At 35.7% G+C, this 576716-nt stretch overlaps 14 protein-coding genes, 3 long non-coding RNA genes and 1 pseudogene across 34 annotated transcripts; 10 read left to right on the forward strand and 8 right to left on the reverse strand.

Annotated features, from left to right (window-relative positions):
- Positions 1-36588: 36588 nt before the first annotated feature.
- LOC127841433 (CD82 antigen-like) lies at positions 36589-47720 on the reverse strand. 2 transcript variants are annotated; one of them, XM_052370265.1, is made up of 10 exons: positions 47517-47720; positions 46891-47133; positions 44948-45160; positions 44701-44775; positions 43848-43943; positions 42997-43065; positions 42582-42710; positions 38793-38876; positions 38250-38371; positions 36589-36644 (listed from the first exon to the last, which is right to left on the reverse strand). In XM_052370265.1, exons 2-9 carry the CDS (start codon positions 46954-46956, stop codon positions 38291-38293), a joined length of 813 nt encoding a protein of 270 aa, XP_052226225.1. In that variant the 5' UTR covers positions 46957-47133; positions 47517-47720; the 3' UTR covers positions 36589-36644; positions 38250-38290. The 2 variants fall into 2 exon arrangements, with proteins under 2 accessions (XP_052226225.1, XP_052226216.1); XM_052370256.1 differs by having other exon boundaries at positions 36595-38371.
- A 15022-nt stretch (positions 47721-62742) lies between these two features.
- LOC127838703 (suprabasin-like) lies at positions 62743-69081 on the reverse strand. Its single transcript, XM_052366667.1, has 9 exons — positions 69058-69081; positions 68680-68787; positions 68158-68265; positions 67835-67888; positions 67475-67564; positions 66469-66558; positions 66037-66126; positions 65013-65174; positions 62743-62874 (listed from the first exon to the last, which is right to left on the reverse strand). The coding sequence occupies exons 1-9, from the start codon at positions 69079-69081 to the stop codon at positions 62743-62745; spliced, it is 858 nt and encodes a 285-aa protein (XP_052222627.1).
- Positions 69082-110810: 41729 nt separating this feature from the next.
- Positions 110811-112173, forward strand: LOC127841474 (uncharacterized). Its single transcript, XR_008031000.1, has 3 exons — positions 110811-111167; positions 111695-111808; positions 112064-112173. It is a non-coding gene; the product is annotated as an uncharacterized LOC127841474 (long non-coding RNA).
- A 12080-nt stretch (positions 112174-124253) lies between these two features.
- On the reverse strand, positions 124254-148222 carry LOC127841445 (protein Hikeshi-like). Its single transcript, XM_052370277.1, has 4 exons — positions 148048-148222; positions 133262-133391; positions 132796-132903; positions 124254-125225 (listed from the first exon to the last, which is right to left on the reverse strand). The coding sequence occupies exons 1-4, from the start codon at positions 148090-148092 to the stop codon at positions 124903-124905; spliced, it is 606 nt and encodes a 201-aa protein (XP_052226237.1). The 5' UTR covers positions 148093-148222; the 3' UTR covers positions 124254-124902.
- On the forward strand, positions 148186-185001 carry LOC127841388 (uncharacterized). 2 transcript variants are annotated; one of them, XM_052370202.1, is made up of 8 exons: positions 148186-148312; positions 175495-176016; positions 177079-177215; positions 177890-177995; positions 178427-178570; positions 180042-180232; positions 182370-182511; positions 183885-185001. In XM_052370202.1, exons 1-8 carry the CDS (start codon positions 148307-148309, stop codon positions 183912-183914), a joined length of 1278 nt encoding a protein of 425 aa, XP_052226162.1. In that variant the 5' UTR covers positions 148186-148306; the 3' UTR covers positions 183915-185001. The 2 variants fall into 2 exon arrangements, with proteins under 2 accessions (XP_052226162.1, XP_052226173.1); XM_052370213.1 differs by lacking the exon at positions 148186-148312 and adding an exon at positions 152758-152794.
- On the reverse strand, positions 150253-151479 carry LOC127841466 (uncharacterized). Its single transcript, XR_008030997.1, has 3 exons — positions 151451-151479; positions 150804-150880; positions 150253-150616 (listed from the first exon to the last, which is right to left on the reverse strand). It is a non-coding gene; the product is annotated as an uncharacterized LOC127841466 (long non-coding RNA).
- Positions 185002-187439: 2438 nt separating the features above from the next.
- Positions 187440-213682, reverse strand: LOC127841479 (FAD synthase-like). The gene is made up of 13 exons (XM_052370304.1): positions 213343-213682; positions 206012-206106; positions 205613-205736; positions 205068-205180; positions 201678-201818; positions 201290-201438; positions 199477-199565; positions 195538-195682; positions 193784-193864; positions 192027-192125; positions 191131-191252; positions 188871-189012; positions 187440-187640 (listed from the first exon to the last, which is right to left on the reverse strand). Exons 1-13 carry the CDS (start codon positions 213506-213508, stop codon positions 187502-187504), a joined length of 1605 nt encoding a protein of 534 aa, XP_052226264.1. The 5' UTR covers positions 213509-213682; the 3' UTR covers positions 187440-187501.
- Positions 213683-213832: 150 nt separating this feature from the next.
- On the forward strand, positions 213833-286316 carry LOC127841481 (DNA helicase MCM8-like). Of its 3 annotated transcripts, none has more exons than XM_052370328.1 (26): positions 213833-213961; positions 224245-224425; positions 224906-225034; positions 230416-230498; positions 241787-241847; positions 243445-243533; positions 243830-243986; positions 244994-245094; positions 248774-248815; positions 249408-249493; positions 249956-250038; positions 250522-250590; positions 250950-251130; positions 252068-252161; positions 252461-252529; positions 253799-253876; positions 255891-256028; positions 259412-259455; positions 261902-261988; positions 262290-262409; positions 266831-266858; positions 269630-269746; positions 279149-279384; positions 280066-280150; positions 280596-280685; positions 285643-286316. In XM_052370328.1, the coding sequence occupies exons 2-26, from the start codon at positions 224263-224265 to the stop codon at positions 285754-285756; spliced, it is 2544 nt and encodes an 847-aa protein (XP_052226288.1). In that variant the 5' UTR covers positions 213833-213961; positions 224245-224262; the 3' UTR covers positions 285757-286316. The 3 variants fall into 3 exon arrangements, with proteins under 3 accessions (XP_052226288.1, XP_052226267.1, XP_052226278.1); XM_052370307.1 differs by lacking the exon at positions 248774-248815 and adding an exon at positions 248909-248953; XM_052370318.1 differs by lacking the exon at positions 248774-248815 and adding an exon at positions 248909-248953 and having other exon boundaries at positions 213875-213957.
- On the forward strand, positions 262469-263473 carry LOC127841513 (uncharacterized). The gene is made up of 2 exons (XR_008031044.1): positions 262469-262666; positions 262823-263473. It is a non-coding gene; the product is annotated as an uncharacterized LOC127841513 (long non-coding RNA).
- Positions 286317-290281: 3965 nt separating the features above from the next.
- On the reverse strand, positions 290282-313122 carry LOC127841490 (SPRY domain-containing protein 3-like). 4 transcript variants are annotated; one of them, XM_052370366.1, is made up of 10 exons: positions 312902-313122; positions 304266-304436; positions 303868-304071; positions 301433-301586; positions 300105-300290; positions 297834-297983; positions 297468-297525; positions 295327-295389; positions 293200-293399; positions 290282-291521 (listed from the first exon to the last, which is right to left on the reverse strand). In XM_052370366.1, exons 2-10 carry the CDS (start codon positions 304412-304414, stop codon positions 291387-291389), a joined length of 1299 nt encoding a protein of 432 aa, XP_052226326.1. In that variant the 5' UTR covers positions 304415-304436; positions 312902-313122; the 3' UTR covers positions 290282-291386. The 4 variants fall into 4 exon arrangements, with proteins under 4 accessions (XP_052226326.1, XP_052226309.1, XP_052226299.1 ...); XM_052370349.1 differs by lacking the exon at positions 312902-313122 and adding an exon at positions 307780-307921 and having other exon boundaries at positions 293206-293399; positions 304266-304420; XM_052370339.1 differs by lacking the exon at positions 312902-313122 and adding an exon at positions 307780-307921 and having other exon boundaries at positions 304266-304420.
- A 1995-nt stretch (positions 313123-315117) lies between these two features.
- On the forward strand, positions 315118-326433 carry LOC127841504 (protein LLP-like). The gene is made up of 3 exons (XM_052370377.1): positions 315118-315353; positions 324670-324814; positions 325367-326433. The coding sequence occupies exons 2-3, from the start codon at positions 324670-324672 to the stop codon at positions 325561-325563; spliced, it is 342 nt and encodes a 113-aa protein (XP_052226337.1). The 5' UTR covers positions 315118-315353; the 3' UTR covers positions 325564-326433.
- Positions 326434-329022: 2589 nt separating this feature from the next.
- Positions 329023-338973, reverse strand: LOC127841598 (uncharacterized). Its single transcript, XM_052370529.1, has 7 exons — positions 338900-338973; positions 336077-336254; positions 335638-335861; positions 335213-335281; positions 333199-333271; positions 330983-331683; positions 329023-329437 (listed from the first exon to the last, which is right to left on the reverse strand). Exons 2-7 carry the CDS (start codon positions 336240-336242, stop codon positions 329297-329299), a joined length of 1374 nt encoding a protein of 457 aa, XP_052226489.1. The 5' UTR covers positions 336243-336254; positions 338900-338973; the 3' UTR covers positions 329023-329296.
- LOC127841604 (protein YIPF3-like) lies at positions 338958-364656 on the forward strand. 11 transcript variants are annotated; one of them, XM_052370546.1, is made up of 12 exons: positions 338958-339024; positions 342058-342130; positions 342875-342960; positions 346571-346677; positions 348412-348550; positions 349343-349474; positions 351429-351551; positions 352914-353082; positions 353488-353532; positions 356881-356976; positions 357334-357454; positions 361727-364656. In XM_052370546.1, the coding sequence occupies exons 1-11, from the start codon at positions 338992-338994 to the stop codon at positions 357444-357446; spliced, it is 1116 nt and encodes a 371-aa protein (XP_052226506.1). In that variant the 5' UTR covers positions 338958-338991; the 3' UTR covers positions 357447-357454; positions 361727-364656. The 11 variants fall into 11 exon arrangements, with proteins under 11 accessions (XP_052226506.1, XP_052226495.1, XP_052226493.1 ...); XM_052370535.1 differs by lacking the exons at positions 353488-353532; positions 357334-357454 and adding exons at positions 355120-355254; positions 355913-355957; XM_052370533.1 differs by lacking the exon at positions 353488-353532 and adding an exon at positions 355120-355209.
- A 1524-nt stretch (positions 364657-366180) lies between these two features.
- Positions 366181-475948, reverse strand: LOC127841669 (LIM domain only protein 3-like). The gene is given in 7 exon segments (XM_052370708.1): positions 366181-373434; positions 373824-373933; positions 373935-373950; positions 376907-377132; positions 461033-461086; positions 474563-474910; positions 475378-475948. Coding segments are annotated over 6 exon segments (786 nt in total). The 5' UTR covers positions 474753-474910; positions 475378-475948; the 3' UTR covers positions 366181-373244.
- A 25825-nt stretch (positions 475949-501773) lies between these two features.
- LOC127838761 (uncharacterized) lies at positions 501774-502807 on the forward strand. The gene is made up of 3 exons (XM_052366775.1): positions 501774-501871; positions 502081-502320; positions 502545-502807. The coding sequence occupies exons 2-3, from the start codon at positions 502116-502118 to the stop codon at positions 502805-502807; spliced, it is 468 nt and encodes a 155-aa protein (XP_052222735.1). The 5' UTR covers positions 501774-501871; positions 502081-502115.
- Positions 502808-527180: 24373 nt separating this feature from the next.
- Positions 527181-528657, forward strand: LOC127838843 (piggyBac transposable element-derived protein 4-like). Its single transcript, XM_052366885.1, has 2 exons — positions 527181-527392; positions 527637-528657. Exons 1-2 carry the CDS (start codon positions 527181-527183, stop codon positions 528655-528657), a joined length of 1233 nt encoding a protein of 410 aa, XP_052222845.1.
- A 32-nt stretch (positions 528658-528689) lies between these two features.
- LOC127838897 (piggyBac transposable element-derived protein 4-like) lies at positions 528690-529116 on the forward strand. The gene has a single exon (XM_052367006.1). It carries the CDS (start codon positions 528694-528696, stop codon positions 529114-529116), a length of 423 nt encoding a protein of 140 aa, XP_052222966.1. The 5' UTR covers positions 528690-528693.
- A 7130-nt stretch (positions 529117-536246) lies between these two features.
- On the forward strand, positions 536247-537802 carry LOC127838945 (uncharacterized; annotated as a pseudogene).
- The last annotated feature ends 38914 nt before the right edge of the window (positions 537803-576716 follow it).

Below are 576716 nucleotides of genomic sequence, written 5' to 3' on the forward strand. Positions count from 1 at the left end.
AAATGATTTTCGGATGATAACTCAAGAACGCTTTTGCCTAGGATCATGACACTTCATAGGTACATTGATCGTGACTCGCAGATGACCCCTATTGATTTTCAGGTCACTAGGTCAAAGGTCAAGGTCACAGTGACAAAAATCGTATTCACACAATGGCTGCCACTACAACGGACAGCCCATATGGGGGGCATGCATGTTTTACAAACAGCCCTTGTTTAGAAAGTGCCTGTAAAAATAATACGAGAATTGCAATGTTATTCTCAAAAATTCATGAAAGTAAACATTACCCAGATACTTTGTACAGATATGTTTTAATGCTAGAACTGGTAACAATTGAATATTTTAGTAATATATGTTTATAAAGTGTAATATTTATTTAATACTCTGAGTCAAATAGCACATGGTGTTAAGTTATTTTATTGTGCAAAGTTTTGCACAGTCTCCCCACGCCTTAAGAATTTATCAAAAGTAGCCTCTTTGAAGTTTATACATTTATTTCAATTGAGCTTTTAAAAATGTAAGTTAATCTACACGAACCAATAAAAATGTAAATGCTTGATGATGATTGAAATGTCGTAGTTTGTCTATGATGACATCTATTTCACTCGCCGAACTGAAAGCTCTTAACTAATGTGCATTTCATGAAATGTAATATTAACTCTTTTGAATTCCAATGATTAACAAACCATTTAATAGAAATGTAAATGCTTGATGATGATTGAAATGTCGTAGTTTGTCTATGATGACATACATTTCACTCGCCGAACTGAAAGCACTTACAAATTTAGATTTTAGATCCAAACTGTTGTATTTTAACGCGATTAATATTAACCTGTTAATGTGCATTGGCAATTGAAATATCTAAGGATTTAACAAATAACTTTTGGTGATGACACGATGACGAGGCTGATTTGTTATTGGTCTTTCTCATGGAAACAGTTTTTGTTACCCAGAGATTGATGAGATTCAATTATTGATGCCACATGAGGCATTTGTCTGAGAAAGTGATCTATAATGCATGATAGAAAGTTAATGTGTTTGCCACTACACATTTGTATGCAGTGTGTGTTGCAACATGCTTTTCATCTGCAGCCAATTGTGTAAATCTGGATAACTCTTATCCAGCTTATAATTTTTGGTTATCTTATCATAAAATGGAAGATAACGAAAAGTTATCCTCTGGATAAGAGTTATCCAGATTTATACAATTGGCCGCCGTTGCTGAAATAATTGGACTTTTTTAAGTCCCCAACCTTTTGCTGCATTATCCATGTGTTTTCAAAGAAAATTGCTTTACCTAATGACTGTGTTAAATCACGAAACATTTTATCTCGAAATATACTATAGCCACTGCACTCTTGTGTATACAGTTAAAAGTATATGCATATTCTAATGTGGCAATATGATGTCTCCATATTTCAGTCCCCAAAGCCACTGTAAAAGTTGTTGTTGTCATTTGAAAATTGGAACAGAATCCTCAATTGTTTTAATTTTAAAAGTTCTGGTAAGCGGCACATTCCCTGATTCAAGGAACAATTACAAACTTCCCAATGGCTGTCCAAATAATTACAAAAGTAATGAGTTGAGTCAATTTTGTTCCGAAAGTGCATTATCTGTAAGTGGAAAATACAGTAAGCACTGAAACTGAACATTTTAGCAACAATGCAAGTACAAGTATTTAAGATGGGTTTGTACAATTAAGTACAGAGCTATTCAAAAGACTAATAATAAACAATCACATGATTTCATAATGCAAATTTCCAATAGGGCACAACAAATCTATGCATGTGATTGCATGATGAGGCTAAAGTGACAGGCAGACATAATTATATTGCTGATTGTCACTTAAAACATGTGCTTCAATCATATTGGCATTTTATTGTGCCATTGTACATGGATATTGAAATAAGGGGTGTAAAAAATCAGTTAAGTCGCTTGGATTTCATGGCAACCACATCAAAGGACCAGGATGCAATTGCTCACTTTGTAGTCGGCCTTGGGTTTCTGTCTTTCACCTTCTCCTACCAAGACACGATTAATGAATTTTTTGTGAAGATCAAGTGGTTAAAATATTTTCAATGTAAAACTTTCCCAAATTAAATGATATGTTAACAATAGTATGATGATTTAACACATAATATAAAGCATCACTTCCTGACAAGTACTTTTCACAAAATAAAGGTGTTGACTGATCTGAAAATGTGATCTTATAGAGCAAAATTTAATATGAAAATTCAAGCGAGCAAGTGGAATGTAAACATCTGATATTAGCATTTTGGGTTGTCCATTACAATAGTACTGGAATGAAGCATCATAGCCAAGAAAGAAATGAAATTGTTTAGATATAATTGATTTCAGTATCTGTATTGTTAGGGAGAGCTGGATAATAAAGCGCTGCGAGCCAAGTATTCTGGGGGATGTGGAGTTTGATATGCCTGCAGACTGTAAAAGCAAATCTACGGAGGTCAATGATTCTGATGGGGAATGAGCTGGAAATGGGAAGGTAAAAGGGGGTTAACTCTCTTTGCATGACATTTTGAATCTTTACTATGATAACCATGTAATCTTTAAGAACGCCATTTCTTAAGAGCACTTTAAAAAGGAACATGATGTTGATTGTTCATGATTTAATAATAACTGTTATATGATGAGGCTTAAGTGACGGGCGGACATAATTACATTGCTGATTGTCACTTAAAACATCTGATATTGGTATATTATTGCAAGTTTTTAGTATTTTAGAGCTGCATTTAGAAATCATACATATTGCATACTTGTTCAACTACACTCAGTACTGTCTCTGGGATATTTATAAGCATGACCACTAAAGCCTTTTGCTCCAAAAATTTGTGTTTGTCCTGAATATTTTTTTAGAAAACCTTTTCTGTCCTGTGAGACACTGAACAAAAAACTACTGAAAGAAAAATTATAGGACTCTATATGTTTGTTAACATAACAGATGTAGGACTATTTTCATGGTGAGCTTTTGTGATTGCGTTTGTCCATTGTCCCTTGTTGAAACATAAGTTATACAACCATGATTCCTTTCTATTATTAAAACTTTATTCATTTCATATGTTATTTAAAACCCTGACATTGGGAAATTTTGGGTCGTGAAGTCTTCACAAAGTCATTGGTGTACTTGATGATTGATAACTTAGTGTTAGCATGTTATCAATATGTATTTAGATTCAAGCCATAGAGCTACATAGGGAAACCTTAAAGAAGAAAAAAAATCGCTGCACTTATGTTTGCCAGACAAAATATAAAAAAGAAGACCTTATTCACTATAAATGTATACATATACAGGGTTTTATGTTCACACACATACATGGAGAAAGGTGTCTGATTCAACTGAATTCTTTATTAAGAATGTATCGGATCCACCCCTTATTTTCTTAATTTTGGCTGTAACCAATCATTCAATGATTGGTGTCTTCATCAGCCATAAAGTAAAGAGACTTATTACCAACCTTGGAAGGCGTTGTTGTCTCCCAGTGGTTGCTTAAGTCTGACATGTACATTCTAAGAATATCTGGCGTTATACCCCAGCGGTGCTGGGTATATTGGATACTCTTTAAATTAGTTTGTCTAAATTTACTTTCTTAATTTCTCAAGGGATTGAAGAGGAACTAAAAATATGTCGCCAGGAAATGATATGCAATATGCTTTCATCTTCAATGGCTTCCGAATCGGCAGTATTTTGAAGTTAAACAGCTTAGTAAGCGTCGCAAGGTTGTTTGTCACGTATGAGATCATTGTTTTAGGTAGCTAGTTTACGGTGTATCTTAAATTTTGCCATAGACTACAGGGGATGAAGAATCCACTCGACAGCTGGCATATGCGAGTGAAGTTGATGGTCGGGCGAGCAAAAATTTGTTAAATACTTGACCGACCGGGCAAGTGCTGTTTTTCAAGTTGAGAAATATAAATTCAGTTCCAGAACTCCTTCCACATCAATACAAATTGCGAACAATTTTTCGAACGAACAAAAAATACGTTTATTACACAAAGAAACTGCACTTTCGTTTTAACAATGAAAAATGACGTCAGGGGCACAGTAAAAATAATTCTCGAAATCCGCTGCGCTCTTTTCGTCGTTGTCAGTGCTCTTAGCTAATCGATTAAAAGTGAATAAAACTGTTAAATATATTGGTCATTCCATGAATTTTTATGTAAATATCAATAAAACAATAATACATCACTAGTTAATTATAATACTTTTTATATTTACTTAAAAATAAACAGAAAAAATAATTATTAATAAACGGAATAATTCGAATTTCGTGATCAGAAGCCTTAGGCAAAATTTGCCATATTGTAACCGTTTGTCAAGCAAGCGTGTCTTTCAGTAAAAGTTGGTCTGAAATATTAAAATGGAAAAGGGTTCTGTTTTGAAATATCTGCAAGGTGGTGGCGACAGGTAACAGAAAGAATTATAAAGGTCGTCAAAACGAGAAGCGGAAAGAATTGAGAAAAGGACAGAGGTGCAGAAAACGTAAGGAAAGTAAAATATAATCCATCAGATAATGTAGTTAATTTGTTTGCAGTTTAGTATCACTATGTTAAGTAGGTTTAAAAGGTTCTGGTTGATCATGACTATAAATATACATATCTATTTTTAGCTCACATGAGCGATAGCTCGGGGTGAGCTATTGTGATCACTCAGCGTTCGGCGTCCGTCCGTCTGTCTGTAAACAATTTGTAAACATCTTCTACTAAACCATTGAGCCAATTTCAACTAAATTTCATGTGGAGCATCCCTAGGTCATGGGACAAAAGAATTGTTAAAAAAAATTTGATCACATAACCAAGATGGCCGCCATGACCATATATGGTAAAAACCTTAAAAAATCTTCTTGTCAGAAACCGCTCATCAGATTTTCAAAAAATTTCACATGGATGACCTTTGAAGGCTCCCCTGAAAAAGTTGTTCAAAGAAATTTGATTCGTCAAAAAACATGGCCGCAGGAGCTCGTTGAACTTTGCATGTTTATTCGTTTTTGCCTATTTTGTGAAAACTTTCAAAAATCTTCCACATTTTTTGTCCGATCCTTTCCAAATCTGCACAGTGTCTTTATATCAATGAGGACACGAACCCTACAAAAAATGAGCATTATTGGTCCATGAAGTACAGAATTACCTCCCCTTGAATTGAGAAAATGGTGTTTATGCAATAAAGTCCAAATTTTTCATCCAATTCTTTCCAAACTTGTAAGGATTTAGCATGGTTCAAACAAGGGAAACAACTACGGTTTATGCATGTTCTTTTTATTACAGATTTGCTTCCCTTTAATTCATTCAAAATCTCATTTTACAGCAGAGATTCCAAATCTGACCTGTAAATGAGCCCTATATTTACTGCCAGTGCTAGGTTACCTTTTCCCATTTGATCATTCTTAAGTATTGGTCTTGTAATGCTGCTACTGCTTCTGCTACTGCTACTACCACCACCACTACTACTTCTACTACTACTGCCACTACTACTACTACTTTTACCACTACTACCACTACTACTACTACTACAACCACTACTACTACTACTACTACTACTACTACTACTACTACTTCTACTACTACTACTACTACTACTACTACTACTACAACTTCTACTACTACTACTACTACTACTACTACAACTACTATTACTACTACTACTACTACTACTACTACACCACCACCACCACCACCACCACCACCATTCACAGTGACAAAAAATGTATTCACACAATGGCTGCTACTACAACTTATAGCCCATATAGGGGGGCATGCATGTTTTACAAACAGCCCTTGTTTCTATGGGATTTTAACCACAACTGTTCATGTTTATCTCCGACACATATTTTTAGGTCACCTGTCATGAAGTCAGAAGTGACACGGTGAGCTTATGTGATCGTGTGATGTCCTGCGTCCGTTGTGCGTGCCTGCGTGTGTCCGTGCGTCCGTCCGTCAACAATTTGTTTGTGTAGACAGTAGAGGTCACAGTTTGCATCCAATCTTGATGAAATTTTGTCAAAATGTTTATCTTGATAAAATCCGGTTTGGGATTGTATTTGGGTCATCTGGGGTCAAAAACAAGGTCACTAGATCAAATAATAGAACAACCTTCTGTAGACAATAGAGGTCACAGTTTTCATCCAATCTTTATGAAATTTGGTCAGAATGTTAATCTTGATGAAATCTGGGTTGGGTTTTTATTTGGGTCATCTGGGGTCAAAAACTAGGTCACTAGGTCAAATAATAGAAAAACCTTGTGTAGACATTAGAGATCACAGTTTTCATCCAACCTTTATGAAATTTGGTCAGAATTCTTGATGAAATCTGGGTGGGATAGTATTTGGGTCATCTGGGGTAAAAATCTAGGTCAAATAAATAGAAAAACCTTGTGTTGACAATAGAGGTCACAGTTTTCATCCAATATTTATGAACTGTGGTCAGAATGTTTATCTTGATGAAATCTGGATTGGGATTGTATTTGGGTCATCTAGAGTCAGGAACTAGGTCACTAGGTCAAATCATAGAAAAACATTGTGTAGACAATAGAGGTCATAGTTTTCATCTGAACTTAATGAGTCAGGTGAGCGATTCAGGGCCATCATGGCCCTCTTGTTTTTATTGCAGGGCGAGTAGATTAAAGTGAAGGGCCAGTGGATTGTCAGGCCTACTCGCCCTGCAGGGCGAGTGGCTCTGGAAAAATTCTTCAACCCCTGGACTACACATGATGATTCATGTTCTCAAAAACAGGATTTTTAACCAGGTTTTCCGAAGGAAAAAACTGGTTATTAGATTGGCGAATGCGGGCGGGCTGGCTGGCGGGCTGGCTGGCAGGCGGGCGGAACAAGCTTGTCCGGGCCATAACTTTGTCGTTCATTGTGAGATTTTAAAATCATTTGGCACATTTGTTAACCATCATTAGACGGTGTGTCGCGCGAAAAAATAACGTCAATATCTCCAAGGTCAAGGTCACTCTTTGAGTTCAAAGGTAAAAAATAGCCATAAATGAGCTTGTCTGGGCTATAACTATGTCATTCATTATGAGATTTTAAAATCATTGGCACATTTGTTCACCATCATGGGACGGTGTGTCGCACGAAAGAATCACGTCAATATCTCCAATGTCAAGGTCGCCACGACTAAAAATAGATTTATTTTAAAACAAACTTACAAAGGGGGTTAATTTTGTTTGTTCATTTCAAAAGTTCAGTTTGAGTTGTCTGCCTTTATCAGATTTTTTTTCACAATGAAAACCTGGTTTTGTGACAATTTTGTCCCTTGTTACTCTTGTCATGTTGACACATACATGGGGAACAGTCTGATTGAACTGAACGCTGTCTTGATTGGTATGGTGAATCTCAATTTGTTGTCTTTGGCTTTAACACTGCATTACAGAGCCCATTTCATGTGATGTCTTTCAGCCATATACCAATATGATTTAACTCTTGACCACAGATACATATATTCACGCTTTTTTAGTTCCTTATAAAGTTATATTTAATTGAAGACCTTCCTCACTAGATTCATGTTTTTCAAGCTAAAAGCATAAAACCTGAACAGACTGCAAGTTGTTCGCAGGCTGTTCTTGTTTTATGCTGTTTGCCATTTTCACTTTGCTTCTCAGTGGGAAAGGATTAATTCTGAACATTGAGAGATTCAAAGGCTCTAAATGAGTTAATAAGCTTTAAAGCACTTTTTAAACTGGACATTGCAAATACATAGGATTGTGCTCCTATATTTATTTATGGGACTTGCATAGAGTATGGAGGGACCAAAATGCTTCTTGTCCCATGTCAACCCTCCTGTTTGATTTTCATAGTCTTTCAGGATAACATACACTTGGGAAGAACAAATGTCCTGACTATAAACTCTAGCTGTCATTGATTGACATCTTGAATCCTGGGTCATGAAACATTGTTAAAATATATCATATGGGCAGCGCTCTGTGTAAAGGACTGCACAGGCTAATCTGGTACAACACTTTACGCACATGCATTAAACCCCGTTTGCTCATCTGTAATTTTATAGCATACCTTGGAAAGAAGTGCTTGAGGTGAGCGTCTTGTTGTTCACCAAAAAAAAATTCAGTTGGCAAGTGCTTCTTAAATTTGCACGCCACTTCCACAGCCTAGACTGGTTTCCTTTGGTGACATACAGCCCATGTTTATATATAAAGCAGTTCTCCATTTATTTAGTGATAATCTTATTCCACAGTGATGATCTATAGAGATTTCATGGCCTACATTTGAAACATATTTGTGAAAATTTGCAATATTTTGAAATCTTTATAATGGTAACAGTGTACATGATGAAAATACTAATCGCCCACATCAGTTTTATGACTCTTGATTAGTATGAACTAGTCTATCTGATGCACTGTCTGCCTAAGCCTTTTATAATGCATAACATTGTTATCCCCCACCACAGGCAGAGGGATATAGAATGTCCATCTGTCACAAAACTTTTTAGGGCTGTATCTCAGAAACTACTAGTATTTAGGATGTCAACATGAATCTTCATAGGTGTATAGGTTAATATTTGAATGTGCCATAGTTTTATTTTCAGTGATATGTTTCTTGCATTTTTGACGTTGCTTTCCCCCTTTCCCGAGAGCCAAATAAATGTTTTGAAAAATATTCAGCAAATAGGCCCGTATAAATAACTGGAACTTTTGCATTTGTAAAAAGGAAAGTACTGAAAACACAAAACCTTCCACTGTGTCTTCAAAAAGAGTACAATGATAACTGAAATTTTGTATCTCTAACTTGTTTTCACAAATTCTAGTCTTTGTTGAGCAATTACATTTGCAAAGTAGCCGTGATAAGATTGTAAACTATTTTCATACTCGATTGAATCTATGATCATACTGATTTGAATGTATGTGTAACGCGGCTTAGAATTTTACAGAACAATATTCGTGACATTAAAATTTACCCAATTATTTTTTTATGCTCCCCGAAAATATTTTCGGTGGAGCATATAGTTGCCAGTTCCTTACTTCCTACCTTCCTTCCGTCACACTTTTGCTACCGTTTCTCATAGCGTCTTCAATATTTTACCAATCGCTTTCATATTTGGCATGTAGGTACCTTGCATGGACCTCTACCTTTTGATGAGGTCACTGGGGTCAAGGTCACCAAGGCTAATAATACACTTCCTTCCGTCACACTTTTGCTACTGTTTCTCATAGCGCCTTCAATACTTTACCAATGGCTTTCATATTTGGCATGTAGGTACCTTGCATGGACCTCTACTTTTTGATGAGGTTTGAGGTCAGCGAGGCTAGTAATACACTTCCTTCCGTCACACTTTTGCTACCGTTTCTCATAGAGCCTTCAAAACTTGACCAATCGCTTTCATATTTGGCATGTAGGTACCTTGCATGGACCTCTACCTTTTGATGAGGTTTGAGGTCACTGGGGTCAAGGTCACCGAGGCGAGTAATACACTTCCTTCCGTCACACTTTTGCTACAGTTTCTCATAGCGCCTTCAAAACTTGACCAATCGCTTTAATATTTGGCATGTAGGTACCTTGCATGGACCTCTTACTTTTTGATGATGTTTGAGGTCACTGGGGTCAAGGTCACCGAGGCTAATAATACATTTTTCAGTCACACTTTTGTTACAGTTTCTCATAGCGCCTTCACTATTTTACCGATCTCTTACATATTTGGCATGTACGTACGTTGCATAAACAGAGGTGTCAAAGTTCATGATTATTCCTGAAATCAGGATTAAGGCCCTTAAGGACAAATTTTGATATTGATATAAATCAGAGGATTTTTTTCTGGAATTTTAAGATTATTGTCACAAAATGTCATCTTAAACACAAATTATTTTACTTTGACATATTGTTTACAAAGTTATAAACAATAGTTTACAAAATTACATGAATTATTAACCCTTTTTTTTTGCTCTGGCCCCCAAACGATAGGCTTATTTTCAGGATTTTAGATTTTGGCCAATTGACACCCCTGATAGACCTCTACCTTTTGATGAGGTTTGAGGTCACTGGGGTCAAGGTCACCAAGGCTGATAATAGATTTTTTTAGGTGGTTACTAACACATAGATTGACAAAGCGCATCATTTGGGAGCATCCATCAGTTTCACTGATATTCTTGTTGATGATAGACAACATAAACCAAAAGTCATCAGACAAGCAAAAAAAAGTTCAAATCCACGAGTCAAATGTTGTAGCATCCCAGTCTGTTGAAAACTGGACAAAAGATCTTTTTCCTTGCAGAACATTTCATTTTCTGGAATTAATTGCTTTCACGAAGTATATGCAGTTTCCAGTGAAGACCAGTCCCTGTAGTTTAATGGTAGAATGCCTTTCACCCTGAAAGGAGGTCCAAGTTCAAATCTTGGCAGGACTTCTAATACTGGGAGTGGTTTAGTTCTTGCTAACACTGGAAGATGCATGCAAAAATGTGAAATCATTGCTGTGAACAAAATGCTTAAGATTCGCTGTTGCAAACAGTATTTTTGGTAGCCTGATGCTCTGTTAACTTTTAGATCTTTGCTTATCTGGTTATCTGGCTACATTTTAAGCTAGACATTGAAGAAACAGCAAGCTTTCCTCTGCAACAGATTGTATAAACGCTGGTTACAGTAACAGCTTTCGGCCCAGTTACACACAGCACCTTTAAGTCTAAACGGACTGCTCAATGATAACAAGCCTATTGAAATCAGCATAAGCCGTAGCATTTAGATTGGGTTGCTAAAAATTATACTGGTTCTTATCGGGAAGTTTAACGCCAGTTTCGGCCATTAAGATTAATTGAGGTATAAACCATATTTAAAGAGTTTTTTTTATTTACTGACAGAATATCAAATCGCTTTATAATTTTATTCACTATTATATATCAAATATATATAGTGGAGCTATCCTACTCACCCCGGCGTCAGTGTTAGCGTTGGTGTTGGCATGCAAATGTTAAAGTTTGCGTACCACTCCAAATATTTCTTATGTCCTTTGACATATTGCTTTTATATTTTGCATACTTCTTTACCAACGTGACCCCAATCTATAAACAAGAGTAGATAACTGTATCAAGCAATTTGACAAAATTATTGCCCCTTTTATACTTAGAATATGCATATTATTGATTAATCTGTTAAAAGTTTGCTTACCACCTCAAATATTTTCTATGTCCTTTGCCATATTGCTTTCATATTTTGCATACTTCTTTACCAACATGATCCCAATCTATAAACAAGAGCAGACAACTGTATCAAGCATATTGACAGAATTATGGCCCCTTTTATACTTAGATAATTGAACATTTTGCTTAAATGGCATAACTTCTTTATTTATAATCACATTTGATCCATACTTTGACAAAACAACACTTACCTGACATACCACAATGCACTCTAACCAAACCATCCCCCATGCCCCACCCCAAAATAAAAAATGTCCTTATTTTTGAAAGATCATCTATTAAATGACCACAACCCACATCATATCCCCCCCCCCCTTCACAATGGCTTACGTTATACTGTCAAGCACTCGAATAGTCACGCGCGCTGTCCTCTGACAGCTCTTGTTATGACCCCTGATCGAATAATCGGGGGTATCTGGTATATTGTTTTTGGCCTGTCTGTCTTGTCATCCGTCCCAAAATTTTAATCTTGCATTGAAGTTTTGCAGTATTGAAGATCTTGCTATCTTGTGAAGCTGCATATTTCGAGTGATGAAAGGTCAAGGTCATCCTTCAAGGTCAAAAGTCAAACAATACAATGGAAGGGAAGTAATAAGCTTTAAAAGGGAGAAAATTTTCAAGCCTGCCAAATGATATATTGTAATCTTATTTCAAAGCTGTGCAATAGGGGGCATTGTGTTTCTGACAAACACATCTTTTGTTAGTTTTTAAAATGGTAAAAAGATTCATATAATGGATATTTTTTATCACAGTAAATGTTCAGACTTCACTGTTACTTTTTTCCTTGCAAATTGATACAACTTTGTAAATTTAAGAAAAAGTGAACAGTTTCACCAAAACATGGAAAGGTTCCTTTAATAGCTAAACAATATTTAGTTCGAGATCATAAAACAAAGGTAACTTAGTAAGTTCATTAAGCGCCCATTCTAAGAAGAGCGGGTTTATTGTTTTGCTGGATGTTAGTTGAGATGGTAGACCAGTTCGTTTCTGATCAATAATACCTCAACAAATTGACCGATTGGCTTGATACTTAACATGTGCATTAGCCTTGGACAGTAGATGACCCCTATTGAAATTTGGGTCACTAGGTCACTGTCACAATAAGTGTGAAAATCGTTTCCGACCATTAACTAGTCAACAAATTGACCAAACAGCTTGATACTTTACAGGTGCATTGGCCTTGGACAGTAGATGGCCCTTTTTGAAATTGAGGTCACTAGGTCAAGGTCACTGTCACAATAAGTGTGAAAATCGTTTACTATCAATAACTTGAGGCTGATACTTCACATGTGCATTGGCCTTGGACAGTAGATGACCCTATTGAAATTGGGGTCACTAGGTCAAGGCCACTGTCACAATATGTGTGAAAATCATTTCCAATCAATAACTCATCCAACGAACTGACCAATAAGCTTGATACTTCACATGTGCATTGGCCTTGGACAGTAATGAACCCCATTGAAATTGGGGTCATAATTTAAGGTCACTGTCACATGTGTGAAAATCATTTCCGATCAATAACTTGTAAGCGTATTGACAAATTGGCTTGATACTTAACATTTGCATTTGCCTTGGACAGTAATGACTCCTGTTGAAATTAGGGTCACTAGTTCAAAGCCCTGCCTGTTGCAAAGTCAGATGGGGAAATCGCGGGATAGTCGAGATGGCGATGTTCATGCCGAGACAATTATTTTTCGCCGTTTTATATCCTGTATTTTTACCCAGGTTTTCCGAAGGAAAAAACTGGTTCTTAGATTGGTGAATGTCGGTGGGAGGCGGAACAAGCTTGTCCAAGCCATAACTATGGCGTTTATTGCGAGATTTTAAAATCGTTTGGCACATTTGTTCACCATCATTGGACGGTGTGTCATGCGAATGAATTATGTCGATATCTGCAACGTCACGGTTACAATGAGTTCAAAGGTCAAAAATGGCCATAAGAAATCTTGTCCGGGCAATAACTATGTCATTCATTGTGAGATTTTAAAATAACTTGGTACATTTGTTCACAATCATTGGACGGAGTTGCCGTGCAAAATTATTACCTCGGTTTCTCCAAGGTCAAGGTCGCCACGACTAAAAATAGATGGAATTTGACAGAAGGGGGGGGGGGGGGGGTACTGGGAACGATCAGTAACGATGCATATTTTTAATTGTCTCGTACTTTTTTCCAAATTGACATCAAGGTCGCCACGACTAAAAATAGATTGAATTTGACACAAGGGGGAAACTAGGAACAATCAGTGACAATGCGCATTTTAAATTATCTCCCTTTATCCGACTTTTTTTTTTAAATTGAAAACCTGGTTTTGTGACAATGAATTATTTCCCTTGTTTATTTTTATGCTACCCCAAAAAAGTTTGGGGGGAGCATATAGTCGCCGCTTAGTCTGTCCGCGTGTCCGTCCGTGCACAATTTTTATACGGGCTACATGTATTTCTCAGCAACTAATGACCGGAATTCAATGAAACTTTATGGGAAGCTTCACTACCAAGAGGAGATGTGCACATTATCAGCGGGTTCTGGTCGGATGATTTTTCACAGAGTTATGGCCCTTTGAAATTTCCATTAACTGTACATATTGTAATACTTAGACACTTCTAAGTTGTAGGGATAGAACAAACGACCGAGTTAAGGTTTAACAAATCTATTCAAATCGTAAAACGCGACTTAAGAAGTTTGGTTTAAGAATAAATAACTATAAGTATGATGAAGGTGCGCAGCATCACTGTTACTTGATTAGTATTTTAAATAACTTAAAAGAATACTTAAGAGTTTACAGAACTATTCCCTACCATTATGATGGCTTTAGCTTAAGCTGGTAGTTATCCAACTTTCAAATGACATGGATTTTGAGTCATTGACCGAGGTGAAAAATCCGTGATGCTGCGCGCTATTTATTGTGAAGATGCTTTAGGATTCCGAAACTTGGGCGTCTCAACCAATCAACGTGCACTTAGGAATTCCTTAACCAATAAAACAAGTTTACAAAGAGCCATTTTCCTAAACAGCATTTCGGAATCCTAAATCAACAAAGTAAGTCAATAATATAATATAACATTATAGAAAGCAATTTGTATTAAAACACATTACATTAATACATAATATCAGGCAGAAATGTTCTGCATTTAAAGTCTGTGAAACATTTTAATAATACAATGGAAACATGAAACTATATGATGCATAGGCTTTCTACGCGTAACAAAATAGTTCCAAAGCATTTGCAACTGGAACATAACTTTACTAAAATGCAATACACAAATGCATCCTTAGATTAATAATACAAGTGAAAGCCATTAATTTTGGAGAACAATATTTAGGAAAAACAAATTATATTTTGCAATTGAAAATGTAGGTCGTATTCCTACACAGTTGGCTGACAGCGTCATAGTAAACAAGCATGGAGCGTATTTTTGGATTGGAATTACTGAATTGTGATAAACAATGGATTGTTAGTAAACAATGGATTGTTAGCACGTATCTGGAGTTAATAAAACATATGTAAGTAGATTTAATTGATAATATCATAACTATTACATATTACAATATAGTGCAATTCTTGTCCGGGTTATTTCTCAGCAACTAATGACCGAATTCAATGAAACTTTATGGGAAGCTTCACTACCAAGAGATGTGCATATTATCAGCGGGTTCTAGTCGGATGATTTTTCACAGAGTTATGGCCATTTGAAATTTTATATAAAAAATTCTTGTCCCCCCAACTACGGTGCCCTCAAGACGTTTCCTTTTATCTGAATATAAAGTGCAATATTGTGACCAAAAAAAACTTCGGGGAGCATCACCCGTCTCCGACGGTTTCTTGTTTTAAATGAGGCATACTTTCCAGCCATATCAGTACAAATGTGATTATCATTTATTTTATATAAAAATTCTCTTTACATCTCTACTTTACTCCTCGCAAATTTTCTTAGTCGAGCTGTAATTAGATTATCTCGCTAAGAAATTTCGCAGCGAATAAAGTCAAGATATGGAGCGAATATTAAAATGGGATAAATGCCAATAACGTTCTTGTTGATTTGGATGGAAGGTGAGCGGCATTAAAAAAAAAATAAGTTAATAAAAGTAATAAAGGGTAAAACAAGGGCTCAGCGTTGAATATCACGTGATTACCCACTCAGTAACTGTCGTTGTTAACCGGTTATCAGAGAACAGTTTTATCGCGTTTGTTAGCATTTAAATGTACACATTTATGACAGTGAAACTCATTGTCATTCAATCATAAAATTGATCATGAATCAGGAATAATGAACACACAAACATTAGACACAACCTAGCTTGTTGCAACAATCAAGTATAAACAAAGCTGTGTATGCTTAAGTGGCAAAAATATATTAAAATGTTAATATAAGCTGTATATTGTATAATTTCATCACCATCAGCATCCAGGCTATTGTTTTAAAGAATTCGAAGGGCAATTTTTGTTGTATAAAACCAATTAATGGTAGAAAATTGTTTTACTTAGAACACACTAGTCACAAGCATCAACCTGTGCGTGTGTTTAGTACCGGTATTTTGTTTAGCTCGTCTTTTAAAGACACACATTTGGGAACAAAGTTGCAACTATAGTTAGATCTGGGATTTTAAGCATATTTGTTACACTATTTATACTCTTGTCACACCGTACTTAATTTCTGCGTTCTTACGGTAACACTGGAATTGCTGAGATCACCAAGGACGACGTGGGTTTTCGTGAGAGCGCATTCAGACGGCGACCAAACGCAACGAACTCCAAATGTCGGGTCACACCGGACTGGTGATCAACTAATACCAACAAAATACTCAATAGAATTGGATATAGACAAGACTATGGAGCTATCATACTGCGTTCCCCTATATCTATGGGGTCCTCATTGTTGTCGCGCTCATAGTTGTTGTGTAGTCACATGCAATTTAACATGAAGGTCGCAGAAGAGTGGAAGAAAACACTAAGAACGTTGACGCAGTTATGGCGCCGACGATCGCCGCGTTAGTGCAGATGCATCGGTGTATGAAATCGAAGGACAAAGTGGGGACATCGAGTATATTACAAGAAAATAGAAAGAAATAACCCGACCCGCAATTGCTGACGATATTTGAGGTTATTTTAGAAAACAAAAACAACAGAATACCGGCCTTCTTACAATGACTTATTTTCCAAAAAAGGACTGAGGCATATTGTGTACGCTAGCCAGTATAACTCCACTGTGACAAGGTAGTAAGGACTGATGCGTACTGTGGACGCTAGCCAGTATAACTCCACTGTGACAAGGTAGTAAGGACTGAGGCGTACTGTGGACGCTAGCCAGTATAACTCCACTGTGACAAGGTAGTAACTAAACATCGTGGATTTCAGGAAAAACGTTTTCAAAGTCGGAAGCGTAATAACAATGGAAGGTCGTCATATCAAAATTTATGGACAGCTGATTTAAAGACCCAAAGTTGTGTCAACGCGTATCACGGGCGCCGCACGTACCAAGTTTCCCATTACTAATGGGAAACTTGGTACGTGTGGCGCGATTACCTGTGAACGAGACAATGTTGTGTGATTATATATTGTTTTACAGCTTGCATGCAAGTATACTCATTATAGTTTAAAACAGCTAAAATGTACACTGTACTGTAAGCCATAAATAGTATGAAGGCGTTGGCACGAAATGCATGATGAAATTTTCTTAAAATATCGTCATTTTAAATACATAGCAAATGAGACCGGACACGGAGAAAGTCTAGATGCATACAAATGTGTTAGTACGGATACAATCGCATTGGTCATCTCGGGATATCTTCTAATTCTAAATAAAATAAAACCTCAATAAATGTATTCAAATCATCAAACGTAGTCATATTTTGCTAATTGCTAGTCATATTTTGCTAATTGCTATTAATAACTCGTCAGCCCTCATTTACATGATTAAAATATTACAATAGTGCCTTATTGTATTGATGTTATACCGGTATACATGTGTAGCGTAACACAACGGATCAGCATCAAAGTCGTCTTCGTTTGAGTTTCGACTTGAATAATTAAATCTATTTATGAAATGTTTATGTAAATTCAAACAAAAAGCTTCGATTATGAAATTGACCGATTTATATATGATACACATAAGTTTTAGTTAAAAAAAATTGTGATTGCATATAAAGCCATTATTAGTGAATATAAACATTCAATGTATATGATCCATACATTTATCTATGAATATTTTGATGCATAACAGAATATTTATGATTACAAAATTGACCCGATTTCATAACAAAATATTATGATATTATATGTGTTTCATATGTTGATGTTATGCGTAGTTGTTCTTTCACTCATGTGAATAGTTTTAGTAATAGCAAACACAAATCTGCGCTATACTATTTAATGATGTTACTACGTTAATTGGTGGCTCAAGTGAGACTGGCTTATCAGCTCACTGTACAATGTAATAGTAAGGTTATTCAAGCATGCAGCTATCTATAGTCTGTATCTAGTTACACTATGCAACATCCCCTTTGTTTTGTAAAGATGGAAATTTGTCTTCAATAAAAGTTTGTTATAACATATTAGCAATTAATCATATTTATGTATATTTTAATAAGCACATAAAAACAACCAGCAATAACACACATATATATTGAACTTGTTAATACTAATAATTTGATGTTTTGATAAATGTAACATAAACATCAACAACATTCTTAACATTTATTTAGTCCATTCATTTTCTGCGCATCGTTGACTCGGCTGCACTATTCTACCTGATCGTGTCTGATAAGAGGAAATGGGCTTATCTACAGGTTCAGAAGGACGTTGAATATTCAATGCACTATTGTTTGTTGGTTGTTTGACCTGATTATCAGTGCTTGAATGATTTCTTGCCAAAACATCAGGTGTAAAATTTGATATCTCTGGGAAATCCTCATTGGTTCTGATGAGGTAGCGGCGATTTCTCCTGTAAACCTGACCAGAAGGTGTTTGTATTATGTAAGAGTTAGCATTGTGTATTTCGATAACCTTAGCTGGTTTCCAGAGTTTTCCTATCTGGAACCTCACAGATTCATTCAAATGTAATCTGGGGAGCGGTTTTGCGGTTTTGTCATAATTGTTTTTCTGTTTATTTTTGGAAGCTTGAATTGAAGATCGGACAAAGTCTGGGTTAACGACTTTGGGCAGAAGCTGGGTAATCGTTGTAGGCATAATTGACCTAGTTCTCCTACTCATAAGCAACCGCACGGGTGAATGATTGCAATCTGAGAGTGGAGTGTTCTCCCAGCAAACATGCATATATGGGTTCCATATGGGCTAAATCCGGGCAAGCCCATATGGGTTTGTCCATACAGTACCCATATGGGACCCATGTACTTTATAGTTCCAATTGAACTACCCAAATGTATATGGGCTTGTCCATATGGTGCCCATTTGGGACCCATATAACACGTTACAGTACTGTAAGGGACGTAATTAAGCATGTGTTTAATGAAAGATGGATTGTCTTTAAAAAAAATATAAATAGCTTTTTCTGGCGCCTCGATTGGAAGTTGGATGTCTGTTGGAGAAAATTGGCAGTGAAATTGCAAAAAAAAGTAAGCTTTATGAACGAATTTACATATATGTTTTCTAACGAATTTCTGGCACCATGTCTCTTTTTTAGAAAAATAAATATCTAAAGGGCTGTTCCATTGTAATTGCAGTTGTTAGAGCGTTGAAATGTATAAGTCACATATTTTCGCGATATAATTATATATTCAAGTCGGAAATTTCAACATTGCTTCGCAATGGCGGACAAACGAAAAGCTGCTTATTGGTATTCGTACAGAAAAGATCGTTCTAATGTCGAGGGTCATATATCTGAAATCTACCAATGTAGTGATTCGATGCCTCACACTTCTGTAAAAAAATTGGGAGAGTTTTATTCTAATTTGTCCGATTTAACAGACTGTACAGACCAACGTGAAGAAACACAGCTTTCAGTTGACAATGAAAGTTCTTCACATTTTCTTCAAGATGATCACTATCATCAATATCTTTCAGTGCAAGACTCTCAGTCTTCTGTTGATGTAGATTCTTTTTCGGAAAACCCTCTTTACTTGTCAGATAGTGACAGTGATATTGATGATGACGTAGATATTGATTGATTTTGTTCGAGAGAGAGTTTGTTTGTTTAAGATTAAATGTGCTCTGTCGCTAGAGAGATGACATTTTCTTAAATGTTTTTGTTATATGATTCTGCCGAAAAGTTCTTTATTTCCAGTTAGTGTACACCGGCTCCTGGCGGGCTCCTAAAATCACCAGACCGACTTCCAAGCGTATATCTGTGCCGGGGCCAGGCAACTTCCTCATAACCAATCGAGATAGGTCCAACATTAGGTCCTGTCCAACTGGGGCGCATTCCGACGGACAGCGTGGCGCAGCACTTGGAATGTATTGAGTGGCTTCAACTGACCAACGAACTGTAGCGTGCTCATATAGTGCACAAAACTTTTACCGCTACCTAAGCGACAATGACTCAGCACATTTGCTCAAATGTACTCGGTTGACTACATGCTTAGATTATCATCCTAGTCTTTTCGGGTAATTCCAAGTAATTGAAGGCTCAGCGTGCCGGTGCCGGCACCATCCTCACAAGCGTTCAACATTAGTTTGTGTACAACTGGGGCGCATTCGGATGGACGGCGTGGTGCGGCGCTTGAAATGTTTTGATCGCTACATTAACAACTTACCACCGAACTGTTGCGTGTTCATATAGTGCACAGGAATTTGTGCAGCTAACCTATGCGACACTGACTCAACACATTAGCTCCAGTGGACTCTGTGGGCTACATGCGTAGTTCACATATCTTTAAGAAAGCAAAAGTAATCAGAATATTAGGCTAACAATATCTAAGGCGAATTTGTATTTAGGTAAAAAAAACCCACTAGATTACCATAGAAAATCTTACATAAACTGTGTTTAATGTCTAGTCATTTATATAGTAGTTATTAAATCATAAAATAAAAAACAAATAGCTGTTATGAGCTTAATTGTTAGCAACCTTTTATGAATATTTCGTATAGACTGATATAGGAAATACTAGTAACATTTTTGTGCGCAAAATTAGATTTAAAAGTCTTGATTCTATCATATAAGATGGCAACCTTTGTCTATACACTGATCCTAAAAGTTGGTCATCGTATTTATCTAATTGAACTGTTAGAAGTAAGTCATCTCATGATAGACTCAATTAAATACATGTTAATTTAAGGCTTCGATCAAGTTCATTTGTGTGAGCGTTTTTAAAACATACACGTATATACGTCAAAATCCCTGTGTATCTTTAAGTGTGTAATGTCTGCATGTATGTTTACCATTGTGTTTGTTGCATTGTAATTTATGAAATATGTTTGATAAAAAGTCTTCATTCTTACTGTAAGTGGTGTAAATGCATCTGTTAGTGTATATGCAAAGACCGTGTGCACAAAATGCTGCAGTGACTTATAGTTGTGATGTTTGAATCACACCTTTGACAGATTTGCTTGTAACCATTTGTTATGTTCATTTTTTTCACTTATTAAATGTCATAACAAATTATTATTTTTGTTGTATCTAAATAGAATCCCTAGCATTCCAACATCATTTTCATTCTTAGGTTGGGATAACAATGGAGACCCATATGTCCTTTGTAGACACCCATATTGAACCTGGTTATTGACCGGATGTCATATATGGCCCATTTACCAACCAGATGTCAGTTACGGGACCCAAATCGGGCCAATATAATACTCCGATGACAGACAAGTGACCCATATAGGGCCCATATTATACTCAGATGTCAGTTAATGGACCCATATAGGTCCCATATAATACCCAGATGTCAGACAAGGGACCCATATAGGGCCCATATTATACCCAGATGGCAGTTAACTTGTGTTAAGGGGCCCATATAGCAAGCCCACATGGGTCCCTCATTTTTCCCGGTTGCAAATCCCGCGTGGGCCCCATATGAGGTGCCCAGTTGGGACCCATATAGACGTCCAGATGGGGCCCTTATGGGTCCAATATATAATGTTTGCTGGGCTTATACTCTTGCAAGGCTAAGTATGGTTCATGGCCACTGTCTTTTGCTTTTTGTAGCAGTCTTTTTACAGTCTGTACTGTCCGTTCAGCAAGTCCGTTTGACTTTGGATGATGTGGACTGGATGTGACATGCTCAATTTGCCATGATTTGACAAAATTCTGAAATACGTATGATGTATACTGAGGTCCGTTGTCACTGAAAATACGCATCGGAATGCCATGGTTACTGAAGCGTGGCTTCAGTTTTCTGACAACTGTTGTAGACAGCATATCCGCAAGTTTGTCTATTTCAAAGTATCTGCTGTAGTAGTCAACTACGAGCAAATGGTAATTGCCATCAAAATGGAATATGTCTGTGACAACCTCCTGTTATGGACCCTACGGAATTGCATGGGGTGTTAACGGTTCTTTTTGGTTTGAGTTTCTATGCGATAAGCAAATTGTACAGCTCATTATGCACTCAGTAATTTGCTTGCACATTCCTGGCCGTCTTTGGCTCTTTGTGTTTTTTTTCAATGCCCATGTGACCTAAATGAACTTGTTCTAACATGTGTGGTCGGAGTCGCTTGGGAATGACCAGTGTCTGCCCTCTAAAAATTAGGTCATCGGCTATCGAAAGTTCGTCCCTGTGATTGAAATACTCTCGTATCATGTCAGGGCAATCTGACCTAGAACTTGGCCATCCACTAACTATAGTCTGTTTTAGGGCTATCATCTGTAGGTCAGTTCTTGTCTCGTTTCTCACGTTTTCAAGATTTTGGTCAGTATAGGTCATGCTCGTGACAGGACATCCCCGATGGGAACTTCTTTCCCGCTCACATGTCTAACATCAAGGTCATATTTTTGCAAACTAAGCATCATCCTTTACAAACGAGGTGGTGCTGCATGTAATAGCTTCTTCATGATCGCAGATAAGGGCTTATGGTCAGAATGAACAATTACTTGTCTGCCATGTATGTACTGGTGAAAACGCTGGCATGCGAACACTATGGCTAGCATTTCACGTTCAATTTTTGCATTATTTCGTTCTGTCTGTGTCAATGCCTTAGATGCATGTGCAACTGGCTGACCATCTTGCACCATTCATTGAAGCGTCACATTCAATGTAAACCGGCTTCTTGGGGTAAAAGTAAGCTAGCACTGGGCTTTGTGTTATGACCTGCTTAACTTTAGAAAAGGCATCTGAGTGTGACTGATCCCATACAAATTCAACGTGTTTTTTCAGAAGCATTCTCAATGGGCTTGTTTTTTCAGCCAAATTTCTGCAGATAAGTAACCATACCCAACAAGATGTGTTTGTGAAACACTATGTCCCCGTATATGACGTTTGACCTTGGAGGATGACCTTGACCTTGACCCTTCACCACTCAAAATGTGCAGCTCCATGAGATACACATGCATGCCAAATATAAAAATGCTAGCTTCAATATTGCACAAGTGACATTACATGAGCAATTTTGACCCATATATTTGACCTTGAAGGATGACCTTGACCTTTCACCACTCAAAATGTGCAGCTCCATGAGATACACATGAATGCCAAATATCAAGTTGCTATCTTCAATATTGCAAAAGTACTCATCAAATGAGCGATTTTGGCCAAATATATTTGACCTCTGACCTTGAAGGATGACCTTGACCTTTCACCACTCAAAATGTGCAGCTCCATGAGATACACATGCATGCCAAATATCAAGTTGCTTTCTTGTATATTGCAATATTGCAAAAGTGTACATTAAATGAGCGATTTTGACCCATATATTTGACCTTTGACCTTGAAGGATGACCTTGACCTTGACCTTTCACCACTCAAAATGTGCAGCTCCATGAGCATGCCAAATATCAAGTTGCTATCTTGAATATTGAAATATTGCAAAAGTGTACATTAAATGAGCGATTTTGACCCATATATTTGACCTTTGACCTTGAAGGATGACCTTGACCTTTCACCACTCAAAATGTGCAGCTCCATGAGATACATATGCATGCCAAATATCAAGTTGCTATCTTCAATATTGCAAAAGTTATTGCAAATGTTAAAGTTGGCGCAAACAAACCAACAGACCAACAGACAGGGCAAAAACAATATGTCCCCCACTACTATAGTGGGGGACATAAAAATGTTTCAAGTTCGCCGCGTGTCTTTGGCGCTTCTACATTGACACATGCCTCAATCTTAGTGCTGTCTGGTTTCAGTCCAGATGACGTGATCACGTGACCAAAGAATGGTACTTTGGACAATCCAATACGACATTTGTCGGGATTAAATTTTATGCCATTTTCACGTGTACGTTGAAGCGTAGCAGTGAGATTTCTTTCATGCTCAATTCTTGTATGTCCACTTATTAATATGTCGTCAACTATTGTGCGTACACCTGTCAGGTCCCCGAAGATCTCATCAATTTTCCGTACAAAAATGTCCTGAGATGATTTTATCCCAAAAAGAAGTCGGAGATAACGATATTTGCCAAATGGGGTACTGAATGTTGTCAGGTAAGATGACTCATCGTCAAGCCTTACACTCCAGTAAGCATGTGTAATGTCTAATAGACTGAAATATTTGCATTCAGCTAACTGTGACGTCACGTCGTCAAGTGTTGGCACAGGATAATGTGGTCTTCGAATAAATTCATTCAGTGCTTTTGGGGTCAAGACATATTCTTAACTGTCCAGTGTTCGGCTTTTCAACCACTACGCGTGAATTTACCCAGTCTGTGGGTGTATTGACCTTGGCAATTATGTCATTGTTTTCCATTCTGTCAAGATCTTGGTGTAGTCTATTTCGTAATGCTTCCGGAACTCTCCTAGGAGGATTAACGACTGGTATAGCATCTGGATCAAATAAAGCTTGCAAGTGCCAGGGATGACCCCGATACCTTCAAAGAGGTCTTTGTAATCTGATTACACACTTTCTTTATTTAACTCTTGGGATGGGCTATCAACAGTACATGTCAGCTGTATTAATCCTAGATCGGTTGATGTTCTCAGGCTTAAGAGAGGTACCGACGGGGAATCTACAACATGAAACCACGTGCTCACAGTTTTGTCTTTGTGTGAACATCGCAATTTGATTTTCCCTACAACTGGAAGTCTGTTACCCGTATAGGCAATCAAAATGTCAATAGGGGGTTCGAATGGGGAATGAATTTTCAGACCATAAAACTCTTTCTTCGGCAGAATGTTTACTGAACTTCCAGTATGAATTTCAAAACTAATAGGACAAATGATTAGGGCCAATGGGGAGACGAACCATTGCACGATCGGTAGAACAAAATGTGCTTACCGTGTCAATATTGAATTCATGTACATCCACTATTACAACATGACTTGTTGTGTCATTGTCCACAGTGTGTATATTATTGTTTTTAGAACGGCAACACTTTGCGAAATGGTTAAGTTTGTTGCACTTGCGGCACTGCTTTCCTTTTGCTGGGCATTGTCTAAAGTTGTGAAATGTATCACAGTTGAAACACGGCTTGTGTTTAGTAGGTAGACTTGGACCTGCATCAGTAGCTGAAGTCCGACGTTGTTGTCGTTGGCGATGCGGTTGCATCGGTCTCTGGTGCACTGGCCTGGATCGGCACGCGTTTACTTCGTTGTTCATGGAGCGCAGCTGCTCCCTTGAGTACTCCAGACTTTGCGCTGTCTGTATGGCTACATCGAGTGTCAACTCTGCACCGATATTGATAAGCTTCTCGTGTAACTTTGGCGAATGTGTGCCAAAAAATCATTTCGTCCGTCTTTTCGTCAAAGTTGCAGTCTTGTGCACAAAGTTGCAAGCGCGTAATATATGCATCAATGGAGTCGTTGTCCTGCATCTGTTTGTAAAACTTGTACCGGGCAAAGATCGGATTTAACTTTGGCTGCACGTAATTTCTGAAACGTTCATAATATGTTTTTATCTTCTTTGCATTTTCTGTTGAAATGTCTTTCCACGTGCTGTGAATATCACGTCCTCTATCACCAATCCACAATAAAAAATATGATACATGTTCTTCCTCTGATTTGTTCTCCAAAGGTCCACTAAACATGAGTTTCACGTGACGATCAAATTTGTCGAATGCTTCGGGTAAATTGGACGAGTTCCAGTTCATTCGCGGAGCTTTGATGCCACTTAAATCCATTTTTTCAAGCTTATGTGATGTGGATAAATCACTCAAATTCTGACACCATGTTTCATATGTTGATGTTATGCGTAGTTGTTCTTTCACTCATGTGAATAGTTTTAGTAATAACAAACACAAATGTGCGCTATACTATTTAATGATGTTACTACGTTGATGGCTCAAGTGAGACTGGCTTATCAGCTCACTGTACAATGTAATAGTAAGGTTATTCAAGCACGCAGCTATCTATAGTCTGTATCTAGTTACACTATGCAACACCATGAGTGCATTTCTTGTGGGTCACGGGGTTCTTATATCCAAGAGCGACATGGGTCAAATTGTTCAAAGTACAAAACTATTCGCAACCATTTAATATGAAAGAGGACTTTTAATAAACAGGCAGTTAAGCTCAATTTGAAGAATAGTTTGTATCAGAACATTTATACGTATTTCTGAATTCATAAAATTAAGCAGACAATTGTTATTTAGAACTTTGAAATTATATTATTTTGAGACTTTGTACAAGATTCAATAACATCAAATAATAATAATTATCATTATTATAAACATAATTAAATTGAAATCAACTTTATAAAAGACTTTGTTCTGAATTTTATTTTGTGTCGTTCTGAGTTATTGTGTCGTGGTTGCAAGTTACACTAAACATAAAACAACATAAAAGGATTTAATTGGCCTATTTTAACAGTTTGTATATATCGTTTAAACCAGGGATGTGTTTGTGTTTTTGGGAAAAAAAGCTTTTCATTACCATTGCCAAAAACTGATAAAAATGGGCTAACTACGGTTGAAATGGCCAAAAAAAACACTATGAAATTCAATTCCATTTTGATATTTTTAGTGTTTACTTTGAAGTAAGTCAACAAGAATGCGCATTTTATGTAAGCAATATATGCATGTCTCAATTTTAACAAAATATGTTAAAAGTTTTTTTTCAAAGAGCACCATGAAAATAGTCCATGGTCGCTCTTCCTCCTTTGGATCACATTACTATGGTAGATATAAAATGCTTTAATAAATGGAGTTGTAGTGATTGTAACACTGAATCTAACAATACATGTTAAGGGTTTCTGTATGGGAATAACTTAACGGAGGAGAAACCACAGTATTTCATGCCTGAATGGAATCAAGACAAATGCTCCCCCAGACATTAGCCCTCCTATGAAATTAAGCATTTCAAATGACATGCTAATGGTGTTCAGTTTTAGAGGAATCCAAAAACTTTCCTTATCAATGCGAATTTGTTCGGTTTGTTATAATTACTATATTAGTTGTAGTTGTCAGCGTCCGAAAATTATATGGAGTTCATTTGCGATGCCGTGAATGTTTTGTTATCTTTACCAACCACTGTTAGATTTGTAGCTCAAAATTTATACGGGCAAAAGCCCGCGAAGCGGGCGTTGACCGTTCATACATATGGAAATTAAGACATAAAATTACATAAGAATACCACATATGGATGCGTCTAAAAAAAAATTGCCACGCGACATATATTTTCGTAATGCTATTTATGACCTGGAATAAATAAAAAACACTTTGACATATGCTAAATCACATGTAAATACATACCTCAGGAAAAATTATATCAATGACATTATAATTGTGTAGCGAATCGCACTAAATATTCTCGCATTATTTGTTTTTCTTCGCAACCGTTTCAGAATTAAGTCATCACTCAATTATCTCCCCTGTATAGGTAGGTGGGTATAAGCCGAAGACTGGTTCACAATATATAGTGACAGTCTTTACAAAACACAATTTACGTGAATATAACCCGTCTTAAATATATTGCCGAATCTCATATTTCTGTCGAATTTATTTGCTTTGATCTTTTCGATATCTGATTGTTATTATTATCCTGACAAAGCACAAACGCTTGTTAAAAAATTATTTGTTTTAAACATTATAGTTGGCATCTCTATTCTTCCAGTATTATCGCGGTATTTCAATAAAGACACCCTACTGTTTATTTGTCAGAATTCGTGACGCATTTTCCATTCGCTCTCAGAAAGAAGTTGTACGTATGATCATTAACAATATTCTGGTAAGTTGTCGTTGTTATCCATTTGAAACACATTTATTCACAAAATTAAAAGATATTCCGATCTATCTTTTTAGTCTTTTAGCTTAAATTTTTAACGTAGATTCTATTTACACCTCGTCTGCTCGCACTTTACCGATATCCCGAAAGGTTACATATCATTATATTAAGTTTAGGCCTAAAACCACAAAATCCGATACCTTTGGATTTTCGTACCACAATTTTACGTTAAAAATCTTCCAGATTCGGAATCAACAAAAAACAAGACATTTAAAAATTGTCAGCATTATTGATCATATTTTAAGATATTTGTTGGTTTTCCGTCTTTCGAAGCTGTTCTGCCAAGACAAGAGCTGGGCATCACACAAGCCATTCTATCCAGCAAAACTGACAGTTTTGGTTTACAGAAATCAACAAAGGAGGGATTCCTGAACTACCAAAGTTTCCAAGCTATACACACAGTTATTATCTGTGGTATTCTTTATTTGTTCTGTTGGTTTACTTGGATGGAACATGTTTGAACTTTTATAGAACTTTGAAAAGTCTATATCTGTCTATCTATAAACAAAAATCAGCTCTGGTATAATAAGATCAGACGTGCAAACAATGTCAAAGGGTTGTTAAATTAACAATTTGAAGGCAATTATGCTGAAAAAATATGAAAGTTCCCATGCAAATTTAGTCTGTATATCGACAAGTGTCTGCCAATAAATGTCAAACTAGTAATACAAAACTTACCACAAGTATGTTAAAGCACTAAGTACCTGTTGTTATCATTTTTAGTAAGATAGTGTAATTATAAACAGTAGCAAATAGTTTGTTTAGTAAATGCATAATGCAATTAATATGATTTCCTTTATATTGTGTAATTAATAAATTGGTTGTTACTTGTTAATCCATGATAAATGTTTTATGGCTAGAACAAAACCAGCATTGTTAATTTTGTAAAAGGTAATTAGCGGCGTTAACGTTTCCCAACAGTAGAAAGTGGTATACATACGAAAGCTCCAGGTATGGCTTTCAATACGTAGTGTGTGTTATTTGACAGTCTAAAAAAATATTGGATTAAAAAAAATCCTGTCAAATTTGTCAATCAAAATTGATTTGGCACATCACATGATTTTGATTATGTTTAATCAGTGTACTGTATGCTAAATGCAACTGCTTTAGCAAGCTGTCAAGTTGATTGAGACATTTGATGAAACAAACTGTTTCCGGGGTAGGACCAGTACTTAGTGTCTATACATGTATGACGTACCATGACGTCGAAAGTCTACAAGACCTACTAGGTAGAACGAGAAATGTACTTCGAAGTACAATTTTCACCGACCCCTGAGTGTTAGCCAATCAGAAGACACCCTACATCTGTTGCTTTTAGAGATATTTGACATTGAACATTATTATTATTATTATTTATACCAAATTATGCGACTATCGACCGCTTACTCATAGATATTGTGCGTATTTATTGACCTGGCGTGGCGGAAGTAACCTCTGACTTATGCAAGTTATGGTTATTACAAAATACGACCCACGGGGAGGTTATTATACATTATTTATCCCGTTAATGTTTGGTAACTGTTTGGTTACCTTTGGGAATTGCCAACACAGTAATGCGCTGGACGTGATACTCCGCCCCGCATGAATAAATACTCACAATATGCTGAATACTTTTAATTTTAAAAAGGTTACAATTGAATCTTCTTCAAATGTGTATATAATCTATTTCAATGCATTAAATACTTGAAACTTCTATGTGGTTTTTTTTGCCATTCTGATATTTTTATTCATTTTGTCCTTAATGAAAAAAGAGATTTTAAACATTTATTATGAATAAATCTGAAGGAAACGCGGCTCAATAGACAAGTGTTTTGATTGGCTGTTCAGAAAATGTGTACGTCGAAGTACAAACACGTATGTAGAAGTACTGGTACAAATTGTACTTTGAAGTACAAACATATACTCTGAAGTGTATTTTATATTTGTATGTCGACGTACAATTGTTGTACTTCGACGTACATTTCTCTTTTTTACCTAGTAGGTCTTCTTGACTTTCAACCCAAATGGTACGCCATAGTATGTCTTTCGGGTTATCTAAAGAATGCTCCCACTTAAGGGATCAATACAGAGACCTCCCAGTGACTAAGCCAGTTAGCAGACACCCCATCCATTATACCACAGCTACCGAAATAACTTTAAATTCCTGTGGCTAGAAAACAAAAAAAAAATAAGATGCTAGATCTTTTAGCTAGGAACATGTAACTCGTTTTAAGATTGATTTTTTAAGATGCATTATAACTATTTCAACAATTATAATATTTTGAGCAGAAGCATGTCCATATATTTATTAAAAATACATGTTTATCAAAAAAACTTAAACAGCTTTTGCCCGTAAATTTGGTAGCACCTTTAATCATATTACTGCGAATAGTCATTTTTTTATTGTTTATTGCTACAATTGTTGGTAACGAATGATTAAAAAAACATGTCCGGTGACCAAGTACTGAATTTTTATACAATTTGCACATACAAGTAGATTGTAACCTTAGTAAATTTCGATGCGCGAATGGGATGCGTAATGAATATAAACATCCGGAGATCATTCTAGTTTCGGTTGGTAAACAGTCACGTTTCGCTATTTTCATTTTATAGGTACTTTCTTTTTTGTTCAAGTACCTGTGTTTCATTGCGTTTAAATGTTGAGAAAAATCGTAAACGTGTTACCCTTTTGTTCCGTGAACTGTATATACCTGAACTTAAAGTGTTTTCTCCTCAATCGGTATCTTGTCGTTTCGCTCTAAAACGTGTTCGCCCTACGTCACCCTGAGTCGTTTCGCACTGGGTCGTTTCGCCCTTACAAGTGGGTTGTTTCGCCCTTTTTTTATTGTAACGTAGTACTTTTTTTCTAAATGTTTGATCAGATGTTTGGCTTATTAATAGCATAGAAACTATCGTTTTTATAAACTTTAAGCTAGTTTGCATCTTTTGATCTCCAGATATTCGCCAAAAGTGTATGTAATAAACAATTTGGCTATGGCATCGTCATTCGTTATTTCATATATCAACATGTACTTATGGGAGACGAATTGTGTATTTCTTGTGAGCAGATAGTCACACCTCGCCAACACGTCATCAGTTGTGATTTATGTGACAGATGGCAAAAATTGGGCTGGTACTTATCTCAATCGGGCAAACAAAATTGCTGAAAAATGATTGCATTTCAAATTAAATGAATTCATGAAGGGAATGGTTAAAATCCACATACACACTCCACGGTCAAACCCTTGAGACAGTTAGTGATGCAAAATACTTGGGTGTTAGCATCACATCCGACCTCAGTTGGAACATACACATAAACCAGGTCACCGCAACAGCCAGTCAAACACTTAACTTCATCAAACGCAGCATCCCCATTTAGCACCCACGCATCAGAGAATTTGCCTTCAAAACCTTTGTCCGCCAACAACTTGAGTATAGTAGCTCAGTGTGGAGCCCCCACACACAACACAACATCAACAAGATCGAGATGGTCCAATGCAGGGCCGCTCGATGGGTCACCAATGACTACTCATATCACAACAGTGTCACACACATGCTAGAAACATTAGGGTGGCGTTCCCTTGAAAACAGAAGGTATGACTCCCGGCTACTGATGTTTTACAAAATTGTCCACGGACTGGTTGCTATACCAATGCCTCCTTACGTCATTCCTCTGACCCGGCTCACTAGACATCTGCACCCTCTTCATTCAGACGAATTCCCACTCCCAGTAACTATTATAAATTTTAATTCTATCCAGCTACTATCATCCTTTGGAACTCCCTACCAGCCAATATTGTACAGGCACCTACCCTGGACCAGTTTAGGCAGGGGGTGACCAAACTAGACCACAGTTTCTAATCAGGCTGGCTGTTTTTAACCTTTTATCTGTATATTTCTTCTTTTAATTAACACTTTCACCTTTGTTTCTATGTATCACAAATACTTTATGTATTACTTTTCATCTCCTGTACATTTCTTTCTTTAATTTTATAGCACTGACACGCGCCTGCTTGTAATACTATTTGTTGGCGACTAGCAGTATATAGAGATAGATAATGAGAAATTATTTCAGCATGCCACGTAAAACGTGTATCTCTTTTTTGCCCTTTGTTTCTGCTCTGTAGTCATCCAGGGATAATACATACACGACTCTCGAACTTTACAAAACATATGCTGATAAAATAATTAAAATTAAGAACCAATGAGTTATATGAAAATAAATTGTGGGGAGTTGTCTTTTGTTTGGGCATGTTGCTCAATAGATTTAATGGCGAGTTGACCATAGTTTCCTGTCGTCGCCCAAGCTTTTATGAGTACATATATACAGCGACCCAGAGGTTCTGATGTTAGAGAAAGGAATGTGGCAATAAGTGCAGGACACAATTTACCAATGAGCCACACATACCAGCCAATGGCTACAAATAAGAAAATTTGACTCAAGAAATTGTCATTTGGCTAAAAGTTTTTCTTAAAAATTATCCATCACACATCCATAAAAATAAGAATTCAGAGTGATACATAATGACGTAAATTCGGCTACATAAAAGTTTGACCCATCGGTAGCACTGCATGCCTGAGTTATTTGCCAACAAACAGTTCCATTTTAATGCTTAAAATGTTATAAGTTTGTGGAGAAAAGTAGATCTAGTTCTACATTGGTCAAGCAATTGAATTGATCATAGAAATGTGTGTCACCATTAAGTGTAAATGTGCAAAACACAATTTTCAATTTCACATGCAGTGTTACACACATTCCTGAGTTTCGTGCCCTTGAACTATGCCATTTAATTACAAATAATTATAGGTTTGTGGAGTTAACCTCTGATACCTAGATCAAGATGATTTAATTGAAACCACAAATATGTCATTGTCATGTATTTAAGGCTGTTGGAAGTTTAACTAAATTTAGTTGTCCTGTAGTGATTTAATGTTACTTCCAACAGCGTACTTGGGCTAGCCTTTTAGCGACGCGGTTAAAGTGTCTGACTACCACTCTGGGGGTCGTTGGCTCAATCCCCGCTTGAGCTCTCTATTTTCACAATAGTCCAAAACAATGTTCACATACTGTGATCCACACCTTTTGGTATCATTTTCCCTGAACATAGCCATTTTTATGCATAATGTACATGTATTTGAAGCTTTTAACACTTGCGTTTGTGAAGCTATTGAAATGAAACTTGAAAGATGTCATCTTAATGTGCAAGACACAATTTTCATGTGCAATGATCTACACAGGTTCCTGCATTATTTAGTCTCTTCAACATAGCCATGTATTTCTGAGTTATGATCCCCTAAATCTAGATATTGGCATGGCTTTTCCTTTGACAAAGTTTGCAGGTTTCAAAACTCATCATTATACTTGTAAAAGCCATTAAGATTGTATTCATTAACATCATGTGAAAGACCCTGGGCTGTTCGGTTTCTTTTGTTTTCATGCCCCCAGAAGGGTGGCATATAGCAGTTGAACTGTCCGTCAGTCAGTCAGTCAGTCTGTCCGTCCGTTCGAAAACTTTTATGGCAATAACTTTTTCGATGTTGAACATAGCAACTTGATAATTGGCATGCATGTGTATCTCATGGAGCGTAACATTTTGAGTGGTGAAAGGTCAAGGTCAATTTCATCCTTCAAAGTCAGTCAAAGGTCAAATTTTGCAATATTGAAGATAGCAACTTGATATTTGGCATGCATGTGTATCTCATGGATGATGGAGCTGCACATTTTGAGTGGTGAAAGGTCAAGGTCATCCTTCAAGGTCAAGGTCAAATTTTGCAATATTGAAGATAGCAACTTGATATTTGGGGCATGCATGCGTATCTCATGGACCTGCACATTTTTATCGGTGAAAGGTCAAGGCCATCCGTCAAGGTCAAAGGTCAAATTTTACAATTTTGAAGATAGCAACTTTATATTTGGCATGCATGCGTATCTCATGGAGCTGCACATTTTGAGTGGTGATAGGTCATCCTTCAAGGTCGAATATATGTTTTCAAAGCGGCGTAGTAGAAGGCATTGTGTTTCACGAACACAGCTCTTGTTTAATAAAGATTTGTTTGACAAATGAATAATATGCAGATATGTGACCATGGTATTTTTCGCAGAAAAAGTGCCATTCTTTTTATGTTTTGAACCAGGTTTTCCGAAGGAAAAAACTGGTTATTAGATTGTCAAATGTCGGCGGGCGGGCGGAACAAGCTTGTCCGGGCAATAACTTTGTTGTTCATTGTGAGATTTTTGAATCATTTGGTATATTTGTTCACCATCATTAGACGTTGTGTTGCGCGAAAGAATACGTCGATATCTCCAAGGTAAAGGTCACACTTTGAGTTCAAAGGGCAAAAATGGCCATAAATGAGATTGTCCGGGCCATAACAATATGTTATTCATTGTGAGATTTTAAAATCAATTTGCACATTTGTTCACCATCATTGGACAGTGTGTCGCAGGAAAGAATTACGTCAATATCTCCAAGGTCAAGGTCGCCACGACTAAAATAGATTTATTTTGAAACAAGGGGGTAACTTTGAACAATCAGTTCAGTTTGAGTTGTCTCCCTTTATAAGCATTTTTCAAATTGAAAACTTGGTTTTGTGACAATTTTGTCCCTTGTTTTTTCATAGATCAGCTATAAACAATGTCTGGACGTGCATTGATGCGAGCCATCCGTGTTGCCTAGTACGGTGGACCAGAAGTGTTAAAGGTTGATTTCCAAGTTCCAGTGCCTGTCCCTACAGATACATGTAATAACTGTCCACACAAATAACACAAATATATATATATATTATTTTATATATTAAGGAAAAAGTCATACTTAAAAAATAGGATGTTTTGACGTAAGAAGGCAACAGTTCTGGTTTCTTGTGGCATAGCCAAAGTTTGACACTTAATTATGTCATAAAATAAATGAGTAACGCAATTACTCTTAAATTTTCACTCTGTAACATATCGAATGTTTGGGACATTATTGAATAAATATAATATTCAAAATTTGTATCAGAGCAATAACCCAAATTTCATACAATCTTCAAATGGCAAAGACCATCCTTTCATTGCCTCGGGTATAAAAGTCAAACACTGGTCTATTCCGTATGTATTCGTTATGTGTCCGTTGCATTCGTCATATTTACGTTGGAATTGTTAGACATGTGACATTGCGCATGGTTCGAAAAAATAAACACTGGTCAATGCTGTATGTATTCGTTATTTGTCAGTTGCATACATCGTATTTTTGTTGCAATTGGTAGACATGTGGCTTCGCACACGGCCCATCAGTTTTTGCACACGTTACAATAAACTTTTTCATTGTTTATATCTGTATTTTGACTTACACTTAAATGTATTATGAATATTGCTGGGCCAAGTGTGAGGTTAACGCTTCAAAACCGGTTTTAACCCCCAATGCTTTGCATTGACCGTTTCAAGGTGGTGACCCCAGCTATATTCTTATTTGTGTTTAAGATGTTTTGTATTGTGCTGTTTTGTACTGTTTGGGCAATCGGTCACTTGCCTTAAATAAAGGACCTTCTTATTGTTTAAAATAATAATTCAATACTACTCCAGCAGCTGGAGTTTCATTTCTTTATATTGAGTAACTGGTCAGTCTCATGCACACTACTGGGCAAAGCGGACACACAACTTTGTGTCAAAGTTTAAAAAATCCAAGGGAAGTAACACGCTTTAAAGGGAGATAATTTATATTTATAATTTGTCAGGTACAGATCATTTTTACAAGGGAAGTAATATTTTTTTAAAGGATATAATCAAAAACAAAATTAAATTAACCAAAGCGGCGCAGTAGGGGGCCTTGTGTTTCTGACAAACACATCTCTTGTTTAATACTCATCATTATTTCTTTGTATGTTATAGGGTCATTTAGAACTAAATCATATTCTGGTAAAGCAGCTTCTTCAGAAGTTAAGAGCATATTTTCTCGAAATAATAATTGATTAAAATAATTAAGCCAATCAATTTGTTTGATGTGTTGCTGACAACTAGAATGTGAAGATTTACCCCTTTTCATTGTTTGCTAAAATAAATTTGGATTACTACATGCCTAGCATAGCCTATTTCTCATATTCAGTTGGAAATCATCCTTCTTGGTTTGGTACATTACTTTAAAAAAAAATTCCTTTAGGTAGATATGTAAATCTTCCTTGAGTTTGTGAAACGAAATTTTCTCAAAGCGTTATACTTACGATATTTTAAAATATCACATTAATTATTACACCATGGTTTATCTTGCCGTTCAAAAACGTTACGTCGTTTGGTTATATTTTGGACTTCCATGTTTTCTGCAGCAGTTTTATAAAGTGATACTATTGTTTGAAGAGTCTGCTTTATATTTACAATAGGGGCTATTAATGATAGTTCTATAATATTTCTGTATACGTGTATACTGTGCTCAAGAAACACTACTGTGCATAGCCTTATCTGTTACAATGTTACCTATCTGACATTACTCATAATTAAAAATAATACAATAGTTAAGAAGTAATAAATTGCATAGGTAAACCAATAAAAACTTAAGTTGTGGAAACACTTGCTCTTATGTACTGCGTTCCTACTTAGATACATGTTACTGAGGATTAATTCATTTTATATAAGACTTTGCTATGATTCAAGGTATGATTATTACACGGGAAATAAACTGGGAAAATTAAGTGTGTTTATATTTATCACAATACTATAATATTGTAGTGGGTTTATTATTTCTCGTATTCCTATAATTAACAAAAACGTACACGATACAAAACGTTTTTATTAAAGTCATATTAATGTAATGAAATTATCATTAACAAATAAGTCAGTATTGTTTTACAAACTGTCACATGTCATGTGATATTGGAGGTAAAACAGATATGTATATTTTAAAATCTAGTATTCAATCTTGTGTATCACAACTTAACAACGCAAGAAAGAGAAAAAGCTAGAAATATATGTGTACTATAAGTATGTATTTAAAAGAAACTTTAACTCAAAAGTTTTGTACTAAAAGTATGTATTTAAAAGAAACTTTAACTCAAAGTCATGTCTCAACCGTAGAATATACAATTAAAACCTATTGTCTACGTGTCTGTAAATGCAAACCCAAATCGATATCCACAAGAAACGGCCAGCAGTAATGCATAGTTTGCATATATACCTATTCCCAGATGATAAAATATTGAAAAAAAAATACAAAAAGCACATGCCGACGATATTGTGGTAAAGATTGTTTCCGCCATAATGTGGATATGTCTGAAACATACTTTATAGTGAAATAATTACATTTTCACAGCACGAGTGATACATGCAAATCCGTAAATTGTGTAAAACATCCTGATTCAAATTCAGATGCGGAGATATGTAGACGTCCTTTATAATTTTTAAGTAGAATTAATGAATTTTATCTTTATAATCATATATAGATACAATATTAAATGATTACTTATAACTGCAATGTTTCTTAATGAAACAGGAATTTAATCAATCGACAATATATGCATGATATTTAACAAATCAAGATCATAACATCAACTTCTTCAAATAAATATCATGGTAGTTTATCAATATAATCACTCTATTTGAAAAATTGCCGTACATTACACACTAGTCTATGAAGTCAATCAAATGGCCCACAGAATATACATTGGTAATGTGCTCATAATGAACATTAAACCCTGAGTGACATCGTAAATATGACCTCTTAACTATCAAGTAAGGATGCTCTGGTTAGGCCATTTCACACGACGATCATTTGTTTTAAGGTAGGCGTATTTTATAAAGTACTGATACATTATGGTCAGAAAAAGATATGGAACATATTTAGAATTCTACCTCTACGTGTGGCATTGACCTACAATCAAGAGATCGTCAAAATATGGTAAACATCTTTTGAACGTGAGTTTAAAACAGACTGATACAGTCTAATATAACAAAAATACAAGCTGTTTATATGGTATATGGCAGTTCCAAGTTCTCGGCGTGATCTCCAATTTTGATCGAGCAATTGGTTCAAGTGTTGCGCACAGTACACCTTCTCACGAGATATATCATCTAGCAAGTCTAGTTTAATATTTCAGTATACATGGCGAAGTCATTGCAATCTTCATTTTGGTTCTCACATTCTGACCTTGATCTTCAAGCAAGGGACGCAGTTGTGGCGCAACAGATCAATGTTAGCAACTCTTCCACTTTACAAAACGACACATTAACACGCTATATTAATAAAACAAACTAATACAGACAACATAAGATGTATATTAAATCTACTTAACATTGAAATAAATCTACATTAAAACTGTCAAAGTTTCTTTTTTCGAGCAAAAATAGTATTGTTTCATGATCTGATGAAATATATTTATTCAAACGTCATTTTTTTCATAACGCCTGAAATAAATCTTGACCATCTTCATTATCAATTGTATTGCATGATAATTCTTAATGGTACATTTATTTTTTAGCGATATAAATACAATAATTTAAATAGGTGTACATAACTATTCAATAACTAGACGTTTCAAAGATGGGAACGCGCCACGCATGGTCGACGTGCCCAGCAACCAACTTTTAGCCACATTTGCTCGAAACAAAAATTATACTGTTCTCAAATATTTTTTTATGGTATCTTTAAGAAGAAATCATTATATTTGTTCAAAAGCGAAATTCGTTTAAAAATGACAATTTTTATATACCTAAATACATTATATATCTATATTTGTAAATCATTTTCTGTTTATATATTTTTGCATTAAATGAAAAATATGTTCGCAAAATGTAGGCCTATTTGACGACTGGTCGTCGTAAAGTAACTTTATTAAAAAATTAAGTGTTTTTTCTTAATTAGATTTAATGTTTGTATACTGCACGCCGATGACTCCCGAACGGAACGCAAAGTGATGCCTTCATAGTTGGTCCTCGTCGTAGTCAAAGTCGTAGTCCGTGCGGTTTCTACAGAGGTATATGGCGAGAACCACGCCGATCAACTGTAATGAATAGCGATATCACAGGTCTTGTCAAATGGTAATACAACAGGGTGTACATGAAACATTGAAACACGTCGCACAGTAGATTATTTTTTTGTAAACTTTAAGACAAAAGCTTGCAATTTTTTTTTTTTGGCGGGTTATAAGTTGTGTTGAGTAAATGTCCTATGTTCCATAAATAATATTATATGTCCGACGTTTGAACAAAACTATATCTAATCGGCTCATGTCGTAAAAAATCAAAGGTGAAGGAAATTATTTTTACTTACGAGTTAAGATGTTTTGATTGCATGAGTACCATTTTGATAACGAAACTTATTTCTTTTATTTAAATTATTTGACATTAGATGTGCATTGTTTTGTTTTACGTATCAAAGTTAACGGAAAATATGACGGGTTTCTGTGATTGGCGTCGCCATACCTCTAAGACGAGAATCCCAGACGCCACACCGATCCATATAGCGCTGTTGTCGTCTATCAATTCTCGTATGCTATTTAAACAGCCCTGAAATGGGAACACATTTGCACTTGTGTCTATCGTTTTTTCCAAATGTTTAACATTCATTCATGATTTGTGTACCTTAATACTGTAGTTGGACAATAATGCTGAGGGCAAATCAAAAATCTCTGCAACTTTATACAGAGCACATGTACCAGATACTCACAGGTGTGTATGCAGTTGGAATGCAAACGTCTACTAGATGTTTATACACAATGTTCTATCCGACACCAATGTTTTGCTCAAACTTACAATATCGGAATATTTCTTAAAATGCAAGATATAACCATATACTCATGTACCCGTACCTCTGTAAACAGCTTCTTGTGCTCAGCTGGCAACGCTTTCGGTGTACAAAAATGTGTATACGGTTCGGAAAAAATTCTTAAAATAAACTTTTACACATCAATGGAATGAACATATCTTTATACAGAGCTTGGATTTAAGCAAATGTCCGCATTTTGTATAGCTTGGATGTAATAATTTGTTTGATACTAGTACTTTGTAAAATGCTATGGTGAAGAAACATGTAAATAACGATGTCATACTTTTTTAAGTTGTTGATTGCAATTTCTCTACGTTTGTATCCAGTTAGGTTGCAATCATACTTCTATCATTTAAAAAGCCTTAGTGAAATGTAAAGTACCGCTAGACTGCAAGCATGTGTCCTTTTTGACGATGCTGTGAAGCATCGTCTAAGTTATCATATCATGAAAAAAATCTTCACAATGGCAACCTATGTAAAAGACCGAGCCAGTCCGATTGAGATAGCTCGATTTTTCTAATCGGAATACCTCGCTGATTATCATTGATAAAGGTTTAGGAAGTTCAGATATAAATAGGACAGCATATTCTGGGAAAAGATTTAATAATAGTTTGAAAACGTTAATTTTAAATCAGTTATATTCAATCCATTATATGTTTATAGATCAATGAAACAACTATGCATTTTCTGTATTGTATTTGACATTTGTCGTGATTCAGTAAATAAATTGCGAATTAAAACGTGTATAATTAACTTTCAACGCGATCATGAGTGTAAAGCAAACGAATTATTTCGAACCTGCCATTCGTAAACGTTGTAGCGACTATGGTATATAAACAGCATAATAGCCGTATCATATCTGTGATACTCGCTCTTCTGCGTGCTTTCTCATTTTGCATATTTAATAAACTTTTCAAACATGAATTACAGAGCCACATCAGTGCACATACTATGTTTGACAATTCATTCGTTTGATGGATATTGTTTGCTGTTTTAAACACATATTAGGTCATATCGCGGGGATTTAGTTAACCTTACCATGTGTTCATGGGCGAACTCACGTATTCAAGTGCTCTTACGACTATGTGCTCATACCCACTTTCGATCGGGAATCATCATGAAATTATTGCCATACTTAACGAACAAACATGCCTAAGCTTATTGAATTAGAGAAAAAGAACAATAATCAAAAGAGGAAAAGTATATGTTCATGCACATGGGATTGTGAAATCGCGTCCGTACACATATCATCATTAACTTAGGAAAGGAAACAACGACATATAAAGTTTGGTATGATATACATGTGAAATTAAAGACCATGGTGTAATTAAAGAGCATGTCAAGTTTTGAATTTATATGTTGAAACGTAATGTTATAACCAACAAACGTTTTACTGTAACAGACAGTTTTTTAAGATAAGTGGTACAGAAAATACACGTCGAATACCTTATTAAAGATATTTCTTGTTATATTTGATCGAGAATGTAACCCGCCTCCCAGTTTCGCCGAAAGGATCAAGTTCCCCACGGGTACTACTTCCCCGTACCCCCAATTTTTTTTCGTACCCTACATTTTTCGTACCCAATTTTTTTCGTGCCCATTATTTTTTCGTACCCAAATTTTTGCTCGTAACCAAATTTTTTTTCGCACCCAATTTTTTTCCTACCCAATTTTTTTTTCGTAACCAAATCTTTTAACGTACTTTTTTTGGCATATTTGTTGTACCCAAAATATTCGTACCCATTTTTTTCCTACCAAAATGTTCGTACCCACATACACAATTGTGCTGATGTAGATAAACTTAAATATATGCTTTTATATCAATCCTCTTCAAAAGCATCGTCACACCAGTACTTTCAGTACTTTGATTACATTTGGATACGGCTGGGTTGCAATAAAATGCCCATGCACCGCTTAACAGCTAGTTCGTAATCAACACACGTCCACACATTTAGATAGCCCTTTATTGAAGACGTTAAGATACATCTAAGAAAGTCATATGTCAATATAAAAGTTTTCAGCTGGGTTGTAATTTTATGTACATGTATTTTTATGAGGGTACGTTGCAATCGTATCTCCATATATTTGCATGCAGATACGTCACCATTGGGTGTCCTTACATTTGTATGGACCATCAAAGAGGTTAAAATTTTCGCTGAAATCTATAAAGTGATTCCGGAGGAGCAGTCATTATACGCACCTAAGGCACTGACGAACGACGGACATCATGGTGTTTTAAACATGAGCCCAAAGAGCTGATGTGAGCTAAAAAAGGGGTGACCACTTAAGAAGCCGCATGTTTGACTTTTTTTAGTAGTACAACACTTACCACTTTGTATTATTTGAGGGTTGTTTTCGCTCTGTGAGGCACCTTTTTCGCATTTTGAACATATATTGGTATCCCTCGTTAATAAATGTATACACGAATCGCTAATACTGACTTGGAAATTATTTATGATATGACACACATATATTGCAATTTCTTCTATTTATTTTTCGGTAATAACACATTACACGTGAATAATTTGAAAAGTTGTTGAGTACTATAAAAGTAAGTACACACCAAAAATTATGATAGGGCTTGACTATAAAGAAATGTTTATTAGAGGCGGAATGGAGCTCTACACCCATGATCAGTTTTAAAGCTTTATTTTATTTACTATAAAAATAAAAAAAAAAACATGTGCAAAGGAACCAGAGAATATATACATTTGAAACAAATATCTATTTAGAGCTTGACCCAATCGTGCATAACGTTCGGATGACCACACCTCGAAAAGAATTTGGTTTACATAAAAATGGTTCTTGCGAGAATACACGTTTTTATAAAACTGCGATGCTTGTAATCTCCTTAAAGAGTTTGGTTGTCCATGGCTTTGTTTATAATTTAGTCTGAAATGTCTTTTTAAAGAATTTGGATTGCAATACATTTGTTTAGAGTAAAGATTTCCACACCTTTGTATATAATTGGGATATCAATACGTATGTATAGAGTGGAATTTTTATACTCTTGGATAGAGCTGGTATGCCCATTCCTGTGTGTAGAGTTGGTATGTCCATATATTTTGATTTAGTCGGAATGTCTACTCAGTTCTACGCCATTGAATGTCAATGCATTTTGATAGAGTTTGGTTGCATAGAACATTTGTATACAGTAGTTTATTATATTTTGATAGAACTGGGATGTTCATGCATTCGGGTAGAGAAAGTTAGGCACACATTTGAAAATACCTAGGCTGTCCATCCTTTTGTCAAGAGTCGAAATATCCTTACATTTGGATATAGCCCAGATGTCGATTGGGTTATCAATACAAATGTATATAGTGTGGTATCTAAACTTATGTATACAGTTGGAGGTTCATATCATTGGATTAAGTTGAGATCCAAATACAATATATAAGAGCTGTGATGCACTTAAATGCACTATATATCAAAGATGTTCGTACCTTTGTAAAGAGCTGGGAGCCATTGAGAAGCCCCAGTCTTGCCTCCAGCTGACACATGTCGCGGTCCACGGGGATAGAACTGGTTCCTCGCATGTACGATTGGCAGCAGCTGTTCGGAACGCTTGAATTCTGGCGATGAACAAAACTCCATTTTATGTTTAGATTTTATTTATACAATTGTTCGATGCTAACTTACTATACAAGGCAATTTAACCAATTAAATGGCTTTAACAAACGATATCAACCAACAGCTATGACAGCGTTCTGAAATTAACTCACTCGAGGAACTATTGTATTTATTTTAAGGATAGTGTATAGAAACGTTTTTAAGATAATAGAAGCTATTTTTGTATTTTTATATAGAAGGAAGTTTGATTTTATAACACAATAAGTTAAAACATCCCATAACATTTACCTGTTTATCGGTTTTAAAGAATACATTGTCTCTATAATCTGTGAAGTTGTCTACCCCACAGCACCGACCCTAAAATAATAAAAAAAAACACAGTGTAATAATTAAAAAAGTTTACATATATATTATTTACATTAAAAGCGTTAGATCTGTTGTCTACACAAAATAAATTTAAAGACAAAATATTTAAAGTTTCATTCAACGACGTTTTTATAACAGCATATACTTATAAGTACTGATATTATAAAATGAACAATAAAACATGCTATTTGATTCTCGTGTACATCAAAAAGATAACCCCTTTAAGTGATATTATTGGCATTGTTCACGGTAAAATTGAGCTGAAAAGAATTAACAGGTCCAAAAATAAGTTAAAATGTGGTAACTGACCAAATATCAGCAACTTAGCTTGCTTCCAGTTGTTTATAAAAATACATATTATATTCGATATTTTGCTTAACTGCCCCAGTTCTCTAAGCCGAACGGAACTGTCTTTTTATAAGGATCGGAGTTAGTGTTCGTGTCTCGTATAAATAGATATCGTTGCAGGAAATTAAAATAATCCGTAAAACAACACTTTGTCTTTGTGTCGTATGAACGAATCTGCACTTAAACTAAATTTAGACTCACATCGTACATAGAATCATTTCTGCCGTCAGTTGTCAAAACGAAAGTACGGTTGATATTCAAATGCAGTAGTTTTCTCTTTCCGGTATATTGTTTTAGTATGTGGATGCTGTATTAACAAATATAAGTATATGAAGTGCAAAAAAAACAACAAAAATAAACAACGGTTGGGAAAGACACCTATATACTGTTAGATGCCCATAATATCACTTTATCGTTGCGGTTACCTTTGCCTGCAGGAGATCGAGGGCAGTGGTCTTGTTCGACAATGACGTGTAGTTTCTGACATCTGTAAGAAGTTTAACCTTCAGCTGAGCTTCGATCTGTAAATATGAGAGCGGTATTGTCAGCTAATATTTATGAACAGTACTCACATGAATGTAGGATATTACAAATATTTAGGTTAAATGACGCGGTATAATTAATGCATCACTTGTATTTTACCTCAATTGCACTTGTTTTTTAAATAAATGTTTGTACCAATAAATATAAACTGTTGTTTGTTTGCGTTTATTTAGAAGTAAATAAAATATACATTTCCAACAATAATAGTTTATAACATTAAATCGCAAATGACCAGCCTTTCCATGAAGGAGAAGACAGTGATTGGAAACACCAGAAAACACAAACAATGCGATTTGATAAATGCGTTTTCACTGCTTCTGCTAACAATGCTGCTCTCATAAATGGGGGATGATAAGCGTTATTATGGGTTATGAATTGTTCCCGTATCGCCACCTGGCAAAACCGCGTAACTTACGGTTCACCAGACACATAGCAACATGACGTTAGCCAAGAATAGTGTGTTTCGCCCGCATTGATCTTCGGGCGTGTTTGGGAGAAACCTAGTATAATTGTTTACTCGGCGATTATACAGTTGTATTGTACGTGGGCTACACATGATCTATGACGTAGGTAATCTTGATACATACATATGAACATAGAGCATAGGCGAGTATACGTACTGATGCAAGTTGTCAGATTACTGTCAGATTATATAAATACTGATGAGTCATTAAGCTGTATAAACATATTAATAAATATACATCCATATCAATGCACAATCGTGTGGATACTTACTGACGATCTCTCTACTGCGACATACACAATGGCTGCCAGCTCGCCACATAGAAGAATTACCATGAAAATAATATACTGCAAACAAAACAAACCAAATAGTTCATGACAGTACATCTGTATCAAATCTTAGAAAAATGTTACATGTAATATGATCTTAAGGTGTACATACTTCATGGTTTTAAACAAAGCTATGCTGCGTGTAATAAAACAGCACTTTTTTATTCCATATCTCTCTTGACTCACGTACCCCTCCGAGCAATATTGCGTTCTCTCGGATCGCTCCACAGCAACCGGCGAACCCAATCAGAAACATGAACGCCCCAATGCCGACGGCAGTGTAGCCGACAGCGTTGAGAGTGTCCTGGTCTATTGACATATGCAGCCACTCGGTGACTTTCTTTTCGGCACTGTCACTAGCAACAACCCACAGCCCGCATCCCAGCAACACCACGCCTATCAGCTGAGACAAAATAGCTTTGATGTGAAAAATAATCTATAGGTTTAGCTTTAAAGCGTTGAAATTGAAAAATAACGGATTACTAATTACGCAACACATTAGACCACATATTATAGCATAAAGTAAAGTTGTTAAATTTTATGAATGCAAAATAACTCTGAAAACATATATAAGAATAAATGAATACTATCCGTCACAAAATATGTAAAGCTCTTTTTTACGTTTCCGTAAATTAATCATTTTTATACATGTGAATTGTGAATTAAAGGTTGTTATATATATATATATATATATATATATATATATATATATATATATATATATATATATATATATATATATATCGATTAAATATTAAAATTTGTTAACCAAATTTTCTCTCAAACGTCTGGTAATTTTGATATAGCTCTGTACTGTAAATATTGTATTCAGAGAATCTGTTGATGATACCACATACACAATTTGAAAGCCATCGCCTTTGCTGTTTCAGAGGAGATTAAATTTTTCTCAATGAAAGTCATTGTGACAATGGCGACCCCGGGGGCCTGGTCATATTTGAACCAAGGGACATTATTTGACAAAGTTCTTAGAGGGTCTCTTAGATTATATGACGTCACAACAACCATGGTCCTTTCCGTTTCAGACATGCATATTTACTTATCCTTTCTCTTTCACTCATCGCATAGAGTGATACTAATTGTAAACCTGCTCAAAAGGAAACCATATTCTAAAAGAAATATTAAGTTGCTTGATAATATAGGACAAATTATTGACAAAGAATTACATTTCATGCACAGTTACAAATGAAAAACTATACAACGGTTAAATTTAGTACAAACACAGGTTAGTATAAAGAATTTTACCTGCCATTAAATCGATTTGCCTATATCATGCTGCTTTCTTGAACATAGTTGAACTATATATACATTTCATATTTGTGCACGAGTAAGCTGACCTAAATAGGTGTAAATGTTACATGTACATGGTGTGCTTATCATACCCACATGATTGCTCACGACATTAGCTGTACTCAAACTTACAGTTATTAGTCGAAGTATACTGACACATTACATCGGAACCATATGTTTCTGTCATACCAATGGTGTTTATGATTCAAGGTAATTGAATGCGAGTAGCTGCAGCACAACACATTGCATTCTTCTGTTCTGTGCCTGTACACTGAAGATCTAGATGGCTAAACCATCGTAATACACATTTGATGCGATTTAATTAATGACAGAAAACTGAAACAATAGAGCTTATTTTAAAATCAACTACTTCCGTAAAACAAACATTTTACTGTTATCTGTACTTTTTCCACATACATATTCTTATATTTAGATCATGGATGATGTCATTTGATTTTAATTATTATGTATAACATCGTGGATTGTGACCATTCATTATTTACTAGAATATCTTCTGAATTTCGGCATTATTTTTAAATGCTTTTACTGCAAAACGTGTAGGTTACAATTTAAGCCGAAACATTACATGTAAAAAAGAAAATAAATAATGAATCCCATTTGATGTCTTCTTACTGCTGTAATGTGTATATTTTGCATGATGCAACAAACATGTTTACATTGTTATCGAAATGTAGAAGAAGCACTTCGTTTACCATGCATGCGGCAAATAAATATGTTGTAAAAGTACGGTTAATTACATATCGATGACATGTCAGTGCATTTCGTATAACATTCATATTTATCTCATTTTTCATGCATACCTACCCAGAAAACCAAATTCAGGATGATCAGTAGAAATCTGGAACATTTTGCTAGCTTTCCTTCCGCCATTATTAAGATTATCACGTACACTATCTGCAGTTTAATCAATCAATTGTCCGTTTCTCTTTAAAGTTAAAGGTTAATCAAATTTGATATATATTATTAACTAACAAAACGTGTCCTGTTTGTTGAAATTGCAGATAATATGAGATGTCCTGTCATCATTTGTATATTCACGTATAAAGCCTGAAAAAAATATAAACATTACCGGCGCAATGTGTTATGTAAAACCTTATTCATACGACGTTTATGGGGTTTCCCTTTAATGGCTGTGAAATTAAACACATTTCAAAGTTTTATTAAAACACGGTCCTTGCAGATTTTAACATTCCGAAGTAATTTAATTATTAATATTTGGCATCATTTTTAATTGTGCATATCCATGTGATAAAATCTCATGCAACATATAGAGATTAGGTCTCACAATTTAATGCTATTTGTGACAAATATTTATAAACATTATGTAAGCTTTACTGTAAAAGTCATATGTTCTTGTCATATTTCGTATGATCTCAAACAATTTGCAAACGCATTTACAAGAATGATTACAACTATTTTGTTAAACCTACCGGAACGCATTAGATAAACGTCTCTAATCTTTAAAAAAACAACACGTTTTCCTCACCGCCAAATCACTTAAATAATGTAAAATATTTTCATTAATAAATACACAACCCCACTACAGTCCATCCATAAGTCAGTATTTTCCAGAAACAAATGTTTATTAGATAGAACCACTAAACATAATCCACTAAGCTTGGGTAAATTTACCAGGCTCACCTGTCTGGTAATCATAGGAAATATGACCAGTATGTTATATTCGTGTGTTATATCCTGACTCTCAGATTGTTCCTGCACAGAGAGAGGATTTTCATTTGAATGAACCAAGTATGGTGGATGCATATATTGTTTTGTTTATAAGAATAATATAAAAAAACAATTTAGTAAGGAAATACTAAATAATAATTGTAAAAGCAAATACTATAAAAAATAAACCTGAGGAAAATAATTTTCAGTGACTTGGATAGTTTGCTAATTATTTGTCCACAGTTTTGGTAAATCTCATTATATGCTGATTTTATAAGCTTAAACACTATGTAAAACTACCGTAATATATAAGATAGTTATTAATGTTGATAAGAGACCATGCATTACTCTTGAAACACAGAAAAGAAATGGAACAGTACTTATCAAAAGGTCGTTATTATAAATATGATGCTAATATTTTCGTGGACGGAATAGTCCAAATGTCCGAAACAACTGCATGCCAATTATACGCTCATTTCCATTTTTAATTGTCTAACAAGATTATACCGGAGCCACGTACCATTTTATCGACTTTGTCAATATTAGATATACAGCAAGATGGTATTTCTGGACCGCATCCAAGTCTCCAGTGCACTTGATACACCTTTTGTTCAGTGGTATACCGCTGCTTATTACACCGACATGCTTGAACAATAATAACCAAAGCTCAAACCTGTTACAGGAGAAAGCGCTAGTATAATTAGAAACTGCTTTGTTATGCGTGCTGTCTGTGGAGTATGTGAACAGCCGTTCTGACGCGCAGTTGTTCTTTGAAAAAAAAGTACTACCGCACATAAATCACGGTGATGTATGTTTTTTAAAGGTCAAGGCTCTTTGAGCTATATTAGTACATAAACTTGTGTGACAATGTAAATGCTAAACTTAAAACTGGTAAGGAAAGCTTTGTCATTTCGAAAAGAGTTTCGAAATCGTTCATCCAATTTCTCAAAGATTGAAATCCATTCTTAAAACGTGATAGTTTTAGTTTACTATCAAAAACCTTCCAATTGAGTTGGCAGTTCATATAAGTCGTGCACGTAGTTTGAAAAGTACAAAATTAAACTTATTTCAAATTAATGTCATAAGTCTTCGTAGTGCAATATTTTAAACTTGCTTTTTTAACGAATGTGTTTAAACAGGGTTTACAACACAATATTACTTGTAAATGTGAAAATAACGCTTTATTTAGGACGTTTATTTGTTTTAATTTTGTTTCGTTTTTGTTTCTACAGAGAAGATACCTGCATAATATTAACTTTATTGTTTGTGTTTAATAATTTGGCGCTGTAAATGTGTTAGAAACCCACACATTCCTTCGTAGAGAATGAGTCTATGCCTTGTGAACTTTTAATGAGCACTAGATGAGATGATTTGTTAATTGATGTATGTATCAAACCGTTCCGTTCTTTATTAGCCTGTTCCCTGTGTGAATATGTTATTCGATATACCATGTACCAGCGTAAAAACTTGGTTAATGATATTAACAGATTTCATGGGAAGTATATTACGAAAGTCAAGGAGGAAATTCATTTAACGTGCATTTTGCATCCAATTATTTTCTTAATGTTAAGGTGTAAATTATAAATGATATGTTGTTGTTTTCGTGTGCTTTTGTGCAATTTAATTGTATTGAAATTTTAAAGCAGTTTACAACCAATCATGTAAGAAAACAACCGTTGTGAGTGTAAATTATTTTTTTCCAAAACAATAAACGAAATTGTCGTTTAGGATTCTGATGCCTCAATAGAAAATCAAAAGTTCACTACTTCTACAGATTTTTTGGTTAACAGATTTTCTGGTTTACAGTAACGTTACTAAATGTTCAAATATATTTTGGTAGCTTTTTTCGTCGGTCCACCTTATTCAAGACGAAATCATCGTTGAATGAGATGCATTTGTCATTTCACATTTTCTGTTCATCAAAAATTCCACGACTCTTTTAACAACTATAATATGTAATGGATGACATGGACGGAGGGAGTGAGTCAGCATAATGCTGTGCGTACTGCAGTTAAAAAGAAGCTACAAGGTCGAGCAAAAGCCCGTTGCCTCAAGTAAGGTGCTTGCAACACTTGCTGTTATGGGCGGTTTCCAGATGAAACGACAGAACGACATGAAATCTGTTAAGTCTGAAATACAACCATTGCAAAACAAAATAGTCTTCTAAAAAAAACAACGGAAAAGCTTCCAAACACCTAAATGGAACCCGAAGCCCACTTGTACTTTGGTAAATTAACAATTAAATGTCAGAAGACATCGTGGCGAAAATTGTCCTGACGCGATAGAGCTAAAACCCTCAATTAATATCATTTACAGAGGGAACCCATGATACTGATATAATAGCAGATATTGTCTCAGCTAAGTACGATGTTCGCTGATGATTCATTCACAGAGCGTCTGAGGCAGTGGATCATGGATACTACATGACGTAATTATACTGACGTTGACGCATCTTATTATACATTTGTTTCAGAATACATTCATTTCTCAAAATACTATCATTTGGAATGTCTTTAAGTCAGATTAAATGGTATGCCGAAAATGGGATTTCCTTGATACCAAAATTCTGTATTGGCAGGTAATTGTCAAATCGAAAAAAATGCAAATGGAGTTAAACCACATGCATAATATCAAAGCCTCAGGCCCAGAAAACCTTACCAAAGATAAGACATCGATATTATTGGACTGCATTACAACATGATGTGACGAAGGCTACGGCATGATCAGATGGTCTCGTGATTCCTTCACACAAGAAAGGCAGTGTTCACGATGTCAATAAGTATTACAGTTCTCAGCACACTTGTATAATAATTTACCGAATTATTTAATAAAAGATTATCCGTTTGGGCAGAAGATTACTTCGTATATATAGAGGCACAGGCGGGCGGGATTCATGTTTCACATGAGCACAGTTGATAATATTTTTGTCTTACATAGACTCGTTGCAACCATTTTAAATCAGTTGTATTGTGCTTTTGTTGATTTTACTAAGCATTTTATTACGTTGCAAGGGATAATTTATATCCCTGAAATTGATAAAATTAGGTATACTGGTCCTATACTGAATATCATAAGCTAGATGTATATAACGATAAGTCCAAAGAAAAACGTTGCAACGAACAAAGTGATGCATGCTTTGAGTGACACCATGTTTGTCCTCTTCTTGTTTAGGATGTATTTCAATTACTTAGAATCAGAATTTAACATAAAATAAATAGAAGGTATTGATTTTAATACTTTTTAAATGGTCTTTTAACTTCATTGATTTATTTCGGTAAACAGCAGAAGAATTACAAAAAGGCTTAAATTGCCTTCAATCATGATTTTAGCAAATGTGGGCTACAAACCTATAAACATTTTTTTATAACGCTAAACGGATTGACATTTCAAATAAGTTTATTAATCTCGGTATTTTTTTACGCCCAGTGAGCCACGGAAGCACAAACTACGCTTTCAGGAGAAGCATAAAAAGCTATTTTCAAAATGAAAACACATTTTCATAAATTTACTGATATATGGTGAGTCACAAATTAAATCTCTTTGATAGACTTATAATGCAAATTTTAAACTTTGGCAGTGAAGTTCGGGGCTTTCAAGTGGTATGTCTATTGAACGCGTTTATTTGCAAGGTTGTAAACAGATCCTTGGTGTACACCGAATGATTTTGTACATGGAGAAATTGGTCGTCTTAATTGTCAATCTACTTGATATAAAACATTATTTACTATTTGATTAAGTTAATGAGAACGTTTTCTTAAAAAGTTTACTTCATGTTGGTTAACGATTGTAATGTGCATCTTAATAAAATCAACTAGTGTTCACTTCTTAAGGATTTGCTTGGTAACTAATGGTTTTACGAAGCATAGTAGTTTCAAGATGTTGGAAATGATAATGTAGTAATCTCAAATATTAAACAAAGATTAAATAATAATTTAATTTCAAACTGGAATGAGCGATTGTGCAACCCAAGTATAGTCGCTTCATATACAAAAAAATTGACAATTTTAAATTTCAGCCTTATTAAGGTTTATCAAAATTAAGCTGCTCTTCGCATAGATTACATGTAGAACGTGGAAGATGGGCAAAACCTCCCTTAAAGGCGTTATAAAATGTTATATGTGTAATAAATTAGAAGATGAATTTCACTTTGTTTTGGAGTGAAGAGTGTATTAGAATTAAGATCTCGGTATATACCATTTTATTACCGACCTTTCATTATCAAATGTATTGAATTGCTAACAACCGAATTAAAAAGTTGCTGCACAAATTATTATGTTACATATATTAATCATTTTTAGTAAGGGATAGTAATACATATGTACGCTGTTGATATTGTTCGTGTTAAACGATCGTTAAAAATTCCTGTCAAAACTGTATATGAATGTCTTTTAGCAATTGTCATTATTATCTTTTCAATGAAGGCTGTATTAAAGTATCGTGCCTGTTCATCAATGTCTTCTACGACAATATTGCTGTAATGTAGTTTATAAACTGTAATATATTGAATTACAGCGATAGCATAAGATTAAACCACAGTTCACACATTTGCTTTTTTGTTCTTTTCGTTTTGTTTTATTTTGCATATCAAATGACGTTTGGACCGTCTATTTTTATATTGTAGGTTGTCTGCATATGTTTAAAAAAATGCTTCCCCATCAATACTAAACGTCGTTATCCCAATGCATTTAGTTGTGTGTGTTTGTCTACATGTTACTATTTATTTATATTAAAACATCTTGTACTGCGAGCAGAGCCTTTCACCTGCCTTTATTTTCGTTTCGTATAGGTAGCAAGAAAGGGATAATGCTATGCATTACATATAATTGATATGTAATCATTTAGTACGTTTGAATTAACAAAAAGCAATTATTCTACTATTACTAGAATGTAACAACTCTTAAACATGCACATATTTATATAGGTAAAAATTTGTCTCATGGAAAGAATTGTGTTATTTGGTTAATATAAAGTATTACTGTTTTTATAATAATTGTTCATATTTAGACATATTATATGTAAAATACAATATATTTGGTATGCTGTTTTATATAATTAGCTTAATCACTATCTGACGTTATTACACATATTGCATATAGATATCAGAGTTAAAGAGTTTCTTTCAACATACATTAGGCATTAAGCTTGAGTACACACATATTACAACAAAGTATATACACAGATGGTCAATGACGTGCATAATTTTTAAAAGATCGTTGAACAGAAGCTAGATGAAAGTCTTAATACAAAAATTTGCATACAACTTGAACCTAGATGAAAGGCTAAATACAAACGTTTGTATACACTTTATCGTACTTTGTATTTTTTTATTAAATATATAAATAACTATTAGTACAAGGAAAGAAACTATTGATAACTATTGATAATATAAGTCAGCTCTCAATGTAAAAGCTTTAAACACAAAAATGGATAGATTTCTTACACTTTTTTCATTGTCAGTCTGTAAAAGGTCAATAAACTTGATCATATTTGTGTTCTTCCAGTAATATTTGTTACATACTTATTATGTAAATAAATATACATTTGGCATCGAAGTAAAAAATGCAATGCGTCCTCAAAACGTTACAGTGTTTGCTTTTTCTGTTTTGAAACGGTATCTTTTCAGGCTTGTGCCATCTCCCTGCTTACACGTAAAGTAAGTGGGCAGATACTCTAAAACGAGTTAACGCAATTCTTAATTTTGAAACATTTACTACATTTAAATATTGTGGGAACTTAAAGCTAAGGCTTCTAATGAAGTGTGAACATAATAAAGGACAATGGTGGATCAATATTCCATGGCAATTTTTAGCTCACACTAAAGTTACAGGCCATATTTTGCAAATCAGTATGTGCTTAGAAGCCTTAGGTACGGTATGAAAAGACAACCGCTGCCTGTTGCAGCAAACGACAAATGGAAACATAACCACCACATTTGCCTGTTTATAGCTCACCACTGGTACACTACGAGGGTTTATATGACTTTTAGTGTTTAACAGCTTGTAAGACGAGATTGACCAGTCTAGTGTTTATCATTGAAATCTGTACATATTGGCTGCTTTTATGGAAAACGGGGCTTTATGCATGTCAAATAAGATTAGCCTGTGCATACTGATTAGCCTGTGCAATGCGCACAAGCTAATCAAGGACGACATTTTACAACAGCGAACACCTACAGTGCCTTCAGCGCTTTGATTTTAATATTTTAAAGACGTCTGCAGAACATAAAGTACTTTTTAAAAAGAGATTATAATAGTTCTTAATAAGGTCTGTAATAAAGCTTACTTTTATGTCATACAGGTTTAAACACTGCATTTGTTGATTTGACCATTACTCTATCTATCTGTATATATATTGTTATTCTCAATAATTATACTTTATTACGAGAACTTATGCTTATCCTGATCAGAAATTATCAAAATGTCCCTTCTGAGTATAATTATTCTGACTATATCTAATGTATTGTTGAATAAAACTTAATAAGGTGGTTTAATAACGCATGTAATGCTGAACGAAACGTGAATATCATTTTATTTTGTTTGTGATCATGTACAAATGTACATACTTTAACCTTAAAAGAGTGATATTAAATTGACATTTAGCAATCCCTTGACATTTACGACTTGGGTTGTTATTTTGACAATTAGCGATTCATTGGTCCTGCCTTCTACAAGCACAAGTAACATTTTATATAATTGATATATCGCACTCAACATAATGTTGTTTGCGGTAGGCGTTGTCAACACAGACATAAAATATTTATACAATGTACAGGCATAACAACCATCACGAGTACGTAACATAAGAGTCATTTAAACAATTGTGCTGATCAACAAGATCATGCGGTTCTATGTAATAGTTACAACCTATTAAAAGGGTAATTGATATGACAACATGAATCTCTACTGAGAATTAAATTATATTTTATACATAAACGCACTTTCCATTAAAATATTATTATGTTAATCTAATATAATATTGTTGAAAAATATATCACTAGTTGTGTAGTAGAGTTTAAAATACGGTTATATTTACTACAGCTTTAGATAAATCACTTTTAATGCAACCATTCAAAATACGGGTATATCATACATTAAGTCAATGAATTTAATTATTAAATAGTACACATAATGCGTGCAATTCTGGGTTTTTTATTGATTTGAAATCAAATAAATTATTTATGGAAAGGAACCCATTACCAAAACGTGATACACAAAACAAATGTATCAAACAAGACACCATAATGTACAACAAACGCGTATCAATGTATCCTGATTTCTTGGATCTGTAACGTTGGCGCTTTGTAAAAAGTTATTCATTTCAATGTAAGAATTACACGATAGAATACTCCGAATACATGTAACAGGCAAAACATGGAAATAAATAATCGCATAGGAACGAGCATTGAGGGCTTTAACCGGTGTTAAGGAACACCAAACCTTACAATTGGTCCACATCTTAGTAAAACATGTAGTGTTGTCAAAATAAACCTCATAGCCATAACAATTACATTAAACATTAATAAAAGGCATGCCACACTGAGGCGCGACAAGTTTTAATAATCATAGTGGAAATGCTTTCTGGGGGGCCACTATAAGAGTTGACATAACATAACATAAAACCCTTGAGACTAGCGGTTCAAATAACGAAATGTGAATTGTGAACTTATTACAATTTATTTGTTTTGGGCGGACCGAAAGAGGAGATATTATTTGAAGGACATTACTGGTGATTGAGATTGCAAGACATACGACAACGCTCACCGTACAGCTTCCCTCGTGTTCAGGTGAGCTAACGAATCGGCGGTATTAAAATATACAAGTAGTTTGATATAACTGCATTTTAAAAGCGCTACACATTTATTCTACATGTGAACAAATTAAATAATTTAATTTCTGTAACCGATGATGTTGACCAAAATGTATTGTAAACCGTTTATACAAAAAAAACATCCGAGCAAAACGAAACGATAGTATAATCGCTAATTATATTTGTTATGGACTATTACTCGTTCGTTATAGATATTGTTATTTTATTAATCTTGTAAGTATGTAAAAGGTGGCCTTACAAAGAGCAATAAACCATTTTGAAGCATTATGGTAATTGTCTTTTAGTCATAGAATCATTTCAGAGAGATTTCCCGAGTGTACTAACCTATTATTATTATTATTACTTAGCTAATCAGACGTATTAACAACGCTTCAATCTACGCCTGGGAATAAGGAACAGTCTGTTGACTATTACACTGTTTTTGTCTATTTACATGGTTTGTACAACTTTCGATAACACATGTTTTAAACAGTTTTTCTAATCAACGTTATTTTAAAATATTAAGATTTATCTAGCGATAATTATTCGTGTATCATTACCACGAATTCCGCATATATCATCATCTCTGTGCCAACCACATATGTGTAATAAGCACTAAGGTGACAATAACGTTATTTTATCGGATTCAAATGGGGAAAATGGAGAAATGTACATTTTTGCAATGGTGCGGGCTAATTGTAATACTTTATGAGAGCCGTTTTCAGGCAATTGCGAATCATCCGGAATATACGGATTATACGGAATATGCGGAATATACGGATTTTCCAACTTCTATGATACGGATTTTACGGATATTCCAACTGCGAATGATACCGATTTTACGGATTTTCCAACTGCGAATGATACCGATTTTACGGATTTTCCAGCTGCGAATGATACGGATTAAACGGTTATTCCAACTGCGAATGATACGGATTTTACGGATTTTCCAACTGCGAATGATACCGATTTTACGGATTTTCCAACTGCGAATGATACGGATTTAATGGTTATTCCAACTGCGAATGATACGGATTTTACAAGTGCGAATTCTACGGATTATCCCTGGTACAAACATAAAACATTCTTACAGCAAAGGATATGCGGAAACTACAAAGAGGGATGGCACTATGGATTTTCAACCTGCCATTGTGATTTCTTATGTCATGAGCTTGGGGACTGCTGTGAAGAAAATTATCAATATCAAATCGACGAGAGGCCGGGTCGGTTGCCTTATAGACATCAGATTTCTTGCGAACATTTTAACGATCGATACAACGTACAGGTATACGGAAGAGGATTCCCTGTTGCTTCTCAGTGCAAACGTGAGTGGGCAAACATCGAAATTAAAGACCTTTGTGAACGTAATACCCAATATATGATCCTGAATAATCCTGTAACAGATACAATAGCACCGCACATTATATACAAGAACATGTATTGTGCCTTGTGTAACAAATTCAATGACTGTGTTCTGGAAATCAAATGTGGAATGTCCCCTTCCATATAACTTTACAAAATTGAAAACAAATAAACTAGCAAAGAAGAAACAAAAGAAAACCCAAAGTATCGAGCTCATTCCTATTTCAATTTTGAATTCGAGCCTCCTAATATTATTGCTACGTATCGTTCATGTCTCCTCAAGCCGCCAGTTTCTACATGCCCTCCAGGAAGTGATCCACATCTGGCTAATATGTGCGAAAAGGGACCCTACTTCATCATTTATTACTTTGACATACATTCAATTTATCGCAATGAATTTTGTGCATTATGTAATAATATTCCCGATGAACATATTCTCTGTTCTCCTTCTTTTGTAAGCATGAAGGGTGAACGTTTCCCGAGTTTTAGCATTACCGCAGATTAAAAAAAAAATTACAAATAAAACAGGACCAAGCGTACATTTAAAAAAATGAATGTAAAGAGAACGAGGAATTTGATGTCACGACTGGACAATGCAGATTCAAAACATCTGGAATCACGGATAGCAAAAACCACAATTTTCGCATGCTCGTAGATTTGAATAATACTTATTTAAATAAACCAGGTCAAACCGTACATTTAAAACGTGAATGCAAAGAGAACGAGGCATACGATGTACTGATTGGGCAATGCAGATTTATAATATGTCCCCACGTTACGTTTTGAATCAGCAACATTGTTTACCACTGGCAGGCATCGATGATAACATTACAAAGAAGAAATATGCATATGTTAAATTGGAATTGACTGAATTTTATGAATACCGAATGTTCAATGATTCCTGGGTATATGTGTTTTTAACAGGAAAATTTGTGCTCCACTCAATGTTATTCAGAAACGGTACGGATTAATTTTGTTGCTTGATTACTAGTTTAGAAGTTTCAAATAGCACTAAATCAAAAAGGAGTGTCATAATCTGGCAGGACTTGCAAAGTAAAATTTCATTTATCGGCCTTATCGTTTCACTTTCTTTCTTGTTATTAACAATTTTGGCATATATGATTTTTCAACAGCTTGTAACTATTCAGGGAAAACTTCAGTTCTGTTTGATACTATCTCTGTTTTTAGCAGAGCTTAGTTTTATTACCGCACCATACACTATATCAAATTTTTCCGTGTGCATATATATGGGAGTCGGCACACACCTGTTCTTTGTAACGACATTCTGTTTGACAAAAATCATAAGTTTTGATATCTGTAGAACGTTTTCAAATCAGTTTGTGGTAACATCTCATTGTGCCAATAGCACCAAACGATTTATGATGTACAGTTTATACGCCTGGTGTATCCCTTTGATAGTTGTAAGCGTCGCAATAGTGATAGATATAGGGGATTTTAAACTCGTCACATACAATATTAAGCCTCGTTATGGTCAAGGGGCCTGTTGGTTGAATTCCAGCCTGGGTTTATTAATATTCTTTATCGGGCCGTTAGGGTTGATGAAATCATTTGATATTTTTGCCTTCGTTATGACGGCCATTAATATCATTCGTACACGCAAACAAGTCAAAAATAAAAACAGCAATCAAAGCGTGTGCTGGTCCACATTAATTTGTCAATAGTCATGAGCCTAACATGGGTATTTGCAATCATTGCCAACATAAGCAATAATTCAGTGTTGTGGTATGTCTTCGCTGTGACCAATACCTTACAAGGTTTGTTCGTTGCACTTGCGTACATGACATCTAATAAAATATTTGGTTTGCTTAAGATCATTCATATATTTATAGAGAGATATGAGCAACATCTAAAAGAATGTATTTGGAAAACAGATATTTTTTATAAGTTAAGTATTGAAACTTATAAATTATAACCAGTGTACAAAGCAAATCAGCAACACTTCTTATCTGGAGAAAAACAAACATATATATATAATATAACACTAAATATATTTATGGAAATAACAATATTTTGCGATAATAAGTCCAAAACGTAATCAATCGGTAATTGTATCGAAATATTAATTTAAATTAATTGAAATGATAGACATATTGATTACATTTTTTACAAGTATTAATTTTAACATGATTCATACACGCATTTTCCTGGGGAAATTAGTGGATGCGTTTCATTTGAAATCTAAAAAAAGTGTCGACGCATTTCTGCTCTTTGGAAAAAAAGAGCCGTGCATGCTCAAGACGAAACTATGTAGGATAGTTGATAGTTATTGTTATTGTATGTCTGATATCATGCATATTAATCTACAAACGAATGCGTGGAAGTCAAATGAAGCATTTTCCTTTGTATTTTACATTCTTGTGGGGTCACATTGGCAATCATATCTGAACGTGGACATACAACTAGAGGCACGCATTTGTTAATATTCCAAAGTAGTGAAAACTTGCCTTAACACGTTTTTAAATTTCAGCTCATAGATTTGAAGTTAAGTAAAGAAGATGGCAAAAGCAGAATAATTTGTGTTCGTAAGAAACGCCCGATATCTATTTATTTATGTTAACATAATAGAGAAAAACACAATTGGAAAAATATGTACACGATGCAAAATATCTACTCTATTGAATCGACTAACAGTCAGACGACACGCAACTTACATTTTTAATGACTTCCAATAGAGAGTCTAATTATATTACGATTCCAAAATAAATAAATGCATGCATTCATGTAATACTGTTTTTGTTTACGAATATTTTTCGTCCAAATAATAATGTGTGTAATTATCTTTGACATTTTACGATGAATTTGGCATTTTTAGATTAATTTATTACGTGTGTTTATGTATATTAAGTGACACTTATTTCGACATGTATAAAACACGTTAAAGACACTTCTTTTATGAATGCTCGTGTTCTAATTTGCACTTATTTTCACCTGCACGTTTTTGATAATTGCATTGTTAATATTTATTTGTATAATGTGTTTCAATTGATTCACATAGATATAATGCCTCGAGTATGCAGATTAAGCTATTAAAGGAATACTGCTGATAAAACCGATGGATTTGAAGGGACTTATCATATATAAAATGATCACAGAACATACAATTGACACTACAAAATAGAGTTATGAGATATTTTGAAGATCTTATCACTGTTCAATTCCGGTGACATGCCTGTTTAACTATAACTATAAGCGTCACAAATTGTAAATTATGTGTATTAATTGTACAACTAAATGCAATACATATACAATGACATATGCTACTTTAAAATGTAGTATACTAACTTTGTACTGACTTAATTTACATAATGCCGTTGAGATTAATTATTTTATCTTATGATGTGTGTCTTTCTTGCGGCTTGTAAGTGCAACAATACATATACATTAAATAAAATGCACCTTTGTTCCATCATTCCATCATTTTTATTTTTACGCCGTACATTGGGCACGGCATTCTTAATCGTAAAAAAACAACCTTGATGCATGTAGTTTAACGACAGATGCGTTTAGTATTTATTATTTCAATATACATTTTTAGATTGGTGCACACTTAATTTAAAAGAAAATCGTATGAACATGGGAGCGAGACTCATGCCATCCCGGTAATACGACCTACCAATAAAATGTTTATGTTTCTCTCCCTGACATACGCCTCCGAGGACACCATTGCGACATTCTGTGATACATCTCACCGAGGACACTAACCATTGCGACATTCTGCGATACATCTCACCGAGGACACTAACCATTGCGACATTCTGACGAGGACACTAACCATTGCGACATTCTGCCGAGGACACCAACCATTGCGACATTCTGCCGAGGACACTAACCATTGCGACATTCTGCGATACATCTCACCGAGGACACTAACCATTGCGATATTCTGACGAGGACACTAACCATTGCGACATTCTGCCGAGGACACTAACCATTGCGACATTCTGCCGAGGACACTTACCATTGCGACATTCTGACGAGGACACTAACCATTGCGACATTCTGCCGAGGACACTAACCATTGCGACATTCTGCGATACATCTCATCGAGGACACTAACCATTGCGACATTCTGAAGAGGACACTAACCATTGCGACATTCTGCCGAGAACACTAACCATTGCGACATTCTGCCGAGGACACTAACCATTGCGACATTCTGCCGAGGACACTAACCATTGCGACATTTTGTCCAGGACACTAACCATTGCGACATTCTGCGATACATCTCAGCGTACAAGTAATTGATTATAATTAATTAAGCCTTTGTCCATAAGTTACTATTTGAAATGTTACTCTATTGTACTGTATATATGAGTAAAATTTTTTGGTAATTTTTTATACATTAAGAAATGATTACTTATAAGCATTGTTTTAATTAGATAGTGATTACAATTTAGGGGAACAAATGTCAGATGTGGAAAGCAAGAAGAAATTCGTCCGGCTGTGCAAACGTTCGCTTGACAAAAGTGGATGGCATATGTCCGCAGGGCATTTGTGTAGATACTTTTTATATTCTAACGGAGTTTGCGTGTTTTAATAATAATAAATAGTGGTTTATCTTTTTGTATATTTTATGTTATTGTGCACAAATAGTGGTTAATCTGTTTGTATATTTTTTATTTATATTTATTATGCATAAATAGTGGTTTATCTGTTGGTATATTTTATATTAACTGTGCATAATGTATCCGTGTGAGTAATCCTATTCTAGTTTAATGTAATATGTTATTGACATTTACTCAAAACTCTTAGTCAAAACGCTTTATGTTTATAAGTGTGCTGTCAGGATTTGTTTAACTTTCGCTGGCCTGTATGTTTTCGAAAAATTCTTAACTGAGTAAAATAATTTGAAATATATACGATTCACTTGCCTTTGTTTTGTATGAAAACATGCACGTTGTTGTGAAAAATTATGTATATATAAACCAATCGTTTGTGACCGGAAGTCATATTTAAAGGCATATATTAAGCTTTCTTTATTAATATCTACCGCACATACTCCGCCCGGCAACCACTCAAAATACAACACTGAATAATTATTCGCCCGATTGGTGCAAAAAGGTACCATATGCCTATTAATGTCAATGTCATATGGTACCTTTTGCACCAAGGTGGCGCTTCATTCTTGTGTACTGGCACTCCGTTGTGGTCACAGTGTAGAGACCTAAGAGAAAATATGATATACAACAAATTATTTGTGTTATAAATACATGTAACGACAGACCCAAGGGGGGGGGGAGCATACCTTCCTTAAACTATGCCTTAAACCGACAGATGGTTTTGCCTGTGTGGAGGGTAGTCAATACTTGCCGTTTAAGACATGAAATACGGTTACTGTAGAAAATACGAGTGATATTTCGTTTGTCCTAAAGATTCGTTTTCTTGCATTGATAGGAAAGTTTCAACTTACTACCTCATGTGTATGTTTTATAGAAGATGATATCCAATACTCGAAATCGATTCTACCATAATTGATGTGTTGTATTTCATTGTTATCCTCTAAAAGAATAATGATGTTTAATGTTTTACTATCTTTGTTTAATAAAGCATATATATATTGAATGCGTCGTAATGAATATGTATGCATTATTCCTTTTTTTCAATATTTACTTGCTTTAAGTCAACGTAAACAATGTATTTGAAAGGCCAGACGCGCAGAAATCACAGTAAACTTTGTGCCGCAGATCGGATAAGTGCAGAATTCGGTCATTGGGACCGCGGATAGGACCGGTGTGGGAGTGGATCATTGGAGATACTGATAGGTTGGGTGCGGGAGGGGATCATTAGGCCGCGGATCGGCTAGGTGCGGAACGGGATCCTTGGGGTCACAGGTCGGGATGGTGTGGGCGGGAATGTGATTGGGACCGCAAATCTGGTGGGTGCGTGAGGGGATCGTTGGGGCCATGGATTAGACGGGTGAGTAAAGGGCTCCTTTTGGTCATGGATTTGTTGATTGCCAGGGGGATTTTTTTTGCCATGGAGTAATCGGGTGCGGGATGGGATTATTGGGACGGCATATTTGGGGAGCTGGAGGGGATAATTGTGGTCGCTGTTCAGGTTTGCGGGGCAGGGGTTTCAAGATCGCGTGGGTGTTGGAGGAGAATCCGCGTATCGGGTCGAGGCGAGAGGGGCAGATTTTGGCGCCCCAATAGGGAGATGCTCTAGGGAATTTTATTGTGACCGCCAATCACATATGTTTGGGAGGGAATTCCATTTGGACTGTAGATCGGATGTGTGCGTTAGGTGATCATTTTGGCCGCGAGTCGGGTGGGTGTTTGAGGGGACTCCATTGGAACCGCAGTTGGTTTAGGAATGGATTCAATTGGAATTGAATATCAGGTGGGTTTGGGAGAGGGTTTCATTTTGGATCTCATCTCAGAGCGTGTGGGGGATTATTAGGACCGCAGATCGGATGGGCTCTGAAGGGGATCGTTTGGCCTGTGGATTAGTCGGCTACCTGAGGAGATCATTTTGGCCGCTGCTTTGTCAGATGAGGCAAGGGATTATTCGGACGACAGATGACATATTGGGTGGGTTTGAAAGGGGATGCCATAGGTAACACAGATCGAGTTGGTGTGGGAAAGGGTTTCATAGCGGCCTCAGATCGGATGCGTCGTGGAGTGGATTCGATAGGGAATGCAGATCGGATAAGTGCGGCAGGGGATCGCTTGGGAAGCTCGGGATCACGTGAGATTAAACACTAGGTCACGTCAAATTAAAGAAAGAATTTTTAACAATTTAGAAGTCACATCTATAGTCAAATCTTCATGAACCTTGGTCAGAAAGTGTGTTCTGATGATATCTCGGATGAGTTCAAAAATTGTTCTGTTTAGAGTTGTAGAGTTCCATGTTTCTGATTTTAAGCACATCTGAGCAGGTGAGCTTTTCTGATCACGCTTTGTCCGGCGTCAGTATTCTTGAATCATCAACATTTAACTCGTTACCACTCTAGAAAGCACACTGTTTCATCCAATCTTGTTGAAACTTGGTCAAAATATTTGTATGACACAATCTTAATGAAACTCGGCCAGAAGGTTTATTCGGACAATATATTGACTGGGTTTAAATCTTGGTTATGTTCGTTCTTAAACAATTTTAACCAGTTCAAATTTTAGATAAACATTGGTTCCTCTGTGCAAGTTTAAATTATGATTCAATCTTGATAAAACTTTGTCAGAATTTTTATCGAGACAATATCTAGGCTGCGTTTAAAGTTGAGTCACTGGCGTTCAACCACTTGGTCATCAGATAAACCATTTGAAAACGCGTGTTACTACCCTAGTAATATATTAAGCCTTTGTGACATGTAAACTTACACTGCGAAATAATCAATATTCAATTGATTAATTTTCACAAGTGCAACATTATTTCACCTTCATGAGACAAGGGGAATTAAAGTAAATGAAATATCAGTGAAATACCTTTTTGTTGACAAGAGGTCAGAGCACAACGTCATATAGCAAACATTTAAGATGACCGTAGCTCATCTCAGGGAGGAGATGTGATGCAAGCTGTAAAATGTTGGATTCACATTCGTAACAGATATATACTTTTGAGCGCAGTATTTTTTTATAACTTAATTTCCTCATAAGTACTAGTAATACATGTAAAATGAAAATAATTGTCAAGTTGATTGGAATAAATGCTTTCTAATGTTTGTGCCCGTGAACCCTAAACGCGAACAAATTACTTCAATCTTAGTTTAGTTATAGTAAATATATTACACGTAACACTATTGGAAGGTAGGTTTATAGCTATTTACCTTACAACTAAATGATTTTTATGACGAAAACTCTAGGTGACGGATAAAATAGCCCTTTTCATGACAGGTAAGGTTTGTCAATTAATCACATGTACTTTCTTTTAACGGACATTTCTTTTCCAGTACATTTCTGATCGAACTTATTTTAAATCAATTTTCGATGGTTTTTACTCAATTAAATTTAAATTAATATAATCAATATACATATTTTAAATAAATGTTCAGTACACTAATAATAACCGTACGTTATCATTCCTGACACAGCCTTATTTTTAAAGTTTAACTTTCTGCAAAATAAATCGCAAACCTGCACACCCATGCCAACCTGCACACCCATGCCAACCTGCACAACCATGACAACCTGCACACCCATGCCAACCTGCACATCCATGTCAACCTGCACACCCATGCCAACCTGCACACCCATGCCAACCTGCACAACCATGCCAACCTGCGCATCCATGCCAACCTGCACACCCATGCCAACCTGCACACACATGCCAACCTGCACACCCATGTCAACCTGCACACCCATGCCAACCTGCAAACCCATGCCAACCTGCACACCCTTGCCAACCTGCGAACCCATGCCAACCTGCACACCCATGCCAACCTGCACACCTTGCCAACCTGCACACCCATGCCAACCTGCACACCCATGCCAACCTTCACACCCATGCCAACCTGCACACGCATGCCAACCTGCACACCCATGCCAACCTGCACACCCATACCAACCTGCACACCCATTCCAACATGCACACCCATGCCAACCTGCACACCCATGCCAACCTGCACACCCATGCCAACCTGCACACCCATGCCAACCTGCACACCCATGCCAACCTGCACACCCATGCCAAATTGCACACCCATTCCAACCTGCACACCCATGCCAACCTGCACACCCATGCCAACCTGCACACCCATGCCAACCTGCACATCAATGCCAACCTGCACACCCATGCCAACCTGCACACCCATGCCAACCTGCACACCCATGCCAACCTGCACACCATTGCCAACCTGCACAACCATGCCAACCTGCACACCCATGCCAACCTGCACACCCATGTCAACCTGCACACCCATGCCAACCTGCACACCCATGCCAACCTGCACACCCATGCCAACCTGCACACGCATGCCAACCTGCACACCCATGCCAACCTGCACACCCATGCCAACCTGCACACCCATGTCAACCTGCACACCCATGCCAACCTCCACACCATGCCAACCTGGATACCCATACCAACCTGCACACCCATACCAACCTGCACACCCATGCCAACCTGCACACCCATGCCAACCTGCACACCCATGCAAACCTGCACACCTATGTCAACCTGCACACCCATGCCAACCTGCTGACCCATGCCAACCTGCTTACCCATTCCAACATGCACACCCATACCAACCTGCACACACATGCCAACCTGCACACCCAAGCCAACATGCACACCCATGCCAACCTACACACCCATGCCAACCTGCACACCCATGCAAACCTGCACACCCATTCCAACCTGCACACCCATGCCAACATGCACAACCATACCAACCTGCATACCCATGCCAACCTGCACATCAATACCAACCTGCACACCCATGCCAACCTGCACACCCATGCCAACCTGCACACCATTGCCAACCTGCACACCCATGCCAACCTGCACACCCATGCCAACCTGCACACCCATGTCAACCTGCACACCCACGCCAACCTGCACACCCATGCCAACCTGCACACCCATGCCAACCTGCACACCCATGCCAACCTGCACAACCATGACAACCTGCACACCCATGCCAACCTGCACATCCATGTCAACCTGCATACCCATGCCAACCTGCACACCCATGCCAACCTGCACAACCATGCCAACCTGCACATCCATGCCAACCTGCACACCCATGCCAACCTGCACACACATGCCAACCTGCACACCCATGTCAACCTGCACACCCATGCCAACCTGCACACCCATGCCAACCTGCACACCCTTGCCAACCTGCGAACCCATGCCAACCTGCACACCCATGCCAACCTGCACACCTTGCCAACCTGCACACCCATGCCAACCTGCACACCCATGCCAACCTTCACACCCATGCCAACCTGCACACGCATGCCAACCTGCACACCCATGCCAACCTGCACACCCATACCAACCTGCACACCCATTCCAACATGCACACCCATGCCAACCTGCACACCCATGCCAACCTGCACACCCATGCCAACCTGCACACCCATGCCAACCTGCACACCCATGCCAACCTGCACACCCATGCCAAATTGCACACCCATTCCAACCTGCACACCCATGCCAACCTGCACACCCATGCCAACCTGCACACCCATGCCAACCTGCACATCAATGCCAACCTGCACACCCATGCCAACCTGCACACCCATGCCAACCTGCACACCCATGCCAACCTGCACACCATTGCCAACCTGCACAACCATGCCAACCTGCACACCCATGCCAACCTGCACACCCATGTCAACCTGCACACCCATGCCAACCTGCACACCCATGCCAACCTGCACACCCATGCCAACATGCACACGCATGCCAACCTGCACACCCATGCCAACCTGCACACCCATGCCAACCTGCACACCCATGTCAACCTGCACACCCATGCCAACCTCCACACCATGCCAACCTGGATACCCATACCAACCTGCACACCCATACCAACCTGCACACCCATGCCAACCTGCACACCCATGCCAACCTGCACACCCATGCAAACCTGCACACCTATGTCAACCTGCACACCCATGCCAACCTGCTGACCCATGCCAACCTGCTTACCCATTCCAACATGCACACCCATACCAACCTGCACACACATGCCAACCTGCACACCCAAGCCAACATGCACACCCATGCCAACCTACACACCCATGCCAACCTGCACACCCATGCAAACCTGCACACCCATTCCAACCTGCACACCCATGCCAACATGCACAACCATACCAACCTGCATACCCATGCCAACCTGCACATCAATGCCAACCTGCACACCCATGCCAACCTGCACACCCATGCCAACCTGCACACCATTGTCAACCTGCACACCCATGCCAACCTGCACACCCATGCCAACCTGCACACCCATGTCAACCTGCACACCCACGCCAACCTGCACACCCATGCCAACCTGCACACCCATGCCAACCTGCACACCCATGCCAACCTGCACACCCATGCCAACCTGCACACCCATGCCAACCTCCACACCATGCCAACCTGGATACCCATACCAACCTGCACACCCATACCAACCTGCACACCCATGCCAACCTGCACAACCATGCCAACCTGCACACCCATGCAAACCTGCACACCTATGTCAACCTGCACACCCATGCCAACCTGCTGACCCATGCCAACCTGCTAACCCATTCCAACATGCACACCCATACCAACCTGCACACACATGCCAACCTGCACACCCAAGCCAACATGCACACCCATGCCAACCTGCACACCCATGCCAACCTGCACACCCATGCAAACCTGCACACCCATTCCAACCTGCACACCCATGCCAACATGCACAACCATACCAACCTGCATACCCATGCAAACCTGCACATCAATGCCAACCTGCACACCCATGCCAACCTGCATACCCATGCCAACCTGCACACCATTGCCAACCTGCACACCCATGCCAACCTGCACACCCATGCCAACCTGCACACCCACGCCAACCTGCACACCCATGCCAACCTGCACACCCATGCCAACCTGCACACCCATGCCAACCTGCACACCTATGTAAACCTGCACACCCATGCCAACCTGCACACCCATGCCAACCTGCACACCCATTCCAACCTGCACAACCATACCAACATGCACACCCATGCCAACCTGCACACCCATGCCAACCTGCACACCCATGCCAACCTGCACACCCATGCCAACCTGCACACCCATGCCAACCTGCACACCTATGTCAACCTGCACACCCATGCCAACCTGCACACCCATGCCAACCTGCTCACCCATTCCAACCTGCACACCCATACCAACCTGCACACCCATGCCAACCTGCACACCCATGCCAACATGCACACCCATGCCAACCTGCACACCCATGCAAACCTGCACAACCATACCAACCTGCATACCCATGCCAACCTGCACATCAATACCAACCTGCACACCCATGCCAACCTGCACACCCATGCCAACCTGCACACCATTGCCAACCTGCACACCCATGTCAACCTGCACACCCATGCCAACCTGCACACCCATGCCAACCTGCACACCCATGCCAACCTGCACACCCATGCCAACCTGCACACCCATGCCAACCTGCACACCCATGCCCATGCCCATGCCTGGAATCACTTGATTACATCATTAATTCAAGAACACGAGAATCTGGGATTTTTTAAACTCATTCGCATTAAAATATAACGTTTGTGTGTGTGTTATAGGATTTTAATAATACACTATTAAGAAAGGTGTTTTAATATTTGGCTCCTGAATTCTATAATAAAATTTTGTACTCGAATAACGCGATGTTTTAAATTAAGTGTTTTGTTGAACATTTACGGATTGTCCTTGACCCAAAGGATTTTAAAATCTTATAAGTAAGTGCATTGTTTGCTTATTTTAAATGGCGATAGAAGTACAATTTAAAATGTGATTTCATGGATGAATAAGATGTCCATCCATAAAGAATTTCGTGCTTACACCAACTTTTTAAAATGGAAAAGGAAGATGGCGACACACAAATGTATCTTTTTTGTTGTGTGCAAACTTAAAACTCATCATTGAGGCAAACCAAATCTGACAAAACTCTACATGGTGTTTTAATCCATACAACAACTTTGGATAATAGAGCCAGATCCATAATAGGTTTGACTTTTTTATGTCAGATAGGAACAAAGTGTTTCACACTAGCTTCGTTTTTTTTAAAAATGAAGAAAAATATGACACACTCAGGTAGCATCTTTAATTGACATACGTATTCTATTTTGATATAAATATATTATTAGGCTAATGTCTCCGTGTACTTAAATTAATCCGATTCGTCACCGAAAGGCGTTCACGATTCGGCAAGACTCGCTGTGTGAAACTTTCTTCAACTCGTCGGATAAATTCACTTTCATAAAGACACTACCCTAATATTCTATTGCTATAAAAAAAAACGAAGATGCATGTCAATTAAAGAAGCTACCAAAATTGTAAAATATTTCTTTAAATGCAATGAAAATATCATAATTATGTCAACTGCGATGCGACATACGTTGTCCTACGTGTCTTTTAAATCCCCTTTTACCAGCAGCAAATGTGCTGTAACTGATGGTTCACTGTGCAGTGATATGAAGATATGCTGACACTTCAATCACAGAGTAACTATACAGAGTAATTATTAACGTAGATATGAAATTCAGTATAAAACATTGGAGTGTTTCTTATGATGCTGACATCAAAATACTTAGTATGTGTTATGACTTGCTCAATTTTGTATGGAATATACTCATGCTATTTTAATCATAATTGAAGCCGTGATTTTAGTATGCACGTTTGGTTATTTTATGTCGAAATGAAAAATCTTTTTTTCATTGGTATCGCCAAAAACTAAAATTAGGTAGGTTGAATAAACTTCTGTTTTCCTTTTGCGATCGTCCACTATAATGAGAATATACAACGACATGTAGAAATCCGCAAAATCTCCACTCAGCTTGTTTATAGTTATTTTATGTACATTTAAAGTTAATTGAGCAAATATGATCGCATGAAGCAAAAATAATCGCAAAAGTTAATAGTAAATATATAAATTTGATCGAATTTAGAGAAAATGATCGAAAACTCAACATGGAGTACCAAAGAAAAAACTGTCAAGGGTCGGCAAATCCATTTATAATTCGACGAGTTACTGGACACAAACAACTTTGTTACTTTACGCCTTATGTCCATGTTAATATACTACTCTTCACAATTAAAATTTGATTTGCGCCATAATATGTTTGCGAAGAAAATTACATCAAACAAACTGCAGTTAAGTCTCTAAACTACCATAAAAAGCAGGTACATGAAAATTCATTAAAATATCCATATAGAAAATAATTAGCTGCATCTGCAATTAAATCTGTGCTAAACAAGATATAGATATATACGTTGTTAGTCTAAATGATTATACTGTACGTTATTCCACGTGATAATGATGATGCTGATCTCGAATGGGACCCCATATACAAAATTATCAAAGATCCCATCTGAGTATAAATATTTGGACTATACCTTATGTATTTTTAGCACTAAAACAGAGGGTCTAAACTAAATTGCATGTAATTGTATAATGCTGGATGAATATTATTTTGTTTTTATGCTAATCACGAACATACGCTTACAAAAAAAGGAGTGTTATTATATTGACATTTAGAACATCATTTGTATTTACGACGCTCCTGCCTTCTATACGCACATGCAACATGGTAAACAATTAAATAAATAGCACTCTACACTAACAGACATTTTTATAATTTAACTGATCAACACGTTCATGTGGTTTTATGTTCGAGTTACGAGATATTAAAAGTATTAAAGCTAGAAAACAAGAGGGCCTGAAAGGCCCAAAGTCGCTCACCTGATATTCAAAGGAACTGACCTGTTCTGTGAAGCACCAGATGTCATAAGAACAAAATGTTCTTACCAACTTTCATGTCTAGTGAACACCCTGGAAGCCGAGTTTTTCAACAGACCAAAAACATTATCATCCCCATCCAAAATATCATTCAAACAAATATTCTGACAAAGTTTGATGAAGATTCATAAGTCCATATAAGAAAAAATGCCCCGCCCCCTGGTGGTCATGTCTTTCAAGCAACTGGGACCATTTTCGAACTTGTCCAAGATAAAATTGGAAAACATCTTCTGACAAAGTTTCATGATGATCGGACAATAATTATGGCTTCTAGAGTGTTGACAAGGTTTTACTATATCTATATTAGGAAAAATGCCACGTCCCCTTGGTGGCCATGTTTTTCCACCAACCGGACCCATTTTCGAACTCATCCAAGATATGATTGGGACAAATCTTCTTACAAAGTTTCATGATGATCGGACAACAAATGTGGCCTCTGGAGTGTTAATAAGCTTTTTCTTAAGCAATATATAGCCATATTAGGAAAAATGGCCCGCCCCCTGGTGGCCATGTTTTTAAAGTAACCAAAACCATTTTCAAACTCATCCAAGATATTATTGGGATGTATCTTCTGACAAAGTATCATGAAGATCGGACAATAAATGTGGCATCTAGAGTGTACTAAAGCCATATATAGCCATATCAGGAAAAATGCCCTGCCCCTTGACAGCCATGTTTTTCAAGCAAACATAACCATTTTCAAACTCATCCAAGATATCATTGCGACCAATCCTCTGACTAAAGTTCATGAAGATTGGGCAATAAATGTGGCTAGAGTGTTAACAAGGGTTTATTAAAGCCATATATAGTCATATAAGGAAAAATGCCCTGCCTTTTGGTGGCCATGTTTTTTAAGCAACCGAAAATATTTTCGAACTCATCCAAGATATCATTGGGAAAAAGCTTCTGACCAAGTTTCATGAAGATCGGAATATAAATGTGACCTCTAGAGTGTTAACTAGGTTTTACAAAAGCCATATATAGCCATATAAGGAAAAATGCCCCGCCCCCTGGTGGCCATGTTTTTAAAGCAACCAAAACCATGTTCGAACTCAGCCAAGATATCATTGGCACACTTTTCTGACCAACTTTTATGAAGATCGGAAAATAAATGTGGCGCTGCAGCAGCTGGAGTTTCACTTCTTTATATTGTAGAGTGTTAACAAGGTTTAATTATAGACATTATATTATAATGAAAAATGCCCCGCCCCCTGGCGGCCATGTTTTTCAACCAACCGGCATCATTTTTGAACTCTTCCAAGATGATATCATTAGGATGAATCTTTTGACCAAGTTTCATGACGATCGGACAATAAATGTGGTCCCTAGAATGTCAACAAGATTTTACTAAAGCCATATATAGCCATATATGGAAAAATGTCCCGCCCCTTGGCAGCCAAGTTTTTCAAGCAAACATAACATTTTCAAACTCATCCAAGATATCATTAAGACCAATCTTCTGACCAAATTTCATGAAGATTGGACAATAAATGTGGCCTCTAGAGTGTTAACAAGGTTTTACTAAAGCCATATATAGCCATATAAGGAAAAATGCCCTGCCCCTGGTGGCCATGTTTTTTAAGCAACAAAAACTATTTTCGATCTCATCCACGATATCATTGGGACAAAGCTTCTGACCAAGTTTCATGAAGATCGGAAAATAAATGTGACCTCTAGAGTGTTAACAAGGTTTTACTATAGCCATATATAGCCATATAAGGAAACATGACCCGCCCCCTGGTGACAATGTTTGTGAATGAACCAACATCATTGTCGAACTCGTTCAAGATATTATTAGGATGAACCTTCTGAACAAGTTTCATGAAGATCGGACAATAAATGTGGCCTCTAGAGTGTTAACAAGGTTTTACAATAGCCATATATTGCCATTTAAGGAAAACTGGCCCCGCCCCTTGGCAGCCATGTTATTTAAGCAAACGTAACCATTTTCGAACTCATCCAAGATATCATTGCGACCAATCCTCTGACTAAAGTTCATGAAGATTGGGCAATAAATGTGGCTAGAGTGTTAACAAGGTCTCATCCAAGATATTATTGAGACCAATGTTCTGACCAAAGTTCATGCAGATTGCAAATAACTGTGGCCTCTAGAGTGTTAACAAGGCAAATGTTGACGCCGCACGACGCACAACGCACAACGGACGACGGACAAAAGGCGATCACAAAAGCTCACCATCAGCACATTGTGCTCAAGTGAGCTAATAATCAACAGTTTTTGTTTTCCACCAGGTTTTTGCTTAGGAATCTTTTTCATGTAATATTTCGAATTGCGCGACATCTTTGTTTTCCATTCAGCCGAATCACAAATCGCTTGAATTTCATCGCAAATATAATAAGCGCCTGGACAACACGGAGAATAATGTGCACACATATAATGCTGACCTTATCCAAATAAGTGTTAGGGCCCATGGTCTCCTTTTGATAATTTTCATATAACTAATTTTCTTTATTGCAAGCTAATTATTTATTTTTGATTTTTACAGAGACCTTTCAAACAATCTTGAACTCAAATAGTTTTCTTCTTTTAATAATTTAAATAGTTTACAGATGAATGATTCTTGTTTATACATGTACCCATGTTATCAAGTTACCCTGGGTGCTTTATTGATTGAACACTTTGATTGAGTTGCGATAATTCCTCTTTGTATGTACACATACACTAGTTGTTAAAGCTCTGTCCCCCAACATGGTTTAATGTTATAATACATGTCACATGACTGGTACTGGATTTACTTTGTATACTGGAGATATAACAAGACGAAAACAAACTTCAAGTTTATGTTTTTTAACTCTTTTTAGCTGAAAATTATGTGTTGATAGACCTGGACATTAGCTAGATTGGTATGTTTTGTTTAGTTTGGTAATCAATGAGCCTTAGGATACCTAATTATTTTTGTTAAATCTAAGATCTTGAGATCAAAAGCTGCAGTGATCTATAAAATGGCGACCTGTTCGCAGTCTACCATTGAAAAAGGAAATGACTGGGTCAAAGACTTTTTGTGTTCTGCGTGCGAAGACGAGAAACTGAAAGAATCTACTGATTTCTATTGCGAATCTTGCGTTAAGTTTTACTGCCGAAAATGTATTCACTAGCACGGCCAGTTGTTTAAGAAACATTCCCTTCATGGAAGGGGTGATATGAAGAAATGGCCAGTGGTCAAGAATATGGAAGATTTTCTCCTTAAATATTATGTTCACAAAGAAGAACCCCTTGCAAGTTTTTGCAAAGACCAAAGCAAGCTGTGCTGCAATACTTGTGCTTTCCATTATCACAGGTTTTTAGATGATATTTGTTGTAAAAACTTTTATGACAAAAAAATGTATTGTTTGAATCTACGTTGAAATGAACTTAAATACTCATTCAAAAATCAAAGTGAATAATATTAATAACACTGATGCTATTTTAAGATTACGGACATGTTTAAGTTTCAGTTAAGTTAGAGGTAAACTAAACCAGTTAAATGGTCCTACTTTAATTTATTTGAAATTGTACACTTCCAACATTAATGTAACTTAAATACTTTTGAAATATTAAACAAAAAAAGAGAGAAGCAATGACGTTTCAATAGTTGACACACTATTTTGTATGATATGAGCCTTTAAAGTTAATGTACATGTATGGTACAATATAACACAGATTGACACATTATTAACCATATATATGTAGATAATCAATGATTTTTTTCTTTTTTACCAAGCTTTTTTTTTATCAGATTTAGATTGATCAATCTGTACAAAATTAGTCCGTTTGCATTATTTATGATTATTGGTTTTACTAAAGATAAACTGTTTTCTTACAGGCCATGCAAAACGGTGATGCTTTTATCTGACTTAGTTAAAAATACCTCCACAGACCTCAAAAAATCTGTTACTATCCAAACTACTCTGGGAAAACTGAAGGAGCTTCAAGACTATCAGGAGGTTAGCATTCAGTCTGTGCACATTTCATATGATGAGCAGTTACACAAGATACAGGAAACTTATACATGCAGCCTTAAACTTGCTTGAAAAGAAGACACTGCATGAAATGAAGGATATTCTTACCAAACTGCAAGCCTTTCTAAAAAGTGATTTCGACAAGTATGCCAATCTTCGAGCTGAATTAAAACAACTTGGAGATGCTATTCAGGACATATGCGATAAAAGCAAGCAAGAACTATCTCTTAAGCCAGCATTAAATGTCAGGACAAAATACAGCAGTTGAACAAGGGATGCAAATTGTGCATGCACAGGGGATGTTTGTAAAACATGCATGCCCCCCATATGGGCTGTCCGTTGTAGTGGCAGCCATTGTGTGAATACGATTTTTGTCCCTGAGACCTTGACCTTTGACCTAGAGACCTGAAAATCAATAGGGGTCATCTGCGGGTCACGATCAATGTACCTATGAAGTTTGATGATCCTAGGCAAAGGCGTTCTTGAGTTATCATCCGAAAATCATTTTACTATTTCGGGTCACCGTGACCTTGACCTTTGACCTTGTGACCTCAAAATCAATAGGGGTCATCTGCAAGTCCTGATCAATCTACCTATGAAGTTCCCTGATCCTAGGCGTATGCGTTCTTGAGTTATCATCCGAAAACCATTTTACTATTTCGGGTCACCGTAACCTTGACCTTTGACCTAGTGACCTCAAAATCAATAGGGGTCATTTGAGAGTCATGATCAATCTACCCATGAAGTTTCATGATCCTAGGCGTATGCGTTCTTGAGTTATCATCCGGAAACCATTTTACTATTTCGGGTCACCGTGACCTTGAACTTTGACCTAGTGACCTAAAAATCAATAGAGGTCATCTGCAAGTCATGATCAATCTACCCATGAAGTTTCATGATCCTAGGCGTATGCGTTTTTGAGTTATCATTCAAAAACCATTTTACTATTTCTGGTCACCGTGACCTTGACCTTTGACCTAGTGACCTCAAAATCAATAGGGGTCATCTGCGAGTCATGATCAATGTACCTATGAAGTTTCATGATCCTAGGTCCAAGCGTTCTTGAGTTATCGTCTGACAACCACCTGTTGGACGGACCGACCGACAGACCGACAGACCGACCGACAGACCGACCGACAGACCGACATGAGCAAAGCAATATACCCCCTCTTCTTCGAAGGGGGGCATACAAATATCGAAAGGAGAACTTTGTTCAAGTAAAATCTTCAATAACTTTCCAGCCTAATAGTGAAATTATGCAGTACCTTTCCAAGTTGTCAGGTCGTGGGATGATTGAACACAGTACCCAGGCATTGACAATGCGGTGAAATTCAGACTAGGTAATAAGGATGGATGGAAAGTCTGAATATGTTTTACTCATAGGAGGTGAGTCAAAAGAAATGTAATGCAAAATCAGAGACATATGTGTTCTACCTAGTAGACAGGTCCTGGTTGTAGACTTGAATAATAAGAAAGCCAAGCTGCTAAACCAGCAGTACTAGCTGGTGAGTCACTGTATTGTATCTGATGAGCATTTGACCATGTGTCAGATCACCCCCACCCAGTGAGGTTGGTGTTACTATTGGTTTAGAGTTTCAGTTTATCAAAGTCAACAACAACAAGCTAGTTAAAGACAGAAAGCTCCAATTTCAACATAAATGCAATAGTATTGCCTTCCACCAAGGTGACCTGTTTTTAACCTCTCTTACTGCGCTGTACAAGTATTCGCTGGATGTTAAACTAGTCCGCAAAATTTACAAGGATAACTCAGGAGCAGACAGGTAAGAACCATGGTGGATTTATCTCTTTTAACAGGAACATATTATTATAACAGCAAGGAACTCAAAATTCTGCAGTAATAATCATACAAATAGTTATTAATATATATATACTGTTACCTCTTGACCGGTCGATGAAAAAAGTGCATGGCTTTGAAAATAACAGTGTTTGACCTGTTCTTTATAATTTGTTGTTATTAAATAAAAATACAAGTGTAATATGGTATGTAATTAGACTTATTTCTAAATATTATATACGATAATTCGTCTTTCATGTTGTACATCACAAACTACTCCCATCACAAGCTCCTCACTTTGGCCAGAGATGGGTCAGTCATTTCCATCTGCATTGACCCTGAATTGGAAAGGCCAACTTGTGTACACGTGACACCTGCAGGCCAGGTGCTGGTATGTGGACATACTTCCAAAACTATCCTACAGATTGACAGTAAGGGCAGTAGGAAGCGGGCCACGCTTGCTACACAGAGGGATGGGCTTCAGTGCCCATGGTCACTCTGCTACAACAGCTACACTGACTCCGTTATTGTGGGACGGTACAACATCAACAAGATCCTGGTGTACAAAGTAAAATAGCTTATCATTCTTGTATCTGATTTGTGTAGTAGTAGTAATAATAATACTAATGATACAAATTACAATTGATGTTAGTCAATTAGTGCTTTGGTACAGTGCAACCATTTTTTGTTAAATATATACCTACATTATATGTGTGGGAATGCGTGATTTAAATGACAAAAGTTGTTTGTGTAATAGTGACATGTTAGTTTCAATGCAAGAATGACTTTGAAATGTGGATACTTATATTTTTCCTTAAAATTATGTTATAACACATGCGTTGTTTAGACTTTGATTTATAAGATGTGTAACAATGAGATGATTATTTCTCATAGTTCTAGTTAAGTCTATTGAAACGTATCAATCAATAGTATCGGCTTATATAATAAAGCCATTATTTTGTAATTGATGGATAGTTATCACATTAAAATCGTATAAGTTTTGGCTAAAAGGTGAAGGTCATTGAGACGATGTGCAGAAGGTCAAAGTTTTTGTCCACTTGCTATCTCTTGTTACAACCATTGACGGATGTTTATGAAAAGCTAATGCCATAGAGACCATGTACAGAAGTTATCAATCATATTAACTATTGGTTCAGATTACCTCCTGAAGTTCAGAAGGATGGCAAAGTGGAATGTAGCTGTCTTTTGGAATGCCTTATTTCCATAGAAAAGTGACCTTTTTTTACAATTATTACATGTAGTTTATATTGATTAAAATATCATGACTGGTACATTACATTACTTGAAAAAGTTCTTATTTTCAGTATATTCGGTAATACAATTTCGCGATGTTAAATCGAAAGTACATCGCGAAAAAATGTGACATAACGATATACACACTATAAATAACGCAAGTAGATTGGTCATTTTATATATAAAATGTATACAATTCACTACGCATGCACAATTTGCATTCCTGGGTTTACCATGTGACAATGATGATCAATCTACTTGCGTTATTTATAGTTAAGTGGTAGTTACCTTGTACCTGTACCCAGTAAAATTTATTACCGAATGTACTAAAAATATGAAAATTAACAATTTTTTTTAAGTAATGTAATATATGAGTCGTGATATTTTAATCAATATAAAATTATAAGAATAAGAATTATAAGAACTTACTTTTTTTCATTCGTGGTTGACGGTCCCTTTAACATAATAACACAGCAAAAGACCAAACTTGAAAAAATCATGAAATATATGATATTCAGTTTTGTATAGATTGGAGAGTTTCACTAGTTTTACTTTGACTTGTATATTATAAAGAGTTTTATTCCCCCTTGTACATTTAAATGAAGAACGTATTTTTGAACTAATTATTGATTGTCTTAATGTGTGATCCTTATGTTGATTAAAACTAGAGTGTTAACAAGGTTTAACTATAGCTATATAAGGAAAAAGGCCCCGTCCCTTTGTGGCCATGTTTTTCAACTAACCGGAATTTGGAATTTGGAAAACTCATCCAATATATCATTGGGACAAATCTTTTGACCAAGCTTCATGAAGATCGGACAATTAATGTGGTCTCTAGAGCGTTTACAAGGTTTTACTAAAGCAATACATAGCGATATAAGAAAAAATGCCCCGTCCCCCTGGTGGCCATGTTTTTAAAGCAACCGGAACCATTTTTGACTTGTCCAAGATATCATTTGGACAAATCTTCTGACCAAGTTTCATGATGATTGGATAATCAATGTTGCATCTAGAGTGTTAACAAGGTTTTACTATAGCCATATAAGAAAAAAATGCCCCGCCCCTGGCGGCCATGTTTTTCAGCCAACTGGCATCATTTTCGAACTCATCCAACATATTATTGGGATGAATCTTCTTACCAAGTGTCATGAAGATTGGAAAAAAATGTGGCCTCTAGAGTGTTAACAAGGTTTTACTATAGCCATATATAACCATATAAGGATAAATGCCCCGCCCCTTGGCTGCCATGTTTTTCAAGCAAACATAACCATTTTCGAACTTATCCAAGATATCAATTGAGACCAATCTTCTGACCAAATTTCATGAAGATTGGACAATAAAAGTGGCCTATAGAGTGTTAAGAAGGCAAATGTTGAGGCCGCACGACGGACGACGGACAAAAGCTCACCATGAGCGCATTGTGCACAGGTGAGCTAAAAAGGTATTCCTACTTCGATGATATTTAGTTGTTATTTTAACATAAATGCACTTTCCTAAAACATTTTATTATGTTAATCTTCTATAATATTATTAAAAATATATCACTGTGTGCACAGACGACCTACAGGTTATGATTAATACAAGCAAATTCATTGAATTGATATCCCCCGACAATATGCTTCTGAACACAAAAGTGTTACATTTGACACTAAAAAAGCATTTTTTAAAGATACAAAGGGCCATAACTCCTTTATCAACAGATGGTGTACAATGCCATTTGGCGTAAATCATACTCTTATCGATATAAATACTCATACCAAGTTTCAATGAAATCCGCCAAAGCACTTCCAAGATATGGCTCCGGACACAAAAGTGCCGGACGGACGGAAAGACGGACGGATGGAAAGACGGACGGACGGAAAGACGGACGGACGGACAACGCCAAAACAATATCCCTCCTCCTATAGCGGGGGATATAAAGCACATTGAAGCAACCGTTCAAAATAAAGTTAAATCATATAAGACCGTGTGCTTAATTATAAAGTGTTTCACTTCATGCGTGCAATCCCTATATTTCATTAAATCAAAATGTAGGTTATTTTCTAAATAAAAGTAATCTTCAATTCTTCAACATAGTGTAAATTTACAGAAATAGTGCTAAACTTTTATTTAACATAATAATAATAATCAGTTACCGACGTACTTTACAAACACATGTATATACAATCGGACAAAATCTGATAAAACGTGTAAGCGCTGGATTAAATTTAAGAATAAATTTCCAAAACAAACATTTATGGTATAAACATTATACAGTATATTCAGAAGTCCTGTTGTGGTCATCATACTTGTATAAATGGTATAAAACAGCTGATATTGCATGGCATAATACAATGTGCTGTTGCGTTTGAAAGATAAATAATGCTTTTCAAATTATGAATTTCTTTATGCAATTATGGGTACAAATTATCTTAACTATTTTTATTTCATATCCACTACATGTCGCCTGCAGCATTTGCGGAATGTCGGTAGTTACATCGAGGATTGTAGGGCATAAATTCGCCCTTTAATTCATTTTTGCAAAAACACGCAAAGCAACCGGCACGAAAACGACATACAAATAAATGTTCTTCAATTTGTGCTAGCCCTGAGATGACGTTGGCTCATTACCCGCTTTTTCTGCTTGTTGACTTTTGTCGAGAGTCCACTGATGTTTCTTGTGTTTCATTTCTTCTATTTTAATGTATGCTTCATCCTTGTATGTTTAATGGCCGAATGTCTCGCTATAAAGGAAAAAAGCTGACTGTGTTGCACAATTCATGTTTGTAAATTCATGAAAGCTTCGTTCATAGCATATGTTCCTATAAATTGTCCAACTAAACTGCCATATTTACGGAATCTTTCAAGTTGTTTGTTGTTTACAGAACGTTTAATATACATATAACACCGACTATATGAGCATTTTTATATATAGTCCTGATTAATTAATTGACGCGTTATTTATTTACAAATATACATGAAATATCGGAATGTGTTCTGAACATGACTAAATAAATTAATGGCAAAATGATACTGTTCAAATTGATACATCAATGGCACACTAATGTCCTGTTTTAATTGAGATCACCTGTGTAATCATTCGATACACAAGAGGACAACATATTTTGATTGGGTATTAAACTAGAACAATGAACCTCTTTTAACATAATCACGAAAAACATTCTTGTAAACACCAGTGTGTCAATTATTTAAGGCAGGTGCAAATGCTTATACAATAAAAGACAATACAAACATCAAGACATAAAAATGATTAAAGCTTGGGTCTACGCCTTGGAACTATGATTGTAAAGCATTGGGGGTTTGAAACGTTTTAATGACGTGCCGTTGGTCAAACTTATCCCAGAATTAACATGAGCTTTGTCACAGACGTGACGTATAGCCCCGCATGATGAATTGACAAAGAATATTTTGCATGCTGTCTTCACAAAACAAGAGAAGCTAATTTATGGCGATTTTTTAAAATAATTATTATGCTATTATCATTTATGGCCATTTTGACTTTTGAACTCTGAATTCTTTCGCATGACACGCCGTCCAATGACTTGAACTATGACCCGGACTTTTGAACTCAAAGTGTGACCTTGACCTTGGAGATATCGACGTAATACTTTCGCATGACACACAAATGTGCCAAGTAATTTAAAATCGCACAATAAATGACATACTTATGGCCCGGACAAGCTCATTTATGGTCATTTTTGACCTTTGAACTCAAAGTGTGATCTTGACCTTGGAGATATCGACTTAAATCTTCCGCATGACACACCGTCCAATGATGGTGAACAAATGTGCCAAATGATGTTAAATCTCACAATGAACGACATAGTTATTGCCCGGACAAGCTCATTTATGGCCTTTTTTTACCTTTGAACTCAAAGTGTGACCCTGACGTTGCAGATATCGACGTAATTCTTTCGCATGACACACCGTCCAATGATGGTGAACAAATAGGCCAAATGATTTTAAAGTCTTACAATAAATGACAAAGTTACGGTCCGGACAGGCTCATTTATGGCCAAATCAAAGTGTTACCTAGACCGTGGAGATATCGACTTACTTCTTTCGCATGACACACCGTCCCATGATGGTGAACAAATATACCAAGTCATTTTAAAATCCAACGATAGATTACATAGTTATTGTCCGCACAAACGTTATGTTTAAAACACAATAAGTGACCCCGTGACCTAGTTTTTGACCCGGCATGAATCATATTCAAACTTGACCTAGACATCATTTAGATACAACTTCTGACCAAGTTTGGTGAAGATCGGATGAAATGTTCGGGATAGACAGACCGACCGACAGACCGACAAAGTGACTCCTATATAGCCTTTATTATCAATGGTAATGGGGGTATTATTACTATTACACGTGTGTGAACAAAAATGAGAGTTATCACAGTAACATAGATATTTAAAGCTAAAAGCACTGAAGTGAATTTTATTTCGAGTTTATTAAAAGATAATATCTCATTAGTTTAATATGCACCAGAGCAACAGAATAACAATTGCCTGACGCACGACAAAATGAAGTAAATATAAAATACAGTCCTTATTGATAACAAGATTTAAGAAAATGGCATTATGGTACTCACCCTTAGTCATCATGTATCTCAAAAAGAAACCGTATTTGGATGTATTTGCAGACACTTATATTTACACAACATTTCATTATATTTGAAAATACCATTTAATGCCAAAAATCAGCATCGTTGACTCGGCAAAACGTTTCGCAATAAATGAGCCCTCACTGAGCCGCCAAGTGTTTACTGTTGGTATGTAGTATGGATAGACAAAATGAAGATAAAACTACACGTATAGCAAACGTGTTAAAGGTATGTATATACTCATTAAAACTATCAACCAAAGACTTTATCAACTTTGGAGCTTTTCTATTATATACATACCTATTCTTATTCTTAACTATTCCTTATTCACGCGTTACATATTTGTTATACGGTTTTAAAGAACAATAATTCAATTATTTCTGAAGTAAATCAAAACAAAATAACTTGAATAGATTAACTTATTGTATTACGTTATATATTCACGTTTCTTCTTCGCGTTTGCATAGGATTTCTTGTTTAAACCGAGCCAATATTTTCTAATTCGAATACTTACTTCACATCAACAAAACGAAAAGAATATAACATTATTTTACATGCATGTGATATAAAAGTGTAATATTGTACATTTAAACATGTTGTTTTTATTTATAATCCAGTTCCTTATTCGCGGCTGAATAAGGAGAAAGGAACTGGTTCCTCATTCCTTTTTCAAGCCGAATAAGGAACTGAAATTTTCTTACTTAAACATCAATAAAATTGATCAACAGTTAACCACATATAAATGAACATATTATTTATATATTGCTTGTACATGTAAAATACTAATTGCAATATATTTCTACTAAGTTGTAAGTGATGGTAATCCAGTTCCTTATTCAGATTGGATAAGGAATAAGGAACTGGTTCCTTATTCCTTATTCGATTCGAATAAGGAAATGGCTTTTTCATACTTAATAAAATATTAAAATGAACCAAAGAGACAGATACATCAATGAAAATAATAGTAAATGTAAGTTGGGTATCAAAAAAACATTAATTGCAGCACACCTCTGTTAAGTTTAATTTAATTATAACATAGTTCCTTATTCGGATTGAAAAAGGAATAGGGAACTGGTTCCTTATTCCTTATTCAAATCGTATAAGGAACTGGTATTTTCATACTAAACAAAATATTAGAATAAACGAAAGAGACCAATAAATCAATGAAAATCATTGTCAATGTAGGTTGGGTATCAAAAACATTAATTGCAGTACATCTCTACTATGTTTCATTTATTGATAACATATTTCCTTATTCGGATTGAAAAAGGAATAAGGAACTGGTTCCTTGTTCCTTATTCAAATCGACTAAGTAACTGGCATGTTCTTACTAAATAAATATCAAAATAAACAAAATAGACCAGCAAATCAATCAAAATCATTGTTAATGCAGGTTGGGTATACAAAACATTTATTGCAGTACATCTCTAATAAGTTTCATTTAATGATAACATATTTCCTTATTCGGATTGAAAAAGGAAAATGTCTTATTCCTTATTCGAATTATAACGAAAATATAGCTGCGCTATTCTAGAATGATCCGAATTTAAATATCCGAAATTATGGCCTCTGAATAAGGAATTGGTATAAAGTTAGTTCCTTATTCGGAAGCCTGTATTTCGGACAAATACTTTCGGATATGTTATATTTAAGATGTAGTGTGGGTTATTTAAGCAAGATTATGTTATATGGACGTATTCTGTCATATTTATTTGTATATTCTATGTTACGATACGCGCTGAAGTATAATGAAGACGATAAAATTTAGGAAATGGTATTGCCCTTCTCAAACATAAATAAAAATTAACCAAATAATATAACATGTCGATGAAAATCATGGTTTATGTAGGTTCGAAGTGAGAAATATTTATTGCAATATATTTCTACCAAGTATTGTTTAATAAAAGCACAGTTCCTTATTCAGTGCGAATAAGGAATAAGGAACTGGTTCCTTATTCCTTCTTCAACTCGAAAGAGGAACTGGCTTTTTCATACTAAACAAACTATTAAAATGAACCAAAGAGACCAAACAATCAATGAAAATCATTGTAAAAGGTTGGGTATCAAAAACATTAATTGCAGTACATCTCTACTATGTTTTATTTATTGATAAATTAGTTCCTTATTCGGATTCAAAAAGGAATAAGGAACTGGTTCCTTATTCCTTATTCAAATCGAATAAGGAACTGGCATTTTCATACTCTACAAACTATTAAAATGAACCAAAGAGACCAATAAATCACTGAAAATCATTGTCAAATCGAATAAGGAACTGGCACTTTCATACTCTACAAACTATTAAAATGAACCAAAGAGACCAATAAATCAATGAAAATCATTGTTAATGTAGGTTGGGTATCAAAAAATATTGATTGCAGTACATCTTTAGTATGTTTCATTTACACGGCCGTTAATCACTTCCGAGGTGGCGCTCAGGTCCGGATATTCTGAAATTTCATGGATAATTGTACAGGGTGATTAGGTTTTATATATTTTTTTTTCAACATATTACGCATTATTTTTAAAATCGGGAAATTTAGTGCGATTCAGCGAAGATTAATTCATCCAAAATGTACTGAAACATACATTCTCAACCCATTTAAAAACGTGAGGACCTTTATAAGTTGTGGCGTGGTGGAGTTTTAAACAGCATTTCGATGAAGTTTTCCTGTGTGACGAGCAAATTTCCACCCAATTGAACGCTAACGGTATCGAACAATTGCGTACAATATACATTAGATGCTACATGCACACAAATATTGGCTTCTTGCCGACGTAGTAGAACATTTTGCATTTGTCCAAAAGAGATGGAGTCAATGCTAAGGGGATGGCGCTAATGTAAGGAGTCGGCGCCAATGCAAGATGTATCAATTAACTGCGTATCGCAATGACATTATCACATGGCGTACATTTTGATAGATAATGTGATGTGTTTTATTGTCTTTTTTTTAAATGTACATACGATGGCCCAAATCTTTACAAGACATAAACACATTCTATAATAAATAAGATGTAGGTTTTTTTTTAATATATATAAAAGTGATCAACTCAATTAATAAGTCACCTAAATGAATAAAAATATTGTACGATATATACCAAAAAATGATAAAACTCAATAAAACCAATATCTTAATGTTCAACATTATCAAAATATTTCACCGACAGCAATATTTGTATACAGTCTGATAATTCACGATATAAATATAAGATAATACTTTTTCTTGAATATAGGTTTTGTGTCCCTTAATCCAAATGCTTAATTTACTAAAATACAGGTACAATAGCTGACTCATAAATAAATTCTTAAAAAATCACATACCGTGTCAAATGTTGAAATGTGAAGAAACTACAATTGGTGGAGAAAAGTACAGAGCAATCTTGGATAGGTCTGTTTTGAACAGTCCAAACAAGATTATTAATTCTTAGCTCATCTATTTAAAAGAAAGAGCTATTGTCATCACCTGAGCGTCGGCGTCTGGTTAATTTACTTACTATCATGAGGGGACTGGGCAGGCAAAGTGAGATAACTCCGGCTGACATTTTGACAGAATTGTGTGCCCTTTTTATACTTAGAAAATTAAGTTTTTTGTTTAGGTCCACTTTATTCCTAAAGTATCAAAGCTATTAGCTTTCATACTTGCAGCACTTACTTACTATCATAAGGGGACTGTGCAGGCAAAGTTATGTAAATCTGACATGAATTTTATAGAATTATTTCCCCTTTATACTTACAAAACTCAAAATTTCGTTAAGTTTTGTGTTTTGGTCCACTTTACTCCTAAAGTATCATAGCTTTTGTGTTCAGACTTGGAACACTCGCTTACTATTATATTGGACTGTACAGGACAAGTTGCTGAACTCTGGTTGGCATTTTGACGAAATTATGGCCTTTTTTTACTTAGTAACTTTAAATATTTGGTTAAGTTTTGTGTTTAGATCCACTTTACTTCTAACGTATCAAGGCTAATGCTTTCAAACTTCAAATACTTTCATACTATCATGAGAGTACTGTACCTGGAAAGTTGAATTTGACCTTGACCTTTGAATGACCGTGACTCAAGGTCAAATTATTAAATATTGCATAAATTGCCACAACTTCTTTATTTATGATCAGATTTGATTCATACTGTGACAAAACAACGCTTACCTGACATACCACAATAGACTTTACTCAAGACCATCTCCCACGCCCAACACCAGAATACCTCCCCCCATAAAACACACTCACACTATACCCCCTCTCACCCCGACCCCCCCCCCCCCCAAAAAAAAAATAAATAAATAAATAAAAAAATGTTTTTTTTAAACATGGTTAAAAACAAAAACAAAAAATTTATTTTAATTATTTTATTTTTGAAAGACCGCCCAACCAAGAATCCCCCCCCCCCCAAAAAAAAAGAATTAAATAATATTTTCATAAGATAATGATATAAATGACCACTTTCCCACACTATATACCCCTATCCACCCCAACCCTCCCTCCTTTTTGATTGAAGTATAAAGATAAGTCCCTTTACCTTTAAAAAGAAAAATAGATGAGCGGTCTGCACCCGCTAGGCGGTGCTCTTGTTTATACCAGTCATGGATTTTATATGTATAGTTCTTAACAAATGATCATGGCTGCATAAATCGAAATATTTACTGCAAACCTGTGGTCAAATAACCGAGAGGCGCGTCGATTCTCTGTAGACACATTTGTCTTCTTGTAATGAAATAAAATAGGATGCGCAATCAAAGATAAAAAAATCATTTATTTCAATTTTTTTATTTGTACTTGTATGTGTATAATTTAAGCCTTTAATATTGCATTTTCTTCTTTGTGCGATAAGTCTAACGTTGTGTGTTTTTTTCCAAATGGAATAAGGAACGACATTTTAAAACTTACGACCGGGCTGTTTGCATGCCAACTGTAAATTATTAATATGACAAACATTTAGACATGTGCATCGGTATTTATTTTAATTTCTTCTTAGTAATAGTCAGTATTGTTTTGGTTCCTTTTACAAGGCAGCATAAAAAGCAATCAAATTCCATAATCAAACAGATCGGGGTATGCTAACTTTTAACAATTAACATGCTTGTACCGAATCTGTTTTGGAATAATTTTATTTGCTTTCACTTTAATGATTAATTTTTAAGGATTTATTTTAACTATTTTTCTCTGTTTTCACGATAGTTGTCGCGTCAACTTCAGAAATGTAATAAACAACTCTTAATTATTTATTTCTCAACATCAATGACCGTAACCATTTTAACTATTGATAGCCGCCGTAGGTATCGTACATCCGAATGTGTGTTTCTGGAATGAAGAACTGGTATCTAATAAGCAAGTAGTAAATGAAGTTTACTTCTTAGTTGTAGAAGCATAGCATAAACAATTCTGTTATACAATATAATTAAACTTTACAATTCTAGTATAGTTGCAGATGGTTAATAAGTTATTACCCAGTAAATGCCAATTACAGTTAGAAAATAAAACGAAAAATAATTTCATAACTTCTATTGCTTTGAAATAAACAACAGTAAAATATAAAGGAAAAAGATTTGTCACAAACAAAAAGTTATATTGTTCCCGATGAAGTGTGGATAGCATAAAACTGATTATTTTTTGCTTGTATAAAGATTGTACCCAAAGAACGGCTCAGTACTAAACGGTATATGATACGATATAAGGTAAGATAGCTGATGGTAAGGTGCGGTTAATGGTTACTATGAGTTCGAGTATTCTGTAAATAGAGTGTAAAAATGGATTTCATTTTGGATTTAATAATCAAAATTGTCTCGTATTTTATTACGTCATATCGGGTTAGTTTCTTGGTTAATATTATACATATCAAGTGCATAATACGATAATAAACCGTGATATCTACAAAACGGAAATTGCATAGATGGTAAAACGTCCTTCGCCGTTCTTAGCGTAACAATTTCGCCATGTATTCGTACCAAATGCCGAAATTTCAGACAGCGTTGTCGTCAGTGCGACGTCACCACAAAGGCGAGGATGCACCGGAAGTAGCGGCTCAGATGCTTCTAGTAAACTGGAAAGTTTCATCGAAATGTCTCTGTATTTTGTTTTTCAAAAAAAACAACAATACGTTTACAAGCTGTAATTCAGTGTTTATATAAAAATATATTTTATATTTCCGAAAACGCGTCTTCTTCATATTGGATGCCAACGGTACATCCGGCGATCTTCAACATTGCCACCAGATTAAAGGTCGTGATAAACGACAAAATAGCGGTGGTCTTGGTGGTAACCTGTCCTATTTGTTCCAAAGTTAGTGCACCTGGTTACTTTTTGCCACGAAAAAACCCATGGTTATCATGACGCAAAAACATTTATTTAGAAATGTACTACAATACATATTTTTGATAACCAACCTATATTTAAAATGTTAAGGTTACTTAGTTGAATTTTAATAGTTTGTTAAGTATGAAAATGACAGTTCCTTATTCGATTTGAATAAGAAATAAGGAACGAGTGCCTTATTATTTTTTTTCAATCCGAATAAGGAAATATGTTGTCATTAAATGAAACATGGTAGAGATGTACTGCAATTAATGTTTTTGATACCCAACCTAAATTAACAATGATTGTCATTGATTAATTGGTCTCTTTAGTTCTTTTAATAGTTTGTTAAATATGAAAATGCCAGTTCCTTATTCGATTTGAATATTTTTTATCATTAAATAAAACATAGTAGAGATGTACTGCAATTAATGTATTTGATACCCAACCTAAATTTACAACGATTTTCATTGATTTATTGGTCTCTTTGGTTCATTTTAATAGTTTGTTTAGTATGAAAAAGCCAGTTATTTATTCGATTTTAATAAGGAATAAGAAACCATTTCCTTATTCCTTTTTCGCATCGAATAAGGAACTGTGTTATTATTAAATAATACTAGGTAGAAACATATTGCATTAAATATTTTCAACTTCGAACCTACATAAACCATGATTTCCATCGACAATTTAAATTATATGGTTAATTTCAATTTATGTTTGAGTAAGGCAATACCATTTCCTTATGTTCGTCTTCATAATACTTGTTTTCAGCGTGTTTCGTCACATAGAATATAAAAAGAAATCTGACAGAATACGTCCATATAACATATTCAAGCCTAAATAACCCACACACCTTCTAAAATATAACCTTTCCGAAAGTTATCGTCCGAAATACAGGCTTCAAAATAAGGAACTAACTTAACGCTCAATTCCTTATTCAGAGGCCATAATTTCGAATACTTTTATTCGGATCATTTTAGAATAGCACAGCTTTATATTCGTTATTATTGGCGATTTTTTGTGTAGGATTTGTTAATTATATATTTGGTACAGTTCTTTAAGTCTTATCTGACCCTGACCTTTGGTCAAGACTATATAATAGCTGAAAACTAAGCATGCTTTATATATCTTGTTCCGTTTTCATAAGAAAACTGTTACGAAGGAATATGTTTAAGAATGCAAAATGATTTCAACACGTGTCCATAAAAGAAAGACTGCACCTGAAGCAGCGGTCCAAATGCCTCTAGAAGACTGAAAAGTTTCATCGAAATGCCTCAATATTTTATTTTATAATTGAAACGAAAAAGCGCGCATCCTTGCTGTAAAAGTGTGTTTTCTTCTGATATATTTTAAGTGCGAATGCGCGTTCAATGATGTCACAATAAAGCGATACTGAACCGGAAGCAATGGCCACGGTGCCTCTATTAGACTGGAAAGTTTTATACAAATTCCTCTGTATTTCTGTGTTGCTGTTGTTGTTTTTTCGGCGTTAGCTGTATACGCCAGCTTTTCACCTTACCTGACCTTTGTAACTGTCCAATAAAATTCAAATAAAATTTCCCGCGGCTAGTTCAGAATGAATACACTTCAGTTATCCCATAGGCTGATTTGAGCATACCATCAGAACATTGGAAACATGTCCGCGTCTTTGTAACACTGTTTTACTGCGTGTTCAGCATGAAACAATTTTATCTCTAATGAAACAATTTTACACTCAATTTCGACATCAATACAGTTTGTGCGTCCACCTTTTATTTTCAGAGGCAACAGCGTTTTTACTTAAAGGCTATGTTCTCATTTTAGTACTGACTTTCATATTCCTATCAACATGTTAACATGTAAAAGTATAAAGAGCAGTGGAAGCGCGGCCTCACTTTAATGCATTGCATTTCAACCCGCGAGGTATCAGGCTTTATTTACAGGTCATCGCTGCGTCTTCGAAGACGCTTATGTGCTGACCTGAGTTGGTGGCCAGTTCGTTATATAATATAGACGCTATCCGTGAACTAGGTGAACTGAGATTTTCTTTAGACCATAAAAGATGTTAAGTGAAGATATTCAGCGATAAAATTATGGTATGTCAATAATAGATTCTTTATGTGTTTTCAACAATACCATGATAAATAATATTTTTAATTAATTTAACAAGAATTATTCCACCATATTGCCAAATGTATTAAGCATGAGCGCGATGATTCTTGACTCTGTTAATAATCGAATCAAATAGCAATGCCCGACAAACCACTAAAACAGGTTTGTTCGAAGAACGCGCGTATAAATATTTAAAATATGTACGGATACTTAGCGTGTGGCCGGTTGACTCATATGTTTAAATTTCACTTCCATTATTCTTTTGGTTTCTGTTTTGTTTCTATAGGTATATGACCAGCAATATGTAATTATGTAAAATAAGCCGCGAAAACTCAGTGTAACATCCCGTACTGCGTGTGATGCAGCTAAGAACTGCACAGAAAAAGACATTCGCTATCCTTGATCTCATTTTTTGAACTCTTTACCTTTCACAAACTCAAACCACAATCAATGCCGTATATCTTTTTTTTAAAGATATATATTGTTTCAATTAAAAACCAAAACTTACACAGCTGTAATTGGGTGGTTTTATTTCAATAGATTTTCTATCTCCGAAAGCGCATTTGCTCGATCTAGAATGCCTACGTTAAATACGAATAAGGAACTAGGTTATGATTAAATGAAACATTGTAGAGATGTACTGCAATTAATGTTTTTGATACCAAATCTAAATTTACAATGATTTTCATTTATTAATTGGTCTCTTTGGTTCATTTTAATATCGTATTTAGTATGAAAACGCCAGTTCCTGATTCGATGATTTGAATACAATCCGAATAAGGAACTAGGCTATCATTAAATGAAACTTAATAGAGATGTGCTGCAATAAATGTTTTTTATAACCAACCTTCATTAACAATGCTATCATTGATTTATTGGTCTCTTTGGTTCATTTTAATAGTTTGTTAAGTATGAAAATGCCAGTTCCTTATTCGATCTGAATAAGGAATAAGGAATCAGTTCCTTATTCCTTTTTCAATCCGAATAAGGAACTAATTTATCAATAAATGAAACATAGTAGATATGTACTGCAATTAATGATTTTGATACCCAACCTGAATTTACAATTATTTTTATTGATTTATTGGTCTCTTTGGTTCATTTTAATAGTTTGTTTAGTATGAAAATGCCAGTTCCTTATTCGACTTGAATAAGGAATAAGGAACTGGTTCCTTTTTCCTTATTTAGCCTCAAATAAGCAACTTGATTATAAATAAAAACAGTTTATGTTTTTAACATGTTTAAATGTACAAGATTGATTTTTTGTATCACATACATGTACAATAATAATATATGCTTTAGGTTTTGTTGATGTAAAGTTAGTATTCGAATTAGAAAATATCGGTTCGCTTTAAACAAGAAATCCTATGCAAGCACGACGAAGAAAATTGAATATGTAACGTAATACATAAAGTAAATGTATTCCAGTTATTTTGTTTTGATTTACTTCAGTAATGTTTGCATTTTCGTTCTTTAAAATCCTATAACAAATATGTTACGCGTGAATAAGGAATAAGGAACAGTTCCTTATTCCTTATTAGAATAAGAAATAAGGAACTAGGAAAAAGGAACCAACTTATCACCCATAATGAATTGAATGATTTGTCAAACGTGTATTTGACAAAGTTCATGTGTTACACTAATTAAAGTATATCAACATTATTAGTTTGACGGACGTACTTAGCGCCGACTATGTGATCCTACTCGCCTCTATATATTTATATATACATCCAGTGATTGTGATTTTATTATTGCACAATTTTATTATCATTTTGTCAAGGACAGGCATATTTTGCGTACTTGTGTTTTTATAGTACATAATTGGTATAAATATGGATGTGTTAAGTTCGAATAGAAGTGTATCTATGTATCTAAATGTCTTGACACATCTCGATTTACAAGCGATTTTGATAATCTCACAGAATAAATCGAAGATTTTTTTTTCCAAACGAGCAAGACGGTACGAGTAAGAATTCGTGTCATTAATGTTTAAAACTGAAAAGCTCGAAAATACTTATCAACTAGAGCCATACGTTCAGATATTAATTTATGCCGTTAATGATAAACACAGGTGAGTAATTATTGCTAAAGCTAAGCACAGTCGAATGTAAATCCAACACTGTTTATAGTTCAACAGTGTTGGCAATGTGGAGAAATCCTTTGGTAAATACATTGCATAACAAACAACACATACTAGTTTAGTAAGAGGTTTTTTTTATTAAACAAAAAAGACGAAATTGCAAATAGATAATGCATGAAATGTTAATAAAATATAACTACTTTGTAATTTAATGCAAGTTCAACGTTGCTTGATGAAGAAGTTGTACGAAGTCGTTCAGATTTATCATATACAACATATTGTTTTCTAATAAGCGTAAACTATCTACGTGATTTCGATATAGAGTTACAAGGTTAATGCCAAAAACCGTTTGGGTTCCATTTGCCAGCTGTTCAGTAATAAGCAATTTCGAACGCAAAAATAGTGGGTATGAGAGAAAAAACTTTGGCATTATCTTAGCACAGAGCATGGTTTATTTGTTACTAAATCAAAATATAACAAGAGCACCTATGCGGGTACCTACGCTCGGCATCGGGTGCAGTTTTTAATAAATGAAAGATTGTAAGAAGATTTGTTATATCTATTAGAGGTCACAGTGACCTTGACCTTTCACCTAGTGACCCAAAAATGGGTGTGGCGTGTAGAACTCATCAAGGTGCAGCTACATATGAAGTTTCAAAGTTGTAGGTGGAAGCACTTTGATTTTAGAGCCAATTTTAAGGTTTTAGAACGACGCGGACGGCGGACAAGCTGGCTACGACAATACCTCGGGTTTTCTTCGAAAACAGCCGAGCTTATAAATTAATTCTCATACAGAACTTAAACCAATCGTACACATAGTTTTGTACCCTAAGTTCAGCATTGTTTTGAAATTAGAATAAACCAATGTTAAGAACTTTGGAAATGCAAAAGCTTGTGTTGATGTAGTTCTCAAACACATGTATAAATACTTGCATGTTTTTTGACGATGCGAACAGCATCGTCCAAGGTTTTATAATAACCCTAAAAAATTTCACAATGGCGGCCTATGTAAAAGACCGAGCCAGTCCGATTGTGATAACTCGATTTTTCAGTTACTTCCCTTTTGCATACGCCACTGCGTAGGAGCATTGATAACATTCTCCTAGCAGAGTTATCATTCGTGTTACAACATTCAACAATGGCCGCCTTAATGAGAGTCTCGATTCAAAACTTTCTTACTGCATACATTGGCTTGTTTCGCTATTTAGAAGCTGTCATTTAGGATATATGAATTATTTATTCACTAAACCTCCGCTTATGAAAACAATAGTTGGAATTCGAAGGATATATACTCGATGTGAATGAAGGAATTTCTGGATCGTAACAGCTTGACACGGCAAAACTGGCATACTGATTACTGGTATTTTTAGTTATCAATATAAGTCACATTGTGCTTTATAAATTGTATTCGAGCATTTTGCGACTTATTGAATGACTATGATACCCGATATCAACATTTCATCGGGGATTTGCAGATCACCAAGCTGTCCTGAGATTCAACATTGATTTCAAACTCTTTACTGGTTAGTACTCTTTCTTAGTGTTAGTACGTTTTATTATTTTAAAGTTAAATGAACTGTGTCACAGTAAAAGAAACATTAAGCGATTGTGGCCAGTTTGGATCTAGATCAGCCTGCAGTCGCTTGAAAGCTGTTTGCTTAAAGGCGTTTTTCTGACAATAACAAATAATTTAATTGGATACTGATTTGACTGCGCTTTTCCTGTGACCTGGCACAAATAATAGAATTGTCATTAATCAAATTATTTATTTCGAACATTAATCAATTGTTTTTCTTGTCCCTCGGGATCAATGACTCCAGCACTTTCCTGTTGAGAATTGAATACTGCTGAAGGCGATGCTAGTGGGCGTGAGAGATGTTGCACCTTCCAGTATCGCTCGGTTGTTCATTGTCAGCTCGGGTACTACGTACATGTACCCCGGGTACTCTTAAGTATACTTACATGTATCCCGGGTACGGTAAATATACTAAAATGTACCCGGGAAATTTAACCCTAAATCAGTTGTTGTCGACTATTTTTTTGTAATAATTATATATACACATCAGGGCTTAACACTAACTTTTTTTCAACTAGCCCGTTCGTGCTAGTAAATGCAGAACCTACTAGCCCTGACCAATCTTTCATGTGCCCTGACTCAAGTATTATAAAAACCTTTATATTTATCATTCAACTTGTATTTTCTTGTGCTTGGAGATGCGCAATTATGATTAAATCATTCTTATTAGCTTGCCTTACTATATAATGCTATTGAATTCAATATTCATCTATTTAAGACAACTATTTGTATTCTTCACGCCATTTCTGGAGAAATTTTCTTGTTTTTTTATTTTCTCACACTTTCTCTTACTTTCCTCCTTCCGTTTTCTTTTTGTATCCGAGGAACCCCCATGCCCACCCGTAAAGCCAAACTTAAACAACGACATAAACGTTAAAACCTTTTTTACATAGATTGCCGGGTTACCGTCTTAAAAGAAATGGTAAGTGAATCTTAGCAAAATAAATAACGTGTTACGGTAGTTGTAACAATTGTACAGGGTTAACTCTCTACTAAAAGCCGGGATCGACCATTAATATTAGTTTTGCTAATTGAATTGCGTAAAAAATATTGTCAAAACACTTCTAATCTAAATAAAGTCTCTATCTTCCTCTAAATGGATTTATTAATCGTCTAAAGGATGGAATAACTTTTCCATAATGACAACAAATTAAAATTATTTAAAATTGATAAATAACTATTAATTTTATAGTTACTTTGTGTTAATGTCGAGTTTTATACCTTCATCATTCCGGATGATCCTGGGCGATCCCGGCTTTTAGTTTCAAACGTATTTTCATTGAGAAAACACGTCACTTCGAGGAAACCAATCAAAAACCGTGTCTTGCGGCATTCCGTTTAAAAATAGGTACTGACGTGTTTTACCAGGAAAACCGCCGGGGATTTTCTGAATGGTCGGCCTCTTTTTGATTGCAATCAGGGGGGTCCGAATCTATTTCGAGATACGATCCTTCGTTGTCTCCGAACTCACTCTGGGATTTAATTGTCATCTGATCGTACTGTATCAAGATTTTTGCATCTTTGAAAAGCTTATTTTAAACGCAGTTTATTGATATAGAACATATAATCCCGCCCAAAATACACACGACCGGTCGGGCATGTTGCTGGGACATTGGCTAGCCCGGACCAAGGTACAGCCAGTGAATGTCGTTCGGACGTGCCTTAGTGTTAAGCCCTGCACATTTATGTCAATTTTCTGTAGAATGGCCTCTATATTATCGGAACACATACTCAAAAAGCATGTTGATGCAGTGTTTTTTTAAGAGAAGTGTGTTTAAGATAATCGGTTGCGCGTTTTACGACATCGGATTTTGGGCGCGAATACAACTCGGGTACAGTCTAATATGGACCGAGTACAATTACGTTTATTTACCGTACCTGGGGTACATGTAAGTATACTTAGAGTACCCAGGGTACATGTAAGTATACTTAAGAGTACCCGGGGTACATGTAAGTAGTACCAGAGCCGACAATGACCAATCGAGCTCCATTATCCCTCATGAACCGACTCAAAAAACCGAGTCGGCAATATTTGACTTAATTTTTGGTTTAGTTGCTCTCGAGGGATCGAAAATTTCAGAATCTTCCTAAAATCCCTACGGGTTTGATCCCCAGAAGCGACATTGAAAACTAGCATACTTTGTTATCTAAAAGGCTGCTAAACCTAATATACAATGATAATGTGAATTTTCTCTCACATGATGTTCATCAGTTATATTATATAAAAACTTACAGCAGTAGTAAACAACTGGACAATAATTAAAGAATGCATCTTTCATTTGTCTTTGACACTTTGATTTTGACATGGCCTAGTTTTTAATATGTGACTGGACTTTACCAGCACTCTTGTAACAGAGCTAAAGTTTAAATGTACCATTGAAGATCACCTAAATCCAGATTTGCTATTATAGACGTGTGGAAAGTTTTAAGGGTGTGACAAGTAAGCAAAAATTGGTAATTACTTAGAGGCCACAACTGATCTATGACTGTATTAAAACAAGAAAAATCAGTGCCTGATTTAGATTTCGTTAGATAGTTCAATAAAACTAAATTCATAAGCCTGGTAACAGTTTAACGGTAATGCTACCAATGTGTCACACCAGGGCCTTGAATTTGAAATCTAGGACATGCATGGTAATTTCTTCATGAAATCAGGACACAAAATTGTATTTTAAGTCCTTAATTGACCTGGCTATAGTTCTCAGATTATTATAAGCTCAATCAGTATATTTATATCATTATTTATGCTTTGTGTATTGTAAACATATACACAATCATGCAGTTACATGATAGCAATAAATGATATCAAAGCTACCCATACTATAAAGGTCATTGACAAAGCCTATGGTCAAAATGTGAACACATTAAGTGTAATCGCCCTCTCGTGCCAGCAAAAACAACACGTTGACAGGTTGTCATTTTTGACAGTTCTACTTTCACTTTCATTTTGTGATATTAAACTATTAACAATTATGTGGCTGAGAAAAATATCGACATTGCTTTTTATGCCCCCGGTAGGGTAGCCTATATCAGTTCAACTGTCAGTCAGTCAGTCAGTCAGTGTGTCAGTCTGTCCGTCCGTCCGAAAACTTTAATGGCCATAACTTTTTTAATATTGAACATAGCAACTTGATATTTGGCATACATGTGCCTCTCATGGAGCTGCACATTTTCAGTTGTGATAGGTGAAGGTCATCCTTCAAGGTCAAATGTCAAATATAAAGCGTCTGTTTGTCTGTCCGAAAACTTTAACATTGGCCATAACTATTTCAATATTGGCGTGCATGCGTATCTCATAGAGCTGCACATATTGATTGGTGAAAGGTCAAGGTCATCCTTCAAGGTCAAGGTCTAAGGTCAAATTTTGCAATATTGAAGATAGCAACTCCATATTCGGCATGCATGTGTATGTCATGGAGCTGCACATTTTGAGTGGTGAAATGTCAAGGTCATCCTTCAAGGTCAAAGGTAAAATATATGGCCTCAAAGCTGCGCAGCAGGGGGCATTGTGTTTCACAAACACAGCTCTTGTTTAATATATTTTCTGCACATTTCTTCAAAAAACTTACATCAATACACGATTGTCTTCGTTAATTCAATCATTCCTGACAGACTTGTGTACATATTTCGCTTACATTTTGACGCGCGTAGGTAGGACCGCATTACCGCTTCCGAAATGTGTATTCATACTATTGCCTTCGAGGAACTTATCTGATGTTTGACGGAAAGGGCCGAAAATGTGCGAGTGTGGGTCAAGTTCCCCACAGGTACTACTTTCCCGTTCCCCCAATTGTTTTTCCGTACCTAAAATTTTTCGTACCCAATTTTTTTTTCGTACCCAATTTTTTTTTTATCCCCAATTTTTTGTTCGTGCCCAAATTTTTTTCGGTCCAAATTTTTTTGTACCCAAATATTTTTTCGTACCCAAATATTTTTTCGTACCCAAATTTGTTTTCATACCCAAATTTTTTTTAACAATTTTTTTTATTCGTACCAACATACACAATTGTGGTGATTGTGGTGATGTAGATAAACTTAACTTGATGCTTTTATATCCATCCTCTCAAAAGCATCGTCACACCAGTACTGTCAGTACTTTGATTTTTGAATATTACTGTAGCCTTTAAAGTTTGTACAGGATTATACATTTAAATTGGAAAAGATTAGTTACTGTGTGTTTGCCATGATTTTCTCAGTAAAAAAGTAAGATGCTTACATGGATTTTCTGGCATAATATTGATGTACGAAACCACAGGTGGTTAGCGTGTGGCTATGATATTAATTAGTGAAAACATCATTTTGAATGATAAATAATCATATTATAACGAAAAATTAACTTTTCTGAAAAAAAAAAATTCACTATCAAATATATATATAACAAGGTATGCAACTCAAAATCAGCCCAAAACTGGGTGCATCGCTTTGAACAGCCATATCTTCATCAATTGTGCAGCGATTTTCACGATCTTGGTCTTATTCAACGCAGAAATAAATTTCCTTTCTGGAAATGTATATGTCTTGCAATATTTTTACAAATGCTTGTTCAACTTTTAAGAAATAATACGATACACAACTCGCATGACCCAGTTGACAGTGATAATGCAGTCTTTAAGACTGAAACGGGTTGGAATCATTGCGACCACAACGCTCGTGTTTTTTGCGTAAAATGTCGCAATGCAGCTTTCGTTGTGGTGGCAATTTCAAAAAATGCAAACGGTGAGTACGATTTTTGTTTACCTTTTCCAAAGACATACAGACCTTAATTTAAAAATCGGGGAATGCTATTCGATACGAATATTAATATTGTTTACTATTCTGGCAAAATTCTTGAACAAAATCTGATATCCTATACTCAAGGAATTAACTAGGTTTGTTCATGTGATGTTGACAATGAACAAGTCGCATATTTATACGATATTATTTTATTTTTGTACAGAAAATCCTATTTTTTTTAATTTTTTTTTATAGCTATGCTCGGCTACAAAAAAATATCGTAACCTCTGCTGAAAAGAAGGCATTGTACCCGATGTTTTGAAAATGTTGTGGTCGCAAGCACATGTTGTGGTCGCAATATATTGTTCTGGTGCTGAGGTGAAGTAACTTATATAAGAACAAACGTAAGGGACGTAATGTAACATAAGATCAAAGGTTGGTTATGTTTTATTTAAAAAACTGAAACAATACAATTTTGTTGTCGAAACCTCGCGTTACGACCACTCATAGTAAACATTATTTTTATTTTTTATTTTGTTATTGCAGATGGGAATGTTCAAGGGAAGACGATAGAAAGGATTTTTCCTATCAAGTATCAAACGGATTTCTTACATTATAAAAGTCCATGGAAAAAAACACATCTTTAAATCGGTCGTTAAATACCAGAACGCTTGTTAAAAAGGCTGGTGGAAAACGATAATGTCCAAATAGCTAATATTTTCTCCTGCATTGAAACGTAGAAGAATAGTATCACCAATCCCCAAAATAAGTGATATTATTTCAAAACCCATAAGGCATACAAACAATTAATATGTTGTCAAATCTTAAAAAGAATTAGCATTTAATTCATTTGAACGATCAAATATTTTATTAATAAATGATGCCAGTGAAGAAAACAAAATATATATATATATGGTGCCCAAATTCTTTGAAAGCGTAGCGGACATTTAAGAATCATCCTTTGAAACAAATGCTGTTAAGGATAGATCTTATAATGACGGCATAAAATAAACTCGCAACTCGCTTTGTCTTCTCTGCGGTAAAAAATAGCACAGTTTTTAACATTAAACGACAACAACGCGTCGTACACTTGAACAAAAAGCCCCATAAGTGTTTGGTACGCAACAAACAATTCGCTTGCAGGCGAGACATTAATGAACATATACAAGTGTGAAAATTGTTGCAAGGAGTATGCGTACAAACGAAGTATTGAACGACACGTGGCTGTGTGTGGCAGACAAAAACCAGAAGTCATATGTGAAAAGTGCAACAAGAAATTCCGGCCCTTATGCACTTAACCATATGAGAGTGAAACACACCAATCACAAATTCGTTTGTGAGCTCTGTGGCAAATATTTTGAATGGCGATCGATTCAGGGAAAGCATATGAAAACTGTCCACAAAGGAGACATGGATTTGCAAGTCAAAATCGTCAAAACGTCAGTTTCGTAAATGTTTTTCTGGCGGCAGAACAGTCACAAAATATAGGATTTAACAGTTCAAACAAACCACAATTGTCTTACAAGGACCATGCAACTTTAAATACTTTTAACAAAGGAACTATGTTAAATCGTTTAAATAATGTTGATTTGTTTGTGTGCGATTGCATTTAAAAAGCCATACATTTCTTACACGATTAGATTATGGGCAATTTCAAAAAGTAAATTCCAATCGAGTAAAAGTTATCCAACATGATTAAGCATTTGCTAAATTTTAGACACAAATGTCAGCGTGCATGTAAAACTGTGTAAAAAAAGTCAAGCTATAGTTTTATTTTATTCCATTTGCAATATATACGAACACATTAAACTGTTTTAAATCTCAAACCATAATCATGTTTTTTTCTTAGACATGTAAATAAAATATTACTAACCTTTGATCTTATGTTACATTACTGCCTTTACGTTTGTTCTTATTTTTAGTTACTTCACATCAGCACCACAACAATATTTTGCGACCGCAACATGTGCTCGCAACCACAACATTTTAAAATTAACGGAATCAACGCCTTCTTTTCAGCAGCGGTTACGATATGTCTTGAAGCCGAGCATAGTTATTAAAATAAACGACTAAAAAATGGATTTACTGTAAAAAAATATAATAATATCGTAAAAATAAGTGACTTGTTTATTATCAACATCACATGAACCAACCTTTGTAAAGTCCTTGAGGTTAGGACATCGGATTTTTCTCTAGAATTTTGCCAGAATAGTAAACAATATTAATAATCGTATTAATTCCACCCCGTGTTCTTATCGCAATCAATGCAAAATACACTTATCTTTTATGTTTCAGAAAATGTGGAGCAGTTGAAACGTGTGTGCCGTCGCCTGCACACATATAATCAGGGGAGGTGATTCTGACTGTGTGGTAGATGCATGTTAATTTCCATTGCCATTGAATAACGCATTAAAATAGTGCAAAGGATAAAGCATACATGGGTTGTATTCTTAAAATAATATCATGGTTCTTTTTTAGGAAAGACAAACGATGATAAAGCGAAGAGAAATATGCGTTATTTATAAGTGTGTGCAAGAGTTGGTTAAGCGGCGGAATGATACGGAACTATTATCTCCCAGGATTCAGTGAATTTTCCCGTGCTTGCTACGTAGCAGACGCATTGTCAGTTTAAGTGTGTTTTATCTAAAATTTTGATTGAATGTGCGCTGAAAAAGATTCAAAGCTCCAGTTGTTAATAACGAGTGCACAACTTTCAAGTTCTTGAATGGCAGTTCTTTTTCAACAGAAGAAGATGTAGGTTTCTGGATGAACGAGAATAAACTGAAAATGAACGCATCAAAAACGGAATTCATCATGTTCGGTAGTAGACCCCAATTAAATAAATGTCAATCTAAAGAAATAGATATTGCTGGTGACACTGTTAAAGCAGAAAAATGCATACGGTATTTGGGTGCATATTTAGACGAAACACTAAACACATGAAAATTAAGTGCCGTACAGCCATGTACAACTACCTTAAAATCAAAAACATAAGGAAATACCCAACAAAAGAAGCAACAGAAATACTCGTTTTGTCTTTGGTAATATCCCATCTAGATTATTGTAATCTCATCTTGTATGGAACAGCTCAATGCGAAATAAACAAAATGCAACGTATCCAAAACATGTGTGCCAAATTGGTACTCGGCCGACAGAAATATGACAGTTCAAAAGATGCCTTGTATGAACTACACTGGCTACCAGTAAAGGCTAGGATAACATTTAAATTACTGAACTTCATGTATAATTGTTCTGTTGGTAACGCGCCAAAATACCTTACAGAACTTTTAAAAGAAAAAGTACCAGCACGTAACCTACGATCTACCGTCTCGTATGACGGATGTTATGATGTGAAACGCACAAAGAGAAAAACTTTCATTGACAGGAGTTTCGGAGTTGTTGGTCCGAAACTGTGGAATGACCTTCCATCAAGCATCCGGACTTCCGCATCAATAAACATTTTCAAAAGGAATCTGAAAACATTTCTCTTCAGAGACTTTTACAACCTTACAACCTATTTTAATTTGAATACCTGTGATTTAAAAAAAAATCGAGACTCAGTTGTACGGCCTTATTTGTCACTAGGACTCATAGGACCAAGCAATTAAAGAATTTTGCGGGCTTCTTTGCTCGAAAAGGATATTTATTTTACAAGTGACTGGTAACCAAGAATCATTAGGGCTTCTTTGCTCAATGATTGAATTACATCAACCAGCTGTGTTTTAGTCATGCTTAGGCCTTCTAGTTGTGTCTTATAGTCACACTGTAATTTTAACATTCAAGTTGTGTCTTGTAGTCACACTTGGTCAGTCTATTTGTGACTTGTAGTCACGATAGTTCAAATAAAGTTAAAACCCAAAAGAAGTGTCCTTAAGTATGACAGGTGACCGGTAGCTGTGGGATCCGACAGACAGAGTGCAGAAATATCCTTTTACGTATCCTTTTAGTTAATGAAAAACAGTGTCTTTATGTTGCCAAATATTTGCTTATATTATCATTTTAATTATTGTCTTAACTCTAGTTATATCAATTTATTACATAATATTTTACTTTTACTGTGTTTTAATAGTGTAGCCGGTATTGTTTTATTGCTTAAGTTGCTTACAGCATTCTTATTTATATCACACATTTTAAGATCATTAATCATTTAATTAATGCTGCATAATATTATCAACACCTCTTATTTTTTATCAATTTTATGTACATATATATGTTTTGTACAACGCCATTGAATATAATTATATAAATAGGCGTTTCATCAAATTAGCAAGTTTCAAGTTTCAAGATTAAAAGCTCGTGCATCATGTGGCGACATAATCCTTTAAGGTAGGACTTATTAACCGCATTGTGTTGAGATATTATACCATGTGAATTCATACTGTTTTAACTTTATTGCTTCAAAATATGGACAATTATCTATCAGTATCATGCCTATGTTACAGTATGTAGCTATAGTTACTATGTGAATACTGTTTCTTGCCTCAAAGGCTCAAACAATATAAATTGTGAATTTTCCATGCGAAAATATTTTAGACAAAGTTGCTACAAATGTTTAAAAAATCTTAATAATTATGTAGATCTTAAGATTCATTTTCAGACAGAATGTTGGTGTTGATAAGTCGTTTAGAAAATGTATTTAACAAGGCTGAATTAGATAAAAAAAAAATGTCAAAGCATGTCGAAATAACGGACATGTCGAAATTAGGCTTCTTTGCTCTATCAAAATATTAACACAAGTCAGTAGTGTTTGCTATCAACTGTTATATGCTTGTTGAGTGGTGGGTAGTTTTCATTAACTTGTTAGATCTACATCAAAAATATTTTATAAATTTATGACTATAAATCATTGATATCATTTGGGAACATTTTTTCAAATGATTTCATGCGATCTCTATAACCATGACTCAAAAAGAACCCACGACTTAACAAGTAGACCTACCTTTCATACTGTACAGAAGAATAAAAAAATCCATTTTGCTAGGTAGTATTCTTATAATAGGTCAGTTACTAGGGAAATATCATACATAAGTAAATAATATTTTAATTTGTTGTAATTATGTAAACTTTCACATTCAATGTTTCACTGCTGTTGAAACTGTGTCATTCAGGGCAGAAAATCAAGTTAACCCATTAGCTTAGTTAGCCCATTAGCTATTCACAAATGAATTTTTATTATTTTAATAGTTGAAACTTATATTGTTTAATTAATTTGAATGTATGATTAACTTCCGGTGAGCGTATGGACGACTCGTAAAATGGATTGGACTCAGTTTTTCTGTTTTGTCGCCACCCTATTGGCAATTCTTAGCTCCTGTACAACTCTTTCAACACCAGTTTACATAGACAACAGCTATTCAGGCTCTTCATGCTTCTTCAGACATGTGAACAACCAGTCAGAGGCTGTCAACTATATGACAGTGTCCAGAGACGGCTTGGTACACTATCATTACTCCCCACCAAACGTGGCAAACTACATACCCTATTATACATTTCGATTTTGATGCTTGCAACCTCTTCGGATGTTGAGCTGAATCTGGGTCCACGTCATCCAAAGTATCCCTGTAAGATCTGTGAAAAAGCTGTAACTTGGAAGCAACGCGGTGTGGCCTGTGATGACTGTCAACAGTGGTACAACACCCACTGTATGCGATTGTCTACCCACACATATGAGGTACTCAGCAATTATAGCAATCTATCATGGCACTGTGACAACTGTGGTATGCCTAACTTTGCTTCCAGTCTTTTTGATTCTTTCATAACTCCATCAGAAAACTCTTTTAGCGAATTATCGTCTTCAGGTGCTTCATCCGTCCTCCGCCCAGGCCCTCCTATATCTTGCTCGTCGCTTGTTGCGTCCCTCAAAAAGAAAACAGTTACTCCATCATTCCGCAGTCTGAAGATATTGAATGTTAACTTCCAGAGCGTGAAGAACAAAAAAGAAGAAATTCGGCACATCATTGACTCTGCAATAATCATGGGAACAGAAACCTGGCTGAATCCTTCAATACATAGCTCAGAAATATTCCCTAAAACATTATTCGTAGAGACAGGGACAGGGTCCTCAATCTATCAAATCTGCGGCCTGAAAAGTATACTTTTTTCCCCTTTTGGGGGGAAAAATTCCCCCTGATATAATTTTTTTATATTTTATTTATTTTTTTAAGATTTTTTTTTTAAAGATGTGTCTCATGATTATTATATCTCAATTCTATTTCAATTCAATCTTGTCAAACATACTTAATTATGAAAAAATGAAAAAAAGAAATGAATATAGTGCAAACATGTACAAATGTAATAATGTGAGAGTAAGTAAAATAATCCCCCAAAAAGGGAAACCCCTCGAAAATTTCCCCCTCATGAGCGACCCGCTTTCCCTAAAATTGATCTGAGGGATGACGGATATGGTGGCATCCTACTGGCTATCAAGAATGACTTAATTTATGAAGAAATTCCAACGACATAAGATACAGAATCCATATTTGCTAAAATCACCCTATATAAGAACAAAACAATTATCATTGGCACTATTAACAGACCACCCACCAGTAGCCAAAAATTCTGTGAAGACATTTGTAGTGAGCTTGAAAATATATAGAACAGATACAAAAATGCAGTATTGTGGATCGGTGGCGACCTGAATCTCCCAGATATCAAATGGGCCACAAATTCCGTTGAAGGAAATCAGAACACTACCGGAATTAATAATTTATTCCTCGACATAGCAAAATCCTGTGATCTACAACAAATGGTCACACAACCAACTAGAAAGGAGATAACCCTTGATCTTTTCTTCACAAACAGACCCTCATTGATCACAATCTGCACAACTATCCCAGGAATTGGAGACCACGACATAGTGCTCATTGTGTTGAGTGTATCTGCCAAACGAGCCAAACCAGTTAGCCGCCGCATCCACTTATGGAAAAGGGCCGATATAACATCCATTGTCACACACTAGAGGAAGTTGACTCAGCTAAATATCTTGGAATAAACATCCATAAATCCCTGAGCTGGAACCATCACATAAATGAAGTCACCAAAAAGGCGAATAAAACCCGCTCAATTTTGCAACGTAACCTTCATCATTTCCAACAAAAGACTAAGGCGCTCTGCTACACCACCCTGGTAAGGCCACTAAGTACGCAGTGATCATATGGGACCCGTTCACGGACGCCAATATCCGAAAACTGGAGATGGTTTAGCGTAGGTCAGCAAGAATGGTCTACAATGACTATAGAAGAACCACCAGTGTAACATCAATGCTACACCAGCTCCAGTGGCCGTCCATCCAAGCACGCCGGGCCCAGATGAAGGTAGTAATGATGTACCGCATTGTCCACAATCTAGTGGATGTCCCGACCACATACACATACCTCATACCCATAAGTTTTGCACGAGGCCATGGGACTTGCTATATGGTCCTCTTTGCTAGGACCAAGAGCTACCAGAAATCTTTCTTCCCAGGTACCATCCGGATTTGGAATAGACTCCCCCAAACCATTGTAAGCTGCTCAACAGTGAACAGCTTCAAGGAGGAAGCCCAGTCCATCTCCCTCAAGTAACTGATAGTATGGGCGTTTTAACCTGCACTGTAAAATAGTATTTTTTTAAAATATTCTCTTGTTTCGTTGAGCATTTTTTAACTCACTGTAAAAACTTTCTCACACCGCCATGCGCCTGTACGAGGATACGCCAGATGGTGTCCGTACAAGAAGGAAGAAGAAGAAGAAAAGGAAATTGATACTTTAGTTTATGAAAAAAATGAATAAAACCATTTTTAAACATGTTTGTATGGAGGTTTAAATTTCCATTTACTGATATCTTGTGGATTTATAATGCACTTGCACACATAAATAGATTTCCATAAATAGACTGTTTTAATAAGTTTTATTTTTAGTTGAAAGCTGATGTACATAATTTTATTTTAATTCACAAAATGATACATGTAGCATATTTCTAAAAGATAAATTTAAATCAATCCTAATCATTTTGCAACTCTGTGAATTGCATTTACTTTATTTTTTAAGGATAAGTCAGCTAGCAAATCAAAGTAGAGCACACTAGTTGTTTAAATGATAAATGCAAGTCATTCTTGATATTTAAAGTTTTATGGTAAAAACAAATACAAATATGCATAATAAAGTATTTTTGTGATTCAATATTTTACCAAAGGGCAGTTTCATGAGGCAAAATCAATTAGTTGTGCAATGTTTTGTCAAGATGGAGGGAAAAAGAGCTGTCTGTTATGCAAATAAACTATGCTCAGTTGTTTTTAACTGTGTTTTTGATAATTGAGCATATAATTTAAATGGTTTATATGATTGTCATATCATACATAAAGAATTATTATAAAAGAGCTCATTATAAATGAGAAAGCACAAAAATAAAAAAGCTCTAGCGAATTGGAAACTTGACCAGGTACTTGGACAGAATAAATGAAGCATCGATCTGTATCCTATTTGATGTTTTGATGTGATTTGAATGGAAAGTCAATACTCATAAATTATACTGTCTTGATCCTTAAACTTCATTCATTCTGTTTGATGGCTAAGAAACACTTGTTACTGCATTGGATGTTATAGGCATCTTATCTCAACTGACTGACTCACACAATATAATTAAATAGGAATTACAAATCAAAATATGAAAGAAACACAAATAAACGTATGTTAGAGTCAGTGGTTATTTCTACTTCAGATGCCGGAATAAGGAGCAGGGTTAGAGATAGAGCCTTGCCGTAGAAATGGTGGACGCCCCCGCCTTCTGACCGCCAGGCAATTACCTGGCTGGTGCTGGTGGTTTTGGGTGTCATCTATTTCACCTCACTAGTGCCGGCCCTACACAACACAAGGAAACCTAAGATAAAGTTTGACGTGATGAAACATCAGCACGTAATCGAAAATCAGCACTGTAATATATGCCAAGTCAATGTGTAAGTTGTTATTAGTTTGTTTTTGTTTTATCTTCTACACATGTAAACTTGTAGACAATAATGATTAGGGCATCATAATAGTAACTCCCATATTAATATAGTGTTATGGTAACATCTGTTTTGGAAAACATCTTAATGAATTGACATAAATGAAATGCCACTTTTAAATGGGTATATTTCAATTCTTTTAAAAGCATCCTTTGCATTAAAAGTACTTACTCAAAGTAAAGTGTCAATATCAAGTGCACATGCCATTAGCACAATGATGTTGTAGCCAAACCTACTATTATTGTAAATATGGGTTTCTGAGTAACATTCCAGTTGATTTCTATGTGATTATTTTAAAGATTTATTTTACATTTATATTCAATTCAACACATTTTTCAATTGTTGTTGAATGTTTACTTCAAAACAGTTTTTTCGTGTGTAATGCTGATTGGATGATTCCTTATAATAAAAATTCATATGTTGCATCAATAACCTTTTTTATTAGCTATAGAAGGTTTTTAAAAAATGAAAAAGCAAGAAATGTTTAAATGGGAAAATGAATTAAGAAATATTACATTCATTTGAAAAATAACAGCTGACTCTACAACATAGGATAGAATTCAGAATAAAGCAGCTGTCTGAACATTTATAATAATAAATTAAAAGTAAAATTCATCTATGGAAATCACTACGATTGCTTGCCACTTTTAAATACCATGTTGAATTGTTTGTAATTTGTAAATATATTCTTTACGTAAAAGACAAAATGATTCCATTTACAGATCTCACAAGAAACGCTTTCATATTAAACAGCCTGTTGATACAATTTTGACTATTCTTAATGAATAGAATGAAATTGCTTGTGTACAAAGTGTTTTCATAACTGTTTGAGAAATAAAAAACTGATTTTTGTTTTTGGAAAGGCTGCTAGTTACAACTTTATGCACTCTATAAATGGGATATACTCTTGAGTTTGTATATATATAAGCATGCTTTTTTTTACTGTTATAAAACTATGTCTTATTATTTGTTAGCCAAATATCACATGTATCAAATTTGTATGTTTACTAGGAATGTTAAGTACAAGAATACATTCATTTCATTTCTGGGACAGTGATAGTATTTATTTATATTTCAGCAAGGCCCATTCTAAGCACTGTCGCGTATGTAACAAATGTGTTTGGAGGTTCGACTATCACTGCCATTTTGTGAATAATTGCATAGGAGGCAGAAACTACAGGTAAATAGTTACCTCTCTAACAAATTGTGTATGTCTTGGTACAAAATTACCATCAAGCTTTGACCAGAATAAACATGTATAGTATTAGCTGTATAACAGTACATCTCAATATGTCTTCTCATGATTATTTTTGCATAATGGACGTGTACCTATCTTGAAATTGGGGATCATATTGAATGTATATGTTCATAATTAAAATGGAAATATATAGCAGACTTATTCTGCAACCTATGTACCCTTTGAAATAACACGAGTGTTATTGGGACCACCATCTTGGTTTTGTTTTTCATGTCCATATGACATCATAAGTTTTCATACAAGGATTCTAAAAACTGACAGATAAGCTTACTAGAAGTGTTACCTGTTTTTCCAGATGGTATATGGCAACTCTAGGAACAGCTTTTGTGGCATTATGCTTAATCAGTGGCCTTGCTGTCGCTGAGTTTACCTTTTTCTTCACCGATCACACCAACAGACACATTTTGCAGCCCTATCGAGGTACTACTTTTATTACTTTTCAGATTTGTGAACCTTTTTTATTTTATACTTCTTGGTACTTCTTGTTTGTATTTGTTTCTCAATATTTCCACTTTCTCTATATCATAAATATTAACCAAATATCCCTTCAAATGTATTTTTCACATTTTTCACAAATTCATTCGTTTCTTCCAGGGATTGAAAATATTGTGGTTCATTTTATAGCAAGAGGTGCTTGTTGACCACTTTTTAAATTGCCTAGTGTTTGATAAGAATTCAAGTATGCGAAAATTGATGATTTAATAGAGAAAAAATAAATTATCAATTTATATCTAAAATAAAACAACACATTTTACATTTTAGCCGCGTTCTGTGAAAACTTGGCTAAATTCATGTTGTGTAAAGTGTCTTCCCAGATCATTATCTCACGCTTTTATGAAATTTTGTGTTTAAACCAAGACTCTTCCTAACAAAAATCCAGTATCGGCGAACACTTTACACACGTTCATTAAGCTAAGTTTTCCCAGAATTTACGGGTCACTTGATCACGACATTCCAGTGAAAATGCGTCACACACAAGCCTACATCCCTCTGGTATGTCGATTGCAGATCTGAACATACTGCAAACATACAAGGATGCGAACTTCAAAATCTTCTACCAACGCGTACCATACGAAGCGTGGTTGACCGTGCTGGCGTTCACCTTGACACTGGGCACCTCAGTAGCCGTTGCTGTCCTAGCACTCATCTGTGTTCACATTTATCTCAGTAAGTTAACAATAACTTATTTCTGATACTCCTCAAATTGGGATTCCAGTTAGGAATTAAAAGCTCTTAAATCTTTTAATTGTGAGACTTCAATAATACAATTTGATAAATAGATTGATCAAACCAGTTCATTTTTTAAACAAACTTTCGGATCTTAAATTCTTTTAGACTAAATATATTGCTAAAACATTTCTGTTTTTCTGTGATTTAAAACCACTGTAAATTTCAGATTTGTCTATTTACATTATTTCACAAGATTAACAACATAGATTAGATGTTTATTTTTCAATGGGATAAGTTGTTGGTACTTTTTGTTTGAACCAAGTTTTTTTTCATATGGTTGTTGTCATATTGATAAAAACAAATACTTTACTATCTGTGTAAAATCTATTCTATTCAAACTACTACTACTACTACCACCACCACCACCACCACTACTACTACTACTACTTCTACTACGTCTACTACTACTACGACTACTACTAGTACTTCTACTACTATAAAATTATTATTTTTCCTTTATAAAGAATTCTGGCTCTTTCACCATTGAGCTCGTCACTGGTCTACCCTGGGTCAGCACAGTACACACAACACGCTCTGACAAGAACTCAGCCAAGAACAACAACAACGAATGCAAACTGGTAAGCAAGCACATGGTGCGTTTTTAAAGACATGTCAGTCTAACTAGTCCTAGCTGTATGATGTCCAAACACTTGTTAAATTAAATTTGATTTTCGGTACAGTCCAATCTGACTTTGGGGTCACCTGAGTTAAGATGTCACCTCGAGTGAACAGTCAGTGTTGAAGTAAACAGTATCATGAATATAAAGACTGTTTATTGAAACATATTATATTTTGTGCAAAGGAATTATAATGGATATTTGTTTGTAATTCAGGAAATGGTCAAGGAGACCTGTTCCAGCGGCGCCCAATCTGACAACAGCTCAATGTGCAGTTAGGGGATTGTGTCCTTGGCGCGAAGCACTACCAGACTGTAGACAACAATCTTTAGACATGCCAAACAAACACCTTCACTTTTAGTCCATGTTTAATTTTACAATATTTTGGTTATTTTGGGCAAAAAGAATTTTCATTTTGAGCTAAAAAAAGTCAAGCTTTTTTGTGTTTTTTCACAATATTTTTTTTTTATTTTTTTTTATAGAAAACAATATGATTCTGTCATTTTTCTAAATTAATTTATATGTGTAGGTGTTTCAAGGTCTCAAGCTGTGCATATGATTTTTCTTTTAAAATATAAAATTAAAGGTGCACACCACATTCAAATTTGTCAAAAATAGAGCAAGAAATAATGTTTGGGAAAAAAGCACAAATGTAAAACCTAAAAACATTTTTTTTGAAACTATTGAAGGATTTAGATTTTCTAGTTTATCATATAAAAAGAGAGGGGTGTCGTATATATTTGTGGACTTTTTGTAATGACGAGAGTAATTTTTAGCTGTTCGCTTGCGAACAACAACGGTAAATACCACGTTTTACAAGCAAGCTTTGCTTATGACCCAAAACCTGATAACTGCCGCATCCGCGCAGAGAAAGAGTTAGCCATTTATGTCAGAGGTTTCATTTCTTCCACTCTATTCATTCACAAATTGAGGCATAATGTGATATCATGTTAAATGGAATATGTTTGAATGGAGCGTATATAGAAAACACCATTAAACATTTTTTTAATTATATGTGTCCCAGAAAAGAATGTTTATGAATGATAAGAAAAGTCCACTTTTTGCTAAATCTTAATCATGTGGTATTTTGCGCACCACAGGTCATTCGAAATCTGAGGCTATTAATAGATAATGTAAAAATAAAAGTACTGCTGATCAACAAGGGATATGGAGAGTCCAATACACTATCACGTGTCTGTTGTGCAACCTCGTTGATAGGGCTCACTAGTACAGTGGGGTTAAATCTTATATTTCTGTAAAATGTCCTTTTGTTCATAACAGTAGCAGATTTCTCATGTAATTGAGAATACAGAAGAAATCCCGCAACCTGTTGAGAACAAAAGAACGTTTCCCAGACATATCAGATTTAACCCCGCTTTATTAGCATTCACTTTCAATGAGGTTGAACAACAGACGCATGATAGTGTATTGGATTTTCAACATCCCTTGTTGATCAGCAGTACTTGTTTTTTCCCTTATCTATTAATGGCCTCATATTTCAATGACATGAGCAGTGCAATATACCACGTGATTAAGACGCAGCAAATAGTGGACTATTTTAATTATTCATAAGCATGATCGATCCCTCTTCCGCGAAGCGTATCAGTCAACAAATGTTTAATGGTGTTTTTATATAAGCTCTGTTAAAAAATATTCCTTTAAACATGAAATTCACTTATGTGTCAATTTGTGAATGAATACTGCGGAAGAACTGAAACCTCTGACATAAATTGCGAACTCTTTTTTGGCGCGGATGCGGCAGTTATCAGGTTTTAGGTCATAAGCAAATCTGGCTTGCAAAAGGTGGTAAAGCATTAAAAATTGGACAGAAACGATCGATGTTGATCTGCTATCCAATAAACAAAAAAAATCCTAGTCAGTGGCTTACAAAAGAATTTCTTGTTTGTGCATACAAGATGTCGTTGTTTTTTTATAATTCCTCTATCCAGCATGAGCAGGGTTTGCTTTTTTTATACTGTTTTGCATAACAGCTGCTTCTTAAAAATAAATATTGTTGTCATATTTTTGTGACAACCCTTCTTGAATATGCATTTTGTTAACAAACCTTTTTCTTATGTTATTTAGAGTGGTGTGTACACAAAAAAAGTTAAAAATTAAAAAATGTAAAAAAAAAAGTATAAACGGATCATGAATGGTAAAAAAAAGTTAAAAATTCATAAACTTTAGCACACAAATATATTTATTTATCAAAACATCAACATATTTAAAATGTTATTGACAAAATAACAACAAAAAATGAAACTTTTCTATGAACATACAAAAATAAATATTGTTTCTGCTTTAAAATGCTGTTGTTTGTTTATATCTTTTAAATTATTTGTTTTTGTCAGATGTTGGGTCACACTTTGCATAAAGTGCTCGGGGAGCTATAGGTCTCTACAAAGGGGACCTCTCTTGTGTTGTATGTTGTCCATATGCCTTGCACACTTTGGAATGTTATGGTGTTAGCAACATCTTTTAATCAATTGTTACTTAACATGCACAATTTTTTTTATAACCATAAAATCTTGACTTGAATTGTCTTTGGGCCTTAGCCCACCAGTTGAACTACATTTGTAGATTTATCTATCTTTTCTCAAGCAAAAAAAGGCCATAACCACAAAATCGTGGTTTGTATGGTCTTTGGGTGTTATCCCACTAGTAATATCCCTTTTTAGCATATAAAGGCAAAAGTGCCTTTTTCACTATATACATACTTTATTTTCAAAGTAAAGGGTGGTATGCTATACTCGCCATTGAAGAATATCTGTGGGTCTTTCAGCAGACCCAAATTTGTCTGAAAGCATGTCCCCCCTTAGTTAAACATTAGCATCGCAGGCATTTTTCCATTTGGTATAAAAAAAATGTGCGCATACTTTAAAAAAGTTATGTCATCTTTTCAACTCAGACATTCTAGTGTTACACTTATTAATTTATACTATTTTTACAATATTTATTGGAAACCATAAGGTTCAAATGTGTTAGTATGCAACATTGTAGAGAACTGCTCTACAAAGTTTTCTCAAATTATTACCTCTTGTGGTAAATAATGGTCATACCCTGAGAGTCACATAGTTAATTTAGATTGACATTTGTGTATATAGCACATAAACTTTAAAGAAATGTTCTTAAAACCACAAATCCCAGGGGTTTCATATATTATACAATATTGTACTGCAGAGTTTCTAGGGTCAAAAATGGCCACACACTAAGCCTAAAGGTCAAATAATTGATAAAGATTTGTTTATCAAAATAACATAAAAAGCCTTTTTTCTGAAACCGCAGTGTAATATTTTGGTATATAACCTTGTATAGTAATTGTCAACACATTTTTGGAAAAAATAATTCACTTTGGTAAAATCTGGCCACGTCCTTGTGGTAACTTTTGTTTTAAAACTTGCTACATATTACAACGGGCAGCATCGGGTGGGGTGGCGGTAAGGGTGTGCTAAATCACTAGAAGAACAAGCTTTAGTTCAATCTTCAGCAATATTTTTATTTTTAGTAACATTGTAGTTAAGGCTTTATTTAAGCTTAATTTGTCCAACTAACCAGAGTAATTTCCTTCTCTGTGAGATACACATGCAAAAATGAACATAATTCAGGATGAAGACTTGATTATGTATCTTCCTCACTGTTGCATAGATATGACCAGAAAAGTATTATCGAACTGAACTTAAAACAGCATCTAAAACCACATATAAAGTGCCATTTGTTAAAACAATATAAAAAGTTGACCTTTTGCAAACTTGCTAAAAGTTTTGGACCTGTTTTTCTAGACTCAATCTTTAAAGTCTTTATTTTCGAGCACTAAAATACTGATCAGGATTGTGAGTTACTGGTTTTATGCTGGTTTCATAAAGGCCTTTTTTTATCTTTGCTTCTGAGCAGGAAAGGGTTTATTTTTCTAACATTGTCACCAGGACTACATACTTAAAACTGAAGAGCTAAATCAAAGATATATAAATAAACATGTTGTTTTTTGCTTCACATCTCATGGCAACCGAATGTTTGATTAGGTCTCTTTTGCCTGCCCTTCCCAAAATAAAATACGCTTTTTACCAAAATACGCTTAAAAAAGTGTATTTTTTCTGCGCTTTTTACTAAAAGTGTATTAATTCTGCACCTTTTTCATTAGTAAGTGCACTTAAGTGCATTTTTTCTGTATCTTCATTTTCTTCAAGCGTATTTTTCTGTACTTTTTTATCTAAGAAGTGTATCTTTTTCAAAACAAGTGTATCTTTTGTAGACAAAGCGTATCTTTTTATGCAAGAAGTGCATTTTTGTGCATTTAAGTGTATCTTCTTATTTGTCAAAAAATACGCTTTCTGTACAAGTGTATCTTCTTAAAAATAAGTATAACTCTAATATTCTGTGTATTTTTAATCATTTGACTTAATCAGAACACTATAGGAAATAACTGAAGTTAAAGGACAGCAATGTCTTTAATAGCAGGCTTGTACTGAATTCTTTCTTATCTTCACATTATATTAATGGTCTTTTTGTTGAAATTTGTCTGCTTATAAAATTAAACAACCTACATAAGTGTTTTTTTTAAAGTTTATTCAAAACATGTAACACGCAATATATCACTATGATGTGAGAAATCATTAAAATAAAAATGTAATAATTAACTATCTATCTATTTTGTATCTGTCTGTCTATTCTAATCAATATTAAAAAATATCTGGTTAAATAACAATTATGAATTAAGTCAATAAATAACACTTTCCAATAAATTGAAATAAGTGTAAATGTTCTTTCAAATAAAAATATGTTTAAAAGCAATATTTTCAACTGTTGCAATTCACATTCAGTTTCATATGAAACCATCATATCCATTTTCTTAATTTGCAATAAAATAATAAGATGCCAAACATGACCTGTGTTACATAAACAGTCAACAAAATAACAAGACAATACCTAAGAACACCCCTTTTCACACCACTAACAATAAACAGATAACAATCTGTCAGGCATTCAGAGTTAAACAGGGTACTGATTATGTAGGGGCAGATGTGTGTATTTGAGATTTATTTACAGGTCGTCCAGCGTCTTCTCGACTACAGATGTATCGACCTGCCCCTGTGACCCTTCAGGGGAGAAAATAAGGTCATATTATACATCATAGCACGATGGCCAATGAGACCTTAATGTGACTAGATGCTTTTTTTTTTTTTTAAATGGATTATGTAGTAGACTGAAGTCTTTGTAAATAAAATGTGCTGTTAAAATTATTATTTAACCATTGTTTTCACTTTGTTATATATATTTGCACCTGTTGCAACAAAATTAACTTATTTTTGTGCTCCCGGTAAGGTTTCATATAGCAATAAGCAGTTGAACTGTTCGTCTGTCTGTCTATCCGTCCGAAAACTTTAGCATTGGTCATAACTTTTGCAATATTGAAGAAAGCAACGAAGAAAGTATGGGGACAGGGAAACATGCTGTTAAAAATGCCTGATTGTATGCTGTGATTTCGTTGAATGTAGATATGTTATTTAATGTTAATAAATATGTTTATTTACAAAGTTTATTTGCTGTACTTGTTTCAGTTCATATTTAAACTGGTCACTTTTCATATCCAAATGAATGTATCTTAAAAATACTCATTTTTCAAAGATACACTTAAGTGTATTTTTATCCATTTTAAAAATACTCGTTTTAAAAAGATACACTTGAGTGAATTTTAAGTGCACTAATACGCTTAAAAATACACTTGAGCGTATTTTTTTAATAAAATACACTTGAGTGTATTATAAGTGCGTTAATACGCTTAAAAATACACGTGAGCGTATTTGTATAAAATACACTGGAGTGTATTTTAAGTGCATTAATACGCTTAAAAACATGTTGAGCGTATTTTTTTATAAAATACACTTGAGTGTATTTTAAGTGCACTAATACACTCAAAAATACGTTTGAGCGTATTTTTTAGTATAAAAAATACACTTGAGTGTATTAATGCACTTAATTAACGCAGTTAAAATGCACTTAAATACACTTGAAGTGCAGTTTCTGGGGAACAAATAAATTTGAAGCGTATTAGTGCACTTTAGTACACTTAAATACACTTAAAAATACACTTAAGCGCATTAATACACTTGAAAAGTGTAGTTTTTTAGAAGAAAATGCAGAAAAAACACATTTTTTGCACATAAAAATGCACTTGGTAAAGTGAATAATACGGTGCCAATACCGCTGCATTAAATGCGCATTTAATGCGCATTAAATGCGCATTTTACACACTTTTTCGGGAAGGGTACCAGTTTAGTCCGGATGTTAACACGCAGGTGCCCATGACGTCACATGCGAAATGGTCTTTAGTAAATAATTATGTAGACTTTATTTAGAGACTCGTATTCCTATTGTGTTTGTTGGTAGACTCATATTTAGGTCGTGTTCTTTAGATGACTGATACCCCTTCCTTGCTCACTGGTAGACTCTTATTCATTGTTGAAATACTGTTCAATTTCCAATAGTCATTTGCAAACAAAGGTTTTGAACTCCATGGTTTCAGATAAACCACGCTTGATATAAAATTCTTTTTTCTATACAAAAAATGCATGTTCTTGTGATGCTGTTTGTTTTTGCAATAGGTCACTTTTAATAATAGACCTTGCTCTCTTATTTCTCTACTTCTTGTAGTGAAGCCGGTGGCTTATTTGTTGTTATGAATATCGGTAGATACTTTAATGAGTAGCATAAGGTATGAATTATTGAACATGACAAAGCATTTTTTTTATTCTTCAAAATGTAATACTGTGTTTTAGTTGTATATGTGGCATATAGTATGTTTACTAGTACACAAGCAACAATTTTCTTTTCTTTTATTCTATAACACTATAAACTGTCAAGGTTTTATTTCTGCAATATTATTAATATTGCAGAAATAAAACCTTGACAGTTTACAGTGTTAAAGAATAATTTATATTAGTAGCAATTCTTAATTGCTGTACTGACAGGACAGTTAATTACAATAAAGATAATATTTCACTATACATTGATTACAGCGTTCAGAAAGCAAACATTTATGGTAGCACTATAGAAAGTAGTTGTTCACAATACAGCATAAACACAAAAACAAAACTTTTGTTGCATAACATATCCATTTTTAGAAGCAGAGTTTGAGATTTTTCAATGTAAGTTTGGACTTTAATATAAACACATTTTTTTAAATTAGGTTTAATCAAGAAATTAACAGACCATTCCATAAAAATTTAAACTGAGAAACCAATGCAGTATAATGAGAGGATATCATGTCTTTGAAACAATTCATGTAATTCACAGACATCATTTTTGTGTGCAGTTTTGTTTATCCAATGTAAGTTTGGTTTATGATACCAATGATATGAAATCAAACTCCAAGAAATCTTAAAGACTGTGTCTTTTAACAAATAATGTTTTAAATACAAAATCAGCTGTAATAATATTATAATTATACAATACATATTAAATTTAAAAAATGCCTTAAATGTCCACATCCTTACAAAATGATCATATCTACATGTATTGTTAAACACATTCATACAAAGTACAACAAGAGCACCGCATAACGGGTGCCAACGCTCGGCTGCGGGTACAGTTTTGAATAAATGAAAGCTTGTAAGAATTTTTTTGTTAGAGGTCGCAGTGACCTTGACCTTTGACCCCAAAAGGGTATGGCATGTAGATCTCATCAAGGTGCATCTACAAATGAAGTTTCAAAGTTGTAGGTGGAAGCACGTTGATTTTAGAGCCAATGTAAAGGTTTTACAACGACGCCGGTGGACGAAGAGTTGGCTATGACAATACCTCGGGTTTTCTCCGAAAACAGCTGAGCTAAAAACAGAGTACAAACACGCATTTAATTAATGAATAAAAGAGTGTTTAACAAACAGTTTGTAAACAAAACAATATCAAATCCAGAGCTCCAGATAAGGGTCGTATTTTCGTAATTACGAATTATTTTAAAGTCCGTTACGTATTTATTTTAAAATCTTGTCGTACCATAAAGAATTACAAAATCAAGTTACGAATATTATTTTTACATCGGTTCGTATCGATTTTTATTTAGTTCTTTTCGCGTATTAAAGATCTTTGCGGTGCTTATATAGAATGGTTATCGGGTTTGTTTAACAAAGCGCATTTTTTCCAATAAAAGCAGCGTATACCGTCTATCTGTCAAAAAACAATGGCGGCGCCCAGAGAGCGTCCTAAAAAACTGCAAAGCGTCCAAAAACACGCTTTTAACATATTGTACGCAAAGTTAGCCGAAGTTAAATGTTTAGAAAGACATTATAGAAATGATCTTATACGATGTTGTATGTTCAGTTTCCGACACAGTCGGAAAAGCTAAACAAAAACGCGACACGACGGGTCCACACTTAAACACTCAAAAAACATTGAACGAGTGGAAGGGACCAGTCCCGTGGCTAATCGTTGAAAAGATTGAAGGGGAGACCCGTTTTAATTGTGAAATATGTAAAAATTCATCTAAGGCATGCAATCTAAACACAGTTTGGGCAAATGAAGGTATTTGAAAAATAAAATTGTATAATACTGAAAAAACACTGTTGAACTTGTATAAATAAAGTTGCTAGTATTTTTATTTTTATTTTTTTGCATGAAAATAACCATTATTATTTATTTTTAGGTCATTTATAAAAAATAAGAATTACTTTCCAAAACTTAGTAGTAACGTTAAGAATAAAATTTCAGAGTTAAGAATTCTTTTTGAAAATCTGGTAGTAATTTAAGAATTTCACAAAACCTTATCTGGAGCTCTGAAATCAAATAAACATGTATGAACCTATTGTATCGAGGTATCGACGTATTCTAGCACGCAACCTGTCTGAATAGCATATAAATTAAAATATTTTCATACAAGCTGATGTCAGAGACTTTTTTATTGCAAGAGACCGATCCAGTAGCATTAGATCTCGTGGGTTTTTAAGTCCAATGCACATTGGAAGAATCAAGCCAATCTGTCAGTTTGTTGATAAGTTATTTATCGGATACGATTTTCACACTGATTGTGACAGTGACCTTTGACTAAGTGACCCCAATTTCAATAGGGATCATCTACTGTCCAAGGCCAATGTACACGTGAAGCACAAAGCAAATCGGTTAATTTGTTGATGAGTTATTGATTGGAAACGAACTGGTCTACCGAGAGACCGACGGACAGACAGACCGACATCCAACCAAACAATATACCCCCTCTTCTTCGAAGTGGGGCATAATAATTATCAGAAATTGTACGCCGAAAAGGGGGCATAACTTTTGTGATCTTTTAACATATGACAATAGCACATGCACAACTCCATATTATAGGGAACAATCAAAGCAAGTATGGATGTTGTATATTCGAACGTGTAGAAGAGCGCCTCAAACTAAACAGACTTACAGACAGACTTCCAATATTGATTTCAGAATGCCCCACTTTACTTCATATCTACGTATATTTATATCTAGAATCTTGACAGAAAATGTCTCTGTTGTACTCGAGTGAATTAAGAATATTATTGATTATCAAAGATATATAATTATATACATGATGTTAAATTAATTAAACAAATCACCCGAAATAAACAAGTTAAAAAGAACCATGATTGTGGCAATTTTAAAATGAAAATTGTATGCAGACAAACACACAATGCAACATATTTAATTGAAGTTCAATTGAAGTTCGGGTTTTTGAGGAACGAAAGTTGTAATAAATATCAGAGTGCTTTTTTCAATGCATGATACAAAAAGGAGTTGATGATTTTTTCTAATCATTAAAATGCAAGAAAATAAATATGCTTGTGTTGTAAACGTTGCCAATAAATTGTAAACAAGCAAATTCGTTGAATTGATATCCCCCGCCAATATGCTTCTGGACACAAAAGTATGATATTTGACACTCAAAAAAGCATTTTTTCAATATACAAAGGGCCATAACTCTGTTATTAACTGATGTACAATGCCATTTGGCGTGCATCATCCTCTTTTCCATATACATACTCATACTAAGTTACAATTAAATCCGCCAAAGCACTTCCAAGAAATGGCTCCAGACACAAAAAAAAGCATTTTTCAAGATGCAAAGAGCCATAACTCTGTTATTCAGTGATGGTGTACAATGCCATTTGGCGTGCATCATCCTCTTACTCATATACATACTCATACCAAGTTTAAATGAAATCCGCCAAAGCACTTCCAAGATATGGCTCCGGACGGACAGAAGGACGGACAGACAAAGCCAAAACAATATCCCTCCGCCTATGGCAGGGGATAATAAAACAGTCATTTGCCAGAATGTCTTGTTCCAAATACAACTTTTTTTTATAATACCATCAACAATTTTAAGCCATAATTAATTTAACAATGCAGAATTATCAAACAACAATTCCTATGATGATGTGTTCATATAAAAATATTTTATTCCAAATATCTCAACAACCGAGTGTACTAGATTTGGTGTTCTCAACTGACGAGTTATTAATTAATAACTTACAACACTATTCTATTATAGGAATAAGTGACCATGTTGTGATATCATTCATTATTGACTGTAACTCCAGAGTTAATTACTTGGCCAAAGAAAACTTCTTATACGATAAAGGAGACTATGATGCAATCACCACAGAATTGTTAAATGTCCAGTGGGAGGATTAATTTTTTGAAGAATCTTTAAATGAAAAATGGATTTATTTAAGGGACAAGATACATACCTGTATGGATAAATATATCCCTAAGAAAAAAGTTAAAATTGGAACCTCTAAAAAGAATAGACCTATATGGATGACAAAGAATGCACTTAAGGCTATCAAAAAGAAACACCGTTCTTGGCAAAAGTAAATGAAAACAAGAGAATACTCTTTTTCAATACTACATTAGAGATAGAAATGCTGCTACTCGTGAATGTAGAAGAGCACAGGCTGATTTTGAACAAAAGATATCACAAGAAAATAACCCAAAGGCCTTTTTTAAGTACGCAAACTCAAGGGGAAAAGTTGATGATGGAATAGCAAAATTGAAAGGAACTGACAATTTATTAGCATAAGATGACTGTAAAAAGTCTGAGGTGTTAAATGCTTTCTTTAAAAGTGTTTTTGTACAAGAAGATGTTAAAAATGTCCCAAATCTTAGTAACAGGAGTAATGGACAGACAATTAGTGATCTGAACATTGATGAAGAGAACATTTTGAAATTACTTGAAAAATTAAATTCTGTGAAATCTTTTGGTCCGGGATCTATTACATCCAAGAGTACTTAAAGAGATTAAAACTGCTGTAGTTGTACCCTTATCACTTATTTTTAAACAATCGTATCTAGAGGGTGAAGTTGTTGATGACTGGAAAAATGCCCATTTTAAAGCCTCATTTAAAAAGGGCTCCAGAGACGATGCTTCTATATTATTACTGTCCTATAAGCTTGACTTGTATTTCATGCAAAATAATGGAAAAACTAATCAGAGACCGCATTGTTAGCTAAATGATTAATAATAAGTAGTTTTCAGACATTCAGTATGGTTTTCGATCCCTTCGTTCATGTGCTTTGTAGTTGCTTGAAGTTATGGAGACTTGGACTAAATGGTTGGATGATGGAAAAAGCTTTGATTGCATATATTTGACTTTAGTAAAGCATTCGATACCGTACCTCATGCTAGACTGAACAACAAACTTATATCGTATGGTATTGATGGGAAAATGTAAGGTTGGGTAAAATCCTTTTTGAATAATAGAAAGCAGAGAGTCATTGTGAATAAGGATATGTCAGAATGGAGTGAAGTTACCAGTGGCGTACCTCAAGGCAGCGTACTCGGGCCAACACTTTTTTTGATATACATTAATGACATTGATGACATGATTGAAAGCACTATCCGACTGTTCGCTGATGACACCAAGTTGTTCAGCTCAACTGAAGTGCCCTTGGACAATGATCAAATTCAGAGAGATACTGATAGACTTTCCCAGTGGAGTGATACATGGTTATTAAAGTTCAATACTGCGAAATGTAGTACCGGTACTCTTCATTATGGTATACATAATCCAAATATGACTTACTTGTTAGGAGAAGGACCTGATAAAACAGAAATACCTAATAATACCCAAGAATGTGACCTTGGAATACTATTTTCTACTGACTTGAAATTTAATGCGAATATTAATAAATGTATTAACAAAGCAAACAGCATAATTGGGCTTGTTTAAAGAACTTTTCATTACATAAATACAAAACAATTTAGGAAACTCTATAAGGGCTTGATAAGACTGCATCTTGAATATAGAAACTTGATATGGAACCCTAGATATTTAAAAGATATTGAAAGTATAGAGCGGGTACAAAAGAGAGCAACTAAGCTAGTCCATTGTGTGAAATATTTACCGTACCCAGAAAGATTAAGTTTTTAAGATTCCAACATTAGCATATAGTCTTTTTAGTGGGGACATGATTGAGGTCTATAAGTTGTTGCATGGCAAAGAAGATATTGAGTACACTAAGTTTTTTTTATCTTAATCCTAATACAACAAGAGGACACTAACTTAAACTTAAGAAAAAGTCTTTTAAGAAAGATGTCAGGAAACATTTCTTCTCTCAGAGGGTAATCACACCATGGAACCTTTTAACAGATGAAAACGTTACAGCGCCGTCACTGAATACTTTTAAAAACCGATTGGACATATTCATGGAAGACCAATTATACACAGTAATACCTGATAGAACCTGGGTCCCTGACCATGAGGGGGCTATTAGAGGCTGAGTCAGCCTGCGGCCCTAACCCAATATGTATATGTATGTATGTAAATATTAAGAATCCCTTAAAAGCTGTGTATGAAAATATAGTTTAGTTACCATTAAAGCATAAAAAAGATATGCCAATAAGCAGTGTTAGCACCAAGTCAATTTTACTCGCATCCTTGCAACTAACAAACTTCAATCATTGAACCTTAAACATGAAGTTAATCTGAACTGCCTTATGCAAAATTGGCTTTTATACCATATGTGTCCACAGAAGCTCCAGATCAGACTATACATTTTCGCATTCTGGTCATTAGCTACCCAGTCTGGTAGAGGTAATTTGTAAATTAAGACCTCCAGAAGTATGGGTTTTGCTCCAGCCTTCTCTTGAAATTCTCAAACCATTGGGACACCTTACTTAAAGGCACAAACACTTCAGTAGGATTTACAGTCATCTGGGACTGAGTCAAAGAGAAGGACGAGGCAAAATTAAACAAGTTTTCACACATTTTCTGTGAGAACTCAATGAATGGTTCTACCCTGGATGTGTTAGCAAATGTGGCCGGGGTCTGCTGCTGTAATTGGCTCTCTAACTCCAGGGAAATACCGATCTGAGCAAGGTGTGACTCTGCATCCATATCACCAAATGGGTGGCTGCTGTTGTTGGCGTCTAGAAATAATAATCAATTAGATATTGCCCATGTCATGAAACTATAACACAAATCAATAGGATATTGCCCATGTCATGAAATTTCAAATGGGTAATTTTTCCTTATACTCTTATAACCCAGATACAGAATGTAAGCATAAAACTGAATCTTTTTTTAATGTTCAATAGACCAATGTACATTATCTGTGTCTATCATAAGAAATTATGTTCATACAATAAAAAATGCCCAATATATTTACACATTGTTATTTACATTTTGTGCATCCATATTCGCACAAGTCTCAAACACTGCTGAATAACTAGTTAAGTCCATTACACATTTGCAATATATCAATTAAATATTGTTATATAATTATTAGACATTGCCTAACTATATATCATACATTGTCTTAGTATTTAGAATAAAATAAAGTGTCTACATTAATATATGATATTTCTGAATACGTTATGTACAAATAATATGTTCTTGTTGTTTTATGGATCAAAATGTTCAACAAGAGGGCCATGGTGGCCCTGGTTGCTCACCTGAGAAGTATTAATGATAAGTAAGGGTTGTAAAACATTCTGCAGAACAATTTTACTAAATGACATTTTGAGAATATTTAATAAAGGTTATTCAGATAGCAAAAAACATGTTTGTTGTTGTTGATAACCACCAATCATCATAAACACCCATGTTTTTCAAAGAATTAGAACCATTTTCGAAATCAGCTGTGATATCATAAGAACAAAAGTTTCACGAAGATTGGAAATAAATGTCAATTCTACATTGTTAACAAGGTTTAACTGTAGCCATATAAGGAAAACTGCCCCGCCCCCTTCAGGCAATGATTTCAACAGACTGGAACAAATTTTTAACTCGGCCCAGATATCATAACAAGAGTATTCACATGTTTTTTCAGCCGAGATTTCATTGGAACAAATGTTCAACTCAAGAAGATTGGCAAATAAATGTGGCTTATAAAGTGTCAACAGCCCCCAGCATCCATGTTTTTCAACAAAGCAGAAGCATTTTCATGTTCTGATCAAGTTTCATAAAGATTGGATAATAAATGTGACTTCTAGAGTGATAACAAGGTTTTACTACATAGCCATATAAGGAAAAATGCCACACCCCCTTGCAGCCATGTTTATTTTAACGGATCTCAACCATTTTCGAACTCAGCCCAGATATCATTAGTACAAATATTCTGACCAAGTTTCATGAGCATTGGACCAAAAATGTGACTTCTAGAGTGTTAACAAGGTTTTACTATAGCCATATAAAGAAAACTGCCCCGCCTCCTGGCAGCCATATTTTTCAACAGACCAGAACCATTTTCAAACTCATCCAAGATATCCTAAAAAATATGTTCTGACTAAGTTTCATGAAGATTGGACAATAAATGTGACTTCTAGAGTGTAAACAAGGTTTTACTATACACTAAAGCCATATAAGGTAAACTGCCACGCCCCCTGGCGGCCATGTTTTTCATTCAACTGGAACCATTTTCGAACTCTTCCAAGATATTATTGGGACACATGTTCTGACCAAGTTTTATGAAGATTGGACTAAAAATGTGACTTCTAGAGTGTTAACAAGGTTTTACTATAGCCATATTAGGCAACTGCCATATCCTGGCAGCCATGTTTTTCAACCAACCAAAACCATTTTCGAACTCGTTCAAGATATCATTATAACAAATGTTCTGAGTTATTTTCATGAAGATTGGACAATAAATGTGACTTCTAGAGTGTTAACAAGGTTTTACTATAGCCATATTAGGAAAACTGCCCCGCCCCCTGGTGGCCATGTTTTTCATCCAACCGGAACAATTTTTGAACTTGTCCAAGATTTCATTGGGACACATGTTCCCACCATGTTTCATGCAGATTGGACTAAAAATGTGACTTCTACTTGTTAACAAGGTTTTACTATAGCCATATAAGGAAAACTGCCACGCCCCCTGGCAGCCATGTTTTTCAACCAACTGGAACCATTTTCGTATTCGTCCAAGATATTATTGAGACACATGTTCTAACCAAGATTTCATGAAGATTGGACAATAAATGTGACCTTTAGAGTGTTAACAAGGTAAATGTTGAAGACGCACGATGCACAACGCACGACGCACAAAAGGCGATCACAATAGCTCACCATGAGCACGTTGTGCTCAGGTGAGCTAAAAATGCGTGCAGGCAAATGATCCTTAACCTGATTATTTTTTATTTAACACATATTGTATGAGTAATGTAATTTAACTAAAACAAATGTATGTGCATGTACATACAGATAGTAATAAAATTACCCCGGAGGGGGGGGGGGGGTAACTTCCTATACACGGGTATATAGGGGTGTGCCGATTTTATGGGGTGTGTTTTTTGACTTAAATTATAGAAATGGGTATGGTTTTGAGCATCTAAGTATAGATATGGGTATTGAAATCAGAAATTTGCTTGTATATAAAAGTATATAGATTTGAAAGTATCAGTATCAAAATTGGTATGATAAATGTCATTCTTGTATATAAATGGGCATCAAGAAGTAAATTTCAGTGGCGGGAGAGATGCAGAAACTTGACTGTTTTTATATGTTGCTTGATCGACCAAGATGAAATGCACTGACGTCATATATTAACATACGCCATATATGTGACGAAATCTACATAATCTTAAAGTGCCGGGAAAAGTGCAGTTACTGCAGATGATTTATGAAAATTGTGTCGGAATTAGACGACTGTCAAAATAACCGACTTTACGCGACATGTGTACACGGAATTATACTCTATCATTCCCGGCTGTCATTGTGACATCTTGGATAATAGCTCTAATATATGTTTTGTAGAAAATTTTGATTATGTGTGGAATCAAGAAATCGTTATCACAGGCTTTGAAATTAAATTAAGAAAACATATTTAATTTCCGGTCATACATAAATATAGGATTTTATTTAAAGTTGAAAACATATTGAAAATGGGGATTTCTATTACCATAGACGAATTGGAAAGCGACCAAGCTGTTTTCGTAGACAGTTTAGATATTTCTCTAGCTCAAATAAGGGTCCAGTTTATTAAATTTTTTGTATTGAAATGGGTCCACTTTCTCAATGGTATCGTATACAAATGAGTATGCTTTTTTCAAAAATCTTGTATCAAAATGGGTCTACTTAATCAGAGTTCCAGTATAAAAATGGGTCACATATCGGAAGTCTCAGCGGGACACCCCTACCCTAAAATTTGGGAAGTTACCCCCCCCCCCCCCCTGGGATTTAATGGTTAGACAAAGAAAACAAATACTGTTGAAAACCGCATAAACACTACAAACAAATGATGATCTGATTTGCTGTATTCTGCATTTATAACATGAAGAATTATGCAAGTGATCTTCAAATGATATTACAGACACAGACAATCGACCACACAAAAAAAAAACATAAAGTATGTGTCAAAAATATTAGTAGGAAAAAGGCATTGAGCATGCTATGCAAAATTAATTTCTTCGCATCTCCCAACCTACCTATTTCTTTCAATAAAATTGCTTAATGAGAGTGCCTAAAGGCCCTTTGTAACTCACCTAAGACAAATAAAGACTAACTTGTTTTGTGAAGATTTTGTGACATTTGTGTAATAACAGACTTAGAACAATATACCGGTAAGTTTTTTTTCTTAAAACACATAAAAAAGAAACCCATGGAGTGGGTTCAATCCCATTTACATTATTTGAACAAACTTAGTTGGGGCATTGGCATCCAAATGATGAACCAGGTGCCTACCGGTCTGGGACAGTCAGTAGATTTAGCATAGGAAAACCCTTAGAGGACTGAGACTTCTTGAGTTCGCCAGAAGCTACCAACTCAGCCTGTCTAACAGGCTCACCCACACAAACCATCAAGAACAGCGCCTGGCATGTTAAGTATGAGAAAGTACACAACTAGATCAAATTCATACTGGCGCCACATGTGTTATAGTCCAGCATTAACAAGGCGAAGTTTAAGAACTATCGGTAATTTATCATCAAGAACACTCCATTGGATCTGACTCGAAGAAACTGAAAGATCCAGATAAAGCTGAGGAATGTCAATCACAGACATGTGGCAAGTTTACAATCCTGAATATCCTAAACAATGGCATTGACATCATCACCACCAACATCAAGGAATTCCTCATATCATGGGCTGAAGAAGTGCTTTGGAGAGAGAAGAAAGAACCATGGGTGTCAAGACAAAAGAAGAAAGCTGAGAGCATGAAAAAAACACCAGCCGGAACTCTGAAAGCGAACAGGCAGGTGAGAAAGAAGATGAAAGAGGCCAAGGAGGAGTGATTGAGGAGAAGTGTAAGAACATTGACAACATTGACAAAACAATGACCACATTCAGGAGTAAGGTCTACGGCACCCTCAAGACCCTCGCAAAGACCAGTAAGGCAAAAACCAGTGTTATAGCAGATGTTGATGGGAACCGAGAGTGCCATAGTCATGAATAGGAGGACTTAATACTGCAGGGACCTCTATACCTCCACCAGATCCCAGTTTCTGTCATTATAATCCCAGACCAGAAATAGATAATGAAAGACCGTCTATACTAAAGACAGAGGTGGAGGAGGCGGTGCGCACTCTGAAGGCATGAAAATCTCCGGGAATGGTCAACATCCCTTCTGAGCTTAATAGAGAAGACATGAATGCAGCAATAAAGGCACTAGAAGAGAAGAAGTGGTCAAAGGAGTGGACCCAGTCTCTGGTCATCCCCCTACAAAAAGGCAACCTAAAGCTGTGGCAGAATAACTGCAAAATAAGCCTCATAAGACATCACAGGAAAGTCATGCTACGCATTATCCTCAACCGATTGGAAAGTAAGTCCAAGAACTGCTGGCAGAGGAGCAGGCTGGATTCAGAGTTGGCCTGGGCACAGAAGAACAGATCTAGCATTGTTATCATTCAGAAAAAAGCTATTCAACAACTTTTTTACTTGAAGAAAGTTTCTGAATGTGTGTGGCATGAAGGTCTTTGGTAGGTTCTTGGAGGATTAAACATTGATGAAGGGCTGCTACAAGTTATCAATGAAGTCGGTAGCACATTCCTTCTTAATGGACAGATGGGTGACCTCTTCCGGACATCAGAGGGAACCCGCCAGGGATTTCTGCTCATCCATATCCTGTTTAACCTCTGCGTAGAAAATATACTAAAGAACACCATCCAAGACCACTAGCTAACCCTCCATCTACGTTGGTGTCAGACTCATATCTAACTTGAGATTCACTAATGACATTGATCTAATGCATGGCATCAGCAGTAGACTCCAATGTCTCAGGAACAGACTATGAAAGTGCAGTAGCTTATGAATCAGCATGGACGAAGCAGAGATCATGGTGAACAGCAGGAATAATATCCTAGCAGACATCATTATCATCATAAACAGCGAGAATCTGGAGGAGATGACCAGCTTCAAGTGCTTGGGAGAAACCCTGTCTAAGTATGGTACCAGTACTGCAGAGGTCGGAATAAGAATTGCAATTGCAACCGTACCAATGATCAGACCAGCAGCTCAATCAGCATCCCCACCAATTCCATATCCTATTGTACAGCTGCGAGACCTGGGCGCTGCACATTGACACAGAATGCAGCCCTTTTGAACACAAGTGTCTCAGAACAATGAGCATCTCTTACACAGAGCACGTCTGAGACATGACAGCAGCCAAACAAACACTCTTGGCGACTGTGAAATAATAAAAGCTGGCTTGGTTTGGACATGTCATCCAGCACGATTCACTATTCTTCAGGGAACACAGAGGGATGTTGCAGTCAAGGCAGTAAGAAGAAAAGCCTGAAGGCAATGGGAAAGGGTGAACATACCACCATATGGATCAGATAAGCTACTTACAACAGCCCACAACAGACCTAACTGGTAGAGGATCTCTCTTTCATTGCCCCTTGTTTCCCCCAAATGGCCTGAACGGTCAAGGAAACAATGATGATGATGATGAGTAGAGGACAACCATTTGATGTTGCACACTAAATATTTAAATTCTAAACCCTTGCAGTTTCAGGTAATAAGATAAGTTTAAGTTATATACAACATAAGTCTAAAGAAATCATGTGGGCCTTAGGGGATGGTTTGTTTTGTTACCAGGGTATGATTGGAATAATTTTGGAGGAAAAATATATGATGTTCCACAAAAAATATATCAAACTCCTGACCCTTGCACTTTCAGAAAAGATTTTTTAAAGTTAATTCATATTTACTTTTATAAATCATTTAAACCAGTGTTCTCGATAAAAATTTGAATAGCCAGTTTTATTTTCAAAGTAGTCTGCCACTAGGAACTAAAACAGGCATTTTGGGAAATTTGGAAAAAGCAGCAAGAGCCAAGATTGTTAGTAACTGGTGAAATCACCGGCTGTCAGTTCTGTTAGAGAACACTGTTTGACCCCTAAGGTTGGCAAAATTTGGACCTTGGGACATGACTTGAACAAACTGAGCAGAGGATCACTATGTGACATAACATACAAAATAAAAAACACTTTAGATCCTGAGGTGTCAGGGAAGATTTTTAAAGTTTGTATTATCCGTACCTACCTTAATCAAGGAAAACAAGCAATGACCAGCGTGTGAAACCAAGTTTGACCCCAAGTGCATAATTTGAACAAACTTTGTAAATGATAACAATACAATATTACAATTGTTATATTAAACCCTTTACCCTTTTAGTTTCATAGAAGATATTTTAAAGATATTAACTATGTAAGTTGTATAACGATATAAATTATGTGATCAGTTGGGCGTGGCAAGTTTTTACCCCAGGTGTATGATTTGAAGACACTTTTGAAGGACACCTAGACAATTTTACCCACCATAAATTAAAACCAAGAACCTTGTGGGTTTAGAGAGAAAAAGTTTTCATTTCCAAACATTTGTTAAGCTTCAGTGACCTTCATATGCAAAAGACCAGAACAATTAAAATAACTGTGAAAACGGTCCCCGATTGATCATCACTGTGATGTTTTGTTCAAATCAGTCAAGGGGTTAAGAGGAGATGTCAATAGAAGACAACTTTTAAGCACCTTATGCACGCAGACACTAAGGGATGACTGACAATAAGGTTTCCTTAAAGCTATCCATGAGCACTATGCGTTCAGGTAACAGTGAGTTTTTTTCATTCAAAATCGGGTCCGGTAATCGGCCCCATTCCCTCTGGAAAAAGTATATATTTTTTCCCAAATGGGAGCAAAAATCCCCAATGGAAGGTTTAAAAAAAAATCATTTTTAGATCTCAATACACATGTATTTTGTTCATCTCCCATCCATATAAGTTCAACCTTAGTAAATAAAATACTGAAAACACTTATATTCTCAATTTTGAAGCATTTTTTAGGAAAACAAAAACAACACTAATTTCCCAATTTTAGTCAAAACGCCACAAAATTTCCCCATCCAAAGGGACCAGGCCCTATTCCCAAAATGGTGAAAAAACACACCGGATAAGATAAAAACATGCGCTACTATTGAACACCAATCAACCCCAAATTGGAGTCTTGCAATTTAAGCCCAAATATGTTCAGTGCATAGTAATTTAAAAGTGTGATACCAAAATGTTACCTGATGGCTTCAGATTTGTAATCTTGAAAATTGCACTTGGCTTGCTGTTGGTTATATGTCCTAAAAGCATCCATGACTGACCAGAGGAGCTTGGCCATGAAAAATACACTGAAATTTAAATTTGTTCAACTTTACAGTTTCTCAATTGACATGCACCGCAACTTGCATTACCAATTGATAGAGCAATTGTAAGAATCTGAAAACAGTCACTGAAATGTGTTGTGTAGACATAATATAATTATAAACCATGGCAATTAAAGACTTACTTGGGCTATAAAAGCATTTCAAAGTCGAACAACCTTGTTGTTTTAAAAAGTTATGATTTTTTCGCGTTTTCTCATCTTTTGTTGCTACTGCAAAAAACAACACTGTAACTTAATATTTCAAAACTTGTGTTGCAAGCAGAGTCCATTGATGAACTAGGATTTTAAGTTGTAAAACTTCACAACATTATAGTTGTATGTACCTGCACCTCCATATCCCTCGGGAAAAGAGACTTGTCCTGTCATGAAGACAACTATGTGGTTGATATTGTCTGCCTCCGGAATATTAAATAAAACCTGGTTTTCACTCACTAGCTGACATTCTGTTTGGACCTATAAATGGAGGACAAAATGTGTCATTTGTACTAAGAATAAAAGTGCTATGTTACATGTACATTGATTTCCAAAATAATGGAAATTTATGAAAATTATAACTTTAAAAATCCTATTTGCCATTCTGAAGTAAATTTGCCGGATATAAAATGTAGCTCTACTGTTGTGTTAAATACATGTATAGCATTTAAATATATATAACATGTACTATGCCACATTAAGGCATAAACAAAGTGCAATAAATGTATTGTTAATGTCTCATTTATTAGATCTAGCGGTCAGCGAAACTTTTTTTGTCTTCATAGCAAATGGGACTACGAATTTACCTATTCCATAGGCCAAGGTCATTGTGCATATAATTATTTTACAATGAAATTATCATAAAAAATACAACTACAATATATGAGTCATGCTCCGGGAAAAGTGGGGTTAATGTATTTGCGTAATTTGGTGTCCCAGATAAGCCTGGGCAGTATAGTATGTGAATTTCCTGCAACAATATCTGAACATTTACGAGCAAACGCGCAGACCTAACTAAAAGCGCAGGAAAGTAAGTGTGCTTAAATTTAAAGATAAAAGATTAATAAACACAGTTATCTACTACCCCACATACACTTTCATTCAGGCATGCTGTCTTTTCTTTTTTAGTTGCTGAATTGCAAAGAGCAGGCCGTCCTGGCTTGAGCTCTGCTTAACAACATTATTAATGTTCATGAGAACTGCGTCGATGCTGCCCTAGGCGTATCTTGTGTTCACTTGTACATAATTTGGATATTGTCGCCGGAACATGGAATATATTGTCAAACAAAAAACAACAACAACAACATTTTGTATCTCATCAAATCTATGTAAGCATACAACATCGAGCGTTGAACTTTTGGTTATTGCTTTAAGGAACACTGATTTTGTACGGGTTATCTTAATTTTACAAAATATTAATTGATTTTTAGTTTTTATGGGGCTTTAAACTTCTTTTTTTTTCTTTTAATTCAATGGTTTATCAAATGGACACCCCACCGATAAACTTCAAATTGAATTCAATTGACAATGCACATATGAATTGAATTGATTTTATCAAAATTTATGCTTTTCAGTTGTTTATTTAAAGGGACATATTTATGATTTGAATATATGACGTTTCAAAACAGCAGTGAGATCTATCTATCTTTTGGTTATTATTTACAGATCGCGCAGTCAGTGCGAGAAAAAGTTTTATACAATATTGTACAATAAAGAATTTACAGTGAGACGTCAAAAAAGAAGGTAAGACTGAAAAAAAGTTTGAAAGTGTTAGTATATGTATAGACAAGAGTTAAAATCAGGTTAAAAACACACTCTGCCGCAACTGATTGTATGAAATTTGGCTTACTGCCAGCTTGAAGGATTCAAGCGTTGGCAGGAGGACGATTTCAGATGGGAGGTTGTTCCATAGTATGACTGTGCTAGGAAAATAGGAGAATTTATAATAAGCAACTGTGTGAATCTGCCTATAAGCTAAAGGATGGGCTTTTCAAGATACATGGGGACTGGGACAGCCACTAAAGAGTGGACAATTTTGTAAAATAATACTATTTTAGCATCAGTCCGTCTGTTCTCTAGAGATCTTATACCGAGTGACTGTTGCATGTCTGAGACACTATCATAAGTGGAATAGCTGTTATTTATCCATCTGATTGCTCTTCTCTGAACGATTTCGATTTTATTGATGTTTTGTTTAGTGTATGGCGACCAGACTGGAGACGAGTATTCTACTTGAGGCCTAACAAGTGTTTTATAGGCAGTTTCTTTTACTTTTCTGTTTTTAGTTTGGATGTTACGTTTAAGGAAACCAAGTGTTCTATTTTGCTGTTGTACATATTCTATTCATGTGAGTGTTGAAAGACAGGTCTATGGATAAGTCTACTCCTAAGTATTTTGCACTTGGTACGCTTTCAAGGATATGGCCATGTTATATATAATTATGTTTGATTTTATGTTTGTTTCAGGTTCTATTAAGAACTTGGCATTTACTGGGGTTAAAATGCATTTCCCATTTGGTTTCCCATTGTTCCGAGGTGTTAAGATTTTGCTGTAGTTGGTTGCAATCTCTTAGGTTGTTGATCGTGAGGTAGACAGCGGTGTCATCAGCGAAGAGACAGACTTGGGATCTTACGTGATCTGGTAGATTGTTAATACAGAGAAGAAATAAGAGGGGGCCTTGGACAGAGCCTTGGGGCACACCAGATGTCACAGGAACTTCATCTGATTTCTTGCCCTCCAGTACGACAACTTGAGTTCGACCTATTAAGAAAGAACGGATTCAGTCAAGAGTACAGCCTCTGATACCATGTTCATGAAGTTAATAGAGAAGTTTAGAATGGCTGACTTTGTCAAAAGCCTTGCTAAACTCACAGTCCAGTAGAATAAGATCTGACTGCTGGCCTGCAACAAGGGTTCTCGCGAGGTCATCTACCAGTTGGATGAGTTGCGTTTCCCAGGAACGGCGTTCCCTAAAACCATGTTGGAGATCATATAATATATTGTATCTAGTAAAACAAGGGACAAAATTGTCACAAAACCAGGTTTTCATTGTGAAAAAAAAAATCTGATAAAGGGAGAAAACTCAAACTGAACTTTTGAAATGAACAAACAAAATTAACCCCCTTTGTAAGTTTTTTTTTTTAAAAAAATATATTTTTAGTCGTGGCGACCTTGACATTGGAGATATTGATGTGATTCTTTCGTGCGACACACCGTCCCATGATGGTGAACAAATGTGCCAAATGATTTTAAAATCTCACAATGAATGACATAGTTATGGCCAGGACAAGCTCATTTATGGCCATTTTTGACCTTTGAACTCAAAGTGTGACCTTGACCTTGGAGATATCGACGTAATTATTTCGCACGACACACCGTCCAATGATGGTGAACAAATGTGCCAAATGATTTTAAAATCTGACAATGAACGACATAGTTATGGCCTGGACAAGCTTGTTCCGCCCGCCCACCTGCCAGCCCGCCAGCCAGCCAGCCTGCCCGCATTCGCCAATCTAATAACCAGTTTTTTCCTTCGGAAAACCTGGTTAATGAGCACAAATGTTAGATGCTATGATATGTTCAGTAAGTTTACAAAGAATACAAGTCAGAGTTATAGGATGGTAGTATGATGGGTCACTCTGGGGTCTGCTTTTATAGAGGGGGGCAACATTTCCCTTTGTCCAATCAGATGGTACCAGAAGCTATAGACTTTTGGAGAAAAATTTGGAGAATAGGAGCTATTTGTCAGCAAATCTCTTTCAGCATAACTGGCTTAATGTTGTCTAGACCAGCAGCTTTATCAGTTTTGAGGTTTGATAATAGTTTGAGAATACCGTTAAGGCTGATAGAAATGTCAGGCATTGATGGGTACTTGCTTCTGAGATGAAAGGGGAGATCAGCATCACAACATTTGTCTCTGATTTTATGAAGACAAGACTGCCCAAGAGAAAGAGGGTTCAGTGAAGTGAAACAGATTGAAACTGTTGGTTAAGAATGTTTGCTTTTTCAATGTTAATATATTTCAGTGCGCCACTGTATTTGTCATGAAGAGGTGCAATACCTTGATTATCCTGTTGAGCATTTTTAATTAATAAAAATAGTTTTTTTGTTGAGAAAGAACTTTGGTCCAGGTTGGTGTCATCAATGCCTAAGATGCTCTCCAAGTAATTTGTATAGGATGTTTTGATTTCTTGCCATATTAAATGTTTTAAGACTTGGTGGTTTTTTTTGGCCAAATGGTGCATTCCAGCGTGTGTTGACAGTATAAATAATTTGTCTCTTTTTCTAATGAGTATTTTAATTTTTATGGTTATCCAGGGCAAAGATCTTTTTTTCTTGTATAATTTTTGTTGGAATGAATTTGGAGATGCCTTGTTCAATGAGATTTTTAAAACTGATCCAAATGTCCTCTACACTCTTGGTTTCACATCCATTGAGTAATCTATTACTCTCCTGTTCAACATTACTTTAAAAGGTCTACCAATCTGCTTTTTTAATATATATGTGTATTTTTCTTGGTTTTGGTTTATTTATTGCTTATACATCATAATTTATTACTACAATGTCATGGTCTGATATACCAGGAAGAGTACAAATAATTTTTGTGAGATTATGCATATTTTACACTCTATTTACTGTGAAATGACATTATTATTTTATGCCATACAGTCGGTCCGGTAGTTCCGGATCACTAGCATAAATAATGGTGTTAATATTTTTAAAAGAAAGCCATTGCTTTCAAAATACTTGGATTGTTGAGGCAAAATATTTCATCTTTCAGGCCATATTAATTTATTAATACTTACCAATACATTTCAGATGCCAAATTGAACTTATTCACTTGCATAAAGTCGCCTAGTTCTGAATCGAGTGCAGGTAATTTTGGATCACTCGGACTATTTGGTCAGGGAGCATCTAAAATCTTATTTTGACTGTCAACAATTATTTTGACTGTCAAAAAAAATGATGCATGTATTAAATAAACATCAGATAGGTTCGTTTGTTTCAGTTTAACAACTGTCTGACAATTTAAAAATATTATAGGGTGTGTGTCTGTACACAAGACGAATAAATATGTGAAAAGTATTTATGTTTTGATTTGAAATGGATTCCTCTGTATTATTGGTTAAACAAAACAAAAATAAATACTCAATACAAGCAATTTATTGATAAACTCAAGATAACTTCTTGGGAAATAACATAGTATAATAACATTTAACAACAATAGAATCACAATAATGTAAACAAGAGGGCCTGAAAGGCCCAAAGTCGCTCACCTGAGATAAAAAGAAATGACCTGTTCTTTGAAGCCCAAGATATCAATAGAACAAATGTTCTAACCAAGTTTCATGAAGAATGAACAACAAATGGCCCCCTGGCGACCATGTTTTTCAACAGACTGGAACCATTTTTGAACTCGTCCAAGATATTATTGGGACAAATCTTCTGACAAAGTTTCATGAAGATCCAAAAATAAATGTGGCCTCTACAGTGTTAACAAGGCAAATATTCATGACGCACAACAGAAGACAGACAATTGACAAAAGGTGATCATAAAAGTTCACCATGAGCAAAAAATATTATGCTCATATTGTCACCATGTGTGAAGATCAGCAAGTGTCATTCAGATTGAACTAAAAATGTGACTAAAAGTATTCACAATGTTTCACTATAAACAACTGTGGTAGTGCGGTCTCCTTCACTTACGCAATTGAACCGGTCACGGGACAGTTACGAGTTATGTAACTTTGTGAGCACTTTGTAATACGGAAATATGTATCGAGTCTAATTAAAGAACGCTTATTTCCGGTCAGGATGACACCACTGACTGGTTGTAATTCAATTAACTAAAGGCGTCCAGTCAGATACGCCTGAATACACTCAGAGAATTAATCTATAAGTGAAAACCAAAGCATCCTTAACGAAAATAACTAACTTTTATTCAAAGAACTAGAAAAATGAAGAACAATGACAGAGAATTAAGGACAGGTACAAGCCAAGTCTAAAGAATCTAAGCATTGTTAAAAATGAACAAATACAGCAAATACCTTAATGACTGTAAAAAGAAGCCTGTTTAAACTATAACTCTTATATAAAAGGTGTATTTTCTCAAACCGTCATTGTTATGAATATTAGACCAGTTATATTTACCATTTGTATACCTTTTCTGTACATGTTGTATCATATAACACAAGGGAATAGTAACATTATATACTGTGAACTCCTTACAATCCAATATTAAGTAAGGAGATTATTCATATCTATGTCTATTCATATCTATGTTTTCATTAAATTAAACTCATATCTATGTTTTCAGTAAAATATAAATATAAACTGGAAAAGTGATTCCTTTTAAAGTCTCTTTATCAATTAATTAATACTGTTATTTTTCAGTCAGATTCAATTATATATTATATTATCATAATCTAAAACTGCAAATATGTATTCTGTTATTGATTATTAATTCATATGTAGCTAAAAAGAATTATGACCCGATTACTTTCTTAAGAATATATAGTGAATAATTCAACATTTTGTGCAAGTAGATTATCCTTTAACATGTAATTTGTTTAATTCTCATCAGATTATTTGCAAATGGATAATATCATGATCTCAGAAAATTAAAACACTGAACAGCACATTTCATCTTTCTTATCAGTTATAATCATAACACACAGTCTGGTCACAAGCAGATATCAAATTACTTTGCCAGGGGTTTTTCTGCCTACTTTGGGAAAAGTAGTCTGACCAAATTGGGAATTTTTTATCGACAAAATTGCCCATTTTAGGATTTTTGTTTCGTGAAACGGCTCATTTTGGGAAAAAAATGAATTAATCATGCTTAAATAAGTCTGTGGTTTAACAATTTTCTTTATATAAACACATGCAAAACAAACACTGCCCAAACACAAGTTACAGCAACATTTTTGGCCGAGCTAAAATAGAGCCATGGGTATTTCATTTCATACTTTAATGTATTAAATGACGATTGAACTACAACTTTCTTATAAGGCTCTGAGCATTCAGTTGCCGATTTTGTGATTGACGGCCCTGGCATTACTTCTGTTGCTGTTACATTTTGCTGCGTATCGTCTGAGCCTGTCTGTTCAGGGTTACTCGCGGCAGTAATTTCAGGAAGATTCTGAGCGTTTTGAAAACATCGATTATATCGTTACACATCCTTTAGCATCTATTTTTTGTGTTTTTTTAATGTAATATTTACTATTGTGCGAAGCCATGATTGAAAATAAGCGTCTACAGATATGGTATAGAATGTGTATTGTGCGGCTCTATATACTCTTGTATAATGCGGAACAGTTCGAACGTCATCGCAGAGAGTAAATGCATCTGGCAAATACACCAAAAAATCTGTGTCACTAAAGGCTTTATTACGTCACGAATGAAGGGAAGTCACTCGTTCGATAAAAAATATGTTTACTTTTTACGATTTTGGAAGATTTTATTTTTTGGAATTGGGAAAAATGCAATCAAAATTCGATTGGGAACGGGTTTGCTTTGGGAATGCCTCCGTTTCCCGGAGGTGCAGACAGTGCTGAAAAACCCCTGTCTGCTCCCCAGTGTTTTATTGCCAGGCAATTAATTATGGATTTCTCCTTTCATGATAAGGTTTTTGGTGAAAATGTTGCCTTTGTCCTATAACTCTGTGGAACTCTGTAGGGGTTTTCTCAAAGATGGCTTTCTGTAATAGTTCCCATTATAGATTAATTTGCTACAAACTGATAACAAATGTGACAAAACAATAAGTACAGATTTACACAAGAAATTACAACATAGCCAAAAATGTCATTATACTAGAAAAATATGCAATTTGAAGTATTTACCCTATAAGTGTTTTGAAACCAAGGGGTTTAACAAATTCCAATGGTGAACTAAATGAGTCAGAAGGTAAAACAAGGGAGTTAACTATTAGAAAGTATGTACAGAAAGTATGTACAGGTTATCTTTCTTTAACATTATGGCTTATCACAACTAGACTGTTCATATGTTTTCACTATATATACATATAGAGAAAACTGCCCCATCCCCTGGCGGCCATGTTTTTCCACCAATCATGACCATTTTCAAACTTGTCCGAGATATCTATAAAATTGATGTTTAGAATTTTTTATGATGATTAGGCAATAAATGTGACTTCTAGAGTGTTCACAAGCTTTTTTTACTATATAAATATAAGGAAAATGACCCCCCCCTACCGGCCATGCTTTTTTACCGATACGAACCATTTTCGAACTCAACCGTCATTTCCAGAAAACACATGTTCTGACCAAATTTCATGAAGATTGGCCCAAAAATGTGACTTCTAGAGTGTTCACATGTTTTCACTATATACATATAGAGAAAACTGCCCCGCCCCCTGGGGGCCATGTTTTTTCACCGATCTGGACCATTTTCGAACTTGTCCGAAATATCAATGAAACCAATGTTTTGACCAAGTTTCCTGATGATTGGGCAAAAATTGTGACTTCTAGAGTGTTCACAAGGTTTCTCTATAGCCATATATGGAATACTGCCCCGCCCCCTGGCGGCCATGTTTTTCAACGGACCAGAACCATTTTTGAACTCAACCATTATATTATTTAGACAAACATTTTGACAAAGTTACATGAAGATTGGGCATCAAATGTGACTTCTACAGTGTTCACAAGGTTTTTCTGTTTTTTGACCTAGTGACCTAGTTTTTGACCCAGGCTGATCCAGTTTTGAACTCAGTCGAGGTATCAATGGGACAAGTGTTCTGACCAAGTTTCATATAGATAAGACAATATTTGTGGCCTCTGGAGTGTTCACAAGGCAAATATTGACGACGACGCACGACGGACAAAAGGCGATCACAAAAGCTCACCATGAGCACGTGGTGCTCAAGTGAGCTAAAAATGTATGACAATATTACATATATGCTTATGACTAGAACATTTTATCTATGACTAGAAAATATTTATATAACTAAGGTCCTAAAAAATACAGAACTTTATATAAATGTATTTATAACAAGAGATGTGTTTGTCAGGAACACAATGCCCGCTGTTGCGCTGCTTTGATTTTTTTATCATTTGGCAGGTACAGATAATTATCTCCCTTTAAAGCTTATTACTTCCCTTGGATTATTTTTTTTTACCTTTGACATTGAACGATGACATTGACCTTTCACCACTCAAAATGTGCAGCTCCATGAGATACACATGCATTATAAATATCAAGTTTCTATTTTAAATACTGCAAAAGTTATCGCAAAACTTTAACTAAGGTAAAAGTTTTGGGACTGAATGACAGACAGGCCAAAAACAATATGCTCCTGATCATTCGATCCGGGGGCATAAAAATGACAACTGAACATAAACAAGTACCTCTGGAATGCATTTGCTAATAATAGGATCACAATAATGTAAAAATATATAAAAGTATCCATAACAATTATAACATAAACCAGTACCTCTGGAATAAATTTGCTAAAGCAATGGAAAACAATACTAGATATCAAGTTACTTTCTTGGTAAATAACATAGTATGATAACGTGTAACAATAATAGGATCACAATAATGTAAAAATAATGTAGTACAAGTTTCCAAAAAAATATAACATAAACCAGTACCTCTGGGATAAAAATGGTAAAGAAATGGAAAACAATATCAAGTAAAATTTTTGGTAAATAACATATTATGACAACATTTAACAATAATAGGATCACAATAATGAAAAAATATACAATGCGGGGAATCACGTGGTCAGATTTGAGAAAAAATGGCCTCCGATGCCTCGATTCGATGGAGAAATTGAGTCTTCAAACAGGTACATCTACCTTATTACTTACTTGTTTTTAATCGGATAACGCCTATCATAGGGCCAGCCGGAAGCAGTTTCAGCTAGTATCAAGCGTTTTCCGCTGGTTGGTCAGAGTGTGGAGATAACTCATGGAATATTTTGCGATTTCCTGACGGTTCATTTTTTCTCAAATCTGACCAAGTGATTCCCCACATTGATATATAAAAGTCCCCGCATTGATATATAAAAGTATCCGCTTCAGCCTCTTTGCCAACGACTGTGCAGAGCACCCGTGCTTTTTAGGACCCATCAGTCTAACTTGACAATTATCTAAAATGCAAAATCCTAGCATAAATACACATTAAAATGAGGGCCTGAAAGGCCCAAAGTCGCTCATCTTAAATAAAAAGAAATGACCTGTTCTTTGCAGCCCAAGATATCAATGGAACAAATGTTCTAACCAAGTATCATGAAGAATGAACAACAAATGGCCCCTTTGCGGCCATGTTTTTTTAACAGACCTGACCCATTTTTTAACTTTTCCAAGATATGTCCAAATTTCATGAAGATTGGGAAAAAATGTGTCTTCTAGACTGTTCACAGTCATGTTGTCACTATATACATATAAAGAAAACTGCCCCACTCCCTGGTGGCCATGTTTTTTCACTGATCATGACCATTTTCAAACTCGTCCGTAACATCCACATAACCAATGTTTTGACAAAATTTCATGATGATTAGGCAAAACATGTGACTTCTAGAGTGTTCACAAGCTTTTTTACTATATAAATATAAGGAAAAAGACCCCCCCCCTGGCGGCCATATTTTTTTTACCGATCCAAACCATTATCGAACTCAACTGTTCTATCCAGGTGTGGTAGAGTTGTCTCCTTTGCTTACGCAAATGAACCGGTCACAGGATGGTTACAAGTTATGTAACTTTGTGAGCACTTATGTAATGTGGAAGTATTTATTTGACGAACTCTTATTTCCGGTCAGGATGACAATACTGACTGGTTGTAATTCAATTAACTAAAGGCATTCAGTCAGGGACGCCTAAATACACTCAAAGAATTTATTTATAAGTAAAAACCAAGGCACCAATTTTTATTCCAAGAACTCGCAAAATGAAGTACAATGACAGAAAATTAAGAACAGGTACAAGCCAAGTCTAAAGAATCTAAGTATCATTACAAAAATGAACAACAGCAAATACCTTAATGAATGTAAAAAGTTCAAAATCTGTCAAAAAAACTGATATAAATATAAGTTACTGTTAGTCTAGAAAGTGCTTCAAAAATCTAGTTTACAAAATAGGTCTAATTTAATCTAAAGAAAAATATTTATGGAGATTAGGAAACTTCAGTGAATAAAATGTAAAAATAAGAAAAATTTATTAAAGTAATTGAAATAGAATAGAGTCTTTCTAATTTAGAAAATGCCAAATAGAAACAAGGGCTGTTTGTAAATCATGCATGCCCCCCATATGGGCTCTCCGTTGTAGTGACAGCCATTGTGTGAATATGTTTTTTGTCACTGTGACCTTGACCTTTGACCTAGTGACCTGAAAATCAATAGGGGTCATCTGCCAGTCATGATCAATGTACCTATGAAGTTTCATGATCCTAGCCATAAGCGTTCTTGAGTTATCATCCGGACACCATTTTACTATTTCGGGTCACCGTGACCTTGACCTTCGACCTAGTGACTTGAAAATCAATAGGGGTCATCTCCGAGTCATGATCAATCTACCTATTAAGTTTCATGATCCTATGAATAAGCGTTCTTCAGTTATCACCCGGAAACCATTTTACTATTTCGGGTCACCGTGACCTTGACCTTTGACCTAGTGACCTGAAAATCAATAGGGGTCATCTGCAAGTCATGATCAATCTACCTACACAGTTTCATGATCCTAGGCATAAGTGTGCTTGAGTTATCATCCGGAAACCATTTTACTATTTCGGGTCACTGTGACCTTGACCTTTGACCTAGTGACCTGAAAATCAATAGGGGTCATCTGCGAGTCATGATCAATCTACCTATCAAGTTTCATGATCCTAGGCCTAAGCGTTCTTGAGTTATCATCCGGAAACCATTTTACTATTTCGGGTCACTGTGACCTTGACCTTTGACCTAGTGACCTGAAAATCAATAGGGGTCATCTGCGAGTCATGATCAATCTACCTATCAAGTTTCATGATCCTAGGCCTTAGCGTTCTTGAGTTATCATCCGGAAACCATTTTACTATTTCGGGTAATCGTGACCTTGACCTTTGACCTAGTGACCTCAAAATCAATAGGAGTCATCTGCGAGTCATGATCAATGTACCTATGAAGTTTCATGATCCTAGGCCTAAGCGTTCTTGAGTTATCATCCGGAAACCACCTGGTGGACGGACCGACCGACAGACCGACCGACAGACCGACATGTGCAAAGCAATATACCCCCTCTGCTTCGATGGGGGGGCATAATAATCTAAATAAAAGAATAATTTAAAAAATAATGCCAAAATGTCTTGATGCTGGTGTTAAAAATAATTTAGAGTTTAATTATTTCAAAATTCCAACCTTTTTCAAGAGCTGTTAACTTTTCAAGAAAGCATCAAGAAGTGTTCAAATCAGCCAAAACAGCTTATTTTATACAGTTCAGAAGAGATCAATGGCAGAGTAGTCAATTTTCCCTCAGAACAATGCATTTATCAATGATCAATATCTTCCCAAATTCCAGTGCAGAACTAAAATAGATTACTGAACAAGGTTAAACAAGGGAGATAAATACTGCATGAATACTGCAAAATCATGTACATGTTGTCTTTCTTTCAGTTATCTCTTAGTTGAAAGGCTTATCATAAGTGTTAATGACTAAAACAGTTATGTTAACTATGAACATTCTGTGTTATGAAAAATTACATAATACAGTTAATGTCACATAATATTGACATAATAAAACAGAACTTTACTACACAGGAAACCAATGTTCTGACCAAATTTCATGAAGATTGAGCAAACTAGAAAGTTAACAAGATTTTACTATAGCCATATATAGCCATATAAGGAAAAATGCCCCGCCCCTTGGCAGCCATGTTTTTCAAGCCAAGGTTACCATTTTTGAACTCATCCAAGATATCATTGGGACAAATCATCTGAGCAAGTTTCATGAAGATCGAAAAATAAATGTGGCCTCTAGAGTTTTAACAAGGTTTAACTATAGCCATATATGGAAAAATGCCCCGCCCCCTGGCGGCCATGTTTTTCAACCAACCAACATCATTTTCGAACTCGTCCAACATATCATTGTGATGAATCTTCTGACCAAGTTTCATGAAGATCGGACAATAAATGTGGCCTCTAGAGTGTTAACAAGATTTTACTATAGCCATATAAGATAAATGCCCTGCCCCTTGGCAGCCACGTTGTTCAAGCAAACGTAACCATTTTCGAACTCATCCAAGTTATCATTGAGACCAATCTTCTGACCAAATTTCATAAAGATTGGACAATAAATGTGGCCTCTAGAGACTTAACAAGTCAAATGTTGACGCTGCACAACGCATGAAGCACGACGGACGACGGATAAAAGGCGATCACAAAAGCTCACCATGAGCACGTTATGCTCAGGTGAGCTAAAAATAGGATAAATATTTAAAATATTACCAACCTCCTTCCAGCACTACATCTTACCATTATTTATTAATCCATATATTTTTCTATAGTACAGTTTTTAGCACTCCGCTGGTTTTTTATTACTCTGCTATTATAACTTTAAATATTATAACTTATTAATACACGCATAAACATAAAAACAAACCAAGATGCATGCAACAAATGCTTACTGTATGTGTTAGCCTTGACCTTGTGACTTAGACCTAATGCCTCATAACTGGTTTGCATAATAGATCTCAATCAGATGCATGAACATGTAAATATGGAGAACCAGGTCCATAAAGTTTCATTTTATGAGCGAGGTTAAAGTTTAGGGGCAGACAGACAGACAGAATAAACAGAATTCAATCTTATTCTCTGTATTTATCGACATTGAAGTCACAAAATAGTACTATCATTAAATAATTCCAATGGAACAATATATCAAATTTATGAGAAACTATGCACTTTTCATTTCATATATATACAAAAACTTTTGTGGTACATGTAGCTAGAGCTTTAAAATATTACAAACTGAGTATTTAAACAATAAACAACTGTTTTGAGATTTTCCCCAATCAGCTGATCCGCAACTGACATGTACACGAGGTGCAATGTCCATGCTTTTATTTCCATAAATCATTAACATATACTAAAATCACTCACAGGAATTTAAAACAGAGATGTGGATAACGTCTCTGTTAAAAATAATAATAAATAAACAAATTCATACCATATGTCCCTGCATTTACCAAGGAAATGTGCTTCTAAATCATCCTTCAATTGTTGACGCGTGTTATTGATAGACGGTGCGACGGTAAAATGACACGACTGTGATAGTTCCTAAAGCGTAATTTTCAATGAAAACATCGTTGAAATAAGAAGCAAAACTTTGTTATTGCTTGAAATTGATAACATTTTCCAAAAATCACAGTTACATTTATGTGTCAATATCAGGTTTTTTTTTCCACTTTTTGGGAAGATAGCCCATGGCTTTGGAATTGGGAATTTTATCAGCATTTTCATGAAATTGGGAAAATTAATTCATTAGCCTTTTTTTCCACACGAAAAGTCCACTGATTAGGGAAATACTAAATTTGATTTAACTCTTTATAATCATTCAAATTATAAGAAAAAAATCATATTATACTTTGTTAGATGTAATTGAATTAAAATTGAGATACAATACACATAAGACTTCTTTCTAAAAAAAAAAAAAAAATGTTTTTTTTTTTTGTTTTTTTTTTGGAAATTGGGAATATTTTGCCACATTTTGGGAAAAAGTATACTTTTTGGGATTGGGAACATAGCCGAATTTCGGCTATAAAATCGGGCCAAAAAAAACCCTGAATATCTTTTAGAATAATATTTTAATTAAATCATAGAATTGATTCGGAATTACCAGAGATCCGGAACTACCTGATCGACTGTAATATTGCTACTCCTCTGAAACTATCTAGTTTTATCTGTTTAAAATGTCAACAAACGAAGGCATTTGATAAACAAAAAATGTTTGTTTTGTAACAAATCATCAAATTGAATCACTCATTAAAATAGAAAATGAATTAATATCCCTGATAACTTGTAAATTAAAATCGATCAGCCATCAAAACCAACAAATAAATAAATGAATAGTTGTTTGTAACCGGTGGTAGTGTTTTTCAATACAAGTTCAACATTTTTCATCGCGAAATTATGGGACAAATTTACCAATCGACCCGAGACGAGTATCCCAAACATCGTATTTGCACTCATTTTCGTCAGATTTTGTACGGAACCACGCGCGTCAAAAATGCCTTTTAACACAATAATATTTAAAAGTCAACTCTGTTTCGGAAATATCAAGAATCAATGTTATAAAAGGCTTTTTTCCATACACTTTCAAATCAAGATGAGACAAGTGCTTGATCGTGACGTCATTGCAGACGACGTAAATTCGAAGAATATAGAACGCGCGCAGCCTTTTTAAATGCAGGTAAACATATAAGAATTAAGATAGCACTCATCTTGCTTCTTTGACTGATTAGCATTAATAGTTTGTATTACCCCGATTAAGGCGAAAGAGGGCATATAGTGATCGGACCGTCCGTCTGTCTGTCCGCCTGTCCTTCCGTCACACTTTGCGTTTAGGTTTCGCGTTTAACTTTAGGTTTCGAAAAATGCTCATAACTTTTATGTCCATTCACATAGCAACTTGATATTTGGCATGCTTGTGTATCTCATGGAGCTGCACATTTTGAGTGGTTAAAGGTCAAGGTCATCCTTCAAGGTCAAAGGTCAAAAACATGTATCAACGGCGCAGTAGGGGGCATTCTGTTCCTAACAAACACTTCTCTTGTTTTAACCGATTTCATTTTAATGATTGTGCTCCGTCATGCATATATCGTTAAAGTACCTCTTCTGAAACCTCACCTCCTTTCAAACCCTTCATTTGTTTAGATTTTATTTGCATGTGCGCATGCGCACTACGTCACCGTTTTTTGTGTAAAAGTAATTTGTTAACGACGACTTACACATAGCAGCAAATCGACGAAAATGCGTAAAAAACAGTTAGAATAAGTATCGTCACGTCACCTATTTTCGCCGTTCTCCTATTTTCGCCGATAACATTTGGTGCAATATAACCTATATATCGTCACGCGAGATTTCTCAGTTGACCTAGTCCTAGAATAAACAACATTGTCACGGATGAATACACCGTGATTTCTTTTTAAAATGGACATCCGAAAGGTAAGAAATAAACAGATGAAAACTAACCTGCAACAAAAGGCAAATTTTCTTAATGCCCTTTTTCGTTCCTGGTACTTCCTATATTATTTATTTTAAACGAGTGACTTTGTTCATTATCTTACTTGTAAATTGTGCAGCAGACACAGTATGACGTCACATAGGCGCGATATGTCAAATATTTGACAGCATATGAAAAGCCCGTGAAAAATGCGTGCTATATCTCCTTATCACACTTCATGATTTACCAAGTCTATTTTCAGGCCCCTCCTTCGGAAAGAGGCAGCTACAGGGCCGGTTATTCACATGATGACCTTACACATGCGTTCAATATGTGTATTGAACAAGGGCTTCCTGTTGAGAGGGTTGCTAAAAAGTTCGGTATTCCGATAAACACTTTAAAAGACAGAGTTCGTGGAAAAATTGACATAGACACAGTGAAATCTGGCCCTTCCCCTTCCTTTGATATCATGCAGGAAACATTGCTCTGTGAGCATATTAAAACTATGGCAGAAATTGGCATGGGTTATTCTCGTCAAGAAACAATTAACCTAGCCTCTGATTATGCCATTCATTTGGGAATCAAAAAACAGGGTGAAAGTTTAAGTTTGAAATGGTTGTATGGGTTTTTGGGTAGATGGCCGGAGTTAAAGGTAAAAAAACCTCAATCACTTGAAATAGCAAGGGCCAGAAGTGCCACTAAGACCACAATTGAAAACTATTTTAAAGAATTAAACAATATATTAACCAAATATCATTTGACAGACAAGCCATCCAGAATCTACAATATTGACGAAAAAGGTCTTAGTACAAATCACAAACCACCTAAAATTGTTACAGGCAAGGCCTACAAAGCACAGGCGGTGACAGCTGGTAAGTCCCAGACGGTAACCCTTATTGGTGGAGGTAACGCTTCAGGGCAACAAATTCCGCCATATTTCATATTTCCTGGTGCCCGAATGCATGCATCCCTACTAGAAGGATCAACACCAGGAACGTATGGGACAGTGTCTGACTCCGGCTGGTCCAATACCGACATATTTTCTCATTACATAAAATACCATCTTGAACCCTTGCTTCCAACACGTGATGCTAACAACCCCATCCTGATATTGTATGACGGTCATAAAAGCCATGTCTCAATTGGTTTAATAGAATGGGCAAAATCAAATCATATAATTTGTTCTTCCGCCCCATTGTAGCCACATACTTCAACCCATGGACGTCTCGTGTTTCGGTCCGTTTGAAAATGCATGGAATGCGGCATGCCATCACCATATTAGAGTTACTGGGGGTTATGTTGTTACCAAAAATGATGTATGTTGTATTGCATGTAAGGTGTACACAGCCACGCTTACACCCGTGAACATTCAGTCTGCTTTCCGTCGATGTGGAATACACCCATTCAATGCCAATGTCATAAGTGATATTGCTATTGCACCATCTCTTGCTTTTGCAAAGACCACCCAAACACAATTAGTGCAAGAGTCTCATGGAACATCTGTTGATTTTTTCGAAAAACGATGCGCGCCAATTATTGATAATGTACGCCCTGCAAAAATAAGAAAAACTCTTAGTAAAGTTGTTGCAGGTAAAGCAATAACTGAAGATGTTGTGTACAATAAGGTTAAAGAACATTTAAATAGAAATAAACCAACAAAGTCTGTAAAATCATCATCGGTGGAAGTAAAAAATATATCACCAACAACATCTGCAAACCCAATTAATAAACCTGGTACCTCATCCATGAACCCTTCAAATGTCTTGGATGAAATTCATCATGAAGCTGCCACCTCTGAGGACGATGTCGACGACTCTGAAAAGTGCAGCGTGTGTAAACTGTTCACACCTGCAGAACTAAAATATTGCATAAGTCTGACTTTGGTAAAATGGGCACAGTGTGATGTTTGTGACAGCTGGGTTCATTTAACATTTTGCACACCTGTACAAGTATTGAGGAGGGGTGATCAGTTTCTGTGCCCAAAATGTGCAAGCAAAGAGGAATAAACAGTTTTAAAATTGTAAATTAAATACAAACATATTATATTAACCGTTAATTTCGAAAACAGTTTATTAATTGTACATAAAATACAAACATATTATGTTGACAGTTAGTATCTAATACTAACCTTTGCTTACTCTTACATAACTTGTTGAACGACCCTTATAAACCAGTTTATGTGCAACCGGCGAAAATAGGTGACGTCACTAACACTGTCATTTATATATAGTGACCTGTAAATGGACGTGTTTACTTTTTTGAAGCCATAAAATAACTCGACAAAAACAATTAATCTGAGTTGGTAAGTGGTCAATTTTCCTCACAGTTATTTAAGTTTTCAAATTGTGTGTATTCGTTATTGTAAAAAAACAGTTTGTTTCTTACATCGGCGAAAACTGGTGACACCAGGATAGAATAATCATAAAACAAGTAAAAATCATTGTATTTCTTTATGCTGTTTACATATACAGGATTTTCCTCAAAAGAACTTTAAAAACATGGTCTAATTTTTGTTCTCAACTTTGCATGACAATTAACACATTTTGGCTGCTGCACTAAATCACGTGACCATGGTCTAAACATGTGACTAATTTATTTTTAATGGTGTACACTGAAGGGTTCGAAAGCAGGTACTCGTTGTTTTGGTGGCATTGATAGTTTTACAAGATATGGATGTGCTGGAAACTTGCAAAAATCTGTTATCAAAAAAGGATTTACATAGCAATTAAAGTTGCAAACCATGTAAAAACAAGTTATTTATCAAATAGAGTACTAATTAATATAATTCACTATTTTCAATATTATATTTTTTACTCAAATTGACGTGTGAAAAAGAGGTCGAAAGATGGTTCATCCATGATATTATGGAGGTATATACCAGTTTCGGTGACCCTTGCTTAGGGCCTAAGCGAAGGGCATGAACGGGTTTTTGTCTGTTTTTGTTTGTTTTTTCGAAATTTACTTAGGCATGCAAGTTTTTGGGTGATCAACACTCATCTTGCTTCTTTATCTAATAAGCACATATATGTTTGTTTAATTGTAATATAATTTAAATTTGTAGTGCTCCTCCATACATATATTATAGAGGTAGATACAATTTTTGGTTACCATACGTGAATGGGTCTTTGGGTCTTTGTTTTTATGCCCACGGATTGAAAGATCAGGGGTATATTGTTTTTGGTCTGTCTGTCTATCTGTCTGTGTGTCCCAAAACTTTTACATTGGTTAAAGTTTGATAACTTTTGCAATATTGAAGATAGCAACTTCATGTTTGGCATAAATGTGTATCTCACGGAGTTGCACATTTTGAGTGGTAAAAAGTCAAGGTCATCCTTCAAGGTCAAAGGCCAAATATCATTGTATTTTTCTTTCCTAAAACTTTAACCTTCGTTAAAGTTTGGTCATAACTTTTTAATTTTGAAGATAGCAACTTGATATTTGGCATGCATGTGTATCTTATGGAGCTGCACATTTTGAGTGGTGAAAGGTCAAGGTCATCCTTCAATTTCAAAGGTCAAATTTATGGCTTCAAAGCGGCGCAATAGGGGGCATTGTGTTTCTGACAAACACATCTCTTGTTTTGTCTTTTGCAAGGGTTGGTATATACATTTTGTATAGGACATGTCTCAAAAAACTAAAAGAGGTGTAAACTAATACGTTTGTTTTATCTAATTAGGGATAGAGCAGTGCACATGAACCATAACTTGCTCCCATATTTTAAGAGTGACAGTCCTTTGTTTATTGTTTTGCATGCTTTCATATATTTAATTTAATTTATAGTTATTGCTCTTCATTAGTTTTTATACATGTACATAAATTTAGTTTATACTGAACATGCATGTATTACGAAAATTGTAAGAGGTATCAACTTGGAACTTTATATTGGAGCACATATCTAAGATGGGAAGTGCATTCATAATTGCACACTTACTTCCCTCGTGAATGGTCATTGTGAACTTTGTCCAGGACATACATTGAATATAATATGAGGTATCAACATTTGTAGGTAGCTTGATTTGTTGGGTCACCAGTTAAAACAAGAGGTCCTGAAAGGCCCAAAGTCGCTCACCTGAGATTCAAAGGAACTGACCTGTTCTGTGCAGCCTAAGATGTCATTAGAACAAAATGTTCTTACTAACTTTCATGACTAGTGAACACCCTGCCAGCCACGTTTTTCAACAGACCAGAAAGATTTTCATACACATCCAAGCAGGGCTTTTTTTCCTGATTTTGTGAAGCGGCCCTGGCCCCCTCATTTTGTGAAAAATGAGTTGCGAACTTTTCAAAATTGTGAAAAAATGAGTCGCACACTACTGAAATTGTGAAAAACGAGTCGCAAACTTGTACAAACTGTGAAATTCAGAAATCAATGCATAAGTATAGTAAAAGCATGTTTAACACTTAAATATTATGAAAATGTCCTTAAATAATGTAATAAAATCATATCGTCTATTGAATGTAATAACTAGGGTAACTGCCATTTTGTGAATTGTTCAGGAAAGCATATTTTCAGACATTTTCAAAAATACAGTAAGAGCACTTACGTTATTTTTTGCGCTCAAAATATTTCAGTATTGAAAATTATGGTAACTGCTCCTTTCTTTTTAATTTTTATTGTTTGTAAAAAGACATATCAATTTGGAGTTTTGTTTCGTTTTTCAAGTGTTATTATAATACTAATCAGAAAATTTGAATACGGAAACATGTTTATTATTTTAATAGACCATGTTTTTGCGTCTCCTGAAAATTTCACAAAATGTCAATTACGCTACTTTTTGCATTCAGAAATTGACATGTGTTTGTTATGTCAATTTCAAAAATTTGATAAAAACATTATTTTTACCAAAAAGGTTGACTTAATATTTTAACAGTTGATGTATGTCACCTTAATAAACACAAAAATGGAAAAAAGTAAAAATGTATAAAAATGTCAGTTACATGACTTATTACATTCAGTAGGCGATATCTTCCTTGTATGAATAGTATATTCAGGGGTTTCACTGGCACCAAAAAAGTTGTGCAACTTTATCGCGGTGTGACAACCGCCAGTTATTCCGACTTTATTAATAAGAACAATAATTTTAAGAACCTAATGAATGATGGTATTGACTGTATTTTTTTATTACTTTTAGAAGTATGTTAATAAACTTAATTAATACATAAATAACAGCAAGTACCTTCATAAGTCTTAATAAGCTTTATTTTTATATAAATAACTTGTTTTCACTTAATAAACCAGATAACCAACATAATATAATAATGTTAACAATGATGTAACATTATTTTCCGTAAAGCCTTTGGCTTTACATGTATCAATAGCATGTCTGTCAGACGCTGCGCATACGGCCCGCAATTATAAAGATCCGGAAAATACACCATGCACTACGCTCCGCACAGTACACATCGAAGAACCCGGATAATCATTGTCTTTTCGGCGCTTGAAGCGAGAGCACGATTTTATCGGTGAGTTTCACATGGCCCGATATTTTTTAAATTATATTGGCTCCACCTAGGACGTAGTCCAGGTATTTGTTGAGTTTATTATTACAAAAGTTTCCGTTTTTACAGTTCTTTGCTGTTATTTATTTGTTAATTGTAATTCTGGTTAAAATTAAAATGAGCCAGTCCGAGAACGAAGTTCTCGAGTACACTGCAAATGTTCTGTTCTCATCTTCGGAAAGCGAAGGTGAGTTTTCGGGGTTCGAGGCAGATAGCGCCGAACCAAAACAGTGCCAACAACGAAAGCTTAAATCGGTTGTTAAGCGAATACATAAAAGTTCGACACGAACTGACGTAAATAATAATTCTAAAAATGACTCAAAACAGACAAAGGGAAAGCAAAAAGCCACAAAGAAAACAACCCCTAAGTCAACAAGTGTAGGCTTATTTGATTTAGATAATTTGTCTGCCAATGATATTGATGTACTGAGAAAAAAGCTGGGCATTTTTGATATGCCAGTAGAGGAAGTGTATGATGACCTTGAGGGTTTTGACCCCCAGAATGCCCCAAATTTGAGAATAGAGGTTGAAAATGAAAATGAATTTACAGATTCAGATGCAAATGATTCTATAGGTGCACGAAAATATGCCCAAGACTCTAGCAATAACATGACATCTAAGTTGAAAAATAGTCTTTTTGACGATTCTGATCAGGTTTAAGATCGATCAGACTGGAAATTGCCCAAGATTAAAACAAAAGTTAAAGGACCAGCTATTACACAATCTTTGGCTGACTTAATTAGTTTGGCTTGTACATCACAGTGTGACATTGAATCTGTTTCAGAGAAGTATCATGTTCCTGAAAATTGTGAGAAATTAAATCCTCCCACTGTTAACAATGAGATATGGAAAATTTTAGACAAAAGAACACGTACTTATGATCGTCTTTTCCAAGACATACAATCACTACTTTCATCAGGCATTGTCCCAATACTGAAATTGGTCCAAGTGCTTAAGCAGTCATTGATGACCAATGAAGAGGCTAAAGAGTTAATCTCTGACTCTCTGACATTATTGGGTCAAGCCCAGTTCAATTTGAGTGTCCGTAGGCGATATCTTCTTAAACCTAATCTAGACCAGAAATACAAAAATTTGTGTAGCATAAACATGCCTGTGACAACCCAACTGTTTGGGGACGACATTGCCAAGGAAGTGAAGAATTGCGAGACCAGTCTTAATCTTGGAAAGATGAGACCGCAGCAAAGTTTTCAGCCCAATTTCTTTCAGAGGGGAGGATTCCGTGGAAGGTTTCCACGTAATTTCAATAGAGGTCGTGGCAATGTAAGATACATGCCATATGGACAGGCACCTGCCTTCAATCCTTGAGGATTTAGAGGACCCATGAGAGGAGGACCTAGAGGCAGTAGAGGTTTTAAACCCTCAGCAACTGTATCAGCCCCAAACGAGGGCAATTAGGAGCGGTAGGTAGACTCAAACACTGTTATAAGTCCTGGGAATTTTTTACCAGTGATCAATGGATTTTGAATAATATAAAAGGCTATGTCCTGGAATTTGAGTCAAAACCTTTTCAAACAGTTATTCCAAATGAAATCTCTTTTAATGAATCAGAAATTCAGATTATTGATCAAGAGGTGGATGATTTATTGAAAAAAGGAGCTATTGTCGGTTCTGAGTGGGAGCCAGACCAGTTTATTTCAAATATATTTGTGGTCAAAAAACCTAATGGAAAATTTAGACCAATTATAAACCTCAAAAGGTTAAATAATTTTGTTCATTATGAACATTTTAAACAAGAGCATTTTAAGATAGTGCTTGAATTAATTCAAGAAAATGATTTCTTTTGTTCTGTGGATTTACAAGATGCTTATTTTTCGGTTCCTATTCATCCAGATTATCAAAAATATTTGAAATTTACATGGAAAGGAGTTTTATATGCATTTGTTTGCCTGCCGTTTGGGTATAGTGCAGCACCCAGAGTATTTACAAAGTTGTTAAAACCAGTTTATGCATGGTTTAGGTCCCAAAGTATTAGATGTGCTTACTATATTGATGATTCTATTAATATGAGTTTAGACAGACATATATGTTTACAGAATGCTGAAACAATTTGTTCCACATTACAGTCTCTTGGTTATGTGGTAAATTCCACTAAGTCAGTTCTAGTGCCAACACAAAGGATTGTGTTCTTTGGTTTTATAATAGATTCTGTTCAGTTTATGATATTCCTTACAGAGGAGAAAATAGAAAAAATTATTCTTAAAGCTCGAAGACTTTTGTCTAGTAGAAGAGTAATAGTTAGAGACCTGGCATCGTTTATAGGTCTTTTAGTTAATGCTTTTTATGCAGTTCTAGAGGCTCCTTTGCATTATAGACAACTTGAACGTTTAAAATTAGAAGGACTTGAAAATAATAACAGTTTTGATAATGAAATAATGTTAAATGGGAGAGTTATTCAAGACTTGCATTGGTGCATTGAGAATGTTAATTGTAAAAATGGTAAAAGGATTAGACCTAAGAAAGTCAGTTTCATTTGTCAAACTGATGCATCTTTATTAGGTTGGAGTTGTGTTGACAACGAATCTGGTAGATTTGTTAATGCTGAATGGACGAAAAAAGATTCCGAATATCATATTAATTTTTTGGAGCTTAAAGCGATTTTTCTTGGGTTACAGTCATTATATGATAAAACCAATGATTGTCATATAAGAGTTTTCTGATAATGTATCTGCAGTGACCTATGTTAATGATATGGGAGGAATGACTTCTCAAAAAATGGATGGTTTAGCAGCAGAAATTTGGCAGTGGTGTTTAAAAAATAATAATTATCTTTCAGCTGCCTATGTGAAAGGATCAGAGAATAATGTTGCTGATTTTTATTCTCGATATTTTAATAAATCATCAGAATGGATGTTGAAACAAGAGATTTTTGAAAGAATTTGTTCAGAGTATTTTATACCTGATATTGATCTCTTTGCATCAAGCCTTAATTGTAAATGTAATAAGTTTGTTTCTTGGGTTCCTGAACCTCAAGCTTATTTCAATGATGCTTTTTCATTTTCATGGTCAGATTTTGAACCATATTTGTTTCCGCCATTTGCCTTAAAGGGATCTTTTCACGCTTTGGTAAATTGACAAAATTGAAAAAAGTTGTTTCCGATTCGCAAATTTTCGTTTTAGTTATGATATTTGTGAGGAAACAGTAATACTGAACATTTACCATGGTCTAATATAGCCATTATATGCATCTTTTGACGATTTTAAAACCTAAAAATTATAAAGCGTTGCAACGCGAAACGATTGAATAATTTGGAGAGTTCTGTTTTTGTCGTTAAATTTTGTGAAACTACGAAGATTGCTTATATAAGGTATAAAATACGTCACGAATGTGTACTCGGCGGAATAGCTCAGTAGGCTAAGGCGTTTTTACTTCGATATAAAGCATTTAATGAATAAGTTAAAAAATGCCAAAATCTGTGAAAAGGCCCCTTTAATTGGTAAGGTACTGAACAAACTAGTACAAGATAATGTTAAACGAGCTATATTGATTATTCCATTATGGAGATCTCAATTTTGGTTCCCAAATGTTATTGATTTATTGATATCAATTCCTGTTAGATTACCTCGTCACAAGGATTTGTTGACCGACCCAGAGGATGGAACATCACATCCACTATCCAAAAGTATGGACTTGGTCGCAGTGCAGCTATCAGCCGACATTTGCTTGTGCAAGGAGTTCCTTCAGGAGCAGTCTCAGTTATCCTTAACTCATGGAAATCAGGAACAGAAAAACAGTATAGTTTGTCATGGCGTAAGTGGTGTATTTGGAATCAAGAACGAGGTAAAAATCCCATTAAAACCTCTGAGACGCAGGTAATAGCTTATTTATTTTACCTGTTGAAAAACAATAAGTCTTATTCAGTGCTGAACACACATAAAGCAATGCTTTTGCAGACTTTAAATATTTTAGGCAATAAATGGTGTGAATCTCCAACATTAATTAGTAGGTTTATGAGAGGTGTAGCTATTATGAAACCTGTGGTTCCAAGGTACAAATTTACATGGGACGTGTCTTGTGTTTTGCAACTATTAAAGTCGCTTATGCCTTTGAAACAGTTATCTTTGAAAACATTAACGCTAAAGTTAGTTGGTTTGGTGGCTTTGGCTGCTGCCCCTCGTGCACAAACTATTGTGTCCTTGAATATTGATTGTGTTAAAATTGATTATACTACTTGTAAAGCAGTGTTTTATTTCAAAAATTTGTTGAAAACTACGCCAGTGGGTAAAAAACAAAGTTTTTATTTAAAATTGCAGCACTTTCAGGAAGAAAGTTTATGTGTGTTTCATACCTTAATTCATTATATGAAAAGAACTAAGCATCTTAGACTTTCATCTCAGTTGTTTGTGTCTTATGTTTCTTATAAAGAAGTGTCTACAAGTATTATTGCACGATGGTTGAAGGATGTTTTAGTTATGTCAGGTATTGATGTGGCTATTTTTAAGCCACATTCATTCAGATCAGCAGCAGTTTCTGCTGCAGTTAAAGGAAATTGTTCCATTAATAATATCCTTAAAACGGCAGGGTGGAATACTGATTCCAATTTCTACAAGTTTTATTATAGGGACATTGTTGAAAGGTCTGATGTACCATTTGTTCAGGCAGTTTTTTCGCAGGTTTAATTGTATCATTAAACTTAGTGTTTTTTCATATGTTATATGTTAAAATATACATGTATACATATACAAAGTGAAGGTTTATTTAACCATATTGTTTTCATTTGTTGACGTTTCAGGTATTTGTATGAACAGTCACAAATGTTTTTCTATTACCTTTGTATTCTGTCATATATGGTTGGGGTATGGAATGCCTATTATCATATTGTATACCTATTGTGTATTATTTTGTTAACATATTGAAATAATACAATCTAGACAGGAAAGGAACTTAAGAATTGGTTTTATATCTGTGTCCTGCTAGATTTGTTGTCAGTCTTTAAAGATGCTATTGATACATGTAAAGCCAAAGGCTTTACGGAAAATAATGTCCCCTCATCAAAGCGTTTGTGACGTATGAGGGTCATTATTAGAAGTAAAGCCGGAGGCTGAGCATGTATCAACCCACCCATGTTGTTGTATAAGGGTCATATGGAAGTGTTATTCTTCTTTTTCACCCTCCCAGGTTGACATTATTTTCCGTAAAGCCTCCGGCTTTCACATGTATACTTAGCATATCGGGATGACGATATCGAGTGATCCGCATTTTAAATAACGCGCTTAAAAACACCACGTGACTCACCTACATACCCGGATATTCAACCAGATTTTACCATTCTTCGGTTTGGCGTTCTGTCGAGTGGTTCGTTCTCTGGACAGGTAGGTAAATACCTGTTGAAATTGATTGTATCTATTGTTTTTATTGTTTAATACTGCCTTACTAAGGACGTAGTCCTAGTATTTAATTTGTTTGGCAATAATTAGAGCAAAAATATCTGACGAGCTTTGCTCGCGGAAAACACTGTCCGAAATTTCGGATGTGATGATTTTTTATTGCCATTTGTTCCCAGGACATTAAAGTATGTAGTAATTAATAAAACGAAAGGCAAGGCAGTTGTTTGCTCAAAGGTTTCTTATAATGCATGTGTAATTTATTCAAAAAGTAAGTTGACAGAAATATGTCGTCAGCTTCTATGAGCACGTGCATCGGAAAATACTGTCCGAAATTTCGGATTTCGGATGTGATGATTTTTTATTGTCATTTGTTCTCAGAAGGACATTAAAGTTTGTAGTTATTAATAAAACGAAAGGCAAGGCAGTTGTTTGCTAAAGGTTGCTTATATATATGTGTAATTTATTCAAAAAGTAAGTTAAAAAACTGACAGAAATATGTCGTCAGCTTCTATGAGCACGTGCATCAATCCAATAATGAATTCCAATGTGTTTTCTTTTTCTAAATTGTCCAAGCAAGAAATTGACAATTTGAAATTTGCTTTTGGAGTAAATTCCGATGACGTAGTCACGGAAAATGATGATATTACCCACTATTATGGGCATAATTTATACAATTGACCAAACATCCATTTGAAAATGGACCATTATGATAGTGACAATAATGTTCACTTATAGTAAAATAATATAATTATAATAAAAAGGATACTGGGCTGAGTTCTCAGCAGACGTGTTTGATGGTATTGACAATGATCCCACCTCAGAGGTTTTTGGGGATTTGCCTAATTTTAAGGGCACTTGAAAAGGAAGTTGCCATTCCCCAATATTTGGCTAATTTGATTAACAACGTTTGTTCTGTTCAGTGTGACACTGATTCAATTGTTTTTAAAATATAAATTACCAGAGAATTGTTAGTATCTGGGTGCACCTTTGATTAACAATGAAATTTGGAAAGTCCTAGGAAAAAGGGCAAGGTCACAAAATCAGGACATGGTGGAGATTTAGAATTTAGCGCCGTGGCAACAGGGATTGTGCCTATTATTAGGTTGGCCAATATGGTAAAGACACAGATTGCTAATAGTCCTGAGGTTATTAATTTAGTCTCTTATATGACCATAATGTACTATATAATCTATCTCTTAGGCGCAGGTATATGATAAGACCAAATGTAAACAAAAAGTATTCAAATCTGTGTAATGTTAACACACCAGTTTCATCAATGCAGTTTGGTGATAATATTAGCAAAGAAATTCTAAACTGTGACAATTGTGTTGCTTTGTGAATGATATGAGAATGTGAGCGTTCTATGCAATACCCTTAAGACGCTCTCTGGGTAGAAGTTTTTTCATCCTGCAACTTTCATTGGTAGTTTTGAACCTCCTAATGCAATTTGGTTCACCATACCCTCAAAGGGGTTCATACATAGGGGCAACTCGATCATGCGGTGCCTTTAGATAAGTAGACTATTCCCAATGCTACTGTTACTATGGCTGACCAGTCAATAGACTGTTGGTATGCACTGAGGGAAAATTTGGTTCACGTGCAAAAATGGGAGAAATTTTTTACTAGACTCTTGGATTTTTCTTACTATTCCTGGCTAAACATTATTTCAAATGAAATTCCATTTAGTTTTGATCCAATATTATTTGTTAATGAGGAAGTAAATCTTTTACTTAAAAAAGAAGCGATTGTACAGTCAAGTGATGAAGACAATCAGTTTATTTCTAATATTTTTATAGTGCCTAAAGCAAATGAGAATTATAGACCAGTAATTAATTTGAAATATCTAATGAATTAATTGTTTATGAGCACTGTAAATAAGAAATGTTATAAATGTTTTTGGATCTCATTCAGAAGAATGATTATTTTAGAGTATAGATCTGCAGGATACATATACTTTAAGTACCTTGGAATGAACATGATCAAAGAATTTATTTTCGGATTGAATGGAACTCTATAAGTTTGTTTGCCTGACGCCTAGTTTAGCGCCAGCTCCAAAATTGTTAACATAAAATTTACAGCCAATACATGCTTGGTTTAGATTTATGGAAATCATGTGTTTATATTATATCTAGATGTTTCAATTAATATGCATCAAATTAAAGAGACCTGTTTACAAAATTCAAACTGGATTCTAGACATAGTGAAATTTTTAGGATTAATTATAAATAATTAAATATCTGTATTACAGCCTTCGCAGATAATAGTGATTAGTAGTCATTTTGGTTTTGTCATTGATACCGTCTGGTTTATAGTGTTTTAACAGAGGGCATAGCACAGAGGATTGTGACTGATAATGAAACTGTATTGCATACAAGGCATGTGAGAGTACGAGAAATTGCTTCCTTCACAGGCAGATACCATGTAGTTAATGCATTTTTGGCTATTCTAGAGGCGCCTTTGTATTATAGAAGCTTAGAGCGCGATAAGTTTAGAGGTCATGGGGATATTAATGACTTTGATAAAGGTACATATTTGAGTAATGGAAGTAAGGAGGAGTTAAAACTGTGATATTCATATTAAGATACAAAGTGTTAATGTTACTTCTGTGTCTTATATTACAGATATGGGAGCAATGAATTAAGGTCCTATGGATTGCTTGGTATAAGGCATTTGGATTTGGTGTTTTAATATACACAAATATTTTTTATTTCAGCAATTCATATTCCAGGAAATACTAATATTTAAGCAGATTTTTATTCTAAAAAGTTTTTCAAACTCCACATAGTGGATATTAAATCTGACATTTTTCTAGAAGTTGAAGACACCTGTTTTAGACAGATACAGACCTTTTTGCGTCTAGGCTTAATACATAGATACATTTGTTTAATGGTTCCCAGAACTAGGGTCTTATGGTGTTGATGTATTTTATATGTCTTGTAGTGGTATGTAGCCTTATATTTTCAACCTTTTAATCTGATTGGCAAAATATGCAATATGATTATTTCTAATGAAGTAGAACAGGCATTTTTAGTTTGTCCTGTTTGGAAAAGTTGATCACGGTATCAATTGGTATTGTCTTATATAATCATAGTATCCATTGGTATTGTCTAATATAATTTCTTTGCCAGTCAGGTTACTGAGACATCTGGACCTATTGTTTCATCCGCACAGCAGCATGGTGCATCCTCTCAGTCATTCATTGAAGATGGTCGTGGTGACTATATCCGGCAATCATTGTCGAGTTGGGGAGTTTCACAAAGAACTGCAGAAATTGCCCTGTCAGCCTATATACCATGGACAAGGAATCAATATCGTTTGACCTGGAAAAAGTGGTATTTATGGTGTGGTTTAATGGCTTTACAGTCCCTTTCAAATGACTGAGGGTGTAGTGGTGTATGACCTCCATGAGGATTAGAAATCCTATTTAGTGTTAAATACTCATTATGCAATGCTATTGTAGAAATTGCAATTTTATGGTTACATTTGGTGTTCCAATATATTTTTTATAACTAAATTTATGTAGGAATATTTAATATTTGTCCAGTACTTCCTAGATATATATATTCACATGGAGTGTGAGTACTGTTCTCAAGTTTTATGGTCTTTGTATCCATTAAATAAACTGACTATGAAAATGATGACACTTTAGGTGTCTGCTTTAATAGCATTATCCTGCGTCCCAGGGCTTAGACTTTAGTGTTACTTAACACACTTAGGCTATATGAAGACAAGTAATAATAATGTGTGTTTTGTGTTTCCTAATCATCTCATAATCACTAATAAGCATAATAATTATCTGTTAGTTTTAGAAAATTTCATTATGAGAAATTGTATGTTATGCATACCGTGTTGTTTTATGTAAAATGTCCTGAAGCCTTTAGAAATGTATATTATTTGTTAGCAGGGCTTTTTTTTTTTTCCCTGACTTTGTGAAGCGGCCCTGGCCCCCTTACTTTGTGAAAAAATGAGTCGCGAACTTTTCAAAATTGTGAAAAAATGAGTTGCAATCTTTTCAAAATTGTGACAAATTGAGTCGCGAACTTTTCAAAATTGTGAAAAATTGAGTCGCGAACTTCTGCGGCTAGATGGCTAAGGAAAGTCATACTACTTCTGGTATAGACATTGGTATTTTTAAGGCTTGTGTGTTTACATCTGCAGCTACTTCTGCAGCATATAATAAAGGATGATCCTTAGTGGGCATTTTTCAAAACTCCAGACTGGAAATTTGACAAGAATTTTTATAACTGGAGTACAGAAATCAGTGTCAATTAATGACGCTGTGTTAGGTAGTTAATAATTATTATTTTAAACTAGTAATGAAATGTGTTGATGAAGATAGCATATCCAAAAATGTTGTGTTGATTTGTTTTAACAGGGTTGAATCTCCTGTGAAAATGTCTGTAGTGTTACATCCATAAATGATTGATAATGATAGTTATGATGGAAGTCTTTAGTTAAAGATACTCACCGTTGTTATTGTTTGTGTTCGGTTTTGTTGCTAGATTTAAAGATGCTAAGTATACATGTGAAAGCCGGAGGCTTTACGGAAAATAATGATCCATCATCCAAGCTTTAGTGAAGGATGATGGGCATTATTTGAGTAAAGCCGGAGGCTGAGCATGTATACTCCCACCCTTCTTTATGAAATTATATTATGTATTCTGAGAATATAATTTAATATATGGCTTTTCGGTTGATTGAAGTTTGATCAACTCTTTTCCCTTCCCTTTGTGCTTGTGTACGATTTTGAAGCAACAAAACAGTTTTAAAGAATGGTAAAATCTGGTTGAATATCCGGGTATGTAGGTGAGTCACGTGGTGTTTTTAAGCGCGTTATTTAAAATGCGGATCACTCGATATCGTCATCCCGATATGCTAAGTATACATGCTCAGCCTCCGGCTTTACTCAAATAATGCCCATCATCCTTCACTAAAGCTTGGATGATGGATCATTTACTGACAACAAATAACTTTTAAACAATGATTATCCGGGTTCTTCGATGTGTACTGTGCGGAGCGTAGTGCATGGTGTATTTTCCGGATCTTTATAATTGCGGGCCGTATGCGCAGCGTCTGACAGACATGCTATTGATACATGCTCAGCCTCCGGCTTTACTTCTAATAATGACCCTCATCCGTCACAAACGCTTGGATGAGGGGACGGTATCCTGCATAAATGTATCAGAATTATTTATTGAAACCTGGAATCACACAAATGTATATCATCTGAAAGGAAAAATGAATCAAAAATCAGAAAATAAAGCATCTTAATTCAAATTGTTAAACAGTTACATTTGGTCATTTGAGCATGTTATAAATCAACTTCTGTTTATTATCACATTTCAAAAATTCTAAAACAACACCTATTGTTAAAAGGTTTTCTGTTATCTGTGGTGGTTGATTTCCAGGTCCAATTAAATGAACATTTTTCGGCGTAAGCTGTATTAAGCCAGCTTTTCGCTTTACCTGACCTTTGTAAGTGTCCAATAAAATTCAAATAAAAGTTCCTGCGGCTAGGTACGAATGAATACACTTCATTCATTCCATTGGCTGATTTGAGTATACCACCAGAACATTGGAAAGCGTCTTTGTAACACTGTTTTACTGCATGAAACAATTTTATTTCTAATGAAAAGGCTTAATAGATAGAACAGTTTTACACTCAATTTTCGACATCAATACAGTTTGTGCGTGCACCTTTTATTTTCAGAGAATTACCAGCGCAACGCCTTTATACTTAAAGGCTATGTTCTCATATTTAGTACTTACTTCCATATTCTTGTCAACATGTTAACATGTAAAAGTATAAAGAGCTGTGGAAGCGAGGCCTCACTTTAATACATTGCATTTTAACCCGCAAGGTATCGGGTCAATTTTCGGCCAGTGTATGAATGTCAGAGTTTATATACAGGTCATCACCGGAGTTCGCGGCCAGTAAAATAATAGTTTTATAATAAATACGCTATCCGTGAACTAGGTGACCTGGAATTTTCTTTAGACCAGAAATATGTAGATTCTTAATGTGTTTTCAACAATACCATGATAAATATTATTTTTGATTAATTTAACAATAATTATTCCATCATATTGACCAATGTATTAAGCATGAGCGCGATGATTATCGATACTGTTAATAATCGAATCAAATAGCAATGCCCGAAAAACCACTAAAACAGAAGTGTGTTTAGTTACAGCGAACGTTCGCCGATGATCGTTCGTTTCCGATTCGGTCTTATTGAAAGATAAGTTCAGCATGAACGTTTCAAGATGGCGGCTCCCAGAAAATTGATTGCGATTTTGATGGAGGAAATCGCGAATAACAATATTGTATCAGAGGAAAGGTCGTCGGAAGACTAAATACTGATAATTTCATAATACAAAACTATAAATACCAGTATTCTTTTTTAGGTTAAGACTTAAATAAAAGATATTTCAAAAATATTAAAACCTACAATAGTTTTATTATAATTATAAGTGGTGTGGATGCGATAGTGTTATTTTTCATTAGCGATCGAAATTAAGTGTAAGAGGTGCATTGAATCAGTTATAAAATAAAGCCCTCAAATAGCGCAATGCATTACAATCTTCAAATGAAATCGTAACTTTCTTTTACATTGAATGAATTTTCGTTTCGCTTTCATTTAATGAAAATATTAATAAATTTTAGCATTTAAATGGAAACAAACACATGCATATTTTGCGAATTGAACTGTCTTTGAATGTACATGTATATTGAAAACTCTTTTGTAGTGATAATGAGCGATAAAATTCTGGCATTTTATCATACCATAAATCTATACATTTATTTTACCCAAGTGTTTTATATCCATATTATGATCATAATGCGATTGTTTGTTTTCACGATGATGTGTCGAACATTGCAGTAACGCACGATATTTAGACGTTATGCAGGGCTCGACATTAACTTTTGAAGCCACTTGTACGGTCGGTCCAGTAGACCAAAATTTCACTTGTCCTGACCAAAAAGCAACTTGTCCTGACCATTATATATTAATCTGCTCAGAACTTTGCAAAATAATGAAATAATACAAAATGCTCAAATCATAACGACTGTAATCATTCAAAATACATGTTAACACAATTGTAGGCAATTTCAATACAAAAAGAACTGACTGGAATAACGGAAAACTCGAGATTATTGATTTTTAAACATACAAAGCCATAATACCTGACAAAAACTTGTGTTATGTAAAATCATTCTATACATAGAGATGACGTCACTTCGTTAATTGTCTGTAAGATCGGTGTGTACCGGTGTCGTAAAATGCATATTCTTTACAAGGGGAATATTCTTGTTATCTTGGCAAAGGAAAATGTTAAGGGTTGCTTCCCTTGTAAACAGTACGGTGTAGTATTGCATGGAACTATCAGAATACCTTGCGCTTTGTCGTTTAAACGTTAACATAATATAATCGAAAAAGTTTTGCGGTAACTCCACAGAAATAACGGATTTAAAGGCATTTTTTAAAGTAATAAAATTATAACGACCGCTTGTCCCGTCGGACTAGCAAATTGTATATTTACTTGTCCGGACTAAAAATTTGGTTGTCCCGGACAGTCGGACTACCGCTAATGTCGAGCCCTGGTTATATTTGCATGTACCCGTTAAATACGTTAATTGTGTACCAGTAAATTTCCACAATATTTTTAATGTATTGTAATTATTAAACACTTTTTTGTTATGTTTAAACAGAGACGTAGGTCTCTGGTTTAAACTGGCTAATATATATATATACTTAATAGTTCCTGTTCATCCATTTCGGACAAATGTACGTCAATTTTGAAAAAATATGTTCAAATATTTTATTAAAGCAACTTTTAAGTTTTTGGCTTAACATGCCAAGAGATGACATGGAGGTATCATAAATCGTGTTTAATGACCAGACACCTGCGGTTTATGACCCCATACAGAAACATACAAGTATAGGTCCCTGTGTTTATGACACCCTGTTTTCTTAGTAATTGTCTGGACAGTATCCGATCATATCGAGATAATCGGTTTGTGATGAACAAAGGGGCAATTAAACACTGGGTGGTTAAAAATGCTGAAATAAAGTGTCAACATTGGTGTGAACAATTAAATAAAACATTTACATGTATCAAAAGGATTTAGTTAATCTGTAACAAGGTAAGTTTTTACAGACATATAGGTTCAAATCAGTTTCTTTATGTTGATTACATAAAATCAATCAATTTGTTGTTTGTTTTCGTCCTTATTTTCGTTCGTTCATTGGATTCTATTTAATCTGAAAGAATTTCAATTTCTGAGTATTTCGTTGTTCTTAAAAAGGGTCGCGAATATGATTGAAACCTTATCACGATGCGGTTCATCAAACGCAAACAATAGCAGAATGGCCGCAGTGTTGACGGCCAAAATTGGAGCATGCGCAAACTTGACGTCATTATCGAAATCCCCAAAACCTCCTATACACTTTGTTTATAATTCAATTCATTCTATGTACTACAAAAAAAAATATCGAAGTTACACTGAACAACAACTTATATGTCCGCCATCTTGGTTTCGCTAGCGAACTACCTCCCGAGAGGGTTCGCTTCGGTTCGCGAACGTTCGCTGCGAAACGAGCGTTCAATAGCGAACGTTCGCGACCGTTCGCGAACTATAGCGAACGTTCGCTGTAACTGAACGCACTAGGTTTGTTCGAAGAACGCACCTATAAATACGGACACTTCTCGTGTGGCCGGTTGACTCGTATGTTTTAATTTCACTTCCATTCTTCGTTTGGTTTTCTGTTTTGTATCTATAGGTTTATGACCAGCAATATGTAATTATGTAAAATAAGCCACGAAAACTCCGCGTAACATCCCGTACTGCGTGTGATGCAGCTAAGAACTGCACAGAAAAAAGACATTCGCTATCTTTGATCTCATTCATTGAACTATCAACGCCGTATATCTTTTTTAAAGATATTTCTTGTTCACATCTATTTCTTGACAGAAAGGCACAGGATAATTGCAACCATTCATTCTTGTTGTCTGAAATAACACAAAACATATTTTAACAAACTATCAACAACAAATCAACACATAAATATCACTATATTTAGATGTCCGAATTTTAACATATCCGATATATAGTACAACAAGTGAAAGAACTACTTTTGATTTCAGAAATAGTTGGTATCTTAATTAAAAAATATATATCGTTCCCAGAACATTATAATACTGAAACTGTTAAACATGTTCATGTGAATGGATCACAGTTATACAATCCATGCGACAGACATAAAAATCTTGCAAGTCATAAGGTCCAATAACTTTACAAATTTACCGGACCTCACTAGATTTTATCGGACTTTGTTCTTCTTTAACCAAACAATAAAAAAACTTTTAAAGAGCTTATTTTTATTATAATGATGTTCACAACGTTTAATAATTCTAAATACAATAAAATATAAACTAAATTCAAAACAGTTCTATGAAAATATTAATTTAGGGCTAAGTCCACTAGTTTTGAAAAGTTGGAAGTTCTGACTTCCAAGCCTTAAATTTTGGACGTCCCAGATAATACAGTTGGAAGTCCAAATTGTATTTCAATGAATATTTTAGTAAACCTATCGTATGTGTTGATCGCTGGATACATACATGTTCCAACACTATCCATTACTCTATAATCCAGTATAATTGCAAGTTCAATTTTCAAAACCAAAATATGACCAGTATTGATGCTGATTTGTTTAATGTTTGGATGGGATAATTCCCATTGAACATGCGTAAATCAAGTAACGCGATGTTAGAGCATCTAGCAATGTTCATATTTGGTTATAACGACCATTTAATGAGCGACTTTAATCTAATTTATTATTCGTAAATTTACGTATTTTTTCTAAGTTTCAATGTGTCAATATTATCTGATTGTGTGCATTAATTCCGATGTATTTTTTCATTTTATAATACTAAATGTACCGAGTTGCACGTCAATATTTACCGTTGTTACGGCACATGGTCTGTTTTGACACGCACGCTTTCCTTGCGTAGAACTTAACTCTGTCAGCAACAATTTCGCGCTCTTAATAAAACACGGGTTTTACATGGCATCATGTAAAGTGAATGGTGCAAATGCCACACAAAGGGACTTAAATAATATCACGTGGCTGTAGAAAAATTGTGTAATTCAGTTCTATAAGTGGACATGATGAAATTGTACTGAAATTAAATTGTTACCGCATTCATTTTGTAACGGGTATTGTTTTCACAACTTACTCGCCATAAGTAATTTATTGCTCACCCTTTGCATTTAACTTCTCATATGGAACAATTGTTGTTTATTCAATTGTTTACGGTAAATAGGTGTGATGATGATACCCGACACCGTCTTTCATGGACTGTTAAATTACCGTTTGATATTCGCAAATTTAAGCCTGTGATTCCTTGTAAATCAATCTGCGATAAACGTTCACTTCAAGACTGACATCAACCAAAAATAATGATCGCCAGTTAACCCTGCTGAGCTGTTTGATCAATACAAACCAGGTGCAATATTTGACTGGTTCTAAGAATCGCGCTTGGAGTTTGTTACGTCACCAGCAAAAATAGCAAGTTTGACTGCTAAAATCCGTGTTATTTAATAGTTAACATATCGATCGAAATTAAATAAAGATAAACCAATCCGTTCTTTTTAAATATATTTCATTTTTAACTAAAACACATTTTACATAGTTTTTTTTGTCGGACACGAGGTCTGACAGTTTCCGGAATTAAATCGGACCTCAGCAAATTTTATTGGAAATGTCCGAAGTCCGACGTCTTTCGCATGGGTTGGTTATACTTCTTTTGAACCAATATTTACAATAATTGCAAACGGATAAGATATAGGCTAGAATGACAAGTCTCGCTCTCGGTTACCAATTGCAATGCTTCATTTGCATAAAAAAAAATCAGATTACTTTCCTCATAATTTAATCCATGTCCGTTTTAATTGTGCATTGTAAAAACACTTACCCTTCAGTAGAAGCTTCGGCTTTTTTATGGTTATCCTGAATTTCAATAAATCTTGATTATTTGGGGTGTTTTTTATCTTTTTTGCTTAATAGTACCGCGGGTTGCGTGACGCTATTTTGTTTGGATAATGGTGAGGTTGATCGGCCAAGGGTAAACTGATATGCACCGGTTTCAAAATTTTAATCGATTCACGTTTGTATTCGATTGAAACAACGATGTCATTCAGTGCTTTTTTTTCACCTATAGGGGAGTGGTGGCGGGGCCCGTCCAAAGGGGAATAACACTTAGTTTTTTAGGAAAAGGGAAAAATTAATAATGTACTCTTTTATATGTAATGATATTTTTTTATGAATACACATGCATGCATGAATGTAATATACACAGCTGAATGTCTTTGTCCTTTTTCTTAAATATATATCAATGATTTTTTCAACATTAGTTTCAGACAGTTCAGCCTTCATGCACAGTCTTAGCTTTCCTAGCTATTTTGAGTCTAATTTGGATTTTTAAATCAATAAAATGGAAAATTTGAGCATTTTTTATCAATAAAATGGACCAAATTGAATGTTTTTATCAACGAATATTGACACAATATAGATACATCAGGCCTTTCCCTGACCTCCTACGATGTCTCTGCATAAATTTTCAATTGTATTCAGCACTTACATACATGATAAAAAAAAGATTTGGGTCGGATTTAATTCGTTATGCATTTGACATATTAACATTACTTACAATTAGAAGGCAATGTTAGGAACAAACGAAATAATCTTTCTAAGTGAACCAATACTTTATTCCCTCAATACAACAGTCATAAATAATATGTATTCACATAGGAATAAAAGAGAAAAAACATACATGTATAAAAATTATATTGATCACTTCTACTGAAATCATATCGTGTATTGCATTTGCACAAATCTTTCTATCCACTACAAATTCACTTTTTGCGATTATAATATAGTGACCAACTCAGAACTGGTTTAAAAGAAGGTCGTCCAAAATGTGTCACATCAAAGTCACATACATGTATCAGTATCGTTATGGTAAAACGCGTCAAATGTCATTGTATTAAATAAACAATTCATATTTAAGTATCATAAAAAAAAACATCCACCGATATGCATCTTCTAAGCAGATGTCAGGTATTCGAAATTGCTTCATGTATTCCGAATCGCGACAATGGCAGTATTTGGTTACATCAACCTTATACTAGTATCAAACCGGCTTTACCCTCTTCTGTTTTTCATTACACTTTTATTGCACGTATATGTGATTGTTTGGCAAGGTACTCTGACGTAATCTTTTTTGTTTGATTGGTGGGTTTTCATGTACCTATCGCATTCTAGAGCGGTACACACTTTGTTACGCCGTCTTTTTTTAATCTTGGCATCCTCAACATATATAACTGGCGTCTAGATATCTGGAAATAGTAAGCATTGTATTCCGTTGGATGCATATTCAAACATAAGTATGTCCATATGTGTTAAAATAAACAGGTAAGAATTACACTGTGTTTATGATACCGTCGAATGTCTTACATTACACACACTAAATGTTAGCATTAAGTACGCGATAAAACATATAATACTACAAATTAATAATAAAACAATTAATAGAAAAAAGAAAACTCTTGATTTCTTCAAGTGAAAATGTTTTCCAAGACATTCGCACCAATGCGGAATTCATTCACGAAAGTTATTTGGCATAAAACCTTGTAACATAGGAAAGAGCTGTTAATCATTTGGAAGTCAGGTCCCAAAATGTGCTTAAAAGGAAGTTTAGTTCCAAAAATGGGGGTTAACCCGTTATAATTCGGCATGAAATGAATTAATAGACATAACAACGCGTCGATATAATTTTTTTTTTCGTGATTTATGTTATATTTTACTGTACACATGCACAAATACTGTTTATTATGAGAGAAAATGATATTCGAACATCCAACATCTCGAAGGTCAAGAAATTAAACAACAAATTTGTCGATGGTTTTGCTTCAAAAACTTTTTTATTCCGACGTCTACGGTTTTGAAACAAAAAACCGAGGGTGGCACAAACACCGTAGAGCCGAAAGGTCTTATTCATTTAAAAGAAATATAAATATAAACTGGCTTACCGGGTGAAAATATCAGCTACTCCTTCACGAAAAACACTTAAACGACGCCATCTTTGAAGTTTTGCAACAATTTTCTCACTTAAACGCGGCAAGCTCCCGTATACGCGTGCCCCCCTGTAGAGTGTTAACAAGGTTTTACTAAAGCATGATATATAGCCATATTAGGAAAAATGCCCCGCCCCTGGTGGCCATGTTTTTTAAGCAACCGAAACCATTTTCGAACTCATCCAAGATATCATTGGGACAAATCTTCTGACCAAGTTTCATGAAGATAGGAAAATAATTGTGGCCTCTATAGTGTTAACAATGTTTTACTATAGCCATATAAGGAAAAATGCCCCGCCCACATGTGGCATCCATGTTTTTCAACCAACCAGCATCATTTTTGAACTCGTCCATGATATTAAGATGAATCTTCTGACCGAGTTTCATGAAGATCGGACAATAAATGTGGCCTCTAGTGTGTTAACAAGATTTTACTATAGCCATATATAGCCAAATAAGGAAAAATGCCCCGCCCCTTGGCAGCCATGTTTTTCAAGCAAACGTAACCATTTTCGAAGTCATCCAAGATATCATTGAGAGAGACCAATCTTCTGACCAAATTTCATGAAGATTGGACAATAAATGTGGCCTCTAGAGTGTTCACAAGGTTTTACAATAGCCATATAAGGAAAAATGCCCCGCCCCTTGGCAGCCATGTTTTTCAAGCAAACGTTACCATTTTCAAACTCATCCAAGATATCATTGAGACCAATCTTCTGATCAAATTTCATGAAGATTGGGCAATCAATGTGGCCTCTAGAGTGTTAACAAGGTTTTATTATAGCCATATAAGGAAAACTGCCCCGCCCCCTGGCGGCCATGTTTTTTCCAAGATCTGGACCATTTTAGAACTCGTTCGAGATATCAATGAAACCAATGTTTTGAGCAAGTTTCATGATGATTGGGCAAAAATTGTGACTTCTAGAGTGTTCACAAGGTTTCTCTATAGCCATATAAGGAAAACTGCCCTGTCCCCTGGCGGCCATGTTTTTCAACGGACGGGAACTCATTTTTGAACTCAACCAACATATCATTGAGACAAACATTTTGACAAAGTTACATGAAGATTGGGCATCAAATGTGACTTCTACAGTGTTCACAAGGTATTTCTTTTTTTTGACCTAGTGAACTAGTTTTTGACCCAGCATGACCCAGATTCGAACTCAGTCGAGGTATCAATGGGACAAATGTTCTGACCAAATTTCATGAAGATCAGACAATAAATGTGGCCTCTAGAGTGTTCACAAGGCAAAATGTTGATGACGCACGACAGACAAAAGGTGATCAAAAAAGTTCACCAGCTAAAAAATCAAATGAGAAAGTTGTATGACTGAGGGGGGAAGACGGGGGGGAGGGGGGTTATTTATGAAATTTAACAAACATATTAACACGTTTGAAATGAGATGGCACACCATCTTCGAAAAGCTTTTGTCTAAACACTTGACTTGTGTTGGAATAACACTTTATAATTTCATGTTTTTAAATCGTGAAAAGATGCATAAAATGGATATTTTAGAGCTTGGTAAATATTCAGTATTACTGTTGCCTCACAAATATCATAACTAAACAAAAATTTGCAACTTTGAAACAATTATTTTCAATTTTGTCAATTACATGTACCGGTAACCAAAACGTGAAAGGTCCCTTTAAGAAATAAAATTGGCTGCAACTATTTTTATGCCCCCCTTGAAGAAGAGGGGGTATATTGTTTTGCTCATGTCGGTCCGTATGTCCGTCCGTCCACCAGATGGTTTCCGGATGATAACTCAAGAACACTTAGGCCTAGGATCATGAAACTTCATAGGTAGTAACATTGATCATGACTCGCAGATGTCCCCTATTGATTTTCAGGTCACTAGGTCAAAGGTCAAGGTCACGGTGACCCAAAATAGTAAAATGGTTTCCGGATGATAACTCAAGAACGCTTATGCCTAGGATCATGAAACTTCATAGGTACATTGATCATGACTCGCAGATGACCCCTATTGATTTTCAGGTCACTAGGTCAAAGGTCATGGTGACTCGAAATAGTAAAATGGTTTCTGGATGATAACTCAAGAACGCTTATGCCTAGGATCATGAAACTTCATAGGTACATTGATCATGACCCGCAGATGACCCCTATTGATTTTCAGGTCACGAGGTCAATGGTCACGGTGACCGGAAATAGTAAAATGGTTTCCGGATGATAACTCAAGAACGCTTATGCCTAGGATCATGAAACTTCATAGGTACATTGATCATGACTAGCAGAAGTTTTAGACATTGTACAAGAAGAACAACTTACATATTAAGGTTTTGTAATTATGGTTTCTATCATTTTGTACTACAGTACAGAATTTAAGTTCACAATGTTTAGAATGTTTAAGATTATTTACGAAATTATTGTTGTAATATTTATTGAGTATACATATTTATTAAATGGTATATTTAAATTTAATAGGTGGAACAACAGTTGCTACAATTAGAGATGACAGAAGAAGAACATTCTTTTACAACCGACAAATTGTATGGTCACAAAACTGAAGTATGTTCTTCACCAAAGCGCAAAATGTCTGAGAATATAGGAGAAAGTGTTCATGGTTTTGAAATTAAAAAAGCTAAGATAAGTGATTCACAAAACAAACAATATTCCACATGCTATAAAAAGGAAACAGAATGTAATGTAGAAGAACAGCAGCATGTCAATCAGGACAGTAATAAAGATAACACTTTTACAGTTGACATTGTTGATAATTCTGATGAAAATACTGAGAATATAGCCAGTGACTGTTATGCCCTTGAACATTCCTCTAATGAAAACTGTGAAAAAGAGCCTGTGATAAGAAGTTGTGGAAACAACTCTTGCCAAAATTTTGAAGAAGAACTTGATGATATAGATAAAAAGGCAGCTGAAGATATTGTTAGAAAACTGTGCAAGAATGGAAAATTGATGGAATTTCAAGAAGGAGATGATTTTATAAAAGTTTGTATAAAATGCCAATGTTAAATCTTCAAAACTGTCTTAAATGCTATGTTTTTTAACAAGGGATGGCAAAGAATATTTTAATGTTGGAATAATTTAAGGGCATTAAGTACATAAATTAAAACTTTTCGTCTTTAATTACAAAACGTACCAATGCTCCATACCGCCTATATCTCAAAAACACAGGATATGGGTGTAAACATAGACCTTAACTCTTTTGTTGTGTATACCGGTACCTGTTTCACTACTTGATTGCTGCAACTTAAAGTCCCAAAGATGAAAGTGTTTATCTCGGTCTATTAGCAAACGCATAATTTTAATGCACAATTAAGTTTAATTGAAAATGCTTTTTTGGGGACTATCATTAATATTTTTTTTTAACTGTTAACACTTAAATAACTGTTCTTCCATCCATGTTTATACCTGCACATTAAAAGCTGCGGAAGAACTTGTAATTTCTTTCAGAGCAAATTGTGCATGACATTCAGTGATGAAGTAGGTACTTTGACTTTTTATGTCAACTTTTTGACTTGTAGGGCCTATGCATATGTATATCTTATTAATTGATTAATTTAAATAGATTATGCAGTAAATTTATATATATATTGTTGCAATTTTCATACATATATTAGTAGCAGATTTGTTCCTAATTAATTATTATAAATGTTCAAATATTCTTCACATAACGTTAACCTGTTCAAATCAATATACAATCAAAATCAAATCCTTTAACAACGGAATATTTGAATACCAATCTTGCTGTTGCTTGCCATCCCTCTTTTTAACAAACCAATTGTTCTGGTACCAATATTTTGAAATTCAATAGCTTTTATGCCAATGGGCCCTGGTAGTGGCATTCTTAATTTTTCTCTAAAGAGGTTTTTTAAGTTACATTCATCATTAGATACTTAAAATTTTCAAAAGAGTTCATTGTGTGAATCATAGTTTGTGTTGCATTTTTAAATGAATTGTTGTGCAAAGATTATAGCAACCAGTATTTCATAAGGTCTTGTATGCTGTCAAAGTATCATTATCTTAGTTTTGCACTGTGTGTGTTCTAAGGTGATTGTCTACGAGGACTCTCAGGAGGAGGAAAATACAGAGTCAGCAGATGAAGGTAACCAGCCAGTGTATGTAGCTGAACCCGCTATATCTGTGTCAAGCCAAGCATTAGAAGCTGACAATAAAAACAGATACAGGTATGCTTTTTAAAAAAAGTTTTAAAAGTATTGGTAATTTTTATTTGAAATAAATGTGTTAATTACTTACAATTACTTCAGAATTAAAGGGGCCTTTTCACAGATTTTGTCGTGTATTGAAGTTTGTCTTAAAATGCTTTAAATTGATAAATGTGAACATTGGATCTAAAACGCCGCTGCAATAAAAATAAAAAGAAAGAAAGAAAGAAAAAAAAATAACCCTCAACTGGGCTCGAACCACTGACCCCTGGAGTTAAAGTCTATCGCTATGACCACTCAGCCATCTGTGCTCATACAGTGAGTGATGTATTTTATACTCTATATAGGCAATCCTCGTAGTATCACAAAATATAACGACAACAACAGAACTCCAAATCATTCAATCCTTTCGTGTTGCAATGCTTTATAATTTTCAGGTTTTTAAATCGTCAAAAGATGCATATAATGGATGTTTTAGAGCATGGTTAATGCTCAGTATTATTTCTTCCCCACAATTATCATAACTACAACATACATTTGCGAATCTGAAACAACTTTTTTTTAATTCGTCAATTTACCAAAACATGAAAAGGCCCCTCTAATCACAAACCAACTGTTGTTTTGATGTAATTATAATGTGCGTGCGCAGTATTGATTTTTCACTTTAATCCAACAAGAACTATTTTATATTTTAGAAAGCCAGCCGCACAAAGCACACCAGTCACCAGCAAAGAGAGAAATTTAAGTCAAAAGATGATTTTGCCGAATCCTACTTCAAGTTTTCAATCATCTGTTGCATCTGTAAGTATTAAATATTGTATTCAATATGCAAAATATTGCTATTTAACACTTGAATACAAAATTGATATACACATGTGCATTATGCATTTAACTTGTACATATACATATATAACATTCATCAGTTGTTATCATTTCAATGAAGCACTTTAAAAAAGTGAGCACATATTTATATATAACAACTTAAGACCTAGAAAATGTTACAAGTCTGCCAATACTGAATGTGAGCTAGCGGAAATCATAATCTACCATTGCAGCGTTTATGGGCTTTTACTAATGTTGACCTCTGTACATTTCCTTCTCATGTTCTTATCAACACATTCAACTACATCTAATATTTACTAGTTAGTTTGATTTAGTACTATTTTTGGCAATATTCCGTACCTGAATCATAATTGCTGTTAATGTTTTCTTATAACTAACCTCTTTTTAAGCTACCAGATCCATTACCTAATGGTCGATGCCCACAACTTTACACTACTCCACATCCAAGAAATGGCTACATGTTTTATTCATCAGAAGCTTTGCAGTCCAGGCTTCCATATCAATCCGAATTTACCCCAACATCAGCTCGAATGGTAGATATTGCTTTTTTAATAAGAATGGAAAATGTATCTAAGAATATCGGATTGTGTAATTGCCATAAGAATAGTTGAAACACTATGCAAATTGTATAATTTGTAATAGCTGAAACTCCATTTAAATATTCACTAATTTGTATTATTTTACAACTTTTTTACCAAATTAACCAGTGCTTCAAATTGTCAAATGTACCATTTTAAGGAATGGATATTGAATATTCAGTTGGGTGTCAGATCTAACTCGCACCGTCATCGGAAGCACACAATTACATCAGAAATGAGATGAAATATACTGTCAATTGGTAATTTCAAATATCGCTTTAACGCATGTGAAAACATTACAAAATTCACATAATACATCAATTCATTATACATGTAGCACAGAAATGTATGATTAATTTTTATATCTGTGTTTCTTTCATTTAGTGCAATAAAATGAATCATGAACTTGTTTACTTCCATTTTTAAGCAATTAATTAGAAAGCACACATTGCAGGTTTTTTTTTCTCCACTTTTTGGGAAGATAGCCCATGGCTTTGGAATTGGGAATTTTATCGGCATTTTCATGAAATTGGGAAAATTATTTCATTAGCCTTTTTTTTCCACACGAAAAGTCCACTAAATAGGGAAATACTAAATTTGATATAACACTTTATAATCATTACAATTAAAAGAACAAAATCATAAAATACTTTGTTAGATGTAATTGAATTAAAATTTAGATAAAATACGCATTAGACACTTCTTTCTAAAAAAAAAAAAAAAAAAAAATGGTTTTTTTTTTTTTTTTTTTTGGAAATTGGGAATTTTTTGCCACATTTTGGGAAAAAAGTATACTTTTTGGGATTGGGAACATAGCCGAATTTGGCTATAAAATCGGGCCAAAAAAACCACCTGCATTGTTAATGAATATTTGCTTAAATATAATATGTACATCATATAATGGAAGGGTCAAATTTATAGTTTATACTTATCATGCCAATATTTGAATATTCAAATAATTGACAAAAACATGTAGAGTTTTCAAAAAATAGTCTTCGATGTCATTCATATTTTTTTTTTAAAGTTATCAAATGTTGTTCCCCAAAAAAGGTTTTCAATCTCCATTTAGCTAACCTGGGCTTTGTAATGTCATTCATTAGTAATAAAACCTGTCAAACACATTTGTTTCCATGACAGTTTAAAAAAGGGTCATATGGGCTCAAACACTTGGGCACTTAATGCTAGCCTTTACCCATTACAATCCAACTAGCTTAAAACCAGTTCATGTGGTAATGTACAAGCATGTTACTTGGTCAATTTATGTTAACTACTTGTGAAACATCTAGATGCAACGTTGTTAGCTAAATTATCATGAAATTTGCTGAGCACATTATTGTTTAAGCTCTCATTTTAGAAAAATTTGGTTTTCAGATGCAAATATGTATTAATGTTACACCCATTATTCTGATTGCTGGTTTGTTTGCAGACCACACCTGTCTGTAAACCAGTTCTCTTGAACAGCAGTGGTGAAGAAGTGAGTCCTAATGACCCCCTGGCCATGCCATCACAGCAGGAGGTACATGACCGGGTGAGATCCCTCATGACACTGCCACAGTTTGATATAGAGGACAGCGGCAAAATAAGAGAGCAACATAACCAAAAGGAAAGACGCAGAAGGTAGCTTGTTTTGTGGTGTAAGAATAATTATGCCCCCCTTTCGAAGAATAGGGGGTATATTGTTTTGCTGTATGTTGAAGGTCTGTCCGTCTGTCGGTAGACCAGTTCATTTCCAATCAATAACTCGTGCACAAATTGACCGATTGGCTTGATACTTCACATGTGTATTGGCCTTTGACAGTAGATGACCCCTATTGAAATTGAGGTCACTAGGTCAAAGGTTAAGGTCACTATCACACATAAAGAGTGAAATCGTTTCAGATAAAAAAACTCGTCAACGAATTTACCGATTGGTTTGATACTTTACAAGTTCATTAACCTTGGACAGTAGATGACCCCTATTGAAATTGGGGTCACTATGTCAAGATCACTATCAAAATAAGTGTGGAAATTGTTTCTGATCAATAACTCGTCATCAAATTGACCGATTGGCTTGATACTTAACATTTGAATTGGCCTTGTACAGTAGATGACCCTTATGTAAATTGGGGTCACTAGGTCAAAGGTCAAGGTCACTCTCACACTAAGTGTGAAAATTGTTTCCGATCAATTACTCATCAAGGAATTGACCAATTGGCTTGATACTTCACATGTGCATCGGCCGTGAACAGTAGATGACCCCTATTTGAATGAGGGTCACTTAACTGAAGGTCAAGGTCACTGTCACATATAGGAGTGAAATCGTTTACGATCAATAACTTGTCAATTGATTCACCAATTGGCTTGATACTTCCCATGTGCTCTGGTCTTGGAAGTAGATGACCCCTATTGAAAATTGGGTCACTAGGTAAAATGTCAAGGTCACTGTCACACATTAAGAGTGAAATAGTTTCCGACCAATTTCTTGTCAACTGATTTGAGGATTGGCTTGATACTTCCCATGTGCATTTGCCTTGGACGGTAGATGATCCCTATTGAAAATGTGGTCAGTAGTTCAAAGGTCACGGTCACTTTCATACATTTAGAGTGAAATAGTTTTCGATCAATAACTCCTCAACTGATTCACCGATTGGCTTGGCTTGATACTTTTCATGTGCATTGGCCTTGGACAGTAGATGCATTGGGGTCACTCGGTCAAAGCCCTGTGTAGGGGGCATATGTCTCTGACCGCGGAACTTTTGTTGTCACTTTTGTTTTAACAACTGAAGCTCCAAAGTTAAAGAATATGATGAAGTACAGTTATCTTTACATAGGGCTGCATTTATTGCATTTTTGACATTTATTAAGCATACCAGTTGTTACAATGCAGAGGCATCAACAAAGATGTCAATAGACATGATTTTTATTGACTGTAATATAAAAGAATGTCTGAATATCAAAGACAAAAATAACCCAGGAATGTTGTGCTTTAAGAGACTGACCTGTCTTTTGTTGACTCTGTTTTGTTTTACTCGCAACGAATTTCCTTAGCTGTAATTTTGATACGCCCTAAGAAATGTTGCAGCAATTAAAGTCCAGACGTAGAGCAAATATTAATACGAAATAAACGCTTATCACAATCTTCCAGGTATTGCTGGAAAGTGAGCAGCATTTAAAAAACCTGTCTTGTGTGATTGAGTGTTTGCTGGTATCTGGAATCACCCAAGAATTAAGAGCTGCAAAAGATTAATATGAAATAAGACATTTGACTAATACATTACAATTTTCTTTAACAATTTTCTGTACTCGTGCAATATATATAGGATCTGGCATGAGTTGGCATATCATACCATAGTTTATTAAACGAGTTCAGGAATTTTGTTTGTAAACGAGCCTTTGGCGAGCTTACTAACGAATTTCCTGGACGAGTTTAATAAAATATGGTATGATATGACAACGAGTGTCAGATCTTTTTTATCACATGCTTTTTAATGAGCAAGCAAATTAAATAAATATTTACGCAAACATAATGATAAATCCCGAATGTTATTTACATTTTGTGACGTCATTTGACGTTTCAACGTCATTTCAGCAAAATAACAAAATGCGATTGGTCAATAAATGAAAACTAAGCTAATGAAAACGCTTAAAAAGTATATTACACATGTGTAAAATAAAAATATATGTAATGGTTATATTGCATGGGAAACAGGGTATGGCAAGTGATAAATGTATATATTTGTTCATATAAGTGATGCCTTATATATGTGTAATTCAGAGCAAGAATAAAGGAAGCATGCAATTTACTGAGACAGTTGGTGCCTGGTATGTCTGACAAAACCGACAAAGCCACTGTGTTTGAGTTTGCAGCTAGATATGTTCATTTCCTGAAGGCCCACACTGGAGCACAGTATGACAAGGTATCAAATGCCCTTAAACTGAACCATTCTGTGATGTCTTATTTCCAACACATGTCCAACATATTTATGTATGAAGCACTTGTGTAATGCAAGCTATCAAGCTTATTTTTAAAAAGGGTTCACATCTCTCTAATAAGACATCTCGTAAAGCACCAACCTACTGTAATTGTGATGAAAATGAATTTATTGGAATGATTTGTGGAGGTTACGTTTTAAAAAGATGTAGAACTTGTTCTAGTCTGCTGAGTAAGTACGTCACTGTAGCTAAAGTATAGTGTTTTGAAAGTAAATATTTTAAGCAGAAGTGGGATTAAATATTAAAATCTCAAGTTCACATTAATGTTTCAATCTTTGTGAAACTATGTTAAACGTTTATCTTGACAATACTTAGGCCAAGTTCAAATCTGAGTCACTTGAATCTACAACAAGGTCACCAAGTCAAACCTTTCAAAAAAATTACCACTCTAGGGGAAACATTTCTGACTCAAGTTTGATGAAAATTGGTTAGAGTGTTTAACTTGGCGATATGTCGTCCAATGTCATACCTAATTCAGGTAATTCTAAACAAAAGGTTTCCAGGCCAAATCTAAATAAATCTTCTTGCCACCCTAGAGCCACATTTATGACTCCATATTGAAACTTGTTCATAATGTTTTTATTGACAATAGAAATGCCATGTTTGAATCTGGGTCACTTGTGGGTAAAATTTGCATCATGTCTTCAGAAATTTGTCTGTGTGAACTCAGGTGAGGGCTTAAGTTCCATTATGTCACTCTTGTTTTATTATCCCCCGCCATAGGCGGAGGGATATTGTTTTGGCATTTTGTGTCCAGAGCCATATCTTGGAAGTGCTTTGGCGGATTTCATTGAAACTTGGTATGAGTATATATATATGGATAAGAGGATGATGAACGCCAAATGGCATTGTACACCATCTGTTAATAACTGAGTTATGACCCTTTGTATCTTCAAAAAATGCGTTTTTGTGTCCGGAGCCATATCTTAGAGTGCTTTGGCGGATTTCATTGAAACTTGGTATGAGTATATATATGGATAAGAGCATGATGCACGCCAAATGGCATTGTACACCATTGGATAATAACGGAGTTATGGCCCTTTGTATCTTGAGAAAATGCTTTTTTGTGTGTCCACAGCCATATCTTGGAAGTGCTTTGACGGATTTCATTGAAACTTGGTATGAGTATATAAATGGATAAGAGGATGATGTTGGCGTTGTCCATCCGTCCAGAAATATTTGTGTCCAGAAGTATTTTGGCGGGGGATATCAATTCAACAAATTTGCTTGTTTTAATAACTTGTACAAGGAAATGTTACTTGTATATGTATTGATAATAGTTTTCACTTTGTTTAAGGATTTCTTGATGAAGTATAGTCCATATTAGACAGATGAGAGAGAACACGGACATGACCATCATTATACAATTTAAATGTAACAACGACATTATGTTACAACAATTGCAAATTTGCTTTATGATTTGTAATATAATTTATTTGCATTATCAGAAAATAATGTGTGCATTGTGTTTGAACCTAACTGATAGGTATAGTGCTTTTTTACATTATTGTTTGATTTTATAATCAACAAAGTTTGACAAGTAAATTGGAGTCCCAGAGTTAGTATGTCTGTTAAACAATTAGTCTGTTAGAATGTTTTGCTTGTGTGGTATTAACTTAACTTCATTGCACTTTTCAACACTATTGTCATCAAATCTTGAAGAATCTTGTGCAGACTGTATATAGTTTAAATATCTAGTAAGTTTGGATCTTGGTCAACAGGTCAAATCTGAGAAAAACCATTGATAACACTCTAGAGGCCACATTCACCACTAAATCTTGAAGGAAACTTGGTCAAAATATTCACCTAGACAATTTCCAGGCAAAGTTCAAACTTTAATCATGTGAGTTCAAAAAACTATGACACCAGATCAAATCCTTAGAAAAAGTTTGTGACCTCTATGGAGGCAGAACGTTTGACTGAATCTTGGTCAGAATGTTTAAATTGACTTTGTGACAATGTTTACGCCAAGTTCAATTCTGGGCCACGTGCATCCAAAAACAAGTTGACCTGGTCTTGGAAAAACCTTGTAAATCTTCATGAAACTTGGTCAGGATAATTATTTGACAAGATACTAGGCTCAGTTTTTTATGGTCTAAAAAGTCACCAGCTGAAATCTAAAAAGTCGAAGAGGGCACATTTAATACTCAATATTGATGAAACTTGGTCAGAATCTTGATCTTAACAACAGATAGGTCAAGATCAAATCTGTGGTAAAACTAGGACACCAGCTTAAGTCTGAGTTCAGGTGAACGCTTTGGGGCCATCACCTCTTGTTTATTCTTACTTATCTAATATTTGTAGGATTTAGATGAAACTTGTTATGCTTTACATTCGAAATACTTCTTCAAAATTGTACATTCATTTCAAGCTTTAAAAGGAATAAGGCTTTGTGGCATCATTTTGCGTTGTTAGATTTCTGAAGGCAAAAATGCCCATTATCTTTGAACAAAACACTAGTCTTCTGTGGCACATTTTGTACTTGGACAATATCTTAAATAACAAACTCTGAATAGAATTCAAATTGGAAAACTAACAGCAATCTCGGTCAATTGTGTTTACATTTATTTAAAAACTTATTAAGTATCATATAAGAAAAGGAGTGTGTTCATTTTGGATTTCATAAAATCGTGAAAGGCAAGTTTGGAAGACTTGGTTGTTTTCTCATTTTGCCAAACTGTCCTTTAAGACAGTGAGTGACATGCAAAAACCACATTGCCTCTTTTAAGGTCATACTTTGATGTAAATTTCAAAGCAGTATATGTGGGGGGGGGGGGGAATAATTCTCTTTCAAGAGGAACTCTATTTTGTTTTGTTTATGGTTTTATAATTATACCCCACTCAGGGTGGCCAAATAATGCAGTCACACTGTCAGTAAGCCGGCATCAAATGTTGCATGTTTGTGGAGAAAACTACCAACGTATTTCTAAAGCAATCAAATTTTTTATCAAATTTATTGCAACCACCAAGTTATATGTACGAGACAATTGTTATTTCTGCTAATCCAAATATTGCGGAGTTATTTGTCTTATAAGCAGCCAAGAAAGCTGTGCATGAGTACTAGTCTAGTTTATGACAATTCTTTAATATGTAGTTTGTAAAGATTCTAATTATTTATGAGTGTACTTATGTCGTGTAGCAGTTTTTTTAAATTTACCTGTAAACCATGCAAGGTTGTTTTATAAGTGCGTAAAACTGTTGGATTTTGTTGTTTGATTATTTGCAGTTACTTGTTATGTAGCAGAATCACTTTTTAAAAAGTTCTGATGTCAAATCTGTTTAAGCCTAGATCAGTCCATTGTTCAATTTGTCGTTTCCATGTGAAGTTATTGAAGAAAGTGCATATTCAACGATGCAATTGCTTTCTTAAAGCATGTTTTTGGCTTTGTTATTTTTTGTTTATTCTCATGTAACTATTTAGTATTACATCCTTCATTTGTCGTATATGTTATAATCACCTAGTTACCTGTGACTATAAAACCTTGCAAGTCCTTCGTGGTTTTAATTCTTTGTGTTATTCAACTTATATGCAGTCAGATAGTTGGCTCCTAGCACAAAGTTGGTAATGCTTGATGTTAAAAAGAAATTGTCTCTACCCATTTAGGTTTGTATGATCAGCATGGTTATAAGTAAGAAGTTATTTTTAATTTATTTTTAATATGTTTGGAGGTGATGCTAGCAGATATTTATTTATGCATGCTGTTTTTTAATGTTATGCCATAGTGGTGCAAATAAAAGATTCGTTCAATGATTGGTGTTATGTCTTATAAGGAGTGTCTAAAATAGGAATTATCCACTGGAAAATCCACACATTCTAACTGGCCATTATGTGAATTAAATAACATCCAGACAGTGAGTGCTCTTGACCATTTGTCCTTTTTGATAGTAATTACCTTCATGGATATTTTTTATCAGGGACCAAAGTAAGGACTCAAAAGACGTTTGATGATCATGTTCTAAATAAATAAAATTTCTGTAGAAGTTACCATTAAAATTATTAATTAACATGAACATAGTTAAATTTTACAATAAAGGAAATTATTACGCTAAATATCATGTCATCGACATTGTTCAAAATTGCCACTTATTAACGTCCAAACATTTGTTAAATTTTCATTTAATATCCGTTATTTTAACAGAGATTTATAATGGCTGCTGTTTTACCTTATCTTGATTAATATGTTTTTGCTAACCTTTACCTGACCCAAGGTTCAAAAAAGGCATATTTATGCAAAATTTAAGCTCATTTATGGATGTTGCAAAATTTAAGGACAGTTATGGATGTTGCAAGCATAACCTGAACAGGTACAGTATTCTTATCAATATAGTCATTTTGAGATCAGGTTTCCAATTGTTGGAACAGTTCAAAGTTTAACTGAAAATATTTGTAATTAAGACGCAAATGCCTCAGAAAGTAATCGAAGCACACAAACATGACAGACATTGTGTTAATAAACACAGCAATAAGTCCTATGATCAAGGTATTAAGACCTGTTGTTGCACATTATCGCTAAGACTTTACTATGAACTTGTCCTTATAGCAAGCGACAAAATTGATGCATAACATGTCATCCTGATATAATAATTTGTGCCAATAAAGTCTTTGGTCAGTATAACATCTAGATTGATTATATCCCAACTAAGTGCCTTATGAAACTTAACATTAAAGTGATACAATAAGATTGTACTCAACAAAGCATATTAATATGATAAGCTTTACATGCACCTATTTACCAATATTTCAAGGTTTTAATACCATTGGTTTAACTGTCATGTTCAAAAAGTCCATCCTTACGTCTATCACTTTCTTTAATCAATATATCTCTTATAGAAAATATAACTAGACATTAAAGCAGCTAAGTTTTTTTTAATTCAAACAACCCAATCAAGAATAGTTCTAAAATGCATAATTCATCAAGTGTTCCTCCCATCTCTTTCCTTGGAGTCATTCTCCAGCTCATAGGCTGGTCTGTACCTCACCACACCATCAAGGTCTACGTACTGGAGTGAAGGGTTGGGATGGGTGTTGTTCATATTACCCAGTGAAGTATATCTGTAATACCAAAAAAGCACTGTGTTTGTATAACCTAGTGAAGCATACATGTAATACAAAACAAGCACTGTGTTCATTTTCCCCAGTTAGGTATATCTGCAATACCAAACAAGCCCTATGTTCATATTACCCAGTAAAGTATACCTGTAATACCTAACAAGCACTGTGTTCATAATACCCAGTGAAGTATACCTGTTATACTAAACAAGCATTTTTATTACCTACTTTAGAAATATCTGCAATACCAAACAAGCCCTATGTTCATATTACCCAGTAAAGTATACCTGTAATACCTAACAAGCACTGTGTTCATATTACCCAGTGAAGTATACCTGTTATACCAAACAAGCATATTACCTACTTTAGAAATATCTGCAATACCAAACAAGCGCAATGTTCATATTACCCGGTAAAGTATACCTGTAATACCTAACAAGCACTGTGTTCATATTAACCAGGGAAGTATATTTGTAATACCAAAAAAGCATTGTGTTCATATTACCCAGTAAAGTATACCTACAACACCAAACAAACACTGTTCATAAACAATGAGGAGACCAAATGCATAGTCTTTAAAAAAAAAAGGTTTTCTTTAAAGAAACAAGAAACCGTCGAAGACGGGTGATGCTCCCCAAAGTTGTTTTTTTGTCACAATATTGCACTTTATATTCAGATAAAAGGAAACGTCTTGAGGGGCATAACTTTGGACAAAATAATACAATGGATGGTTTAGCAACTTACAAATTTCAAAGGGCCATAACTCTCTAAATAAATCATCTAACCAGAACCCACAAATACTATTTGCATCTCCTCAAGGTAGTCAAGCTTCCCATAAAGCTTCATTGAATTCAAGTCAGAAGTTGGGGAGAAAAAGCCCGGACAAGAATTGCACTATATGTACAGTTTATAGAAATTTCAAAGGGTCATAACTCTGTGAAAAATCATCTGACCATAACCGGCTGATAATATGCACATCTCCTCTTGGTAGTGAAGCTTCCCATAAAGTTTATTTGAATTCCGGTCATTAATTGCTGAGAAATAGCCCGGACAAAAAATGTGCACGGACGGACACACGCACGGACAGAGGAAGCGGCGACTATATGCTCCCCCCCAAAATTTTGGGGGAGCATAAAAAAAAAATTAGATTGCTCTCCAGACTACTATTTGGTGTTTGCTACTGACCACAACAGTTTGACTAATCAATGATGTATTGTTGATGGACATACTAACCCTCTGTCATACAGACTGCAGTATGGCAGACACAGGGTCCTGAGGAATGTCCAGATGTCCGTGTACGTCCAGTTGAGGATAGGATTAACACGCATGTACTGTGGCCAGTCTGGGTCACACATAGAGAATGCCTCCAAATGAGCTACAAAAAATGCAACACTGATGTAAAAAAAAGCTTTTATAAGTCAATCATATTTCTTCATGGCTTAAACACCATGTCCAGCATCAATAATATTGATAATATTGAAACATGCCATTATCTAGGGATACAGGCATTAGCCAAACACTTCCTCTGAACACTTACAGTAAGGACTTGAGAGACATGTTATTTGAAACAGTTGGTGGATTAAAAAAGTTATAGACTGCACAAGCTATATCATTCATATTTTGTGTAGATCAAAGTTTATATATAAACTTAACCTTAAAGCTAGGAACACATGAAATGTGTGGTAAGTAATTTTAAAATGATTGATTAATGATTAGGTTATATGACTTCCTATGCTTTATGATGCCCATATTTGACCTCTGACCTTTATTTCACCTTAAAGTGGGACTATGAACATGGGACATTGGTCTTCAATACTAAAGCTGATTTCGCATGTGAAAATCATGTTTGCAAATGATTGTAAAATTGTGTGCTGAATAAACAAGTTAACTGTACAGACAGACTGCATCATGTATATTTTTTACATCTGACCTCTAAGTGTGAGATTGACCTTTGAGCTAGGCTTAAAGGTGTTGAACATGACACAGCATCTCCGCATGCTTAACATTTGAAACAGTTAGTTTTAAATTTCTCTGATTCCTAAATGCAACCCTGGCCTTTAAGCCAGAGACAATGGTCTTTAAGACTTCATTTATACATTTTTAGCTGTATTCACATGGTGAACATTTGCGGGTAGCTAATACAAATTTCTATCAAGCTTGGAAGTTCACATCTTTTATGGTACAGATAATCGGCAATAAAGGGTTGTGCATTATTTTTAATACTTTACTATATATTTATTAATACTATTTTTAATAATCTGGATTGTCTTTGAAAAACCTATGGGTATTCTAATCTATAACATATAAACAACGTTAACACCTTTTTGCTCACCTAAGCATGAAAAGCTAAAGATGACCTATAAAGGTCAGTCTATGCCCACTGAACATCATCTTGCGGTGTCAATGTTTATCTCATGTTCATCCTAGAGGGAACATACTTAATCAAATCTTGACAAAACAAGGTCAGAATGATTATCTAAGAACAAAACAAGGTAAAATAACTTGATAACCCTGCAATACCTGGCAAAGTTCAAATCTGGACTCTTGCCAGCAGGTCATCAACTCTACAAGCCACAATTACTCCTTAATCTTGACAAAACATGGCCTATTTTGACCATATTTAGGCCAAGTTCCTATCTAAGTTATCTGCATCTAATGTGTTTCTAAGTAAATACCTCAAAGAAAAGCATTGTGACTATACTAGTAGTCCCATTTCTGACTTAATGAAAATGTGTGCTAATGTTTATCTTCACATTATCAAGGCCAATTAAAAATCTATGTCACATGTGTCAAAATACTAGGTCATAAGTTCAAATATAAATTATTTGCCATGGCTTAATCAATATGGAGTCCACCTATCGTGAGGTTGTGGGTTCCATCCCCACTTGAGGAGCGTTCTCTAGATAAGCCCAAAAGTCACCAAATACTGGTTATAGGCCCAGGAAATGGACTTGAGAGCATTGTTATAAGCCTGAGGCTTTGGATGCAATGGAGCTAAATAAATAGATAATAAAACCTTTACCACTATAGCTGCCACATTTATACCTTAATCGTGATAAAACCCGAAAAGAATGTTTATCTTCACAATATCTTGGTCAAGTTTAAGTCTTGGTCAAATGACCACACAATCCTGACGATACATGTACATGGTAAAAATATTTATCCTCACAATATGAAGGTAATGTTTGGATCTGGGTCAAGAGGGGTGATGAACTAGGTCACCAGGTCAAGTCTTTTAGAATAGGTGTACTATGAACTCAGTGGAGTGCTTGATTGCCTTCCTGTACTATGTATCAGTAGTAGTTCTATTACAATAAACATATCTGCTTAGATCTTTGATGCTAAACGACTTTGTTTATTTAAATACTAAAATGTGTAATACTGAGCAAAACAGACCAATATACTTCTGTTTCTGAACAGAAGTAATATAACAGACAGTAACTGATGATCAAACAGTGTAAACTACACAAAAGATCAACACAATTTGACCTACAGGAGAATGGATCCGTCTCCCTTGTTCCCATTATAACAGCTTTTATTTCTGGGTTCTTGGCCTGCAGTTCATACAGAGAGTCCTTGATACGGCCATTGAAGTTCAACATCTCTAACTTGTATCTTTAATAAAGTACAGAACAAATGAATGTATAAACAATGATCTGAAAGAACCATTCCTATTATAACTTGAACAGCATAAATAGGGTTAAGCAACCCTATTAAGTATTTTCCAAATCTTTAATGTTACCCAACAAGTTGTCAAAGCTGAGAGCTTAGGCTCTCTATCAGTATTGGTACTTTGTAGGCTCTGTTTTAGCCTGTCTAATAGAATTTGTTGGCTATGTTTTAGCCTGTCTATTAGCACTTTGTAAGATATATTTTAGCCTGTTTATTAGTACTTAGTAGGCTATGTTTTAGCCGGTCTATGAGTACTTTGTAGGCTCTGTTTTAGCCTGTTTATTAGTTATTTGTAGGCTATGTTTAAGTCTGTCTATAAGTACTTTGAAGGCGATGTTTAACCTGTCTATTAGTACTTTGTAGGCTATGTTTTAGCCTGTCTATAAGTACTTTGTATGCTATGTTTTTGACTGTCTATTAGTTCTTTGTAGGCTATGTTTTAGCCTGTCTAGTTAAGAACCTTATATAACTTTAGAAGCTAATAACTAATCTGTAGACTTTGTCATAAGACAAGATTTGAAAAGTCTAGAATAAAAGAATATTCTATAGCTTAAATTTAAGCAAAATGCCTTGTAATATAAACCTATGATGCATACATGTTAATATCATATAATCCAAGATTTTAAAACCTAATGGATGGTCTTTGTTCACAAAGTGATTATCTGTTTTAATATAAAACAATTTAAACTAAATATTTTAAAATCAGGAAGTTCAAACCTGTCTCTGGAAATCTGTATGAACTTTTCTACCTCTGGGAAAGTCAGACGATTTTTTATATACAGAGCTTTCAGGGCCTCGTCTGAGTCTGGGAAACACCTGGATTTTAATGTATTAAAAACAATGTTTTACTTATGTCACAATTATCTTAATATTGAGACCTGAACAGATTATTTTGAAGTTGTGAAGTTTAAAAAACATTAATTTCCATTAGTTTTACTTTCATGCAATTAGCAATGGTGATCCACCAAACGTACTTAAACAAGAAACACTCACCTTAAACCAGAAGGAACTAAACTTTTCTGAGAAAGTGGAGATAAAAATTATGAAACTACTTTATTAAAAAATATTGAATTTCTAGGCACATTTTTTATATCAAACTCTGCTGTGGTATCATGAGAACAAATGCTCTGACAAGTTTCATGAAGATTTGATTTGAAAGAGTCAATTCAGGCATAAACAACTTTTTAGTCATCTACCGGTTTCACCGGAGGGGACTTATGGTTTGCATTCTGTTAGTCTGTCTGTCGGTCTGTCCGTCACACTTTTCTGGATCCTGCGATAACTTTAAAAGTTCTTCATATTTTTTCATGAAACTTAAAACATGGATAGATGGCAATATGGACATTATGCACTTAATTTCATTTCCTTCATACGTCAAAAATTCTGGTTGCTATGGCAACAAATAGACTAGAAATACTGCTGAAAATGGTGGTTTTCTGGATCCTGCGATAACTTTTAAAGTTCTTAATATTTTTTCATGAAACTTGGAACATGGATAGATGGCAATATGGACATTATGCATGTCATTTCATTTTGTTCCTATGTAAAAAAATATGCTTGCTATGGCAACACATAGACTAGAAATACTGCTGAAAATTGTGGTTTTCTGGATCCTTGGATAACTTTGTAAGTTCTTAATATTTTTTCATGAAACATGGATAGATGGCAATATGGACATTATGCACGTCATTTCATTTTGTACCTACATCAAAAATTCCAGTTGCTATGGCAACAATATATTTTAAAAATCTGGAATTTCTGACAATGGTGGAGCCAGTACTGAGTAGGGGACTTATATTGCTTGACAACAGTCTTGTTCTTTCTTTCTATTTACCTAGTGATCTAGTGCTTCAAAACTAATAACCCTACACTTAATTATTTGTTTTAGGATTATATTTATGAAAATTTCCTCATTGATATCTATAAACCCATGAAGTTTCATGCTGATATCTTCAAGCCTTTCTAAGATACATGTTTAGCCTTGAAAAGTGACATCATACAAAAACAACAAAGGGCAATTACTCCTACTTAATAAAGTGATGGGTTATGTTTCTTTTGTATGGCACTTCTTCCCATTGAATTATACACACCCATGAAGTTTCATGTTGAACATGGTATACGATCTGATATATAGCCCTGAAAAGTTCTTTCATACAAATAACAACAAAGGGCAATAACAAGGTTATGGTTCTTGAGCATGCCACTGCTCGTCATTAAAATCAATACACCATGAAGGTTCATGTTGAAGTCTTGAATGGTATCTGAGATATAGCCCTGAAAAGTAAAATCAAATAAAAACAAAGGCCAAAAACTCTTACTAAAGAAAGTGTAGGTTATCGTTCTTGAGCATGGTGCATGGCACTTCTCCAAATTGCTATATAGAAGTTTCTTTTTTTTATCTTATATAGTTCACAAAGCTCACCATGAGAATATTGTCCTCAGTTGAGCTAAGAAATGTGGAACTTTAGGCTTACTTTTTTATCACTGCATACACAAGATGAAGCAGAACTGAACAATCCTTTCCTCCATTGAAGCATATGCAGATTTCCTCCAATCTGAAAAAAAACGCACACAAACTCTGTGTATCCTGGAGGAAATCAGAATTTTAACTTTGATATGCAATCACAGCTTTTTTTATTCTTAGAACTTTATATAAAGGCGTTAACAAAGATCACTAACTGAACCAATTCCTATAAGTAGTATACTCTCTTTTTTATTTGATGATGCTAAAATCTATATAAAACATCATTAAAAACTGCAAAACTTAATAATTATGACAAATTATTATTTTGTCAATTGTATAACAGTTTAGGAAATATTTTGAAAGGTAAACAAGATGCTTTGTAAACAGTGTTCAATAAGAATATATATAACCCCAATGGAAGTCTAGACTTAGTGCAAGAATGTCAATTTCAAGGTCAAAATGGGATCAGGCAATGTGCGTTGAGAGTGTTAAAAGACAAAATGGGATCAGGCAATGTGCGTTTTGAGAGTGTTAAAAGACAAAATGGGATCAGGCAATGTGCGTTGAGAGTGTTAAAAGACAAAATGGGATCAGGCAATGTGCGTTGAGAGTGTTTAAAGACAAAATGGGATCAGGCAATGAGCGTTGAGAGTGTTTTAAAGACAAAATGGGATCAGGTTATGTGCGTTAAGTGTTAAAAGACAAAATGGGATCAGGCAATGTGCGTTGAGAGTGTTAAAAGACAAAATGGAATCAGGCAATGTGCGTTGAGAGTGTTAAAAGACAAAATGGGATCAGGCAATGTGCGTTGAGAGTGTTAAAAGACAAAATGGGATCAGGCAATGTGCGTTGAGAGTGTTAAAAGACAAAATGGGATCAGGCAATGTGCGTTGAGAGTGTTAAAAGACAAAATGGGATCAGGCAATGTGCGTTGAGAGTGTTAAAAGACAAAATGGGATCAGGCAATGTGCGTTGAGAGTGTTAAAAGACAACATGGGATCAGGCAATGTGCGTTGAGAGTGTTTAAAGACAAAATGGGATCAGGCAATGAGCGTTGAGAGTGTTTAATGACAAAATAGGATCAGGTTATGTGCGTTAAGTGTTAAAAGACAAAATGGGATCAGGCAATGTGCGTTGAGAGTGTTAAAAGAAAAAATGGAATCAGGCAATGTGCGTTGAGAGTGTTAAAAGACAAAATGGGATCTGGCAATGTGCGTTGAGAGTGTTAAAAGACAAAATGGGATCAGGCAATGTGCGTTGAGAGTGTTAAAAGACAAAATGGGGTCAGGCAATGTGCGTTGAGAGTGTTAAAAGACAAAATGGGATCAGGCAATGTGCGTTGAGAGTGTTAAAAGACAAAATCATTAGGAGACTCCAAGATTTGTGCAAGCATTCTTGATGATAGGCGTAATGCGTCATTTAAGGTCAACCAGGAATTTGGGCTTAATTGTGAATAAAAGTAGATCAATGTCGAGGTCAAAATGAGGTCAGATAATGTGGCTGTGTTGATAGTGTTCAAAGAAATCATCCATGTAAGTATCATGGCTTTCAAAGAAGAAATTTGCAATTTTGGATTTACTAAGAATTTGGACCCTCTGAAAGTTCAAAAGTATATCAATGCCAAGGTTGAATTTAAATCAGATAATAAAAAAAAGTAAATAAGTTGACAACTTATTACGGATGCAGAGCACTCCACAAATCTGTGTGCCAGATATAGTGATTATATTAGCTCTAAACAATACAACAATAAAAACAAATCAATACCTGTAACGTTTCAGGGCCTCTTCGAAGGTTTGCACAGCTTTTCTGACTTTTTCTGTATAGGGATCAGTGTTTGCAGATTCGACTATTCCATACACCTTGTCTACAGCCACAGCCACTGGGTTCTTCTCATATTGCACTATACTGTCTGCGAAAATGTGAACACCCATATGCAGAACAAATGAGTATAACCTATGCATTAGAATAAGAAGATGAATTAAAATTACTCAATTTATAAGAAACAGGAAATGTGCCCACCGTACAAGGATGGCCAAAGAAAACTAGAGCTTTGTCACAGACGTGACGCATACCCCCACATGCTGCATTGACACAGAATATTTTGCATGCTGTCTTCACAAAACAAGAGAAGCTTATTAATGGCGATTTTTAAGAATTATTATGCCATAATCATTTTATGGCCATTTTGACCTTTGAACTCTTGAATGCTTTAGTATGACACACATTCCAATGACTGTGAACAAAATTAATGTACAGTCATTTTAAAATCTAACAATGAACTCCAAGTGTGACCTTGACCTTAGAGATATCAACTTTTTTCTTTGGCATGACACACAGTCCTATGATTGTGAACAAATGTACAGAGTAATTTTAAATTCTCACAATGAGTGACATAGTTATGGCCCGGAAAAGCTCATTTATGGCCATTTTTGACCTTTGAACTCAAAGTGTGACCTTGACCTTGAAGATATTGACGTAATTCTTTCGCATGACACACCGTCCAATGATGGTGAACATATGTGCCAAATGATTTTAAAATCTCACAATAAATGACAAAGTTATGGCCCGGACAAGCTCATTTATGGGCATTTTGACCTTTGAACTCCAAGTGTGACCTTGACCTTGGAGATATCGGCGTACTTCTTTTGCATGACACATTGTCCAATGATGGTGAACAAAATTTAATGTACCAAGTCATTTTAAAATCTAACAATAAATGACATAGTTATAGTCCGGACAAGCATTTTGACCTTTGAACTCCAAGTGTGACCTTGACCTTGGAGATATCGATGTACTTCTTTGGCATGACACACTGTCCCATGATGGTGAACAAATGTACCAAGTCATTTTAAAATCTAATGCTAAATGACATAGTTATGGTCCGGGCAAACTTTCGGTTTAAAACGCACTAAGTGATCCCCGTGACCTAGTTTTTGACCAGGCATGACCCATATTCAAGCATGACCCAGACATTATTTAGATACAACTTCTGACCAAGTTTGGTGAAGATCAGATGAAATTTTCAGGACAGACAGACCGACCGACAGACTGACATAGTGAAACCTATAAAGCCCCCATTACCAATGGTCATGGGGGTATAATAACACTAGATACATAATTGAGTGTTGGGTGAACATTAATTGTGTGCATTAATTGCATATGACCTATGACCTTAGGACAGGGATGTGCTAACATTTTCCTTATGTCTCACGCTCAAAAGCAAGCTTTTTTTATGGCAAAATTTGACTTTTTACATCTAAATATTACCATTACCATTGAGGTAATGAGACAGGTGATACACACAACATGCCATTCCTCATGGCAATCATTTGAAGTAATGCATGTGCAATTGAATGATGGTTGAAAAATTTACAGCCTCATAAAACTGATTTTTATGGCAAAATTTGACCTATGGCCTTAAAGTATAACCTTGATCTTTAAGGTAGGAAGACAGGTTTTACCCTCCACACCCTGTTTAATTATGGTGGTAATTAATGGTAAATTATTTTTTAACTGAACAAGCCAAATTGTTGATTGATATCCCCCACAAATTAAATTCAGTTTATGGATGGGTGCACTTTCCAAACTTGCAACATGTAACTACCTATAAAACATTCATTGATCAATTTGATGCACCTTAATAAATGATTTAAGAAACCAACAAAAGCAAAAGGCTCTGCATTTAAAAATATGAAATGATGTAGCATATTTTTAAGTGACAGAGGATGCTATAAAAAGAAGGTTTGAAAGGACAATAGTTGTGACTCATTCAGCTAGCCATGTATATGTTCATCACCAAGTTTTAATTTAATCACAAAAAAAGATCTTTTCGAAGATATTTATAAAAGGGTATGACTCTGCTATTAAAAGGCGCCATGTGATGACATTTGTGTGACCTTGACCATAGGACATGGGTCTCAGATGTGCCTCACTGCTTGATAACGATGAAAAATTACAAGCATTTTGAAAATACCTTTATAAATGGAAGAATTGTAGCAAAATAAAGCATATTTATTCAAAATTCGCAAAATTGGACTTCAAAGTGTGACCTTGACCTTAGAGACCAGTCTACCTTGAGCTTGGGCAGAATAATCACCATTGCCAATCAGGACTGAACATGGGTAAATTGAGTCTTCAATATGACTGCATTTCCCCTAAATGAGATCAAACTTCCTTTTAAGTATCAAGTCTATATCTTTTTCAGTTTTTTAGACAGCTTCCAGCAATATTTCAGTGAAAAAATAAACAGAGGACCAGAATTCAAGTGCCGTAAGTCCAAAGTCCCAGCTAAATTTTGGCTGTTAATTAAATTTGGCCTCCATGTTATGCTAATAACAATTTACTGAAGGTTGGTGACTTTCATAAGCTTCATGTAAAATGCCTTCCTTCACCACCATGAAAGAAGACAACAAATACTATTAAATGTAACTTTACTTTTATCAAGGTTCAAACAAAGCTGAGGTAAACTAGCACTGACGGTGATTCACTCCTCCGCTTTGACACACGAATGTTTACATTTTAAGTGCTGTATTTTATAACTTCAAAGTGACTGTTTGACCTTAACCTTGAAGGTAGAAAATGTGTTTATTCAATGTGATACATTTTTCATATAGTTCAACATGGTTAACAAAATTTAAGAAATAATGATTTCAGATGAAATCTTATCAAATTCAATTTTTTTTTCTTAACGCCATCTACACAATTTGATCATTTAACTGTGAAAGTTTGAGTGAGATTTAACCAGTGGTGAAAGGAGATTAAAACACAAATTGTTTTACAGAGACATATACAAACTATATAGTGGAAAAATGACTTGCTTTAAATATGCCAAAGCTTGTCGTGGCAAAAAAAATCCTTCATTAAAGATCATCTACACATGATGGCCACTCAATGGTGACAATTTGAGTGAGTTACACATAGTACTTACAGAGAAAGAAAAAGTTCAAAAGTATTGGACAATATATTTTCAATTGCAGAAAAACAGACAAAAGTAAAAAAATGCTGTCAAAAATTATCTACACATTAACCCATTTATGCATAGCGTCTAGAAAAAAAAGCTTTGGCAAACAGCCTAGACCCTAATGAGACGCCGCATGATGCGGCGTCTCATCTGGATCTGCGCTGTTTGCTTAAAGGAATTTCTGTAAGAAATATTCTAAATATAGAAATAAATATCCCTAATTTGGAAATAAATTGATCCAATTTAGAAGGATGGTAGAGTCCACTAGGCATAAATGGGTTAAGGTACATTAAGTAGAACAATGTGAGTGTGTTTCACACATTGATTAAAGAGGAGTTGAGAGCACAAGCTTATGAAAAGCTTAGAGGGCAATAATTCTGCAAAAGAAATAGTCTAAGCCTTAAGTCCTTTCTTTAAGACCATCTAAACTATAAGGTCATTCTACTGTGGAAGTGATCCACCCAGTAATTAAAGAGATCATCAATACGCAAGCTTTGGGACAGATTGACTGAGTGACAGGTCAATAACTTATGCTTAATGCCTCCAACTACGTGAGGGAACATAACCTTCAGACTTTCCTTTTGGAGTTATAATTAAGTATACACTGTACCAGTATTACATTTTTGTGCAAATATTCCATTTAAAAATGTTAAATACAATTCATAAAACATACAAGTAATATCTCCATTTTGTTTAGATATGGACTTATTAACAATATGACACATGTTGAGCATCACAATTACCTTCTGGCAGGTGCTCTTGGAGGAATGCGAATGAAGACTCAATGTGCTCCTTGCTTTCAGACTCCAGAGTCAGTTTCACCTTGTAGTAGCTGAAATGTATTATATAGATGTACATGTATGTATATTTAATTTGTATGTGATATACATGTAATTTATATCAGTACATACAGTGTTTGGTCAAATACTAAATGATGATTACAGATGTTTTATGATTGTCCAATCAAACGAGAATGATGAAAGACTTATGAAATCAAAATAACTGTCTTCTGATAAATGTGCCATTGGTTCTGTAAATGAATGAGGAATGAATAAAGAGCGAGTTACTGTGGGCAGAATTCAAACCCTCCTTATGATCGAAATCATAAAAAATTAATTTAGTTGTTTTTACTTTCAACTTTAAATGTGTTTGTCAGAAACACACTGCCCCCTATTGCGCCACTTTAAAGCCATAAATTTGACCTTTGACCTTGGAGGATGACCTTGACCTTTCATCACTCAAAATATGCAGCTCCATGAGATAAACATGCATGCCAAATATAAAGTTGCTATCTTCAATATTGCAAAAGTTATGACCAAGATTAAAGTTTTGACGCCACTTTGAAGCCATATATTTGACCTTTGACCTTGAAGGATGACCTTGACCTTTCACCACTCAAAATGTGCAGCTCCATGAGATACACATGCATGCAAAATATCAAATTGCTATCTTCAATACTGCAAAAGTTAATCAATATTAAAAACTGTCACCAAGGTTAAAGCTTTCCACAGACAGACAGACAGACAGGCCAAAAAACAATATACCCCAGATCATTCGATATGGGGGCATAAATAGACAATATTAGTAAGTAAATGTTAGTTAGTAGATCTTTGTAAGAGATTGCATGGAAAATTAAATTTATTTTTTTATTTTTTGACCTTTGACCTTGAAGGATGACCTTGACCTTTCACCACTCAAAACGTGCAGCTCCATGAGATAAACATGCATGCCAAATATCAAGTTGCTATCTTCAATATTCAAAAAGTTATGACCAAACTTTAAAAAAGGTTAAAGTTTTAGGAAAGAAAAAAACAATGATATTTGACCTTGAAAGTTGACCTTGACCTTGACTTTTCACCACTCAAAATATGCAGCTCCGTGAGATACACATGCATGTCAAATATGAAGTTGCAATCTTCAATATTGCAAAAGTTATCAAACTTTAAAAAAGGTTAAAGTTTTGGGACACACACATACATTGAATGAATGAATGAATGACAGACACGCCAAAAACAATATACCCCTGATCTTTCGATCTGGGGGCATAAAAAATAAACTAAATTTGAACAAAATTTACTAAATTAAGGCCATATTTCTTAATAATCCAGGCAATTTTGCAAAAAACAAGGTTGAAGAATAACCTAATGAAGCATATGTGGAAATGTATTTGATTATTGTTTTATAACAACTAAGAATACATAAAAGAATTCCCATTTAGTCTTCAAATTTCCCATCTGAAGAGCCCTGCTTCCTTTCGCAAAAGGTGAACAAACCCACTGCTATAACCATAAAACATGTAAGTATCTTATTATACAGCGGTAAGCAGTGTTGGCGTTCAAAGCATTGGTCAAGTACCGCTACTATTTAGTTATCACTAAATGAATCACATAATTATAAAGGTACCAATGGCATCAAATCTTTTAGAAAGAAATGTAAAAATACAAAGACAAAGATAATTTCATTCAAATTTGTGTATCTTAAGTTATCTGTGTAAAAACATACATTTACTGTGTCAGTACAAAATAAGGAACATAAACCTCTTACGGCAAAGATTACCTGTTGATAAAGTCTGGATATGAACCCAATGTCACATGCTTTTTGTATTTTTCATCACATTTGTTAAGTACATTAGCAATAGATATCTCGTCTGCAGTAACATACAGCTCCTTTGTGAGGAATTCAGTATTTGGATTTCTGAACACGTCCTGAAAATACAACTTTATGCTTTCAATATTTCAATGAGCACATATATCTTAATATTTTAAGGAAAGTACTTTACCGGTACAGTAAGAAAATGAACTGGTGAAAAAAAAAATCATAATTTCTTTTATAGTTAAAGCTTCCTCTTGGATAAAAAAGAATGCATGAAGAAATTTGACAAGCAATGCAGTGTACTTGAACAATGTTGATGCATAATAACTGATAATGACTGACTACTGCATACCTTTAGTAGTGGAAATGCCTTCATAAGGATTGATGGAACACCAGGAAACATGTATATATTGCGCACAGTCACCAGAGGGTACCTGGTTTTCTCCCCTGTGGTCTTGTCTTCCCCATAAATCAACTTTGCTGATTTGGCAACCTTCAAGTATGGATGTTTATACATCAGTGAGTGTTTCCCAATGTAACCCTTTCAGGTTAAACAGCAAATAACTGTGAAATGAAATGGTTTTCAATTCCCATTTGGACATGTGCAACTTCACTGTTTAATGCTAATGCTGCTATAATTTATGTGCTGTTTAATCTTTTGAATTATTGACAGTTTGACAATTGTATTGAGGTATGTTTCATTCCATTGTTACATACAGACAATATGTGTTCAAATATTGTCAGCTAAAATGCCATTAAAAAGGCAGGCAGAAATTAGATACGTAATCCAAACATATAAAACCAGGTTTATTTTACAAAAATTCACTTTCATTGTGCCCAGTTTTCAGAAAAGCAATGGATAAATATTGCAATCAATATAACTTTGAATTCACTTGCAGATTTCTTCTATAATAAAATCTGAATATGAGTGCCTGACATGCACACAACTCATTACCTCATATATATATATATATATATATAGTTATATACGTAAAATGCAATAATCCAGATTGTGAATATTATATAGTAAAAGTAAAAACACGTGTCTGGGATTTTAAATATATATTGTAATATATTGTATTATGCCCTGATGAGCTGTGTGAAAAGCCTTGGCTATATCAATATATATTTAAAATCTCAGACATGTGTTTTTACTTTTATTATATATTTCATTATATTGCGGTTTGTATACAGTCATCAATACTGTGGGGTTCAAGTGTTTTAGCAAATGACAACAAAAAATGGCAATAAATGAGCTCAGAACTTAAAACACAGTTCCATTTATTATACGGTCTTGTGCCTTGAACCATGTCATCCTCAATATTTTGAGGTAACAGTGTAATAGCTTAATGCTGTAGATGACACCATATAGCCTCATTATTCATACAGCAGTGAGCAGTTGCCCTATATTAAACCCTTTCCCACTTAGAAGCAAAGTGAAAATGGATATTTGCAAACAGCATAAAACCAGAACAGCCTGCGAGTAACTCGCAATCTGTTCAGGTTTTATGCTCTTTGCTGCTCATCACTAACTTAGGGTGGAAATGAAGCCTTTAAAACTTGAATTGAGTAAGAAAGGTGTTTAATGAAATGTAACTTTCTAAGGGACTACAAATGCTTCAAAATACGTTTTTAAGTGGTAAAGGGTTAAGAGACTAACATCACCAAGTAATCTGGTGACCCGCCCCTTAGGGACTGCGGTTTGCTTCACAGGAACATTCCCATTGAAATGTAGGAGATGGTCAAGGCAGTTCAACAAGTTTCGATTAACACACTATGCTAAAATTCAACAGAACTATGTTTAACATTGCTGTAAATTACAAAGATCCCAGCACTCTTCTTTCTGTGGATAACAAAAACCATATTATGGTTGGAAAACAAGATGTATCAAATACCACAAATTTTAAAGGGTCTTAATCACAGATTTTGGCATGTTTTGGACAGTGTCATTAAATGCTTTAAAGTATTAATGTAAAAAAATTAAAAGCTCCAGAATAAAACAAGAATATAATTAAAGAAAAAATGTTTTCCACTCCTCGACTCGAACCACTGACTCTTGAAATATAGTATACTGCTAAAACCACTATGCCATCGGAGCTGTCACCGTTCAATAGGTATTTTATAACAAGAGATGTGTTTGTCAGAAACACAATGCCCCCTATTGCGCCGCTTTGAAGCCATATATTTGACCTTTGACTTTGAAGGATGGCCTTGACCGTTCACCACTCAAAATGTGCAGCTCCATGAGATACACATGCATGCCAAATATCAAGTTGCTACCTTCAATATTGCAAACGTTATCGCAAAACTTTAACCAAGGTTAAAGTTTTGGGAAATACACAATGAATAACAGACAGACAGGCAAAAAACAATATGCCCCGGATTTTCGATCCGGGGGCCTAAAGAGATGCATATAATGGATATTTTAGAACATTGTAAATGTTCAGTATTGTTGTATTAAATAACATAACTTCCAACAAAAACTTGCAAATCTGAAAAAATCATTCTATTTGGTCAATGTACTTACCGTGAACAGGTCCCTTTAAGGGAAAAAACATCTACTGCACATACAGGTAATCACAATTTGGTTCCAGATATTAACATATCTGCCAGACTCAAACTAAACAAACCAGTGTCTCTTTTGGTAGAAATTCAACAACGAAATATGGTGTTTTTGTATTATGGGCAGGTTGCTGTTGCTTTAAAAGACACCGTACTTGATGACAAATCAGGATCATTTATGCAGATATCCCTTATGCAATATTTGTTCTTGATGATTTTGACTTCATTTCCGTGAAGACTTCACCACAACAAAGCAACTAAAATTGGATAGAACGAATAATGTCTGTGTTAAACTTAGCTTCAAGTGATATTATGGGCATTTTCACAGTTGAATTGAGCTGAAAAGAATTCAAAGGTCAAAAGGATTAGTTAAAATGTGGTAACTGACCAAGTATCTACAACTCATCTTGCTACTAGTTGTTTATAAAAAATATATATTATTTTTGATATTTTACATGACTCATGAGGTCCTCTAAGCCAGCATGATCCGTAAAACAAAATTGTGTCTTTGTGTTGTATGAACGAATCTGCATGAAAACTACATTTAGACTCACATCGTTCATTGAATCATTTCTGTCGTCAGTTGTCAAAACGAAAGTACCGTTGATATTCAAATGGATTATTTTTCTCTCTCCGGGATATTGTCTTAGTATGTTGATGCTGCATTAACAAATATAAGTGTACATGAAGTGAAAACACGAAAAATAAACAACGGTTGTGATAGACATCTATACTGTTAGATGCCCATAATATCACTTCAAAAAACAGAAGAAATTGAACAAACCAAAATGTAAGATGGACCGGTCTTAAAAATGTTGGTACCATGCATAGTATTTGGCAAACATCAGAAAAAATGAAACATGGAAAGAAGCATTGCAGTTAAGTCTGGAACCCATTTTGTACACACTGACTGACCTACTCGGTAGACCACATATTGTGATAATCAGTGTGTGATTGGTGAAGAGCTACTGATACCCAAATGGAACATAGGGTATTTCTTTGATATTTTATACCAATTTTAGGAATTCACAACCATAATTTTTCAAATTTGCAAATCTTTCCAAATCTTACCAGTAGTAGTAGTACTTTTCCTTATAAACAGGCAAACAAAATGTTGGAACAAAAGATCAAATGTCCAACAGTGATTATCATTCAAAGACAGTGCTTATGGTGTGGATACCTTTGCCATCTTCATCTGAGGTGAATCCATGTCATGTGTACCAAAGTACTTGGTGCACAGAGCAACCAGCTCAGGGTGTGGTACAACTGGCTCCCCAAAAGACATGGCAACCCCTGGGATAGAACATTAGGTCTATGCTCATCCATAAACTCTTACAGGAAAATAATGCTTCATTAAAACATTGCTTCATAATTAAGTTCTTATTGATAAGATGCTGATATTGTTTTACAATTAGAAAGTAGTTTTAGTTTTATACATTCAGCTTATGAATACCATGGCCTTCATTGTTGGCTAACTAAGAACAAGGAAATAAATGTTATAGTATGAATAAATACTTTCACTAATGATTTATTGAATTCTACAATGAGCCATTGTTATGTTTCAATATAACTGTTTTTCAATTCCCTGCAATCAATTTAAATTCATAAGTCATAACTGAAACCATTACATCAGTCTGGTATCACAACTGCAATTGAAATCTAAGAACTCATCATAGTAATATACATAATGGAATAGTTAAAGTTTACAATGTAAAACTATGGTACCTTCAAATGTGAGATCATCATGTGTTGGTCCTACTCCACCTGTTGTTATAACATATGTGTACCTCTTGGAGAAATCTGCAACTTCTTTTGAAATGACCTCAAGTTCATCTGGTATCACAGAAATCTGCAAAATGGTTTTATTTGTACTAAGAGACAAACATTTATCACACTTTGAACTTTGCACAAATATAAATGTTTTATATAATTATGCATATACATGTATACATATTTGTAATATTTATTGTATACTATTAAAGTTATTATAGGCAAAGATAATTATTGACTGCCATTTTAAAACCATTTTCAGTCAAACCATATTCAGGACAAGATGATAGAAGTCACCCCAGAACAAAAAATATTAATGCCAATTGTTTGACAGAGAGACAGAAAAAGACATACCCGTCTCACTCGAACTCCCCATGAAAACAGGTGCCTTGTTATGAAATGGGTGTTTGTATCAGCAATCTGTCCCTTAAGGATCTCATCTCCAATGACTGAAATTCCAAGTTATTATCATGTAATATACATACCAAGACTTTTGAACCGCTGTTCAGATTAATTTTAATAAATGTAAGTGAATAAATATGCTTAATTTTAATAAAACATAACTGATTTACTAATATGCAGACTTAATTCACCGAGACCTTTTAGATGGCAATTTATCAATACTTTTATTCAGAACTAAGTAAGATGGAAAATCACCTGTATAAAGAAGCATCTTAATGATTGTTAAAGGCCTTATTTGTTTTGATATAGAGGATCTACTGACATCATATACAGCAATACTCTCCAGTATAATTTCCAAGGGTTTGACTAGTAAGGTTTCTAAATCTGCGACCACGATTCAAAAAAGGCTCATAACTTCTGTGTCCTTTCAGATATTGCTTTCATATTTGGTATGCATGTGTATCTGGACAACACCTTTCCATGCACATAAAATGTTTGACCCCTGTAGCCTTGACCTTGAACTTGAGGTCAGCGTTCAGGTTTCAAAATCTGCGACTGCGATTCGAAAAAGACTCATACCTGTGTATCTGAACAAGACCTTTCCATGCGCATGAATTTTTTTTCCACTGTGACCTTGACCTTGAACTTAGGGTCCGCGTTTAGATTTCGAAATCTATTATGTGGTTATCTAGCCAATCAGAAGAAGTGCAAGCATTTTCATCGGACAAAGGAATTTTTCAACAATGAAGCTTGCGTATTGAAAACACATATAGAGTTACACAGCAGTGGCGCAGAGATGTATTTAGTAGTCAATTGTTTGTGTTAACTCATCTGTGAAATGGTTTAGCTCATCCATCAAATGTTTATACAAGGGATTATAAAATATTGGCGCAAAGGGACATCTGTATATGAGAGAAGAGATAGAATGCAGTCAAGCATAAAAAGCATGAGAAACTCATGGACTGAGCCTCAAGAATGTATAAAAGGGCTGAAACGTTCAATTGTTCAATTACACTTTTAGATTCATTACTGAAAATATGTCAAAATGTTCAAGTGGGAAAAATGTGAGAAACAATTTAAAGCAAGATGAACTTTGAACAGGCACATCAAAGACAGACATGAAATTCAACATTTTCATTGTTGTGTACAAGATTGCGATAGAACATTTAGTCAACCATTTAACCTCAAAACATAACTTTTCCAAAACAAAAGCAAGAAGATTGGCTATAAGAGAGCATTTTCAGCCATCTCATAAGTCATTCCAATGAGGATGACATGTACATAATGGACGTCAGTGAAGTTGATTCAGTATTAGATTTGTTAGGAGAGCAGGATGAGGAGGAGAAATTAGGGTATAGATTTTCACTCATTTTTTAGGTTATTTTACAATAACTTCTTCATTTCTACATCGAATTACTTCAAATTTATACTGAACATCTCTTATGACAATACGGTCAATCTCAACTATGCATGGCCCCATTACCAACCCTGGAGAGCCCCTGGGTCAAACATGCGGCGTAGGGATACGCGTCGGCCTCTGCCGCGCCATTTCTAGTTAAAAATGCATCAAAAACCAAACATTTGAGTGCATTTCTTTAGGTACCTAGCTCGCTTCTTTTAAACAGTTTACTTCCAAAACCAAGTGTTTGAGTATGATTCATTTCATTCAGGCAAATTGAATTCAACCATAAAGCTGTTTTATTGTATTTTACGAAAGAAAATATGTTCATCTTTAGATTGATACAAGCTTGCAAAATTCAAATGGGGTACACTAAACACTGCCTTTTTTAAGTTTACATAAGCATTTTCAGGAAGTTTTTAAAATGGCAATATAAATCAAGTTATTCAACATCTATTTACTAAACTTTGTATACCACTGAACATGCATTATGGGTTGACAGTTTAAATAGCAGGACGGCCTTTAAAGCCCAAAGTAGCTCAAAGTCACCTGAGATAAAAACAAACTGACCTGTTTGTGCAGCCCAAGATAGAATTTGAACAAGTTTTCTAACCAAGTTTCATGAAGAGTGAACTATAAATGTAACTTATAGAGTGCTATCAAGATTTTATTATAGCCATAAAAGTTCAAATTTCCCGACCCCTGGTGGACATGTTTTTTCAACAGACGGGAATCATTTGCAATCTTATGCAAGATAAATAAAAGAAATATTCTGACCAAGTTTCATGAAGATTGGACAATTAATGTTAATTTTAGAGTATCAACAAGTTTTCACTATAGCCATGTTATGAAAAATGCCCCGCCCCTTGAAGGCCATGAGTTTCAATCAACTTGAACCATTTTTACACCTGTGCAAGATATCATTGTGATTCATCTTCTGACCTCGTTTCATGAAAACGGACAATAAATGTTACGTGGCGTCTACAGTGTTAAAAAAGTTTTACTTTAGCCATATATAGCCATAAAAGGAAAAATGCCCCGCCCCCTGCAACCATGTTTTTCAAGCAATTTGAACAATTTTCAAACTTGTCCAAGACATCATTAAGACAAACCTTGTGACCAAGTTTCATGATGAACGGACAATAAATGTGGCCTCTAGAGTGTTAACTGTAGCCATATAAGGACCAATGCCCGGCCCCCTAGTGGCCAGGTTTTTTAACAGACCAGAACCATTTTTGAACTCGTCTAAGCTATTATTGGGACAAATCTTCTGACTGACCTAGTTTCATGAAGATTGGACAATAAATGTGGCCAATAGTGTTCACAAGGTTTTCCTGTAGCCATATAAGGAGAAATCCCAAAAGATAATTTATGTTTATAAGATTTGTTTCTATTTTCATTTAATTGTTCACTAAGAACATGTTGTGAGCAATTCAGATATACTGGTATGCATACAACAAATTGCGTCAAGTTTTAATGTAAAAAAATCTTTTATTTAAATCATCTGTGGGTGTTTAACACAGTAGATTCTGATTTTAAAAAGTTTGGTAGTCAAATAATTGAAATCAGCTCTATTGAAGTGAACAAACCAAAATCTTGTGAATCCCGGGTCGGGTTTCATTAAGAGATTTCTTTTGAGCATGAGTGTGCTATTAATTTCCCCTGCGAGGAGGTCACATTTACTTGCGACAAAGTTGTCAACATCGCAATTGTTTAACTATAATATCATTTTTAAACTGTTATAAAAAAGTGTAATTACTGTTTCAGTTTGTATAAATATGTTCAGTGAATCCAATTTGTGAAGATTTGTTGGCCTAATGCCAATTGCCATCGGTTACTCTCCCTTTTTGGATGTGACATCTCGATACCATATAAAAAACACACTTAGTGGATTTAATTTGTGGGTGTGTATGAATCTATCGGCTTTGCATGGTTAAAAACACCGTAAATAAACAATTTTGGCATGTATTTATCAGAAATTAAATAAATCTTTAAAGATATATTGATCGTTTATTGCAGCAATTTTTGCATTTATTCAGTGATTCATTAACTTGTTCCCTTGACCTCTTGATACAGAGTTATCAGAGGATATTCATGCTTTGTCCTCATATTGGTAGTGTCTGTATTAATTATCAAGCACAGTAATGTAAGTAAAAAAAAGTAATACAAGCTTATGCAAGTGAAGTCATCGCAAGAGCCACCTTCTTAATGTTAAGAAAGTGATTGAAATAAGGACACGATTGATAGAAGGGAATCATACGCCACTAGATGCAATAATTCAAGTCTCAGCTTAATAACCCAAAGGGTTGCTGAGAGTTGCAATGCACCGTCTATTGTCCTCAGGTGCAAAATTTGATCTGCACTGTGAGGGCTAAGGAAGACTGATACTGCAAAAACTTATCAATGTTTATCTGTCTTAAACACCAGAGAAGCAGTATAAAAGGGCCACAAACTCACAAAATGTCTACTTTTCAGTTGTACGCTGGTGTGTAAACAGCAAAAAACAAAAATGATTATTTTCAAAATATTTAAGTTTGTATTTAATATTTTCCGATAAAATTTGGCATACTTATACTTTAGTATACAAACAATATGTATGTGTAATTTGGTGGTTGTAAGTTATATAGTTATTGACTTACAGAAAAAGTTTTTTGTTGTCTGCTTGAAATTCAAATTTCCCTGTAAATGCTAAGCACCACCCACTTAAAGGTTATGAACTTCTCTCAGCCAATAGCTAGCAGATGACTCAAATCAAGTTTACATGTAAATACAGATTCAACACTATACCAAATTGCTGTCTGCTCAAAGACGTGTTTCTGTTTATAAACACTCTAATGTTATCAGCAAATCACTGGCAGATATACCCAGCCCACTAGTTAATGTAGGTTAACATTTTACCACCGCAAAATCAAGCAAGTGAGATCCGGCTTTTAAGCACAAACTCTTGCAAATGGTACCATAAAGCAAGAAATAATTGCTTTTCATTTACTTTGTTATTTTTGTGTAGGCTCTATCCACCATATTTGAAAACAGTTGTAATGTTGCCAACTTTAATTGAGGCTAAAGGTAAGGCACAATACACCAATATTTTGCACATCGAGATGTTTGATGTAGCCTAAGTCAATAACGATGTCAAACAGATGTCGATATTTACATTGTTCCAATATAAAAATGTCGGCAAGAATAGCATGTTGAAACAACGTGGAGTTTTTTAAGGTGCATGCAAAGGATAATGTCCGTAGACTGACATTCAGGAAAATTTAATGTGTTTTAGAAACTTGTTTATTAACCACTTTCTTTAATTGGTAACAAACAACATCTGTTTCGTGATGCGCATGGAATCTCCAGAGCTCCAGATAAGGATTTGTGAAATTAGTAACGGTACTGCCCCTGACAGAAAGAAAAGGAGTAATGCTGAAAATCAATTAGTACCTGTACTACCATATAAAAAAATACAGGTAGTACTGTACTACCCGTGTTCTTGGATATTGATGGGTGTATACCTGACTTAAACAGTTACTTTATTAGGTTTTCCATTTAAAATTATCATGCAAACACAACTACACATTAAAAGTCATGACTAAATACTATTTCTTCATTTTGCTTGACAAGAAAACACAAGCCAACTTGTAAGCTAAGTCAATGAACACCAATGTCACTGTCTCATCTCAAAAGAATAATTGTCAACTGTCGTCTGTCAACTGTCAAAGTTGGCATAGACTATGCCAACTATGACAGTTAAAAGCTTAAGCAAACACTTCAACTGGGCTTACAGATTGAATGTCAGAATGGTGAGACGACCGTATGTAGCCATTATATGACAACAAAGTGTTAATTTGAACCGCTTTCGGTTTAGCTGGCCTTCCATTGCGCGCAGACATATTGTTTTTGACGGGCTTATGAGTTACCAGAAATTACGCCACAGAATAGATAATAATACTGGAACACAGTCTACAACTTTTTGGTACTTTAAATTAATGAAAAGCGCCGTTAGGTTAAAGACCAACAAATTATGCCGCGCTGACGCCGACATATCGGTATGGCATGATTGTTTTCGTAAATGTGTAAAAGGGATATTAAAGTCGTTATTGTACGTCCAGTTTATTAAAATAAATGCGTAAACCTTCATGAAAAAGCTGTATTTACGGCTGTAGGGCCTTTATCTGGAGCTCTAAATCTCTGCGCAGAACTGCCGTTGTGTTTATAAAGGAGTGCATATGGACTCCCAGAGCTGTCATAGCAAAAATTATCAAAGGCTCTGGGGGTCTGTATATATGGACTAAATTTGCATTAATCCGGATATTCTGTGCGCGTTTTGTTTACCGCTCGATACTCGATAATCGCAGGATATTAAAATCATTTTCATGGACGAACCATCTTTCGAACCTCTTGATTTTTGACACGTCAAATATAGTGACTATTAAGATTGAAAATAGTGAAACATATTAGTAGGAACTCTCTTTGATAAATAATTTGTTTCTACATGGCTGGCAATTTTATTTGTTATGTTAATCATCTTTTGATCATCGGCATAAAGAAATTACTTATACACAAAAAACAGTGACAAATTGTGTGTGTGCACATGCATATGAAATGTAAACAAGGCTCTAGGAGAAGTGCCCCCCCGGAGAACTGCCCCCCCAAAGATTTTTCACTGGGCGGAGAACTGCACCCTCACTGTTTTTTATAGGGCGGAGAACTGCCCCCCTGCTGATAAATAAGGGGCGGAGAACTGCCCCCCTGTCAGAATTGATGACCCGGAGAAGTGCCCCCTAATTAAAGAAGTTTCTCGGCGATATATAAAGCGAGTATTAAAATGACAATAACGCCAGTAACTTTCTTGCTATTGTGTCTGGAAATTGAGTGAAATTTCAAAAATAATATAAAGTTGTACAAGTAATAAAAGTTATAAACTGCAAAAAAATACCTGCCTCGGCATGGACGTCGCCATCTTGATAATCACGTGATTTTCGTCTATGTGAACAAAGAAAAACAAATCACTTTTTGCTTATAAAAAGTTTTCGCGGCTGAATTATTTGATATTTTCCCCTTAATTAAAACAAACAATTAGCATGCAATTTAATCCATCCTTATGCAAGCTGAAAACAATAATTTATTTGTTTGTTTTCGCCAATTACGGATTTGGACGGTTCAATATAATAAACCCGTATGCGGCTTTATTCAATATGCGGCTTTATTCAAAGCTAACAAGTTCTTAACAATTAAGGTCGGTACGGTCTACCAATTAAAAGATCGCGGTGCTTATCGTTAACGGTAACAAGTTCTCTGCCTGCCTAATTAGCTGCTAATTAAAGCAACTGTTACCGATTTTGTTTGTATGGCATGTCGACATGATCTGCTCAAAATGCAAACTGTTGCCGTAATGTGTGTACTTATGTATGTTATTTTGTATGTCACATGAATTTACTAAACAACATAAATAAATTGCTTATGAATTCAACTTCACTTCACTTTTTTCTTCAAGTCAGCTAAATAAGATAAAAGATAAAATGTGTACGGCGATAACGTAAAATTACCCGTAAGTATTGTTTTCACTACGTAACTAATAGCTAATATGACACCGGGGGGGGGGGGGGGGGGGGGGGGGCAGTTCTCCGCCCCGACAGATTTGATGGGGGGCAGATATCCGCCTACTAAATTCTGACAGGGGGGCAGTTCTCCGCCCCTACCGATTTGATGGGGGGGCACCTCTCCGCCACCTTTAAAATAAGGGGGCAGTTCTCCGGGGGGCAGTTCTCCGGGGGGGGGGGGGGGGCGCTTCTCCGGATACCTGTAAACAAATGAAGGGTTCGAAAAGAGGTGAGGTTCGAGAAGAGGTACTTAAATGATACATTTACATATCCTCAAATGATTATTAAAATACCTATTAAACCAGCCGAGTATTCTTTAGCGTTGGAAATAGGAGTGGACTCTGCATGCCCACTTGATGACATTTCACGTAACGCTGTCATGTGTCTCGTAATGACAGCTATTCGTCTTGATGATGGTGATAAATGCGATAACATGAACAGAAAAAACTTCCTCTGCATGATAGGTTACAGGTAAGGTCACAATATACTAATTCAAATCCTTATGTAATAATGTAAAATGTTCCTCTGTTTTCAAAAATCAAGTCGACATGTTTGCACGTATGGACCCCGTATCAAACATATACTTAAAATCATTCACGACATAAAACAAGTGTGCCACACGTAAGAACGAACTTGATACCAAAGTTCACAGAGTTTAAACATTTTTTTTGCGGTAAATGTTTGGTTGATTGTAACCCACATTCGCTTCTGGATCATCAGACGATTTCAATCGCACATTCTCGGCCCTAATCTGCGAGGGGTACCGAATGCAGACGATTTATTAGACAATAAATACAACGTGAAATCCTTTCGCATAACCGTCTCGACATTTGGCGCCAAATGTCAAATATGAAAATAATATACGATTTGAAAGTGTAGTATGCTACATTCCTCTTCAGTTTTCACTCGTGGGTAATTATCTTAAAAGATTTAACATCACACATATTTCATAAAAATATGACCATGAATCATTATACACATGAATTTTAACCCTTGGTCTACATGTCAAAATGCCAACAGACGATGTAGCTAAAGAAACTTCAGGTCATAATACACTAAATAGTTTCCCTATATAATTCAATGTAAAAGCGACAACTTTGAGCGAAAATAAATGCAACATTTTGCACATAGAGACCCCCATAACCATACCTTTTCTTAAAGGCCATTCTAAGCGGAATCGATTTATGCAATAAAAAAGATATGTCATGTACAATGCAAGAAAGAACTTGACACAAATCAAAATCGACTGTTTTTGCAACTTTTTTTTCCGGCCGTTTCTTAGTGGAATGTAACCTTTTCTAGTGCAATGGTTTACTATAGTCTTCACGTGTACAGTCGATTGGTGTATTCCGGATAGCTAAGCACTCCGAGTCCTATTTCAATTAATACATCATGCATTCAATAATTAAACCATTAAATCTCGAAAGACAAATGTCTGACCTATTGATACATACCAGCGGATTTAAATTTCCGACAATTATTATTACAGCGCGAATTTCATGGTACACTGATTCAGACATTAGCGGACCGCTTAGGTCTTTAGCGGATTACTATGTATAACGCTCTGGGGCTTTTCTAGGTTTTCAAATGAGAACCTATGTTCTCATGAAAACCTAGGTTCTCATTCGAAAACTTGGGTTCTTGAAGCCATGTACAATTTTCAAGCGAGAACCTAGGTTCTCATTCTGAGAACTTAGGTTCTCATGAGAAACCTAGTTTCTTGGAATTATGCGTCGAACCGCAAGAAACTAGGTTTCTCATGAGAACCTAAGTTTTCAAATGAGAACCTAGGTTTTCAAATGAGAACCAAGATTCTCATGAAAACCTAGGTTCTCATTTGAAAACTTGGGTTCTTGAAGCCATGTGCAATTATCAAGCGAGAACCATTTGCAATTTTCAAGCGAGAACCTAGGTTCTCATGATTCTTGGAATTATGCGTTGAACCGCAAGAAACTAGGTTTCCCATGAGAACCTAGGTTCTCATTCTGAGAACCTAGGTTCTCATGAGAACCAAGGTTTTCAAATGAGAACCTTGGTTCTCATAAAAACCTAGGTTCTCATTTGAAAACTTGGGTTCTTGAAGCCATGTGCAATCTTCAAGCGAGAACCTAGGTTCTCATTTTGAGAACCTAGGTTCTCATGAGAAACCTATTTTCTTGGGATTATGCGTCGAACAGCTTGCCATAGACTAGGATTACAGACAAACATAACAGATAATAGATTAACATTATAACAGCACAAAAACATCAATTATGAGATTAATTGAGATCTAATTGACAAAAAATATTGGTATATCAAACTGAAAATCACAGAGAATCATTGACTAGGATCACAGGTTAACATAACAGACAATAGATATTTATTATAAATGCATAACCCTGTCCAGCATTTATATATTTGCAAACGACAAAAGAGCTTGCAAAAATGAAGTGAAATGGTATTTTATTTTCATTCCTTGACAAATATTCAATGGAAATGTATACTCAATAATTAATATGTAGTGTTGGTTGCAATATGCTATACATGTTTCATTTAAGTGTTTATTCCCACCAATTGTTTTCTGTTAATACTGTAAACTAGTACAATATTACTTGCTTTTCATTAGAATATATCTGACTAAAACATTGCTTAAGAAAATACAAAACTGTCACAACAAATAATGAAATATTTATTTATTTAAAGGCATAGCATTATGCCCCGTGAGAAATAATGAAATAAGATACATCTACTTTAAAGGTATTGTGTTGATTATTCATACAATGGTCAGAACAAAAAAGACAATTGAAAAAAAACATGGTTTTTACATCATCATGTAGTCTGTAGAAAACACTAGATAGTAGTGCTGCAACAATACGCCAAAAACCGTATTGCAATATATTGTCAGTTCAAAAACCTGTATTGCAATATATCGCAATATATTGCTAACTTGTACCAAAATTATAACTTGCCAATTACCCGATAATCCCATAAATTCCAATTTTAAAGCAAATTCAGGTAAATATTTACTATAAATGTGCTCAAGAATAATAAGAAACACAAACATTCGCAAATTTTCTTAAGTATCAAATACATTTTTGCAATTGTTACTATTTAAAGATGTGATGAAATAACGTCCAACCGGGGCGTTTTTCCCACTGAACACTCGTAATTCAGCTGACGTGATGTTCCCGTTTTTATACAACACAAAATACACCCATACTTTCCATGCGACGTTCTACATGTCTGTATAATTTTCGCGCGCTTTTTATTGAGACAAAGGATAAAGCACTTTTTATTTGATGCTATAATTTTTTATTGTCGCGTTAGCATTCAAATTTGGAAGCGTGTTTCCGAAATTCGGATTACAAATAATGCTCAAATCAGAATCAAACGAAACATTTACAGCTGTGCGCAATTAATTCAACGATAATCTGTTCAAAAGCATCGAATGAATGCTCCCATGTAACAACGCTACGCCGTATAATACACTTTTTAGAATGCCATTTTTACGTAAAAAATAATTTACACTGCTTTGTTTTGTTTACCTTTTTGTCATTATTTCGGATGGCTTTTCTGGACGAAATGTGAATGAATTTTTGTAAAATTTTCGTACCGGTATGATGAAAATCATATCGCAATACAATATGCGGATTGCGTATTGCGATATATACCGATATACCGGTATATTGTTGCAGCCCTACTAGATAGACATATTGGACATGTGCATGTATTATTATAAGATACATTTACTTTTAAGGTATTGAGTTACTAAATGATACAATGGTCAGAATAAAAAAGAAAAAAATGTGAAAATCATGGTTTTAAAATCATCAAGTAGAACACATTAAACAGAAACACTATTTGTGTACATGAACATGTATAATTACTTTAAAGGTACATGTATTGTGTTGCTTAATGATACAATGGTCAGAACAAAACAGAAAAAAACAACAACATGGTTTTGACATCATTATGTAGAACATGTTAAATAGACATATTTTTTTTATGTACTTATAAACCTATAAACAATTATTGTTTTAATATTTCATCCTTTGAATCTTCAAAAAACTCGTATCTATTTGATCAAATGAAGAAATTCAGTTTGACTGCTACTGAAAGAAATAAACAAGAGATGCGTTCGTCAGAAACACAATGCCCTCTATTGCGCCGTTTTGAAATTAAAAAAAATTTTTTATTATTTTTTGACCTTTGACCTTGAAGGATGACCTTGACCTTGAACTTTCACCATTCAAAAAGCTTCATGAGAACGCCGCTTTGAATTTTATTTTATTTTTGACCTTGAAGGATGACCTTGACCTTGAACTTCCACCACTCAAAATGTGCAGCTTCAAGAGATACACATGCATGCCAAATATCAAGTTTCTATCTTCAATATTGCAAAAGTTATGGCCAATGTTTAAGTTTTCAGACAGACGGACTGACGGACAGTTCAACTGTTATATGCCATCCTACCTGGGGCATGAAAAGATTTTAATAAAATTCTTCTGATTGAACTTACTATTTTCCAACTGTAAATTTCTTGGAAAGTTTCAGTTGTTATTACATATTGGACATCGATCGAGATTATATGTATGTTGAGTCAACCCCCACATTCCTATATATGGGTCACCACATGTCCGCTATTCACTAAATCGAGTGTTGCAGCTTTCATACTTATTTTATATGATACGCATACATTTGTTTTCTGAGCATTCCAACTTTAGTAAAGGACACATTATACTTAAATATTACAGCAATGGACATTGTATTTACCTCACAAAATCTGCAAATTACAAGGTACCATGCGTCTGCACTTTTATTTTCGTCGCAAAAACGGTGGGTACATAACGTGACCTTGTTTTGTTGTTGAATAAAAAAATATTTGTAACAATTGACAAACATCAACAAAAATATGAATCGACTGAAAAACGATAGCCTTTTTTAATTCAATTCGTAAAAAACTATAAATTTAAACATAAATAAATGTATTTTGCAAAAAAAGTTTAACCTATCCGCTACTCACTAAAATCCGGAATACACCAATCGACTGTATCATATTTCAGGGATTCAGTAGTGATGGTAAAAAGTGTAAAACATGCCTTCCTGTCAACTATGATATTTTTTTAGAGAGTACAGCCCTACATGAAGCGATCATTTAGTGTATTGTAACCTTCAGCGTACAGTTTATATATTATTAACATACCTGTACGCTGAAGCCAACCCTGTTTCGAAAGTCAACCAGAGTTGTAACAAATTTATGTCACGCTATAAATCAAAGAACGCTCATTTTCTTGGATACATTTCTACATATATTGGTGAATGAATATAAATTACTGCATCGGGGAATATTTTAAGGTTCAACTGTTTCAAATGCATCTTACAATAGATGAAAATAACGCATCAGTCTGAAATTTGCTATTTTGACGCCATTGTCGCTTTGTCACGTGACGAGTTTTCATTTGGATACATTCGGATCAACCTTGACATTTTTTGCTGAAATTGTAAACATTACTTTCGTTTTCTGAAATATATTATTTGTGATTAACAACTTACGTCTGGTGGATTATAAGACTGATTTCAGTGTGAATCAGGTAGTTTTAAATAATATTTACTTTGAGTTTGTATTTACACTACAGTCGATTGGTGTAGAGCGGATTTTAGTGAGTAACGGATAGCTTAATTGTTTTTTGCAAAATACTTTTATTTATGTTAAGATTTATAGTTTTCTATGAATTGAATACAAAAAGTCTTTCATTGTTAAGTCGATTCATGTTTTTGTTGATGTGTGTAAATGTTTACAACTGTTTCTTTTTTCGAAAGCAAAACAAGGTCACGTTATGTACGCACCATTTTGTGACGACAGGAAAGTGCAGATGAATGGTTTCTTGAATTTTGCAGATTTTGTTTGGTTAACATAATGTTCATTGATGTAATATGTTAGTATTATGTGTCCTTTACAAAAATAAGAAAATTTGTATTTTGAGTGGTGGAAATTCAAGGTCAAGGTCATCCTTCAAGATCAAATTTTTTTTCTTTTTAATCAAAGCGGCGTTCTCATGAAGCTGCACATTTTGAGTGGTGGAAGTTCAAGGTCAAGCAGGGAAGGAAATTAGTGATTGCCCGTGCGCCCGGGGCCAGTACATTTTGGCCTGGGCAACTCAAATTCAAAAGTTAGTAGTCTGGCTGGGCAACTTGCTTTTTAAGCTTGAAACAATTCAGTGCATTTTACTCCTATAAATATGAGATTGATATACGTCGACAGATTACGTCTAATTATTTGGACTAAGTGCATTTAAACATTTAATGAAATTGGCGACTGTGAGTTATTAATTAGTTTAATAAAATTCATTTATCAAAGCCAATGAAATGATTTAACTCAGACTTATATTTTGACATAATACACAGACAGTTTGTCAATTAAGCAATGTTGTTGTTTACTTATCTTTTATTATAGAAATTCTTATGTACACACGACCCTACATGTACATCGTACTGGGCCAGTGATTTTTTTGCTCGAAATAAAGGCCCCAATTTGGCTGCTTCCCAATCACACAAATCAACATTTTTTCCCAAAAATCTGACCAAAATTTCCCCCCAAAAAAGCCCAATTTCAACCATTTTTTTTTAATTATTTTATAAGACAGAGTTCTCTTTATAACATCCTACAAAATATATAACTTAAATTCAGTCCTTTTTGTTGATAAATAATTCCCAAATTTGCTATTTTATCGATTTAAAAATCCCTATTTGACCAGACTCCTTTTCCCAAAATGGCTAGAAACCCCCTGAACATGCACTTAAAAACAAGTGTGTTTCTTTTAATCATATTTATAATGCTTATTTTTTCCAAATTTCATGGTTTATCACGCTAATTTTCCCAATACAAATGGCACAGGCTGTAACTAATAAAAGCAAAGAAAAAAATCACCGTGGGCTCATTAGTTTTTAGCTGAGCAACCAAAATACTAAAGATGGTTGCCCGTGTGGGCAACCAATTGTAAAACGTTAGTTTCCATCCCTGTCAAGGTCAAGTTCATCCTTCAACGTTAAAGGACAACAAAAAAAATCAAAGCGGCGTTCTCATGAATCTGCACATTTTGAGTGGTGGAAGGTCAAGGTCATTCGTCAAGGTCATCCTTCAAGGTCAAAGGTAAAAAAAAATCAAAGCGGCGTTATCATGAAGCTGCACATTTTGAGTGGTGGAAGTTTAAGGTCAAGGTCATCCTTCAAGGTCAAGGTCATCCTTAAAAGTCAAAGGTCAAAAAAAATATATTTCAAAGAGGCGTTCTCATAAAGCTGCACATTTTGAGTGGTGGAAGTTCAAGTTCAAGGTCATCCTTTAAGGGCAAAGGTTTAAAAAAAAAAAAAAAGCATTTTTTGGCATTTTTGGAAGATAAATGACCACACCCCACACTGTTCACCCCTCTCCACACCACCCCTCCTTCCTTTGTGATTGAAATTGAGATAGGTCCCTACACCTTTAAAAAGAAAAATAGATGAGCGGTCTGCACCCGCAAGGCGGTGCTATTGTTATCTATTGTATCATTATGATCAATCAAGAGACGCTGGTTATTTACTTCGAACATTTGCAGTTCCGGTTTCCGGTTCGGATATTGCGCACGCATTTACCAAACTTTTCAAAACAACAACCTGTAGATCTACAGTCAAATACACGTTTTACCGTATAGCTCCCTTAAGAGCAGCCTGCGGCTGCTCTTCGAGCTCACTGTGAAGACGCAGCCAATAGTGGACTATTTTAATCATTCATAAACATTTTCTTCCGCGACATGTATACTTAAAAATTGTTTATTGATTTTTTCTGTATATACTCGGTTAAAAAATATTCAATTTAACACGATATCCACATTATGTGTCCTTTCGTGAAATAATATAGTTAAAGAATGCAAACCAGACACTATGATTTCTTCGCTGCAACCTAAAAGTTAGTCAATCAAAAGTTTAAGATCATGCTTACAAAGCAAATGTTAGGCCTAAACTAGAATATTCATCCAGTGTCTGGGACCCACATACAAAAGCTAAAATAAATCAACTGGAAAAATTACAGAGACTTCGGCCAGATTCGTAACAAACAGATACCACAACACCAGCTCAGTAACAAACAGATACCACAACACCAGCTCAGTAACTAATATGATATCATAGAAAACCTAAATTGGCCCACTCTTGAAACACGCAGAACAAAATTCTCTCTTATCATGTTATATAAATTTATACACCACATAGTTGCCATCACTCCTCAAGATAATCTCTTTGTTCCTGTCGACCGCCCATCCAGACTCTGCAGTAACCATTGTTTTAGGCACATATAAAACCTCAAAAGAAATTCTCATTCTATCCAAGATCAGTAATACAATGGAATTCACTACCTCCCTACATACATGAGGCAGCCACAGTAAAAGTATTCAAAACTCTCCGGTGGCCATCATTGTCCCCCTTATCCACCGGTAAACACTTACAATTGAAATAATTTAAAACTTAACACCCAACCATGGACTCTAGATGACACGGATATGAAACGGGACTGTATCGGCAAATATCTTGTGTATACTTAGTCACGTGAACATAGCTATCGATCTTCTATAATTAGCGTACATCGAAGCGCCGAGGTTTGACATTTTGATGTATCCACTCACGTCTGTTTATAATAAAATACTTTCATTTCTCGGCCGATTTTGTAAAAACTATATATCATAAGAAAGCCTAGGTTATGTAGTTTTCAGATATATAAACATATATTATGTTTTTCTTCTGATTTTGGCAGCCCGGCGAGTTATAACTTTAACTTTTGCAAATATCATACCGTTTTAGAAAATAGATTTACGGTTGACATGTTAGTACTTTATAACGATTTTTAGCGTTAATATTTGGAGTTCAGTACTTTCCACAGGCCCTCACCGGGTCGCTTGAATTTCTAAATCAGAGTCCACGGGGCGCCTGAAATTTTCCATTCAGTGTATTTTGGCTGTTACTGAAACTATCCATTCTTAAGATAAAAGCGATATCGACTTAGCCAAACATGTTGAAAGCCAATTAACGATCCTCTGACAATTCCATGTCACGCTTTACCCAACTTAAGCCGACTTAAGGGCAGAGTGTCACTGTATTGGAAAATTAATATTGGCCAATGAGAGGGTACGCTTTGTATAAGCGACAGCACTCGTAGGCAGGCACTTTCTGCAGCTAAATCATGCAGACGACTCATGACGTACATGTAATTGCCACAGAAATCTTGTCCAGTTACTTAGAAGACTGATGATGGCTGTAATCCTTGTGGAAGTTGTGCAATTCATGAATAATACTGTCAAAACATTAACTCAACTCGTATTAAAGTGTTTTAACAAATTATCATTGAATTCATTACGCAACTGTTAATGTTTTCTTGAAGTCTCAACTGAGCATAATCAAATTTGTAATCCGAAACCAACTTCCAAATGTAAATGTTAACTCTACGTTAGCAGATTCTTGCTTCAAATAAACAGTGATAATTTATTTTGTGTTGACCCTTTGTCTCAATAAAAAAAGAACGAAAATTATGCAGCATGTACAACGTCGCGTCATAGAAAGGGTGGGTGTGTTGAGCGTCGTATTAACAAGCACACACCACGTGACGTCAAGCGATTTACGCATGTTCAGTTGCAATATTTCATCAAATCTATATATAGTCACTTATGCCGAAATTTATTTGATACTTTAGAAAAATGGCAACGCTTGTTAAAGAAAATATTGAGCACTTTTATAGTCAATATTTACCAGAAAGTGCTTTTAAAAATGGGATTATCGGGTAATGAATAGAAACTTGAAAAGTAGTTAGTATGCAGTATTAGTGTCTGATTGATACGGATGTATTGGGGAATCTTTCGAGTCGGGATTTTACTATCTTTGCGGGAAAGTTTTAAAACAATTATTAAAAAATGTCTTTATAAATGACTTTATAGTTCCCTGGGGGGTTTTCTTGAAGATTCCTAGGGCACCAAATGACGTCTTTTGACGATGTTTTTCCTAGAGTTATAATGCACCACACAACGTCCATTGACACATTAAATTAAAAAATATCAACGTCTAAAGGGGACACCCCTCTCGAAGCCACCCCTATAGGCCCCGGGGGGGGGCCTGGAAAAAATTCTGTGCAAAGCACTGGAGTTCAGTTTTTTAAATTACATCATGCTTAGGAGAATATAATTCTTTATATCTTTTGAATTGGCTAAAGTTATCCATATTTATACAATTGGCTGCTGGCTTTTATTCTTATAGATTACGAAATATAACAAATGATCGTACGCAAATTTCATCCCTTTGGTTAACAGTCATTAAAGGGTTATAAAGTGGATTATGTGCAAACAAAGTATGTTTTTCACACAAAAATCTGATGAATATTAATCAATGCTTATATAACATTTATAATGGAAAATGCTTCACACAAAATTAGTGTGGTCATTTTCTGACATAAATATTCAATAAAGTAGGTAATTCTGCCATTGAAGCTACCACTCGCACTGGTCAAGACCATAATTTGGCTTAGGAAATGGTATAAATTCAATGCCTCGAACTAAACATTTTGCATACAAACCGTCTGAGTTACACAAATCAGAGTAAATCTGTTATCACATGTTCCATAAACTCTTTTTTTCATAGGAAACTAAAAAAACAAACTAGTTGACAAATACATGTAATTTGAACATTGTTACATGTATTTGGATTGTGAAGGAAAATGGTAGATTCACAATTGACAACCTGCTCCCAGATTTATATATTGTTGTTTGGTTGATTGATATTCATTTTGATGTACTTTTGTTATTGTAAAATATTTTACTTTTTTGAAATACAATTTTGTTTTTATTAAGTAGGACATCATATACACTTTTGTAATGTCATGTTATTGTAAAAATGTTACTTCATGTAAAAAAAAGCTGTGTAACAATGGTTATTGGTTTATGATTTCACTGATATTGTACTTCAAACTTGCATGCAATTTTTTGACATCATGGGATTAAAGAAATGAAAATTCTGTACAACTGTGTGACTGTGAGTGATTCTTTAAAATCAAATCAAATTGAAAGTAAGTTCCTATTCTTCTTTCCGACAACTCTTCATTATTGGTTTTATTTCAAATTGTTGATCATCTGTTATCAATGTGTGTGTCTGATTTGTTCATTTCTAAACATTATTTCACATAGAAATGTTAAACTTGTTTTTAGGGCCCAAATTTTACACTGATGAGTCAAACAAGTAATGCAAGCTGGCGTGGCCAGGGTAATGGATGGAGAGGTCAAGGGCGTGGATGGAGAGGTCAAGGCTGGAGGGGTCAAGGTTGGAGAGGTCAAGGTTGGAAACGAGGTGGTGGGCAAGGAGGTCAAGGACAATTTCAGAATAACAGAGGTGAGTCAAAGAATATTTTGTACACATCCTTAAAAAAATGTGTCAGATCACGGCAAAGCTACAAATGTATATACATGTAGGGTAAATCTTGACACCAGCTACTTATAAATGAGCTGCTCTCTGGGAAAGCAGGGCATGTGTGTTAAGTATTAATCCAGATTTGCATTTACGATCTGTACAGGCTAATTAGGGACACACTTTCCTCTTATATGGAAAAGAAAGGAAATCTTCAAAACAAGACTAGGCTTTAAGATTTGCTTCCATCAGCTGGTGTGGACTACACAAGCTTATCTTTGGTAACACTTTGCGCACACGCATAAAGCTACATTTAGGGAATAGTTGGTGGATTCATATGAGGCTGGCTCTTCCAAGAAAGCAGTCCTTAGAGAATGTAAATAAGCCTCGCGCTTTTAAAATACCAGCTTAAGTTAGTAAGTTTATTATAAGGGATTGTAGAGATTTTAAGCTTGCCAAACACAGGCAGAGGTGCAGGTGCTGGGATGATGCCAGACCCAGTTCCTGGCCCAGCTAGAAGACCTACCATGGTTCAGACAAAGATTGACGTAGCTACTCCTTACATGGGCTGGAAATTGTATTTTCCAGATGAAGGTACACATTTTTGTATATAATTTTGGTATGCTAACAGAAATGGTTATAGTAATATATTGTATAGAAGTTATTTATAACAGCATTTCTCTTGTAGTTCTTCATATTTCTCAAGAATATTTCTTTAGGTAGTAGTGACTTTTTGATATAAATTAAGCTTTTATCACTGAAATTTGAATAACCTTTTTATGCTCCCTGTTAAAGAAGGCTGCATACAGCAGTTGCATTGTCCATCTGACTGTGCTGTTGTCACTCCAAATATTCCTGTCTCAGCCATATTTTATTGATGGAGTTTAACTTAACAGCACTGCCGTTAGCTTTTAAAAGTTGGAAGTCCTGACTTCCAAGCCTAAAATTTTGGACGTCCCAGACATAAATTTTCAAGTCCTACTTTTATTTCAGAAGTTTAATATACGTAAATGTTCCAACTCTATCCATTACCCAATAATCCAGTATTATTACGATTGCTATTTATAAAACCAAAGTATGGCCAATATTGACGTCTGCAAACGTCTGCCACTTTACGCAAGTGCATACACAAATTGAATTGTGGGAAGGGGGAACTCCCATTGAACATGCGTTAATCACATGACGCGATTTTAGAGCATAGAGCACTGGTCATATTTAGTAATTACAACAAATCAACGACTGAATTTAAAATGTAACATGTACCTCCTTCAGAAAAGTTTGCGTAGGTGAAAGCGAATTTCGGAGTATAAAAACGCGCCTTCCTTTAAACGTTACCGAGTACACTTTATTCTGAATAGCGATATAGCTTGTCAGGTCATTCATGCATGTAGACCAATATGTATGCATTGTTTGGCAATCTCAAAACACGTTATTTAACTTCTTATTGCATTATGTGTTATGGCCGTTGATATAACAAAATACATTATTCAATTTTTGTATTTTCAAATGCGTATAATTAAACATGTTATCCGAAATCATTTCCAGATTTTATTATTCACGGAATGTTAAGAAAATTCTACCAACAAATAAACATTTCTCGTGTATTTCGTGTACATATGAAAATCATGCAAAATTAGACTTCATGTACAACATCACGTCATTCTTCCTCGGGGGAAAGTGTGGACTTAAATATTTGATTGTTAAATAAAAACTTCATAGCGCAGAGGTCGCTAATATTATTGTATACAGCTTCATGTAGGGTTGGCGTGTATTCGGCTGCCTGAGCGCTGATTGGCTGATGCGCTTACCAAGAAGAATTTGATTGACAGCTGGAAAATTCAATATTGGCCACTCGCTGAGAAATTAATTGATAACAGTAGCTCTTAGGCGGAGTTAACGGTCTGAATAACCCGATTTACTGTTGACATTTGTACGTGTTGTGTGTTAGAAAATAGTGTACATGCGGGTTATCGGACGTCCAAAGGACTTCCACCGTTTGCATAATGGACGAACGGCTGCTGTTTTCGGGCGTAATTTACGCCCAGACGTCCACTAACGGAAGCGCTGACTTAACTTGTTATAAATGAAAACCATCATAAGATGATGTATCACAAGTAACACCTGTCTTTATACCTCAAAGGTCAAGGTCACACTAAATGGTAATATTTGCTATTAAATAGTTTAATAATTCATGTATTATCCATTAATTTATCTTATTTTATAATACTTTGTGCATATGTAAACCATCATTAGATGATGTGTGGTGTGTATAACCTGTAGCTACCTGAAAGTTCAAAGTCACATGTAGAGGTCCAATGGCTTTTTTTTTCGTAATAATAAAAAACAATTCTATAGCCATTCATGACATTTGCCTTGTGCTTTTGAAGAAGCTAATCTCACTCCTAAATGTTCGGATATCGTTGTCCGAAATTCACATAGAATATATTGTGACACACAAACAAATAATGACGCGCATTTGAAGCTTGTTAAATCAAATAATCTTCATTTTTAGCTCGGCGTTTTCGGAGAAAACCCGAGGTATTGTCATAGCCAGCTTGTTGTGTCGTCCGACAAAATGAAATACATATGAATTGATTATTATGTGCTTCATTTTCACTTAATTCTTTAAATTATGAAAAGTTATAAGATATACATGTATCTGGTATACATATTACCGTAATTTTCATGTACAGTCCACTCTCGTTCAGGGTCTTCCCCAGGCCATTTAAGCGCCCCTTGCCGGGGCGCTTGAATTTCGAAATCAGAGTCCCCGGGGCGCTTGAAATTTTCCGATCAGTGTATTCTTCAGTAGAAGAAAGTGGAGATTGTCCAAAAAAATCAAGGTTTCCCTATCAGTGTATCAATATTCCCTGTTTTCAAGGAGCACTCGGTACCTACTTTCACAAGTAATCGCCATAAACACCACATGGGGTAATGGATAATCCACTGATAAGAGAATAGCATGACGCGCGTATCGATTATTCTAGCCACATAGTACAGAACATTAAAGACGGTTTCGGGCATCATCATCACACCTTTTTACTGTAAACAAGTGTTACCTATGACTCATAATTAATACGAGAAATTAATTGCAAGTGGTAACAATAAATTATTATAGCGAGTAAGTTGTGCAAATGACTCCCGGTCACAATTATGTGATAACAATTTATTTAATTCCAGTACATGTATATTTCAACATATCTTTATAGAACTGATTCACCTCGTTTTTCTGACATTTATTCGACACGTTATGCGCTTTAACAAATTTTCCTTGAATTAATTACCCACACTTGTAAATGTTTCGTCCGATAATCGATAGTTAGAAGACTGATGATGGCAACCGGCCGTGATCCTCGTGGACAACGTGAATTTCATGCATAATTCCGTCAAAACATTTATTCGACTCGTAAAGTGTTTAAACAAATTATCGTTGAATTTATAACGCAACGGTTAATATTTGTTGAAATCTCAAATGGGAATAATTAAATTTGTAATCCGAAACCCATTCCCGTAAGTAGATGTTAACGCGTTTTTAATCCGAAACACACTTCCGAATGTAAATGTTACCGCAACGTTAAATATTTTTGCTTCAAATTAGCAGTGCAAATTTATTTTGTGTCGAATCTTTTTCTCAATTAAAAAGAGCGCGAAAATTATGCAGCATGTACAACGTCGCGTCTATTGCATACAAATGGCGTGTATTGAGCGTTTTAACAAGCACACAACAGGTCAGGGGATTGACGCATATTCAGAGGCAATATTTCATCAAATCTATAAATAGTCACTTAAAAAATGGCAAGGTTTGTGTTAAAGAAATAACTGAAAGCTTTTATCGTTAATATTTACCAGAAAGAGATTGATAAAAACGGAATAAACGGGATTATCGGGTAATAAATAGAAACTTGAAAAATAGTAAGTATACAGTAATAGAGTCGGGTTGAAACGGATATATTGAGCAATCGTTCGAGTCGGGATTTTACTATCTGTGCGGAAAAGTTTTAAAACAATTAAACAATATAAAAAATATATTTTTTTAAATGACTGGGGGATTTTTTTGAAGAGTCATAGCGCACAAAATGACGTCTTTTGACGCTGTTTTTCTTTGAGTTATAACGCACCAAAGAACGTGAATTGACACGTTAAATGACAAAAAATCAACGTCGGGAGGGGACACCCCTCCAGAACCCACCCCCGATCGGCCCCGGGGCGCCTGAAAAAAATCCTGGGGAAGGCACTGTCGTTATCTCGACATCGGATATCTCGATATTCTCGATATGTCGAAGTAAGCTCAATGTCCCAACTTTTTTCCTTCTTTATCTATATAAATAAACATCGCATATGTCGATTTTCGTTATGTCGAATAATTCGATATCTCGATATAAAACTTTGTCCCGAGTCCCAATTTTACGTGTATTTACTGTGGTTTATCTCGAAGTGCGAATAACTGTTCCAGTGTCAGCAAAAGGTGAGAAATTTTTCCTTTGATACTTCACCGTTCCGCTTCGCCCGGCTGCTCCCGATACTGTGCGGTAGGAAATTGATCCGTTAATTGCATCAATAATCACACGTGTGTAATGTCGTTAGCCATTAACACTTGAGTAAGGTCTGTCACTTTAACTGTCACTTTAACATCAATTAACTGCAATTAATACACAGCCTGCCGAAAGGCCGAAATACTAATTGTTTTTACAAACAATATTCCAAAATGCATTGAGTAATATTTTTACTAATAATCGATTGAACTTTGCATTTCAAACTACAAAATGTACATGTACAGTTCAGTATTCCGGAACGTGATTTACGCATGATCAGATGGAAAACCCTCGTCTTGATTGGATGTCAATTGCATCATAACTTTAAATAGCAACATTACCGGATGTTTTCTCGACAGTTTAGAAATATTATAACCGCATGCAATTATATTATACTTTAAACGTCATTTTAAGCATTTAAATAGCAAAATTAATAGCCTCGTAAAAACGCGTATATATCAGGTAGAGAGTATTATTCCACACGGTGACGGCTTAAGTTAGACCTCTTAGCTGGTATTTAGATGTTAAAAACAAGGTAAATTTTCGTCTCATATTTCTTTGAAAACGCCTATTCGGATATCTCGAACTCTCGTTATCTCGATATTTTTACTTGTTCCCGCCGACTTCGAGATAACGAGAGTGGACTGTATTTCGCCTAACCACTTAAACGTGTAAGAAAGTGAAGAACAGTAGAGGGTGGCATTGTGAAGCGATTTCACATGCTTTAACACTAAATTGTAGATGTACATTTGTATCTAGAACATATTATGGTGATTTTGAAATAAACGTATTCGAGTCGAAATAAATTGAAACTTATTACAAACAAAATTAATTGCTTGGTATTTGATTAACTTAATTCTGATTAGATAATCATGGATTTAATACATGGATATAGTAATTAATCATTAATTATGTATATGGATATAGTTATTAAAATTACTGGTCATTTTAAGTTATAGCGTAAGTTGGGTTGCCTCTATTGCAAGACACTGAACTGTGAATAACATGTCAATTATCTAAGAAAGTCAGTTGGTTTAACACGGTGTATTAACCATTTTTCAAACGTCCTGATGAAAACCAATCAACACACTACCCCTCTGCTGATTCCCACCTGTATGCCAATTATTGTCTCATTAATTAATGGCAGTTGTTATCCAAACAATTACTGCTACACAAAAGTTGTCTGCACTGGACAAAAAATGCAAGTTTGTACTTACACATTTTTTGGAAGTTTGCTTAAAAAATTATATTTTGAATATGAATTTTGGATTCAAATATTAGTCTGATTTTCGAATATTCGTATATTCGCTCCCATCCTGTGTAAATAGTTCTTGGAATTCAGGCATAGTTATTTGATTCGCACTTTCTCTTTAAAAACACAAGGAAACTTATGGATATAACAATTTGTATTGTTTTTTGCTATAAGTTGTGTATACATTTCAGTTTACAGTGAGAATTCAGGGACTGTTAAAACAGTTCAAGTATTTGAGAAGTATTTTCTCAGCTGGATAAAGACATACAATATGGTAAGTTGTTTTGAAAAAACACACAATATTTACAACTACAAATTGTGTTATCCCTTACCTGAATGGAATGGTATTATTAATCAAAGCGCTGTAGGCGCTGAAGGCCTGGGGCTAGGTTTAGTGTGACATAAAATGCATTTAGGATGTTTTGTCCGAATTTCTCCCTTTGTCGAATTTATACGGATTGACCCTAGCGGTTAAGTGCAGAAGCTCAGAGACTGCAAGGAAAGACAATTGTTGTGTATATACTACAGTGTACATAGACGGTGGAGGACAACACGATACTGGTTGTGGGAACAATAACCTTTTGTTCAACTCTACAGATCTGGTAGAGGTTGGTCTACATAGACGGTGAAGATATACAACAACATGGCCGCGAAAAAACTGTTATTGTTGGCGTCAAATAAATACCTTTCAATAGCCTTAAATAGTTTTCTATTACATAATTAACAGATCAGGAAAACACTCATACTTCCTTTGTTATGTGTATACAAAAGAAAATCCACTTAAGCCCAAGTCTCACTTTTGCCGGTAGAGCCTCGGTCCATCCTGGTTTGCTAACGCCGGTCGACCGGCAACGACCGGGATGATTCGTATACATTTTTAAACGCAGTCACACTATTTCCCGGTACCGCCCGGTTGAAGCCGGTCAACAGCCCTGCAGAGTCCCGGTCAACCAGGACTGGCTACGGTTTAACCCGGTCAAGCCCCAGTTGTCGCCGGTAATGCCCTGGTGAAAGCCGGCAGCGTCCCTGCATAGCCCCGGTTGTCGCCGGTAGTGCCCCGGTGAAAGCCGGCAGAGCCCCAATATACCGTAACACCGCCAGCACTCACCGTGTCTATACCGGCATCAGACTCCGGCAGAGCTACGGCAACGCCCCAGTTTCACCCCAGTTGTCGCCGGTAATGCCCCGGCGGGGCCCCGGTCAATGCCGGTGGCATTCCGGCAGAGCGCCAGTTTTCTTATGTACTGTAGCTATACCGAGACTCTAACGGCATTCATTAAAATGAATGAGCAGGGGTATAATGTGGGGTGTGGTCATTTATTATTAAATAAAAAAGGGGGAAAAAAATTGGGGGGGGGGTGCAGAGATTCTGGGTTGGGGTGTATTGTTTTGTTTGGGTGGAGTCCATTGTGGTATTCAGGTAAGAGTTGTATTGTCAAATTATGAATAAAATCTTATCATACATAAAGAAGTTGTGGCAATTTAACTAAAATGTATTCTTGTGACCTTGAGAGTCAAGGTCATTCAAAGGTCAAGTTAAAATTCAACTTGCCAGGTACAGTACCCTCATGGTAGTAAGAAAATATTTGAAGTTTGAAAGCAATAGCTTTAATACTTTAGAAGTCAAGTGGATCTAAACACAGAATTTAAGAAAATATTCAGTTACTAAGACAAAAAAGGGCCATAATTATGACAAAATGCTTGATACAGTTGTCTGCTCTTGTTTATAGATTGGGGTCATGTTGGTAAAAAAGTTTGCAAAATATGAAAGCAATATGTCAAGGGATATTGAAAATATTTGAGGTGGTACGCAAACTTTAACATAGATTTCAGGGCTCGAAATTAACACTCGCACACTCACAAAATGCAAGTGAAAAATACCGATTGCCAGTTAAGTTTTAAGCAACTAGAATTTTTTTGCGAGTAAAGAAATAGTGAAAAAATATTGCTAAATGCGCTCGACGTCGTGTTGGCTAAACCGTACGTCAATTTATAGAACATCCGAATACCCGTATGCGGATGCGCGCACTTTGTTTGTAGACTGGTATACTTATAGTGTAGACTGGTATACTATAGTCAACTATTCACACGTGTTCATTGAACTTGAACAGACATGGCGTCGAAGCGAAAAATAACTAGTTTCTCTTTGCCAACAGATGGAAATAACACTACGAAAGATACAGCAAAGTTTACCGTTAAGTTAGAAAAATTAGCGGAAATTAAATCCTTCTATGAAAACATTGAAAATGTGTAAAATTTGCGAGAATGTTTTTGATTTTGTGAGTTGGTATTTAAGCTGCTCCCAATGTTTTACAGGTAGAAAAAAATAGTTAAATTCAAGCCCTGGATTTATCAATAATATGCATATTGTAAATGGAAAAAGGGCCATAATTCTTACAAAATGCTTGAAACAGTTGTCTGCTCATGTTTATAGATTGGGGTCATGTTGGTATTAAAGAAGTTTGCAAAATATGAAAACAATAGGTCAAGGGAAATTGAAAATATTTGAGGTAGTACGCAAACTTTAGTATAACATAGATTTATCAATAATATGCATATTCTAAGTGAAAAAAGGGCCATAATTCTTACAAAATGCATGATACAGTTGTCTGCTCTTGTTTAAAGGTTGGGGTCATGTTGGTAAAGAAGTATGAAAAATATTAAAGCAATATGTCAAGAGACATAGGAAATATTTGGGGTGGTACGCAAACTTTAACATTAATAATATGCATATTCTAAGTGAACAAAGGGCCATAATTCTTACAAAATGCTTGATACAGTTGTCTGCTCTTGTTTTAAGGTTGGGGACATGTTGGTCAAGAAGTATGCAAAATATTTAAGCAATATGTCAAGGGACAAAGGAAATATTTGGGGTGGTACGCAAACTTTAACATTAATAATATGCATATTCTAAGTGAACAAATGACCTTAATTCTTACAAAATGCTTCATACAGTTGTCTGCTCTTGTTTATAGGTTGGGGTCATGTTGGTTAAGAAGTATGCAAAATATTTAAGCAATATGTCAATGCACATAGGAAATATTTGGGGTGGTACGCATACTTTAACATTTGCACGCTCACACCGACGCCAGGGTGAGTAGGATAGCTCCACTATATATATTTCATATAAAATAGTCGAGCTAAAAATGGGGGTCACTAGTGAAAACGAAAAGTTCCCGCTTTACAATCAAGGTTACCCCCTTTGCAAAAAATGCCATACTGAATTTGAGATTTTTATATGTGAGCATTAAGATGAGCTAAATGTTCCATAATTATTATAAATAGATTAAAAAAAGAGGAAAAGCCTATAATAAAATCATAAACATACATACATCTCATATATCATGTGTGAGATGGAACCTACTCAGTGCAGTAGGATTTGCTAACCTAGTTTGAAATTGCACGTGAAATGCGTTCTTCTATAAATAAGACTTGAAAATGTTGCAGGGAAATAAGAACATTACCGTAATTACTCTATGTTTTCGGACACATAAAAATAATTTTTTATTTTGTGTTCGAAAACTTAGGTACGAAAAATATTCTCAAAATCCAGGTGTCGAAAACTTAGAGTCGAAAATTGAAGTGTTCGAAAATAGCGTCAATTGTATCAACGACTACCGGTAATAGCAAGCGCTTGTAAAATACCATGCGGCAAAGTATAAATTACAGTTAAATATGTTTGCACTGCATTTTAAATTATTTTAAATGCTTCATTTATGTGACCGAAAGTTACTACAAGTTTGTACTTTGACCAACGAGTTCAAAGATGAGCATGTGATGTACCGATACACGCTAGTATGAACCTGTAATTAACGCAATACAAAAGCAAACTATGAATTCTTTGTTTGTTCATTTCCGATAGTTGTTGTCTAACACCTTTCATTGTTCGTAAAACTTGCAATAGGGTGCATAACACTTCGAAACGTTTAGTATTTGTCACAGTTATATTACTGAGATGGGGTAGTACCATTGCGGTAGATAATGTAACTGTTAATTGGAACCACCCTTGGTAATTGTCATAACGCTTATGCTATGGGGCGAAACAATTGTTTAATACCGGTTTACAAGGTTATTTACCCAATAACGCATATGTTATGGTCCGTTGCCCTCAGGCATGCACCTGCCATGTTTTATGATGTTAATCTGGTTGTAAAACCCCATGATCAAAGTGTCATTAGATATCGAAAACAGGACCGAAATTTGGTAAAATAGCGCTGTAAAAAATACTGTCCGAAAACTTAGAGACATTAATTATGGACGAAAACTCATGTGTCTGAAAATTAAGAGTCACGAAAAATAATCATTTTTGCTTAAAAAGGGGGTGTCCGAAAACTTAGAGTGTCCGAAAACATAGAGTTATTACGGTAATAACTAAGTTACAAGGCACATTTAATCATTCAATCAAACACGTTTTAAGGAAAATAGATTCATCAATTTATCAATGACTAGAGATACTAGTGATATTAAACATTAAACTTATTATGACAAACAAAACAAATACATGATTGTCATGGTAGTTCTTTGAAGAACTTTGACAGGTTGGAATAAGTGTCTCCAAAAGACCCTTGGCATTGATGACCCTGGGCAGACCGTCAGAGTTATTCATTATGAAAATGTTCTTGAGACCATCGCGTTCAAAGATCATTTTAAGATGCATAAGGTCGATTCCAGAGCCAGCTATAATATTTATGTTGTTGCAGCATTGAACACATGACTGTAAACAAGAACACTCAGTGACTGCAAGTTCCTAGCTTTTTTCTGGGTTGAATTTGAGTGCATAATCTGTCTGGTTTCATTTTCCTCCTGCACAGGTAATCAGCATACAATTTATCACTGAAAAGATAACACCATTGTTCCTTTGAAGTTGATATTTGACTAGTACATGTAGTTATATTCAGGCAGGTTCAAAAGAACTTCAATAAGTTTCAGTCAAAGAAAATTATGCATAATTGCAAATTGTGTATGAATAATTTTAACCATTTTCATACGCTCGTTATAAAAATAACGGGAGGTATTATAGTTTCACCTTGGCGGCGGGCAGGCGTGCGGCGTCCACAGCAGTTTCCGCTCTCTAATTCAAATAGTTTTTATCAGATCTTCACCAAACTTGGTCAGAAAATGTATCTAGACAATATCTAGGTCAAGTTCCAATATGGGTCATGCCGGGTAAAAAACTAGGTCACAGGGTCACTTAGTGCATTTCAAGCATTTAGCATGGTTTCCGCTCTCTAATTGAAGTAGTTTTCATCCAATCTTCACCAAACTTGGTCAGAAGTTGTATCTGGACAATATCTAGGTCAAGTTCGAATATGAGTCATGCCGGGTCAAAAACTAGGTCACAGGGTTACTTAGTGCATTTCAAGCATTTAGCATGGTGTCCGCTCTCTAATAGAAGTAGTTTTTATCCGATAATCGCCAAACTTGGTCAGAAGTTGTATCTAGACAATATTTAGGTCAAGTTCGAATATGGGTCATGCAGGGTAAAACACTAGGTCACAGGGTCACTGAAACCATTTCAAGCATTTAGCATGGTGTCCGCTCTCTAATTGAAGTACATGTAGTTTTCATCCGATCTTCACCAAATTTGGTCAGAAGTTGTGTCTAGTCAATATCTACATGTAGGTCAAGTTCAAATATGGGTCATGCCAGGTTAAAAACTAGGTCACAAGGTCACTTAGTGCATTTCAAGCATTTAGCATGGTGTCCGCTCTCTAATTGAAGTAGTTTTCATCAGATCTTCACCAACTTTGGTCAGAAGTTGTGTCTAGATGATATGTAGGTCAAGTTTAAATATGGGTCATGGTAAAGTTATCAAGTTTTCAAAAGCCTTAAAACGGGCGTATCTTGTGACAGTTTGGCACTCTTGTTATTTATTAAAATAAAAATATTTGGTCTTTTCTTATTTATTTGGATTCAATAAGCCTTATCAATGTTGTTTCTATAAATTGACAACATTTTCTTCATGTTATTTAACAAAACAATCATATACAGATGTCAAATACACAAGCACTTGTATAGGAGTAAGAACTGACATTAGTGTTTCATGAGAAGTGTGACATAATCCATTATGATATGCGTCATCGTTTTTATTGTCCCCTACCAGTTTCACCGTAGGGGACTTATGGTTTGCGCTCTGTCTGTCTGTCAGTCAGTCACACTTTTCTGGATCCTGCGATAACTTTAAAAGTTCTTTATATTTTTTCATGAAACTTAAAACATGGATAGATGGCAATATGGGCATTATGAACATCATTTCATTTTGTTCCTACGTCAAAAATTATGGTTGCTATGGCAACAAATAGACTAGAAATACTGCTGAAAATGGTGGTTTTCTGGATCCTGCGATAACTTTAAAAGTTCTTATTATTTTTTCATGAATCTTGAAACATGAAAGATGGCAATATGGACATTATGCACGTCATTTCATTTTGTTCCTACGTCAAAAATTCTGGTTGCTATGGCAACAAATAAAAAAAAATCTGACAATGGTGGACTTTCTGACAATGGTGGAGCCGGTAGGGGACTATATTGCTTGGCAATAGTCTTGTTTATTCAAACATTCACGAGCATGTCATTACTAGTATTTAATATGATACACCCTTTTAAACTGGATTAATAAGTGAGTGTAAACACCACATATATACATTCTTCATCCAAATGTTAATACCAAATACATGTATTATCCCTACTGGAAATGAAACTGACTATTAACGTTACATTTTATTTATTACTTAAAACATTGGTTCTACATTAACAATCACATTAATCAGTGAAATACCTACTTCGTTTCCATCTTATAAGCCTGTCTGCTATAAAGAAGATAGTTGAAACTTGATGAATGGTCCTTCCCGCATGTATTTCCATTTGTATGCTCCATATTGTTTTGCACATGTCGGATCATCCGTCCGTATGTCCGTCCACCAGATGGTTTCTGGATGATAACTCAAGAACGCTTAGGCCTAGGATCATGAAACTTCATAGGTACATTGATCATGACTCGAAGATGACCCCTATTGATTTTGAGGTCACTTGGTCAAAGGTCAAGGTCATGGTGACTCGAAATAGTAAAATGGTTTCCTGATGATTACTCAAGAACGCTTATGCCTAGGATCATGAAACTTCATAGGTACATTGATCATGACTCGCAGATGACCCCTATTGATTTTCAGGTCACTAGGTCAAAGGTCACAGTCCAAAATAAATAGTAAAATGGTTTCCAGATGATAACTCAAGAACATTTATGCCTAGGATCATGAAACTTCATAGGTACATTGATCATGACTCGCAGATGACCCCTATTGATTTTCAGAAAGGTCAAGGTCACGGTGACCCGAAATAGTAAAATGGTTTCTGGATGATAACTCAAGAACGCTTAGGCCTAGGATCATGAAACTTCATAGGTACATTGATCATGACTAGAAGATGACCCCTATTGATTTTGAGGTCACTTGGTCAAAGGTCAAGGTCATGGTGACTCGAAATAGTAAAATGGTTTCCGGATGATAACTCAAGAACGCTTATGCCTAGGATCATGACACTTCATAGGTACATTGATCATGACTCGCAGATGACCCCTATTGATTTTCAGGTCACTAGGTCAAAGGTCACAGTCCAAAATAAATAGTAAAATGGTTTCCAGATGATAACTCAAGAACACTTATGCCTAGGATCATGAAACTTCATAGGTACATTGATCATGACTCGCAGATGACCCCTATTGATTTTCAGGTCACTAGGTCAAAGGTCAAGGTCACGGTGACCCAAAGTAGTAAAATGGTTTCTGGATGATAACTCAAGAACGCTTATGCCTAGGATCATGAAACTTCATAGGTATATTGATCATGACTCGCAGATGACCCCTATTGTTTTTCAGGTCACTAGGTCAAAGGTTACGAAGACTCAACTTAGAAAAATTGGTTTTCGGATGATAACTCAAGAACGCTTACGCCTAGGATCATGAAACTTCATAGGTGCATTGATCATGACTCGCGGATGACCCCTATTGTTTTTCAGGTCACTAGGTCAAAGGTAAAGGTCACGGTGACTTGACACAGTAAAATGATTTCTGGATGATAACACAAGAAAGCTTACGCCTAGGATCATGAAACTTCATAGGTACATTGATCATGACTCGCAGATGACCCCTATTGATTTTCAGATCACTAGGTCAAGGTCACAGTGCCAAAAAACGTATTCACACAATGGCTGCCACTACAAATGACAGCCCATATGGGGGGCATGCATGTTTTACAAACAGCCCTTGTCATTGGAACATACAGTGTTGACAGAAAGTAATTAACCGTTCCTGGACCACCAATGTTGTTGATCATTGCTGAAAAGATAATAAATATGCAGCATTTTAATTTTGATAAACATAATACATAATTTAGGTGATCACACAAGTAGCAGTCATTGGCATATCATTTTCAGAATAGTAATTTTAGTATTTGGGACATAAAATACTTTTTTGTTGTTTGTTTGACGAAAACATCATTACTTGGTCATAAAATTCAAATAAGCTGTCCTTGATTTCCATGCATTTACAACACAACTTTTTCCTTACATGGCATATTTTCTTTTTCAAAATGAAAGCAAATATGAGCATGATTATGTGGTTAAAATCACTGACAGGGTGCACTTTTCCTACAAAATCTACTTTACTCCAATTATGAATAATGAAACGGTTATACTTGGAAAAAAAATATTGCATAATCCATGTACCTTCCCGTTCCGAGCTTTGTGTTGATAGCAAGACAAGGCATTCCTTTCTTGAAAAATTGGAAGACTCTTCTTTACGTGATGGGTTTTGCCGTGCGATAACACGTTAACATGGCTACAGTCATCACACAAGCATAAATCCACTTTATCCCCTTTTACTGCTCACCAACAATATTAAATTTCGTAAGTGACACAGGTTCTAAATGTTATTCTTGACAGTAACAGTGGTCAAAATTTTCAAGCGCTTGACATTCGTATTTCCAGGAATCTTTTTCTTCATAAATATCAACACTGCCATGCATTAGTTGTTGTTTATCATTAACTCCAGTCACATTAATATGAACAATAATAACACTTTTATTAATCTTTCTATTTCAATATAGCAAATTGCTTTTTAGCACACCTTATTGCTCAAGTGAGCTTTTGTGACCGGTCTTTGTCCGTCGCATGTCCGTCTGTCCGTCCGTTTACATTTGCTCGTAAACACTCTAGAGGCCACATTTCTTGTCCCATCTTCATGAAACTTGGTCAGAAGCTTTGTCCCAATGAAATGTCGAAACTGGGTTGTGCTGGGTCAAAAACTAGGTCACTAGGTCAAAAAAAAAGAAAAACCTTGTAAACACTGTAGAAGTCACATTTCATGCCCAATCTTCATGTAACTTTGTCAAAATGTTTGTCTTAATGATATCTTGGTTGAGTTAAAAAGTGGTTCCGATACGTTGAAAACATGGCCGCCAGTGTGCGGGGCAGTTTTCCTTATTTGGCTATAGAGAAACCTTGTAAACACTCTCGAAGTCACAATTTTTGCCCAATCATCATGAAAGTTGGTCAAAACATTGGTTCAATTGATGTCTCAGACGAGTTCAAAAATGGTTGAGATTGGTGAAAAAACATGGCCGCCAGTGGGCGAGGCATTTTTCTCTATATGTATATAGTGGTAGTTTTCCCTATTTGGCTATAGAGAAACCTTGTAAACACTCTAGAAGTCACAATTTTTGCCCAATCATGAAAGTTGGTCAAAACATTGTTTTTATTGATATCTCGAAAAGTTTGAAAATGGTTGGGATTGGTGGAAAAACATGACCGCCAGTGGGCGGGGCATTTTTCTCTATATGTATATAGTGAAAACATGTTAACACAGTAGAAGTCACATTTTTGGCCCAATTTTCATGAAATTTGCTCAGAACATTTGTTTCCTTGATACCAGAGTTGAGTTAAAAAATGGTTTTGGTCAGTTGAATAACATGGCTTCTGGGAGGGGGGCAGTTTTCTCATTAGGCCCCCCCCCCTTTCGAAGAAGAGGGCGCATATGGTTTTGCTCATGTCAGTCCGTCCGTCCACCAGATGGTTTCCAGATGATAACACAAGAGCGCTTATGCCAAGCATGAAACTTCATAGGTACATTGATCATGATGACCCGAAATAGTAAAATGGTTTCCGGATGATAAATCAAGAACACTTATGCCTAGGATCATGAAACTTTATAGATACATTGATCATGACTCGTAGATGACCCCTATTGATTTTCAGGTCACTAGGTCAAAGGTAAAGGTCACGGTGACCCGAAATAGTAAAATGGTTTCCAGATGATAACTCAAGAACGCTTATGCCTAGGATCATGAAACTTCATAGGTACATTGATCATGACTCGAAGATGACCCCTATTGATTTTCAGGTCACTAGGTCAAAGGTCAAGGTCACGGTGACCTGAAATAGTAAAATGGTTTCTGGATGATAACTCAAGAACGCTTATGCTATGCTCAAGGTCACAGTGCCAAAAAACGTATTCACACAATGGCCGTCAAGGTCACGGTGACTCAACTTAGAAAAATGGTTTCCGGATGATAACTCAAGAATGCTTACGCCTAGGATCATGAAACTTCATAGGTTCATTGATCATGACTCGCAGATGAAATAATGATGAAACTTGACCAGGATATTTGTCTGGACAATATCTAGGTCAAGTTTGACACTTGGTAAAGATTGATTGAACCGACTCCTCTCAGGTGAGCGAACTAGGGCCATCTTGGCCCTCTTGTTCTTTAAACGACACAATCTGTCAGGTACAATGTCGGCCATATTTGTTGTCTTTGTATTTAGCAGGTCCTACATTTAGTATTTCATAGCTTATTTAGAGAATATTTATAGTTTTCCGCACATTCCTGGATAACGTTCGGATTGACGGATATGTACGAAAGAAGGCGATATTGCACGAAGATCATTAGAGTGCTAATGCCTTAAAAAAATGTATCAGAAAAAAATCTTCTTACTGTCTCCGTAGACACTCGTATATTTTCGGCTTAGACCGTCAAGTGAGGAACTTATTCTCGCATGAATATGCAAACAATAATAAAACTATGTCGTACCCAATGCTTAGCAATTTTGCTTTAATAATATTTTTTTACATGTTTTATGACATTGTCATGTTATATAGGGATGTTCTGTATTTACAATGCGGGTTATGGAGAACTTCTTTGCAGGGTCCTATTTGTTTGTATAGGTCCCTCTTCTTTGATTGCGCATGAATGACCGCCAAGTGGTAAATCGGACTTTTAGGAATTCATTCATTCGTGGTTGTTTTGGCAGCCAGCCAATTCTGACTGTCTCAGAAATTTGTATCATTACTATGGCCTTAGGGCTTCGCCCCAGGCCAAAAAAATGTTACATTTACCTGTTATATATGGTTGCCTTATTGTTTTGTAGATTCTTTAAGGTAAAAAAAAGTATATTACCTTGCAGTATTAATTTTTAAAACACTCATGAATCATATGTGATTCATTGATTAGCAAATGTTACTGACAACAACATATAAATATGTGTACATGCTTTTATTCCTTTGTGTAGGATGATATTGAGATGAAAGGAAGTTTCACCGTGGATTTCAAACAGTTGGCAGAGGACAAAGGTACCAGTAAATGAATTAATAAATGATAACCTGTAGATATATTTAATTATCACCACGCTTTTTGAAAAGCATGGGGATATTGTGGTTATCTCCACCGTCTGTCCGTCAGTCCGTCCTGGCCACTATCTCCTCCTACACTATAAGCACTAGAACCTTGAAACTTACACACATGGTAGCTATGAGCATATGTGCGACCCTGCACTATTTGGAATTTTGACCTGACCCCTGGATCAAAAGTTATGGGGGTTGGGGAGGGGCCAGGTCAGAGATTTTCACTCATTTTTGTATGTTATTTTACATTAACTTCTTCATTTCTACACCCATTTACTTCAAATTGATACTGAACATCTCTTATGACAATACGGTCAATCTCAACTATGCATGGCCCCATTACCAACCCTGGGGCGCCCCGCCCTCAGACCACGCCCATCCAAAAATGCCTTTTACTATAACTTCATCATTTCTACACTGATTTACTTCAAATTGATACTGAACATCTCTTATGACAATACGGTCAATCTCAACTATGTTTGGCCCCATTACCAACCCTGGGGTGCCCCCGCCCACATAGACCACGCCCACCCAAAAATGCCTTTTACTATAACTTCTTCATTTCTACACCGATTTACTTCAAATTGATACTGAACATCTCTTATGACAATACGGTCAATCTCAACTTTGCATGGCCCCATTATCATCCCTGGGGCACCCCCTGGGTCAAACATGCAGCGTGGGGATAAGCGTCGGCCTCTGCTGCGCCATTTCTAGTTTAGATTATACCAACACATTGGCATATTTTAAGTATTGAATAGTTCGGTTTTGTAAAGCACGTCAGCAAAAAAAAATTAATTTTGTTGGAATCAAATTAATATTTTAAGTACAGAGGTCTTTTTTTTAAGTTAAAAAAATGTAGAAAGAAAAAAAATTTAGTGTTGAAAAGCTGATTTTGCATTCTGCTCCATCATTTATCTTTGTATGGTTGGAAAAACATCAATGTTAATATGTGAAGATAGACTGTCTATGAATTTAGGTCTAGTCTGTAGACACTTGACCTCGATATTCTGAACATCCCAGTGGTGACTTGGCTGTGCGTTCCAGTTGCCAGGAATGTTTAGCAACCAGTATTGAAAGCAACGATGTCAGCAGAAAAGACTTCTCAATAGCTCTTTAACCTTTTTCACGATTCAAACAAATTGCGCAATAAAGAAAACTGTCTCTTGGAAAAATCTTTATCTGTCTTCAACCTCTAACCACAACAAAATGAATATGCCTTACGTAGTTAGCATTAGTATTGTGTTAGTATTAGTTAGTATTGTGATAGTGTTCTTGACGCATACAATTGATGTTTGTTTTCTGTCATCAATTGTTATTTCAAAATCAATTTTTAATTGCATTGGACATACATTTTATTTGTTGAGACCAAATCATGAGAAAAATGAAAATGGATGTCAAATGAAAATGAAACGTATTGTCAGTTGGCTTAGTGACCATAGAGCCAGTCATGCTATTTGTCATTTTAAAAGATTGCCTAAGATTGTGTTTTTCCACAAACAAAAAATTTGTGTAATAGACTTTTTGTAAATATTGTAATTTCCAGCTATTTGTGACTGCCTGCCTGATCTACAGACAGAGATGCGAGAGAAGCCACAGAAAATTCTGCCATGCCTGGGACTGGCCATGCATCAGGTAAATGTTCTAGACCTTATCCAGCATTTTTGATCCAACTTGTTTTTGTTCGGGATGACTTCTTTCCTTCAGGACACTTCTTTCCTTCAACTAATTTTGATGCCAGCATAGAAAAAGATGAATATAAGTTTTGGAGAATTTTATTGTTAGTGTTGTGTAAATGATTTTGATTATTAAAACAATGTACATTTTATACATATAGACATAGGTAATAATTGAAAAGTGTTGCAATGAAAACATTGCTGTTATTGTATACAATTTCAATGTTTGATGTTGTATAAATCACCGTGTTGCAGCATGTAAGCCACAAGAGACTTCAGGAAGCTAGAGTAGCTGCCCTTGATAATGGGACGGAAATCACGCCTGAGGACTACTTTGTGCCCTTGATAAACCCCAGAATTGTTAACTTTAGCAATCCTGTGCCTTTGAAAAATCTAAAAGCAAATTACTACGGTAAGTAAGTTTATAAAATACCATTACATGAGGTATGCCAATACGTATTGTTATACTGCATGCATTAATATGTTAGTTATACTGCTGTATTAATTTTCATGTCCCCCACTATAGTAGTGGGGGACATATTGTTTTTGCCCTGTCTGTTGGTCTGTTGGTTGGTTGGTTGGTTGGTTGGTTGGTTGGTTGGTTTGCACCAACTTTAACATTTGCAATAACTTTTGCAATATTGAAGATAGGAACTTGATATTTGGCATGCATATGTATCTCATGGAGCTGCACATTTTGAGTGGTGAAAGGTCAAGGTCATCCTTCAAGGTCAAATATATGGGTCAAAATCTCTCATTTTATGAATACTTTTGCAATATTGAAGATAGCAATTTTTGAGTGGTGAAAGGTCAAGGTCATCCTTCAAGGTCAGAGGTCAAATATATTTGGCCCAAATGGCTTATTTTATAAATACTTTTGCAATGTTGAAGATAGCAACTTGATATTTGGCATGCATGTGCATCTCATGAAACTGCACATTTTGAGTGGTGAAAGGTCAAGGTCAAGGTCATCCGTCAAGGTCAGAGGTCAAATATATGTGGCAAAAATCGCTTATTTTATGAATACTTTTGCAATATTGAAGATAGCAACTTGATATTTGGCATGCATTTGTATCTCATGGAGCTGCACATTTTGAGTGGTGCAAGGTCAAGGTCAAGGTCATCCTTCACAAGGTCAAGGTCATCCTACAAGGTCAAACATCATATAGGATGACATTGTGTTTCACAAACACATCTTGTTTTCTAATTTGTTTATGAAGAGGAAGTAATACAAATAATTGTTTACCCAGTTGTTAGACAGAGTTTAGTTCTCTTCAGTCAATGTTAAATGTAAATGTGTACATAAGTATGCAATCATATTAACATACATATTAATCATTCCAGTTTAGAAAGAAAAGTTTAAAAAATAACCAATTTGTATTTATCTTTCGGAGTGGGTAATGTTTCTCTTGATTTTAGGGAAGTTTGTTTCGGTAAAGGGCACAGTGGTTCGAGTTAGCAACATCAAGCCTTTGTGTACAGTCATGGCATTCGAGTGCAACAGCTGTGGAGAAACCATGGTAACACTTCTTTGTCTGTGTTACATGTATGTCTATTGCACATGTTTGAATAGAACAACTATTGGTGATCAAGGAAACCTTTATGTTTTATTAATGTAAATGGAATACATGGTATTACTTACCAGTTTTACCTCTATTATTCTTTAGGTGAAATATAATTGTTAATGCTTGCTAATTTAATTCAGGAAATAGTATGTGATTTAATTGAAGCAAAATAATACAATTATCTAAGAAGTTTTCTAGTGTGAGATTCTTACTGGCCAATTAACTTTAATTATACTAGGGAATGGAGTTAAAACACAAAAAGCATATGGCTTTGTTCAAAAGCCACTAAACAGTAACCATAGGTTTATTGGTAGAATTATCAAAGCAACTGTGTTCATACGTGTAAGACTCAGTCTTAGTTTGCAGCATTAATTCCATGGTGTTTAATAGATGTTTTACCCGTGTCATTTACAGGACGTAACATTTAAATATGCTGGGTTTATCAAAATTTTCTTGAGACCATTAATAATGTGTATACAAATTTACATGTGAATGTTTGATTGTTAACGTTTTAAAGACAGTTTGGGATTTAATTTGCAAATACTGTGAAACCATTTATTTTCGACAGCACAAAATTTTGCCATTTTTATAAAAATGACGATTTCGTCAGCACTTAAATTCGCCGATTTCTGATTTTGAATTTTAAAAAATGCGTCAGTCAATATCTGATTTGTGTGTAATACATATTCGCGATCAATCGCAGTTGCGAAAAATCGTGGTACGAATGCGGGAACACACTTGAGAATCACTGCAGGATATGGGGCCTGTTTGTCACATGCCAATTAACTAGTCTTTTGTTATCAAGGGACAGTAATGGACCCTCTTAATGTATGCCATTAACACGTTCATTGTTATGATTAGCGGATAAGTGGGATCGAATAACCGTTAACGAGTGTTTGTAACAACGAAGCAAATTGCCAATTGGGTATGTGTTCTAGTTGGTATGATTTTTATTAAAATGACGTCAATACCGTTTTAAAACTGTTTGTGTTATACGAAAGAGGTTCCAGTTTGTTAAGTGTTTTTTTTTCAAATAAAATGCTTTTTTTCTGATATCAACATTAAAATTAGAAACTCTATGTGTGTGTTTGTTCTAAAAAAGTAAACTACCGGTATATAAATCAATAATGTCAATAATTTAAAAATAAATAAATTGATACATATAAAATAGTAATAAGTGTGGTTAAACGCAAACAATCAAACAACAAACAGCAATTAAAATATTCATTATTAATTTGTGATAAATACACATGTTGATCACACATCGTCATCTTTTTATTTGGTTTGTTGTCTTTCATCGGCATTCGCTGCGTGATGGCTAATATGCAACACCCGTGAAAAACACAATGCACCTAATGGGTAATAAAGTTATAAACAATTAGCGCTAATTCATTACCATTCTACATAAACGAAGTCAACGCATTCGATACAGCTGTAATGCACACGCGTTTTAAAGAAGTGTCACGTGTCAGTTAAGTACCTTGTGTAATCTACATCCCTTTGTGTCAAAACCGGATTAATCTTGACTACGAAACAGCAGTGAATGTGTGCATGGATTATGTTGGAATTTAATGCCTCATGTCTACGGTATAGTTTTAAAATATTGTTCAATTTGGTATTTGTTTTTGTTCAAACATAGAGCATGATTGTTCGTTAGGATCTTAAATTCGCCGATCGGTCGACTGACGAAATTTATGAAAATTAATGCCTGACGATTAATAATGGTTTCACAGTAACGCAATTGTGCCTCATATTAACCTTAGGTTTCTAAAACAAGGCTGAATTCACTTAAAATTATGATCATGATTTCATGTAACATTTAATATATATGTACACATGACAAGTGTACCAGTTATTCATATTAAATGTATTAGTTTAGTTAAATTACATGTGATATGAACATTTTTATTATTCAATCATTTACTGGATAATTTTGTAGTCAGTTGTTACCGGATAGATAGTTTTCTAGAGAGAATGTTGCGAATAAGTATCACATGCCAAATTTAATTACTGTTTTTATGTTTTGACTACAATATGTTACACACTAGTGTAGTTGTTTCATAATTGTTTCCTTTATGTTAATTATGAATTTCAAAATTACAAGGGTTTATAATATAATGAAGAATAATATTTTGTTATATTTATATATATGAAACACAAATTAAAAAATACTACACAAAATGTGTAAAAAAAATTAAATATCCATGCACTAAAATGCATGTGTTGAACATTACAATTATTAAACAAATCTATATCCGTAAAAATTAAAAGAATAATTAAAATAAAATATTTATGTCCAAAAAAATATATATACATCACATATTAAGGCATTAAAACATTAAACACAAATACCCAAATGTCAGACTTTTGTTAGACATCTATTTTGAATGACCATGTGACACAATCAATAGATCTTTATTGCTGATGAGGTGTAACCATTAACAAAAACATATAGCTAGTGAGGCTCGATTGGTCATTGTCGGCTCGGGTACTACTTACATGTACACCGGGTACTTAAAAGTATACTTACATTAAAGGGGCCTTTTCACAGATTTTGGCATGTTTTGAAGTTTGTCATTAAATGCTTTATATTGATAAATGTAAACATGAAATTTTAAAAGCTCCAGTAAAAAATCAAATATAAAATTTAAAAAAGTGAAAAAAAGTAGCCCGCGGCAGGGTTCGAACCAGTAACCCCCGGAAACCTGAAGTAAAAACGCATTAGCCAACTGAGCTATCCTGCCAAGCATACATAAGACGCATATTTTATACGTTATATAAGCAATCTTCGTAGTTTCACAAATTTAAACGACAACAACAGAACTCTCCAAATTATTCAATTGTTTCGCGTTGCAACGCTTAATTTTTTTTAGGTTTTTAAATCGTCAAAAGATGCATATAATGGCTATATTAGACCATGGCAAATGTTCAGTAATACTGTTTCTTCACAAATATCATAACTAAACCAAAATTTGCGAATCTGAAACAACTTTTTTCAATTTTGTCAATTTACCAAACCGTAAAAAGATCCCTTTAATCCCGGTTACGGTGAATATACTTAAACATACCCGGCATTTTTAACGCTAAATCGGTTGTTGTTGGCTATTTTTTTTATATTAATTATTTTCACATTTATGTCAATTTTCTGTTAAATGGTCTCTATATTATTGTTTCTCATACTAAAATACCATATTGATGCAGTTGTAAAAAAAAGAGGAGTTTGTTTACGACATCGGATTTTGGGAGGGAATACAACTCGGGTACAGTCTAATATCGACCTGGTACGTCTTAGTATATTTACCGTACCCGGGGTACATGTAAGTATACTTAAGCGTACCTGGGGTACATGTAAGTAGTTCCTGAGTCGACAATGAACAATCATGTGCTAGTGAGAGTTGTTATTAGCAAGAAATGGAGTGTTAATGATGACAGGTATTGGCCAAATATAGATTGAATTACATACAATGATTATTGAAAACTTAAACACAAGCATATTGTTTATCAAATGTCAACACAAATTGTCTTATAACGTCGCGGTGGGACAAGGACAGTTCTACCTAAATCACACTTATGGCATGTTTGAAATAACATACTTTTGTTAAGTAAAATATCAATTTGATGATGTCTATTGCAGGTTATTAACTTGCCAGATGGGAAGTACACACTGCCAACAAGTGTATGTTATAGTAGTACTCTGTAATCATATATAATTGTATCTATATATGGGATTAATGTTTTATCGTGTATATCATTGGAAAGATGTTCACAGATGTTCCCTATGCTGCTTCTCATTCTGGAGGGGTTCTACCCACATGTAATATTTAATGTTTATACAGTTGACTTGAAACTTGTTACCTGCTGACTGTTCTCATACAACTTGTAAACTTAGTTTTAACTTTTGCATTTTGCTCAGGAATTTTCTTCTTGTTATTCATTTGGTTTATAAATTTTGTAAATAAGACTAGAATATGCAGATATAATTAAAGTTTAACACTGGTATTTCAATCATGATTAATTCAAATCCATGGTTATTTCCATGTATGTTTGTCCTAATGACAGGCCAATATGGTTCCCTTTCTTGTTTTACTAAACAATAAATTATTAAATTTAATTGCAGAATAACAATACGGCGGAAAGTGTCGTCCCTGATTAGCCTGTGTGGACTTCACAGGCTAATCTGGGATGACACTTTACCCACATGCATTTAGCCCAGTTTTCTCAGAACACGACTCATATCATGATTGGTAGCCATTCAATCTCATTGACAGTGTGGTGGGGGAAGGTGTCGTGGGAAGCTGTTCCAGCCACTGAGAAGTTCCAATCTGACTGAGACCATCGACTGGCAAACCATCAGGTACCAGCATATGGCTGCGATACTTTATAAAAAAAAGTGCTGGCTAGTTCCGTGATTTTATAGTTTACTGAACCTGCGTTTTTTGTTATATTCTTCACTTATAGGTTTGTTATGTTTGTTTGAGTTTGTTTCCTATTTAAGTCATAATACCGGGGCCATTTGACCTACGCACTTTTCTTGATCAAGTTTAGCATTAGAAGTGGTTTACTAAACTTAGACCCAATACTAGACCAGACACTAACAACTGCCCTACATGAATAAAAGATAGCGTGAGAATGGCCATAGAAATAAATAATTTAACCTATTCTCATACAGCTGTCTCGGACCAGCTTAGACATAGGTCTATGCAGTTGTCAATAATATGGTAAAACAAGAGGTGATATATAGATTGAGAACTGTGAACAGTTTTTACCAAATGGTATTCATAGTGTCAGCCCAGTTAAACACATGTTATGTCTGCAGGCTACAAGAAATCATGGGAGATGATCAGAAGGAGGCTGGTCGTATCCCTCGTACCATCGACTGTGAGCTCATCAGTGACCTTGGTAAGCATCAACCTCCTTGGAGATTTGACATATGTAATATTTCTGTAGACACAGAAATTTGTGTTAGCTGTTTTGATAAAATGTATGTCTCTAATATGGGATTGATAACCATCTCCAACTCTCTTAGTCTGTCAACAAGAGTTGATAGTATACAAATGTCTTTTCACGACATATCTGTCAAACAATATAATTGAAGAGTTCTGAATGGCATACGCAGTCAAAATCAGGTCTCTTTGTATATTCAAATGCATATGAACTGAAGCAAGTATGAGAAATGTAGATGTTCTGTGTACGGATTATCGTGCAATTAGAATTTACACAAGGCAAAACATGAGCCATGGTATTTCAAATACTTTTTGACGTAAAACTGATCTTTGTTAGAAAGAGTTGTTAGATAGAGTATTTGATGTTGAATAAATTATTACTTGTATACATTTATTTACCTTGAAATGATAATAGTTTGTTTGTTTGTGTTTTTTCCAGTGGACAGCTGTGTTCCTGGTGACATTGTCACAGTGTCTGGCATTGTCAAGGTCAATAGTGTTGATGAAGGTCACTACATTTTTTTACTACATAAACATCCTGTTTTGGCTTATTTTGTGTTGAAAAATAGCAACAATGTTTAAATGCAAATTAGGTCTTATATATATATATATATATATATATATATATATATATATATATATATATATATATATATATATATATATATATATATGTCCTAGCAGTCTGATGAAAAATAAACCACTTTTATTGGCATATTTATTTTTTTACTTTTTAAACCTTCAGAGTTTTACACCTTTGCCACTTAAAGCCTAGGATCAGCATTGTATGAATTAAATATTTTAAAATTAACAACTTGAAACGAATTAAAAACCATGGTGCTTAATGATTTGAATGTTAATGAATAGGTCGCGCTAGAAACAAGGACAAGTGCATGTTCTTGTTGTACATCCACGCAAACTCAGTGAATAACAGCAAGGGTAGCAGCAAAACTGGAAATGATGGGCTGGCCATGGACTTTACTATGAAGGAGCTGTATGGCATAGAGATGATACAGAGTGAAGAACAGCTGTTCAGGCTGCTAGTAGGGTACGGCTGGTGGCCCTGAAATTGTGCAGAATCTGTACAGATGAGCCTCTTTCTGGGATAACTGAATATAATGCATGTGTGGTCTGCCCAGGCTAGTCAGGGACGACACTCTCAATGCATGTGTGGTCTGCCCAGGCTAGTCAGGGACGACACTCTCAATGCATGTGTGGTCTGCCCAGGCTAGTCAGGGATGACACTCTCAATGCATGTTTGGTCTACACAGGCTAGTCAGGGACGACACTCAATGCATGTGTGGTTTGCCCAGGCTAGTCAGGGACGACACTCAATACATGTGTGGTCTGCCCAGGCTAGTCAGGGACGACACTCTCAATGCATGTGTGGTCTGCACAGGCTAGTCAGGGACGACACTCTCAATGCATGTGTGGTCTGCACAGGCTAGTCAGGGATGATGCTCTCTGCTTTTATGTAATTGGTTGTTTGAAAGAAGTCTCTTCTAAACAAAAATCCAGTCTTGGCGGAACATGTCAGCCCAGATTAGCCTGTGTGGACTGTACAGGCTAATCTGGAATCACACTTAACACACATGCATTAAGCACTATTTTCCCAGAGCACATCTTAAGTTTGATAAATGTTTACAGATAAATGCTGTTTATTGTTTATTTTAAAGGATATATTTGAAAAGAAAGGATGTTTTGTAGATCAATTAATAAAACTAACTCTTGCATGATAGAAAGTAGTTTGTGCATACATGTATTTTCATCCTATCAGGTGAAATCACTACATTGATAAAACTGACACAGTGCACCTAACCATTTGCTATGTCAGCAGTGAGACCAGTTCACTTGATGATAAGAGATTGTATGCATAGAATAACACTCAGGAGTCTTGAATTTGAAAAAAGGGAAGTTTTTGTTCAGTATCTGTCAATATTTTTAAGCTTTTTCATACTTTAATAACAGTTGTGTTGGTGTTACAGGTCTCTTTGTCCCAGTATTTATGGACATGAGTTGGTGAAAGCTGGACTGGTATTGGGACTCTTTGGAGGCACACACAAGTTTTCAAACGATAAGGTATTGTTGTTGTTTTTAAATAAATGTATGCTAATTTTATCAGTTAACTGTTTTGGTCATTTGCAAAATAAAACATGCTGTAAAATAGTTTATTAAATACATTATAAACATATATATACATTAAAAAAATTAATAAATAAATATTATATATATATATATATATATATATATATATATATATATATACACAATGATAGCATGTCTATCCAAGCAAAGTCTTACAATTTTAAGATTATTGACATGCCACTAAAACTGAAATATTTGTGTTATTTCATCCATCACGATTTTCAATATTGTAGAATCGTATCCCAGTGCGAGGTGATCCTCACCTGCTGATTGTTGGAGACCCAGGCCTGGGTAAATCACAGGTAAGCAAGAAGTGCTTGCTTCTAATGTCTGTTAACTGTTGCAAATACGAGATTATAAGAAATGTGATATTAATATTGTTGCAAGTGCGTAGAACAATGGTAGAGCATGAAATTAATATATTAGTAGCCTTGTCAAATTGGCCTTGACATCTCTTAACAGTGCAGCTCCAGATATGCCTCTGCATATAGTTTGTAGGGGAGTAATAAGCTAATGAGACCAGAACATCTTGGGTGAATGTTAACTGCAGAGAGTAGCTTGAGACTAAACTTCTAGAATGCATAGGCTGGTTTGGAGCTTCACTGGCTGCATATGGCATAATATTCAGTTTTGATTGATGTTAGAGCTGTAACAATTCACCCATCATTCGATTCGATTTTGATACCAAATGGTCCGATTCAATTATTTTTTATTCGATTTAAATTAAACTATTTGCTGCTTATTATGCAAACTATTTCATGTTTGGTTTGTCCAGAGCATGAATTTATATGTTTGGTATTTGTTATTTACTTATGTACATTTAAAGTGTTTAATTTGTGAAATAAAATTTAAAAACGCAACATTTTTTTAGTAATAAATTTATTGAACAAAACTTCCTGTTGAGTTATTCTTAAATAACATAAAATGCACAATGTATCACATGTGTTTTACAGAAAAAAAACATGTAAGTATATAAACAACTTTCAGTTGACTTCTTAACAGAACGCTCGCAGTTTAGTAAACAAACCATATGGGTAACTTACGTCAACAAAACACATTTTGCAAGTTGCCTTTCCATCAGAACCTTCGCCAAACCCGAAATGTTCCCATACTTTTGATTTTAATTTTGACAGTGCGTCTTTTGGCGTGGTTGAAGAAGCCAAAATTACCGGTTGATGTAATGCTCAGCATGTTATTCATTCGTTGATTGAATGCCATATTGGCTATTGACAAATCACAAGACGTATTACAAAGAACAAGAACGTTTAGACGACGGATTTGGAAAGTAAGGTTAAAAGTTCGGATCAATTGGGATTGCAATGGATCTAATCGAAATTGGCCGTATTGGTATCGAAATTGAATAGGCGGTGTTGAACCGTTTTTTTGATGCATCGAACCTAATTGTTACAGCTATAATTGACGCTGCTCAAATCTGTGATTAGGGAGCTGTAAAGTACAACAGATGTTTACATATCACTTTAGGGATATTTAATATGTTAATATTGACAAGTGAAGTATGTTGTACATGTTTGTCATAGCTACCTGTGTATGTTATGGTTTTGGTATTGTAGATGTTGCAGGCAGCTGCCAACATTGCACCAAGAAGCGTTTATGTGTGTGGAAATACAACAACAACCTCAGGTCTAACTGTAAGTTACTTGATCAGCTCTTTAAATTCTATAATAATGTTTTGTACTCCAACAGATTTGAAGACATTAAGCATTTCTCATGTCCCTCACTCCTTATTTATATGTGTGCATACATCCAGAAACTTCAGTTTCTTCTTAAACACTGGGCAGAGCTTGCTGATTTAGAGTTCTTCATATTTAATTAATTATTTTATCAAGGTTAAAAAGCGTAACAAAATATGACATGAGGATTTACACTGCAATTTTCCCCAAACATCATGGAAATGAATGAACTTGGGCATTTCTGCTTCGCTCAACAATGTTTTCTTGTGAAAAATCAATTTTATGGTAAGTTGTAGGTGCAGGATGAGGTTTTATAATGAAAAAAAACACTTTTCAAATGATTTTTTTCTACATTGATATAATATTATTATAAGTATTGCATAAAGAAATGTTGTTGTTGTTTTTATTGTCCTTTCTGGCCATAATATTTTATTCAATAGGTGGGTTATGACCATGCATTTTGTTTGCTTACTTTATTTTTACTTGAATTGATTTACAGATGAGAGCAAAATTAGAAGATTGAGGTTTAGTGTAATATAAGCTCTTACATGACTTACTACGGGTTCTGGACGGAGGGTTTTCACAGAGTTATGGCCCTTTGAAATTTTCTATACAAAAATCTTGTCCCCCCAACTACTGTGCCCTCAAGACCTTTCCTTTTATCTGATAATAAAGTGCAATATTGTGACCAAAAAAAACTTTGGGGAGCATCACTCGTCTCCGACGGTTTCTTGTGTAAGATTAGCTCTTGCATGGCTTTCTGCCATATCAAACGACTGGAATACAGTTAACTACTTGTGTTAGATGAGCTCTTACTTCACTAACTACCTTATCAAAAGACTGGAATACAGTTAACTACTTGTGTAACATAAGCTCTTACATGACTTACTACCTTATCAAGAGACCGGGATACAGTTACCTACTTGTGTAAGATAAGCTCTTACATGACTTACTACCTTATCAAAAGACCGGGATACAGTTATCTACTTGTGTTAGATGAGCTCTTACTTCACTAACTACCTTATCAAAAGACTGAAATACAGTTAACTACTTGTGTAACATAAGCTCTTACATGACTTACTACCTTATCAAGAGACCGGGATACAGTTACCTACTTGTGTAAGATAAGCTCTTACATGACTTACTACCTTATCAAAAGACCGGGATACAGTTATCTACTTGTGTTAGATGAGCTCTTACATGACTAACTACCTTATCAAAAGACTGGGATACAGTTAACTACTTGTGTAATATAAGCTCTTACATGACTTACTACCTTATCAAAAGACCGGGATACAGTTATCTACTTGTGTTAGATGAGCTCTTACATGACTAACTACCTTATCAAAAGACCGGGATACAGTTAACTACTTGTGTTAGATGAGCTCTTACATGACTAACTACCTTATCAAAAGACCGGGATACAGTTATCTACTTGTGTTAGATGAGCTCTTACATGACTAACTACCTTATCAAAAGACCGGGATACAGTTAACTACTTGTGTTAGATGAGCTCTTACATGACTAACTACCTTATCAAAAGACCGGGATACAGTTAACTACTTGTGTTAGATGAGCTCTTACATGACTAACTACCTTATCAAAAGACCGGGATACAGTTAATAACATGTGTTAGATAAGCTCTAACATGACTAAATAGCTTATTGAAAGACCAGGATAAATTTAATTACTTGTGTTAGATAAGCTCTTACATGACTTACTACCTTATTCAAAGACCAGGATGCAGTTAACTTCTTGTGTAAAATAAGCTCTTACAAGACTAATTACCGGTACAACATAATTTATAAATTGACTTTAGTGACTATCTAAGAATAGGTTGTGATCCAGTTTTAAGTCCTCAATAACACTAGTTAAATAAGCTCTTGCATTATGAATGTTCATTTGCACAGTGAAATTTTTTTTTAAGTCAAACCTTGATCAAGACCAGCTTTTACATATTTGCGTTGCTCAGGTGACCCTGTCCAAGGACGGAGGCTCAGGTGACTACGCCCTGGAGGCCGGTGCCCTTGTACTGGCAGACCAGGGCTGCTGCTGCATTGATGAGTTTGACAAGATGTCTAGCCAGCACCAGGCTCTCCTGGAAGCTATGGTGAGTTTAGGTGCATTGAACGCCAAAGACTTATTGAAAAACTCATTTTCCTGGGAAGAACCAGTACTTTGTGTCTTTTTGGGAGATCTTCAGACCTCTCCCATAGTGGGTATCAAACCCATGACCTCCCAGTTGCTAGCCAAACATCATATTCACTATGCCACATTGACCTATGAAGAGTTTCACTGTGGATGGTAAATGATGGTTGTTGTAAAACAATAATCTATATGATAGAACAGTTTCTTTCATGATGAAGATGTGCGAGGATTGCTATGCTTAGCTTCTTATTAGTTTTCTTCTGGACTTTTGGTTGGTATTATGTAAACACTTAGGCTGGCAATTTGCAGCAGGAAATATTTTTATGGAGCATAACTTTTAAAATAATTAGGTGGAAGTATGATAATGGCGAAATAGAGACGCATGAAAGAACCAGGTCCAAGGTCAAAGTCTAATTGCAGACATCAGGCCAAAGAAAGTCCATAGCATAATATAGTTAAGCACACATAGGTTTTTTTAATTACTTGGAGAAAGAGATGAGGGTGACGAGTGTCCCAGGTAGGAACCATACATGTGTTGTTGTTTTTTTCCAAATGTCAAATTACTGAAATCATTCCAAATATTTTTCCATAATTTTGTCATAAATGGATTTTCAAATGGCTGTGCTGAGCATGATAAATCGAGAGTGTATAGGAAAGCACCTGTTAATCCTTTCTTTGGACTTAAACTTTGTTAAGCATTTATAGATTTTCAAATAACTTAATAGCTTGATTAGCAAGATGTGAAGGAGTTTTGCGTATCAGAACTAGATTTATTGATCCAAGTCAAATAATGTCAAGGTAGAAAATCAGTCCTTTTCTGGATCATAACTAGGTCAAGATGGTTGGATTTTCTAATAGAAGAGTTTATCACGATGAGAAAGTGTTGTGCAGGAAACCTGATCAATAGGTCCAAAATCAAGGTCACACTCCAAACTCAAAGTAAAACAATCAGTCCTTAAAACATTGTTTGCAGCATATAGTCGTCCCAGCATGGGTGGATTTTTAATTACTTGGCAGAAATGATCAGCAGACCAAACTGAGTGGCTGAGCTAAAATCATGTTGTTAGGCTCAGGATCAAGATCATAATTCAAATTGAATTTCTACCATCAGGAATGTATTCTAAGCTCTGTCTTATGATAATTTTGACCAGCTTGGATTGATTTTCAATATCTTGGAAAAGAAAGTAGAAAAAAATCCTGACCACTAGATCAAATGTAAAGGTCACACTTTAAATTTAAAGGTCAGCACTTTTTGCAGAGCAGTATGGCTAGCCTTTTAAATAACTTGGCAGATGTACTTAGCATGGCATTACAGAGTTTCACAAGAAAGAACCAGGTCTCTAGGTCCTAGTTTGTATATGAAATGCAAGAAATTCACCCAAAGCAGTTTGTCCCAGATGTGTTAAAATACCTTCCAAACTTGATGAAAATGTCAAAATGTACATCTTTATACTCTCTAGGCATTGTGTTAATTTTGGTGATGTTTGTCCAAAAACTAAGACACAATGTCAAATCTTAGACAAATCCACATTGATAACCCAATTATGATGAAAATTAGTCAAAATATTCATCTTGACAATTTATAAGACTTTGTTTAAATCTGGGTCACATGTTTTAAAAAATAAGGTCAACAGATCGAATGTTTGGAACCCATGTTACCCTATTTATGACTCAATCTGGATAAGAGATGGTCTGAATGTCAGTAAGTTTAAGGTCAATGTCACAGATAAAGGTAAAAATGGTAGAGACTTTGAATGACCAAATACCAGGACAGTCAAGCATTTAAACAATTCTTAAAGTGTTATTGCTTTCTGGTTAATATCAACAGTTGCTTCTAGCCATTCATGTAAAATGTGTTTTTCATCAAATTGTCAATTCCCCTTTTTTACAAATTTACACCAATCTAAGAAATGGTCCCTGGGTCAACAGATTTTCTGAAATCTGCTGAACTGCAAAACAAATCTCACCCCTGAGTAGGACAAATCAATTGAGACTTTGTCCAATCTTTACCTGAAAATAGTTTATTGACTGGCATATCTTTTTGACAAGGGCACTCGTGTTTGTTCGTTAAATTTGCATACGATCTGTAATCGTTTTGCATTGTTGTTTTTTTAATACTTGATTTCAACTAGCATTGGGGTCAGCCAAGGGTCAAAGTTTAGGGAGAAGTCAGTTCTCTCTGGACTGGCATTTAAGATGAAGTAAGAAGAAGCAAGCAGATGTCATGTTTTTGATTTTATCTTATATAACTTTTAATTAGTTGCATTATTTTACCATCTGAAATCACTGAATACAAAATGTTCATGTGGATTTTAGTCATTCAATACTAATTATTTTAAGACATAAATGCATAGTAAGAAAGAACACAAAACAAAATTAAGAGTACACAGTTATTTTATTCATGTTTGTATGAATACTGTTAAATAACATGTATTGGTAATTTAGTGTAATATTTTGGCAGTTTATTGACCGCAGTAAAAGATAGTTAGAATTCCACTGGTTTTCAAGAGTTGCCACATGGAATTTTTGAAAAATCTAGGCATCAATGACAGGATGGTGTCACGCTTGCTTAAAGTAATTACAATTTATTATTATTATTATTTTACATATGTACCACGCATAATCTAGTATATATATAGCTCCATATATACTATATCCAACCTCCATTGAAAATATCAATACTCCTCAGTATATATATATCTCCATATATACTGTCCAATCTCCATGTATTATACATTCTTAACAAAACATAATGATTGCCTTGCAATCGTAGTTCCAATTAAAAACAACAACAATGAAACCAGTTAAATACACAAGTCTTTGACAGTCACAGCAGTCTAACCGAATGAAATAAATTAAACGTTTGCCAATGAAAGAAATGAAAGTTTACACCTGTCAATGCTGTCTGCGGACATCGAAGGTCTTTGTTGTGAATGCCAAGTTGGGGCCAGTTTCTAGGGTGTTAAAGCTGTAAACTTGTAACACTTGTAACAGGATTAGCAAGTGGCCATTTCAAAAGGCATTGATCAATACAATATGCACCTTCTGTCAGATTGATGAATTAGCTCCATAGAGGATTGATATGTGAAAACTATCAGACATTTTACTGCAGTGGATAAATCTGATTTGTGAGAAAATAAAATGTGTGCTGAAATGTAAATGGGAAGTTGCTTTACAGGTATTGTTTATTAAATGATTACTTGCAAATTAGGGCAAAATGGATTTCTTCTAGCTCTTGGAAAAGCAACGTTAGCCTACTTTCAGCCAAATGTTTGCCCAAGTCCACCTTTTGTCCGACCCCTGATTGTCATATCATATACTCATACATAGATTTTGCTTCTGTAGGAGCAGCAGTGTATAAGCATAGCCAAGGCTGGTATTGTCTGCAGGTATGTATACTGGTAAAAGGTTGGTTTGGAAATTGTGAACAATTTTATAGATTGTAAGATCATAGTGTCATTTGATGGGTGGTCATTATAAAGGAACATGTTAGCTCTCTTGGCTTTTTTTTATCAACAACCATTTTCTGCTCAACTTGGTGAACTAGGTAATGCATGTATGTTTCAGTGAGGTATTAACTGTTAAGTCATTTTTAATTTTGTTTGATTGTGCTGAATTTTGTTTGTATGCAGGCATACATTTGAATTGCAAGAAAAAGAAGCACATTAATTGGTAAAACATGTAATTTCAAAGTACTGACATTACTGGTGTGACGATGCTTTTGAAGAGGATGGATATATAAAAGCATCAATTTAAGTTTATGTACATCATCACAATTGTGTATGTGGGTAAAAAAAAAAATTTGGTACAACAATTTTGGGAACGAAAATATTATGCCAACAAAAAATTTGGTTACGAAAAAAAATTGGGTACGAACAAAAAATTGTGAACGAACAAAAATTTGGGTACGAAAAAAATTGGGAACGAACAAAAAATTGGGTACGAAAAAAAAAATGGGTAGGAAATAAATTGATACGGAAAAAAATTGGGGGTACGGGGACGTAGTACCACTGGGAAACTTGACCCACAATCCCACATTCTTGGCCCTTTCCTTCAAACATCGGATAAGTACCTCGAAGGCAATAGTATGAATACACATTTATGGCATACCATCGAAAGTCAGCAACAAGATGTAGCAGGTAAAAAGAGAAATGTACTTTGAAGTACAATATGTACGTCGAAGTACATTTGTTGTACTTCGATGTACAAAATTGTAATTTGACGTTCAGTCTTTACTGACCCTTGAGTGTTAGCCAATCAGAAGACGCCTTACATCTGTTGCTTTTAGAGATATTCGACATTGAACATTACTATTATTATTATTTATACCAAATTATCCAACTATCGACCGCTAACTAATAGATATTGAGCGTATTTATTGAACATTATTATTATTATTTATACCAAATTATGCGACCATCGACCGAAAACTCATAGATAGTGTGCATATTTATTGACCTGGCGTGGCAGAATTAACCTCTGACTTATGCAAATAATGGTTAACCGCTTTTAAGCAAACAGCTTTCAAGCGACTGCAGGCTGATCTGGATCCAAACTGGCCACAATCGCCTTAATGTCTCTTTTACTGTGACACAGTTCATTTGACTTTAAAATGATATTTAATACAGTCAATTGGTGTATAACGGATAGCTAAGGACTTCGAGTCTCATTTCAACGTAAACACCATGCATTCAGTAATTAAACCTTTAAACCTCGAAAAACAAATGTTTTTTCTATTGAAACATGCCAGCAGTTTTAAAATTCCGCAAATATTTTTTGTTTACAGCGCAAATTTCAGGGTAAACTGATTCAGCAATTACCGGATCGCTTAGGTCTTTATTGGATTACATGTGTATCGTGTTATTTCTTGAAATTTTACCCAGCATTTGTAAAACATATTGCAAGATATGTACATTTCCAGAAAAGGAACTTCATGTTTGCGTTTAATAAGACCGAGTTCATGGAAATCGCTGCACAATTGATGAAGTAATGGCTGTTCAAAGCGATGCACCCTATATTCGAGTCGTTTTGAGTTGAATACCTTGTTATATATATTTGATAGTGAAAACTATGTTTTCAGAGAATCGATTTTTCGTTATTATTTTATTATTTTTCATTAAAAATGATGTTTTTACTAATAAATATCATAGCCACGCGCTACCCACATGTGTATTGGACAACTTCAATTGAGTTTTCATTTTGTTTGAGACAATCCCCACATTCCCGAATATGTGTCGCCACATGTCCGTTATTCACTTAATCATGAGTTGCAGCTCTCATTCTTATTTTATGTGGTACGCATCAATTTCAGGTTTCTGAGCATTCTTACTGTTAGAAAGGACACATTATACTACAATATTACATCAATGAACATAATGTTTACCAAACAAAGTCTGCAAAATTCAGGAAAACATATGTCTTCACTTCCCTTTTCCTAAACGGTGCGTACATAACGTGACCTTGATTTGCTTTCGAAAAAAGAAACAATTGTAAGTTAAACATTGACACACGTAAACTAAAACATGAATCGACTGAACAATGATATTTTGTATTCAAGTCATAGAACACTATAAATCTTTACATAAATGAAAGTATTTTGCAAAAAACTTTTAACCTATCCGTTACTCACTAAAATCTGCTATACACCAATCGACTGTACTAAAATAGAAAGAAGAAATAATACAAACCCGTAATATGAGTAAAGACTTTGTAATCAATGTTTTCAGGACAGCTGAAGCAGCATCGTCAAAAATGATTAAATCCCAGTTTTATTGCTTGGACAGATTTCTTGCTAAGCTTAGATATTATTTCTTTCCTCTATATGTTTATCTTCAGCCTTCCAGCTAGGACTTCCATTCTGGCAGCAGCAAACCCTGTTGGTGGTCACTACAACAAGGCAAAGACAGTTTCAGAAAACCTCAAGTAAGCTCTCATTGATATTCCTTTAAAAGAACTTGAAACAATTCAAGGCTTTATTTAGTTTTGTAGGCGATTGCCAGCAAAGAAAGTGTTGTATGCTTCAAGTTGTCTGTTTTTTGTTTGAAGCTCTGTTACAAATTTTGTTAACCTAAGATTGATAACGGACTATTTCTTACATTGAGCTTTTAGTACATGTATTTCAAAAGTTATGTAGAAAGGATGGTAAACTATTGCTCACAAAGTGCCTAACATGATAGGGTTACATTTTGGAAGACTGGTATCTTACTTGCATGTCTGTGTACAGGATGGGTTCAGCCCTGCTCTCGAGGTTCGATCTAGTGTTCATTCTACTGGACAAGCCAGACGAGGCCATGGACAGCATGTTGTCAGAGCATGTCATGTCCCTGCACGCCAGGCATAACAGGTAGCACCCTGGTCACTGTATGCTGGATATAAAAGACTGTACTATTCCTCCGTTTTTTATACGCCCGTATAAAATACGGGACGTATTATGTGAAACCCCTTGGCGGGCGGCAGGCGGGCGGCGGGCGGAAGGCATCACTTTGTCCGGACTCTAATTCAAATTGTATTCATCCGATCTTCACCAAACTTGGTCAGCAGTTGCATCTAGTTGATATCTAGGCCAAGTTCGAATATGGGTCATGCCGGGTCAAAAACTAGGTCATAGGGTCAATAAGTGCATTTTCAAAGGGGCCACTTTGTCCGGACTCTATTTCAAATTGTATTCATCCGATCTTCACCAAACTTGGTCAGCAGTTGCATCTAGTTGATATATAGGCCAAGTTCGAATATGGGTCATGCCGGGTCAAAAACTAGGTCATAGGGTCAATTAGTGCATTTTCAACGGCGCCACTTTGTCCGGACTCTAATTCAAATTGTATTCATCCGATCTTCACCAAACTTGGTCAGTAGTTGCATCTAGTTGATATCTAGGTCAAGTCCGAATATGGGTCATGCTGGGTCAAAAACTAGGTCAAAGGGTCAATTAGTGCATTTTACTTTGTCCGGACTCTAATTCAAATTGTATAAATCTTATCTTCACCAAACTTGGTCAGTAGTTGCATCTAGTTGATATCTAGGCCAAGTTCGAATATGGGTCATGCCAGGTAAAAAACTAGGTCATAGGGTCAATTAGTCCATTTTCAACAGCGCCACTTTGTCCGGACTCTTATTCAAATTGTATTCATCCGATCTTTACCAAACTTGGTCAGTAGTTGCATCTAGTTGATATCTAGGTCAAGTTCGAATATGGGTCATGTCGGGTCAAGAACTAGGTCATAGGGTCAATTAGTGCATTTTCAACGGCGCCACTTTGTCCGGACTCTAATTCAAATTGTATTCATCCGAAACTTTTAAACAACTTTTTATCCTGCGTCAAAGTGGTATGGGGGTATAAGTCACATTCAGTGACAAAGCTCTAGTTCAAGTTGATATCAATGCATATATATGAATATATCAGTTATATAAGTTGTTGTTGTTTTTTTTGCTTATTTCCAAAACAAATACATCAATCATCAGTGTATCATCTCCAATGGCACACGAATCGGGCGTATATTGCTCCGTCATGCGGCGCTCTTGTTATAAAGGTAATTTTATAAAGGAAAGTGCATGATGCACTTTCCTTTATAAAGTTACCTTTATAAAAACCGGTGGAATAATTATACTGATCGCACATTTTTCATCAGCAGCTCAGCTTATTATAATTTGGAGCATAATATATTGGAAGACAATTACTTGTTTTATACACCAGGGGACCGTTTTAATAAACATCGTAGTACACATTTACGATACGATACATTTTTCGAAGATACAGTGGAACCCCTCTTAACCGGACATCTCCGGGACCAAGAGGAAATTCCGGTTTAGAGAGGATTCCGGTTTAGAGGGGACATTGTCTATTTTACTTTCAGAAGCTCAATTACATAGCTGATGTGGAAAAAACACTTTCAGCAAAATTTAATAGTTTATTTACATATAACATTTATTGATACTGCATCACATAAGAACAACACATGTCACTTAATCTATTGATTCGAAAGCAATATCATTCACAACATAAAACAAACAGTGCAACCTGAAAAACAAACAAATGTACACATGTATGCATTATTTAGGTGAATTTAGTTCCTTTTTACACTAAAAAAAATCTTCCAACCACACAGCCACCCATTAGACGCTTTAAAGTCACCAATTCCTAGTTCCTTAGCAAAGCTCCGTGCCTTTTCCTGTATGATCGGACCAGAGATCAGCAATGACTTAGTCCGTACAATACTGAGCCAGTCCCATACAAGTTCGTTGACGTTTCTAAATTTCATTTCATTGTTAACCCGACTTTTGTTTGGTGAAGAGTTGTTTTCCCAATGAGATATGTATGTAGACTTTTTTCGCACGATATCCCCGATCGTCGACATACCTACCCTATATTTCTCTGACAAGAGTCTTGAGTGTAGGTTTAGGAAACATCTCTGATTCTTTTATCAATTTGATTTTGTCTTCTAGAGACAATTCCACGCGCCTTCGCTAAAAGGAGGTTCGGACATTTTTAGTCTTAGTTATCTAAATTACCAATTTGAAAATCTAAATGAATATTTAAATGCAACTGCTTCAAGAACTCTGCAAATCACCATTTTATATGACACTAAATTAGAATTTGTAATAAACTACACAAAATATAATAGCATTAAGATTATTAAAATTTTACACGGCTTCCTACATCAACAACAAAACACACTAAAGAACTCTGTTTGTTATCAGTAATTATTATCAGTATTACCACCTCTATTGATCGATATATACATGTACATCACAGGACAAGTATCTTTAAATTGGTTTGCGATTTTTACAGTTTACAAATTTTCGACCACCTTTATTAATTTCACGCGTCTTTAATCCGCTATTCACAACTTTTCGACACTAGGTCTGAGGTGCGATAAACCGGCCCTGAGCAGTTTAGAGGGGTACAATTACTTATGGAATGACCCAATTTTGATCCAAAGAATGACCGGTATTCGGAATTGAGGGGATTCCGGTCTCGAGGAGATATTTTACGCATGGCATTTTAGGGAAAAAAATGGGACCGGACAATTTGTCCGGTTTAGAGAGGATTCCGGTATAAAGAGGATCCGGTTTAGAGGGTTTCCAATGTACATAATTGCTTAAGTCCATATTATATGATTATAAATTTTGAATACTTAATTAAATATATTGGTATCTCAAGCGCCGTATAAAATTGACAAGTATGGCGAGCTAGTTCGTCTACTTATTAAGATTACAAAATTCTCTCGTAAGTTAAAATTGTCGTCTGATTGTTTATGCAACGGTCCCCAGAACATTCTACGTTACCAAAAACACAACTGCTTAGCATTTGGGAACCTTGAATCATTGTTAGCTTACCTTAGCACAAAGTTCTCAAGCTGAGCTATTTCTATCACCCTATGTTAGATGCCCAACATGGTGTGTTGTGCAGTGTGCATTATCCACTTTCAGCTGGTAACCACTAGCAACCACTAGCAGTTGCATTTTTGTCCAATCTTGATATCAAGTGATATAACAGGTTCATAAAATAGGTAAGCGTTGAGTCACAAAGTACTCATGGTGAACTCTTTGTCCAGCGTCCCTTTTGTGGTTTCATCTTTTGAAACATGATCAGGATGGTTTTCTTGAAATATGTAGACCACTTTGAACCACTAAAAATAAGATCACCAGGTCAAATCTTTGAAAATTATTGAACCTTAAAACCAGGTTTTAAGGCAATCATATCCCTCTTGTTTCCAAAATTAAACACAACAAGGAAATTCATCAAATTTATACCCCTGCTTAATAAAGTGTTTATATGGATGGGTGCATATCCCTTGATATGTTGTATAATCCTAAAAATTTAAGTGTAGGGTAATTGTTTTTATGGATTGTAATTCTTCTCATTGATATATATACACCCATGAAGTTTTTTTATATTGAAAGCTTGTAGCGTATCTAAAATATGGCCTTGAAAAGTTCCACAATAAAAACAACAACGAGCACTAACTCTTATTTAAGAAAGTGCATGGTTATGGTTCTTGTGCTTGGCACTTCTCAGCATTGATATTATTACACCCATGAAGTTTCATGTTGAAGTCTTGGCACTTCTCAGCATTGATATTATTACACCCATGAAGTTTCATGTTGAAGTCTTGGCACTTCTCAGCATTGATATCATTACACCGATGAAGTTTCATGTTGAAGTCTTGGCACTTCTCAGCATTGATATCATTACACCCATGAAGTTTCATGTTGAAGTCTTGGCACTTCTCAGCATTGATATCATTACACCCATGAAGTTTCATGTTGAAGTCTTGGCACTTCTCAGCATTGATATTATTACACCCATGAAGTTTCATGTTGAAGTCTTGGCACTTCTCAGCATTGATATCATTACACCCATGAAGTTTCATGTTGAAGTCTTGGCACTTCTCAGCATTGATATCATTACACCCATGAAGTTTCATGTTGAAGTCTTGTATGGTATCTGTGATATAGCCCAGGAAAGTTACATCATACAAAAAAACAAAGGGCAGTAAATCTTATTTAAGAAAGTGTAGGGTTATGGTTCATGTGCATGGCAATTTTATCATTGATTCTATATACCTATGAATTTTCATGTTCATATTTTATATAGTTTCTGAGATATAAACAGGAACAGTTTTGTGACAGACGGATGGATGGACAGACAGACTGACGGACGAACGGATAATTCTATATCCCTCCTCTTTTGGTGCGGGATAATTAAGGATACATGCTTTATGGATGATTCTGAAATTACTGCTGATTCATTTCAATCCATTCCAGGATGCAAGCTAAACCATGGGGTTCAGTTGTAAGTAATTATTTGCATTGATAGAATAGAACAAATATTTTATTCACTTAAGCATATTACATTGTGATCAATATTATAAGACATTCATACATGCGGGGAAAAAAAGTAATTAAGATAATAATGCATAATGCATGAGAGCATTGTATATTTAAATAAACAGTGAAATGAGTATATAAATCATATATTAACAAAAATCCATGTAAACAGGGGAAAAAAACATACATTCATTTCATAATAAACTGTACATGTGAACAGAAATTAGTGTTAATAGACAAAAACATATTTGTATATTATTTTATGTTAAACGGTACATAAAGTACAAGAATGAACGTTGAGTTTCAGAAAATACCATTATCTCTTTTCCTTAAGCATGTAATACAATAAAGTGCTAACTTCCTAAGGGTGCCTTTATTATAACTATTTAAAAGTTTCAAAAATTTATGCATACTTGGTCAAGTTCACTGTTACTAAGTGTGAAATTGTTTCTGATCAATAACTCGTCAGCTGATTCACCGATCTGCTTGATACTTCACATGTGCATTGGCCTTGGTCAGTAGATGACCCCTATTGAAATCGGGGTCACTAGTTCAGAGCCCTGTTTGGGGGGGAGGGGGGGCATATGTCTCCGACCGCAGTACACTTGTTTTTTTTTATGCCCCCTTTTGAAGAAAAGGGGGCATATAGTGATCGAACTGTCCGTCTGTCTGTCACACTTTGCGTTTAGGTTTCAAAAAATGCTCATAACTTCTATGTCCCTTAAGATATAACCTTCATATTTGGTATGCATGTGTATATGGACAAGGCCTTTCCATACGCACAAATTTTTTTACCCCTGTGACCTTGACCTTGAACTTAGGGTCCTCGTTTAGGTTTCGAAATCTGCGTTTAGGTTTCAAAAAATGCTCATAACTTCTATGTCCCTTGAGATTGACCTTCATATTTGGTATGCATGTGTAAATGGACAAGGCCTTTCCATACGCACAAAAAAAATTACCCCTGTGACCTTGACCTTGAACTTAGGGTCCGCGTTTAGGTTTCGAAATCTGTGTTTAGGTTTCAAAAAATGCTCATAACTTCTATGTCCCTTGAGATATAACCTTCATATTTGGTATGCATGTGTATATGGACAAGGCCTTTCCATACGCACAAAAAAATTACCCCTGTGACCTTGACCTTGAACTTAGGGTCTGCGTTTAGGTTTCGAAATCTGCTTTTAGGTTTTGAAAAATGCTCATAACTTCTATGTCCCTTGAGATATAACCTTCATATTTGGTATGCATGTGTATACGGACAAGGCCTTTCCATATGCACACAAATTTTGACCGCTGTGACCTTGACCTTGAACTTAGGGTCCGCTTTTAGGTTTTGAAATCTGCGTTTAGGTTTCGAAAAAAGCTTATAACTTCTATCAAGCGTTTATAGGGGGCATAAGTCATCCTATGGTGACAGCTCTTGTTTTTAATTAATTCTTAATAACCAGTAAATTGTTGCAACTTATAGACTAGTTTTTAATTTTGCTTTTTGTTTACACTCAGTTAAAATAGATTTATTGTTGATTCAAGTGAAATAGACAATTTAGAAACAATATTATTAATACTTGGGTCGCTACAAGTTACAAAAAAACATGAACTGGTTAACCTTTTACTGTAACCAACTATTAACCAGTTTACTGAACATTCTTAAAATGTAAAAATGTTGAAGTATGCTTTAGAAATGGTAATATTGCTATATGTACTCTCTATAGAAAATCAAGTAGTTTACGATCGCCTGAGATGAGAACATTAGCGGCCATATCAGTTTCATGATGAATTAATAATTAAAAGTATGTTAGATTTTGTATTTTATTTTCCTGTGAAAAAGCATATGAGTAAAAAGAATAACACAATGTTTATTTTCACATTCCATTATTTTATTCTGGGTGGAGCCGCTAATATTATGTTTGCTGTACTGTACTGCGCAACTTCGAGGCAATTACATAAATTGTAAATTTGATGATTTTATGTTTTTCAGTAACTGTTTGATTGTTGTATTGTAATTAAATTAGTTTCATGATTTGCTTTCTTTCTTTAAATTTTCTTTAAACTTGAATTAGATAGTTGTGATTGCATCGTTGATGATTTAAACTACATTTAATAAAATTAAATTCTGATAAAAAAAAATCCAACTTTCACTGGTCAAGATTTTAACAAAGAATATTAATATTGATAACATTGTTACTTATGAACACTCTATTTTCAGTATCAATCAGTGTTAGATATTGCTTAACAAAACATCAAAATAAGCTGTCTAACACCTCATCTGAATTTTGTTACGAGTTAAATAAATGTGTCAATTAGGTCTATGGTAATATCCCCCACTCTCTGCAGTTTGGAAGTTATATGTTAGCGAGTAAAACAAAAAAATATTGTCCATTATCAAAGTGCACTCCCTGTTAAAAATAACCACAAAGGCTCTTTTTTATTGCTTTATTTCTGTGTTAGTTGACATGTTGTTTATTATGAACTTTGGTTTGCCATGTTGTTCTAAGTGAACACCAACGAAAGTTGGCACTATGTTGTGCGCAAAAAGTAAAATTGTATGATTTTTTCCATAAACAAAAGCATAATTAACAGAAATTAACCTTTTCCAAAAAATGTAATCAAGTAACTGATCATTTTGGTAGGTTAACCGGGTAACCTCTTGCATCCCTAATTAATACACACTCTAAATAAGTAAGAATACATGTAATATGAGTTCACACCAGTGTTCAAGTGTTTCGTAACCCATTGCAGGATGGCAGCCTGAACGAGTCCCTATTGCTGTTGGAGTCAGATCGGCCCCTCAGTGAGAGACTCAAGGTGCCTAGGGGTCAGCCCTTTGACCCCATCCCTGTGCAGCTCCTCAGAAAGGTCAGCTGATAGGAGCAATTATTGACGAAATGACTATTAAATAGTTTGTTATACCCCCATTACCATTTGTAATGGGGGCTATATAGGGGTCACTTTGTCAAAACTTGGTCAGAAGTTGTATCTTGATGATGTCTAGGTCAGGTTTGAATATGGGTCACGCCAGGTCAAAAAGTAGGTCACGGGGTCACTTAGTGTGTTTTAAACTGAAAATTTGTCCGGACCATAACTATGTCATTTATGGTTAGATTTTAAAATGACTTGGTACATTTGTTCATCATCATGGGACGGTGTGTCATGTGAAAAAAGTATGTCAATATCTTAAAGGGCAAGGTCACACTTGCAGTTCAAAGGTCAAATGCTTGTCCGGGCCATAACTTTGTCATTTATTGAGAGATTTTAAAGTCATTTGGCAAATTAGTTTACCATCATTGGAAGGTGTGTCGCGCGAAAGAGTTATGACGATATCTCCATGGTGAGCTTTTGTGATCGCCTTCTGTCCGTTGTGCGTCGTGCATCAACATTTGCCTTGTTAACACTTTAGAGGCCACATTTATTGTCCGACCAAACACGATTGTGTAAGTGGGTCAACAATTGATGGCTGGTATCGAAATACTGCTGGATCAATGGTACTGATGTTATATTTTCCTGATAAATTATTTTATTAGCTTTCGAAAACAACCGGTGTGAAGTTGATTCGTTACAAATTGTTGGTTTACAGTAAAGATGGTCTTGTTTTTCGGCAAATGAAGTTGCACTCCTTGTTTCTATAATAGCATATATATGGAAAAAAAAATACTATGGGCTTCCCTCCTGTGCTCTAGAGGCCACATTTATTCTCCAATCTTCATGAAACTTGATCAGAAGATTCATCCCAATAATATAGTGGACGAGTTCGAAAATGACGTCAGTTGGTTGGAAAACATGGCCACCAGGGGGCAGGGTATTTTTCCAAATATGGCTATAGTAAAACCTTGTTAACACTCTAGAGGCCACATTTATTTTCTGATCTTCATGAAACTTGGTCTGAAGATGTGTTCCAATAATATCTTGGACATGTTTGAAAATGGTTTCAGTTGCTTTAAAAACATGGCCACCAGTGGGCGGGGCATTTTTTCTTATATGGCTATATATTGCTTTAATAAAACCTTGTTAACACCCTAGAGGAAACATTTATTGTCCGATCTTCATGAAACTCGGTCAGAAGATTTGTCCCTATGATATCTTGGATGAGTTTGAAAATGGTTCCGGTTGGTTGAAAAACCTGACCGCCAAGAGGGCGAGGGATTTTTCCTTTTAAAGCTATAGTAAAACCTTGTTAACACTCTAGAGGCCACATTTATTGTCCAATCATCTTGAAACTTGGTCAAAAGATATCTTGGATGTGTATGAAAATGGTTCTGGTCTGTTGAAAAACGTGGCTGCCAGGGTGTTCACTAGTCATGAAAGTTGGTTAGAACATTTGTTCCAATGACATATTGTGCATAGAACAGGTCAGTCCCTTTGAACATCAGATGAGCCACTTAGGGCCTTTCAGGCCCTATTGTTTCAAATCGTGCTGCCAACATCAAAACTGGTCATGCTGCAATTCAGAGAGGTTCAGTATTTGGCATGTGACATTGTATCCTGTCCCAAGTTTGTTAAAAACATGCCCCTGGGGTTAAAACTGCCCCCAGGGCTCACAGGATTTATATAGACTTACATTTTAAACAACAATAACAATCCTATTCTCTTAAACCACAAGGGTCAAGTGTTAAATATTTAATGTGACATTGTATGGTGGTCCTCTGCTAAGCTTGTTCAAGTTATGACCCTGGGGTCATTACTGGCTCCACCATAGGGGTTACTTGTTATGCCCCCAGATCGAATGATCAGGGGTATATTGTTTTTGGCCTGTCTGTCATTCTGTACCAAAACTTTAACCTTGGTCATAACTTTTGCATTATTGATGATAGCAACTTGATATTTGGCATGCATATGTATCTCATGGAGCTGCACATTTTGAGCGGTGAAAGGTCAAGGTCATCCTTCAAGGTCAAAGGTCAAATATAGGGGGCATTATGTTTCACAAACACAGCTCTTGTTAATTTAAACATGTATGTATAACCTAATAACATGTGTACCTTTCTATGTGTCAGATCATATCAAATATTTGTCATCTAGAATAAAAACCTAAATAAAACCACAGTTATAACACAAACATCACTAAAATCCGCATTTCAATTTTTTTCCCTACATTTCTCAGGTGACCGACCTCTTGTTGTACTTGGAATATTTGTTAATGTAAACACTGTTGTACTTAGAATGTTGGTTAATGTAAACATGCAGTATCTCAATAATACTCTTTACTCTCAATACAGTAGACTCTGTAAACCGGACGGTCTCGGGACCGGCCTGATCGTCCGGTTTTCAGAGAGTTCCGGTTTACCAAGAATATGCATATTGCCGAAATATACATGGTATGCATTGTGTACAGAATCACATAAAAATAAAACAAACCATATACATTTACATGTACCATGCGATAACTGTACGCAGGTACTGATGATGTTAATTGCATTCTTAAAAAATGTGTTTTTAATCGATAAAAAGCAAAAAAAAAACCATACCGACTTGTTTTGATTAATCCCAAAATGAGCGTGGTGCTTTATACATGTACGTACGTGGCATTTGTCATATAGGCGAGTGACGACACAAATAAGATTGTTGTAGATACACAATTTATTATTCAATACATACATGTACCACATTTCATAAAACATCTTATCCTCTAATGTAAGATCTACGCGTCTGCGTTTTGCTGGAGGCTGCGACATTTTAGATGCGTTAGTAAACGGCAATGAATGAATTTGCATACAGATGGATGGATATTTAACAGTCATATTTCTAACAGTTTATCTGACAAACAAACAAACAACCATTTCATCGTTAAAAACATGGCTATAAGATCTTTTAAAATACTCGAGAGGATCACAAGAAAGTGATTGTCGCAACGGCATGCATTAATTTTTATGCCCCCCTTCGAAAAAGAGGGGGTATATTGCTTTGCTCATGTCGGTATGTCGGTCGGTCCACCAGGTGGTTGTCAGACGATAACTCAAGAACTCTTGGGCCTAGGATCATGAAACTTCATAGGTACATTGATCATGACTCGCAGATGACCCCTATTGATTTTGAGGTCACTAGGTCAAAGGTCAAGGTCACGGTGACCCGAAATAGTAAAATGGTTTTTGAATGATAACTCAAGAACGCATACGCCTAGGATCATGAAACTTCATGGGTAGATTGATCATGACTCGCAGATGACCCCTATTGATTTTGAGGTCACTAGGTCAAAGGTCAAGGTCACGGTGACCCGAAATAGTAAAATGGTTTCCGGATGATAACTCAAGAATGCATACGCCTAGGATCATGAAACTTCATGGGTAGATTGATCATGACTCGCAGATGAACCCTATTGATTTTGAGGTCAAATGTCAAGGTCACGGTGACCCGAAATAGTAAAATGGTTTTCGGATGATAACTCAAGAACGCATATGCCTAGGATCATGAAACTTCACAGGTAGATTGATCATGACTCGCAGATGACCCCTATTGATTTTGAGGTCACAAGGTCAAAGGTCAAGGTCACGGTGACCCGAAAAAGTAAAATGGTTTTTGGATGATAACTCAAGAACGCTTTTGCCTAGGATCATGACACTTCATAGGTACATTGATCGTGACTTACAGATGACCCCTATTGATTTTCAGGTCACTGGGTCAAAGGTCAAGGTCGCAGTGACAAAAAACGTATCACACAATGGCTGCCACTACAACGGACAGCCCATATTTTGTATATTTTGTATTTTAAATATTGTGTTAATGTTAAATTTTGTTGATTAATACAAATATAAGCAGGACAGGGGAGGTAATACACTATTATATCTACCTATATACAGGGGAAACAAATGCAATAAGTTTAAATTTATTGTTACAGCATTTGCTTAACTGCATTTTTGTAATGCATACTACTACTACTACTACTACTACTAGTGCTGTTGCAGCTGCTGCTTCTACTACTACTACTACTACTACTACTACTACTACTACTACTACTACTACTACTACTACTACTACTACTACTACTACTACTACTACTGCTACTACTACTCTACTACTACTACTACTACTACTAAAACTACTACTACTACTACTACTACTACTACTACTACTTCTACTACTACTACTACTACTACTATTACTACTACTACTACTACTACTACTACTACTTCTACTACTATTATTATTTCTCCTGCTGCTACCACCACCACCACCACCACTTAAATTTATTGTTACAGCATTTGCCTCCCTTGTAATATATTTAAATTTTACCAAATGTAAGGCTAATTGCATTTTTGTAATGCATACTACTACTACTGCTACTATTGCTGCTGCTGCTGCTGCTGCTACTACTTCTACTTGTACTACTACTACTACTACTACTACTACTACTACTACTACTACTACTCTACTACTAGTACTAGTACTACTACTACTATTACTACTACTACTACTACTACTACTACTACTACTACTACTTCTACTACTACTACTACTACTACTACTACTACTACTACTACTACTACTACTACTCCTACTATTATTTCTTCCACCACCACCACCACCACCACCACCCACAGTGACAAAAAACGTATTCACACAATGGCTGCTACTACAATTTATAGCCCATATAGGGGGGCATGCATGTTTTACAAACAGCCCTTGTTTAATTAAATTGTTTATCATAGGCGATAATAAATAATTAATAAAACGATCGAGTCAATCACTTTTTGGTGTTACCGCACGTCTATTATAGACATTCACCGTTTGTTTTACATTACTTAATCGGACTCCCATAGCGTGGTTACGACTTGACACCTTTATGGTATGTTTAATCCGATTATCGATAATTGCGCGAGCAAAATGTGTGACACCGCACTCGCTGTGCTGACTAGGTATTGTTATTTTCACGCCTCGGTCATCTTGAGAATTTAGACTGTCCGGTATACTCAATGTATTTTACGTTGAAAATGACCAAATTTACGGAGATACCCGTCAGGTTTCCGGTTTTCAGAGAGTTCGGTTTATTCAACATTTGTTAACAAAGAAATAGAAGGAGAAAATACGGGACTGGCCCGACCGTCCGGAATCGGGAGAGTTCCGGTATTCAGAGAGTCCGGTATTGGCAGAGTCTACTGTAATACAAGTGTTTGAGGTCTTTGTGTGCGATTACTTACCAAGTTCCATTACTGTGACCTGTCATTTACCAGAATTATTTCCCTTTTTTGTGCTTAGAAAATTGGTTCAGGTAAATATGTAACATATCCATATCACTTTTTAAGTTTTTCTACTGCAGATATTATATTGAACTGCACAAATGTGTTTCGGGTCATTATGTTAGGTTACAGACCATATTCAATTACTCTGATCTGCAATTTAGCTGAAAAATGCCCCTTTTTGTGCTTTATAAATTTTGGTAAATTGTTATTTGTGTTCTTTGTCTTTATGAACTTTCACTTACAAAGACAAGCTGTTTTCAGCTTTTGTACTTATAAAAGTCTGGTTAGGGTATGCATGCTCGATGAACTGTAGTGCAACAAGAATATAAATTCTAACGATATTAAATTGAAACCTTACTCCTATTTTAGGGATCATCATGTAATGTCACAGATCAAGGCTCATAACTCTTGACTCAAAATAAGGCAGAGTTATGTCCATTTTGTAAATGTTTCCGTGCATCCACACCTCTCTGTTGCTGACATGTATACATAGCATGGGCTGCAATTGGGGCCAGTTGGGCCAGTTGCTTGAGATATAAATATTAAGTTTTTATTGAGAAACGTCAGTTTGGCTGGAGATATTGTCCTACAGTTGTGTGTGTAGGTATGTTAGCTGCTGATCTAGCAAGGGATTGCATTTGGGGCTACGAGGGTCAAGCTTCTGTTGCTAAAAGTAGAACAAAAGTTTCTCCTCAATAACTTTAGTTTGGATGGAGGTATTTTTAGCTCACCTGAGCGATAGCTCGAGGTGAGCTATTGTGATCACTCAGCGTCCGGCGTCCGTCCGTCCGTCCGTCCGTAAACAATTTGTAAACATCTTCTTCTACTAAACCATTGAGCCAATTTCAATTAAATTTCATGTGGAGCATCCCTAGGTCATGGGACAAAAGAATTGTTAAAAAAAATTTGATCGCATAACCAAGATGGCCGCCATGACCATATATGGTAAAAACCTTAAAAAATCTTCTTGTCAGAAACCGCTCATCAGATTTTCAAAAAATTTCACAGGGATGACCTTTGAGGGCTCCCCTGAAAAAGTTGTTCAAAGAAATTTGATTCGTCAAAAAACATGGCCGCAGGAGCTCGTTGAACTTTGCATGTTTATTCGTTTTTGCCTATTTTGTGAAAACTTTCAAAAATCTTCCACATTTTTTGTCCGATCCTTTCCAAATTTGCACAGTGTCTTTATATCAATGAGGACACGAACCCTACAAAAAATGAGCATTATTGGTCCATGAAGTACAGAATTACCTCCCCTTGAATTGAGAAAATGGTGTTTATGCAATAAAGTCCAAATTTTTCATCCAATTCTTTCCAAACTTGTAAGGATTTAGCATGGTTCAAACAAGGGAAACAACTACGGTTTATGCATGTTCTTTTTATTACAGATTTGCCTCCCTTTAATTCATTCAAAATCTCATTTTACAGCAGAGATTCCAAATCTGACCTGTAAATGAGCCCCATATTTACTGCTGGTGCTATGTTACCTTTTCCCATTTGATCATTCTTAAGTATTGGTCTTGTAATGCTGCTACTGCTACTGCTACTGCTACTGCTACTACTACTACTACTACTACTACTACTACTACTACTACTACTACTACTACTACTTCTACTTCTACTACTACTACTACTACTACTACTTTTACTACTACTACCACTACTACTACTACTACTACTACTACTACTACTACTACTACTACTACTACTACTACTAGTACTACTACTACTAGTACTACTACCACCACCACCACCACCACCACCACCACCACCACGTCTACTATTACTACTTCTACTACTACTGCCACTACTACTACTACTTTTACCACTACTACTACTACTACTACTACTACTACCACTACTACTACTACTACTACTACTACTACTACTACTTCTACTACTACTTCTACTACTACTACTACTACTACTTCTACTACTACTACTACTACTACTACTACTACTACTACTACTACTACTACTACTACTACTACTACTACTACTACTACAACTACTATTACTACTACTACTACTACTACTACTTCTACTACTACTACTACTACTACTACTACTACTACTACTACTACTACTACTACTACTACTACACCACCACCACCACCACCACCACCACCACCACCACCATTCACAGTGACAAAAAACGTATTCACACAATGGCTGCTACTACAACTTATAGCCCATATAGGGGGGCATGCATGTTTTACAAACAGCCCTTGTTTCTATGGGATTTTAACCACAACTGTTCATGTTTATCTCCGACACATATTTTTAGGTCACCTGTCATGAAGTGACACGGTGAGCTTATGTGATCGTGTGATGTCCGGCGTCCGTTGTGCGTGCCTGCGTGTGTCTGTGCGTCTGTCCGTCAACAATTTGTTTGTGTAGACAGTAGAGGTCACAGTTTGCATCCAATCTTGATGAAATTTGGTCAAAATGTTTATCTTGATGAAATCCGGTTTGGGATTGTATTTGGGTCATCTGGGGTCAAAAACAAGTTCACTAGGTCAAATAATAGAACAACCTTCTGTAGACAATAGAGGTCACAGTTTTCATCCAATCTTTATGAAATTTGGTCAGAATGTTTATCTTGATGAAATCTGGGTTGGGATTTTATTTGGGTCATCTGGGGTCAAAAACTAGGTCACTAGGTCAAATAATAGAAAAACCTTGTGTAGACATTAGAGATCACAGTTTTCATCCAACCTTTATGAAATTTGGTCAGAATTCTAGATGAAATCTGGGTGGGATTGTATTTGGGTCATCTGGGGTAAAAATCTAGTTCAAATAAATAGAAAAACATTGTGTTGACAATAGAGGTCACAGTTTTCATCCAATATTTATGAACTGTGGTCAGAATGTTTATCTTGATGAAATCTGGATTGGGATTGTATTTGGGTCATCTAGAGTCAGGAACTAGGTCACTAGGTCAAATCATAGAAAAACATTGTGTAGACAATAGAGGTCATAGTTTTCATCTGATCTTAATGAGTCAGGTGAGCGATTCAGGGCCATCATGGCCCTCTTGTTCTGTAATTTTGTGTGAAGGTAGCTTACATGCAAAGGTTAGCAACTAATGCAAAGGTTAGCAACTAATGCAAAGGTATGTTAGGATTGCATTTGGGGGCCAGTTGAATCATGGTCACTGTTATTATCAATAGAAAAACAGCCACTCAATTCCTTGACTTGGATGGAGGAATTATGTTGTAATCTTCTTTATAGGAAGCTTACATTGCCAGGTGTGTCAAGTTGACTGTTATTACAATTTAAAAAGAAGGATTTTCCTCAACACTTTTATTCAGGAGAGAGGTATTGTGTTGTAATTTTATGTTTAGGTAGGTCATATGCCGACCTTGCTTGCAAAGTTAAATTCACCTTAACTAATTGGTAAACGATGTGAAAATTTAATTTAGTGGTGTGGTCATATTTCATGTTTTAATTAAATATAAAAAATATGTTATTGTATATAAACTATATATCTACCACAGATATTCAACTTCAGACATGTTTTTGTGGTCATTACATTAGGAGACTGAGAGAAAACATACATTATACCATCAATGATGAGTAGATGTAGTCAAGTTAGCTGTTTGGGAAATCTTTTGTCAGAACTTTAAATCATGAAGTCTGTACTTAGTTTTTAAAAGAACAACTTTAATAGCATTATAATTCATTCAGCCTTTTATCTTTATACATACAGCTCCTCAATAAGCTGTCTTTATTAGATTTAAATGAAAGTGTCACCGCAGGTCCTCTATCCTGCACTTTAGACTATCAGCTGATGATTAATGAATAATTGTTTAGTTCATTTACTAGACTTTAACATTTAATGATTTACCTCATTAAATCATTTAAATGGACAAAGTATGAATAATTTATTCTGCCCTTTGGCTTTATGCCTACTATAGAAAACCCAATATCACATTTGAACACCAATTAAGTTCATTTGATACAAGAGATATATGTTATAACTGAAATTATGCACTTTCATTATTTTGTAGCTTTTTGATTTTTTGATATTGTAATCAGGAATGGTTATTGTCCAAGATTATCTATTTATCATGTTTTGTTGCAGTATGTTGGCTATGCCAGGAAATATGTCCACCCCAAGATAGGCCCAGAGGCAGCGAAGGCCATTCAGACATTCTACCTGCAGTTGCGCCGGCAGCATCAGACTCAGGACAGCACGCCAATCACCACGCGGCAACTTGAGTCTCTGATACGTCTCACAGAGGCACGGGCAAGGCTCGAACTGCGAGAGCTCGCTACCAAGGAGGATGCAGAGGATGTTATAGAAATCATGAAGTACAGGTTGGTGGGAACTGGGTTGTAATGGTGTTGTTCTTTGAATTCGTAAGAAAATGAAGTGAAATGCTCAATGAGTCTTCATTATTGATTTAATTAAATAAATTAAATGTTACACTTGTTGGATATGAAGTGCATGTTTTAATGATAGTTTTTTAACTTAATGGCAGAATTATATTATGATTTTAATATTAATGACAGTAAATTAAAACAGCAAATGAAGTTACATAAAGGATATTTGTTGGATTAGGTGGATTATCGATTTTAATTCACAAGTGATCATAAAAAATAATATTTTCACAAGTGGCGCAGCCACGAGTGAAAATATATATTTTTTATGACACAAGTGAATTAAAATCAATATTCCACCGAATCCAACAAATTTTATTTTTATTTTATGCTTTGTTTCACAGTTAATATACATTGTTAAAGCGTTTATCTAAAGAATTTTGCTGAAAAAATGACGTCATTTTGTCAAAAAAATGACGTCATTTCACAGTGAACAGTGAAAATTATCGATAATTTTCACTGATAATTTTCATTGTTTGAAACAGTGAAATTACCAGTTTTAATTCACTGATATTTCTCTATAAACCACCGGAAAGCATAAAATAAATGGTACCCAGTTTGAAATGGCTATGTACACTTGTCAATTCCTTGTATACAAGTTTGTTTTGTATTTCACAGCATGGTGGACACGTATTCAGACCAGTATGGTGGCCTGGACTTCAAGAGATCACAGCATGGCTCGGGCATGAGTGGCAGATCACAGGTACACATTTATATTATGCCTTCATTTACACTTCTATGGCGCCAAATGTATGCTTTATATAAAATTGCATCCATTTTTTGTCATTATTCTGTGAAACAAATAATATTAGTCAGGCACTTATTGTGTGTAATTTCTTTGGTCCTGTCAACCATCAGATCAAATGTCCAGCCTACCAAATATAAATAAATCTATGGTAGTACAATAATTAATATCAGAATGAGTGATAGGTTACATGTATATACATGTATGTTTTATACTACACAATTTGTCACCTATGACAAAATAATTGTGAAATTATGGAATAAATGCTTATAATATTACTCGTTTATAATGACCATGCAGACAAGTAGCACATTACATTTGACAAAAAAGAAACGTAACTATGGTTAATACCAGTATGTTTGGCATCTCTTGACAACACAGAATTGTGTTTTTTCCGGTGCAGCCCAAGAGGTTTATAGCAGCTCTTCAGAAGATCTCTGATCAGACTTACAACTCAATCTTTACCATACAACAGATGCAGCAGATTGCAAAGGTAGGTAGGCACGGTCACATGTTTGCATCTGTCTACCATTAACATGAGAATTTTGTTTCATTGTTAAGGAAGCCTTTGACAAGGATATTTTCTGTATTATTAGTGTTATGATTTTGATATCTCAGTTGATACTTTTGAAAATGCAAACAATTCAGCTGGTTTCCATTTTTTCACACGATGCTTAAAAGAAACAAGAGCACCGCCTTGCGGGTGCAGACCGCTCATCTATTTTCTTTTTAAAGGTGAAGGGACTCTCATTTTCAATCACAAAGGAGGGAGGGGTGGAGTGAAGAGGGGTGTATAGTGTGGGGGTGTGGACATTTATTACATTATTTTCCAAAAATGCGAAAAACAAGGGAAAAAAAAAATTGGGGGTGGGTGGGGGGATTCTTGGGTGCGATGGTTGGACGGTATTTCAAACATAAAACAATAAAAATAAATATTTGTGTTTTTTAACCGTTTCAAAAAAAAAGAAATTTGGGGGGGGGGGGGTATAGTGTGAGGGTGTGGTGGTCATTTGTGAGATGATCTTAAAAAATAATATAAAAAAAATTTAGGGGGGGGGGGGATTCGGGTGGGGGGGAGGAGAGGGATGGGGAGGATTCTTGGGTGCGATGGTTGGACGGTATTTCAAACATAAAATAATAAAAATAAATATTTGTGTTTTTTAACCGTTTCAAAAAAAAAAAATTTGGAGGTGGGGGGTGGGGTATAGTGTGAGGGTGTGGTGGTCATTTGTGAGATGATCTTAAAAAAAAAAATAGGGGGGAGGGATTCAGGGGGAGGGCACGGGGGATGGTTTGGGTGGAGTCTATTGTGGTATGTCAGGTAAGAGTAGTTTTGTCAAAGTATCAATCAAATCTAATCATAAATAAAGACGTTATGGCAATTTTAGCAAAATTTTATAATTTGACCTTGAGTCAAGGTCATTCAAAGGTGAAGGTAAAATTCAAGGTGCCAGGTACAGTAACCTCATGATAGCATGAAAGTATTTGAAGTTTGAAAGCAATAGCCTTGATAGTTAAGAAGTAAAGTGGATCGAAACGCAAAATTTAACCATATATTCAAAGTTACTAAGTCAAAAAAGGGCCATAATTATGTAAAAATGACAACTAGAGTTATGCAACTTGTCCTTTGACTGTACCCTTATGATAGTTTGCGATTGTTCCAAGTATGAAAGCAATATCTATGATACTATAGGGGTAAAGTGGACCAAAACACAAAACTTAAGCAAATTTTCAATTTTCTAAGTATAAAGGGCCCATAATTCCGTCCAAGTGCCAATCAGAGTTACATCACTTTGCCTGCACAGTCCCCTTATGATAGTTAATAAGTGTTGCAAGTATGAAAGCAATAGCTTTGATACTGTAGGAATAAAGTGGACCTAAACACAAAACTTAACCAAAATTTTCAATTTTCTAAGTATAAAAAGGGCACATAATTCTGTCAAAATGCACACCAAAGTTATCTAACTTTGCCTGCCCAGTCCCCTCATGATAGTAAGTAAGTGTACCAAGTTTGAATGCAATGGCATTGATACTTTCTGAGAAAAGTGGACCTAAACGCAAAACTTAACCAAAATTTTCAATTTTCTAAGTATAAAAAGGGCACATAATTCTGTCAAATTGCACGCCAGAGTTATCTAACTTTGCCTGCCCAGTCCTCTCATGATAGTTAGTAAGTGTACCAAGTTTGAATGCAATAGCATTGATACTTTCTGAGAAAAGTGGACCTAAACGCAAAACTTAACCGGACGCCAACGCCGACGCCAAGATGATGACAATAGCTCATAATTTTTTTTCAAAAAATAGATGAGCTAAAAACGATTTAAAAATGAAAACCAATTGATAATATTGCCACCACACACAGTTACTTCTCCCAACGGTTTTTGGTAACTGATTTGAATCGCAATAGACCCTTAGATACAACAATGTAAGAATAATGCATATTGATGTTTTAAGGTTCCTTGATAGACCTTTTTTTCTGATTTAGGAATGCTTACTTTCTTATTGAGAATAGTACCGTTAGTTTTGCTCATAGGCCACATCATGGCATGAACAGTGTGCTTTCATTCGACCGATGTAGGGTTGTAGCGGGGGGGGGGGGGGGGGGGGGGGTTGGATTGATTAATGCAATAATTGATTGGTTATTTGATGTCTAGTGTAACTGTTTCATTTTCAATCAATCTCTTGAGAGGAAATAAATCATCTGTCTGGAGTGAAAATGGTTCATTCCACCACGGCAAGTGACTTGTCGTTCCGATGCTTGTTATCAAACCACTCGGGCTACGCCCTCGTGGTTTAATTCCTACGCATCGGAACTCCATATCGTTGGTTATTACCGCAATAACCAACGGTTACCCGTCTATTATTTCTTAAATAAACTGACAAAATGTTGAACATGTTCATGACATGTTAATACTTATTGGTAAATTTAAGAAAGCATCATGCTGCAATATTTTTAGCTCATCTATTTTTGGGAAAAAAAATGAGCTATTGTCATCACCTTGGCGTCGGCATCTGCGTCCGATTAAGTTTTGCGTTTAGGTCCACTTTTCTCAGAAAGTATCAATGCTATTGCATTCAAACTTGGTACACTTACTTACTATCATGAGGGGACTGGGCAGGCAAAGTTAGATAACTCTGGTGTGCATTTTGACAGAATTATTTGCCCTTTTTATACTTAGAAAATTGAAAATTTTGGTTAAGTTTTGTGTTTAGGTCCATTTTATTATGCCCCCCTTCGAAGAAGAGGGGGTATATTGCTTTGCTCATGTCCGTCGGTCGGTAGGTCGGTACGTCCGTCCACCAGGTGGTTGTCATACGATAACTCAAGAACGCTTGGGCCTAGAATCATGAAACTTCATAGGTACATTGATCATGACTCCCAGATGACCCATATTGATTTTGAGGTAACTAGGTCAAATGGTTTTTGAATGATAATTCAAGAATGCATACGCAGCCAACAGGGCACACTCTGAACAATATTACTGAAGCAACTGGTCTGTAATCCTAAATCTATAATTATCAGTCCAATGAAACATCATCCTTTTAGTAAAATACAGTGGATCAGTAAAAATATTATCAGAATATGAGATTTTTTGTATATTTTGTATATTAAAAATTGTGTTAATGTTTTATTTTGTTGATTAATATAAATATAAGCAGGACAGGGGAGGTAATACACTACAGGGGAAACACATGCAATAAGTTTAAATTTATTTTTACAGATTTGCCTCCCTTGTAATATATTTAAATTTTACCAAATGTAAGGCTAACTGCATTTTTGTTATGCATACTACTACTACTACTACTGCTGCTGCTGCTGCTGCTGCTGCTGCTGCTACTACTACTACTACTACTACTACTACTACTACTACTTCTACTGCTACTACTACTACTACTACTACTACTACTACTACTACTACTTCTACTACTACTCCACTACTACTACTACTACTACTACTACTACTACTTCTACTACTACTACTACTACTACTACTACTACTACTACTACTACTACTACTACTACTACTACTACTACTACCACTTCTACTACTACTACTACTATTTCTTCTGCTACCACCACCTACTACTACTACTACTACTCTATTACTACTACTACTACTACTACTACTACTACTACTACTACTTCTACTACTACTACTTCTACTACTACTACTACTACTACTACTACTATTTCTTCTGCTACCACCACTACCACCACCACCACCACCATTCACAGTGACAAAAAACGTATTCACTCAATGGCTGCTACTACAACTTATAGCCCATATAGGGGGGCATGCATGTTTTACGAACAGCCCTTGTTCCTTAAGTATCAAAGCTATTGCTTTCATACTTGCAACACTTACCAACTATCATAAGGGGACTGTGCAGGCAAAGTTATGTAACTCTGACTGGCCTTTTGACGGAATTATGTGCCCTTTTTATACTTAGAAAATTGAAAATTTGGTTAAGTTTTGTGTTTAGGTCCACTTTTTTCCTAAAGTATCAAGGCTATTGCTTTCATATTTGCAACACTTACTAACTATCGTAAGGGGACTGTGCAGGCAAAGTTATGTAACTCTGACTGGCATTTTGACGGAATTATGGGCCCTTTATACTTGAAAATTTGGTTTAAGTTTTGTGTTTTGGTCCACTTTACCACTAAAGTATCATAGATATTGCTTTAATACTTGGAACACTCGCATTTAACTATCATAAGGGGACAGTAAAGGACATGTTGCATAACTCTGGTTGTCATTTTTACAGAATTATGGCAGTTTTTTGACTTAGTAACTTTGAATATATGGTTAAATTTTGTGTTTAGGTCCACTTTACTTCTAAAGTATCAAGGCTATTGCTTTCAAACTTCAAATACCTTCATGCTATCATGAGGGTACTGTACCTGGCAAGTTGAATTTAACTTGACCTTTGAATGACCTTGACTCTCAAGGTCAAATTATCAAATTTTGCTAAAATTGCCATTACTTCTTTATTTATGATTAGATTTGATTGATACTTTGAAAAAACAACTCTTACCTGACATACCACAATAGACTCCACCCAAACCATCCCCCATGCTCCCCCCCCCCCCCCCCCCCCCCCCCCCCCCCCCGCCCCAAAAAAAGTGTTGTTTTTTTTTCAATTTTTTTGTAAGATCATCTAATAAATGACCACCACACCCTCACACTATACCCCGCCCCAGCTCCCCCCCCCCCCAAAAAAAAAAAATTGAAACGGTTTAAAAAAGACAAATAGTTATTTAGTTGTTTTCTTTTGAAATGACTTGACTCAAATGTATGTGTAAAATTATCAGACTTTTGTCCGCATCCCCAAGTCCAGTATCTGCATTCATTTCTCCACTTGTATTGTGGCATGACATTTACTTTATCTGCATGATACATAGTCTACCACATCTTCCTACAAGTGCAGGTAGTCATTTTTATTTTCAGGATATGGGTATGACAATACCAGACTTCGGTTCCTTCATCAGTTCACTGAACAACCAAGGGTTTCTGTTGAAGAAAGGCCCCAAGGTTTATCAGCTGCAGACAGCAGACTATTGAGTGATCAACATTTTTTTAGTATTTGGAGCAAGGTTATCATGACAGGATTTATGTGATGTATGGGAAAATGGGCCTTAATTCATATGCATAGTCAGGGCCTATGCTTTTGGCTAGTTAGTCATGCAAGGTTATGTGGGGACAGAGTAGCTCCTTGAATACTGCATTGATGCTCTGGCTTGTCTGTAGCTACGCTTGCAACATAAAGCGTAAGACCAATTTTTACATGATTTTGCTCATATGTACAAAAGTATTTCTGCCTTTTCCTGGTATATAACGTGCTTATTTCAGAAATTGTGTGATACAGTGGCGAAATTATTAGAATGCATTCTATAGTTACATGAACATATATTATTGTTTTTGATACCAGTCAGCTGATTTCAAAACTATGAGTGAATTTTAAAGTGCTGAAAATTGGAAAGCCTCGCAAGTTTTTGTACACTTGCATAACAAGTGCATGTTTTTATCACATGTGTGTATACATTATCTATTATTAATGATTTACAGTATATTGTTAGTTTATCCCTAGTTTATTGTTGTTAAATAAATGCAATAGACAAGTTTGTGGAGTGGTTTATTGCCTTTGCCTTCAATAGTTTATAGGTTGCTTGTGCAAACGGTCTTTTTTCATCTCAATACATAATGTGCATGTCTTTATAGGTTTTGACTTAAGTAAAGTCATGGTTTTTTTAGTGTGATGTTCGGTAAAACAGGTGCATTAAGAATGGTCATATGCACAAACTGTATTAGATTGCATGATGTTGATGCTAAACAAAACAGATATCTAGTTATTCTCGTACAGCCGGATTGAAAAACAACCACATGCCTCCAGCATCAATTGATGCAGTGACAATAAAATCAACCAAAAGTTAAACATTACATTTGCTTATTCTGAATAACCAAGACAAAATACTCAATCCACAGTAGGAGCCAAACAAGATTGAAGTTTTGGGCTGAAAGTGGCTTGTTGTAAATGAACAACTTTGGACTAACTAAAGTTGGTCCACTTAAATTTAACAATTGCAAAACTAGCATCGTTAAATACTGTATACATCAATTTAACCTTTGAGTTCATTCACCACCTCCTTTCAAGCAAAACTCATGATTGTTCATAGTATTTAGGAGCATTTCAATCGCACAATGCAGGTCAGTTAATCTGCTCACTTTTCCTGTGCAACATTGGTCACTCTTACCAATTATAAGTTTACATACACGGTACATTTGTTTTAAACAATGCACAACTTGAATTGTAGATTTAAAAAAAGCCCTGGAAATGATACCACAAATAGGCAATACATGTAATATTATTTTACAACTTGCTTGTATTTTCTTTTTGATGTGAAGTATAAATAAACACTAATATATTATATCTTTTATTGGTAATATTAACAATATTTTACATTCATTAACGAAACATTTTTACATATAAAAACATTATACCAAATGGGTTCTTCAACAAAGGTATAATTAAATTCACAATATTCTGTCTGACGAAGTGGGCATAAAAATAATTGTTTGAGGAATAACTACTTGCATTAAATTAAATTTTTAAAATTATGTTGCTGACAGAAAAGCAAAGCTGGTGAATTATATAAAATTAAACACATAACATTTTATACAGTAATTAAAGAGCCTTGTTGGCAAAATATTTATCTTTCAAAAACATTATCTTGGATTCAAATGTATGTTTTGTTCTGAAATATATATCAGCACAAGGGCTGTTTGTAAAACACGCATGCCCCCCAAAATGGGCTGTCCGTTGTAGTGGCAGCCATTGTGTGAATAGGTTAGAAACCATTTTACTGCTTCAGGTCACTGTGACCTTGACCTTTGACCTAGTGACCTGAAAATCAATAGGGGTCATCTGCCAGTCATGATCAATGTACCTATGAAGTTTCATGATCGTAGGCCTAAGCGTTGTTGAGTTATCCGGAAACCATTTGGTGGACCGACAGACGGACAGACAGACATGTGCAAAACAATATACCCCCTCTTCTTCGAAGGAGAGCATTATAATATTCTTACTAGGACACACTGTAATAAAATATCGATTTCTTTATGGCTTCATGGATAATCATCAATGAAAATAGTAACACTTATAAACATTGAGAAATCCTTTCATCAAAAAGGAGTGTTAAACGTGTACTGAAATATATTTTTAAAGATACTGTTTATTACAAATGCTTGCGTGGCTCAGTGGTAGCAAGTATGCATGGCTCAGTGGTAGCAAGTAAGCTAGTGCTCCTAAAGGTCAAAGGGGAGCAAAAACTTTATATGTAACTTTTGTTCTTTCAAATATAATTATTATAAACTATACCAAATATTATTCTATACAATTACAAAAATGTCCCTTTAATTCAAAGTCAACAGATTAATTTATTAACAAGATAAATCTAACAAAATATATCCAACAATAGGTACATGTAATTTGGTTACTTGACCTGTCTAACAAACATTGCTTAATAAAACAAAAATTGATACAACAAAAAATGTCTTAACAAACAAAATGCTGAAGAATTAAACAGCTGCTACAGCATATTCACATATTAGCAGGCCTACTCCAAAAGCAATAAAGCCTCAAACAAGACGTTAAATTGCAAGCATGACATGATTTTGTTTTCAAACATAAATTCTGGTTAGATACACACACTGATCAGCAGAAAGGGAGCAAGTTTAATATAGACAACATGATGTATTATGCAATGAGCTATGTGGAGTATAGTTAAAAGAAAACAATTATCTTTACAAATGCCCTTCATCAATCTAAATAACTTTCTTAAGATGTTTAGGTACAGTTCATAAATGCAGTTAAATAGATCAAAAGTTATCGTCAACCTGTAATACATCTGCTGTTGAAGACAAGGCATAATTATGTTATAATATCCCAGTATGAAGAACTGTTGTCAAAAAAAACAAGAGATGTGTTTGTCACAAACACAATGCCCTCTAATGCGCCACTTTGAAGTCAAATATTTGACCTTGAAGGATGACCTTGACCTTTCACCACTCAAAATGTGCGGCTCCATGAGATACACATGCATGCCAAATATCAAGTTGCTATCTTCAATATATCAAAAGTTATGACCAAGGTTAAAGTTTGTGACACAATGACAGAAAGACAAACAAACAGGCCCAAAACAATATACCCAGGATCATTGGATCCGGGGCTAAAAAATGCACAGACACATACTTATATGTGCTGAAGTCAAATAAAATAACAGCACATTGATGAACACTTCTTTTGATAAAATTCAAAATTGGGCTCCTTTATTCCTTATTAAAACAAATGTATACCTACATAATCATACAGCTATTATATTTTAGCGCAATGTTTTTCTCCAATTTAAACATACAATGAAGGATGATCCAGGGCTAGTTAGTCACGAGCTTTTTTCTCAATGTATACAAAGTATTATTTTAATGTACACATTTCATCAGCATATTGTATTGTTTGTATTAGTGTGTTGGTTAAGAAATTAAATACAATTATCTCTTACCTCCATTTATATTTCCATTAAGGAAAGGTGGCCCTAGAAAGTGTTTACATCTTCCAAATTTTAAAACTGGTCACATACAACCAGTTGTACAAAATAATAAAAACAACACTGAACAGCCTGCAGTTACGAAACTTAATTTTCATGGATGAACCATTCAAATGGTTGTTGCTAACTTATTACAGAATGAATAAGATCATGATTTCAGTAAATGCTGATGCCTCCGAAGGATGCCTTGTCACTATCAATTTCTTTATGCATCTGAATAAGTCTTTGTCAAAATGAAGGTCTATGTCAAGGTCATAGTAAGGTCAGGTGATGTGAGTCTGCAGAGTGTTAGATGGAAGTATTAGTGCTTCTTAGTACATGTAGTGATGTTTATCAAATGGTAAAAATGAGTTTACCCTGAATTAATACCTCTAAATTATTTCAAGTCAAAACAATGTGCAATGTCTGGGTGAAAATAAGGTCAGATAATGTGGATGTGTTGATAATGTTCAGCAATATCCATGCAAGTATGAAAAATGAGTAGAAAGCATTGCTTATCAAGTTATGGTAAATGAAGAGTCATTTTGGGTTAGTAAGGTTAAAATAAAAGCCAAGATCAAATGAAAAATGGGATGACACAGCTGTATTAATAGTATTAATAGAAAACATAAATGCAAGCATAAAAGATTTTGTACATGTGGTGTTTTTGCACGACAAATGCACAGAACTGTGGGTAACCAAGAATTTGGACATGATGAATTAGTGATTAAGGAAGGTCAAGGGCACAATAAAGTCAGCAGTGATGTTAGGGTTTTAAAGAGCATTCATAAATAACATTCATGCAGTTATTGCTCCACATTACTGTTGGTTATACAAAAAAACAAGATATTAAGGGTAAACCACGTAAGGAAGGACAGCTGAATGAATTGTGTCTAATCTCTATACCTCGCAGCGTTAGTAGATGCTGGTGGCATAAAAATTACACACTTGATAGGTGTTGCTTTTTCTGTAATACAGGTAAATATGTAAATGCAAAAACAAGTGACTGTTGTGAAGTATTAATTTATCATTTCAGTCCATCAGTCAATCAATGGATCATTCATTACAATATTATCACAATACAATGTAAGTCCTGTACTAGTTAGCTGCTAAAAACCATACAGTGCTGAGAACTCGGTATGTATATATTTATATTCTTCTTCGATCTGCCTTGATTAAATTATTTACAACTACTGAAAATTATTATAACATGCTGCATGGTGTTAATTAATAAGAAAACTAATATTGTAAAATTATAGCAAGCTTTGAACATCAAATTGGTTTGTGTCCATTTTGTCTGTTTACAAATCATTGACACCAGAACAAACTGTCTGAAACTGTCATATGTCACAGTATTTTATGTAATTGATTTATACAGTTTCACATAAAAAATATCAACTTTGTCAAAAAGCTTCAACAAACATCCTGACAACAAATATTTTGCTCATGTTATATAATACTGTACAACTCAAAATAGCTGTAAACAAAATCCGAGAAGCTGGTGTAGATTTTTCTGAATACAATTTTTACAACATGTAAGTTAATCAAAAATAACTCTCTGGTATCACAGTTTAAAAATTACAGGTCTTCAAACCAAACTGTCAATTTTAAAACAATTATAACAACAGTACTTACTGGAACCACAAATTGTTACTTTATTAATCATTTTGTAATACATCATTGGATTGTATTTTTGAAAAAAAAAATCTACTTTGTAAAAAAAACTTGCAATGTTCTATGTTATTAAAGTAATTACAAAATATTGTAAATAATTATTGATCGGTCACATAATTTTTACTTAGCCTATTTGTGTCTTGTTCTGAGAAAACTGGGCTTAATGCTTGTTCGTAAAGTGCCGTCCCAGATTAGCCTGTGCAGTCTACACAGGCTAATCAGGGACGATACTTTCAGCTTTAATGGTATTTTTAGTTTGAAGGAGGTCCCTTCTTACCGAAAATCAAGTTTAAGCGGAAAGTGTCGTCCCTGATTAGCCTGTGTGGAATGCACAGGCTATTCTGGGACGACACTTTACGCACATGCATTATGCCCAGTTTTATCAGAACAAGACACATTTTGTTCACACTTGTCTGTCTGTAATCTGGGCAATGGGTCTCATCCAGTGAGAGGTCTCAAATCCACGCGTACTTTTTCACAGCTGCTTAGCATTCCAACAGTTGGATAAAATCCTCCTTTTGGTATTGTCACATTTTTGTACCCTATTATTTTTCCATTCTGTGTAAAAAAGATCTGAAAAGATAATTGCAAATTGAATTTAAAAGCTTAGTATATGGTTAAGTTAAGAAATATTATTTTGGTTTAGCAACACATAACATTTAAAACTAGAGTTTGTAACTGTTAAGAGAATGCTTCCCAACCATTTTCTGGCACTAAGTCTGTAGACCACAATACTACAGACCTTTGTTATGTAAATATTAGACCTTTGGGCCTCCTGGATTAAGACAAAAGGTCTATAGGAACGATATTATTTTTTTTAATTCTAAGCTGAAAAAGAGGAATCACTTTTGTAATTTATTTAAAGTGGAAGATAAAACAAGACTACTGCCAAGCAATATAAGTCCCCTACGGTGAAACTCCTACAATTACAGATTTTTTATTAAATATTTGTTGCCATAACAACCAGAATTCATAGGAACACAATTAAATCACATGCATAATGTCCATTTTGCAATATGTCCATGTTTCAAGTTTCATGAAAAAATATGAAAAACTTTTAAAGTTATCCCAGGATCCAGAAAAGTGTGACGGACATACAGACTGACAGACAGAGCGCAAACCATAAGTCCCCTCCGGTTTCACCTGTAGGGGACAAAAAGCACATGCACAAGCTTTATATCATAAGATACTATCCAATTAAGTACCCATGTTGTACATTGAAATGTGTAGGCGAACTTTTCCAGACTTATTTGTGTCTACAGACAGATGGAGAGAAACCCGTGGTGATTAAAGTACATCCCCCTTTACCTTGTATTGGGTGTTATACAAACTGTTGTATGCGCACACAGGTAAAGGAAATACGGAATATGATGTTCTCAAACCATTCATTTACAAATGTATAGTCTGTGTTGGAAATATGTTACTCAAATGTCAAGAAATGTTCTTAACACTGCTCATTTTAAGCTAAATATTGTAACTTGTAGTTTTTAGTGTGAGCCTTAGCTCACACTAATATTACAGAGCAAGTTTTGGATATCAGAATGCGCTTAACTGCTGAAGTACGCTATGGAAAGACAACCACTGCCTGTTGCAGTAAAATTATGTGGACGACAAATGCTAGGAGCGTCTGCTAGGAAAGATAACCACCACATCTGCCTGTTTATAGTTCACAACTGGTACACTGCAGTGGGTGTACATGACTAATAGTGTTTAACAGCTTGTAAGACGACATTGGCCAGTCTAGTGTTTATCATTGAAATCTGTACATATTGTCTGCTTTCGGGGAAAACGGGGCTTAATGCATGTCAAATAAGATTAGCCTGTGCACACTGATTAGCCTGTGCAATGTGCACAAGCTAATCAAGGACGACATTTCTGATTTTATAATGTTTTTCGTTTAAAAAGAGTCTCTGGTACTGGGATGGCAATGCATATGCATTAAGCCCTGTTTTCCCAACATGAAGCTTAAATTATATTTTTTATTAATGATTAAAATAAACACATCTGGACCTGTTCTTTAAGACACACTCTTTATAAATTTAAATGGGTTGAGTTCATTTAAAACCTGCAATATAAAAGGCTATAACATAATTTTAAAACTGAGTTGCGTCTAAACTTATACAACAGCGAAAACCTACAGTGCCTTCAGCGCTTTGATTTATTATGTGTTAAGGGATTATTCTAAAGGTATTACACTGGTTTTTTATTAAAGATTAAAATAACAAGCTTCCTTGGATTATACAGCCTCTACCTGAACCTTTGTGCCTGTTTCAGGTTCCTTATTGACGTAGTTGGCCCAATCATCATCCTCAGAATCTGTCTCAGGGTTGTAGAGGTTGTCATGGTCAACCACTCTCTCCTGGGACTCCTCTGTCTCATCCGGGGAGAGATCACTGTCCACCTCACTGTCATAGTCTGGCGGGAACATGATACCACACCCCATCACATCACCTGCAATGATACCACACCCCATCACATCACCTGCAAGGATACCACACCCCATCACATCACCTGCAATGACATCACATCGCATCACCTGCAATGATACCACACCCCATCACATCACCTGCAATGATACCACCCCATCACATCACCTGCAATGATACCACACCCCATCACATCACCTACAATGATACCACACCCTATCACATCACCTGCAATGATACCACACCCCATCACATCACCTGCAATGATACCACAACCCATCACATCACCTGCAATGATACCAAACCCATCACATTACCTGCAATGATACCACACCCCATCACATCACCTGCAATGAGACCACACCCCATCACATCACCTACAATGATACCACACCCCATCACATCACCTGCAATGATACCACACCCCATCACATCACCTGCAAGGATACCACACCCCATCACATCACCTGCAATGATACCACAACCCATCACATCACCTGCAATGATACCACACCCCATCACATCACCTGCAATGATACCACACCCCATCACATCACCTGTAATGATACCACACCCCATCACATCACCTGCAATGATACCACATCACATCACCTGCAATGATACCACATCCCATCACTTCACCTGCAATGATACCACACCCCATCACATCACCTGCAACAATACTACACCCCCATCACATCACCTGCAATGAAATCACACCTCATCACATCACCTGCAATGATACCACACCCCATCACATCACCTTCAATGATACCAGACCCCATCACATCACCTGCAATGATACCACACCCCATCACATCACCTGCAATGAAATCACACCCCATCACAGCACCTGCAATTATACCACACCCCATCACATCACCTACAATGATACCACACCCCATCACATCACCTGCAATGATACCTCACCCCCATTACATCACCTGCACTGATACCTCACCCCATCACATCACCTGCAATGATCCCATGTCTTCTTTTCCACCCAAGAAATCAACACACCAAATGGTAATGAATTTATGAGGAAAGGTTTGTATAGATATAGTTGTGAAATGACTTTCATGTTTTAAGCCACAGTCAACTTGACCTTTGACCTGTTGAAAATCGTCAGTTGTCTAACTTTTCTTCCAAGCAACCAGAATAACAATTTCGATGATGGAGGTCAAATTGTTCACTCTACATCTTGCAGAAACACATTCAACAATGAAACATCATGACCAATAATATATTAACCTCAAAATCAATAGGCATCTTATTATCTTTGCATGTGCCCAGCATACCAATTACTTGCTTGATGGACAACGTGTTATTTAGATATCCTGTGTATACAGATTGACCAAATATCCCATACAGACTAAAAGTCTCCAAGAATTTTCCACCATTGATTTGCTGATGGCCATAATTATTTAATATTACTGCAAACTGTTTTATTGATTTACACATAATAATAAGTTCAAAATGTTCACAATGCTATTAATGTGGTAATAAAGTATAAAAGACCATGAACCTTTGAGCAAAACACGTCCTCTCTACACTGAGGCATGTTATTTGAAAATTGCCAGTAAAAATCTGCACAAACTATACTATTCCCACATTATGATAACTTACCTTTAAGTATGACCCTACCAAGCCAAGGATACAAACCTTGCACACACCATTAAGTTGGGTTTGAATAAGGATTAAGTAAGAATCTGCAGAATCTGTATAATGCCCTAATCTCATTTTTAACATATGCAAATAAAAGGTTGAAACATGCTGCTAGTGTCCAAGATTAGTTCATAATTGTGCACCCAACAAGAAAAGGCTGGGCAACAGACCTCAGGTCATTTCAAATCAAAGTGCCATGATATCATTATGATGCTTTGTTTGTACCTCTTAAGAATATATATACATATACAACATGACCAGTTATTCATATAAAACAAGGAGCTTACCTTTTTGGCATCTTGGACCGAAAGGATCTCCAATACCTGAACCAACAAATATTTTACCATCATCTGAAAGCAAAAAGTGGTATAATTGTTGAATAATGTAAAGGTTAGTGAATAAAGTATATTGTAAAAACCATTTAATTTCATGGAAATGAAAATTTGTCAATTTTGGAAATATTGCCAGATAAACTTAAGAGGAGTAAACAAGGCGTGCCACTGGAAAAGATTGATGGCCCGAGGTATATGCTTGTACACACCAGTACATTATTAGCTTAACAATTAACTGTATAACATTTTTTCATTAAAAGTGATGAGTGATCTTGTTATTTAACGTAAATATTCAACAAAGTCTCAAGTGATTTCTCTTATTTTACCTTTGACCTAGATGCTAGAAACTTTACCTTTGACTAAGAGATTTGGTTTAAGCAATCCCTGCTCAGTATGCTTTTAACTTCTGCAAGTTTATTTGTAAAACCTCTATAAACTATAGGCGATGCTTTGACCTTACTTTCTGACATTGACCTAAAACCTAGTGAAGGTCTTGTGTGTGACAATCAGTCTGCTCACTAAGATTTTTTTTTGCCAAGTTATTTGAAAATCCATAAATGATGGACAAAACTGTGATCCAAACAAAAGTTACACAAAATTACACGTTTTTTTCATTTGACCTTTGAACAGAGACCTGGTTCATGAACATGATACTGCGACTCATCTGGTCGATCACTCAGAAATTTCTATGAAAATACATGATGCTGTTAAAAATATCTTAATGTAACCTCTGACCTAATAATGTGACCTGAACTTGAACCTATGGTCCTGGTTCTTGTATGCATTAATGCCTCTCCTCCTTATAAGTACCTAGTGTGCAATCTTATTTTAATTTTGTTTAATGCTCACTTAACGTTTGCACCATCATCAAATGCACATTTTGTTACTGTGCCCTTTAACCATGAATTGTTACCTTGACCCTGGACCTGGTTCTTGATTGGTCATTGTCGGCTCCAGTACTACTTTAATGTACCCCGGGTACTATTAAGTATACTTAAATGTACCCTGTGCACAGAAAATATACTGAAACGTACCCGGAAATTCTTACGCTAAATTGGATGTTATCGCCTTTTTATTCAAATTAATTATGTTCATACTTATTTTAATATTCTATTACGTGGCCTCTATATTATCGAAGCCATTACTCAAAAAAAAGATGTCGATGCAGGTTTTGTTCAAAGAAAATTTTGTTTTGTAATCCGTAGAGCGTTTTAAAACATCTGATTTTGGGCGGAATTAAAACTCGGGTGCAATCTTAATTGGCCGTGTATGTGTAAGTATATTTTCCAGTACATTTAAGTATACTTAAGAGTAACCGGGGTACATTAAAGTAGTTCCCGAGCCACAATGACCAATCAAGCCTTACTACAGCCATACAAGGAAATTTGCCAACCAGCCTGAAGCAGCACTTTTTTTACAGAACAGAATCATCTTCTAACTCCAATACCAGTTGTGGATTGGATATTCACTCTTATCAAGTTTCATTATAATAGGGCGAACAAGTGACAAGTGACTTCTAGACAGTTTGAAAGGGTTTTATAAAGCAAGTACGGAAAACTGCATAAACCCCAATTAGCCAGAAACATTATAAAACTTGGCTGTGATATTATAAGAACAAATGTTCTGAGCAAGTTTCATGACGATTGGGAAAAAAATGAGACTTCTTAGGGTTCACAAGGTTTCGTTATAGCAAAATGGGGAAAACTCCCCCGACCTCCCATGGCCACGGTTTTCAAAACTCAGAAACACTTTTGAACTCTTGAATTAAGTCAATTTAGTGTATGTATCTGACAACTAAAGAAGACAAATATAGACAACAAAGTTAATTAGAACATTTTAATTTGTGGATACATTCATTAATATGCTACCTCCCCCAAACTATTTTTCTATGACTGATAGTGGTTTTTCGAGTGTTTGGACTTAGATAATAGTTATTTATGATATAAGATTGTATAGTAAAAACATTTAATTAATTAAAGAAATTTGAGGAAAAGATTTTAAATACTTACTACCCAACAAAACTTGTAGGTCACTGAAAGTTAGTAACTAATGCAGTGCCTTCCGATACATGCAGTAGTAAGCGTTCAAATTGTTACCTGCGTGGTATGCAATTGAGCCTTTGTTCCAACCAGGATGTCGATCTTTGGGGTAATTCTGAAAACAAGTATTTTTGTATCATTAATAGCTATAAGAAGGATTCAGAGCATATTATTGCAGTAGCATAAATTTACCGTAAAAATACATTTAAAACAGTTGTAATAAAAAAATTTGAAATACAATAAAACATGTATGAATTTATAACAACATGGTGTATGCATTGTGTTAAAAAGTTTAAAAGGTCTTTCCACCCCTGAGGCTGATTTAAATGAGGACCCCGAGTATGTCGCAGCACGTGTCTGGTATGGTGACCACCTAACAAATACACATGCGCCAGAGAACACAATGTTTCCACAAATACTTACCCTCCTTGCAACGCCAATGGCAATATAACAGTTCTCCCCAGGGTCTACAATTTCAATTTCAAAATAATGGTTTTTGGTGTCCAGTGGGTATTTGGCTTGTGCAAGACCTACATCATGAATACTTTTCCCTCTACCAGAATACTCCAAAGTCTAAAAAACAACAAACAACACATTTGGAGACAAATACTTGCAAGGCATTGTAGAAATTGATTAATGTTATGAGTTTGATACATTTTTCAATTTTAAATCAAGCAGTTTTGGAGTATGTGCCTTTTTTTATAACTGATTGCTATTTAGGAGTACTTAAAAAACTCATAGGGTTCACTTCTTAATAGATCCAGATAATAAATTAATTATTTAAAAACAATTTTGCGGGGAATGAATTAAATCCTTTTTCTCAAACTTAGCACAGAAGATCCTTTCAATATGAGGTACCATTGTTTAAGCCTAAGCAATTTCTGAGAAACTAGCTAACTGAAAAGCTTAAACATACATGTATATAATAATTTCTTAGTATAAAAAGGAACAAATTCAAACTAGTCACCACACTTGGCTTAAAGGTCATTCCAATGGGGGTTATTATTTGTCGGACTAGAAAAGCGTGATGTATAATGAAGGCGCCAAAATTCTGGACCAAACTGAATGTGTGTGAAAAAAAAGGGGTTCGCAAACAACTCCCGATAAATTGGACATCACGATATATTGGAACGTGATAACACTGACTTGCAGTGTATAGGGAATACATGTTTCAAGTTTGATTGATATATTAACGTCATTTATGAGAAACTAGCAAACCAAAAACTTAAACCAATCTTAAGATGCAAATGCTGATGCAAGGGCAAGTAGAATAGCTTACATTTTCTTCTAAAAGTTGCAGTAAAATTAGCATTTTTTTATTTCAATGTACTTGTTGAAAGAGAAAAATCACAAATGCACAACATCATACCAGAAGGTACAATGGCAAGAAGTTTTTTTTGTGTACTTTGAAAAGTGCTGAAGAAGGCTTGCTGACAAGTTTGTGCCTACAAAAAGACGGACACACATACATAGGAACCAAACCCCATGGGGATTCCAGTGTACACATTTGCTATTCGAGTGCTTGACAGTATAACGTAAGCCATCATGGGGAAATTGTTCATATTCAATAATTTATGAGACGATCTTTCAAAAAAAAAAAAGGAAAACAAATTATTTTATTTTTTAGGGGGGGGGGGGGTAGGGGGTTGAGAGGGGGGTATAATGTAGGGTGTGGTAATTTATTAGATGATGTTTAAACAAAACCCAAAAAATTGGGGGGTAGGGGGGGGGGTGGGGGTGAGAGGGGGGTATAATGTGTGGTGTGGTAATTTATTAGATGTTTGAAAAAAAAAATTGGGGGGAGGGGGGAGGTTGGGGGGGAAGGGATTCTGGGTAGGGGTGTGGGGTATTGTTTGGGTGGAATCCATTGTGGTATTCAGGTAAGTGTTGTTTTGTCAAAGTAATAATAAACTGTGATCATAAATAAAGAAGTTATGGCAATTTAAGCAAAATTTTCAATTATCTAAGTGTAAAAGGGGCCATAATTATGTCAAAATGCTAGATACAGTGGTCTGCTCTTGTTTATAGGTTGGGGTTATGTTGGTAAACAAGTATGCAACATATAAAAGCAATATGTCAAAGGATATAGGAAATATTTGGGGTAGTACGCAAACTTTAACATAGATTTATCAATAATATGCATATTCTAAGTATAAAAGGGGCAATAATTATTACAAAAGGCTTGATAGAGTTGTCTGCTCTTGTTTATAGGTTGGGATCATGATGGTTAAAAAGTATGAAAAATATGAAAGCAATATGTCAAGGGACATTGAAAATAGTTGGGGTAGTAAGAAAACTTTAACATTTGCTGCATATTCTAAGTGGAAAAGGGGCCATAATAATGACAAAATGCTTGATAGAGTTGTCTGCTCTTGTTTATAGGTTGGGGTCCTGTTGGTAAACAAGTATGCAAAATATGAAAGCAATATGTCAAGAGACAAAGAAAATATTTGGGGTAGTACGAAAACTTTAACATTTGCACGCTAACGCAGACGCTAATGCAGACGCTAACGCCGACGCCGGGGTGAGTAGGATAGCTGCACTATATATATTTTATGTATAATAGTCGAGCTAAAAAGTCATTTGAAAATTTCTCACTACCAATGCCAAACACTTGGAAGTGTGAACAGCTAGCCCTATTATGTTTTCCCAAAACACAAAACTGTTATCAATGCACACTACTATAGCTGGTACCATTCCGTTTAGCTTGATGTCATGCAGTCGGAGCCACTCCTCCTCTCCACTGTCCACTGCCATGTGCATGAGCTCCTCATACTGCCACTCTGCGTCCAGTATCAGTCTCACCTCCTCCCCGTCAGAGTGCATCCCCACCGCCGGGTAAAGGCCCCCCGGGGGATTGGGAACAGTCACTGTACCCACCTGCACAGCCGCATGAACATTAACAACATCAACATGCAACTTATGTTGTTTACTGTAAAATGTAAGTATATATTTTTTAGAAACGATTCAAAACTTTACGATTTTGTCATAAAACACATTTCCCAGCAAATACCAAAGAACATTGTCGTTTGATTTTAGATGTGTGAGTTCTTTTGTTTCAATTAGACTAAGTAAAATGTCATATAAGATGCCTGTTAGTAACATGTCTAGATCTTGCAATAAATGCCATTGACACTGTAATTATTTACAAATGACAGTGTGTCATTGAGTTTTAGATTCAAGAATTGTGGGTAACATGTCTTCTAAACTGAGTAAAAACAAGATATGTGTTTGTTGTAAACACTATGTCCTCTTCTGCGCCGCTTTGAAGCTATATATTTGACCTTTGACCTTGAAGGATGACCTTGACATTTCACCACTCAAAATGTGCAGCTCCATGAGATACACATGCATGCCAAATATCAAGTTGCTATCTTCAATATTTCAAAAGTTATGGCAAATGTTAAAGTTTGACGCAAACAAACACACAAACAAACCAACGGACAGGGCAAAAACAATATGTCCCCCACTATCTTGGTGGGGGACATAAAAATGTTACCAAAGGTTATAAAATCCCTGAAGTTACAGTCTTCAAGGCTTTGATCAAACAGCCTTTTATGGGCCATTTCAATTTTAAAGGAATACTACAGGCTTGTTTTCACCTTAATGGGTGGCTTTTTATGAACATTTTCTGTGCATATTTATGACCATATAGCTTAAAAAATGCATGATAAATGATGCCTAAACTGTCAACATACCGGTATGTTGTTTTATGCCTATATTTGACATTTAACCTTTCAAAGTGACCTTTTTCTTTGAGCTATGGAAATGGGTTTCACATGAGACATGCCATCTCTATGTGGAAAATACAGTCCACAAAATCTAACGTGAACGAATGCATGTACAGATATTGTGACAGCTATATAATACTGAACATCCATTGTTATATAAGCTGTCAATTATTCAACATATGATAATCCTCCATTAAAGATAATACAAATCAATAACGGATACATAAGTTAGCTACTTTGTGTTTTGTAAAGCACACAAAATCTGTTATGACTTCATTCATTCATTCTTACCTCCTGGCCATTTCTGGTGAAGAACACCTGAACTGCTTGTTCAACTTGCTGGCGGTCCTCTTCACTTTTCTTAAACTTAACACCACAGCCCATTCTGTCTCCAATATTGCACTTAGCACCAAATGGACGGCCAAATCCACTAGCTTTAAACAACCTGTAAAAATGTTGAAGTCGCTTCAATATTTTCTTCATGATTCCAAATTTGCACTGATAGTTCTTAATCTTACAAAACAAATTGCGGTATTCACATATTAATTAAAATAGCAAATGGAATACTAATTGTGGCACACTGGTATTCATTTCTAACAAACAGAATATTTATCGTAGAATACAGATATTCATTTCCTACATGAAGCAAATGGAATACAAATTGTGACATACAGGTATTCAATAACTTGCAAAAAGACTACTAAAAGTAGCCTACAGTTATTAATTAACTAGCAAATGAAATGAGTATCATGGCATAGAGATATTTGTTAAATATCAAATGGAATACTTATTGTAGTAATGAGATATTCATTAACAAGCAAATAACACAAACATTATGACATATAGATAATCATTAAATAGCAAATTGTGGCAAATAGATATTCATTACCTGGTGAATTGTGGCAAACAGATATTTATTACCTGGCAAATAGAATACTAACAGGTATTTAATTCATTACCTGGTTAATTGGGTATTAACAGATATTTATTGACTAACATATGAAATACTAACAGATATTCATTAACAAGCACATGGAATACTAACAGATATTTATTAACTGGCAAAAGGAATACTGACAGAAATTTGTTAACCAGTTTAAAACAAAAGGCATTCATACACTGGCAAATGGAATACTGAATACTCAAAGCATTCTACAACTTGTTAAAAAAAATATTTTATATATCTCACTATATTATAACTCGAAGCAAAACATAAACATTGGCAAAATATTGGCAGCCTAAATCAACCCAAGCAAAATCAACCCAAGCAAAAGATAACGGACCTCGGACATTTTCAATAAAATTTGCTGATAAAATGTGTTATTGTTAAGAATGAAAAAGAAATAATGAAATTTTGTTAAAGTACAGACTGGTTTATCTTTATGTTACTTTGATCTATTATTTATCTTTAATATAACAAGAGATGTGTTCGTCAGAAACAATGCCCCCTACTGTGCCACTTTGAAGTAAATTTCTATTTATCATTTGGCAGGTATAGAAATCAACTCCCTTTAAAGCTTATTACTTCCCTTGAATTTTGTTTTTTGACCTTTGACATTGAAGGATGACCTTGACCTTTCACCACTCAAAATGTGCAGCTTCTGCCTTCATGAGATGCACATGCATGCCAAATATCAAATTGCTATCTTCAATATTGCAAAAGTTATGGCCAATGTTAAAGTTTTCGGACGGACGACTGAAAGATGGACTGACCGTTCAACTGCTATATGCCACCCTACCGCGGGGTGGGTGGGGGTCTGTAGACAGTAAAAAATGACCAAGTCAAACATCCCTGACTTCCAAGGCCTGTGGATTATCAAAGAGATAATAGCTACAGTTCATCAAGTATCTATGGACATAAGTCCACAGGTAGGTAATGAAACCTACCATTCACAAATAAGTACAGGAAAGAAATAACAAGAGGGCCTGAAAGGCCCAAGGTATCCCCCGCAACATATGCTTTGTTTGAGGATGGGTGCAAATTGGACGGATGAACATAATGATAGATGGACAGACGGAGGACAATAACACAAAACTAAGACAAAGGAAGGTTCTTAAGCCTTCACAATTTGCCAAAGCGCTTCCAAGATATGGCTCCGGACACAAAAATGCCTATAGCGAAAAGCATTTTTTCAAGATACAAAGGGCCATAAGTCTGTTTTTAACAGATGGTGTACAATGCCATTTGGCGTGCATCATCCTCTTATGCATATATATACTCATACCAAGGTTCAATGAAATCCGCCAAAGAACTTCCAAGATATGGCTCCGGACACTAAAAAGCATTTTTTCAAGCTATGGCCAATGTTAAAGTTTTCGGATGGACGCACAGACTGACAGACGGACAGTTCAACTGCTATATGCCACCCTATCAGGGGCATAAAAACGACTTTACCAACCAGTCGAACTTGCTATATTTTCTAATGACGTAACAAACTCCAAGCGTGAATCTTGGAACAAGTCAAATAGTGCACCATTTTTAACGGGTTAAAATTTAGTTGCAATTTTTTAAAGAACTACCAAAAATTGTGAACGTCAAAATAATAACAATAAACTTTATAAAGAATACTTTCTATTGTTTGGCTAAAGACGCACAAGGTCCAGTAAAATCTGGCGAGGTCCGGTTAATTTTTTAAGTTATCCAACCTCATGTAGGGCAAGATTTCCTGTCTACCTCATGGGTTGGCCTTAGTCACAAACATCTTCACAAAGCAGAATAGACTTACTGTCCATCGTCAGCATGGTATCCAACGGAGAATTGTCGCCATCCAGGCTGAGAATCCATTGGGTACTTATAGGGTACCAGGCCAATGCCAATAGCAGAGATTGCCCCAGTGTCAACAATCTCGATTTCAAAATAGTAATTTTCTGGAGACAGAGGCTTTGCAGCAACATATAGACCAACTTTGTTCTGGTCATTTGACATAAAACTGAAAAATAAACATACCACAATACAAGCAGAAAAAAAACCTGTAACGCATTCAGAAAGCTAGGGTTCAGTTTCATTGTAAAAACTGTTGTAATGGTGTTCTATCAACTGTGTTTGATGGACAAGGAAAAACAAGTCATAACATATTGTTAATTTGATTCAAATCTTAAGCCCAATAAATCATTGAACTGATACCTCAGATGGTCCTCATCCACGTTGATGCGTTCATGTCTGACCTGCCGAGGAAGATCTCTTGGTGCCGGACCAATCACATCGCGAATCCTAGCCATGCGACGACGATGCCAACCATTAACAGCCTGATTTCGTTCCTCAAATATATCCATGGCTGCCTTTTCAAAGAATAAACTGCAACCATAATTTCAACAAAACTCATTAATGCGAGAGCAAATCTTATTCAAGTAAAATACATGTAAGCATTGTTTTGTGTAAATACAACACTAAACAAGAGCACCGCCTTGCGGGTGCAGACTGCTCATCTATTTTTCTTTTAAAGATGAAGGGACCTATCTCAATACTTCAATCACAAAGGAGGGAGGGGTGGAGAGGGGTGTATAGTGTGGGTGTGTGGTCATTTATTAATTTATCTTCCAAAAATAAAAAAAACAATGCAAAAAAAAAATCTTTTTTTTTGGGGGGGGGGGGGTATTCTTCGGTGGGATGGTATTTCAAAAATAAAATTAAAAATAAAAATATTTTTGTTTTTTAACCATGTTTCAAACAAGAGGGCCTGAAAGGCCCAAAGTCGCTCACCTGAGATAACAAGATATTATTGGAACAAATCTTCTGACCAAGTTTCACGAAGATTGGAAAATAAATGTGGCCTCTAGAGTGTTAACAAGGTTTTACTATCGCCATATAAGGAAAAATCCCCGCCCCCTGGCAGCCATGTTTTTCAACCAACAGGCATCATTTTTAAACTCATCCAAGATATTATCGGGATGAATCTTCTGACCAAGTTTCATGAAGATCGGACAGTAAATGTGGCCTCTAGAGTGTTAACAAGATTTTACTATAGCCATATAAGGAAAAATGCCCTGCCCCTTGGAAGCCATTTTTTTCAAGCAAACATAATTATTTTCAAACTCATCCAAGATATCATTGAGACCAATCTTCTGACCAAATTTCATGAAGATTGGACAATAAATGTGGCCTCTAGAGTGTTAACAAGGTTTTACTATAGCCATATAAGGAAAAATGCGCCGCCCCTGGTGGCCATGTTTTTAAAGCAACCAAAACCATTTTCGAACTTATCCAAGATATCATTGGGACAAATCTTCTGACCAAGTTTCATGATGATCGGAAAATAAATGTGACCTCTAGAGTGTTAACAAGGTTTTACTATAGCCATATTAGGAAAATAGCCTGCCCCTGTGGTGGCCATGCTTTTCAACCAACCGGCATCATTTTTGAACTCGTCTAAGATATTAATGGGATGAATCTTCTGACCGAGTTTCATGGAGATGGGACTATAAATGTGGCCTCTAGAGTGTTAACAAGATTTTACTATAGCCTTATATAGCCATATAAGAAAAAAGCCCCGCCCCTTGGCGGCCATGTTATACAAGCAAACGTAACCATTTTCGAACTCATCGAAGATATCATTAAGAAAAATCTTCTGACCATATTTCATTAAGATTGGACAATAAATGTGGCCTCTAGAGTGTTAACAAGGTTTTACTATAGCCATATAAGGAAAAATGCCCCGCTCCCTGGCGGCCATGTTTTTCAACCAACTGGTATCATTTTCGAACTTGTCCAAGATATTATTGGGATGAATCTTCTGACCAAGTTTCATTAAGATTGGACAATAAATGTGGCCTCTAGAGTGGTAACAAGATTTTACTATAGCCATATAAGGAAAAATGCCCCGCCTCTTGGCAGCCATGTTTTTCAAGCAAAGGTTACCATTTTTGAACTTATCAAAGATATCAGTGGGACAAATCTTCTGAGCAAGTTTCATGAAGATTGGAAAATAGATGTGGCCTCTAGAGTGTTAACAAGGTTTTACTATAGCCATAAAAGGAAAAATGCCCCGTCCCCTGGCGGCCATGTTTTTCAATCAACCGGCATCATTTTCGAACTCATCCAAGATATTATTGGGATGAATCTTCTGACCAAGTTTCATGAAGATCAGACAATAAATGTGGCCTCTAGAGTGTTAACAAGATTTTACTCTAGCCATATATAGCAATATAAGGAAAAATGCCCCACCCCTTGGCAGCCATGTTTTTAAAGCAAACGTAACCATTTTCGAACTAATCCATGATATCATTGAGACCAATCTTCTGACCAAATTTCATGAAGACTGGACAATAAATGTGGCCTCTAGAGTGTTAACAAGGCAAATGTTGACGCCTGCACAACGCACGACGGACAAAAGGCGATCACAAAAGCTCACCATGAGCACATTTTGCTCAGGTGAGCTAAAAGTATTACTTCCCTTGTGAAAATGATCTGTACTTGCCAAATGATATAAAATAGAAGTTATCTCCCTTTAAAGCTTGTAACCTTGGATTTTGTTTTTTGACCTTGAAGGATGACCTTGACCTTTCACCACTCAATTATATGTGCAGCTCCATGAGATACACATGCATGCCAAATTATCAAGTTGCTATCTTCAATATTGAAAATTTATTGGAAAAGTTTTATCAAGGTTAAAGTTTGTGACAGACACACACATACAATGACAGACACATACAATGACAGACAGACTGGCCAAAAACAATATAAAGGTGCAAAATTTCATCGCAACTGCAAAGGCTTAGGAACACTGATACTGCGAAAACTTATCAACATTTACCAGTTTCAAGCACAAATGGTACCATTAAAGCAACAGATAATTGTTTTTTTATTTACTTTGATTTCTTTTGTACGCTCTATCGACCATATTGGGAACTGTTGTAATGTTGTCGCCAAAACGTGTCGCTATGGGTTAGGTTGCATTACACCAATATTTTCCACATTGTGATATTTGATGTACCTATTAAGTCGATAATGATGTTTTGAGTTGCTGAATATTTACACTGTTAGAAATTTTCAAAATGAAAATAACAGCAAGAATAGTGTGTTGAAATATCGATGTGTTTTTTAGGTTGCATGCAATGGATAATGTCTGTAGGCTGCCATTCAGGTAAACTTAATGTGTTTATGAAGTTTATACATTGCTTTCCTTAATTGGTAACAAACGACGTCTGTTTAGTGATGAGCACGAAATCTGTGTGCAAATTTGTACTTGAGTTTATGAAGGGGTGCATATGGCCTCACAGAGCCCCCATAACAAAAATTATCAAAGGCTCTGGGAGTAAGTTTATATGGACTACAAGATATAGAGCGAATATTAATACAAAATAAGTGCTAGTAACTTTCTGGCTGATATGGCTGGAAAATGAGCAGTATAAACGTAGAAATGAATTTCCTTTATGGATATGTACATATCTTGCAGCATTTTTACAAATGCTGGGTTAAATTTTAAGAAATACACAATACACAACTCGCTTGTCATACTCGATCTAAGACTGAAAGTTATGGCTATTGCAAAACCGTACTACTTATTATTTTGGATGACATAAATGTAACATCAATGACGGTGACACAGACTCAGATTTAGAGCTGTTTATTTAAACAAAACCATACGGTTTAACATTTTTGTTAAACACAAATGTCATTACATTATATAGTCTTATACTACCTGTAATGATTCTATAGCATCTATGATGAACATAATAGTTTAAACATCATAACAAAAATTCTTTCAATTAAAGGAGAAGTAAAAATAAAAATATAAAAGTCGCAATCGGTAGACGCTTGCAAATGTCCGGTATGGTATAACCCCCGTCTGTGTTTGTATATTTATATCGTCAATATGTAAATCAAAGCGCTGAAGGCATTAAGTTGTTCACTATTGAATAGCCTTACACGAAACTCATTGTTCAAAATTAGGATATAGCTTTTTTATCGAAAGTTTGAAATGAACACAAGCCATTCAAATATATAAAGAGTGTGTGTTAACAAACCGGCCGAGATGTGTGTGTGTGTGTGTGTGCATTGTTTGTCATCCTATTTATGTTATGGAGATAACTTAGACAAAATAACATCATGTCCCCTTTTGACGTTCTAAAAGCATAAACACGATGATGAAAATGATATAATGAGCACCAAATATAAAAGAAAATTTGCAATCACCATCATATTAAATGAATATTGTTGGAATATCGGATAAATGTCACACTAAGAATATAATGTCATGATGGAAATTCTCTGTACAAAACATTTGATTTTTAATACCATATTCACATTCACAATATACAATAAGACAATTGATGAAAATAAAAAATATAAATCTGTGAGCAAAATTTTTTACTAACAAATTAGCTAGTCCTAAAGAATGCCCTATTGACCCGTACTTTGTAGTGATGCAATACTTGTTAAATACCCTTAAAATTCACACAGTGTCAACCAATCTCTGACCTTAACGTCGGAATAGAACAATAGAATTGCTATATTAGCTATTTTGAATCAAATTTTATATAAAAAAAGCTTTGTGCTAAAATATGCCTTTTACTATTCGCACAGAGATTTTTAAAGACCCACTTTGTGCAAAAATGGGTCTTATGCCATATGCGCCTATCATATATTCACCGCCTAGCCTGCACATCTCTCAGTCTGGTCAGGAGATACATTCTGAGACCATTACACCTTTGGTAATTTTATAGCAGACAGCATTGCATCTGATCAGACTGCGCAAGTGAAAGTGTGATTTAAATGTGTCGGAAGAAAACTGCGTGTTTATCAAATATTTATTTCGATAGTGAAGAAATAAACGCATACAAAACCATGTGAGGACACATATGATGTGAACTCCCATAGTGAAATTTATATCTACTTCTCTAATTGAGAACAATGAATATAAACAAACTTAACACCCGTGCAAGTGAGAATACTTGAGATATCAACGCTACCTGTTGATACCAAAATACCGTTTTCCAGACATATACAATTTATACCTGCTGTACTAGCGAGCACTATCAACGAGGTTACGCAACAGATGCGTGATAGTGAATTGGACTCAATACTTGTTGATCAGCAGTAGTTTTATTTTCCCGTATCTATTAATAGCCTCAGATTTTGAATGACGCGGCTGCGCAAAAAAATACACGTGATTAAGCCGCAGCAAAAAGTGGACTATTTTAATCATTCATAAACATTACTTTTTTGTGAAAATAATTCAACAAGAGATGTGTTTGTTAGAAACACAATGATCCCTATTGCGCAGCTTTGAAATAAAATTTCAATATATCATTTGGCAGGTTTAGATATTATCTCCCTTTTAAAGCTTATTACTTCCCTTGGATTGTATTTTTTTACTTTTGACCTTGAAGGATGACATTGACCTTTCACCATTCAAATTGTGCAGCTCCATGAGATAACATGCATGCCAAATATCAAATTGCTATCTTCAATATTGCAAAAGTTATGGCCAATGTTAAAGTTTTCAGACGGACTGACGGACGGACGGACAGACACTTCAAATGCTATATGAAAACCTACCGGGGGGGGGGGCATAAAAATGGTTAATTAATTGCTTTTAAGCTCACCTCTCAGGTACGCTTTTGTGACCGGTCTTTGTCCGTCGTCTGTCCGTCCGTCCACATTTGTTCGTAAACACTCTAGAGGCCACATTTTTTGTCCAATCTTCATGAAATTCGGTCAGAACATTTGTCCCAATGATATCTCGATCGAGTTCGAAACTGGGTCATGCTGGATCAAAAACTAGGTCACTAGGTCAAAAAAAGAAAAACCTTGTAAACACTGTAGAAGTCACATTTCATGGCCAATCTTCATGTAACTTTGTCAAAATGTTTATCTTAATGATATGTTGGTTGAGTTCAAAATTGGTTCCGGTCCGTTGAAAAACATGGCCGCCAGTGGGCGGGGCAGTTTTCCTTATTTGGCTATAGAGAAACATTGTAAACACTCTAGAAGTCACAATTATTGCCCAATCATCATGAAAGTTGGTCAAAACATTGGTTTTATTGATATCTCGGAAGATTTCAAAAATGGTCCATATCAGTGAAAAAACATGGCCACCAGTGGGCGGGGCATTTTACTCTATATGTATATAGTGAAAACATGTGACACTCTAGAAGTCACATTTTTGGCCCAATTTTCATGAAATTTGGTCAGAACATTTGTTTCCTTGAAACGAGAGTTGAGTTCCAAAATGGTTCCGGTCCGTTGAAAAACATGGCCGCCAGTGGGCGGGGCAGTTTTCCTTATTTGGCTATAGAGAAACCTTGTAAACACTCTAGAAGTCACAATTTTTGCCCAATCATCATGAAAGTTGGTCAAAACATTGGTTTTATTGATATCTCGGAAGATTTAAAAAATGGTCCACATCTATGAAAAAACATGGCCGCCAGTGGGCGGGGCATTTTACTCTATATGTATATAGTGAAAACATGTGACACTCTAGAAGTCACATTTTTGGCCCAATTTTCATGAAATTTGGTCAGAACATTTGTTTCCTTGATACGAGAGTTGAGTTCCAAAATGGTTCCGGTCCGTTGAAAAACATGGCCGCCAGTGGGCGGGGCAGTTTTCCTTATTTGGCTATAGAGAAACCTTGTAAACACTCTAGAAGTCACAATTTTTGCCCAATCATCATGAAAGTTGGTCAAAACATTGGTTTTATTGATATCTCGGAAGATTTAAAAAATGGTCCACATCTATGAAAAAACATGGCCGCCAGTGGGCGGGGCATTTTACTCTATATGTATATAGTGAAAACATGTGACACTCTAGAAGTCACATTTTTGGCCCAATTTTCATGAAATTTGGTCAGAACATTTGTTTCCTTGATACGAGAGTTGAGTTCCAAAATGGTTCCAGTCCGTTGAGAAACATGGCCGTCAGTGGGCGGGGCAGTTTTCCTTATTTGGCTATAGAGAAACCTTGTAAACACTCTAAAAGTCACAATTTTTGCCCAATCATCATGAAAGTTGGTCAAAACATTGGTTTTATTGATATCTCGGAAGATTTTAAAAATGGTCCAGATCGGTGAAAAAACATGGCCGCCAGTGGGCGGGGCATTTTACTCTATATGTACATGTATGTAGTGAAAACATGTGACACTCTAGAAGTCACATTTTTGGGCCAATTTTCATGAAATTTGGTCAGAACATTTGTTTCCTTGATACGAGAGTTGAGTTCCAAAATGGTTCCGGTCTGTTGAAAAACATGGCCGTCAGTGGGCGGGGCAGTTTTCCTTATTTGGCTATAGAGAAACCTTGTAAAAACTCTTGAAGTCACAATTTTTGCCCAATCATCATGAAAGTTGGTCAAAACATTGGTTTTATTGATATCTCGGAAGATTTAAAAATGGTCCAGATCGGTGAAAAAACATGGCCGCCAGTGGGCGGGGCATTTTACTCTATATGTATATAGTGAAAACATGTGACACTCTAGAAGTCACATTTTTGGCCCAATTTTAATGAAATTTGGTCAAAACATTTGTTTCCTTGATACGAAAGTTGAGTTCCAAAAAGGTTCCGGTCAGTTCAAAAACATGGCTGTCGGGGGGGGGGGGGGGGCAGTTTTCTTATATTTATATAGTAAAAAAAGCATGTGAACACTCTAGAAGTCAAATTATTTGCCCAATCATCATGAAACTTGGCGAAAAGATTGGTTTTATATATAAGTCAGATGAGTTTGCAAATGGTCCCGATCGGTCAAAAAACATGGCTGCCGGGGGTGCAATTTTTCTTATGTGACTAGAGAGAAACCTTGTGATCGAACACTATAGAAGTCACATTTTTTGCCTAATCATCGTGAAAATTAGTCAATACATTGGTTTTATTGATTTCTCGAACAAGTTGGAAAATGGCTCAGATCGGTGAAACACACTTTTAGCTCACCTGATTGCCCTTGGATTGTCAAAGTTTTCATTATATTATACAAAATCCTTGTAAACACTCTAAAGGTTACAATTTTGTTTCAGATTTTATGAATCTTGGTCTTAATATTTATTTTTGTAAGCAAAGTTTGATGTTTGGTAAGGTGGGTCAACTCAAAATATAGTTAACCAGGTCAAATCTTACAAAAACAAAAACACTCCATACGCCAGAGTTTTGGTTCAATAATGATGAAACTTGACCAGGATGTTTTGTCTGGACAATATCTAGGTCAAGTTTGACATTTGGTAAAGATTGAATGAACCAACTCCTCTCAGGTGAGCGAACTATGGCGATCTTGGCCTCTTGTTTCTATGTACGCTTCGTTCAAAAATATTCCATTTAACACGATATTCACATTATGTGTCCATTTGTAAATAAATATAGTTGAAGAACTGAGCCCTCTGGCATATATTATAAAACTCTTTCCCGGCGTGGATACGGCAGTTAATAGGTTTATCGTAACAAAATTGGCTTGAAAAACGTGTTGTTAACTTTAAAAATACCAATTAATTTTGAACGTCGCGCAATACAGAAAAAAGAGAATTAAAAATGGAACAGAATCGGCCATGAGCTAATCCATACACACTTGGTAAAGAAAATAAATAGTTGAGAAGATATTGATTAACTTTGTTTTAATAAATCGGTCGCCATGGTGTAATGGATATGGTGTCCGCCTAGCGACCAGGGAGGTCACGGGTGCGATCCCCACCGTGAGAGCGTTCTTTGGATCTCCCCTAAAGACACCAAGTACTGGTTCTAGGCCCAGGAAACGGACTCGAGAGCGTTTATATAAGCCTTAGGCTTTCGATGCAATCGAGCTAAAATAAATAGGTTTAAACTAAATAGGGCATATCTGACCTGTTAAGCTTCAATGGCTGTATAGCGCTTTCTGATCCTTAAATTTAAACCAAACACGTGAATGAGCGGTTATTGAATCGAAAAGAAACTTGCAACAATCAGACAATCTTGCTGCCCAGCTTTTAACAATTTATTCATACGAGTTTAATGTTGTGCTTCCAGACATTAGCACAGTTTTAAGTTTTCGATTGACAAGAGAACACATTTAACTTGGATTGAATAATTTCACTGCTTTTGCAGACGACTAGCATACTTATGTCTTTAAACTATTGCAGAATGAGATCAATTGAGCTGAGGACAGCTCTACTGATATGTATCTAATTACCGACCTTTTAAGTTTTCGATTGACAAGAGAACACAATGACATTGAATTTGGCTTAAATAATTTCACTGCTTTTGCAGAGGGGGGGGGTTAACTTCCAATATTCGGGTATATAGGGGTGTGCGAAAAATATGGGGGTGTTTTTCAACTAAAATTATAGATATGGGTATGGTTTTGAGTATCTAAGTAAAGATATGGGTATTGAAATCAGAAATGTGCTTGTATATGAATTCATCATACATGCCATACGTCCCGGATTGTCCGGGACAGTCCCGGAAATGAAGAACTTGTCCCGCTGTCCCGGAAATCTGTCAAATGTCCCGGAATTTACAAAATCCATATATACACGTACCTTATCTTAGGCTTAACTGCACCTCGAATCTGTGTATATCTGCAGCGTCTCCATGACAATGCTTACCCGAATAGGCAGATTACGCTACGTGTCAAAATCGATCAATTAACAGGGGTCCTGTTATCATATCGATTGTCTCACGTTCGCAGTCAAACCGAAAAGGCGGCATTGTTCAATGTGGTTGTTAATTGACTCTGATCTACTACGTCATTATTTCCCGCTGCGTAAGGGCAAAGGATTGTTGTTCACAAATCTGAAGTCCAACATCGCTGAGTAAAAAATTAAAAGCAGTTTATGTTCGCACGTTTAACCGACAAAGAAGTTGAGTAAAAAAGTAAGCATATAAAAACGTCATCCTCACTAGGTTTATGTTTTATTGTGATTGGTTGTATGTATTGTGAATTGATTTGAGTTGACGATCTTATGGTACTGTATTGTTGTATTTTTTATTATATAAATGTTATAAATGAATAAAGGCGTATCAACAACTACGCGTTACACACCGGTCTTAATAACGCAGTGACGTCACCATCTATGTTTAGAACGCTTACACTGAAAACACGTGGCTTGTATCTAGTAACGGAAGTAGTAATGTTTAATTTGACGTTAATAGATCAAGTGTATTTCGGATAGGCTTTCGAACTTTTGCAATTAACGATGCGAAACAAAAAAACGTACCGAAAATGCATATGTCTATAAATATCGCTACATTTTATACATGTCCCGGAAAATCGGCAAAAGTCCCGGACAATTTAACTCAATGTCCCGGAATTGGCCTGAAAAATTATGGCATGTATGGAATTCATATAGATTTGAAAGTATCAGTATCAAAATGGGTATGATAAATTTCATTCTTGTATATAAATGGATATCAAAAAGTAAATTCAGTAGCGAGACAGATGCAGAAACTTGGCTGTTTTATCTGTTTGTACAATTTTGATAGACGGGATTGTGTGCATATTTCATTCTCAGAGGGACACCCCTACCCTTAAATTTGGAAAGTTCCCCCCCCCCCCCCCCCCAGGTACCGACCTTTTATCGTTTATTGTTACATGAATAAACTTTTATTAATGATAATACTGATTTCCAGATAAAAGCTCTCTATATGTTTGCGTCTCTTTGTCATTCAGAACCATTTTGTCGATAGACAACTAAAAGTCAAAGGCTCATTAACATTAAGTTACAAGCTGATGTCACCTCTACTCATATCTCATTACCGACCTTTTATCGTTTATTGTTACGTGAATAACCTTTTATTATTGATAAAACTGATTTCCAAATAAAAGCTCTCTATATGCTTGCTTCTCTTTGTCATTCGGAACCATTTTGTCGATAGACAACTAAAAGTCAAAGGCTCATTAACATTTAGTTACAAGTAAACGACCAATTAACCAAAGCACGTGTTACATTTAAACAATATGTACATGTACTTGTACGTACGAGGACGTATATTAGACCAAACAGACGCAACTGGGAAAGGTATATCGATAAATCATTGTTAATGAGCTAGTTAACATCTGATATAAGTGCCCATCTAGTTAAAATCAAAACATATTTTAAGACTTTACCAGTTTCAACAATTAATTCAATTCGATTGCTATGTTTAAGTGTTCGTGAAAATTTGAAATGACTGCCTGACGGGCCTCATGACAAACTAGTTTAACGGATGAAGACCGAGCTGTTCCAAAATGTGTTTACATCTTGAATATACACGTGCAGCAGTGTGAGAATTTTACCGGAGCTAAGATCTATAAATATTTACAGATCTTTGATCGGAGGTAAAACCATACATCCTTTACACTATTTTGTGGTGTGTTTTATGGGGACATGTTGTTTTTGCCCTGTCTGTTTGTTGTTTTTTTTGTTTGCGTCAAACTTTAACATTTGTCATTAATTTTGCATAATTGAAGATTCGTCCACAGACACACGAGTTGCACAGAGACGAATCACCCTTCTTGTCTTTGTGGTCTTGAGAATAATAAATAAAAGTTTGCATATTTTTTTTTTAATTCTCTGTGGCCGTGAAAATAACAAATACATAATGTGAAATTATATGATTCTACTATTAAAACCGAGACGTTCTTCTTTAAAATACAAGTTTATTTACAAGATGTACAATTAAATATCAAGAGCTGTTGTTCGCTTCGTCTCGGTCCTTCGAATCCACGAGTTCCACATGCATCATCTGATGTCACCACCGGTACGCACTAAAACCCGCACCACTTGTCTAATCTACGTCCCGTCTTCTCTCGACTCAGTACGGATCGGGGGCAAAGTCACAACACTCCCCCCGACTTTATTGAAGAAGGCCGCTGGACAGGATAGTTGACTAGTAACGAGATGATACCGGTATACTTAAACAGACGATTATCTTTAAACATTCAGGCATTCTATACGGAATCAATTCAATTTAGGACTGAAAAGCCCCAAGCACCACACTTTAAGTTCACCTTTGTAGGACAGACCAGCGTTATGATTTACAAATTAACAAGATTTTACAACTCAAAGAAACTTATTAGGACTAAAAAGCCCCAGTATATAAGTTAAATTGAACCTATACATTCAAAAAAACTTATTGGGACCAGATAAGCCCCAGTATAAGTTAAATTGAAACTTTATAGTAAAAAAGAAACTTAGTAGGACCCGAAAAGCCCCAGTATAAGTTATTTTCACTGCTGGGATCAATAAACCCCACTTTTCCGTTTTCATTACCACCTGGATCCCAGACCTTGCTCTGTGTTCCACCGAAATCTAACTCCTTGGGGCATAAAAACCCCAATCTAAAGTTATTTTCAGTGCTGGGATCTATAAACCCCAATTTTTCTTTTCCTCCTGGATCCCAAACCTTCCTGTCGGTTTCACCATGCAGCCCTGCGCAGCTGTCCATCTGTGACTCCTGACTTTCCTGAACCTGACATAGTTCATCTCCATCTGCTGCGTCTTCATTGTGCAAATGGTCAACTTCATCTTCTAGATTAGGCGCTAAACTTGCACTCCCCTCAACCGTTTTGTTTACACGTATGTTTGTCAAACTACCTGTTGCAAGAGTAACTGCCTCGTCCACCTCTTCAATGAACTGACCCCACTGCTTTTCCGCCCTGGTGCAATAAAGACATCCTCCACAGGGTAAGTCACTTAGCTTTATCCCGGATAGATACGAAAACATGGCGATAACCCATCTGGAACCCGCGAAAGTGCATCTGCATTCCCATGTTTCGCCCCCGGTCTATGCTGAACCACCATATGGTACTGCGATAGTTCTTCTATCCACCTAGCTATCTGTCCCTGAGGATCTTTAAAACGCAGCAACCAGGTAAGGCTTGAGTGGTCTGTTCTCACCGTGAACACTCTTCCAAGTAGGTAGTATTTATACTGTCTTGTAAAACGGACTATTACCAATAATTCTTTACGAGTGGTGCAATATTTCCTCTGTTCGGGAGTCAAAGTAAAGCTGCTGTAGGAAATTACTTTCTCTTTCCCTTCCAGCACTTGACTTAGCACTCCTCCTATTCCTGTATCAGACGCATCTGTATCAAGAATAAAGTGATCAATGCCATTGGGAAGTGACAGTACCGGAGGTTGCGTCAGTGCCTCTTTCAATTCGTCAAACACCAACTGATGCTCAACATTCCATTTGAATGTATTCTTCCCGGTAAGGTTGTACAAAGGTTGAGCCATGTCTGCAAAACCCTTTACAAATGATCGATGGTAATTGGCAAATCCCAAAAAGCGCTCTACATCTTTTGAACATGTCGATATCGCCCAATTTGCAACAACTTCAGTGTCCTTCGACGCCATACAGAGTGTGTTACCAGTGACAATTCTGCTACATTTCTTTGGTTTCAATTTCAAACCATGTTTCCTTAATCGGTCAAAAACTTCTCTTAGATGTGTAAGATGTTCAAGGAATGACTTTCCCATCACCAGAATGTCGTCAAGGAACGCCAGTACAGTTTTCCAGGTCAACCCTCTCAATACTAAGTTTACAACTCTTGAAAATGTTGCGGGGGCGTTCGTTAGGCCAAAACCGATCCTCACATGTTCAAAGAGACCATACTTGGTAATGAAAGCGGTTTTCTTTTGATCTTCTGCTTTAACCTTTACTTGCTAGTATGCTGAATTTGCATCAAGCTTCGAAAACCAGATGTTTCCCGAGAGCGTGTCCAGACAATCTTCAACCAATGGCAACGGAAAGGTATCCTTGACTGTGACGTTGTTCAATTCCCTATAATCAATACACCACCTTACAGTTCCATCACGCTTCCGTATTAAAACAGGTGCAGATGCCCACTCTGATGTAGACTCGTGTATCACGCCTGCGTCGAGCATCTTCTGAAGATGTGCCTCCTCCTCCCTTGCAAAACATGCTGGAGTCTTGCGTATTCTTTGCTTCACAGGCTTAGCATCACCAGTGTCAATAGTGTGCTCGATTTCTGTGAAATTTCCCAAGTCGAATTCATTCGTTGCAAAAACATCTTGGTACTCAATCAAAAGATCTGCAAGTTGTTTCTGTTCTTCAATGTTCAGCTTGGAAATGGACGCCTGATACACATCTTTCAGGTGATCCGGAACTGTTGGTGTACTATCTGTTTTTTCATGTGACTGGCTTACCTTGGGATTATAAACCCCATTCTCTGGTAATCCGTACACGCTGGGATTGTAAACCCCATTCTTCTGTAATCCGTCAACGCTGGGATTGTAAACCCCATTCTTCTGTAATCTGTCAACGCTGGGATTGTAAACCCCATTCTTTTCTCCAAGGTCTTCTTCAACAACACAACACTCAAAAACATTGCCAATGATTTTGCCTTTCTTGAGTGTCTGATAATGTTCTGAAGGATTCAAAAGACAGATGACTGGTTCTTGTCCCTTTGATCGTACCACCCTAGGTGCTAAAAGTTCCAACTCCTCGTTCTTTTGAAAGTAAAAGTCTGCATTAATTTCTGATGACAAGGTGCATTTAACTCTCAGTACTGAATGAGGTGGTATTACAGTTCTTCGAGGTATGATTACCCTAGCAACCTTTGGTGTACTTTCCTTAAAAGAAGTAGTAACGGGTATACGTTCACCGTTGAGTAGTAGAGTATCAGAAGCCATGTCATGAAGAATTCCCAAATGATGTAAAATATCATGGCCTAGCAGCATATCATCATTAATTGGAGCTACATAGACACGTTCTTTAAAAGTCTGATTTCCTAATGTAAGTCCAATTGGTTTGATTATAAAACCCTTTAAGATTGAATCCTTATCAGCCAATTGCATTTGAACATCTTTGACTTTGGATGGTTTTCTTTCCAATTTGTCATACACATTGGTTGATATAATAGTTATTTCAGCACCAGAGTCTATTTTCGCCAAAACCGGAATGTTACCAACTATTATTTTTACTGCAGATGACCCTCCTGTTACTATTCGAATGGAACCTTCGCTTATTTCTGATGGTGTTTCCTGTTGTAAAGGAGTGATACACGCAGCATCTGATGTTTGAGTAGTTTTTAAGACTTCACTTTCATGTACATGTTCAATTTCATTTATTTGGATTGTACTTGATGGTGTTTCCATACTTTGGTTCGAACATTGCGAGCCTTGATCTACTTTTGGCAGGGTGGCTGGCTCGATACCTCCTGCACCTTTAAGTTTAAAGTATGTTGGCGGGTTGGCTGGTTCGATGCCTCCTGCCTCTTCCAGTTAAAGTTCTGTGAGCCTCTTTCTTTAGGAACATTTAATTTTCCTTCTTTTCCAGCTCGTGCTTGGTCTTCTTTAAAGTGTATGCACTCGCGCTGCATATGCCCTCGTTTGTTGCAGAAATAGCAAAAACCTCTGAATCCTTCTTTAGGTTTTGTGCTGTTAGATGGTTCTGCTTTAACCAACTTTTCCATCAAAAGGTCCAATTTCTTTTCCAATCTTGAAATCTTGTCTTCTGAACTGCTGACTACATTCACGGAGTTATTTTTCTGGCGCGACACCTTACCGTCAACTGCTGTACTGATGTACTGATGGTGGCGAACCAGGTCTATGGCCCCTTGCATCGATTTAGGTCGTTTTAAGCACGCATGTTTCCCTGCTTCTTTATCCAGACATCCCTGGCAGAATCTTGAAATAACCTCTTCCGTACAATATTGTTCTGGAAGGTCACGAAAGGCTGGCATTGCCAAGGAGAGGACTCTATCTGCCCAGTCTTCCAACGATTCATTTTGATTCTGGGTTGCCTGTTGAAATTTGGCTTTGCTCGTTTCTGGTAACTCTTTAGCCCCAAAACGGCACTCAAGCTTGGCCATCATGTCAATGAAGGTAATGTTTGGTCCTTGCTGCCGATGAATGGAGAAGAAGTCCAATGCTTTTCCTTCTAAGCACCAGTTCAAGTAGTCCAAGCTTTCACTGGCTGACCATTTGTTGACAGTGCGATAGCTCTCAAATTTCTGTCTGAAGGATAGCCATCTGGTGGAACCATCGTACTTGAGGTTTTTGGGCAAGTCTTTCGGATTACCTCTCCTCACTGGGCTTCTTTCATTTGATGGAGATCGATCCTTTCTTCTATGTCCCGCATCGACGACTTCTTGTTTGGGACAATACGCCCCAGTATTGAATTCTTTTTTGGGACAATACGCCCCAGTATAGAATTCTTGTTTGGGACAATACGCCCCAGTATAGAATTCTTGTTTGGGACGATACGCCCTAGCATCAACATCTTGCTTGGAATGGTACACCCCTGCATCGACGACTTCTTGATAGGAACGTCTTTTTCTATAGGTAATGAAGTCTATATCTTCATCTTCTGACTTCGGACTAGAGGTTCTAAACCTTGTAGGCCCTTCAAACTGCAACCTTACTGCAGGGTTTGAAACACTGATAGCTGATTTGGATCCATCAACATCTGGTCTACCCCTCTTGATTGACGGAGTGCGTGCTGGTCTTCTCAACCCCCTTGATATAACATCAGTAAGGCGTGAAATCTCAAGGTCAAGTTCTTCCTGCTGGCGATCCAACTGCGTCCTCCAGGCACTCAAATCAGCATCAGTGGGACTTCTCATGGTTGTTCTTAAATACAGTTCTGCCTGCTGACGATCCAATTGTCTCATCCAGGCGCTCAACTCAGCCCCAGTCGGACTTCTCATTGTTCTTTGTGAAGCTGTTGAGGATGCCCTTTTCCTACTGTCCGTTGGGTCAAGATGTTCCATTGTGTCAAACTTAAATGCTCAATTTAGTAAGAATTAGATTAATTCAATCAATGAAAAACTTAAACAAATGAGTCAATTATATGTACAAAAATATTTACAATATCCCTAAATGTTTTATAAATGAATGAATTAATTCTAAATTATGAAAAAAATTTACTAAAAAGATTTGTCAGTACACAAAAAATTATTCAAAATAATTCAAAACAAACTAAAATTAAAGTTTGAAAAATTCTAAATGCATCTACAAAAAAAATGCCAATAAATATATGACACAAATTGCCCACCATAGATTTGTAAGTCTTAATATTACATCAACAGCCCACCTAGATTTGAAAAATCTAATGTTGACAACAATAGCCCACCATAAAGTTGTAAAGTCTTATGATGACTTCAATAGCCCACCATAGATTTGTAAGTCTTAATATTACATCAACAGCCCACCATAGATTTGAAAAATCTAATGTTGACATTAATAGCCCACCATAAAGTTGTAAAGTCTTATGATGACTTCAATAGCCCACCATAGATTTGTAAAGTCTTATGATGACCTCAATAGCCCACCATAGAGTTATAAAGTCTTATAATGACATCAATTGCCCACCATAGATTTGTTGACGCACAATGTTAAGTATCTATATCAATATGGCATTAAATGCCCACCATAGGTTTGCAAAGTCTTACTATGGTATCAATGACCCACCATAGATTTGTCAAGTCTTATATGGTATCGATGGCCCACCATAGAGATGTTAAGTATCAATATGGCTTTAATTGCCCGCCATAGGTTTACAAAGTCCTATGATGACATCAATGGCCCACCATAGATTTGTAGACGCACAATGTATGACGGACGACGTACGACGGACAAAATGCAATCTCACAGGGATTTGGAAATGCACAAGGTACGACGGACAAAAATGCGATCACACAAGGATTTGGAAATATGCAAGGTAGGACGTACGACGTAAGACGGACAAAATGCAATCACACAAGGATTTGGAAATGCACAAGGTACGACGGACGACGTACGACGGACAAAATGCAATCACACAAATATCAACAATTTCCTGTAATGGAATTGTGCCCTTTTTATGCCAATACTGACTCTATTAAGATTCTTTCCTAATGCTTGCTCGTAAGAATATTTACTTTTAATAATCTAACCCAAAATTTGGCTTTAGTGTCCCTTATGATTCTACTATCATATTCCCTATCAGATTTCATATGTTCAATTATACATTCAAAAGGCCAACCCAATTGGACAGTTAAATAAAACTTCTTTTACCGGTACCAACTCTAATGTGTACGAAAAACCGTGAATGGATACCAAGTACAAAAAATTACACCCTTTTAATAATTTTCATCCAGTAAATGATACCAAACCTTTTTTCGTCCTTTACACCATTGAATGGCTACCAGAAATTCTTTTACCGGTACCAACTCTAATGTGTATGAAAAACCGCGAATGGCTACCAAGTACAAAAAATTACACCCTTTTAATAATTTTCATCCAGTAAATGATACCAAACCTTTTTTTGTCCTTACACCATTGAATGGCTACCAGAAATTACCTCCCTTATATAACTCCCAAATGACCTTTATGCACAATTAACATGCCCGTTCTTTCATCTGATAATCACGATCGCCCAAATCTTGCTTAGCATTAACAACAATTTACTCTAAGTAAACAAAGATGTTACATAAAGCTGCACGATAATTTGCAAAATAACACATCTTTCCCCTCACCTTAAAAAATGACGACTGTGTCTTGCCGTGAACTGTCTAGTGCATTAAAGCCCCAATCTTGACAGCCAACTGGTTGAAGAAAGGTACAGGACCGAAGAAGCCCCGAAGTATTCTTCAAAACAATGACTTCATGTGCCTCGTGGTTTTTATACGCCCGTCTATGACGGGACGTATTATGGTATACCCCGCGTCCGTCCGTCTGTTAATGTCGTACGCTACGTCAAATATCCTTTGACAGATTTTCTTCAAATTTTAACACAATCTTAATATTGATAAACCCTGATCCCCTTTCGTTTTTGACGGAATTCTGAATTGTCGTTCCAGAGTTATGGGACTTTGTTCGTCAAAATTTCGTGATTTCATTGAATGTCCTACTGTAGCTCAAATATCCTTCGATGGATTTTTTTCAAATTTCAACACAATCTTAATATTGATAAACCCTGATCCCCTTTCGTTTTTGACGGAATTCTGAATTGTCGTTCCAGAGTTATGGGACTTTGTTCGTCAAAATTTCGTCATTTCATTGAATGTCCTACTGTAGCTCAAATATCCTTCGATGGATTTTTTTATTTTTTTTTTTAGTATCCCTGAAAAATTGAACAAGGTGAGCTTTTTTCTATTCCGATTGTACACTACCACTTACCCATCTACATTTCTCTTTTATTATTGGTCAAAATATCTATAACAGGTTTACTTCAACTCCATATCCTCTAAAGAAATGCATACATATACTCAAAAAAAGATATGGTATGAATGTCAAGGAGACGGCGCTCCATGCTCATGTACTTATAAAATAAACCATGTATTCAAATACAAATAAACTGAAGTAAAAAAATGATTCAAAGGGTTATTTATTACCTTACTACTTCATTGGCGAACGACGGGCGTATCATGCGCTCATGGCGCAGCTGTTTATTCTTTTTGACTTTCACGTCCGAATAACGAGTGTCAAATTTTCCTAAATTTGCCTGGTGCAGAATATCCCCAATTGCAAATTCACTAGATTAACGTTTTCCCTCGTCGCCAATAATGTGAAATTATATGATTCTACTATTAAAACCGAGACGTTCTTCTTTAAAATACAAGTTTATTTACAAGATGTACAATTAAATATCAAGAGCTGTTGTTCGCTTCGTCTCGGTCCTGTGAATCCACGAGTTCCACATGCATCGTCTGATGTCACCACCGGTATGCACTAAAACCCGCACCACTTGTCTAATCAACGTCCAGTCTTCTCTCGACTCCGTACGGATCGGGGGCAAAGTCACAACATACAAATTTACATTTAGTTGAAACCTATTTATTTTAGCTTGATTGCCTCGAAAGCTTAAGGCTTTTTTTAAACGCTGTCAAACCCATTTCCTGGGATTAGAACCAGTACCTGGTGTGTTTGAGAGAAATCTTCAGAACGCTCCCACTGTGGGGATCAAACCCATGACATCCCAGTTGCTAGGCGGAAACCACGCCACAGCGACCTGGTTACCAAATGTACAAATTTATATTGTTGAAAAGGTGTATATTGTTAAGTAAGTTAATGTCTTGTTCACATTGACAATAGAAAAAAATAAATATTAATCTTAAAAAACACACAATATTATACTTGTTTACATGTTATTGAGCAAGTTTTTAATGGAGTTAAATATAATTTATGTATGAAATGCACATTAAAAAACTAGTCTTGATATTTTAAAGATTTTACTGTTAATAACCCACTGATATGAAGATGTGGACAAAAATCAGTGGATAGAAATGTAATAGAATAATTTAAAAAATATGAGGGCTATCTATAAAAAAATGTGGCATACTTTTCATTGCAGTAGTTGTCACAGCACAAAACTGAGTAACCAAAAGGCTGTTGGCAAACCAGTACTGACTGAATTTATTGACAGCACAAAAAACTGAGTTACCAAAAGGCCATTCGCAAACAAATACAGACTGATTTTTTTTTTTCGCACCACAAAACTAGGTGACCAAAAGAAGATTGGCAGACCAGCACTGACTGAATTTTGTTAGCTTTGAGAGGATAACTCGCTATTCCAAATTGTACTTGCATTCTGCAAGCATGTGAGGATTATTTCAAGCTCTGGAAGGATTGATGTAATATTTGGAAACCATGCTTGTGCCATTCATGATTTAGTAATACATGGTAATTAAGTTTATTGTTTTGTAGATGGCCAAAAGTTTACGCAGTAAGCACCGGCGAAGGATGAGGAGTGTCAAGAGGGAGAAATATGGCAAGAAGCAAATCGAAATACTAAAAAGCACTTTAGCAAATGCAGTTACAAAAGACGTAGAAATGAAAGAACTCTGCACAGGTGAGGTTAACTGTTATTATTGTTTGAAAAAAATCCTGGGTATAGAATTATATCAATACCTGATATAATTATTGTTAACATATTTTACAGTCATCTGAAGGATAAAGGTTATTAAAAAAAGTGAGAAAAACATGGAACTGATTCGTTTGCTATGCAATACTGTTTGTCTTTGTTAATACACACCTAAATTAGCTTAAGTCAGGATTGCAGGCGTCATTGTTATTATAAATGCAGACTCAGCAAAAGTCACCAAACTTGTTTGTATTGGCTATTGACGATTTTTAATAGAATTCATGCAATGTTGCTTTATATAAACAGCAGACACTTAGATTAAGAAAATACCTCATCATAGACATGGAATATATGCTAAATGTTAGTGGACACAGCTGCGAGCACAGTCACTTACAATGTGCAAAGTTTAAAAACTAACAATGAATTGTTCACATACTAGTAAGAGGTCACCATGCCAGGTCAGCTGCGCCTTTTTTTAAGTTGTGGCTTAATAAGTGTTCAGTTGTATTCATAAAATGTATGTCATATTTTTCTTTCCAGTTAAAACAGCAGCTGAAGTAAAAGCTGAAACAGCAGAAAAGATGGAGACCAACCAGGCATCTACCAAATACAACCCTAAAACCCTTAAGAACGAACATGGCAACTACCCAGTGTGGGTAAACCAGCGCAAAATTAAAAAGGTGAAGAAGCAACAGCAGAAAAAGGCAAAACAAACTTTGAAGAACAAAAAGAAATAACATCTTAACAATTTGTGTTCAAATACTTGCACAATTAATTTACCGGCAATGTATGTGTTGTGTTCCAACTGAAGAATGAAGATATATTTTAGAAACTGCAAGACAAATTATGTATGAAGAAGCATGTATTTGTTGTGCATTTCAAGTTATATATAATGTGGTAGTTATTGTGTTCATAACAAAAATTAACACATTAAAATTCTTTTTTTGAGATTTGTAGTATTTCAACTTAAACTTAAAGTCAATATACTATCAATTGATATGTTAATTAATGTATTCCTTTACACAAGGTCATGTTGATATGTTGAACCATTTTAGCTACACTATTGACCAAATAGTTTGAGCTTTATAACTCATCAGTTTGTCTTTCCATCACACTGGTTAAGTGTTTGAAGCAATAACTAGGTGTCTCTGTACGCATATGCATGTAAAACCGTAAAATGTTCAAGGTCTCAGTGTTACAGATACATAACTTGTGTCATTGGGTCATTATTTAGTCAGTGAATTAGGATCATGACTCTAACCTCCAAATAAGAATCATATATGTTCTTTGCGAACTTAGAAGGTTCATGTGAATGTTTAATTGAAACAACTTCTTTTCTCTGTACCTGGTATTGATAGTAAGGATTTTATTATAAATCCCCACACAAATAATCGGGTAGAGAATCAAGCAAGTGATCTTCAGTTTATAATATAGTCCAGGGGACTGTGCCCTACCATCTTAGCTCGCTAGGCTTGGAAATGTCAGGTCAACAAATGAAATTGGTGAGGTCAATTAATGAACATTTAAATAATCAAGATCGAATGAGCACACTGTTTTGGGAGCTCTTGTTGGTATTGTTTGAATATTCATTAAAATTACAGCATGAATATCGTCTGTGTTGCCCTTTTTATAAACTTTTTCAACAGCAAATTATAAAATATTGATCCATTAGGATCTAAGATGATCATGAAAAGTCCTCTACGTCCAATCTTTCAATTGAACCATCAGAAATTGCTTTCATGATTTTGAAAGTGAAATAAACCAAGGTTAAGTTTAATGACCTTGACCTTCCACCAAGGAGCCTCGGAGCATAAGCAATGCATGTGACTTTGGTCATCATGGTATATTACTTAAACATGATATTGAATTTCCAACACATTAAATTTAATAACCTTTTTCTTTTGTATATGTTACCTGTCACTTCAGAATAATAATCTGATAATATAGGGTCATCATCTGAGGCGTGTACAAGTTTCACAGAAGAATACAAAATTCATACATGAACTACCTTTGACAGAGGAGCATTTGAGTTGTTAATGACACACGAAAGTGACACACATTGTTTTATCATGGGAAATAATAATCTAAAGTTATATTTAAGTTACAGAGCTTACATTAAGTCTTGATTAAATGGCAGACACCCAAACTAGACAGATGGTGTGACTTCAGGCCCGGTCACACCGCCAGAACTTTGCTGGAGCGTTCCTTGAACGGTATGAAGAGGGGCCGAATTTCGGCAACACTCGTCACCGCGCACAAAATGGGGAAAAAAATCGACAACACGGGCGTTGCCAAAGTGGTGCACCGCTGAAGCCAGCGTTGGTTTAGCGTTGGTTTAACGGTATCGAGTGGTAGCGAGCTTTGGTTTTGCGGTGAAGCGAGCGTTGATAGAGCGGCATTCTTCGCATGCGCGCGTCGGCTCGGCGGGAGTTTAAAGTTTGTATAGCGGCAATCCGCTTCTGACTACGGAACTAAACGGATCGCTTTGATAGACGTTCTGATAATTTTTTATAGAAGTCAATAGTTGAAGTTCATCATGCCACGTAGACAAAAGAAGTGGAAAGCTGGAGATGGAGAGGCAGCATTCTGTAGAACTCTGAGCCAGAGTTAAGAGGAGCTTTACAGGCCACGTGCTTGCCATCAATGCCACCAACTGTGTGGGGAAACTTCCATCTCTGGTACCATTTGTAAGCCAGGTCTCTCCATCCTTGTTCAGTTGTTGGGCAAAACAACAATTCATCTGTGTACTCCTCAATGATGACCTTTACCACTTCTCTAACTACCACCCTGATGGTGTTGTGGGGAACCCTCCAGGCGTATTGCATGTTTCTGTAGGTGTTACCAGAGGCCAGGTGCCGTAGGGTGATTGCAACTTTGAGACCAGGTTCCAGGCTTGGTCGGTAATTGGTGTCTTGTTTGGTCATTCGGGGGATCAGCCTCTGTACAACTTCATCAAACATGGCTGGTGGCATCCTCCTAAAGTGATGGAAGGCTCGTGGATCCTCATTCCTCAGCTCCACCATCAGCTTGTTATACAGTCCATGTTCAGGCCTTCTCAGTATCCACTTTCTGACCCACACAACTCTGTCTCTCCTTCTTCTCTCTCTTCTCCTTCTGTCAACAGCTTGTTGCAATCTGAGGAGGTTCTGATTCTGCTGCTGGACTAGTGCACCAATCACAACAAGTCTCACATCATCCATGGTAGAACACTTTTACTGTAACTGAGCAAATTAAAATGAGGTCTGCACTCAACGGTAGCTCGATTTTAAATGGACTCCTGACTCATTTCTCCCCGTATTTATAGCCAAATTCTGGTCCCGCTCCAACACCTCAATACCAACGCCAAACCAAAGTTCATCACTGCAATGGATCGCTACTTCAACGCCCGACACCGTTCCAGCAATTCCGTGTCCGTTTGAAAAACGCTTACAACCGCTCCACCAAAGTTTGTGCAACGTTTAATCACCGCCCGGGCAAAGCTTGCGAAGCAGCGGTTGTCCAGCATTCAAGATTTCTGCGTTGGCCTTGCGGACCCAAACGTCCACGAACTTGCGTCTAGCGGTGCCAAACTTTGACTGTGCGTTGGTAGAACGGTGGTGAACTTTGTCAGAGCGAAAAATTGCCCGCTCCTCACCGCTCGCAATATTTTGTGCAGCTCAAAACTTTCTGAGCGGTAGGAGGAACCATCAGCGGTGACCGAGCGTATACGGCGTTGCCTTAACGGTGGCCAACTTCTGTTTAACGGTCGTGAACGGTAACGAGCGGTGATGATTGTTTTTTACCGCTACAAGAACGCTCAAGCAAAGTTCTGGCGGTGTGACCGGGCCTTTCTATATGCCAGGAGGTCCTTAGAGTAATATTAATCAATTATTCATTGCACATATTCAAGATTTCGCTTCAAGTCTGGTGAAAGACATGTTTAACAACAAAATTGATATTTCTGATTTATTTGCCGATTTGCATTAAACAATCAAAGACTAGTAATAAGCTGTAATTTGAGAATGTTTGTTGCATTCCATGCTTTGAGTAATTGTCTCTGACCAGATAGAGTAGAGAACTATATCTACGGTAATACGTGCAGTCATTGGACCATACCTCATACCTGTCGGTCACTGTAAGCAAAATTGTCTCAGAAACAACATACCGGTAATTGTTGGGTGCAATTTCCAGAGCAAGGACATTCATGTACATGTAAGTGTCGTAGAAAAAGTTATTTATTAAAGAATGGATACTTTTTCTTAAACCGAATGAAATAGAATATCATATGTTACCAACATACAGTAGAGTTTTGACATACCAAGGTATATTCAAACTTTTTTGCATGGAGGTTTTCATTGATTATTTAAGTAAGTTTGTTCAAATTAAACAAATGTACTCATTATTTCAGTTAACAGCTTGTGTCTTAGTAAATGTGGAGTGTCATTAAATGTTCTTGTACACTGGCTTCAAATTTCATATTTGATTTCAACTTTATGTCATCACCACTTCCATTTGTTTTAATCTTGTCATATCCTCCATGGAGAATTTCGGTGTGAGAACAACATTATCATAGTCAAAGGTTTCATCCAACTGGAATGCCTCAACAGAAGTATCACAGATGTGGCTGTCAACCTGGAAATACAACAGCATAAAAGTCAGATATGTATGTACCATAAGTAACACAAAAGTATATTTTATTAAGAGTTTGAAGCCATATAAATACTCAAAGTCAACTAATATTTCGTAAAATAAAGTTAACCCATAAAAAATCAGTGTTCCCTATAGCAATAGCCAAAATTTCAACGACAGAGGTGGTCTGGAATAATATATTGAATTAGATACAAAATGCTTGTTTTTTTTAGCTCGCCAGAGCAGTATGTGCTCATGGTGAGCTTTTGTGCATTCCTGTTGTCTGTCGTCCGGCATCAACATGTGCCTTGTTAATACTCTAGGGGCTGCATTCATTGTCTGATCTTCATGAAATTTGGTCAGAAGATTTGTGCTCAAGATATCTTGGACAAGTTCCAAAAAGGTTCCGGTCTGTTGGAAAACATGACCACCAGGGGGCGGTGCATTTTTCCTTATATGGCTATATAGTTAAACCTTGTTATCACTCTAGAGGCCACATTTATTGTCCAATCATTATGAAACTTGGTCAGAAGATTTGTCCCAATGAATAATTGATATCTTGGAGGAGTTTGAAAATGGTTCCGGTTGGTTGAGAAACATGGCCACCAAGGGCTAGGCATTTTTCCATAAATTGCTAAAGTAAAATCTTGTTAACACTCTTAAAGTCACATTTTTAGTCCAGTCTTCATGAAACTTGGTCAGAACATATGTTGTAATGATATCTTGGACGAGTTTGGAAATGGTTCTGGTTTTCTGAAAAACATCGCCTGCCGCCTGACAGCTGTTCCATAATCCTATGAATAGTTAAAGGGAAATCACTGTAGTATACTTAAGTATTATCCGTAAGAGTTGTCTTTATATATGAATATGCTATACGCTACTTTTTACATTCAGAAAATGACATGTGTTTGTTAAGTCAATTTTGAAAATTTGATAAAAACATTATTTTTACCAAAAAGGTTGACTTAATATTTGAACAGTTTATGTATGTCACTTAAATATACACAAAAATGGAAAAAAGTAAAAATGTCAGTTACATGACTTATTACATTCAGTAGGCGTCATGTGACTTCTAGTGTTTACAAGCTTTTTATTTTATTTCACTAGGTCACAGTGAAACTGGTTCACACGCACTAAAAACTAGTTTTTAGTGCGTGTGAACCAGTTTCCAACTCATCCAAGAGATCATTGGGATACATGTTCTTACCAAGTTTCATGAATATTGGACAATAAATTTGGCCTCTAGAGCATTAACAAGGTAAATTTTCACGACAAACTACGCACAAAAGGCGATGATAAAACTTTGGGCCAGCGCTAGCCCTGTAAAAGTTCACCATGAGCGGGTTGTGCTCAGATGAGCCACAAATTACTTCATGCAGTGCTAGTTATATGGTCTTAATTTCAATAAGCTAACAAACTTAGGTCATATTTACATTGTATTACATTTGTTTCAAGAACAACTTACTAAGTACTACCGGTAATAAATGTTCCATGAACAGGAACATGTTAAAAACAATAGCTGGGAAAAAACTGTTTCCTAAAGTAAACCTGTTTATCAGCCCCCAAACTTGGCTCCTTGTATATAGCCTTGAAATCCAGAAGCGTGTTTCTTGTCTGAGTCATCACATTATCCTGCTCCTCAATTTGACCAGGAAATAAAAGGGTTGTCTCCCTTGCCAAATACTCTTCAGTAGCTGTCCCTTCCTCCATTGGGTGTCTTGCGGCAGCAGTCTGCATGACACCCTCAGAATCCATGAGAGCATGCTTGTAAATGTCATTTAACTTGCTGAGCTTTGATTGCACAGCACCTTTTTCATCATTCGCCATTAATTCCAACTCTCCAGGCTTTATTTTTACTTCAACATTTTCGTTCTTAGTTTCATCACAAAGAGTCAGGGCTGCATCACTTTCATCGTCATCGAAATCCACCAGCTCATCTCCACTTTCAGATTTATCTGCATTCCTACCTTCATTAGGAACAGTTTTCTTTAATTCACGTTTATGTTTAGTTTGTATAAATGCCTGTATATCTGCAGAGGTATTTAATTGGCCATTGATGTGATCAGTTTTTAGGTTTGAATTTGTAACATCAGATCTTCCTTCCAGTTCATTTTGTAAGTCCATCATGAAATCCATTAGCAGTTTATCTGTCACAGAAGAACTCTGAATGGACATGACATCTTTATCGACCCCACTCTGAGTGTTGCAGTGTGCTGGGCAAAGTTTGGATGAATGGCTGGATATTGAACCTGTCAGAGAAATATGAACATATAACTTGTCTTTCTGTTGTTTGAAAAATCTATAACCTAATTCTTATGTACATTTTATAAATCCAACAGGTCAATTTGAATAGATTGCTTCAACAAAATATGTAAATTAATTATACAAGAAGTGTGACAGGATAGTTGAGCATTCTTTCACTTTGATTATGTCTTTCTCTCTCAGGGACCTTACTTTCATGTATATACCCTAGCACACTTAACTAAAAAGTGAATTGAATATATGTGACAGTTACAGTATCCTTAAACTGAAATCTGATAGTGCCAAGTACAACAAGACTATTGCCAAGCAATAAAAGTTCCCTTCCTATGCACGATCCACCATTTTCAGCAATATTTGTAGTTTATTTGTTGCCAAAGCAACCAGAATTCTTGATTTATGAACAAAATGAAATGACGTGCATAATCTCCATATTGCCATCTATCCATGTTTCAAGTTTCATGAAAAAATATGAAGAACCTTTAAAGTAATCGCAGGATCCACCATTTTTAGCAATATTTCTGGTCTATTTGTTGCCATAGCAACCAGAATTCTTGACGTAGGAACAAAATGAAATGACATGCATAATCTCCATATTGCCATTTGTCCATGTTTCAAGTTTCATGAAAAAATATGAAGAACTTACAGTTATCGCAGGATCCACCATTTTCAGCAATATTTCTAGTCTATTTGTTGCCAAAGCAACCATAATTCTTGACGTAGAAACAATTAAATGAAATGACGTGCATAATCTGTCCATGTTTCAAATTTCATGAAAAAATATGAAGAACTTTTAAATTATCGCAGGATCCAGAAAAGTGTGACAGACTGACAGACACACAGAGCGCAAACCATAAGTCCCTCTCCGGTTTCATCGGTAGGGGACTAATAAAGGTACTAAATTCAATTAACATACTGGTCACAATTTTTAGCATTTAGTAATGACCTTATATTTTAACCCTCAAGACATTTTTTTTAAGTTAAATGTTAATATCTGTTGCAGATACAAAGATATCTACTTGTTTCATGCAAAAATTAACACGAACTTTTCAAGTACAAAACAGGCATAATTCTGCTCAAATGCATGTCACAATTACCCGTATGTGTACTGGCTAGTAAACTTAAATATACAAATGTAGACATTAAAGATGTGTGTGAAGTTTAAGTTTAATGTCTGCAACAGATATAGATAGCTACATATAGATATTAGATGTACATAATTCATGCGAGTTCAACAGTACAAACAGGGGCATAATTATGTTAAATGGCAAGTCAGAGTTATAGGACTTTGTTAGAGAAGTCACAATAACCCAAAACAAGTTGCAATTTAATACCTGTTCTACAAACAGTTGTTGGACACAAGCCTTAACCAGAGCATTACACAGAGGCTGGCAAATGAGATGCATGTAGTATAGATTGATCTATTTAATAATAATTTAATAGTCAAGCTTATTTTTGTTTATTATTGAATTGCAACAGTATTGAATACGAAGTGCTATAAATACCTGCTGAGAAACTGGCATTGTATTCACATAAAAGGCTTTCATCATCATCTTCAGTTTCCACAAAATTATCAACCTGAATGAAATCAAATGTGACATCACTCTTGACAAATTATTATTTTTAATTAATGTCAAAATAATGGAATCAGACTTGCTCAGAATTTTTGTTTTATATAAGCAGGCTTGTACAAAATTCGTTGACTCCAGTCATTATAAAAATATTAGAGCTTGCTTAGTCAAACTGATTATATTGATGACTGCACACAATGATAATTGTTATGAATTAACTCACAAGCAAAAACAATTTTAGTGGGTGATGTATAGACAATCCCAGAATCGATAAATTGGCTATCACGTGACCCTCTGATCCTGACAGTACTGAAGAATTTGGCAGATTAGAGCGTAATCATAGTGTACACCCACTTTATTCCAATAAACAGTACTTAATGACTTCGCACAGTAGGATTGAAAACAATTGAAACATGAAACCAAGTGTCGATTTGTTAAACATTATTAATCAATATAAGTTAAATAAGAAATATACACGATAGATTTATAAAATACGTGTCTCTGGAACAATAATTACAATATTCAGTGACAACACATATTTAAGGCCAAGTTTGCTTTTTTAAGCATACCTTTCAGTAATGCCTTTGTATAAATTTATGATTAAAAAATAAAAACACGAAAAAAAAGTAATTTTGCTTTGTTTATTACGTATGATTAATTTCAGTAAGATAAAGGTCTTGAAAAAAACATCAGTGATAAAGTAGCGAACGAATCAGCTAAATGTGAGGCGATGTCCCAAGTGTGGATTTACAGCGTTTATGGGTATGCCCGTGACACCACATGTCTGCACATGTGTAGATACCGTTATTAAGGTAACATATCACGTGTCGCCTTTAAATAACATGTTAAATGACAATCAAGACCTTATTCTTGCCAGGAACCTTTACAAATAGGTCCCTGTTCATGCTGAGTTTTATTACTTTTAAATGAATGCAGATGATCCTTATTTCTACTAATTACGTAATAACTGATCTTAAAACAAGAGTGCCAAACTGTCACAAGATACGCCCGCTTGAAGGTTTTGGACAACTTGATAACTTTACCATGACCCATATTTGAAATTGACCTACATATCATCTAGACACAACTTCTGACCAAATTTGGTGAATTTCAGATGAAAACTACTTCAATTAGAGAGCGGACACCATGCTAAATGCTTGAAATGCACTAAGTGAACTCGTGATCTAGTTTTTGACCCGGCATGACCCATATTTGAACTTGACCTAGATATTGTCTAGACACAACTTCTGACCAAATTTGGTGAAGATTGGATGAAAACTACTTCAATTTGAGAGCGGACACCATGCTAAATGCTTGAAATGCACTAAGTTACCCTGTGACCTAGTTTTTGACCCTGCATGACCCATATTCGAACTTGACCTAGATATTGTCTAGATACAACTTCTGACCAATTATGGTGATTATCGGATGAAAACTACTTCTATTACAGAGCGGACACCATGCTAAATGCTTGAAATGCACTAAGTGACCCTGTGACCTAGTTTTTGACCCAAGTTTGGTGAAGATCGGATGAAAACTATTTGAATTAGAGAGCAGACACTGCTCTGGACGCTGCCCGCCCGCCGATGAAACTATATTGGTCCTGTTTTTTTAAAATGGGCGTATAAAAAACACGAACTATTATTTGATTATCAGATCGACAAAAGAAAATATTTAAATCTTCAAATATATTCGATAAAATCGTTTCGCCTTCTTGTTTTGTTCAGGGACCTATACAAACATATTTGTCCCTGTTTTTTTTTCAGTACCATTTTGGAGGCGCGCGTGAGTATTCAGGGGCGGTAATCCGGGAATTATCAATTTCTGGGATTTCTATAAGTTGTCTTTAGGTTTTAAAAATTTAACATAAAAATATCTATCAAATGCTCCAGATTTCTGTTTTTGTACTTTTGGCCTTAATCTCAAATTCAGTTGTTAACTTCAATACCTTTACTCTTCCTGTCCTTATGACATTTGAATGTGCAAGCCTGTTACTAACTTCTCCATTGCCCAGAACCTGTTTAAATGCATAAAAACGAATGTTAGCAAAGTAATACTTCCTTAAACTTCCAAGAAAATATGCATGCCTTGCATACATTAATATGCCTCTGGTCACAAGTATTGTTTGATAATTTGTATCTTTGCAGACTTAAACAAACTGAGCTAAATCAGTCTTCAACAATCTTCAACAGTAAATGAAAATCAAATGTTCCTATATACAGGTAAAAACGTACTTTATAGATTTGCCAAATTTATTTTAATATCTTCGACGTAACTGAAATCAGCTTTTCCTATCAAGCAATATCATATTTAGGTATATACATTTAAAATTTAACACACAGAGAAAAATATCTCCAACAGCTTTGAAATCACCTGTTCCTCTATCTCCTCCTCTTGCAAACCAGGATTTGTGCCCTTTTGTACAATGACTTTGCCCATCTTTCTTCGTTTGATATCATTCACAATATTTCTTGTGGATTTGACCGGGCCTTCAATGTTCACTGATGTAGGTTGACATTTATTGTCACCTAATTCACTTTCTAAGGACTTATCAAGCTTCTTACGTTCAGCCAGGGAAGGAACAACATCTGGTTTGCCTATAAAGGTGAAAGCAAAATCAAAACAAAAGAGCATTTTACTTTTATGTATAAGTTTCAGAAAAAAGCACATACAATTTATTGAAGATTATACATAGTTAAAAGTAGTATATTAACTATTTACAATTTAAATAAAATCCATATCACTTTTCAATTTAACGTACATTGTAATATAAATTGTTTGTTCATACATAGCATACATGTATATTTCATACTTTCTTTGAGAGTGGTAAACGATTTCAGAAAATCATCATAGCTCTGCGAGGATTTGTTCATGAACATTTCCAATGCATTTTTCATCATGTCATCTCTAGCATTCTTCCTGTTCTCTTCTGATGGTGTTGGGGATGGAGTGTGAGTCCGAACATCATTACTTGCCATGTTGCTGCGTTCCTAAGAATTTAACAACAGTCATGATAATAGACGTTGAAATTATAGATTTTGGTTGGGCTAAACCAATGAACAATTCCAAACAGTAAGATCTTTAAAGATGTCAATTCTGATAAAAAATAAACATCTCATTTATGGCCATGCAGTATCAGTGTATTTTTTTTCTTTAAAAATCGGGTCCGGTATTCGGCCCCTTCCCCGATTAAAAAGTATATATTTTTCCCAAATGGGACGAAAAATTTCCAATTGAAGGTTTCCAACAAAATTATTGTTTTTAGATTTTATCTTCCATCCAGCCAAATCAGTTCAACCTAATTAAAAATAAAACTGAAAAACATTTTTTAAATAATTCTCAATTTTACGCATTTTTGAGCAAAACATTAATAACACTAATGTCTCTATTTAAGTCAAAAATTTCCCCAAATTAAAGGGACCCGGCCCAATTCCCAAAATGGTGGAAAAAAAACACAGAGTATAACCAATCTGTCATTCAGCACTCAGCTAACAAGTATGGCCATTTTAGTATTTACAAGTATGATTCTAAAGATACAGCTAAGATTTCGCGATTTCAGATTTGTTAATGATAATGTCAATATTGTAGTGATTTAAGGTCACTTTTTGAACAGAGCATTATGAAAACCTCGTGAACGAATAATTTTGTGTGTCTGTGGAAAAACTATTTATTTGGAGTCACTCTTTTTTCAACTTGATAAAAACTATGACACTTTTACAGTGCTCACACTGGCCTTCAGAAAATAAAAGCCATCAATTTTTCCTTAAAAAAAAAAGCCAAAACAGACGCAGACTTTTCCGCAAAACGGTACTGGAGGCAAAAAGAAAAAACAATGAATCATTTATCTGTTTTATTTAATGTATATCTATTGGATTTAAGTTATAATATATACTTAAAAACAAGCATAATATCAGTGTCATTTTCTTATAAAATAGGCAGTGGCTAGTCGTACGGCCCCGTATGGTTAGACACGAGGCTACCTGTATGGCCCCGTACTGGTAGACACGAGGTTACCCGTACGGCTCTGTTCGTATAGCCTTTCCTATGGAGATTGTCTAGCTAGCCGTACGGCTTATAAACATTTGATATTTGCATGTACAATGCGTATTTTTATACTCCATAACTGTGATTTCTATTGATTGTTGTAATTGTTGTTTGGCGAAATAAATTTACATTTTCATATCTCACTTGTTTACACCCTTTATATACTATGCACGACTCGGATTTCCACCACGGCGAAACAAAAACCAGACAGCAAATACACAAGAATGATTAATTAATCCTGTCAACAAACGTTTGTAGCCGAGGTAGTATCGCTTGATTTTCATTATACAATTAAAAAATGTGGGTAAAAAAAAGGACAAGAATGCAACTTAACTAAGTATTATGATCTCAAATACTGATAGTTACGTATGTTTGTGTATGTACCATAGCGCGCACATTTTTAGCAATTACACAAATACTAAATTTAAAGGGTTTATTTTTTAAAATATTTTAAGTGATGTTAAATTATATAATTAGTTGATTATTTGCTTTCTTAAATAAAACTAGGTAATGGTGGAATCGAGTTCAATAAACGTGTCAATTACGTCTTCGCTTATAGCTCCCACTCACCGCAATTCGCTAGTTAAATTTTAGCGAGTCAAAAAAACAACAACAATAGTGTCAATTATCAATACGTACCCCTATTTATTATCACAAAGGTATTAATTAATTGCTTTATTACTTTGATTGTTGACACGTTATTTATTACCGTCTATGTTGCGGCATGTTGTTCTAACTAGTCGCCAGCGCAGTTGACAGTATGTCAGGTAAAAAATGTAAAATCGTACGAATTATTCCATGAAAAAACATAATTAAACATTTTTTCCAGGTTAACCTTTTCCTGACAATGCAATGTAACATATACATCTCTAAGTCTCCTTTTCATTGCTAAATTTGAACGTATCCGCCATTGTGTTTGTTTAGGTTTGAATTAACGTGTCAAATCTCCATGGGAAAGGCTATACGAACAGAGCTGTACGGGTAGCCTTGTGTCTACCCGTACGGGTAGCCTAGTGTCTACCCGTATGGGGCCGTACAACTAGCCACTGCCTATAAAAATTCATGGCTTTACAATTAAGAATACAATCAAGATTGTGGGTGTGACTTAACAAACCAGACATCAGCTACAGTTACATTCATAAAATATATACTTTTAAACAAGTATAATATCACTTTAAAACAAGAATTATATCAGTGTCATTTTCTTAAAAAATATATTATCATGACTTTACAATCCCCCACCCCCTCAAGCACTCTCTAATTGTATTATTTTATAGTATTTCTAGTAACAATTTCTGGTCTGATGAACACTATGCAAAATGTAATTATTCAGACCATCCGCATCATCGTGTGTGTATTCGTCATTATAGTTTTGTTTATAATGGATGTATAAATAAATTAAATCGGCAAAAAATGCTGTATCCGAAAACGACAATCCGAAAAATATACGTGTTTTGCACAAGAAATAAAATGTGCATATCGTTTGAAATCTGAAAAATGAAAACCATTTACCTAGCAAATACGTAATAACTATATAATTGGGTTAACATATTGCTTTACAATATGCTATTGAACTTTGAGTTTTACATACAGTCAAAAAGAAGAGTCGAAGAGTCGTTGCAGCTAAGGAATTTGTTTACTTTACAAAATATTCCAATGTCATAATAGTTGCGAATCTCAAAAATGGCTGACACGTCTTCAAGTTGGAGTTCACAGGTAATACAGTTGATTATAATATGTCAGTAATTAAATCTGTACATAAGTACACCGTTAAAGTCCTTTATGCAATTAAAATTACACATGTGTTCGTCTTTATATTTGTTACATTTCTTTCTGGTTTTATATGTGCATATCCTCTATTCCTATAACTAGCATGAACCAATGATTTTTTTAAACATAAATAATTGATGTCAAATGCCTGCAGGAATAATATTTAAGGTATTAGAAAGCATTTTCTTTTTGTTTTAATGGATTACTTTGAAAATTCTATTTTTTATGAATTTTTTAGCAACAAGGGGTAATGAACTTTAAAATAATGTTATTGAATTTCTAACCAAAAACTGGTTCCATGGCAATACTGGATGAAAGGCACACTTTTCTTCAAAACAATCCTAATTCTAATGCTTTTTCTTGATAAAATATCTCCTATACTAACTAGAAAAACCACTTTTGATCAGAAAATTAATATAAAAAGATGTTTTAATTGTTTTTAATTTTAATAAGCATACTGTTTACGTTCTGTTCATATCTTCCTAGCAATCTGTTATGTCATCATTTTTATAGGACAATATTTAATGTATTGTGTTTTATAATTTTGAAATGAAAACATTAATATTGTTTAAGACTAATAAACAAAACATACTATTTAAAAGTGATTTTTGTTGTAATTATTGGCATTTTATTTTACATGTGTAGCAAGTTTAGGTAAATCTTTATCTATGTATTTTTTTCAAACTATATATATACAATTAACATTTTTGTACCAAAAATGTGTTATAAGATAAAAGTTTCTCAATAAAAATAACTAAAAATATATAATAACTCAAGTTTAAACATATGTGTGTCATAATTTCAAAAATAAGTGGGTGGCTGAAGCTAAAGTAACTGATAAAACAATCATAGGAAGGATAAACTGAAGTATGATTTTTCAATGGTTTATGCGCTAAATTTGAGATGTCTTTTCTAGCAGTTATATAAAGTGTTCCTGACCAAAATCAATGTTATATTACTTTCAAATCATTTATGTATTGGTATACAACAAGAAAGTGGTAGAATTTTTGCGGAAAACATAAGAATTTTTGACGAAAAGTTGTCTGCTGAAATTTACCTAGATGTTCCGGAAATGACCGATCGTCGGTTTCCGAAAATAATACATGTCGTGGTTTCTGAAAAACAAAATGGATGTACCCAAAGATTTTTGTGTTATTGACTATTACTGGTTGATAAATGTATGATTTTGCTTCTTATTTGAAAAAGTGATGCTTTCAAGGCTGATAAACTTGAAATATGAAAGCTATTCGGTCGTTTGGCCTTTGTTTGTCAATACATCAGTACGATCGGTAATTTCCGTAACCACTCGTAAAATTGTAGCAGACACAAGTTTTAATCACAATACTTATGTTTTCCACTTATATTCGACCACTTTCTTGTTCAATACCAATACATAAATGATTTCAAAGCAATATTTTATTGATTTCAGCAAGTAACACCGTCTATAACAGCGAAAAAAAACATTCCGAACTTTTTGGTTTACGATTTTTATTTTCTAAATAGCTTGCAAAGAGCATGGCATTGAATGTTATCCAAGATAAATGTCTCTACTTTCTTGATTGGATGATTTCAGACTGTTTAATCCAATCAGGAAAGAGCTTTAAAACGTAATTTAGACCCATGTTAAGCGAGATAATAAAGAACCACTTTTTGGTTACTGCCGATTTGTGACATCACGAGTTGCCTCCCTTGTTGGTTCATGCTAATATAACTTTGTGCAGCCCTATAACTTATAAGATCGTGTACTTTTTTATGACGTAAACTTCTAAGCAACATTCGAACGCACGTGCCCGAAAACTTTCACTTTTGTAACGCGAGAATTTCCACAGCCGATAAGACAATAATCATAAGGAAAAAACAATAAATATGATATAAATTCTCCGTTTTTCTGACCTCGATTCAAAGAAATAGCCTTAACAGTGTATAAAATCTGCACATATGTTTGTCAATGTTTTGATCAGAAATTGTTGTAAGATTAGAGTAGTTTCCCTTGGAGGTCCGTCTCGAATTTGTATTGTGCTCTCTGTACTTCGCATTACAATACGATTAAAGTATGCTGTGTATGCGAAAAATTTAAGCCCCAAATAATGACACGAGACCATATGTTAAGATTGTGACCGGCCTATTGCGATAAATATTCTCACTGCGCCAATTTGGGATTTTGTCACAAAACAACTGTCATTAGAAGGAATGACAGCTTTTCATGCCCCCATTGTGAATAGAATTTTATTTAGCTATTTTCCGTTAGTAAATACACTTAATCTAGACCTCTGAATGCAGTTATCTCAGTTCACATTTCGTTTTTATGAAGACCAGTTTTGTTTAAACCATTCTTTTCAATACAGTTTATTCACGAAAATCATCTTAAACAACACATATTTAATACAAATAAACACATATTCACAAAAACATATATCGGGTATTATAAACACATCCAAAGGCCTCGCTGTGACGTCATCAAAATCAGTGCACGATCTTATAGGGTAATTCTGTGTGACGCAGACTATGATGTACATGAATGTTTAAAGGTACGTAACTCCATTATTATTATCTGTCAACCAACATATTTCACTCGTTATTTGCTAAACAAAAGATAAATCATAAAGTATATATCAAATTTAGTTATTGTCTAATGATTTTTCATGAAAGATATGCCTTTGAAGTTTATGGTGCACGAACTTAAAGGTTTAGAGGCTTATCATGAACATGAAATTAATTGTTTTGCCTTTGGAGTTTGGTGCAAAATGATGATTATCATTAATTTATGTAAGCAATAAAAATTAAATATTATCATAAATCAGTTTGTTTAAGTATTAGCCCAATTCATTATGCAACCAAATTAAGATGAAGCAGATAGGAAGTTTTTACCAGCTCGATTCACAAATCTCTTGAGTTACCAACTAGGTAAAGTGCTGTTTTCTGTTACTTTACTTCGTGTTACCAAAATGACATTATTAAAAAGTAATTTCCATGTTTCAGAATGCAGTTTTGGATATGGATGATGTGGCAGGGAGTGACCATTCTGACTATGAAACAAACTTTTCAACATCAGGTGAGTTTGTTAATGTGCTCAAGGTGAGCTATTGTAATAATGTCCTGTGTCTTGTGGTGCGCGCTTAAAGCAACTTTTAGCTCCTTACCACTCTAGAGGCCACATTGATATCAAATCTTGATGTAATTTGGTGAGAATGTTCGTCTAAACAATATCTAGGCTGAGTTCTAATTTGGGTCATGTTTGTCCCAAAACTAGTTCACCATGTAAGATTTTAGACGAAACACAGGCGGAAGTGTACAATTCCCTTTTCGTGTTACGTGACTATCCTACATCTCGTGACTTGTTCGCTGATGAAGACTATGTGATATAGTCGAAATATTCGAGTAAGCATATATTGCTCTGAGTTATGGAATTTATTGACTCAAATGATGAATCCAGAGCAAGAGAACAACCTTTATAGTTGTAGTATAAGTATAGTTTATCTTCATAATGTGTAATGCAACCCAAGACGAAAAAAATAATAAAATGTCAATAATTCTAGACGAAATAAAACATCATCAAACACTAATTAACAATTTCTTACAAAGATTTCATGTTATAGGCCATTATAATTAAGTCAGATGTGCATCTGCTTTACAAATTGAATGATGTACCACAAGTACATCGTTTGACTCAAAATTTATTTTAGTATTATATATAGCAAATACTGGTTCCATTTCAATTATAATAATTATTATTATTCATATTTTGAACTTAGTATTACATACACGTATGTACATTTGATATTAAATGTTGTTCCAGGACGTCAGGGAAGTGGTGGTGAGAAAATGTCAGGGACATACATGGACTCCATGAAACAGAGACTTCAAGAAAATGTTACCAATATGGTCAGTTTTAAAAGTGCGTCAGCTCGTGTGTCATCATGACAATTAATTTCATGAACCACTTTTCCATTTTGTTATTTTTAGCTCGACTAGGAGCTATCCTACTCATGTCGGCGTTAGCGTCTGCGTTAGCATTAGCGTCTGCGTGCAAATGTTAAAGTTTTCGTACTACCCCAAATATTTTCTTTCTCCCTTCACATATTGCTTTCATATTTTGCATACTTGTTTACCAACATGACCCCAGCCTATAAACAAGAGCAGACAACTCTATCAAGCATTTTGTCATAATTATGGCTCCTTTTCCACTTAGAATATGCAGCAAATGTTAAAGTTTTCGTACTACCCGATTTATTTTCATTGTCCCTTGACATATTGCTTTTATATTTTGCATACTTGTTTACCAACATCACCCCAACCTATAAACAAGAGCAGACAACTCTATCAAGCATTTTGTCATAATTATTGCCCCTTTTATACTTAGAATATGCATATTATTGATAAATCTATGTTAAAGTTTGCGTACTACCCCAAATATTTCCTATATCCTTTGACATATTGCTTTTATATGTTGCATACAGTTACTTGTTTACCAACATGACCCCAACCTATAAACAAGAGCAGACCACTGTATCAAGCATTTTGACATAATTATGGCCCCTTTTACACTTAGTTAATTGAACATTTCGCTTAAATTTCCATAACTTCTTTATTTATGATCACATTTTATTATTACTTTGACAAAACAACACTTACCTGAATACCACAATGGATTCCACCCAAACAATACCCCACGCCCCTACCAGAATCCCTTCCCCCCCCCCCCCAACCTTACCCCCCCCCCCCATTTTTTTTTTTTAAACATCATCTAATTAATTACCACACCCCACATTATACCCCCCTCTCACTCCCCCCCACCCCCCCTACCCCCCCCCCCCCCCCCCCATAAAAAATAATTTTATTTTCCTTTTTTTATTTTTGAAAGATCGTCTGATAAATTATTGAATATGAACAATTTACCCATGATGGCTTACGTTATACTGTCAAGCACTCGAATAGTCAAGCGCGCTGTCCTCTGACAGCTCTTGTTAGCTCACCTGTCACAAAGTGACCAATTTTTGACTCTCACCATGGGACCAATGACACAAATCAAGAAACCTTTTGAAATATGTTTTTGATCTTTGTAAATATTTTATTTGAAAGTCACTGCCCATGCTGCTCAAGCTTCAAGCAATGTAATTGCTAGTCTTGTGATGGATCTGATTGATCAAGTGCAGTTGCTTATATGTGTTGTGTTTTGAGAAAACTGGGCATAATGCATGTGCGTAAAGTGTCATCCCAGATTAGCCTGTGCAGTCCGCACAGGCAAATCAGGGACGACACTTTCCGCCTAAACTTGATTTTCGGTAGGGAGGGACTTCCTTGAAACTAAAAATACCATAAAAGTGTAAAGTGTCGTCCCTGATTAGGCTGTGTGGACCGCACAGGCTAATCTGGGACAACTCTTTACGCACATGCATAAAGCCCAGTTTTCTCAGAACGCGACTCATATTGTCAGCATGCTGTGTTAAGTGTCGTCCCAGATAAGCCTGTGCAGGTGCAGTCGGTACAGGCTAATCAGGGATGACACTTTTCGCTTAAACTAGATTTTCGGTAAAAAGGGACTTCCTTTAAACGAAAAATACCATTTTGGTTTATGTTGGGCAGAGTCATGGAAGCGAATAAGGAAGACATATGCATTCTAAAGAGTTTTTTTTCTAAGCTTTTTAAACATGTGCTATGATGTGACATTGTAAAAAATGCATGGTAAAGTAAACAAAAAAGTTATCTTTTACAAAAAGAAGTATCAGCAAGATCAATATTAATTGTTGATATTCTTGTATTTACATAGATTTTACATACTAACCCTTCACAAATGCCATTTAGCCCTCATTCAATCATAAAACCATTGATGAAACTGATAAAATTGTATATCTTTACTTTGTTTTAACAACAAAGTTAAAAATCCAGGTTTCAAAATTGATGTATGATAGGGGTGCAGGCAAGTTGTTACTTGTCAATAACATTGTTTGCATGGATCAAGTTTGATTATATGTGTCTTGTTCTGTGAAAATTGGGCAAAATACATGTGCGTAAAGTGTTGTCCCAGATAAGCCTGTGCAGTCCGCACAGGCTAATCAGGTACGACACTTTCCACTTTAATGGTATTTTTCGTTTAAAGGAAGTCCCTTTTTACTGAAAATCTTGTTTAAGCAGAAAGTGTCGTCCCTGATTAGCCTGTGCGGACTGCACAGGCTTATCTTGGACCACACTTTACGCACATGCATTATGCCCAGTTTTCTCAGAACACGACTCATATAGTAAGCTTGCATTGAGGCATAGCTTGCGGTCGAGGTGTGTCTGTCCAAGGTCACTTTTACTCAAGATGTAAAAGCATTTTCCATTAGATGACTTTAGTGTGGGTAAAGATATTGCACTTTTGTGTAGGTAGCTTGCATGAGCTTACCGGTACATGAAAATCTTGCTTGGGATTGCTTTCAGGTCAAGGTCAAGGTCGCCGTTACTAACGCTTTGTAAACAGCAGATAGATGTTTTCAGACCAATAACTTTAGTTTGCATTGCCAAATCTTGATGATACTTAGGATTTATATATAGCAAGCATGGTTTGATGGCTAGCTTGGGATTGTATTGGGGGCATGATGGTTGAAGGTTAATGTCACTGTTACTACAAATAGAAAAATGGCAAAGCCCCAACAACTTCAGTATGGTGCAGGTATAGCTCTGAAATTCAGTTTGTATGAAGCTTATATACAAACATAGCTTGGGATTGCATTTTGGGCCAGTCAAGTTATAGGTAACTGGTACTGAAGATGGAAAAATGTTTTTGAGGGAATAGTTTTGAAAGGAGTTTGGATTGAGTTATTGCACTAAGATTGTGTTTGTAGGCTGTTTATGGTCAGACCTAGCATGGGAGATATTTACGGGCAAGTTGAATTTATGTCAATTTCACTAAAAATATCAATGACAGTTTCTGCTAAAAAAACTTAAGTTATATGGAAATGTAGTGTTGAAATTACAAATAACAATCTTGGGGAACAATCTCTTTCACAGATCTGTATGTACATGTTGTTGTCAAAACAAACATTGTTCAACTAATTGTCTCCATTTAGAACAGACTCTAAATCCCCACAGCTTGCCATGTGTTGTGCTATACTACACGAAGATGATTATGACAATTTAACGTGCTTTATGCAGTTTCCTGTGTTGCAAGATTATAGCTGAAATGATGCAAGTTGAAACTGTTTTTAGGTATTTTCATAATGGTTTGAATGTAGAACTGGCAAAATAACATAGTGTTATGAAATATTTTAATTTCATACATTTAAGGTAAATTCTAGTTGTGGTAAAAACACATGTTTCACTGTGTTTTTTATCCCATCTTATAATAAAGTCAGTGCAAAATTGTACCAAATTGATGCAAAAGTTTGAATGCCGTTTTCAATTGAAAGTGCATCATAACCAATTTGATATGGTATACTATTGATAAAATAGTGTACTTTTTGGCTTTGAGATGTAAATCATTGTCAAATAAATGTTTATTTTCTGTCCTCAATAGATGTGGCAGTCGGGGAAAGAAAGGGCGACCAAGGCTTGGAATATCTATGGCAATCTGGACATTCTGAGACCATATTTCAATGTTGAACCACATGAAGTACGAAGCAGGTAGTGGTCATTCCTCAATATTTCAATGTTGAACCACATGATATACCAAGCAGGTAGTGGTCATTCCTCAATATTTCAATGTTGAACCACATGAAGTACGAAGCAGGTAGTGGTCATTCCTCAATATTTCAATGTTGAACCACATGAAGTACGAAGCAGGTAGTGGTCATTCCTCAATATTTCAATGTTGAACCACATGAAGTACGAAGCAGGTAGTGGTCATTCCTCAATATTTCAATGTTGAACCACATGAAGTACGAAGCAGGTAGTGGTCATTCCTCAATATTTCAATGTTGAACCACATGAAGTACGAAGCAGGTAGTGGTCATTCCTCAATATTTCAATGTTGAACCACATGAAGTACGAAGCAGGTAGTGGTCATTCCTCAATATTTCAATGTTGAACCACATGAAGTACGAAGCAGGTAGTGGTCATTCCTCAATATTTCAATGTTGAACCACATGAAGTACGAAGCAGGTAGTGGTCATTCCTCAATATTTCAATGTTGAACCACATGAAGTACGAAGCAGGTAGTGGTCATTCCTCAATATTTCAATGTTGAACCACATGAAGTACGAAGCAGGTAGTGGTCATTCCTCAATATTTCAATGTTGAACCACATGAAGAACGAAGCAGGTAGTGGTCATTCCTAAATATTTAAATGTTTAATCACATGAAGTACGAAGCAGGTAGTGGGCATTCTTCAATATTTCAATGTTGAACCACATGAAGTAAGAAGCAGGTAGTGGTCATTCCTCAATATTTCAATGTTGAACCACATGAAGTACTAAGCAGGTAGTGGTCATTCCTCAATATTTCAATGTTGAACCACATGAAGTATGAAGCAGGTAGTGGTCATTCCTTAATATTTCAATGTTGAACCACATGAAGAACGAAGCAGGTAGTGGTCATTCCTCAATATTTCAATGTTGAACCACATGAAGTACGAAGCAGGTAGTGGTCATTCCTCAATATTTCAATGTTGAACCACATGAAGAACGAAGCAACTAGTGGTCATTCCTCAATATTTCAATGTTGAACCACATGAAGTACAAAGCAGGTAGTGGTCATTCCTCAATATTTCAATGTTGAACCACATGAAGTACAAAGCAGGTAGTTGTCATTCCTCAATATTTCAATGTTGAACCACATGAAGTACGAAGCAGGTAGTGGTCTTTCCTCACATGCTGACTCTCATAAAACATTTTTTTTTTTAACATTTACAACTTAATGTAGAACATTACATAGGCAAGTTAAGAAATGTTTTTCTCATCATTTTTAGACAACAAAAAATCATTTAAAACCATATTCATAAACATTTAAAAAAAGAAATGTTTTTCTCATACAAAAGCCAAGCATTTTTAGACAACAAAAAATCATTTAAAACCATATTCATAAACATTAAAAAAAAGGTATGAACCCCTAGTTGAAGTGCATCCATCCACAAGTGCAATTTATGAAGCCTCATGTTAAAAAGCTTAGTATGCATTCAACTATTGAGTTGCATGCTGGGAAAACTCGACATAATGCTTGTGCATAAAGTGTCCTCTCAGATTAGTCTGTGCAGTCCACATAGGCTAATCAAGGTCAAAATTTTCTCTTAAACTGGAAAAGCGGCAAAAGTTGTCCCTGATTATCGTGTGCAGACTGCACAGGCTTATCTGGGATGATACTTTACGCACATGCATTCAGACCAGTTTTAACAGAGAGTGGCTCTATTTATAATAAATTCAGACTGGTTCACTCACTGCTGCCCCAGCGGCCCAGTGATGAGAGGCAGCGTGTGCCCAGGGAGCTGTACGGGCCCATGATGATCATCTTCACTCTCATAGCTCTCCTGCTCTTCCAGATGAAAACAGCAGAGCACCGCGTTGTAAGTGTTGTGTCTCTCAGAAATGAATTGGCTAAGAACTAATAAGTAGATATTGTTGTAAGAGAGTAGCATGGCCTAAAAAATGTAAAGCATGGCAAAATGTGTGTTAATGGAGTGTTGAAATATTGTGGAAGAAAACTTTGCCTCAAATTCAACTGATCGTATAAATTTAAGAAGCCACAATTTAGTTCAGTTATCATAGATGATTAATTTTTTTGCTTGTAACAAAATGTCATTTTACGAATTCATTTATTGGATAAAAGGTGTATGAAGAATAAGTAGCCTACAAATCGGTGCATGTGGGCCCAGTGCTTGCAGTCTGCTGTGTTGATCTTGTTTTGAAAGGGTACAAGTGGTCTCATTCATAATCATCCCATTCAAAGGCAGACTCATTACCTCACTGTAATCGTGTATTTAGATAGGTTATATTTAATATGTTCAAACATAAGTATTTCAGAAAAAAGGCAAAAAGTGCTTAAATAAGTATTTGAGGAAGTTGGCTAGTGATAATTATAGTCGTGTTCTGAGAAAACTGGGCATTATGCATTTGCGTAGTGTCGTCCCAGATTAGACTGTGCAGTCCGCACAGGCTAATCAGGGACGACACTTTCCGCCCTAATTGGAATTTTGCTAAGAAGAGACTTCATTTAAATGAAATGTGTCATAAAAGCGGAAAGTGTCGTCCCTGATTAGTCTGTGCAGACTGCACAGGCTAATCTGGGACGACACTTTTCACACAGATATTATGACCGGTTTTCTCAGAATGCGACTCATCATACGTTTATGTTTCAGGAGGAGGGCACCCTGATGGGCACATCATTTGGTGTGTGTTTCACCTATTGGCTGGGAGCCTCAGGGCTGGTCTGGGTTCTCTCCTATGTGTGTAACACACACCTCACACTCATACAGATCTTGTCTATGATGGTAGGCTCGATAGTATGAGTCGCATTCTTAGAAAACTGGGCATAATGCATGTGTGTTAAGTGTCGTCCCAGATTAGCATGTGCAGTCCGCACAGGCTAATCAGGGACGACACTTTCCGCTTTTAGGGTATTTTTAGTTTCAAGGAAGTCCCTCCTTACCGAAAATCAAGTTTAGGTGGAAAGTGTTGTCCCTGATTATCTGGGACAACACTTTACGCACATGCATTAAGCCCAGTTTTCTTAGAACACGACTTGTATGGTCCACTTTTACAGTGATACATTAATGATTATGCAGTTTTATAGTAATGAATGTAAATAAAAAGGACATTCGCTGACATCAGTTAAGTAAATTAGAATCAGTGCTCACTCTGGCCTTCAGAAAATAATAGCCATAATTTTTTTCCTCACAAAAATAATAGCCAAAACATATGTGGACTTTTCCGCAAAACGGAACTGAAGGTAAAAAGATCAGTGTGTCATTTTCTTATAAAATATTATCATGGCTTTACAATAAAGAATACAATCAATGCTGTGGGTGTGACTTAACAAACCAGATCTCAGCTACAGTTGCATACACATAAGAATTAAGGGCAGAGGCCCCAACCCACCCAGAGCCCTTACTAATTATACTATTTTTTTATAGTTTTTCCAATTGCAATTTTTAGTGAATTCAACTCGAAATATTATAAACCACACCTTCTGTATCACCGCATGTCTATTCGTCATTCTATTTATGCTATTATGAACTTCGAAAATAAATCATAATCGACAAAAAAAATACAGTATCCGAAAACGGTAATCTGAAAAATTGTATGCGTTTTGCACATGAAATGTGCAAGATATAAAATATTAATATGCATAATCTAAAATGTGCATATCGTTCGACTACTTCATCTCTTAATACGACATTTGCCATCTGCCGCAATATTGTAGGCAGAGGCCAATATCAATTGTGAATGATTTTTTCCAAAAACAACGCTTTTGCAATACCGATCATGTTTACATCAATTAACGTCACAGCGCGTGAGTTAAAATACACCACCTCAGTGTAATTCCAAACACGTGTTTGCTGGCCATGGCATATGCCGGGTCCCTTTGAATTGGGAAAACCAGGTTACCTGGTAAAAAATTGAAATCATAATGTTAAAGCAGACGACAAACAGCGGTAATTACGGGGATAATTAGTTGATGGCGATTAAATAATTATTTCATCAAGCAATGTTCAACGTAATCTAATTGCAGAAAAAACGGCTTGAAAAACAAAACCAGATTACAATATAAGCGGCGATTTCATGACGATTAAATAATAATTAGCGAAATTAACAAAGATCTAACAGTTACCGATAATTGGTAAAGCACGGGGAGATTAAAAACGCTTTTTCCGAAGTATATCACTGCTGTCGGACACTGATCGAGAAAAACGCTCTAGGCCACAATGTCGCAAAAGTTATTGACGCGTGTATGACAATACACAGGGTCGAGTGTGTACACAGGTAATCTCGTTATCGATTTTTCCTGCTTGATGGCCCGATTTGCAGGCATTTCGATTTCTCCGGACAACATTTAGGGGCAATTTGTTTTTTGATGTAGGAGGATAAAATAATCGCCATTTTTTCTAGACAATTTTAAGAAATAATAGCCAGTTGGATAAAATAATCGCCATTGGCGATACTGTCTGGCAGCAGCGTGAGCACTGATAGAATAAATTCATTTTTATACACTTTAAATGCTTAATTTATGGGAAAGAAAAAAACACTCATCTACTTTCCATCAACATATTTCAGTTAGTTTAAAATGATTGAAATACTGAAATAATAACAAGACTTTGAACAATGTCCATTTAATGAATAGACCAAACAGAAATTGTGTTTACCTAATGAAAATAAAACTATAAAACTGTGTCATCTGTAATCTATGAGAACACCTGTAGATGACCGGTAAGTTGTGTGTTTCAGGGCTATGGTCTTGGAGGTCACTGTGTTGTGATATTTCTGGGCACCATCATCCATACGTCCCATGACCATCTGTTCTTCTATGCCCTGTGGGCAGTCGTTGGAGGACTGTCCTCCCTTAGAATGGTTTGTCTTCCTTTGTATTGATTGTAAATAATGGTTATCTCGTGAATGAGTTACTCTTGTTTCATTTTGTAATTGTCTGTTATGTTTGACTATGTTTGCAAATAGCATTACTACTCTACCTAAACAGCTTGTCATAGATCACAATTGGATGAAATAGTTACTGGTAAAACATTACTCTTGATACAGTTTATTTCTAAAGACATGTGTAATGTCAGTCTGAGAAAGTCTAATTATTCATAAAACAATAACATTTTAATGACATTTTATTATTTTTATGCCCCCTTTCGAAGAAAAGGGGGTATATAGTTTTCGCACTGTCTGTCAGTCTTTCACACTTTTCGTGTCTGCTCTCTAATTCAAATAGTTTTCATCCGATCTTTACCAAACTTGGTCAGAAGTTGTATCTAGACAATATCAAGGTCAAGTTCAAATATGGGTCATGCCGGGTCAAAACTAGGTCACGGGGTCACTTAGTGCATTTCAAGGATTTAGCATGGTGTCTGCTCTCTAATTGAAGTTGTTTTCATCTGATCTTTACCAAACTTGGTCAGAAGTTGTATCAAGACAATATCTAGGTCAAGTTCGAATGTGGGTCATGCCGGGTCAAAAACTAGGTCATGGGGTCACTTAGTGCATTTCAAGGATTAAGCATGGTGTCCGCTCTCTAATTGAAGTAGTTTTCATCTGATCTTTACCAAACTTGGTCAGAAGTTGTATCAAGACAATATCTAGGTCAAGTTCGAATATGGGTCATGCCGGGTCAAAAACTAGGTCACAGGGTCACTTAGTGCATTACATGGATTTAGCATGGTGTCCGCTCTCTAGTTTCTGTGGCTTTCTGATTTATTTTGATATTCTAAGACATTTTTATGCCCCCAAAGGAGGGCATATAGTGATCGGACTGTCCGTCCGTCTGTCCGTCACACTTTGCGTTTAGATTTCGAAAAATGCTCATAACTTCTATGTCGCTTCAGATAGCAATTTCATATTTGGCATGCATGTGTATATGGACAAGGCCTTTCCATACGCACACAAATTTTGACCCCTGTGACCTTGATCTTCAACTTAGAGTCTGCGTTTAGGTTTCGAAATCTGCGTTTAGGTTTCGAAAAAAGCTCATAACTTCTACCAAGTGTTTATAGGGGGCATAAGTCATCCTATGGTGACAGCTCTTGTTTAACATATCCTTCTTACCAAGGACTTGATGGGTGGTTATCATGAATATGTCTCGTAGAATAAGAGGTGAAAATGTAGCCTTCGAAATATTAAACTATTGTTGCCTTTACTTCATGTACTTAAAACATAGTTAAGTAATTATCCCTCTCATCCAAAAATTCTTATTCAATAATGTTATGCTTGCAGGTCTCCATAGTGCTGTCTCGCACACACGGACAGACTCAGAGGATGATTGTGTGTGGTGCAGTGGCAGCTCTCAACCTGCTCTTTCTGCTCTATCTGCACTTTGCCTATCACCAGATTGTTGAAGGTAACATGCTCTATCTCCACTTTGCCTATCACCAGATTGTTGAAGGTAACATGCTCTATCTCCACTTTGCATATCACCAGATTGTTGAAGGTGACATGCTCTATGTCCACTTTGCCTATCACCAGATTGTTGAAGGTAACGTGCTCTATCTGCACTTTGCATATCACCAGATTGTTATAGGTAACATGCTCTATCTCCACTTTGCATATCGCCAGATTGTTGAAGGTAACATGCTCTATGTCCACTTTGCCTATCACCAGATTGTTGAAGGTAACATTCTCTATCTCCACTTTGCATATCACCAGATTGTTGAAGGTAACATGCTCTATCTCCACTTTGCCTAACACCAGATTGTTGAAGGTAACATGCTCTATGTCCACTTTGCCTATCACCAGATTGTTGAAGGTAACATGCTCTATCTGCACTTTGCATATCACAAGATTGTTGAAGGTAACATGCTCTATCTGCACTTTGCCTATCACCAGATTGTTGAAGGTAACATTCTCTATGTCCACTTGGCATATCACCAGATTGTTGAAGGTAACATGCTCTATCTCCACTTTGCCTAACACCAGATTGTTGAAGGTAACATGCTCTATGTCCACTTGGCATATCACCAGATTGTTGAAGGTAACATGCTCTATCTCCACTTTGCATATCACCAGATTGTTGAAGGTAACATGCTCTATCTCCACTTTGCATATCACCAGATTGTTGAAGGTAACATTCTCTATCTCCACTTTGCATATCACCAGATTGTTGAAGGTAACATGCTCTATCTCCACTCTGCCTATCACCAGATTGTTGAAGGTAACATGCTCTATCTGCACTTTTCCTAACACCAGATTGTTGAAGGTAACATGCTCTATCTGCACTTTGCCTAACACCAGATTGTTTAAGGTAACATGCTCTATGTCCACTTTGCCTAACACCAGATTGTTGAAGGTAACATGCTCTATGTCCACTTTGCATATCACCAGATTGTTGAAGGTAACATGCTCTATCTCCACTTTGCCTATCACCAGATTGTTGAAGGTAACGTGCTCTATGTCCACTTTGCATATCACCAGATTGTTGAAGGTAACATTCTCTATCTCCACTTTGCCTATCACCAGATTGTTGAAGGTAACATGCTCTATCTCCACTTTGCATATCACCAGATTGTTGAAGGTAACATTCTCTATCTCCACTTTGCATATCACCAGATTGTTGAAGGTAACATGCTCTATCTCCACTTTGCATATCACCAGATTGTTGAAGGTAACGTGCTCTATGTCCACTTTGCCTATCACCAGATTGTTGAAGGTAACATGCTCTATCTCCACTTTGCATATCACCAGATTGTTGAAGGTAACATGCTCTATCTGCACTTTGCCTATCCAGGCGTGTCAATTTTCGGATTATTCCGGAAATCCGGATTTGAGCCGTCCAGGGTTGATTTTGTGGTGAATGTAAATCCAATGAGTTTGTTTAAGGGGGGTGGGGGTAGGGACAAAATTCTTATAGTGCGGGATCATTTCAGAACGAATATTGTTATAGCATCGTCGGCATTCCGGACATTTGCGCTTGGTACCGATTTATTTATTGATTTCTGATTGGTAAGCGGCTGGCACTGACATGAGCAGTAACTGACAAAGTAAAGCACTGCAATATCATATTTTAAAACAATATGTTAATCAAATTATATATTGACTGCGTATTTGCTTGGTTACTGGTTACTGGTTTACATTTTCTGCAGGCAAACGATATGCATATTTTATTTCATTTGCAAATGATGTATCGGGACATGTTTTCGGACAGTCGTTTTCGGATACGGTATGGTTTGTCCATTTTAATTTAATTTTGAAGTTCTTAATATCATTTGTTAAGAATGACAAATACACATGCGTTGTTACAGATGGTTTGGTTTATAATATTTCGCATTGTACTCACCAGAAAATGCACCTAGAAAGACTATAAAAAAAGAACAATAAGCTAGGGCTCGGGGGGTTGGGCCCTCCTACGGCCTCAGACTCTCGGCTTAATTTTCCGGATTTCAAATTTGGGACAATTGACACCCCTGCTATCACCAGATTGTTGAAGGTAACATGCTCTATCTGCACTTTGCCTATCACCAGATTGTTGAAGGTAACATGCTCTATCTCCACTTTGCCTATCACCAGATTGTTGAAGGTAACATGCTCTATCTCCACTTTGCCTATCACCAGATTGTTGAAGGTAACATGCTCTATCTCCACTTAGCCTATCACCAGATTGTTGAAGGTAACATGCTCTATTTCCACTTTGCATATCACCAGATTGTTGAAGGTAACATGCTCTATCTCCACTTTGCCTATCACCAGATTGTTGAAGGTAATATGCTCTATCTCCACTTTGCCTAACACCAGATTGCAGTCAATATATAATTTGATTAACATATTGTTTTAAAATATGATATTGCAGTGCTTTACTTTGTCAGTTACTGCTCATGTCAGTGCCAGCCGCTTACCAATCAGAAATCACCAGATTGTTGAAGGTAACATGCTCTATCTCCACTTTGCCTAACACCAGATTGTTGAAGGTAACATGCTCTATCTCCACTTTGCCTATCACCAGATTGTTGAAGGTAACATGCTCTATCTCCACTTTGCCTATCACCAGATTGTTGAAGGTAACATGCTCTATCTCCACTTTGCCTATCACCAGATTGTTGAAGGTAATATGCTCTATCTCCACTTTGCCTAACACCAGATTGTTGAAGGTAACATGCTCTATCTCCACTTTGCATATCACCAGATTGTTGAAGGTAACATGCTCTATCTCCACTTTGCATATCACCAGATTGTTTAAGGTAACATGCTCTGTCTCCACTTTGCCTATCACCAGATTGTTGAAGGTAACATGCTCTATCTCCACTTTGCCTATCACCAGATTGTTGAAGGTAACATGCTCTATCTCCACTTTGCCTATCACCAGTTTGTTGAAGGTAACATGCTCTATGTCCACTTTGCCTATCACCAGATTGTTGAAGGTAACATGCTCTATCTGCACTTTGCCTATTACCAGATTGTTGAAGGTAACATGCTCTATGTCCACTTTGCCTATCACCAGATTGTTGAAGGTAACATGCTCTATCTGCACTTTGCCTATCAAAACATGAATAGTTGATGATGACTCAAGGTCACAATTGAAGCATCAATTGTTATTGTCTGCTAAATACATGTATATCAAAATCCTCAAGAAATTAGGCTACGATGTTAAGGTAATGTAAATGATGTGTTAAATGCATAGATCTGTCACACTGGTTCTAGGTAATGGTCATTCTTAAAAGTATAATAGTGAAGCCTTCATTCTTTTTGTATCTGCTTCATTCTGCCTACCGGTATATCAATTGAAGGATTTTCATAAAAAGTTCATCAAGACGTCTAGAAGATACGAGTCAATCACGCTGGTACCAAAGCATGATCACCACTTCAAGTTCAAAATATTTTTGGGGGGAAATTATCAAATATATCTGTCTCTTGTTCTGTCTTGTTGCAAATAATTTTTAATAAGTGTCGACAGTGACTTACAATAAAACACTAAGTAGTGCACTACTAAGTTGTGTAATCTGGTTGGTCAAGTGATTCATTTGGTCCTTTTACTTTTTGTTGCCTCTATCACACTCTATGGACCTTTACCTGTCGTAGAGATAATTAAAAACTTATTTATATGAGGTACAATATTAATATGTAAAATACTGATTGTACAAAATATAGACTTTGCATGTAATCATAATTGAAACTGATTTATTTAATTCACGAATATCTAACTTGACAGAAACTTTAAAAGACTGACATCACAGCTTGATAATTTGTGTTTCAGATTTGTCAGAAGTATTTGCCTCGCATCACAATCCAGTAGTAGCTGATGCTGTTGGTGTTAATAAGGGGGATGACTCTGCTGTGAAAAATACTGAAGGTACGAGCTGACTACCACTGTACCAATTTGTTTGAACTAACAGGGGAAACACTGTTAGATAAATCTTGAGTAACAGATTTAATCTGTATGTTTGTGGTGACTAATGTGAATCTTAATGTACCACACATTGCAGGTGAATGTCAAATATGCATGATTGTATTGGTCTATCTTGATGCATCAGCTTCAAAGGAAGGAAAAACACAATCCAAACAAATTTGGAATTAAAAATATACATGAATTTAGAATTTATTTAAAAAGAATATGCATTTATGAACTTTGCGCCTTTACAGAGGTATTTAACTAAATGTTTGTGTTCGTATTGTTAAGTTACTAGCGTCATTCAACTCCTTATTGTAGACATGGTTACTGAGGCAATCCAAAAGGCAATGGATGCTATTGTAAACTCCGAAATCAATTCTCATGCTGAGGCTAAACAAATGACGAATGAAACACATATTGAAAGTAGATGAAATTATAGGTATTATAACTATGTTTTTGCCAAAGGTTTACATCAGTGGCATTAACCTATTTTGTATATAATGTGTATATCCCAGCTGTATGGTTATTCATACCCACAACTTTTTGATCCAAACGTTGCATGGTGGTATCAGCATCACTCCCCTGCGTATAACATTTGCGTTCTTGCACTTAACCCATTTATACCTAGTGTCTAGAAAAAAAGGCCTTGGCATGATGCGGCGTCTCATCAGGGTCTGCGCTGTTTGCTTAAAGGAATTTCTGTAAGAAATATTCTAAATATAGAAATTAACATACTTGACATCCCTAATTTTGTAAATTAATTGATCCAATTAAGAACAACGAGAGAGTCCACTAGGCATAAATGGGTTAAAATTAAGGTGGAGGTTGATTTTATTTGAGGGTTGTTGGTATCAATATAAATGGAAATATTTAAAACTAGCAAGCAAGGGAGTTATGCTATTAATACTAGTATTAAAATGCATTTGGAATGAAGCTAATTCTTCATGTACAAGTATTTAAATGTGTCTGTTATGGAGGTAATGCTGTAAAAACTAGTTTTTTATGCCCCTGGTAGGAGGGCATATAGTGATCGGACTGTCTGTCCGTCTGTCTGTCTGTCTTTCCGTCACACTTTGCATTTAGGTTTTGAAAAATGCTCATAACTTCTATGTCCCTTGAGATGCAACCTTCATATTTGGTATGCATGTGTATATGGACAAGGCTTTTCCATACGCACACAAATTTTTACCCCTGTGTTCTTGACGTTGAACTCAGGGTCCGCGTTTAGGTTTCGAAATCTGTGTTTAGGTTTTGAAAAATGCTCATAACTTCTATGTCCCTTGAGATATAACCTTCATATTTGGTATGCATGTGTATATGGACAAGGCCTTTCCATACGCACAAAAATGATGACCCCTGTGACCTTGACGTTGAACTTAGGGTCCTTGTTAGGTTTCAAAATCTGCGTTTAGGTTTTGAAAAATGCTCATTACTTCTATGTCCCTTAAGATATAACCTTCATTTTTGGTATGCATGTGTATATGGACAAGACCTTTCCATACGCACAAAAATTTTGACCCCTGTGACCTTGACCTTGAACTAAGGGTCCGTGTTTAGGTTTCGAAATCTGCGTTTAGGTTTCGAAAAAAGCTCATAACTTCTATCAAGCGTTTATAGGGGGCATAAGTCAACCTATGGTGACAGCTCTTGTTGTATCTGTATGCAGCTATAAATGTATTGTAAATAATACGCTTGTTTACTGTTCCAAGAGTATGTATCAGTTATGTGGTTTGTTGTATTACATATCAAACCAGAAGGCAAGCCCCTAGTGTGATATGATATACTGTGAAACCATTATTATTTGTCAGGCCTTAATTTTAGTCTATTTCGTCAGTGGACCGAGTGACGAATTTGAGATCCTAACAAATAATTATGTCAAATGTTTAAACAAAATTAAGATTGAATTAAGTAGTCATGAGACATTAAAATCCAATGTAATTCACGCATACATACTGTGGTTGTTTCGTAGACAATATAAATACTGTTTTGACACAAAGGGGAGCACATTACACAGTGTACTTAACTGACACGTTATATTGCTGTAAAATGCAGATGCAGTTAAGCTGTATCGAATGCTTTGACTTTGTTTAGGTAGAATAGTAATGGTTAGTGCTAATTATTAACAACTTTATTACCCATTGTGTGTATTATGTTTTTCAATGGTGTTGACTAATTGGCAATCAGCTTTGTTGTTTCAAACACTAGTTAACGGTTATTCTGTACCGCTTATCAGCTAATCATAACAAATAACTTGTCATACAATAATAAGGGCCCATTACTATCACCTGATAACAAAAGACTATTTAATTGGCATGTGACAAACGGGACTCCCAAGTGTCTTCCCTTTTCCTCACCACGATTTGTCGCAACTGAGAAACCGCTATTTATTGTATTAATTTTTTTTTCTGAAATCAGAAATTGGAGAATTCAAGTGCTGACGAAATAGTCTTGTTTTTAAAATGAAGAAATTTCATGCTGATGAATATAAATGGTTTCACAGTAGTTCATGAGACTGGTACAAACTCTTTGATTGTGTTTGATTGAGGTTGTTTCAAAAAGATTTTTCCAAGATCATATTTTGACAACAAAGTAAATCAGGTTGTAAAACACATATATTACATGAACACTTATAAGTTGAATTCAGAAAAAATGCAACTGTCCAAACATTTAGAGTAAGTTATTATTGGGGAAAATCTGTTGTTGTTTTTAAACCAGGTTTTTCGAAGAAAAAAACTGGTTATTAGATTGGTGAATGTCGGCGGGCGGGCTGGCAGGTGGGCAGGCTGGCAGGCGGAACAAGCTTGTCCAGGCCATAACTATGTCGTTCATGGTCAGATTTTAAAATCATTTGGCACATTTGTTCACCATCATTAGACGGTGTGTCGCGCAAAAGAATTACATCGATATCTCCAAGGTCAAGGTCACAATTTGAGTTTGAAGGTCAAAATTGGCCATAAATGAGCTTGTCCGGGCCATAACTTTGTCGTTCATTGTCAGATTTAAAAATAATTTGGCACATTTGTTCACCACCATTAGACAGTGTGTCCCGCGAAAGAATTACGTCGATATCTCCAAGGTCAAGGTCACAATTTGAGTTTGAAGGTCAAAAATGGCCATAAATGAACTTGTCCGGGCCATTACTTTGTGATTCATTGTGAGATTTTAAAATAATTTGACAAATTTGTTCATCATCATAAGACGTTTAGTCGCGCGAAAGAATCACGTCGATATCTCCAAGGTCAAAATCACAATTTGAGTTTGAAGGTCAAAAATGGCCATAAATGAGCTTGTCTGGGCCATTACTATGTCATGCATTGTGACATTTTAAAATCATTTGTCACATTTGTTCACCAATATTGGACGGTGTGTCGCACGAGAGAATTATGCCAATATCTCCAAGGTCAACTGGTCGCCACAACTAAAAATAGATTGATTTTGAAACAACCATGTCTCTCTTTATCAGACTTTTTTTTGCCCCCCTTCAAAGAAGAGGGGGTATATTGTTTTGCACATGACGGTCGGTCTGTCGGTCGGTCCATCCACCAGATGGTTTCCGGATGATAACTCAAGAATAATTAGGCCTAGGATCATGAAACTTCATAGGTACATTGATGATGACTGACAGATGACCCCTATTGATTTTCAGGTCACTAGGTCAAAGGTCAAGGTCACAGTGACAAAAAACGTATTCACACAATGGATTCCACTACAACTGACAGCCCATATGGGGGGCATGCATGTTTTACAAACAGCCCTTGTTTTCTAATTGAAATCAAGGTCAATTTTACACAAGGGGGTTAACAATACACATTTTGAATTGTCTCCCTTTATCAGACTTTTTTCAACTGAAAACCTGGTATTGTGACAATTTTGTCCCTTATAATGTTTCAATATTTTGGAGCAATACACAAAAGTTATTTTGGCTAAAAGTAGGTCTTCGACAACTTAAAGTAGATAATTGCATTATATTAGCAATTACATTTTGCAAAGACTATATTTAATTACATAAGATAGACACATTGTTTGTTTCACTTTGTATTGACCAGTCTAGAAGGGCAATAAGGAGCAGGGTTCAGCACCCAGCTAGTTTGCTCTAGATCTTTCCCTACCTGTATTTTCTTTAATATTTTATATACTAGGTATAAAATATATATGTTTAAACATGTCCGGTATGGGAGTTGCTTGTGATGATTTATAGGGAAATTGAGTGTAAAAACATACATCTGGGTGTAAGGTAGTAAAAGCACTACATTGTACATGTATACACATATTGTAAATGCAACACTTATGTTAAGAAAATGCCTCCATAATGTTACTGGTATCATTCCATGATCACAATAGTTAAACTATTTGTTTTTGTGCTGTTGTTTTCTTGAAAACATAGAATGTTGTTTCCAGACTGGTTTAAAATATTTCTATTGGAGTAATGAAAAAATAGATATTTTAAAGATCAATATTTTACTCTTATTCGGTGATATTTCCAGGTTCACCCTGTCCAGTTTTTCTTCTATTGTCACTATTAAAATTTTACAATCAATAACATACTGAACTATTTCTGTATAAATATTGAAATTGGTGTTAACTTATATATAGGTGTATAAATATGTCTATTTTTAATATTATTTAAATAGATTTCCTATATAGATACCTTTAATATTTCCATATGAGTTATTTTAGACATGTTTACTATATACATACTTTTGTGTTTCAGTCGAAGATGGTTGACTAATTTCTCATACAGCTTGGATACAATAGGCTCGATGCAGGGAAGTGAAATGTTGCAATTTATGTGACTATGATTTGGAAAATGTTCACTATACCCATGTACTTTACTCATTTTGAAATGTTATCATGTTAACTTAAATAAACATCACATGAAGCGTAAAAAAAATTGTTTACAGTTTTGAACAATTTTCTAACTTAGTTTGGGAACAGTCTTACACTATAAGACCATTGCGGAGATACATGTATCTTAACAGACAGCCATTGTATGTTGTGGGCTTATTTATTTACTTATTATCGTGGTATGTTTTATGTGACACATTATGTATGCAAAAATGTTCTGAATTTTTTTTCAAAAGCGACTTTAAGGCAGTTGTTGTTGGATACTATGACAAAGTTAATGTTGCCAGTGTATGTATGGTATTTTGCTGTAAGCCTTTCAGTGCCACAGCTGCATATTGAAACAAGTAAGCATTGTGTGACCTCTTGCAATTATTACAATATAAATTTAGACTCAAACAACGGCTTTCCCAATATTTATTGTCCCCTACCGGTTTTACCGGAGGGGACTTGTGGTTTGCGCTCTTTCCGTCAGTCCGTCAGTCGGTCACACTTTTCTGGATCCACTTGAAAAGTTCGTAATATTTATGCCCCCTTCAAAGAAGAGGGGGTATTTTGCTTTGCACATGTCGGTCGGTCTGTCAGTCGGTCTGTCGGTCCGTCCACCAGGTGGTTTCCGGATGATAACTCAAGAACGCTTGGGCCTAGGATCATGAAACTTCATAGGTACATTGATCATGACTTGCATATGACCCCTATTGATTTTGAGGTCACAAGGTCCAAGGTCACGGTGACCCGAAATAGTAAAATGGTTTCCGGATGATTACTCAAGAATTTTAGGCCTAGGATCATCAAACTTCATAGGTACATTGATCATGACTCGCAGATGACCCCTATTGATTTTCAGGTCACTAGGTCAAAGGTCAAGGTCATGGTGACCCGAAATAGTAAAATGGTTTCCGGATGATAACTCAAGAACGCTTATGCATAGGATCATGAAACTTGAAAGGTAGATTGATCATGACTTGCAGTTGACCCCTATTGATTTTCAAGTCACTATATCAAAGGTCAAGGTCACGGTGACCTGAAATAGTAAAATGGTTTCCGGATGATTACTCAAGAACGCTAATGGCTACGATCATGAAACTTCATAGGTACATTGATCATGACTCGCAGATGACCCCTATTGATTTTTAGGTCACTTGGTCAAAGGTCAAGGTGATGGTGACCCGAAATAGTAAAATGGTTTCCGGATGATAACTCAAGAACGCTTATGCCTAGGATCATGAAACTTCATAGGTGCATTGATCATGACTCGCAGATGACCCCTATCGATTTTGAGGTAACTAGGTCAAAGGTCAAGTTCACGGTGATTCAAAATAGTAAAATGGTTTCCAAATGATAACTGAAGAACGCTTATTCCTAGGATCATGAAACTTTATAGGTAGATTGATTATGACGTGCAGATGACCCCTATTGATTTTCAGGTCACTAGGTCAAAGGTCAAGGTCACGGTGACTCGAAATAGTAAAATGGTTTCCGGATGATAACTCAAGAATGCTTACGCCTAGGATCATGAAACTTCATAGGTACATTGATCATGACTGGCAGATGACCCCTATTGATTTTCAGGTCAAAGGTCAAGGTCACGGTGACTCGAAATAGTCAAATGGTTTCCGGATGATAACTCAAGAATGCTTAGGCCTAGGATCATCAAACTTCATAGGCACATTGATCATGACTCGCAGATGACCCCTATTGATCTTCAGGTCACTAGGTCAAAGGTCAAGGTCACAGTGACCAAAATAGTAAAATGGTTTCCAGATGATAACTCAAGAACGCTTATGCATAGGATCATGAAACTTGAAAGGTAGATTGATCATGACTCGCAGTTGACCCCTATTGATTTTCAAGTCACTATATCAAAGGTCAAGGTCACGGTGACCTGAAATAGTAAAATGGTTTCCGGATGATAACTCAAGAACGCTAATGGCTACGATCATGAAACTTCATAGGTACATTGATCATGACTCGCAGATGACCCCTATTGATTTTTAGGTCACTTGGTCAAAGGTCAAGGTGATGGTGACCCGAAATAGTAAAATGGTTTCCGGATGATAACTCAAGAACGCTTATGCCTAGGATCATGAAACTTCATAGGTACATTGATCATGACTCGCAGATGACCCCTATCGATTTTGAGGTAACTAGGTCAAAGGTCAAGTTCACGGTGACCCAAAATAGTAAAATGGTTTCCAAATGATACCTGAAGAACGCTTATTCCTAGGATCATGAAACTTTATAGGTAGATTGATTATGACGCGCAGATGACCCCTATTGATTTTAAGGTCACTAGGTCAAAGGTAAAGGTCACAGTGACTAGAAACAGTAAAATGGTTTCCAGATGATAACTCAAGAATGCTTATGCCAAGGATCATGAAACTTCATAGGTACATTGATCATGACTGGCAGATGACCCCTATTGATTTTCAGGTCACTAGGTCAAAGTTACTCGAAACAGTAAAATGGTTTCCGGATTATAACTCAAAAATAATTAGGCCTAGGATCATGAAACTGTATAGGTACATTGATCATGACTGGCAGATTACCCCTATTGCTTTTCAGGTCACTAGGTCAAAGGTCAAGGTCACAGTGACAAAAAGCGTATTTACACAATGGCTGCCACTACAACTGACAGCCCATATGGGGGGGCATGCATGTTTTACAAACAGCCCTTGTTGTATCTGGTATTGATCTGTGATTTAATTTTACATAATGTTTATTCTGTCATTATCTTGTGTACCTGTTCAATAATAAATTGTCATTTTATTGAATGAAATACATTTTCTAAAGTATGAACACTTGTTAGTTGGAATTATTTGCCCATTTCATTTACAAGTACATGTAACTTGATTCCAAACTGGGATCCCAGAGTTGCTTCCAAACCTGTACCAGCACAAATCATAACTTGCCCAAAAAGGATTTTGTTGAAGGATTGGGTTATTTCAAAGACTGGTTTTGAATGGGAAACAAATTGGTATTAAAACATAGTTAACACTGTGCATTTTCTTTTAGTTAAATGAAGATGTTCCCAAGAACTGAAAATGTTCCTTGTTTGCCACAAGCAGGAAGAGTTTAAACCTTACTATGCCCCCCTTCGAAGAAGAGGGGGTATATTGTTTTGAACATGTCGGTCCGTCCGTCCACCAGATGGTTTACGGATGATAACTCAAGAACGCTTAGGCCTAGGATCATGAAACTTCATAGGTACATTGATCATGACTCGCAGATGACCCCTATTGATTTCAGGTCACTAGGTCAAAGGTCAAGATGACTCAACTTAGAAAAATGGTTTCCGGATGATAACTCAAGAACGCTTACGCCTAGGATCATGAAACTTCATAGGTACATTGATCTTGACTCGCAGATGACCCCTATTGACTTTCAGGTCACTAGGTCAAAGGTTACGGTGACTTGACACAGTAAAATGTTTTTTGGATGATAACTCAAGAAAGCTTACGCCTAGGATCATGAAACTTCATAGGTACATTGATCATGACTCGCAGATGACCCCTATTGATTTTCAAGTCACTAGGTCAAAGGTCAAGGTCACAGTGACAAAAAACATATTCACACAATGGCTGCCACTACAACTGACAGCCCATATGGGGGGCATGCATGTTTTACAAACAGCCCTTGTTTAACTTGAGCTTTCAGTAGGGCTGATACCCAATATACTTTGATATGTATCATCTGAGCATGAATTGTAAAGGTGAGATATTGCGGTCAGTCTATATCCTGCATCCTTTGTGATTTGTTGATTGTCAACTTTTTGGTTCGTTATTATTCTAGGTAATTGTTTTTACCTCAATCTCTCTATATATATATTATATATATTTATTTATTTAACTATATCTAAGGAAATATCCAATCTAGGTCAATTTGGGTAAGAGACTAGGTCAAACTATAAATTAAACCAATTTTAAATGTGTAAGAATGTTTATGGTGACTATATGTAGGGTAGGTTTGTTTCTGGGTCAATCAGGGTAAAAACTATGTCACCAGGTCTTTGACAGCGGGTTTATCTTGACCTCAGCTGAGCTCTAAAGGACCATAATAGACCTCTTGTATTGATTTTGGTGCAGTCATTTGATATCATTCAAAGCAAGAGTAATCTAGGGAGATGATACATTTTTTGCTAAGCTTACATTCTTTCCATTTTGCTGCTTACCCCAATCTTTGATTAAACTAAGCCAATAAAACACTTCACCAAAAGAAATTCATAAAACTCAACTTGAGTCAAATTGTTGTAATTGCCAACAGCTGCCACCCCAGTCTGAACAGAAATCAAACACTGAATGACATCTATGACAAACTATACACTCAAAACAATATTTTTATTCTCAAAATCACAATAGAACAAATAATATATTCTCATAAATACATTTAAAATATCAGATATAATAAAACATCTTCAAATATGTGCAATTCTGAAGGAAAAAAAATTGGACAATCTAGTGAACTTTGACTGATGAATCTATTTTGTAAGCTACCAATAAAATGCATATCATTTTAACAACCCAACAAAATACAGTTCAATGTGGAATCCAGTACACCTTTGAATCACAGGAAAGTTACATGACAAAAATGATTGCTTTACAAGTAAAATACAGAATGGAGATATAGCATTTGCATTCGACAACACCTATAACTTCTATGTTATTATTTATTGAACAATTTAAAAAATACTCACTCACGGTAGATAAGTGATAAGGGGGATTTGTAAACTGTTTAATGTTTTACATTGGATACACTAAGTAACAAAATTACATAAGTGAAGGGATCTTTTATTATAAATTTAATTTCAAAATAATGTTTAAAAGTTTATATAAAAAATATTTCTGTCACCCAGTAGTATTCTGTAACACCACCAACTACTCATGTGTATTGCAGGTTTGTTTAAGAAACTTGCAGAAATAAAAACAAATCTTTCTAGTCTTTTAAACAAGTAACTTTCTGAGTATTAAATTAAACTGGTAACTTATTATTGCTAACTTTTATAGCTAGTTACCAATGTACCATCACAAAATTGAATGCTAGTTTTTTATGCCCCCCGGATTGAAGGATCGGGGTATATTGTTTTTGGCCTGTCTGTCATTGTATGTGTCTGTCGGTCTGTCTGTCCCAAAACTTTAACCTTGGTCATAACTTTTGCACTATTGATGATAGCAACTTGATATTTGGCATGCATGTGTATCGCATGGAGCTGCACATTAAAAAAAAATTCAAAGCTGTGCATAAGGGGGCATTGTGTTTCTGACAAACACATCTTTTGTTTACCCTTAGGTTTGTTATAATAAAATGTTATATAAAATGATAAACCAACGACAGCACAATTAAAGAACATTCCAGAAAAAGTATTAATTTTTCAAATTTAATCAAAAGACAGCACAATTAAAGTACATTCCAGAAAAAGCAATAATTTATCAATTTAATCAAAAGACAGCACATCTAAAGTACATCAAATTTAATCAAAAGACAGCACAATTAAAGTACATTCAAGAAAAAGCAATTATTTATCAACTTAATACTTGTTGAAATAATTGATGTCGGCATTAATAGAGTGTGAAAAAACATACATGAATGACAGACTGTCAAATAATATTCTGCATTTGTTGATGATACGAATTTTAAAAGCAATATTGCATGTTATCGTGCCATCCAGAAGTTCAGTTTGGAATATTGAAATACTAAGTGATTTCATGTACTTGGTATTTGCTCAATCAAACTTAAACTTATTGTCTCATTCCACGTGCAAAGATACTCAGAAAATACACTGTTTCCTTGAAAATCGCATGATAAGAATTATAGATCTGTTGGAATTAGCTGACAAACAAGCTTTAATCACAGGAGAAGAGATGGGTTGATTGTGTGCCGAGACTTATTGCAATAAAACAAGATATTGAGATGCATCATACAAAAATGGGCTTTATTGTGTATGCAGCCAATTCAGCTACAGACCAGCCTGCGCATTTGCGTGATATAGCCTGACAAGACTGCGCAGTTTCGCATGCTGGTCATAAGCTATGCTGGCCGCATATGGCTGTATAGTATGGCTGATTTATGGAAATTGCTGAAAATAATTTATTGCTTATGAAACATTCAGAAAATTTGTTTTAATCACATATCCACTGCTCAGCCAAGGATTTGAGTAATGCTTGCTGACATTGTTTTAAAGACAGACAAGTGCATTATTGTAATTTAGAATATCAACACTTGTAAAAACATTAATAGTTTTCATAGGAATATTCACAAAACCAGGCGAAAAGAGTGATTGCATTTATAGCTGTCATACATAATAACAAGAGTGCCAAACTGTCACAAGATACGCCCGTTTTAAGGCTTTGGACAAATTGATAACTTTACCATGACCCATATTTGAACTTGACCTACATATCATCTAGACACAACTTCTGACCAAAGTTGGTGAAGATCTGATGAAAACTACTTCAATTAGAGAGCGGACACCATGCTAAATGCTTGAAATGGTTTAAGTGACCCTGTTACCTAGTTTTTGACCCGGCATGACCCATATTCGAACTTGACCTAAATATTGTCTAGATACAACTTCTGACCAAGTTTGGTGAAGATTGGATGAAAACTACTTCAATTAGAGAGCGGACACCATGCTAAATGCTTGAAATGCACCAAGTGACCCTGTGACCTAGTTTTTTACCCGGCATGACCCATATTCGACCTTGACCTAGATATTGTCTAGATACAACTTTTGACCAAGTTTGGTGAAGATCTGATAAAAACTATTTGAATTAGAGAGCGGAAACTGCTGTGGACCCAGCCCGCCCGCTGGCAAGGTGAAACTATAATACGTCCCGTTTTTTAAAACGGGCGTATAAAAATGAATACCTCATTTTGAATATGCATTCTAGATTGAAGTTGCTGATAAGAATGATCTCAATGACTTCCATTTTCAATTTACATTAAACTACAGTTTAACTATTAGATTGCACAGATGGGGAACCTTTTTTCATCATTTAAAAAACATTTAAGAAGTAAACTCAGTTTAATTAAATAATTGAAGAAGTTGGGTTTCTGTACTGGTTAACAAGTGCATCTGATGCAGTATGGAATCCATCACAGCACAGACCTGGTGAGCTTGGGATTCATGTTCACAGGTGTTTTCTGTGTCCAAAGTTCCAAATGTAAACATGCATGTCAGTGCATAGGATTTAAGAACATCAAAGATTAAGCAAGGGTTTTCTCATGAAGCACCATTCTCATGTAAGTTGTAATTCAAGGAAACAAGAGGGCAATGATGGCCCTGAAGCGCTCATCTAAGTTCAAGGTACAACAATTGTCTTAGACTTGCCCCGGTGTCATAGTTTTTGATCCTGATAAATGAAGATTAAATCCTTGTTATTAAACAATATAAACATTGTGACCAAGATTTAGCCAAAACGCTGGCCCAAATAGTGGTAAGAAGTATTTTCTTAAACTTAACAAGGTGACCAAGTTCTTGAATGTGATCCAAGTTAGGTTTCATACAGAATCTTACCAACAAAATTCAACGACTTCATTTTCAGGGTAAAGACGATATTGTACCATTATTTGTATCACAACACATTTTGTAGCCTACATTATATCCACTATGCCATTATTCATAAGTTATTTGGTAAGACAAATGCTTGCATAAAATCAGTTTAGAGTATGACTAGAACTCACTCTTATCTTTTTTTAATAATACCAGATTTGTCAAATTTCATTCACCTGTTTTCTTTCTCATAGTTGCCTCAAAAACCCGGCTAAACAAATTCCCATAATTTATTTCAATTTTGGAGATGCCAGATTATAATCTGAATCCCGTTTTCCATATTTACTAATTTTTTTATCAAAATTCAAAATCTTCATAAGAATGTTTAAAGGTTATGTTAAAAATAAGCATATTTAAGCACCCCAGTTTATTTTGTGCACTTTTCAGGGCAAACCTTGATTTCAAGAACTTTTTCATGTAATTTGGAACCCTGCCTCAAACTGAAACACAGCCAATACTGTCAAGATAAAAATTCTGACCATGTCTCATCATGATTGAGTCATTTAAGTTTCAAGTTTTTCTAAAAATTGACCTTGTGAAGTAGTTTTTGGTGGCACATGATTTGAACAAGGCCTAAATATCGTCAAGATAAACATTGTGACCAAGTTTCATCAAAATTGAATAAAAAGAGTGGCAGCTAGAGTGATAAAGTAAAAATGATGACACATGAAGATAGATGATGATTCTGAACATAAGGCGTTCTTTATAGCTCACTTTGAGCACTTCCTGCTCTGGGGAGCTACACATAAACAGATTTATGGGTGACAAGTGTCTGACATACACACAGATTGTAGATACAAGCAAAAGCCATCTGTTCATGGCAATTAAAATACTGTTCACTTTCTGTAATGAAAGTTTAATTTAAAACTTTTTACCAGTATCTGCAATGTTTAAGATTAAGTGCACATTCCAACAAGAAAAAAGTGAAGTATTTCAACAAACCAACAGAAACAAACTGGATTCCCACTTAATGATGAGAACAAACTGAGTTTCAATAAAATTTGACCCCCAAAAAGAGCAAAATTTGGTCCCAACATGCACACAATAAACTATGTACATACAAAGTGAAGACTGAATATCAAATGTAAGGAGGCTTACACATTAAAAAGTACCAATGAAATGGTCTTCAAACACGCAGGCAAAATGAACTTGTTTGCAGGTAATTGCAACATAATAAATTCTATTTAACTAGAAGAAACTTGGTTCAACCTTAAATATGGGACGCAATGCATGTAGTTGTCCTTAATTATATTCCACAACCCCTCTGCAGAGCATGATGTAATAAATATAAATATTCAAAACAAACAGTGTACAGAATGAGCCAAAACCGGATTGGTTACATTAAGAAACGGAAATTATGAGAACAATAATAATATTGGTATTGAAAGTACATGTATTGTGAAATTTAAAAAGGACATGCTTTAAATAAATATGTGCCCTGGCTTATCACAGTTTGATTCAACTGCTGCTACACAAATCTAATAGCATACTGTTAAGTAAAACAATAATTCATGAAGAGCAAATTCTAAAAAAATATAGCTGGCATGTTCAATTGAAATCCATTGTCACTGGTTAATTACATCCGGGTATACATTGAACATTGTATTCCTCGTAGGGAAAATATGTTTTCCAATTACATCATGTGCCATTCCCTGCAGCAAAACCAATTATAAAAAATATATTTTAAAAGCTTACTATTCCAAATGATAATTTGTCACCCACTTAACATGGTGAACATTGAAAAGACCACTTTTATTTTTTTTGTTAAGTTGCAAATGCCATTGAAAGCTACCAATAAAATGCAATGGAAAAAATATAAATAGACAAACAGTCCTTTTCAAGCAAATTAATTTTGAAAACTGAAGTGCAGTAACTGTGTTTTTTTTTGCTTTTATAAATGCTATTAAATATAATAACAACAATATATTTATGTATTATGTTGCAGCGGTCACATATGAGTTTAGACATAGTATAAGACTAGACATTTCAAATACCAATTATCTCTGGGAAAACCAGGATTGATGTATGTGCATAAAGTATTGTCCCAGAATAGCCTGTGCAGTCAAGCCTTGCTAATTAGGGACGACACTTTCCCCTTTAACTGGATTTTCATTTAGAAAAGTGTTCCTTTAACCAAGTAAAATCCATGATGGCTCTAAGACGCTTACCTGAGCTAACCAACAATAATTGTTGAAGACTTGACTAGGGGATCTAATTGTTGACCACACTTGATCCAGACTCAAAAATAGCCTTCATATTTTTCAGATTTTACCTGGTGCCTAGTTTTTAGACCCACATCTCTCAGATTCAAACTTGGCTTGGATATTGTCAAGATAAACATAATCATTCTGACTAAGTTTCATCAATTTCGGATGAACAATGTGGCCTCTATATTGGCAAATTGACAACCCACACCATACAATGCACACTGTGCGACTAGGGTGACCACATTTTCAAACCTTGAGCACTTTGTGATAAGGTAAGCTAAAAAAAGACATTCTAATGCTCTGTTATTAGCGTTCAGGTAATGAAATACATAATTAAACTCAATCACACGTTACACACAATCAATATGGTAAAATAGGAAATCTACATTGATTAAAATTATAATTTTATGGTCAATATGATACATAATTTAACAAACAATATAATTAACAAAATACTAATAAGCAGACAATTGATTGATTTATTGATTATATATTGATTAAACTTAATCATTTTGATAAAATGTTATTATAGAAATATTATATTAGTTCAAATTCCAAGGTGTTAACTGCATTGAATACTAAGACTTGTCTTCTGCTGTTACAGCTGAAGATTCTCTTTGCATATTTCAACACTAAGTTGTGTTATAGATCAACAACAAAAAAAAGACAAAAATAAATATTCTAGTGAGTTTAACAAAAAAGTGACTAGAAACTTTTCTGTTTATGTGTATTTACAAAAATGACAAATCTTTCATAAACTTTATCTTGTTTATGACTTTGTCTTGGAGACTGATTTTCTGTATGTGTGTGAAAATATATGTCTGAGATCTTAATAAAATGACACAACTATTTCGTATATTTGTTGAATGAATACATTTTTACAAAGCCAAATTTGTTTAAACATAACACTACAATCCTTTACTCCAAATAATAGTAAAAGTGGAATACTTATACAATTATACTACTTTAAAAAAAATCAGTAATAATATTTTAAAACTTATACCATGTTTATTAATATGATAATGTTATTGTATAAACATTGACAAGTTTAGAACAAGCTTAATCAAGGTGAAATAAATAAGTAATCCAAAACTTTAAGATCAATAACACAGGAAGTTCTTAAGAACTGCCCCTCTCAAGTTATCGCAATATTTAAACAGGCAATACATATTTAGATATTATAGACATACAATACAAAGAAACTAACTTGTAAATAACAATACTGATAAAATTCTGACTGATCAACAACCAAACCCCTCACCGTTACAATTGTGTGGTCAGCCCAAATCTTCATTAACCCATTTAGGCCGATTGGATTCTCCCATCCTTCTAAAAATTGGATCAATTTATTTTCAAAAGTAGGGATGTCTAGTATATTTATTTCTATATCTAGCATATTTCTCACAGAAATTCCTTACAGCAAACGGTGCAGACCCTGATGAGACGCCGCATCATGCGGCGTCTCATCTGGGTCTACACTGTTTGCTAAGGCCTTTTTTCTAGACGCTTTATAGGCATAAATGGGATAACCACTGAACACACATCCCTATATATAGGTGATGTTTTTTACTCAATAACGACCCAGAATGTAACACAAGTAAAGAAACAAAACAGCTGCTTGTGAGGATTTCTTACAAGGAGCTTGGACTTGGGCTCCCGTACCCACTGGAAAGGTCGTCGCTAAGACTGTTCGTCTGGCGCTTTATCTGTGAGAGGGCGTTGTAGTTATAGGTCATGTTAGCAAACACCATCCGCTCCTCATAGTCATACTCACACAGTATTTTATTATCACACAAATAAAACCTGTCACCAACACAGAACCTGCAACAGAAGGGGTCAGGGGATTGAATACATAGATATGTGTATGGCAACGAAGCTGTTACTGCATATATTTAAGGTAAATGTAAGTTTCAAGATTAACTGCATGAAAAGCCGAGTTTTGCTTATAAAATAGTTCATAAATGGCATATGCCATTTGAATAATTTTTTGGAACTCACATGAAATTTAAAACAAACTGTCAAAAGATGTGCAAGCACTCAAATCTACATGAAATTGCAGTAAATACCTGTTGTAATTATAAAATAATTAACAAAAATTTACAAAAAGACTCATTATTAGATAATAATGAGCATGGTTTCCACTCATGCAGCTAATAGGTTCTAATTGCCTGTAATTCAAAAGAGATTATCCCCACTTGGCAACACTGTACCTGTGATTGCACATCTGACAGGCAAAGCACTCCAGATGATAGACGTTGTTCTTGGCTCGCATCACCATTTCAAATGCAGGAATCATCTTGGAGCACGCTGAACAGTACCCCCGTGGTCCCAAACAACCTGAGGTGACAGTATTGTGGCATTAAAGATGTTTCAAGTTCTTGATTCTTATATTTTGAGCTTCTCACCAACTGCATATTGGCACATAAACGTTATTTTAAACAGAAGTTGTTTAAACAAAATTCTCCCCCCCCCCTGCCACCTCAAATGCAGCTAAGTAATTATATTAGAATTTGTTAAGAGATATTTCAACATTCCCTGTGACCTGTTGATCTACAAATCAATCAATGTCTTTTTTCCTTCATAACTAGACAGCATGATAATTTGAATGATCGCATACCTGAGGTCTAAGAATTCTCTACATTCTGGTACCAAAGAATGGCTTCTATATATTCATCTGAACTATTATGTTTAAATATAACTATTACACTGACATTCATGGTCTTTTTCAAACTTAGCACCCTGTTTTTATCAAACCATTACATATCACCAAATACAAACAAAGCAACATGCATTTGTGAAACATATGTCCATATATTTGACCTTGAAGGATGACCTTGACCTTTAACCACTCAAAAATGTGCAGCTCCATGAGATACACATGCATGCCAAATATCAAGTTGCTATCTTCAATATTGCAAAAGTTATGGCAAATGTTAAAGTTTGACACAAACCAACAAACAAACCAACAGACAGGGCAAAAACAATTTGTCCCCCAGTATATACTGGGAGACATAATAAGTAATAACCATTAACTGCTGCCATATACTGGTGTTATTGATGCATGCTATTTGTCCATTTAAATTCATGCTATAGAGGTCCATTAACAACTACCACATAAAAGCTGCTCTTACTGAAAACAAAAATGCACCATTGTGGCTAGACCCAATAGCTGATGCATTTAATATGAAACTACAAATGGATATTATATAAACATGAAGTATTAATAAACCAGGTCTTCTATGGTACATGTACATGTAGTAAGTTCTGCGGCAAATAAGCCCTCACACTGGGAAAATGGGACTAAATGCCTGTGTGTGAAGTATTGTCCAAGATGGGACTAAATGCCTGTGTGTGAAGTATTGTCCAAGATGGGACTAAATGCCTGTGTGAAGTATTGTCCAAGATGGGACTAAATGCCTGTGGTGGAAGTATTGTCCAAGATTGGACTAATGCCTGTGTGTGAAGTATTATCCAAGACTAAATGCCTGTGTGTGAAGTATTGTCCAAGATGGGACTAAATGCCTGTGTGTTAAGTATTGTCCAAGATGGGACTAAATGCCTGTGTGTGAAGTATTGTCCAAAATGGGACTAAATGCCTGCGTGTGAAGTATTGTCCAAGATGGGACTAAATGCCTGTGTGTGAAGTATTGTCCAAGACTAAATGCCTGTGTGTGAAGTATTGTCCAAGATGGGACTAAATGCCTGTGTGTGAAGTATTGTCCAAGATGGGACTAAATGCCTGTGTGTGAAGAATTGTCCAAGACTAAATGCCTGTGTGTGAAGTATTGTCCAAGATTAGCCTATGCATCCACACAGGCTTGTCAGGGACAACACTTTCCACTGTTATGGTATTTTTTGTTAGCTCACCTGAGCACAACGTGCTCATGGTGAGCTTTTGTGATCGCTTTTTGTCCAATGTCCGTTGTGCGGCGTCAACATTTGCCTTGATAACTCTCTAGAGGCCAAATTTATTGTCCAATCTTCATGAAATTTGGTCAGAAGATTGGTTTCAATGATATCTTGGCTGAATTCGAAAATGGTTACGTTTGCTTGAAAAACATGGCTGCCAAGGGGCGGGGCATTTTTCCTTATATGGCTATATATGGCTATAGTAAAATCTTGTTAACACTCTAGAGGCCACATTTATAGTCCGATCTTCATGAAACTTGGTCAGAAGATTCATCCTCATAATATCTTTGACGAGTTCAAAAATGATGCCCGTTTGTTGAAAAACATGGCCACCACGGGGACGGGGCGATTTTCCTTATATGGCTATAGTAAAACCTTGTTAACACTCTAGAGGTCACATTTATTTTCCGATCATCATGAAATTTGGTCAGAAGATTTGTCCCTATGATATCTTGGATGATTTCAAAAATAGTTTTGGTTGCTTTAAAAACATGGCCACAAGGAGCGGGGCATTTTTCCTTATATGGCTATTTATGGCTATAGTAAAACCTTGTTAACACTCTAGAGACCACATTTAGTGTCCAATCTTTGTAAAATTTGGTCAGAAGATTGGTCTCAATAATATCTTGGATGAGTTCGAAAATAATTATGTTTGCTTGAAAAAAAAATGGCTTCCAAGGGGCGGGGCATTTTTCCTTACATGGCTATAGTAAAATCTTGTTAACACTCTAGAGGCCACATTTACTGTCCGATCTTCATGAAACTTGGTCAAAAGATTCATCCCGATAATATCTTGGAAGAGTTCAAAAATGATGCCGGTTGGTTTAAAAACATGGCTGCCAGAAGGGCGGGGCATTTTTCCTTATATGGCTATAGTAAAACTTTGTTAACATTCTAGAGGCCACATTTATTTTCCGATCTTCGTGAAACTTGGTCAGAAGATTTGTCCCAATAATATCTTGTTATCTCAGGTGAGCGACTTTGAGCCTTTCAGGCCCTCTTGATTGTAGAAAGTATCTTTTAGCCAAAATCCAGTTTAGCTGTAGAGTGTCATAACTGACTAGCCTGTGCAGACTGTGTTAATCTGGAATGACACTACACATGTGCATGAAATGTTTTGAAGTCAGTTCAATCACAGTCATTTATGGTAAAACAAGATAAATTTTTACAAATATGTTAAGGCAAACCGTCACTTCAAAAGTATAAATAATAGAAAATAAGTCATCTCTATGCAAATTACTCAATGCATTATTTTGACAATATAATTTTAATTAGTTGTGTTCAAGCTAGAACATCACAATACATCTGTTATTTCCTTTTTTCCTTATTATTCGACTGCAGCCACAGCATATCAATATCCCGTTCAATATCACTGGTTTTTCACCTGAGATAGTCTCTGCGACACAGCAACAAGTTGGCTTTGGCAAACAGTGTGGAGCCGACCTCACCCAGACGGCAGTCACAGCATGAACACTTAAGGCAGTCCTCGTGCCAGTACTGGTCCAGTGCCTTCAGCAGGTGCCGGTCTGTGATCATCTTCTTGCAGCCTGAGCACTCCTGCTGCTTGCTGTTTGGCAACCCAGTTGCCTCCTGGGAAATCTGCATGCTTTCTGAAGATACATGCGTCACAACATATGAATATCTGGTACTGGTTAAACCTAGGACTCAAGTGTAACAATAAGCTTAACCCTTTGCATGCTGGGAAATTTGACGTCTGCTAAAATGTTGTCTGCTGAATTTCTAAAATTAGCACTTTCTTCGATTTTTTTTTTCAAAGAATACTATCAGAAAAGCAAACAGTTTGGATCCTGATGAGACGCCACGTTCTGTGGCGTCTCATCTGGATCCAAACTGTTTGCAAAGACCTTCAAAATTCGGTTCCAGCACTGAAAGAGTTAAGGCTTTCGTTGCTATAAAGCTAAAATAAATTGATATAAACTATCACATGAATACACAACACAGTTATACATTTCCAAACAGGAACAAATGTCAATTAAATCTTGTTGATCATTTATTTCTAATGCATTCTTAAGATCTTCTTAAAATCATAACCTTTTTAAGCATTTCTGGATCGATTCATCTATAGTTTGTGTTGGTATTACTCGATGTTAAGTGTCTCCATTTGAGGATTAACCACCATTCGAGCTCAATTCAATTTCAGATGTTTTTTTACAAAAAAACTACATTACATTATGAAGTCCTGGTTGGACTAATGGCTAAAAATGTTCTCTCACCATTTTATCAACAACATTAGGACCAAGACAAGGCAACCAAGATGCCACGAGATGACAATATCTTGGTATAACATCATTACAAAGAATTTTCCATAAAAACAATCAATTCCCAATGCACCATTATCTTAATCCAACTATTTCCTGGGGGATCACAAGTGTACTTCAACACAAAATCAGTTTAAAGAAGACCCACTATTATGGAGGTTTAGCAATCTGTAAGAAAATTGCATTATGAAATCTAACAACTCTTATTATATTTTTCCAATTAAATTCGGATGCCTTGGAAAGAAGCCTTGTCAGTATTGATTCATAGTAAAAAGTTTAAGTCCAAAATTTGGCCAATGTCATGGTCAAAATTAACCCTTTTCATGCTGGGAAATTTGTCGTCTGCTAAAAAGTCGTCTGCTGAATTTCTAAAATTAGCATTTTCTTCGATTTTTTTCAAAGAATACTATCAGAATAGCAAACAGTTTGGATCCTGATGAGACGCCACAGTCTGTGGTGTCTCATCTGGATCCAAACTGTTTGCAAGGCCTTCAAAGTTCAGTTCCAGCACTGAAGGGTTTAGGAAGGTGATGTCATTGTGCTGATTGATCAATAGAAGTATCAAAGCTTTAGAGTAAAATGGATTGATTGTAGGTTAATGGTCAATTTAAGTTAACCAAAAGTTTTGCCCTTCTAATATGTCCCTAAGAAGGCCAATGTTAGGCCATGATAAGGTCAGATAAGTTGAGTATGTAAGGAGTGTTCATACATACAGCATTAATGCAAGTATCAAAGCTTTGTTGAAGCAGTTTTGTTTTATAGCCCAAATAGAACATTTTGGGCTAAGCAAAACTTTGGAACTTTGAATAGGTCTTAGTTCTAAATTAGGTCAATTTCAAGGTCCTCATGAGGTCATAAAATGCATCAGTTTGGGTTAATGAAAAGTTTAACCTTCTTAATTAGTCCAAAAATAGACAATTGTCAAGGTCAAAATAAGGTCAAGTGCTGCCATATCCACTTGAGTAAAAACAGACTGCAAATCGATATATCACTCCCTTCATCTGTAAATGCCGGGAGGGGTAGATAATAAACTAGATATGTGTTTGTCAGAAACAAAATGCCCCCTACTGCCCCGCTTTTAAGCCATATATTTGACCTTTGACCTTGAAAGATGACCTTGACCTTTCACCACTCAAAATGTGCAGCTCCATGAGATACACATACATGTTAAATATCAAGTTGCTATCTTCAATATTGCAAAAGTTATGGGTAATGTTAAAGTTTTCGGACGAATGGACAGAATGACGGATGGACTGATGGACAGTTCCACTGCTAAACACCACCCTACTGGGGACATAAAAACAAAGCATACAATTAAAACAGCAGTCACAATAAATCTGTTTACACTACAGTCCAACCCCTACTTCCGGTCACCCCTTATGGCCGGTCGCCCTGTGTAGGCGGCCGGTCTGTGCCGCGACCGTCGATACACACTATATAATGCACCCCTCTTAAGCGGTAACACTGTTTCTCCAGCCAGAGGCCAGCAATTTTGCATCCCAAATTTTAAATTTCCCCCATATGAGTGGTCACGCCCGAGTAAGTCAGTCATGTACATTGGCAAAATTACACTGACTCAACGGTGAAAAAATCGATAAGTACTTCCAGTCTGCAGTTTAGGCTCTGTAGTACTGAAGCGTGATGCATGATAAACATTTTGACAGCCAGTTTGCAAATTGCAATTAATTAGCGGCAGATATCGGGTTATCAGGTTAAAAGCAATATGCGACCGTTTGATCTTTTTGTTTCCGCACATGCCAATATCACCTATTATTACTGGAAAAGATATTCTTAATTTATAATTTATTATTTGTAGCTGTTGAATCATACTATTTCAAGCACACATTTATGACAATTATCGGCTAATTAAAAGTTAACAAGAGGGCCATGATGGCCCTGTATCGCTCCACTGCTGAAAAAAGGCTGAAACAAATATTCTTGACATGTGCAAATACTTAAATATATGCCCTATTAATTTTGAAGCACATGTACACTTTTGTAACGCCCTGGGCTGGGTCAAATTTAACCCCAGGGGCATAATTTGAACAAACTTTGTAGAGGACAACTATATCTCACTACATACAAAATGTGGTAGCCCTAGGTCCTAGAGTTAAGGACAAGAATATTTTAAAAGTTTTCACAAAATAAGCAAGATAGAAGAGTATATAATGTTCAATTTTGTGACCCGCGGGTCAGGGTCAAATTTGACGCAAAGGGCATAATTTGAACAAACTTGGTAGAGGACTATAAGATGTTACTGCATACCAAATTTGGTAGCCATAGTCCGAATGGTTTTCGACAAGAAGATTTTTAAACATTTCACAAAAAAGGCGCTTTATAAGCGTTTATTCAATTTTGTGACCCCCCGGGGCAGGGTCAAAATTGACCCCAGAGGCATTATTTGAAAAAATTTGGTAGAGGTTTATTAGATGTCACTACATACCTAATTTGGTAGCCCTAGGCCCAATGGTTATGGACAAGAAGATTTTTTTAAAGTTTTCACAAAATCATGAGGCCCCATATAAGCGTATGTTCTTTTTTGTGACCCCCGGGGCAGGGTCAAATTTGACCAAAGGGGCATAATTTGAACAAACTTGGTAGAGAACTATTAGATGTCACTACATACCAAATTTGGTAGCCGTATATATATATATGCCTTATGGTTAAGGACAAGAAGTTTTTTTAAGTTTTCACAAAAAAGGCACTATATAAGCATATAATTGATTTTGTGGCCCCCAGGGCAGGGTCAAATTGACCCCTGGTGCATGATTTCAACAAAATAAGTAGAGGACTATACAATGTCACTACATACCAAATTGTGTAGCCCTAGGCCTAATAATTATGGACAAGATTTTTTTTAAGTTTTCACAAAATAGGCATTATATAAGCATATGTTCAATTTTGTGACCCCCGGGGCAGAGTCAAATTTGACCCCAGGGATAAAATTTGAACAAATTTGGTAGAGGACTATTAGATGTCACTACATACCAAATTTGATAGTCCTAGGCCGGATGATTATGGACAAGTAGATTTTTTATTTTTCACAAAATAGGCCTTATATAAGCATATGTTCAATTTTGTGACCCCCCTGAGGCAGGGTCAAATTTGACCCCAGGAATAAAATTTGAACAATTTGGTAGAGGACTATAAGATGTCACTACATACCAAAGTTGATAGCCCTAGGCCCGATGGTTATGGACAAGTAGATTTTTTATGTTTTCACAAAATAGGCCTTATATAAGCATTATGTTCAATTTTGTGACCCCCGGGGCAGGGTCAAATTTGACCCCAGGGGCATAATTTGAACAAACTAAGAAGAGAACTACTAGATGTCACTACATACCAAATTTGGTAGCCCTATGCCATATGGGTATGGACAGAAAGATTTTTAAAATTTTCCCACAATAGGCTTATATAAGCATATGTTCAATTTTGTAACCCTCGTGGGCAGGGTCAAACTTGACCCTAGGGGAATAATTTGAACAAATTTGGTAGAGGACTATAAGATGTCACTACATACCAAATTTGGTAGCCCTAGGCCCAATGGTTATGAACAAGAAGTTTTTAAAGTTTACACAAAATAAGCCCTTTATAAGCATTTATTCAATTTTGTGACCCTCGGGGCAGTTTCAAATTTGACCCCAGGGGCATAATTTGAACAAACTAAAAAGAGAACAATTACATGTCACTACATACCAAATTTGGTAGCCCTATGCAATACAGTTATGGACAAGAAGTTTTTAAAGTGTTCACAAAATAGGCCTTATATAAGCATATGTTCAATTTGAAAATGTTGTTTCATAGCTGATTTTAGAAAGGAAGAAATAACATTATTTTAAGTCTATACATTATTTAGTACATGTACACATACATGTATTTACCATTTTGTTTATACAAAAATTGAACAGTTGGCCATGCACTCATCAACTCCAGACTCCCTATGACCCAACCCCCTCTTAAGAGGCCACCCCGCTTAAGCAGCCAATTTGGCCATTTCCCTTGACTGGCTGCTTAAGAGGAATTGGACTGTATACAAGATTAATATACTACTCAAAATTTGCTAAGGATCACTTGTTATAGTATGTGTAATTTGAAGTTCACCCCTAGCTAGATTCAGCCAGCGTCATGGATCAATGATAAATCAATACATAAAAATAAAATCAAAAACACACATTCTAATATCAAAACCTGCAAAATAACAATTTAAAATGAACGTTATCCAAAATTGAAGATAATGTGAAAATTAAAAGTGACCCTTAAAAAAAATTGAGTAGTATATATTGCACACCAGACCAAATAAACTACCTTTATTCCAATAATTATGCACTGAAGAAGCCACTCACAATCTCCTATTCATTTCAATAATTCCATTAATTGCTGTTATTGTGACATACCGGGTAGCTAACAAACACATAAAAACTTTTCCAGGTGGTATAAGCAACACATTTTGGTCAATTATCAAGAAAACCCTATCATCTTCCATGGAGAAAATGTAGACAAAATTGTGGCAAAGAAACCAAAGACATCATTATAATATCACAGACAGCTGTGTTTTGAATTAACAAGTCAATTATAACGTCTTGCATCGAATTGCCAAAATGAATAAGAAGTCAATTACTGACAAAATTGAAGTTGGAAAGCTACGTAATTGGCTCCACCATGAATAGAAAATATACACAATTACAAATAAGCCACTAAATTGAGTTTCCCTCAGTGTATCTTTAGTACAGACAAGCTGTATAGCACGCAACAATTAGAGGAATGGGCTTGTGTTATTGCCACGCTTCCAAACAATTTACATTTTTACAAAACCCAAATGAATTTCTTGAGCAGAACAGATGATTTAATAATTGGTTTTCTTTCTTCTAGATTCCTTTTTATTTTGGATATTATAGAAGCTTAAGAAAGAAGCTTAATAGTTTTACAAAATGATTATGTTCTCAACAACAACCTCAAAGAAGCAATATTCTTTTTGATATAGAAATTAACAGAAACAAGACTATTACCATGCAATGTATGTCACCTACCGGCTCCACCATTGTCAGAAATATATTTTATTTTTTTATTTTTTATTTGTTGCCATAGCAACCAGAATTTTTGACGTAGGAACAAAATGAAATGGTGTGCATAATGTCCATATTGCCATCTATACATGTTTCAAGTTTCTTTAAATAATATATAGAAGGTTTAAAGTTATCGCAGGATCCAGAAAAGTGTGACAGACTAACAGACTCACAGACTGACGGACACACCATAAGTCCCCTCCGGTGAAAGTGGTAGGGGACAACTAGAGCTATCACTAATTATTGGGGGGAAAAAAACACTAAAATACAGCAGACGAAGAGACAGTTTTTTGTGACATTTGACCTCCTTGACCAGTGAGGTATTCAATGGTTCTTTATAGTGACACTTTTTAGCCATATATTTCAGACGACCCATTTTTGCATGACACTGCTCAAGTATGTCTTTGAAAAGTGAAGACCATTAGAAACTGAATGTATAAAACATGTTTTTCTATATAGACAAACAATTTTTCTTCACAAGTGTGCTCGGTAAGTTAGTCACATTGTCCATCATTTACACGAATCCCTTTACTTAATAATGTAATAGCACTTTAGTTAAAACCAATCAAAGCAATTTCAATCTCATACAGCACATCAAAAGCAAAACGAAGATCAAACTTTTTTTGCTATAATGTCAAAGGATGGGTGTTTAATACAAATGTACACCAATCATATTATAAACATTAATGACTTTATTTAGCATGCATATGTTTGATGCCCTTTCAACCATGCTCTAACATCCTAGTTTGGAGGCAGAGTATTTTTTTCAGAAAGAAATGTCAAAACCATCTCAATGAAAGACTCAATCCAATCTAAAAGGAAGCCATAATATCACCAATGCATTACCACCATTACACCAATTACCTAACAACTTTCTTTCATGGAGAATACTAAAAACAGTCAGTGACATGTAATCCGTTAAAAGTTTCCCTTTGAGCTGGATAACATAGTCTGCTTTACCCAATAGCTTTTGACTACCACACTAATGCTCTCCAAGATTATAGGGAGGTAATAAATGGTTTCAAGTCCACAAATAGAGAATGTTGAGCTGAATGCATGAATTAACTTAATTCCAAACACATCAAGTCTGCCAGATTTCTCATCAACCATTTTCCTACTATTATCACATTGAGGCATCACCCAAGACAGCCAAGTGATGGGGCTTAAGAGATTAACTGTCATCCCCCCTGTATAAATCTTTCACCCTGCAACTCAATAGCCATAGTAGCAGCTCCAACTTCTGATTCCCAAAGTTAGTTTTATGAAATTGCAAAAACATTAAGGGCAATAACAAAAACAATATGGAATCGAGAATAATAGTTACTGTGCTATGCTCATTCTCATTATGAAATCTAGCTTTCTGATTCATTGATAGACTTTAAATTTTTTAAGAATGCTGAAGACAAAATTGGAAAACAAAAATTAAGAAAGAGAAATAACTTTTAAATAGAGGAGCAACAGCTACGTTTCTTGTGCTCTGCACATAAACTAAGGGCATTAACTCTAAAATTAGACGAGCAAGAGTAATGGTTCTTCCTGCACAAATCTATAAATAAAACCTACCTAAATAGATTGTTTAAAGGATACCTCTCTTACTTTTCAACATATGCTCTGGACAAAAAGGTAACAACAACAATTAATCAAGGGAAATAACTTTTAAATTGAGTAAAAAGAGTTACACAGTCTTTTAAGATTCAAGTTGATATCTCTCATGGTATTTTAGGCATGTTATGGACAGGAAATTGAATATCCAGTCAACAATGAAGTTGAATCATTCAGAAATATGCTCTTCAACCCTTTAACACAATAGCAAATAATGCCACAAACAATACTGGTTCATTTCCAGATGAATTACAAAAAAAGAGCCATACAAATTTAACTCACAATCATTATCAAATTGCAATTATGATAAAATGTTCTTGAATAGACAGCAGTAAATTAATATTTCAAATTGCTGCTGTTGTTGAGTTGAGAGTAATCATTATGGTGCGCTATAACAAACTACATTGAACTAAATTAATAGGTTTGATAAGTTTGATTCACATTATAAATTAATTATCTGTTGATTTTATCAATCTATTTTTACATTTTTGGAAGAAATACGCAACATTTATTGAACTGTTTTGTGATTGTGTTTGATCAAGTCATATCTATAAAGTCTGGAATCACATTAATTGGTGGCAAGTCAAACTGGTCAAATGGAATCACATTAATTGGCGGTACGTCAAACTGGTAATCTGGAATCACATTTATACAGGTAAGTCAAACCGGTCGACTGGAATCACATTAATTGGAGGTAAGTCAAACTGGTCAACTGGTATCACATTAATATATGTAAGTCAAACCTTCAAAAGTTAAACCAGCATAAATGTGATGCTTTCCCCAAAAAGTGAAAACAGAAACTCAACAACAATACAGTAAACACGCATTATGGTAAAGTATGTTCCTATATGTATTTCCCCATAAAAATGGAAAGGTTTTGTTGAGTAGTTGTGATGTTTGACTTTCAATGTCTCAGTTAGCTTTTGTCTAGATTTTATCATGCACAGATTTGTTGTTTTATTTTGTCAAGAGGCACTGCTCACGCCATATATTGTTTTATTTGTGCAGCAATATGAAATGTTATATTATTCCCTTTTGATGCTTCCCATAACTGTCTTTCTTGTTATATAACTTGTGCTTTAATATGTTTGACATGAGTCAAAAAAGCTAATTTTTGAGATGAATAAACTTGTATACAATACAATGAGAAGACACATATTAAGGGGCTAAAATATAGTAAGTACACGAATTTCTAACTCTATGCTTAAGTGATTTTAATTAAATTTTAAAACAAGTATTATATTATAATTTGAATATCAGATAGTAATCTCACAATCTTAACCCATTTATGCCTAGCGTCTAGAAAAAAGGCCTTGGCAAACAGCGTAGACCCAGATAAGACCAGCATGATGCAGCGTCTCATCTGGGTCTGCGCTATTTGCTAAAAGGAATTTCTATAAGAAATATTCTAAATATAGAAATAAATATACTAGACATCCCTAATTTTGGAAATAAATTGATCCAATTTAGAAGGATGGGAGAGTCCACTAGGCATAAATGGGTTAAACTAACATAAGAATGTGAACAAGGAATAAAACTGTTTGGTTTAATATATTTTACTACTTAGTAATATCTCATTTAGACTTTGTCTGTTTTAGGAAAAAAGATATCAGTTTCATTTTTAATTATCAAACCAAATGAATGAGCATAAGTAACAATTGAATTGGCAATCCTGCTTTTGTTGTACAATATTCATTATCACTGCCATGTAAAATATGAGAAGGCTAGTTAGTTTATGACTCAATTACAAGCTGAACATAACAGGACTTAAAGCTTAAAACATTTATGCATGGAAAAACAGAGGATGTATTAGTTAGATGCGTTGGAACTGGGGCGGCAGCTGCCACCCCAATATTTTCGGCAAAAAAATGAAATTTCAGCAAAGACCTTTTTTCAATTTTTTTTATTTCAATACCCGTATTTTGGAAAATATCTTTACCACGAAGCAAGGTAATCACGCTTTCCTGGTAATGACATGTGTTTTGTTGATTGTATAACCCGACCACGGTAATACACGTGTCATTTATGTTGTTAATGATCGGTCTCTTTTATAACGATAATCCCTTTATTCTTGAGTAATTTAACCTGGGAATCTTTAATTGTCGGTATGATCTAAGCCTTTGCTTCTTTTTATTAAAGTTATATTATGCGCATCTAACAGTATATGCTATGTTTATAGGTGTCTATCGCAACCGTTGTTTATTTTTGGTGTTTTCACTTCATATACACTTAAATATTTGTTAATGCAGCATCAATATAATACAAGAAACCGTCGGAGACGGGTGATGTTCCCCAAAGGTTTTTTTGTCACAATATTGCACTATATATTCAGATAAAAGGAAACGTCTTGAGGGGCGTAACTTTGGACAAAATAATACGGTGGATGGTTAAGCAACTTAAAAATGTCAAAGGGCCATAACTCTCTAAATAAATCATCTAACCAATACCCACAAATAACATGCGCATCTTCTCAAGGTAGTTAAGCTTCCCATTGAGCTTCATTGAATTCCAGTCAGTAGTTGGGGAGAAATAGCCCGGACAAGAATTGCACTATATGTACAGTTTATAGAAAATTTCAAAGGGCCATAACTCTGTGAAAAATCATCCGACCATAACTGGCTGATAATATGCACATCTCCTGTTGGTAGTGAAGCTTCCCATAAAGTTTCATTGAATTACCGTGATAAGTTGCTAAGAAATAGCTCGGACAAGAATTGCACTACATGTACAATGGAAAATTTCAAAGGGCCATAACTCTGATAAAAATCATACGACGACAACCCGCTGATAATATGCACATCTCCTCTTTGTAGTGAAGCTTCCCATAGTTTCATTGAATTCCAGTCATTATTTGCTGAGAAATTGCCCGGACAAGAATTGCTTTATATGTACAGTTAATGGAAAATTTCAAAGGGCCATAAGTCTGTGAAAAATCATCTGACGAGAACCGGCTCATAACACGCATATGTCCTCTTGGTAGTGAAGCTTCCCATTAAGTTTAATTGAATTCCGGTCATTAGTTGCTGAGAAATAGCCCGGACAAGAAATGCACTATATGTACAGTTAATGGAAAATTTCAAAGGACCATAACTCTGTGAAAAATCATCCGACCAGAACCGGCTGATAATATGCACATCTCCTCTTGGTAGTGAAGCTTCCCATAAAGTTTCATTGAATTCCGATCATTAATTGCTGAGAAATAGCCCGGACAAAAATTGTGCACGGACGGACAGACAAACGAAGCGGCGACTATATGCTCCCCCCCAAAAAAATTTTGAGGGAGCATTAAAACAATATCACGGAAAGAGAAAAATAATGCATTTGAATATCAACCGTACTTTTGTTTTACAACTGATCATGCATGTACAATGTGAATCTTAACTTAGTTTTAGTGCAGATTCGTTCATCCGACACACGAACACTCACTCCAATCCTAATAAAAAGATAATTCCGCTCGGCTTAGAGAACTGGGTGAGTCATGTAAAATATCGAACATAATATATATTTTTGATAAACAATTGGTAGCAAGATGAGTTGCAGATAATTGGTCAGTTACCACATATTAACAAACTATTTTGACCTGTTAATTCTTTTCAGCTCAATTCAACAGTGAAAAATGCGCATAATATCACTTTAAAATAAAGGAAAGTATGACATGAAACAAATGTGCCGATATCCAATGGTCCCTTATTATCACAAAATTAAAGATACCAGAAGATACCTGAATTAATCGTAATAACTCAAAGTAAATCGATCACTCTAAGAAACTTATTTAATGTTTTTTACCACTTTTTTGTGTCATTTTAATATGTCTACTCGATCCAAACGAACCAACGAATTTCAAATTTTCAAAACCAATATCGGGAGAAAAAATCCCGAAGAACGTTCTTTCAACCCACATGATCCCTACTGTTGTGTCGCCTGCTACAAAGTACAAACTGCAACATATAGAGATCACTTCTCCATCGTCTGTATGTTTGTCACAACTTTTGTCATCCAGAATAATGCATGCAATAGAGGTGTACATAAGGTCAGGTATCAGGCATAGAAACACACCAGAATGCGCCATTTGATGCTAAAATTTGAAAAAAATTCAGAACCCCCACAAACGGGAGAGGGGATACCCCCTCTCATACCCACTCCCTCCGCCACCCCAATATCAATTTGCTTCCGACGCCCCTGTTAGTCTGTATTTGTAATCAACATCCCACTGCCTCCCTAAAGGCTCCAAGGGATTTAAGCATTAAAAGCAGAAATAAACTTATGTTGGCAAAGTAATTCCAATTATACGACATCACTGTAAAACAGCATAAGGGTCAATGTTAGGGCCATTTCTTGTTTCACAGTTAGCAGTTTGAACATGTGGGTATAGAATGGACAAATTTGATATGAAACACTGGATTCATTATGTAATGCAGCAATAAGTCACCTGCACACTTTGAGTAGGCATAATGTAACAGCGTAAAAATGCAATTTAATTAATGGAAAATCATATTACAATCTTGCATGGTGATCTCAAAAGTTCATATATTAGGATCTCTCATTGTGCGTGTTCAAACTACACAAGAAGAAATATAACATTTTAAAACAGAGGATGCTTTTCTTACAGTTAATGTATAAAACAACATTGAAAATGATATGTTGTCTCGCCAGTATTTTTCTGCAAAATGCTAATAACACAGCTCATGTGCAACGTTGTCAAGAATTATGGAAGATATACCCGTTTCATAATTGGAAGAAATGTTTACAACTTTGCAACTAACGTGATGTGTAGCCTAAAGCGGTGACGTATGCTAAAAATAGCCGAAAGAAAATTCAATTTTTAATTCTATTTTAAACAACTTTTTACCAGCAGAAAGTAACGTATTAGATCACTACAAAAATTTTAACCATTTAGAAGAGACCTACTTTGTGAGTGATACCTGAAAACGTTGAAAATCAACGATATATTTTCGGTGACCTGAGTCACTTTCACTTTCACTTTCCCGAGTAAACAGCAATGTAAATAAACTGATTGTTTGTAAACACAATTGACTTGGAGGACACTATATTTTGAGCTCAAAACAAGTTGTATTGCTAATTTTTTATGGTTTAGTCCAATAGCATATATATATTGTTTTTTGATAACCTTTATAAATAAAATATGAAATAAAATATTTAAAAATCGGTAAATAATTACGGATTGTCACCTTCATAGGGCCTTTAATATCTATACTTGTTGTTTCTAAATTTTCAGACACCTCTTTTTTTTTATATTTCTTGATTCTTAAGTTTTTGGACATTACATTTTTTTGTATTTAAATGTACAAAAACTTAAAGTAATTAAGGTATCTTAAAGTTGCATGTCCATCAGACTATAAGGTGCTCTAAGCAATTATACATGCAATATAGCCGTTATACCATTCTATATTATTCAATTTTCATTTTTCTCTGACATTTATTAATCAAAACACCATTATTGTGCTTTCCCTGTCTGATCCAATTTGCACTGTACCCCACCCAGTTTTCCCAAAGGCAATTGGCCTTGGCAACAGAATGACCAATGGGATTTCCCTGTCCAGTCCCACTTGTCACATGACATCTGGGTTTTCAGACTAATTCCAAAATATCTCCTGGCAACAGTATCTATCTTGGCCACATTAAGTGATATCTTTGTTACAAAGGAAGTATTTTATCCGCCACACTTGTCATAACTTATTTGTCTCCAACTAGCTCTGCTTGTGTCCATACTTGCTTGAAGCTAATAAATTAGAAACATTAATTTTCTACCTTCATTTCAAAGTAACGATATATGGGCAGAGCTCCCGATAAGGATCATATTTTCGTAATTACGAATTATTTTCAAGTCCGTTACGTATTTATTTTAAAATTTGGTCGTACCATTAAGAGTTACAAAATCAAGTTACGAATATTATTTTTACATCGGTTCGTATCGATTTTTTTTTAGTTCTTTTCGCGTATTAAAGATCTTTTCGGTGCTTATATAGAATGGTTATCGGGTTAGTTTAACAAAGCGCATTTTTTCCAATAAAAACAGCGTGTACAGTCTATCTGTCAAAAAACAATGCCCAGAGAGCGTCCTAAAAAACTGCAAAGCGTGCAAAAACAAGCTCATCCTAATTAAGCAATTGTGATCCAACAAGCTAACATGAACATACATGGAGAACAGCAAAGACAAGAGTCGAATAAAAAGCATCTGTAGCTTTTGAGACCATTTTTAATTTGCCATGTTTTGAAATGCACAAGTAAATTTGCTTGTATATTAAACCCATGAAATACAAGAGGGCCAAGATGGCCCTAGTGGCTCACCTGAGAAGAGTCGGTTCATTCAATATTTACCAAATGTCAAACTTGACCTAGATATTGTCCAGACAATCATCCTGGTCAAGTTTCATCATTTGAACCAAAACTCTGATGTATGGAGTGTTATTGTTTTTGTAAAATTTGACCTGGTTACCTATATTTTGAGTTGACCCCCCTTACCAAACATCAAACTTAATTGCTAACAAAAATAAATATTATGACCAAGATTCATAAAATCTGAAACAAAATTGTGACCTCTAAGAGTGTTTACAAGGATTTTGTATAATATAATGAAAATTTGGACAATCTAAGGGTAATAATTATGGCATTAATTATGTGATTTTGCTCATTATCAAACTTGACCTAGATCTTTCAGCAACTTTGATAAAGAATGCTTAAGAAATGTGAATACTAGAGTGTTTACAAACTAAATGTGGATGGACGGTGGACAAAGACATATCCTAAAACCTCGCCTGAGCCATCAGGTGAGCTAAAAAGTTTGTTTCACCGATCTGAGCAATTTTCTAACTTGTCAGAGAAATCAATAAAACCAATGTATTGACTAAGTTTCATGATGATTAGGCAAAAAATGTGACTTCTATAGTGTTCGATCACAAGGTTTCTCTCTAATCACATAAGGAAAACTGCCCCACCACCTTGCGGCCATTTTTTTTAACGATCCGGACCTATAAGGAACTCATCTGAGATATATATATAAAACAAATCTATTCACCAAGTTTCATGATGATTGGGCAAATAATGTGACTTCTAGAGTGTTCACAAGCTTTTTTTAGTATATAAATATAAGAAAACTGCCGCCCCCCCCACCCCCACCCCGGCAGCCATGTTATTCAACTGACCGGAACCATTTTTGCACTCAACTCTCGTTTCAAGGAAAAAAATGTTCTGACCAAATTTCATGAAAATTGGGCCAAAAATGTGACATCTATAGTGTTCACATGTTTTCACTATATACATATAGAGAAAAATGCCCCGCCCACTGGCGCCCATGTGTTTTCACCTAGTTGGACCATTTTCGAACTCGTCAGACATATCAATAAAACCAATGTTTTGACCAACTTTCATGATGATTGGGCAAAATTGTGACTTCTAGAGTGTTTACAAGGTTTCTCTATAGCCAAATAGGGAAAACTGCATGCCACTATATACATATAGAGATAAATGCCCCGCCCACTGGCGGCTATGTTTTTTCACCGATCTGGACCATTTTCGAACTTGTCTGAGATATCAATAAAACCAATGTTTTGACCAACTTTCATGATGATTGCGCAAAAATTGTGACTTCTAGAGTGTTTACAAGGTTTCTCTATTGCCAAATAAGGAAAACTGCCCCGCTAACTGGCAGCCATGTTTTTCAACGGACCGGAACCACTTTTGAACTCAACCAACATATCATTAAGGTAAACATTTTATCAAATTTCATGAAAATTGGGCCAAAAATGTGACTTCCAGAGTGTTCACATGTTTTCACTAAATACATATAGAGAAAAATGCCCCGCCCACTGGCGGCCATGTTTTTTTACCGATCTTGACCATTTTCGGACTCGTCCGAGATATCAATAAAACCAATATTTTTACCAACTTTCATGATGATTGGACAAAAATTGTTACTTCTAGAGTGTTTACAAGGTTTCTCTATAGCCAACTAGGGAAAACTAACACTATATACATATAGAGATAAATGCCCCGCCCACTGGCAGCCATGTTTTTTCACTGATCTGGACCATTTTTGAACTCGTCTGAGATATCAATAAAACCAATGTTTTGACCAACTTTCATGATGATTGGGCAAAAATTGTGACTTAATTCTAGAGTGTTTAAAAGGTTTCTCTATAGCCAAAAAGGGAAAACTGCCCCGCCTACTGGTGGCCATGTTTTTCAACGGACCTGAACCACTTTTGAACTTAACCAACATATCATTAATACAAACATTTTGACAAAGTTACATGAAGATTGGGCATAAAATGTGACTTCTACAGTGTTTACAAGTCTTTTCTTTTTTTGACCTAGTGACCTAGTTTTTGACCCGACACGACCCAGTTTCGAACTCGACCGAGATTTCATTGGGACAAAGCTTCTGACCAAGTTTCATAAAGATCCGACAAGAAATGTGGCCTCTAGAGTGTTTACAAACCAAATGTGGAAGACGGACGGACAGACGACGGACAAAGACCGGTCACAAAAGCTCACCTCAGCAATCAGGTGAGCTAAAAAACATAAGAATAAACATTTTCAACAGTGTTCCAATAGTGTACCATGGAAAGATTACATCATACATTAAACCTATAATTGCATTCAGAAATAATTGGATCATTAAAATATGAAGAACATATTTATATCAATAAAAATGTGATTAACATGATACATTTATTGCAGATTTGTAATGAAACAGTTAAAACATTACAGATATGATAAGGCACTTAAAGTACGAGTCGACGTAATTAAGGAAACATAATTATAGAAATGAAATGTAATGAACTTTTTTTTCAGCACATGAACATCAGAATAAAAACTCTCTACTTGAAGGCAAACTATCTACTAGTCATCTTTTGTAACAATGGCACTAGTGAGTGAGCTCATTAATTTAATCACCAAATTAACACCCCGCTCATTATCACACATCATTCCTTCTTGAAAACATATCTACCATTCTTGGGAATCCAGAGAATAAAAGATTGGCATAAAAGGCGGCTGCATTAACATTATATTCACATGACATGAGGTTTTGAAGCCCCAATTAGTGACAAGATGCCAAAGCACCAGATTTACAGCTGTATCTCATGCATATGCATGGAAACACAAAGCAGGCAAAACAGGCGACAAGAGCTCCAAGATCAGGAATAAAACTGACAATGTCTGCCATAAGTGTGGACCAACCCTGGCTCATTAGCTGCAATCAAGCCTTCATAAATCTGAGACACCAGGCTGTTCAAACAGGCAAACTTCACATACAGATGCTGGAGTTTAGACGCAGCATTAACCATAGTCAAAGCATTTTTAATATCAGTCACTATTTACTCTTCTTGCCATTCCTACCTAATGTTTCTTGAATCACTGAACTTGATTGAGATATTATGCCAACAAATATTTACTTTAATAAGCACAAAATCAAACCTGAGTAAAACGAGAGGGCCTAAAAGGCTCAAAGTCGCTCACCTGAGATACAAAGGAAGTGATATGTTTTGCACAGCCCAAGATATCATCAGAACAAAAATAATGTGTGAACTATAAATGTTACTATTCGAGTCCTAACAAGGTTTTACTATAGGATAACTTCACTGCCTCCAGGCAGCCATGGTTTTCAACAGACGGGAACTATTTTCGAAGTCATCCAAGATATCATTAAAACAAATGATCTGACCAAGTTTCATGATGATTGGACAATATGACTTTGAGAGTGCTGTTAAGTTTCTACAGTAGCCAAAAAAAGGAAAATGCCCCGCCCCTGGCCGCCATGTTTTCCAACCAACCTGAACCATTTTCGAACTTCTCCAAGATATCATTGGGACAAATCTTCGGTTTCATGAAGATTGGACAATAAATGTGGATTCTATAGAGTGTTAACAATTTAGGTTTTACAGTAGCCATATATGGAAAAATGCCCAGCCCCTGTGGTGGGCATGTTTTTCAACAGACCCGAACCATTTTTGAACACATCTAAGATATCATTAGAACAAATTTCTGACCAATTTTTATGAAGATTGGACTATAAATGCTACTTTTTGAGTGTTAACAAGTTTTTCTACAGCCATATTAGGAAAAATGCCACATTGCCTCGAAGCCCTGTTTTTCAACCAATAGCAAAGATTTTCGAATTTGTTCAAGATATCATTGGGACAAATCTTCTGACCAAGTTTCACGAAGATCCGACAATAAATGTGGACTCTAGATACTATAGCAATATATAGCCATATAAAGAAAAAGAGGGCCTGAAAGGCCCAAAGTCGCTCACTTGAGATTTAAAGAAACTGACCTGTTCTGTGCAGCCCAAGATGTCATTAACAAATTAATGTTCTTACCAACTTTCATGAATAGTAAACACCCTGGTGGCCACGTTTTTCAAAAGATCGGATACATTTTCAAACAGATAAAAAATATCATTAAAACAAATATTCTGACCAAGTTTCATGAAGATTGGACAACAAATGTGATATAAAGAGTGTTAACAAGTTTTCATAATAGCCAAATAAGATATATGCCCCGCCCCCTGGTGGCCATATTTTTCAACCAACTGGAACAATTTTTGAACTTGTCAAAGATATGATTGGGACAATTCTTGTGACCAAGTTTCATGAAGATCAGACAATAAATGTGGCCTCTAGAGTGTTAACATTAAGGTTTTACTATATCCATATATCGAAATAAGGAAAAATGCACTGCCCCCTGGTGCCCATGTTTTTCAACCAACCGGAACTATTTGTCAACTCATCTAAGATATCATTGGGATAAATCTTCTGACCAAGTTTCATGATGATCTGACAATAAATGTGGCCTCTAGAGTGTAAACAAAGTTTTATTATAGCCATATAAGGAAAATGCCCCGCCCACTGGTGGCCATGTTTTTCAACCAACCCAAACCATTTTCAAACGCGCCTAAGATATAATTAGGATAAATCTTCTGAGAAAGTGTCATGAAGATTGGACAATAAATGTGGCCTCTAGAGTGTAAACAAGGTTTTACTAAAGCCATGCATAGCCAAAAAATGCACGCCCCCTGGTGGCCATGTTTTTAAAGCAACCAGAACCATTTTCGAATTTGTCCAAGAAATCATTGGGACAAATCTTCAGACCTACTTTCATGATGATTGGAAAATAAATGTGGCCTCTAGAGTGTTAACAAGGTTTTACTATATCCATATAAGGAAAAATGCCCCGCCCCCTGGCGGCAATATTTTTCAACCAACTGGCATCATTTTCGAACCGTCCAAGACATTATTGGGATGAATCTTCTGATCAAGTTTCATAAAGATTGGACAATAAATGTGGCCTCTAGAGTGTAAACAAGGATTGACTATTATAGCCATAAATAGCAATATAAGGAAAAATACCCCACCCATTGGTAGCCATGTTTTTCATGCAAATGTAACCATTTTCAAACTCATCCTTAATATCATTGAGACCAATCTTCTGACCAAATTTCATGAAGATTAGATAATAAATGTGGCTTCTATAGTGTCAAAAAGGCAAATGTTGACGCCGCAAGCTGCGTGATAGACAAAAGGCGATCTCAAAAGCTCGCCATGAGCACAATGTGCTCAGGTGAGCTAAAAAAGCCCTGTCCCCTAGTGCCAATGTTTTTCAACCAACCAGAACTATTTGTCAACTCATCTAAGATATCATTGGGACAAATCTTCTGACCAAGTTTCATGATGACTAGACAATCAATGTGGGAAAAATGCCCCGCCCATTGGTGAACATTTTTTTCAACCACTTTCAAACTCATTGAAGATATCATTGGGACAAATCTTCTGACCAAGTTTCATGAAGATCGCACAATAAATGAAAGCTCTAGAGTGTTAACAAGGTTTTGGATAGCCACACAAGGAAAAATGCCCTGCCCCTGGTGGCCATGTTTTTCACCAACTGGAACCATTTTTGAACTCGTCCAAGATATCATTGGTAAAAATCTTCTGACCAAGTGTATTCTAGAGCAGTGACAATTACAAAATGTCATCATGAGAACACTGTGCTCAGGTGAGCCGAAAATCAATGCAGCGTTAAGATATCACTATCAACGTTAAGTTGTCATTTATGAATTACAAGTAATTTTCATTATGGAGGCATCCAATATAATAATACTTAATTATCTTATACTAAATTTCAAGAATTGTAAGAAAGTTTTTAGCATAAAAAGTCTAAATTCTATGAAAATCATGCGAACAAAAAAGATCAATAAATCCATTGTGGAACACCCTTTTGTAAGCTCAGTAAGAAAATCTTTTGAATTAAAACGTAACAAAATCTTAGCATTAATGGAACAAATATAACCAACACTGATTAAGCCTGCACAAAATCTTAATATACATGCCACATAAACACACAAATACTAAAACTTTATTTTCCGTTCAAATAACCTATGTTATCACAGGATATTATAGTCACAAAAAACATAATCACCAGAGAATTACATCCTTCTTGAAGCAAATTTGGATCAGTTCTGTTTTAGATTAGTTTTCACTCCCCACTTTCACTTCTTCACACTAACAGTGTCAGAGAAAATTCACAAGTTTGCACACAAGGAAATTCAATTTACATGCAAGTACATTTTCATGTGGCTTCCTCAAGTATGACACAATAGGCAAACTGTTCCCAGCCCATCCAATTACAATTGGAACAAACAGTAAATTATCCCATTTGAAACCACCTTAACTTACGCTGATCTTTCCTACATCTGTTCATGAATCTGTTTAAGAGATCAACCCACAATTTTAATAATCCAGGACTCTCCAATCACTTTCTCAACCAAACTGGTATGATGAAAGCTCTCCATCAAAAGAAGCAGTCAGGAAAAACAGACAGTAAATTATATAAACCTCAACTTCAATCTTTTTATTGATAAAACATAGCATGTTTACATCAAACTTCAACTTATTCATATTAGCGCTACATGTATTTTCATGTGTGTACTTAAAGTCAGAACTTCTGTGGACAGTTGCATTATTGTTAATAGAAAGGAATAAATTTTAATAGGTTTCAAAAATTTCCAAACATTCAATTAGATGGCTATGAAAGTATATTACTGCAACAAAGAATTCAAGAAATGGTGAGCACAAAATTTACAACAGAAGTGTCATTAGTAAGCCAAGTAGTTACCTGCCTCTATGATTATATCCAATTACCAATTTAATTAGCCAGAGGCCTAAATAGGGCCAGCTTTGATGTCCCAGTGTATTCTAGAGCAGTGACATGTGGTGCTCACAGGCCTCACACGCCTCCAGTGTTTAATGCAGTATCTCATTAGGCAGCTCCATTATCCTTGAAGCCAGCATTCTTTGCAATAGAAAGCCTCATAAATTTTGCAACTTAACACTACCAAGTCTAATGAGGGTAAAAATGAACCTTGTTAACAAGCCAGGGCTTATAATTAGCATCACACACATGATAACAGCAAGTAATCTGCTATATTTACATCCAAAATCATGTCTTCTTGACAATTTTATACAGAAAGTCCTTGTTATATTGAAACATCTACCAGAGATTTTTAATCAAACCCAAATGCCTTACTGACAGGGAGCATATTAATGTACATTCTCAAGACAACTTATACTTCTAAATAACATTCAGCTAATAAGCCTGTTCATCAAAAGTGTCCTGATTTTTTCTAACACCTAGTTTGTTTGATACATTTCTGTAGATGCAAAGCTAAATTGACAATTAGGTATCATTTATTGATGAACCATATTTCTCAGCATACTTTGAACTTCAAAATCTAACATCAAAATCCATCCTCCAATTTCTTTCTGACGTCACTATCACACTTAATTATGTAATAAATTATTCGCATCACCTTTTGGAATTAATGTTTTCATTTTGTGTCTGCATAGGGAGTTTTTATGAAAATTATGTTAATCCCGCATATTATGGTTTGCCATTAATCCTCAGTTAAGTGTGATATACAGCTATCCCTCAAACAGTCTTTAATATAACCCCCCCCCCCAATGCTTTGAATTGACGGTTCCAATCAAAAAGTCGAAATCTCCAAATGCTTTGAAGTAACCGTTCCATCAAACAGTCTTTACCTTCCAATACTTTGAAAAGATGTTCCAAACAGTCAAAACCCCCCTCCACCCCGAATGCTCTAAAGTTACCGTTCCAAACAATCAGTCTTATTCTCCCAATGCTTTGAAGTGATTGTTCCATAAAACAGTCTTACAGTCTAAACCCCCTAATGCTTTGAATCAACCGTTTTTATCAAACAGTCTAAATCCCCCAATGCTTTTAATTTAAGTGACCATTCCAAGCACGGCAGTCTAAATCCCCCAATTCTTTGAGTTGAAAGTTCCAATCAAACAGGGTTAATGCCCCAATGCTTTGAAGTGACCGTTCCATCAAACGGTCTTAACTCCCCAATGCTTAGTAGTGAGCATTCCATCAAATAGTCTAATTTCCCAAATGCTTTGAAGTGACCGTTCCAATCAAACACAAAAACCCCCTTAAATGCTTTGAAATGACGATTCAAATCAAACAGTCTACACCCCCCAATGCTTTGAAGTCACCGTATAAAAAAACAATGCTTTGATGTGACCGTTCCAATCAAATAGTAAAAAAAACAATGCTTTGATGTGACTGTTCCAATCAAACAGCCAAAACCCCAATGCATTGATGTGACCATTCCAATCAATCAGCCAAAACCCCCAATGCTTTTATGTGACCATTCCAATCAAACAGCTAAAAAAACCAATGCTTTGATGTTACCGTTCCAATCAAACAGCCCAAACAGCCCAAACCCCCAATGCTTTGATGTGACAGTTCCAATCAAATAGCCAAAACCCCAATGCTTTGATGTGACAGTTCCAATCAAACAGCCAAAACCCCCAATGCTTTACCGCTACCCTTCCTATCCATCAGTCTTAACCCTCAATGCTTTGAAGTGACAGTTCAAATCACACAGTCATACCCCCCCCCCCCCCAAATGTTTTATATTGACTGTTTGAATCAAACAATCTAAACCCCCCCCCACCCCCAATTCTTTGAAGTGATGGTTCCAATCAAACAGTCTAAACCCCCTAATGCTTTGAATTGACCATTTCAATCAAACAGTCTAAACCCCCAAATGGTTTAAATTGAACATTCCAATCAAAACGTCTAAAGCCCCTATTCTTTGAAGTCACTGTTCAAATCAAACAGTCTTAACCCCCTAATACTTTGAATTGGCTGTTTGAATCAAACAGTCTAAACCCCCAATGCTGTGAAGTTACCATTCCTATCAAACCATCCTTAATCCCCAATGCTTTGAACTTTTTACTACAATAATATTTCTCCAGATAATGATAGTGTCTGAAGTTTTATTGTTTGCTATAGTTTCAACAATTTCTATGGAAACATAATTGTGTAACAAGCTGTGCAACTTTCAAACAATAGTTACAAAAAATATCTTTAAAAAAGATATATATGGCGTTGATTGTGGTTGTGGTTGATGAAAGATAAAGAGTTATATCAATGAGACAGCAAATGCCTTTTTCTGCGCAGTTCTTAGCAGCATCACATGCAAATCAATTACGTTGCGCTAGATTTCATGGCTTATGTCGCATTATTAGATATTATTAACCATATATCTATAGATATAGAAAAGAAAGATACAAGAAGAATTGAAATTAAATGAAAATATACGAGTCAATGGCCACACACATACATAGAACAGAAATACACAAGAAGAATGGAAATTAACCCATTTATGCCTAGTTGACTCTCCCATCCATCTAAATTGGATCAATATATTTCCAAAATTAGGGATATATAGTATATTTAATTTTATATTTAGAATATTTCTTACAGAAATTCCTTTAAGCAAACAGCGCAGACCCTGATGAGACGCTGTTTGCCAAGGCCTTTTTTCTAGACGCTAGGCATAACTGGGTTAAATGAATTATTCCACCATAGCGACCAATTTATTAAGCATGAGCGCGATGATTCACGATACTATACACAATCAAATCAAATAACTAAGTCCGAAAAACCACTACAATGTGTCTGTTCGAAGAACGCGCGTATTAATCATGGAATTATTGAAAATAATAATGTGTTGTTGACATACTATAACTATATCGCCGAATATCTGCAATAAAGATATTTCTGGTCATGTTCACCGGGTTAACGCGATAGAGTTTATATAACGAGTCTTGTACTGACCGCGAACTGAACTTTATACCTTGCGAGATGGAATGCAATGTAATAAAGTAAGGTCACGATTCCATTGCTTGAACGACTGTTTGTTTAAAGCTTTATACTTTTACATGAGAATGCAATACGGTAGTAATAACTAAATATGAAAACACAGCCTTTAAATACAAACGCTATGGCGCTTACAATCTTTTGAAAATAAAAGGTGCACGCACAAACTGTATTACAAACTGTATTGATGTGAAGAGTTGCGTGTAAAACTGTTCTATCTATCAAGCCTTTTCATTAGAGATAAAATTGTTTCATGCTGAACACGCAGTAAAACAGTGTTACAAACACGCGGTCATGTTTCCAAAGTTCTGGTGGTATACTCAAATCAGCCAATGGAATAAATGAAGTGTATTCATTCGTGTCTAGCTGCGGGAAATTTTATTTGAATTTTATTGGACACTTACAAAGGTCTGGTAAGGTGAAAAGCTGGCTTAGACAGCTACGCCGAAAAATGTATAGTTAAATGTGATGCTAAGCTCACTCACACAGTCAATGAGACAACGCTCAGGTCGATGACTGAAGATTGTAAAGTGTTTGAATATAATTCTCTTCTTTTGCAGAAGAGGTTATTTAAATTAATAACATGTGAAGCTCAATTTGATATAAGGACTTGATAGGTAAATCTATTTATGAGTATGAATTACAAAATAACAAACAATTCCAGCTAAAATGGTAAATGGGAATGTTCCCTTTTGGCTTGAAAAAAATAAGCATGTATGTAATATTCCAGATTGATATTAACGGAAAATAAAAAGGATCATAAGTTTAAACAAGAGCTGTCAGAGGACAGCGCGCTCGACTATTCGAGTGCTTGACAGTATAACGTAAGCCATCATGGGGAAATTGTTCAAATTATTCAATAAGGCCAAGGTAATAGTTCAGGTATATTTTCCACAATATATTGAACATTTGTAAAGACATAAAACAAACTGGTAAGATTTTAGTTTTAGTTTGAAAGCAATAGCATGGGTGGAAAAGTTTGGACAGTCCTTCAAAAATAAAGTAAATAAATATTTTTTATTTATTTTTTAACCATGTTTCAAAGAAAAAATAATCTTTTTGTGTTGGGTGGGGGGGGGGGGGGTGAGAGGGGGTATATTGTGGGGTGGGGTCATTTATTAGACGATCTTTCAAAAATAAAAAAAGGAAAAACAAATTATTTATTTATTTATTTTTTTGGGGGGGGGGGGGGGATGGCAGGGATTCTGGGTTGGGGCGTGGGGTATTGTTTGGGTGGAATCCATTGTGGTAATCAGGTAAGTGTTGTTTTGTCAAAGAATTAATAAAATCTGATCATAAATAAAGAAGTTATGGCAATTTAACTAAAATTTATTATTTTGACATTGAGTCAAGGTCATTCAAAGGTCAAGGTCAAATTGAACTTGCCAGGTATTGTACCTTCATGATAGTAAAAAAATATTTGAAGTTTGAAAGTAATAGCTTTGATACTTTAGAAGTCAAGTGGATCTAAACACAAAATTTAACAAAATATTCAGTTACTAAGACAAAAAAGGGCCATAATTCTTACAAAATGCTTGATACAGTTGTCTGCTCTTGTTTATAGATTGGGGTCATGTTGGTCAAGAAGTTTGCAAAATATGAAAGCAATATGTCAAGGGACATTGAAATTATTTGAGGTGGTACGCAAACTTTAACATAGATTTATCAATAATATGCATATTCTAAGTGAAACAAGAGTGCCAAACTGTCACAAGATATGCCCGTTTTAAGGCTTTGGACAACTTGATAACTTTACCATGACCCATATATTTGAACTTGACCTACATATCATCTAGACACAACTTCTGACCAAATTTGGTGAAGATTGGATTAAAACTACTTCAATTAGAGAGCGGACACCATGCTTGAAATGGTTTAAGTGACACTGTGACCTAGTTTTTGACCCGGCATGACCCATATTTGAACTTGACCTAAATATTGTATAGATACAACTTCTGACCAAGTTTGGCGATTATCGGATGAAAACTACTTCTATTAGAGAGCGGACACCGTGCTATATGCTTGAAATGCGCTAAGTGACCCCGTGACCTAGTTTTTGACCCAGCATGACCCATATTCGAACTTGACCTAGACATTGTCCAGATACATTTTCTGACCAAGTTTGGTGAAGATATGATGAAAACTACTTCAATTAGAGAGCGGACACCATGCTAAATGCTTGAAATGCACTAAGTGACCCTGTGACCTAGTTTTTGACCTGGCATGACCCATATTCGAACTTGACCTAGATATTGTCTAGATACAATTTCTGACCAAGTTTGGTGAAGATCGGAAAAAAACTATTTGAATTAGAGAGCGGAAACTGCCGTGGACGCCGCTCGCCCACCCGCCGCCAAGATGAAACTATAATGCGTCCCGTTTTTTTAAAAGGGGCGTATAAAAAGGGCCATAATTCTTACAAAATGCTTGATACAGTTGTCTGCTCTTGTTTATAGGTTGGGGTCATGTTGGTAAAGAAGTATGCAAAATATTAAAGCAATATGTCAAGGGACATAGGAATTATTTGGGGTAGTACGCAAACTTTATAACATTTGCACGCTCACACAAACGCTAACGCCGACGCCGGGGTGAGTAGGATAGCTCCACTATATATATTTAATATATAACAGTCAAGCAAAAAATACATAATGAAAACAAAAGTAATGTTTTTTAAATAATTATTGTTCATCTCCCTTAACTTTGAAAGATGAATAGAAGATACCTTCACTAGTGATTTTTGTGCTAACAAAGATTGTGCTTAAATATCAAACATTGTAATATATTCAATCAGAATTTTGAAAAATCTTATATGATTTCAAGATAAGTTATAATCTTTATTCATTTATGAAATTGGTGACAAATTATCCACCATTTTGTAGGGCTAACGAGAGGTGGTGTAACCTGGAAACAGGTATATTATCATGAATTAAATGTCCTACTTAAATTCACAACAGCTTACCTAAAATGTTAAAACCAAAAAGTGACACTCGTGTATATTAATACATGCATTTGCAGTCTGCTATTCAGTAATTTAAGATGCATTATGCTTTAATTATATTATGTACTTCTGACTCAAAACATAATGGAATTCCAAAAATAAATCATAGAGGATATGTAGCTAATTGACACTGGCCATACCAAAAGCTAATTGAGTGTTTGTTTGAGTGTAAATGGATACAAATCTATGTGTTTATATCTAATGGCTAGTGTTTCATTAAGGCCACTTACCAGCAAAGTGCCAGTGATGGATGCACTAGATAAGCTTGCTGGAAACAGAGACCCGGATTAACTTCATACATACACAAAGGGCTTAAACCAGTGTTGAGGTTGACTCCTTTATAAATACAATTAAAACAGCATTTCATACCAACAAATATCAACTGCCATTCTCTTTTTTAACCTATTGAGTCAATTATGATGACAACATTGTCGACAATTGATTTATTTTAAGGATTCCCCCAACAATTTTATTTAAAGTCTTTAATTATTTTACTTAGGGAAAATTTAAAACAAAGCTAAAATGGTTTCTGAAGAGCTTTTTAGCAAAATTATTGTGGGCTTTTTCACTGTGGACTTCAGGTGATGGAAATAATCAGAGCAAACACATATCAATAAATATTTAAATCAAGACATTTTGTTTTATTAACACAGTTGCATCTCCCTCATTGATTGCTTACCCAATTTGATTAACATTTGAGGGGCATAGACAGTATTTCCCCTAAATAAAGACATGTAATTAAATAATTCATATTTCCCATATTCAAGCAGATATTTTTCTGATAGCAATTTAAATTGATGAAATAGATCAGAAAAATATATGTTCAATGCCAAAAAATATATAAACAATAGTCCAGTGGGACATTAAGCCATTCGGAGCGGGAATGGTTCTATTGCCTAGATCACTGATCCTCCTGCTAAGCAGGGCTCCCTGCCTGCCTTCACGATGACACTCGCACAATTAGCAGGCAACAGCGCATTATAGCTGTTAAGTCTAAGAAAGCTTTTAATGGCAATTTTTTCTAATAGAAACTCGCATGATAAAGTGACATGATGGACTGTACGCCTTTCCCAAAATTGTCAATTGGACAACATTATGACAAAATTTTCTGAATGCTTTTAATGGTAATTTTGAGTATTGTTTTCCCATGATGGCTTTCTGTTGATTGTTTCTCTCCAAGCTTAAAAGGCATATAAGTCTGATGTTAAGTAATCAGTCTGCTGGTTTGATCATGTCTTAAAAACAAGAGCACCACATAGCAGGTGCCAATGCTCGGCTGTGGGTGCATTTTTTGAATAAATGAAAGCTTGAAAGAAGAAAAGCAAAAAAGGTTAGTGGCCAGAAGATTGTTTTTCAATTATTTTTTTTATAGAGGTCACAGTGACCTTGACCTTTGACCTAGTGACCCAAAAATTGGTGTGGCATGTAAAACTCATCAAGGTGCAGCTGGATATGAAGTTTCAAAGTTGAAGGTGGAAGCAGTTTGATTTTAGAGCCAATGTTAAGGTTTTAGCACGACGCGGACGGCAGACGAGCTGGCTATGACAATACCTGGGGTTTTCTCCGAAAACAAACGAGCTAAAAGTGATACATACACACTCAAAATTAACACATATTTCGTATAATATTTTCTAACAATAAAGTTAACACATAAAAACTCAATGTTCCTTATAGCAAAAGTCAAAATTTAAACACTAGATGTGGTCTGGTAACATAGATTTAACACGATACAATTTGCTCTTTTTTTCTTTTTAGTGGGAAAATGCATGCAACACATGTTCATGTACCATAAGTTAGCGTTCCTGTGTGTCGTATGAATAGATATCTTGGCAGGAAATTAAATTGGAAAATATAGTGCCACAAAAACCTAACCAGCATGTTGCATCTTGTTTAGTCTGTGTAACCATACCACATCAAGCATTAAAATTTTGGCTAATGCTATAAGGAACACTGATTTTTTATGAGTTTACTTTATTAAATGAAATATTTTACTAACTTTTCATTGAATTTGAGTATTTATTTTACATAAATATTATCAAAATCGTATTCAACTGGCTTCTATCTAAAAAAAAATTTGAAATAAAAGCGTTTGTCAAAACTTATTTGTTTTATTATGGAACATTTAATCTAAATGGCCATTAGCAGTTTATACATATTAATCTATTTGTCAATTTTCATAATACTCTTCTTTATCATGTTATTGAGTACAAACCATTCTTCAATATATAGAAACAGTAACCTGGACGTTGACCCCACACACACCATATGAAATGCCATGCTTAATATGGATACAAATTATTTCAAGACAAAAGCTTGTGTTTTTTTGACTGTGTGATTAAAAAGAAACCATTTACAGTTGTTTTTTTTAACCATTTTGGCAAATAGGCTGGGTCCCTTTGGATTGGGAAAAAGTTCAGCATTTTGACTAAAATTGGGAAATTAGTGTTGTTGTTGTTAAGCTAACAAATGCTTTACAATTGAGATCTAGTGATTGAGATCTAGTGATTGAGATCTAGTGATTTCAATATTATATTTACTAAGGTTCACCTTATAGACCTGGATGGGAAATTAACAACAACAACAAAATTTGGGGGGGGGGGGGGTCCTTCGATTTGGAGTTTATTTGTACCATTTGGGAAAAAATTATTATGTACTTTTTTTCATTGGAAATGGGGCTGGATTCGAATGAAAAAAAACAAAAACTGATTAATCTATATTAAGTAACATTGACTTTGACCCCATCTGCAATCTCTCATGAAGGTTTGAGTTGAGCATGACAAGAGCTATATTTGTTTTTGAGTTACCAAGTCAAATATATGTTTTTAGTTGAAGTGGCCTAACCTTAACCTCATGCAAGCCAGATGCAGCACTAGTGAGGACTGTATTTTTGGTATTTATTATATATTTAGTTTCATTACACATAGCTTAATTTATTTATAAGTTATTAAACAGAAACAATTTTTCTAAATTTATGAAACACGACCTTGATGTCACAAACTTCATATGCAATTCAAAATAGATTACATGGTTTCAAAGTGTGAAGTTTCAATAAAATAACTCAATTTGTTACCAAAAAATTTCGTGAAATTCCTTCTCGCCATTTTTAGTTACAGTGAAGTTAACCCCACGGATACCATACCAGGCTTTTTCCGCTCCATTTTGGGAAAACGCCACACTGGAATTTTGGGAATTTCGCGTCGTGAAAACCCCCATTTTGGGAAAAAAATTAATCGCAAAATTGGCCTAACTGGGAAAAATTATCGCATGAAAAAAGTGTTTCTTATATTTCAAAGAAGCCGTTAACTGGTAAATAACGACTATTTTTATAACTTATTATTAAAATTTTACAAAATATTATGAACATGTGTAATAAGTGCAGGTTTTTTAATCTGAATTTGGGGAAAAGGCCAGATGTTTTTGAGGTGAAAAAAATCGCGCGAAGCGCCGGATTTTGAGGAAAATAAGGAAAGTCTTAAATAATCATTAACATATTTTACAGTTTTTAAAACAAATTCAAGGCAACAAATAATTTAATTATGCAATACTTTCTATTTTCTACACTGGATCAGGTTTACTCATATATTTTAAGGTTAAACAAAATAAAAATAAAATTTTTTTTTTTGGAATTGGGGAAAAAAAAATTCAATTTGGAAAAAAACAACCAGATTTGCATTGAGATGGGCCGAATTTGGACCCGTGGCATAGGGCGGAAAAAGCCTGCATATGCAGTTACAGTGAAGTTAACCCCACGGATAACATACGCAGTTACAGTGAAGTTAACCCCACGGATACCATACGCAATCTCTAGAGGAAGGGGGCAGGGGATTATGGTTCAAGGTATCTATAAATGAAGTTGTATGAAAATATATAAGTTTCATTAGCTGCAACTTAAATTTTTAAGTCTGAATGATTATCACTCAAACAATTCTTGCTTATCATAAAAACAAATTAACCCGTCTATTTTTTTTCGTATGCACATTTTTTAGTACAAAAAGGTCATTCATTTTTACAAATTAATTACTACAGTTTTCAAACTGGACATACAGTCATTTTAATATAGAGAATACATTTTTAAGTTTGAATGAAAATCCTTGAGTCGTGTCTGAGAAACTAAATAACCAAAAAACTTAAACCTGCCTCAATAGTGACTATGCAAATGTGTAAGATTAAATGATCCCTAATTTGATAAATTTTGGACTAAACTTACCAAACTTGTCTTATGGGGGCATGTCAAATTATGGACAATATAAGTAAATTAAGTTTGAATAAATTCATTCAACCTGCTTACTGAAAATCTGTTACCTAGTTCAGGCTCTTAATACTCCAATTCCTGGGCAAGTAGAAAAACATGCCTTTTCTTGAACAAGTCAAGCTTCTAAAGGGTATTAAATAATTTGAAGAGATTCGGCAATATGATATATTAAACATTACTATTGTGAAGTTCAATATCAATATTTAATAACGAATATCAACATGTTATTTCAAAATCAATATTTAATAACGAATATAAACATGTTATAAAATGAGCTCAAAAGCGTAAAAAAATCCAACAGTCAAAGTTAACAAACATAAAACTTAAATAAAAGATTTTATTTCAAAGTAATCGAAACAATCAATGCATGAAACAAATTTCAATTTTACAGCGCAATAGCAATCATTTTGTGCATTTACTTAAGCGAAAAAATTCACTGGTCGTCGCAATGAACACAAAATGGCAACAGGAAGTACATTTTAGCAATTCTATTACTCAGCAACAGAAAATGCTTGCAACGGTAACCAACATAATTTGTCAATTGGACATGATAATGACGATGTTTAAAATGGCAGCAGCATAAAGCTTTTAGTGAAGCCATCGTTTATACAGAGCTATTACCTTAATGGGTTATTATTAAAGAAACAGTGCATTTATCACATTTAACTTTCATTCTGCAGAGCAAGGCTTTTTAAGAGTCATCCATCACACTGAAGACTACATCAGGATGAAGGGACTCTAGGCAGTATGGGAAATGATACAGCACTTAAAAGAAGACTTCACTGTGCAATAATCGTTTCAAGTTTTTAAGGAAATGCTCAATGCATTATGATAATAACCACCATTCCAGTCATTCACACAATTTCAATGAAATCATGCTGATTTTTTTCCTGAACAAAATAAGCACATGACTAGCAGGATGCCACTGGTAAATATCACTCTGGATACAATAACACAGAAGGTTATGTGTTCACAATTTTATTAAAATTATGCGCAAAATTGATGACCTTTAAATAATTTCATTATAATATGGAATATGCAAAAACTACAACATCCCACTGACACCATGACCTTTAACTAGTGACATCATTTTATAGAACAACATGTAACCTTTAAGCGAGATAATACCATTTTTTATAGGTGTTAAATTGTAATATATTGATAAAATATGTTACAATCACACAAAATAGGCAAGAACAAGAGATGTGTTCGTCAGAAACACAATGCCCCCTACTGCGCCGCTTTGAAATAAAATTTCTATTTATAATTTAGCAGGTATAGAGATCATCTCCCTTTAAAGCTTATTACTTCCCTTGGATTTTGTCCAATCCAACCTGGCAAATGACCAAGACAGACATCACTGACAACCAAGGCCTGTGGTTTATCAAAGAGATCATAGCCAGAGTTCATCATGTATCTATGGACATAAGTCCACAGATAGTGAAATGAACCCTACCATCACAAATTAGTACAGGAAAGAAATGATAATTATATCATTAATAATTTTTTAAACCTTTGACAAATCAATTATTTGAGTTATAAATAATCAAAATAAAAAAACTGTACAGTAACTGTGAAAAGAACTTCAATTCTTGGTAAGGAAATATATAATCTGTGATTTATATTTATATAAATTACTTCCCTTGAAAATAATTTTCTCTAACAAATCTCTATTTTAGTAGCAAATAATTAAAAGCCACTACCATGACTGTAGATTCACCACTCAAAATGTGCAGCTCCATGAGAAACACATGCATGCCAAATATCAAGTTGCTATGTTCAATATTGAATAATTATCTCCCTTTAAAGCTTATTACTTCCCTTGGATTCGTATTTTTGACCTTAGACCTTGAAGGATGACCTTGACCTTTTACCACGATGTGTTTGTCAGAAACACAATGCCGCCTACTGCGCGCTTTGATTATTTAACAAAAATATATAATTTGGCAGGTCAGATAATTATGTCCATTTAAAGCTTATAACTTCCCTCAGATTTGTTTTATTGACCCAGTGACCTTGTTTTTGACCAGGCATGACCCATATTCGAACTTGACCTAGATATTGTCTAGACACAACTTCTGACCAAGTTTCGTAAAGATCGGATGAAAACTATTTGAATTAGAGAGTGGACACAATAAAGTGTGACAGACTGACGGACAGTGCGAAAACTATATACCCCCTTTTCTTCGAAAGGGGGCATAAAAATTATACATTGAAGACGAATTTTAAAAAATGCAGCAAAGACAAATTAGCGCCCCTAGACGATTGTGGCGTAGATATTTCATACATATTCATTCGTCTTTTTAGTAAGTGTTTGTGTGTCGTATGAATAGATATCGTTGCAGGAATTTAAAATGAACCGTTAAACTAAATTTAGATTTACATCATACATGCATGATTTACATGCTGGGGAATTCGACTGTACAGGACATTTTCGATTCAGAATTAAATATCTGGCTTATTTCGCATTTTTCGACACATGTTCTTCTTAACTTTTCTTTTAATTTATATTGTAATATATGTTTAACAAGTTTTTTTACACATTTTATATAAATTAATAAATATTTGACAAAATCGTATAATCTCGCTTTAATAGGAAGACCATTTATGTCATTTTTTTTCAGCTATCAACATATACACAATAAAATTTTGAGCCATGGTAATTATATGTGACATGTTGATGGATATGATGAACTTATGTGCAAATTTTATACACAATTCAATACACAATCATCTCAAGACAATGAAGTGGAAGACAAAAACATTTACTTTCAAAAAAAATGAATAAGAATTAACTAAAACAGCATGTTTGAACACAATACAGTGTTTGCATTTATGTGCCAATCTATTTCCAAATCCCATCCTGCACAATCAAGTATGGGAGACTGACCAACATTCCCACAGACATACATACAGACATAAAGAGATACAGGGTGCACTGTGACTAAATGCTCGTCCTCAGTTACCATGTGGCTGAATTATATGGGGGAAAATAGTATTGAATTAGAAAGGACAAACAAATTACTGACATTAAAAGAAAAATGACACCTTTAGTCCAGTTGTTGTATTACGTCTCTAAAGTGATGCTAAACAAATTTATGTTACCATTTTAAATGTTACTTTTTTGTAGTGACATAAAACTTGAACAATACACGCAACTAATTGAGAACCAAAAGAATAAAGTATGAAAAACAAAGCAGCATTTTAATATCTAAGCAGGTGGGAAATTCATTATCCGGGCAAATGAAATTTTAAATCATATTAAAAAGTTGCTTTTTTGCTTAGCTAATTATTTAAAAAAAAAATTTCTTTCTAATGATAGATTATTTTCATGACAAAAAATATCAAAAAGAATTTAATTCAATTAAATCACATGAGCTGGTGCATTCCAGACTAAACAATAATTAAATCTTGCCTTGCTAAAAATCATATGTCTCTAATCACAAAATAAAAATTCATCATACCAGAGTGTACAAATATGAGATAGCAGACACATTTTACAAAATAGTTTAGAATATTCATCAATTACAGAATGTTTTCAAAAAATAATCTTATAACCCAAATATTTAACAAATACTAAATTTCTTACCGAAAACCTAATTTATTCTCCATATAATCCTCACAATCCAGATGTATCCGCTAACTTTCTGGCAATTTCGTCTTGATATTAGATATTAATTGCCTGATTTCTGAGCTTGTTATTTAGACACACTCCTGTCCTATGTCTTATATACAAATTCAGACCTATGCTCATTAAAATCTGCCTGGTTTTGTCAGTTTTGATAATCACCCTTATCCCTGGTAATTTGTACATTAAACACACAATTACTGAACCTATAGAGCTTCCAGAATAGCCAGAGCTGGCCACTGGCAATAGCATTGGCTGAAACTGACAGGAAATCCTGTTTGGACAAAATGCCTCATTTGGGTCCATTTATAGCATTGGGTTAATTTATAATTTAGGTGCATTTATAGCTAGGGTTGCTTTATAATTTAAGTTCATTGATGAAGACTGATTGAGTTGACCAGTCATTTGGGTATCTCATTTAATTGTAAATGACTTCATTACAACAATTCAGCAATTTGAAATACTGGCGCCCCAAATAACAATCATATTACTTGACATGTTTCATTTGTAAACAAACTCTAGATCAAAAAGGATGGGAGTGTTTACAATCAGTTAAACTTGGTAATTGGAAATGTGGAAGTTTTGAACGAGGGAGTAGCTCCAATCAATTACGAGCCTACTTGCCACCAGTATTCTCAACAGGGAAATGTTATAAAGTAAAGCAATTACTAGATAATATGCTAAATTATCCTTACCTGTACTCCAATTCCTCTTACAAGCTCTTGTAAATAATCATCCTATTCAAGAAACTAATTACCACTTAATTGCCTAAAAATTCACAATAGCATATTAATGTTCCATATAATTGTTTTAATTTTTATTAAGCAATTACAGCTTCCACGCATGCCTTCAGCCAGTGAAATGGCTGCAAAATGAGAATACCCTTAAGTATTTAATCATTCATTTCTTGTATTTACAAAACACTAGTCTGCAAATTGACATGATTTATGTAAACAAACATTTTCAGCTGGGAAACCTGAGCTATAGGAAGACAACTGATGCAGCAAATAAAATTCAGCAGGGAGGGTAGACTGTGGCAATTCACTTAAATAATATACATGTCAAAACATTAACAGATTTCATATAGCAGCTGATTAGCTCAAATGGAGAAGTCATGTTTATAGTTTTTCACAACAGGAGTTCTCTGTTTTTGTGGAGGCACGAATGCATCTAGGGATGCCTGACAGAAGAGAGAAACTTTTGTAAGAGCCTGTTAATGATAGCACACACTAAAATAAATAATAGCTTGGAAAAACATTAATCAGATTGATGGTACCATGATGCATGCTGATTAAAGAGAAGATGGACAGTTTTATAGCAGAATTGTGCCAGGCATACGCTTACACACAACTTGCATAATTTGTTCATAATAATATAATAATCAAAATAATAAAAGTGAGCCTATTCTGGGAATACTTAAATTATGCTTTGTGATTATATAATTTTTATTTATTTGCAATAAAGGCCCCTTAAAAGACCATAAAGATCGTAAATCAATGAATATTTCGTACAATATTAAGAAAAATTAAGTTAAAAAATAAAATCAAAGCGCTGAAGGCACTGAATTTGTTCGCTGTTGTATAATCTTAGACGCAACTCAGTTTTCAAAATTATGTGATAGCTTTTTATATCCCAAGTTTGAAATGACCACGACCCATTCAAATTTATAAAGAGTGTGTCTTAAAACACAGGTCGAGATGTGTGTGTTTTTTCAAATCATTCATACAGCCTATCAGTGTGCACATGCTAATCTTATTTGACATGCATTAAAGGGATCTTTTCACGGTTTGGTAAATTGACAAAATTTAGGAAAGTTGTTTCAGATTCGCAAATTTTCAGTTAAGTTATGATATTTGTGAGGAAACAGTATTACTGAACATTTGCCATGGTCTAATATAGCCATTATATGCATCTTTTGACGATTTAAAACCCCAAAAAATCATGAAGCGTTGCAACGCGAAATGATTGAATAATTTGGAGAGTTCTGTTGTTGTCGTTTATATTTGTGAAACTACAAAGATTGTGTATATAAGGTATAAAATACACATCTTATGTATGCTTGGCAGGATAGCTCAGTTGGCTAATGCGTTTTTTACTTCAGTATTCCGGGGGTCACTGGTTCGAGTCCTGCTGCGGGCTACTTTTTTTCCTTTTTTAAATTTTATTTTTGATTTTTTACTGGAGCTTGTTAAATTTAATGTGTACATTTATCAATATAAAGCATTTAATGACAAACTTCAAAACATGCCAAAATCTGTGAAAAGGCCCCTTTAAGCCCCGTTTTCCCTGAAAGCAGCCAATATGTACAGATTTCAATGATAAACACTATACTGGCCAACGTTGTCTTACAAGCTGTTAAATGTACACACTATACAGTTTACCAGTGAGAACAGGCAGATGCGGTGGTTAAAGCAGACGCTTTTAGCATTCGTTGTCTGCTTAAATTTAATGGAGTTATCCACACAGGCAGTCACGGGTTACGGTTCCTACCGTAGCTAAGCCCATACTGATTTGCAAAATTGCGTCTGCATTATTTGTGAGCTAACGCTCACAAATAAAAACGATCATTTTGTTTCTCGTTAAATGTATGTTACCATATCTAAACTAAAGTTTGTAACATAACGCACACAAAACGCACATTTGGGGCATTGTTGGATTTATATAATGATCGAAATTTGTACCACATTTCATACAATCTTAAATAGGCAGCCATCTGGATCAACAAATCATTAGCCTCGGGTTATAATTACCGGACACGAATATTTGCTTACCGTATGTGTCAATCTTCGGTCATTTCCGTATGTATTCGTTAGGTGTCCGTTGCATACGTATATTTAGGTTGCAGACACGTGACTTAACAAACGGCCAATCAGAATTGTACATGTAGACACGTGACGTTACACAGCCAATCAGAATTGTACACATAACAATTATCAAAGCTTTCGTTGTTTATATCTATATTTATGGACAGTAGAGAGAGCTAGTTTGACAATCGAGTAGAGTAGTCACGCTTTCTTGACGTGGTGGCCATGTCGGCCACTGCGATGTAAAATTGTATTTCATGAACATTAGCAAGCGATGTGTTAGAGAATATTCAACAGAAATAAATCTCGATGAAAACAGAAATGAACTTTGGTTATTACTGTGTGATATCAACGAACAATGTGTAATTACGTGACAAGTTGAAATTTTGCTATAAGGAGCATTGATTTTTTAAAGGTTAACTTTTGCGAAAATTTGGTGATGTTGAGTATTTTTATGACTTTTAGTGCACAGCACCATGTCTAGATCTGAATGGTGAACAGGTTACAAGCCTTGTCTAGATCTGAATAGTGAACAGGTTACAAGACCTGTCTAGTTCTGAATGGTGAACAGGTTACAAGCCCTGTCTAGATCTAAATGGTGAACAGGTTACAAGCCTTGTCTGGATCTGAATGGTAAACAAGTTACATGCCCTGGGTAGATCTAAATGGTGAACAGGTTACACGCCTTGTCTAGATCTGAATGGTGAACAGGTTATAAGCCCTGGCTAGATCTAAATGGTGAACAGGTTACAAGCACTGTCTAGATCTAAATGGTGAACAGGTTACAAGCCTTGTCTAGATCTGAATGGTGAACAGGTCACATTAGCCCTGGCTAGATCTAAATGGTGAACAGGTTACAGGCCCTGTCTATATAGATCTAAATGGTGAACAGGTTACAAGCCTTGTCTAGATCTGAATGGTGAACAGGTTACAAGCCCTGGCTAGATCTAAATGGTTAACAGGTTACAAGCCCTGTCTAGATCTAAATGGTGAACAGGTTACAAGCCTTGTCTAGATCTGAATGGTGAACAGGTTACAAGCCCTGGCTAGATCTAAAAGGTGAACAGGTTACAAGGCGCCATCGTTTCCAGAGAAGACAACAGCCCTGGACTTTGTGTCAATTAGTTTATCTGGACAGGAAAAAATAATGTTATGCAGTTTCTTTATTTTCTTCCTTCTACTTGCAGATGCTTTGTAGGTCAATATAGTAAGATATGTTTGGTATAGTCATTTAAAGCATATCAACATTTAAATTTGCTGTCAGTGTGTTTTTTTGAAGTAACCAAGAAATGTAAAGGCAGGTATGATGACATTTTTATAATAAACATCAGGATTTAAAGGAGGTCTTTTAACGGGAGAACAATCATTTATTTGTCTGATTTACTTTAAATAAATTCAAATAAAATCCAATGCCAGTTTTATTTATCCTGGATGTCAGCAGTTAAACTGCCACATTAAGTATATCATACTGACATAAGATAACTTCAGAATTAAACTTGTTGAGAATGCCTGCAAGAATTGCCACACTGTTCCAGTACTGAAACAGATTGCAATAATTCACAAATGCACTTTCACAAAATTCAGCAAAAGAGGAAATTGTAGTAAAAAAAGGCTTCAAGTTGCCGAGCCTCCATGAAGAGCCACCAATTGTCCAATGATCAATCAGATGTAGTTCTAAACTTCAGCGCATCAAATTTGTCTTGTTCTGAGAAAATTGGGCTTAATGCATGTGCGTAAAGTGTCGTCCCAGATTAGCCTGTGCAGTCCACACAGGCTAATCAGGGACGACACTTTCCGCTTTTATGGTATTTTTAGTTTCAAGGAAGTCCCTCCTTGCCGAAAATCAAGTTTAGGCGGAAAGTATCGTCCCTGATTAGCCTGTGCAGACTGCACAGGCTAATCTGGGATGACACTTTACGCACATGCATTATGCCCTGTTTTCTCAGAACGCGGCTCAAATATACATACATAGAGTGCCATATTTCATAATGCATAATGGGACTAGATAACTCTGCCAATATCGTACCTCATTACACCCAAACAAACGGACCCTTCACAGAACTGCTCTGATCTATGATTGTTGAAGATTGATAGGCTCCTTCTGCTCACTAAATCCTCAGGCTAACAATTACATTAATACCTTAACTGTCAAAAGTGGAGGCTGTTTGAGTCTCTCTTGGGACACACATTCAGTGTTCCCATTAAACAGACAATAGAAAATTAGCTTCTCTATTTAACTGCCATATTTGCTAAGGTCATAGTCATCAAACACTTGATCATTTATCTTTATTCTTTGACACACCAATTTTTGTCAAAAGAATTTATTCATTGATGTATATTCGTCCACTACACATCCTCTTGTGAACAGTTAGAAATATGTGATACCTCCGATGAATTTGTTTTTCATGTTAACTTTTGGCATGTGAAAAGGAATTGAAATCTTCTCATGCAATTCTCAAAATTGTATACATTATCAACAAACAGCAAAATTTAGCTGTTATTTCTATTCCACTGCATGAATTCCCAGAAATTTACAACACAACTATTCTTAATAGAAATGAAACGCAAAATTATTCCCAAGAGTATTAAAAATGCAAACAACAATGACAAACTGTTTGTGAATAAATTTTTGATATGCTATCATGAAATTATATACTATATGTATGTGAATATGTATGTGAAATGACCTTTGAGTGTTGTTTGCCAGTGATCTCTCAATGAAACAGTTACATTATGGCCAACAAGAGTAAAGAGATCAAAAACATCTAGATATAAAACTATTTAAAAACATAAAAAAACACAATTTGGTATCACTATAAATTAATCTTGACATAAAATCTTATAAAAGCAGAGAAACAAAATTGTGCTTTGCCTCACATACCAGTTGGAAGAAAAAACTAACAAGTGAGCAACCTGAGCGCTTATAACACACATCAATTGCCATTATCTGACTGTTAATTTAATCCAATTCCCCAATTACAAAATATTAAGTATATAAGCTAAAAAGTCATTTTAAATGGACTAATTTTATCAAATATTTAGGTTTAGTACAGGTAATCCACTGTCATACCAGATTGATTATTTTAAACGTACCATTTAATTTTGGACTAAGACTAAGATCCCAGCCAATTTTAATATGTCATCAAATTTGATGCACAATTTTTCTGACCACCATTCAATATCAAGCAATAAAAGCTCTTGTCATTAAGAATTTTAAGTAAACACCTTTAAAGGGACTGTCAACCACGAATGACAATAAAAGAAAAGTTCTAAAATACCGTATTTTTTTACAATTATTAGTTTATATTGATTAAAATATCACGACTGGTATATTACATTACTTGTATACTTTTTTTTGAGGGGAATGGGGCTGAATATCGGCCCCAATATTCGGCCCCAAAATCGCCATAAAAAAACACAGAAACCAATCTTAATCAAATAGTATTAACTACAGGATCTTCAAAGTTACAGGAAAGACTAAGGATACGTTACAATTTCTGGCAACAATTCATTACAATCTGTGTAGAGCTTTATCAAATCTGTTTTTCATAAGCACTGGAAACCATTCATCGAAATGAAATGTTTGATATCCACTCATATTTTGACACTTGCTATCAATATGTTGAGAACATTTCAATTTAGGTTCAGTGCTTTTTTGTAAATGACTTTAGTGTTACTGAGCCATTAAGTTGATAGAAACTCTCTTTGTTTACATTCTTATTTAAACAGGCATGTCATGTTTGTACACAAGGAGATTCTCTCCCACTCTTAAAAACAAACATCCAACAAATTTAATTTAATATCATTCTTGAAACACTATGTATGTGCAAGTCTCCTGTCAGTGTCAAATTAAAAGATAAACTCAACCAGTGGACATGTGTGTGTTTCAAATTGAGAACCTGTAACAGATTATAAAACTGAATGTTTTTGACATCTTGAAAAAAATGTACATATTTGTTGAACAAAAGCACTAATATTAAACAAGGCACCATGTTTATCTGGCAAGATATTTGAAATTAATTATATGGACCACAGGTTTTCTGTTACAAAACGCATAGAATGCAATTTGGTAATTAAGTAAAAGACAACAAGAGGTTTGTCAGAAACACAATGCCCCTACTGCGCTGCTTTGACTTTTTTACCTTTGACCTTGAAGGATGACCTTGACCTTTCACCACTAAAAATGTGCAGCTCCATGAGATACACATGCATGCCAAATATTAAGTTGCTATCTTCAATATTGCAAAAGTTATTACCAATGTTTAAGTTTTCCGATGGACGCACAGACCGACAGACAAACTGACAGACATTTCAACTGCTATATGCCACCCTACCAAGGGCATAAAAACAGTGGAAGTCCTTGTTAAAGAATAAAAATATATGGTTCAGTTTCACTGAATGTAAACTGCAAAAATAATATTCTAAACAATAGACATTAAACACTTGCTGTAAAAGCAAAACTTCATACAATATGATGAGATTGTAATAATTTATTTCCTTAGCCAAAATAATGGTATATGCTAAATTCAAATAATGCAAAAACACCAATAAGATGTAAATTTCCAACTAAAACTGAAATCTACCAACAACATTAAGATGAACTTCAATCAAAACACAAAGATGAAAATGAACAATAACTTAAGCTTTATGATAACAACACTTAGATGTTACTTTTAAAACTGTACACAAACAACAAAACCTAGATGTGCATTATCTAACCTAGATGTTCACCAACAACACTTAGATATACATTGACAAACCTAGATGTCCACCAACAACACTTAGATATATATTCACAAACCTAGATGTCCATCTACAACACTTAGATAAACATTGCCAAACCTAGATGTCCACCAACAACACTTAGATATACATTGCCAAACCTAGATGTCCACCAACAACACTTAGATATACATTGCCAAACCTAGATGTCCACCAACAACACTTAGATGTACATTGCCAAACCTAGATGTCCACCAACAACACTTAGATATACATCGCCAAACCTAGATGTCCACCAACAACACTTAGATATATATTGCCAAACCAAGATGTTCACCAACAACACTTAGATATATATTGCCAAAACTTGATGTTCACCAACAACACTTTGATATATATTGCCAAAACTTGATGTTCACCAACAACACTTAGATATACATTGCCATACCTGGATGTCCACCAACAACACTTAGATATACATTGCCATATCTAGATGTCCACCAAAAACACTTAGATATACATTGCCATACCTAGATTTCCACCAACAACACTTAGATATACATTGCCAAACCTAGATGTTCACCAACAACAATTAGATATATATTGCCAAACCTAGATGTTCACCAACAACACATAGATATATGTTGCCAAACCTACATGTTCACCAACAACACTTAGATATACATTGCCATACCTAGATGTCCACCAACAATTCTTAGATATAGATTGCCATACCTAGATGTACACTAAAAACACTTAGATATACATTGTCATATCTAGATTTCCACCAACAACACTTAGATATACTTTGCCAAACCTAAATGTCCACCAACAACACTAAGATATTCTTTGCTAAACTTAGTTGTTCACCAACAACACTTAGATATACATTGCCAAACCTAGATGTCCACCAACAACACTTAGATATACATCGCCAAACCAAGATGTCCACCAACAAAACTTAGATATACATTGCCAAACCAAGATGTTCACCAACAACACTTAGATATATATTGCCAAAACTTGATGTTCACCAACAACACTTAGATATATATTGCCAAAACTTGATGTTCACCAACAACACTTAGATATACATTGCCATACCCAGATGTCCACCAACAACACTTAGATATACATTGCCATATCTAGATGTCCACAAAAAACACTTAGATATACATTGCCATACCTAGATTTCCACCAACAACACTTAGATATACTTTGCCAAACCTAGATGTCCACCAACAACACTTAGATATACTTTGCTAAACGTAGATGTTCACCAACAACACTTAGATATACTTTGCCAAACCTAGATGTCCAACAACACTTAGATATACATTGCCAAACCTAGATGTCCACCAACTACACTTAGATATACATTGCCAACCCTAGATTTCCACCAACAACACATAGCTATACATGCTAAACCTAGATTTCCACCAACAACACTTAGATATACTTTGCCAAACCTAGATGTCCACCAACAATACTTAGATATATTTTGCCAAACCTAGATGTCCAACAACACTTAGATATACATTGCCAAACCTAGATGTCCACCAACTACCCTTAGATATACATTGCCAACCCTAGATTTCCACCAACAACACATAGCTATACATGCCAAACCTAGATTTCCACCAACAACACTTAGATATACTTTGCCAAACCTAGATGTCCACCAACAATACTTAGATATATTTTGACAAACCTAGATGTCCAACAACACTTAGATATACATTGCCAAACCTAGATGTCCACCAACAACACTTAGATATGCATTGCAATACCTAGATGTCCACCAACTACATTTAGATATACATTACCAAACCTAGATGTCCATCAACTACACTAAGATGCACTTTGCCAAACCTAGATGTCCACCAACAACACTTAGATATACATTGCCAAACCTAAATGTCCACCAACTACACTTAGATATACTTTGCCAAACCTAGTTGTCCACCAACAACACTTAGATATATATTGCCAAACCTAGATGTCCACCAACAGCACTTAGATATACATTGCCAAACCCAGATGTCTACCAACAACACTTAGATATATCTTGCCGAACCTAGATGTCCACCAACAACACTTAGATATACATTGCCAAACCTAGATGTCCAACAACACTTAGATAAACATTGCCAAACCTAGATGTCCAACAACACTTAGATAGACATTGCCAAACATAGATGTCCACCAACAACACTTAGATATACATTGCAATACCTAGGTGTCCACCAACTACACTTAGATATACATTACCAAACCTAGATGTCCACTTACTACACTTAGACACTTTGCCAAACCTAGATGTCCACCAACAACACTTAGATATACATTGCCAAACCTAGATGTCCACCAACTACACTTAGATATACTTTGCCAAACGTAGTTGTCCATCAACATCACTTAGATATACATTGCCAAACCTAGATGTCCACCAACAGCACTTAGATATACATTGCCAAACCTAGATGTCTACCAACAACACTTAGATATATCTTGCCAAACCTAAATGTCCACCAACAACACTTAGATATACATTGCCAAACCTAGATGTCCACCAATAACACTTAGATATACTAAGCCATGTCTAGCTGTTTACCAACAACACTTAAGATATACTTTGCCATACCTAGATTTTCACCAACAACAATCTGTAATCATTGGTAGATGTACATAATAAAAGTTGTAATCCAATAATCTGTTGACTTACTTTATCAAACAACTTGCCACTTGTAGATATGTATTGAAAGAACAAATTTATATACAAGCAACACATGTAGGTGTTTTTATCACCAGCACACTCTCCTCTGTTTAATAGGCTACCAGCACTGGCATACTGTTATGTGGCATCAGTCTGAGTGATTAATATAGCTAGCCAGCACCATGTTGGCCACAAAATTAAGACTTCCCTTGATTAGTTTCATTCCCAGAGAAGGAATATATGTCAATATTATCCAATAAGTGAGGCATCAGCCCCAGCAGCTTTGTACTGCCGTGTATGGCCACCGTGCCAAAATTGATGATATTGGCGTAACCAAGGGGTATCCCCCAATCAGCAAATTTCATTTATTCCATAGCGAAAGTAATCAAAAAGTTCAGACTGTGTCATTGTTTATTAAGTGTTAAACCCATCTTCTGTAAACTGGTATACAATCTATTTTATCAAAATTCTCTCGCTTCTAGATTGCGGTAGTCCAAAGGGAGACAAAAGTTGATAGTTGCTTTTATATAACAAATTACATCAGAAATAGATGTCTAGATTTTCCTTTCACTTTGACAAATTGCTGAAATGATGGGAACAGTGAATTTTCCTTCTAGTAAAAATCTGGCAAATATACAAATGCATACATATCAACATACAATGAAAAATAAAATTGTTTCATAAACCAGTTGAATGATTTCATATAAATATGACTACCAGCAATGTGCATGAGAGTTGAATGCAAAAACTACCAGTAATAAGGGTGGTTCCTGTATCATTTGTGACGATCACACAATTTAAATCTTTTCACAGATTTTGGCATGTATTGAAGTTTGTCATTAAATGCTTTATATTGATAAATGTAAACATTGGATCTAAAAAGCTCCATTAAAAAAGAAGAAGATTAAAGAAAGAAAAAAGTAACCCTCAACTAGACTTGAACCACTGACCCCAGGAGTAAAAGTCTAATGCTTAGACCACTCCGCCATCCGTGCTCATACAAAGAAAGATGTATTTTATACTTTATATAAGCAATCCACCTAGTGTCACAAAATATAACGATAACAACAGTTTTCAATCATTTTGCGTTGCAAAGCTTTATAATTTTACGTTTTTTAAATCATCAAAAGATGCACATAATGGATATTTTAGAGAATGATAAATGTTCAGTATTAAGGTTTCTTCATAAATATTATAACTACAACGAAAATTTGCAAATCTGAAACTTTAAAAAATAATTTTGTCTATTTACCAAAACGTCAAAAGATCCCTATAAAGGTAAATAATTAGCAAAGGAAATGTATTTCTGCACAAATCTTTTAATTTTACAAAATTTATATTTTCTATTTGACAGCTCATAATATGTAAATTTTAAACTAAAATTTTTAAACAACAGCTAATTCAAATTTCTTCTGCTTCATTAAAATTTTAATTATGTTTGAAAATTGTCATGGTGCGGCTGTGTGCCACTCATAATGAGCAGCCTCCGGTTGTCTTGCCAACCACACATGGGAAATCTGCCCCTAATCAGCATGCTTCAAATTAAAATTTTCACTTCTTCAAGTCCCACAATAATTTTTCCACTTCAACATAATCATTTGTGGGGTAATTATTAAAAGCAAATTGGATTACCCCAATTTCGAGGCTTTCTGAATACATGCTGAAATATTTAATCAGTTGCAAATTAGAGGAACAAAAAGACTTAATGAACCTAGCACTTAATCAAAGTTTAATCAAGGCAACCAACATTAAACATGTCTAGTTCTTTAAAATACACATAATTTCTCCTACAGGCACAACAAAATTGAATATACAAATGTAAGGGCGAATAACTTTGCATGGCAGCTGATAACTATGCCATCATTATCTCAGTAGCTGACTACAAATCTTTTCAACCAAATGACAAGCAACCCGATCCAATAATTTGGCCTCAATCATTTTATTTTATTTATATAATATAAAGCAATAATGGTGACATGCTGCAATTAAAGTCAGTAAAATAAAACAAACAACCAAACACTTGTTTATAAGTGGTCCCAAAGTGAAGAAACAGGCTCTGTCACCATTTGAGATGATATATACTTCAATGAATGTCATTTCCTGTTGTGTCATTTCAAGGGGGATTAACTATTTTGAAATACTATCTCCCTATTCAATACGACTTGAAACACTGCAACTTTCTTATTACTAGTGCAATAGGTGATTATTGCCCATGGAATTTCAGACATACCAGGGTCCATTATTAATTATTGATGTTATATCAGCGTTGACTTAAACCCCACATTCTCCTTCATGTCTCACATGCAGTATTTTATATCATGACTCTTAATTTACTCTTTCATTGCAACACATTGATTGTCACAGTAGGTTGTTTATTTTCAATGTGTTTCATATAACACCAAAAGTAAGGCACATACATTTGTTTTAAATATCATAAGCTTGCTTTTACACAGCTAGAATAATGTGATAATGAAAATGTCCTAGGAGTATAGTTCTCATTTGTAATGCCCTTGGAAACCACATTAATGTACACCAATATTCGGCTAGTTTCAGACTAAAAAAAAGACCTTTCACATCTGGTAGTGCTTTAGCATTATTTGAACATTTCAGTCATTCAATATTTCAGTAACACAATATTAGGATGACATTATTTTATTATGTAAATTGATATCATCAGATATATCCATGGAAACTAAATTTGGAGTGGTGCATTATCAGCCTATATTGCAGCACAGTGCAATCCATCTCAATTATTAATCTTTGTATTCTCTATCCCACATTGTACTAATTTTCCATTATATCCTACATTTGTTCCATTTACTCCTTTAACTCAAAGGTTGCCAAGCAAATCATTTCACTCTGCTTTCAGTCGTAACTGGAAGATTCTAATTCAATGATATTTAGTGTCAAACCATTATGAATGCAAAAACATCTCTATGTTTCTTATAGAAGAATAGTTCTTTAACAATGTTACCTGAATATTCTAAAATTAAAGGAAACAAGAGGCCCATGAGGGCCTGAATCGCTCTACTGCTATAAACACTGTGCAAGTTTGGAAAGAATACTATGGAAACTGTGTACTTAATAGCGCAAACAAGGAGAATTTTCTCAAAGTCAAGGGGAGATTATTGTGTACTTATTTCTCCGATACTGCTCATATTCAATAGGTTTCAAGTCCTCATTGATATAAAGATACTGTGCAAATATGGAAATAATTGGATGAAAACTGTTGAATTAATTGCGTAAACAAGCGGGATTTCAACATTTTCTCATGTTCAAGGGGAAGTCATTCTGGACTTATTGCTTCGATATTGCTCTTTTTAAAAAAGGGTTTGAGTCCTCATTGATACAAAGACACTGTGCAAGTTTGCCAAACATTGGATAAAAATTATGGACTTTATCACATAAAAAAACTGAATTTTCATTTTTTTCTCAATTCAAGGGGAGATAATTCTGGACTTATAACTCCGATATTGCTCATTTTCAATAGGGTTTGGCTCATCATTCAGATAAAGTTACTGTGCAAGTTGGGAAATGATTGGATGAAAACTGTGGACTTAATTGCGTAAACAAGCCTTATTTCACAATTTTCTCAAATTCAAGGGGAGATAATTCTGGACTTTTTACTCTGATGTTACCCATTTTCAAAAGAATTTGAGTCCTCATTAATATAAAGACACTGAACAAGTTTGAAAAGAATCGGATGAAAACTGTGGACTTAATTGCGTAAACATGAAAAAGTCTAACGCACGCACGGACGGACGGACGACGGAAACCACGCCATGACTTAAGCTCTTCAGGCCTTTGGCAAGTAGAGCTAAAAACAAAAGGCAAAGTTTAAAAATTGATGAAAATAAATATAATACACTGAACAAAGTTTAATCTTTTCTATGTTTGCGTAACAATTAAATGACAATAAATTTCCATTACATTTCAATTCCTACAGACATTGGTTTCTATGTTTTTGACAACCTTGACACTGGCTCTTTGAAAACTTGGACACTGGTTCCTTTGACAACCCGGATATTGGTTACTTTGACAACCCAGACACTGCTTCCATTGACAACCCGGACACTTGTTGCTTTGACAACCCGGAAAATGGTTCCAATGTTATTTGACAGCCCAGGCATTTGTTCCTACATTACATTGACTACCCAGACATTGGTTCCATCACTTAGATGCATAATTTTATAACAAAAAATGTGCTGATCAAATTAACAGTAAGCCAAGTCTTTATGAGCCAAGAAATGATTTTTTAATTTGTTTATTAACTAATTAACTACAAGTTTTATCCCAAAATCCTCATATTGGATTATTTTTAGACAACCTACATGTCCTAAGAAAGAAAGTTGAGGTGAGCAATAATATAGGAACCAATGAAGTTGTAGACATAATGAGCCAATATCCGGGATTTAATAAGCCAACATCAAAGCACAATAAGATCTCTAATCAGTCAACATCAACTCAAAATAAAATGCTTAATCAGTCAACAACAACTCAAAATAAAATGCTTAATCGGTAAACATCAAGTCACACAAAAATGCATAATAAGTAAACATCAAGTCACAATAAAATGCATAATCAGTCAACATCAAAGGCACAATAAGATGTTATAACAGCCATCATCAAGTCACTAGTAGATGTCTAATCAGTCAACATCAATTTACAATAAATTGTTTAGTCAGTCAACATCAAGTCACAATTTGAGTCATTATCACAATTATTTAGTCACAATAAGATGTCTTATCAGCCACTATCAAGTCACAATAAGATGTCTAATCACTAAACATCAAGTCACAATATGATGTCTAATCAGTCAACATGAAGTCCCTATTAGATGTCTAATCAGTCAACATCAAGTCACTATAAGATGTCTAATCAGTCATCCTCAAGTCACAATAAAATGCCTATTCAGCCAACATTAAGTCACAATATGATGTCTTAAACGAGTCAACAAAACGTCACTTGATCATGTATAATCATCAGTTTCAAGTCACTATAAGATGTCTAGTCAGTCAACATTAAGTAACAATAAAATGTCTAATCAGTCATCCTAAAGTCACAATAAAATGCCTATTCAGCCAACATTAAGTCACAATATGATGCCTAATCAGTCAACAACAAGTCACAATACAATGTATTATCAGTCAACATCAAGTCACAATAAGATGTCTAATCAGTCAACCTCAAGTCACACAAAAATGCCTATACAGCCGGCATTAAGTCACAATATGATGTCTTAAACGAGTCAACAAAACGTCACTTGATCATGTATTATCATCAGTTTCAAGTCACTATAAGATGTCTAATCAGTCAACATTAAGTAACAATAAAATGTCTAATCAGTCAACATTAAGTCACAATAAAATGCAAAATCAGTCAACATCAAGTCACTAGAACATGTCTAATCATCAGAATCAAGTCACAATAACAGTCCTTATCAGTCATCATCAAGTCTCGAGCGTTCTCGAGTTATCATCCGAAAACCATTTTACTATTTCGGGTCACCGTGACATTGACCTTTGACCTTTGACCTCGTGACCTCAAAATCAATAGGGGTCATCTGCGAGTCATGATCAATCTACCCATGATGTTTCATGATCCTAGGCGTATGCGTTCTTGAGTTATCATCCGGAAACCACTTTACTATTTCGGGTCACCGTGACCTTGACCTTTGACCTAGTGACCTCAAAATCAATAGGGGTCATCTGCAAGTCATGATCAATCTACCCATGAAGTTTCATGATCCTAGGCGTATGCGTTCTTGAGTTATCATTCAATAACCATTTTACTATTTCTGGTCACCGTGACCTTGACCTTTGACCTCAAAATCAATAGGGGTCATCTGCGAGTCATGATCAATGTACCTATGAAGTTTCATGATCCTAGGCCCAAGCATTCTTGAGTTATCGTCTGACAACCACCTAGTGGAAGGACCGACCGACAGACCGACCGACCGACAGACCGACATGAGCAAAGCAATATACCCCCTCTTCTTCGAAGGGGGGCATAAATATAAACTTTTTATATATAAATTACCTCCCTTGATTAGAATATTAATGTTGTAAAATTAAATATAAGCGTTTACTTAAAATTGACACTCAAGTCAACTTTTTTTTTAACAAAATGTTTTTACTTTGTTAGCTATGTTAGAATTTTTTTATAAAACTAGTAAAAATAAATATTTTTTATAAAATTTGCAGTTTCCCATTAACAGTGGCTGTTTATATTTATTAAAATAGGTAGGGGGAGTAACTGGTATAATAATGTTGCATATATTTTAAGTTTCAAGTCGAAAATTTTGTTTGTGTAAACCTTTATTAATACTCTTAAAATGAGGACATTTGTCTAAAGATATTGCTTTGTAATTGTACCTGCAGATTAAAATGAGAAGTGGCCGATTTTTTAGGTACAATTGCCCTACGAAAATTGATAGTTTATATGTCATTAATTTCTGTTCGGGTGAAGTTTAGTTTCAACCAGTTGCCTAAAACAAAAGATTTTGTTAAAATAGTCCCAAAAGTGGCCGGAATTATGTACACCACCAGTATTCAGCCAACAACATTATTAACAATATGATGTACAGTTATGTTCATTTATCTTAAAAATACAGTAGACAATAAGCCCATGAGTATACATGAAATGTCAATACAATATAAATTAAACAAAGTCACAGGTCATTCAAATTGTTAACATAAAAAATAAATTAGTACATTAATAATAATAATAATAATAGTAATACCGAAAAAATGAACTTTATTCAAGTAATGTAATACACAAGTCGTGATATTTTAATCAATACAAACTACACTGCAACGCCGATATATCGCGGACCGTTATATCACGCTGTCCAATATATCGCGCTTTGGCTATGGCTCCCAAAAATCCGACGAGCATGATCACTAAATGACATGTTTAAATCTGAGAATTCGCTAACTTAAGCAAAAAACCGGTTCTAGCTAGTATCAACACCCCATATTTCGCGGCTTACTATGGCACGCAGTGAAGCGTGAAAAACAGTCGATTAGTGACAATGTTGTTTACACAAGGCTGGGGTTGTTTTTAACACTTAGGAAATATCCAATTAGTGTCATTGCAAAGGTAATAATGGCAGTTTACTGGTATATAGATCTTTAAATTTCGGTACTGGTCATGAATTTCTTTGTCCTGATAAAAAGCGCGCGAAAATTGGCGTGGGTGTATTTATTTGTAAAAAAAAAATTCGTAGCCGGAACAACATTGCGATAATTTAATTTCCGTTAAAAGTTTCGTTGTAAATTTCAACAAAAGTACCGCGGTATCTCGCGAATTATGTGGCATAACATTTCCTATTAATAAAATATAATTCAAACACACGGTATCGTTACCGTTACGCTAAGGTAAATTCGAATCTATGCACAATGTATTTTGTACGTTTTTTACGGCAAGAATTTTTCATTTTAGCTGATTCGCGAGGGATTGTACATGAAAATAAAAAAACATAATTTACATTTTGGTTTTTATGATAAATACACAGATACTTATGTAGTAATGAAAACGTTTATTGTATAAATGGTTTGCAATTATTACAAAACAAATATGTAGCAGCGCTGTATATAAAATGAAAACATTGGGGAAATTTGACAAGTTAACCGCAATACAATTGAGTTAAATCGCGCGCCGGATATATCGCGCTCGCGATCTTTGGACCCCACCAACCGCGATATATCGGCGTTGCAGTGTAATCATTGTAAAAAAAACACAGTATTTTAGAACTTTTCTTTTTTCGCCAATCGCTGTTGACAGTCCCTTTAAGAAATTGATATTTAATTATTTTGCCCATTAATGATGATTATTACCTGTAGAAGATGGTTATTACCCATTTAAGATAATTAAACAGTTTTTTTATTTTTCACATTATTAAATACCTACTCAGGTTAAGCATGAACATGACAGTACAGAAACACACAACAGATGAATAGCATGAATCATTTTAAACTGTTGTTCATGATTTCATGAACACTTCAAGCCAATCAGGAATTGTTCATGAACCGTTCTCAAAAAAGTTCCTGATCTTGGTTCATGAACTTTTTGACATGAACTGTTCTTAAGACACGTTCATTAACAGTTTATGAATTTTTGTTGAACACTTCAAAGTTCATGAACAGCTCTTCATCTAACCATAAATACTTAGTAATGACCATTTCATGAACAATTATTTCTGATTACTTTTTCTGAGACAGACTTTGAGGATCCATCATGAATAATTCATGAATTCCTTTGTGCTAGATGTTTCATAAATATTTTTGAAAGTAATATTGAAATTTCTAGCATACTAATCTTGTAGATTTGTGAAACCTGTGAAGTTAGTATGAATATGCATAGTACTTTCACCACTGTAAGTAAGAGTTCTTGACCTGTTCTAGAGAATTTTAAGAACATTTGTACAAGAACTGTTCAAGAACTGCCTTCAGGAACAGTTAAATAACTTTTTAAGGACCTTTCCTGTTCTTGAATTATTCTTAAACTATTCTTGAACACTTTAAGAACTTTTTTGAACAACATGTTTCCTTCTGATGTTCTTAAACAGGTCTACACAATGTTTTTGAACATATGATGGACTTTTTAAGAATCCAATATGTTCTTAAAAGGATCTGTCATTGTTCTGGGAAGACTTAAAAGACAAGTTTAAGAACGTTTTAAGGACATCTTATTTCAAGAACAGTTTAAGATGATATCAATAACTCAAACATGTACATTGCATTGCTGTTTTTACAAAGGAAGAATATTGTGTGCACAGGAAGTTGAAACGGAAGGCACATGGTTTATGTTGTATTTGAAAATGTAAGTCTTTAATAAATTACCGGCTGAACTGATCAGCCATTGGTTCCATTTCAAGTTCTTTGGCACTGTAAGTGTAACCATTTCAGGGAAACCATTGATTAGTAAATGATTCTTGAACTGAAAATGAGACTATTCATAATCTTTTCAATACATGAATTATTCATGAACACACAGTGCAAAGTTGTATTATGAAATTTAAAGAGTATTATCAAACCACTTGTATATCAGTTATTAGTGTTATATTTAAATTATTGTTATATGTTGCTATCAATATGTTAAGTGCTAATACACAAGACTTGTTTCTTCTTACCCTGACCTGTTTGTTGAGCTTTGGTAACACTTATGATAACCTTTGCATAAATTGACAAATTCCTGTTCATGAATAGTTCATGAACACTTCATGCCACCTCAGTTCATGAACTCTTGAAGAACTATGGTTCATGAACTGTTCACTGACAGTCCGTGAACAGAAAATGAGCCATTGAAAAATAGAAGAAAAATGTTCATGAACTGTTCATGAACAGCAAAACCCTGAAGAATTTTTCAAGAATTGTGTTGTTCACGAACTGTTCAAGAACACTTCATGCCATTGGTATTCATGAATAGTTCATGAACATTTCATGCCATAATGGTTCAAGAATAGTTCGTGAACACTTCATGCCATAAGGGTTCAAGAATAGTTCATGAACACTTCATGCCGTTAGGTTTCAAGAATATTTCATGAACACTTCATGCCATTAGTGTTCATGTACAGTTCATGAACTAAAATTTCAAGAACATTTCACAGATGTGGCTCATTTTCTGTTCACTGACTATTCGTGAACAATTCATGAACTCAGTTCATGAACAGTTCACAAATTATTCATGAACTGCAGAGCAACATTTCGCAGGGGAAGGACTGATGTTGTTCTGTTGTGTAATTGTTGGTGCTTTTGCTAGACAAAATGGAACCTTGTACAGATGGTAAGGACTGATGTTGTTCTGTTGTGTAGTTGCTGGTGCTTTTGCTAGACAAAATGGAACCTTGTACAGATGGTAAGGACTGGTGTTGTTCTGTTGTGTAGTTGCTGGTGCTTTTGCTAGACAAAATGGAACCTTATACAGATGGTGAGGACTGGTGTTGTTCTGTTCTGTAGTTGCTGGTGCTTTTGCTTAAAAAAATGGAACCTTGTACAGATGGTAAGGACTGGTGTTGTTGTTGTGTAGTTGCTGGTGTTTTGGTTAAAAAAATGGAACCTTGTACAGATGGTAAGGACTGATGTTGTTCTGTTGTGTAGTTGCTGGTGCTTTTGCTAGACAAAATGGAACCTTGTACAGATGGTCAGAACATTTTCTGTATTCCTTCCCCATCTAGATGCAATGCGTTAAAAAGCACTTGATGGTTACAGCACAGGCCATTAATATTAATTTTCAGATAAATAACTAGCACTAAATAGTCAGATATCTCATCAAAATAAAACAAATACCTTATCCAATTTTGTGAGAAGATTTTCATTTAATTCAAAAAATCAAATTATCTGTACTTATTATGCTCTGACCTAGCTAAATAATGTTATTTAATTATTCTTTGTTGTAATCAAATACAACTGGCACCCAGCATTCACAGCATTTGAGGCTGAAAACAGAGGCAGGCTTGAGAGCATAGCTAAGCAGCTGTAATGTTAGTTAATTGACAAAAGGCAGATTAATTAGCCACAGCAAGCTGCTGGCTGTTGACACAGTAAGGCTGATTAAAAAATTTGCAAAAAAAGACTGGAAGTAATCATATTTCAGATATACAATACCGGATTTTGTTTCACTCATTTGTTGCACAGGTTGACTGCATCATTCTGCCAGTTAAAGTCACCAAGAAGACCATTTAATCTGCAAGCATTCCCTTTCAAAGCTGTTTCATAAACAGTGATAAGAACACCAAAGTTACTGAACCAATGTTATACCAGAATATTTACATCCTCCATCATCTTTTAAAGTGCTATTAGTAAACAAGTTAGATAATAAAAAGGTCTTCTAGCAAGAACATTCCTAATCAACATAGTCTGCTGGAAACTCAAGTAAACTGGTTAAGGTATGATACACAGAGTTATGCACACTTGCCTTCAGAGTCCCTCTATGTTAATGAGTTCACAGCAACCATGCTTGCAGAGTACTCTTGTGTGATGGAGTTCACAGCAACCATGCTTGCAATGTCCTCTTAGGGGCTGGAGTTCACAGCAATTATGCTTGCAGTGTCCTCTTAGGTGATGGAGTTCACAGAAACCATGCTTGCAGTGTCCTCTTGGGTGATGTAGTTATCAGCAACCATGCTTGCAGTGTCCTCTTGGGTGATGGAGTTCACAGCAACCATGCTTGCAGTGTCCTCTTGGGTTATGGAGTTCACAGCAATCATGCTTGCAGTGTCCTCTTTGATGATGGAGTTCACAGCAACCATGCTTGAGTGTCCTCTTAGGTGATGGAGTTCACAGCAACCATGCTTGCAGTGTCTCTATGGTGATGGAGTTCACATCAATCATGCTTGCAGAGTCCTCTTAGGTGATGGAGTTCACAGCAATCATGCTTGCAGTGGCCTCTTAGGTAATGGAGTTCACAGCAATCATGCTTGCAATGTCCTCTTGGGTGATGGAGTTCACAGCATCTATGCTTGCAGTGTCCTCTTTGGTGTTGGAGTTCACAGCAATCATGCTTGCAGTGTCCTCTAAGGTGATGGAGTTCACAGCAATCATGCTTGCAGTGTCCTCTTAGGTGATGGAGTTCACAGCAACCATGCTTGCAGTGCCCTCTTGGCTTGGGTGACGGAGTTCACAGCAACCATGCTTGCAGTGTCCTCTTGGGTGATGGAGTTCACAGCAACCATGCGTGTAGTGTCTCTTGGGTGATGAAAGTTCACAGTAACCATGCTTGCAGTGTCTCTAAGGTGATGTAGTTCACATCAATCATGCTTGCAGTGTCTTCTTAGGTGATGAAGTTCACATCAATCATGCTTGCAGAGTCCTCATAGGTGATGAAGTTCACAGAAACCATGCTTGCAGTGTCCTCTTAGTGATGGAGTTCACAGAAATCATGCTTGAGTGTCCTCTTAGGTGATGGAGTTCACAATAATCATGCTTGCAGTGTACTCTTATGTGATGTAGTTCTAAGCAATCATGCTTGCAGTGTCTTTGTATGTGATGGAGTTCAAAGCAATCATCATTGCTTGCAATGTCTTCTTATGTGATAAAGTTCACAGCAATCATGCTTGCAGAGTCCTCTTAGGTGATGGAGTTCACAGAAACCATGCTTGCAGTGTCCTCTTAGGTGATGGAGTACACAACAATCACACATCCAGTAACCCCCCAGGTGATAAGAGTGCACAGCAATCATACCTCCAGTACCCCCCTAGGTGATTGGGTACACAGCAATCACACATCCAGTGACCCCTGCCCCCATGGTGTGATGGAATACTTTTAGTTACACAGTTAGTAACTAATGGTGTATGGGATATACACCTTCAGTTATTTCATATCATACCATAGCGAAGTTCGAGTGTGTTATGAAAGTACTGAGGGTGTATATCCCATACACCATCAGTTACTAACTGTGTAACGATTATATCTCAACCAACTACTCAATTACTCGGGGTGTATGGAATTTACTCGGGGTGTATGAAAAATACACCATGGACAAGTGACCACTCTAAGCCAATCAGATTAGGTCATTTTTGTAGGAGGTGAGATATACAGTAAAACACCTTCAGTGCCCCCCCCCCCAGGTGATGGAGTACACAGCTATCACCTCTGGTGTCCACACACAATGTCAGGATGAAAGCCATTCACAATTGCAGCAGTTCCAACTCTCACTTGTGTTTGCTTCTCAAACAGCCTTATCTGTTAATAACAGCCCACATATGCCAGGCTCTCAGGTATGGCAATGGCACATCTGAACAAGAATATTGTTAAAATCTAAGAATAGTTCCATGTACTTAATTAACAAGCATAGGTGGTTGCATTTTGACCAAATTAAATTGATTCATCTTGTTTGTTTATTAGTTAAATGATGGAGATATTAACATAAACTTATGTGTACACATTTTCTTTTAGGGTCAAACATAAACCCAATAAACCACAAAATTATAATAGCGAACTACACAAATCAGGGATTTTTTTAATATTCATTTAGTTTTTGGTGATAACACGAGTGCAAAACACACATGATGCTTTATTGATATTGACGCCATGCTTTATTGCTCAAATTTTAATAGAAACAAACAAAAAAACATGAAATACGTGTTAATGTGCTCACTTTCAGTACACAAATATACTTCACTGAGACACAAAGTACAGCAAAACAATTAACAGATCATACTAAAGATTCCCAAATTAAAGGGATATGTTCACATTATCTCAAACATTTTATATTGTATTCCAAAAACAAAAGAACAGTGTAATATAGCAAAATAAAAACCACTGACATTGAAACATGCTGGAAAAACATAATTATTATTCCTTTATGAGCAAACAGGGTTTGAAAATGATATAATTTTTAGGTGCTACAAATGCAAAACCATTGAATAATTTGGTGTGATTCTATTGTTTTCATTATTATTTTCATATTTGATTGCTTAAACAAGCTGCATTATGCAAGGTGCAATATTTCTGTCATGGTGGTAGAGAGATTACAAAAACAGTAGCCTTCTGACCCTGATCATGACCCACTGGTTCCAATCACCCTAAAATTTACAATTTTTCAAAATCATTCTTTAGATTAAAAAAATATTCATGTTCTTAAGCTTAATTTTTTTCATTTTCCTTAAATTTTTCAAGTTGAGGCAGTTTAAACTTAAAAAAAGAAAATTATCTGTGAACGTTTCCCTAAAATGACACACTGCTCTACACAATTCACACCAAGTCATCAAATGCTGTTATAATTGCTTGTACAAACACAGAAAAAAACATTTGACCGTCCCAGCACTTTCAATTTTAAACCAATTAATGGAATACTGTGGCACATGTGTCTTGTTTACAAATCTGAGGCCTAAGCAGTGAGGAGTTTCAATTCATTTCCACACAGAAAGAAAGCTGTCAGCCAGATTCAATGGGTTTTCATAATAGACTGATTGCTTTGATATCATATTTGATTGTCAACACAAGAAATGAACAATGTTTCAGAATATTAATTTTGGTTCACATCCAACAATGGACTTAATACAAGATACTACATCATTTTACCAGCTTGTGAAAACAGACCACAAAATCACTATTATTGTATTTTGATTGGTTGTGACAGCGTTCCATTATTAGCATTGTATCCAATTATAAATGACAATAGAAGATTGTAAAAGAAGTATTCACATCATAAAACTATAATATTCATTTTCAGAAGAATGTAAATGAAAAAGACATTAAGCCTTTGAACTAATTTCTCCCATCTTTTATGATCTATTTTTTGAATGACAAATCGCGAAACTATGTATGCAAGCACATAATTTCCCTTCACCGTGGTCATTTAGCAAAGTAGCCATACTTTCTTACAAATGTACAGCAACTAATTAGGCTGCTTAATAGAAAAGGAAAGAAACCAGCTCAAGTACTGCTGATACTCTTAAAACAGATTCATTTGGGTAAAAACTTGTCACTTTGACAAAATAATTTCCTCTTGGAGGCCAAAAAATCCTAAGGCATTATCTTGGACTAATTATCTGCTTATTTCAATAGCATTGTCAAGAAGTAGCTTGCTTTTCTTAGGAAGAATCTGACCAAATGCTTCTGAATCACATTTCTGCAGAACATTTTCATTGACATGTTTGCATCTTGAATTGAATTAATGTCTTATATGACTGTTGTTGTGCAACATTGGGTCTTATGTGATAAATTGCCCCATCATATCTCCAGACCACAGTGTGCACAGACTGTTCAGGAGCTTCACATGGCCCAATCATATCTCCAGACCACAGTGTGCACAGACTGTTCAGGAGCTTCACATGGCCCCATCATATCTCCAGACCACAGTGTGCACAGACTGTTCAGGAGCTTCACATGGCCCAATCATATCTCCAGACCACAGTGTGCACAGACTGTTCAGGAGCTTCACATGGCCCCATCATATCTCCAGACCACAGTGTGCACAGACTGTTCAGGAGCTTCACATGGCCCAATCATATCTCCAGACCACAGTGTGCACAGACTGTTCAGGAGCTTCACATGGCCCCATCATATCTCCAGACCACAGTGTGCACAGACTGTTCAGGAGCTTCACATGGCCCCATCATATCTCCAGACCACAGTGTGCACAGGCTGTTCAGGAGCTTCACATGGCCCCATCATATCTCCAGACCACAGTGTGCACAGACTGTGCAGGAGCTTCACATGGCCCCATCATATCTCCAGACCACAGTGTGCACAGACTGTTCTGGAGCTTCACATGGCCCCATCATATCTCCAGACCATAGTGTGCACAGACTGTTCAGGAGCTTCACATGGCCCCATCATATCTCTAGGCCACAGTGTGCACAGACTGTTCAGGAGCTTCACATGGCCCCATCATATCTCCAGACCACAGTGTGCACAGACTGTTCAGGAGCTTCACATGGCCCCATCATATCTCCAGACCACAGTGTGCACAGACTGTTCAGGAGCTTCACATGGCCCCATCATATCTCCAGACCACAGTGTGCACAGACTGTTCAGGAGTTTCACATGGCCCCATCATATCTCCAGACCACAGTGTGGACAGACTGTTCAGGAGCTTCACATGGCCCCATCATATCTCCAGACCACAGTGTGCACAGACTGTTCAGGAGCTTCACATGGCCCCATCATATCTCCAGACCACAGTGTGCACAGACTGTGCAGGAGCTTCACATGGCCCAATCATATCTCCAGACCACAGTGTGCACAGACTGTGCAGGAGCTTCACATGGCCCCATCATATCTCCAGACCACAGTGTGCACAGACTGTTCAGGAGCTTCACATGGCCCCATCATATCTCCAGACCACAGTGTGCACAGACTGTTCAGGAGCTTCACAGTTGGCTTATGAGACCACAAAACCTTGGGTAAATTTACAGCAGACATAGTTGAACTCCTAAGCAGACCATGGGACTAAGCACACTGGTGACTGGAACTGAACTGTACACATACGGAATAAGACCCATTTTCACCTGTAACAGCTCATATCAAGACAAATTATGAATCTAATCGGAGTTTCGCAGCCACATCTTAATGCCAACTAATTCCAGTGAAATGAGTTGAATTTAATTATGTTTCAAACAACACACAATACAAAAAGTTTTTCTTATAAATTACAGGAAATAATTTATATTGCTTACTATTAAGAGAAATGAAAATCTAATGGCTTGAGATGCATATATATTACAACTTTTTTTTATAGAGATATCATTTAAAGTGATTAAAATACGGCCATATACCAGTTGTGGCAAAGTTAAGAGTATGAACACAGGTGCATAAATATAAACACATTATCTTTCTTTTGTGTAAGTTTACTATTAATAGTCTGAACATGTTTTGTATTGGATACAAATAAATTACAATTAATAGTTACTATGATGGATATGTTTACCCAACATTAAATGAAAGCAAACATTTTTAAACCAAGTTATTTTTACAATTTCTTGATCAATGAAAAGTTACAGTCAGGACACTCACATGTGTTGTTCAAAGCTTAAAAAAACAATTCTTTAAGGCCCTATAAAGGTGACAAATCCAAGTATTATGCATACAAACTGGTCTAATTTTAACCGGATTTCAGTTACTCTTGCATAAAAAATGCTAATAACACAGCTTAGGTGCAATGTTGTCAAGAATGATGGAAGATATACCCGTTTCATAATTGGAAGAAATGTTTACAACTTTGCAACTAACGTGATGTGAAGCCTCAAAGCGGTGACGTATGCTAAAAATAGCCGAAAGAAAATTCAATTTTAATTTTATTTTAAACAACTTTTTACCAGCAGAAAGTAACTTATTAGATCACTACAAACGTTTTAACCATTTAGAAGAGACCTACGTTGTGAGTGATACCGGAAAACGTTGAAAATCAACGATATATTTGTAGCTGACCTGAGTCCCTTTCACTTTCCCGAGAAAACAGCGATGTAAATAAACTGATTGTTTGTAAACACAGTTGACTTGGAGGACACTGTATTTTGAGCTCAAAACAAGTTGTATTGCTAATTTTTATTGTAATGTCAAATAGCATATATGTATATTGTTTTTTGATAACTTTTCTAAATAAAATATGAAAACAATATTTAAAACTCGGTAAATAATTACGGATCGTCATCTTTATAGGGCCTTTAACACTCACAAACTTGACTACAAAAAGAAGTCCTAAAAAGATGGCAGATTTATACATAAGGTATTAAAATGTTTTCCTTGAGACATCTTAGGCTTCTCAATTCCTCTGTGATTGAAATTTGTCATTTGTTTTACAATTACGATGCAACCATTTTCATCAGGATAAACTGGCTTCACTTAATTAAAACTTCATCCCTAAGCCTAAAATATGTAAATTCTAAAAATAATATAAGGACAAACAAGCTGAACAAACTGCACACATAATTCCATGAAAAAATGATGATAATTATTTTGATTTGTTTGTTTATGGTTTATGGCCTGAATGCATGAACTTACTATGCTTTCCTTAACAAGCTCAGACGTATTCTTTTAAAACAAAACATCGTAAACCTGTTAAATTACCAAGAAAAAAGAATTGCATAATGTTGAGTTTGCAAATACTGTGACAAATATACCAACATCGAAATCCTTTTTGATGTTTCTGACCCCACAAATCTCAACCAAGAGGCGATTCTAATTGTTACAACATCAAGGTCACACAATGACTGACAGTTTTGTCAACATATTTCCCCAGCTTCTTTGATCAGTTTCATTTTGCTCCAATTCAAAAACAATACATCACACAATATGTGTCATTTTGGAAGAAAATATTTCATACACCATTTCTTTCATCAAGATACACAAATCCTGCCTAATTGAACGGCTCATTTTGTGTAGCACCACGCTAATTTAGTGCGCTTATGGGTAAATATTTTTGTAGCAATGCCCAAGATATTACATATTGAAAATTGAAGAGAATTTTACAAATTGGCTTTCTCCAGGAAAAGACTTTTGATGGCTCGTCATTATGTACACAAGACATTTTCAAAATTGATCATCTGAATGAGGTAAACATGAATGAGATATTACAAATACTACACTTCATTAACAAACAAATATTTATACAAAGAAAATATTTTTCTCGCAGTATACCTCATTGAGGGGCTGTGCAGAGCAGCAGAAACATAACTCTTGCTTTGCTATTTTTATAGTAACTGAATTTTTTTTAATAAATGTATAACATATGCCTTTAAAATACATCTGAAATAAAGTAATATATCTTATAAATATCCTGTATAATGAGCTGATATAATAAAAAAGAAATGTGTCACTTGACAACGGAACTAACCCCTTGACTGATGACGCTAGTTGCAAAAGTATTTAATACATCGAGGGCTCAAGTGTCCTCAAAATTGACAAGATCATTTTTTTTAAGTACCTCAACTTAGCAAAATCTGTTTCACTGTGTTTAAGATCTATCAAGGGCTTGATAGCTTTTCCATACCAAATAATTGCCGTTTTAGTTTTCAGATTGCCCAAGTACAAAATGTGAAGGTTAAATGTGTTTTTGATATAATTATAATATTTATCATTTCATAATCGTCCCAGTATATCTGTTATATATGATTGGAGATAAGTGTTGATACATAAAATAAAGATATTCAAACTACATCAAAGTTTGAATGTTCAAAATATTATAAATATTTACTAATAAAATATTGCATGTTTAAATATTTTTCATTAATATGATAAAAACATACTTTTAAATAGCAGATAAAACGATTAGAATATGTTTTTGGCAATTTGATGTGTTGGCCCATTTCATATATGAATATTAATGGCCCTCTCTGTAATAGGGGCTGTATGCAGGTTTGTCAAGTCTTGTCCCTGATTAGCCTGTGCAAGTATAAACTTTTCACCTAGACCGTTTCTTTGTTTAGTAGAGACTTCTTTTAATTACATGCAAAATACAATTAAAGCTGAAAGTAACATGCCTGATAAGCCTGTGCAGACTTCAAAGGCTAACCTGGGAATCCACATGACACACATGAGCCGTGCTCTGTGAGGCTAACCTGGGAATCCACATGACACACATGAGCCCTGCTCTGTGAAAAGGGGTTTAATGCATGTGCGGAAAGTGTCTTCCCAGATAAGCCTGTGCAGTCCACAAAGGCTTATCAGGGACGACACTTAGCCTGTGCAAAATGCGCAAGATAATTTAGGACGATACTTTACACACATGTATTAAACCCCCTTTTCACCGAGGGCAGCTAATATGGATATTACAACATGCCTGCTCAGTACTACAGCTTCTGAACCAATAAATATTATGTGATATATTTAACATAATTAAAATTACAACTTGCTAATCCACATACCTTCTGTCATGTAGCTGTAGAAGTCGCTGTGCAGACAACAATCTAAATGGTATTCAACATCATACTCTTATTCTTAAACACTTTGAATATTTTCAAATACAAACACAAACATACTACAAGTTTTTTTTAACTGTAAGTGCATTGGTTTAAGTACAATAAAACTCCGTTACAGCTCACCAAACAATGCATCAATGTTTACTTAATTCCAATTACAGCCCAACCAACAATGAACGGCTGATTCAGAATTAGTTACCCCACCAGGATGCAATCTGTTTGCTTATGGTGTCCTCTCACAGATGAACCAAGAAGCACACAGAAGAGCTCCTCTCTAGTCACAAAGTTAAACAAGTCAGCCCAGCCTCAATTCTCGCTAGCGCCTGTATGATCACCAATACCTCGGATAACTCCCTGTCTGACACTTCTTGGTGTCTCCCTATGCTGCAATCCTACCAATACCCTGCCTATCAATATTAATAATATCTTCACATTTCTATCAGTTACATGACAAAGCGGATAAAAATGATGAAATTAATATTATTAACAACTTCTTTTATTGAACCAAACTTCAGTTATAAACATCACTCTATGTCCTGGAACAAACCTTTCTGATCCCTTTTTTCTCTCAATTTTATCAATAACCAGGCACAAGCTCTTACAAAAAATAAAGCAGAGCTAATTGAAATTTGATTGGTTTATTGTTTAGGACACTTGGCCCGTCAATAGACTGATTTCAATGACAATCATAAAGCCCTTGACTGAAAGGGCTTAGCTGTGTGGATTCATGTATATTTATGAGATTAACAAAATGTCCGGATTAGGGGTAATGTGTTGGAAAACAGAAATTTAAATATTAAACCCTTACTGACAGTTTTAAGTCATCATATTTATTTGAAATTAGTAGGATCATGCCCTAAATCTATTTACTTAAACATAACTTACCACTATCATATTAATTTGTGTGCAAGTCCTTTTTTAAATACACCTATAACATAGCCACCTTAAGCGGAAACTGATTATGCAAAAACGTACCTTTAAATTAATAAGGCCAGCATTTTTTTATTAATTGTTTTACCGGGAGCGCCCGACCCTATTTTTCGACAAATACAAATAAAAATAAAAGTCACTTTCGTTTTTGTTATTAACATTTCACCCGCTGACCTGCTATTATTTCCAAAACTAGAAAAAAATTGCGCAGATTGCCAAAAGTGTTGTTCATAATTTGTTTATAATACGGGTTGTTTCGTTGTTCCAAGTCGATTTGTAAAGCGTCAGCGATTTTCTTTGGCTATTGCAGTCAATACCACTCGCTATTAGCCAATCGGTGAGTATTTAACAAATGATTTTAATATGGCATTTCCGAAATGGCGGACATTAACAGCAACGAGACAAATGTAGCATATTTAAAAATCGAATTTATTAAAAACGGAGCAGAAACAATTTCAATTAGAAAAGTTTATCTTCAGAACACCATTGTTGACATCATGCCCATAGTATGTGATACGAAATTAAAATTAATTAGAGTTTTTGCAGATGATGCAGAGGTGTCATCATCGATAACTTTCGGTGTGTTAAAAAGTTTTGGGTAGGTTAAATAAATATGCGTATTTATGAAAATGTAGATTCTGTAATATTTTTATAGATTAAAATCAACATCCTGAAAATGTCCAAGAAGTACTACTTTACGTTTCTTCATAATTAACATGAGGACTGAACCACAGGTACTTGCATCAATAATCCCATTCACCACCCACCAATATATATTCTTTATTTAGAAAAAAAGTATGCAACACAGCTTCTGAAGAAAATAACATTGGGTCTGGATGTTTGTATGTCCGTCAAAGTCACAAGAAAGTTTTAATTATTTTTCTTGACACAGTAGCAAATTAACATGCTTATTATTCTTCATTAACTTAAAACAAAACATTTTTTTCATATATTAAACTGTATAACTATTTTTATATCAACATTTTAATCATTTTTCCGGTACCTTTGACCAAGTTACGTCCCTTTGTTTGGATCAGTTCATTTTATTGAATTTCTACAGACGAAACCTAATTTGACTTTCAAAATGTCATGAAAAAGTAAATGGAATTTATTTCTTAATTATTTGATCAGTTTTGTAAATCAGAAATACATCTTAATGTATTTTTCCAAAATGAGTTATTATTTAGTCGAAATATGATGTCCCATCAACTGTACATAATGTTTTCATACTGCAGGATTTGTACTGCAAGGAATGCAAGTAAATTTATCACACCTCAGGCTATGTTGGTAAATTTGCTCGATTGGCTGTATTTGTTCCAAGGGTTATTATTATCTTCACATTTATATAGCTCTCCCTGTTTTTTTAGATATCGTCGCTGTCGTTCTCAAACCTCGTAGCTACAAAATGCCAACTTTTCAGGAGAGAGAAAAAACCGACAATTCGTCCTGATAGGAAACCTCGTAGTTGCAAATAACAAAAATTCTAAAAACGTTTTTGTCAAATTTGTCCAAACGAAATGACGTACCTATAGGTGAAATGCCGTCGCTACGACTTTTCGCCGGGAAAAAAGCCAACAATTATTCTACAACATTTCGTCACATGGCTTTTTCAAGGGCTCTGATTGGCGTAGCGTAGAGCTACGAGATATAGCACAAAACACGCGCCAGACTTAATATATTCGGAAAAGACGAAAAAAATATTTTGAAAATTTTGGAGCTACAAGGTTTGAGAACGACAGCGACGATATCCAAGAAAATGTCATTGCTGTTTCTCCTTAAAATAATACAGACAACGCATTCCATAAAAAATTTCATTTGAATTTAAACTGTGAATAAGAGAGGAACAAAATAATATGTGCAAAAGTTTACACCATTTTATTTTGACAATACTGCGAGTCTTTTACGAAATTATTTAAATAAAATACTATTTAAAAAAATATACAATTACATAGTTAAAAAGTAGTTGTTTTTTTTTCATAAAATTAATCTTGCAAGTAAATTATATACAGTCAGCAGAGTAATTATACTAGAACAATTTAAATCCTTGCTACATGTACTATTTAATTCTTTATACGGCTTTCACTTAAGAAAATGTTTAATGAAATACATCTAGGTTTCTAGGTATGTGTATTTTACCTCAATATTTTGTTTGGGCTAAAGTGAAGCCAATAAACATGATACAAAAACTACGAAGATTACCACCATACAATGTCACATACAAAATAATTATCACCTAACCCATGTGTTTTGAGAGAATAAGATTGTTTAATCTCTTGATTATATAAGTAAATAATATTATCATGTGAAACAAGGACGGGTTATTTTTTACTCCAAATGTATGATTTGATCACACCTAGAAGAAGAAAACACTAACATGTTACATACCAAATATTGAACCCCTGACCCTTGTGGTTTTTGTGTTGTTAGGGATTATCAAATACATTAATCTATATAAATCAGTTGACCCCTGAAGCGCAAACAGTTTTGACCACGGAGACTTGCTTTGAGGAAACTTAGCAAAGAAACACTATATGGTAGGCATGCAACGTAACAAACCAATGGGCCTTGCAGTTTCAGAGAATGATTATATTATTTATATTTATAAGCAAAACAGTAACTCTAGGGAGGGCAAATTTTCTGCATGATTTGAACAAACTTCAAAGAGAACCTCATAACTATGTTACACACTAAATATTGTAGTCATGCCCCTTGTGTTCACTTTACATATTTAAACATTATAACTCTCTCTGAATATAAAATGAAATGCAGCACATGTTTTAATAAGTCTATAACTCTCGGTTTGTTAAATGAAATATTCACATTTTATGTACTAGAACTTGCACTACACAAAGTTTGGATCAAGATCAATTCAAGAGCAGTTTGATCAGGATCCAAATTGTTCGCTTAACATCTTTAGAAGTACTGACTGAATGACAATCATGTTGAACATTTTGGATCCTGATCAGGCTCTTTTGGAGCCACAATGGTCGCAATCAGCCCTAAGGTCCAATTTCCTGTTACGTGGCCTATTTTTTTCTCATCATTGATACAAATTAGCATGATATAAAGCAAGTATGTTGTATATTAAAATGTATTTTTAGTGTGCATATTCCACCCATGGATGAAAGTTACAAAGTTGGTTGTTATTTAAAGCTATTAAACAATGTTAAACATTTTAAAGTCTTTTTTATTTAAGTCAAATGCATGCTATATTTGTTATAAACATACACTCAACAAAAGTTTAACGATCACTATAATACACTACACACCAGGCGTGTTTAATAGTCTCTATTGAAGCAATATAGTATAATACGTGCGAAAGGTGCTTTTACCTATAAATATATATAAAAACATGTTAACTATTATTATAAAAAGCGTCTACAACAGTGTAATGAGATATATAAAACACTTAAAGGTTAATGCAAGTTATTACATAAGGTTATATTGGCTGAATTTTCAATTTTCAAAAAAAAAAAAAAAATCAGTTTAGACAGTTTTATTTATATTTTTTTGGTAGACTGATCACTTTTCATGCTTTTATTCATATTTTAATTTATCCCCCCCCCCGACTCAATTTTTTTTTTAAATTTCCCGTAAAACGAATTTAAACAAAATGCTGGCCTAATGCATTTATAACCAATATGCTTAGTGATGTTGCTACAATAATCAGATTAGCACATTAATGGATTATTAACAGCTGAAACCCAAAATACCTGGCTTTAACTATAAAACTTGATAGATTTAATGGCAGTTCACTACAAATGTAACATGTGGGACATCAGAAAGAATTTGTGTCCTTTACAGATTATTTGATTTTGCTGGAAACATTATTATTATCCTTCTAAAGATAATGCCTATCTAATATAAGCCTTTACACAGTCTTCAACAGAATATTAGCTACAAAGCAGGCATGTTATGGCTATGCATACAAAATGAATGAGTGAATGTTTAAGATATGGAGCTTCTGATGGACAATGTGATTTTTTAACAAGAAATTCTTAGATTGTACTTAGATCAAATCAGACAGAGAACTACTAGTATGATCTCTAATTCTCAGCTGAACTGTTCCAGATTGCACAGCCTTATGACCACATGGTATCTATAAACAAAGTCCCATAAATCTTATTACCAACTGGTTTTTCAGCCTTAAAATACAATTTATAGTGAAATATAAATGAGCCGCACACTCAGAGGGCCCGATAAGATGCGTATTTGCATAAAATACGCATGACAAAAAAGAAAATACGCATGACTTAAAATTTTGTTAAGTAAAAAAACTCCTGACTAAATTTTGATTACGCATCGTGTGCAATTTCAATGCGTATTAACCTTTATACATGCATATAAATTCATGTAAACATGACTGGTCTCCGTCATTGTGTCCACACCAGTAAAAACGTAGTGACATCACCATCTATGTGTAGAATGTGGTTCCCGACCTAATTTACTCATCAGTCAGAACGGTATCATTTCATGTTGGCCCACGATAAAGGCTAATGTTGATACAATGGGCTCCCCGCTGCATTGTTGAGCATCGATATACGCCTATGGTGAAAACATTTGACATCACATTTGATAAAACCCGAATCGCCCAACTTCAAGCATGTAATTTTGCTATCAGTTGATCTCATGTGTGGCACTATGGAAAAAACTTTTACTTTCAAGCACCTTTTTAAATGGCGCCAAAATACACATAAATTAAACAAGTTTTGTGGGCCAAGCTTAGAAGATTTTGATCGTGGCTGTACAGTGTGTGCTAAACAGTGGCTTGCCAAATCAAGACGGAAAAAGAAATTAATGGCTGCTAAGCCAATCAAGCAGAGGCCACGACGCGTGCCACTCGCATTCGCAGAAGAGGAGAAATCTGCAATAAATGATCTTATGGCTATTTATTGTGTAAAAACTGCTTGGTATAGCGAATTAACATTACATGTACAATTTATTATTAATTCTTATCCTTTGAACATAAATACTCCTTAAAATTATCGAATTTTGATTTGTACTCCTCAATTAAAAATTTCATGAGTGAAATACCCCTCGGTTGAAAAAATTATCTGAAGCTCTGTGCAAACTGTGAAAAGGGGAGTTTAATGCATGTGCATGATAATGCACATGCACAACTTCGTATCCTTGCTAGTTTGAATGTCAAACGTTGATACCGTAATGACTCTAGTTTTAAGACACTAAGCTTTCAGACACCCTCTTTTTTAGCAAAAATAATTATTTTTCGTGACTTAATTTTCGGACATATGGATTTTATTCCATAATTAATGTCTCTTAATTTTCGGACAGTATATTTTACAGCGCTCATCTACAGCCTTCAGCCCTGTTTTTGCTTATCTTGTGACACTTTGATCATGGATTTTTACAACCGGATTAAGATCATAAAACCCGGCAGATGCATGCCTAAGGGCAATGGACCATTATATTTGCGTTATTGGGTAAACAAGAGATTTCCAAGCAATAAGGTTCCCACCATAGTCAGATTATTTTTTTAAATTTTATATTTGTTGCCATAGCAACCATAATTATTGACGTAGGAACAACATGAAATCACGTGCATAATCTCCATATTGCCATCTATCCATGCTTTAATTTTCATGAAAAAATATGAATAACTTTTATAGTTATCGCAGGATCCAGAAAAGTGTGACGGACAGACTGACAGACAGACTGACAGACAGACTGACAGAACGAAAACCATATGTCCCCTCCGATTTCACCGGTAGGGGACAATAACCATATATACTGATAGAAAATAATGGATTCACCCAACAGCATTTGAAACAGTGTCATCCTCTTAAGGAAGCAGAATTTTTCTGTTTAGTGTCGTTCTAATAAGGAAGCAGAATGTTTCCTATTTTTACTTTTTTGTTCTTTACAATTTCAGGAAAGAGTTAGCAAGGCTGTGAAGTTGTATTAAATTTTTAAGCAGAAAAAGAAGAGTTAATAACAAGAATATTATTGTTCATTGATTTATTGAATTTATTTCAATTTAATTATAAATTTGGCACACCTTAATTTTTGTCTCTTAATTTTCTGACACATGTAATTATTGAATATTTTTCGTATCTAAATTTTCGGACGCTGAACAAAAGAATTATTTTAAAGTGTCTGGAAACTTTGAGTCATTACAGTTAGTTTAGAAGAACTTCTTCAGACTAGTTTGTGTCCATCTACAGACAGATGGACAGACAGTCATACTATAGGCAGTACACTGCCCTCTATTTTATAACAACTGATTAACCTATACCAAATAAGACACCTCTATTATTGAAGTATGTCCATTAAAGTACAGAAAAGGTCAAGGCTTAATGATAAGAATTAACAAGAGAGATAATTACATGCAAAGTGTTACCAGATGTCTTTTTCATAAATAGTGCAGAAATTTGTTTATCTTTGTTGAACATAAAATTTATTGATGTCTTTATTCTGAAATTATCTTGACTTCATTCATGACACAACTATGGTAAATAATTTTACGAAGAAAGCATTCTAAAATAATCATATTTACTGCAAAAAACATGACTTGTGGACCCATATTCTTTTGCATTTTTATTGCATTAATATTCATGTAAATATTCAATATTAATAGGACCTTTTCACAGATTTTGGCATGTTTTGAAGTTTTTGATGCTTTATATTGATAAATGTAAACAAAAATTAAAAAAAGAAAAAAAAGTAACCCTCATCTGGGCTCCAACCACTGACCCCTGGAGTAAAAGTCTAATGCATCCGTGCTCATACAAAGGGTGATGTATTTTATACTTTATATAAGCACAAAATATACTGACAACAAAAGAACTCTCTAAATTATTCAATTGTTTCGCATTGCAACACTTAATAATTTTCAGATTTTTAAATCGTCAAAATATGCATATAATGCATATTTTAGAGCATGGTAAATGTTCAGTATAATTGTTTCCTCACAAATATCATAACTACAAAGAAAATTTGCAAATTTGAAACAATTTCTTAAAATTTTGTCAATTTACCAAACCATGAAAAGGCCCCTTAACCCATTTATGCCTAGTGGACTCTTCCATCCTTCTAAATTGGATCAATTTATTTCCAAAATAAGGGATGTCTAGTATATTTATTTCCATATTTAGAATATTTCTTACAGAAATTCCTTTAAGCAAACAGCGCAGACCCTGATGCGACGCCACATCATGCGACGTCTCATCTGGGTCTACGCTGTCTGCCAAGGCCTTTTTTCTACAAGCTAGGCATAAATGGGTTAGAAGAAGACACTCTTCTATTTGCCAGTTCAGAAACCAGAGAGGCAAACACATCTGTCTGGACTCACTAATCTCCCACAACAATATCAAAATTATCAAACAATAATTATCATCACACCATAAAACACAAAATTAATTTCCCAGGTTCCTATGGGAGCGTACCAAATGATGTTGACTTGCACCATTACAATTCCACAAGATTAAAATATGTACCCCTATTCCCAAATTATGTCTGCAGCTTACTGAATCAAATATTTAAAAAAATATTAATGAACATTTTGATATGGAATTCAAGAGAATAATTACCAGATGAATTAGAGAAAGTAATTATTGCATTCCTTAAATCCTTTTTTTTTCAAAACTACACAGGTTTTTATGCAATTATGGATGAAAATTACTGCATTTGTTTAGATGCCATTCATTAATCTTCATCAGTATTTTCCCCATCAAATATGCCACTAACATCTGCTATCACAATAAATCCACCATGATGCGACAATAAGTCATGTGTCCTCACCATGACAAATAAATGCCAGCCTGTGCCTCCATGGTATTGATGGAACCCATCAAATAAATAGCATAATTTTATGAAGTGAGTATGCAATAATTAAAAAATGTTGCCATGATTAGAATAATAAAATTCATGTGCAACTTTTAGTTACTTACTATATGTACATTCAGTTCCTTAAACTGCTGTGAAGTATGTACTGTGATATCGCTCAGCTGCAGTTACTTTTTATACTCACTTTGTCCAACCAAAGTGGTTTTGAAAGGTATAAAATATGTCTTGTTCTGAGAAAACTGGGCTTATTTCATGTGCGTAAAGTGTTGTCCCAGATTAGCCTGTGCAGTCCACACAGGCTAATCATGGACGACACTTTCCGCCTAAACTTGATTTTCGGTAAGGAGGGACTTCCTTGAAACTAAAAATACCATAAAAGCGCAAAGTGTCGTCCCTGATTAGCCTGTACGGACTGCACAGGCTAATGTGGGATGGCACTTTACGCACAAGCATTAAGCCCAGTTTTCTCAGAACAAGACACAAATGATGTTCAGCAAAGCAAGCGTAAGGTCCCAGAGTTATCATGCCACCACATATCTATTTGTTAATTTATTAGTTCGAAACGCTCCAAGCAGGACAAAACATATTCAAAAGCTCAAGATCCTGGTCTGAAAATCCATCCCTATTTGATACCTAGCTTTTTGATACCTAGCTATTGGATACCTAGCTATTGGATACATTGCTAACTGATGACATGTACTAGATTAATGAGTTTGAGTTCAATGTGCAAGGTCATGGACAAATATATCATAAAAAATGTGCAGCTCCATGAGATACACATGCATGCCAAACATGCAAGTTGCTATCTTCAATATTGCAAAAGTATTCATAAAATAAGCGATTTGGGCCACATATATTTAACCTCTGACCTTGAAGGATGACCTTGACCTTGACCTTTCACCACTCAAAATGTGCAGCTCCATGAGATACACATGCATGCCAAATATCAAGTTGCTATCTTCAATATTGCAAAAGTATTCATAAAATGAGCGATTTTGGCCACATATATTTGACCTCTGACCTTGAAGGATGACCTTGACCTTGACCTTTCACCACTCAAAATGTGCAGCTTCATGAGATACACATGCATGCCAAATATGAAGTTGCTATCTTCAATATAGCAAAAGTTATTGCAAAATGTTAAAGTTGGCGCAAACAGACCAACAGACCAACAGACAGGGCAAAAACAATATGTCCCCCACTACTATAGTGGGGGACATAAAAAGTTACCTTATTCCAGGAAAATGTTGCAAGGAATCAGAGAAAAGCAAATGTGTGTACAGAGCTGAAACTACAAATTCTGCTCTTTTTTTCATGAAAAAAAGGATCAAATCTCTATAGTGCCTGCAAGGACTTTACTGGTTGTCAAATTTAGCCTCCATTTTATGTAATCAAACATTTGCAAAAATGATGGTGAACAAATTCAATAAATTATACAACAAGACTATTGCCAAGCAATATAATTATGTCCCCTACTGGCTCCACCATTGTCAGAATTTTTATGCCCCCGGTAGGGTGGCATAGAGCAGTTGAACTGTCTGTTAGTATGTCAGTATGTGTGTATGTCAGCCTGTCTGTCTGTCCGAAAAAAACACTAACATTGGCCATAACTTTTGCATTATTGAAGATAGAAACTTGATATTTGGCATGCATGTAGCTGCACATTTTGAGTGGTGGAAGTTCGAGGTCAAGGTCATCCTTCAAGGTAAATGGTCACAAAAAAATGAAAAAATTCAAAGCGACGTTCTCATGAAGCTGCACATTTTGAGTGGTGGTTCAAGGTTAAGGTCATCCTTCAAGGTCAAAGGTCCAAAAAAAAAAGCGGCGCAATAGGGGGCATTGTGTTTGTGACAAACACATCTCTTGTTTTTATTATTTTATTTGTTGCCATAGCAACCAGAATTTTTGACATACGAACAAAATGAAATGACGTGCATAATGTCAATATTGCCATCTATCCATGTTTCAAGTTTCATGAAAAAATATGAAGAACTTTTAAAGTTATCGCAGGATTCAGAAAAGTGTGACGGACTGACAGACAGACAGACAGACAGACAGACAGACAGACAGACAGACAGACAGACAGACAGACAGACAGACAGACAGACAGGAAGGCAGACAGACAGGAAGGCAGACAGACAGACAGACAGACAGACAGACAGACAGACAGACAGACAGACAGACAGACAGACAGACAAACAGAAACACACACAGACACACACACAGACATACAGACACAAACACAGACAGACAGACACACACACAGACAGACAGACACACACACAGAGCGCAAACCATCAGTCCCCTTCGGTGAAACCTTTAGGGGACAATTATACAAACATGAAAGCTGGAAAGGTGATTTTGGCAAAGGGTGTAGTATGTCAAGATGATATGATGGGGCTATCAACAATGAAGCCCAATCTTTCTTACTACAGCACATTTAGCACTTTTGGTGCAGCCATATTTGTAAACATTTATTGTACAAACACACATATAACAAGCCAATTCATTGAATTGATATCCCCCGCCATGATACTTCTGGACACAAAAGTGTTCTGGACGGATGGACAACGCCAATGTGCATCATCCTCTAATCCATATATATACTCATACCAAGTTTCAATGAAATCCTTAAAACACTTCCAAGATATGGCTCCGGAAACACAAAAAGCATTTTATCAAGATACAAAGGGCCATAACTTATTATCCGATGGTGTACAATGCCATTTTGCATGCATCATCCTCTTATCCATATATATACTCATACCAAATTTCAATGAAATCAGCCAAAGCACTTCCAAGATATGGCTCAGGACACAAAAAAGCCGGACGGACAGAAGGAAGGACGGATGGATGGACGAATAACGCAAAAACAATATCCCTCCTCCTATGGTGGGGGATAATTATGGAAGAAACATGTCTTGTCTGAATATGTTTAAATTCTAACTATTATGTTTGGAATTGATAGTCATTTAATTTAGAAGATTTGCTTGTTACATACTAAATATTTATATACCAGGGAAGAAAGTGAGCATATTAATGTATGTTTGCAGCATATGTCATAGATCAAATGCAACTCTCTTTCTCCCGCAAGACCAACAATAACAAGGAGTAGTACTGATGTAAATTATAGAGAAGTCAGCGAGCACAGCAAGGAAAAAAATCCACTTATTTATACATTTGTGCTGTGCTCTGTGAAAAAGGGGTCCCACATCTGCCTGTGCAGTCCACACAGGCTAATAAGGGACAGCACTTTCCGCATAAACTAGATTTTCGCTAAGAAGAGACTTTTTTCAAACAGAAAATATGAAAGCGTCAAGTGTCGTCCCATATCGGGTCTGTGTGGACAGCAGGCTAATTCGGACGACACTTTATGCACTAGCATTTAACCCCCTTTTTAAAGAGCACGGCTCATTTTGTTTTGTTGTTTTATGCTTTATAAGGCTCACATATGAATGTCAATGGGTATCAGCTAGTGGCAAATATGAACAACTGGAGCGACCATTCCTGGATCAACCAGGTGCACCATTGGTAATCATATTTCTGGGGCCACTTTTTGACAGTTTAACAGCTTTTCCTCCACATCACTTGTAGATCGTTAAACAGGGACATCGGCAAAGTAGATAATTTAGACAGGATAACAGTGCATATGGTCAATCATCAAACGAACATCATAAGCAAATCACCTGAAAATGTTGTACAGATTTTAATTTAAATTAAACAAAATATTATCAGCACATGCAGCATAAAATGTTTTGCAGCAATGTTAACTTTAAATCTTAAAACAGTTATCTTTTTTTTAAATTGGGGTGGGGGGGATGATATGAGTAAATTGAGAAATTATTTTATCATTACTTATAATATCGCTCTTAGAAAATAATCCTGAACACCCCTGCATAAGTGTTATTCAGATTAAGTAAAACTTTCAAACCTTGTACAAAAGAATGCATTTTTAGTAGCATTTGCAACATCTTAAGGTATAATTCTGACAAGAATGCTTAAATACCACCAACTCATGCGAAAGACATAATATTCTGACCTGAAATGAGGTCCGATAACTCATAACATTTACCTGACCTCACCAGATATTACCATTCTGCAATCTTCTTTAACCAAACAAATACCATTTATGATTTATAAAATAGAGTTTATTTTTGCTATTATGATGCTGACAATGTTCAACAGTTCTACCCCTGCGAAACATTTTAGAACTGTTCTATAAAATTTCTAGAATTGTACTGGAACAAATGACTAGAAGTGTTCTGGAATCATCCTTAAAATGGTCTAAAATGATTTAGAACAGTTGTTGAACGTTAAATGAGAATAATTTGTAGAACAAATAGTTCTAAAACAGTTCTGAAGGTTTGTTCTAGAACAATTCTTGAACCATTGTTTTAGAACTATTCCAGAATTGTTCTTGTATACATTTCCAGAACTGTTTTATAACAATTGTTCTAGAAATTATTCTCATTTAACGTTCAACAACTGTTCCTAAAATTTCTAGTAGATTTTCAGTATGATTACAGAACAGTTCTGTCGGTGTGTTCCCTTACAATTCTATAAATGTTTTAGAACAGTTCCAAAGGTTTGCTTCAAGTAAGTCTGGACAGATGTTCTAGAACAGTTCTCAGGACATTGTTCCCCTCAGAACTTGTAACTGAGAACTATTCATCAGGAATAACCTGATGTAACCTTTTCCAACTGGTGGAATGATTGATCTTATAACTTCCATTATTAAATAAAGTTTATATAAGAAAATTTATTTAACTACAACAATATACTTCAAATAGATACACAATTAGAAAATAAGTATACTATTGTTCAAACCAACATTATATTTAAACAATAAGTATAATTAATCTAAGGAAGAACATTTTAAAGGGAGGCAATATCGCACTGTTATACATATTTATTTTAAATATGTAGAACAATTGTAGGCCTTGGTTCTAGACCTGTTCTATATGTGCTCTTAATCCCCATTATAACTTTTGTAGAACTTACTAATTTGAAATTGAAGTCAAATTATCATAGTCTGAATTAGTTTATTTTAAATATGTAGATCTAGAGCAATTGTAGAACAATTGTAGACCTTGGTTCTAGACCTGTTCTATATGTGTTCTTATTCCCCATTAGAACTTTTGTAGAACTTACTGATTCTTAAAGAGTTCTAAATGTGTTCTAGAACTACATTTAAGAACATTTGTAGAAATTTCTTGAACTTTTGTCCTTGAAATGTTCTAAAAATGTTGTTGCATATTATTGGGACAGTTTCAGAACTAAGCCTTGTTCCACAAATGTTCCACAAATGTTCTGAAATTATTCTAGAAAATTGTTCTGGAACAATTCCAGAACATAAGTTCTAGAACATTATAAAACTGTTCTTGATTTTCTAGAACATTTCCAGAACCATTCCAATTTCTAGAACAAATTTTCGCAGGGGTAAAGGCAATATATTAATTTCCGTTTATAATGGAGAAAGTTTTGTGTGTGTTTTTTATACATTACACGTAATTTAAAACAGCAAAATAAAACACTAGTACTTTCATAGGGAGGGATCAAACGATGATCAAGATGGAAACGTCCTTGCTAAATGAGGTATTTTTTGCCATTGTATACCTGTTGTTACATTTGTAACATTTGTAAATGCTGCTCACTTTCAAGCCATATCAGTAAGAAAGTGATTATCGTTGATTTCGTATTAATATTTGCTTTAAATATAAACTTTACTTGCTACAAATTTTCTGAGCGGGAGCTGTTATTCTAAGAATCGCACTTGGAAGTTTGTTACATCACAAGCAAAGATAGCTGTTCCACTCGTTGGTAAAATCCATTTTAAGTTTAATAATCTTTCAAAGGTAAATAAACAAATAGTCCATATTTTTTAAAAACATATTCCTAGTTTTGTTTTCATGTTTAACCAAAGTTTAAAACATTTATTGTTTTTGTCGAACACTTGATCCAACAGTTTCTGAAACATTATCCGACTTCAGCAAATTTCACCGGATATGGCCAAGGTTCAACATTTTTCAAATGGGCTGTGTCATACCCTTCTGGACCCTTCACAATTAGATTGCAACTCACAATGATTAATTTTCCGTGTAACAAGTTGGTTCTGCTGTCAACACCACTACTTTATCAATATTTCAGAAAATTGCTGGCCAACAATAATTTGGAACACAAATCAAACATTTGCCACTCATGTAGCAAAGCTTTTATGATAAATTGACTAGTAATTGGAGGTAAGAAATTTGCTGCATTTGTAATAACGACCCCAGAAAAAATTGAAGGCAGTTGAAATGAAGCGAAGGCAATCATCTTGGTATCCCCTATTGAGAATGGTTTAGCTAACTGCCAGACAATGGGCCTCACTGTGACTGCAGTGCTGAACTGGCCCTGATTTAGATACAGTGCACTTATTGGTTCAATAGCTATCACCACCCATTTCATTTTCCCCTGACTTTTGATTGCCTCTCTCTAATTTGCAGAATAGTCCCATGCCCCCAAATGAAACACACTTTCCAATTAAGTAACCGTTTTGCAATTATTGCAAATGATGATTGTAGTAGTATTATTAAAAAATTATTTTCTGAATGCAATTACTGTAATGATGATAACGGATAAGTTTTTGATGGATTGTCATTCATATTTTCAATTCCTCTGAGAACATTAAGTTCATTCTCAGAATCTTAAATCAAAACGATTCAAGTGTGACATTTCTGTTAACATCACTAGCACCACCAGTCAAAGAAGATAAAATCAAAAATTCCTTTGGCTATCAATATAGTTTAATACTTGAGCAATTAATTAAGGCAATGAAAGTAAATTCACTGATAATACACAGTTTATGTGTTTTTAATGGGATATTAATTCGGAAGTGTCACAATACCTAATTTATTACCACCAGTTTAATATCCAAGAACAAAACTAATAATTATAAACATTGATTATTCGGCACATATTGTTCAGGCAATCATATTTATCACAGCAGAGAAATAATGAAGAATAATTAAAGTCAACCAACCTTTGCTAGAACTTAATTAAACATAGAAGGCATCAGTGGATCTAAATGTTTCCAGCCAAATTGATTTAATAGAGAGTCTCAATTCTTTTACTATTTTTGACATATACATTTTAGTTTCATCAGCAAGAGATTCATTTCTGAGGCGAATTCTAAAAGAAATATTCTTCAAGCATGTGAATGATCCTAAACCTGGGATAACGTTCTTAATGCATGTGAAGAGTATTGTTCCATATTAGCCTGGGCAGTCCACACAGGCTAATCAGGGATGACACATTCCACTTGTATGGTATTTTTCTGTTAAAGGAAGTCCCTTTTTAGCAAAAATCCAGTTTAACAAGAGCTGTCTCCATCGAAAGGCATATTCCCCCGAAAAACGCTTTTTCAAAACCTAAACGCAGATTTCCAAACCTAAACGCAGGCCCTTAGTTTAAGGTCAAGGTCAAAAGGGTAAAAAATGTTGTGCGTATGGAAAGGCCTTGTTGATATACAAATGCATACCAAATATGAAGGTTACCTCTGAAGCGACATAGAAGTTATGAGTATTTTTCGAAACCTAAACGCAAAAGTGCGACGGACGGACAGTGCGATCACTATATCCCCTTCTTCGGGGACATAAAAAGAAAGCCCCTGATTAGCTTTTGCAGATTGCTAAAGCTAATCTGGGACAACACCTTAAGCACATGCATTTAGCCACATTGTCCCAAGGCGATGCTAAAAGATTATTTAAAGGCATACTCGCTCAGTATTTCCTTGCGGGTAGTGTATCCCAACCTATTAAAGCCTACACCAATCTCTTGTTCACTCACAGATCCGTTTTAATCATCAGTGCTTGACAGATAAAGTCCATTCCCAACATTTAGCTAATAGCATGTTCTTGACAATTTATTCAATCTTAAATTGATGGTGTTTTCACAAGAGCTCCTTCAGTCAATAAAAGTAAATTGAAAACAAGCAACATTTCTCCATTTGGCCAATTAAATTTCCTAATTGTATTTATTCTATAGATTGGATCTAACTGCTTGGTCACAAACATGATTAATGACTCTCACAGAAAGCTTGGATTACAGCCTAAATCAAGACAATTTTCATCTATCTCCCTCCCAGCTTAGGCTGGATTACCCCTTTCCTGCGAATCTTACAAGCGATCTTAATTAAAGTGTTGGGATATTTTGGAACAGTTTTAAAACACCAGGAAGTTGCCAATGACCCTAATTACATCTAAATTACCATCATCAGCAGCAGTAATCAGCGCCCTTTGTTATTTACAGAAACAAGGGATGCAATCATTAATGCCTTGACTGCAAAATCTGCCAGAACAAAAATGGCCAGTTGTAATTAAGTGGTTAGGCAATTTGAGACCGATGGTGAAATCATGCATTGTATTATGACACACATGTTCAAAGACTTAAGGCACTAAGGGCTCATCTCAGAGACCACATTGAACTAAGCAGGTAGTGTTCACTAAGTTTTACAATAGATTTATAAGGAAAACTGCTCAAACATCTGGTTGCCATGTTTTTGAACCAACCCCTATAATTTTATAACTCTGCCCAGATACATACATTTTGGTGATGTTTCGAAAAAAAAATCAAAATGAATAGGTAAAATCATAAATTCTTAATTACGCAAATGGTTTTACTACATCCACATTAGAACAACAGATGTGTTTTTCAGAAACACAATGCCCCCTATTGCGCCGCTTTGAAGCCATAAATTTGACCTTGACCTTGAAAGATGACCTTGACCTTTCACCACTCAAAATGTGCAGCTCCATGAGATACATATGCATGACAAATATCAAGTTGCTGTCTTCAATATTCAAATAGTTATGACCAAGTTTTAACGATGGTTTAAGTTTTAGGAAAGAAAAATACAATGATATTTGACCTTTGACCTTGAAGGATGACCTTGACTTTTCACCACTCAAAATGTGCAGCTCCGTGAGATACACATGCATGTCAAATATGAAGTTGCAATCTTCAATATTCCAAGTTATCAAACTTTAACCAAGGTTAAAGTTTTGGAACACACACATACAATGAATGAATGACAGACAGGCCAAAAACAATACTGTAAACGAATAGAAATTCGTCGGTATGACAATTCGTGGTTTAATTAAAAAAAAACTATTTTGTTGACACATAATTTCGTGGATTTCAAATTTTCGGGGAAGACTTACCGTCATTATAATTAAACTTTCATTAAAATAACCAGAGTAATAACGAAGCATAATCTGCTAATTGTGTTGACAGCAAGACTTGATGTTAATGTGCACTGAAGCATGAAAGTGTTGTCGATAATTGTCGATAAGAGCAATAAAGCAGCGCACTTGTGGGTCCCCGCTTGCTAATTGCCATCAATGTTGTTTTAACAATACTTGCAATTCTCAACCTAATCGGTCTCCTAGTAGTTACAATTGAGTAATAAGGTCCCCAAAATACACGTGTTTAAACCGTTATGTCTCTTTTAACTTTAAATTGCACTAATAGACATGTGATAAATCTGCAAACTGTTAATTTGACGACGTCACATAAAAGAGACCAATCATTGATGTACAGTTTAAAAACGGTTCTTGATTTAAAAAGTGTAATTACCCAAACACTTTACATTTTCTATTCGGAAATGTTATTTAGTCAAATTATAGTGTAATGTGACCAACTGAAGTGAAGTAACTATTACAAAAAACAAATATCTCGGATAACCGACCACAAAAGAAAATGTTGTAAATGACAGATTCGGATTAAAAATGTATACATAATCGTTGGTACTTGAATTCGTGGTTCAGCGGACCAAAGAAATCCACGAAAATTCGTACCCCACGAAATTTAATGGTTTTTACAGTATACCTCGATCTTTCGATCCAGGGGCATAAAAAGTTATGATAAAACTTTAACGAAGGTTAAAGTTATAGGAAAGAAAAATACAATGATATTTGACCTTTGACCGTGAAGGTTGACCTTGACCTTTCACCACTAAAAATGTGCAGCTCCACGAGAAACACATGCATGCCAAATATGAAGTTGCTGTGTTCAATATTAAAAAAGTTATGATAAAACTTTAACAAAGGTTAAAGTTTTAGGAAAGAAAAATGCAATGATATTTGACCTTTGACCTTGAAGGATGACCTTGACCTTGACTTTTCACCAGTCAAAATGAGCAGCTACATACACATGCATGGTAAATATCAAGTTGGTATTTTCAATATTGCAAAAGTTATAAAACTTAAACCAAGGTTAAAGTTTTGGGACAGGCAGGCAGGACAAAAACAATATACCCCCGATCTATCGATCCCGGGGCATACAAATTTGTCTTCCTCATCGCGGCCATGTATTTTGAACGTGAAGGCAAAATATCTCACTAGTCATAGCAATCTTTTCATAGAAATTTAACATATAAAAAAAACAGTGACTGTTCACAAGTTTCTCATTCAATTTTAACGCCATAACCTAGTTTTTGACCACATATGAACCAATTTTTAACCCATCTAATACTGTGAAACCCTTTCTTTGTCAGAATTAAATTTGGTAATTTTTCAAATAAGACTGTTTTTGTCAACTTGTTTTTTTTTTGCAAATTTCTGATTTAAAAAATATAATTAAGTTGGAATTAGGTTGGTCATTTTCCTATTTGTTTGTAATACTTGTCCGTAATAAATTGCAGTGGGGAGAAAGGGGTCAGTTGATAGTCGCATGATAGAGGCGGGTCCAGATAAAAATTCTGATAGTTTCATGAAGATTGGGTCATTATATACACAAGGCCTATAATGTGGTAACAAGGTTTTTCTATAGGTAACATTGTGACCTAGTTTTTGGACTCAAACGACACAGATTCAAACTTGCACTAAATATTGGCTAGAAAAAGATTCTGACCAAGTATTGAGTCAACGGAGTGGCTGCTGGGTGTTAACAAGGTTTCTAGGCTCTGAGTTGGTGACCTAGTTTCAAATTCACCTCGATATTGTCAAAATAAACATTTTTACCAAGTTCAATCAAGATTGGATAAAAAAGAGGCCTCTAAAAACTGACAATCCATGACCATAGACAACACAAAACACAGGGTAATCTAAAACACCTTAAATCTGAAAACAACCAACTTAAGTGTCTAAAACACTTACCACTGGCACTAAAGGACATTCCATTTCCATTATCCAAGATGACATCTGCATCATCTGAAATGAGAAAATATTTTCTTACATCAAATAAAATTATTATTCTTTAAAGTTTCAATCAATATGCATCCTGTTGCTACAATTATTCAAGCAACCTTGTTCTTAAAGCTATTGACAGGCCCTTTGCCCATTTCACAAAATGATCACAACATGGGTACAGTTATATTAATCAAAGCGCTGAAGGCACTTAAGTTGTTTGCTGTTGCATAATCTTAGACATAACTCTTTTTACAAAGTTATCTTATAGCTTTTTAAATCGCAAGTTTGAAATGAACACAATCCATTAAAATATATAAAGAGTGTGTCTTAATGCATAGGTTGAGATGTGTTTGCAATGTTTATCCTCATATTTATGTTCTAGAGATTACTTAAACAAAATAACAACAATGACTCTTTTTCAGACATTCTGAAAGCATTAAAAATATGATGAAAATTGTATAATGAGAACCAGTGAATATACAATAAAATTTGCAATCACCATCATATTAAATGAATATTGTGGGAATATCAAATACCTATCACACTAAGAATATAATTTCATGATGGAAATTCCATTTTGAATTTTTTTTTTTTGACACCATATACAATTCAAAATAAACAATAAGATAATCAATGAAAATAAAAAAATTAAACAAATCTGTGAGCAGTAATTTTTACACAAATTAGGTAGTCATAAAGACAACGCTGTTGACCCGTACTTTGCTGTTTATGCGTTACTTGTTATCCTAGTAGTTCACACTGTTTCAACCATTCTCTGACCTTAACAGTGCCCTCTACATAACTCCAGCAGGCAAGAATTAATACAGTCTACTCTCGTTATTTCGACATCAGATATCTTGATTTTCTCGATATGTCGAAGTAAGCTCAATGTCCCATGCTTTTTCCTTTTTTATCTATATTAATAAACATCGCATATCTCGATTTTTGTTATGTCAAATAATTCGATATCTCGATATAATTTTTTTTCCCCGATTCCTGATATTACATGTATTTACTGTGGTATATCTCGAAGTGCGAATAACTGTCCCAGTGTCGGGAAAGGTAGATAATTGATCCGTGAATTGCATCAATGTCCACACATGTGTAATGTCATATGCCATTAACACTTGAGAAAGGCCTGTCACTTTATAACCTGTGGGTTTATTTTATCCTGTACTAATAATCAATAGAACTTTGCATTTCAAACTACAAAATGTACATGTACAGTTCAGTATTCCGGAACGTGATTTATGCATCTTAAGATGAAAAACCCTCGTCTTGATTGGAGGTCAATTGCATCATAACTTTAAATAGCAACATTACCGGATGTTTACTCAACAGTTAAGAAAATGATAACCGCATGTGTTCATGCAATTTAGTAACACTTAAAACGTCATTTTAAATATATAAATTGCACATTTAATCGTGCCTCGTAAAAACGCATTTATATCAGGTAATAGATAGGGTAGTAGAGATTATTATGCCACACGCTGATGGCTTTAGTTATACCACTTAGCAGGTATATAGATGTTAAAAACAAGGTAAATATCGACACATTTTTTCTTTGAAAATAATCGGGTATCTCAAACTCTCGTTATCTCAATATTTTTTCTTGTTCCCGCCGACTTTAAGATAAAGAGAGTAGACTGTACATTCAAATATTTTAAAGGCTGCTTCGAGAGAAATCCCCTGAAATTTGGCTGCATCACTGTGTCTGTGCACAGCGTAAAGGATGTAACACTGTTCAATGTACGGAATTCCGGACTGTGCATGTTCAAACGACACATAGACACATATTGTGGCCCAGTTACAATTACGCATTAAATCCATCTCGCAGAATTTCAAGGTCTGTACTCGGGCATTAAATCGTCAGGGAAGACATAAATGACTATAGATAAACACAGTTTTGCTTTCAAGATGAGAAAAAAAACACTACCAATATAGTATAGTATCATGTTAAAAGGAAAATCTTATATTGCAACAAATGTTGTGCTGTACTTGGTCAGCATGTTTGGAAATTGCTCCTGAATGCCTGGATAGGCTACTCATATTTGACAGTTTGCTGTATTTGCTCTTTTGAAATATTTTTTTTTATCAAAATGCATTATGCTAAAATATACCAAGAGATTTAAAAAGACAGTCTCAAACTGAAAATGCGATGGCCCTGGGGTTACTCAAAAAGATAAAAACCATTAAATTCACTGGAACAATCTACATTCTCAAAGATATATTGCCAGTTTTGTCACAGCTTTCTAGAGTGTTCCAAAGAGATTCATTCTGTTTTTCATCCATAATTCCTGAGATCAATGTGCTAAAGACAAGCTTGATGGTATTCTTGAGGAGGAGACCACTCTTGTTTCTCTTCAAAGTGACAGTGATTCATATACAAACATCAGTGCTGAATTATCAATGTCCCCATAAGTGATGGATGATATACAGTCATTGTTCAAGAAATACATCACTGTTTTGAAAAACAACATAGATCACAGATGCGGTGATTCTTCAGAAATATTGACAGCTTTCTGCATTTTTGATCAAGTATACAGATCCAGAAGACTCAGCCCTGTTGAAAGAGCATGGGGATAGAGAAATTAGACAGATAGCCACACACTTGTTTGCAGATAATTAGGAGGTGAGAAATCAACTTAAAACTGAATGGAGTGGCATGAAATATCATCTGAGAGACACTTTGAAACCAAAAATGCCACAGTCTGTTCTTGACAGCACACACAAGATCACCACAACAGAATGGTGTCTCTGTCAACTTTTGTCTATGCCAGTGTACAAACAATTCTTTTCAAAACTCTGCTTTGCAGCAGAAGTGGCAGCTTCACTTCCAATTAGTAATGCCTGGCCAGAAAGGGGAGCTAGTGCTCTCAAGAACATAAAAACACGACACAGAAACAGAATTCAAAATGACTTGCTTGATGCTCTGATGCAGGTTACTGTAAATGGCCCAAAGTGTGAGGATGCAGGGGAACTAGTTAAGTCAGCAGTGTCTCAGTGGCTGAGTATGAAGGACAGGAAAAAGTTAGCAGTAAGAGCTGAGAAGTCTACATCAACAGCAGAAACTGCAGCAGCTGCTGCTGCTGCCACTTGCACAGAGTCAGGGATGCAGACAGATGACACTCACTTGGTTATTGGTCAGGATGAACTACGAATGGAAATTGAAGCTGCAATGAAAACACTTCTTTTAGAGGAAGAGGCTGGGGAGTGTGATGACAGCTATTACTAACATGTACAGTAATGTATACTTAAAATGTGAAAATCTAAAAATTTTCTCTTCTTTTAAACCCCATTTTAACTTTTTATGCTCTGAGAATAGCAGTATTTTGTCCTTGAAAATGTCTAGAATTCGTTTTCGGTTGGGGAGCTTCGCCCCCCTTGCCCCCCTACCAGGATCTTGCCCTGGACCCACAAGGCAGCACCCTTGACCCCCATCCAAATCGGTTACTATTCCAAAATAATCCCTTATTTTCAATCAAAATGACAACCCTGCATACATATATATAAGTTTTGTAGTTCATTACACTAAATATGAACAAATGAACAAACAAAATAAGATCTACTTGTTTTCTCAGCAATTTTAAACTGGTTTCTTCATAAATGGCTCTAAATTTTTAATGACTAAGTTGAAACAGCAAATATAGGGTTGTTTAATAAGCAGTTTTCATAATGGACCCATGGTTTACCAACCAATTGTAGTACAAATAATACAATATTTTGCTAAAATCATCAATATTTTACAATGATTGTGACAGAAAGCTGCTTAAGCACTACAATAAACAAACCATAACCAGCCCTCAAAAATAATCTCAGCTTAATTGAGGAATTAAGGAAGAACATTTTCTAATTTGCAGATAGTCATCTTATAGCTCATGCATAATGTTTATTACTGTCGTAAAACTCTTCCTTAATCACATTTTTTTCTAATATGCCACAGATTTATGAAGCTGAAAACAAGCATTAATTTGAAGAGCACCTGCCAGGATTCAAATTTGGTTGTTCTTGAAAATATCAATTTTAATAATTTAAAACCTTCCCAACAAAGATTTATTTTAGTAATTTTGTATCATAAAAAATATAACCCACTATGCATTTCCAAAAGGCAAAGTCAAGCACTCAAAGATTAAATTGCATTCAATATCAAACATAACATGTCTGTGATGAAAGTTAAATTAAACAACATTATACCATACACCATATGAAAACTATTTTCCAAAAACACACACGAAGTTTTCACATAAACCATGCTATGAAGGAAGACAACTGCTGCAGCATGTTCATAATTGTTGACCAGAGTTGAGCAGCAGCAGTAGTGACAGTGAGAAAGGTAATGAAGACTTTTTGGGTCCCACCCAGGCGAAACGATGTTCATCACTTTATGAACATTCATGAATGTTCATGAAGATTCATGAACAGTTCATGATCGGTTTATAAAGGCAGTTCACAAACAAATATTCATGAAAGTTCATGAACTGCTTTCATGGACTGTTCATGAACTTTTAAGGACATGATTATGAACCATATGATGAACTTTATGAACAATCTGATTTCATGAAAAGTTCTTGAAAAATACTTGAATAAAAAGATTAATGAAATTTCATGAAAGGATGAATTTTTATGAACTTTTGATGAATTTTCATAAATGTCTAAAGGTCATTTTTTGTTTCATGAAAAGTTCTTGAAAAATTCCTGATTTTTTTTTTCCTGAAATTGCATTATTAGATAAATTTTCGTGACCTTTCATGATGTATAAATTCAAAATTTAGACAGTATAATGCATGAAAGTTCATCAACTAGTTTCATGGACTGTTCATGAACTTTTAAGGACATGTTTATGAACCATATGATGCACTTTATGAATAATCAGATTTCATGAAAAGTTCTTAAAAATTACTTGAATAAAAAGATTCATGAAATTTCATGACAGGATGAATTTTTACGAACTTTTGATGAATTTTCATGAATGTCTAAAGGTCATTTTTGTTTCATGAGAAGTTCTTGAAAAATTCCTGAAAAATATATTCCTGAAATTTCTTGATTAGATAAATTTTCATGTACTTAGCCGCCACTTAGAAACAACATAAGCAATATTTCTGAAAACTAAATTTGTCCTTTATTTTGTCACATGAAGCAACATATACAAATTTGAAATGGATCTACTTTTTTAGTTATTTTTTTTATCTATTTTAGTTAATCAACCAACACAATACAAAACGTATTTTTGCTAAACTCCGCCTGGCCTGACAGTCTGAGTTCTTCATTATGAAAGTGTTCTTGACATGATTTTTATCAAAACGTTTCTGAAGAGTAAGGTTTATGTTCCTTTTCGCGCGAATTTCTATATTATTATATCCATCACCCTCTAAAATCTCAACAGGCTTGCCCTCTTCAATAAGCTCCTTGAGTCCCTTCTCACCACTGACACTCCAGTAAACTTGTGGACACAGTCATGTGCACGTGCAACCTGGCCGGTCTGGTTTCTTTGCTGCCACTGCCACGTTTCACAGATATGTTTCACAGATACGATGAGACATGAGACATGACCTACTTCACTATCTGCCCTCCATACTTTTGCTTGGACATCAAGAATGTGTGTGCTGAAATAAATTATTTGACTTTATAATAAAACTAGAACCATTGCTGAAGGAGAACTAAATATCACCCCTGACAACTAACTTGGACAGTAAAACAAGGACAACTGAACAGGGGAATTAAATCCATATAAAATGCAGCTATTGTACATATGTAGTAATGTGTCTGCACTATTTATGCATGAAGTTTGGAGTTGATATCTTAACAAGTTTAAAGTTAAAAATAAACTGACAGACAGACGGTCAGACAGACATACATTCCTAAATTGTTTTAATAAAATTAAATGTAAAGTTTTGCTTCAGTGACAATCTATTGCTTCAAATGAAGTGTTTGTTACAATTAACTTACATTTTAGACTGCTGAAACCCAGTTTATGCCATGAAGTATCCTGAGCTACTGACATGCCTTTTCGACGGTTTTACACAGTAACTGCCCCCGATAATTCCCTCCGCGCCTTGCCTTTTTTCTGGAAAGAAATGAATCTACAGTTTACTTTAATTGACATTTTCTTCATGTTTAATATTTAACAAAATAATTGTAGTCTAAACCGAGGTCAAATAAACAAGCACTTGTATAGGAGTACCAACTGAAGTGTTTAATAGTAAGTGTGATATAATCCATAGTGTGTAAGTGTAATTGCTTTTATTAATTCAGACATTCGTGACAATGCATGTCATTACTAGTATTTTATATGATGAACACTTTCAAACTGGATTAATAAATAAGGGAAAACAACATTATTCATCCAAATTTAATACCAAATACATGTATTATTCCTAATGGATACGAAACTGACCATTTATGCTACATTTAATTTATTAATTGAAAAATGGGATATACATTAAAAATCGCATAAATCAGTGAAAAACCTACATTTCTATCTGAATTGTCAATCAGCGTCCGAATAACACAATCTGGCGACCGCGACAGTATTTTCACTAATAGTTTTCTTTGTAATTATTAGCACTTCTGTCCAATAGTTGACTTTTATCATTAACTCCAGTCACACAAATATGATCAACAATTTATAATTATATCAATCTTTCTCTTAAACACAGTCTTTCAAAACCGAAACTTCTCCAACAAAACACAAAGTTCAATTACTGAATTAGCCTTCAAACTATGATCACTGGATACGTTCTTCTCTAGACATTGTTTCTCTGCGTTTATATAAACTCCCAAAGTGTAGTCGTGGTCTAAATTACTGTTTATTTCACTTTACCTTACTGGAAACGCCCGCGTATGTCAAGGATTGACATTTTGACAAGTCCCGAAAATAGATGACATGAAATGCCGGTCTACACCGGAAGTGACGTTACGGCGTTATTTTATTTAAACGTGTTCAGTGATTCGTTCTTGTCAACAAATATTGTGGTCTGCAGAGTTTACTATACGCTGTTCTACTGGGGAAAAAGTGACAAACAAACAGGTAAACACTTTAAGAATATTATGTAAAGTATAGGATGAAACATGTTGTAACTCGTAAATTTCTATTGCAATGATGAGTCATATATTTTCTTGGTATTACATATTTATCATTATGTTTGGAAGTTTTGCTTGTGCTCTTTGGAATTTAAATTTAGATAAAATAAAATGCAATCTGCGCGATAAGTTGCTAGTTAAGTAATTCTTAAACTGATGTGATTAGAATAATTTAAAAGGTGTCTATATCATTTACTTAGCTATAAATAAAATGGAATTATCTTTAAAAAGTTCGTACCCTGTAGACATCTTACCATAAGTCTGTGATGTAACAGTTTACTGGAAATTATGTATTTATTTGTGGTACACAGTGCAACAGTCTCCAAAAGATATATCTTTATGTACAAGCTTTAAAGTGGTACAAAGTCTTCATTATCTAATAAAATAACTGCCATGCCAAATAAAATAGGGTGGTGGTGGTGGTGGTGGTGGTGGTGGTGGTGGTGGTGGTGGTGGTAGTGGTGGTGGTGGTGTGGTGGTGGTGGTGGTGGTGGTGGTGGTGGTGGTGGTGGTGGTGGTGGTGGTGGGGTGGTGGTGGTGGTGGTGGTGGTGGTGGTGGTGGTGGGTGGTGGTGGTGGTGGTCGTGGTGGTGGTGGTCATGGTGGTGGTGGTGGTCGTGGTGGTGGTGGTGGTCGTGGTGGTGGTGGTGGTGGTTGTGGTGGTGGTCGTGGTGGTGGTGGTGGTAATGCTAACGTAGCATTACAATAACAATTCTTAAGAATGATCAAATGGGAAAAGGTAACCTAGCACTGGCAGTAAATATGGGACTCATTTACAGGTCATATTTGGAATCTCTGCTGTAAAATGAGATTTTAAATGAATTTAAGGGAGGCAAATGCTGTAACAAAAAGAACATGCATAAACGGTAGTTGTTTCCCTTGTTTTAACCATGCTAAATCCTTAAAATGCCTATTCCAGTAACTGTGACCTTCACCTGTGACCTTTGACCTGGTGACCTCAAAATCAATAGGGGTCTTCTGCGAGTCATGATCAATGTACCTATGAAGCTTCATGATCGTAGGCCCAAGCGTTCTTGAGTTATAATCTGACAACCACCTGGTGGACAGACCGACCGACAGTCAGACAGACAGACCGACATGAGCAAAGCAATATACCCCCTCTTCTTCGAAGGGGGGCATAATAGTAATCTGCCATGTTAATCATAACATATGCAATGCAGATGCTTATAAATTAAGTTTTTTATGTAACTTATTGTAATGAACAGACCGATTTCAGGGTGATGAATGTCCCCCATATGGCAAAATTCAACTTGAGTGGGCATCCACAACCAAATGCTGGAAAAAGCTTCAAACAGACTGCAGTGTATTCTGTCTTCAAGGTACTGGGCTTGCACTAAGAAACTGTACATTAAATAAGTATTTGTTCGTTATTATGTAAAATAATCACTTATGGGAAGTATCTTAGTTTTGGGGCCAATATAATATGTTATGATATACATATGAATTTTAAAATATACTCTTGAAATAGGTTATATAGTAAGAATTTTTTTTGGTTACTTATAAAAATGTTCCTGACATTGAAATTTATAGTAAAATATTATTACCACTGGTAAAATAATGAAAACAGTGTTTACTTTACTATTCACTTGTTTGAGCAAGGGGAAGTAACTATTAAGCATCTTTGCAAATTTAAGAATTCTTGTCTCACTATTTCAAGAAATCTACTGGGTCGTAATGTCCCGAAGACAGACAGTTATATTACACAGACTGTGCATCTTGCTCACAAGTCATTCAGAAGTTGTGGACACAACTTTTACAATATAATATATTCAAATGTAATTGTAACTTCAGAAACTGTATAATTTAACATTTGAACTCATCTAAATGTCCACTCCATTTATTCTTATATTATAAAAAATGCTGAGAAACTACAAACTAGTTAATAGTGTCATCAATTTATATCATATTTCTATAAGTGTGAATAAGTGTGCTAAAGTGTTTGCAACAATAATTTTGTCCATTATATCAATTTATCATACTGCAAAATTGATATCTGCCTGATATAACGCTGCCTGATATATTGTTTTATACAATGCAGTTCAACAGGAAGTTGTTATATCAGTCAAGGTTTTGAGGTAGTTCACATTAATCCCAATCAACTATAACAAAAAATATCTTTAAACAAGAAGGCCAAGATGGCCCTAGTTCGCTCACCTGAGAGGAGTCGGTTCATTCAATCTTTACCAAATGTCAAACTTGACCTAGATATTGTCCAGACAAACATCCTGGTCAAGTTTCATCATTATTTCACCTGCGAGTCATTATCAATGTACCTATGAGAGTTTCATGATCCTAGGCATTACATTCTTGAGTTATCATCCGGAAACCATTTTTCTAAGTTGAGTCACCATGACCTTGACAGCCATTGTATGAATACGTTTTATGGCACTGTGACCTTGACCTTTGACCTAGTGACCTGATAATCAATAGGGGTCATCTGGGAGTCATGATCAATATACCTATGAAGTTTCATGAACCTAGGCATAAGCGCTCTTGAGTTATCATCCAGAAACCATTTTACTATTTCAGGTCACCTTGACCTTTGACCTAGTGACCTGAAGATCAATAGGGGTCATCTTCGAGTCATGATCAATGTACCTATGAAGTTTCATGATCCTAGACATAAGCGTTCTTGACTTATCATCTGGAAACCATTTTACTATTTCTTGTCATCGTGACTTTGACCTTTGACCTAGTGACCTAACAATCAATAGGGGTCATCTACGAGTTATGATCAATGTACCTATGAAGTTTCATGATCCTAGGCCTAAGCGTTCTTGAGTTATCATCCGGAAACCATTTTACTATTTCCGGTCATCGTGACCTTGACCTTTGACCTGAAAATCAATAGGGATTATCTGCGAGTCATGATCAATGTATCTATGAAGTTTCATGATCCTAGGCATAAGCGTTCTTGAGTTATCATCCGGAAACCATTTAACTGCTTTGGGTCACTGTGACCTTGACCCTAGTGACCTGAAAATCAATAGGTGTCATCTGCGAGTCATGATCAATGTATCTATGAAGTTTCATGATCCTAGGCATAAGTGTTTTTGACTTATCATCCGGAAACCATTTTACTATTTCGGGTCATCATGACCTTGACCTTTGACCTAGTGACCTGAAAATCAATAGGGGTCATCTGTGAGTCATGATTGTGATTAATGTACCTATAAAGTTTCATGATCCTTGACATAAGCGCTCACGAGTTATCATCCGGAAACCATCTAGTGGACGGACGGACTGACATGAGCAAAACAATATAACCCCTCTTCTTCGAAAGGGGGGGGGGGGGGCATAATGAGAAAACTGCCCCCCTCCCAACAGCCATGTTATTCAATTGACCGAAACCATTTTTGAACTCAACACTCGTATCAAGGAAACAAATGTTCTGAGCAAATTTCATGAAAATTGGGCCAAAAATGTGACTTCTACTGTGTTCACATGTTTTCACTATATACATATAGAGAAAAATGCCCCGCCTACTATCGGCAATGTTTTTTCACCGATCTCGACCATTTTCGAACTTGTCCGAGACATCAATTGAACAAATGTTTTGACCAACTTTCATGATGATTGGGAAAAAATTATGACAATGTTTTTCTATAGCCAAATCAGTGGGTTTTTTTTGCAATTTCGGGGCCGTTTTTCCCCCATTTTGTATAAAAAATCCCCTCCAGAAGTTAAAAAAAATAATTTTTTTTTTTTTTTCTTTTTTTGAAAGAACTGTCTCATAATCATGATAATTATATCTCAAATATATTTCATAAACAACTAAAAAAGTATATAGCTATATAGCTATAATTTATATTATTTTGAATAATTATAAAGAGTTGTATTAAATAGTTTTTCCCAAATCAGTGGACTTTTCACATTAATTGCATTTTTCTCCCAAAAATGGCAAAGAAAAGGCCTGATGTATCTACATGTATATTGTGTCAATATTTGTTGATAAAATCATTCCAATTTGGTCTATTTTGTTGATAAAAAAATGCTCAAATTTGCCATTTTATCGATTTGAAAGATCCCAATTAGACTCAAAATGGCTAATAAAACTGAGACAATGCATGAAGGCTGAACTGTCTGAATCTTAAATGTTGAAAAAATCATTGATATATATTTTAATTTCAAGAAAAAGGACAAAGACATTCAGCTATGAATATTATATCCATACAAACATGTGTATTAATATAATAAATATCATTACATATAAACATATAAAGTTAATTTTTAATTTTCCCCTTTTCTTAAAAACGACGCATTTTTTCACCTTTAGACGGGCCCCGCCACCATTCCCCTATAAGTGAAAAAAAAACACTGCAAATAAGGAAAACTGCCCCGCCCATGGCGGCCATGTTTTTCAGCGGATCGGAACCACTTTTGAACTCAACCAAGATATCATTAAGACAAACATTTTGAATGAAGTAACATGAAGATTGGGCATGAAATGTGACTTCTACAGTGTTTACAAGGTTTTTCTTTTTTTTTACCTAGTGACCTAGTTTTTGACCCAGCACAACCCAGTTTCGAACTTGGCCGAGTTTTCATTGGGACAAAGCTTCTGACCAAGTTTCATGAAGATGGGACAAGAAAAGTGGCCTCTAGAGTGTTTACGAGCAAATGTTTACGGACGGACGGACGGACATACAACGGACAAAGACTGGTCACAAAAGCTCACCTAAGCAATCAGGTGAGCTAAAAAGATATACGGCATTGATTGTGGTTGGAGTTTATAAAAGGTAAAGAGTTCAATGAATGAGATCAAGGATAGTGAATGTCTTTTTCTGTGCTGATCTAAGCTGCATCACACGCAGTACGGGATGTTACGCGGAGTTTTCGCTGCTTATTTTACATTATTACATATTGCTGGTCATAATTAAACCTATAGATACAAAACAGAAAACCAAAAGAATAATGGAAGTGAAATTAAAACATACGAGTCAACCGGCCACACGCGAAGTATCCGTACATGTTTGAAATATTTATACGCGCGTTCTTTGAACAAACCTGTTTTAGTGGTTTGTCGGGCATTGCTATTTGATTCGATTATAAACAGTATCGAGAATTATCGCGCTCATGCTTAATACATTAGTCAATATGGTGGAATAATTCTTGTTAAATTAATTAAAAACAAGGCTATTGTCAAGCAATATGGTCCCCTACCGGCTCCACCATTGTCAGAAATTCTACCATTTTCAGATTATTATTTTTGGTTGGCATAGCAACCACAATTTTTGATGTAGGAACAAAATGAAATGGCTTCCATAATGCCCATATTGCCATATATCCATGTTTCAAGTTTCATGAAAAAATATTAAAAACTTTTAAAGTTGTCGCAGGATCCAGAAAAGTGTGACAGACAGACCGGTAAAACCAGTAACGGACAAAAAGCAACATAAACATAAATATTTTTTATTACAACTCTGAAGTTCAAGTACTAATGACGCCATTATTAACGTATCAAACGTCAAAAATCATATTCATTCCTGCAAACAACGCAGCGTCGTAGCAATTATTTTAACTTTTTCTAATAAAAATGGGGGACGTTGAGGTATGATAACCAGATAAACAGATTAGTGCCTGATCGTTGTGTAATATATCAGGCTAGGTTCTATTAAACTTGTACAAGCCTCACCATGTATTTTATTTTAAGCCTCGCCTGATATATTACAAAACTATCCGGCAGTAACCTGTTATTCTCTAGATAAATACATGTACAGTGTATACAGCGTTTTTTGTTAACATTTTTGTGAATGGGGCTGCGGAGTCCTTTGGATTTGGAAAATTTGTATCATTTTTATTAAGTTTAAAGGAAATTGTGTGTGTGTTTTACTACAACAAATGCTAAGAATTTTAAAATGCAACTATTTGTATCATTATATTTGCTAAGGTTCAACCGATAGAGCTGTAGAGGGCAATTTATTTAAGGTTTTTAATTTGTGTATTGAAAATCAAAAATTTAAAGAGGTTATTTTTACACTATCATAAATACTATTTGAAATTGTGAATATAGCTCAATTTTGGTCACAAATTGGACAAAAAAACAACAACAAGGGTAGATGGATGATTGAACCAATGGCTGGCTGGCTGGAAGGATGCATCTATTTAGGTATGCATTATACGTATATATTACAGAGAAATCCAAACAATACAAGTGTCTTTTATAACGCACAAAAGTAGGAATTTAAATCAATTCATCAACAATATATTCAAGGGTAACACAAATCTGAGGCAAATTTATATATTATGTCCATAGTGGTTTTCAAAAGTCTTATTTAAAAAATATGCAAGGAATTACAAATAAACAACAATAAAAAGAGGTGCACTGTAATGAAAACTTATATACAAGCAAGTAACCTTTAAACGATAAAACTCAATAAGACAATTACTGTGTTACCTTCCTGGTTGTCAATTATTTCCTGCACAGACTGACCAGTCTCCAAGCAGTCTACCTCTGTGAGAAAGTCTGAGTCTGGACCCATTCCCATGGCATCTACAACATCAACATCCTCACCATGGTTACCACTAGGGTCAAAGTCTCCCAGTGATCCATGCTCCATACCATCCACACACAAAACTTCAGCCATTGTATGACTAGCTATATAACACTTCCAGGACTGCTTTCCTCTCTTATGCCTGAAGGATGCTAAATAAGTGTATAACACAATTTAACTTCTTCTGAACGAATGTGTATTTATTGTTTTATTATCAGGTTGAACAATTAAAAATAATAATTATATTTCATCTGTAAACAAAATCTTCTATAACATTTCAAATGTTTACCATTTTCATAAAACAAAGTCTATAAGCCTTATATTTGGGTTAATACTTTTTAATTCATTAATCAATAACTACAAGTATTCAAAGTTACTCCCTGCCTGTTACCAATAAGAACCGTATGGCAGCAAATAAACCCTTCACTTAAAAATAAATTATAGTTTTATAAATCCTAAAATAACACATGGCATGTTGCATATGCACTACTGTTAAACCACAAACATAATATAATTATTATAGATATTTTCAGAAGGATGTGTTTATTTCCATTCATCACTCTTTCCAAACACTTCACAATCAATGCATTTAACATCTCAAGGCAAAATCATCAAAAATAAACATAAAAAAAAAAATACATTTAAACTCTATGAAACATTATTTTAAACTAATATCTTCAGGCAAAAGCGTCATGAGAAATACTAAAAAAACAATAACATTAAACATTCCACCACTATAAAACCAGACACATATTTAAGTCATTATACAGTTGCAGTTTGTTTCTTATGTTGTAAGCATATCATAACCTCTCTATATACATAGAACTAGTACACAAGAGGGTGTGATAAGGAGAGGAATAATTGAGAAATTATCAGCAAAGTGTTCGCCATTGTTATCATTAATTAGAGACAATTATCCACTTGCAAATGCATCCCCACTCTCCAGCCAGTGAGCATCACTAGCATGTGTCACATTAGTTTCAAAGTATCTTTTATCACTGATAGTAGCCACAATCTGCCTCATGAAAGTAAAACAGCGATTATACAGCTATCAAACAGCTAAAATGTTAGTCATGCAAATATAATGCATGATCCCCATCTACATACAAATGTATGGTATCGTCCATTGGCTGGAAGAGGCTTCCAGGCTAAAATGTGATCAATTAATGTATGGTTATAAAATGTGAACACGCTTTGATGGCTATCAGTGTTGTCAAATTTACTCCTCATTTTCTAAATAAGCCTTTAAGCTGAGCATTTACACCAAATTGTTTGTATGTTCCCACCATTACCACTTATTATCATAGGCATTTTGTAGATGAATTGAACAGAGTATTATTAACGGTGAATGCTATTAAGTAGGCCATGCAATAAATCATATATGATACTGATGATTTCAGATAAAAAAATAAAGATCTCGATCTTTTTCCATTAACTTTTTTGTATAATACATTTTAAATGTTCTTATCTTACAATGACAAACGTTTAAATCCATCAACACATTTACTAGACAAGAGTTCCGCGGTCGGAGATGACCGCATTGAAGCCGGATTTTTGATTTAAATGACAGGAAAGTACCTTTCGTGTTTTTGTCAATGCAATACTTAAATTACTGAAATATTGTTCAAAGGTCAAAATGAAATGTAAGTACTTTTCAAGGCATGAGCAAAGTTTGAGATTCTAGGTCCAAGCATACCAAAGTTACAACAATTTTAACATTTTAACATTTAAGTTCACAGTGACCTTGACCTTCAAATGAATGACATTGAAATGAATGACCTTGAAATGACCAGTGGTCATCTAAGTGTGCTTGCAAACCTTTACGTCAAGTTTGAGATTCTAGGTCCAAGCATACCAAAGTTATAACAATTTTAACATTTTAACATTGAAGGTCACAGTGACCTTGACCTTCAAATGAATGACATTGAAATGACCAGTGGTCATCTTCTAGTACTGGCCAATCTTTATTTCAAGTTTGAAGACTCTAGGTACAAGCATACCAAAGTTATAACATGAAATAAGAACTTTAACATTTTTACATTCAAGGTCACAGTGACCTTGACCTTCAAATGAATGACCTTGAAATGTCCAGTGGTTACTTACTAGTTCTGGCCAACCTTCATGTCAAGTTTCAAGACTCTAGGTCCAAGCATACCAAAGTTACAACAACTTTAACATTTTTACATTCAAGGTCACAGTGACCTTGACCTTCAAATGAATGACCTTGAAATGTCCAGTGGTTACTTACTAGTTCTGGCCAACCTTCATGTCAAGTTTCAAGACTCTAGGTCCAAGCATACCAAAGTTATAACAACTTTAACATTTTTATATTGAAGGTCACAGTGACCTTCACCTTCAAATGAATGACCTTGAAATGACCAGTGGTCATCTGTTAATCCTGGCCAACCTTCATGTCAAGTTTGAAGACTCTAGGTCCAAGCATACCAAAGTTATACCATGAAATAAGAACTTTAACATTTTTACATTCAAGGTCACAGTGACCTTGACCTTCAAATGAATGACCTTGAAATGACCAGTGGTTACTAACTAGTTATGGCCAACCTTCATGTCAAGTTTCAAGACTCTAGGTCCAAGCATACCAAAGTTATAAGAACTTTAACATTTTTTATATTGAAGGTCACAGTGACCTTGACCTTCAAATGAATGACCTTGAAATGACCAGTGGTCATCTGTTAATCCTGGCCAACCTTCATGTCAAGTTTGAAGACTCTAGGTCCAAGCATACCAAAGTTATACCATGAAATAAGAACTTTAACATTTTCGAGCACGCCGCCACCCCGCCCGCCCGCCCGCCCCCCCGCCCCCCCGCCCGCCCGACAACATCAATCTATAAGCCGAGATTTTTTCGAAAAAAATCCGGCTAAAAACTACTTTTTCAAATTAAAAATGCACGCAACTCAAAAGTGCTGAAGTAGTGCTGAAGTAGTCAACTTACGAAAAATAATATTAGTTGTTTTCTTCAACCTTAAACAGTCAACCCCTGAAAGACAAAACGTCAACATAAGAATGTGAGCTAAATATTCAATAAAGAGCACTACAGGAATAACTGTTTTATTTCAAAATTGTGCAGTAATATTTTACAATTTCTTTGCTAACTTACAAATATCAAACTAAATTGTTATACATGTTATGTACATTTGTAATACAATGAAACTAAAACCTTTTTTTATCAAATGCATTTGTTAAATGCCATTTTCTCACAGATGATAGCAGTGCAAAATGTTGTTGGAATGGGTCAAACATCTGCTTACATCTGATAATATCACATCTTGCAATGACAGATACTGGTTACATTTTGTATTCCAATGTACTGGTCCCATCTGTTCATGACACTATCAAGTAATATACACAAGTTGAACCAACATTCTACCTTATATGTATTAGATGTTATTATATTTTGTTGTCCACGCTTGAGACCTTAAATTTCTGCTCAAACAAATATCCTTTTATCAGCTGTACATTTAACTTTAATATTTAACTTACTTAACACATGTAAAAATAATCTGGAATTAAAGGAGATATTATCCAATTAAAAATATACTACTCAAAATTTGCTTTTTATTTTCTCATTATCTTCAAATTAATTTAAATTATCTAATTTAAATTGTTATTTTTCGGGTTTTGATATTAGAATGTGTGTTTTTGATTTTATTTTAATGTATTGATTTATCATTGATGCATGACGCTGGCTGAATCTAGCTAGGGGTGACCTTCAAATTACACATACTATAAAAAGTGATCCTAAGCAAATTTTGAGTAGTATATATAATATTTCTTTCTTCTATTTAAATAGTTGTAGTGCACATGTTTTAAAAAACAAAGAAACACAGCTTGTTCTCCCCTAAAAAAGCAAAGATTGTTTTAAATTAGTTTGGGAAAGTCTGAAAATTAATGTTTTACCCACAATAGGTCCAGACCTTTACATAACCTTACACAATTCAGACATAAAACCCAAGGACAACCAACCTGAAAGAGATCTCACCAAGTAACCCACTTCTCAAGACATTTAATCTACCAACCAACATTTCAGAAATATAACCAAGCAACCAACAAGTCATACATTTAAAAAAGCAAATCACCTTTCAAACAACTAACAAAACAACAAATCTGTCGGGACATCTAACTAAGCAACACACCTGCATGATATCTTACCAAACCAGCCTCCTGTCAGGCATAATTTTATACAACCAAGCAACCCACCGTGCCATACATTTAACCAAGTTACCTAACTATCAGATCTCTAACCAAACAATCCATCTGTCAGACATACAACCATGCAACCCACCTGTCATACATTTAACCAAGCAACCGACCTGTTAGACATCTAACCAGACAACCCACTGGCCATATGTCTGACCAAACAATCCACCTGTGAGACATATACAACTTTACCTAATAAAGCAACCCACCAATCAGACATCTATATATACATGTGAGACACAAAACCCATCCAACCTGTTGAAGATATCAATAAACATGTCAGACATGAAACCCATCAGACCCGTTGGGAGATACCTGAGCCAAGCAGACCTGTATGATTATATCTCTGATTGCATGTATATGACACAGTGAGGTATGTTTATATCTCTGATTGCATGTATATGACACACTGAGATGTGTTTATGTCTCTGATTGCATGTATATGACACACTGAGGTATGTTTATATCTCTGATTGCATGTATATGAAACAGTGAGGTATGTTTATATCTCTGATTGCATGTATATGACACACTGAGGTGTGTTTATATCTCTGATTGCATGTATATGACACAGTGAGGTATGTTTATATCTCTGATTGCATGTATATGACACTCTGAGGTGTGTTTATATCTCTGATTGCATGTATATGACACACTGAGGTGTGTTTATATATCTTATTGCATGTATATGACACAGTGAGGTATGTTTATATCTCTGATTGCATGTATATGACACTCTGAGGTGTGTTTATATCTCTGATTGCATGTATATGACACACTGAGGTATGATTATATTTCTGATTGCATGTATATGACACAGTGAGGTATGTTTATATCTCTGATTGCATGTATATGACACACCGAGGTGTGTTTATATCTCTGAATGCATGTATATGACACAGTGATGTATGTTTATATTTCTGATTGCATGTATATGACACATCGACACTGAGGTGTGTTTATATCTCTGATTGCATGTATATGACACAGTGAGGTATGTTTATATCTCTGATTGCATGTATATGACACACTGAGGTGTGTTTATATCTCTGATTGCATGTATATGACACACTGAGGTATGATTATATCTCTGATTGCATGTATAGGACACACTTAGGTGTGTTTATGTCTCTGATTGCATTTATATAGATAGATAGATAGATTTATTTCGGCAAGGAATGCATACAAGGGCATTTACAACATGTACAAAATATAAAATATAACATACATGAAAATAAATATACCATTACATACATACCAACACCAAGGATAACACAAAAATGGGTAAACCCATATTTCCATTGTGGTCCTCTGAGCTGGTGGCATGACATAGAGTGGCACTTAAATATTAAACAAAATTACATCAATAAAATGACCAACATAATTTAAATGAATATATTAAATACTATGCATGTATATCACAGACCATTTTGATACTTAAGATATCACAGATATCATTATTAATTATGAGATCCTAAAAATACACTATTAAAAAATGTGTAAGAAATAAATTAGATATCACAGATAGCATCATTTATTACACCATCCTAAAATACATAGAATAAAAAATGGAGAATGCATAACATTTTTGAAAGATAGGATCAATTTTGATAAAAATTGCTGACTAAAACTGATTCCTTAAGCCGAAAAAACAAACAATACACATAAAAAATTACAGATTTTCTAATAAATAATTTTTTAAAGATGACTTAAAAACAGGCAATCTGTCAATCTGTGTAATACTGGAGGGTAAATTGTTCCATAATGAGCATCCCGTGTAACAAAAGGACTTTGACCCGAAACCTTTGACCCTGGGGACAGCAAAAGCACCTTTTTGAGTTGACCTGGTCCTGTATGAATGAATAGAGGCCTGCGGGATAAAATGTTCTCCCATATAGTCAGGGGCCAAACCATTTTGAATCTTAAAAACATGGCCAAGAACAATCTGGTCTACACGTTTATTGACTGGTAGCCAGTTGAGCAAACGAAAATGTTCTGGCCCAATGTGTGCCCTTGCATCGAGACCTAGAACGAACCGCATTAACTTATTCTGGGTGGTTTGGAGCTTATTTTGTAACATTTTTGTGAGACTATGGTACCATATAGAGCAAGCATAATCAAAATGACATTGGATTAAAGACATGACAAGAAGTTTCTTGGTTTGCTGAGTGAGATATTCTTTTTTTCTATATAGATATTTTAACCTGGAGTTGGCCTTCTGAATGACTGAACGAGCCATGGTATCAAAGGACAAAGTTTGATCCAATGTAGCCCCTAGGTATTTGACTGAAGATGTAGATTCAATAATGGTACCATTACAAGAAATATCAAGAGAAGAGTTTGACCTGATTTTATGCCTAGAACCAAATAGAATAGACTCCGTCTTACCTAAATGCAGAGACAACTTATTGTCAACCAACCACTGACTAACCAGATGCAAATCTTCTTTCAATAACCTTTCAATATCAGATTTAGACTTACCAGACACCAGAATACCTGAGTCATCTGCATATAGGAGGAGCTTATTTTTAACCACAGCAGACATATCATTAACATAGATAAGGAAGAGCAGGGGACCTAGAATTAGAATATGACACACTGAGGTATGTTTATTTCTCTGATTGCATGTGTGACACACTGAGGTGTGTTTATATCTCTGATTGCATGTATATGACACACTGAGGTATGTTTATTTCTGATTACATGTATATGACACACTGAGGAATGTTTATATCTCTGATTGCATGTATATGACACACTGAGGTATGTTTATATCTCTGATTGCATGTATATGACACACTCAGGTGTGTTTATATCTCTGATTGCATGTATATGACACACTGAGGTGTGTTTATATCTGTGATTGCATGTATATGACACACTGAGGTGTGTTTATATCTGTGATTGCATGTATATGACACACTGAGGTGTGTTTATATCTCTGATTGCATATATAGGACACACTAAGGTGTGTTTATATCTCTAATTGCTTGTATATGACACACTGAGGTATGTTTATATCTCTGATTGCATGTATAGGACACACTAAGGAATGGGCTGTCTCTAACAGTCTTGTTTAATGTTATTTAGACAATAAAATAATTCAAGAAAACAAACCATCAGTGAAGAACATGGTATAATCGAAGTACTGACAGTACTGGTGTGACAATGCTTTTGATGAGAATGGATGTAAAAGCATCAATTTAAGTTTATCCACATCCCCATAATTGTGTATGTGGGTACGAACATTTTGGGTACGAAAAAAATGGGTACGAAAATTTTGGGTAAAAAAATTATGCCCCCAAAAAATTGGGTACAAACAAAACTTTGGTTAGGAAAAAAAATTTGGGTCCAAAAAACAATTTGCGAACAAAAAAAAATTTAGGAACGAAAAAAAAATTGGGTACGAAAAAAATTGGGGGGTACAGGGAAGTAGTACCCATGGGGAACTTGACCCATTCAGTGAAACTGGGAGGCGGGTTACATTCTCGATCAAATATAACAAGAAATTGAGCTATCTTTAAAAAGATATTTTCTGTACCACTTATCTTAAAAAAACGTTCTGTTACAGTAAAACGTTTGTGGGTTATAACATTACGTTACGTAGCAGATATATTCATGCTTGACATGCTCTTTAATTACACTATGCTCTTTAATTTCACATGTATATCATACCAAACTTTATACAGTGAAAACTCTCTTTAAGACCACCTCGGTATTCCGACCAACTCGCTAAGTCGACCACCATTTTTCAGTCCCGATTTGTTCCTTCTATATTTCAATGGTCGTTACACTCACTAATCCGACCAACCCGCTAATCCGCTATTACGACCACTTTAATCAGTACCAATTATCGATATTGTTCTTAATTGACACCCGCCAAACGACCAGTAATTTTCACACCTTACTTGATCTGATGTTGTGGTACTATCGGGCTTGTGTACGAAGCCATTCTGACCCAATTAACCACAATTAACGACAACGGTTTTTGGCATCGATTTGCGACACAGGTGTTAGATTTTCGGCACTTGTTATAATTTTTAACCCTTGATTGACAATTAGCTATTATTATTATTGAGTCTTTGATGGGTAAATTGTTAGTTGTTTGGTACACACTTTAAAGATTTATTACGGCGAATAATTTAACAGTTAGGATATTTGAGTAACACGGTTTTGTTCGTGATGGATATAAAAACCGACTTTTATACCATATCGTTATTCAAAATGGATAAGCGAAAACGGAAAGAGTTGTGTTTAAAAGAAAAGATTGATTTGATCGACGCAAGTGATGGAAAATCTCAACGACGATTTATTCGGCATTGGAAAGACTCGGGTTCAAGCTATTCTAAAAAGAAAATCTCGACTTTTATTCGACAAAATGCTAAGCAGACGACAATTGACTCATTCGTTAAGTAAACATCAAGGATCTTGATGAAAAGTACATATACATGTATTTACACTTCTTTAATGAACAACTTGAAATACTATCTTTGTACAATGTATAAATACAATGTATAAACGGATGACTGTTATATTGTATGCAAACAGATAAAAGTTCAGTGAATATTTACGTTGTTGTAATTATATGTCCATCAAATTCATGAAAACTCAGAATTAAGACCACCTCGCTATTAAGACCACTTTTGAAAAGTCCCACAAGTGGTCTTAATAGCGAGTTTTCACTGTATTTCGTTGTTTCCTTTTGTAAGTTAATGATGTTATGTGTACGGACGTGATTTCACATGCCCAAGTGCATGAACATATAATTTTTCTCTTTTGATTATTGTTTTTTCTCAATTCAATAGGCATGTTTGTTCATTAAGTACGGCAATAATTTCATGATGATTCCCGAAAGTAGGTATGAGCACATAGTCGAATACGAATTGAATACGTGAGTTCGCCCATGAACACATGGTAAGGTTAACTAAATCTCCGCGATATGACCTAATATGTGCTTAAAACAGCAAACAATATCCAACAAACAAATGAATTATCAAACATAGTGTGTGCTCTGATGTGGCTCTGTAATTTTTGAAAAGTTAATTAAATATGCAAAATAAAAGAGCACCCATAAGAGCAAGTTTCATAAATGTCATACGGCTATTATGCTGTTTATATACCATACTCGCTATAACGTTTACAAATGGCAGGTTCGAAATAATTCGTTTTCTTTACACTCTTGACCGCGTTAAACTTTAATTATACACTTTTTCATTCGCAATTTATTTACAGAATCACGACAAATGTCAAATACAATACAGAAAATGCATGGTTGTTTCATTGCTTTATACAGTCGAAACTGACCTAACGGCCACCTGAATTTACCAGTCACCTGCACACAACGGTCAGTCTGGAATCCCCCGACGAAAAACACTCTATATTACACTTAAATTTAACAGCCACCTGTCCATAACGGCCAACTGCCACTATATTCCACTCCGAAATTCATGTTTGAACTGAAATCAATGGTCACGAGTCAGTCGTCTCAAGTCGCGAAAATTAAAAAAAATAAATTAAATTAAAATGCTTTTTGTGTGATGTTTGAGTACAAATAAATTTTAACAAACTTTTTGCATCTTTTTCTTTGAATTAGAACGGTACAATTACACCGTACTATCGGTTTATGACAGCGAAATCGCTTTTTAGTCTTGTACGGACGTGACGTCAACGGCACGTGACAAGCTTTATTTGCAGAATGATCGAGATGCATGATAAAACAATTATACTAGCGTTGATAAAGTAATTGCTTTAGTTTAATAACAATATGAAATTAAATCAATATATAAGATATTATTCTGTATTATTCAATGTAAGTTAATTCTGTTATTATGCTTAGTTAACGGCAATGAGCATTTGTTTTACACTGTATGCAAACGACTGGGTGGGGTAACGACGTAGCAATACTACCAACTGACAAACCATCTTAAAACTGTGATCCGAATTCAACGGTCACCTGTGGACAACGGTCACTTTGGTCATTTCCCTTGACTGACCGCGGAATTCAGGTTTGACTGTAAACATGTAATGGATTGAATATAACTGATTTAAAATTAACGTTTTCAAGCTATTATTAAATTATTTTCCCAGAATATGCTTTCCTATTTATAGATGAGCTTCCTTTACCTTTATCAATGATAATCAGCGAGGTATGCCGATATGAAAAATCGAGCTATCTCAATTGGACTCATATGGCTTGGTCTTTTACATAGGTTGCCATTGTGAAGAATATTTTCATGTTATGATAACTTAGACGAGCTGCTCCGCAGCATCGTCAAAAAAGGGTTTAATGCATATGCATAAAGTGTCGTCCCTGATTAGCCTGTGCAATTCACACAGTCTAATATGGAGCCACATTTTCCGTTTTAACTTTATTTTCTTTTTAAGAACATATCGTCTTAGCATCTTTGTCAGTGCCTTTTGAGGACAAACTATCTTTAAGGTAGCGCACTCCTAATGATTTCCCGCAATTTCTTTGAAGGTTGAAGAGCCTAATATTAGGTGCCGTAGCCTAGTGGTTAAGGCGATAGACTAGAAATATTTTGGGATATTCCCGCGCAGGTTCGAATCCTGCCGATGACGTATACGACACGTTTTATTTCTTTTCTTACGTAATTTGATTTTATATGGCATATAAGCTATGTTTATTGTTATATATGTTGCAATTGTTATGCACATTCTTCAATTTTTAAAATTAAAACTACGTTATGGCTAAACTGGGTGATTTACTGCTGAAAAAACGAACCATGCATGTTGCATTGTTATTTTTATTTATTTTTATTTCAAAAGGTACACGGTAAATCTGTATATTTCTGTATTTTTGCTGTATATAGTGTATCTATAAAAAATAAGTTAAAAATATAACTTAAATGATACTATTTTGAATCTTATGACACTTTGTTTTTAACCAACCCAATTTCTACTTGCCTGAAACCACTTACATTTCATGGTGTTCTTCCATAGATAACAAGTTATAAAAAATAAAATGTCTGTAAATGAAAACTTGTTTCATGGTGTTTGAAATTTAAACACCTTTACTGCATCTGTACACACCAACTGCATGCCTATATTTGGAAATCTAGATGAATTATGGAACTTTCATATACCCCAGGGATGCACATAAACTGGACAAGTCGAGTGTGGGGGTGGTTTTGAAAAAATCAGTATACTTTTTTAAAAAGCATGGAAAGACTACCTAAAAATTTGCATGTAGTTCAGTGAAATGATGCTGATTAAGAAAATAATAGATTAGATTATATTTGGATAAGTGCCCATTACGGGTGCGCTACCTTAAGACCGTACGAGTATAACTCGTGACTCTAGATAAGTATCAAAGATATAGAAATGTAGATTAGTACAAAATTACCTCAACGAAATGGAACAATATATTATCTGTTGCTATTCTAAAGCGCCATTTACTCGTCAATGACGAATCGGAAGACAGACGATGCTTAACAATTGAAGTCGAATGTTGAGACTGATTTATGCTTTGAAATCCCCAAAATACACGACAACCATCTACACTCTTTAAATTTTACTCCTATTACGATTTTTCCTAATAGTTCCACGATAAGACAATATAATTGTGGTAATTCAAACATTCAATCATTGACTAAAATAATAAGGATACTAATATGCAGGGCTTCCGCTGTCGTTCGCCAAATTCGCCGTTGGCGAAAATTTCGCAAATTCGGCGAATAAAATTCTCGGTTGGCGAAAATGCTCGGCGAAACGTTTTTAAAATTCGGCGAATAAAGTTCTCGGTTGGCGAAAATGCTCGGCGAAACGTTTTTTGCCTGTCAAGTACCATCCCAGATAGTAAACTCTTTAAACCGTCGACTGTGCGTCAATACATCATCGTGTTATTAACCAGAAAATTTGATACGCAGTCTGCAGCAACACCGGTCAGAACCGGTCATCGAAACAAAGGAAACTTGCTGGTGCATTGTGTACTGGCAGTGATGTCACCATCTATGTATAGAACGCTTGCTGGTGTGAAATCTAAAGGTGTTATCGAACATTATGTCAATACCACGGGCCTGGCAAAAGCATTTAACAAAAAAGTATTTCTTCACAAAAGCACATGAAATCTTGTTTCAACAGGAATTTGAGAGCATTTCTGTTTAATAGCTTCATTATTATAATATTTTGGGAAAGGTAAAGTTTGATTAAGAAACCAACAATTTCGGAAATAAAAAGTATACCATTCACTTGTTGTAATATATTTCGGATAAGTTAAAAATTCGGACATTTAAAGATACGGACATTTATGTGTTGGTTTGTTGTTGATAGTTTGTAAAACTATGTTTTATCATTTTTCAGGCAACTAGAATGGATGATTGCAATTATCTGGGCCTTTCTGTCAAGAAATATGCGTGAAAAACATTCATTTATTTGAGCCTAGAAACATCGACCACTTACAAAAATGTTTTAACAACAGAAGCTGTCAAAGCTGATGTATATCATATCCAAATGACCAAATATAACTAACAATATGAAGTGAGAGGCTTTGAAAATAAAGCATCTTTAGTCTTGATCAACTGTTATGTTTTGCAAAGATTGAAATATGTGCTCAAGAATGAATATCTTGAATATAATGAAAATGTGCTCATTTTGTAAACAATGTGAACTGAACATGTGCTTATGATGTATGTATAAACTGATATTCTGTTATGTAGAATAAAAGTATGATTATTACATTGATGTATGTATATCTAGATCTATGCATATCTATAAATATTTTTTGTTATAAACTTATATTCTGTTATGTACAATATTTTAAAAGGATGATTATAGTAATAAATATATTTAAGCTTCATATTGTAGTTATTTGTGTTCTTACACCCCTAGACTTTCACGAGGCGGTCCCAAATGCTTGGCTAAAACTTTGGCTACAGTTTCTAAAATTTGGCTACAAAAAAATCCAATTGGCTAAAATGTTGGCTAAAGAAATTTTTTAGCCAGGGGAAGCCCTGTAATATGTACTATTTCAAAGTTGGTTATATCTTGTACTAAGAAGATAATATTCCTTATCTATCTGGTAATCATATGGTTATAGCGGATTAATAAATTTCCGTAAACCGTTTCTGGACCTGTAATAAACATTTACAGATTGTAGTAAGTTCAAGTTTACTTTTAGGGGTCATCTGCGAGTCATGATCAATGTATCTATGAAGTTTCATGATCCTAGGCATAAGCGTTCTTGAGTTATCATCCGGAAACCATTTTACTATTTCGGGTCACCGTGACCTTGACCTCTGACCTAGTGACCTGAAAATCAATAGGGTTCATCTGCGAGTCATGATCAATGAACCTACGAAGTTTCATGATCCTGAGGCATAGGCGTTCTTGAGTTATCATCTGGAAACCGTTTTACTATTTCGGGTCTTCGAAGGGGGCATAATAATACAGTAGCATGAACCAACAAGGGAGGCAACTTGTTATGTCACAATTTGGCAGTGTATAAAAAGTGGTACTTAATTATCTCGCTAAACATGGGTCTAAATTACATTTAAAAGCTATTTTCTGATTGGATGAAACAGTCCAAAATCATCCAATAAATAAAGTTGAGATAATTATCTTACGGAACATTCAATGCCATGCTGCATGCAAGCTATTTATAAAGTAAATATCGTAAATCAAAAAGTTTAATTTTTTTTCGCGGTCATAGACAGTGTTCCTGGCTGAAAACGATGCAATATTACTTTTAAATCATTCATGCATCAGTTTTTAGCAAGAAAGAGGTAGAATATTAGTGTAAAACATATTTTTTTCACCTTACCTGACCTTTGTAAGTGTCCAATAAAATTCAAATGAAATTTCCCGCGGCTAGGTACGAATGAATACACTTCATTTATTCAATTGGCTGATTTGAGTATACCACCAGAACATTGGAAACATATACGCGTCTTTGTAACACTGTTTTACTGCATGAAACAATTTTATCTCTAATGAAAAGGCTTAATAGATAGAACAGTTTTACACTCAATTCTCGACATCAATACAGTTTGTGCGTGCGCCTTTTATTTTCAGAGGATTGCCATGGCAAAAGCTTTTATACTTAAAGGCTATGTTCTCATATTTAGTACAAACTTCCATATTCCGGTCAACTTGTTAACATGTAAAAGTATAAAGAGCAGGGTAAGCGAGGCCTCACTTTAATGCATTGCATTTCAACCCGTGAGATATCGGGTCAATTCGCGGTTAGTGTGTCTGGATGTCAGAGTTTATATACAGGTCATCACCGGAGTTCGCGGCAAGTAAAATAATCGTTATAAATAAAGATGATATCCGTGAACTAGGTGACCAGGAATTTTCTTTAGACACCAGGAATTTTCTTTAGACAAGAAATATGTTAAATGAAGATATTCAGCAATATAATTATGGTATGTCAATAATAGATTCTTAATGTGTTTTCAACAATACAATAATAAATATTATTTTTTATTAATTTAACAATAATTATTCCACCATATTGTAATGTATTAAGCATGAGCGCGATGATTCTCGATACTGTTAATAATTGAATCAAATAGCAACGCCGGACAAACCACTAAAACAGGTTTGTTCGAAGAACGCGCCTATAAATACGGATACTTCGCGTGTGGTCGGTTGACTCATATGTTTTAATTTCACTTCCATTCTTCTTTTGGTTTTCTGTTTTGTATCTATAGGTTTATGACCAGAAATATGTAATAATGTAAAATAAGCCGCGAAAACCCCGCGAAACATCCCGTACTGGGTGTGATGCAACTAAGAACTGCACAGAAAAAGACATTCGCTATCATTGATCTCATTCATTGAACTATCAACGCCGTATATCTTTTTTAAAGATATTTCTTGTTTAATTTAAACTTGTGTCTGCTACAATTTAACGAGTGGTTACGGAAATTACCGATTGTACAGATGTATCGACAGACATATGCAAAACAAAAGAATAGCTTGCATATTTCAAGTTTATCAGCCTTGAAATTACCTTTTAATCAAATGAGAATCGATATTATTAAAATATAAACCAGTAATGTTCATTAACACCAAAATCTTTGGGCACAACCATCATATTTTTGGAACTGTTACGTATTGTTTTTCGGAAAATGATGATCGGTAATTTCCATAACCATATGGAAAATTTCATCACTGACATGTTTCGTTTTTAATGTTTTTCTCAAATATTCTACCACAAAATTATTGTATACCATTACACAAATGAATGACAAGTAATAATTCCTTGATTTTGGGGAGGGACACTGTCTATAAATGCTTATAAAAACGCATTAAGGCTAAACTTTAGTGCATAAAATATTGAAAAATAAATCATAATTCAAGTGTACACAAGTGTTCATTTTATCTGATATATTCATTCATCCACATTGCTCAGACACTCAATTATATTGGAAATTATTACGAATATCTGATAAAACTTGCATTATTTATTTTTATCTTTAAACTCCCATTTCATAAATGTTTTATTTGATAAATGTCGTCAATTATTAATTGTATATAGATTTCTCGAAGGTCGCCATGGTGTAATGGATATGGTGTCCGCCTAGCGACCGGGAGGTCACGGGTTCGATCCCCGCTGTGGGAGCGTTCATTCGATCTCCCATATAGACACCAAGTTCTAGGCCCAGGAAACGGACTCGTGAGCATTTCAAATAAGTAGGAATTACTTTCTATGCAATCGAGCTAAAATAAATAGGTTTAAACTAAACTTTATAGATTTCTCTATAGTTTGAAAAACATTTAGGCAAATATTTCTCATGTAAGATAAAATGCAAATAATTAATAAAATATTCCCTTTTAATCAGTATGTTGGTTTATCGGTCAATAACAATATCAGTTTGAACGTTGAATTAATTAAAAGTTATAACAAACATTAAATGTTCTCCGAACAAATGATTCATAACACATATAACAGATTGATAGGAAGATATGAACAAATCAAGGTTGCTAGGTTGCCCGCCTAGAATGGTCCTGTTAGTATGGAAGTACTTGATATATAAATTTATTAGCATGTCGGTGTTGTAGACATAAAATATTTTATGAACGTCTCAAAGTGTAGAATTATTTTGCATTTAGTAAAAGAAAGGCAACATATAACCCTTAAGTGGCTGACAAGAACTTGTGGCTGAATACAACTAAAAAGAGGCATTATGCTTCTTGAAAATAAAAGTAAACATTCATGGTCATGCATGGTCAGAAGATGTCATTTAAGATTCAGTCAAATGCCTTCTGACTTAGTGCATTTAACTATTTATATTTGTATGCATTTGTATGTGTTTGAAAAAATGTATAATCTTAAATGACATCTTCTGAATTTTCTGATCAAAAGTGTTATTTTTAGTGAATAGGGGAAATACATTTTCAAGAATAAACAATATAACTATAAATGTTTTCGCGAAGTGCATCATAGTATTATCATAGTACCAGTTTTGGTCTAAAAATCCAGTAACATTTTTTAAATTTCATAACCCCTTGTTGCAAAAAAAAATTCATGAAAAATAGAATTTTCAGAGTAACCTATTAAAAAAAAAAATGCTTTATTAGACCCTAGATATTATTTTTGCAATTATTTTTCATCAATTACAAAATGTTTAAAAAAATTATTGTTTCATGCTACTCATGGTACCAGTTTTTTGTCAGAAAATTAATTACATTTTTTAAAAATGCTTTACCCCTTGTTGCCAAAAAATTCATAAAAAATATAATTTTCAAAGATATCCTTTAAAACAAAAAGAAAATGCCTTCTTAAACCTTAAATATTATTCCTTCAAGCATTTTACATCAATTATTTATGTTTGAAAAAAATCATTGGTTCATGCTAAATACTGTTTGATATACTGTAAATAATGTTACTACACATCCAAGTAGTGAGTCCATCAAACTATTGCAACCTAAACACACTGGTGTGCCAAGGCACCAGCCGAAGTCGAAGTCAAATGCCTTCTGACTTAGTGCATTTTACTATTTTTATTTGTATGCATTTGTATGTGTTTGAAAAAATGTATAATCTTAAATGACATCTTCTGACAATGCATGTCCTAGATGTCAAAATCCAGGTCTGACACATTGGTAACATTAACGTCAAACTGTTACCAGGCTTCTGAATTTAATTAGCCAGGTCGCAGGAAAAGGGCTGTCTAATCTGTATCCAATTAAACTATTTGACATTGTCAGAAAACCGCTCTTGAGCAAACAGCCTTCAAGCAACTGCAGGCTGAACTGGATCTAAACTGACCACAATCACCTTAATGTCTCTTTTACTGGGATACAGTTCATTTAACTTTAAAGGGATCTTTTCACGTTTTGGTAAATTGACAAAAATTGAAAAAAGTTGTATCGGATTCGCAAATTTTCGTTTTAGTTAGGTTATTTTTAAGAGACAGTATTACTGAACATTTACCATGGTCTAATATAGCCATTATATGCATCTTTTAACGATTAAAAAATTATAAAGCGTTGCAACGCGAAACGATTGAATAATTTGGAGAGTTATGTTGTTGTTTAATTGTGTGAAACTACGAAGATTATGCTTATATTAGGTATAAAATACGTCAACCATTTATACTTGGCAGAATAGTCGAGCAGGCTAATGCGTTTTTACCTCAGGACTAAGGGGGTCACTGGTTCGAGCCCTGCTGCGGACTACTTTTTTAAAAAGATTTTTATTCGGGATTTTTAACTGGAGCTTTTAAGATCCAATGTTTACATTTATCAATATAAAGCACTTAATGACTAACTTCAAAACATGTCAAAATCTGTGAAAAGGCCCCTTTATCATAATATCTACTCCTATAAATATGAGGTCGATATACATGGACTAAACGGTAAATTACGTATAATTATTTGGACTATAATGATATCAACTACTTAAATAGAAAGAAGAAAGATTTCATACAAACCAGTAATTTGAGTAAAGAGTTTGTAATCAATGTTGTATTTCAGGACAGCTTGGTGATATGCAAAATGCTCGAACAAAATTTATAGAGCAAAATGTGACTAAATTGATAACTAAAAATACCAGTATCATCAGTATGCCAGTTTTGCCTTGTCAAGCTGTCGAGATCCAGAAAGTGCTTCATTCACATTGAATATATCCTTCGAATTCCATTTATTGTTGCATTACTAAATAGCGAAACAAGCCGATTTAAGCTGTAAGAAAGTTTTGACACAAGTGTTATCAAGTCTCTCATGGGCGGAGCCATTGTTGTAGAAAGTGATCCATTCACATCGAATATATCCTTCGAATTCCATCCATTGTTGTCATTAGCGGAGATTTTGTGAATAAATAATTCATATATCATAAATGACAGCTTCTAAATAGCGAAACAAGCCAATTTATGCAGTAAGAAAGTTTTGACTCGAGACTCTCATGGGGGCGGCCATTGTTGAATGTTGAAACACGAACGACAACTCTGCTAGGAGAATGTAATCAATGAAAATCAACAAGATCGAGGTATTTCGATTAGAAAAATCGAGTTATCTCAATCGGACTGGCTTGGTCTTTTACATAGGTCGCCATTGTGAACAATTTTTTGATGGTTATCATACCTTAGACGATGCTGTTCCAGCATCGTCAAAAATTGCAAAAACAAAATAATTTAATGGTCTTCTATTTCAGGGTTTTATGTGTGTAGATGAGATGACTAAAGGAGCCCTAATGTGCCATTGCTATGGTGTTTGTAGCAATCATTAAGCTTGGTTGGTATAATATGATTATTACCACAGTTTTACCTAACACATTAAAACAAAAATAAAGATCCAACGAATAACTACCCAATTTTACAACTCTACACTTTTTCATTTCAGCAATATAACAGGCATCCTTAGTATGCTAAAAAACCGAGATTTTTCCAGCATTTTTGAGATAATTACAATATTTCTAAAGTATTTAAAAATTGAAAACTGTAAGTGTGCATTGTACAGCATAAACATTGTAGCCAGCAGATGTTTCACAATTGTCAGCACATGCAAGTTGTGTTCCCAGTGCATGTGAAAGGCAGCTGAAGCTATAATGAAAATGTGGCTTCATAAATCACAAGCTGCAGATGGGACAATATTTCCTATATTCAGTTGAAAAGCAAGGTTGATTAGAACCTGATTGATAAGTTGTTAGCCCCCTATTAACAGCTCTCAAAAGGCAATATTTTAACATACATGTCATGATCAATCTACCTATGAAGTTTCATGATCCTAGGCGTAAGCATTCTTGAGTTATCATCCGGAAACCATTTTACTATTTCAAGTCACTTTGACCTTGACCTTTTTTAAATCTAGTGACCTGAAAATCAATAGGGGTCATCTGCCAGTCATGATCAATGTACCTTTGAAGTTTCATGATCCTAGGCCTAGGCGTCATCCGGAAACCATCTGGTGGATGGACCGACTGACGGACCAACTGACGGACCGACTGACCGACAGACCGACCGACATGTGCAAAACAATATACCCCCTCTTCTTCGAAGAGGGGCATAAATATATAAAAAATGGGGGGGGGGGGGATTCTTGGATGGGATTTTTTTGGGGGGGTCGGGGGGGGGGGTATAGTGTGAGGGTGTGGTCATTTATAAGATGATCTTTAAAAAATAAAAAAAATGAAAAATAAAAATTACATTTTGGGGGGGGGGGGGGGATTTTGGGGGGGCATGGGGGATGGTTTGGGTGGAGTCTATTGTAGTTTGTCAGGTAAGAGTTGTTTTGTCGAAGTATCAATCAAATCTGATCATAAATAACAAAGTCATGGCAATTTTAGCAAAATTTAATTATTTGACCTTGAGAGTCAATGTCATTCAAAGGTCAAGGTAAAATTCAACTTGCCAGGTACAGTACCCTCATGATAGTATGAAAGTATTTGCAGTTTGAAAGCAATAGCCTTGATACTTTAGAAGTAAAGTGGATGTAAACACAAAATTTAACCATATATTCAAAGTTACTCAGTCAAAAATGGCCATAATTCCGTCAAAATTACAACCAGAGTTATGCAACTTGTCCTGTACAGTCCCCTTATGATAGTTTGCGAGTGTTCCAAGTCTGAAAGCAATAGCTACGATACTTTAGGAATAAAGTGGACCTAAACACAAACCTTAACCAAATTTTCAATTTTCTAAGTATAAAAAGGGCACATCATTCTGGCAAAATGCACCCCAGAGTTATCTAACTTTGCCTGCCCAATCCCCTCATGCTAGTAAGTAAGTGTACCAAGTGTGAATGCAATAGCTTTGATACTTTATGAGAAAAGTGGACCTAAACACAATACTTAACGGGACACCGACGCAGATGCCGACGCAGATGCCGACACAGACGCCATAGTGATGAAAATAGCTCTTTTTTTTTCTTCAAAAAATAGATGAGCTAAAAACAATTGGTGGGGGGGGCCTTTCATTGGGAATATTTAGCTCCCATATGGGAAAAATATATACTTTTTCCATTGGGAATAGGGCTGATTACTGGACCTTATTTTGAATGAAAAAAAAACTGTTAAATGAGCGTCATATACATATTACATTTACATATAGGTCCCTGCTGCAGTAAAGTCATGAAGAAGATGCATGGCGCGATTGCCAAAAGTGTGTGGTTTTGTAGCAGTCTGTTCCCTATGTTATTCTTACTACACTTATTGGTCCCTTCAGTATACACCTCCATGATGAAATCGCAGGGCCCTCACACTACTTTGGGGGAAGGGGTCCGCAGCCCTAAGGAGGGGGAATTTTCGCGGCGTTTCCCTTTTTGGGGGATTTTTTTACTTACTCTCTCATTATTTCATTTGTACATGTTTGCACTATATTCATTGCATTTTTCATAATTTAGTATGTTTGAAAAGATTAAATTGAAATAGAATTGAGATATAATAATCATGAGACACATCTTTCTATTAAAAAAAAAAATTAAATAAAAAAAAAAAAGTTTGTTTTTTTTTAGGGGGAATTTTACCCCCCAAAAGGGGGAAAAAGTATGCTTTTCAGGTGGGAACTGCCGCCGAAATTCGGGGGCAGATTTGATAGATTGAGGGCCCTGAATCGTGGCCAGTTAGTTTGAAGACTGATGATAGCACCAGGTTGAATCTTTGTGGAAATTGTGCATTTTATGCATAAGATTGTTGAAATATTTATTTGACAAGTAAAGTGTTAACATTTGACGCGTAAAGCGTTTTAATAAATTGTCGTTGAATTCATACACACAACTATCAATTTTTGTTCAGATCTCAAATGAGCTTAAAAGCCAAAAACCATAAATACTCATAATCAACGAATCTTTTGTTCAAAATTTTGAAAATAAAGTTAACATATACAAAACCAGTATTTCTTATAGCAATAGTCAAAATGTCAACGCTTTAACATGTGGTCTGGTAGCATATCTTAAATGCCATATGAAATGCTAGTTTTTATTTTAGTGTGTGAATTTAGATGTTTGACCTATCATTAAAGCTGCAGGGAGTTTTGGTCTCTCCCCCTCATCATCAAAATCTTCATCCTGCATGCTGAGCATTCTTAAGCTGTGAAATAATCTCTGATGCCAGTTTTTCCCAGTCGATTATATTGGTGTCACATGAAGCAAGGCTATTGCAAACAGTACCAAGCTCGCTGATGTCCTAATCAACCAACTACCTCAACAACCGTAGCGATGTGAGTGGAATGTACTCCTCTGGGTCTTCCTCAGATCTGATTGAATGCGGCACTACAGCACTCAGAGACAAATTACTCACAGTCTCTGGAGAAAACACACAATTACAAAAGCACATTCTGATGGTGTTTTTCTTAAATTACCTTCCAAGCTGCAAAGATCTAATAAATTATCCCCATGCCGTCATAATTCATTCAAAAGAAAATGTACTGATAATTAAAAGAAAAATTGTACCAACCAGTCATGGATGCACATATTGAAACCGTGATGCGTTGTTCCAAGCCCTTGCAATAAGGGCGTGTATCCTTCTTGAACAATGTTGACTTGGTGGAGTCCCTGTAGAAAAGGCCACTTTTGTCCATATTGAAAATGTCCTTTGGCACATAGAATTGGCACACGGTGGCAATCTTGGCCTTCCAATGCCATTCAGTATCAAGTTTTACCTCACCGAATTCCCCACTCTGAGTTTTTAACACTATGTTGATGCATTTCAGAAAGGAACTAGAGCTTTGTCACAGACGTGACATATACCCCCACATGCCGCATTGACACAGAATATTTTGCATGCTGTCTTCACATAACAAGAGAAGCTAATTTATGGCGATTTTTAAGGATTATTATGCCATCATAATTTATGGACATTTTGACCTTTGAACTCTTGAATTCTTTCCCATGACACGCCGTCCAATGATTGTGAACAAAATTAATGTGCAGAGTCATTTTAAAAACTCACAAAGAATGACATAGTTATGGCCTGGACAAGATCATTAATGCCATTATTGACCTTTGAACTCAAAGTGGGACTTTGACCTTGGAGATATCGACATAATTCTTTCCCATGACATACCGTCTAATGCTTGCGAACAAATGTACCAAGTAATTTTAAACTTTCACAATGAATGACATAGTAATGGCCCGGACAAGCTCATTTATGTGCATTTTAACCTTTGAACTGCAAGTGTGACCTTGACCTTTGAGATATTGACATACTTCTTTCACATGACACACGGTCCCATAATGGTGAACAAATGTACTGAGTCATTTTAAAATCAAACGATAAATGACATAGATAATGGTCCGGACAAACTTTTGCTTTAAAACACACTAAGTGACCCAGTGACCTAGTTTTTGACCCGCCATGACACATATTAAAATTTGACCTAAACATCAGCTAGATACAACTTCTGTCCAAGTTTGGTGAAGATCGAATGAAATTTTCGGGACAGACAGACCGACCAACAAAGTGACTCCTATATAGCCCTATATAAGTAAACCAACTGTTGCTACGTTTTAGATCAATGAGACCTAACTCACTGGAAAACTTCTTTGCTTTTTCCTAAATTATTGGTCAAGAAATAATGACCATACCAGCCATAGCCTCATGTGCAGTTAACCACTTATAAACCAGATTGTTCACCTCACTGTATTCCATGTCAAATTACAGATGCTTCAAACTCACATTTCCTTTTGACTCATAATCCTTTATAATTTCAGGCTTATGTTAAGGTACACACTGCCCTTGCCTACCTCATACACATTCTCACTTTCAATCACACACTAACTTTTTCCAGATTTGAACAGTTTCACTATAATTGCTCCTCTAATGTGAGAAACTTCAGTTCTGAACTTATTGTTGATTTATTCTTCCAATTGAATTTAAAATCTGCTCAAATGCTACAAAGTTCCTTTAAAGAATGATCTGAAAATGTTGTTTTCATATCCATACTTAGCTACAGCCGAAACTCGATGGCTTGAACTTGCTGGGACCGACAACAAACATACAAACCATCCGGAATGCCAGCCATCCGATTTGGAATAATATACTTCTTTTAACTAACAGAAGTCTGCTTTAGATTTACATCTCCAGTTGAAAGAAATCTATACAGTCTTAACTTTGTACTACTGTGAAACCATTATTATTTGTCAGGCATTAATTTTCGTGTATTTCGTCAGTGGACCGAGTGACAAATTTAAGATCAGAACAAATAATTATGTCCACTGTTTAAACAAAATTAAGACTGAATAATCATATGCATGAAACATTAAAATCCAATGTAATCCACACATACATACTTTGTCTGTTTCGTAGTAAAGATAAATCCGGTTTTGACACAAAGGGGTGCACATTACACAGTGTAATTAACTGACATGAAGCATTGCTGTAAAATGCGGATGCATTTCAGCTGTATCAAATGCATTGACTTTGTTTAGCTAGAATAGTAATGATTAGCACTAATTGTTAAGAACTTTTTTACCCATTGTGTGTATTGTCTTTTCCAAGGGTGTTCACTAATTGGCAATTCGTTGTTTCAAACACTCGTTAACGGTTATTCGTTTAAGATTCCTTTAATTTTTGAAGCGACATATTTAACCAATCGTGAGTTTGTTATTCACTGGAAATTATGCTTTTGCACGTAGCTCCGCCTTTGAAACTGTTATGTAGAACAAAGGTGGAGTTAGCGGTCTATTGGTCATGTCAATCATTGTTATAAAAACGTATTTTACTAATCAATTGTTTTGATAGTTTGATTAAAAGTACAAAGATTAGATTACAGTGATCCCATTGTGTCAACAATTATAATTTTGTGGATTATTACTAGCGTGGACATTTTGGTGCAAACTTTATAATAATAATTTATTAATTTGATTAACACATTTGATTTGTAAAAATACCTGGAAAACGCAAACGCCAGGCGTATGACAATGCTTTTAAAATACGTGTGATAGAATTTGCAGAGCAATCAAATAATAATAGTGCTGCTGAAGGCGAGTTTGGTGTAAGTGAAAAACAAGTGCGTGTTTGGCATAAGATGAAGGACACAATAATGAGTGGACCTGCTAAACAGAAGCGCCGTGTTGTGCGGATTAGCCCGACGGGACCAAATTGCCACCTGCGGTCCTGTTTAAGAAAAAGACCATCCCTAATGAGAAGTTTCCTCCTGGGATCCACGTGTACGTCCAGGAAAGGATGGGTGCACGAGGTTGTATTGGAGCGGTTGGCCTTCACAAGAAACGGTCGTTGCTCGTGTGGGACATGTTCTGTGTCCACCTTATGGACCGTATCAAGAGACGTCTGACAGATCTTAGCATCTAAGGATGATGCCCTGTATGAGGATCTCGTGATGAGCGGTCGATCATCCGAGACTTCAATTTGTGAGGACACTACTAATAAAGATTCGTTTGTGTACGGAGACAGCCTTAGCAATAAACAGGTGGCAGCACTTTTCAACACCAACAGTGACTCCAGTTTTGAGGGATTTTAATGTGGTACAATTTATCCATCCATTAAATGTGTCGTGTAAATAACAATGTATATAGGTTCTTATCTTTATGCGTATGTCGTTGTTGTGTAAATTACGATGTACATGTATTTACGTTATGGTTTCCTCTTTTGTTGTCTTTGTTTTTATGTGGTTCATTATGCTTTGCTTGTCTCTATTTTTCGGCGTAAGCTGCATAAGCCAGCTTTTCACCTTAGCCTGACCTTTGTAAGTGTCCAATAAAATTCCAATAAAATTTCCCGCGGCTAGGTACGAATGAATACACTTCATTTATCCCATTGGCTGATTTGAGTATACCACCAGAACATTGGAAACATATCCGCGTCTTTGTAACACTGTTTTACTGTATGAAACAATTTTATCTCGAATGAAAAGGCTTAATAGATAGAACAGTTTTACACTCAATTCTCGACATCAATACAGTTTGTGCGTACACCTTTTATTTTCAGAGTATTACCAGCGCAAGAGCGTTTATACTTAAAAGGCTATGTTCTCATATTTAGTACTTACTTCCTTATTCCTGTCAACATGTTAACATGTAAAAGTATAAAGAGCAATGGAAGCGAGGCCTCACTTTAAAGCATTGCATTTCAACCCGCGAGGTATATCGGGTCAATTCGCGGACATTCAGAGTTTATATACAGGTCATCACCGGAGTTGGCGGCCAGTAAAATAATCGTTATATAATAAAGACGCTATCCGTGAACTAGGTGACCTGGAATTTTCTTTAGACCAGAAATATGTTAAATGAAGATATTCAGCAATATAATTATGGTATGTAAATAATAGATTCTTAATGTGTTTTCAACAATACAATGATAAATATTATTGTTGATAAATTTAACAATAATTATTCGTCCATATTGCCTAATGTACTAAAGTGATATTATGAGCATGTAACAGTTTATAGGTGTCTATCGCAAACGTTGATTATTTTTGATGTTTCTACTTCATATACACTTATATTAATTAATGTAGCATCATCATACTAAAACAATATACCAGAAAGAGAAAAATAATGCATTTGAATATCAACCGTACTTTCGTTTGACAACTGATCATGCGTTTACGAGTTGAACCTAAATTTAGTTTTAGTGCAGATTTGTTCATACGACACAAAGACACGAAATTGTTTTACGGATCATTTCAGCTTACAGGACTGGGTTGGTCACGTAAGAATATCGAATATAAAATATATTTTTATAAACAACTGGTAGCAAGGTGAGTTGCAGATAATTAATCAGTAACCACATTTTAACTAACTATATTGACCTGTTAATTCTTTTCAGCTCAATTCAACAGTGCAAAATGCCCATAATATCACTTTAAGCATTAGCACGATGATAATTGATACTGTTAATAATCGAATCAAATAGCAATGCCCGACAAACCACTAAAACAGGTTTGTTCGAAGAACGCGCCTATAAATACGGATACTTCTCGTGTGGCCGGTTGACTCATATGTTTAAATTTCACTTCCATTCTTCTTTTGGTTTTCTGTTTTGTATCTATAGGTTTATGACCAGCAATATGTTATAATGTAAAATAAGCCGCGAAAACTCCCCGTAACATCCCGTACTGCGTGTGATGCAGCTAAGAACTGCACAGAAAAAGACATTCGCTATACTTGATCTCATTCATTAAACTATTTACGCCGTATATCTTTTTTAAAGATATTTCTTGTTATATATGACGTGAAAATATTCAAAATCTCCAATTTACGTATCATTTTTTACCCCCCCCACCCCCCCAACTTATAAGCGGGTAGACTTATGACTTGATTTTTACGGTATGTCTTATGTTGAAGTTTTCAATAAAAGACAAAATCAAAAGCGAAGACGTCTAAATGCAATTTGCCAATATTTGCTTTCGAAACTTGTCTAAAAACGCAAAACGCATATGTACATTTATTCTTATTGGATGTTTTCTTTCTAAGCATCTCGAGTGATTTCATGAACAGAACACAGCCACGTCAACAACAAGTTCTACTTCGAGGCGTTGAAGGTGCGGGATGAGATCACAGCCGAGGTGACGTCGAATTGGGGCCAGCCGCATAAGATCCTGGCTGACAAGCTGGTACATCAGCCTGTGGAGGTTAGTTGATGTAATGATACACAAGCAAACTATACTGACATTTCTTTTTCATTTCTGTGTAAAACATACTTATTTAATTGCTATGAGGAATTCATTTGCCACCACGAGCAATGCTCACCAAGACCATCAGTTAACGGTTATTAACTAAGTACTTATAAATAGTTAAATATTCGTGCTGTTATGTATATTATTGTCTATTTTATTTCCAGGTCTGAGTAGCAGCGGGTACAACAGAGACCATCAAATGTGTTACAAGAAGGCAGGGCAGACACCAAAGAACCCTGAGCAATTAGCAGAGATACGGATTCCCTTCCCAGAGGCCTACCACACCAACCTCATCTATGACAACGAATCACCACGCAGTAGGATCCTGGTGTTTGCCTCAGAGGACAGTTTGGGCCTTCTTGAGTTGGCGCCAACATGGTTCATGGACAGAACTTTCTCTACAGGTAAATACTGTGTAAAGTGCAAGCATGATTTCGGTCTCACATACAGATTTCCAACAAAACAAATTTTCAACATGTACATACATCTTTTTGTGCAGCCTGCTTTAATCGTCGTCTGTTATGATTATGTTTATCCTAAAAAAATACACGTCCTAATATACATGCTACGCGTCACCATTATTTATATTAATCATATAGTTCTCAATATTTTAATTTTCTCATTTCAGCTCCACATGTGTTCGAGCAAGTTTTCACCAAGCGTGTGCCACTTGGAGTGACGTTGGGGACAGCAGCATTTGCCTTGCTGCCATCCAAGGAGCAAGCTACGTATGACGAGTGTTTGACAGCCATACTGGATGCTTGCCTGGCTAGAGAAATCCGTCCAACCCAGTCAAAGGTTGTGTGCGACTTTGAGGTTGCTATCCACAATGAAGTTCGTCAGGTTATGTCAAATGACATCCAGTTACAGGTAAGCTGCATTAAAAAATAATTAAGTAAACAAGTAAATTAAAAAGAAAAGAAAACAAGGGCAGTTTGTAAAACATGCATGCCCATCATATGGGCTCTCCGTTGTAGTAACAGCCATTGTGTGAGTATGTTTTTTGACACTGTGACCTTAACCTTTGACCTAGTGACCTGAAAATCAATAGGGGTCATCTGCCAGTCATGATCAATGTACCTATGAAGTTTCATGATCCTAGCCATAAGTGTTCTTGAGTTATCATCCGGAAACCATTTTACTATTTCAGGTCACTGTGACCTTGACCTTTGACCTAGTGACCTGAAAATCAATAGGGGTCATCTGCGAGTCATGATCAATCTACCTATCAAGTTTCATTATCCTAGGAATAAGTGTTCTTCAGTTATCATCCGGAAACCATTTTACTAATTGGGTCACTGTGACCTTGACCTTTTACCTAGTGACCTGAAAATCAATAGGGGTCATCTGCGAGTCATGATCAATGTACCTATGAAGTTTCATGATCCTAGGCATAAGCGTTCAAGAGTTATAATCCGGAAACCATTTTACTATTTCGGGTCATCGTGACCTTGACCTTTGACCTATTGACCTGAAAATCAATAGGGGTCATCTGCCAGCCATTCTCAATCTACCTACGAAGTTTCATGATCCTAGGCATAAGCGTTATTGAGTTATCATCCAGAAACCATTTTACTATTTCGGGTCACAGTGATCTTGACCTTTTTGACCTAGTGACCTGAAAATCAATAGGGGTCATCTGCGAGTCATGATCAATCTACCTATCAAGTTTCATGATCCTAGGCCTAAGCGTTCTTGAGTTATCATCCGGAAACCATTTTACTATTTCGGGTTACTGTGACCTTGACCTTGACCTAGTGACCTGAAAATCAATACGGGTCATCTGCGAGTCATGATCAATCTACCTATCAAGTTTCATGATCCTAGGCCTAAGCGTTCTTGAGTTATCATCCAGAAACCATTTTACTATCTCGGGTCACCGTGACCTTGACCTTTGACCTAGTGACCTCAAAATCAATAGGGGTCATCTGCGAGTCATGATTAATGTACCTATGAAGTTTTATGATCCTAGGCCCAAGCGTTCTTGAGTTATCATCCGGAAACCACCTGGTGGACGGACCGACCGACAGACCGACCGACCGACATGTGCAAAGCAATATACCCCCTCTTCTGCAAAGGGGGGCATAAAAAAGACAAACAACATAAAAGAAATGCTCATTTTTCAAGAATCAAACAGATTTTGCGAAACGATTGATTATATTTTGTAAATGTGTTTTTGCTTATTTTCAGGGCTGCTTCTACCACTTAACAAAGTGTACCTGGCGTCGTGTACAGGGGGACAGCCTGCAGGTGCTATACAGAGAGGACAACGAGATCAGGCAGTTCTGTTGGGGACTTGACGGTCTGGCGTTTCTTCCGATGGAGAAGGTCCTTAAAGGCATGGCCACCTTGAAGGAGATGGTACCTGCAGGGCAAACTGGGGTTGTCCATTACTTCGACTCAACCTATGTGTGCGGCGGAAGTCGGTAAGATAATATTTTTTAATAGCTATAGCGGTAAATTTTAAGAATTACACACAATTTAAAAAAATGTCAGTTTCCTATATAATCTAGTTCCTGATTTTTTCCTTTAAGCAAAGTATGCAAGGTCGCTACGTGAGAAGATACTAATTAACAAATGCAATTGCAATAACTTACTTTTTACTTAATTTTAACTTATATGTTGTTATTTTTTTATTTGCAGGTCCGTGAGAACAGCTGAAGGCATTATGCCATCCTGAAGAACAACTCCCCGTTATCAGCTTGACAACTGGAACGTGCACACAGCAACAGTCCGTGGAGATGCAAAGAAGAACAGCCGGTGTAAATCCTGGAATAATGCTTTCAAGTCTTTGGCTGGACACCAGCATCCTTCGCAGTGGACAGTTGTTGGCTGTTTCCCGAAAGACGCCGCCATGGTGGAGGTCGAGGTCATTTGTATACGCAACGGTGAGCCTTCCACTAAACAGAAGAAAAAGTCCACAGAGAGATACCAGCGGCGTCTGAAGACTTTGTGTGATCAGGTGGCAAATGCTGAGAAGACTGTGAGTTTTTGAACGTTATCGGTTGACTTGTGTGATTGAATTACCGTAAATTTGCAGCCATAAGTCGACCTAAAAACGCTGCCAAAATTGACTTTAAAAGTCAACTCGACTTATGGATGAGGTACTAAATAAAAAAATATAAAAAAACATATTTCTGTACCGTTTTTTTAAAGTAATAAATCTCTGAAGCGGAGGAATGATGACTGTTTACGGTAAGGCCGACTCGTCTTTTACTTATATGTCCGCCGATAACAAAATATTCATGTTTACATTGGTTTTTAATTCATTAATCTTCGTAATAAGTCCAAATAAAAACATGTAAAAATAACTTCGAAAATATTAAACATTTGTGACATACGATAAGGTGGTGAAAATTATACATAGCAATTTGTCTATTAAAGGCCATAGCAAAGGCCATGACAGTATAGTTTTCAGACCTGATCAGCTGGTGACTGCTCTATGAAGTGCTGTTCAACCTCCCCTAAGGGGGAGATTCGAGAGGGTCTCCTGATTGCTGAACACTACGCCATGGTTGGTATGATTCTTTTTTATAGGGAAAAAGGGGATTTAAATATATAGGTGTTCTACTGCCTCCATATTCATTTTGAAACAAACATAATGCAATTGATTCAAATTTGACTCCAGCACATAATCTGTCTTGCGTTAATTTAATACTACTGCTAAAATTTAAGAGTTACTAAAAATTGTGTTTGTGTATAAAAGTTTTGAGAATTTAACACATAGGCAGACAAAAATAACCTCAGTATAAAGTTAACGATCAAGCTCTTATTTTGAACGATATAAAAAATTCAAGCAACAGTAATTTGCCTCCTTGTTTCAAAAACCTCTTTTGAAATCCTTCTAATGTAGATGATGTTAAAATGGGATATCTGAACTGATGATATTGATGTAAAAGTTTATTCCACCAAAATCAAGTCATTCAGATCAGACTTGATTTGGGTGGAATAAACTTCTACATGTTTTTTTAATACTGTAATGTACAGTAAAATCCTGCATTGATTGTTCATATACATTTCAGTTGTCATCTCCAAAAAGTTTGCCCTGCCCATATCAACAGTGGAAGAGAACATGAGTTGGGCCTTGAGGAGGCTTCGTGTCATGTACTGCGGGGAGAATATATAAACTGTTTAGTGCTGAGCAATATGTTCCTTTGTTCATAGGTGTAAATATTGTAAAGGGCTATTCCAGGAAAAGATAGGATGAAGGATTCCTTAATGTTGTCATTTTATAAATCCGGTACCACCAACACAGTTAAAAACAATTATTATTAATTTTATTCTCTGTATCACCCCTCACTAACTGAAACTGTATATAATCATGGTTCATACCCTTCCTCCCATTTTTACCTGTGGTAGCCCAAAGAGGAGAATGTTATTTATTTTAATTTATTATGTTAAATGTGCTCGCATATTGTGATAATGTATCTTTGGTAGATGTTTTCCTGGTTTTGTTAAAAATGCACTGTAAAAATGTTCACATTATTTGTTTTTTTTAATATAAACATTGTTTTTTGCAAATTGTGTGTGTCTTTTATTTATAATCACATGGGGCTTGTAATGATCTGTTCTGATTTTATCTCAAATAACCTTTTTACCATTAAGGTGTAAATATTTTTTTTTACAAAGGTTACAGGTCAAACAAGCAAAATTTTATGATCCCTTAAGCGAACAAAAGACTCACAAAAACCAACTTAAACACACTATTGTAGACAGAAGTGTGTTTAAGTTGGTTTTTTGTGAGTTTTGGTATGTTGGTTTTTTGTGAGTTTTGGTATGTTGGTTTTTTTGGGGGTTTTGGTATGTTGGTTTTTTGTGAGTTTTGGTATGTTGGTTTTTGTGAGTTTTTTCTGTGTTTAACTCAGTTTTAACCAAGTTGGTAAAAAAACCCACTTTAAACACAGAAAAAACCAACATACCAAAACTCACAAAAAACCAACATACCGAAACTCACAAAAAACCAACATACCAAAACTCACAAAAAACCAACTTACCAAAGCCCACATTTATGTAACAAGTGAGTTTTTTCTGTGTTTAACTCAGTTTTAACCAGGTTGGTAAAAATACCCACTTTAAACACAGAAAAAACCAACTTACCAAAACTCGCAAAAAACCAACATACCGAAACTCACAAAAAACCAACTTACCAAAACTCACAAAAAACCAACTTACCAAAGCCCACATTTATGTAACAAGTGAGTTTTTTCTGTGTTTAACTCAGTTTTAACCAAGTTGGTAAAAATACCCACTTTAAACACAGAAAAAACCAACTTACCAAAACTCACAAAAACCAACATACCAAAACCCACTAAAAACCAACTGCCAATACCGCTTGGTTTAACACGGATAAAACTCGTGTTTAACTCGAGTTTTACACACTTATTTGGGAAGGGTTGATACATCGCCCGCTGTCTGCTAAGAACAATAGCAAAGATCTATTAATATTAATAGATCTTTGACAATAGTAAATCGACTGCTGACACTTGTACCCATTTAAAGTTAATCCGTGTAAATACAAACTGTCAACAGTTGCAGGTGTCTTTATGCCACCAATTATCGCTTCTCGGCCTTTGACTAAGATCAAAGTGTAAAGTATAGTGTAAGCATCCTTTCGATCATTTGTCTTTATTGCGTCACGCCTAAAATAGTTATCCGTAAATGATATGCACAACGGTTCTGCTACAAACTACTTCTGACCAATCAAAAATAATTACTTGATCGTTGGATACGCCTTTAACCAATCGCTATTGTTCAACTTCACATGGTTTATTTTTTGATTGGATGAAGGTGTGGTTTCGTTGATTTATTCACAACTGTCCCACAATTTATGCATAATCGTTTCGTAAATAAATAGATCTTATCTGATTGAAGATTTCATTCATTGAATGATTATAATAATAAAACGCACTCACCCTGAATTATTAAAAAGTGTAATTGGACATATCAAATACAAAATTACTTTGGATCATCTGCTTAGTATTATCAAATAAGACGTTTTTCCAGAATACAAAAAATATTCCTCGGGTATCTCGTGATTTACGAATATGTATATAACAGTCGAATAGCGAGCGATGCGAGTGTTGGTAAATTCACGTGTTTCACGCATAATGGCGAAAGCGTTGTTGATTATTTGAGAGCAAGTTACAATTATTTTGACCATATAATGCAAGATTTTACCGAATTTTCACATCAATAGCACTAACATTTGAATACAAAAATATCTGCTCATAATATAAACACTGAAAGTTATTACGTTAAATGGGATACTAATTTTGATTTATGAAATATATATTAAGTTCGAAATAATCAATGATATGTTATTATGACTTTGAACAATAAAATATATTTTTCGGGATAATAAATCATTGAAACGTTGAATGTTTCGTTTTAAATATATTCTAATTATTAATATCCCAAAAAATGTCAACTGCCGGTACAAAAGCCCTAAGAACCATGACTAAAACGTCACTTAAACATGTCCGAGATAAAGGAAATTTACCCCCCGACTTATGGCAGAGTCAAGGCAAAAAACCAAGTTTTTCTAGCCACATTATACCCCTCGACTTATGGCCGAGGTAGACTTATGGCCGCGAATGTACGGTAGGTGGCGACTGTTTGAGTCTCTTGTGCCTTGTGTGTAAATATGTTTATTTTATTTTATGCTATGCGCGTTTCAGTGTTGCAATGATGTGTTATACTCTATGTATGCAATGATGTGCTATATGCTATGTATGCAATGATGTGCTATATGCTATGTATGCAATGATGTGCTATATGCTATGTATGCAACGATGTGCTGTATGCTATGTATGCAATGATGTGCTATATGCTATGTATGCAATGATGTGCTATATGCTGTGTATGCAATGATGTGCTGTATGCTATGTATGCAATGATGTGCAATATGCTATGTATGCAACGACGACACATCTTCATTTGAGGCAACATCATGAGGCATAAAGAGTGACATAAACATATCATGGTACATGCGCAACACTTCGCGCACAAACATATGTAAAAATATGCAATGATGTGCTATGTATGTATGTTATGTTATGTTAGTGTTTATGTTCTTTTCCTCAAATTAGTGTAAAAAAAATTGCAATGATAAGCTATGTATGTAAGTATGCACATATGTATGTATGTATGCATGTATTTTTTTAGTGTTAGTGCTTATGTGTTTTACTTGTTTCAGTGTTAAAAAATATGCATTGATAAGTTGAGGTATGATTGGGACAAAATGTAACAATGTTTCATGAAGATTCATATACAAATGTGCCTCTAGAGTGTTCACGACCAACAACAAACGAAGGACAAAAGAAGATCTAAAAGTTGTGCTTATATGAGCTAAAAATAAACAGAATAAAACAGGTGTGTCTGACCCATGACAAGCGGTATACACTGATCCAATTATCCAATTATGCTGCTTTTCTCCGTGCCTTACAAATTCACATTTTTTCATTCATTTTCTTACTAAAAGCCCTTTTTTAGTTTTGCACATGTTGCATGATGTGAAGAGCAAACACAGAGTTAAGTAAGGGTGCCCTGATTTTTCAAGTGGAAGCCACTACAGGGCTAGTGGCTTTTAGCACATTTACACAAGTGTTAGTACCGGATATGTAGTTTAAGAATTGAAACCATCATCTGAATTTCACCTTGTTTTCAAAACTTAAACTAACTGTTCGAAAAACAACAAGAGGGCCATGATGGCCCTATATCGCTCCACTGTTTTTTCTTTGCGAAAAAAACGTGCAATGCGCATGGGTTGAAATGTACTCAAGCATGTGACTTTCTCTTTCTATCCCTTGTCCCACTGGGGGTTTAAAGTTGGAAGGGTGAGCATTTAATATATGGAAAAAGTTACTACCGTGTAAACTAAACAGACTTAAAAGCCCGGGTATTGTTGCACAGGTCCTTTGCTTATAAAGTAGGTATATTTATCTCTCCAAAAGATATTGTCGTTCTTTCTATGTCACATTTTTTTAGATGCTGAAGATCAAATCTACGCATTTGATTTGAAACAGATTCACAAGACCCATAGGAATCAAAATGCCTTAACCCTTTACCAAACGACACATTTTGGACTTTCCCAATTTGAAAGAGGTTGCAGACGTCAATTAAATTAAAATGGAATATGAAGGAAATGATCAGGTAGGGTAGAAATCATTGTGATAAAAGGAGAAATTGCTCATCAATCCACACATCCCTAAGACCAACAGGCCTGGGAATATTATGATAATCTAAAGATTATTTCTTTATATTTATAAATGTATTTAATTAAGTAATACATTTCACTTCTAAGATCAATTCATAACTTATATTAAGAAAATTATAAAATGGTCAGAAATATATATGGATTGTTGAGCAATTGACAATCATATCCACAATTCACGAGTCACGATTCACAAATGGAACAATGAATCATTAGTATTTAAAAGCAGCATATACGATAGTTAAGAACATTGCACTTCATTAATTTCAACACCTTTTCTTGGATACAAAGTTTGAGTTTACCGTGCAGTATCATATATTGACTTTTCTTGAAATAATTATGTTCATGGAAGGTGTGTTTTTAAAATCAATAACATATTATTAAACTGGTTTAAACACTACAAAAAAGACATGAAATTAACGTGTCATCTAAAATATTGTCATCCGGATATATGGTCACTTTCGACATATTTAAATAAAACCCAACTTTTTTCAGTTTGTAAGAAAAACATTCATAACACATGTTCTTACTTCAATGCCTATGTAAGCAGTCACCATCTGACCTAAAATGGCACTAAATGACAGGATTTTATCTCATGTTTTCAAGATGTTGATGTTGTTGTTGGTCACAGCCAAACGACCGCAGTAATCTCCACTGGTAAACGTCATATGTTCAGTTTTGTGAGCCCCGGGTCAAATTTGAGCCCAGGGGAATAATTTGAACAAATTTGGTAGAGGACTATTAGATATCACTACATACCAAATTTAGTAGCCCTAGGCTCTATAATTAAGAACAAGAAGATTTTAAAGTTTGCACACAATAGGCCTTATTTGAGCATATGTTCATTTTTGTGACCCCTGGGGCAAGGTCAAATTTGTTCCCAGGGACATAATTTGAACAAACTAAGTAGAGAACTATTATATGCCACTAACTACCGAATTTGGTAGAAATAGGCCCAATGGTTATGGACAAGAGAATTTTTTTAGTTTGCACAAAATGGGCCCAATATAAGCATATGTTCAATTTTGTGACCCCTGGGGAACGGTCAAATTTGATCCCAGGGGCTTAATTTGAACAAACTTAGTAGAGGACTATAAGATGTCATTACATACCAAATTTGCTTGCCCTATGCCATACGGTTATGGACAAGAAGATTTTTAAAGTTTGTACAAAATAGGCCTTATATAAGCAAATTTTCGATTTTTTGACCCCCCAGGGCAGGGTCAAATTTGATCCCAGGGGCATAATTTGAACAAACTTGGTAGAGGACTATTAGATGTCACTACATACCAAATTTGGTAGCCCTAGGCCCAATGGTTATGGACGTAAAGATTTTTAAAGTTTGCACAAAATAGGCCTTATATAAGCAAATTTTCAATTTTTGACCCCCCGAGGCAGGGTCAAATTTGACCCCTGGGGCATAATTTGAACAAACTTGGTAGAGGACTATAAGATGTCACTACATACCAAATTTGGTAGCCCTTGGCCCAATGGTAATGAACAGTTAGATTTTTAAAGTTTTCACAAAATAGGCCTTATATAAGCAAATGTTCAATTTTTTGACCCCCCCCGGGCAGGGTCAAATTTGACCCCAGGAGCATAATTTGAACAAACTTGGTAGAGTACTATAAGAAGTCACTACATTGCAAATTTGGTAGCCCTAGGCCCAATGGTTATGGACAAGAAGATTTTTAAAGTTTGCACAAAATAGGCCTTATATAAGCAAATGTTCAATTTTGTAACCCCCCCGGGGCAGGGTCAAATTTGACCCCAGGGGCATAATTTGAACAAACTTGGTAGAGGACTATAAAATGTCACTACATAGCAAATTTGGTAGCCCTAGGCCCAATGGTTATGGACAAGAAGATTTTTAAAGTTTGCACAAAATAGGCCTTATATAAGCAAATTTTCAATTTTTTAACCCCCAGGGCAGGGTCAAATTTGACCTCAGGGGCATAATTTGAACAAACTTTGTAGAGGACTATAAGATGTCACTACATAGCAAATTTGGTAGCCCTAGGCCCAATGGTTATGGACAAGAAGATTTTTAAAGTTTGCACAAAATAGGCCTTATATAAGCAAATTTTCAATTTTTTAACCCTCCGGGGCAGGGTCAAATTTGACCCCAGGGACATAATTTGAACAAACTTTGTAGAGGACTATAAGATGTCACTACATAGCAAATTTGGTAGCCCTAGGCCCAATGGTTATGGACAAGAAAATTTTTAAAGTTTGCACAAAAATGGCCTTATATAAGCAAATTTTCAATTTTTTAAATCCCCGGGGCAGGGTCAAATTTGACCCCAGGGGCATAATTTGAACAAACTTGGTAGAGGACTATAAGATGTCACTACATACTAAATTTGGTAGCCCTAGGCCCAATGGTTATGGACAAGAAGATTTTTAAAGTTTGCACAAAATAGACCTTATATAAGCAAATTTTCAATTTTTTGACCCCCCGGGGCAGGCTCAAATTTGACCCCAGGGGCATAATTTGAACAAATTTGAAAGAGGTTCACCACATGAACATTCCTGAGAAATTTCATTAGAAATGGACCAGTAGTTTAGGAGAAGAAGATGTTTAAAGAAAAAGTTAACGCACGCACGCACGCACTGACGCACACACGTCGGACACAGGACCATGACTTAAGCCCCGCTGGCCTTTGGGCAGTGGAGCTAACAAGAGATTGACACAATAGTGACACATTAATACCCCCACAACACCCCAAACCCCTTAAATGAGAAAGGGGGTAACAAATAAGTACCCCCACCCTACCCTTAAAGAGTCCGTCCAACAGATTTTGGCATGTATTGAAGCTTGTCATTAAATGCTTTAAATGCTTTATATTGATAAATTTAAACATTTGAACTATAAATCTCCAGTAAAAAAACAAGAATACAATTTTTTTTAAAAGGAAAGAAAGTAACCCTCAACAGGGTTCGAACCACTGACCCCTGGATTCCTTGAGTAAAAAGCCTCCCGCCTAGACCACTCGACCATCCACGCTCGTATTAAGAGCGGATGTATTGTTTAGCTATATAAGCAATCCTCGTAGTTTCCCAAAATATCGAATCACGTCGATACAACGCTTTATCTGTTGGACAGCCCCTTTTAATGAGAAAGGGAGAACATAACACAATAAAAATTGAACATTCTTAGCTTCATGTCATAAGGAAAAATCCATGCAAATTTGAATGTTGTTCAAGAGCACTGAAAGGTGCAGGAGTAATAATAATTTGTCAGATGTTTTCATCCACAGATATACATACACCAATGTTGAATATGCTTTGTTACATGGGTTGGGGAAGATTTTCTTAACAATGAAGGTAGTAACACAGAACTGGCAAGTCGTTGAATAAACAATGTTCCTCATGTTAGTAACATAAACATCCCTGCAAGCTTTGTATACAAAACACATTAACTTGTTCCTTTGAATAAGAAACTTAAAAAAAGACGTGAGACTAAATATTATAGTTAAGGTGTCTAGAATGGACTTTCCAAGATGACAGACAACTCATGAGTTTGTAGCACTTGTAAACAAATGTATACATCCTTAGGAGTATATTGCAACAATAATGAACCTAACCAAGAAATATATGTAGCTGAAATCGCCACTGTATCCATTATGCTACGTATATTTTATGTTCTGTCATTGAATCAGTCCTATGTTACACAAAAACATGTAAAAACATGTAGAACATTTCAGTTCTACAAGTAATGTGATCCTCTAGGAGAGTCAATAAAAACAAGTTTCTCATGTTTTCCATGTGGAAGTGGGTTTTTTTTAATTTCTTACAGCACCTGCCGTTAAAAACACTTACAAAAATATAAAACTACTAATAATCTTAAAGATTAGCACGAAGACAGTCAACAGCAGAAACAAGCATTGAAGTTATCTTAATGATCAAAGAATGTTTGGAGAATATCATTCAAAGCTGTAGAAAATAACTCTTTATAATCAAACAGTAAAATTCGTGCTAATATATACATGTATAACTTTTTGCTCATAAAAGTGTCCTCCATCATAATAATGAAATATTTCGTATGAAAATAAATATTTTACAACAGACGTTAATCCTTCAACAAATTCTCTTTTTTAAAATAAATTCTGATGAATATGAAAGTAAATAATTGTAAGTCAAATCATTTAGTGACATCCCACAACATACAAGTAAGAGATAGACAGAGATATGCAACTTTTACTCTCATTATATTATTTCCATTATGGTCAGAGCAAGATGCAACAAAAACGTGCACAGTCATGTAATACAAGAGCACCGCATAACGGGTGCCACGCTCGGCTGCGAAAGCTTGTCAGATTTTTATATTTTTTTTAGAGGTGACAGTGACCTTGACTTTTGACCTAGTGACCCGAAAATGGGTGTGGCATGTAGAACTCATCAAGGTGCATCTACATATGAAGTTTCAAAGTTGTAGGTGGAAGCACTTTGATTTTAGAGCCAATGTTAAGGTTTTAGCACGACGCCGGCGGACGACACGACAACGACATGACACAACGAGCTGGCTATGACAATAGCTCGGGTTTTCTCTGAAAACAGCCTCGCTTATAATAAATAAAGCAAGATAACTACTTGTTACAATCAGTGACAGACTCCTGCATGACGCAATAGGACATACACATGAATAAAGTAATAGGATAACATGTTACAATGACAGATTCCTTCATGAAGAAATATGAAAACTGATTACAATGACAGACACATGAATGAAGCAATATGACACCTGGTAACAATGACAGACACATGAATGAAGCAAACTATCAACTGGTAACAATGACAGACACATGAATGAAGCAATAGAACAACTGGTAACAATGACAGACACATGAATGAAGCAATGGACAACTGGTTAAAATGACAGACACATGAATGAAGCAATAGAACAACTGGTTAACAATGACAGACACATGAATGAAGCAATAGGACAACTGAGTACAATTACAGACACATGAATGAAGCAATAGGACAACTGGTTACAATGACAGACACATGAATGAAGCAACAGGACAACTGGTAACAATGACAGACACATGAATGAAGCAATGAACAACTGGAAACAATGATAAACACATGAATGAAGCAATATGACAACTGGTAACAATGACAGACACATGAATGAAGCAATGGACAACTGGTTACAATGACAGACACATGAATGAAGCAATGGAACAACTGGTAACAATGACAGACGCATGAATGAAGCAATAGAACAACTGGTAACAATGACAGACACATGAATAAAGCAATAGGACAACTGGTTACAATGACAGACATATGAATGAAGCAATAGGACAACTGGTAACAATGACAGACACATGAATGAAGCAATTGACAACTGGTTTCAATGAGATTTCTGAATGAAGCAATAGGTCTACTGGTTTCAATGACAGACACATGAATGAAGCAATGGACAACTGGTTTCAATGAGATTTCTGTATGAAGCAATATGTCTACTTGTTACAATTACAGACACATGAAGAAAAATAGGAAAACTGTTTACAAATGACAGACTCCTGAACAAAGAAAAAACTACTACTGGTTACAATGACAGACACATGAACGTAGCAATAGGACTACTGGTCACGAATAGCAGACACATTCATAAACATTTCTTTAGATTTTGGTGTTAAAAAACAACACTTGCATTCATTTACACTTTCCAATTAAAAAACTAATTTAAGATGATCACATCTTTATATAAAAAAATGTGCTGTGCTTAAGAAATAAAATAAGTTTCTAATTTATTCTTAACAGGATCATTGTGAAAATCTTCAATGACATGTGACTTTCTCAGAAGATTTGATTTTGGACAAGTTAAGCACATGTCTTCATTAACTAAATCCAAGAAGCACATCGACTAATACTACACTTGAAAGATTCTTTTATGTGAAGATTTCAAATAAGAGGCATAATTGATATTCAATAACCCTTTATATGGCTTTAAAGAAATCTTCTTGGCATGTGGATAGCAATATTTGATTAAAAGTTGCACTCCATTGAATGGCAGCATGTCTCTAAATCCAAACAAGAATCTTGTTGACAAATTTGATCATGAATCTTTTCTTGAAAGTAGTGATCAATTTGATACAATTTACAGCACTTTTTACGCATATGCATTTCAATTTCCTCAAAGGTGAATAGTTACAGTTGAAATCTCTTTATCATAATCTATCTTAGCAGAACGGTTATCTTTAATGTTGATGATGAATGTAATATATATGGGCAACATAGAAAATCATGCTTCACTTCATGTTTGAGCATAATGGGATTACTTAGTCATGAATAGTTCATAATATACCTTATATTAACCCATTTATGCCTACAGTCTAGAAAAAAGGCCTTGGCAAACAGCCTATACCCAGTCGAGATGCCACATGATACGGCGTCTCATCAGGGTCTGCGCTGTTTGCTTAAAGGAATTTCTGTTCAAAATATTCTAAATATAGAAATAAATATAATAGACATCCCTAATTTTGGAAATGAATTGATCCAATTTAGAAGGATGGGAGAGTCCACTAGGCATAAATGGGTTAAAACAGTTACATGCATGTGTGGTTCACACTTTCCTATTTCCTTCTATCTGTTTGCTTTTGTCACATGTGCCATCATCAGCATGAATGATTGTTCATTTGGAGAGGATATAAAAGAGAAGTGTAATTCCATTTGTCATCAATGAAATTGTTTCAGTCAGTTCTCCAACTGTATATAATGAAGTGAGAATTTAACATCAATACTGTGATTCAAATATACCGGTAAGGTTTAACAACTTTTTGCTACAGCAACAAGCAAATAAAAAATAACTCCAGCATGCTACAGATTCTATTCTCCAGCCTCAGCAGTGATAAGATAAACAGAATGATGACCCATTAAAGTGGAGGATCATTAAGCATAATGTATCAGATACACAATATAAAGTGTACAGCTGTTATATTTGTTAAGCATGTATTTGGGTTGTATTGATACACATAATGCATAACTCACTTTGCTTTTGTAACAATTATTTATAACAATTAATCCTTATAACTCAATATAGTATAAAAAATATAGGTAAGGTATCATGAATACAGTATCATTTGTTACCCCAAATACATGGGTATATATCAATACTAATATATTTTACAGATAAAGGTGTTTTTTGGAATCTATCAACAGTATGTCCCCTAGCAATACAAACCTGTTTTAAGGTGTATTTAATTATCATCATACAGATAGATCAGTGAAATGGGACAATTATATGTAATGAAGTATAAACTAGCATAGTATTATACCGTAATTTTCATATTGGCGAGATCAGATGGTAAGATAGAGCATTGCACGGTAAAATGTGTGTCCCATAATTCACAGTCCATTTACACTGCATTAGGATACAATGCACAGCTGTCTAGAACATGATAGACAGAACATGATACAATTCAAGCTTGATGTCGCTACATAAAATGACTGTGGTAAATTATAAACATATATATGCACAGAAATGGTCTCTGTGTTTTTAAACATGCCTTAAACATGCAAATAAAACCTATTTAATTTTGCTAAATTGCATAGAAAGACTTAGCTTTATTTCAGATGCTCTTGAGCCCGTATCATGGGACTAGATCCAGTACTTGATATCTATGGGGTTTATCTAAAGAAGGCTCCCACAATGGGAATCAAAGCCCCCAGTCCTTAGGCGGACAATATATCCATTACGCAACAGCAACCTCAAAAACATGTTGGAACACTTTTTTGATCTATTTACCAGGAAATAACATTTTTCATTTAATCTCAGTTTCAGTTTGTAAAACCTTTAAGTACTATTCAGAAATCAATCTGTTGATAACTTGTTTTCTTATGTTGTTTATTATTTAATAAATAATTTCAAGTACATTACATTTTGCAAACACGAACCATCAAACAAAAACATCAGAGAAGTTGATGGATGCGCCGCGATGATGTGCAATGTCAATGTATTGGTAAATAAAAAAAAAAAATAGGGCCCATAACTCTATGAAAGATCAGCAGACCTGAACAATCTAATTGAACTGACATTGAAACAGAATGTTGTCACAATATGAGCATGTCCAGAACAGAAGGTTGGCACAATATGAGCATGTCCAGAACAGAAGGTTGGCACAATATGAGCATGTCCAGCACAGAATGTTTGCATAATATGAGCATTTCCAGCACAGAATGTTGGTACACTTAATGAGCATGTCCAGCAAAGAATGTTGGCACAATATGAGCATGTCCAACACAGAATGTTGGCACAATATGAGCATGTACAGCACAGAATGTTGGCACAATATGAGCATTTCCAGCAAAGAATGTTGGCACAACATTAGCATGTTCAGCACAGAATGTTGGCACAATATGAGCATGTCCAACACAGAATGTTGGCACAATATGAGCATGTACAGCACAAAATGTTGGCACAATATGAGCATGTCCAGCACAGAATGTTGGCACAATATGAGCATGTACAGCACATAATGTTGGCACAATATGAGCATGTCCAACAAAGAATGTTGGCACAATATGAGCATGTCCAGCACATAATGTTGGCACAATATGAGCATATCCAGCACAGAATGTTGGCACAGCATGAGCATGTACAGCACAGAATGTTGGCACAATATGAGCATGTCCAGCACAGAATGTTGGCACAATATGAGCATGCCCAGCACAGAATGTTGGCACAATATGAGCATGCCCAGCACAGAATGTTGGCACAATATGAGCATGTCCCACACAGAATGTTGGCACAATATGAGCATGCCCAGCACAGAATGTTGGCACAATATGAGCATGCCCAGCACAAAATGTTGACACAATATGAGCATGCCCAGCACAGAATGTTGGCACAATATGAGCATGTCCAGCACTGAGTGTTGGCACAATATGAGCATGTCCAGCACAGAATGTTGGCACAATATGAGGTATATCCAGAACAGAATATTGGCACAATATGAGCATGTCCAGAACAGAATGTTGGCACAATATGACGAGTGGAAGGGAGTTGTCATTAAACCTCTTTTAAAGAAGAAAGGGCTTCCACTTGAACTGCAAAATTATCGTCCTGTGTCAAATCTATCATTTCTCTCAAAAATTCTTGAGAAGGCTGCAATACATCAGATAAACAACCATATTGAGTCAAATAACCTCCTGCCAACATATCAAACTGCCTATCGAAAACATCATGGAGTAGAGACAGCCATGGTAAAAATGGACAATGACCTTTTGGAAACCATTAGACAAAAACCTAATAACCATTGTAATAATGATAGACTTAAAAGCTGCGTTTGACACTATTGATATTCCTATTCTTATCCAAATTCTCCAAAATGAGTTTGGAATCCAAAGTACCCCATTAAAATGGATTGAGTCATACCTGACTAACAGAACAATGAAAGTTTTGATAGAACAATCTTCATCTAACACTGAGCCTTTGAGATTCAGCGTCCCCCAAGGCTCCTGTGCTTGACCAGTGATTTTCACTCTGTATATATCGGCCCTCAACAAAGTGGTTCAAAAGTATCCAGCTGATCTGTATGGCTATGCAGACGACCACAAGATTGCCTTCAAGATTCAGGCAGTATATAATGAAAATGAAGCAAACGTTCTACAACAACTTGATAAGTGTCTCAATGATATTATAAACTGGATGACAACTTTCAAGCTGAAAATAAACCAATCAAAAACAGAAATCATTTTATAGGGAACAAGGCAACAATTATCTAAAATGTCCATATCAAGTGTGAGTGTTGGAGGATGCATGGTTAAGTTAGTAGACCGTGTGAGAGATCTTAGTGTTACAATGACCAACACTCTTAACCTTGACCTTCACATCACGAAGAAGTGCCAAATTGCCCAAATGCAATTGCGTAATTTAAAAGCTATACGAAGGCATTTGACACAGAAGTCAGCGGAGGTGTAAGTGCATGGTCTTGTACATTCCCATATTGACTTTTGCAATGGTTTATTCACCGATCTACCAGCTTACCAAATTCAAAAGCTTCAGCGGACTCAAAATCATGCCGCAAGAGTGGTCCTGAATGCGTCATTTGAACAACCAAGTACTGATCTCTTGAAACAACTCCACTGGCTACCAGTAAAAGCTAGAATCATGTACAAAGTCCTGGTTATGGTCTTTCGTGTTGTCCATGGTTAATGCTCCAGGATCCGGTTTAATGAAAAACTACAAAACCCAACTGTAGTCGGTTGACTGTGTGGTTGACCGACGCTCGTCGGCCGCCAACTGACCGTTCTTCGCATTCAAGGAGCAAGTTGCCGCGACTGTGGTCGCACGACGGTGTGGTCAGTCGACTGCGGTCGTGGTAGTCTCTATTTTTATGAAAATAAACACTTCCGCCATCAACATCTGACGGCTAAAATACACGCCAAAAATGAAAGACGAAGACAGCAACAATTCGATTTAGTGCCATTCGTGGTCCAAAAAGGAGATATCCTTTTAGAGCTTGTTATCGAGAACAAGAACCTGCTGGAGGGAAAGCATGGGCAATTGATGACCGAGGCAAACAAGCGGAAAAAGTGGCAGGAGATTGTGGCAGCCATAAACGCGTGTGGGGTGGCATTGAGGACAGCAGACTCGTGTAAAAAATAGCTACGGGACATACAAAGTAATGCACTAGACTGACCACTCGTCGAGTTCAAGGTACCAGCAAGAGACTCCCAGACAGTCTGAGACAGGTGCCAAGACTGCCTTGACACCTACAGGAGATTCCCAGACTGTCTGCGACGGTGCAAGACAGTCTCCCAGACCGGCGGAGCACCAGAAGATGACACCCAGACAGTCTGCGACGCTGCCAAGACCGTCTGTGTACCTGCACTAGACTTCCACACAGTCTGCGACGGTGACAGAAAGTCTCTCAAACAGGTGGGGCACCTGCAGGAGACTCCCAGACAGTCTGTGACGGTGCCAAGGTAGTCTCCAAGACCGGAAAGGCACCTGCAAGAGACTTCTCAACAGTCTGCGGCTGCATCTTGGCACCTGCAGACCCCGAAACAGTCTGCGACACTGCCAGAAAGTCTACCAGACCGGCGATGAACCTGCAAGAGACTCCCAGAAGTCTGCAATGATATCATGACCGTCTGGGCACCTGGAGGAGACTCCAAGACAGTCTGTGACTGTGCCAGACAGTCTTTTAAATTGGCAGGGCACCTGCATGAGACTCCGAGACAGTGTGCGACGGTGCAAAGACCGTCTGGGCGCCAGTAAGAGACTCCCAGACAATCTGTGATGGTGCCAATGCCTTCTGGGCACATGCAGGAGATTCTCAGACAGTCTGCGACGCTGCCAGAAAATCTCCCAGACTGGCAAGCCACCCGCAGGAGACTCCTAGACAGTCTTCGACTGTACCAGGACCGTCTGAGCCGCTCCAGGAGACTCCCAGACGGTGCCAGAAGTCTCCTAGACCGTCAGGGCACCTTCAGGAGAATCCCAGACAGTCTTCTACGGTGCAAAGACCGTCTGGTCACTAGCAGGATACTTAAAGACGGTCTGCGACGGTGCCAATACCTGCAGGAGACTTTCAGAAGTCTTTGACGGTGCCAGACAGTCTCTCAGACCAGAGGGGCACCTGCAGGAGACTCTCAGACAATCTGCGACGGTGTCAAGACGATGTAAGAACACATACAGGAGATTCCCAGACTGTCTGCGATGGTGCCAGACAGTCCTGCACACCGGTGGGGCACACGCAAGAAACTCCCATACATTCTGCGACGTGCTAAGACCTTCTGGGCAACTTCAAGAGACTCCAAGACAGTCTGTAACAGTACTCGACAGTCTCTCACTCCGTCGAAGACTGTTTAAGAATCTCCTGCAGGTGTGCGGACGGTCTTTGCATCGTCGCAGACTGTCTGGGAGTCTCCTGCAGCTGCCCAGACGGTCTTGGCACCAACGCAGACTGTATTGGAGTCCCTGCAGGTGCCCCACCGGTCTGGGAGACTGTCTGTGAGTATCCGGCTGGTGACCAGACAGTCTTGGCATCGTCACAGCACAGAATGTTGGCACAATATGAGCATATCCAGCACAGAATGTTGGCACAGTATGAGCATGTCCAACACAGAATGTTGGCATAATATGAGCATGTCCAGCACAGAATGTTGTCACAATATGAGCATGTCCAGCACAGAATGTTGGCACAATATGAGCATGTCCAGCACTGAGTGTTGGCACAATATGAGCATGTCTAGCACAGAATGTTGGCACAACATTAGCATGTCCAGCACAGAATGTTGACCCAATATGTTGCAATGACGGAAGGGAGTGTTTAATCCTTAGTTTTATATTTATTACGATAGGGAAATGGTCACTACCAAATGAGTTGTCAATTACATTGAAATCGCTTATTGCTTGCAAGTTTGCTGGCGTAAGAGCGAGATCAATCGCGCTCGTCGAGTTGATCGGCACGGTCGGACAGTCTCGTTACTTGACCGTTGTTTAATTAGTTGAGGCTGGTGTTATTGATTAATTTTAACAGGTTTTCCGCAATATCGTCGCAGCGTGGAATGCCCTACGGGTTCCAGCAGGGGTGTTTGAGATTAAAATCACCAACGATAATATTGTTGTTTCTATTACGAAAATTAGTTTTTGAAAGTAATATCTGCAGACTGAGCGTATACGCATTGAACACAAAAAGAAAGGTGTTTAGTATGGTACAGTGTGATGGCACACAACTAAATGGGGCAGTCTTGGTTAACATTGATTTCAGTAAAGGGAATGCCCAATTTTACGGCTACTCCAGTGCCCAAAAGTTTTTCCCTTTCTTTGGATCTGACAGGGTCTTGGTACCCTTTTAATTGGACTTGCCGATTCTTACTTTTGAAGTTCGTTTCTTGAAGGCATATGATATGCACTTCATTATTGTTAACGTTATTTTGCAGCTCATACAATTTATGATTGGTTAAGTGATTGCCCACCCCTCGAGCGTTCCATGACAAAACGGTAAGGTTGGAGATATTGTTATTGCTTGTAGTAGACATTGGGGGATGTGAGGTGTTACATTGTACGAGCAAGTGAGATAGCTTAATAAGTACATACCGTACGCGTGACGGAAGTAGACCGGGAATGGTGGCGCAAGCCTTTTATGGTGGCTATGGCGCATGAGTCTAGCAATTACGGCCCATGCGTATTCGGTCCCTATGTATGTGTAGAGGCTAGCCCGCAGGTTGTTCATGAGGCCTGTATTTGTGGCGTTGATGCCTTGTAGGTCGTTGTGTTTGATGTTGTTGTTGTTGTTTTGGAGGTACATGGGTGATTGTTTTACTAGGTTGTTCAGAGGTTTGGAGTTGCCTAGGTTGTTGTTGTAGTTGTGTGGTGGTAGGTTTTGTAGCTTGTTTAGGTGCTGTATTCTGATCGGTCTTTGGTGCTGGGTGAACGGGCGGTGTAGGATTAGTTAGGGTGGTGGGATGCTCCGCCTCATTTTCGGGGAATTTGTTTTTAAGGATGGCCAATATATGGGCTTCAGATTTTCCGGCTAGTTGCTTTGCTATTGAGCTAGATTGGGTCGCTTATTTGTCATTTCTAGGTTATGTAAATATTGGTTTGTTAGCCGTAAATTGTAGCTTAGTACTTAAGGTACTCAGGGCACCCCTAAAGCGCCGCGCTGTGGCTCCCACTGCAGTTAGCTTTACGCTCTTTGTTTTACATGTCGCATGTGAGTGGTTTCCAGCGCAATGTGGGCATTTTGCATTATTTTTGCATATGTTGGATGCATGCCCGAACATCTGGCATTTAAAATAACGGAGATTAGCGAGAAGTGCGAGCTTCACGTTGTGGCCTAGGATGTTGGTTGGGGCGTTTTCGGTCTTAAAGGTGACTGTTATAAAGTTGTTTTGTATACCACTATGGACTGCTTCAACATTAGGCTTAGATTTAAGATCCTTTTTCAGTTGTTCTATGTCCCCGTGTTTGGGAATCTGGATGATTCCCTTGGCAAATTTGGGCTGCACAGTGAGTTTAAAATCGCAGCTACCAAATGAGAATTGATTGGCTTTATTGAGCGCATCTTTCCTAATCTTAAACAGCAGACCGGACTTAAGCTCTTTCAAAGGTATCACTTGTTTGGTTCCGATGAATTTTATAAAGGCTTTACCAATGCCTGAAGGATGACCTTGACATTTCACCTTTCAAAATGTGCAGCTCCATGAGATACGCATGGATGCCAAATATCGAGTTGCTATCTTCAATATTGCAAAATTTGACCTTTGACCTTAACTTTTGACCTTGAAGGATGACCTTGACCTTTCACCACTCAAAATGTGTAGCTCCATGAGATATGCATGAATGCCAAATATCGAGTTGCTATCTTCAATATTGCAAAATTTGGCCTTTGACCTTGACCTTCAAGGATGACCTTGACCTTCACCTTTCACCGCTCAAAATGTGCAGCTCCATGAGATGCACATACATGCCAAATATCAAGTTGCTATCTTCAACATTGAAAAAGTTATGGCCAATGTTAAAGTTTTCGGACGGACAGACGCCATATATTTGACATTTGACCTTGAATGATGACTTTGACCTTCACCTTTCACCACTCAAAATGTTCAGCTCCATGAGATACACATGCATACCAAATATCAAGTTGCTATCTTCAATATTGAAAAAGTTATTGCCAATGTTAAGTTTTCGGACAGACAGACGCCATATATTTGACATTTTACCTTGAAGGATGACCTTGACCTAAATGTTTTACCACTCAAAATGTTCAGCTCCATGAGATACACATGCATGCCAAATATCAAGTTGCTAACTTCAATATTGAAAAAGTTATGACCAACTGAATAGCTGAACGGGTCAGGGATGGTAAATATTGTTAGGATTAGCACTTAACAAGACTTACTTCTTTCCGCGGCCCTTCTTTTTCCAAATCCACCCCACTATAACACATTTTAGAGAGATTATACTACAAGTAATGTTGATCCAACTTAGGTTAACTTATTTAATTAATTTCAATAAGCACCGTAATTATTAATGATTCACTGTTTTAATAACTTCTGTTAAATTCTTATGAGAAAAAACACTGTAGAGAGATTATGATATCCTTATTTGATTTGAATTGTTTCCTTTCTTAAGCTAATCCACTTAAACTCTATTGATGACAGAGTACTTTCCCCGAAGTAGGACTCCAAAGGATAGACCCTGACTTAAGATTGAGTTTACTTAGAGCCTTAGTTGAATAGCACGGTAGTTAGGATGAAAATTAATTAATTAATTAAAGAAAGAACTGGAATAATCCAATAATCTGCTTACGCAAGAAACATGTCCGCACGACACCAGATGATTGTATGGAACACAATGCCAGGTTTAGAAATTATCTCCCTTTTAAAGCTTATTACTTCCCTAGGATTGTATTTTTTTACTTTTGACCTTGAAGGATGACCTTGACCTTTTACCTAATATCAAGCTGCTATCTTTAATATTGTAAAAATTATGGCCAATGTTAAAGTTTTTGGATGGACGGACGGACGGACAGACAGTTCAAATAATATATGCCACCCTACCAGGGGCATAAAAAGCATTTTTTCAAGATACAAATGGCCATAACTCCGTTTTTAACCCTTTCCCCGATAGATGCGTATAATCCCGAGTCTATCGATTCCCCGATACATGCCTTTATTACCGTCTCTATCGATTACCGCATACATGCGAACTTTTCCGTCTCTATCCATTACCTGATAATCCCGTATATTCCCAATGTCCATTTTCAAATGCAAATTCTGATTGATATTGACGACAAAAGTGCTCAAGTAAACTTATAAACACAAACATCGGACATTTTTCTTAAGTATTAAATGAATTTCGGCATATGTTTCTATTTAAAGATTTGATGAAATAGGTGTCCAATCAGGACAAGGGTATTCAAACACACGTAAATAACTTAATGTGGTGTGCGCGCATCGTGTACAGTTAATATTCTGTTACAAATTGTAGCCAGAAATAAATACATGTATATGCCCATGATATTTTCGTGTCAAGTCTTTGTTTGGACAAAAAGCGCGCGAAAATAGGCGTTGGTGTATTTATTTATACACAAAAACTGTGTAGTGCAGACAAAAACGTAAAAGCTTCGTAGTAAATTTCCATTTGAGTATCGGGGTATCTCGCAAATGATTTTGACATTTTCCTGAATAAAATAAAAGAAATAAACGCTGCATCATTTTCATATTTTAGTTCCTTCAATATTGCAACAATTATTGTACTGTATCTGATTGCACGCAAAGTGCCGTGTACAGTTCATGAATATTCTTTTACAACGACACATTAACAGCGTCATCTATATTTAGATTTTATGCAATATGTACAAGTCATTTTCTGGAAATTGGGAGAAAGTAAAAGTGATTTTTCGAAAATAAACCAACGTTTTTTTCCATTTAATTTGTCATAATTATTTATATTTTATGTTGTCTGTGTATGTTTGTTTGGTTCTCATTTATCTTATGAAAATTAATATCGTAATGATAAATGTTTAAAGCAAGTCCCGTTTCCGAGATCATTAACGAGAATTACTTCGATATATTTACTGACATATAAAATCAAGGTTTTGATAGACGACACGTGCTTATCTAAATTTGGTGTTTTTGTAATACACAGGATATTGGATTATCGCTGCTGGATTGAGCAATAAAACAAAGACGCAGTCGGCGGTTTTCAGTAGGCCTTTTGTACTGACAAACATAATAATTAATAATGCGCGTGCTTATCTAACATTTAGGGATAAAACACACGGGATACTAGACACTTTGGGCTTCTTTGGGCCATAAAACGCAATCCCGGTGGCTTTTTTCAGTAGCACACGTGTCCAGAAACTAACGAGTTCGAGTAATAAAGCACAGAGATTATGATCTGAAAACTGCATGGAGTCTGAAATGAAACAAAATGCTGACAAATCAAAAGATTAACTGCCTAATGTTTCAGTATAAAATTCGATATTTTAAGGTGGGGTTCTCACTGCATTTCCTATTGCATTCGCATACGCTTGTATTACTTTTTATATCCTCGTATTATTTGCACAAATTTATTCTGTTACCATGGCTGACTACTTAGATCAGCTTTTTGACAGTGACTCGGATGAGTCCGAGTTTTCTGGTTTCTCAAAGTTTGACTCTGATATTGAAGTCGGTGATTTGTCTGATGATGACATTATTCCCGATGCCGAGGCTGCAGATGATAATTGGACAGATGACTTCAGTCCATTGAGGGTGCGTCTACACAAAATATATGACTACACAAAAATTATAACGTAGATCTGTTGCAGTGCAAATTTGAAAATGTCAAATCTTTTTTTTTCATTAGTAACCGCTACCACCACATTATAATTATAATGCCCTAAACATAAATTATTGTAATATATGTACATGTTATAAAATAAAATATTACAAATGACACGATCTTATTATTAATAATATAATAATTTATATTATAATTGTTTATAATTATAATACAATTATGTTATTAATACTATTTCTTTCTTTTTTTCATTTCAGTTTGATGAGTTCAACGAGCAGCCGGGAGCCAGAAAGATTCAATGTGGACACAGCCACTTCCATGGATTACTTTGGGCTGCTGTTCTCTCAGCAGCTGCTTCGGTCCATTGTGGCGCATACCAATGGTTACTTCCCTTGGAAGATGGCACAGCCGGACATACCAACGGACCTTAAATGGCAGGACACAACAGAAGAAGAGATGAGGGCATTCCTGGCCATCAACATCCTGATGGGAATCAACCAGCTCCCCAATGCCGAGATGTTCTGGTCGTCCAATCCCTTCATCAACAATGCTGGAATCACCAACACCATGACATGCAACAGGTTCCAGAAGCTGGTGCAGTACTTCCATGTTGCGGACCGGTCGACTGAGCCAGGAAGGGGAGAGCCAGGATACGACAAACTCTTCAAGGTGCGACCTGTCATGGAGAGCGTCAGCCGAACATTCCAGGACATCTACACACTCAACAAGGAGGTCTCCATTAACGAGGCCATGATTGCGTTTACCGGCCGCCTCAGCTTTAGACAGTATATGTCCGCCAAGCCGATCAAGAGGGTAATCAAGGTGTGGATGCTCTGCGATGCCAGGACAGCCTTCCTTGCTCGTTTTGAGGTATACCTTGGGCGACAGAACAACCAGACGGAACACGGACTTGGCCACAACGTTGTGATGAGGCTAGTGGACCACATCTACCACTCCTTCCGTTGGTTGTTCTTCGACAACTTCTTCACAGGTATACCTCTCATGAAGGAACTCCTGGAGAAGGGCCTCTACGCCTGCGGGACTGTCAGGGTCAACAGGAAGGGATTCCCGAGCCAGTTGAAGAAGCCAGCAGAGGTACGCCAGCGCAGAGACTTCAAGATCATGCAGATGGGCGACACCAACCTGACTGCCACTGTGTGGAAGGACAAGCGACTTGTTCATCACTTGTCCACGTTGTGGGACCCTATACCGTCATTTTACCTGTACAGCGACGATGTGGAGCAAACGTCATGCAGCTACAGTCGCCACACAGTGTGAATGTCTACAACATGTATATGGGTGGTGTCGACCTTCATGACCAGTACCGCGCTAAGTATGACGTTGGGACGCTGTTCCAAGAAGTACTGGCGATACCTCTTCTGGTTTCTTCTGAACTGTTGCATTGTCAATGCCTTCATCCTCTACAAACTGACGTCCCGCAGGAGAATCTGCAGGAAGCGGTTCACCCACCTTGATTTCCGCCTGGAACTTGTCCGGGAACTGGTTGGCGGGTTCTGCAAAAGAAAACGGGCAGCACCGGAAGGCAGAGGGAGAGACGGTTTGGTGGAGCAGATGAACATGGGGGGCCATGTCATGTCCCGACTCTCCGACAAGACAAAGACCTGCAAGTACCACACCCGATACCTGAAGCAGCGGAAGGAGACGAAGTTCGGGTGTGCTACGTGCGGTGTCCACCTGTGTCAGGATGGTTGCTTCGCCAGATATCACAACCTGTGATGAGTAATAACTTTACTTGTAATGACACTTTTTAATTTCGTTTTTCGAAAAAGTGTCATGTGTAATCAAGTAAAAGTTATCATGGACACACACATTGCTGAGAAAAGGACATTGATTATTACATTGCTACTGTATATATTGCAACCATATTTTCAGTATTCAGATTATTATACTTTTAAAACTAAGAAGTAAATAATTTATTTAATATTTAAAATTTTATAAGCCATGAATTATAAAAATTGATTTTATTTTATTTCATTTGGTACGTCGCATTATAATTAACAAGAAATATCTTTAAAAAAGATAAACGGCGTTGATAGTTCAATGAATGAGATCAATGATAGCGAATGTCTTTTTCTGTGCAGTTCTTAGCTGCATCACACGCAGTAAGGGATGTTACGCGGAGTTTTTGCGGCTTATTTTACATTATTACATATTGCTGGTCATAAACCTTTAGATACAAAACAGAAAACCAAAAGAAGAATGGAAGTTAAACTAAAACATATGAGTCAACCGGCATCACGCGAAGTATCCGTTTTTATAGGCGCGTTCTTCGAACAAACCTGTTTTGGTGGTTTGTCGGACATTGCTATATGATTCGATTATTAACAGTTTCGAGAATCATCGCGCTCATGCTTAATACAGTAGTCAATATGGTGGAATAATTATTGTTAAATTAATCTAAAATAATATTTATCATTGTATTGTTGAAAACACATTAATAATCTATTATTGACATATCTTAATTATATTGCTGAATATCTTCATTTTACATATTTCTATTCTAAAGAAAATTCCAGGTCACCTAGTTCACGGATAGAGTCTTTATTATATAACGATTATTTTACTGGCTGCGAACTCCGGTGATGAACTGTGTATAAACTCTGACTTTCACACACTGGCCGCGAATTGACCCGAATCCTCGCGGTTTGAAATGCAAAGCATTAAAGTGAGGCCTCGCTTGCACTGCTCTTTATACTTTTACATGTTAACATGTTGACATGAATATGAAAGTAAGTACTAAATATGAGAACATAGCCTTTAGTATAAACGCTTTTGCGCTGGTAATTCTCTGAAAATAAAAGGTGCACGCACAAACTGTATTTATGTCGAGAATTGATTGTAAAACTGTTCTATCTATTGAGCCTTTTCATTAGAGATAAAATTGTTTCATGCAGTATCACAGTGTTACAAAGACGCGGATATGTTTCCAATGTTTTGGTGTTATACTCAAATTAGCCAATGGAATAAATGAAGTGTATTCATTCGTACCTAGCCGCGGGAAATTTTATTTGAATATTATTGGACACTTACAAAGGTCAGGTCAGGTGAAAAGCTGGCTTAATACAGCACGCCGAAAAAAAACTTAATAGTAAATAAGTTGTAAAAACACTAACTTTTGTCTACAGAAGTCTCATGTTTGCTAATAATAATTTATTGCAGCCTATACTTGTTAGCTTGTGTAAATACTGATGTTGTGTTATGTAAATTTATATGTTTATTGTTATGTAAATATATTTGTTATGGAAATATATATGTTTATTTTATTATTAAATGTGTAATATGAATATGCATTAAATCATGTGTATTTGTAAATTTAACACTGAATAAATTCTGTTTTATCTGAAAAAAGTATGGCTTCTTTGTTTGTTCAAACATTTCTTATGCGTTGTTTACAATACAGACTTAAAATTTATATAGTTGGAAGGAGAATTTATTTCTCTACAATCTTTACATTTACACAAATGATGTGAAATGAAAGGAACTAAGTGAAAATTAAGCTTAAACAAGACAGGCGTAACAGTTGAGAATTTTTCCAATATTTTTCCAATAACCCTATGGAGATGGTGTAGTCAGGCTTATCAGCCTTATATGGAGTTACTGTTATCAGAACAGCAGGACTGGTATTGACCTGGAGTGGCAGATCAGATAAGGGGTCTATCAGGGAAAGGGTTAACAGATGTTGTACAATGCCATTTGGCGTGCATCATCCTCTTATCCATATATATACTTATACCAAGTTTCAATGAAATCCGACAAAGCACTTCCAAAATATGGCTCCAGACACAAAAGTGCCAGACACAAAAGGACGAACGGACGGACAATGCCAAAACAATATCCCTCCGCCTATGAATGTATAGTATTTAACAATTAAACAAACAGTCACCAACCTAAATGTGGTGGTTCTTAAAGGTCAATTTTAAAGAAAATCTGAAGTCAATATTTTTAACGCTATTTACATTGAAAATTATCGGGTAATATAACGATTTTAAAAAGTGCTGAGTTTTACATAAAAAAATGATTTTGTTGACTTTAATGATCGTAACTCGTAAAGCGTAGATTTACTTATCTCCCCTGTTTGTGATGTCACACCTGTATAAGCATTTTAGCGTCCACCTTTTAGAAGATAAACAATTGTAGATTTCTTGTTTTATTTTTCTGTTTTTATTTATATTTACATGAAATTGTTTTCACTGGTTAAGCACAGTGATTGGGAAAATGGTCATCTGTGCGGCCTTTGGCTGTAAATCACTGTCTGGAAAAGATAAAATGAATTTTTTTCCAGTTTCAGAATGACAAAAAACTGAAGAAGATTTAGTGCTCTAAAAAAAGTTGTGCTAGCCATGTTTCAAAATACAAACTGTTTTCACCAGATAAAAACAGCCGAGTGTGTTCGTTGCACTTTGAAGAAGACCAGATCGTGCATAGTCTAGCATTATTAGAGAAAATTGGATTTTATAAGCGATTTTGCAGAATATTGAAACAAGACGCCTTGCCAACTACTTTTGTTCTGCAGTCAGCAACAGAGCAGAACAGACAGAATTAAAGAAAAAGACACTCGTCGGAAAGTCTGCTAGAAAAACGGCGAAAAATACACATGAGAATTGCTTCATTTCCATGTGAAGTCTTTTCTGAACAAATAAATATCTGTGCAATAAGGTATTGCAGCATTTAATCTTTGTTCCTTCAAGTTAAATGAGCGATCATAGGAAAAATATTATATATAAAAACTCTTACTATTTAATCCTATACCGTTTTAATTTTTGAAAGCTTTTTTGGTGCCTTAATTAGCATTGCACAATTCCAAAGAAAATGGCTGTGATGATGAAAAATTATGAAAAAACATTCAAAACAATTGTATCTTCATTTCTCTCTCTTAGCTTGTTTTTGCCCTATCATATTTGTCCACAATAAGTGTGCAAGACAGCTGGGTTTTTTCTGTGTACAATAATTTGTTCAGTTTGCAGTTTTGCTAACCAATGTACTCTTTTTATTGCACTTTTTAAGTACAGCTTTTCATTATAATTTTCAGTGGCAAAACATTTAAAGTACTAGTTTACAAGAACTATGTATAATTACATTTAAATATGTTGTTATTTAAGGTCCTACATGTGGCCAAGAAGACTACCCACACGGTGACCACATTCGTCGAGCCCTCTACAGACTTTGATGGACCATTAACGGCAACACCAATAAATACAACTGAAAGTGTTGCAGATTTGAGCACTCTAGCCACAATTGCCAGCAACACACAGCCCCATCCAGTGCACCAAGCATACCATGTTGAATGTCAAACACCAGCTTTGGTGAGTTGTATAATTGAGTCACATGTAACTCCACAAAATAACAGTATATTTTTTCATTTTTATATTAAAACTGATTAGTCAATTAGAAAAAAATAAGTAGGGTGGCATAGTGATCATAAATCATTGGCTAAAACCCCTCCTAGTGAGTGCTGTCAAGACCTCAATCTTAAAGCACCAAATAATTACTGGTTGTTCCCAGAAGGCGGACTCAAGAGTGGCTAAATAACCGATTTATGCAATGAAGCTAAATAAATAAAATGATTTGCATATTTTAGCACTAGTCAGATTGAACAAAAAACATCAAGTTTCCATCCTGGTAGGGATTGATTACTTTTAAACCAGGTTATGGAACAGTAGAAAGAAAATCACAAACAATCAAATACAATTCCATTTCTTATGTTTTTTTAGTGGAATGCTGCTAAAGAAGTAGTACAGCAGATCTCATGTAGTACACAGACAGACTGGAACCAAGATGTGAGAACTGTACTTAGAATTCCCCACGCAACAGCTATATGTGAAGACAGCGTCACATCCAGCATCAGTGATACAATGCAGGAGGATGACGAGACATGGGAGCAGTCAGACGATGGAGAAAGTGAAGAAGAGCCTGAGGAGTTGGAGTGGGAGAGTAGCGGGGCTCAGGTGGCAGAAATTGCTACTGAGTAAGTGTGCTACATGCAACCAGTGGGTATCGGTGCATAAAAAAGTGAAAGGTTGCTTGCTTGTAGCCAAAAACTGTATTTGACACCAGCAATAACAAGTGTCTGGAGGATGCACCAGTCGGCCCTAATCGAAGGGCTTAAAGTCTCCACTTGTCCTTGGGGGTGATGGGAGATGCTGCTCTTCAGGACATACTGCTAAGTATGGAATATACAGTATGATGGACTTTGTATCAGGCAAGATTCTGGAGATCCAATTTGTGCAGGTTTGTCAGTTGAATATTGTACAAGAGTTTGACTAAAACAATAACAAATATATGTTATGTACATTTCACATTGTTTTTAGCGTCATTTATAGTTACCAATCGCAAAAAAAATATTTTGAAAGGAGACTTATTTTATATTCTGCATGTATTATGTGTTCTGTGGTATCTAAAGTGTGGGAAGTATGTAAATCATGTATTTAAATTTTAAGTTTTGGTTAAATGCAAGAAATTCACTGCTATTTTTTGAAATAATTTATACATCTCTTTTATACGAGATCTATACAAATATTACATTGTTGATGTATTACCAGTAGGGATGTCAACGAATATCTGAATATTCGGTCCCACACCGAATATTTGAATACTATTTTCCGAATCGAATATTCGGAAGAAAAAAATAAATAAAACAAGAGATGTGTTTGTCAGAAACACAATGCCCCCTACTGCGCCTCATTGAAATAAAATTTCTATTATCATTTGGCAGGTATAGAAATCAACTCCCTTCCAGGTTATTACTTCCATTGAATTTTGTCTAATCGAACCGGGGGGTGGGGGGGTGGAGGGGGGTCTCACAGTCAATTATGACCATGTCAGACATCACTGACAACCAAGGCCTGTGGTTTATCAGAGAGATCATAGCCAGAGTTGATCATGTATCTATGGACATAAGTCCACAGGTATGTAATGAACATCAAAGAAATTATAATTATATCATTAAAAAATAAAACTTTGAAAAATCAATCATTTGGGTTATAAATAATCAAAATAATAAATCTGTACAGTAACTGTGAAAAGAACTTCAATTCTTGGTAAAGAAATATATATTTTTAACAAAAATATATACGTGGGCAGGTCAGATAACTATGTCCATTTAAATATGGGCAGGTCAGATAAATATGTCCATTTAAAGCTTATTACTTCCCTTGACTTTGTTTTTTTGACCCTAGACCTTGAAGGATGATGTTCACCTTGAAATTTTACCACTCAAAATGTGCAGCTCCATGAGATACACATGCCATGTCATAAATCCCGCTAATTGTCTACCTTTAGGAAACTTTCATTGACCAAAGACAGTCACTTTGTGTCAAAATTATGATAGGTGCAAATCGCATCGGTAATTAAAACACCGACCCGCACTTGATCCAATGACTCGAATTACATTTAAAATGATCACTAATCCTCTTATCGCCTTCTTATAAAAACACTCGCCAGCTTAGTGTTGTTTTTAATACTTAATCAGCGATAAAGATCAATTGACTTTGTCACGCGCTCATGCGTTATGCCTGCAGACGATAATTGCTATTAATACACATTGTTATTGTTAATTTCACCTATTTCATGCGATCAAAATGCAAAATCCATAATAATGTTGAGACAATTTTACTTATCTACCAGTCAAGGATGTACAAACGGCGATCGCGATCCTTTTTTTCGACTGTTTTCCACCAGCTGAAAACAAACCTTCTCAACACCCTATTATTTGTTTACTCGCAGCGGACCGCTTTTATAATATCAAAGCCAATTACCGCTATCCGACGCTTTACCCGCAAAATAGATAAATGATGTGCTGTGTTTTTAATTTTTTATTAAAGAATATTTGATCAACATCTTATAAAAACTAATCAACAAAATCAACTTCGAATAAGCGACGGTGCCCTAATGCTGTGTCAATATATAGTCACTTCCAGTGAACTTCCGGTAAAAAGAAAAGTAGAATTAATGGATTAAAGGTACGGTAAACAAAGTTGATTTTGTTGATTTTTTTCCAAAGGATGTAAACCGAATATCCGAATATTCGTTCGGAAGGATGACCAAGTATTAGAATACCAAAATCGGTATTCGTTGCCATCCCTAATTACCAGGCTTCTTTCACTAGTTGCCAGAAACAAAAAAACATATCACTGGCAAAAACACTGATATTGATGTAATTTAAATATTTTTTTAAATGTCATGACTCCTGTGTACCTTAAATAATTAAGTGCATAGGTGATATCTCGAAAAATTTCTACTCAAAGCGACCCCATTTTTCTAAAAAAGTGATGATGTTGATAATGCTTGTATACAAATATAATAATCTTCTTCAGCGCAATGAAGTGAAGAACTCCCATGCAATGGAGCTGGAGGGAATGCAGAGGTCATTAGATTTCCTTCTAGAGGGGTGCAGTCTCCAGATTTCTCACCCGGTGACAGACTGACACAGCTCTGTGAAAAAATATGCAGGAAAAACAGCCGGATATTGTCCATCGGTTTGATGTCTGGCATGTTGCAAAAGGTAACTAATGATTTTGTGTAACTAATATATTAAATAAGAATCCAAAGCACACCCTCAATGACATAATAATGAGCTTATTGTGTCTTGCACATTCTTATTTATTCGTCACACCAAGTTCATTGAACTTATCAGTAATCTTTCTTTGTATGATGTATTTATTTATTTTTTCTGAAAGTGTAAAACCTTGCTTTAATTGCATATAATTATAAAAACTTTGATTGCATCTAGAAAAAAAAAATAGGTTGGAAAATTGGATTATAATAAGCTATTTTGGTTTCTGGAAGAGCTAGGCTAGCATAGAATAATGATACATCATGAAATTTACAAAGGGTTTGATTTTTGTATTATGTCAATAGGAATCTACAAAAAGCTAGAGGCAGCAGGAAGGAAGAAGGGGTGTCAGCAGGTGAAAGCCTGGTCCAGATCAGTGAGTAACCACCTGTATTGGTGTGTTGCCAGTAGCAATGGTGATGGTGAAATGGTAAAGCAAAAATGGTTGTCAAATGCTCAACCATGTTGCCAACATACATGAGGGCCATGAGACAAGTTCCAAAGGTGTGAGCATGGAGACCTTGAAAATCACCTATGGATGGAAAAAGGTATACTTTGATATCAATTGATGCAGAATTGATCAATTCTGTGTGAGGTTCAAGGTCCCTTTAAACCAACTGCAATTCACAATCCTTTGCATTTACTGTTCCCAGACAAATACTGAAAATTCTATTACGTTCAGCATTTAAAAATATATTCATCCTTTATTTTGCCACCACAGGGATCATTTCACTCCTTGTTTTCAACATCCAATGAAATCAATGGGAAACAAGAGCACCGCATAACATGTGCCATGCTCAGCTGCGGGTGCATTTTTGAAGAAATGAAAGCTTGTCAGAATGTTCTTTTTTTTGTTCTTTAAGAGGTCACAGTGACCTTGACCTTTGACCTAGTGACCCGACACAACGGACACGACGAGCTGGCTATGACAATACCTCGGGTTTTCTCCGAAAACAGCCGAGCTAATAAAAGCAGTAAAACTTTTAAAATGGAACCATTAATAAAAGCTAGATGCACACATCATTAAAATTGTTTAACAACTTTTGATCTTTTAGTATTCTGCTTATCATGTTTGTAATAATTTAACAACTGCAATAAGTTGATACTTTTTATAAACTACATTAATGAATGCATTTCATTAAATTCTCAGGGTTCAAGCCTCATGCCAATCTGGCAAAGGTTGTGGAGAACCAGCTTCTGCTGACCGACATCATGATACTGTCACCAGCTCAACAGACTTTGTCATTAGAAACCTTCCATAAAGTGATTTGCAGTTGGGTTCCCAAGTCGGTCCACTACATGCCAGGGTTTTTTCTGCCTATTTTGGGAAAAGGAGTCTGACCAAATTGGGAATTTTTTATCGACAAAATTGGCCATTTTGGGAATTTTTGCTTCGATGAAACGGCTCATTTGGAAATAAAAATAATATAAATATAAATAATTCAGTGGTTAAACAAATAATTTTGTCTTCTTTATATAAACAGATGCAATAATGGGCATGTTCAACGTTTATTCATGTACAGTCCAACCTGCCAATAACGACCACTCGAGGGATTTGGACGTTGTGGTCTTTGTTCACAGGTGGTCTTTATTCGCAGGGTCGATTGAAACTTTGCAAAATATGCTAGTAGGCTTTTAACAGGTACCGTATGATGTATGTGCTCTATTGTTTAAATGTGTGAATACTAAAGCATGTAAAACGTAAAAAAGGATTGAAATCACAGTTGTGTTTTATATTTACATGTATTATTTCAATTTCCAAACATAAACTAACAAACGAACTAACGCTTGGATGCCATAATGGTTAACTTTAACTGATAATTTACTTATCTATCATCTATGCGCGTCGTATCACGGAGAAATTTAAGAAAAGAATGAATTTAAATTGTATGTGTACAATTTGCATCGTAATTGTAAAGAAACCGTAAATTTCCTTTATAAGTTGATATAAGCCCCAAACGTTTGATATTTTCGGCAATTAGTATAAAGGCAACTTCTTACACCTTCGTCAAACTTCCAAATGCATAAAAGAAGCAGGTGGCTACCAATTAGCAATATGTGTTAAATAAACAAAAAACAGCTATCGAGTAAACTGTCACTTGCCAATATCTCCATAGCGACCGACCAGTGCACTGGTAAGATGTTTATCACGTGACTATCACAGCATTATAGCGGTTATTGTTTTATGGACAGTTGTGAAATCGTTAATTGTTATGATTGAAGTGGTCGTTGTAAGCCTCTTTCAAGGAATACAAGATTTTTTATTTTGCAAACCGATGACAACGTACAAAGTTTAATAGAAAATCCTTCAAAAAATATATTGTCATCGTATTAATAAGTTAGTGTATGCTGTTTTGTCAAATCTAAATTATTCATTATGAAACGTTATATTATGATAATTAAAACGATTTTGTTAGTCACTCGACTTTTGGGAATGTAAAATGGTGGTCGCTGGTCATTGACGTGGTCGTTGTTAGCTATCAAATTTGACTTTGGGAATGTAAAATTGCGGTCGCTGGTCGTTGTTGGCAGGTGGGCGTTATTCGCAGGTACAGAATATAGTGAAATCCGGGGGAAATCAATGTGGTCGTTATTGACAACTGGTCGCTGTTCACAGGCGGTCGCTCGGGCAGGTTGGACTGTACTGCAGTTTTGTTTTTCAGTTACAGTTACACTCTGAGATAAGAACTGAACAGTCAAAACCTTATAGCAGATATTTTTTACCAAAACAAACACTGGTTAGTCCCACAAGTTATAAGACCCTTCAAAAAAAAAAAGAATTTTTTTTTTTTTTTTTTTTTTTTTTTTTGGAAATTGGGATTTTTTTTTTAAATTTCGATTTGGGATCGGGTCCGTTTGCTTTGAGAGTGCCTCCGTTTTCAGGAGGGGCAGACAGTGCTGAAAAACCCCTGCATGCATTAATTTTCCTTTTCATGCCCTGCCATTTGAAGAATACTGAAGGCTCATTAAGAGTTACACTTTTGAATGCCTTAAACATATATACCACTTAGACAAATCTTGAATTTCAACCCATGTGAATGGCAAGGTCACTATACCATTCTAAATTATACCCCAGAGAACAACAGGACTTTTAGGGCATATACATTCACATCATCTTAACAGGCAGACATTTTGTACTGTAATATTTCTTTGTTTACCTTGTTGTCCACAGGTTTCTCAAGTAATAATTGACTGGCTCAATACTATATTAAATATTGGAAAGAGTTGTCTAACATGTTCCATAAGCTTAATTTATGACAAAGTGGCAACATCGTTTTTAAAATTTCACATGAAGATGTTAACCCACTTAAACTCGAGCTAGACAATGTCAATATAATTATTCTGATAAGGTTATCACAGGTTTCATTAAGAATGATACCTAAATGTCGCCTTATATTGCTTTTTTAAGAAGCGTATCTCTATTTTTATATTCAATTACATCAAACAAAGTCATTCACGTGAATTTATATATTGTGTTCTTATAATTTGAAGTATTACAAAGTGTTATATAAATTTATATAAAATATAAAGAAAAAAAAATTACTGTTCATGCAAAAACTTCCCAATTTCAAGAAAAAAGCATGAATTGATATAAAGTCCAACCAGACTTAATGGTCCTCCTCTGAGCACAACCGTCAGTCTGCACCCCATCCCCACTTCAATAAAAATCCTTATACAGTACAGCCAACGCGGAACATAATCCTCGGCTACGCCACGGCCAGAATATTAGTACGCAGCGGCCGCGGCGTGTGTTCACGCCGCGTATTGCTGAGGCACGCGGCATCAATCCACACAACGACACCGAGTCTATATTAACCTTGCGTACTTTCGCGGAGTAAATCTGCCGCGGACGTACGCTGCGGATTGTGTGAAAAGATATACACCTACATGTATATTTGTGTAGTGTAGAAACCTAGATTTACGCTACTTTCATACTTATTATTTTCACATTTTAATAAGCGATATGGCACGTAATACGCTTAAACAAATTATCGTTGAATTTATTACGCACAATGCTATTGTTTCGTTTGATTCTCAAATGATCTTTATTAAATTTGAAATCCGAAACACGCTTCCGAATTTTAATGCTAATGCGACATTAACAAATTATAGCGTCAAATAAACAGTGCTAAAATATCCTTTGTCTCCATAAAAAGCGCACAAGAATTATGCAGACATGTAGAACGTCGCATGGAAAGTGTGGGTGTATTTTGTGTAGTATAAAAACATGAACATCACGTCAGGCATGTTCAGTGGGAAAAAAACAAACCTGAGTGATTTCATCACATCTTTAAATAGTAACAAATGCCAAAATGTATTTGATACTTAAAAATAATTGTGAATGTTTGCGTCTTGAGCACTTTTATCGTAAATATTTACCGGAATTTACTTTAACACTGGATATACGGGATTATCGGGTAATGATTAGCGATATCAACTGTATAATATAAACAAAATGAAACCACTTTATATATTCATAGTCAAACAATAGTTATTATAAGCTGCAGATAATTAACAGAACTACAATTAAGTGTTGGTTATTGATGTTGCTTCAAACTGCTAATTGTCTCAGCTAAAATATAATAGCAAAAACAACAAGCAATTATAAAGCCTTGACCACTTATGGGTGCGAAAACAGCTGCCTGGTTTCATTAATGTCTCGATATTAAAGGGAAAATAATTGTACATAATTACGTGACATGTGTGAAATACATACACAATGGGCAGGAAACAAACTTACTTGGGGGAAACATTAAATATGCTTATATGCTAATACATGTTGTCGTAAAAATAAAACCCAAAACAAATATGTGTGTTGATCGTTTAATATAAAGACAATAATCATACGGCGCAATAAACGCACACAAAGTAACTTAAAGTACTTTTGCCGATTCTAAAAATGACAATGGTAAATGATTATTGCAATTTTATTAATACATGCCTGTGATAATCGTGTTTTGTTTTTATAAATTTGATTTTTTTGTAATTTGCATTCTTTTAAAATAATAATTATTTCTATCCGAATTACAGCAATTTCTCTAGAAACGGGAATGCAATCACTAAAAACAAAACAACAGCATGTTTTTTTTATTAACTATTTTATCTATTTTGAATCCGCGCACATTAAATTAATTATGATTTTAAATATTATTATACTTTTTCTTAATTTTTTTTTTAACTAATAATTTTAAAAAGATTTTGATATGAAGATGCGCATCGACTCAGCGTCATGTCGAGGATCCCGGCTTGCCTCGGCATGTCTCAGCGGACATATGCAAAGCTTCGCGGCGAAATGCGACTTGCCTCCGCATACTGACGCGGCTTCAACGGCCGAATCGGCATTGACTCGTTGCGCATTGCTGCCGCGGATCGCGAAATACGTTTGTTCCACGTTGGCTGTACTGTATATAATATAATGTTATTAATTAGTTGAATTCATATTGGCTTTGTTATTGAGCTGAAGACAGCTGTATTGGCCTGTCATCAGGCTGTCTGAAGCTCAATACCAAAGCCAATATGAATTCAACTAATTAATGACAATTTTATTAATTAACTTTATAATATTATTTCTATAGCATAGGGACAATAGCATTTAAACTTAGTATATGAGGAAAGATGCTTTCAAGACATTACATGATACAGGAACACAATTTGACAGGTCGTAAAATTATGCAAAATTTACCTGACAAACATTCCAGCCACACTGGATCCACTACCGTTGTTTTTAATACAACTCAGAAAGACAATAAGGATTGAAAACTTACTTATTGCCATTAGGAATTGCATTTGTGAAGTTTAAATCCTCTATGATTTCGAATTAGTTTTGCTTTTGGTGCTCATTGTAGCTTGAAGTTGTTATTTATGTACGCTCAAATATTGAACCTTACTGTTGTGGTTAAACGGCACTATTGTTATTGTCAAAAAAGGGAGCTGAATATATTAGGGACTGAGTGCATTATTACAGTTTTAAAGATTTAAACTTTTGCACCAAAACTTAGCATACAACTTCAAAATGGCGTCCAAAATTGTCAAAATTTTAGATTCTCATATAAGGCCGAGTTTTTCCTTGATTCTGATTGGCTGAATCTCGTATTGGCTGACCTTTTTCTGTATTGGCCGTGTTTTTCCATATTGGCCACCTTTTTCTCGTATAAGGCGAGTTTCGAGCTTTATTGGCGAGGCTAAACTTGTATGGGGCAAACAAATTGAACACATTCTTGTCTAATATCATAAAGTTAATTAATTACACCTGAGAATCACGGGCACCTGTCTATAAAAGACACTATTTTTCAGCCCCAAGCCATATTTAACCCGAGAATAGTGGTCATGAGTCAGTCGATTCGCTTAAACAGGATTCATTGATAAGCAAAATTTATACTAATAGAAAACTTACCTTAACAACTTAAATCCGATGCTTATAATAATAAAATATCAAGAATGTGCTTTCCCCTTTTTTATTCCATCCCTAATTCTATATTGATTTTAAATCACACTTTTTTCAAATGATTGTATCAAATATTAACCACTTTCACCAAAAAAATGATTTAAGAAATCGAATGACTTGTCAGAGCAATTTCACAATTTTTATTTCTAATTGTGCATGACAAACACACAATCACACAATTCGAAATACATTTTGGATTTGTTCCATGCTTAAAAATATTTAACTGTTACAGTAGAATTGCAATAATTCCAGCTGGCGATATCTCAAAAACTGGCGATTACTCAAGCATTAAAGGAAATCCCTAACATTTTCCGTTAATTTTTATATAAAAATACCTGCAATAACTCAAACATGTGATTTTCGCTAACTTGAGGATGTGTGCTGGTCCCTGAAAGGCATATCACAACTAATTAACTTGCAATTATTCGAAGACACTTTCTCGTCTGGTCGGTGCTAAAAATATTTGAGTTTTGAAAATAGTGCAATCAAGCAGACAAAAATCGATTGATTAGGTGTGAGGTTAGTCGCAGTTTGAGAAACACTGCAAATTGTCATCCTTTGAGATGCAGATAAAAGCTACACAGTTTCAATTATAATTAAATTATTACCAGCAATCAATAATTATGATAAAATGTATGGTATTAAAGGCTGCTCTGTAGCAGATAATAAATCGGAAGCTCTTAACTGAATTCCTTCTTGTCATTTGCACTGCATCAAGACAGAAAGAAAATAGTCTTACAAATTGTCAAACTCCTGAACAATCTAGTAGGGGGGTTTGCTAGAAAGCTTCTGTTTCCTATATCGGGTAACTGAAGTAGTGGCCGCCCTTTGACATCGTTCACTGGGGAAACAGCCACAAAACTCAAGCTTGAAACACAAACAATAGAGGTTAAGTTCAATGCCATCATGGAAGTAGAGAGAGGCATCAAGTCGAAGGCTGAAATAGCTCGAGATCTCAGTATCAGTAGCAGCACCCTGTCCACCTGGCTCAAGAATGCAGAATCCATAAAGGATGGCTACCAAAACAAATTTTTCTAGTAAAATTCATTTTAATTAGTAATTACTTACCTGATATCATATGCTTACTTACTCCGATAGGATCGTAATTTATCCGGAATTTTTCGTCCGAGGAATCCCACACTATTCAGAAACCCATCAGGTAGGACAGAGCGGCCACATAGTGCCGTGTAGCAGCACAACCAAAACGGGACATTACCCAGAATCCACTCTTATTCCAATAAAAAAATATGAAATATTAGACGAAGAGCGGGGTGGGAGGTGGGACTTACCGATATCAGGTAAGTAATTACTAATTAAAATGAATTTTACTAGAAAAATTTGTTGTAATAGCTTAATTACGTTACCTGATATCATATGCTGTATTTGCAGCTGAGGCGTGAAGGTTCGCGAAAATCTCCCCATCACAGCGGAACCCATTTCTCGGGTTCTCAGCTAATCTTCGTTATTACGGTATTAACTTAATTCACGGATAAGCGTAATATACCTATGCCGTAGAAGATACTACCGTTTGTGCAACCAAAAGGGGGCCCAACAAATACAAGTTGTCCTGTTGGCACTCCAGAGAACGAAGATAAAAAGATGAAAAAGTGGTCTGATTCCTCCAGAATTGAAGCACGTCAGAGAGTGGGGTATGATTAATATATGCCCACGAAGCCGACATTGCTCGTAATTCATGCGGTCTAATCTTAAAAAAGGATGAATCCCTTGACGAAAGAGAAGAGTAAGCCCTTTTTATAGTCGAGGCTACCCAACGGGAAATATAAGCCGCAGACACATCAGCCACCCCCCTTTTTAGGGAATGAAGAGTCTCTTTCGAGAACCTCGAATAGACTTAACTCTACTAAGATAGAACTTCAAAGACCTGACAGGGCAGAGGAGTCTATCTTCATCTTCATTACCACAAGTTCTAGAAAGACTTGGGACCTTGAAGGGTTTAGAAGCCATAGAGGGGAGTTGATTTTTAGCAAGGAATCCTGGCTGACACAACAAGGTGACAGAGCCATCGGAGGAATCAAAACGAAGATGGCTTTCTTCGATAGAAAGAGCATGAATTTCACTTCTACGTTTGGATGAAGCCATGGTAAGAAGGAAAACGGTTTTCCAAGTTAGGAACTGTAAAGAAGCCTGATTAAGGGGTTCATAGGGAGCTTTAATAAGCGATCCAAGAACACAAGCCAAATCCCATTTGGGGGTAAGAGAACGAGACACAGGACGTTTAAGTTCCATGGCTCGGATCAGTTCCGAAATGGCTGGGTCAGCACAGACTTGTGATGACTTACGAAAAGCCAAGGTATGCGAAAGCACAGATCTGTATCCTTTGATGGAGCTAAGAGAAAGTTTCTTATCATCAAAGAGATAGATTAGAAAATCCGCTATGCGTCTAGCAGAGGGATTGGGGGGATCAATTTTCCCTCGAACACACCAATTAGAGAAGAGTTTTCCAGCGAGCATCATAGACTGCTCTGGTGCACTTTCTCCTTGCAGAGGCAACGAGCGTTGAAGCCCTGACAGAAAAGCGTTTCTTCTGCAGGGATTGCCTGATAACGGCCAGACGTGTAAGTGGAACATGTCTGGATCCATGTGAAGTCTGCCTCTCTGAGATAGGAGATCTGACCTGTGCGGGAGTTCCCTGGGAAATTCGCACAGGTGACCGAGAAGGTTGTTGAACCAGGATCTCCTGGGCCACCAAGGGGCTATCAGGAGGATCCGGCAAGAGCTCACCCTGATTTTCCCTAAGATTTGGGGAATTAGAATGGGTGGGGGATAAGCGTAAGCGTCCAGTTGATCCCAATCGAACGAAAGCGCGTCTACCGCCCACGCTGCTGGTTTGTACACTGGACTCACATACAGAGGAAGTCTGTGGTTGTCTCTGGTCCCAAACAGGTCGACCAGTGGATAACCAAATGTGAGGAATATCTGATTTGCCACTTCCTGATGAAGTGTCAACTCCGATGGAAGTAACTGGTGTTTGCGAGACAAACTGTCCGCCAGGGCGTTGAGACGACCTGGTATGTGTTTGGACAAGAGAGAGACGTTTAGGCTCTTGCAAAGAACAAGTAATTTCATTGTTTCCAGATACAGGGAGTGAGAGTGTGTCCCGCCCTGTTTCTGGATGTAAGCCATGACTGATGTGTTGTCTGTCGATACCATCACACAGGAGTCCCGAATATGTGATTGGAATTGAGAAACAGCTAGAAAGACTGCTCGCATTTCGAGATTGTTTATGTGCAGGAGAGACTCCTGAGGAGACCACAATCCTGATAATGTCAGGCTGCGGGGTTCCAGGTGAGCGCCCCAACCTTCCATGCTCGCATCCGTTATGAGATGTAAAGACGGTTGCGGGGGAAGAAGCGGTACTCCTGCCAACAGGGTCTCCTCGTCTAGCCACCATTGAAGGTGGGGGACTAAGGACGGAAGGACGGGAATCTGTGTAAGCAGATTGTCTGGAGACCATTTCCATCAAGCTGAGAGATAGTGCTGAAGAGGACGTAGGAAGAGACGTCCCAACTGCACGAAGTCTGCTACAGAGCTCAGGATACCGTTGAGTGAGAGGAAATCTTGAGCTGTGATATGAGATTGGGACAGCACCCATCTGACCTTCAAAAGGAGGTCTGATATACGTTGCGGTGAGACCCTGACCCGATTGATGTGGGTCAGAAAATTCATTCCCACAAATATGAAATCCTGAGAGGGAATGAGGTCTGACTTGGCTACATTGAGAAGGAGTCCTAAAGAGAGGAGCTCGTTTCAAGAGAACTCTAGGTGTAGCAGAAGCAGTTGACGATCGAGCTGGTGTAAGAGCCAATCGTCGAAATACTGAAGCAGTTGAATCCCGTGTAATCGGAGGTGTGCGCTCACTGCGGCCATGAGTTTGGTGAAAACTCGTGGAGCCGTGGCCAATCCAAAGGGCATCGCCCGAAACTGGTAGACCTGGCCTCGAAAGGAGAAGCGCAGGTACTTCCGGTAGTTGGGATGGATAGGAACATGAAAGTATGCATCTTCCAGGTCCAAGGAAACCCCCCATTGCATGGGTTTGATGGAGCGCCGAATGAAGGCAGGAGTCTCCATCTTGAAAGTAGGTTTGACTAGAAACGTGTTGAACACTTTTAAGTCTATGACTGGTCTCCAGGAGCCGCTTTTCTTTTGAACAAGGAAAAGGCGACTGTAAAATCCTGGAGAACAAGGGTCGTGAACCCTTTCTACCGCCTGTTTTTCCAGGAGTCTGAGAATGGAGTCTGGAAGTTGTGGATGCGGAGATACCAGATCTATTGGGACGCGAGAGAGTGGGGGCCTTTTTTCGAATTGAAAAGTGAGGCCTTGTGTGAAAAGAGAATGAACCCACGCGTCCGAAGTTATTTGGAGCCATCGATTTGGGAAGTGCATAAGTCTGGCCCGGACTGGTACCTCCGGCATCAGAGGTTGTGGCGGTAGAAAGGGGTATGACCTAGGGCTGACCTTTAGGAGGTCCACCCTTGCCGGAAGAAGGATTAAATGACTTCTTGTCCGCATTGGGTTTGCCCTTACTCCAATTTTGTTTTACAGAAGGCTTCTGATAGGAAGTTGTTCTGTTCTGAAAAGGAGGCCTATTTGTGGGCTGACGTGGAGCAGACGGACGCTTAGTAGGGAAACTGTCCCTTTTAGCGCTCTTGGCCTGTGGGGCTCCTGGGGGCTTAGAAGCAGGGCGCTTAAAAACCACAGGGCGCTGGCCAGAGTTGCTCCTAGCTAAGGAGGCATGTATCTGATCTTCACGATCAGCAGTAAGTGCCGACTGTATCCTCCCTCCGAAAAGAGACTCTGCTGTTAGTGGAGCAGTTCGAAGGGAGTTTACGCCTGTTTCCAAAAGGAAATTATTGGGCAAGGAAGAGAGGATGAGGTCTCTCCGAAGCCTTAACATCTCAGACATAGACGACGCAGCATTGTGAGATAAACACTGCTTAGTACGTGAAAGATGTATCAACAAGGCCCGGAGCTCCTCTGGGATTGAATCAGAGAGCTCCCAAACCAAGTCTAAGGCTGTGGCTGCCATGAGATCTAGCTGGTTAGCCAGACCTATGGAACGGCGTTCTCTCAGCTCCCAATTTTCCAACAGGGAAAGAGGGACTGATGTATGGGTAGATGATGAAGGCATTGTAAGTGACAGCTTACTAATGTCAGCATCAGGAACCGGAAGTTTGGAAAGGTCCAAACCGGTAGCAGGGTCGGGTACCGGGGCCTTATAACTTTTCCCGCCGTCCATCTGTTTAGGCTCCGTCAGCTCCTTAGGGGCTTTCCATGGAGATAGCGAAGGCTTATTGGCTGGTTCAAGTGACTGGAAAACAGCCATTGTGGAAGAGCCAATAGGAAGGCGTAGAACCACTCGGGAAGTAGCCTTACTTATCCTGCGGGGCTCTCGTCTGCGTGCTTCCTGTTCTGTAACGGTAACCGCAGATCCTGTGAGAGACAAGGAAGGGCGGGGGCAGAAGTCCTCATCTAAGGTATTGAACATAAGTTCGTATACCTGATTGATGGAGGCCAAATAATAAAGTTCGGCCTCATTAGACTCCGAACCCTCCTCAATCGAACCATCTGCGGGAGCATTGGATTGATTGAAACCGGTGGATATAGGAGAAGGAATAATAGATTCATTCGCTTCTATCATGAGAGAATCGTTTTCCGGCACCATCAAAGATATAGCTGGTGAGTTAGGTCTCTCAGAGATCAAGTCAGCAGACTCACTTTGAATACCAGAAGTCGCTGGTAAAGGATCAGTCGAAAAAGGGACAAAGATTCCCGGCGACTGTTGGATCCACAAAGTATTGGGATTTGATGGTGTAGCGGCAGCCCGGGGTATACTTCTATGCAATGTGGAAGAGACCCGTGGGGCTGAAAACGCAGCCGAAGTGGTTAGATTAACCCCTGTACCTTGAGCCTGATATGTATGCAAACTAGTGTTTGAATACAAATTATGCTCAGTGGTTGTAGGAACGGCTGAAGTGTGTGTTGAGGGCAAAATAGAGGCCGACACACGTGGAAGGGTGTCAATAGATTCCTCAGAGAAGGATCGACTAGGGGACCTAGGAGTCCGAGAGCACCTAATAGAGGAAGGTCTATGTCCCTTATCCCTGCGACGCCGAGACACTGTTCGGCTGCGCTGGGAATGATGTTTCCTGATCGAACGTCTCCCCGAGCGCTGGCGTGATCACTCTTTACAAGGCAATCTACGCCGAGAAACACTCGGTGAGCGTGAACGACGTCCCCTCCGATAATGATGAGGGCTATTTGAAGTAGACGATGAGTCATACGACGACGAGCCCGAGGTGGAGGAGTAGCCGGAAACATCAGACACTACACGTTTACGTCTATGACTCACAGTAGAAACGCGGCTGCGTCTACCTTTGTGGAGTACTGACAAGGTAGTGTCAACATCTACGGTGACCGGAACGGTCTGTGGCACAGACCGAAACCTGGTGACCGGATCGGTCATTACATGACCGGTGACCGGACCGGTCAATGACCGGTGACCGGTTGACCGGTGACCGGACAGGTCAATGACCGGTGACCGGTTGACCGGACCGGTCATAGCATGACCGGTGACCGGACCGGTCATAGCATGACCGGTGACCGGACCGGTCATAGCATGACCGGTGACCATCCGGTCAGTGACCGGTTGACCGGTGACCGGTCATAGCATGACCGGTGACCGGACCGGTCAATGTTGACCGGTGACCGGACCGGTCAATGTTGACCGGTGACCGGTGAAGTCTCCGGACCGGTCAACTGGTCATTCCCGATGAACGGACCGGGCAAATTTTGTCCGGTGTCGTCACGGGGTAGGGACCGATGCCTGGCAGCTACTGGTGGCATATGGTCAAGATCGTGTGGTGAAAAGTCCCGACACACGGAACTTTTCCTACGTTGATCTGATGCCAAGTCATTCAACTGGTCATTCCCGATGAACGAACCGGGCAAATTTTGTCCGGTGTCGTCACGGGGTAGGGACCGATGCCTGGCAGCTACTGGTGGAGTATGGTCAAGATCGTGTGGTGAAAAGTCCCGACACACGGAACTTTCCCTACTTTGATCTGAACTATTCTTGTTGCGTCCACGACTCTTGAAGGGTCGACGCTTAATGGCCCAGGTATCTGCAGACCAATGCTCACAGAAAGGGCAGCAGTTATCCTGGGTACATCCTGCACACGACAGGCAGCTACCATGGTTGTCCCATGCTGCCCTTATGTGTCCACATGAGCCACGTGTTTGAGGCATATTTTGCCTTGAATAAACAAACAAATACACAAAACAATACAGAAATACACGGATATATATACGGAGAATGTTTTAACGCAATACAAAAACTTCTCTATTCTGTTAAACAGAAGAATCCAGTGAAACAGAAGCAACAATTGACCTTTCGACAGCGAGAGTGAAGCCACGCCCACCGATTTCAAGGGGGGTCACTCCGCCGAAGTCCGTCATAAAAATGGCTACGCGAATCGGCCGCATAAGTGAACCAAAAAGGCCTCATGGTATACCAGAAAGGCCATACAATAGTTTTTATTATCATTGAATAGTGGTGCTGAATATAATTATCATATCTATTAAATAGTCAAAACTTTTTTATTAGTCTACTTAAAAGCCGTTAAATTTATCATCAAAGTCGGCAAAATTATCGCCAATTATCGCATACAGTATGAATTGTTCGTTAGTCACAATATTTTTCCTTGAGTTATAGATGTTTCAGTTTTTTAATTCAAAGCCGTTAATTTTTGCAACCGATGGCAACATCGCAAATGTGGCACAGGTAAGTAAATTTATTATAATAGAAGACGAAGAACGTTTTTATTGAAATCCGATATAACACATATCTACAATGCGTTTGGTCAAAATGACCCATGCGCATTGTTATAATCGTATAACAAAGTCAAAGTCGTCAAAAAAGTAAGATACACAATATATTATTATATATTATTATTTCCTCGAAAACTATCTTCTGCAATGTTTAAAATATAAAAAGTTGAAAGAATTTTCATGTACAAAAAAACTCGCTAATCAGACCGGGTTTTCAAAGGGTCATTCACAGTTTGCGGCATCTGTTTTGATAACGGATTAGTAGAAAGCCCACATATGGTGTAAAATGACACTTATTGGCCCCTATTGATAATTACTTGCGCATTTGAAAATAGTTTCTTAACTTACATTAAATTTGGAAGACTTAAACCGAAAGAAATAAAAAATGTTTTATTCTATGTGATATTATTAAAAATAATAACTGATTGTCTTTATTATTACGATTTCATTAGCATTAAAAAAATCTAGCAAAGTTTATAATGTCTTATTTATTTGCCGACTGCATTAGAATGTCAAATTTATTTAACGTTGGCCACCTTTGAAAAATGGTTTTAAATGTTTCTTTCTAATTTGTCTATATAGAGGATAAACAAGTACAAAGTTATACTCTTTTTTATAACGTGTCCGTTGCAAAACTTACATTTTCTATTTTCGCGTAGTATCTTATTATAACGACTGTGTTTTGCTTTCGGGCGATCGCTTAATATGTTGAGATTAAGCTGTTCGTGTGGACGACCACAAAGACGAATCCAACGTTTGAATTTTTCAAGATTAGTACCCGGTTGAGGGAACGGAAAAAACGTACTTCCATCTTTTAACCGTTCTGGATACCTTGTGTCTGAATAACAAGTGCCATAACAGCACCTTTCATCCATTTTCTTTGTTTAAAACACAGAATTACGTATAAGCTTATGTGTCGGACAACGGCGAGTTTGACGGACAAAATGGCGGATAGTAACGGGCCTAATCTATGCTGTAATCTGATTGGTTAATAAGCCTGTCAATCAATCGGCTGTCGAAAGGTCAATTAAGTTAATAACAAAATGTCGGCCTTTGTATATCGCCATCCGGAATAAGAGTGAATTCTGGGTATAATGTCCCGTTTTGGTTGTGCGGCTACACGGCACTATGTGGCCGCTCTGTCCTACCTGACGGGTTTCTGAATAGTGTGGGATTCCTCGGACGAAAAATTCCGGATAAATTACGATCCTATCGGAGTAAGTAAGCATATGATATCAGGTAACGTAATTAAGCTATTAAAACCTTGGCCAGAAACGTAAATAGATGACAAAAGACAAATGGGACGCCTGTATGATAAACACAAAGGCATCTGATTATGCAAAAAAGCTAGGTCTCGCAGACTTTAATGCAATGACAGGGTGGCTAGACTGGTTCAAGCAACGTCATGGCATCAACTTCCAGAAGATATGTGGGGAAGCAAACAGCGTCGATGAGAAGGCGAACTCTCTAGAAGAATGGGAACAGAAGCCACAAAGCATCCTACAGAACTATAATACAGATGACATATACAACGCCGATGAAACAGGGCTCTTCTTCAAGATGCTGCCAGACAAGACCTACGACTACAAAGGCGCAGACTGCAAGGGTGGAAATAAGAGCAAGGATCGCATCACTGCACTCGTCTGCGCAAACATGAGCGTTACTGACAAAATGACACTCCTTGTAATCGGCAAAGTGCACAAGCCATGATGCTTCAAGAATGTCCGGACGCTACCAGTACCACTGCCTTACAAGGGCGAAAAACATGCCTGGATGGACCGGCCACTGTACACTGAATGGATAACCAACATTGACAAGAAAATGTGCCCAGCCCACCGCAAGATAGCTATGGTTGTGGACAATTGCAAGGCCTACCCCACACTGAAGACGCTGACAAATGTTTAGCTGGTATTCCTGCTGCCGAACACGACTAGCAAGACACAACCTATGGATCAGGGTGTCATACAAAACTTGAAAATACACTACAGGAAACAATTCTTCATAAAACAGATAAAGGCCATTAAAGACACTCCTCAATGCCCTGAACTTCCTGCAGCAGTCGTGGGAATGTGTCACTGCGACCACAATAAGAAACTGCTTTCGACACACTAAGTTTGAGGTCCTCAACACAGCCAGAAGAATACAACGAGCTTGACAATATCCCTCTCTTCTGCCTGGCATCACTCGGCATATCAACAACTTACCACAGCGAATTCCTTGGATTTGAAGACCCAGCCCCAACAGCAGAGTTCTTCACCGACGAAGACATCCTGAGCGAAGTACGCGACGCATCATCAGACGAAGAAGATGTTCAAGGTTTAGATGAAGAAACCCCCCCCCACAGCCAACGATGCCAGGAAGCGCTAGATGTGATCCACTGATTCTTCCAAGCAACGCCTAACACAGACGGGGAACTACAGATGCTCTGCTTCCTATCGCGACACATCTTACGCCATCAGTTCCAGGAAGCTAATGGGTTGCGACAGTCTTCAATCTTAGACTTTGCACAACATAAGTCTGACTGAATGTAAATTAAATACAAACTGTGTAGTGATCATGTTTGTTTTTTTTTGTTTTTTTTTCATGCGCACATACGTACCTTGTGTGATATTTTAAATATGCTACATGTACATTGAATATTGTTTGATTTTTTTTAATTACATACATGTGTTATGTGTGTATGTTGATTAAATTAAAGGAATGAACGATCATTCTTATTGTTTAGTTTAGTATACTGTAACCTTAAGTGATTTTTACAAAGCCTTTTCTTTTCCAAGCACCGTCTTACATGTAAATAAAATGTGTGCAGTCAGAAGTTAAGCATCACAAACCAAAACAGTGAAAACAAATAATACCATGGATTACTCGAACCCTGCCATTACTCAAGCATCGAGGTCGGTCCCATGCTACCTCGAGTTATTGCAGTTTGACTGTAAATAAAAATCCTCCACAACGGAATTGTTGTCCCTTAAATCCAGAGCGTCTAGCTAAAACTGTGCCTTGTAACAGAAATTACGTCACATGAGATACGTCATATATTGTGTAATCAATTCAATGAAATTAAAAGTATGAAAAGCTGGTTCTTTAATAAATTTTAGCGAAGGATAAAAAAAGTATGATATGTAATTTAAACGATAACACAGCAAAGCTGGGCCTGAAGTATATAATCGGCCCTAGCAACATAATGGCCCTCCGGCCATGAACATCGATGGAGTGCCTCTGTACAGTTCATCATCCGTCAGCCTCTGGCCCAAGCCACGTAATGGCCCTCTGGCCGTGAACACCGATGGAGTGCCTCTGTATTCTGGCTAGTTTTCCTTGTAATAAATCAGCTGAAACCGTCAGAGAGGTTTCTGATGCAGAATGTTATTGTGTGGGGGATCTGGCAAGGAAGAGGGAAGCCGATATTCAGGTCTTTCCTCAAACCTCTTACAACAGAGCTTAATTCCGTTTGTCGAGATGGAAACAATGTAGACTTTTCCAGACATGTGTAACGATGGATCTACAGGCTAAATCCCAGGTCATGGCGATGGTCCCACATAAATGCCAGTTTGCATGCGTTACTTGCAAAATCCCAGGTCTTGTTGTTCAAAAAGGAAAAGGACATACAAAAACATTCCTGTTGGTGATCCATGTATACCAAGAACAATCGCTTCAATTTTGAATGATGCTGATAAGGCAATATGCAGTGGAGTGACACAAAAAGATATCAGAAATGTGTCTATACTATTTGATGTGGATAACTTCAATCCTGTTGACAGTGTAATTCCTGATTATATGCATGGAGTATTACTAAGAACAACAAAAAAACTTCTCGCGTTGTGGAAGTCAAGAACATCAAAAGGACAGCAATTAGAACGTTGGAAACCATTTATCAGAAGTAGACAGAAGACTTGGGAAAATGAAACCGGCTAACAATATTTCAAGACTTCCAAGGTCAATTGAGAATCACTTTAGTCACTGGAAGGCTTCAGAACTGCAGCACTGGCTTTTATTTTACAGCGTGCCATGCTTTCAAGGAATTCTGCCTGCTATTATATTAAGTATTTAGAAAACTTGTGCTTCCTTATAGAGGAAATGTACATCCTTTTAGGTGAAGATCTTCTATGTGAAGATATTAACATGGCACAACTGAGTCTTACACAATTTCAAATTTCTTTTCAAAGTCTGTATGGCCTTGAAAACTGTGAACTCAATATCCATAACATTGGCAACCATCTTGTCCATTATGCAAGGATACATGGTCCACTCTGGGAATGATCTTGCTTCGCCTTCGAGGACATGAATGGGGCCCTGCTAAAATTAGCACATGGAACTGGCAATATGAGTCGGCAACTGCTGCAGACTTTATTAATGCAAAAAAACTGCACAGTGAGGCGAAGCAAATTGAAAATAAAGATCTTCGCGAGTATAGTTTGATATGCTTGGGACGGGTAGAAGGATCATGCAAGGCCAGAAGTGAATGTAATGATTGCAGTGTGCTTGGAAAAGTACACACAGTTGAAGACCCAGTCCTTGAGGATGAAGTAACCAAGCAGACTGGGAAAGAAAACTGTTCCTTTCAGAAGATTTTTAGAATAAAGATGAATGGCCAGCTGATATTTTCTACCGGTTACCAGCAAACTGCCACACTGTTTTACTGACCAATGAATCAGTTAAGTCAGTTGATTTCTTTGCATACGATGAAGTAAGCAACTGATGTTTTGCATCAAGTCAAAATCTTAAAGTGACTGGGTTTTTACACGATAATCTATCATATTTAATACAGGTGGAACACACAGGGCAAAAGGAAATTGTTCCTGTTGAGAACTTTGTGGAGAAAGTTCTTTATTTGGATGGCAATGAAATGTTTGCCTGTGTTGCAAGGCTTACAACTTTTTACAATTGACATGACGCCGCCTGTCAATCAAGTTCTTATCTAAGAACTGATCTACCAATCAGCGATCGATTAATCGGGCGCGTTAGTTAGCAACGAACTGTCCGCCATTTTCTAGACAAGCTATGTATAGGTTCACTTTTACTTTAGCGAGTTTCTTTTGTTTTCCTCTTTAAAAAAAGTAGATTAAAAATGGTTAAACGGTGTCGATGGGGACTATGTAACTCCGACAATCGATATCCTGAAAGATTAGTTGGTGACATTTTATTTATATTGTTTCCAAAGCCGAAAAGAGATCTTGAGAAGTGTAAGAGATGTATAAATGCATGCGGTCGTCACCACGAACATCTGAATGTCAAGACAATTATAATATATTTTTATCGGGTATACTAGCAGATTTAAATAGTTTAAGCTATCGATCTGATTATCACATAATATTTCACGTTTTTTTTAATAGTTTTATCAGTTACTAGGTCATTAATATACAGAAGCGAGGTTCATCTGCATTACTTAAAGAAAAATAAAACCCAGCATGAAACCTAATTTGTGCTGTGTTTTATTACCCTGATAGTAATGCACTTTATTGCCATTATACATGTTATTAGAAGGCGACACATGATATATTATATTATTAACGGTATCTACACATGTGCAGACATGTGATGTCACCAATGAACCCTTTTAATCCACCTTTGAGATCGAATGCCTAGTTCTCATTTTTTTCAACGAGTTTCGTTTGATTTGTTAGAAAAAAAAGCGGAAATGAAATAAGGCAAAATCGTTGTGAAAAGGTTTTATGTAACTCTGACATTCGGTATCCATTAGTTAGATTAATTAAATATATACCATTTCAAAAGCGGAAATGCGGTCTTGACAAGAGCAAGTGGAAGCTTCAATCTGTAGAATTACCGAGATCACCATTTATTTATTTAAAAAAATGGAAATGTTATGTTAGAAATAACTACGCATTATTAAGTATGAATTATATCACGTGTGCTTGTAGAATAATAGAGAAGATTGGTACCAACTTTGCGTAACTTAACGAAATCCCCGTTATAAATCGAGTTTTGTGTGTGTCAGAAACAAGTGAAAAGGATTATATGTTTCTATTTTAATAGAATCGAATCAATAAATGCCACATAATAAGATTTATTATTACTGATATAACCAATAAATGTCAAACTTGGGAGAGGTCGGTACCTGCGCCAGCGTCTGATACAGGTAGCTTTACTGAATTCTCCTTCATACAGCGCTACTTTATATATGACAACGACCAAACTTATAGTGCTGTCTTGCACTTTCAATTATAGTGATTGATAAATGTCCCATAAGCAATGTTTAATATTATTAATATCACTTTTATACGTAATAACATGTGGGATTTTGGTACACTCGGTGTCAGAAAGCATGTAAAACTTCACCGAAATCCCAGTTTAAAGCGCTATTTCGTGTCAAATACACGAGTGGAACTGTTTCGTAAATAATTTACATGGGTAAATGCCGTTGAAGAAGTGTTAATTTATTGCTAATACCAACATCACACGTATTAACAGGTCCGATTTCGGTCAGCGCACAAGCGTTTGAGAGCGTTATTCATGCACCGAAAAACCCGTTATAATTAGCTGATATTCTCTATAAACGTATATTTTTTGCATTCGCAGAATAACTAAATGACACAAACCCCTTTAACAAGTGTCATATGGTGTCAAAAAGTCCATAAAAATAATCCGGAATATAGGCAATGAAGCCATTTTGGTGTTAGCTTGTCTAGGTTTGCTACCCGCTGAGCCACGTGATTAAGTGGGCGGAGCGATCATAGATAAGGCGTCATGTCACTTGTGTACAAAGAAAGTGTTATTGAACTTTTTTGGGCTTTGACATTTCGAGGGCTGAACGGAAAACAGTCTTCCGTTCACCCCTCCATTTTCATGTTTTCCAACTTTTTGTAGAACTTGTATATTATTTAGAATGGGCCAAGTTAATGTCTTTACATCTTTTTAAAAAATATTGTGTCTTTTAAAACCTTTTTATCTTTTCATAAATCTTAAATCTTTTTATAAAATTATTTTGATTGTTAATTTCTACAATTTTTGTTTAATGTATTATAAATCTGAATGAAGTAATACAAATATGGTATTGATTATGATTGCCCAGTAATATTTAAATGAACAAAGTAGTAAATTTATACATAACTTTCTGTGAAGTGTTCATATCCTATAGTCTTGTTGATAGTTCATTGCCCTTTTGACGAGTATTTTCAGCGTGTTTGTTTTTATTTATTTGTTTCAATTGAATGTATTGTATTTTTGTTGCATTTGTTGTCTAAATCCTACGATATTATTTTATTTCCTAAAAGCACATGTATCTCTAAAGATCATCTATTTATTTTTTTTCGAATAGATGGTTGACTATGGGGTATATGATTCATACAAGTATATATGGTATGTGGAGATAATACCTTTAGACCCAATAACTGTAGATTAATTACGAAATAACATGATGGTATTTAATTTTCACACAGGAATTATATACCTTTAGATCAACTTTAGTTTCATTTTTGTATAGATGGTATACAAAGGGATAATGCTTAGGCAGTCCTGATTTACAATTTAGAGCAACATGGCAGGAGGTAAATAATGACTTTCGCGCTATCAGCATTTCCCAACCCTATTGTTCTATACAGTAATTTTTTTTTACTATGAATGAAGATATTCTACAACCATAATGTTGGATTGATGTAATTATATGTCTTGACTCCACATTAATGTATTTTCCTATTACAAAAACTTAAGATCTGAGTATATGAAGTAGCAAATACCTTATAAATGTAGTCAGGGGTGTGATTGAGGCAAAGTCAGAGGGGAGAAAAATTCTGTCGACTGATTTTGACTACGCAAATGGCATGCATAACGCAATGACCAATCTTAAAACAGACATTTTAATAAACAACTTATTGAATTTCATAACAATATTTTTTTATAAAAAACTGTTAAACTTCACATTTAACATACTGAGGATGTAAAGTGAACAGTACCGTATACTTGCGCTTATAAGATGCCCTCGCTTATAAGATGCACCCCGACTTCGGACTTTATAATGGGTGGATTTGAGACTGACCTGCGTGTAAGACGCGGTCAAATTTTGCCATTTTCATCGGCCGAAAAAATGGCCGAAAAATGGCAGAATGTTAAAGAAAATCATCAATTAGTAACACATTGAGAATTTTTCAAATTCGCGCTGCATATATATACAATTAGTAATTCATGCAAGTCTGAAAATTAAACAATCAAACAATAAAGTAAATAATATTTGTTTATTTTATGACATATTAGTGGGTTTGAATTTATTTTCAAGTATTATTCGTGCAATAAAAATAATTATCAAATTAACAAAATTTCTAACATTTGCGTATTTAATCATTTGCCCTAACAATTGCAAACAAATTATGTTCGTAATATCAATGCACAAGCAAAATTGATCGTATCAGTCATCTTAATTGTATTGTTTGACAGGTTTTGAAAACTAATAGGCAGATATTTTGTCAGCGTTTAGTTTTATTACCTAGATTATGCAAATTTTACGCCTATTGTCTATCAACAATAGGTAACGCCTACTTTCATAAAATTAGCCAATCGCGTGATAGTGATAGACTCCGAAGCCCAGATCGAAATCACGTGTCAAGAAGAAAGCCATATGCGGATAATTGCATGCGGTCTCTCTTTGCTCCCGTCGTTGTTGGCCCCTAATAAATAAGGTGTCATCGGCATTAGGGTGTCGTCTGAATAAACGTGTTTATTTAACAATTGACAGTTGCAAACTGGTAACTTATTTCAGAGGATACCCTAATTGCCAATTATGTCTTAATTGACAATTAACGATGTGGAACAAAGACGACCAGGTGATAAAAACTTGTCAAGTAGCATTTGTCATCAGCAGCGTGTTTATTTAACAATTGACAGTTTCAAACTGAGAATTGATTTTGCTGTTGTTTTAAGCATGTTGGCATCGTGTCGCCGCTTATACACGTATACCGTAATATAATGGCCAATTTATATGACATTTTATAAGGACGTCGCGCGCAGACAATCAGGTGATACAAACTTTTCAAGAATAATCAAGGACAATATTATGTCTTACGCCCCAAAAATAACAAAATTCAAATTAAAAATAATAGACAACAAAATCAGTAACAATACATTTTATAACAAATAAATCGGTAACTGAACATAGCGTTCCGATACACGGTACAGGCCAATACAGACTTTAGAGAAAATGCAAATGGCTGACGCGATGATTCAAAACAAGTGTCCAACTTGGCAAGCATAAGCCCAGTAAACTCGATATTTTGATTTTTTTTGTTTATTTTCACCAGTATCTGGCTTATAAGACGCGACCCCAACTGTAACTTATTAATTTGAGTCTTAAAAATGCGTTTCAGAAGCGAAAGTATACGGTATTTATTGTGATCAACAGCAGCAGTTTTTCAATGTATTGAATTACAGTAAATGGACTTAATATAAACTAACACACTTGAGTGTTCTTCTTGTGTTAATGATGTATTAAACTGAGTTAAATTAATATATTTAATTTGTTTACCTTTCAATATATTGCCAGGGCTTTTCACCCTTATATAACAGGGGTCGAAATTCGACCCCTTCACAATTGAAAATAATGTCTTTTTTTTCTCAAAATTGATAGAGGAATTTCCCAAATTGTAAAAAAAATTGTTACTTAGACATAATTAGGCATCTCCCAAATTGAAAGCAAAGAGCTCTAATATGATTAAGAATGCACCACAATGTGTCTTTTATTAAATCTGCACAATGAAAAAGACCCTGTTTCAAAAACTTAAAAAAAAACACTGCCTTCCCAAAATGAGCAGTTATGGCGCATGAAATCCCCAATTTGAAAGGCTAGGGCCCCTTCCCAATTTCCTGATGAAAGCCCTGCTTGCATTTCACATCTTCAGTTCAATGCTATTTCAGTTAACTGAACAGCGAGACAAACATAATTAAGCAGAATATGCACATGAATCTGATTATACACAGATCCACTTACATATCAAATCATGTTTGTCTATTTCCATGTTCGAACGATACTCTTCTTAATTGTTTTACTTGGCGAGTAGACTGAACTCCAATTTGCAAATTTGATATTTCGGGCCGCTTATGAAATATGTCCGCGGAATCGGTGGTACCTCTTCTCCCCCACATTTTTATCCCCACGCTTTTTGAAAAAAAGGTGGGGATATTGTGGTTATCTCCGCCGTCCGTCTGTCTGTCTGTCCGTCCGTCCGTCCTGGCCACTATCTCCTCCTACACTAAAAGCACTAGAACCTTGAAACTTACACACATGGTAGCTATGAGCATATGTGCGACCCTGCACTATTTGGAATTTTGATCTGACCCCTGGGTCAAAAATTATAGCGGTTGGGGTGGGGCCGCGTCAGAAATTATCACTCATTTTTTTAGGTTATTTTACATTTACTTCTTTATTTCTACACCGATTTACTTCAAATTGATACTGGACCTCTCTTATGACAATACGGTCAATCTCAACCATGCATGGCCCCATTCCCAACCCTGGGGCGCCCCGCCCACATAGGCCACACCCACCAAAAATTTCCATTTACTATAATTTTTTCATTTCTACACGGATTCACTTCAAATTGATACTGAACTTTTGTTATGACATTAGGGTCAATCTCAACTATGCATGGCCCCAATCCCAACCCTGGGGCGCCCGCCCACATAGGCCACACCCGCCAAAAATGTCCATTTACTATAATTTTTTCATTTCTACACGGATTCACTTCAAATTGATACTGAACTTCTCTTATGACATTAGGGTCAATCTCAACTATGCATGGCCCCATAACCAACCCTGGGGCCCCGCCCACATAGACCACACCCACCCAAAATTGCCTTTACTATAATTTCTTCATTTCTACACCGATTCACTTCAAATTGATATTGAACTTCTCTTATGACAATACAGTCAATCTCAACTATGCATGGCCCCATTACCAACCCTGGGGCGCCCCGCCCACATAGACCACACCCACCCAAAATTGCCTTTTACTATAATTTCTTCATTTCTACACCGATTCACTTCAAATTGATACTGAACCTCTCTTATGACAATACGGTCAATCTCAACTATGCATGGCACAATTACCAACCCTGGGGCCCCGCCCACATAGACTACACCCACCCAAAATTGCCTTTTACTATAATTTCTTCATTTCTACACCAATTCACTTCTAATTGATGATGAACTTCTCTTATGACAATACGGTCAATCTCAGCTATGCATGGCCCCATTACCAACCCTGGGGCACACCTAGGTCAAACATTCGGCGTGGGGATACGCGTCGGCCTCTGCCGCGCCATTTCTAGGTTTAAACGAATTTACCTGAATCTCAGAAGTGACCCCTAGGACAACCCGATCCGCGGAAATCAGCGGAAAAATCACACCCCTGGTAGTTTGTTTTAAATATATTTTTAACAAACAAATTATGTTTTGTTTCACCACGGTTCGACAGACAGATAGCAAGATAGATAAAGAGGTAATCATTACATTTTTACTTAAAAATTGTACATTGGTTCTGAGAAAGAATCAGACATACCTGAGAAATCATCAACATCTTCAAGATACAGTACATCAAAGATGAAATTGATATCTGAACTATTTTTGTCTACAGACACTGATGCCAATTCCGACAAGACAATAGTTATAGACACTGTAAAGGCAGTGAAACTATACTTCGTTTAAAGCTGAAAAAGAAACAATCTTCAGATGTTAATCTAGTTTAGAAAATTTAGTACTACACATATTTCAATGAAAACTGACTGTGTGCGTCACCCAAAGGGTTATGAAGAAGTAAAGAAATCTGCTGCTGGGAGAAGGAACAGAAAAAAAGCATTTACCAATCCGTATGGAAAGGACGCATTCCTGTGGTCCTCTTCGGATTCAAACTTCCAGTAAAAACATGTGTTAAAATATTGTATATAATGTAAATAGTGATTAAAAGACAAACTCAGTTAATGTACAAAATGTTTAAATTTGTGAGAAAGAACAGATAATCACGGAATACTACAATTCGTATTTTGGTAAGTCATATTTCTGTTTTATTCTATTACATTCTATTCTACTACGTTACATTAGTATAGTGTGTTTTTTTTTCAAGCATCTAGGTGATACAGATAATTTATATTATGTACTATGTGCACATATTTTATAATCATTGCCTGGGGGAAGAAGACGGGATAATTGCACTTATTTCCTTTGTGTTCTGTTTTAATAAAATCATTAAAAATAAACAGAATACAATGAAGCATTAAGCCCAGTATTCCCAGAAAGAGCCTCAATTAAAGACTCTTAACGTATTGCTCGCAGGCATGTCTGACATATCCCTGCAAATGCTGATGAAGAAGCCCCGTATTGCCCCCTACCCCCCTACAAGAGACTGTGTTTGAGGAGTCATTCCAGTTACTGGAGAACATTAGCATGCCCGGCCATTGGACAACGCGATATAACAGACCGTGATATATTGGAGTTGCAATGTATTAGAGTTGCACTTATTTTTATGAAGATGCACATTAAAAAACACTTGTACAGAAAGCTTGTTTTTTTGCAAATAAGAAGATACACTTAAATGCACAAAAATGCACGTATAAAAAGATACTCTTTGTCTACAAAAGATACACTTGTTTTGAAAAAAATGCACTTCTAAGATGAACAAGAGTTGTGTTTGTCAAAACACAATGCCCCCAGCTATTGCGCCGCTTTGAAATAAAATTTCAATATATCATTTGGCAGGTTAAGAAATTATCTTTCTTTTAAAGCTTATTATTTCCCTTGAATTGTATTTTTTTTACTTTTGACCTTGAAGGATAACCTTGACCTTTCACCACTCAAAATTTGCAGCTTCATGAGATACACATGCATGCCAAATATCGAGTTCCTATCTTCAATATTAAAATAAGTTATGACCAAACTTTAACGAAGGTTAAAATTTTGGGACACACACATACAATGAATAAATGACAGACAGACAGGCCAAAAACAATATGCCCCCGATCTTTCGATCCTGGGGCATAAAACAAGAGGGCCATGATGGCCCTGTATCACTCCACTGTTTTTTTATGCGACAAAAGCGTACAATGCGCATGGGTTGAAATGTACTCAAGCATGTGACTTTCTCTTTCTATCCCTCGTCCCACTGGGCGCTTAAAGTTGGAAAGGTGAGCATTTTTATATATGGAAAACGTTACTACGGTGTTAACTAAATAGACTAAAAAGCCAGGAAATTGTTGCACAGGTCCTTTGCTTATAACGTAGGTACATTTATCTCTCCAAAAGATATTGTCGTTCTTTCTATTTCACATATTTTTAGATGCTGAAGATCATATCTACGCATGTTCTACAAGATTAATGAAAGTTCCTTCATTCAATCATGAATCTTTTTCCAAAATTCCAAAAAGTGTTTGTAGGTTTCAAAGTTTCTGTTACTTATCTAGTTCATGACATATGCACAATACTTAATGACGTTGATCACCTGAACTTTACTTCATTCTTGAGGCATAAGTGAGTGTAGCAGGATTGTTAACGTGGTGAAGAAATTGTTTATTGTACAAAAAAGATATTTGCCAGAGGAAACATAAAGTTACGAGTTTTTCAGGTTCATGAGGTGCCGAAAGGCAGTAGGAATGATAACTTTGTAGAGGTTGTTTGTTAAACAAAGTAAATGTTGTGTTGCGACTTTTTTTCCCACAGATTCGTGACCCAATTTCTGATGGTCTGTATAAACATTGATTTCCAAAAAATAAAATAAATAGTTGTATATCTGCTTACATGTTTTGATACATTTTTTATTTATAAACATCTTCCATGCTTCAAAAAGTAAAGATACTGTCTACAAACGGACGCAAAAAGACTTGATTCCCATGCATGCATGTAGGTTTGTTGTTGTGACCTTGGAACTAATTATGTAAACAACGTCTTAGACTGGTCCGCGCATATGCAGAAATGTTTTCGATCGTGCTTTTGAACTGACAATGGGTTATCATATTAATGGCAAAAAAAGCTTATCTACAAAGAAATTAAATTTATATGGGATGATTGAGTACCAAATTCTTGACCTTCCAATAGACCACAACTCCTTCTGAGAGTTTGTTTTCGTTTTGAAAACAGGACTTCCGGTGTCAAAAAGGAGAAATTGCTCATGATGAGCAATTTCTCCTTTTATCACAATGATTTCTACTCCACCCAGCCAATTTATAAATAGTCCTTTACAATATTATTTCTTGTCTGCAATCTCTTTCAATTAGGGGCAGTCAAAAATGTGTCGTTTGGTAAAGGGTTAACATTTATGGATAGTTAACATGTTGGTCTACCTATCACGCTCAACGTGTATGCATTTATCTCTTATAATTAAAAAGTTATTCCAAGTGTATTTTGATAAACTTTTAGTTTAAGAAGAAAATAGTTTATTCATCCCATAATGAACAAGAGATTGTAAAGCAATATTGTCCCCTACCCGTGAAACTCCACCATTGTCAGTAAAAAAAAAAATTGTATTCTTTTTTTTTTTAAATATTTGTTGCCATAGCAACCAGAATTCTTGACATAGGAACGAAATAAAATGACGTGCATACTCTCCATATTGCCATCTATCCATGTTTCAAGTTTCATGAAAAAATATGAAGAACTTTTGAAGTTATCACAGGATCCAGAAAAGTGTGACGGACTGAGAGACTGACTGACACACGGAGCGCAAACCATAAGTCCCCTCTGGTTTCACCGGTAGGGGACAATAAATAGCAACAAGAGGGCCATGATGACCCTGTATCGCTCCACTGTTGAAAAAAGGCTATTCAAATATTCTCTGCATGTGCAAAAATCTTAAATATAGGCCCTATTTAAGCACATGTACACTTTTGTGACCTCCTGGGCTTGGTCAAATTTAAACCCAGGGGCATAATTTGAGCAAACTTTGTAGAGGACTACTATATCTCACTACATGTACATACGAAATATGGTAGCCCTAGGTCCTAGAGTTAAGGACAAGAATATTTTTAAAGTTTTCACGAAATAAGCAAGATATAAGCGTATATAATGTTCAATTTTGTGACTCGCGGGTCAAGGTCAAATTTGACCCAAAGGGCATAATTTAAACAAACTTGGTAGAGGACTACATACATGCCATACGTCCCGGATTGTCCAGGACAGTCCCGGAAATGAAGAACTTGTCCCGCTGTCCCGGAAACCTGTCAAATGTCCCGGAATTTACAAAATCCATATATACATGTACCTTATCTTAGGCTTAACTGCACCTCGAATCTGTGTATATCTGCAGCGTCTCTATGACAATGCCTACCCGAATAGGCAGACTACGCTACGTGTCAAAATCGATCAATATCCATTGTCTCACGTTCGCGGTCAAACCGAAAAGGCGGCATTGTTTAATGTGGTTGTTAATTGACTTTAATCTACTATGTCATTATTTCCCGCTGCGTAAGGGCAAAGGATAGTTGTTCACACATCTGAAGTCCAACATCGCTGAGTAAAAAATTTAAAGCAGTTTATGTTCGCACGTTTAACCGACAAAGAAGTTGAGTAAAAAAGAAAGCATATAAAAACGTCATCCTCTCTAGGTTTATTATTGTCTTGTTCTAAACCCCCAGTAAACATAACGTTAAAAACAAGGGACAAAATTGTCACAAAACCAGGTTTTCATTGTGAAAAAAAAATCTGATAAAGGGAGAAAACTCAAACTGAACTTTTGAAATGACCAAAAAAAATTAACCCCCTTTGTAAGTTTTTTTTTTTTTTAAATCTATTTTTAGTCGTGGCGACCTTGACATTGGAGATATTGACGTGATTCTTTCGTGGGACACACCGTCCCATGATGGTGAACAAATGTGCCAAATGATTTTAAAATCTGACAATGAACGACATAGTTATGGCCCGGACAAGCTTATTCCGCCAGCCCGCCAGCCAGCCCGCCAGCCAGCCAGCCAGCCAGCCAGCCCGCCCGCATTCGCCAATCTAATAACCAGTTTTTTCCTTCGGAAAACCTGGTTAATAATAAGTGAATTTGAATTGCGTTCGCCATGCCAAAACGCCCATAATAACAATAACGCAGTGACGTCACCATCTATGTTTAGAACGCTTACACTGAAAACACGTGGCTTGTATCTAGTAACGAAAGTAGTAATGTTTAATTTGACGTTAATAGATCAAATGTATTTCAGATAGGCTTTCGAACTTTTGCAATTAACGATGCAAAACAAAAAAAAACGTACCAAAAATGCATATGTCTATAAATATCGCTACATTTTATACATGTCCCGGAAAATCGGCAAAAGTCCCGGACAATTTAACTCAATGTCCCGGAATTGGTCTGAAAAATTATGGCATGTATGGGACTATAAGATGTTACTGCATACGAAATTTGGTAGCCATAGTCTGAATGGTTTTCAACAAGAAGATTTTTAAAGATTTCACAAAATAGGCACTTTATAAGCGTTTATTCAATTTTGTGACCCCCCAGGGCAGGATCAAAGTTGACCCCAGAGGCATTATTTGAACAAATTTGGTAGAGATTTATTAGATGTCACTACATTCCAAATTTGGTAGCCCATAGGCCAAATGGTTATGGACAAGAAGATTTTTAAAGTTTTCACAAAATAGGCCCCATATAAGCGTATGTTCAGTTTTGTGACCCCCAGGCAGGGTCAAATTTGAACCCAGGGGCATTATTTTAACAAACTTGGTAGAGAACTGTTAGATGCCAATTCATACCAAATTTGGTAGCCCTTTGCCTTATAGTTAAGGACAAAAGAATTTTTAAAGTTTTCACAAAATAGGCACTATATAAGCATATAATCGATTTTGTTGCCCCCAGTGCAGGGTCAAATATGACTCCTGAGGCATAATATGAACAAACTAAGTGGAGGACTATACAATTTCACTACATACCAAATTGTGTAGCCCTAGGCCTAATGGTTATGGACAAGATTTTTTTTTAATTTTCACAAAATAGGCAATATATAAGCATATGTTCAATTTTGTGACCTCCGGGGCAGGTTCAAATTTGACCCCAGGGATAACATTTGAACAAATTTGGTAGAGGACTATAGGATGTCACTACATACCAAATTTGATAGCCTTAGGCTGGATGGTTATGGACAGAAAGATTTTTGAAGTTTTCACAAAATAGGCCTTATATAAGCATATGTTCAATTTTGTGATCCCCCGGGGCAGGGTCATATTTGACCCCAGGGGATAATTTTAACAAACTTGGTGGAGAACTATAAGATTTCACTACATACCAAATTTGGTGGCCCTCAATTTTGTGACCCCCTGGGCAGTTTTTAATTTGACCCCAGGGACATAATTTGAACAAACTAAGAAGAAAACTATTACATGTCACTACATACCAAATTTGGTAGCCCTATGCCATACGGTTATGGACAAGAAGATTTTTTAAAGTTTTCCCACAATAGGACTTATGTAAGCATATGTTCAATATTGTGACCCCCGGGACAGGGTTAAACTTGACCCAAGGGGCATAATTTGAACAAACTCTGTAGAGGACTATAAGATGTCACTACATACCAAATTTGGTAGCCCTACCCCCAATGTTTATGGACAAGAAGATTTTGAAAGTTTTCAAAAAATAAGACCTTTATTATATATATTCAAATTTGTGACTCCCATGGCAGTTTCAAATTTGACCCCAGGGGCATAATTTGAACAAACTAAGAAGAGAACTATTACATGTCACTACATACCAAATTTGGTTGCTCTATGCCATACAGTTATGGACAAGAATATTTTAAAAGTTTTCACAAAATAGGCCTTATATAAGCATATGTTCAATTTTGTGACCCTCGGGGCAGGGTCAAACTTGACCCCAGTGGCATAATTTGAAAAAACTTTGTAGAGGACTATAAGATGTCACTACATACCAAATTTGGTAGCCCTAGGCCCAATGGTTATGGACAGAAAGATTTGAAAAGTTTTCACAAAATAGACCCTATATAAGCATATGTTCAATTTTGTGACCCCGGGGCAGGGCCAAAATTGACCCCAGGGGCATAATTTGAAGAAATTTGGTAGAGGACTATAAGATGTCTCTACAAACTAAATTTATTAGCCCTAGGCCCAATGGTTATGGACGAGTAGATTTTGAAAGTTTTCACAAAATAGGCCTTATATAAGCATATGTTCAATTTTGTGACCCTCTGGGCAGGGTCAAATTTGACCCCAGGGGCATAATTTGAAGAAATTTGGTAGAGGACTGTTAGATGTCTCTACATACCAAATTTGATAGCCCTAGGCCAAATGGTTATGGACGAGAAGATTTTGAAAGTTTTCACTAAATAGGCATTATATAAGCATATGTTCAATTTTGTGACCCCCGGGGCAGGGTCAAATTTGACCCCAGGGGCATAATTTGAAGAAATTTGGTAGAGGACTATTAGATGTCTCTACATACCAAAGTTTATAGACCTAGGCCCAATGGTAATGAACGAGAAGATTTTGAAAGTTTTCACAAAATAGGCCTTATATAAGCATTTGTTCAATTGTGTGACCCCCGGGGCAGGGTCAAATTTGACCCTAGGGGCATAATTTGAAGAAATTTGGTAGAGGATTATTAGATGTCTCTACATACCAAATTTGATAGACCTAGGCCCAATGGTTAGGGACGAGAAGATTTTGAAAGTTTTCACAAATAGGCCTTATATAAGCATATGTTCAATTTTGTGACCCCCGGGGCAGGGTCAAATTTGACCCCAGGGGCATAATTTGAACAAATTTGAAAGAGGTTCACCCCAGGAACATTCCTGTGAAATTTCATCCGAATTGGACCAGTAGTTAAGGAGAAGAAAATGTTTTAAGGAAAAGTTAACGCACGCACGGACGCACGCACGCACGACGGACACAGGACCATGACATAAGCCCGAGGCCAGTGGAGCTTAAAACGCATAAACATGCAAAGTTTAACGACTTCCTGTGGCCATGTTTTTTGACGAATCAAATTTTCTTGAACAACTTTTCAATAAAAGCCTTCAAGAGATAAATTTGGCTACAGGGGCATAATTTGAACAAACTTGGTAGAGAACTATAAGATGTCGCTACATACCAAATTTGGTAGCCCTAGGCCCAATGGTTATGGACAAGAAGTTTTTTAAGTTTGCACAAAAAAGGCCTTATTTAAGCGTATGTTCATTTTTGTGACCCCAGGGGCAGGGTCACATTTGACCCCAGGGGCATAATTTGAACAAATTTGGTATAGGACTATTAGATGTCATACCAAATGTGGTAGCATTAGGGCCAATGGTTATGGACAAGATTATTTTTAAAGTTTGCACAAAATAGGATTTATATATGCGTATGTTCATTTTATTGACCCCGGGGGCAAGGTCAAATTTGACCCCAGGGGCATAATTTAAACAAATGTGAAAGAGGTTCACCCCAGGAACATTTGTGAGAAGTTTTATCAGAATTGGACTTGTAGTAGTTTAGGAGAAGAAGATGTTTAAAGAAAAAGTTAACTAACTGACGCACGGACGGACGGACACACACACACGACGGACACAGGACCATGACATAAGCCCCGCTGGCCTCTAGCCACGATTATCAAGGGCATGTCTTAATTAAATTGCAATTTATAATTGTCATTTTTAGAATCAGCTTAAGTACTTTAAGTTACTTTGTGGGCGTTCATTGCGCCGTATTAAACAATCAACAAACATATGTGTTTTGTTTTATTTTTACTACAACATGTATAAGCATATACACCGTAACTCCAATATAACGCTATCTGTTATAACGCTGAATCCAATCTAATGCGGGTGGGTCTTGGATCCCGTTTTTTCTCTAACCATCCATTTCTGATTCAAATCCATGTTATGCAACTTCATGTATTTTCAGCAACAATGGCGGCAATCACATCTTGATTGCTTTATTAAACTGTCTGCTGAATCCGTTTTAATCGCTTCAATATTAAACAACACCCACAGCTAATTGGTGTTTATCTGTTGTGTAATGTCAATAAAGGTGTAAACAAGGGACAAAATTGTCACAAAACCAGGTTTTCATTGTGAAAAAAAAATCTGATAAAGGGAGAAAACTCAAACTGAACTTTTGAAATGACCAAAAAAAATTAACCCCCTTTGTAATTTTTTTTTTTTTTAAATCTATTTTTAGTCGTGGCGACCTTGACATTGGAGATATTGACGTGATTCTTTCGTGGGACACACCGTCCCATGATGGTGAACAAATGTGCCAAATGATTTTAAAATCTCACAATGAATGACATAGTTATGGCCAGGACAAGCTCATTTATGGCCATTTTTGACCTTTGAACTCAAAGTGTGACCTTGACCTTGGAGATATCGACGTAATTATTTCGCGCGACACACCGTCCAATGATGGTGAACAAATGTGCCAAATGATTTTAAAATCTGACGATGAACGACATAGTTATGGCTCGGACAAGCTCATTTATGGCCATTTTTGACCTTTGAACTCAAAGTGTGACCTTGACCTTGGAGATATCGACGTAATTATTTCGCGCGACACACCGTCCAATGATGGTGAACAAATGTGCCAAATGATTTTAAAATCTGACAATGAACGACATAGTTATGGCCCGGACAAGCTTATTCCGCCAGCCCGCCAGCCAGCCAGCCCGCCCGCATTCGCCAATCTAATAACCAGTTTTTTCCTTCGGAAAACCTGGTTAAAAACTTGCGTGTCAGTGTTTATTACATGTATTCCCTATCAGAGCGGTTCGGTGCGCTTATTTCAATAAGTTAAGTGCAATCGGGATAATTACAAAATTAAAGTTATTCAAAACGATAAACAATTCTTACTTTGATATAATTGCAGTTTGACTATATTAAAGGAGCGGCTTTGAAATATACTGCGCACAGTATAAAACAAGTTTTTATGTCATTTCATTAAATATCATTCTAGTATTTAGTCATTTAATCTTTAAGTTCGTACACAATAAATCAATTAAATAATCCAGATGATTTATTTACATGCTAACGCAGTGTAATTGTTAACAGAGATTCACTTTCATATTTGCCCGGTATCAGAAAGTCCCCGGGACGCACATTTTTTGCATGACGGCAAATGACGCAATAAAACATTTCTTTGTACATGTATCGTATTGCATTCAATCTAAATTTAAATTCGCTCGTCCAATCAAAGCTCTGCCCCATAATGTACTGTTCTCTTTACACTTCTGAAAAATAGCGTATGCATATAGTTGTGTTTATGAAATTCACAAACATATTTATCGTCATAAATGTTCACGATTATTAATTTTTTAAGTGATGACTTAACTTAAATGGATTGTCGGATAAATGTGCGCATTAGAAAAGCAGTATGTATACTGTTATCGATATGATTCGGTTTATATGCATGTATTTTAGGATGACAACATAGCATGGCAATACACAGGACCTATATTATAGGCTATACCTGTTTTTATAGCCCCCTGCAATAAATGAGCTCAAAACTTATAACACGGATCCTTTTATATAACTCTGTTGCGTGGCTTGGACCCCGTCATCCGCGTTATATTGGAGTTACAGTGTAGGCATATTTAATGTGTCTGGCCATATAAGAGCGTCCTCAGAACAAACTGAGTTTTTTTTAACCGATTTTTGCGACGTCATTACCGTATTTCTGATAAAGATAAGAAACTACATTCGTTTTGATAGCAGATATGCCGCTTATATCATTATATTATTATCTATCTGTTTGGAATACTCGCGAGTTTATTATCAAATAAAAATTAAAACTATACATTTTTTTAAACATATGTGTATAAATGAGTAAAAACTGTTGTCAGTGTTCTATTATTTTTCTATTTGCAGCAATTAACTGCGGATCGTTTCTTCTGTGGCAGTGAATAATCAGCATTAGGTCGCTTATGTCATTAATTTTATTAGTTTGGAAGCTTTTGTTGTAAAAATCCAAAATATATGTTTATTTATTTATATGTATCACTTTCATTTTGATGAATAATTTTTTGCATATTTTGTTCTATTTTCAGGCAATGCAAGGTAACAAAACGTCATTCGTTAAAAAATGTACCTGTAATTTTTCAAAAATAAATTGCCCATTTGTTTCAGTGTTTACAGAAAACAGGGCTTCTAATTACCGGTATACTACAATAATAATACCACTGTAATAATTGTTGCAAATAGCACTCGTTAAAGTCCCATAAACTCCCATTGTTGTGCAAACACAATTGTCAATGATGACAGTTTGTTTATTGCCTACTGACTTCAACATGTGTACCCGTTATCTAGCCGTTAAATCGCAGTTTTATTGACACAATTAGAGATAGTACTGACACTATACACATGGCTTGGTGCTATAAACAGCCATCAACTAACTGTCAGACGATACTTGTGTTTATTAAGACCTTAATTGGGTGTTAAATTGACACAGATGGCACTATACCTCCAACACTAATTAAGATAAAGTGACTTACCTTGTATTTGATAGGCCAATCTGATCCATACATTAATTGTTTAGATATTTGATTGGTTGCAGACTTACAGAACGCAATCATGCAATCAGAGAAATAACGCACTGATTTAAATAATCATCCTTAATTTCCAAAGTATTATATACACTTCAACACCGTTATTTCGAACACCAATAATCCGAAGTCACCGTTATTTCGAAGTATTTTTTGGGTCCCGATATTGGTTCTTCTTTGTTTAATGTAAAATTTCATTGTTAATCGGAACTTCGTTAAAACCGAATAAATCGTTAATTCGAAGTGATTCAGTCGGTCCCAACACTATAATTCGCACCTTATTAACATCTTTAATCCGAAGTCAAAACTGCAAAATACTGAGCGTAATTTCACACCTTTGTCGTGGCTCGTTAAAAGCCGATAATTACACCTTTGTCGTCTGCGCGAACGCCGGTGTTCAGAGAGACATCGCGTATTAGTTAAAAAAATGTTAATTTCCGAAAATGTATTAATTTGTATGTATGTCTGATAATTTGTGCTATTCATTATATTTTATATGTTCTGTAATAAGACAAAAATAAAAACAAGAAAAATAATCGTTTTATTCCTCCGTTTGTTACAAGTGGATATCTATTGCTATCTGACTAGTTTATGCTTTTCAGTAAGCGTGTAACCGAACCATGTGAATTCCACAACGTTTCATTTTTTACAGAATCAAAGAAGTCTTCTGTCAAATGTTTATTTCAAATTATCGTTAATCCGAAGTTTTTTTAACGGTCCCGACGACTTCGAAATAACGGTGTTGAAGTGTATTTCACACAATTGAGCATTACAATAAAAGATGTCTATGAAGAGAAAGCGAGCGTCATATGACGTAAATTTTAAGCTCAAGGATGTTGAGTATGCAAAATCGCACACCAACTGTGCTGCTGAGTGCGAGTTTGGGGAAACAGAAAAAATGGTTAGCGACTGGAGAAAAATGGAGAAAAATGAGTCCAATAAAGGGCTCAAGAAGATGAGAACGGGGATAGCACTGTATGAGGAATTGGATGCGAAGATTCAAGAATTGATTATGAACCTTCGCACCAGTGGTTATATTGTGACGCGACCAGCAATCCGCCTGCAGGCAATTCAAATCGCGAAAAAGATGGGTGTGAAGGACTTTACAGCCTCTAATGGGTGGTGTTCTAATTTTATGAACATGCGTGGACTGTGCTTGCGTCAGCGGACGCATAGTGCACAGAAGTTGCCCGCTGACGTTGACTGTAAAGTAACGGCTTTTCATAAGTTCATTATCGATTTGAGGAATGCAAATGATTTAGACCTGGGGTCCATTGGCATAATGGACGAGACCCCCATGTTCTTCTACATGCCTGGGAACAGAACGGTCGATCTGAAGGGGGCCAAGACGGTTTCAGTAAAAAAACTGACGCCGAAAAGCAGCACTTCACCGTCGTACTGTCATGCTTAGCGGACGGCACTTAGCTAACGCCAGCTATAGTACTTAAACTTAAGACCATGCCAAAGGAGAAGCTGCCTGCTGGCGTGGTAGTGTATGTACAGCCCAAAGGATGGGTGGATGAATCCATTTAAATAGACGGGTTTTGCGACGTGTGGTTTACTCGCCCAGGCCCCTTCCTTAACCGCAAGTCAGTACTTGTATGGGACATGTTTCGTGTCCACCTTCTGGACAGCGTGAAGGACCGCCTCAAACAAAACAGGACTTACCAGGCGGTCATTTCAGGAGGCTGTACCTCTCTCCTTCAGCCCCTTGACGTGTGTCTGAATAAACCTTTCAAGGTGAACATGAAGGCGCGTTGAAACTAGAGTATAGTTTCTGGTACAAAGCAATTAACAAAGGCCAGAAACCTGAAACGACTGGACATTGCCACGTTGTGCCAGTGGGTTATTGATTCATGGGAATCAATACCGGGGGCGATGGTGATGAAGTCGTTTCTGAAATGTGGCATCTCCAACAGCCTAGATGGCATGCAGGATGATAAACTGTTTGCCGATCTAGTAGAGACGGCAAATGGAAAAGCAGATGCTTGCAAGAGTGAGGGTGTTGTGAGTGAGTTTGATGAATGTGAGATCAATGTTGGAGTGTATGATGACGACATAAATGAGCAAGGGTTTCTTGAACTGTTTGGAAACGAGGATGGCGATGAGGAGTTTGATGGATTTTAGGTGTATGTTTTGTATGTTATGTTGTTATATCGTTTGTTTATGGATATGATCATGCCAAACTAATAAAATTGCTCTACAAATACAATCGATATAAAACAAATTCTGTCTTCTGTTGTTCTTGTTGAAGTTGCATTGTCAGCGTGCGACAGTGAATAACTAGAGCTTTGTCACAGACGTGACAAATACCCCCACATGCCGCATTGACACATAATATTTTGCACGTCGTCTTCACATAAACAGCTGACACCATGCTAAATTTTTAAAACGCACTTAGTGACCCCTTGACCAAGTTTTTGACCCAGAAAGGCCCATGTTCTAAATTGGCCTTAAGATCATCTACATAAAACTTCTGACCAAGTTTGGTGAAGATCTGATGTAAACTACTTGAATTAGAGAGCGGACACCATGCTGAATGTTAAAAAATGCACTAGGTGGCCCCGTGACCTAGTTTTAGGCCAGGAATAGCCCATGTTCAAACTTGTCCTAGAGATCATTTAGATAGAACTTGTGACCAAGTTTGGTGAGGATTGGATGAAAACTACTTGAATTAGAGAGCGAACACTTAATACAGACCGACAGACAGACCAACAGACCGACCGACCGACAGACAAGTTAACTATACCCCCCTAAACTTTGTTTGTGGGGGTATAATAAAATGATTATATTGTAAGTATAAAGAAATAAGTGTTATATATAGCCATATACGTCTAGTACCAGTACCTGAAAAAATAAAATTAATTTACATATAAACTCGGTATTAAAACAGGATAACGTAAATCAGGGAACAAATCCGATAACGAGCTTGCTTGCTGTATTGTACTGTAACAAATGGCCGACCAACACATTTAGACAATTTTTTTTTTTTTACCAATTTTAGTAGATAACAAGATGTGTTTGTGAAACACAATGTCCCCCTATATGATGTTTGACCTTGTAGGATGACCTTGACATTGTGAAGGATGACCTTGACCATGACCTTTCACCACTCAAGATGTGCAGCTCCATGAGATACACATGCATGCCAAATATCAAGTTGCTATCTTCAATATTGCAAAAGTATTCATAAAATAAGCGATTTGGGCCACATATATTTGATCTCTGACCTTGAAGGATGACCTTGACCTTGACCTTTCACCACTCAAAATGTGCAGCTCCATGACATGCACATGCATGCCAAATATCAAGTTGCTATCTTCAATATTGTAAAAGTATTTATAAAATAAGCGATTAGGGCCACATTTATTTGACCTCTGACCTTGAAGGATGACCTTGACCTTGAACTTTCACCACTCAAAATGTGAAGCTCCATGAGATACACATGCATGCCAAATATCAAGTTGCTATCATCAATATTGCAAAAGTATTCATAAAATGAGCGATTTTGGCCACATATATTTGACCTCTGACCTTGAAGGATGACCTTGACCTTGACCTTTCACCACTCAAAATGTGCAGCTTCATGAGATACACATGCATGCCAAATATGAAGTTGCTGTCTTCAATATAGCAAAAGTTATTGCAAAATGTTAAAGTTGGCGCAAACAGACAGACCAACAGACCAACAGACAGACCAACAGACAGGGCAAAAACAATATGTCCCCCACTACTATAGTGGGGACATAAAAAAATGCCCATCTTAATAGCAAGTAGACGCAAAAAAATGCCGATCTGGGGACTAAAGTCAGGGTCTCGTCTTATAGTCAAACCGTTATACAATCGAAGAAGTATGGTATGTACAATTCTTTTCCCTATCAAATCAAGACATCCAGAGACCAGGCAGCTGTTTTCGGACCTACAAGTAGTTAAGGCTCCAGCAGATGGTGGATTTATAATTGCAGTTTGTTTTTGCTATTATATTTAAGCAGGGACAATTAGCAGTTTGAAGCCACAT

This window comes from Dreissena polymorpha, chromosome 1 (assembly GCF_020536995.1).
Source record: "Dreissena polymorpha isolate Duluth1 chromosome 1, UMN_Dpol_1.0, whole genome shotgun sequence".
NCBI lineage: Eukaryota > Metazoa > Mollusca > Bivalvia > Myida > Dreissenidae > Dreissena > Dreissena polymorpha.

Bases quoted from the DNA above. Each gene is read 5' to 3' on its own strand.
- LOC127841433 (XM_052370265.1), bottom strand. From the start codon at position 46,956: ATGGCGGAAGGAAAGCTAGCAAAATGTTCCAGATTTCTACTGATCATC. The intron at 43,944-44,700 runs GTAAGTATCCAC...TCATATTTACAG, and splicing joins TCGCAGTAGAGAGATCGTCA to ATCGAAGCTCAGCTGAAGGT. The intron at 38,877-42,581 runs GTACGAACATCT...TTCCCATTTCAG, and splicing joins GCTCCCAGCTCTTTACAAAG to GGCTGTTTAAATAGCATACG.
- LOC127838703 (XM_052366667.1), bottom strand. From the start codon at position 69,081: ATGGGCATGGGCATGGGTGTGCAG. The intron at 66,559-67,474 runs GTTTGCATGGGT...ATGGGTGTGCAG, and splicing joins AGGTTGACATAGGTGTGCAG to GTTGGCATGGGTATGCAGGT. The intron at 66,127-66,468 runs GTTGGCATGGGT...ATGTGTGTGCAG, and splicing joins AGGTTGGCATGGGTGTGCAG to GTTGGTATGGGTGTGCATGT.
- LOC127841445 (XM_052370277.1), bottom strand. From the start codon at position 148,092: ATGAGTGCAAATACGATGTTTGGGATACTCGTCTCGGGTCGATTG. The intron at 133,392-148,047 runs GTAAATTTGTCC...CTCCATTTATAG, and splicing joins TACTCGTCTCGGGTCGATTG to GTCCAAACAGAATGTCAGCT. The intron at 125,226-132,795 runs GTAACATTTTGG...TATTATTTCTAG, and splicing joins TACAAATCTGAAGCCATCAG to ACGCCAACAACAGCAGCCAC.
- LOC127841388 (XM_052370202.1), top strand. The intron at 180,233-182,369 runs GTAGCTTGTTTT...TGTGTAATTCAG, and splicing joins CAAAAGGAAAGACGCAGAAG to AGCAAGAATAAAGGAAGCAT. The intron at 182,512-183,884 runs GTATCAAATGCC...ACTTTGTTTAAG, and splicing joins CTGGAGCACAGTATGACAAG to GATTTCTTGATGAAGTATAG.
- LOC127841479 (XM_052370304.1), bottom strand. From the start codon at position 213,508: ATGCAGAGGAAGTTTTTTCTGTTCATGTTATCGCATTTATCACCATCA. The intron at 201,439-201,677 runs GTATGCAGTAGT...TTGTATTTTCAG, and splicing joins AGGCATTTCCACTACTAAAG to GACGTGTTCAGAAATCCAAA. The intron at 195,683-199,476 runs GTAATTGTGATG...ACATTTTCGCAG, and splicing joins CCAAGAGCACCTGCCAGAAG to ACAGTATAGTGCAATATGAG.
- LOC127841481 (XM_052370307.1), top strand. From the start codon at position 224,263: ATGAGTCAAACAAGTAATGCAAGCTGGCGTGGCCAGGGTAATGGATGG. The intron at 225,035-230,415 runs GTACACATTTTT...TATACATTTCAG, and splicing joins ATTGTATTTTCCAGATGAAG to TTTACAGTGAGAATTCAGGG. The intron at 280,151-280,595 runs GTACACATTTAT...TTTCCGGTGCAG, and splicing joins GCATGAGTGGCAGATCACAG to CCCAAGAGGTTTATAGCAGC.
- LOC127841490 (XM_052370339.1), bottom strand. From the start codon at position 307,812: ATGTTCATCATAGATGCTATAGAATCATTACAG. The intron at 304,072-304,265 runs GTATCAGTTCAA...TTTATTTTTCAG, and splicing joins GTGGATGAGGACCATCTGAG to TTTTATGTCAAATGACCAGA. The intron at 301,587-303,867 runs GTAAGTCTATTC...ACATTTTTACAG, and splicing joins TACCATGCTGACGATGGACA to GTTGTTTAAAGCTAGTGGAT.
- LOC127841504 (XM_052370377.1), top strand. From the start codon at position 324,670: ATGGCCAAAAGTTTACGCAGTAAGCACCGGCGAAGGATGAGGAGTGTC. The intron at 324,815-325,366 runs GTGAGGTTAACT...TTTTCTTTCCAG, and splicing joins AATGAAAGAACTCTGCACAG to TTAAAACAGCAGCTGAAGTA.
- LOC127841598 (XM_052370529.1), bottom strand. From the start codon at position 336,242: ATGGCAAGTAATGATGTTCGGACTCACACTCCATCCCCAACACCATCA. The intron at 335,862-336,076 runs GTATGAAATATA...TCACCTTTATAG, and splicing joins GTTTACCACTCTCAAAGAAA to GCAAACCAGATGTTGTTCCT. The intron at 335,282-335,637 runs GTGATTTCAAAG...GCATTTAAACAG, and splicing joins AGGAGGAGATAGAGGAACAG to GTTCTGGGCAATGGAGAAGT.
- LOC127841604 (XM_052370533.1), top strand. From the start codon at position 338,992: ATGGCTGACACGTCTTCAAGTTGGAGTTCACAG. The intron at 349,475-351,428 runs GTAGGCTCGATA...TGTGTGTTTCAG, and splicing joins TACAGATCTTGTCTATGATG to GGCTATGGTCTTGGAGGTCA. The intron at 353,083-355,119 runs GTAACATGCTCT...AGATTGTTGAAG, and splicing joins CTATCACCAGATTGTTGAAG to GTAACATGCTCTATCTGCAC.
- LOC127838761 (XM_052366775.1), top strand. From the start codon at position 502,116: ATGTGTTACAAGAAGGCAGGGCAGACACCAAAGAACCCTGAGCAATTA. The intron at 502,321-502,544 runs GTAAATACTGTG...TTCTCATTTCAG, and splicing joins GGACAGAACTTTCTCTACAG to CTCCACATGTGTTCGAGCAA.
- LOC127838843 (XM_052366885.1), top strand. From the start codon at position 527,181: ATGGCTGACTACTTAGATCAGCTTTTTGACAGTGACTCGGATGAGTCC. The intron at 527,393-527,636 runs GTAGATCTGTTG...TTTTCATTTCAG, and splicing joins GACTACACAAAAATTATAAC to TTTGATGAGTTCAACGAGCA.
- LOC127838897 (XM_052367006.1), top strand. From the start codon at position 528,694: ATGACCAGTACCGCGCTAAGTATGACGTTGGGACGCTGTTCCAAGAAG.